Genomic DNA, 576716 nt, shown 5'->3' on the forward strand with positions numbered 1-576716 from the left:
TTAGACTTTCTGCATCGATATCAAGCCGTAATTGATCTTTGAGGAGAAGAACTTAGTGGGGTGACGTTCTGGCTAGTGGAAAGAGCTGTCAATGTTGATCTGCTGCGAGGAGTGCCCAGTATATGAGACAATCCAGTGAAACAGCAAGCAATGACATTAAGGCTTGATTCACATGACTGTTTGTTGGGAGGCACTGCTATGACTGAACGTGGAGCTTGACTTACCAGTTTGATAAGTCATGTGTAATGGAACTGCTGGAAGGTAATGAAGTATTGAATATAGCATTTTGTTTGGTGACGCTTAATATTGCAAATGTAAAGGAAAGGGATAGAGGCAAAGAAGTACCCATCAATGTGGACAATTTTGGTGCCATGGGGCGGTTAATTTGTTGAACGGAACGTTATGAGCTACGCTGGAGATTTCAGATAAGGAGGATTGCCGCAAAGACAGTGTAGACTCTCTAAGAGGGCACTGAATTCTGCTAGGACTGCATTTCATGAGAAACTGAAGCATTTAAAGAGGATAGACAGGAGACAGATAGAGGACCTGTTGCTAGGGTTTCAAGATCTGTTTCTTTTCACAAGGGCCACTGCCTACTACGCCAATACCACAACACAAGATTCTGACAGGAAACGAAGCATCAGCGTATCGAAGGCTGTACAGAGTACTACAACAGCTGGAACCATTTTTGGAGGACTTTACAAATCAACAATTGGCTGATGGGATAATAGACGAGAGCAGTAGCCCCTGTGGGGCGGGAATTGTAATCGTCTCCAAGAAGTCTATGGACAGCTGAAAGAAGTATAACTTTTGTTGTGATTACCGTCACTTGAATAGCAAGACAACAACAGATGCTTACCCAATTCCGAACATCACAAATGGTTCAAATGGCTCTGAGCACTATGCGACTTAACTTCTGAGGTCATCAGTCGCCTAGAACTTAGAACTAATTAAACCTAACCAACCTAAGGACATCACACACATCCATGCCCGAGGCAGGATTCGAACCCGTGACCGTAGCGTCAGTACTTCTCAGCAAGATGCTTAAGGAATAGGTACCATAAGTTTTAAGTGGCTCAGAGGATAGACCGAACACGGCATTTTCCGCACCCTGAGGACACTACAAATAGAGAAGGATGAGTTTTGGGTTGAATAATGCACTGTTAAAATTCCAGTAGTTGTTGGACAGAGTGCTGAAAGAACTGAAACAGTGCCGCGTGGTCTAGGGCGCCTTGCCACGGTTCGCGCAGCTCTCACCCCCCACCCCCCCCACCCCCCACCCCTCCGTCGGAGGTTCGAGTCCTCCATCGGACATGTGTGTGTGTGTGTTGTCCTCAGCGTAAGTTAGTTTAAGTTAGCTTATGTAGTGTTTAAGCCTAGGGACCGATGACCTCAGCAGTTTGGTCCCATAGGAATTTACCACAAAAAACTGAAACAGTGTCAGAGTCTAGTATATTTCCATGACATAATCGTCTTTTCAAGGGAGGTGTAAGAGCATGGTCAACGTCTGAGGGAGGTGTTCAAGAGATTACGAACAGCCTGTTTGATGATTAGCACGGAAAATGCCACTTTGCGCTTGAAAAGTTAACTATTTGGGCTATAACATTAGTAAGGATGGCGTGAGAACTGATCCTACGTTAGTGAAAGCAGTGCAAGATTTTTCAGTGTCAGAGGCCTCACGAATTATTATAGGAAGTTCATAAAGGGGTTTGCAGATATTTCGAAACGACTTATGCAATTGTTCAAAAAGGATGTGAAGTTTGTTTGGTCGGAGGAATGTCAGGGAGCATTTGCTGAATTAAAAGCGGTGTTAACATAGACTCTGGGCCAGGAACACCCTATTACCTTTGCATCAAGACATTTGAACGCAGCAAAGAGGAATTACTCCATAGTGGAGAGAGAGATGCTTAGCTTTCTGTACAGAGCAACATACTTCCGATGTTACCTGTATGGGAGGAAATTCAAGGTAGTGATGAACCATGCTGCTTTGAAGTGGTTACTTCGTTTGAAGGACCCATCCAGTAGTTTGATGAGGCGGTCATTGAAACTTAGCCCTTATTCTGAGCCGGACCGAGTGGCCGAGCGGTTCTAGGCGCTACAGTCTGGAATCGCGTGACCGCTACGATCGCAGATTCGAATCCTGCCTCGGGCATGGATGTGTGTGATGTCCTTAGGTTAGTTAGGTTTAAGTAGTTCTAAGTTCTAGGGGACTGATGACCTCAGAAGTTAAGTCCCATAGTGCTCAGAGCCATTTGAACCTTATTCTGAGTACAAAGTAATCCACAAACCTGGATAAAAACATGAAAATGCAGTCAGGTTGATTGGGAAGATAGCGGAATTACACACACTAGGACGGGAATGGCGAGCAGCAACAAAGCATCGATGAAGAATGTAGGAAGTACGGCAGACAACAGCTGTTTATCATGCATGAGGGATTATTATGTAGAGAAACGAAATTATTAACACGAGTTGTGCTGCCAGCCAAGTTTAAGATATAAGTGTTACGTGAAATGCATGACAACATCTTATCGGGTCATGGGAGAAGCAGTGTGACGAATCAGAGAGTGGCAGTAAAGTGATGGAAAGAAAAAAAACGACGTTGATCAGCAAGTCAGAAATTGTGTGGATTGTGCACAGCCAGAGGATGTAAATGAGAAGCAGGTACTATTACAGAGATTGCCAGAAGCAACAGAACCGTACAGTTTCATTGGGGTGGACGTGTCGATCTGGTTTGACGGAACACAGCAGGTAATCGTTTAGTGCTGACCATAACAGCCCATTTTTCTCATTACATGGAGGTGGCGCCGATGGCAGACCACCAGGCAATCACAGCCACGCAGGCTTTGGTTAATAGGTGGATATTGATGTTCGGGGTGCCAGAGACAATAATTACAGACCAAGGGACGAATTTTATGTCAGACCTGATGAAAGTTGTGTCGAATGCCAAAACGAAAAAAAAAAAAAAAAGAGAACCATTCCACATCACCAATAAGCTAATGGAAGCAGGTAACAAGTTCATTGGAAAATTGGGTATATGCTGAACTGTTACAGAAATGCACAGAATTCAGATTGGGACATGTATCTATCCTATGTAGTGAGTGCATACAACTCTAAAGTACACACTAACACAGGGTTGTCGCGATCTGAGGTGCTGTACGGCAAAAAGACGTCGTCGCTATCCGACATGATGAGGCAGGAAAGGAGAGAGGGTCCGGCAGTTTGCAAGAACGGTGAAGGACGTATGTAGAAAGGTTAAGCGAGCAAATACTAAGGTGCTGGAGAAGAAGGAAGAGGCAGTGCAGCGAGTGGGAACATTATCGCAGTGTACAGTAGGCCAGTGGCTGACGTTGTCAAACCCATATAATCCGAAGAAAAAGACGAAGATGTTTGTAAAACGGTTCCAGACCCCATACCAAGTAACTGAAACTACATAACATGTAAATGTGAAGCCGCAGTTACCGGTTACCGACAGGGACAACGATTTTGTATGTTGGGCGTCTACTACCATTCAAGGAGGCACTGGTGGCAATCCCACGAGATGCATCAGTGAAGGCGAAAAAGAGTCAAAGAGGAGGAAGCGGAAGGATGAGCAACAGGAGAGAGAGATCCAAATACTTCACATTCGGAATGCATTGAGGCCAAGGAGGTAATTAATATGTATTATAAGGGTGTAATGTTGGAATATTTTTTTCTGTATGTAGAATAGGGCATTAACATGGTTTTAGATGCGCTATTATGTTTGTTTTAGGGTAGGTTTTATTGTTAGCGTGTTAAGATGTGCTGTTTGGGACAGTGGTCCTTTGAGGGGGGAAAATGATTTGAACCCTGTCCTCAGGTTGCCGTACGGAAGAAGGGTTGGAAAAGAAGAATACTAGTTTTGGCAGTGCTGTACGTCTTTGCCAGGGGTGATGGGGCGCTGCAGGATCTTCGCCTGGATGGAGAAGTTTTGTTTTCCTGTCAACCAGACGTCTTTTTATCCAGTCACAGATGGTCTTTAGGTTTAGTGTTTAATGTGTGGGAAATTAGTAGGCTGGAGGAGGTGTTTGTAGGCATACAACACTTAGCAGCTATTAGCAGGAGGCTGAAAGAGGTCTCAAAGGAGCACAGGACATTGCTTGACACAGATGTACGACCAAAGGAGCAGATGCAGGAAGTGATCGGAATGGTGTCGAACGAATATAGGAGAGTGAAGAGAGGTTGGATAGACGCAGGGGGTTGAATACTGAAAACCATATTCGGGACTGCAGACGCAAGTGACGTAAGACAACTGAACGAAACGGTAGGAGCGGAGGAAATAAAATAACTATAGAGTGGCACTCCAAACAAATTGTGAACTTGGAGAGTGGCATGTTAAGAAACATATGCGTGCTTCGACAGCTGACTAAGGAAGTCATGGATTATGCCAGGGCCTCAGCTAGCACTCTGAAGCGCTACTTGGACATGGTACAAACTGTAACTGGGTAACCTCTTTTGATGCTAGTCAATTGTCAGGATGAGCATTACTGCAAAGGGCATTTGATTCTAAGGCATTATGTCAGGGTGAAAAACACTAAATAAATTACTTTTTCTCTCTTAACAACATGTGGGCAAGGTCGGTTCTTCCTTGGCTCGGGTATGAGGTAGAATGAAACAGCATTTTTGTATAAGATAACTTTTATTTAAACATTTGTACAATGGTTTCCTTACTGGATTGTTCTGGTTGGGAGAGCGGCAGCTGTGTCATTTGCGAAGCCTTCTGCTGCGTGAGCGGCGGCGTCTGATTATGCCTGGCGGTGTGTATCTCGTGTCGCTGTTCCGCCCAGTTGACTGGAGATGCGCATCGTGAGGTGGCCCATTTAAATATTGAGAATGAAGTCGTGAATCGGATGGTGATACCTTGGATGTGGCGTCCCAGTGTTTCTCTTCTCTATGCGACCGCGTATGTCAGTGTTGTGCGTCGGCCAGCGGAGCAGCGCAGCGGGGTAAGGCCAGTGTCCCGGACTCGAACAACGGACTCAAGCTTGCCAGTCTTCGGCTGTCAGATCTTCATCACCAGCTCAAAGGTGACTGCTGATGTGAGGCCGTCGCCTTCCCGTCCTCACGAGCCACCAGGGTACGTAAAAATCAGTCTTCAAATACCTTCTAACTTCCGTCTTCTGGCGGCAAGGCTGCTGCTTGCTATTGCATTACAGCGGTGGACTTGGTGCTTCTGTGTACTATGTAGTCTCTTCCTGCATGACGGTCTTCAGCACCGACTGAACTGTACTGGAACTGAACTCGAACCGAAACTGAACTGAAAACTACTGTAGGGCCCACTGCGTCTCGCGTATTTACACTCCTGGAAATGGAAAAAAGAACACATTGACACCGGTGTGTCAGACCCACCATACCTGCTCCGGACACTGCGAGAGGGCTGTACAAGCAATGATCACACGCACGGCACAGCGGACACACCAGGAACCGCGGTGTTGGCCGTCGAATGGCGCTAGCTGCGCAGCATTTGTGCACCGCCGCCGTCAGTGTCAGCCAGTTTGCCGTGGCATACGGAGCTCCATCGCAGTCTTTAACACTGGTAGCATGCCGCGACAGCGTGGACGTGAACCGTATGTGCAGTTGACGGACTTTGAGCGAGGGCGTATAGTGGGCATGCGGGAGGCCGGGTGGACGTACCGCCGAATTGCTCAATACGTGGGGCGTGAGGTCTCCACAGTACATCGATGTTGTCGCCAGTGGTCGGCGGAGGGTGCACGTGCCCGTCGACCTGGGACCGGACCGCAGCGACGCACGGATGCACGCCAAGACCGTAGGATCCTACGCAGTGCCGTAGGGGACCGCACCGCCACTTCCCAGCAAATTAGGGACACTGTTGCTCCTGGGGTATCGGCGAGGACCATTCGCAACCGTCTCCATGAAGCTGGGCTACGGTCCCGCACACCGTTAGGCCGTCTTCCGCTCACGCCCCAACATCGTGCAGCCCGCCTCCAGTGGTGTCGCGACAGGCGTGAATGGAGGGACGAATGGAGACGTGTCGTCTTCAGCGATGAGAGTCGCTTCTGCCTTGGTGCCAATGATGGTCATATGCGTGATTGGCGCCGTGCAGGTGAGCGCCACAATCAGGACTGCATACGACCGAGGCACACAGGGCCAACACCCGGCATCATGGTGTGGGGAGCAATCTCCTACACTGGCCGTACACCACTGGTGATCGTCGAGGGGACACTGAATAGTGCACGGTACATCCAAACCGTCATCGAACCCATCGTTCTACCATTCCTAGACCGGCAAGGGAACTTGCTGTTCCAACAGGACAGTGCACGTCCGCATGTATCCCGTGCCACCCAACGTGCTCTAGAAGGTGTAAGTCAACTACCCTGGCCAGCAAGATCTCCGGATCTGTCCCCCATTCAGCATGTTTGGGACTGGATGAAGCGTCGTCTCACGCGGTCTGCACATCCGGCACGAACGCTGGTCCAACTGAGGCGCCAGGTGGAAATGGCATGGCAAGCCGTTCCACAGGACTACATCCAGCATCTCTACGATCATCTCCATGGGAGAATAGCAGCCTGCATTGCTGCGAAAGGTGGATATACACTGTACTAGTGCCGACATTGTGCATGCTCTGTTGCCTGTGTCTATGTGCCTGTGGTTCTGTCAGTGTGATCATGTGATGTATCTGACCCCAGGAATGTGTCAATAAAGTTTCCCCTTCCTGGGACAATGAATTCACGGTGTTCTTATTTCAATTTCCAGGAGTGTATTTACTTCGATTCACTGGAGGTGAACGAATTCACGGTCATTGCCTCTTCTGTCACGTTGAAAAGCTTCTCGAAGAATCTTCTTAACGTCGCTCATTGGCTCTTGGAATGTCGGCGAGGGCCTTTGATCACATGTGACAATTGAGAAACACGTGAGCCGGTCGGGCGATGCGCAGACGTCTGAATCGACAGCTTCCGCTTATGTGGGGAGGGCGATGGCTTCTCCTGAGCCGGCCGCGTTGGTCTCGCGGTTCTAGGCGCGCAGTCCGGAACCGTGCGACTGCTACGGTCGCAGGTTCGAATCCTGCCTCGGGCATGGATGTGTGTGATGTCCTTAGGTTAGTTAGGTTTAAGTAGTTCTAAGTTCTAGGGGACTGATGACCACCGCAGTTGAGTCCCATAGTGCTCAGAGCCATTTTGAGCTTCTCCTGAACGTTCTGACTTGCAAGCGCCGGCCGTTGCCACTGCTGCTCTACCCGTTGTTTGCCAGTGTGTAACTCTTCTAAACTAAACTAAGTTTTTCATTTATTTTCTAATTTCTACTTCACTTCACATTGATTTCATTAATTTATTTACCTATCTTAAGTACCTCTCAACAAAACACATATGCAAGCACTAGATGCAAGACTAACAATGACAAGGTTATTGCAGTCGTTGGGTGATGGTACCTGGGACGAAGAAGCGGATTCGACGAATTTGCGGGAAGCCGTAAGTCCTGTGTTGCTGTCGGAAGGAGAATCACCACGGGAAGTATAGCTACGAGTAGAGCTGAGCAGCCAGAACCTACAGTTCTACTACCATGGTGCTACAGTGGATGTAACGACAGATAGTCCAAGGTTGTATGTATCAGCAAGGATACCAGTGGCTGACAGGGATGCAGTGTTTAGGTGTTATGCAGTGAATACTTAGCTGGTGAATTTAGTAACAGTTGGGAAATCTGTGCAAGTGAGAGAGGAAGGGGCGATACTGTTAGCAAAGACAGGGATCAACAGGTGGATATGACTGGAGGTGAGGTCCAGCAATCTCAGAAAAGGGTAGTCACCATAGGCACGACTTGAAGGTTTGCAACGAGTGGGGGTGCATGCATCAGTGGCAAGTCTTCAGGGGTAAAACAGAGGGACAACCTTGACAGAAAAAGATTATCGAACTTGGACCATACTTTCACAGAGGAGGATTTCATTGTATACAGGGTGGTCCATTGATAGTGACCGGGCCAAATCTCTCACGAAATAAGCATCAAATGAAAAAACTACAAAGAACGAAACTCGTCTAGCTTGAAGGGGGAAACCAGATGGCGCTATGGTTGGCCCGCTAGATGGCGCTGCCATAGCTCAAACAGATATAAATTGCGTTGGAACCGCCTTTTTTTTATTACATATTCGTGTGGTACGTAAAGGAATATGAATGTTTTTGTTGGACCACTTTTATCGCTTTGTGATAGATGGCGCTATAATAGTCACAAACGTATACGTACGTGGTACCACGCAACATTCGGCCAGTGCGGACGGAATTCGTGATACATTACCCGTGTTAAAATGGACCGTTTACCAATTGCGGAAAAGGTCGATATCGTGTTGATGTATGGCTATTGTGATCAAAATGCCCAACGGGCGTGTGCTATGTATGCTGCTCGGTATCCTGGACGACATCATCCAAGTGTCCGGACCGTTCGCCGGATAGTTACGTTATTTAAGGAAACAAGAAGTGTTCAGCCACATGTGAAAAGTCAACCGCGACCTGCAACAAATGATGATGCATAAGTAGGTGTTTTAGCTGCTGTCGCGGCTAATCCGCACATCAATAGCAGACAAATTGCGCGAGAATCGGGAATCTCAAAAACGTCAGTGTTGAGAATGCTACATCAACATCGGTTGCACCCGTACCATATTTATATGAACCAGGAATTGCATGGCGACGACTTTGAACGTCGTGTACAGTTCTGCCACTGGGCACAAGAGAAATTATGGGACGATGACAGATTTTTTGCACGCGTTCTATTTAGCGACGAAGCGTCATTCACCAACAGCGGTAACGTAAACCGGCGTGCACTATTGGTCGACGGAAAATCCACGATGGCTGCGACAAGTGAGACATCAGCGACCTTGGCGGGTTAATGTATGGTGTGGCATTTTGGTAGGAAGGATAATTGGTCCCCATTTTATCAATGGCAATCTAAATGGTGCAATGTTTGCTGATTTCCTACGTAATGTTCTACCGATGTTACTACAAGATGTTTCACTGCATGACAGAATGGCGCTGTACTTCCAACATGATGGATGTCCGGCACATAGCTCGCGTGCGGTTGAAGCAGTATTGAATAGCACATTTCATGACAGGTGGCTTGATCGTCGAAGCACCATACCATGGCCCGCACGTTCACCGGATCTGACGTCCCCGAATTTCTTCCTGTGGGGAAAGTTGAAGGATATTTGCTATCGTGATCCACCGACAAGGTCTGATAACATGCGTCAGCCCATTGTCAAAGAATGTGCGAACATTACGGAAGGAGAACTCATCGCTGTTCAGAGGAATGTCGTTACACGTATTGCCAAATGCACTGAGGTTGACGGACACCATTTTGAGCATTTATTGCATTAATGTGGTATTTGGAGGTAATCACGCTGTAGCAGCATGCGTTCTCAGAAATGATAAGTTTACAAAGGTACATGTATCACATTGGAACAAACGAAATAAAATGTTCAAACATACCTACGTTCCGTATTTTAATTTAAAAAACCTACCTGTTACCAATTGTTCGTCTGTTTGTGACCCCCCCCCCCCCCCCCCCATGAAGCATAGACCTTGCCGTTGGTGGGGAGGCTTGCGTGCCTCAACGATACAGATAGCCGTACCGTAGGTGCAACCACAACGGAGGGGTATCTGTTGAGAGGCCAGACAAACGTGTGGTTCCTGAACAGGGGCAGCAGCCTTTTCAGTAGTTGCAGGGGCAACAGTCTGGATGATTGATTGATCTGGCCCTGTAACACTAACCAAAACGGCCTTGCTGTTTTGGTACTGCGAACGGCTGAAAGCAAGGGGAAACTACAGCCATAATTTTTCCCGAGGGCATGCAGCTTTACTGTGTGATTAAATGATGATGGCGTCCTCTTGGGTAAAATATTCCGGAGGTAAAATAGTCCCCCATTCGGATCTCTGGGCGGAGACTACTCAAGAGGGCGTCGTTATCAAGAGAAAGAAAACTGGCGTTCTACGGATCGGAGCGTGGAATGTCAGGTCCCGTAATTGGGCAGGTAAGTTAGAAAATTTATAAAGGGAAATGGATAGGTTAAAGTTAGATATAGTGGGAATTAGTGAAGTTCGGTGGCAGGAGGAACAAGACTTTTGGTCAGGTGAATACAGGGTTATAAATACAAAATCGAATAGGGGTAATGCAGGATAGGTTTAATAATGAATAGGAAAATAGGAGTGCGGGAAAGCTACTACAAACAGCATAGTGAACGCATTATTGTGGCCAAGATAGATACGAAGCCCACGCCTACTACAGTAGTACAAGTTTATATGCCAACTAGCTCTGCAGATGATGAAGAAGTTGAGGAAATGTATGATGAGATAAAAGAAATTATTCAGGTAGTGAAGGGAGACGAAAATTTAATATTCATGGATGACGAATTCGAGACTAGGAAAAGATAGAGAAGGAAACATAGTGGGTGAATATGGCTTGGGGGAGAGAGATGAAAGAGGAAGCCGCCTGGTAGAATTTTGCACAGAGCATAACTTAATCATAGCTAACACCTGGTTCAAGAATCATGAAAGAAGGTTGTATACGTGGAAGAACCCTGGAGATTCTAAAAGGTTTCAGATAGATTATATAATAGTAAGACAGATATTTAGGAACCAGACTTTAAATTGTAAGACATATCCAGGGGCAGATGTGGACTCTGACCACACTCTATTGGTTATGAGCTGTAGATTAAAACTGAAGAAACTGCAAAAAGGTGGGAATTTAAGGAGATGGGAACTGGATAAACTGAAAGAACCAGAGGTTGTACAGAGTTTCAGGGAGAGCATAAGGGAACAATTGACAGGAATGGGGGAAAGAAATGCAGTAGAAGAAGAATGGGTAGCTTTCAGGAATGAAATAGTGAAGGCAGCAGAGGATCAAGTAGGTAAAAAGACGAGGGCTAGTAGAAATCCTTGGGTACCAGAAGAGATACTGAATTTACTTGATGAAAGGAGAAAATACAAAAATGCAGTAAGTGAAGCAGGCAAAAAGGAATACAAACGTCTCAAAAATGAGATCGACAGGAAGTGCAAAATGGCTAAGCAGGGATGGCTAGAGGACAAATGTAAGGATGTAGAGGCTTACCTCACGAGGGGTAAGATAGATACTGCCTACAGGAAAATTAAAGAGACCTTTGGAGAGAAGAGAACCACTTGTATGAATATCAAGAGCTCAGATGGAAACCCAGTTCTAAGCAAAGAAGGGAAGGCAGAAAGGTGGAAGGAGTATATAGAGGGTTTATACAAGGGCGATGTACTTGAGGACAATATTATGGAAATGGAAGAGTATGTAGATGAAGACGAAATGGGAGATAAGATACTGCGCGAAGAGTTTGACAGAGCACTGAAAGACCTGAGTAGAAACAAGGCCCCGGGAGTAGACAACATTCCATTAGAACTACTGATGGCCTCGGGAGAGCCAGTCATGACAAAACTCTACCATCTGGTGAGCACGATGTATGAGACAGGCGAAATACCCTCAGACTTCAAGAAGAATATAATAATTCCAATCCCAAAGAAAGCAGGTGTTGACAGATGTGAAAATTACCGAACTATCAGTTTAATAAGTCACAGCTGCAAAATACTAACGCGAATTCTTTACAGACGAATGGAAAAACTGGTAGAAGCCGACCTCGGGGAAGATCAGTTTGGATTCCGTAGAAATGTTGGAACACGTGAGGCAATACTAACTTTACGACTTATCTTAGAAGAAAGATTAAGGAAAGGCAAACCTACGTTTCTAGCATTTGTAGACTTAGAGAAAGCTTTTGACAATGTTAACTGGAATACTCTCTTTCAAATTCTGAAGGTGGCAGGGGTAAAATACAGGGAGCGAAAGGCTATTTACAATTTGTACAGAAACCAGATGGCAGTTATAAGAGTCGAGGGGCATGAAAGGGAAGCAGTGGTTGGGAAAGGAGTGAGACAGGGTTGTAGCCTCTCCCCGATGTTATTCAATCTGTATATTGAGCAAGCAGTAAAGGAAACAAAAGAAAAATTCGGAGTAGGTATTAAAATTCATGGAGAAGAAGTAAAAACTTTGAGGTTCTCCGATGACATTGTAATTCTGTCAGAGTCAGCAAAGGACTTGGAAGAGCAGCTGAACGAAATGGACAGTTTCTTGAAAGGAGGATATAAGATAACCAGCAACAAAAGCAAAACGAGGATAATGGAATGTAGTCGAATTAAGTCGGGTGATGCTGAGGGAATTAGATTAGGAAATGAGACACTTAAAGTAGTAAAGGAGTTTTGCTCGTTGAGGAGCAAAATAACTCATGATGGTCGAATTAGAGATGATATAAGTGTAGACTGGCAATGCAAGGAAAGCGTTTCTCAAGAAGAGAAATTTGTTAACATCGAGTATAGATTTAAATGTCAGGAGTCGTTTCTGAAAGTATTTGTATGGAGTGTAGCCATGTATGGGTGTGAAACATGGACGATAGATAGTTTAGACAAGAAGAGAATAGACGCTTTCGAAATGTGGTGCTACAGAAGAATGCTAAAGATTAGATGGGTAGATCACATAGCTGATGAGGAGGTATTGAACAGAATTGGGGAGAAGAGGAGTTTGTGGCACAACTTGACAAGAAGAAGGGACCGGTTGGTAGGACATGTTCTGAGGCATCATGGGATCACAAATTTAGCTTTGGAGGGCAGCGTGGAGGGTAAAAATCGTAGAGGGAGACCAAGAGATGAATACACTAAGCAGATTCAGAAGGATGTAGGCTGCAGTAGGTACTGGGAGATGAAGAAGCTTGCACAGGATAGAGTAGCGTGGAGAGCTGCATCAAACCAGTCTCAGGACTGAAGACCACAACAACAACAACATGTTTGTGACTTAATAAGTGCCATCTATCACAAAGCGATAAAAGTGGTCCAACAAAAACATTCATATTCCTTTACGTACCACACGAATATGTAATAAAAAAAAGGCGGTTCCAACGCAATTTATATCTGTTTGAGCTATGGCAGCGCCATTTAGCGGGCCAACCATAGCGCCATCTGGTTTCCCCCTTCAAGCTAGACGAGTTTCGCTCTTTGTATTTTTTTCGTTTGACGCTTATTTCGTGAGATATTTGGCCCGACACTATCAATGGACCTCCCTGTATACTCTGTGTACAACGACGTGATGGTACGTGCTAGCTGCTGTGATCAAGGGAAACGCAACGGGACAAGGCATTTTGAATTGCACAATAGTGGACTATTAGTCAAGGGAACTATCTTTGAAATTACAGACCCACGTTTCATTTAGCAGCTACTATAGTGGGAGTTATTCTGCTAAATGTAACTCAGCCATAGCTGTATAGGTCAGACGAGCGTCTAGAGACGTTGCCCAAAGAAAATCTTACCTTCCTTAACGACACCTGGTAGCGGAGCCTCGACCTTTCATTTAGTCGGCACAGGAGGGGCGATCACCGTAGAGGAATTATTGCAGCGTGTGGAACAGTATTGGGATGGAAGACATCTGGAAACCGTGACCGTGAGTGTCGTAATTCCTAGCACTGTGGTGCGTTTGGTTTGTTCTGCCTAGCTGTTATGTGTTTGAAATGACAAGCTGTGTGCGAAAAAGGTCCAGGAGTAAATCAAGTTCCTGTAGACTGGATTCCTCTGAGCAAGGGATAAAAGATAAATTTACAGAGCCAGACGTAAATACAGTAATTTGCATTGTAGTTCAGATTAGCTGATTTATTATTACGTATTTTTTTTACATATTAAGGGGCAGAAGTAATTACGATAGAGAACTGGGAAGGGGTAAGACCTGAGGGACAAGGTCTTCTCCATAGGGAGAACTGTAGTGGCACTACCGAGTCTTTGAGTAAAAATTGTAAGTCTCTAGTAAAACTAATGAGAAGTAGCGTGTTGCATTAACATCCGCAAGCCAGTGACATGTGGGTCACAATAACAGATACACAAGCCGAATACGAAGCCAGGATAGCTGAGTGCAGCAGTAAACTGTACTACGCAGTCTATCCAGTGGGGTGACGTCATCACAGCAGGGCACGTCTCTTGTAAAGGGTGTCGTGACTAGGTACCGAATTTCAGTGAAACAAATGCGCGCCAGATGCATATAATTAGGTCTGGAGTTGGGACATGGTTCACTTCTTGTTGCTGGAAACCAGTAGCACAATCTCCACACCAGAGTTACAGGGGACAATGAGACGACTGGGCACCACCAGCAGCAGACATGGTTCGAAGCTGGGCTGCACCTGCCGCCAGCAAGAATCCTTCACAGGTCTTGGTGCCGCAGGCCCGCTGACCTACCGTTTGAGCCTGCCATCTCTGACGCTGAGTTCGTAGTGGGACTTGGCAGCACAGTCCGACTCCACTGTCCGACTCCTGCCAGAGGCAGTGAGTCGCACCCTGTGCACAGTCATCTCCGAGTGTTGCGAGGGTGACGTGAGGAACCATATGGACTCCACAATGCCGAGGAAAATACCATGCCATTGACGTCAATGGCCTGGCCTCTAAAGGTTTCCGGCCTTCCATAGGCCTGTATTCAGCATCGCAGGGTGCTCGGCAGCCAAGATGGGAGCTGCCGACCACATGTCAGCACCGGCGATGGTCAACGGATATAGGCGTGGTCGAATCACTATGTCATTTACTAAAGTCAATAAAAATCATTCTTAACTGCCGGCCACACCAGTCACCCCGCACCCTACATTATATTCCCATTGCTGAAACATTACTTTTTTAAATGACTAGCAAAATACGTGTTATAAGCACACATGCTTCATACAGTTATAAACAGTAGATCCTATTAGTACTAAACTTCGTGTCACCTGTTCTCTCTTGCACGAATTATGTGCATTAGTGTTACTAATTCATCTACGTTTCTTGATAGTTATAGACACAAATAAAAATTCCGTCCACAAAATTCGTTTCTTCTCTGTCCAGACTCTGCCCTCTGTGACATTACCACAGCTTTTTCTTGTTTACAGTTGTATCACACTGCTTTTGCTGTGTTTGTTCAAATACTATTGCTGGTCCTTGTCTCTTTACCCTCAAATGTAAAACAATTAAACACATTCTACTTTTGTATTCTTTCGATTTTATTTCCCTCTCTACAATCAAATACAGAAAATCTTAATTCTTCTTTTTCACAGAATCCTCACCATACTCCTCTCTGCTGAAATTATTTATTTTTTGTATCAATCCATCTCCTTCTATTGAGCCATAATTATAATTTCTTCCCTACAGTCTGTATTTTTCTACTCATTTCAACCCATATACTTTCCATATTAGCAGCAAATTTCATCAATCCTGCTGCCAGAAGAGCCTCCTACTGTTATGAGAAGTCTAAATGCACAGAATTTCTCAATATGTGGCAATACCAGCCCTTTATATTCAAATAAACAACTCATGCTCAAGTCTTTTTTCTACGTACATCAACAAAGTGTTCCATAATCCAAAACTACAAAGCCTAATCCATGAAATTACTTTATTGTTGACAAATGTAGGTATGCCCGTCGTCGTGCAGGACTTCGCCTGAAGCTATGAACAAACAAGAGAAAAAACAGCTAGGAGACGCTGCGCGGGGTAGCCGAGCGGTCTGGGCGCCTTGCCCAGGTTCGCACGGCTTCTCCCGTCGGAGGTTCGCGTCCTCTCTCGGGCATAGGTGTGTGTGTTGTTCTTAGCGTAAGTTAGTTTAAATAGTGTGGAAGCCTAGGGGCCGATGACCTCAGCTGTTTGGTCCCATAGGAACTTACCACAAATTTCCAAGCTAGGAGACGCTCCTTTGGTACTGTGTGGCAAATGATGGGAATTTGGCATAAAGGAGATTCCTTGTAAGCGGGAGAGCTGGGTCCGAATCGTGGCCTTGATAAAAAAAATTTCATTTGTCGCCAGTGAATTCTTTCATTGCCTAAATGCTGCAAAGATTTGAATTTCTCCTTTCTATGTCTGGCCGTGGGACAAATCCAAAGAATAGGCATCACTCATGTAGATACAGAAAGCACAAAGATAAGGTGGAACTTCTATGGGACGAACTACATGATGACGTGAAAAAATTCCAGAAAAATGCAACGCCCTACTTGTGGAGGACTTTAATGCCCATACAGGGAAGGAGAAGCAATACCAAAAAACTGTTGGAAACTATCCGTCACATAATAGAAACAACCAAAATGAATCGGATTGATAGAACTGTGCCAAGCACACAACATGGCTCAGATATCTAATGGCTTTAAAAATCTACCTAGAAAACAGAAAACAAGGCACTCACCAAACACATAACTAGGTAAATTCCAACTCGATAGTGTGCCAATGAAACTGAAGTTCCATAAAGGAACACAAAGGTGTGAAAGTCCTCAGGAACCCAGCTCAAATTCTGATCACTACTGCCTAAAATAAAACTCAATATCATCTACATCTACATCCACATCCATACTCCCTTCTATTCCAGTATCGTTTTGTTCGTGGAAAGGAGGATTGCCGGTATGCTTCTGTGTGGGCTAAATGATCGTGTAACGAAGCGCGCTGCTCTCCGTTGGATCTTCTCTATCTGGTACGGATCCCACACTGCTGAGCAGTATTCAAGCAGTGGGCGAACAAGCGTACTGTAACCTACTTCCTTTGTTTTCGGACTGCATTTCCTTAGAATTCTTCCAATGAATCTCAGTCTGGCATCTGCTTTACCAACGATAAACTTTATATGATCATTTCATTTTAAATCACTCCTAATGCGTACTCCCAGATAATTTATGGAATTAACTGCTTCCAGTTGCTGACCTGCTATTTTGTAGCTAAATGATAAGGGATCCATCTTTCTATGTATTCGCAGCACATTACACTTGTCTACATTGAGATTCAATTGCCATTCCCTGCACCATGCGTCAATTCGTTGCAGATCCTCCTGCATTTCAGCACAATTTTCCATTGTTACAACCTCTCGATACACCACAGCATCATCTGCAAAAAGCCTCAGTGAACTTCCGTTGTCATCCACTAGGTTATTTATGTATATTGTGAATAACAACGGTCCTATGACACTCCCCTGCGGCACACCTGAAATCACTCTTACTTCGGAAGACTTCTCTCCACTGAAAACGACATGCTGCGTTCTGTTATCTAGGAACTCTTCGATCCAATCACACAATTGGTCTGATAGTCCATATGCTCTTACTTTGTTCATTAAACGACTGTGGGGAACTGTATCGAACGCCTTGCGGAAGTCCAGAAACACGGCATCTACCTGCGAACCCGTGTCTATGGGCCTCTGAGTCTCGTGGACGAAAAGCGTGAGCTGGGTTTCACACGACCGTCTTTTTCGAAACCCATGCTGATTCCTACACAGTAGATTTCTAGTCTCCAGAAAAGTCATTATACTCGAACATAATACGTGTTCCAAAATTCTACAACTGATCGACGTTAGAGATATAGGTCTATAGTTCTGCACATCTGTTCGACGTCCCTTCTTGAAAACGGGGATGACCTGTGTCCTTTTCCAATACTTTGGAACGCTACGCTCTTCTAGAGACCTACGGTACACCGCTGTTAGAAGGGGGGCAAGTTCCTTCACGTACTCTGTGTAAAATCGAACTGGTATCCCATCAGGTCCAGCGGCCTTTCCTCTTTTGAGCGATTTTAATTGTTTCTCTATCCCTCTGTCGTCTGTTTCGATATCTACCATTTTGTCATCTGTGCGACAATCTAGAGAAGGAACTACAGTGCAGTCTTCCTCTGTGAAACAGCTTTGGAAAAAGACATTTAGTATTTCGGCCTTTAGTCTGTCATCCTCTGTTTCAGTACCATTTTGGTCACAGAGTGTCTGGAAATTTTGTTTTGATCCACCTATCGCTTTGACATAAGACCAGAATTTCTTAGGATTTTCTGCCAAGTCAGTACATAGAACTTTACTTTCGAATTCATTGAACGCCTCTCGCATAGCCCTGCTAACACAACATTTCGCTTCGCGTAATTTTTGTTTGTCTGCAAGGCTTTGGCTATGTTTATGTTTGCTGTGAAGTTCCCTTTGCTTCCGCAGCAGTTTTCTAACTCGGTTGCTGTACCACGGTGGCTCTTTTCCATCTCTTACGATCTTGCTTGGCACATACTCATCTAACGCATATTGTACGATGGTTTTGAACTTTGTCCGCTGATCCTCAACACTATCTGTACTTGAGACAAAACTTTTGTGTTGAGCCGTCAGGTACTCTGTAATCTGCTTTTTGTCCCTTTTGCTAAACAGAAAAATCTTCCTACCTTTTTTAATATTTCTATTCACGGCTGAAATCATCGATGCAGTAACCGCTTTATGATCGCTAATTCCCTGTTCTGCGTTAACTGTTTCAAATAGTTCGGGTCTGTTTGTCACTAGAATGTCTAATATGTTATCGCCACGAGTCGGTTCTCTGTTTAACTGCTCAAGATAGTTTTCAGATAAAGCACTTAAAAAATTTTCAATGGATTCTTTGTCCCTGCCACCCGTTATGAACGTTTGAGTCTCCCAGTCTATATCCGGCAAATTAAAATCTCCACTCAGAACTATAACATGGTGGGGAAATCTACTCGAAATATTTTCCAAATTATCCTTCAGGTGCTCAGCCACAACAGCTGCTGAGCCAGGGGGCCTACAGAGACATCCAATTACCATGTCTGAACCTGCTTTAACCGTGACCTTCACCCAAATCATTTCACATTTCGGATCTCCGTCAATTTCCTTCGATACTATTGCACTTCTTATCGCTATAAACACGCCTCCCCCTTCACTGTCCAGCCTGTCTCTGCGGTATACATTACAATTTGAGTTTAGGATTTCATTACTGTTTACGTCTGGTTTCAGCCAACTTTCTGTCCTTAGTACTATACGGGCATTGTGACCGTTTATTAATTATAGCAGTTCTGGGACCTTTCTATAGACGCTCCTGCAGTTTATTATTAGCACATTAATATTGTTATTCCCTGTTGCATTTTGCCTACTTCTACCTTGCCGCATCTCAGGAGGCGTCTTGTCGGGCCTAGGGAGGGAATTCTCCAGCCTAAAAAACCCACATGTGCACTCCACACGTACTCCGCTACCCTTGTAGCCGCTTCCGGCGTGTAGTGCACGCCGGACCTACTCAGGGGGACTCTACATCCCTAAAAGGAAAAACAACCCCGAAAGAAGAAAATACAATCCGGAAAAGATAATAAACTCCAAGGAGTTTCCCCTCGCTACGGAAGACATGCAAAACCAAAACTGCGATAAAAAAAAAGAAGTAAAGCCGAACAATTATCTCCCATAGCCAAAGCCAAAATACATGCCTGGTGGATGCAAGAATGTGACAGACTTCTTGAACTAAGAAGAAAAGCAAGGCCACGGTTGCAATCACAGAAAAATGAACGTGTCAGTCAGAACTTTTTAAATGTAAGAGAATTAGTGAGCAAAAATCTCAAAAGAAAAAAAGCCAAGAGACCAACTCCTGTTTCAGATCAATGAGCACTTCATTGAAAAACAACACAAGGAACTCCAAGACAAGAACGGAAATACAGTCCACAGCAACTGGAATGATTGCAAAATATTGGCAGAATATTTCAGAAACAGCCTCAACTGTGACGTACACATAGAAAAAATGGACTTTAATACCTCAGCAAAATACAACCTTAGCTCTGAAGCACCCTCCACCGAAGAACTACAGACAGTCATTTCGAATCTCAAGAACTATAAGGTCTCGGGAGAAAGGCAGATCATAGCTGAACTTTGAGAAAACGTCAACGAAAGTGCCACAGACTCTCTCCAAAACATATTTGAGGAAATTTGGATAAATGAAAGAATCCCAGTTGAATGGAAGATGACCCTCATCTATCCACTCCATGAGAAAGGGTCCAAAACAGACCCCAACAGCTACGGAAAATATTCTCTAAAGTCCTACAAAACAGAGCATAAACCCAATTAGACCAAACATTTTCAGAATACCAAGTGTGTTTCAGGAAAGGAAGATTCTGTCCAGAACTATTCCTAACCCTTAGAAACCTCATGGCCTACCAAAAATCAAGAGAAAAATCATATGTCATCGCTTTCACTGACTTTCAAAAAGCATACGATTCTATAGACCGCGAATCCCTCAGCTCTATGCTAAAAGAATTAAACGTAGACAACAAAACCACAAACTTAAGTAGAGTAACTCTTACCAACACAACACACATACTCCAAAGCCAAATTTATGGGAGAACTCTCCGACCCTTTTGAGATAACAACTGGTGAACTGCAAGGAGAAGAATTCTCCCCATTGCTATTTAACTGCGCCCTAGAAAAAATAGGCAGAGTGTGGAATCCGACTAGGGACAGAAGACTTTGCAGCTGATATGGTTCTACTACCCGAGATATGGGAAAAAGCCAAAGAACAGACACTCAAACTACCCAAACAAGCAGAAAAAATAGGTCTCGAAATCTTCTTCGAAAAGACCAAGATAATGACAAACATAAAACATATTAAAGTGGGAGAATAAAAAACAGAGACACTCAAAAATAGAAAAAAATAAAAATCTTGTAGAATGGATCGGCTAGGAAACTCCCGAAAAAAAGGCAATATAATCTCAAGAACTAAAATTGAACGGGCCTTCCAACGCACCAAAAACACACAACAAAAAGTCCCTCTCATGGAATGAAAAAATAAGACGTTACATCACAGTAATCAAACCGGAAGTCCTGTATGCAACCAAAACACTGTCCTCCACAATCATGGTCTAGTTGAAAGGCTCAAGATCAAAGAAGGAAAGATTTTAAGAAAAATCCTTGGCTCCAGATTTCACAACGGAAAATTAATCCAGACTTTACCAAACTACCGAAAAACTCTCAGATATAATGAGGAAAAGAAGACTAGACTATTATGGACACCTCATCAGAATGAACCCACACAGAGGTTGCAAGTTAAAATGAAACTCAAACGAAAGATCCGAGTCTCTGAAGAAGAAAGAAAAGCAAGAGCAGAAATAATTAAACAATACTGGGCTAATCGAAAGCACAGGCCATTAAAAATTGATTGATTTAACTTACCTCAAAGTCGTGTGAAACGAAAGAAGAAGAAGAAAAACTTTTTGCAGCTTACATTTCATAATGATGATGATAATATAGTATGGGTACACCCGTATAAAAAACATTATGAGACTAACGTCGCTAAAATAGAATTTACAAATGTTCAAACGTGTGTGAAATCTTATGGGACTTAACTGCTAAGGTCATCAGTCACTAAGCTGAGACACTACTTAACCTAAATTAGCCTAAGGACAAACACACGCAATCATGCCCGAGGGAGGACTCGAACCTCCGCCGGGACCAGCCTCACAGTCCATGACTGTAGCGCCCCAGACCGCTCGGCTAATCCCGCGCGGCTAGAATTTACAGAATTGCAAAACTTTAACTACAATTAAAAGTAATACTTTCATTGGAAAGACACGTTGTTCAGCTATTTTTCAACATAATCTCCAAGTAAATTAAGACACATCGTCATAAAATGTTGTCGTCTGAGACTTCAACCACGCACAGACGCCTGCGTACGGTTGCTCTTAATCGTAGAAGTGCTGTATTGCTAGGCACTTGTTAACGTGCGAAAAGAAGTCAAAACCGCTCAGAGCAAGGTTCGGACTCGGCTAGTTGACAAAATATCGATATTCTTTCCACGAAGAACGTTACATGTCGGCGATATAAGGTAATATCGAGTGCCGATATTTTTATTTTATATTGTATTATTTTCACAAATTCCGGTAAAGATTTGAAGTTGTTCTTTTGAAATTGTAGTAGAGCACAATTTTACTTTCACTGTGTGATGGAGTCGTATTACTTTTTGAACTTTCTAATGTCCAATCTTTCACTTTGGATTTTGAAGCAAATATAGGTGGCACAAAAGAAGTCCGATTGCAGAAGGGGGCGGCGGTGTGAATGGAATAACAGATGCTCCGATGTGAAGAAACAGCACACCAGTGGCGTTAAGAAACGATTTTTTACGCGACTAGTGCGTTATTTCTTCACATCGGCGTTCTTCGCAAACTGTTGCTGAAAATGGTGGACAAAAATCTGAATGACAAGACTGGTCTTTGCGCTTGGCGGAAAGGTGTGAGAGGAAATGCTGACGTAATCGGCGAGCGGCGGTACCAACAGGAACTGTAACACTTAGTTTCACCATACAATTTTGACACTACAACTGCTAGGCCACTGACGTTGGCATAAATGAAAAAAATAAGGAAGTTGACATGAAGTGTTCCAGACAAATCCGATAGGTGACGAAACCGAACGGCGGAACCATCGGACGCCTTTTATTGTGCCACTTACGTACATTACCATCGTTAGCAAAGTGGTTACCGCCAAGCGTGAACGTGTCTCGTTTCCTTTTCAATTTCTCAAGGGGGATAGGCAGGCTGCTAGCTTGTTGACGTACAGAATATCCAATAATAAACCAATACTTAAATATATAGCTCTGAAACAGGCACTATATTTACAATGTGCAGTCGATATTTTTATAGGCAGGTACGTCTATATTTTTTCTGCTGATTTATCAATATATACATACTTTTTTCGATATCTGGAGGCCCGATGATGATATTTTTTAAATATCGATATGTCGGATTTCCTATCTTTTTAAAAATATCAACAGTCCTTGTTCGGACTGTACGGTGAATGAATAAAATATACCAATCCAACGCTATCCCAGATCCGCCGAGTTCGAATGGCTGTGTGCTGTCGTGCGTTGCCGCGAATGAAAGAAAACCTCGGTGCGCAACTTTTTTCGTCGCTTATTTTGCATCAATCTTCTTAATTGTTTTAATCTTTCAGAATATCTCTCACTACTTGGTTTCAAATGGCTCTGAGCACTATGGGACTTAACTACTGAGGTCATCAGTCCCCTAGAACTTAGAACTACTTAAACCTAACTAACCTAAGAACATCACACACATCCATGCCCGAGGCAGGATTCGTACCTGCGACCGTAGCGGTCACGCGGTTCCAAACTGAAGCTCTTAGAACCGCACGGCCACACCGGCCGGCTCTCTCACTACTTATTGCTTCACCACGTTTGAGGAAATCCACCAGACAGCATTGTGGGATATGATCACCATGCATACGTACACAGGCCGCAGAACGGGTTGGCATAGTCTGGATCAGGAGGTCGAGTAGCTGCTGGGGTATAGCCTCCAATTCTTGCACCAGTGCCTGTCGGAGCTCCTGAAGTGTCGTAGGGGTTTGAAGACGTGCAGCGATACGTCGATCGAGAGCATCCCAGACATGCTCGATGGGGTTTAGGTCTCGAGAACAGGCAGGCCACTCCATTCGCCTGATATCTGCTGTTCCAAGGTACTCCTCCACGATGGCAGCTCGGTGGGGCCGTGCATTATCATCCATCACGAGAAAGTTGGGACCCACTGTACCCCTGAAAAGGAGGACACACTGGTGGAAAATGAAGTCCCGATACACCTGACCTGTTACAGTTCCTCTGTCAAAGACATGCAAGGGTGTACATGCACCAATCATAATTCCACCACACACCATCAAACCACGACCTCCATAAAGGTCCCTTTCAAGGACATTAAAGGGTTGATATCCGGTTCCTGGTTCACGCCAGATGAAAACCCGGCGAGAATCACTGTTCAAACTATACCTGGACTCGTCCGTGAACATAACCTGGGCCCACTGTTCCAATGACCATGTACTGTGTTCTTGACACCAGGCTTTACGGGTTCTCCTGTGGCCAGGGGTCAGTGGAATGCACCTTGCAGTTCTCTGGGCAAATGAACCATGTCTGTTCAGTCGTCTGTAGACTGTGTGTCTGGAGACAACTGTTCCAGTGGCTGCGGTAAGGTCCTGAGCAAGGCTACCTGCAGTACTCCGTGGCCGTCTGCGGGCGCTGATGGTGAGATATCGGTCTTCTTGCGGTGTTGTACACTGTGGACGTCCCGTACTGTAGCGCCTGGACACGTTTCCTGTCTGCTGGAATCGTTGCCATAATCTTGAGGTCACACTTTGTGGCACACGGAGGGCCCGTGCTACGACCTGCTGTGTTTGACCAGCCTCCAGTCGCCCTAGTATTCTATGCCTCATAACGCCATCAATATGTGTTCTCTGAGCCATTTTCAACACACAGTCACCATTAGCAGATCTGAAAACGTCTGCACACTTACTCGCTGCACCGTACTCTGGCATGTACCAACACACCTCTGCGTATGTGGACTGTTACCAGCGCCACCGTGCGACGACCGCATGTCAGATGCACCTCATGGTCATACCCCGAGGTGGTTTAAACTCGCAAACCGCCCACCAGAGCGTTGTTTCACCATGTATCAGCATTATCCTTAATTTATGAGCATGAATGTAAATCCCAAAACTGACTCACAGATTTTTATTTCTTTAGGGTACATGCTCATTATTTTCTGTTATTGAGAAATATCGAAAAACTACAGATAGTTGGTCAGTTTTTGACATGTCTTGAGTTGTATCCAAAATAATCGGCAGAAATGGAACTTTTTTTAATTTCTAAAACAATATAGCAAGTAAATTAACAAGCTCGTTTTTGGAATCGTGGGGCTTAAATAATTTATTTCACCTTTGCGCTTTAAAAGAAGTTTTTTTTAAAATAGGATCATAATTCGATAGTAAACGTAAAATTTACATGAAATTTCCAGATTCAGAATTGTGGCCTCTTAAAGGTAAATCATATGAAGCTATTTAAAGTAATTATCCCATTAATAATACGATGCAATACATCTCGCCAGAAAGTAATTTTACTATTGATTTCACTTTGCAGTAAAGTATCGATGGAATCACCTTGCAGCCAATTATTAAAAGATAGATCTGCATTAATATGCTGCTGTGATTTTCCATGGTCAGATATACATTGTGTAAAATTGTTTCTAGCTGAAACACAATTACCACAAGCGGTGGAGTATGATTTGCTTTGACCATCTGCAAACAAAGAAACAGAAGTGACAATACGATTTGTTTAAGGGGCTCCGGAACGCCCTATACTTGCAATGTTAAAATAACGCTTATAAATTACATCTTTCCTCACAAAGAATTTGAGGTAGGAAGTTGAACTTTTTACAGATTATTTATTGGAATATGGGCTACAACTTAACACAGGGATTTTACAAAATTTTTGTTCAGTTATTAAAGATGATTTTTTTTCAATTGTAATGAAAATTCACAACATTTTTTTGCAATTTTTTGTTTATATATTCGAAAATATACAGTTTTTTGGAAAAAGGCTATGTTAAATTATGCAGAAGGTACTGTGTAACATGTACTGAAAATTTGAAACAAATATGTTGGAAGATCCTTAGAAAACATGTAATTAGTATGAGAAAATAAAAGTTTTGGGAATCGAGCGACAAAGATTGGATTAACTTTTTAGTGCATTCCAGGTCCATAGGATGGATTATCTTCATCCTCTGCAAACTCCTCCTCCAGCTTCCTCTTGTTCCTCCTCCTGTTTACTCTTGCTTGTATTTCTAGACTCTTTACAGCCCTGTCTGCAGCCCGAAGGCGTTCCTTGTCTAAAGCAAGCATCGCTCGTACCATGTTAGAACCTATCTTCATTCCCATATTTCTAAATACCTTGCACCTTACAATGTTGCCATCATTGAAAGTCGCAACAGCATCATACACACCAAAGTGAAGTGTTTCTATTCCAACAAATACAGTCTTGGGGATTCTCGACCATATAACACTACTTACACTTTCATTGGGATTTTGAGTTTTTCCGTGAATACACTTTTTCAACAGTTCAGGTGCTGCTAAGTCTCTGAAAATAGGTTTTATCACCTCCATTATTGCATGAGGCAGACTATGCTTATGAGTGTACACTTCACCAGTTAGCAATCCTTTGTTATATTTACACCAACTGTCTTCTTCTTTGGAACACAAGCTATGTTGGGGATTTTCATCGTCTTTATTGTTTACAGTAATAACACATACCTTTGGCTTTCCAACATTTCTCCTTTTCTTAAAAGCCTTCAGAGGATTTCTAATAACTTTACTTTTACTCATTATTATACTTCAACAAAACAGAGACTCAAGAAACAGAATTAATTACGAATATTTTCGAGATAACGACAGAGTAAATAAACATGAAACAATCGACATTCACACCAGCGATATATATTGAACCATCACAGGTTAGCCACAACACATACTTTATCTCACATCACTAAAATGTACCTGATGAACACGGACGTTAATAATAACACCATTTGACAGCAGTTTAACAGTGCCATAGTGGGTCACGCCCATGTAGAACACATTTCAAAAAAAATTTTAAAATAGTTGTAGTTTTCGGAATTGAATAAATTATATATCTATTAAAAGGTAATAGTCTGCAGATTCAGAAAATGCAAAAAAGTAAAAATTGAGCTTTTCATGATTTTGAGCCTTTCCGGAGCCCCTTAAAATATTGGAATAACATAGCCATGGCCTCGAAATAATGATTGGCCGAAAAACATCGCTTTATCTCTGGATCCTTTGGAAACAATCCTTGTGATTTAAATGGATCCAATTTAAAAATTATTTTTCGTTCGCGCTCAGCACTGCTGTTACCAAAATTTTCTCTATCTGACGAAGACATATTGTGAAATTCCTCAGACTTATTAGTATTTTCGGTTTGGGTTTTTTCTATTTCCCGAACCTCTGGCAACAATGTGTTCCAGATGAAACTAAATATAAAATGAAGTAAAATTAATATTGAGAATTTTAGGAAATTATTCAAAACTGCAGAGTTAAAAACGTTAGTTAAACTAATTTTTAATTTTTTAATTAATCTTTAAACTAGTCTCGGCGAACCCAAATTGTTTCACGGGCCTGCTTGATGATGTGTAACGTCAAAGTGGGCCATATTGTATAGACCGCTGCGTTGTGGGGGATGCGAGGTGCAGAAGGCGGATGTAGGGGTGAAATAAATAGGCCTAACTTGCACAATCTTATTCAGTGCAAGCAAAACACACACACACACACACCATTTTCCTATCGTGTAGCACGACTGCTATGGTGGAGGTTCGACGAAAGAAATGGGATTTCGTGGAAGCACTTTGTTTGCAGAGTCATTGATATTCGTATGTGGTACATTTTTCTACCAAAGAATATGACATTAAAGTAAGCCGGTTCTGATAGAGATATTTCGTGAGTGAGAGATGACTGTCATTTAAAATACGGTACTTGTTAAACTTACACAATCCTGTTACGGGTCCTTGAGGCGTTGAAAAAGTAATAGATAATGTGCCAGGAAAACTTTCCTCGCCCATATGGTAATATTATAAATTCAACGTAGCGCTCAACAAAGCAATAATAACAGCAATAAAACATAAACGGCGTAACTGATACTGCAGCGCAACACAAATGGCCACTGGATAGATTGGCTGGTGTTTCATAGCAGCACGAAAAGTTCTACGCGTCACGTGCAAGATTCCTTCAGGAGATAGGGGGATAGTCAAAATATGACGAAAATTGTGGAGAACAGGACTTAATTTGGGCCTGAAAGCCATTTCGACATCTCCGAGGTAACATTTTTTTTTGGAACCGAGTGGACCATGTTCGCAACGAAGATTGAAAGTAGTATACTTTAAAACGTAATGTAAAATAGAATTCGCCGCTTTGCAGGCACCGGTGAACGTAAGTGATTGGCCTGTGTGATCCGGAAGAGTTTTACCAATTTGTATGCAAAACTACAATGTGCGTTGACTGACCTCTCTGTATTTGTGCTCTTCCCATCTGTAATCCTCTGAGAGCTTGGTGTATATCGAGAGTTGGGTCGAGAGTTCACCACATGTCGAGAACACACGTGGTCTAATTCAGATAACAGACACAAAGTAAAACACAGAACTCGCGAAAGATAGACATGTTAAATAAAATTATACTTACACGGAAAATTATTAAAAAGTTCTCAGTAAGAGAAGATGAATTAGGAGAGGTGAAGGCCGAGTACACCACATGATAAGCACGTGATTGATATCACCAGCCGGCCGCGGTGGTCTAGCGGTTCTGGCGCTGCAGTCCGGAACCGCGGGACTGCTACGGTCGCAGGTTCGAATCCTGCCTCGGGCATGGGTGTGTGTGATGTCCTTAGGTTAGTTAGGTTTAAGTAGTTCTAAGTTCTAGGGGACTTATGACCTAAGATGTTGAGTCCCATAGTGCTCAGAGCCATTTGAACCATTTGATATCACCACATAGCACGCTTTAAAGAACACGACCCTCGCGAAATGAAATACAATCGAACCAAAGAAAATGAAGTCTAACATAAACATACGGAAAACACACAGCACATCCACACATAAGAGACACACACTAATTGAAATGAGATACAGATTACTTAAAGCACTCTTCCATCGCTAAGATGCGTAGGAAAAAGAAACAATTTAAAGAAATAAATTATCAAAAAACATGACAATACTCCCTGACTGAAGTAAATATTACGGTATAATTTACAGTCATTACACCTGAAGAAGTGCATTAGAATCTCGAACTAAATTAAGTCTTATACACTTCGACTTCCTAACTTACATTATTAGAAATAACCTGAAAGGACACATTCACTTACCGCAGCCCAAGAGTATAGCACCCACTCCACGCTACTGGACCGAGGTCCACATGTAGCAGAGGAAACGGACAGGGAAAATACGCTCCGGCTGCCTGTACCGACGTACTCAACAGTTGCTGACCAGTGTCCACTAATGTCTCTTTGACTCAGCAGAACTCTTCTTAAACTCTACACAAAAGTTGGCTAAATTGCCATTGCGATACAAAGAACCTATGCCAATGAGCCAAAGCATATGGAAACATCACACACAGACATTCATGCACTCTCTCTAGCAGACGAGATAATGAGTAGGAACAGGAACACGGAAATATAGCATGGGACGCAGAAATATGGTATGGACGCATCGTAAACATTGTTATGGGAGTACATATATACTTACTAGACGAAAAGATATGTAAAACATAAAATATAAAAAGCGAAATCACAAGATCTGAATACTGAAGCGCCGCTGTAGTTGCATAATGAAACACTTTACTGCTCATCTTGCTGCCCAGATCAAAAGCACAAATGCACCGACAATTACAGGTGCTAAAAAGTATCGGAAAGCCAGTCAGCTCAACAGAACCACTGGAACAGCTCACATGGAGACGTTTCGTCACCTTACACTGATGGAGAAATAGAAGAGCCGGAAGTGGCGTTGCCATGGATGGGCACTTCAAATGTTTTTTTTTTTACTAAGACGTACAAGAAAATATCAAAGAAGTATTTAAAAAATGCAAACATATAACAAATTTGCACCAAGCGTTCCATAACTAAATTGTACCAATATCAAAATAATCAGCATCCAGTTGCATAAAAGAAATTTAATTTCTTGGTCGGTTTCAGGCGCTTAGTGTCATTCTTCAGAAGGCTGTACAGGAAAATACACCACAAATATATAGAAGTTAGGAAAGAATATTAAAATTAATGACGAAAAGTTTAAAATATTTTGAAAATTCGAAGATAAAAATGATACATACTTATCCTACCCCATTATTTACGAGTGTTAACAATAAGATGTATACAGCATCTTGCTATGGTCCAAAAAAAATACAAGAGCAATAAGCAGTACAATAATGAATCCATTAACACAATAAGAGATAGTAAATGCTTACATGTGGTTCATCGTTCTTGTGCACAAGTGGTATAAAGAAGCCAAACAACAAGTGCAGATATCATGCCAGAACTGGAGCTAATCCAGCATATCTGAAAGCTGGTCTCTGGGTGCGGGTGAAAATACGATAAAGTAGTAAAACAAAACCGTACACAACTATAGTTGTCATAAGGCATAAACAAAAATGTAAGTGCACATAAACAGCGTAATAAGTACTATAAAAACCTAATGATAAATAAAATAAGTTAATACCAATGACATGTGGCGCAATTAATGGGAAATTTGGGAGCTAATCTCCAAACAAGCTGTAGTGAGGTCAGTAGCAGGCTTGTAGGGAAACTTAACAAAAACAAAGTGCGAAGCACTATCATGGGGCTGGAACCTGTGACTCGAGTAAGTGGAGAGACAATTAGTACATCTTTTACTATAGGTACATTTGTTACATGTAGTCAGTTTCTTTTAACCTTTCTACACAATTTTGGTTGTACATCTTTAGCTACAGATTGTTAGAATCTACAATTTTGAGTAGTGAAGCATTTTTAGTTCTAAGTAGTTAGCAACTTACATTGTCAGGTATTTAACCATTTACATTGCTAATACTAAGCCATCTACAACCTACAGGTGGTGGTTTATTTTGGTGCAGATTTAAGCTCTATGTAAACAGACGTAAACATACGTTTTGTTATTGAAGTTACAGATGCTCTACTCTATAGTTACAAGTAGTGTTTACGGTTATGAAGCACTTTCAGTCGTTCACGGTCAGGTAGTAAAAAGCACTGCACTTATTTCATACACCTCATGTAAGTGTTGCTAATTATATTTACTTCAAGAAGCATATTTACACTGATGCGCCAAAGAAACTGGTATAGGCATGCGTATTCAAATACAGAGATATGTAAACAGGCAGAATATGGTGCTGCGGTCGGCGACGCCTATATAAGACAACAAGTGTCTGGCGCAGTTGTTAGATCGGTTACTGCTGCTACAATGGTAGGTTATCAAGATTTAAGTGAGTTTGAACGTTGTGTTATAGTCGGCGCACGAGTGATGGTGTAAGTAGGCTGTTTAGGTTTTTATGTTGGTAATGCCACATAGCGCTCTGGATGAAAATCACTGACTATGCTGTGGGCAGTCTGTGGCTGGTTGGCATTGTTGGAATATTCGCTATTGTAGTGTTGGGCGTTCAGTTTTGGTCAGCTGCTTGAAAATCAAATAACGTAGAAGTTTACCAGCAGTCATTCATAATTTTTCAAAGGAGACGTTTCAATGGGACAAAGCATCTCCGAGGTAGAGATGAAGTGGGGATTTTCCCGTACGATCATTTCACGAGTATACCTTGATATCAGGAATCCGATAAAATTTCAAATCTCCGACATCGCTGTCGTCGGAAAAGGTCCTGCAAGAACGGGACCAATGACGATTGAAGAGAAATCGTTCAACGTGCTACCTTTCCGCAAACTGCTGCAGATTTCAATGTTGGACCATTAACAAGTGTCAGCGTGGGAACCGTTCAACGAAACATCATCGATATTGGCTTTGAGAGCCGAAGGCACGCTCGTGTACCCTTGATGACTGCAGACACAAAGCATCACGCCTCACCTGGACCCGTCAACACCGACATTGTACTGTTGATGACTGGAAACATGTTGCCTGGTCGGACGAGTGTCGTTTAAAATTGTATCGAGTGGATGGACGTATACGGGTATGGAGACGCCCTCATGAATCCATGAACCCTGCTTGTCAGCAGTGTATTGTTCGCACTGGTGGAGGCTCTGTAGTGGTGTGGGGCGTGTGCAGTTGGAGTGATATGAGTTCCCTGATTCGTCTAAATACGACTCTGGCAGGTGACACGTTGTCGTGTCCCACTGACGGGTCCTGAGAAGGAGTGGAAGGACTGCAAGAATGCGCATCAAAGAACTTACTTGGCAGGAGGTCTAGTGGACGTGGGCTGCCTTCTGTGCACTTGCGCCAATGAAAAGAGGGCTGTAGGGTGAGTCAGAATACGGAACACGGCTGGGATCTCAGGGTACACTGGATGCAATCATAAATCATTGCATGAGGATATATACACTGGATGCACCCCTGGTACATCCGTTTTATAAACAGTTCTACACAGGATGAAAAGTATTTAAACCGACAAACTTTGGGGGGTTGTAGGGCACATCAAAACAAATATTTTTCCCTGATGTCATTTTTTCCTATGAGAATTATTTAAACCGGTGGAGGCCGTATTACGTACTACGTAGCGCACCACAACGGAAGAGCTGCACAGCGAGTTTATCAACAACAATATCCTAATCGCCGTATCCGGCATCATACGACCTTTGTTGCTGCGTACCAAAGTCTGCGTGAGACCGGGTCATTTAGCGGATTACCTGAACAGGGGCGCCGTCGGACGGTAAGAACGCTGCAATTTGAGGAAGCTGTCTTGCATCACTTCTATCAGCACTCGTGCAATTGCACGCAACATGGGGACGAATCAGACGAATGTAAGAACAGTCCTTCGAGAGCAATTGTTACGTCCATTTCACTTACAACGTGTTCACAACCTGGACCCAGTTAATTATCCACCCAGAGCACAGTTTTCGCAGTGGTACCTGGAACAGTGTGAAATGCACCCTACAGTTCCATCCTCTTATGTTGTTTACCGATGAAGCAACGTTCGGGCGTGACGGGTCTTCAACATGCACAATTCGCATGTTTGGAGTGAGGATAACACACATGCCACAGTTACTAGCGCTCATCAAGTGCGGTTCTTCGTTAATGTGTGGGTCGGTGTTGTTGGGGACTGTTTAATTGGGCCGTATCTGCTACCTAGGCCATTAAATGACAGGCACTATTACAATTTTCTCGCCAGGGCATTGCCAGAATTGCTGGAAGACCTCACGCTCCCTACAAGACAACGCATGTGGTTCCAATATGACGGGGCGCCGGCACATTTCAGCCATCGTGTGCGTCGATTCCTGGACCGACGGTTCCCAGAAACGTGGATTGACAGAGGTGGTCCTGTACCATGGCCTGCTCGATCCCCAGATATGTCCCCTCTGGACTTTTTTTGTGGGGAGAGATGCGCAACCCTGTTTACGCCACTCCTGTTGCATCAGAAGAGTATCTGGTTGCCCGGATGGTAGCAGCAGCAGGAACAATTCAGGATACTCTGCCCGTGTCAGACAGAACATGATTCGACGGTGTAACCTTTATTTACATGTCAAAGGAGGCATATCTGAAAATCTACTGTAATAGAAATTGGGTTGTGTTAATAATGTGTTGTTTCTTGGTCATAAAAAAATGGTTGGTTTAAATAATTTGCCGCCAGAGAAATCTTCCTCTACCGGTTTAAATACTCCTCATAGGAAAAAATGACATTAGGGGAAAATATTTGTTTTGATGTCCCCTACAACCTCCCAGAGTTTGTCGGTTTAAATACTTTTCACCCTGTATACAAAGTCTACTAACTGCCTTCTTAGTACTGTAACTTCTCATAACTCCCTGAGTCTAAGTCCCACTATAGCAGAGGGGGGCGCACCAGACTAAGTGTTGACTAAATGGAAATGAGTCCACTCGTGGTTACGCAGCACTACACTACAATCCCACAGCATCATAACTCCAGCTAAGCCATATCTGACCGACTGACCAGCTGCTCCATCACTGCCATCACTCCCCCAACACTATGGAGGCTAGCCTTTTTGTAGGCGGTAGTGCACCCGGCACCACTTGTTCTAGAAGTTTCCAGTACTCTGGATCACTGCGTATGTGTCATGCGGCAGCACGTGATGCCTACGTGACGGACACGCCGTACTCCGCTATGTTCGCTGGGTCCAACGGTTGCGGCTTGTAATGGCTGTCGAGCCTCGTGATGTGGCATAGTCCGCTCTTGGTAGCAGAGTAAACATTACACATAAGCTACGTCCGGTCAGGTCCGCCTCGCTGGTAGCAAAACTTTCCAAGCCTACATCTTACTTGATTTTTAACCCCTGTTTTTTATCATTCGCGACAAAGTACGTAAGTATTCTGTCTGATCATCTGCATCCATTCATGTCCATTGTGCATTCCGACGGACCTGGGCAATTCCTGCAGGACAATGCGACACCGCACACGACCAGAATTGCTACAGAGTGGATCCAGGAACACTCTTCTGAGTTTAAACACTTCCACTGGCCACCAAACTCCCCAGATATGAAGGTTATTGAGCATATCTGGGATGCCTTGCAACGTGCTGTTCAGAGGAGATCTCCACACCTCGAACTCTTACAGATTTACGGACAGCCCTGCAGGATTAATGGTGTCAATTCCCTCCAGCACTACTTCAGACATTAGTCGAGTCCATGCCACGTCGTGTTGTGGCACTTCTACGTGCTCGCTGTGGCCCTACACGATATTAGGCAATTGTACAAGTTTCTTTGGCTCTTCAGTGTAATTTAGGACATTGATACATTTCTGAAATACTTATTCCAACATATCAAAAGTATACAACGATGCCCACGTTTCCTTTCTCCTATAATTAATTTTGAGTCTTCTTTTTAGCTATTGACTACAAGTGTCTCTCCATTTGCTTCAATCATTGCTTTACGCCCCTTGATGCAACTCGCGCGTTTTTTTATCTAGAACAGAAGTTGTACACAAAGGTATGTCAGTCTTCATCACGCTTGCGAATGATGAATGTCGAAATCTTTTTCTTTGCATCACTCCACGGGATTATGTTGTTTAAAAAAACGTATTTAATTAAGTATTCAGTCAGAAGGACTCAAGAATAATCGAACAGTTTAATATCGGTTAAAAGTCAGTGCAATAAACCAACATACAGACAAAATCTCTATTGGGAGGACTGACCAAAGTTCATCAAACACACAGCCAAAAAATGTTAATGAAAACAGTCACATATAATGAATAACCAGTCCTTCTGAAAGAGAAACGCATACAGACTCTTCCACATTCATAAGGAGTGTCCAGTCTCGGTGCAGTGAGATATTAATTTCTATTTCTTTCACATTCACTACAGACCCGTTTCGGCTAAGTTTGCCATTATCGAGTGACCTACGGTACAATGTAGGTGACATTACACTGAGGTGACGAAAGTCACGTAATACTTCCTAATATCGTGTCGGACCTCCTTTTGCGCGGCTTAGGCAGCACTCTACGTGGCATGGACGCAAAAAGTCGTTGGAAGTCCCCTACAGAAATATTAAGCCATGCTGCCTCTATAGCTGTCCAAAACTGCGAAATTGTTGCTGGTGCAGGAATTTGTGCACGAACTGACCTCTCGATTATGGCGACATAAATGTTCAATGGGATTCGTATCGGGCGATCTGGGTGGTCACATCTGAAGGGCACTAAGAGAGTCGGAACAGACGAGAAATTCAGCAGACATGGTACATCTCATCTGCTCCATCATCCTCAAGCTCGCAGATAGTTCACCATCAAATACAATGAACACTGAAAGCAACCAAATCTTGAGGACACAGTCTGGGAAAACAGCAGAGCAACCAACAGAGTCCCGCTATTTAGACCCATCCTTGAAGACAGCTACATAATTATCGTGCTCATTTAAAATTCTGGAAAATATCACATTAAAAACAGAAGCAGGAATGCAGTCTGTCTTGTACTGCACTAAACCTAAAATTAGTCTGGGGCTCTGCAGTAACCAGGGTGGCAGTCAGTTAAAACCCTGGATTTGAACCTGTACATGCTCCACACCAAGGGACTCCAGTACCATTTTGCATAGATCCCAAATGGTCTCATTGCCTGTGGTGGTGGTGGTGGTGGTGGTGGTTAGTGTGTAACGTCCCGTCGACAACGAGGTCATTAGAGACGGAGCGCAAGCTCGGGTTAGGGAAGGATTGGGAAGGAAAGCGGCCGTGCCCTATCAAAGGAACCATCCCGGCATTTGCCTGAAACGATTTAGGGAAATCACGGAAAACCTAAATCAGGATGGCCGGAGACGCGATTGAACCGTCGTCCTCCCGAATGCGAGTCCAGTGTGCTAACCACTGCGCCACCTCGCTCGGTCCATTGCCTGTGAACGCTTCGGAAACTGGCGTTCTGTAGCTGGACGAGCAAACCTTGGTATGCTGGGAAAGTGGGATTAGCGAGGAGCTGATGTGCCTGGCGCACCATGAGGAGCTGTCACTGGATGGTAAGTGGTGGTTCACCAGATCAGCACAAACCCTAGGCAAACACTGGGTATGAGGCTGGTTCTGTAAACGCCTTATGCCCTGATGGGGTACAGCAGCAATTTGTACAGTGTCAATGATTTTCAGGTACAAGGGCCTTGCTGATCTATGCACTGTGCACCCATAGTCCAGCCATGATCAAACGAAAGCCCTAAAAAACAGGAGCAGACATACCCTGTCCACTCCTCAGGACCTGTTGCTAAGACACTTCAAAATGTTCAATGTCTTCTGGGGCCGTGCCTTCAGGTCCTTCAAGTGTGGCAACCACGATGGCTTGGAGTAAAAAATGAGGCCCAAAAACCGCACAGAGTCTTTAAAAGGGAGAATGGTGTTCTACATACGCAAGTCAGGTAAATTATAAATACTATTAGAACGACGAAAACGAACACACACACATTTTCTGCATTAACATAAAACTAATCCTTCCAGCCCACTCCTCCAGCTTCTTCAATGTAAGTTGCAACTGACAAGTTGCTGTTGCAATACAGGAGAAATAACAGAAAACTGCAAAATCATCCACAAATAAGGAGCACTGTACAAGACTCCTTACCATAGACGTGATACTATTTATGGCTGTGGCAAAGAGGATAACATGCAAATCACTGCCACGAGGAACATCATTCTCCTTCTCGAAACTATTCGACAGCACGTCACCAACTTGGTACAAAAAAAAGTACTTTGATAAAAGGACAGAATAAAGATGGGGAGACGGTCACATAAGCCCAGTGGGTGGAGCTAACTTAGAACAAGGTGTCTCCAAGTAGTATCATACGCTTTACTGATATAAAAAATATACCTACACAATGCCGTTTACATAGGAAAGCCTGCTGAACAGCCGTCTCTAGCAAGGTCAGGTTGTCGACAGTGGTTCGAAATCTCCTAAATTCACACTGAGAGCGGCTTAGGGGCTGACCAGTCTCGAACATCCAAACCAGACGACGGTTAACGATTTGCTCCAAGGTCTTTCCTATGCAGCCCGTTAAGGCGACGCTCCGGTAACTGCTGCGACATGTGCGATCCTTTCGGTCTGAGGAGAGATATCAGAATCGCCTCTCTCCATGAGTTGGGCAAGTTGCCGGTCTGCCATATCAGATTAGAGATCCAAAAGAAAGGTCACAGTAGACTAAAACTACTAAAACAACTAAGTGGCTCAACATGGGGACTACATCCCCCCACTGTCCTTCACACTTACAAATCCCTAATCCACCCTATTTTTTGCTATGAAAATGCTGCATGAATATCCACCCCTCCCAAGTTCTATAAGTCCCTCCAGATCCTCAAACACTATGCATTTCGCCTTGTTTTTGCATCCATTTACCTTCCCTCACAAGGATCCTCTATCACATTCCCACCTCTCCTCACTCACACTGAACATCTCCAAACAACCTACACCAGCCGCAAACTCGACTCCAATAATGTTATTGTTTCCCTCTACTTTCCAATCCTCATTTGCTGCCACCCCTTTACCAACACATTTCACCAACTCTTCACTTACACACCCTCCACATGCTGTCCCAAACAAACTTCAATCATCTCTCCTTCCAGATCATAAACTCCACCCCAACATTTACCCATCCCACTAGCTATGGCCCGCCCCATCCAATCCACCTTATTGGGGCTTCCTCTTCCTCCACTTCCCACATATCCTTACCCTGTTTTTCCCTTCTGTCGTTTTTCCCCACATTCTTTTCCCAACAACTGTTTGTGTCACCAGTTGCCCCTTCTACGCGAACCCCCCGCCCTTCTGTCTCAACAGCCACTCCCTTCCCATCGCTGTAATGCACCATTCCTCCAGCCTGATACCACCACATTTCTACACTCTTAGCTGGCCAACCTTTTCCCCTTCAACAACTGACCCCCTATCCCATGGCAGGTACTACCAATTTCTAGTGATAGCAAAGTGCAGCCTTTACATATCACTGTTACATAAACACATTTTAAATGTTTTAAATGTGTGCTTATCGTATTTCATTTTACCTTGTATTATTACTGTTTTTGACTACCGGTGCAAAAAGTCAAATGGTTCAAATGGCTCTGAGCACTATGGGACTTAACATCTGAGGTCATCAGTCCCCTAGAACTTAGAACTACTTAAACCTTACTAACCTAAGGACATCACACACATCCATGCCCGAGGCAGTAGACGAACCTACGACCGTAGCAGTCGTGCGGTTCCGGACTGAATCGCCTAGAACCGCTCGCACATCACGGCCGGCTGCAAAAAGTCATCAACCATATATCTGAAAACTTCCATTTAATTTTTCACCTTTAAAATCTTTTGAATTCAGTGTATAATCTCCACTGTCTGTTTCTTACTTTTTCATCTACTTTACTGTTTTATTGTCCTTTGGCTGAAGAGTGGATTGCCTACACGGGGCACAGAGGGATGAAATAACAATAAAGAAATATAAATATCCACACTGAAGCAGTGGGTCACTGTTCTAATATTATTACCCATCCTTAACTTCCTCCAAGCAGTTATTCACTTTTAGATCGGCAGGAGCTACTCACTTGTGCTTCAGTGATTGTTTGCTGTCCTACTATTATTATCCATCCTTCCCACTTAGGTCTGCTGCATAGACTGGCCATAGCAACTCTCTAGTGCTAGACTAATAGCAAAAATATCGTCTCTACAATCAGCAGTTTTTGACAAGAGTGGATAGAGCTACTCTCTAGGTCTCCATCAATGGCAAATCCCTCACCAACTCCCACATTTCAGAACCAGAGGAAAAACTTTGGATCTTCCCACCATGTTTTAAATTTCCAACCAATAGGAAGAAGGGGAGTTGGAGTGCTCTAGTATTCTGGGTCCGCCATCTTTGATTGTGACATCATAGCTAGAATGTGTCAGTATTCCAAACATGATGAAATAAAAAGAGTACCATACATCTTTCCACACTAGCGATATGCAAACTGAATTTCTACAAATAAAGAATATATTATTATTAATTATTATTATGTCCACTGCAAAACAATGTTATTGACATTTACCTCCAAAATTCGAATTTACTACAAAAGTTGAAACTTGCTCATTTTGAATTTCCCACCAAAACAGAGCTGAGGAGGGGAGAGGAAGGACCTTCTGATAGGCTGGGGATTTCCCATAGTGGGAGATGGTAATTAACTGATCAATTTAATTAATTAGTCAATTAATTTGTTATCAAAAGTGAGCTCATTTCAGTGAGGGGGAAGGGGTTGGGGATTTCTCAGAGAGGTGGAGGTGGGGAAGGTTTAGGAGTGGGGTATTTCTTTTAAGGACAGATTAACTCCTTGGGGTCATAAATTAATTAACATAATAGGTTAAGGGGAGGGGGAGGGATAATTAACTGATCACTTTAATTAATTAGCATGTATCAAAAGTGGCACTGTTCTCTCTTTGCTCCACTACTAGTAGCATGTTGGCCCACAGTAGATAAACAAAACAGCATCGTGAAATGTGGCAATGTGATGAGCACGAACACCCACACTGTAGTTAAGTACTACTTTTAATCTGCAATGTCTGTAGATACGAGTAATCGACTGTTATAGAAGCAAACACAGCTGCTGTACGGGCAACGAAGCAGAAGTTACAGTAAGTTTAACTAAGAGGGGTGAATCAGAATGCTGTTTCATACCGAGCGTAACGCGAAGCAGCGCGGTCGCGTGCTGGCTGTGCCGAATGCTTCTGGAGCGAGCCGAGTTGAGCGTCGGCGCTGGGTCGCAGTGACTCACACGAGCAAGGAGGCGGGGGAACACAGCCGCGGTGGAGGCGAGCAGAAACTAAAACGTAGTACCTATAGGCGGACACCCCTCCACATTGCGAAAGGTGGATTGGTCCTACCAGTGCCCTCCAGCCAAGACAAAATAGTTCTGTCGTTAAACAATTAAGCTACAGCAGGAGACAGTGACAGAAATTACACTACTCGCCATTAAAATTGCAACACCTAGAAGTAATGCAGATGATAAACGGGTATTCATTGGACAAATATATTATACTAGAACTGACATATGATTACACGCAGTTTGGGTGCATAGACCCTGGGAAATCAGTACCTAGAACAACCACCTCTGGCCGTAATAACGGCCTTCATACGCCTGGGCATTGAATCAAACAGAGCTTGGATGGCGTGTACAGGTACAGCTGCCCATGCCGTTTCAACACGATACCACAGTTCATCAAGAGTAGTGACTGGCGTATTGTGACGAGCGAGTTGCTCGGCCACCATTGACCAGACGTTTTCAATTGGTGAGAGATCTGGTGAATGTGCTGGCCAAGGCAGCAGTCGAACATTTTCTGTATCCAGAAAGGCCCGTACCGGACCTGCAACATGCGGTCGTGCATTATCCTGCTGAAATGTAGGGTTTCACAGGGATCAAATGAAGGGTAGAGCCATGGGTCGTAACACATCTGAAATGTAACGTCCACTGTTCAAAGTGCCGTCAATGCGAACAGGAGGTGACCGAGACGTGTAACCAATGGCACCCCACACCATCACGCCGGGTGATACGCCAGTATGGCGATGACGAATACACGCTTCCAATGCGCGTTCACGCCGCGATGTCGCCAAACGCGGATGCGACCATCATGATGCTGTAAACAGAACCTGGATTCGACCTTTTGCCATTTGTGCACACAGGTTCGTCGTTTAGTACACCATCGCAGGCAGTCCTGTCAGTGATGCAGCGTCAAGGGTAACCGCAGCCGTGGTCTCCGAGCTGATAGTCCATGCTGCTGCAAACTTCGTCGAACTGTTCGTGCAGATGGTTGTTGTAGTGGCGTAGCAAGACAGCCACGCCACTCGGAGGTAGCCGAAAGGCACGCGTTAAGCTCACGCAGATTGGCGTGAGGTCTGGAACAGGACAATGTCTTGAGAATTGCAATAAAGTACGAAAATCTTGTAATACTTAACTTTAATCCATAATCGGTGTACATCGCTCTTGTACAGATATAATTTCCATTTCACTATACACTGGTAATGGCGCCTTGCTAGGCCGTAGCCAATGACTTAGCTGAAGGCTATGCTAACTATCGTCTCGGCAAATGAGAGCGTATTGGTCAGTGTAGCTTCGCTAGCAAAGTCGGCTGTACAACTGGGTCGAGTGCCAGGACGTCTCTCTAGACCTGCCGTGTGGTGGCGCTCGGTCTGCAATTACTGACAGTGGCGACACGCGGGTCCGACGTATACTAACAGACCGCGGCCGATTTAAAGGCTACCACCTTGCAAGTGTGGTGTCTGGCGGTGACACCACAGTTGTTGTCTTGCAAACGTCCCCATCTGTTGACTGAGGGATCGAGACACGGTTGCACGATCCGTTACAGCCATGCGGATAAGATGCCTGTCATTCGACTGCTAGTGATACGAGGCCGATGGGATGCAGCACGGCGTTCCGTATTACCCTCCTGAACCCACCGATTCCATATTCTGCTAACAGTCATTGGATCTCGACCAACGCGAGCACCAATGTCGCAATACGATAAACCGCAATTGCGATAGGCTACAATCTGACCTTTATCAAAGTCGGAAACGTGATGGTACGCATTCCTCCTCCTTACACGAGGCATCACAACAACGTTTCAGCAGGCAACGCCGGTCAATTACTGTTTGTGTATGAGAAATCGGTTGGAAACTTTCCTCACGTCAGCACGTTGTAGGTGTCGCCACCGGCGCCAACCTTGTGTGAATGCTCTGAAAAGCTAATCATTTGCATATCACAGCATCTTCTTCCTGTCGGTTAAATTTCGCGTCTGTAGCATGTCATCTTCGTGGTGTAGCAAATTTCAGTAGCCAGTAGTGTAGATAAAAGCATAATTTCGTGATTCGAGTGATAGAGAATCAACAAGGGACAGTTAAACTTATGCAAGATCAATTTTAGGAGAAATATGATGGTTGACGTCACAGTGGCGCAGAGAGAGGTAATGAGGTAAGAACTCCACTGTTAGGACTTGGGAGTTCAGGCGGCGATAGGAACGAATGGGCGTCAGGGTCGCTCGCCCTAATCTCGTTAAATAAGCTTTGCGCTTAGCTCAAACAGAAACAAAGAGCGTGAAGTAATTTGTGTGTAGGTTGTGCAATTTTATAATACTGAATTATAGGCTGATTTGGACTGTGACGAACATAGTTCACTTAGCAAAGCTTATTCTACGCAACAACGTAGACGCCATCTGATGTGGTAAGACGGCTGCCGTACTTCTCTTTTGCGGTCAAGCAGCTATCGACGATAACCTGTTGGTTACATTAGCTACTAATTTGAACTATGGGACTTTAGTGGGGCATGACTGTGTTATTCTGTATCGTTCCTTTGGAAAAGATTCTGGCATTGTGTAGAGAAGACCCAAGTGGCAGAAAGAGCATTATACTCATGAGGGCGCATTTGGGATTAGCGTAATTGTGACACGAATTACTACAACTTTCACTCGATGGGTGGTTGCACCACCAGCGTAACCGTCACACAAAGGGAGATAACCAAATGGCCGCCATCGTCCTGGGTTCTGAGTCGCACAGGAGGGGTGTGGTGGGGTTTGTATAAACCTTGTAATAGGGTTTTATAGAGGTCAACAAGTCTCAAGAATATACATCATTTTTACAAGGCCTTAGTTACTTTCTTTAATAGTGGCAAACCTTCACTTCTGCATATTTGCCTTATTGTTTTGTAGGAGTATAGAATTCACAGGGTGACGCACAACACGAGTGTATACTTATATGGATAGGGAGCACTACGAATGTAGTGTGTGGACATATACGGTGAGAATTTGGGTCTCGCAGGAGGCGTGCGCGAAATAGTCCCTGCAGTCGCACTATCGTCTGTGCCCTCGATGGCTCAAAAAATGTGTGTGTGAAATCTTATGGGACTTAACTGCTAAGGTCATCAGTCCCTAAGTTTACACACTTCTTAACCTAAATTATCCTAAGGACAAACACACACACACACACACACACACACACACACCCATGACCGAGGGAGGACTCGAACCTCTGCCGGGATCAACCGCATAGTCTCTATGGCTCAGATGGATAGAGCGTCTGCCATGTAAGCAGGAGATCCCGGGTTCGAGTCCCAGTCGGGGCACACATTTTCACCTGTCCCTGTTGATGCATATCAACGCCCGTCAGGAGCTGAAGGTTATTGTTGTTGTTGTGGTCTTCAGTCCTGAGACTGGTTTGATGCAGCTCTCCATGCTACTCTATACTGTGCAAGCTTCTTCATCTCCCAGTACCTACTGCAACCTACATCCTTCTGAATCTGCTTAGTGTATTGATCTCTTGGTCTCCCTCTACGATTTTTACCCTCCACGCTGCCCTCCAATGCTAAATTTGTGATCCCTTGACGCCTCAAAACATGTCCTACCAACCGATCCCTTCTTCTAGTCAAGTTGTGCCACAAACTTCTCTTCTCCCCAATTCTATTCAATACCTCCTCATTAGTTACGTGATCTACCCACCTTATCTTCAGCATTCTTCTGTAGCACCACATTTCGAAAGCTTCTATTCTCTTCTTGTCCAAACTGGTTATCGTCCATGTTTCACTTCCATACATGGCTACACTCCATACAAATACTTTCAGAAACGACTTCGTGACACTTAAATCTATACTCGATGTTAACAAATTTCTCTTCTTCAGAAACGCTTTCCTTGCCATTGCCAGTCTACATTTTATATCCTCTCTACTTCGACCATCATCAGTTATTTTACTCCCTAAATAGCAAAACTCCTTTACTACTTTAAGTGTCTCATTTCCTAATCTAATCCCCTCAGCATCACCTGATTTAATTTGACTACATTCCATTATCCACGTTTTGCTTTTGTTGATGTTCATCTTATATCCTCCTTTCAAGACACTGTCCATTCCGTTCAACTGCTCTTCCAAGTCCTTTGCTGTCTCTGACAGAATTACAATGTCATCGGCGAACCTCAAAGTTTTTACTTCTTCTCCATGAATTTTAATACCTACTCCGAATTTTTCTTTTGTTTCCTTTACTGCTTGCTCAATATACAGATTGAATAACATCGGGGTGAGGCTACAACCCTGTCTCACTCCTTTCCCAACCACTGCTTCCCTTTCATGCCCCTCGACTGCCATCTGGTTTCTGTACAAATTGTAAATAGCCTTTCGCTCCCTGTATTTTACCCCTGCCACCTTCAGAATTTGAAAGAGAGTATTCCAGTTAACGTTGTCAAAAGCTTTCTCTAAGTCTACAAATGCTAGAAACGTAGGTTTGCCTTTTCTTAATCTTTCTTGTAAGATAAGTCGTAAGGTTAGTATTGCCTCACGTGTTCCAACATTTCTACGGAATCCAAACTGATCTTCCCCAAGGTCCGCTTCTACCAGTTTTTCCATTCGTCTGTAAAGAATTCGCGTTAGTATTTTGCAGCTGTGACTTATTAAACTGATAGTTCGGTAATTTTCACATCTGTCAACACCTGCTTTCTTTGGTATTGGGATTATTATATTCTTCTTGAAATCTGTGGGTATTTCGCCTGTCTCATACATCTTGCTCACCAGATGGTAGAGTTTTGTCATGACTGGCTCTCCCAAGGCCATCAGTAGTTCTAATGGAATGTTGTCTACTCCCGGGGCCTTGTTTCGACTCAAGTCTTTCAGTGCTCTGTCAAACTCTTCACGCAGCATCTTATCTCCCATTTCGTCTTCATCTACATACTCTTCCATTTCCATAATATTGTCCTCAAGTACATCGCCCTTGTATAAACCCTCTATATACTCCTTCCACCTTTCTGCCTTCCCTTCTTTGCTTAGAACTGGGTTTCCATCTGAGCTCTTGATATTCATACAAGTGGTTCTCTTCTCTCCAAAGGTCTCTTTAATTTTCCTGTAGGCAGTATCTATCTTACCCCTAGTGAGATAAGCCTGTACATCCTTACATTTGTCCTCTAGCCATCCCTGCTTAGCCATTTTGCACTTTCTGTCGATCTCATTTTTGAGACGTTTGTATTCCCTTTTGCCTGCTTCATTTACTGCATTTTTATATTTTCTCCTTTCATCAATTAAATTCAATATTTCTTCTGTTACCCAAGGATTTCTATTAGCCCTCGTCTTTTTACCTACTTGATCCTCTGCTGCCTTCACTACTTCATCCCTCAGAGCTACCCATTCTTCTTCTACTGTATTTCTTTTCCCCATTCCTGTCAATTGTTCCCTTATGCTCTCCCTGAAACTCTCTACAACCTCTGGTTCTTTCAGTTTATCCAGGTCCCATCTCCTTAAATTCCCACCTTTTTGCAGTTTCTTCAGTTTCAATCTGCAGTTCATAGCCAATAGATTGTGGTCAGAATCCACATCTGCCCCTGGAAATGTCTTACAATTTAAAACCTGGTTCCTAAATCTCTGTCTTACCATTATATAGTCTATCTGATACCTATTAGTATCTCCAGGATTCTTCCATGTATACAACCTTCTTTTATGATTCTTGAACCAAGTGTTAGCTATGATTAAGTTATGCTCTGTGCAAAATTCTACAAGGCGGCTTCCTCTTTCATTTCTTCCCCCCAATCCATATTCACCTACTATGTTTCCTTCTCTCCGTTTTCCTACTGACGAATTCCAGTCACCCATGACTATTAAATTTTCGTCTCCCTTCACTACCTGAATAATTTCTTTTATCTCGTCATACATTTCATCAATTTCTTCATCATCTGCAGAGCTAGTTGGCATATAAACTTGTACTACTGTAGTAGGCATGGGCTTTGTGTCTATCTTGGCCACAATAATGCGTTCACTATGCTGTTTGTAGTAGCTAACCCGCACTCCTATTTTTTTTATTCATTATTAAACCTACTCCTGCATTACCCCTATTTGTTTTTGTATTTATAACCCTGTAATCACCTGACCAAAAGTCTTGTTCCTCCTGCCACCGAACTTCACTAATTCCCACTATATCTAACTTTAACCTATCCATTTCCCTTTTTAAATTTTCTAACCTATCTGCCCGATTAAGGGATCTGACATTCCACGCTCCGATCCGTAGAATGCCAGTTTTCTTTCTCCTGATAACGACGTCCTCTTGAGTAGTCCCCGCCCGGAGATCCGAATGGGGGACTATTTTACCTCCGGAATATTTTACCCAAGAGGACGCCATCATCGTTTAATCATACAGTAAAGCTGCATGTCCTCGGGAAAAATTACGGCTGTAGTTTCCCCTTGCTTTCAGCCGTTCGCTGTACCAGCACAGCAAGGCCGTTTTGGTTAATGTTACAGGGCCAGATCAGTCAATCATCCAGACTGTTGCCCCTGCAACTACTGAAAAGGCTGCTGCCCCTCTTCAGGAACCACATGTTTGTCTGGCCTCTCAACAGATACCCCTCCGTTGTGGTTGCACCTACGGTACGGCCATCTGTATCGCTGAGGCTCGCAAGCCTCCCCACCAACGGCAAGGTCCATGGTTCATGGGAGAAGGAGCTGAAGGTATTAATACATAATTCTAACACACGAGTGATTCCAGTGCAGGCACAGCCAGGAAGTTTACAGGTCGAGAATGTGCGGACGCTGAGTATGCTGCTAATGTGATGTAGGTCATTGATAGGACCCACCACGTACTCCTGTAATGCTACCGCTTACCGTACCAGTCAGCCACAGTCGTTCGGGTATGTTGTTATGTAGGGACTGTCATTCATCACTTCTTCTGTTGGGACGCCGACGTTAGCTCTTATTTTGTTTTAGCTACCGAGGATGAGTAGGTGTTCTCCTTCAGAGAGCGGGCTGTGATGACATGTTACAAGCGATTCTGCATCGCATGGATTCGACGTATCCTTGGTACGTTTCCGGAGGTATCTGGCACTAGATATTCGCGTGCAAGTCACGCAATTCCCGTAAATTACGTGTCAGTAGTTTGTTGGCGCGGAGGTGGCGCCCACTAGCATCCGAGATGTGTCCTGTTGGCTTCGTAACAGGGCAGGCGAATTTGGTGTCGAAAATATGAACATCAGTTCACTACCATATTTGTCAAATCACTATAGCTCGTTTCTGGCTTTGTGGCACACACATTTATCCTGCTGGAAGAATGCACCGCTGTTGTGTCAGACATAAGGCATGAGGGGATACAGGTGATCTGCAATAATGTTCGCGTAGTCCACAGTTTCTATGGTGCCTTCGATTTCTACCACATGTCCTACGAGATCAGAGATGAATGTCATCCGTAGCACAGTATTCCCCCAGCAGCATGCACTCATGGCACGGTGCATGTTTCAACGAGCCTGATTCATCCGACCAGGCGACACGTTTTCTGTGATCCACTGTCCAGTCTCGGTGAATCCTGCCCACTACAATCGCAATTGACGATGTTGTTGGGTCAAAATGTAGGGGTCATCTTCTGTGGAGCCCTACATTCAGCAACGTAAACTGAGGTGACGAAAGTCAGGGGATAACGATATGCACGTATGCAAATGGCGGTAGTACAGCGTACACAAGATATGAAGGGACAGTGGATTGACAGAGCTGCCATTTGTACTCAGGTGAGTCATGTGAAAAGCTTTTGGGCGCCCAACAGGAGTTAACAGGCTTTGAATGCGGAATGCTAGTTGGAGCTAGACACATGGGGCATTCCAGTTTGGAAATCGTTAGGGAATTCAATATTCCCAGATCAACACTGTCCAGAGTGTGCCAAACTTTAGGCATTACTTCGTACCACACACAATCTACATCTACATCTACATTTATACTCCGCATGTCTCCCAACGGTGTGTGGCGGAGGGCACTTTACGTGCCACTGTCATTACCTCCCTTTCCTGTTCCAGTCGCGTATGGTTCGCGGGAAGAACGACTGCCGGAAACACTCCGTGCGTGCTCGAATCTCTCTAATCTTACATTCGTGATCTCCTCGGGAGGTATAAGTAGGGGGAAGCAATATATTCGATACCTCATCCAGAAACGCACCCTCTCGAAACCTGGACAGCAAGCTACACCACGATGCAGAGCGCCTCTCTTGCAGAGTCTGCCACTTGAGTTTGCTAAACATTTCCGTAACGCTATCACGCTTACCAAATAACCCTGTGACGAAACCCTGTGACGAAACGCCGGCCGCGGTGGCCGTGTGGTTCTAGGCGCTCCAGTCCGGAGCCGCGCTGCTGCTACGGTCGCAGGTTCGAATCCTGCCTCAGGCATGGATGTGTGTGATGTCCTTAGGTTAGTTAGGTTTAAGTAGTTCTAAGTTCTAGGGGACTGATGACCACAGCAGTTGAGTCCCATAGTGCTCAGAGCCATTTGAGAGCCTGTGACGAAACGCGCCGCTCTTCTTGGGATCTTCTCTTTCTCCTCTGTCAACCTGACCTGGTACAGATCCCACACTGATGAGCAATACTCAAGTATAGGTCGAACGAGTGTTTTGTAAGCCACCTCCTTTGTTGATGGACTACATTTTCTAAGGAGTCTCCCAATGAATCTCAACCTGGCACCCGCATTACCAACAATTAATTTTATATGATCATTCCACTTCAAATCGTTCCGCACGCATACTCCCAGATATTTTACAGAAGTAACTGCTACCAGTGTTTGTTCCGCTATCATATAATCATACAATAAAGGATCCTTCTTTCTATGTATTCGCAATATATTACATTTGTCTATGTTAAGGGTCAGTTGCCACACCCTGCACCAAGTGCCTACCCGCTGCAGATCTTCCTGCATTTCGCTGCAATTTTCTAATGCTGCAACTTCTCTGTATACTACAGCATCATCCGTGAAAAGCCGCATGGAACTTCCGACGCTATGCACTAGGTCATTTATATATATTGTGAAAAGCAATGGTCCCATAACGCTGCCTTGTGGCACGCCAGAGATTACTTTAACGTCTGTAGACGTCTCTCCATTGAGAACAACATGCTATGTGTTGCTTGCTAAAAGCAGACCAGCTGGTCCGATATTCCGTAGGCTCTTACTTTGTTTATCAGTGGACGGCGACCCTCACTTCACAACAGAGACCAGCAGCATTTTCATAGAGTTGTCAGTGATAACAGACAAGCAATGCTGCATGAAATAATCCCAGAAATCAAAGCAGAACGTACGGCGAATGTATCTGTTAGGACAATGTGGCGGTGCCTGCTGTTAATGCACCTTAGCAGCAGATGACTGACGGAAGTGCCTTTGGTAACAGCACGGCTTCGCCTTTAGCGCCCTCCTGAGCTCTTGACCATATCGATTGGACCCTAGACTACCGGCAAATCGCTGCCTCTAGAGATGAGTCCTGATTACAGTTAGTATGAACTAATGGTAGGGTACGAGCACGTCGCAGACCGACAAAGCCATGCACCAGTTCTCAATAAGGCACTGTGCAAACTGGTGGTGACTCCGTAATGATGTGGGCTGGGTCCTCTGGTCCAACTGAGCCGATCATTGAGTAGAAATGGCTATGTTCGACTACTTGGAAACTGTTTGCAGACATTCATAGACTTCATGTTCCCAAATAACGATGTCATTCGCTGGGCAATAATTGTTCGTGATTGGTTTGAAGAACATTCTGGACAATTGGAGCTAATGATTTGACCACCAGATCGCCCGACACGAATCCCATCGATCGTATATATGACATAATGGAGAGATCAGTTAGTGAGCCGGCCGCTGTGACCGAGCGGTTCTAGGCGCTTCAGTCCGGAACCGCACTGCTGCTACGGTCGCAGGTTCGAATCCTGCCTCGGGCATGGATGTGTGTGAGGAGTCCTTAGGTCAGTTAGGTTTAAGTAGTTCTAAGTCTATGGGACTGATGACCTCAGATGTTAAGTCCCGTAGTGCTGAGAGCCATTTGAACCATTTTTGTCAGTTAGTGCACAACTTCCGCAATTTTGGACGGCTATTTCTGCAGGAGGACTTCCAACGACTTTTTGAGTCAACGCCACGTCGAGCTGCTGCACTACGCCGAGAAAAAGGGGTCCGACACGATATTAAGAGGTATCCCATTTATTTTGTCACCTCAGTGTGCGTTGAAAGGTGTGGTCCGAAACACTTGCGCCTGCTCCAACAACATATTCTGTCGTTTGATGAGCCACGGACCGCTATCTATCGTGCTTTACAGAGCCGGCAAGCGTCCACGTTCTGTGATGAGGGGTGGACGTCCACCACCTTGTCACCTACCCGTGGCTGCACCGTCCTTCAACCACTTTCCATAGATGTTTAAGACAGTGTTACGCTAACAGCCGACCAGCTCCGCCATTCCAGAAATGCTCGTTCCCAGGCATCGGGCCATAATGATCCACCTTTGTTAAAATCGGATTCAGACCCTAACGTCGCTCAAATGGTTTCCGTTCGTCCTTGCGCCGTTTATAACCAGTGCTATCCAATCGTGTCACGAGCCCATAAAGCCACCAGGTGGCATTCAGTTTCGCGGTGGGCAGTGGCCCTAATGTTCTGGCTAATCAGTGTGTGTGTGTGTGTGTGTGTGTGTGTGTGTGTGTGTGTGTGTGTGTGTGTGTGTGTGTGTGTTTTGCCAGCTCGTCACTGCTACCAAGAGTACTGGACAAGACTGTTACTCTGTTACATAATCGACCAAGTTCTGTCATCACACAGAATTTCAGGACATGCCGCATACTCCTGTTATTTTTATCTAAAATATCACGTCACTTCCTAAGCTAAGGTCCAGTGACCGGTCAAACAAATAAGTAACAAATTATGTGATTGTACGCTTCTGCGGCACATATTATCCTCAATAAATCGTTCCAGTTTGTGACCGCGTCGTAATGTTGTTTTGAAAACCGAAGTTTCGGTCACTAATGCGAGTTGCCTTCTTCAGGGTGGTGTTTTACTATTCCTTAAGTACGTCATCTTCACTCACTCGTTTTAATACAGATTCAGGCGCAATTAATTCTGAGTGTCTTAGCTGAGCTTCAATTTAGTAAACCACCACTTCGTCGATGGTCACATGCGGCACTGGTCGAAACGTGGGTTTATGAAACAACATGTCGCGCCCACATACCCGGAGAAGTTTTATGAAGCGTAGCACCAAAGACACCGCAAGATGATTAGTCCCACCACTGCAGTAGAGGGAAGCAGTTGATGCATCTGTGCTCCATTAGAATACAGAGTGGTACGTCTTGTGTTTTGGTAAAGGACGTAAGCTGTTCTTATGGCTTTTATTCGACAATAATTTACATCGTTCTATCATCCCTGGTTTCCACTTCCCACTAGAGTCTTCGTTAGAAAACATCAATAAAACTGTAAGATCATTCTAAACTCAGTGGAGATACAATAGAAATGTAGGTCAGTGTGTAATGCCCATTTTGAATCAGCATCTTCATAATGAAGTAATTTATCGTTAGTTTGAGGAATGGGAAGGGAATGGGGCACCCTCAGGCCAAAGAATAGTAACGCTATTCGTATGGAATTTTCAGGTACACATCAGAAGGACTGTATATGCGTGATTGACGTGATACGAGGTTCTATGGAGTACGACCCGCGTTCCTTAACCACAACTGAACCTACACTGTCCAGTCACATGAAAGTGACCACCTGTAATGTTCCCACCTCGAGTTGGATTTTCTAACCAATTGCTCAAGGTTGTAAGTTGAGAGCGCTCCTAGAAAAACTTCACACGAATCTTTGCTTCTGCTCCCTGTGATAAACGTGTAATTTTCCCAGTCAGTGGATGCCAGATTGAAGTCTCCACCTATAACTAATGGATAATTTGAATATTTATTTTCTATGTACTCAAGACTTTCCCTGAAACGTTCTGTCCGACGGAGCATAAAACGCGATGCGTCTGAAAAGGCCATCCGTCGCCATTCAGTGCACGTCCAGTTCCGCTGCTGGAGTGCAGATTCCATCCTTATTCGCCGATGAGCAGAAGACAAATGAACCGCAGTCAGCATGGGTGCATGAACCAGGCCTCTGCTGAGGACGCCCATATGCAGCCACATTCGCTGATCGGTCGATGACGAGACACTGTTGCTGGTCCCTTGGTTCCTCGGGGTTGTCAGTTGCTCAACAATTGCGCGTCTATTCGCCTGTACACTTCTCCACAGCCATCGTTCACCCCTGTCATCTTTGGTCCGTGGCGCACCTTAGTCGCCTTGGCAGAGGTTTTGGATAGCGCCATTTTGCCATGCACGGTATACTTCACCCACGGTGGCACGCGAACAGTTTACAAGCGTAGTCCTTGCGGAAATGCTTTCATCCCTGGCCTTTCGAACGTCAGATAAATCGCTCCGTTTCGGCATTACGACAACGACTGCACTGTTTTCCGCGTCCCACACACGCTTTACATACCCTGCACCGCTAGTGCTGCCACTTGCCCTCTGTGATTGGTTGTTGCACTCTGATGTCGAACATAGGCGGTGGTCACGTTAATGTGACTGCACCGTGTCCTTCCAACACCGACTCAAAGGAAGGCCTCGGCGCTTGTTGGTGACGTCACGTCAGCTAGGCACGGCGGACGCCAGGTCTGTTGCAGGCAGAAACGCCTGGGAGTGCTTATCACTATAAATCTCTTATTTTTGGACAAAATGTTTGGTATTGTTTTGGATTCTGCAGTTTTATTTAGATGAAAGATTTTCTTACTATCGTGAAGATTTTCTTACTATCGTAAAGCTACAAATGAAGATCATAGTTCTGTATTACTGAATCCTGTCGAAACAAACGTAGATCAATATGAGAAGATGCTTTGCCCCATTGCAAGCTTCGGAAATTTTACATTCAAGTAACTATATTTACTTGAGCCATTTTGTTATCGAAATTTACCCCAACCGTCTTACAATTAACTCGTTTCTTTTATTTATTTTCGTTTGACATCGTCACTGGAAATGTGAACTAATTTACATGTGTAAATGTCCAACTGTTGCCAGTCATTAGATTACAGTCGTTTTCAACGAAAGGAATTCTAAACAGGAAACAAAATAGCTTCATACATCGAAAATACTGCTGAGCTTAAACTTTTTTAAACATGCACATTAGAGAAGATAAATATTCCCCTCTTGCAACTGAAAGGAGAAACTTTATAAGATAAAAAAATTTTATTTAATAAAACAAGTATCTATCTTTTGCCTCTCCTTCTCTCCCCCACCCCCTCCCCCAACATGTACAATCGCAAGATATTTCCTTAACATTCAGTGCTCCTCACCCCATAGTCAACCAAGACACCTAAAGAAGAGCACCAATATGTTCACAGTTTCTTGTAAAAGCAACCCAGTACAAACGTAATTCCCTCACATTTACAAATAAGGTAAAGAAGCACGAATTCTGTTGCTGCTGGACCATGAAGTTGTTTTTGTATGTCAATCCTTAAAACACGTGGAAATTTTAGTTCAGGAGTACACTATTTGTTAAGAAGTGTAATGAATTGTACAATTAATTGATTGCAGAATCCTCTCAGAACAATGTGTGTTGGTCACATTTTCCTGTGTCAGAGAGGGAGACACCACCATTATGAGTATGCCTGCAGCAGACCTGGCGTTCGCCGTGCCTAGCTGACGTGACGTCACGAAAAAGCGCCGAGGCCTTCCTTTGAGTCGGTGTTGGTCGTTCCCCATATCAGTGAAGGCAGAATGTAGTGCCGGTGGAAATTCAGTTGCACAAATACTAACTGTTATTACGACATATTGTACATGATCGAGAAACACACGAAAATGTGACGAACCTCCGTTTTCTCTACGTGCCAATGCTTGCTCGGCAGGTGGATCAAGTTGATATTTTGAGGCTTCGGAGAGGTTTTCACTGCTGCAGTCGACACGCATGTGTCATCAAATTCCTCACGAGTATGCTGTGACAGAACGTCAGCTAATAGCTGGGCGTCCTAAGACGATAGGGTATGTGGCGAGCGCTGTCGTTAAGGCCCACGCAACGCTCGGCTGATGTCACGAGCCATTAGAATGCCTTCAGTGTGTGGCGCGTCGTTAGCAGACGGACTGGCGCGTGACCTCAAGAATCTCTTATGCAACGCCACTCCACTTCGACAGCAGTGCCTTCGCTTGCTCTTGCTGGAAAGTGAAACACGAACCTCGAACATACACTGGTTGACTTATCGCTTCGCACAAACTTATGACATACCTGTGAATAATTACAATAAAACGAGGCAGGAATATCGCCATTTTTAATAACCATTCAAGAGTGAATATCCAGTACCGACGACACATAATTACTTCAACTTCAAGTCTACGATTGTGAACCACCATTTACATCTACATGGATACTCTGCAAATCACATTTAAGTGCCTGGCAGAGGGTTCATTGAACCACCTTCACAATTCTCTATTATTCCAATCTCGTATAGCGAGCGAAAAGCATGAACATCTATATCTTTCCGTACGAGCTCTGATTTCCCTTATTTTATCGTGGTGACCGTTCCTCCCTATTTAGGTCGGTGTCAACAAAATATTTTCGCATTCCGAGGAGAAAGTTTGTGACTGGAATTTCGTGAGAAGATTCCGTCGCAACGAAAAACGCCTTTCTTTTAATTATGTCCAGCCCAAATCCTGTATCATTTCTGTCACACTCTCTCCCATATTTCGCGATAATGTAAAACGTGCTGCCTTTCTTTGAACTTTTTCGATGTACTCCGTCAGTCCTATCTGGTAAGGATCCCACACCGCGCAGCAGTATTCTAAAAGAGGACGGACAAGCGTAGTGTAGGCAGTCTCCTTAGTAGGTCTGTTACATTTTCTAAGTGTCCTGCCAATAAAACGCAGTCTTTGGTTAGCCTTCCTCACATCATTTTCTACGTGTTCCTTACAATTTAAGTTGTTCGTAATTGTAATACCTAGGTATTTAGTTGCATTTACGGCTTTTACATTAGACTGATTTAGCGTGTAACCGAAGTTTAACGAGTTTCTTTTAGCAATCATGTGGATGACCTCACACTTTTCGTTATTTAGGGTCAGCTACCACTTTTCATACCATTCAGATATCTTTTCTAAATAGTTTTGCAGTTTGTTTTGATCTTCTGATGACTTTATTAGTCGATAAACGACAGCGTCATCTGCAAACAACCGAAGACGGCTGCTCAGATTGTCTCCCAAATCGGTTATATAGATAAGGAACAGCAAAGGACCTATAACACTACCTTGGGGAACGCCAGAAATCACTTCTGTTTTACTCAATGACTTTCCGTCAATTACTACGAACTGTGACCTCTCTGACAGGAAATCACAAATCCAGTCACATAACTGAGACGATATTCCATAAGCACGCAGTTTCACTACGAGCCGCTTGTGTGGAACAGTGTCAAAAACCTTCCGGAAATCCAGAAATACGGAATCGATCTGAAATCCCTTGTCAGTAACACTCAACACTTCATGTGAATGACGAACTAGTTGTGTTTCACAGGAACGATGTTTTCTAAACCCATGTTGACTGTGTGTCAATAGACCTTTTTCTTCGAGGTAATTCATAATGTTCGAACACAATATATGTTCCAAAATCCTGCTGCATATCGATGTTAACGATATGGGCATGTAATTTAATGGATTACTCCTACTACATTTCTTGAATATAGGTGTGACCTGTGCAACTTTCCAGTCTTTGGGTACGGATCTTTCGCCGAGCGAACGGTTGTATATGATTGTTAAGTATGGAGCTAATGCCTCAGCATACTCCGAAAGGAACCTGATTGGTATACAGTCTGGACCAGAAGACTTGCTTTTATTAAGTGATTTGAGTTGCTTCACTACTCCGAGGATATTTACTTCTACGTTACTTATGTAGGCAGCTGTTCTCGATTCGAATTCTGGAATATTTACTTCGTCTTCTTTTGTAAAGGCATTTCGGAAGGCTGTGTTTAGTAACTCTGCTTTGGAAGCACTGTCTTCAATAGTATCTCCATTGCTATCGCGCAGAAAAGGCATTGATTGTTTCTTGCCGCTAACATACTTCACATACGACCAGAATCTCTTTGGATTTTCTTCCAGGTTTCGAGACAAAGTTTCGTTGTGGAAATTGTTATAGGCATCTCACATTGAAGTCCGCGCTAAATTTCGAGCTGCTGTAAAAGATCGCCAGTCTTGGGGATTTTGCGTCTGTTCAAATTTGGCATGTTTGTTTCGTTGTTTCTGCAACAGTGTTCTAACCCGTTTTGTGTTACCAAGGAGGATCAGCTCCGTCGTTTGTTAATTTATTCGGTATGAATTTCTCAATTGCTGCCGATACTATTTCTTTAAATTTAAGCCACATCTGGTGTACACTTATATTATTAATTTGGAATGAGTGGAGATTGTCTCTCAGGAAGGCGTCAAGTGAATTTTTATCTGCTTTTCTGAATAGGTATACTTTTCGCTTATTTTTCGAGGATTTGGGGATTACAATATTCAGTCTCGCTACTACAACCCTGTGTTCACTAATCCCTGAATCGATTTTGATGCTTGTTATTAACTCAGGATTATTCATTGCTAAGAAGGCAAGAGTGTTTTCACAACCGCTTACTATTCGCGTGGGCTCATGAACTAACTGCTCGAAATAATTTTCAGAGAATGCGTTTAGCACAATTTCAGATGATATTTTACGCGTACTTCCGGAATTAAACAAGTATTTTCGCCAACATATCGAGGGTAAATTAAAGTCACCACCAACTATTAACGTATGAGTCGTGGACATGTTTGAAATCAAACTCAAGTTTCTTTGAACCTTTCAGCAACTGCATCATCTGAATTGGGAGGTCGGTATAAGGATCCAATTATTATTTTATTCCGGTTGCCTACAATGACCTCTGCCCATACTAACTCATTCAGTTAATACAACAGATCGATCACGGATTGAATTCCAGACACATTACATCTGACCTAGATTAGGGAGTTACTGTATGGATGATAAAGACAAAATGGTTCAAATGGCTTTGAGCACTATGGGACTTAACATCTGAGGTCATCAGTCCCCTAGAACTTAGAACTACTTAAACCTAATTAACCTAAGGACATCACACACATCAATGCCCGAGGCAGGATTCGAACCTGCGACCGTAGCGGTCGCGCGGTTCCAGACTGAAGCGCCTAGAACCGCTCGGCCACAGAGGCCGGCTGATGATACACAAAGTTGTCGGTCCCATTACTTGCCTTTTACACTCAGATTTCTGTTTGTGTTTGTGAGACGAGAAGATACCTTCAGTAGAATTACACAGAAGTAGTTATTCACGGGTTTGTTCGTAAGCGTACAATCATAGCAGTGCTTACGAAGTGACAGGAGACGGGTTCCCAAAGTAGATAATGCCATATAAAATTGCTAAACGCTGGCGAGAAATGCTCTAACACTCATTAAAGATGGTAAAATTTAAATATGACGATGCAATGAGCACTAAATTCATAAGGACAGTTAATCGTTTCGTTACTGGAGCCCGTAACTATTTGAACAAAAGGCGCTTCAGCTATAGGAATTCTCCAAGATTCAACTCTTTCATACTCCGATTTGGAGCCAAAGCCCAAAACATAGCACGGAAAACTGTGTGTTATCTAGAACTATGAAACGAAGGTGATATGACATTATCGAGTCGGGAATCCCTCTGAAACCTTGGTTCACGCACCACACGTTTAGTAGAGTGTGAGATCGTGCCTTTGCTCATCTGTTATTTGGCTTTGTTGATCAATTGACACGTAGTCCTTGCCCTTACGATTAGATACTCTGCAGTTTGTAATATTTGGGTGCTAAATTATGAACAATGCACTGGTATGCAAAACTTAAAGACGAAAGTAACTTTCGTGCGATGTGTGAGTGCCAATGTAACTGAAAGAAATACGCAATGAGATGAACAGAAGTGACACTTTTATTCAAAGACAATAATTGCTCTGAAGTCATCACGATTCATGAAGGTCCGCTGGACATTACAAACGGTGGGACATGGTTCTTAAGGGGGGACGTTGATGAAAAACACACACTATTTAAAAAATGCACAAAATCCACAGTTTTAGAGATATGGCAACGAAATTTTGTATCACGCTTTACATGAAAGTAACACATTTACATATAAAATCCTTTGATTATATATATTCAACTCTTTTTTAATGTAATTTGAAGTTTTATTTTCAAAAAATGATGTATGTTCCTTTTTCTCAGAAAGTATTCAAAAATTTCTCTGTTTCATCTCTTTATATGTTGTAAGCTTCTCTTATGAGGTTTTTGGAATAGGTCAAACAGGAGAATTTTCATAATTTTTTAATTATATTTCCACAAGTACAGTTTTAAATTCATGCAAAACTCCAAGCACTTTGCCACATATCTCAGCTTGCAATCAGAATTTCAAAATTTGCTCTTGAGACAACGTTGATTAGGTTTACAGAAATTTGTGTACAAAGTTTCATAATTCTAGCATTCATAGAATCTGAGGAAAAGGTACATAAACTTTGAAAAACAAACTTTTCAGGAAACGCAATTTAAAGTTCAACCTAACTTTTTTCCTTATGTCACTTCTTCAGAAGGCACCACATTTGTACTCTGGGTCGTCTTTCCGTTCAAGGCTTCTCTTCTGATTTCTTGTTGTTTGTCTTCATTCCTTTACTAGGTCCTCAACTGACTTTTCAATCTGTATATTGAGCAAGCAGGAAAGGAAACAAAAGAAAAATTCGGAGTAGGTATTAAAGTCCACGGAGAAGAAATAAAAACTTTGAGTTTCGCTGATGACATTGTAATTCTGTCAGAGACAGCAAAGGACTTGAAAGAGCAGTTGAACGGAATGGACACTGTCTTGAAAGGAGGATATAAGATGAACATCAACAAAAGCAAGACAAGGATAATGGAACGTAGTCGAATTAAGTCGGGTGATGCTGAGGGAATTAGATTAGGAAACGATACGCTTAAAGTAGTAAAGGAGTTTTGCTATTTGGGGAGCAAAATAACTGATGATGGTGGAAGTAGAGAGGATATAAAATGTAGACTGGCAATGGTAAGGAAAGCGTTTCTGAAGAAGAGAAATTTGTTAACATCGAGTATAGATTTAAGTGTCAGGAAGTGAAACGTGGACGATAACTAGTTTGGACAAGAAGAGAATAGAAGCTTTCGAAATGTGGTGCTACGGAAGAATACTGAAGATTAGATGGGTAGATCATATAACTAATGAGGAGGTATTGAATAGGATTGGGGAGAAGAGGAGTTTGTGGCACAACTTGACTAGAAGAAGGGATCGGTTGGTAGGACATGTTCTGAGGCATCAAGGGATCACCAGTTTAGTATTGGAGGGAAGCGTGGAGGGTAAAAATCGTAGAGGGAGACCAAGAGATGAATACACTAAACAGATTCAGGTGGATATAGGTTGCAGTAGGTACTGGGAGATGAAGAAGCTTGCACAGGATAGGGTAGCATGGAGAGCTACATCAAACCAGTCTCAGGACTGAAGACCACAACAACAACACCCATACAATATTACGCCTCCTTCACCGTAACACTAGACCTTCAAAACAATCTCGTTTGACAAAGCTGGACGTACACTCACATGTCGAGAAGTGGGGACACATAATGCACCGAAGAACATTATCGAACATGGTCGTTTCAGTGGTCAAGGTATTATCGTGTGGGGAGGCATAATGTTGCATGGGCGTACTGACCTCCAGATTTTTGAACAGGGAACGCTCGCCGGTAAACATTATTGTGACACCCTACTACTCCCCCATATGCGACTTTTCGGGGATGCAAACGGCCCTAACTACATTTTTGTGGATGACGCGAGGATCCACACAGGAAACAAAGGAAGTAGGTTACGGTACGCTTGTTCGCCCACTGCCTGAATACTGCTCAGCAGTGTGGGATCCGTACCAGATAGGGTTGATAGACATTCTAGTGACAAACAGACCCGAACTATTTGAAACAGTTAACGCAGAACAGGGAATCAGCGATCATAAAGCGGTTACGGCATCGATGATTTCGGCCTAAATAGAAATATTAAAAAAGGTAGGAAGATTTTTCTGTTTAGCAAAAGTGACAAAAAGCAGATTTCAGAGTACCTGACGGCTCAACACAAAAGTTTTGTCTCAAGTACAGATAGTGTTGAGGATCAGTGGACAAAGTTCAAAACCATCGTACAATATGCGTTAGATGAGTATGTGCCAAGCAAGATCGTAAGAGATGGAAAAGAGCCACCGTGGTACAACAACCGAGTTAGAAAACTGCTGCAGAAGCAAAGGACACTTCGCAGCAAACATAAACATAGCCAAAGCCTTGCAGACACACAAAAATTACGCGAAGAGAAATGTAATGTGAGGAGGGCTATGCGAGAGGCGTTCAATGTATTCGAAAGTAAAGTTCTATGTACTGACTTGGCAGAAAATCCTAAGAAATTCTGGTCTTATGTCAAAGCGGTAGGTGGATCAAAACAAAATTTCCAGACACTCTGTGACCAAAATGGTACTGAAACAGAGGATGACAGACTAAAGGCCGAAATACTAAATGTCTTTTTCCGAAGTTGTTTCACAGAGGAAGACTGCACTGTAGTTCCTTCTCTAGATTGTCGCACAGATGACAAAATGGTAGATATCGAAATAGACGACAGAGGGATAGAGAAACAATTAAAATCGCTCAAAAGAGGAAAGGCCGCTGGACCTGATGGGATACCAGTTCGATTTTACAAAAAAAATGGTTCAAATGGCTCTGAGCACCATGGGACTCAACTGCTGAGGTCATTAGTCCCCTAGAACTTAGAACTAGTTAAACCTAACTAACCTAAGGACATCACAAACATCCATGCCCGAGGCAGGATTCGAACCTGCGACCGTAGCGGTCTTGCGGTTCCAGACTGCAGCGCCTTTAACCGCACGGCCACTTCGGCCGGCTCGATTTTACACAGAGTACGTGAAGGAACTTGCCCCCCTTCTTGCAGCGGTGTACCGTAGGTCTCTAGAAGAGCGTAGCGTTCCAAAGGATTGGAAAAGGGCACAGGTCATCCCCGTTTTCAAGAAGGGACGTCGAACAGATGTGCAGAACTATAGACCTGTATCTCTAACGTCGATCAGTTGTAGAATTTTGGAACGCGTATTATGTTAAAGTATAATGACTTTTCTGGAGACTAGAAATCTACTCTGTGGGAATCAGCATGGGTTTCGAAAAAGACGGTGATGTGAAACCCAGCTCGCGCTATTCGTCCACGAGACTCAGAGGGCCATAGACACGGGTTCTCAGGTAGATGCCGTGTTTCTGGACTTCCGCAAGGCGTTCGATACAGTTCCCCACAGTCGTTTAATGAACAAAGTAAGAGCATATGGACTTTCAGACCAATTGTGTGATTGGATTGAGGAGTTCCTAGATAACAGAACGCAGCATGTCATTCTCAATGGAAAGAAGTCTTCCGAAGTAAGAGTGATTTCAGGTGTGCCGCAGGGGAGTGTCATAGGACCGTTGCTATTCAGGAGGAGGAGGAGATTAGTGTTTAACGTCCCGTCGACAACGAGGTCGTTAGAGACGGAGCACAAGCTCGGATTAGGGAAGGATGGGGAAGGAAATCGGCCGAGCCCTTTCGAAGCAACCATCCCGGCATTTGCCTGAAGTGATCTAGGGAAATCACGGAAAACCTAAATCAGGATGGCCGGACGCGGGATTGAACCGTCGTCCTCCCGAATGCGAGTCCAGTGTGCTAACCACTGCGCCATCTCGCTCGGTCGTTGCTATTCACAGTATACATAAATGACCTTGTGGATGACATCGGAAGTTCACTGAGGCTTTTTGCAGATGATGCTGTGGTGTATCGAGAGGTTGTAACAATGGAAAATTGTACTGAAATTCAGGAGGATCTGCAGCGAATTGACGCATGGTGCAGGGAATGGCAATTGAATCTCAACGTAGACAAGTGTAATGTGCTGCGAATACATAGAAAGATACATCCCTTATCATTTAGCTACAAAATAGCAGGTCAGCAACTGGAAGCAGTTAATTGGCTCAAATGGCTCTGAGCACTATGGGACTTAACATCTATGGTCATCAGTCCCCTAGAACTTAGAACTACTTAAACCTAACTAACCTAAGGACAGCGCACAACACCCAGCCATCACGAGGCAGAGAAAATCCCTGACCCCGCCGGGAATCGAACCCGGGAACCCGGGCGTGGGAAGCGAGAACGCTACCGCACGACCACGAGATGCGGGCGAAGCAGTTAATTCCATAAATTATCTGGGAGTACGCATTAGGAGTGGTTTAAAATGGAATGATCATATAAAGTTGATCGTCGGTAAAGCAGATGCCAGACTGAGATTCATTGGAAGAATCCTAAGGAAATGCAATCCGAAAACAAAGGAAGTAGGTTACAGTACGCTTGTTCGCCCACTGCTTGAATACTGCTCAGCAGTATGGGATCCGTACCAGATAGGGTTGATAGAAGAGATAGAGAAGATCCAACGGAGAGCAGCGCGCTTCGTTACAGGATCATTTAGTAATCGCGAAAGCATTACGGAGATGATAGATAAACTCCAGTGGAAGACTCTGCGGGAGAGACGCTCAGTAGCTCGGTACGTCTTTTGTTAGAGTTTCTAGAACATACCTTCACCGAAGAGTCAAGCAGTATATTGCTCCCTCCTACGTATATCTCGCGAGGAGACCATGAGGATAAAATCAGAGAGATTAGAGCCCACACAGAAGCATACCGACAATCCTTCTTTCCACGAACGATACGAGACTGGAATAGAAGGGAGAACCGATAGAGGTACTCAGGGTACCCTCCGCCACACACCGTCAGGTGGCTTGCGAAGTATGGATGTAGATGCAGATGTAGATATTGGCCGAATGGTCTGGCCTGCCTGTTCCCCGACTTGAATCCCATCGAGCACGTATGGGATGCGCTATGGAGGCGCATTACAAGTCCACATCCAGCAACGACCATCCAATAGTTGTCAATCGCACTGGTGAAGGAATGGAGCACAACTCCTCACCACACTTATGGCTACAATGGAAGTACGTTGTACAGCACGCACTGCGACACATACCTCATGAAGATCCACGTCCCGCTGTTTGTAATGTCCAGCGGATCACCATAAATCGCAATGACTTTAGTATTATTACCGTCTTTGAAAAAGTGTCGTTTCTGATCGCCTCATGGCGTATTTATTTCAGTTACCTTCCACACTCTACTGTGAGAGTTTTTTCTACACACGGTCGAAGTTACATAGAGCTATGTTACGCGGCAAGGACAAATCATGCGAAAGTTACTTTCGTCCATACGTTTTGCACACCAGTGTATATGAAGGGCTTATTTCAACAGCCGTACAAGTCCATTACCTCAACTTTTCTGCCTATAATGCTTCTGAAATTAATGATCCAAACAAACAGAAAGAAATGTTCATCCCTAGCAAGAAGCCATGTGCTTGAATATTTCTGGTATCTCAACTGCAGATTTTTCAGCGCTCATTTAACTTTAGGACTCTGTATCACAAGATGAACAAAAATGGACTTGTACCACTATTGAAATAAGCCCTTCACACACCTTTTGTTTGTAATGTTAAACTGTCAAATTGTTCATTTAACTTTAGGACTCTGTATCTCAAGATGAACAAAAATGGACTTGTACCACTATTGAAATAAGCCCTTCACACACCTTTTGTTTGTAATGTTAAACTGTCAAATTGTTCATTATACACTGAAACGCCAGAGAAACTGGTATAGGCATGCATATTCAAATACAGAGATATGTAAACAGACAGAAAACGGGGCTGCGGTCGGCAACGCCTATATAACACAAAAAGTGTCTGGCGCAGTTTTTAGATCGGTTACTGCTGCTGCAATGGCAGGTTATCAAGATTTAAATTAGTTTGAACGTGGTGTTATAGTCGACGCACGGGCGATGGGACACAGCATCTCTGAGGTAGTGATGAAGTGGGGATTTTTCCATTCGATCATTTTACGAGTGCACCGTGAATATCAGGAATCCGGTAAAACATCAAATCTCCGACATCGCTGCGGCCGGAAAAAGATCCTGCAAGAATGGGACCAACGACTGAAGAGAAACGTTCAACGTGACAGAAATGCAACCCTTTCGCAAATCACTGCAGATTTCAATTGTGTGATATCAACAAGTGTCAGCTTCCGAACCATTCAACGAAACATCATCGATATGGGCTTTCTAAGCTGAAGGGCCACTCGTGTACCCTTGATGACTTCACGACACAAAGCTGTACGCCTCATCTGGGCCGGTCATCGACAATGGACTGTTGATGACTGGAAACATGTTGCCTGGTCGGACGGGTCTCGTTCCAAATTGTATCGACTGGATGGATGTGTACGGGTATGAAGACAACCTCATGAATCCGCGAACCCTGCATGTCAGCAGGGGACTGTTCAAGCTGGTGGAGGCTCTGTAATTGTGTGTGGTGTGTGCTGTTGGAGCGATATGAGACCCCTGATACGTCGAGACTCGACTCTGACAAGGGACACGTACGTAAGTATCCTGTCTGATCACCTGAATTCATTCATGTCCATTGTGCATTCCGACGGAGTTGGGCAATTCCAGCAGGATAATACGACACCCCATACGTTCAGATTTGCCACAGAGTGGCTCCAAGAACATTCTTCTGAGTTTAAAGACTTCTGCTGGCCACCAAACTCCCCAGACATGTCCGCAGCTCGTGGTCGTGCGGTAGCGTTCTCGCTTCCCGCGCCCGGGTTCGATTCCCGGCGGGGTCGGGGATTTTCTCTGCCTCGTGATGACTGGGTGTTGTGTGATGTCCTTAGGTTAGTTAGGTTTAAGTAGTTCTAAGTTCTAGGGGACTGATGACCATGGATGTTGAGTCCCATAGTGCTCAGAGCCATTTGAACCATTTTGAATCCCCAGACATGAACATTATTGAGCCTATCTGGGATGTCTTGCAACATGCTGCACAGAAGAGATCTACACCCCCTCGTAATCTTCCGGATTTATGGACAGCCCTGCAGGCGTCATGGTGTAAATCCCCTCCAGCACTACTTCAGACGCAAATCGAGTCCATGCCACGTCGTGTTGCGGCACTTCTGTGTGCTCGCGGGGCGGGTGTACCAGTTTCTTTGGCTTTTCGGTGTTAATTGTGAACTAAAATATTCACCTTATATTTGTAAATTCTGACAGATGTGCTTCTATGAGTTTGTAGTTGAATTCGAATTCTGTTTGTTAGTGCCCACGAATCGTAGGGCATGCGAAATACAGTCGAGTTACGTTACATCAGGTCAACAACAACAGAGATGTGCAAGTTTGCTGCGATGAGCATACTGGAAACGCTCCTTGGTCTGTTAACAATGTCCAAGCCACTACAAAACACATTCAAGATCGTTTAAATGACGGACGGCTTTCTCATAATTATTCACCACATCTGCATTGCTAACGCGTCGGCGTTGTTTGTGCAACTTCAGATAGGTTCAAAATGGGTTCTAATGGCACTGAGCACTATGGAACTCGACATCTGAGGTTATCAGTCCCCTAGAACTAAGAACTACTTAAACCTAACCACCCCAAGGACATCACACACATCTATGCTCTTAGGCAGGATTCGAACCTGCGACCGTAGCAGTCGCACGGTTCCGGACTGAAGCGCCTTGAACCGCTCAGTCACCACGGCCGGCTTCAAATAGGTCGTAACTTGCTTGCGAACCCAAACTTCTCGATTAGAATCAATGTTTCTGCATAAAGCAGATGATTTTAAGTAAAAATCGTGTTCAGCCTTTACTCTCTTCGTGTCCCAGTTACTAAGCTCAGAGTAATTAAGTAGCGCCTAACCTTTAAAGAATTAAAATATTTGACAGTAATATTCTCTTATAAAAAGAACTTTGTTTAAATATGGTTCCGCCGTCCGTGGCACTGAACAGCTTATTTAAATTATTTTGCGAATATGTGTTGATTGCCAGTTGTGGAATCATGGCCGAGCTACCATTATGCGATTACAGTGGTTGCTAAAACTTATAGCGATCCCCGTTATCAATCGGTCTTGTGGCTTTGGGAGTAGTTACTCTGTCCGCCGTCCGACCTAATTGAAACTCGAGGGCTTCTAGTTGTAATTATCGCCTCAGGGGGAACACATTCAACCAAGAGCTAAACAAACAAATGCAGTCCCGTACAGATTAACAATTCTTCGCTAATTGTGGACGGGCCCTGGCTAACTCTTAGTAATTAGAAGAAGTCGAGTGTAGTACTTTACTATTTGAACTACACCTGAGGAAAAATTTACAAAAGTCAAGGAATAACCCGCCTTCTCAGAATAAATCAAATATAATTCGTAAATAATCACTAATTTCAGTATCATCACTAAATTCATCAGAACCGCATTGAATAATCCTAACGTATCACGCAATTCGTTCAATCCAATGCGTCCTGTTCATTTCTTTTCAAAAATGGTTCAAATGGCTCTGAGCACTATGGGACTCAACTGCTGAGGTCATTAGTCCCCTAGAACTTAGAACTAATTAAACCTAACTAACCTAAGGACAACACAAACATCCATGCCCGAGGCAGGATTCGAACCTGCGACCGTAGCGGTCTTGCGGTTCGAGACTGCAGCGCCTTTAACCGCACGGCCACTTCGGCCGGCCATTTCTTTTCACTTATTATAACATTCGCACTTATGAATATGTTATGTTATCTAATAGATGGAGTATACAATACTAAACTAAATCAAAAGTCAAAGTATAACACATAGAATCGGAAGGCAATGCTCCTTTCACACTACTTCCCGCAAACGTGATGTCATTTTGACGTCACACGCACTATCTGCGACCGCATGATCGGCTATCGACTTTCGTTAGCGTTCGATACGGGTCTCTCACAAGACTCCATGTGCACGTACCGGAGATTTACAAAAATACGTCATTCTTCGGATGATTTATTATAATTGTGGCTATAATAAAATGTCACATAACGATTTATCGACGTTTAATGCCTTCACATAAGAGCGTTCTCTCAGGAGTGAGTTATTATCGTCAGTAATATACAGATTTAGCACGAAACCTGCTTATTTTATAATTTGCAGTATGCCGTTTCAAGGTAAATTTATCACAAACACGTCACAAATGGCTCTGAGCACTATGGGACTTGACATCTTACGTCATCAGTCCCCTAGAACGTAGAACTACTTAAACCTAACTAACCTAAGGACATCACATACATCCATGCCCGAGGCAGGATTCGAACCTGCGACCGTAGCAGCCCCGCGGTTCCGGACTTCAGCGCTAGAACCGCACGGCCACCGCGGCCGGCCACAAACACGTCACCATTATCATTAAATGTCGCCTAATAACGCAGCAAAGATATAAGCCTTCAAGAAAGAATACGATAACGAAGACAGGAGATTAAATATCACATGATTCAGTGCTAGCGGAATGTATAACGTCGTGCTTTCAGCAGTCAATAGTTGTGGATTTGCATCCTGTCATACACAATCTTATTTTGTTTCATGGTAACTTTGTTAACATGTTCTGTGACTTTATTGTGAATGTAATACAAGTATGTTCTGCATTATTCTGTGTTATTTACTACAGTCTGATCTGAGAAAGAAGGATGAAATAAATATTTAGCGATTTCCGAGTGGGTTGTTGGGAAGGAACCTAAGAGGATAGCTTAAATTGCTGCGACTGAAACCAGCTTCAACGAAATTCATGTTCTGCCTTTTCACTAATATTTGGCTCTTTATTTTCGAATATATGATGATTTTCGAGTGTATGGTTAAGCTGGAACCTAAGAGTACAGCTTTAAATGCTGCGACTAAAAGGAGCTGCAATAAAATTCGTATTTTTTCACAAATATTTTTCTCTTTATTTCCGAATATGTTGTGACTTACGAGGGCGTGGTCAGACAGGAACATAAGAGGACAGCTTAAATTGCTGAGAGTGAATCGAGGAGCAATAATATTCATGTTCTCCCTTGTCACAAAGTCGATAGCCTATCATGCGGTTGTCGATACTGCACGTAACGTCAAAATGACGTCACGTTTGCGGGAAATGTTGTGAAACGGGCATTAACTTCTATCAAGAGTCAAAGAATAGCGCGTAGATTTGGAGGGTGACGCTCGTTTCGCACGTGGAGGTAAAACAAAGAAGGGAGATGGCACTATAGCTGACGCTGTACGTTGTTTGGAAGCCAGAGTGCGCGGGGCCTGCTGGCATTGTTAAGTAGCCCACAAAATTAGCAGACTACTGTTTACAAGTGCTTCTTGTTCATTATTTCTGTCGCGTGCGCGCAACAACTGTTTTAAATACTAAAACTTACAAAGCTTATATGAATAACATGGCGTCAGAAAGGCAGTTTCGAACCTTTTTCTGTTCTTGAATGCGTTTTCACTCTAGCAATACGACACAGGCAGAGTGATTTCACAGGGAACTGTCACCGCTGTGAACTGTGAGGGTATAAATGCTGTGAACTTAATGTTTTGAGCTAGTTAAGATGGCGGGCATCGGCTTCAAGTTTGTGACGTAATGCCACCTCCCTTCTTTTTTTTTACATCCATAGTTTCACACTACTTCCCGCAAACGTGACGTTATTTTGATGTTACACGCAGTGTCGACGCCCTATGATCGGTTATCGACTTTCGTTAGCGTTCGACACGGGCCTCTCACGGGACTTCATGCGCACGTACCGGAGATTTACAAAAACACATCTTTCTTGAACTGATTTATTATAGTTATTACTATAATAAAATGCCACATAATGATTTATCGACGGTTAATGGTTTCCAATAAGAGTGCTCTCTCGGGAGTGATTTAGTATCGTCAGTAATTTACAGATTAAACATGAAACTCGCTTGTTTTATAATACGCAGTATGCCGTTGCAAGGTAACGGAGCACTGCAAATTTATCACAAAAGTCACCATTATCATTAAATGTTACTTAATAAAGCAGCAACGATATAAGCCTTCAAGAATGAACACGATAACGAAGACAGGAGATTAAGTATCACATGATTGAGTGCTTGCGTAATGGATAATGTCCTGCTTTAAACAGTCGATAGTTATAGGTTCGCATCCTGTCAGATGCCATTTTTTTCGCATTAACGTTGTTAACACTTTCTGTGACTTTATTATGAACGTAATACAAGTGTTTTTGCAATATTCGATGTTATTTACATTCAGTCGGATCTGAGAACGAAGGATGAAATAAATATTTAGCGATTTCCTAGTATGTTCTTAGGCAGGAACCTAAGAGGACAGCTTAAATTGCTGCGACTGAAACAAGCAACAATAAAATTCGTATTCTTCCTTCTCACAAATATTTGGCTCTTTATTTCCGAATATGTGCCGCCTATCTCGTGTGCGGTTAGGCAGGAAACTAAAGAGGACAGTTTTAAATGCTGTGACTAAAACGAGCTGCAATAAAATTCGTATTTTCTCTTCTCACAAATATCTTGCTCTTTATTTACGAATATGTTGCTACTTCCAAGTGTGTGTTTAGGCAGAAACCTAAGAGGACAGCTTAAATTGCTGCGAGTGAATCGAGGAGCAATAACATTCATGTTCTACCCTAACGTGACACCGAACGGCTATCCTGAGTTGGCGATGCATGCGTTCTATAGTTTCGTTCACTGTTGGATGACAAGCGGTGGCGCGAATGCGCTTAGTGCCCAACAAGCTTGTCAATGCTTTGAACAGGTATGTTTCGAATTGGTGTCAAAAAAAAATGTTCAAATGTGTGTGAAATCTTATGGGACTTAACTGCTAAGGTCATCAGTCCCTAAGCTTACACACTACTTAACCTAAATTATCCTAAGGACAAACACACACACCCATGCCCGAGGGAGGACTCGAACCTCCGCCGGAACCAGTCGCACAGTCCATGACTGCAGCGCCTTAGACCGCTTGGCTAATGAACTGGTGTCCTCCATCTGTTGTAATGCTCATCTATATACTAAACTGGTCGATCCATCCACTGACTCAGCTGAAATATCTTCCATAGGGAAAGCTTCAGGCCATCCTGAAAATCGATCCAAGAACGTGAGGCAGTAGCTGTAGTCTTCTGACATTGGAAGGGGCCCCACAATGTCTGTGTGCACGTGTCCAAAGAAACTTGGTGGTAGGAATGTACTTAATGGTACCTTGACGTGAGAAGTGATTTTAACATTTCGGCACGCCTTGCAGTGTCTGACAAATGTCTTACGGTCTACATCCGATGCTGGCCAGACAAAAACCTGTTGGACTAATTTCACCGTGCCTCAGACCCCGGGATGAACCAGGTTGTGTACCGACACAATTGTTTGTAATCGAAACTGGTGAGGTACGAATGATCATATTTTTGCTCCAGACATGTCATAATACAACACAACATTTGTTTCTGCTACAGTCATGCGTTGAAACTTTAATCCCCTGAGTGATCAGATAACGTGCGTGGCTCATCATCGTGCTGCTGGGACTGGACGAGGACCTCAATCAGTTGCAGTGGTTGTAGTTTCGACACGTGACAGAGCGTTTGCTGGTACATTAAACTTCCCTTGCACGTGGATTATGTGAGTCATAAACTGACTGATACAGTCCAAATGTTGAAGTTGTCTTGGTGAGGCTTTCTTTGGTTTTGTATTGAAAGCTTACGTCAGTAGTTTACAGTCCGTGTATATGGTGAAGTGTCGACCTAACGTGTGTCGGTACTTCCTAACCGCAGCATATGCAGCGTACAGTTCTCGATTGCAAGTTGTCCAGCGTTGCTGTGACTGTTATAGCTTGTGAATAAAGAAGACGAGTGGTTGCCGTCTATGTTCAACCTGTTTCTAAAGTACAGCACTGATAGTAGTAGTTGATGCATCTAATATGAGCTCGAGTGGAGGCTATGATATTGGGTGAGCCTCTGCTGTTGCCGTTTTTAAAGCTTGGGTAGCAGTACCTGTTATTTGGCTTTTACGGGCCCTTCAGAAGCTCATTCAGTGGGCACGATTGAATACGAATCGATGATAAAAATTAATGGTGACGAGAAAACGTCGCAACTCCCTAACTGTAACAGTAACTGCATGCTTGACTATGGCTTCCACCTTACCTTTAGGGGGTCGGAAGCCATGGGCATCGATTGTATATTTTGATGCAGATATCACTAACATGTCGAATACGTAGAAATAACAGAAATCCTTATTTCTTGTGATTTTGTCCATAAAACGTTGAAATGTCTGTTCCACATTATACAGTCCGAAAGGTATTCTCACAAACTCTAAAAGACCGATGGGCTTTGTTACAGCCATCTTGTGTATGTCGTCTTATGCGACGGGAATATGATATACGCTCACACTAAATCATAAGTAGAGAATTTTTTTTACCATGTACGTTCACTCCAGAAGAAATGCACACTATTTTTTTAAAATCCATATTTTATTCTACATGTCTGAAAGTTTTACAGTGTGTAGATATATCCTTTAGGAACAATATTTTCATTTCTCCACATAATTTACATCCCTCTCAACTGCCTTACGCAATCTTGGAACCAGCGCCTGTATACCCGCACGGTAAAATTCTGGACCAACCTGTTGGAGCCACTGTTTGGCAGCGTGCACAAGGGAGTCACCATCTTCAAACCTTGTTCCACGAAGAGATACTTTCAGTTTCCCAAAGAGATGATAGTCACATGGAGATAGGTCAGGACTGTAAGGCGGGTGTTTCAGTGTTGTCCATCCGGGTTTTGTGATGGCTCCCATGGTTTTTTGACTGACATGATGTGGCCGTGCATTGTCGTGTAACAGCAAAACATCCTGCTTTTGCCGATGTGGTCGAACACGACTCACTCGAGCTTGAAGTTTCTTCAGTGTCGTCACATATGCATCAGAATTTATGGTGGTTCCACTTGGCATGATGGCCACAAGCAAGAGTGCTTCGGAATCGAAAAACTCTGTAGGCATAACTTTTCCAGCAGAAGGTGTGGTTTTGAATTTTTTTCTTGAGTGAATTTGCATGATGCCACTCCATTGATTTCCTCTTCGTCTCTGGTGAAAAATGATGGAGGCATGTTTCATCACCTGTCACAATTCTTCCAAGAAATTCATCCCCATCATTCTCGTACTGTTCAAAAAGTTCGCTGCATACCGTTTTTCTTGTTTCTTTGTGAGCCGACATCCTGGGAACCCACCTGGCACAAACCTTTTTTAACGCCAGCACTTTCAGTATTCTGCAAACACTTCCTTCCCCTATCCCAACGTACCGTGACAATTCGTTCACTGTGATATGTCTGTCAGCAGTCACCAATGCGTTAACTCTCTGCACATTGTCTGGAGTGTGTGCACTACGAGGCCTGCCGCTGTGAGGACAATCCTCAATATTGCAGTGCCCGCTTTCATCACGTAACCTGTTTGCCCACCGACTAACTGTACTGCGATCGACAGCGGCATCTCCATACACCTCTTTGAACCTCCTGTGGATGTTTCCCACTGTCTCGTTTTCACAGCACAGGAATTCTATGACAGCACGTTGCTTCTGGCGAACGTCAAGTGTAGCAGCCATCTTGAAGACATGCTGTGACGGCGCCACTCAGGGGAACAGGTTGAAATAAGTTTGAAAACAAGCGGGAGGATGTATCTACACACTGTAAAACTTTCACACATGCAGTATTAAAACTGTATTTTTACAAAAATAGTGTGCATTTCTTTTGGAGTGACCCCCGTATGTTGAAAGCAGAGACTTCTATATGTGGCACCTGATACCCATCAAGATGGTCTTTGCATTGAGTTGGTGGTAATCGTCACATGGCCATCATCCATTATTCCTCTTCGGCACCACGTCTAACTGGGCTGGCCAACTGCTACTGGAAACTGAACAGATACCTTGTATCAGCACGCCACAGAATTCCTGCTTCACGACTTCTAATTTTTCTGGCTTTAGGTGCCTAGGATGTACGTAGATTGGTGTGGTAAGGATACCATGTTTTGTGGTGGGCTTCATTGGTTTTGAAACTTCCGTAACAGGGGTATGTACAGATTACGTCCCGAATTCGTGCGCAATGTCATCGAGGTGACACAACATACCTTCTCTCGGCTATCCAGGTTAGTGGTGGGGTATACCAGTCGCTAATGTCGTAGATAGGGGACAAGCCCGTAAAAAGATGAGACATTAGCTCTTAGACGCGGTTGTGACACATCTTCACCGTGAACTGCCATTCGAATCTGCTACGTAATATGAGCTTGAGCAATAGTGTCACGTGCCCATATGTGCAAATGGTTCAAATAGCTGTGAGTAGTATGGGACTTAACTTCTGAGGTCATCAGTCCCCTAGAACTTAGAACTACTTAAACCTAACTAACCTAAGGACGTCACACACATCCATGCCCGAGGCAGGATTCGAACCTGCGACCGTAGCGGTCGTGCGGTTCCAGACTGTAGCGCCTAGAACCGCTAGGCCACCCCGGCCGGCCGCCCATATGTCCTGATCTTGGAGTCATTAGCGGCGAGTAGGTAGTAATCATCGCATCTGCAGCGTGGTAGTCTGGTACAATTCAGCTTCCGCCCCCATGTCTACTGTAGTATCCTCGTCGCCACTGTGGAGTCTTGTACTGTAAGGAAGCAAAGTAAAGGATGTTGTTATGGGTCGTCCGTATCCTCTTTCTACAACACAAATGCACACGTGGATTAATACAGTTCCTTACTTACAAGAAGATGCTATTTATCTTGAATAGAGTCCATGTGTCGTGGTATAAGCTCATCATTAAAAGTCCTCTTGCAGACAGTATCGGTAGTCTGGCTGTTACAAACTTTAGTCACTCGTCTGGTGCCTATGGACTGTCGTAGCCTGAGTGATCCAGTGAGTCAGTGAGTCCCTCCGGTCAGCAGCGGCGGCCTAAATACATGCTGTTGAGAGGGCGTTGGCGGCGTGTTGCTTGTGGGTGTGTCTCTGGCCTCTCCCTTGATAGGTGCGCTTGATCCAGTGCCTACTATCGATCTTCGAGCTACATCTTTGTCGACCGGTGTGCTGGCGACAGCTTACGCCAGTACATTTACCAAATATTGAATTTTCGCGTCACGGTCCGTGACGAAAAAGTGACATGTGTTACTGGTAGAAGTAGCTGCTGTCGATGAGGACTCTGTGTCATGCTTCCACTTGCATGGCGGCGTACACGTCCAGGTGTCGTTGGCGAATTTCTTATGATACCAGCATATATTAGGCGTAGCAGGTGATCGATTACGGCTTCGCAATGATCGACGACGTAGTTGTCGACCAGTGTGCGTCATTTGCAGTGCAGCGGTTTGTAGAGTCAGCTCAGGTAACTGCGACTGCAGAGATGGGAGACTCACTGCGGTCATGTTACCTTGTAGTGAAACTAATGCTGACACACTCGCTGAGGGGTACATTTCCACAGCTCTGTCTGCTGTCTGTGCTGGCGCGTTCAGATCACCGGAGCAAATTGTTAAAATTTTCTGTGTATCGGACGGTGGGCGAGACAAACACATGTTTCTTAGTTCGTCGTCACTAACTGCATTCTCGCCAACGTCCGTAGAAGTCGTAGAAGCTGCGATGGGGTGCGATCGCAGAGTTCTTTCGTTCGTAAAAGTTTTTCCAATCGTTCCGTCTTTGATTAAGATTGGCGTGTCACTAAAGCGTTTTTCCTAGAGACATATCCCTCGGTGTTCGGCGGTGCGGCGAGGACGTCTCACACTTCTGCAGCTAAATCTTAATTTAGTACTTCGACGACATAGCTGTATCTGGTTTCATCTGACGATATCTGTGCTAACACAAATATACTTTCCAATCGTGCAAACCGTAACATCGGACTATGTAGCAAGAACGGTGGGGGTTTGATCGTGATTCTGCTGACCCCGCTGCTTGCAGCCGGTTCTGGGGAGTCTGTCATTTCCTACACGAAAATAGCGCTTCGCGGCTGACGCGGAAGGAACGAGACGGTCTTCGTTGCGACGCAAGGCGTACGGTGCATCAGAGCTGGTGCGCTTGTGCTCAGGTAATGGTACGTCGGCAGTCACGAAATATGCGGTTATCTGTTGAGAATTAATAATTTGTTTTCACATATCTTACATTAATACTCGCACGTATGAATACTCTACTTTCTGTAGTACATGGAGCATAGAATACTAAACTTGAAGAGGCAAAGAATAACACATAGAATCATGAGTGTCATGGAATATTTATGTACACTGCCACTGCGCTTGACATCATGGTGTGAGACCTTACGTACTAAATCATCTTGAAAGACGGTTCATAATAACACAGTTATATTTACACATAAGTCACACAATGATACCATTAAATCCCTGACTACTTTGAAAATAATTAAGCTCAATCATAGTTCAGTTGAAGAAAACTCGTTGGTGTTAGGAATAACGACATAACAGAACGGTCTCTGCATTTTCTGATGTTTTGTTATTCATTTTCAACGGCGGCCGTCGGTAATCTCTCATTCAACCAATCCCTTCGTTAGAATGTTACGTAAAACTTAATAACACGTCGGCAATAAGCGGACGCTCACAAACTATGCACTATGATTTATGGTTATATGTCTGCAGTATGGGTTAGCTGGTACGATTCTTTGAGTGAAATCGATGTTTTGCTATTCGCTGATTTCTAGGTGACAAGGTCGAAACTTGTATGTATGTGTGTGTGTGTGTGTGTGTGTGTGTGTGTGTAAGGGAGCATGGGCTACTTTCATAGATAAAGAAGCCCTGGTACTTAGAATATATGCAGAATGCAAATTTCTAATGTCCAGAAGAACAGCAGGCCGCTGTGACCGAGCGGTTCTAGGCGCTTCACACCGGAACCGCGCTGCTGCTACAGTCGCAGGTTCGAATCCTGCCTCGGGCATGGATGTGTGTGATGTCCTTAGGTTAGTTAGGTTTAAGTAGTTCTAAGTCTAGGGGACTGATGACCTCAGATGTTAAGTCCCATAGTGCTTAGAGCCATTTGAACCACCCAGAAGAACAAACTTAGTAACGCGAATTGACTCGAAAACAAGTAGTAATAGTCACATAGCACACACTTTCATAAATTTAGCGCAACGAAAACAAATGGGAGCTTGTATATCTAAGATGTGTAAAGAGTACATGATTCAGCAGGTCCGTGAATGCAGTAGATTAGTTTGAACATATATCAGCTTTCTGTTTACAGTGTCCAGCTGTGTTGTGGGGCTGTTTCTTTTTTTGCGTGCACATAAATTCAGAATGCAGGAAATAGTTAGTAATCAATTAGATCAATTGAAGCCCTAATTCGCTTCATACGTAACAATACATTACAGAAATGAGGCGACACAACATGAAGCCTCATAGCAGCAGCATACGACGACCTACGTTATCTCAGCTCGTGAAACCTAACTGGTATGCAGAGAGATTCGAGTTTTATTTATAATCCTCAATGCCAGCTCTATAGTTGAGTGGCGATTCGTCAAAGGGGCTGTGACTCACGTAGTTGACTTTCTTAATTAAAAAAAAAAAAAAAAAAAAAAAAAAGCTGGCGTCCTACCAGGGTGGCACATTCAAATAGATCAGGTGCAAAAAATGGTATTGTTTGTCAAATAAATTCATAAGATTTTGAGTTTTGTAGTGTCGGCAGACTTGCCTACACTACGTACACTAATTGAAAGAGGCGGCCAAGATGCACGCGCTAACTCACGAAGGATGGAGTGAGGTCTGAAACAGGAGACTTAATGAATGCTATAAAGAAAAGTACGTAGCTCCTTGAATACTTAACTTTTAATCCTTCCTTGTATACATCGTTCTTGATGAGACATCTGGAGATTGTGGCGATACAAGTGAGACTCTTTAGATACATGCAATGTTACAAATGGCGCCTTGCTAGGTCGTAGCCATGGACTTAGCTGAAGGCTATTCTAACTGTCTCTCGGCAAATGAGAGAAAGGCTTCGTCAGTGTAGTCGCTAGCAAAGTCGTCGTACAACTGGGGCGAGTGCTCGTACGTCTCTCGAGACCTGCCTTGTGGTGGCGCTCGGTCTGCGATCCTGACAGTGGCGGCACGCGGGTCCGACATGTACTAATGGACCGCGGCCGATTTAAGCTACCACCTAGCAAGTGTGGTGTCTGGCTGTGACACCACAAGTTTAACAATGAATCTATACTGACTTTAAAGACAACAGAAAAACTTTATAACCCCGTAACTGTATTCCATCCTATATTCAACTATACAGACCAATGCAACATCATCTGAAACGTGTAATTCTGATTCCTTGAATAATTAATCTTACAGTAGAAACGCTAACATCGGTGAATTTATAATAGCACGGAACTGAATTAAGCAATCAGTGATCCAATACTCAGCTTCAAACCATTCAGTGATAGCAACCTTTGAGAGCCTATTGCACTGTGCTCTACCACACGATTGGGCTATCTACACGTGGGGTGGTACAAGCGAGCATTCCCAAATTAATCTCGCCACGTTAAGCTAGCGTTCATCACGGTAAGTAAACTGAGCTGGTCTCATCCAGATCTCATGCATTCCAGTGTCTGCTCAACAGCGTGGACCTCGGCCGGATAAAAGTGGTTTCCTTCTCAACATCAGAAACACAGCACAGAGTGCTTCTTCTCCTATGCCGTATCAAGTCCAGACAAGAAATGACCAAGAGAAAAGGAGAAATCTTGTCAGACAGCCAAGTCCATATGTTCGTCACTCACGGAACTATTACCATAGGTAGAAACAAATCGATTAGCCAAAGACATAAGGTTGTTACAGTGATCACGCAAAGAGGTTTCTAAAGAGCTGATATCAATATATCGAAAACTGGTTAGAGCAAGAGCTCATTGCTTATAGCCATTAAGTCAAAATGTTGCTCAAGTTTTCAGAACATTAACAGTGCCAGTAGCCAAGCAGTGCCGAACGACAAACCACACTTAGAGTTATTTTGTCAAAAGAAGCAGCCACATTCAACAAATTAAGGGCAAATTTATCATCTTCCAGCCTTCAGTGAAATATTCTTTATTGTATGTCATAAACCAAGCAATAACTTATTTCTAAACAATGTATGGCCTACTTCTTCTTATTCGTGCCCATTGTTAATGTTTTGATCCTCTGTTTTAATTACGCTTCTCCAACGATAAATTTATCTACTTCAAGTAGTTTTCCTCAAGTATTGTTCGCAAATAAGAATATATTCAACCGGAATTTCAACAGAGAGGATCGTTGGAGCAATTTTCAAGTAGAAAAATACGCTAGTAACTAGTATATTGGTTGTTTGTATACGCGGTTGTAGCCGTGAGTGGGGGTCGTGGAGAAATATGCCTGTATGAAAGGCATCGCCGACGAAAATGTTTGAGAAGCTATGGTTCTACAATGAGTCAATTATCGTGAAAAATTTTCATCTTATCAAATTTTTAACTGAAATCGGTTTCATCTGTACACTCGATCCAAAACAGATCACTGGATTAAAACATATTTTCTCAGATAAATATTATCAAAGGCGTTAAAATAAATGATTTGGATCGTAGTGTCGTTTAGCAGTGACAATCCCAAATATATCACTGGCCCCATTTAATCTCTTGTAAACGTCCGCCAAACGAGAACACGTCGATCACCAGCCTGAACTTTGTTCTTTGGCAAGCACATTGGTTTTCGAAATACCAGAAACCTATCAGCAGCGTATTCCAAAATGTGCTGCGATTGCTCAATCCACGCGAACTTTCTGCCCACATCGGGGAAGGCTGTGTTTGTACACCCACGATAATCGATGTCTCCTGTGATATGCAGTGAGCAGAGGAGCATGGGCGGAGCAGTGGTTTCTGTATACCATATTAATGAAGTGGCTATGGATGCGCCGCGCGGGATTGGCCGAGCGGTCTCGGGCGGTGCAGTCATGGACTGTGTGGCTGATCCCCGAGGATGTTCGAGTCCTCCCTCGGGCATGGGTCTATGTGTTCGTACTTAGGATAATTTAGGTTAAGTAGTGTGTAAGCTTAGGGACTGATGACCTTAGCAGTTAAGTCCCATAAGATTTCACACACATTTGAACATTTTTTTTTTTTTTTTTGCTATGGATGGTCTGGCTACTCACTGGTAATTGTCCAGAATAGAATGGAACTAGGGAGTGGTTTGGTGCACGCTGGTCTAGACGGCGGCCCCTGTGAAAGGCATTAGACTCGGCTGCTGTTTTCTTGAATCAAAGTACAGCAGTGCGTGCTCACGATGGTGGCATTTGGCAAGTCTGGAGCCTGCGTGACCTCAGCAGTCGACTGTCTCAAGTGTCGGGCACCTACAGTCTAGCGGTGATCAAACATGGCGGTATCGTACATCTCCCCAGTTTTGTGCCTAACTGCCACTTCGACAGCCACCACAAGGAGTGCTGACACCAGTATTCATATGGGCAGAACACAATTTTTGTCGTTAACACATATTGTTGTCAAAGCCATTTGACTCTGTGGTATGTACCGTACATGTTGGGAGTTAATGTTCTTTACTTACGAGGCATTCCAAAGCAAGTGCACGTTCCAAAATCAGTTCTTTGGAGGTGCTCTCTTTTGTGATGGTGTTCTTCTTTTTTTGGGATGACAATTATTCTTCCTCAGTTTTCGGTATCTCAACCCTGTAGTTATTCACAGCAGTTTCTTCCGTTTTCTCTGCCCATCTCTCTGTCCGTGTGGTCCAATGCGACGTGTCTTCTGTTTCTTTCTGGTTCGTGATGATATGACATTGTGCGTAGAGTTGGTCATCCGCTCATGTCAACAAGAGCCTTTTGGAGTGAACTCATTGGGGGTGAATCTGTCACATCGACATCCATTGGATCTGACGCGTGTTGGCTCAAGTCAGAATTTTCAGAAGTTTTCGGGATCGATTGGCTACTAATCCTCTTTGCTTTTTCTGCGAAGTACTGGTGCTACGTAATTAGCATGCTGGTGTGCCAGATCTCCGCTTCTTTTTAGAGGAGCTCCCGTTTGAACTTCCCTTTTCTCCATCTTTCGAAGTCGACTGTTTTGTCGGGGATCATTCATCTGTAGTTGCTTGTCTGATTCTTCCTGGTTCCTCAAAAACTTGATCGTCATGAAAAATATCAATTGTTTCTGCTTTCTTTGGGTCACGGGTTTGAATCCGGTGTGTGCTGCTGCGTATGTCGGGGGTAGTGCCGTTGTCACAGAGCAGGGCTTGTAGCTTCACAGGTAAGTATATGTGCCACTCACTGTTGTTCGCACTCAACGTGAACATGGCTTGGCGAGCCACGGGCAGCGCAAGACTGGTTGTACATCATATATCACTATAGGACGCTGTCTGCCAGCAGGAGTATAAGAAGGTACGTAATTCTGAATAACTATCTTAACCTGCCTCACTCTGGACAGCACCCGCAATTTATGGGAGTTATACTATCTTTCCACAAAATTGCTGGTTGCCTCGCCATTAAGCGAGACTGCAGAATTTATCAGCTCTCGTGCAATTCGAAGGGCACTGCGAATACCCTGACTGAGCAGATGCCATGTCCCACATGCGTAACTGCTACATCACTAACATGATCTCTATGTTTAAATTTCAAAACCCCTCAATAAGATTCTATTCTTCCATCACACGTTACAGAGATTTTCAGTTTGACATAAATAGCACTGCTCACTATAGAGAAATTAATATCCACAATATGAGTGAAGGTGAAACGACTTCTAGCCATGACAATACTTCATATGAGTTTGGTCCAGAAAAATTCTTGTCGCACATGAACTTCAAGGTATCGTTTCTGCAAGTCTGAGCCATTATTCCATGTTAGTCCCTACAGGAGATGTCACAATTGCAGCTGAATGGCACACCGACGCAAACTCTTCCTGCCCCAGCAAACTGCACACCAGGACGTCTGCACACCACTGCTGCCGCAGGCAGACTGAGTCACTAGACCGCGAATGCACATCAACAGAATGTGCCGTTTTTGTTCACTAGATGCTACTAGAATTCTGAATCGTGGGCAGACGAAGCACGACAGATAAGACAAGAATTGTCATTACCCTGGCCTGCCAACAGACCGCTGACGACTGTGCCGATCTTGGGCAGCATACACAGCAACTGTTCCTGTTTAGGGCACTATAAGCTGTTTATAACTAATTCTTTCTTTGAAATTTGGTATTTACCACACTATACAACCAACTTTGCTAAACAATTTATGATTAAACAAAACCGATTGTAATGTCCCCACAGAAAATACCGTCTACCACGCAACAATTAATCATTGTCAATCAAACCATCCACATTCATTCACTTTGGAAAAGTATCTGATCTGATTTTCTCGTAACATATGCGGCGACAGCTAGACGATGCCAAAGTATTTTCTAGCGCGTTTATTCTTTGAAATAACAGAGATGCATATATGCATTCTCCGTGGTTGTTAGAGTGGTAACTAGGACAGCTTCTGGAGTAGGGATTGAGGGATTGACGTGTTTCTGAGAGATACATAGTCTGATTTTCTTCTCGCTAAATCGAGCGAATTAAATTTTGTGCCACTAGCGTTTTGTTTGAATAGAAAGAGAGTGTAAACGGAAAATAATTAAGACGTGGAATCACCGGAGATCTGGACATGTAATGGAGATGGATTTAATACACAAATTCTTTCATAAATAAGGTTTGTGACATTTTGTTCCGGAGTGAATGAACGAATGAGTTTTTTCTGAACCATTGGATGATCACGTTGGCCCTGTAATTAGTGGGGAAGTTTCGACTGTGTCGAAGAGAGCCTGCAATCACTGAGTCTGTGTTAAATCGTCCAAAAAGGCTTCGTACACATCTGGAATTCGCAATCTTTCGTAAAAGGAACAAATTGTCCACACGATTGATTCTCCCGACTGAATACAGTGTTTAACAGTAATAATAAATGTAAAGATCTCTTACAGCAAGCCAGCCGCTGATTACCAAGACGAAGGACTCCACCAAAGATCCTATTTGGCTGATCTCACGTAATGAAATATTACATTAAAAACTGTACATAGATAAAGGAGAGAAAGAGAGAGAGCGAATGAAAATAGAGATAATACTAATAATCCTCCATTAGTCTAACTTTTCGCCTGTCTTATCACGGATCAGCCAAGACACGGGAGGCCCTTACATTACTGTATAGATTTATGTGTGAAGGTGAAAGGGTCTTAAAGGCAACAGATACACGTCTATACAGACAAGACATTACACAAAGTTAGCGGCTAGCTGCATTCATCATCTATTCATAGAGAAAGAGACGACAACTTATTATCTTGTTAAACGATGTAGAACATCATAAAGGATGTACGTTTAATATACAGGGTGTCCTGAAATTGCCTATTTTGTATAAATAGTGATGGCACTTGCTACAGTATCGATTTAGTTGTGATTGCTTTCAACATGTTCACCTTCCATATCACGACACACTTTCAATTTTTCAGCAGCGGCGCGAAACACATTCTCAATCATAATTAGTGATATGCCACCAGCACCTTGTATAATGCGGTTCCTTTGCTCCTGCAATGTGGCAAAGCATCGGGTGAACACACGTCCTTTGAAAAAATACCTACACAAAAAAGTCCTTCGACGTGAGATCAGGGGAACTTGCATCCCACGGCAAGAAGGGGCCTGTGAATCCAACCCTTCTCCCAGTTAACTGTGAATTCAGCAAAGTGCGAGTATCTAAAGCATAATGACGTAGTACCCCATCTTGCTGAAAGTAAACAGTATCCCGACGCCCATCCTAGATAAGCTGTGGCAACAGAAAATTTGTGAGCATGTGTAGGTACGTTGCTCCATTTACGGTTTTTCCAGCAAAGAAAAACGGTCCGTAAACCTTGTCACACGTGATGCCCATCGGCATCTACATCTACATCTACATCTACATGAATACTCCGTAAGCCACCTGACGGAGTGCGGCGGAGGGTACCTTGAGTACCTCTATCGGTCTCCCTTCTATTCCAGTCTCGTATTGTTCGTGGAAAGAAAGATTGTCGGTATGCCTCTGTGTGAGCTCTAATCTCTCTGATTTGATCCTCATGGTCTCTTCGCGAGATATACGTAGGAGGGAGCAATATACTGCTTGACTCCTCGGTGAAGGTGCCCGTACCGAGTTACTGAGCGTCTCTCTTGCAGAGTTTTCCACTGGAGTTTATCTATCATCTCCGTAACGCTTTCGCGATTACTAAATGATCCTGTAACGAAGCGCGCTGCTCTCCGTTGGATCGTCTCTATCTCTTCTGTCAACCCTATCTGGTACGGATCCCACACCGGTGAGCAGTATTCAAGCAATGGGCGAACAAGTGTACTGTAACCTACTTCCTTTGTTTTTGGACTACATTTCCTTAGGATTCTTCCAATTCAGTCTGGCATCTGCTTCACCGACGATTAATTTTATATGGTCATTCCATTTTAAATCACTCCTAATGCCTACTCCCAGATGATTTAAGGAATTAACTGCTTCCAGTTGCTGACCTGCTATATTGTAGCTAAATGATGAAGAATCTTTCTTTCTGTGTATTCGCAGCACATTACACTCGGCTACATTGAGATTCAATTGGCATTCCCTACACCATGCGTCAATTCGTTGCAGATCCTCCTGCATTTCAGTACAATTTTCCATTGTTACAACCTCTCGATATACTACAACATCCGCAAAAAGCATCAATGAACTTCTGATGTTATCCACAAGGTCATTTATGTATATTGTGAATAGCAACGGTCCTACGACACTCCCCTGCGGTACACCTGAAATCACTCTTACTTCGGAAGACTTCTTTCCATTGAGAATGACATGCTGCGTTAATCTTGGGAGAGTCTCGCATGACTTGAAACATGTCCCACTGATTGTGTGTTAGCCCAAATAACGCAGTTATGTCGGTTAACCTTTCCACAAATGAGGAAGGTCGCTTCATCGGTGAATAAGATGTGATTCATGGTGTTGCGCTCGTCAAGTGCAACGAGCAGGCCGACACACATGGCTACACGTTCTGAAAAATCTTCTTCATGCAGATGGTGCAGAACCTGCATGTGGTGCCGCTTCTTCTTTAGGGTAAACCGCAACACCTTGTTTACCGTCGAACGGGGAATGACAGACGCCGCACCGATTTTGTACTCCTTTCAATGGATGTCCTGATGGCATCAATCCTTTCATTGGAGGTTAACGGAAATCCATGTTCTGGCCCCCTTACCGGCGATCCCGTGCGTCTCAACTCGTATACCAATGTGTGGATTGTTTTATCAGTGGGAAAATCGTGATGGAATTTGCGGTGACATCTCATCCGAATGTCATCGTATGACGACCTCTGTAACCACCTTCTCTTCTGGGGTAAGCATCATGCACAATCACCCTGTAAAAAGTGAAACACACGTTTAATTGTTAGCATGAAATTAATGTATGATATCAGGCAACAAAGTACACACAAAATACACTCCTGGAAATTGAAATAAGAACACCGTGAATTCATTGTCCCAGGAAGGGGAAACTTTATTGACACATTCCTGGGGTCAGATACATCACATGATCACACTGACAGAATCCCAGGCACATAGACACAGGCAACAGAGCATGCACAATGTCGGCACTAGTACAGTGTATATCCACCTTTCGCAGCAATGCAGGCTGCTATTCTCCCATGGAGACGATCGTAGAGATGCTGGATGTAGTCCTGTGGAACGGCTTGCCATGCCATTTCCACCTGGCGCCTCAGTTGGACCAGCGTTCGTGCTGGACGTGCAGACCGCGTGAGACGACGCTTCATCCAGTCCCAAACATGCTCAATGGGGGACAGATCCGGAGATCTTGCTGGCCAGGGTAGTTGACTTACACCTTCTAGAGCACGTTGGGTGGCACGGGATACATGCGGACGTGCATTGTCCTGTTGGAACAGCAAGTTCCCTTGCCGGTCTAGGAATGGTAGAACGATGGGTTCGATGACGGTTTGGATGTACCGTGCACTATTCAGTGTCCCCTCGACGATCACCAGTGGTGCACGGCCAGTGTAGGAGATCGCTCCCCACACCATGATGCCGGGTGTTGGCCCTGTGTGCCTCGGTCGTATGCAGTCCTGATTGTGGCGCTCACCTGCACGGCGCCAAACACGCATACGACCATCATTGGCACCAAGGCAGAAGCGACTCTCATCGCTGAAGACGACACGTCTCCATTCGTCCCTCCATTCACGCCTGTCGCGACACCACTGGAGGCGGGCTGCACGATGTTGGGGCGTGAGCGGAAGACGGCCTAACGGTGTGCGGGACCGTAGCCCAGCTTCATGGAGACGGTTGCGAATGGTCCTCGCCGATACCCCAGGAGCAACAGTGTCCCTAATTTGCTGGGAAGTGGCGGTGCGGTCCCCTACGGCACTGCGTAGGATCCTACGGTCTTGGCGTGCATCCGTGCGTCGCTGCGGTCCGGTCCCAGGTCGACGGGCACGTGCACCTTCCGCCGACCACTGGCGACAACATCGATGTACTGTGGAGACCTCACGCCCCACGTGTTGAGCAATTCGGCGGTACGTCCACCCGGCCTCCCGCATGCCCACTATACGCCCTCGCTCAAAGTCCGTCAACTGCACATACGGTTCACGTCCACGTTGTCGCGGCATGCTACCAGTGTTAAAGACTGCGATGGAGCTCCGTATGCCACGGCAAACTGGCTGACACTGACGGCGGCGGTGCACAAATGCTGCGCAGCTAGCGCCATTCGACGGCCAACACCGCGGTTCTTGGTGTGTCCGCTGTGCCGTGCGTGTGATCATTGCTTGTACAGCCCTCTCGCAGTGTCCGGAGCAAGTATGGTGGGTCTGACACACCGGTGTCAATGTGTTCTTTTTTCCATTTCCAGGAGTGTATGTTAAATATACCAGCAATGATCTTCCTGCTCACAAAATATGTACTTCTACCAAAGATACTTAATTTCTGGACTCACACACAAATATCATAAAATTCTCTCCACAATGCACATTTTAAAGTCACACAAGTGTAATTTCCGACTAGTTTTGTCGCAAATTGAGCAGCATAACTAGACTACAAAACCAGCTGCAAGCTTAGTTGACATACGATGGTAAATTTGTATAACACTGAAAGGTACTGAATAACGTACTGGGTAAACCACAAAGAAATTGGATTTCTTGTTTATTTTCAAGTTTCGTGGTGCAATGACCGCTCCATTAATTTTCGGGCGCGGAGTCGCATAATTTCCGCTTCTTCTTCTAACGTTCAAGCTTTATTACAGAAAGCGCAGAATGCCATGATTTATCCGGGCGAAGCCGCTATCTCTATTAATTAAATTCCTAGCCAAACGAATTTCAGTTTGTTTCTTTAACCACCGAGTCCCAAAAAGATTAAATACATGCTACGGTTTCGACGTTTTCGTACAATACAGCGCGACAGGTATCAATACAGTGCTCTGTCACAACCGATTTATTCGCTTCTAAGAGCCGAGTGTACCAGCAGTCTTCGTGCATCTTTCATAGACTACACGGATCAAACAAATGGTTCAAATGGCTCTGAGCACTATGGGACTTAACTTCGAAGGTCATCAGTCCCCTAGAACCTAGAACTACTTAAACCAAACTGACCTAAGGACATCACACACATTCATGCCCGAGGCAGGATTCGAACCTGCGAACGTAGCAGCAGCGCGGTTCCAGACTGCAGCGCCTAGAACCGCTCGGCCACCCCGGCCGGCTACCTTACACGGATCACCTGTCCGATGTATGAAACGCCACATTCGCAGAGTATCTCGTAAACCCCAGCCTTCTGGAGCATCAAATCAAGTTTAATAGAACCCAAGAATGCTCTGTCTTCAGCGGAGGGCAAAAAATCGCTTTTACTTTGCGCTTGCTGAGGATCCGTCCTATTTTTGACGATGGGCTTCCCGCATATGGCAGGAAGGCCATGGATTTTAATCTTTCTGTATCTTCTTCTGTATTCATTTTGCCTGCCTTTGGTTTCATTCGTAGCCCCTTATACACTCCCGGAAATTGAAATAAGAACACCGTGAATTCATTGTCCCAGGAAGGGGAAACTTTATTGACACATTCCTGGGGTCAGATACATCACATGATCACACTGACAGAACCACGGGCACATAGACACAGGCAACAGAGCATGCACAATGTCGGCACTAGTACAGTGTATATCCACCTTTCGCAGCAATGCAGGCTGCTATTGTCCCATGGAGACGATCGTAGAGATGCTGGATGTAGTCCTGTGGAACGGCTTGCCATGCCATTTCCACCTGGCGCCTCAGTTGGACCAGCGTTCGTGCTGGACGTGCAGACCGCGTGAGACGACGCTTCATCCAGTCCCAAACATGCTCAATGGGGGACAGATCCGGAGATCTTGCTGGCCAGGGTAGTTGACTTACACCTTCTAGAGCACGTTGGGTGGCACGGGATACATGCGGACGTGCATTGTCCTGTTGGAACAGCAAGTTCCCTTGCCGGTCTAGGAATGGTAGAACGATGGGTTCGATGACGGTTTGGATGTACCGTGCACTATTCAGTGTCCCCTCGACGATCACCAGTGGTGCACGGCCAGTGTAGGAGATCGCTCCCCACACCATGATGCCGGGTGTTGGCCCTGTGTGCCTCGGTCGTATGCAGTCCTGATTGTGGCGCTCACCTGCACGGCGCCAAACACGCATACGACCATCATTGGCACCAAGGCAGAAGCGACTCTCATCGCTGAAGACGACACGTCTCCATTCGTCCCTCCATTCACGCCTGTCGCGACACCACTGGAGGCGGGCTGCACGATGTTGGGGCGTGAGCGGAAGACGGCCTAACGGTGTGCGGGACCGTAGCCCAGCTTCATGGAGACGGTTGCGAATGGTCCTCGCCGATACCCCAGGAGCAACAGTGTCCCTAATTTGCTGGGAAGTGGCGGTGCGGTCCCCTACGGCACTGCGTAGGATCCTACGGTCTTGGCGTGCATCCGTGCGTCGCTGCGGTCCGGTCCCAGGTCGACGGGCACGTGCACCTTCCGCCGACCACTGGCGACAACATCGATGTACTGTGGAGACCTCACGCCCCACGTGTTGAGCAATTCGGCGGTACGTCCACCCGGCCTCCCGCATGCCCACTATACGCCCTCGCTCAAAGTCCGTCAACTGCACATACGGTTCACGTCCACGCTGTCGCGGCATGCTACCAGTGTTAAAGACTGCGATGGAGCTCCGTATGCCACGGCAAACTGGCTGACACTGACGGCGGCGGTGCACAAATGCTGCGCAGCTAGCGCCATTCGACGGCCAACACCGCGGGTCCTGGTGTGTCCGCTGTGCCGTGCGTGTGATCATTGCTTGTACAGCCCTCTCGCAGAGTCCGGAGCAAGTATGGTGGGTCTGACACACCGGTGTCAATGTGTTCTTTTTTCCATTTCCAGGAGTGTATATCTGCTGTGGAGAATATCCAAGGGCTTAAAAAACTCTCAAATTGTAGGAGCTCGTTATGAAGACTTCTCTCGTCAACATTGATATGTGCACTGTGAACTAACGTACTGAGAACACTTTTAACATACCCTTAGAAAAATTAAGAATGACAGTGCTGGAAAAACTCTTACGTTATTTGATTTTCAAACAGCTGAGCAAAACTCAACGTACTAAAGCAGTTTTCTCTTTACTTATTCTGATCACCACTAAACTGACACACAATATTTTTAGCGCAACGCAATCTGACTTTCAATAATCCCTAAAAAAGAATGGCCCTGACTAACAATAATCTGTACCTTTCATGAATCACTTACCTCATATATATAATTTTGTGACATCCGATTAAACAAATTTCGTTTTTCTGACGGACACACGTCCAGATCGTCCGCTTAAAACTCGGACGTCTGTCTCCCCACATCCACCACTGCTGGCGGCTCACCTCCAACTGCCCAACGCTACGCGCTGTTCACATCCAACTGCCCAACACTACACAAGCGAATATTCCAACAATGCAAATCAGCCACAGACTGCACACAGCACAGTCAGTGATTTTCATACAGATCCCTACGTGGCGTTACCAACATAAAAGCCTAAACAGCCTACTTACATAGTACATAAAAACATAGAGTCCAACCAGCCACAGACTATACACAGCACAGTCAGCGATTTTCATAGAGAGCGCTAGAGAGCGCTAGCCCGCAGCTCGTGGTCGTGCGGTAGCGTTTTTGCTTCCCACGCCCGGGTTCCCGGGTTCGATTCCCGGCGGGGTCAGGGATTTTCTCTGCCTCGTGATGATTGGGTGTTGTGTGATGTCCTTAGTTAGGTTCAAGTAGTTCTAAGTTCTAGGGGACTGATGACCATAGATGTTAAGTCCCATGGTGCTCAGAGCCATTTGAGCCAAGAGAGCGCTACGTGGCGTTACCAACATAAAAACCTAAACAGCCTACTTACATACTGTCCGCCCCCAGTAGCTGAGTTGTGCCGGCATGGCAGCTCAGCTTGTTCGGTCAGAGGGCTGCGTGCTCTCTGTAATAATAATTAAAAAAAAAAGAGTCAAAGAATCAACGATCAACTTGAACGGATGTCTTGTGACGTCCGCCCAGACCAAACGCAACGAACAATATCGAACAAAATGAATTTAAAAAAAAGTAATCAGCGCGATAGAATGTCAGTCCTAAGGGCCCAGTTTCGATTCCTGGCTGGGTCAGAGATTTTCTCCGCTCAGGGACTGGGTTTTGTGTTGTCCTAGTCATCATCATTTTATCCCCATCGACGCGCAAGTCGCCGAAGTGGCGTCAAATCGAAAGACTTGCACCCGGCGAACGGTTTACCTGACGGGAGGCTCTAGTCACACGACATTTATAATTTTACTTGCACACTCACCGTCTGTGAAGAATGGTGGCAGCTATTTGCTCATAAACGCTTCGCACATATCAGTTTCCGATAAACTGCATGTCCCAAGGTCCCATCATCTATGTGTTATTCATGATGCTTTCTCTCTTAGAGTCCTTTAAATTCCAAAAGTTTTGATGAAGAGATTTTCAGTCTTGTTCAGACGTGTTACGACTTCTACATACTTTTTATTTAATAACGAATTTTTTGAACAGAATGACGGTGCCGCCATGGGTAGTCCCTTGTCGCCCTTGGTGATGACTTTCTTTATGGAGAAGTTCGAGGAAAAGGCGCTGGAATCTTTTAGATTGAAGGCCACACTGTTTTGAAGATAAATTACAAGAATTTTCAAACCACCTGAATTGCAACCGTGGACAAATCTCGTTTACAATGGAAAATGAAAAGGAGGGATGCTTTCCATTTTTGGATGTTTTGGTTCAACAAAAGAAGACGGCACCTTGGGACATGCAGTATGCGGGAACTGACGCATACGGATTTATATTTACGTGTAAATAGCTGCCGCCATCCTTCACAGACGATGAGCGTTCTGAGAACTTCGATTCACAGAGCACACATTAATTGCTGATGAGGACAGTCTTCAGAACGAGCTTCTATACTTCAGGAGAGTTTTTTAAGTCTATAGGTATTATGCGCAGCACGTACATAAGGCGCTACGAATGGAACCAAAGGTGGGTATTAAAAATATAGAAGAAGATACAGAAAGATTTAAATCCACAGCTTTTCTCCCATGTGTGGGAAGCTTATCGTCATAAATGGGACGGATTCTCAGCAAGCATAAAGTAAATGTGATTTTTCGCCCTCCACCGAAGACAGCAGCACTTTTTGGTTCTATTAAAGATGATTTGATGCTCCGGTAAGCTGGGGTTCCATACATCGGAGAGACGACTTGTACAGTCCATGAAAGATACAGCCCAATAAATCGGCTGTGACAGAGCGCTGTACTGATACTGATCATTCTATGTTGTAAGAAAACGTCAAAATTTTAGGGTCTGCTTCATCTTTTTGGGACTCTGCGGTAAGAGAAGCAATTGAAATTCTGTAAATAAGTGACACTGTCAGCTGGAGAGTGATCAGTTAATGTAATGTAAAGAAAGCTTGTGAAAACATGAAGTTTTCTATTGCCTTGACCGTGTTTATGTGCACTGGATTACTAGTTTCGACAGAACTAAGCTGCCATCTTCAGATCCACAGAGTACAGGTTATGAAGTCATGCTATAAGATATACTACACATTTGTATTTGTATCATCGTAATGGAATCATCATAATAAGAGAGTAGAACACTAAAAAATGTAGTTTGTCTTTATGGCAAGACGCAGTCAAACAAGTGTGGTACACCTTGCACCTGACTCATGCATCTCCCCCTCGTCCCCTATCTCTGTCCATTTCCTTCTCTTCCTCACTCTCTCCATCCCCTCCCCCATCCACCTCAACGTGTTCCCAGCTGTACTCATTAACGCAATTAGCCCCTGCAATACAGTTCAGTAAAGCAGACTCTTCCCACAACATGCCTGTCATGCAGGGCAGGCTACAAATCAGGGACTTCAAAATCATTTATCTGCCCCTGATCCTCAAGCTTAATGCAAAACAGATTGATAAAGCAGGCCAAGACTACTCCAGGAGTACAGGCCTGTCATGCAGAGCAGCCAGCATTTCGCAGCCCAAACACTGTTTCTTGTCATTGACATGTAAGCTGCCAGGTTGATTTTTTAGGCCAATACTATTCCCACACAATATGCCTGTTGTGCAGAGCAGCCTGTACACCGGGGCTGGAGAAATACGGTTTTCCTTAAATCTCTGCTCCAGACAGATGTGACTGCTTCCGGTGACTGTCAGTCGAGTAAACATTCAATGACAGTTCTTTTGTGAAGTATGATACATTTGTTTACATTGAGGATAAAACGTCAACCTCTCCCTGCATCAGGTATCGCTTCTCTGCAGGTCTTCTCACACTTCACTTCAATTTTCTAATTTGCAACTTTTATCATCCACAAACAGTATTGCAACATTATCTACTAAGTCACTATTATCTACATAGAACACTATTTTAGGGTATGCCCGAACTTACTTTTACACCTGAGGGCTTTTTAAGAATGATGTACTCGTAAACGAAAGCAGACGTAACACACAGAGCTAAATTTCATAGACATGTTATAGATAATTAAATTCTAAATGGTTCAAATTTATTGATACATTCAATAAAGATATTCTTTGGACACAATTTTCAAAGCTAATTTTGCAAGCAGTAGAATATCAGTCTGAAATGACACACAGCCTTTCCATTTCTATCGAAACAGCTACTCCCATCAGGTACTGCTCAGAGAGTCTTCTTAGAGTGAACTATTAACACTAGTTGTGTCAGATAAGGGGCTACAGAGACTACAAATTACACTTCTACAAATTACTTATTAGCGAAATGAAACACAGAATTAAACAATTAAGACTATAGTGCCAAGTCTGTTGTGCACAGTGTAATTTGCTCGTCAAAGTTGGCAGCGAGAGGAATCAGCATATTAGCAGCTCGAATTATAATCTGTCAATTCGGTACTAGACATACGAGAAGCCAAGAAAATGTGGATGCACTGTACCGGGATTAAGGATACGAACTGCACTCGCACAAAGACGAAAACCGATCCACCTTATTTAAACACATGTCAGCGGAAATAACAATTTCAACTCACATTTCATTCCGTTGATAAAAACTCATGACTTGAAAGCCAAATTTTTTTTCTGACAAAAATACAGCCTAATGTTTGAAATTCGTTTATAATCGTTAGGAATAGTTATAAAAATGTATCATTTCTTGTAATACGTGCATTTAAAAAGCGTTTTCCAAGGCACCATGCTGACATACTCCACTTGTCGAACAATGTCTATATAAGAGAATACAGAGGTCACTTGGCACGGAAACTTCATAGGAGAATTTAAATTCCGCAATATCCCATTTTCCTGTAATTACAAAAGATATATAGATATATAAAATTCGTGATTTTTCAATATAAATAGACGCAAACCTTAATGGTTTCAAAAATCATATGACCCTGTACATAACTGCATTGTCAAAGATCGCCATGTTCATTAAATATATATGCCTGTGAGAATTTACGTCATGTGCCTCGAGAAAGGTGCAATCGCTTTGACGTCTGTGCTTTGGGTGTCTACTATGTTTTTATGTACTATGTAAGTAGGCTGTTTAGGCTTTTATGTTGGTAACGCCACGTAGGGATCTGTATGAAAATCACTGACTGTGCTGTGTGCAGTCTGTGGCTGATTTGCATTGTTCGAATATTTGCTATTGTAGTGTGGGGCAGTTGGATGTGAACAGCGGGTAGCGTTGGGCAGTTGGAGGTGAGCCGCCAGAAGTGGTGGATGTGGGGAGAGAGATGGCAGAATTTTGAGAGCGGACGATCTGGACGTGTGTCCGCCAGAAAAAGGAAATTTGTAAGACTGGATGTCATGAAGTGATATATATATTAAGACTTTTGAACACTATTAAGGTAAATACATTGTTTGTTCTCCATCAAAATTTTTCATTTGCTAATTATGCCTATCAGTAGTTAGTGCCTTGAATAGTTAGAATCTTTTATTTAGCTGGCAGTACTGGCACTCTCTGCATTGCAGTAGTTCGAGTAACGAAGATTTTTGTGAGGTAAGTGATTTATGAAAGGTATAGGTTATCGTTAGTCAGGGCCATTCTTTTGTAGGGATTATTGAAAGTCAGATTGCGTTGCCATGGAAAAAAAAAGTGTTGATCAGAATAAGTTTAGAGAGAAAGGTCTAAGTACGTTTGTAATATCTCTTTATATTCGATAAATTATTCTGATACAATTCTAAAAAATGGTTCAAATGGCTCTGAGCACTATGGGACTCAACAGCTGTGGTCATAAGTCCCCTAGAACTTAGAACTACTTAAACCTAACTAACCTAAGGACATCACACACATCCATGCCCGAGGCAGGATTCGAACCTGCGACCGTAGCAGTCGCGCGGTTCCTGACTGAGCGCCTAGAACCGCTAGACCACCGCGGCCGGCTGATACAATTCTACCCTTGAATGACGTTTACTAATTTTCTATCTTCATAATCGCAGTATCCATGTGCAAAGTAGTTTCATACAATAACTATGCCATGAGCGCATAATTATTCTTTGTAGTACTCTCTCTGGTGGTTGTTAAAAGAAAAAAAGCTTCCGAGATTATATTCGTGCCGATTAGCCTGAGCATTGCTTGAAGAATTGTAAGCTGAATATTGAGATTTATGACAAAAGATAACATACGAAATTGTACGATTAAAAGGGAAATATATATATATATACACTCCTGGAAATGGAAAAAAGAACACATTGACACCGGTGTGTCAGACCCACCATACTTGCTCCGGACACTGCGAGAGGGCTGTACAACCAATGATCACACGCACGGCACAGCGGACACACCAGGAACCGCGGTGTTGGGCGTCGAATGGCGCTAGCTGCGCAGCATTTGTGCACCGCCGCCGTCAGTGTCAGCCAGTTTGCCGTGGCAGACGGAGCTCCATCGCAGTCTTTAACACTGGTAGCATGCCGCGACAGCGTGGACGTGAACCGTATGTGCAGTTGACGGACTTTGAGCGAGGGCGTATAGTGGGCATGCGGGAGGCCGGGTGGACGTACCGCCGAATTGCTCAACACGTGGGGCGTGAGGTCTCCACAGTACATCGATGTTGTCGCCAGTGGTCGGCGGAAGGTACACGTGCCCGTCGACCTGGGACCGGACCGCGGCGACGCACGGATGCACGCCAAGACCGTAGGATCCTACGCAGTGCCGTAGGGGACCGCACCGCCACTTCCCAGCAAATTAGGGACACTGTTGCTCCTGGGGTATCGGCGAGGACCATTCGCAACCGTCTCCATGAAGCTGGGCTACGGTCCCGCACACCGTTAGGCCGTCTTCCGCTCACGCCCCAACATCGTGCAGCCCGCCTCCAGTGGTGTCGCGACAGGCGTGAATGGAGGGACGAATGGAGACGTGTCGTCTTCAGCGATGAGAGTCGCTTCTGCCTTGGTGCCAATGATGGTCGTATGCGTATTTGGCGCCGTGCAGGTGAGCGCCACAATCAGGACTGCATACGACCGAGGCACACAGGGCCAACACCCGGCATCATGGTGTGGGGAGCGATCTCCTACACTGGCCGTACACCACTGGTGATCGTCGAGGGGACACTGAATAGTGCACGGTACATCCAAACCGTCATCGAACCCATCGTTCTACCATTCCTAGACCGGCAAGGGAACTTGCTGTTCCAACAGGACAATGCACGTCCGCATGTATCCCGTGCCACCCAACGTGCTCTAGAAGGTGTAAGTCAACTACCCTGGCCAGCAAGATCTCCGGATCTGTCCCCCATTGAGCATGTTTGGGACTGGATGAAGCGTCGTCTCACGCGGTCTGCACGTCCAGCACGAACGCTGGTCCAACTGAGGCGCCAGGTGGAAATGGCATGGCAAGCAGTTCCACAGGACTACATCCAGCATCTCTACGATCGTCTCCATGGGAGAATAGCAGCCTGCATTGCTGCGAAAGGTGGATATACACTGTACTAGTGCCGACATTGTGCATGCTCTGTTGCCTGTGTCTATGTGCCTGTGGTTCTGTCAGTGTGATCATGTGATATATCTGACCCCAGGAATGTGTCAATAAAGTTTCCCCTTCCTGGGACAATGAATTCACGGTGTTCTTATTTCAATTTCCAGGAGTGTATATATATATATATATATATATATATATATATATATATATATATATATATATATATATAAATATATATATATATAAGGTCTGTAACCATTTACATTATTTGACAGTTGAGGATTAATTATATTCATCGATATATTGCGTAGTTGTTAATCAGAAGGGAACTTCCGAAAGACTGGATACGAACATGCATTTAATAATCCAAGAGCTCCATTACTTCTTCCGAAGGTTAAACTTCATCAAAGCCAAATATCCGCTTGATCTGAGGTTTCCCGACTGATTATACAACGCTCCCAAAATTACGAGGCATTTTATTTGTAGAGATTAGCAGACTGCCGCAAAGCACGAGCCTGCAGAGAAGAAGAAACGTCACCTGATTTCATTCTAAAAAGTAAAATTTCTGAATTATTTTGAGTGACTGAGTTATGATTGTGTTTCCTATTATGAATGATTGATTGCTCGAACGAATTGTTAACTACATAATTACATAGATAGAAGGAAAAATTACAGTGGTGCCAGTGTGACTGGACTCTCTTGGATTGTTATATAATATATGTATTTTTTGTTTCATGAAAACCAACGAGAACGAGAGGTAACTAACCTGAAGAGCGATCCGGTGCCCATAGTAAAAGATTGCTGATACCAAGGAACGAATTCAACTGTTGGACAAGACCTATACTACAGAACAAGGCCAGATAATTCCAATTTTTACATTTTGTAGTTAAAATAGTTTGAAATTAATTTAGAAAGAACTTTTTTCCAGATAGTAGTTAGATTGTAGAACTGTATATTGTGTGATTTTTGTATCTGGACGTTGAACTTTATACCATCTGTGAAGTAATATGAAAGTTAAGTGTGTCTACGACAGTAAATTTGAAACTGTATTTAGTGACTAGAACCTGATATTGACAGTTATTTAATGTTATTGACTGTTGTTGTTGTTGTTGTCTTCAGTCCTGAGACTGGTTTGATGCAGCTCTCCATGCTACTCTATCCTGTGCAAGCTTCTTCATCTCCCAGTACCTACTGCAACCTACATCCTTCTGAATCTCTTTAGCGTATTCATCTCTTGGTCTCCCTCTACGATTTTTACCCTCCACGCTGCGCTCCAATACTAAATTGGTGATCCCTTGATGCCTCAGAACATGTCCTACCAACCGATCCCTTCTTCTAGTTAAGTTGTGCCACAAACTCCTCTTCTCACCAATCCTATTCAATACCTCCTCATTAGTTATATGATCTACCCATCTAATCTTCAGCATTCTTCTGTAGCAACACATTTCGAAAGCTTCTATTCTCTTCTTGTCCAAACTAGTTATCGTCCATGTTTCACTACCTTACATGGCTACGCTCCATACAAATACTTTCAGAAACGACTTCCTGACACTTAAATCAATACTCGATGTTAACAAATTTCTCTTCTGCAGAAACGCTTTCCTTGCCATTGCCAGTGTACATTTTATATCCTCTCTACTTCGACCATCATCAGTTATTTTGCTCCCCAAATAGCAAAACTCCTTCACTACTTTCAGTGTCTCATTTCCTAATCTAATTCCCTCAGCATCACCCGACTTAATTCGACTACAATCCATTATCCTTGCTTTGCTTTTATTGATGTTCATCTTATTCCCTACTTTCAAGACACTGTCCATTCCATTCAACTGCTCTTCCAAGTCCTTTGCTGTCTCTGACAGAATTACAATGCCATCGGCGAACCTCAAAGTTTTTATTTCTTCTCCACCTACTCCGAATTTTTCTTTTGTTTCCTTCACTGCTTGCTCAATATACAGATCGGATAACATCGGGGACAGGCTACAACCCTGTCTCACTCCCTTCCCAACCATTGCTTCCCTTTCATGCCCCTCAACTCTTATAACTGCCATCTGGTTTCTGTACAAATTGTAAATAGCCTTTCGCTCTCTGTATTTTACCCCTGCCACCTTCAGAATTTGAAAGAGAGTATTCCAGTCAACATTGTCAAAAGCTTTCTCTAAGTCTACAAATGCTAGCAACGTAGGTTTGCCTTTCCTTAATCTAGCTTCTAAGATAAGTCGTAGGGTCATTATTGCCTCATGTGTTACAATATTTCTACGGAATCCAAACTGATCTTCCCCGAGGTCAGCTTCTACCAGTTTTTCCATTCGTCTGTAGAGAATACGTGTTAGTATTTTGCATCCGTGACTTATTAAACTGATTCTTCGGTAATTTTCACATCTGTCAGCACCTGCTTTCTTTGGGATCGGAATTATTATATTCTTCTTGAAGTCTGAGGGTATTTCGCCTGTCTCATACATCTTGCTCACCAGATGGTAGAGTTTTGTCAGGACTGGCTCTCCCAAGGCCGTCAGTAGTTCTAATGGAATGTTGTCTACTCCCGGGGCCTTGTTTCGACTCAGGTCTTTCAGTGCTCTGTCAAACTCTTCACGCCGCATCATATCTCCCATTTCATCTTCATTTACATCTTCTTCCATTTCCATAATATTGTCCTCAAATACATTGCCCTTGTATAGGCCCCCTATATACTCCCTCCACCTTTCTGCTTTCCCTTCTTTGCTTAGAACTGGATTTCCATCTGAGCTCTTGATATTCATACAAGTGGCTCTCTTTTCTCCAAAGGTCTCTTTAATTTTCCTGTAGGCAGTATCTATCTTACCCCTAGTGAGATAAGCCTCTACATCCTTACATTTGTCCTCTAGCCATCCCTGTTTAGCCATTTTGCACTTCCTGTCGATCTCGTTTTTGAGATGTTTGTATTCCTTTTTGCCTGCTTCATTTACTGCATTTTTATATTTTCTCCTTTCATCAATTAAATTCAGTATTTCTTCTGTTACCCAAGGATTTCTACTAGCCCTCGTCTTTTTACCTACTTGATCGTCTGCTGCCTTCACTACTTCATCTCTCAAAGCTACCCATTCTTCTTCTACTGTAGTTCTTTCCCCCATTCCTGTCAATTGTTCCCTTATGCTCTCCCTGAAACTCTGTACAACCTCTGTTTCTTTCAGTTTATCCAGGTCCCATCTCCTTAAATTCCCACCTTTTTGCAGTTTCTTCCGTTTTAATCTACAGGTCATAACCAATAGATTATGATCAGAGTCCACATCTGCCCCTGGAAATGTCTTACAATTTAAAACCTGGTTCCTAAATCTCTGTCTTACCATTATGTAATCTATCTGAAACCTGTCAGTATCTCCAGGCTTCTTCCATGTATACAACCTCCTTTTATGATTCTTGAACCAAGTATTAGCTATGATTAAGTTGTGCTCTGTGCAAAATTCTGTCAGGCGGCTTCCTCTTTCATTTCTTAGCCCCAATCCATATTCACCTACTACTTTTCCCTCTCTCCCTTTTCCTACTACTGTATTCCAGTCACCCATGACTATTAAATTTTCGTCTCCCTTCACTGTCTGAATAATTTCTTTTATTTCATTATACATTTCTTCAATTTCTTCGTCATCTGCAGAGCTAGTTGGCATATAAACTTGTACTACTGTAGTAGGCATGGGCTTCGTGTCTATCTTGGCCACAATAATGGGTTCGCTATGCTGTTTGTAGTAGCTTACCCGCACTCCTATTTTTTTAATTCATTATTAAACTTACTCCTGAATTACTCCTATTTGATTTTGTATTTATAACCCTGTATTCACCTGACCAGAAGTCTTCTTCCTCCTGCCACCAAACTTCACTAATTCCCGCGATATCAAATTTTAACCTATCCATTTCCCTTTTTAAATTTTCTAACCTAGCTGCCCGATTAAGGGATCTGACATTCCACGCTCCGATCCGTAGAATGCCAGTTTTCTTTCTCCTGATAACGACATCCTCTAGTGTAGTCCCCGCCCGGAGATCCGAATGGGGGACTATTTTACCTCCGGAATATTTCACCCAAGAGGACGCCATCATCATTTAATCATACAGTAAAGCTGCATGCCCTCGGGAAAAATTACGGCTGTAGTTTCCCCTTGCTTTCAGCCGTTCGCAGTACCAGCACAGCAAGGCCGTTTTGGTTAATGTTACAAGGCGAGATCAGTCAATCATCCATACTGTTGCCCCTGCAACTACTGAAAAGGCTGCTGCCCCTCTTCAGGAACCACACGTTTGTCTGGCCTCTCAACAGATACCCCTCCGTTGTGGTTGCACCTACGGTACGGCTATCTGTATCGCTGAGGCACGCAAGCCTCCCCACCAACGGCAAGGTGCATGGTTCTTGACTAGAGCGGCATTTAAAATGTCATTGAATCAGCAATGAGACGTGCAACAGCTTTCAGCTGTTTGCGCAGAAGCAGAGGCCACGGATAGTAACTCTGAGACTGTTGTGGCTAGCGGTAGCAATATAAATAATCCCGCTGGTTCAGAAAACATTCATACAACAGCTGATCAGAGTGTTGTTGACATATTAGTTGTTATTATGCAACAGTTGTCTCTATTAGCCGAAAGCTAAGCGGAGGTAAAACGAGACTTATCCGTTATACAATCTGAAGTAAAACGAGACTTATCAACCATACAAAATGAATTCCAAAATCAATTAGCCGAAAATCAAACAGAATTACAAAATCAATTAAGAGCAACCTTTACCGAATTAGATCAGAGATTAAATACCCAGACACAGGAAATAAAAAAACAGGCAGAAAGGACCGAACAGAATCTTATTGCTCAAATTGAGCAGGTCCGCCAAGAATGCCAAGCAACCAATAGTAAATTAAAAGCGGAACTAACCGAATATGTATCCGTCAAAATTGACCCGATACAAAAACAAGTAGAACTGTTTCCTCAAGTAATACAAGCTCAAGAGGACATACAGTGTTCCGTAGCTATGATACCAGAAATTATAGAATCCCAAGATAATCTAAAGAAGCAATTTGACGAAGTGAAGGAAAAACAGACGACAGTGGAACATAGAATGAATGTACTTGCGGGAAAGTTTTCAGAAATGACATTAGAGCGGCAAAATTTTCCTTCCGGAACGATAGAAGAAACTGTGAAAGTAGCTTTACAGTCAATTTCGGAGAGTACCGAAGAGAATTTTTTCAACAAAGGGTTAAAGGAAGTTCGTGAACAACTTGGCGAAGAATTCTCGCGTTGGAAAGAAAATATCGAAAGATCACTAAATCTCTCGCAGGAGGATTTAGAAACACCGAGAAGTAGGAAACAAAATTCTCAATCTGCGCGTGACATTCCGTCCACGTCAAGATCCGATGTAGACAGAACTGGAGCGTCACAAATTAGATTCGATATAACGGATAGCCACAGGGAAAAGTACGAAAAGGATGATTTTTGGAATCGTAGTACCGTTGAGAAAAAGATTATTAAACAGAGACAATTTCAAATCTTTAACCCTGACAAAAAGAATGTTCATCCTGTAGTCTTTATTCGGAGTTTCAGAGGTCTACGAGGTGTGCTTAGAAAAAAACCGGACTAGTACTGGTGAAACAATAAAACGAATGAAATAAGGCTGAAAGTCGCGTGGCCTGTCAAGTGACTCTCGCTCCGCCTACTGCTCGAGTTTCATCTGCCTCCTGCACTCAGTCTGCCTGTGGCGTCTGCTTTAAGTAGTTGACGTTTTGTCTGTGCGTCGGAAAATGTTGAGTGTACAGAAAGAACAGCGTGTTAACATCAAATTTTGTTTCAAACTAGGAAAATCTGCAAGTGAAACGTTTGTAATGTTACAACAAGTGTACGGCGGTGATTGTTTATCGCGAACACAAGTGTTTGAGTGGTTTAAACGATTTAAAGATGGCCGCGAAGACACCAGTGATGACACTCGCACTGGCAGACCATTGTCAGCAAAAACTGATGCAAACATTGAAAAAATCGGTAAACTTGTTCGACAAGATCGCCGTTTAACAATCAGAGCAGTGTCTGAGTTAACAGGAGTTGACAAGGAAAGTGTTACGCAGATTCTTCATGAAAGTTTCAACATGAACAAAGTGTGTTCAAAAATGGTTCCAAAGTGTCTCACAATTGAACAGAAGGAACGCCGAAGAATGATTTGTTCTGACATCCTGGAAAACATTGAAAGTGATCCCACCTTCTTACAAAATGTTATTACTTGCGATGAATCGTGGTTTTTTACTTACGATCCCGAAACTAAACGCCAATCGATGCATTGGAAAACTCCTGGTTCTCCACGACAAAAAAAAGCACGAATGTCAAAATCGAAATTCAAGGCAGTGACGATTGTTTTTTTTTTGACATCAAAGGGATTGTGCACATTGATTGGGTACCAGAGGGACAAACAGTTGAATCAGCATTACTACATTAGCGTCCTGGCTACCCTACGTGCGCGAGTACGGAGAAAACGGAACGATTTGTGGAGAAAAAAGTCATGGATCCTTCACCAAGACAATGCCCCAGCTCACAGTGCGTTGTCAGTGAAGACGTTTTTGGCAAAACACAACATTCCCATCTTAGATCATCCACCCTACTCACCTGATTTGGCCCCCTGTGACTTTTCTTTTCCGTAAAGTCAAGTCAGCTTTGAAAGGAACTAGATTTGAGACTGTTGAAGCAGTAAAAGAAAAAGCGACGGAAGTAATGTATGGACTTACCGAAAATGATCTGCAGCATTGCTATGAACAGTGGAAAATTCGTATGGAGCGGTGTAGAGACCGAGGAGGAGAGTACATTGAAGGAGATAACATGAAATTGTAAATAATTGTAAATAAATGTTTTTTCCAGCATCAGTCCGGTTTTTTTCTAGCCGCACCTCGTATTTCCACGATTTTTGACAGAATGGCAAAAGATTAGTTTTGTATCTGGATATATACAAGCATCAGGAGCATTGTGGGCATCCGAACAAACATCTTCTTGTAATTGTTATAAAGAATTTGAGCAGGCTTTTCTAGCAAAATATTCGTCAGCTGGAATACAAGAAAGACTTAGACAAGAAGTATTATATACTGAGCCTTTCTCATTTTCTAGAGGATCTCTAAAGAGATACTTTGAGAAATACACTCCTGGAAATGGAAAAAAGAACACATTGACACCGGTGTGTCAGACCCACCATACTTGCTCCGGACACTGCGAGAGGGCTGTACAAGCAATGATCACACGCACGGCACAGCGGACACACCAGGAACCGCGGTGTTGGCCGTCGAATGGCGCTAGCTGCGCAGCATTTGTGCACCGCCGCCGTCAGTGTCAGCCAGTTTGCCGTGGCATACGGAGCTCCATCGCAGTCTTTAACACTGGTAGCATGCCGCGACAGCGTGGACGTGAACCGTATGTGCAGTTGACGGACTTTGAGCGAGGGCGTATAGTGGGCATGCGGGAGGCCGGGTGGACGTACCGCCGAATTGCTCAACACGTGGGGCGTGAGGTCTCCACAGTACATCGATGTTGTCGCCAGTGGTCGGCGGAAGGTGCACGTGCCCGTCGACCTGGGACCGGACCGCAGCGACGCACGGATGCACGCCAAGACCGTAGGATCCTACGCAGTGCCGTAGGGGACCGCACCGCCACTTCCCAGCAAATTAGGGACACTGTTGCTCCTGGGGTATCGGCGAGGACCATTCGCAACCGTCTCCATGAAGCTGGGCTACGGTCCCGCACACCGTTAGGCCGTCTTCCGCTCACGCCCCAACATCGTGCAGCCCGCCTCCAGTGGTGTCGCGACAGGCGTGAATGGAGGGACGAATGGAGACGTGTCGTCTTCAGCGATGAGAGTCGCTTCTGCCTTGGTGCCAATGATGGTCGTATGCGTGTTTGGCGCCGTGCAGGTGAGCGCCACAATCAGGACTGCATACGACCGAGGCACACAGGGCCAACACCCGGCATCATGGTGTGGGGAGCGATCTCCTACACTGGCCGTACACCACTGGTGATCGTCGAGGGGACACTGAATAGTGCACGGTACATCCAAACCGTCATCGAACCCATCGTTCTACCATTCCTAGACCGGCAAGGGAACTTGCTGTTCCAACAGGACAATGCACGTCCGCATGTATCCCGTGCCACCCAACGTGCTCTAGAAGGTGTAAGTCAACTACCCTGGCCAGCAAGATCTCCGGATCTGTCCCCCATTGAGCATGTTTGGGACTGGATGAAGCGTCGTCTCACGCGGTCTGCACGTCCAGCACGAACGCTGGTCCAACTGAGGCGCCAGGTGGAAATGGCATGGCAAGCCGTTCCACAGGACTACATCCAGCATCTCTACGATCGTCTCCATGGGAGAATAGCAGCCTGCATTGCTGCGAAAGGTGGATATACACTGTACTAGTGCCGACATTGTGCATGCTCTGTTGCCTGTGTCTATGTGCCTGTGGTTCTGTCAGTGTGATCATGTGATGTATCTGACCCCAGGAATGTGTCAATAAAGTTTCCCCTTCCTGGGACAATGAATTCACGGTGTTCTTATTTCAATTTCCAGGAGTGTACATTAATAAATCTTTGTATTGGGATGTACCGATTCCTTTGCCGGATATAAATAGGATACTCAAGTCCAGACTACCCACCAGTATAAGGAATCAGCTGTTATATATAAATGATAAGGATATAGACTCATTTATGACTACGCTTGATCATATTGATGTAATTGAGGAGGACAATAAAAGGTGAAGAGAAATGTCATATCAAAGAAAAGCAATAGAAGCGAATCCGAGCTGCAACTCGAATGGGAATGGCAGTAATGGTAGCAGTAACAATAATCATAATCAACTACACTCACCGAGGAGACTTAGAAATGGACAAAATGCAAACAATAATTATTACCATAATGGAAACTTTAGTAATGGTGCAGCGAGGGGCTATTTTAGGAACAATAGGAATTTTCTTCCATCATCTTTCGGGCGTGCGCTCGGGACAGCGACAATTCTTCTTGCGATATTTCGGCTAGAAACCTCCCAGCCATCTTCAAGGCGAGTCGGAGACTGAGTTCATAGCGTTTGCGCGTGCCTATTTATACGGAGAGTCGCGTGATACAAAGCTGCCGAGGATTGAAAGCGCATGCGTCAAAGATATCAAAGTCGCCACTACTGCGCTAGTCATAGATAAGATGTGTATAGCAAAGATAAACATATAAGCGCAGATTGCAAACAAAATACTGCTGCTGCGAATCCACCGTGCTTGTAAATAATTAATTAATCTTTAAAAGTGGTAACATCTGTCGGGTGAAGATGCAGAAATTCTTTCCGAAAGAAGGTGTGAAATAAGCGGTTTCCAAGCATTGTCAAGATGAAATCCTTCGTCACAATTTAGCAGGTTGTCGGCTAGTTGTATTTCTACAGCTTCCTTAACAACTGAGTCCCAGAAAGATGAAGCAGTAGTTAAAATCTTAACATCTTTATAATCCATGGCATGGCCAGTAGAAATGCAATGTTCGGCAACTGCCGATTTTCTGGACTGAAGAAGACGTGTGTACCGCTGGTGTTCGACGCATCGTTCCTGTACAGTGCGCGTGGTTTGCCCTATGTAACGTTTGCCACACTCACAAGGGATTTCATAAACTCCCGCCTTTCGCAAGAGCAGATCATCCTTAACGGATCCCAACAAGTCTGCAGTCTTAGCTGGTGGGCGGAATATCACATCCACTTTATGTTTCTTCAAGATTCTAACGATTTTAGAAGAAACATTGCCCACGTATGGGAGAAAGGCTGTAGATTTCACTTTCCTTTCCACTTCCTCATCCTTTTCCTGTGATTTTTCTGCAGTTTTTATTTGCAGGGCTTTCTTAATCTGCTGTTGCGAATAGCCATTTCTCCTAAAAACTGCATCCAGGTGTACAAGCTCATCCTGCAGGTTGTCAACATCAGACACTACATGAGCCCTGTGGGCCAAAGTTTTCAGAACACTCATAATTTGCGCGGGATGGTGGCAGCTAGACGCCTGCAAATACAGGTCTGTGTGTGCGGGCATACGGTATACGCAATGACCGAGTGATCCATCTTCTTTGCGGCGAACCAGCACATCCAGAAACGGTAAACAGCCATTCTTCTCTCGCTCCATAATGAACTTGATGTTTCCGTGAATGGAAATGAGATGTTCCAAAAACTCTATCAGTTTATCCTCTCCGTGGGGCCACACTATAAAGTGTCATCCACGTATCTCCAGAACACCGTCGGTTTTAATACTGCTGAATTGAGGGATTTCTCTTCAAAATCCTCCATAAACAAATTAGCCACCAGGGGAGAGAGAGGGCTCCTCATAGCGACACCGACAATTTGTTCGTAATATTGTCCATCAAATAAAAAATAAGTGGAGGTTAATGCAAGCTTAAACAAAGCTGTTATATCATCCTCAAACTTGCTGCTAATGAGATACAGGGAGTCAGCCAGAGGTACTTTGGTGAACAACGATACAACGTCAAAACTAACTAATAAATCTGTGCTATTGAGCTTCAGACCTTTCAACCTACTGATAAAATCCGATGAGTTGCGGATATGATGTTCACATTTCCCCACAAACGGTCTCAACAGAGAGGCTAACTATTTTGCCAATGAGTACGTTGGTGCACCTATATTGCTAACTGTTGGTCGAAAGGCCAGCACTTTTAAAATCTGCTCCAAACATGGATTAAGATTTTCAGTTTCTTCTGAACTGGACGTTCGTAGAACTTTGTGTACCTTGGGAAGGCCATATAATCTGGGGGGCACAGAGCTGTGTCCCTTCAGTTTGTTGGCGACTTCTTTAGGCAGAGAATTGGAGTTCAGAAGCGATGCAGTTTTCCTCTCAAACCGAGATGTGGGGTTCTTGTCAGTCTTACGGTATGCAGACTCATCCAGTAAGTTGTGCATCTTCTCAATATAGACGTCTCTCGGAAGCAAAACTGTGGCATTACCCTTGTCTGCAGGAAGGACCAAAGACTGGGAATCATTCCGGAGATTACGGAGTGCAGCTCTCTCAGCTGAGGATAAGTTGCTTTTTTGTGGACGAGATCTTGTAAGAGTTCGGCACACTTCACGTCTTATTTCTTCGGCGGAATCACCAGGTAACTTTCGGACAGCTTCTTCAATACCTGAGATAAAAGATGTTAACGGCAGGGGCTTTGGCGTGGGAGCGAAGTACAGCCCTTTTCTAAAACTGACATAGTCGCATTGTCCAAGTCCTTATTTGTAAAATTAAAAACAGAAGGTTTAAAACACACATCTTGCTGCGACTGAGTAGTCAGACGGTCGAATTTTGCCACTTGTCTTGCAGTGGAATCTTGATGAGTCCAGTCCGATTTTGCCCATGGTATGCCATCAGTCCATTCCCAAGAAATAGGTGGGAGTTTAGCTGCTATCTTCAGATGTAAATGATACAACTCTGCCGAGATCAAATCCAACTTCCTGCGAGTATATCTAATTCTATCCTTAACCAATGCCAAACTCGCTTTATGAGTAATCTTATTAGCTGCAACAGTCTTGATAAAATGTACCACTTTCGCAAATTTAGGTATAGTATCATGGCTCCGGCATCTTTGTAAAAAGCTCAAGGAACTCAATAGTCATGCTCTTAAAGTTCGTACCTTGTCCAACCTCGGACTTTTAAAGCCATCTCCTCCCCGAAGAGGACTGCGATGTGATTCTTGAAGTTTTCCCGGCGGACATAATGTTCCATCATCTTTCGGGCGTGCACTCGGGACAGCGACAAATCTTCTTGCAATATTTCGGCTAGAAACCTCCCAGCCATCTTCAAGGCGAGTCAGAGATTGAGTTCATAGCAAACACAAAGGATGGGGCCCCTCCACGCCCACACCAACGTGGTGACCAAACCAAAAGTTCTACTGTCACCTCCGTAAACATGTTAGTTTTTGAATCAGGCGTCACAGGATGCGGGCTGTGATGTTATCCATGCGTCTGGGTAAGATTACTCATTAACATGGTCCATCAGGAGATAGAAGTGGTCGAAAACGATTGAAGGGTAGCGGTTGTAAGGGCAGAGGAAAAAAAAGTGCCAAAGCCAGCGCCAAGGGAAAAAAAAACCTCTGCGACAGTAGGACGGGTAGTAAGGGCAGTAGCGGCTTGCTAGCTGCGACAGTGCATGCAAGGTGTGGTTGTGTTAGTTCGAGGTATCGTGGATCGTTACCTTTGTCGTTGTTGGAGCTTGTTGCGGCGCTTGCTGCAGTTGCTGCGTCCCTGCAACAGTTCAAGGTCGTTGTGGATTAGTGGGCGATCGGTCATAGATCGGCTCACAGACGGCGTAGGGGGTGTGTGTGGCTGGTTTGCGTGCTGTGTACAGTACGGTTTCCCTGCGGTTGCCTGTTTTTCGGCTAGTCGCACGTCTGGGTTTCCAATAATAACTGTGTTGCAGGGGCTCGCCAGTACTGTCGTGTTAGCGTTCTATAGACCATAGATGTTCAGTTCCTAGCCAGTAATGTCTTTGGTCTGTTATGCTTCCATCTATGGTTGTGGTCGTAGTTACCCAGAGAAAGGATAAACGGGTTGCGCGAGTGTCTCGTGTTATTGTACAGTCGTGTGGAGAGTTTTTGGAATACCTGCAAGATAGTAGCCGGTATTCCCGGTGAAGGTCTGCGATGCGTGTGTAGCGCGGAGCGTTGCTTATGATTTTGAGTACTTTGTTCTGTATGAGCTGCAGACGGCGCAAGCGAGTTGGCGCAGCGTATCCCCAGACAGGGGCTGCGTACGTCATCAGGGGTCTAATAAGTGTCATGTACATGGACCTAGACACCCTCCTGTTCAGTGTGCTACGCCTGTTAAGCATAGGGTAGAGTTGTTTGAGCCTCGCGTTAGCTTTGTTGGTCACGTGTTGAATGTGGTCCCCCCAGAGTAGTTTCCTGTCCAGCCAGACACTGAGGTATTTGACATTCTCGCGGAAAAGTATTGGGCGTGTGTGTAGTGTTATTGGGTTGCAGTGCTGATGTTTGCGCAGTTGCTTCGGTCTTCTAGTGAACAGAACGGCCTCGCACTTGTCGACGTTTACTCTAACACGCCATTTCACCAGCCAAGGCTCCGCCGTTCTGAGTGCGGTCTGTAGTCGTGAGTTAATGTTAGACGGCTTCCAATCTTGCGCAAGGATGGCAGTGTCATCCGCGTAGATTGCTACCGTCGTGTTATGTGTAGCTGGGAGGTCGTTAATGTAGAGGTTAAACAGTAAGGGCCCTAGGATACTTCCTTGGGGTACTCCTGCCTGTATACCATGTCGTGTCGATTGTTTGCCCTGCACGTCGGTGTTGAAACTCCTGTCCGTGAGATATGAGTGTATGAGACGTACGAGCCCGTCGGGGAACCCTGCGTCACTAAGTTTGCGTATTAGGCCGTTGTGCCATAGACGATCGAAAGCCTTTTCGATGTCCAGGAACACCGCCCCAGTTGCCTTGCTTGTGTTGTATCCGTGTGTTATGTATTCAACGACGCGGAGGAGTTGTTGTGTTGTTGAGTGGTGATTCCTGAAACCGAATTGCTCCGGTCTCAGGGTGTCATTTGTGATGCAGTGCCTGGTGAGTCGTTTTAATATTACCTTCTCAACGATCTTGCTGAGCGCGCTCAGAAGACTGATGGGTCGGTAATTTTGTGGGAGGGAGTGGTCTTTCCCCGGCTTCCTGAACATCAGGACCTTGGCCGTCTTCCAAAAGGCGCGTTTGCGCGTGCCTATTTATACGGAGAGTCACGTGATACAAAGCTGCTGAGGATTGAAAGCACATGCGTCAAAGATATCGAAGTCGCCACTACTGCGCTAGTCATAGATAAGATGTGTATAGCAAAGATAAACATATAAGCGCAGAGTGCAAACAAAATAGTGCTGCTGCGAACCCCTTGTGAGTGTGGCAAACGTTACATAGGGCAAACCACGCGCACTGTACAGGAACGATGCGTCGAACACCAGCGGTACACACGTCTTCTTCAGTCCAGCAAATCAGCAGTTGCCGAACATTGAATTTCTACTGGCCATGCCATGGATTATAAAGATGTTAAGATTTTAACTACTGCTTCATCTTTCTGGGACTCAGTTGTTAAGAAAGCTGTAGAAATACAACTAGCCGACAACCTGCTAAACCGTGATGAAGGATTTCATCTTGACAATGCTTGGAAACCGCTTATTTCACACCTTCGTTCGGAAAGAATTTCTGAGTCTTCACTTCCGACAGATTTTACCACTTTTAAAGATTAATTATTTATTTACAAGCACGGTGGATTCGCAGCAGCAGTATTTTGTTTGCAATCTGCGCTTATATATTTATCTTTGCTATACACATCTTATCTATGACTAGCGCAGTAGTGGCGACTTTGATATCTTTGACGCATGCGCTTTCAATCCTCGGCAGCTTTGTATCACGCGACTCTCCGTATAAATAGGCACGCGCAAACGCTATGAACTCAGTCTCCGACTCGCCTTGAAGATGGCTGGGAGGTTTCTAGCCGAAATATCGCAAGAAGAATTGTCGCTGTCCCGAGTGCACGCCCGAAAGATGATGGAACATTATGTCCGCCGGGAAAACTTCGAGAATCACAATAGGAATTTTAATCGATATAATCCAATGTATGGCAACACAAGACAGTTCTACCAACACCAGCAGAACAACAACAATAAGTACATGAATCAAGCAAGACAATATAGACCGAATTCACCACAACAACCGATAATCACTGAAGTAGCTGAAGAGACAAATACCAATCGGACCAACAATCAGTCAAACTAAACATGACCGCGTCGTGCCCCGGAGGAGCGGTCAGGGGATCTGTTATGGGCGAAACAGTAAAATTACAATTGTTAAGATATAATGATGGTGAGCTGTTGACTGGAGAGTTAACAAAGGATTTAATAACGTGTCACAATGACAGATCGAGTGTTCCGGTATCGGAAGTATTTGTTGAAATAGAGGAAGTTCCAACGAATGTGATATTAGACACCGCCGCTTCCGCCAATGTCATCTCAGGCGCTCTTTTTCGGAGAATTATTAGGAAGAAGAAGGTACCAATTTTGCCGGTATAGAACTGCAAAATCATCGGAGCTGTTGGAGCACGCTCTCCCAATGTCAAAATACAAACAAAATTAGAGATGAAAATGGGAAATGTAGCAAGAAAATGCACGTTCCTTGTAGTGGAGAAGTTATTAGTGGACTGTATTTTTGGTATTGGGAGTATGCAGGAGTACGATTGTCAGATTGATTTTTTGGAAGGAATAGTTAAATTTAGATTAAATGGAGAAGAGATAGCACTGGATTTAAATAGAAAGGAGATGGTACATGAGAAATATTGTCGCGGTGCCATAATTCAATTAATTGACACTACAAACGGTCGTTGGAAGAGCTTTCAAAGGATTTGATACAACAGGAGGACTTTAACCAAACAACAATGACAGAAGCTAGTGAATCATATCAGCTTACCGGAGAACAAAGGCAGCATCTTCATTATTTGTTAGAGGCATATGAAGAGATTTTTGATGAGAAACCAGAATTTATTAAGGGGTATATTTGTCACCTACAAGTGAAGCCACATCAGACTTACTGTTACACGCACTATCCGATCCTCTGGCGTTTAAAACAATTTGTTCAAAGGGAGATAAATAGAATGTTAGAATGGAACTTGATTGAGCCATCAACTAGTCCATATTGTTCTCCGCTCTTAGTCGTTCCAAAACTTTGAGGCAACGTAAGATTAGTTCTGGAATTAAACCGATTAATGCCTACATACTGTCACAGTAAACAAACATCATGGGCTGATTATTTGTCAGAATTTGAACAAATATTTAATAATCTGACACATACCTCAACTAACTTTACTCCGACAGAGCTTATGTTTAGTCAGATTGAAAAGAACTTCTGGATAAACCATCTGCCAAAGTATGAAGACCAGAATTTAAAATGGGAGGAAAAGATTCGACTCGCACTTGTCAATTTAACTAAAAAGGCAATACAACGGAAATTGACATATGATAAACGGATTCACCGGATTCGGACGTTTCATCTTGGAGAAAAGTTTTATTGAGACGACACATCCATTCCTCGAAACTGATGAAGAACATAAAGAAATGGAATCTTATTTATACCGGACCATATGTTATTGTAAATATACCAAATCCTGGATCATACTTGTTGGCATATCCCGAATCGAAAAGAATAAAGGGATTATTCCCGCATAATGATATTAAGAAATTTTTTGAAGGATCGTAGATCTGTGATACCAAATATGGAGAAGAATTTAGAGTGGAATTTGACTATGAGTCGAATGTGTATATAAATATCAAGATGTTTATGTTGTTTAGAGGGTAAGAGACAGTGAGATTACTCCTGTGATAGGTTAAGAGACAGTTAGATTACTCCTGTGATAGTTTAGCACAAAATTTTAAAATAAGTAGAAGAATTTGTTAATTATTAGTGTTTGTAAGTGTGGGCTATGAGCAGAAGCCATAGTGATATACAATGAAAGTGCATCTACATTTTTTCAAGACACGGCACTTATGTGAGAATTGCGTGTGAAACTTGAACAGTGCGGGATATGTAGGTAAATACGCTGTTTGTAGGATGTGCGCTGTTCGCGCGAGAAAACAAATGAACTGTGAAATGGACTTCGACCATAAATATAATAGACTGGCCCTGACGTCATTTTCGTGGCTCCAACATCTCTGGGCTGAAGTCACGTGAATGTTGGCAAAACATGGTTGTTTCGTGTTGCGCTTATGGCTGTACTCAGCGTTTTGTCGGGGAAGTGGCATTACATTTCACGTTTAAGTGTTTCTATGATAGTGCAGATGCGTTTATAGAAATCTGCTGAAGTGACTTATATGTTTTTTTACACTTGAAATAGAGTATCACGTAAATTAAAGTGTTGAAAGTGATGCCTGTAAAGTCAGACTCATATTACATTTTGGAAAGTATCTGTGATAATTCGGTTACAGAAGTAAGTATAATCGTTTCTCGTTCCTACTCATAGGTTCCGTAAGGATTTAAACTGAAGGCAGCTTTGGATACAGATCCAGAAACGGAAAAACTTTAAGCCATTTGCACATACGTGCCTTTGCTCGAAGCACTTCGCCGAGAAGTGTTTTGATAGGTTAGTTATTATTTACAATGTACATCTATAATTTGTATTTACAGTGTGTGTCATTTTTAAACCTAGGCTCCAAAATTATTTTCTGAAACTGCAAAGTCTCACCTTTCATCTAAAATATCATTTTTTTAAACTGATAGTTTAAACTTTTCTAAAAATAGTGGGAACTGAACCTTTGAAGTGCACCTAAAATTGATACTCTAAAATGGACCTGCTCCTAAAGTAAACAATTTTGACACCTATGGTTGCGCCGGCCGCGGTGGTCTAGCGGTTCTGGCGCTGCAGTCCGGAACCGCGGGACTGCTACGGTCGCAGGTTCGAATCCTGCCTCGGGCATGGGTGTGTGTGATGTCCTTAGGTTAGTTAGGTTTAAGTAGTTCTAAGTTCTAGGGGACTTATGACCTAAGATGTTGAGTCCCATAGTGCTCAGAGCCATTTGAACACCTATAGTTGACATAATTCCCATAGCCCATTTTCTTTTATAAGTGACTAGAGCTCGAAACGTGGCGAATACAATGTTTTAAGTTTTGACACGAGCCCACTCTTACTGTTTAAAAGAATTTTAACGACATTTTACTATAATTGATAGTTTATAGTAATTTCGTCCCGCTGCCCACCAGAGTGGCGTTCGATGTATTTGTTAGATTTTATAAATGGTACTTTGAACAAATCCATGTCAAATGTAGTTCTGGCATAATTTTTCACAAATAAAAAAGTAGTTTTTGTTGGAAGCGTTTGGCAGTCAATTGAGAAATGTGGGGAAAATCCGATACAAACATAGGATGGCAGACCGCTGATTTGAAATCCCGCCACGTTTTGCCAACAGTCACGTGGTTTATGTTGGAGCCACACTAGCCCCATAGCTTCTGCACAGCAAGGCCTGTCTACTAGTATCTATGGTCGAAGGAAATGGAGCAACAGTCGATAATGTCACTGCTGCAAACAATTGAAGAAACTGTCTGGTTGCGCGAGAGAAAATTATTGTAATTTTTAGATTTTTCTTTATGCCTTCTCTACCAGGAGAATTAATTTAAGAATATTAATTAACATTTTAAGAATAGCAGTTTGTGTGTGTCATATTATGGACTTAATTGTTGAAATATATTTCCATAAATGTTCATGAGAGAATGAAGAAGATTCTGTGAGTGGATGATTTGTTAAATGAACATTGCATGGGGGCTTAATTAAATAGAAAGCAAATACTTTTAATTTTTTAGTTTTTAGTAGCTGACTGTCCGATTACGAAGTCTCGTAAACGGTTGGCCCTGACTAGTATTAGTACGCAATCTGACTGCATAGAACAACAACAAAGAATGAAACGAAATTTCCGTTAACACAATTAATTAATTAAGTCCCCAGCAACTATAAAAGCTACGAAACAACAAGGCACAAGTGTAGCTGTTCTGTGTGTGGAAGTGTGATTCAACGTACACATCTGGCACGGTTCTTCCTCAATACGATAAGATATTTTAAATACCATTTATACTGAAGTAATTAAAAAAAACAGAAATACTATAATTGCTAATAGAAACCAGAAATACAGTCTAAGACAAGAACACGAGCCAGATGCTTTGTTGACTGAACCTGTGACCAAGAGGCATTATTGTTTAAGACATTGAAATAAATCAAAAAAAGGAATTTTTTTACCTTCATATATATTGACGAAAAGCACATTACAGCATCCCCAATCCAATAACATCTGGTGTCTAGCCCATCAAAACAATACTACAAGTTCTGAACAAGCACTCTCCATGGGAACTTCTCAACAACGACTCACCACTGCTACATCTCAACAAGCACTGCCTACTACGACTTCTCGACAAGAACTGCCAGTGGAGGCGGCTGAATAATACTCTTTGGCGCAATCTCTGGCGCTGTGGCTCAGTGTAGCCACCTTTCATATGCCCCTCCTCCACAGGCCAGAATTTGATGGTATTTTTGCCAGCATTGGTGGTGAAAATACCACCAAATTCGTCCAAAAAAATACAGACAAAAATTAAAGATAATATTAACAAGTAAATATCACTTCACTAAATAAATTTTGGCTTTGCACTGACCCTTCAATAACCTAATATATAAAATGCAGTAAGGAATACAAATGCTTGCATACATGTGATTTTACATTATAGTTTACACAAGTATCATTCAATCAATGGCACCCAGTAATGTTGAGCAGGTGCAGACACCAACAAGTAACATTATTTCAGTAGAAGCAGACCATCAGTGGCACCCAGTAATGTTGAACAGGTGCAGACAGGAAGAAGTAACATCTTTTCAGTAGAAACAGTTCTAACAGTGGCACCCAGTAATGTTGAACAGATGCAAACACCAACAAGTGACATTATGTCAATAGATGCAGTCCATCAGTGGCACCCAGTAATGTTGAACAGGTGCAGGTAACAGTCCATAACATTCACTATCACTAATCAGACAATTTATCAGAGTTTATCAGCAGAAATTAAACATTTCCAAGTGGCACCCAGCAATGTTGAATAGGTGCAAGCACGAACAACAGTTTGAATGCACACACAATTGCTTTTCCAAAATTATTATCAATGCTCTTACACTAAATGTTGTGTCGATTCCCTAAGGTCTCGACACAATGAGTGGCTAGGTGCACGCGAAACTAACGCAGACGGGCGTAAATTCTGAAACAGGAGACTGGATGAAAAACTATAAAGAAAAGAAGAGAGATTGTCATCTACTTAACTTTTAATGAAGTCTTGTTCTTGTTGAAATACATCTCTTGCATAGTAGTAAGCAATTAGCAATGATACACATGGCGCCTTGCTAGGTAGTAGCGATGGACTAGCTGAAGGCTATTTAATCTGTCTCTCGGCAAATGAGAGGAATACTTGGTAGGTCTAGTCGCAAGCTATGTCGTCCGTACAACTGGGGCGAGGTCATGTCCGTGTCTTGTGACCTGCCCTGTGGTGGCGCTACGTTTGCGAATACACAGTGGCGACACGCGGGTCCGACATGTACTACAGGACCGCGGCCGATTTAAGTTACCACCTAGCAAGTGTGGTGTCTAGCGGTGACACCACACTAAACATACAAATTATAACAAACACACAAATGATATCAGATAATTGTCATATTAACTATTACAATACACAAATAACAGTAAACCTATAATATTTATGGGTGTCAGTGCAAGCCACAACAAACAAGAAAAATAATATTTAGGAGATAGGTCGGTACCAATTATTTGGGATTAGGAAAGGAAAACACACAAAACACACTCACTCACCTTTCATCCACTTTAAGTACTACTGTGTAATTGAATAGTGTTAACTGTGTAAATGCAATTCTGTCAAAGATTTGATGTTCGACATGTGTATCAAGTAGTAGTGGCAGCAATGTCTAACAGTCAAAAATAGTTAGTCAACGTCATAGTCATCATGTCAAGACCAATGTTTGCCAAGCCAAATCAAATGTACCGTTGCTGAACAACTGTCAGTGTGCCAAGATATGCAATTACTTCCTCTCTCCAAAAAAAAGTATATACTGCTTAGTGATTTAACAAAGTGTGTGTGTAGACAATCTTCTTTCCACTTGAGTGTTCTAGTCTGCTATCTTCATCCTCCTTGTTCCATATATACCAACAAAAAAAAATATGCTCCTCACTTACTTCACCTCTTATCCACCAAAACTCCAATAATCATCAGCATCACATAATCTTAATACTTCAATAATACCTCTTACGTCGATACATATAAACCTTATCATCAATATCATTTACCTTACCTCTTGTCCACCAAAACTCCAATAATCATCAACTTCACACAATCTCAATACCTCAATAATACCTCTTCAATATGTCGATACATATAAACCTTCTTACCAATATCATTTCACTTCCATAACAACTCTTTCCTCTAGTCAGTCTCCTCGAACAAGTACAGACAAAATCCTAGTGCAAACTTCAATTTATCACCCCATGCAATGCGAAGACACAATGTCCACACACAACCTCTGTGTAATCCATCTGATCCAAATCTTCTACTCATTATGAATCATAAAATACATTTTGGTTACCTTGTCCATCATTAAATAAAAGAAATGCATACATGACCTCTAACAGCCTTTAGTTTGAATAACTTTCAGTAAGTAAGTACGAGTACAGAGTGTGAATGATAGTAATAATTCACAGTGTGTACACCACTTTAAGAATCATGGCAAAACAGAAGCAAACATGTGGAGTATTTCTTGTGTCAAGTGTCACTTACGATTTCAATTGCTCACGAAAAATGCAGTGTAATGACTGTCAATGGTCTAAACCTAGTGTTGGTATGTCATGTCGTTAGCTTCCTTCCTATTAGCATAAATTTATACAGCTTCCATAAAACCTCCAGCTCATGGCAGTTCATTTTCTTATCTTAAAATATAAGGCACTAAGCGTAAGCAAAACATGCAACAGCGAGTAAATATACCAGTAGAGAACAGAATGTCAACAAGTGGATGTAGCACAATTCCTACAACGAGGCTCTGCCAAGCGAACAATCTATAATTAATACCATAGTGTGACCTAAACTCCATGTTCGTACACCATATATCAGCATTTATATATACCAAAGTAAAGAGTAGTTATGACAACAAAACAGAAATGTGTAAATATGCAATCCATACGCAAAGCAGCAAACATATATCTTACATAATAGACAGGTCATTAGCATCATATCAGCATAAGCAAATAAATGTTCATATGTAATCTTAATAAGTAAACATGAAGGCGCAAGCAGATAAATCACAAAGTGTAACCTACATACATAACCACATCAGCACAATTAATCAGGTGACAATTACAATTTAAATAAATAAGCACAACAGGCACATAATAGAAAAATATGACATCAGTGAAAAAGCAGTGCAGCCAAGCGATACATAACATACATAAGTAACAACCCTGTTCATTAATCAATCATTGTCAAAATCAGTTAATGTACGCAAGCACGTCGCTTCACAAGTAAATTCATAGAACATGAAATTTAGCACAAAGTATGAGTCACGTAATCGCAAGCAGCAAATTACGTCTAAAGTACGTACCTAAGTGGAAATATGTTACCTGAAAAATAAACTCAATTAATAGTTACCTTTTTAGTTTATTGGTTTCTTCTTAGAAATTACATTCTTCCTGCAAATTTCTCGATAGCAAGTCCTCTTAACGTCGGACACACACAGAATTTACCTGAAGTTCTTAAATATTTTATACAACCGTATCCTGAAAAATAATGAACGTTAATAACATAATTTATCAAGTCACTATAGCTTTATACTGAATTTAATCAGAGAAATTAGACTGTGTATTTGTTTACGGCTGTCAGTGCATTCGCACTGAGCGCTCGATCAGCTGTAGGTACGCGTGACGTAGGAAGTAGTTGTTTGCGGTCAACGACTGCCTTGTGCGGCGCGCAGACTTGACTGTTGCTTTGAGTACGTACCGCCGCCGCAACACGGCGCGGTATCCTTGTATTCTCTGCGTGTTTACATGTAACTGTTAGTCTCTCAAAAGTATGTCATTCCACAAACATTTTAACGTTCGATATATGATGTATTCCCTTAGAGCGCCGAGATTTAAGAGTTTCTACTTCGACAGTGTTATCATGAATAATTTTGCGAATCCTATATGGACCGTTATAAAGCAGAAAAAATTTGCGACACAAGCCCTTTCCTTTGTGAGACAAACGGTGAGACTTAATTAATACCTTTTGACCAACTGACAAGGTTTTTAAACGACCAGGCCGCTTAGCTGATTTCTCTCTTCTAGCAGCCACAGACGCAATATTTTGTAGAGCCAGGTTGACAACTTCAGAATGCCGCAGTTTCCGTGTAGGCGGAAAAGGAACGATTTCAGAAATGCGATTTGTCGGTGCTTTATTTTTTAATATCAATATAGGCGGTAAAGAAGTTGAATCATTAGGGAGTTCATTCAGAATGTTTTGAAAAATATGAAGATACTGATCCCACGTTCTGTGATTCTGATGACAGTAAAGACGACACAATTTATTGATTTCCTTCATCCATCTCTCTGAAGCGTTAGACTGAGGGTGAAAAAGTGAAATGAAAATTTGTTTAATCTTACGACGCCGTAGAGTACGAAGCCAAATTTTAGAACGAAACTGTGATCCATTATCTGATATAAACTTATCAACATGACCCACTTCTTTAAGAAAATGTTTGATGAAAGCTTTAGATACTGAACGAGCTGTTGCTTTGCGTAAAGGTGTAAAACACACATATTTTGATGTCAATTCCACTGCTACGAAAATGTACGCAAAACCATTAGTAGAACGAACCACTGGACCGAACAAATCGACTGCAGCCATCTCCTTTAATTTCGCTGGAATGATAGGAAACAACGGTGCTCTGTGAGAAATAGTTGGCGGCTTAGCCTTTTGACATAATTTGCATTTGGCAAGAACAGATCGAATACGTTTTTCCATATTACTGAAGTAGCAATTTTCTCGTAATTTATGAAAGCATTTTCTGGGACCAAAGTGTGCATAACGGAAATGTGTATACCAAATCAATTTATTGACCCACTCATCAGGAATACAAACTAACCAAACAGAGTTGTCGACCGATTTTCGTTTAAAAAGAATATCATTACGAACTAAATAATACTGTCTAATCGCTACGCTTTCCTTTCTCCTCCACTTCTCCTTAATGTCCTTCCAGAGTGGATCCTTATTTTGCTCCTTAGCGATGTCCTGGAGCGAAGACGAAATAAAATTCTCAAACGCAACACCTTGAATATACATCAAACAGTAATTGTTTTCTTTGCAGTCCTCTTCAGCACTTTGTTTCAAACCCTTCGGTGCACGTGATAAAGCATCAGCAATAATATTTGAAGAACCCTGTATGTAAACAATACTAAAATCAAATTCCTCTAGATACAGCGCCCATCGTGACAATCTGCCATGTGTTAATTTTGTTGACATAAGAAATTCCAGAGCTCGATGATCGGTGTAAACATTAGTATGTCTGCCAAACAAAAATGTGCGAAATTTTGTGAAAGCCCATACAACAGCCAAAGCCTCAAGTTCCGTAACCGAATAATTCTTTTCTGATTTAGAGAGAACACGACTTCCAAATGCAATAGTTTTCTGTACTACAACGCCGTTTTCTTCTATCTCTTGAAATAAATGTGCACCTAGGCCTTTGTATGATGAGACCGTCGCCAAACAAAAATCTTTAGATAAATCCGGATGTGAAAGAAGTGGAGCAGCAACTAAAGCATCACGAAGTTGTTCAAATTCTGATTGAGCTTCCTCATCCCAACACCAATTAGAATTCTTTCCAGATAGTTCACATAAACGAGGTGTGGCCAAATTGTCCAATCTAACAAAGCGTCTAAGAAAATTACAGACACCAAGGAAACTACGAACATCACGTTTTGTGGTAGGAACAGCATAATTACGAATAGCGTCTAGTTTCTCTGGATCAGGAAGAATACCTTCTGTAGAAATAATATGACCAAGAAATTTCACCTGAGAACGACCAAATTCAGATTTTTCCAAGTTCACTGTAATGCCAAATCTTGCAAAAATACGTAATAATGAATCCAAAATTTTGTTATGCTCACTCCAAGAACGTTTAGCAGTAAGAATATTGTCAAAATATGAAGTAATATTGTCACGAAGATAAACAGGTAAAATTTCGTTTAAACTACGAATGAATGCTGCTGAAGATACAGTAAGTCCAAACGGTAATTTCCGAAATTGGTAACAGTTACCAAAGGCTAAAAAGGCAGTGTATTTTCTACAATCAGGGTGGAGTTCTATTTGCCAAAAACTTGCGCGCATATCAATCGTGGATAAAACTTTAATTCCATGGAAATGTTGAAGAAGTTCATCTAAATTTTGTGGGCGGTCAGTTTCAGGAATGATGATATTATTTATCTGTCTGGAATCCAGAACCAAACGAATTGATCCATCCTTTTTAAGAACGACGTGTAATGGGCTGGTATAAGGACTGACTGCTGGCTCAATAATGCCTTGATCTAACATGTATTGAAGTTCACTCTTAACCTTGTCTCTGTAAGCCAAAGGAATAGCGTACGTTTTTCCCCGAAATGGTGTGTGTTCTTTTACTTTAAATAAATATTGTAAGCCTTGTATAGTTCCTGTGTGATGACTAAATACTGTAGCATGTGAAGTCAAAATTTGGTGCAGTTCTTCTCTTGCAACGTCATCTGGCACTTCAGCTTTCTTAACCTTTTCATTAATTAATTCTTCGCTATTAATTATATCATCCATCGCGTCTCTGTATCTATTGTCGTTGTCATGAATGAACACATTGTCGTCAAAATGCTCAACGAAAACATCAGAAGTAAGAAACCTTAAACATTTTGTATCTGATTCAGATCTTGCTAAACACTCGAAAAATTTCAAACATTTCGGCATTCCGGCAACAGTCAAATTCACACTTCCTTCTTTAAAGTTCAAAATTGCCTTATGTGTGTTAAGAAACTCCATACCTAATATAATTTGTGTACTGAGTAATGGAACAAAAATAAAATTAGCAGAAAATTCGTATCCTTGACAAATGAAATTTAGGTTGGTCTGCTGTTTGACTTCCACACTTTTTCCAGAAATAGCGCCTCCAATTGTAGTTTTAGAAACAGGTAACACAGGACAAGCAATAGTTCTTACACATATACGAAAAACTGATTCACTAATGACATTCAATGGGCTCCCAGAATCTAAAACTGCAGTGAACTTATTCTTACCCACACATACTTCAATAACAGGATGTAAAAATACGTCTACATTATTTTCCTTTTCGTCTAGCAAAATGTCTCTCATGTCTTCCAAGCGTACGTAGTGTAAAGTCGTAGTGTCATTACTTTCTGAACCGTCTATATTGCTGCCAGAAGCCGAAGCTGCAAGTCATGTCGATTGTTTGCGTCACGTCTTTGATTATTCCCGTCATTTCGCGGATCAGTTTCTGCTATTTGCACTTGTCTCTCTGAATTTCTGTCACGCGGAGGATGCCAATTAGGTCCTTCCTGTCTGTTACATGTAAATTCTTGGTTGTGTCTGTTATTAAAATTTCTATTTTCCTGTCTGTCTGCATGACTGCTTCTTGCGTAATTTCGACTGTCACTTCTGAAATTACTGTTAGATCTACTACCCTGGTTATTTCTGTAGTAAGAATTTCTATTATTGTATGAATAATTTCTGTCTTGATGATACAGATTACTGTTTCCGTATGATTGATCATTCCGGTACGAATTACCGTTATTATAATTGTCTGTGTAATTTCTGTTAGAACGTCTGTTATTGTCATAAGGCTGGTATCTATTGTCCTGTCTGTTTCGTCTGTCATTCTCAAAATTACCCATATAACGCCCGTTCCGATCACTATCCCTTTTCTCTGAAAATCTATTGTAATTACTGTTACTGAAAAAATTACAAGACGTCCCGTCGTCGTTGTCATACTCAAGTTCTTGTAGCAAAGTCTTAAAAGTCTCAATGTCGTCTTTACATCTTCCGGCTAAAGCAATTTGTCTTATCGATTGTGGCAGCTTAGTTAAACAAATGCGAATTAATTCAGTCGGGCTATAAGGGTTGGAAAGGAACTGATTCTTTCGAATCATGTCTTCGAAGTATTCTGCTGGCGTGCGGAACTCAGACTGTTTAAAATTACGCTGCATAATAAGACTATGTTTGACTCTGTCTTGCGTGTTTTCGGACCAATATGCCGATAGAAATGCATGATAAAAATCATTTCGATTATTACAATCTCTAATAAGTGCGCGCATCCGCGTCGCCGGTTCGTTTTCTAAATATACACACATAAATTCCAGTTTGTGACTTAGTGGCCAATTAGTTGGAAGTGCGTACATAAATTGATCTAACCATGAACATGGATGTATGTCGTTCTTAGAATTGCGAAAGATCTTAAATTTCCGAACAGTTAAGAAGTGTTTATAGTCAAAGTTCTCTCCTCATGGCGACAAAGACCTACCGCGTCTGTCCCAGTCCGAATGTCGATTATTGTCAAGTTCACGCGCCTGGCGCTCTCTTGTTGCATCCCGTAAATGAAATAAATTATTGTCTTCAAAGCCCTCTGCTATGTGTGATTCTAAATTTCTTCTGCTGTCTTTTCCTACGATTTCGCCTTCAATTTGTTTGACTTGCTTTTGTAATGGCCAAAATTCCCTTTTAACGCGTTCATTAAATTTTCCCTGTTTTTCAACATGCTTATTTATGTTCTGGTACTCTTCGGTTTCTGCAAATGGCAATGGAGCTGTATCATCTGAATCTCTGTCCCCATTTAAACTAAGACTTGTCAATTTATCTGCAATCTCCTCAACTCTTTCCGATAAGTCACCTATTTGTTCTTTCTGTTTATTTACGTCTTCCGTAAGTGTCGCGACTCGGGTTTCAGTATTGACACATTTAGTAGTTAACTGTTCATACTGTTGTGTTAGGTTATTTATTCTGTCATTTGGTACGGATTCCTCGATTCTTTCAAGTATTTCTTCCTTATCGTGTGCACGTTGTAAATTAAACTCTGAAAATTTTTGTACTATCACGCGATTTCTTTCTTCCTGTTCTCTATCCTGCTCCTTTTGTCTGATTTCTATTGAAATTAATCTATTATTGCGAGAATTCAAAATCGGTTGTACTTCTTCTCTAATTTCTTTCTTTAATTCATCTTTCATGTTTTTGAAACATGTCCCTATTCGTGAATCTAACCGTGTTTCCATTGTTTCCATCTCTGTTTTAATTGTTCCTATTTGTGAGTCTAACCGTGTTGCCAAAGTTCCCATCTCTCTTTTTAATTCAGATCCTGTGTTTCCATTGTTCCCATATCAATTTTAATTGTTCCTATCTCTGTTTTAATTGTTCCTATTTCTGTTTTAATTTCAGATCGTAACTGTGATCCCACTGTTTTTAATTCAGATCCCAAATTTAATATTACACTCATCAACTGCTCCACATTGACTGGTTCGAAATTCTTTTCGCCCCTAACATTTCCCGCAAAACCAGCTTCCTTCGTCATAGCTGTAAAGCTATCTGTGTTCGATACTATTCCAGAATCTTCTGTCATTAATCTCGTATCCTGAAAATTCTTTAATTGTGAAAAGTTTTGAACTGGTCCTGGACTATTTTCCCTGCTTATTAAATTGTTTTCCACTTCATTTTTCATCATCCTGTTCTCCTGTGTTGGCGAGTTCGCCATGTCAACAATTTCGTTATTCTGACTATCCATCATTTTTGCCTTTTTCATCGATCGCGTAATCATTTACAAAACATGAAAACTCGTCACTATACGAAAATTACACACAATGACACTTTATCTCCAACAATACCATTCACACGAAATGCTTCCCTCAAACACGATTAACGAACAATTGAAATCTTCATAATTGCACAAAATTGTCAAACCCGTATACAAGACAACAAAAATTAAATTCTGCAAAAAAAAAAAAAAAAAAATTACCATTAGAAGAATGACAATTACCAAATCTACACATGCAATATAGACTACAATTACTAAACTACAAATTACTACAACAAGACTACTGTCTGCTATTTTTACAATCAGAACAATTCCAAGGGACGATCCGAAGCAGCGGTCGCCACGTGCATGGGGGCTTAATTAAATAGAATGCAAATACTTTTAATTTTTTAGTTTTTAGTAGCTGACTGTCCGATTACGAAGTCTCGTAAACGGTTGGCCCTGACTAGTATTAGTACGCAATCTGACTGCATAGAACAACAACAAAGAATGAAACGAAATTTCCGTTAACACAATTAATTAATTAAGTCCCCAGCAACTATAAAAGCTACGAAACAACAAGGCACAAGTGTAGCTGTTTGTGTGTGGAAGTGTGATTTAATGTACACATCTGGCACGGTTCTTCCTCAATACGACAAGATATTTTAAATACCATTTATACTGAAGTAATTAAAAAAACAGAAATACTATAATTGCTAATAGAAACCAGAAATACAGTCTAAGACAAGAACACGAGCCAGATGCTTTGTTGACTGAACCTGTGACCAAGAGGCATTATTGTTTAAGACATTGAAATAAATCAAAAAAAGGAATTGTTTACCTTCATATATATTGACGAAAAGCACATTACAGCATCCCCAATCCAATAACATCTGGTGTCTAGCCCATCAAAACAATACTACAAGTTCTGAACAAGCACTCTCCATGGGAACTTCTCAACAACGACTCACCACTGCTACATCTCAACAAGCACTGCCTACTACGACTTCTCGACAAGAACTGCCAGTGGAGGCGGCTGAATAATACTCTTTGGCGCAATCTCTGGCGCTGTGGCTCAGTGTAGCCACCTTTCAACATATGTCATCATTAATGATATTTATTTGCAGGTGGATCTATAAATAAATTAATTATAAGAATAATGAAAATTTTTCAGAGAATTTTTTTCTAGGAATTATTCCTTTTCTGGAGTCAGTGTCATATGCCTATGTTTAAAATTTTTCATCAGGTGTAAACTTAAATTTTATCCATAATTTCGTAATTGAAAGCAAACCTCAGACAGATTCAACGCTCTACTTCCACCTGCACTATAACAAAACGAAGATTATATTAAAAAATTTTTTGAGAGGAATACATTCGATATGAGCTACAACAAAATTTAAATGCTCACAGTCTATTTGGCAATGTTTTGGACAATCAGCAGTTGTAATGCAAAACAACTTTGGTATTGAGGACTACAAAAAAATTCGCAATTGTCAGGACTGATGGATGTTCCAGTCTAGTACAGATGGAAGAATACAAGAATCCACTCCGATTTTGAGTTTAACGATGAAATATGGACTTCGTTGCCTTAATCCTTTGTTTTCCAGGGATTTATTCAGTCAGAACCTTTTCTTATTCCACTTTAAACCTGTTCCATGTTCACGTCCCTGACCATCTGTTCCTGAGATCATCTTCCTGTTTCTACGGCACATTACCAGCTTCTGTCCTGTACCATAAGCCATCGCCTGTCCTCCGGGCCGCCTCCAGCAAACGCTGTACGTCGCCTACCCGCTGTCCGTACCCAGTGTTCTTGTTCCATCGACTTCACAACGAGATCGCCGGCTACATCGTCGAAAGAAGAATTTTGAAATTTTTTTTTGAGCAATATTGTAAAATTTTTTTTGGCTATGAGGCACTTTTCCTTCGATCTAATCTATGGATCTTCTATATATTTCAAAATTACTGGATTTAGGCTTTCCTATCTTCTTTAATACCTGAGATGGGGTCTATTCTTCCGGGTTTTCCAGGGTTTCCCTGTGAAGACCAGTTCCCAGATGGGTAGACCTTTTTCGTAATTACACCAATCTACATCTTCCCTGGTTATGTACTCGGGATGCGGGTATAGCCCGGTACATGTAATAGCTACAGCTTAGGTATTCTCTTAACTTACTGTCTTAACATGTTACCCATACTCTCTCTAGTAAAATTCTATTAATTCAAAATATTCCTCTTTTGAATAAACAACCCAACAAATTTTTTCTGTTAGCTCGCAAAGTGTATTATCATTAACTTTGCTCGCTGCGAGGGGCAATTGTAATATCTCTTTATATTCGATGGATTATTCTGATATATATATATATATATATATATATATATATATATATATATATATATATATATATATATATATATATTGCTCATTCATACAAAAGGTCTGTAACCATTTACATTATTTGACAGTTGAGAATTAATGATATTCATCGATATATTGCGTAGTTGTCAATCAGAAGGGAACTTCCGAAAGACTGGATACGAACCTGCATTTAATAATCCAAGAGCTCCATTACTTCTTCCGAAGGTTTAACTTCATCAAAGCCAAATATCCGCTTGATCTGAGGTTTCCCGACTGATTATACAACGCTCCCAAAATTACGAGGCATTTTATTTGTAGAGATTAGCAGACTGCCGCAAAGCACGAGCCTGCAGAGAAGAAGAATCATCGCCTGATTTCATTCTAAAAAGTAAAATTTCTGAATTATTTTGAGTGACTGAGTTATGATTGTGTTTCCTATTATGAATGATTGATTGCTCGAACGAATTGAGAACTACATAACTACATAATTACATAGGTAGGAGGAAAAATTACACTTTTCAGTTTTGCTCAGCTATTTGAAAATCAAATAACGTAAGAGGTTTACCAGCACAATAATTCACTAATTTTTCTAAGGGGATGTTTCACAGTAAGAGAAGAGTGGCGCAAATGGTTACAAGCTTATTTAACTGGTGATAAACTGTGACAGTAGCTGTAGTGTCCCTTTTGCAATATTCACCATTATCGAGGTGAAACATAAATAAAAATGACTGTATGTGACTCAAAATGAATTACAAACATTGATTTATCTGCGAAAGGTAATAAAAATAACTGTAAAAATACACAATATAGATCGATAAATACAGAAAAGACATTATTTTTATTGTTTGAGATTATAATGTGATTATCTTTGTAAGAGTATAAAATACAATGAAATGCTCATTCGTCTGTCTAGTCTGTTTTGTTCTGTTCATTCTGGTGTTAGCTGGAATAAGGTACGAAAGCTATTGTGCTGCGCTAGCACTTGTTTCTGTCGTAATTTAATTGCAAATATTTAATGATGTAAACTGTGTCCTAGTAAGAATATATTAGTATAAAGTGATCTCCGTGTGTTATTTCAAGAACCTACGCCACATTTGTCTTATGAAAAGAATATTTAACGAAAATTATTTAGCATGTTTCCAGCTGCTGCGGAGCGTGTAACAGTGATCTCTGACTGTTAACATTTAGCCGCCATTACGCGGTACATTTAAAAATATTTTTTCACAGCACAATGACTGATAGCCGGAGCAGAAGAAATTATGTTAAAATATTCAGTGAAATTAATTGAAGGAATCCAGTTAAATAATTTTATTAAATCTTGTCTATTTTCTGTGATAGTGAACTGGAGCTGAGTAATACTACGCTATTACATTTACAGTAATTTTTAGGGAGCCTGGCGCTCGATAAAACCAGATATAATACGTAATTGGCAACCTACGAAATTCATTATTTTGCTTATTGTATCTCTTTTGTATTTTTTTGAAAGCTAAAAGTAAAAACTAACTCCACTAAAAATCAGTAACAGATCACGATAAATCAAAGGACAAACAAATTTACTAGGAGAGTGTTTCCTCTAAATAAATAGTTACATTATTTTTTTTAAGAGATATAATATAGCGCTTGCAGAATTCGAAAGATGCCGTCGTACGTATATCAAAAACGTGCTTCGAAGACTTCAAGACCCATGTTTCAGCGCAGAGACGACGAATGTTCAGCCCTCTACGTCGTTTTTCAGTAGATGTTATGCAGATATGGTTCAATAAAAAGCCTCCTCCGCCGCAGAGTTTACAATGATTCGCAGAGTAAAGATGAAAATGTAGGTGTGTACATTTGTGTAGAAAATGACAGAGCACGAAATATTGTTTTGTCTAAAATAATTGATTGCTTTGCACAAAACACAGGAACGAAGACAAACCCTTCAGACATAGTTTTTAGTACTGACACAGAACTTCCTTTTATATATTCTAAGCTTTTGATATCTGATGATAACATTAACCGAAACGTCGAAACAATAAAATAAAGTTTAATGAGCTATTTAGACGGTTTTATTAACCAAAATCTCATTCAAGTGATTTTTGTTTTACGTGCATTACGCTGTGAGCCAAGGCATGCTTCTGTGCAGAGGATTTGGTCTTCTAATGCTGGAGACATACTCAGAGGGTATGAAGACTCGAGCTGCAGTTTCATCCTCAAACAAGCTCAGGAAGCCGAAACGCTACGCTCGTGTAATCGCGCCGACATGTTTTACGGCGTTGGCAGTAGGAGGAATAGCGCTGTTTGTTTTATTTAGCGCTATGGTCCGAACTTGCCTAATTTCAGTTCTTCAAAACGCACGAAACCACTTGAACAGAAAAGAATTCTTCAAAAGCACAAAAAAAATTAACAGAATAAAAGGAGGACAGTTTGTGGGCCCTAGCGCTAAATAAAGCATCAGCTCTTCCCCACTATAATCCCCGTAATACACGTCGGCGCGACTCCGCGTTCTGATGACGTTACGATCCTACAGTTGCTCGGATTTGTACGAACAGTTCGGCTTCCTGAGGTTGTTTAAGTATGAATCTGCTATCTGAGTCTTTATAGCCTCTGATGGCGTCTATGGTGTCTCCAGCTCGTAAATATGAACATCTGCAGTCACCACTGTTTTGACTAATTACATTCCAGTTTAATTGCTATGAGAAAATTGTAATGAACTGCTAATACTCAAATTCTTTTATTTTATTAGCGATGGACCTCCGAGGTTTTACACTCCACTAAAAGCAAATGGGAATTTCAAAACTCATGTATCATGTATCAGTTTCAAAATTCCCTGTAATAAACAAAATGATTGACTACAGTTCAAATCCAGAATAGCAGAGCACTCTGCAAACGGAGGGAAAAAACACGGCAAATAGAGACATGGGCCTTCAGCTAATATAGAGGAAAAACTACTATGCAAGAAGTGTTAGGGTCCAGCAAAACTGCTTCCAGATAAGTCTGCCCGAACTGATGCCGTAGGTCTTTAGTCTCGGGTTACACACACAAGATAACGATGTAAAAGATCAGATCGTAGCGGACAGACAGTATCCATGAGTAGTAGGCATATCGTTCATCTGTGTCTAAACAAGAGAAACTGTTTCCAAGAATTTCACAAATAAAACTGTATTGTATTATAAACAATTATTTAGAATTTGTGGCACCACGTATTTTTCCGTTTTAGCCATGTAAATCCTATCAATACGTCGTGAAAATATTACATAGAAAATTTTATTGAATTAAGTGAAACAAGTATTAAAACTCTCAATGTTGTCACAAGTATGCGACGTACCCTATTATACCTGACAGGTGGAGCATATGGTGACGGAAAAAATGGCAACAAAAAGAAGTTGTGCGACATCAACGAAAGTTGGTAGGAGTGTTTTTACATATGAAAGATGACGTCTATTCAGATTTTGTGCCTCTCGCATAAGGGTGACGCTAGTAGCGCCATTATGAGGAGGCAAATCAGGTTTGCTGTAAATACACGCCGTAACGATCGAGAGCATTAGCTGGAGTCCACGCAGGATGCAGTGGCCGATGCGCAACGATCAGCTTTCGACCAAAGCACTAAGCGAGTTCGTTTGTTTGTTCGGAAGGGGAGGCTGACACTGTCACCTTTCAGCCCGTCGGCGATGACAGAATCTAGGCGCAAGGCCTACGGTCTTTCTCAAACGATTTTACAGAAACTATTCGGTAAAAAACTTTCATTTTTGTTTTACTTGTAGCTTCATACGTCAAGTTCATTATACCGTGCCCATCACTTCGTTAATGGTCATAATTATTGTGGTATTTATGTGGAAGTCAGTCATTGCGCGAAATTCGAAAAAGTTGCATGGGGGCTTAATTATTATGCAATAATTTTAGTAGCTGTGTGTCCGGTTACGAAGTCTCGTAACCGGTTGGCCCTGACTAGTATTAGTACGCAATCTGACTGCATAAAGTAACAATAAGGAATGAAAGGAAATTTCCGTTAACACAATTGATTAATTAAGTCCCCTACAACTATAAAAGCTACGAAACCGCAAAGCACAAGTGTAACTGTTCTGTGTGTGGAAGTGTAATTCAACGTACATTTATCTGGCACGGTTCTTCCTCAATACGACAAGATATTTTAAACACCATTTACAATAAACGAATTGAAAAACCAGAAATACTATAATTGCACATAGAAACCAGAATTACAAGTCTAATACATGAACACGAGCCAGATGCTTTGTTGACTGAACCTGTGACCAAGAGGCATTGTCATTAAGTAAATGTGAAATAATTTTTTTTTACCTCCATATATATTGACGAAAAATACACTGTGATCATTGCAACATCTTCCATCTATACATTACACCAACCGAACAGCATCTACTGTCTCGCCCAACAGAAAAACAACTGCACACGACAACCTCTGAACTGGTACTGCTCTCGACATCCTCTCAAGAAGTACTGCCCACGGCAACCTCTGAACTACTACTAGACTTGGCCACTGTTTCTATGTTTCGATACAGTGTATCGATACGTGGAACTGTTTCAGTGTTTCGGAACGGCTGTGGTTCACTGTTTCGAAACAGTGGTGTTTCATTCCGCCCCTGTCTCGGATAACCGGACCAGATTCGATCTCGAGCCAGACACAGAAACTGTATCGTTGTTTCAAAATAAGGCTGTTTCAGTCCACCTGTGCTTGGAACGGACTAATTGTATCGAAACAGTGATGTTTCATTCCGCTCTGTGTCGGACGAGATTCGGGCTCGGCACAGGTACTGAAACAAAACATAACACTTTATGAAACACTTTCAAGAGTATCGAAATCTTTTTGACAAGCAATAGCATGAAGCTTAAGATATCCGAAAATAAAGCTTCGTTTCTAGCTGACTGTCCTGTTACAACATCTGCTTTATAAACACTAACCAAACAATAAAACAACGCATACTATTCACATTCAAAATAATAAATATGTGAAAATCATTCAGTTAAATTACACTTTTTTATAACATATGCTTCTCTGTTCATGTACAGTAATCACATTAAGAAACGGAAGTAAGCTTACAACATTTTGAATAAAAAAAGGCGTAGAGTGACAGTTATTAGACATATACATAAATTTGATGTAGGTATAATTGCTAGCAATCTGTTTGACGTATCACTTATACTGTAATGGTGAACGGGGACTGGGAAGCATGGTGAATTTATAGTAACGGTTCGAAACACCTTGAAAGACAAAATTTTTTCTGTTATATTTTGTTATTTATTCGAATTATTTGGCGTTATTTGTGAGTCTATAGTCACTGTGCCTATTATCCACAATGATTCCCTTTGTGTGAATGGAAATTAGCAGGATGGGTATATTACCCATACTAACAGAATATGGGAATCCCAGTAGCATATCCGTTGTTTCTGCAGTTTGCTCCCACCTCCAGTTCCGTTCGTGGTGGCTCTTCTGTCTTCAGCTATGGCTGTCCTCAGCCAATTGAAAAGTATGAAAGTCACACGACACGAAAGTAGCGCATTTGCTGCAGGAAATACGAAACTGCCAAGACGCCTAAGTGATAGTTTCATGCTTTCTGCGATATGAATAGCGCTCTCGCACCTCATTTGTGTTTATATGGACATACTTATAGAGTAGACATTCAAGATGATAAAATGTGTGGGTTTATTAGATTACTAAACACAAACTGTTTCACTGTTTCGAAACAGCGTATCGAAACATTACATTGTACTGTTTCATTTGTTTCGAAACAGTTAGGTGTTTCAGTTTGCCCATCTCTAACTACTACTGCACCAGTGGAGGCGGCGGAATAATAATCTTTGGCGCAATCTCTGGCGCTGTGACTCAGTGTAGCCACCTTTCAAAGTTTGCCATGAAAAATACGGATCGCTATGGTTTTGCGTTTGGTGCATATTTAATATGTTACTGTATATTAAATATAGCTAACATATTGAATATTTCTTTAGACTTGAGTGGAGGTCTCTATCTGTCACCAGTCTCGAGGAAATTGATCTTTTGCAGCACACTCATTTGCATCGCGCAGCGCCAGCGATAAAGCCAGAGTGAAAATCCACACATTCCTCATATTTCATAAATGATTTCAAATATCGAAACGAGATTTTGGCAAATGATAGCACGTAAAGAGGACAGTATTTTGCCATATGGTTATTATGCAAAACTCATTGTCTGCCGTGTTATGCCACTAACCATAGACTTTTTTGATGAAACAATGTAATTTTTAAGGGCCATCGATAGCTGGTGAAACGAGAAATGCTATGGGTTTTGGAAAAACATAAGTGAAGGGATTAGACGTTTATTTTATACCAAGAATGTGCTTTTTCATAAGATACTGGCCTAACTTTTCCTCAGTTCCTCGATAAACTTAATAAACCACTGTTTCAGAATTCTCCCACAATTGCGTCTGCACAACATGTTAGTGAGGTTGAGACTGTGTAAACTCCGTTATGTTTTGGCAAAAAAAGCAAGATTTAACATGACAACAAGAGAAATGTGAAGGCTTTACTTAAAATTCGTCACTCACGACATTTCTTTAAGAGTTAAAAATGGTTAACAAGACAAGCGGCAATAAATCGCTGCATTTTCGGCGGAATTCTTTTTAGATACTAACCAAAGTAGAGGTTATATCTTTTTAAATGGTCACTATGAAGGTGAGGGCGTGGAGGGGCCCCACTTAATATTTACAAAAAATGTGAGTGCAGTGTTCAGTTTAGAACGGCACTTCCCCTCTTGCACTCGGCATTTCCCCTACAGCATCTGCCCGCAACCCCCACCACTACTGCTCTCCCCATGCATGCCCTGCCGTCTGCACATCTACCAGCCACGGTATTCTGCGCGGTCTCCACCTTTGATGTTTGACATTGTGAACTGATGTTACTAAAAAATGCCTCTAAGGTGACAAAGATTCCATTATCAACACCTCACTGAGTTTGAATGAAGCTGTGTAATAGGGCTAAAAGATATTGGATGTTTCATCTGCGATGCTGCAGAGAGACTTGGTAGAAATGTAGCTACTGTGTATGTCTGACGGCAGCAGTGGTCACAAGAATGTACAGTTGCATGAAGACTGGGCTCCAGACAGACCGTGACACTACTGAGAGGGAAGACCACCGTGTTCGGCGAATAGCCCTGGCGCATTGTACTGCATCTGCAGCAGTAGTTGGAGCACCAGTTGGCAGCACAGTGATACAAATAACTTTAACAAATCGGTTATTTTAATGACAGCTCCAAGCCAGACAAGCTGCAGCGTGCCTTCCACTGATTCTAAAAATGGTTCAAATGGCTCTGAACACTATGGGACTTAACTTCTGAGGTCATCAGTCCCCTAGAACTAGCCCGTTGCACTTGGTCGGTCAATACAGTGGGGTTAGTGCTGTTTGTGGATGATGATGTCGCATATGTGCTCGACTGGAGACAGATATGGCGATCTAGTAGGCCGAGGCAACATGTCGACACTCTGTAGAGTGTATTGGGGTACAACAGCGGTATATGGGCGAGCATTTTCCTCTTGGAAAACACCCCTTACGATGCTTTTCATTAGAGGCAGCATAGCAGGACGAATCACCAGACTGACGTATAAATGTGCAGTGGGTTGCGAGGGATAACCACGAGGGTGCTCCTACTGCCATATGAAACTGCAACCTAGACCATAGCTCCAGGTGTACGAGGTGCATTCAAGTTCTAAGGCCTCTGATTTTTTTCTCCGGACTGGAAAGAGATAGAAACATGCGCATTGTTTTAAAATGAGGCCGCGTTCATTGTCAATACGTCCCAGAGATGGCAGCACCGTACGGCAGATGGAATTTTACCGCCAGCGGCGAGAATGAGAACTGTTTTAAATACTTAAAATGGCGACGTTTTCCTTACTTGAACAGCGTGCAATCATTCGTTTTCTGAATTTGCGTGGTGTGAAACCAATTGTAATTCATCGACAGTTGAAGGAGACATGTGGCGATGGAGTTATGGATGTGTCGAAAGTGCGTTCGTGGGTGCGACAGTTTAAAGAAGGCAGAACATTGTGTGACAACAAACCGAAACAACCTCGGGCTCGCACAAGCCGGTCTGACGACATGATCGAGAAAGTGGAGAGAATTGTTTTGGGGGATCGCCGAATGACTGTTGAACAGATCGCCTCCAGAGTTGGCATTTCTGTGGGTTCTGTGCACACAATCCTGCATGACGACCTGAAAATGCGAAAAGTGTCATCCAGGTGGGTGCCACGAATGCTGACGGACGACCACACGGCTGCCCATGTGACATGTTGCCAAGCAATGTTGACGCGCAACGACAGCATGAATGGGACTTTCTTTTCGTCGGTTGTGACAATGGATGAGACGTGGATGCCATTTTTCAATCCAGAAACAAAGCGCCAGTCGGCTCAATGGAAGCACACATATTCACCGCCACCAAAAACATTTCGGGTAACCGCCAGTGCTGAAAAAATGATGGTGTCCATGTTCTGGCGCAGCGAGGGCGTAATCCTTACCCATTGCGTTCCAAATGGCACTACGGTAACACGTGCATCCTACGAAAATGTTTTGAAGAACAAATTCCTTCCTGCACTGCAACAAAAACGTCCGGGAAGGGCTGCGCGTGTGCTGTTTCACCAAGTCAACGCACCCGCACATCGAGCTAACGTTACGCAACAGTTTCTTCGTGATAACAACTTTGAAGTGATTCCTCATGCTCCCTACTCACCTGACCTGGCTCCTAGTGACTTTTGGCTTTTTCCAACAATGAAAGACACTCTCCGTGGCCGCACATTCACCAGCCGTGCTGCTATTGCCTCAGCGATTTTCCAGTTGTCAAAACAGACTCCTAAAGAAGCCTTCGCCGCTGCCATGGAATCATGGCGTCAGCGTTGTGAAAAATGTGTACGTCTGCAGGGCGACTACGTCTAGAAGTAACGCCAGTTTCATCGATTTCGGGTGAGTAGTTAATTAGAAAAAAAATCGGAGGCCTTAGAACTTGAATGCACCTCGTAAGTCCAATGCACCTAAAGTGCGCGTCATATATCTTGGCGGCCGAGTTTAGGTTCGTTCTGCGCATCTGACGTCAAAACATACAGTCAGCCAATGAACAGAGAACGACGTTGCCAGATCTCGACTGTAGTACAGAGCACGGACGAGTGTCTTCAGTTTTAGAAACGTTCAGTCATAAATAAAGTAATAGAACAAAAGCAATGTCTTGATAGCAGGCTTCGTTTTTTGAAAGTTTGGAAAAACCATTCTTTATGCCAGTTGCTTCATTTTCTATTAATTAATTAAACCAAACCGGCAATAAGACTCTTAATTCAGGCGATAGCAAGGAAAGGTGTTTGTATCAATTTCACAAACCGCTTTTTCGCAATAAAGAACTGCGATAATTGTTTATTTCCTATTGTAGTTCGACGAAGTGCGAGTAATTCATAGGCATACCAACAGTGTTTGTCAGAATTTTGCGTGACGTGTTAGAGTCCTTATGTAGAAATATTGCAGGATGAGCAACGTTAGCGTAATGGTTAAGGCGTTGGATTAGAAGGCGATAGGTAACAAGTTCAAACCTTGTGCGATGCTAAATATTTTTTTTTTATTATAAAACAATATCGAAGTGTCTTACTTCACGAATTTTATTCGTTTGAATGCAGTTTTTTGAAATTTCTAGTGCTTTGTCTCTTCATTAACTCTTTCGCTGCTGCAGTCACGTGCTCCCCGCATTCTGCGCTGTGCGCGATTTTGTCATCACTGCACTGCTCGCCTGTGCAGACACATGGTGTTTCCACTGCTTTGACACACTTATCATTCGATTTCACAAAAACTATTTGGCCCAAAAATTAGATTTTTACGCATCTTCTTGACTGATACCTTCCCCCCATAAATGACTTAATTTTGTTTCGATGTTCAACCCAGTTATTGTGCAGCATTAAATGTAGTAAACCATTGCACGAAATTTTGAAGAGTTTGCAGAGGTAAAAGTCCATAGCGTATACTTTCCGTATGGTCGATTTTAGTTGCCACAATGTTGAGAATGAAATGTGGGCAAGGTACCTAAATTTCATATAAAATTTACTGTATAACAATATCTCATTTAATTTAAGTACCACATAGGTGTCGTATTTAATATTGAGAAATATTCCGTCTTTCGCGACTGTAATAAAAGTTTTATTTACACCGGGCGCGTTTGGCTTTATTTTAAAGCACTTCAGTCAGTCAAAGGAAGTGGGGGGAAGGTATCAGTCAAGAAGATGTGTAAAAATCTAATTTTTGGGCCAAATAGCTGTTGTGGAATCGAATGATAAGTGTGTCAAAGCAGTCGGAAACACCATGTGTCAGCACAGGCGATCAGTGCAGTGACAAAATCGCGCACAGCGCGGAATGCGGGGAGCACGTCTCTGTAGCAGCGAAAGGGTTAATGCGGCCGTGGTGGCTTTACTTCATAAACTGCGCGCTCCCCCCTAAACGTAAGCTTGCGAACTATACTGTACTATGGCGCTGTTTCTCTTGGCGCGTGCGACCGTGCGTCGTGTGCAACTGGCAACGCAGCAATCTCCCGCGTCTGGGCGGGCATGCGCGAGCCGCCAAGATAAAAGAATTCAACTATAGCATCCAGACAGATTGGTTGCAGGCCCTCATCTGCCCTCCTCCTAACCGACACACGGTCATCACTGGTACCGAGACAGAACCTTCTTTCATCAGGAAACACAACAGACCTCCACCCTGCCCTATCGCTTGACACTACTGAAGGCGTAACTGGGCGGTGGTTTAGAATCAGCGGCCGGCCAGAGTGGCCGAGCGGTTCTAGGCTCTACAGTCTGGAACCGCGCGACAGCTAAGGTCGCAGGTTCGAATCCTGCCTCGGGCATGGATGTGTGTGATGTCCTTAGGTTAGTTAGGTTTAAGTAGTTGTAAAGGGCTGATGACCTCAGATGTTGAACCATTTGTGGTTGCAGTGGTTTGCGTTTCTGTGCAAGCTGACGTCGATTATGGGAACGATGTTCCCAGAATTGTTGCGACAAACTTCGAGGGGATATAGATGATGTCTTGAGGAACAAATGGAGGATAGGAACCCGTGTCCAGAAGCGTCACCCTACGACACAACAGGGCGTCGAAGATGTAGCCACTGGCGCCTACCACTAAGCGATCTCTCCAGTAGCAAACATGATTTTGTGCACTGATGGACTGTAGGCGGAACGTCTCATGGTGTTGTTTGTTAGGCAATGATCGTGACTGATTGCCACGATCATCGATGGAGAAGATGGAGTTCTGCTGTGTGGTCGAGCCACGTCTGTTATGAATGATGCTCTGTTGCCTCGCTGGATGACAGTTTCGGCACAGGTTTGCACCTGCAGTTTATTTTTCTCCTACATACCGGAGAACAGTGGAGATTTTAGAGGGTTCCAGGAGAAAAAAAACTGCGAATTGAAACCTGTGTCCGAAACCGTCATCCACCGAGGCAAGAGAGCATCAAATTCATAGGAGACAAGATCTTTCTACGCAGCATCCATCCCATCTTCTCCAGCGACGACAGTAGCAGTCACTCGCGATCACAGAATAACAAATATCATTGCGAGACGTTCCGCCTGTGATCCGTCGGTGTACAAAGTTACGGTTGCTGTCGGGGGTGACGATTTCGGACACGGGTTCCTGTTCTAGATTTGTTCCTCAAGACACCCTGTACAACACCTAGAAGACTGTCGCAACATTTCTGGTTCAAAAATGGTTGAAATGGCTCTGAGCACTATGGGACTTAACATCTATGGTCATCAGTCCCCAAGAACTTAGAACTACTTAAACCTAACTAACCTAAGGACACCACACAACACCCAGTCATCACGAGGCAGAGAAAATCCCTGACCCCGCCGGGAATCGAACCCGGGAAGCGAGAACGCTACCGCACGACCACGAGCTGCGGACAACATTTCTGCGTCAGCCTGTCCACACCGCTGACGCTCTTCACAATTCCATTCATAGGTGTTGGAGCATCCTCCATACATTCCCTGCCTCGTTCTATCGAATTACCATTTATGTGGCACATTCAAATTTGCGTTAAGAGGCCACCAATTCGCCTCCGATTTAGTTGATTAGGAAGCGGTGCACTATGGCTTTCCGATCAACTGAATTTTTTTTTCCTCTGTGCAGTCATCGACCGCGTACATTGAGAAACAGGGTGACTGTCGAAAAATAACGTCATTTTTAATTTTGTTCTGTCAATAAATTATAAAAACTGAATGCAGATACTTACTTACACCAAATTATTCTTCTTTGTGCTCAGTGTTTACAACAAAGAAACAGTTTATTTACTTTCGGTCGGCAACAATTGTTTATATACATATAAGTGTCACAGAAAAGAGTTTGACATGTAGGAGAGGTAGATATAAAGTTTCAATTATCACCTCAAAAATAATAAAATTATGTCATCATTTTTTGATCTTACGAGTTACATGTCCTGGTACACATTGGAATCAACGAACATCCACACTGTAACACGCCGGTAGAGTGACGAAAAGAAAATGCGTAGACCGTTGGTAAAGCGATGTGTCATGCATTAATTCGTTTTCAGCAGCTGCGGTAATGTTGCAACCGGGTAAGGCCAGTCCACACAGCTAAAGAAGTCCTCTATACCCTTTGCATTCTACAGTATATAGCGAAGTATATATGTAAACGTATTTATAGAGAACAGCTTCTTCCAGGCGGATTCCCTCGTGCAGGGTGCTGGTATGTACATTTTTCATTTGCAAGTACCAACAGCCCGACTCTCTTCCTCAAATATTGATGTTAGAAAACTGAGCACTGACTACTAGAGCGGAAAATGAACTTTATAAATAAAAATTCATACGAATGAATATAATCAAAAATTGAAATGTACGAAAAGTGATGGGAATGGCCAGTTTATTGCTGTCAGCACCGACAGACAGGCTAATTCTGCACAAATTTTGGATTATTTGGATCCATACTTCGAAAAAGTAGGAACGTGCCTGTCAACGAGATCTGCACGTTGTACTCGAGTAAAGTACCGGATTAAACACTGTTCACTAGCTTCCACGGTCACACATACTAAAGTTAGTTAGTTCCATGAACACAAATCATTTTCGCGATGAACATTATGATGTGGAGTATTTCAACAGACCAAACCTCAAGACGGAACTCTTATCCAGAAACGAACGTCTTGGGCGCTGGAGAGCGCTGAAGTCTGAGACGGGTGTGCATTCCACATTACATCAATAAACCCAACATGAGCAGCACATCGCACTGTGTACATTACAAACGGTCTTCAAATTGCGTACCTCCTACGTCAATACAAAGCCTACATCGGCGGTGCTGAGCCTCACGCACATAAGCCATTACGTGCGGAAGTATTTCAATCGCTTCGTGAACTCGAACAAATAAGGTCCTCTGCGGACGTTACAGCTTGATGCTACTTGCAGAAAGTAGTCGAGATGTGTCAGATCTGTCGATCATGCTGGCCATGAAGCTGGTCCACCTGTACCAATCCATCGACTGGGATATGCGACATTGAGGTGCTTCCGCACGGCCGGCCGAAGTGGCCGTGCGGTTAAAGGCGCTGCAGTCTGGAACCGCAAGACCGCTACGGTCGCAGGTTCGAATCCTGCCTCGGGCATGGATGTTTGTGATGTCCTTAGGTTAGTTAGGTTTAACTAGTTCTAAGTTCTAGGGGACTAATGACCTCAGCAGTTGAGTCCCATAGTGCTCAGAGCCATTTGAACCATTTTTTTTGCTTCCGCACATTGACCTCAGAGTTTCCAAGCTCTGTCGTGTTGCAGCCAAATATCCATCCGTACCTTTAGTGGCACTATATACAACAGGCTAGGCAAAACATCTGTAAAATTGTGAGGTAGGTCAATCTCGTTAGTCTGTGTGGCAACAGACATGGCCCAAAGAAATGGTCAGCAGTTACCTGGCTCCGATGTTAATACCGACCATGTGTTGGTTATTTTGAATCATTTGCGCACACAAATATTCATCCGCCCAACCATACGAGGTGCGCCTAGAAAAAAACCGGACTGATGCTGGAAAAAACATTTATTTACAATTATTTACAATTTCATGTTATCTCCTTCAATGTACTCTCCTCCTCGGTCTCTACACCGCTCCATACGAATTTTCCACTGTTCATAGCAATGCTGCAGATCATTTTCGGTAAGTCCATACATTACTTCCGTCGCTTTTTCTTTTACTGCTTCAACAGTCTCAAATCTAGTTCCTTTCAAAGCTGACTTGACTTTAGGGAAAAGAAAAAAGTCACAGGGAGCCAAATCAGGTGAGTAGGGTGGATGATCTAAGATGGGAATGTTGTGTTTTACCAAAAACGTCTTCACTGACAACGCACTGTGAGCTGGGGCATTGTCTTGGTGAAGGATCCATGACTTTTTTCTCCACAAATCGTTCCGTTTTCTCCGTACTCGCTCACGTAGGGTAGCCAGGACGCTAATGTAGTAATGCTGATTCACTGTTTGTCCCTCTGGTACCCAATCAATGTGCACAATCCCTTTGATGTCAAAAAAAAAAAACAATCATCATTGCCTTGAATTTCGATTTTGACATTCGTGCTTTTTTTTGTCGTGGAGAACCAGGAGTTTTCCAATGCATCGATTGGCGTTTAGTTTCGGGATCGTAAGTCAAAAACCACGATTCATCGCAAATAATAACATTTTGTAAGAAGGTGGGATCACTTTCAATGTTTTCCAGGATGTCAGAACAAATCATTCTTCGGCGTTCCTTCTGTTCAATTGTGAGACACTTTGGAACCATTTTTGAACACACTTTGTTCATGTTGAAACTTTCATGAAGAATCTGCCTAACACTTTCCTTGTCAACTCCTGTTAACTCAGACACTGCTCTGATTGTTAAACGGCGATCTTGTCGAACAAGTTTACCGATTTTTTCAATGTTTGCATCTGTTTTTGCTGACAATGGTCTGCCAGTGCGAGAGTCATCACTGGTGTCTTCGCGGCCATCTTTAAATCGTTTAAACCACTCAAACACTTGTGTTCGCGATAAACAATCATCGCCGTACACTTGTTGTAACATTACAAACGTTTCACTTGCAGATTTTCCTAGTTTGAAACAAAATTTGATGTTAACACGCTGTTCTTTCTGTACACTCAACATTTTCCGACGCACAGACAAAACGTCAACTACTTAAAACAGACGCCACGGGCAGACTGAGTGCAGGAGGCAGATGAAACTCGAGCAGTAGGTGGAGCGAGAGTCACGTGACAGGCCACGCGACTTTCAGCCTTATTGCATTCGTTTTATTGTTTCACCAGTAGTAGTCCGGTTTTTTTCTAGCCACACCTCGTACATGTTGTGTAAGTTTAATATGCCGTCTCTAGTAAACGTGCATTCATCCGTGAACTAGCACGAAGCTTGGGAATTGTGACTGGAGCTTGCAATGTTGTAAATACCACTGTGAAAACAGTACCGGTTGTGGATAGTCCCCCTCCCGTAATGCCTGGACTTCCTGAAGATGGTGTGGATGGAGCCGGTGTTCATGGACAATACAGCACATGGCACTTTTACCCGTGCGCAGCACCTGAACCACCTGCCGAGTGCCGATGGCTGAGTCCTCTTCGAACATTGTCAGCATGTCCTCCTCCACCTGTAGTGTTCGGGCCGAGTGTAGAGGTTTCGGAACCCACCATCTACATCTACATGGATACTCTGCAAACCACATTTAAGTGCCTGGCAGAGGGTTCATCGAACCACCTTCACAGTTGTCTATTATTCCAGTCTCGTATAGTGCACAGAAAGAACGAACAACTATTTTTGTGTTGGCCCAAGAGCCAACACCGTGTTACGAGTGGAGGCCGAAATGCACGCGTTTTAGCTCACGCAGGCTGGCGTGAGGAGGGAAGGACTATACTGACGTGAGGTCTGGAACATGACAAGGAATTAGAATTCAGAAAGCGGACGTAATTAGTTTGATACTTAACTTTAATCCACTAATGATGAACGTCGCTCTTGACGGTACATGAGTCACAAGACATCGTAACTGAATATGGCGCCTTGCTGGGTCGTAGCAAATGACGTAGCTGAAGGCTATGCTAAACTGTCGTCTCTGCAAATGAGAGCGTATGTAGACAGTGAACCATCGCTAGCAAAGTCGGCTGTACAACTGGGACGAGTGCTAGGGAGTCTCTCTAGACCTGCCGTGTGGCGGCGCTCGGTCTGCATCACTGATAGTGGCGACACGCGGGTCCGACGTATACTACCGTACCGCGGCCGATTTAAAGGCTACCACCTAGCAAGTGTGGTGTCTGGCGGTGACACCACACCTATATCTTTCAGTACGAGCTCTGATGTCTCTTATTTTATCATGGTGATCGTTCTATGCAGGTCGGTCTCAACAAAACATTTTCGCTTTTGGGAGGAGAAAGTTGGTGATTGGAATTTCGTGAGAAGATTCCGTCGCAACGAAAAACGCCTTTGTTTTAATGATGTTCGCCCTAAATCCTGGATCATTTCAGTGACACTCTCTCCCCTATTTCGCGGTAATACAAAACGTGCTGCCCTTCTCTGAACTTTTTCGATGTACTCCGTCAACCCTATCTGGTAAGGATCCCACACTGCGCAGCAGTATTCTAAAAGAGGACGCACAAGCGTGGTGTAGGCAGACTCCTTAGCCGATATGTTACATTTTCTAAGTGTCCTGCCGATAAAACGCAATCTTTGATTAGCCTTCCCCACAACATTTTCTATGTGTTCCTTCCAGCTTAAGTTGTTCGTAATTGTAATACCTAGGTATTTAGTTGAATTTACGGCCTTTAGATTTGAATGATTTATCGTGCAACCGAAGTTTGACGGATTCCTTTTAGCCCTTATGTGGAATACCCCACACTTTTCGTTATTTAGGGTCAACTGCCAATTTCCGCACGGGGCACTGGGTATACTGTCCCCAGGTATCAAGTACACAATGGTAACACTTTACCGTACAATGGACACACCTCCGACAGAAAGTACCTACATGCAACTTTCCGGCTTCTCTGAGGTGTCTCTCAATGGCCGCTAACGCGGGGTGACGTTGACTACGTTTGCTTGGAAAATGTTCCACGTACAGTCTTGCAGCAGCTCTCCCACTGCAATCCTTTTTGCAGTATGGAAGCACCATATCGGTCATTTCCGCAGCTGTGTGTGTGTGTTCAAAATGGTTCAAATGGCTCTGAGCACTATGGCACTTAATATCTGCGGTCATCAGTCCCCTAGAACTTAGAACTACTTAAACCTAACTAACCTAAAGACATCACACACATCCATGCCCGAGGCAGGATTCGAACCTGCGACCGTAGTGGTCACGCTGTTCCAGACTGAAGCGCCTAGAACCGCACGGCCAAACCGGCCGGCCTGTGTGTGTGTTGAAACGCGTACGTTTCATATGTATTCAGTACCAGCGATGGCGAGGCATGACAGAATCTCTGACCAGAGAGTTATTTATCGTTGCTAGTCTGCGCTTGACCGCGCGAGAGTTCAGTAGTGTGTGGAGTCGGCAGAGGGGGTAGTCAGTTGCGAGTTGCACTCTGTCGGCAGTAGTTGTAGCGAGTGGACGGTTGTACTGAGCGGGCGTCGGCATGGGTCGGCGGCGTGCTCTCCTTGCATCTCTGGTCACGATTCAGGACGAGGTATATTGTTTTAGAAGGTAATGAAGCAGCATTGCGCTCAGCTAATGACATATGTTAATTGTAATTAATTTGTTCAAGAATTGCCCCAATAATAATTTTCTTTCAAAGTAACTGTTTTAAACAAAAAGATTCATTTCACATTAAATAATACTTCCCATGCATTCCCTCCAAGAATCAAAATTAAATATGGGCCAGCATTGCACGGAGCTGTGCCGAAAAATAAGAGCAGATATAGATGCAGTTTACGGAGGTAAGAATTTTGGTTTTTGTGTTCAGGTTTAATTGTTTCACAGAGCCGAAGGTCAGCGCCGCTGCCCTTATAAAATTTATCAGGTTCATCTTAACGTTAATTTAGTGGGGACTTAACATTTTTGCACATTTTTATTATCATTGAATTTTATTACTGTGGGAAGCTAACATTTGGCACTATTTGCATTTTTATCCAATTATTGTCATTTAAAATTTTGCGGGGATTATTATTCGCTTTTGTGGGAAGATAACATTTGGCTCAATTTCAGTATCATTGTCTTTTATTTTCGCGGGGAGGTTACAGTGTGTGTGTGTGTGTGTGTATTGGTGCATGTTGCACTGCTGTCAACAACGTCACTGCACTGAAAGACCACACATGGTCCGCACCAGGATGCGCATAAGGGGTGTGTGAAGGAATGTAGCGCATGCGCAGAAATGTTATTGGGTTCGGTTGTCCATCTGCAGTACGCAGACAGCTAAAGTGTTGCATACTTTCTGTATTCAGACACCAAAACGAATAGGAGCTAACCATCACAACCGTTCATTCTCAGACTACGACACTCTCCAGAACCCAAGCCGTACATTTCCAGATACGGGTTCTCTCTGGACAACCGATCAGTTTGCCTTTCCGCACAACGTGCTAAGCACTGTCGGTTTTGGGGGTGATAGATAATCTTGAGGAACACCTTCTGTTAGAGACAACATGTTCACTGACGCTTCTCGGCGACGCTAGGTGTCTGTTTTTACTGGTTATGCCACTATGAGGGGGCATGATGCGGTCATCTTCAGCTTTCGTAAGCAATGTGTGTTGCCTGTAATCCAATCATCTGCTCTGCGTGAAAGGCCTTTGATCAAGTCAAATAGAGCTCCTCATTCGCTTCTAAAACATCTTTATTCGCTTAGAAGTACTCATTCTTAACGGCTTCTTGTTGAAAATCGCTCTATCAATTTACTGGGATACGTAGAATGCAGCACACCTTGTTAGTAGCCCAATCAGTTCGGTGAAATTCCTTAGTTCCAGGGCCTGCGAATACTAAAGGACGCCTAGCATCACCGGGAAGCGTCAGAGAACGTTTTGTCTCCAACAGAAGACATTCCTCATGATGTGATATATCACCCCTCAGACGATTGATGCAGAGACACTGAAACACCCTGTATTTTATTTACAAAGTGAATCAATAGTTATATGGCAAAATGCTGGCCATTTACAGGTTTTTTCCGTAAAAATGACTAATTATTTCAATGAAAGATTTTCTCATTGGTATAGAAGGAATTTTTAAGGGCAAAAATCTTTAACGTATATTTCAAAACACGTCTGCTGTTACCCAGACTTTTTATTTCCATTGGTAGATTGTCAAAGAGGTTTATAGTTGCATATTGCACCCCCTTCTGCACCAAAGTTACGTTCATTAAAGGGTAACGCAGATCATCTTTCGTTCATAAGTTGTACTAGTGAATATATCTGTTCCTCTCAAATTCAGATGGACTGTTGATAACATAAGTGAATAAATATATTGCAGGGCTGTGGTTAATATTTTCAGCTACTTAAACACTTGCATGCAAGATGTACGTACCAATGCGAATCCTAGACGTAATTCTAATTACTTTTTTGTGCCATGAATACTTTTTGTCTAATGGCTTGTCACAAAATATAAAGTACGGGAGGTTTACTTTCTTGTTTTGTAGTGCCACATCCCTGACAAGGCTCGTCACACATCAGAAAGTGTATGTGTGCGTTCGCGCAGACCATCAAAACAGAAAGAAACTCCAGATAATGAAAAATCAGCACATATCATTGCAGATTCCGTACCCATTTTAACGAATGACTCACTGGTGAACTTGCCATTATGTTATCAGTTTTTTTAGAAGTTTCCCAAATATTAATTGCAAATTTACGCCATTTAAAAATTTTGATAGAAGATGGGCCGTGCCAGATTGTTTCCTGTCATACTGAGAAACAGTGTGCCGGAATCTAAATTCGGATGCAATATTTTTGAAAAGATTTGGTTATTCGCTCAACTCTTAAATTGAGACAAAAATTTCAATGGTTCTTCTTCCTATAGGAGGCGTAGTGCTGCAAAAACGATTGTTTCGACTGCTGAAATCAAGGCAGGAGGGCAAACCTCTGGTTACAAAGACGGTGTGTGTTCTCTAAGCCCTAGCAGCAGTCCTGGACTACGGCCCGTCACAGCAGTCGGTACTAGCCCTACTTTTTGAGGTCAGAAGCACACCAGTGTGTGGACGTTCAGAAACCACGGAACTTCAGAGCACACGCGCTCCTAGCCCTAGTTCGACAGCTTCTCTTCGGGCCAATGGTGGCTGCAGGAGGACTCCGACCTAACGGGATATGCTCTCGACCCTTGGCACCTTGAGTCAGAGTAATGTCTGCCTACTCATTACCTTGAGCAGACTTATAGGAACCACCGTTTTCAATTGGTGAGGATGACCATGTCGTGTCCTTGGAGTGAGACGATACACTCTGCCATGTTGCAAAACGTCATCACAAGGACCCCCGTTTCATCATTTGGATCGCTGCGTCATGGATTTATTTCTGTATAATACGTTAGGATTCTCATATTAATACAACTCTCTTTTGCTATTTATGGGGATGTTAAAATTGTTTTCATAATACAGGAGTATTCAAAATGATCTAGACACTTTCAAGTGATCGTAATTTTATTTTATTTTTTTGGAAGTGTGATATTATGATTACATATATGGGTACAGCAAGGTTTTTTTTCCCTTTTTTTTCTTTTTACAGTGATCTCCAACAACATGGCTCCCAGACCAACGGAGAAGCCGTTTGCGTAATGGAGTTCTGCAAGAGCAAGCTCGCAACTGAAGTGCATCAGAAATTCAGGACGACATTTAACAAGGCTCCACTTGCCAGGCAATACGTTTACGAGAGGATACAAAAGTTTAACTAAACAAGACGTCTTTGTATAAGCGGATGTGTTAGGCAGCTGTGACTGACATCGATGCGAATATTTTAGGACGAGTGTGGCCCGTAAGGGCAAGTATACTGGACGTAAGTCGTTTGACTAACGGTTCACGAACAGAACATTTGCTAACATGACACAAAAAAATTCTTCAGTTGCTGTTGCTATACACAAAATCACGTAACACTTTACCTCAGTACAATATTTCTGCAAACACTTGAAAGTGTCTTTAGACTTCATTATTGCCAATGACCATGTATTATGAATATTGATTTCCTGCATTCATTGATTACTGTCACTGTCAGTAGTTTGCTTGGACACTGATGGCTGCTGTCGGCGATATGATTGCGCGTTTTCTAGTCCCTAAGTAATCGACATCTCTTGCATACAGGATCAATGTTGATTTTCTTCCACAGTGAGGACTGATTTACACAGTAAACACGACTCTAGGATTAGGCCTTATGCATGTTACGACTGGCCGATTGCCTCTTACAAGACAGTACAAGGAGTGGTGTATGGTCGTGGGATATGTGATAAGCATGTCGCCAACCCCTCCAGCCATTATAGCTAGGAGATGAATCCTGAGGATGATGCTGTTTCTTTATTCAAGCAGGTCCTCGTTTGGTCTCACAAGGGCTGAGGGGCTGAGTGGACCCCGTAACAGATACCCCTAACTCAAAAATAAATAAATAAATAAATAAAATCTGAGAAGGTAACAGCAATCGGACTCAGGTCCTTCCACATCGATGGCAGCGACGCTAACCGCTCGGTTACGAAGGCAGTAGTAAAACTCCTGGTACTTTGTAAATACCCACTCGAGACGCAGTGTCAGTTGCTATGGCCGGAGGATTCTGTGGCGAGCCATTTACGCACGGCTGCCCTGCACGTAAGTACACATCAGGGGAGGAAAAAACATATCTTTGTAACTGACATTTCAGTGAATGATGTAGTAGGTGTGAGCGATCAGCTAACCACCATAGTAAGTTCTTTTTGATGGTCATATGTTCGCTGTGTTGCCTCTTTTGTAGACACATCTTTAGTCATAAGAGTGCTGACTGTTCATAACAAGAGTCTACTACATCGGCTTCCAAGATGGCAACAGTCCTGTTCACAGGGATGCAGGCATATGTTCCTGGTTTTATGAACACTCAGACACCCTATCGAGCATCTAATGGTCCGCAAAATTAGCCGTACCACAGAAAATGTCTGGAGATTTTTGGAACAGTGTGTAAACGCAGCAATCGATATAATCTGAATTGGTAAATCTATGGCAGGGCTACCACGGCGTGACAAACCTCAGGCGTGCCCAATGTGCGGGCTGCATACGACTCAAGGGTAAGCCTGCCTCGCTTTCGCTCGGTCTTTCTCGTAAGTACTCGGTACAGCGCGACATTTCATTTAGTATTACGGAGCGACATTTTTCGTCTTGCATAGCTCTCTTCGATTCGACAGAATCTTGGTGTCAGCATTGTTTACCCTTCATTGTTTGTTCATAGTATGAAGAACGTTTTTAGGTCCAGTGGCAGGTCGCACAAAAAGAGGTAATCTAACACTATATCGTCACAAGCCTTTAAAAATGAATGAAAATGACGGAAGAGAGGCATGAGAATTTTAAATGTGCATTACACAATTACATAATCGTTGGGTACTCCAGATTTGCTATGAAACGACATTACATTGCCACGCAGAAAAAATTTAAAGATTTAACTGACAAAGAAAGAGCAAAAAATTACAACGATTAACAGACGGGATTCATTTTTATGTATATCAAGAAGCACTTTGTACTAAATTTTCAGGCATGGAACAGTGATGAAATTGGCGGTACGAACAGTAAAATTTCTGACAACTGTGTTTTCGATGTAATTCAATGAAAAGTACGGAGACTTTATGTATTACAGCGAGGTGCGTTGATTAAGTCAAGAGTCATGCCTGGAACGATTTTTTGATTTAAAACACGCCACTGTTGAATTTATGAAGGAAGAAGTAGAGCAAGAACAAATATTAGAAAATCAGAAATGGATTTTAGACGTCGCTTTTAAGTTGATTTGACTGCACACTGCCCACAGTGAGACACTGCAAGGTGAGAAACAACTTATTACTGATTTTATAAGGATGCATTTAAAAAGAGAATCGCATTGCAAAAGGCAAAAATTCTGAAAATACAGCCCTCTTCTCTAAGCTCACTGGCGTTAAAGAAAACGCGAGGTCTGAAGAATTCATTATGATCCTAAAAGAATTACAAGGGTAGTTTCCTAAACGTTTTGAGGACACTGAAAATCTCACATCCATTTTCGGGACCGTTTGCTGTTGCACTAGAAAGCACCCCTTTGCGTGTGCGAGTGTAACTGATTGATGTGCGGTGTAATTCCCATTTCAAAGACAAATATTTTAACGTAGAAATGTCCATGACTTCTATTTTGTTTTCCTCAGGTAGAGTTTCCATATCTTCGTAGTGAGGTTGCAAAAGTGCTACAGTATTTCTATCAACGTATGTCTGTGAAGGACACTTTTATGATTATGAAACGTCTGTGTCTGTCCGTATGCCTAAAGTTTATGCTAGATGAAAATTGTATAATGCCTTCAACACGCACAGAATAACTAAATAATACCGACAATTCGTTTTGATCATAAATGTGCAATATAAAATCAAGTCGTATGCAGTGTGACTACATTGCAGTTTAAATGCGGCGCGTTCCCAGTTTCCCCTCTTCCACCTCCAGACAGCATGTCATGGCGGTGAGGGAATGCGCAGTCACGTTGAACAAGCGAGGAACACCATGAGTCTTAAAATTGTTTCATAATCTGCACGAGATTTACAAAAAGCCGTAAAATGCTATTTTTTTGGTAAAAATCAGGGGTTATGTATTAAAACGGTTGTACTAATTTCAGATAACAGCATGAAAAACGCCACACGTATTTGTGAGGAGGTGTCTGAAAACGAAATGCTCCAAACCAAACAGTTTCATGTATTTATCGCATGGCTTTCTGACATATTAAAAATATTCATATATCATAGTAATAACAGACTGTAGAGTGTAGTATATGTACTATTGAACATTACAAACGAACATTTACGGTATTTATGTAGTGTGTCCACTCTGGGGTCGACAGTCGGAAGTCTTCTGTTCTGCCATCGAATGATTTTGTGCAGATTCTTCTGCAATGTGTCTGACGGCCTGTGGTTGTCCGCAATTACAGAGTGGGAATGGTTGCTCACCCCATTTCTATAAAAAAATATGCACATTTGCCATGTTAGCTTCTTATTGCTTTATTGCAATGCTCATGTTTTGCGTGGTACTTCAAAGCGGGGTTGTTTCTGGGTGATAAAAGGCGTGTTATTATTTTGTTGTCTATTCCATTCTCGAGTCCATGCGTTGGTAAGGTTTAACTTGTAGGTAGTGGGAAGCGGGCGTTGTAAATAATAACCACTCGCACTCGCGTCACTTACTACTCGTATAAATACCTTTATTCTCGTAGCGTATACACAATGCGTGTAGCATAGAGCGTGTACTAAAGAGAACTGATCTGGCAAAGATATACTTGATCTTGCTACGGTAGGGCGGCGATATTATTGAGAGGGGGGGGGGGGGGGGGAGCCAGTGGAACCAGTGGTTCTACGTCCCCGCAAACTTATCTTCCACAGCGATCCCTGATGTTTTTGCAGTCGGTCGTCTAGAGGGGGTCGACTGTGATTGGCATCATCGAAATGTTGATGGATTGGTAGACTTCTATTATCCACGATCTTTTTTTACTTGTCAGTGAGAGAATTTATGCGTTGAATTTGAGGGGCTAGAATGTGTCTTAGTATTGTAGCCATTCCCTTGGGGTTGGTTTGGTATCACTGGGCTAGTCTGCTTGTGACTGTTACGTACGCATTTTGTAACTTTTATGTCTACGTGCAGCATGTTGCTCTGAAGGTGACTAATTCCGAAACGTGTTGTATTACGAGCAATAATGTCATTCCAATTTTGAAGCATGGCTTTTTGATTAGCGCCCAATCCAGTTTTTATTCAGTACTACTGTTCAGAGCTTTATGTCTTCGCGAATGTCGAGAGAAAGGGAATCACATATTCTGATGCCTCATAAAACAGCCCTGTTAACCCACATTAATGAATCTGAAGGCGTGTTGAGGAACTCTGTACTTCAGTGTGAAACCTGCAATGATAAATACCAAGCAAACTGATCGAGAAATGTCTTACGAATTATCGAATAATTACGAACTTATACACTATAATCACGACACTAATATACTGGAATGATCCAGTGAACAACACGTACATTCTGTTTATGCTGCAAAGAACTTACACAGTTTTCTAGAGAAAGTACCAGAACCTGTGTTTCTCACTATTTGAGGAGACCTTGTGATCCTTTGTACACTGTTGGTCCTTGCGGTCCTTTTTTTTCCTTTATTGTGCTTCAATGCCCCATCTGGGGCGGGCTGGCAGCAGCATATGCGCTGCTCTTCAGCTGAAAGACAGTAATTATACAAAGAAGACATTTAAAATAACAGAAAGGAGAAAATATGGCGTACATAGATATAAAAATGGGGAACAGTATTGAAGAGGACAAAGAGGGGGGCGAATGTAAAATGAAGATAAAAACAGTAAAAAAGTAGTATACACGCAAAAAACCACACACTGGGACAATTAAAGAACACAAGGCGAAGTATGACTGGAGCATAAGAGTACTGACGGACAGCATAGCACATAATAATCACTGACAGTAACACTATGTACAAGTCCAGTACACAATTAAAATTACAGATCTTGACATACAGGAGAAGATCACCAAACACAACACTGACATAGCACACTGATTACGATGAGCAAACTGAGAGGATCTGCCAGGGGCATGGAGACGAGGGAGAAGGGAGTGAGGGGATGGGCGCGCCGAAGAGGGCTGGGGAGAGAAGGACAAGGGAGGGAAACAGTCGAGGAAGCGGTGCAAGGATTCAGGGGGAGGAGGAAAATCTGCTCTGGGAGAAGGAGCTGAGAGGAAAAAGGAGTCCTTGGGGAGGGGGGGGGGGACAAGGCACGTTACAGTTGGCAGGAAGGATAGACGTCACGGCGAAGTTCAACATCTGGGAAATTTCCCTGATGAAGGAGATGGAGGGTGTGGAGGTAGAGACAGGGAGGGATAGAGTGATAGAGGTGCGGCAATGGGCAGGGGGTGGAGAGGAAGGAGGAAACCAGGGAGTGGGGGGATCAAGCCTGCAGACAGCATGAAGGATGTGGAGATGTTGGAGGAAAAGGAGGAGGTGGGAGATGAGGGAAGGGAGTGAGGTTATACAGAAGTTGTGTGGGGGAAGGAAGGCGGATACGAATGGCAAGGCGGAGCACGTGGCGTTTGAGGATTTGGAGGGCCTTATAAAAGCAGGGTGGAGGGGCAGAGATCCAGGCAATGCTGTCATAACAAAGGATAGGACAGATGAGGGATTTTTAGGTGTGGAGGATGGTGGAAGGATGCAATCCCAATGTCCAGCCAGACAGGAGTTTCAGGAGGACAAGGGAGGAATGGGCATTCTGTTGTATGGTCTGGAGATGAGGGGTCCAGGTCAGGTGGCAAACGAGGGTGAGGCCAATGCATCTCAGGGTGGGGGTGAGCTGGATGGGACAACCATAAATCGTGAGGTAGAAATCGTGGAGACAGAAGGAGCAGGTGGTGCGGCCTATGAAGATTGCCTGGGTTTTGGAGGGGTTGATACATAGGAACCACTGGTTACACCAAGTGGTGAACTGGTCAAGTTGGGTTTGGAGGGTGCATTGAGACTGTTTAAGGGTAGGATAGAGAGCCAGGAAAGTGGTGTCATCACCATATTGGAGGAGGTGGACAGGAGTGGGTGGCTTGGGCATATTGGCAGTGTACAAGAGATAGAGGACAGGGGAGAGGACGGGGCCCTAGGGGACGCCAGCAGTGGGATAAAAGATACAGGAGTTGGTGTCTTGGAGGGTAACATAGGAAAGACAGCGTGAGAGGAAGGAAGCGACCAGACGGACAAAATTGATAGGCAGGGCATAGTTTTGCAGTTTAAAGAGAAGACTGGGATGCCATATGTGGTTTTAGGCGTTATGGAGGTTTAGGGAAACAAAAATGGCGGAGCGACGGGAGTTAAGCTGGAGGGAGGGAAGGTGGATGAGGTTAAGGAGTTCGTCTTTGGCGGACATGGAGGGTCAGACGCCACACGGGGAAAGGGGAGGGGGGGAGGTGGCATTAATTAAGGTGCTGATGGATACTATGGGAGAGGATGGATTGGAAGACCTTACTGAAGATGGGGGTGAGACAGATGGGACGATAGGAAGAGGCGATGGAAGGGGGTTTGTTGGGTTTGAGGAATAAGAGGACGCGGGAAAACTTCAGGTCGGGGTAGAAGCCGGTAGAGAGAATGACGTTGTAGAGATTGGCAAGGACAGTCAGGAAGGAGAAGAGGAATTCTCTGAGCTGGCAGTATGTGACACAATCATGACCAGGGGCCATGTTACATTTTGACCGGAGGATAAGTTTAATGTCTTGAGCCGTGATTGGAGTGTTGATGTTGGAGGGGGGCAACTGCCCCAAGTACTGGATACTAGGAGCAAGTGGAGCGACCGAGGTATCGGCGCATGATGGTGGAGAAAAGACAATAATCAATGTGGGGATCATCAGGGACTTACGTGAGTTCTATTTTATTGGTCTTTAGGCTGTCATTTGTAGCTCTTGTAAGTGGTAACAAGAAAAATTCGCTGTGGAAGACGTATCTCGCAGCTAATGCTATATGCATTGTATGGTATAAATGCAGAAGATATTGTTTGAATTTCGAAACGATATAACATGAATTTGTAAACGCAGTAAGATGCTCTTGAGAATAAAATTTACAACACTTGCGGACGACTGCGCAAGATCAATGCGGATGATTACTTTTCAACGAGATAACTGACAGATGGCGGTACGCTGCATGAGATGTTGACAATTGCCTCCGCTGCACCGCGCCCCTCCTTTGGCAAGAAATAACTTTCAGGAGTATCTGAATTTTCCACCGTGTTCAGAAGTTTTCCGAACTCTTTGCTGTATGTTTTAATAATGCCCCTATATATATAATACTACGAAAGTGGGTTAGTGTGACGAAATAATGCTTGTTGCCGCTATGATTTTTTTGGCACTGGACCTAACTTTCTGTTTGGAGTAATATGACACATGCCAGAACAGAAGAGCTGTTACAGGCAGATAGAGAGAAATGAAATTTCATATAAATATTTTTAGTGGAGTATACAACAGATGACAAAACACTTATTTATGTAGCAGAATTTAAGGCGCCTGGACACACCAGGCAGGTTGCAGATTGATTATATACTGGTAAGAAAGAGATTTAGGAATCAGGTTTTAAATTGAAAGACATTTCCAGGGGAAGATGTGGTCTATGGCCACAATTTATTGCTTATGAACTGTAGGTTAAAACTGAAGAAACTCCAAAAAGGTAGGAATTTAAGGAGATGAACCCTGGATAAACTGAAAGAACTAGAGGTTATAGAGAGTTTCAGAGGGAGCATTAGGGAATGATTGACAATAACAGGGAAAAGGAATACAGTAGAAGAAGAATGGGTAGCTTTGAGAGATGAAATAGTGAAGGCAGCAGAGGATCAAGTAGGTAAAAAGACGAGGGCTAGTACAAATCCTTGGGTAACATAAGAGATATTGAATTTAATTGATTAAAGGAGAAAATATAAAAATTCAGTAAATGAAGCAGGCGAAAAGGAATACAAACGTCTCAAAAATGATATCGACAGGAAGTGCAAAATGGCTAAACAGGGATGGCTAGAGAACAAATGCAAGATGTAGAAGCTTGTATCAATAGGGGTAAGATAGGTACTGCCTACAGGAAAATTAAAAGAGACCTTTGGAGAAAAGAGAACCACCTGTATGAATACCAAGAGCTCAGATGGTAAGCCAGTCCTAAGCAAAGAAGGGAAAGCAGAAAGTTGGAAGGAGTATATAGTGGATCCATACAAGGGCGATGTAATTCAGGGTAATATTATAGAAATGGAAGAGGACGCAGATGAAGATGAGATGGGAGATATGATACTGCGAGAAGAATTTGACAGAGCACTGAAAGACCTAAGTAGAAACAAGGCCCCGGGAGTAGCCGACATTCTGTTAGAACTACTGATAGCCATGGGAGAGCCAGCCATGACCAAACTCTTCCGTCTGGTGGGCAAGATATATGAGACAGCGGAAACACTTCGGGAAGAATATAATAACTTCAATTTCAAAGGAAGCAGGTGATGACAGGTGTGAAAATTGCCGAACTATCAGTTTAAGAAGTCATGGTTGCAAAATACTAACACGAATTCTTTACAGACGAGTGGAAAAACTGGTATAAGCCGACCTTGGGGAAGATCAGTTTGGATTCCGCAGAAATGTAGGACCACGCGAGGCAATACTGACCCTACAACTTACCTTAGAAGCTAGGTTAAGGAAAGGCAACCCTACGTCTATAGCATTTACAGACTTAAGAGAAAGCTTTTGACGATGTTGACTGGAATACTTTCCGGAATGGACAATCTCTTGAAAGGCGGGTGTAAGATGGACATCAACAAAAGCAAAACGAAGATAATGGAATGTAGTCGAATTAAATCGGGCAATGCTGAGGGAATTAGTTTAGGAAATGAGACACTTTAAGTAGTGAATAAGTTCTGCAATTTGGGCAGCAAAATAACTAAGGATGGTCGAAGTAGAGAGGGTATAAAATGTAGACTGGCGAGGGCAAGGAAAACGCTTCCGAAGAAGAGAAATTTGTTAACATCGAGTATAGATTACAAATATGAACGATAAACAGTTTAGTCAAGAAGAGAATAGAAGCTTTTGAAATGTGATGCTACAGAAAAATGCTGAAGATTAGATGGGTAGATCACTTAACTAATGAGTTGACACTGAATAGAATTGGGGAGAATAGGTATTTGTGGCACAACTTGGCTAGAAGGAGGGATCGGTTAGTATGACACGTTCTGAGCCATCAAAGGCTCACCAATTTAGTACTGGAGGGAAGTGCGGAGGGTAAAAATCCTAGATGGAGACCAAGAGATGAATACAGCAAGCAGATTCAGAAGGATGTAGGTTGTAGTAGTTACTCGGTGGTGAAGAGGCTTGCACAAGACAGAGTAGCTTGGAGAGCTGCATGAAACCGGTCTTTGGACTGAAGACCACAACAACAACAACATGTATTTTTGGTAAATAATGCAGGTGAAAAAATACAGTAATGTTTGATACTGTGATACTGTGTGTGTTGTGGTAACATGATTAAGAGGCAAGTATCGTACATAAATTTATTATTATTACCGTTAAGTTAAAGTAATATCATTGACTTTCATGGAAGTAATGGATGTCTCTTATCTGGACATGCACGCCCGCGCGCTTGCTTTTGTGTGTGTGTGTGTGTGTGTGTGTGTGTGTGTGTGTGTGTGTGTGTGTGTGTATTCAGAATGAGATAAGAAGTTTTGAGAATTCCTTCTGATGATATCATAAAAGGTCAGTGACCTAGAACAGGTGATGTTACAAAATGTAAACAAATTGGTTCAAGATCTAAGTCAAGTGTCATTGACCTAGGTCACAAATGTAAACAAAGTGATCCAGGAGCCCCACAGCCATATTACTTCTGGATCATAGTATAACTACGAGGACTCTCTTTAGACACAAATCATGTTACTATCGATAAATAAATGTGCCTACTGATTTTATCACATCTGATATTATCATTATCGTCAACTTAGGGACCCACCGAACATCCATCTGCTCATTCTGCTGTGATCAAGGTGACAGAAACTTGAAGTATTAATCTAATGTCAATAGTTTGCTGCCCTTCATCCAACTCACGGAACTCCATGTGATGTACGCTCTGTTTCTTTTCAATGTGTCATAAAAGTTAGGTAATGTGTCTGAATTGCAGCATCTCAAGTCATATTGCAGAATCTCAAGTCGTATAGCAGTCTCCATTCACAACGATTGTCGCAGATACTTATTGTTCAAAAATGGTTTAAATGGCTCTAATCACTATGGGACTTAACTTCTAAGGTCATCAGTCCCCTAGAACTTAGAACTATGTAAACCTAACTAACCTAAGGACATCACACGCATCCATGCCCAAGGCAGGATTCGAACCTGCGACCGTAGCAGCAGCGCGCTGAGACCCGGTGGCTATCCAATCTGTCCCCCTTCCGGAGGAACGTGATTGGTCGGCCTACAGTAGCGGACGACGGCCAAGCAGGTATATAGATATGCAGAACACAGCATCCCGACACTTCGCCAGAAGATGATAGGTACGAAACGTTGCGACAAGACGACGCCACCACTCGGCTGATAACCCGAGAAGAATTCATCAGTGGACAACGCCGAGAAAGACCGAAATCGCAAGTGCCTGACTATTTATACCGCTTTTCCCCTCGCTTCTGACATAGTGTCGGAGAGGGACAGAAACTATGGCAGGGGTAAATTCCCTTACGTCAGCCATTTACGCATCGCCACTCTGGCCTACTGCGTCGCCTCATACATCGCAATAACTTAAAGCAACGCTGCAGTTCCCTACCTCGCTGTTGCTTCATTCCAAACGAATCGTACGTGCAATACGCTGCCACAGTTCCATGCCTTGTTTATCCTGTCTGGCCTACTGGCTGCCAATTATTACCACACACTGCCAGCGGCCCCAAACTTCATCGCCTAACCTCGCCTTTACTGATGTCAACAAAATTCTCCTTTTCTACGACTAAGACTAATACTAGCGCAGCAGTACTGCATTGTCGGCGGTATCGTCGTCACTTCTGCTGTACAACGTGGAAGGTCACAGGACAGCGAGTGACTTACATATAAACGCTTTATTTGTTGAAAAAAAAGTTTATAAATAGCCTGTGCCTGTTTAGTGTGTCCATAGCACATAAAGGAAAAACCACCATGGTCGAATGTCGAGAAGGCATGCTTTCCGACATGACACGGCCATGGTTTATGGCGCGAAACAAGCAGTTTTGAAAGCACTTCCATTTATTGGTGCAAAAAGTAAGCGTTATTTGCTTAATAAATTTGCTGGAACGCAAACAGTGTGAAAAATGACGAAACTAGACAAATGGTTCGCGCATTTTAGTTGCTTCAGTTCCAAAATAAGATTAGACAATTTTTTTTTCGTGTTATCTTATGCCTTTATTACCGAGAAAAAAGGGGAATGAGTGGAAAACTTAAAACAAGTTACAGACGAAGCAGAAAAAATTAACTTAGAGGACCGTGAGAAGAAGAGCATTGTAAATAACACAGTACTAATGATAGGTCCAAAGGAGAGAGAGTGGGTGGGGGGGGGGGGAGAGGATACCAAAATTTTTTCCACAAGTAAATGTTCCTTATTCACAACGTCTGGATTCAAAAGACTATGGTACGTGACGGACAATGCATAGGTTACTTATGTTTTCTCTCTATGTTAAAAAGCGTTTCTCTTGGCGATACCCCTTTGTGTGTTTAAGAATTTGTTAGGTTATCATACGCTAACACTACTCTTTCTTTCTTTATTACGAAGTTTTTCCCTCCTTTACGGGATTTCAAGTTGAGGTAGTTACATTTCAAGTGTTCTGTAGACGGGTGGTACACTCACGTTCAGAAGAAACAGAACACCTTGAACGACTAGAGACAGAACATTCCACTACTGTACAGCTACACTATTGATGACATACAGCTGGAGACAGTGTCTGCCGTAGAATATCTAGGCGTAACTATCCAGAGCGACCTTAAGTGGAACGACCATATAAAATAGATATTGGGAAAAGCAGACACAACACTCAGATTCATAGGAAGAATCTTAAGGAAATGTAACTCATCGACGAAAGAAGTGGCTTACAAGGCGCTTGTTCGCCGATTCTTGAGTACTGTTTATCTATCAGGGATCCCTATCGGGTAGGACTGATAGAGGAGATGGAGCAGATCCAACGAAGAGCGGCGCGCTTCGTCACGTGATCCTTCAGGTGGCGAGAGAGCGTTGCACAGGCGCTAAACAAACTCCACTGGCAGACGTTACAAGAGACGCGTTGTGCATCACGGAGAGATTTACTATTGAAATTTCGGGACAGCATTATTCAGGAGGAGTGAGACAACATATTTCTTCCCCCACATACATCTCGCGTATTGACCGCGAGGAGAAAATTCAAGAAATTAGAGCCAACACAGAGGCTTACCGACAATCAATCTCCTCACGCACTATTCGCGAGTGGATCAGGGTTGGAGGGATCAGATGATGGTACCGAAAGTACCCACCGCCAACCACCATTAGGCGGCTTGCGGAGTATGATATAGATGTAGATTCATAGGACATGTATATTAGTATGTTCTGCAGAAATGATTAGCATTTCAGTCACTTCGGTTCAGTACGCGTCCTGTTGCCTAGTAGGCATAGGGTTCGCCATGGGCCCTGATAACTTGATCCTTGCGTGATGGCATCTAAGCGTATAAGGCGCGAATTGCGTCCTGTGGTAAAGCCAACCACGTTGCATTCACCCGGTTCCAAAGTTTACCTGTGGTGGTCAGCATTGGGTCACAACGTTGCACCCGTCATTTCTCCATATCCCAAACATTTTCGACCGGCGACAGGTCTGGTGATTTGACGAGTCAGGGAAAAAGGCTGACATCCCTTGACACCAAGAAGGCGCGTGTTCGTGCAGCAACCGATGGTCGTGCATTGTCCTGCTGAAAAATGACGTCTGGGGCGTAGTGCGGAAAAGGTATGGCTACAGAACACAGGATGTCATTCACGTAGGTCACATTGGTCACAGTGCCCTGGACGCGCACCAACTGTGATTTTTGGATGTACCCAATAGCACCTCACACCATGAGGCCTTGTGGTGGCGCTGTATGGCTTGTGGGGATGCAGTCATCGTGAGGCCACTCATCCTGTCTGCAGCACATCAAAATGCGGTCATCATTTTAAAACAAGCAGAACCCGGATTCGTCCGAAAATACTATCTGATGCCATTCCCGTTCACAGTGAGGTTCTTCCACACACCTTCTGTCTATCACGTTTCTGCACCTTCGTCAAAGGCAGGAGAAGAAGTGGGCGACTAGCAAGTAACCCGTGCCGTAGTAAACGGCGACGGTCTGTCACCCCCGATGCCGTACGATGTGTTACACTATTCCACCGCTGCGCCAGAGTCGATGAGAACGCAGATCTGTCCTGCAATGCCATTAAAATGAGGTGTCGATCTTCACTGGGGGTGGTCTAGGTGGTGTGACCTGACCCATCTCATCGTGTTCTACGGCCTTCCGTGAATCATTCTGCACACACCTGTCACACTGCCAAAACACTTGTTCCTACACGAGCAGCAATTTCCCGGATGGATGCATCACATTCTCTCATGCCAACAACGCTCCCTCTTTCAAACTCACTGATTTGACGATATGGTTTGGGCATACATCTGCGAGGCATCCTGCACGTCTGCTTAAGTCACACTGACCCGTTACCTTCGCTTTATAGCGACAACGAGAGCAGCAGGCACATTTTATCGGTTGATGGCATTGTGCTGCGATATCGATGTTGAGCTTGAACCCGCGGATCGACATGGTTCAATGCGAGACATTTCCGCAGAACATACTAACGTAGATGTCCTGTGAATACGAACGTCCTATCTCTTGCCGTTCAAGGTGTTCAGTTTTTTCTGAACATGAGTGTTGAAATAGTGTTTCCAACACTGTCAGCTGCAGTCTTTGCCATATTGGAGGACGCAGACAAGTTGATAAACTCCATAGCTTCACAATAACGCTGACAATATCTAACCAGACACTAGATTAAGTAAGTTCATACAGAACAATGTTAAATATTAACTCTCTGAAAGCACATTAATCCTAAACAGAATATTATGAAAGTTTAATTAAAAGTTTCCTTTACATTAATCGTAAGCACAATAATATGAACGTTTAATTGGAAGTTTCGTCACAAAATTGCTCCTACACATACATTATGCTGTTGGTCAGTACTACGAAAATCGTCCGACTGCGGTTCAAAGTTCGGTACTGTTTAGGATGACAATCAAGCCTACGGTGGAAGGTTAATCAAGTTACAAATTTGAGCGGAATATTAACCTAGGCCATTCGAGTTTACAGTGGACGCAAGCTGGTGAATCAACAAAGTTTACGCCTCTGCACGCGGTATTTACCTTAAGCTGTGACGTGCTGCTGTCTGCAAGAACGCTCTCTCCCACTGAAATTCCTACAAAACTAATCTGCCCTTTGCTGAACTTTCCAACAGAAACTTTCCCTATGTTTCTCGTTATGCGAGAAAAGATGTACTCAGCCCTAGTCTTATTGTGTGGTAGTATACATGCGCATGATTGGAGCAGCGTGCATATTATAGTGCCCTTTCAGTTCTCGCAAGAACAATTAACTAATATGGCTGATTTCGAGAACATACCTTCACCGAAGAGTCAAGCAGTATATTGCTCCCTCCTACGTATTTCTCGCGAAGAGACCATGAGGATAAAATCAGAGAGATGAGAGCCCACACAGAAGCATACCGACAATCCTTCTTTCCACGAACAATACGAGACTGGAATAGAAGGGAGAACCGATAGAGGTACTCAGGGTACCCTCCACCACACACCTTCAGGTGGCTTGCGGAGTATGGATGTAGATGTAGATTCGTTTCTCCACAGTTGGAGCTAAACGTTGCTACAGCTAATTTTTTAGCTGGAGTGCAGCCGCTGTGAATGCAATGTCCTCACAAATTTCTTCTCTGCGCCGTACGGAGCGTTAAGCGCTCCGTTCTGCACTTGACGCCAGTTCAGATAAGAGTCCCCACTCAATTTCTCTCTTGTCCCACTCATGGTAGAACTGCCTACCTCCAATTGGATTCCTTTTTCACGTCCAGCTTTTTTCGACCAATAGTAGCGTTCCTCTTATTTTGTAGAAACTCTCTCTACCAATCGCAATGTCTCTTCTATTAAACTGCGTTGAAATTCAAGTATTTTTCTCCTTCCTAGTGCGTTTCCGCCAATCGGACGTCTTGTGCCCGTTCTAGACGCCTAAAGTACGTTTACCTTTCCGTGTGTCGCACTTGCTGGACGAAAATGCGTCACTCTTTTGTTCTTATCCTATTAGAATTCCGAAACGCAGTTTTCTAAAGCTTCTTCTCTGCTCTTGTGCAGATGCCCCACTACAGGCTGTGCTCCGGCTTGTATCACCTGGCCCAGGGTCGCTGTCCACCTTCCTGCCACCCCTTTAAGTGGTTTCCGGCGTAACTCCTGCAGTGCGGCTTCGCTACATCGTTGTGGAGCTGGCTTTTCAAAACTAAAAGTGACTCGACTCGCGTTCCCTGTTCTACCTTCCGCTCAAAGACATGCATTGTATAGGAATGGTGTGTTGATTACTGTCAATTGACTGTCATCCCTTTCTGCATTACATATTGATATGTTCTCATAACTGTCGATTTACGTTAGGTGTCGTCTTCACCTTCTCATTGTGATTTGTAAAGGTCTCATGTAAGGTGCGAATCTGACCATTTACTCTACCACCTTACAACTGGACCAGCACCCCTTCCCCCCAACCCCCCTGATGCTCTCTGGTGGCCACTCTACTGATCATGGAAAATTTCAGCTCTGACCATTTACATTCCCACTGATGACGTGTAGTTGTACAAAGTGAAAATGACATCTGACTTTGTCTTCTGGGTGCTTCACATTTTTGTCAGGCAGTACAGATGGTTATATTTCCTTGTTGGAGCTGTCATATCACTTTATCTATCTGGCTGTTCCTATTAGTCGTTGAAGCATGAAGTATTTTCCTCGGACTTGGGGGCTAAAGGTTCTTAACCTGCTGCAAAGGCCCTGGCGGGGGGGGGGGGGGGGGGGTCATTTCGAGCTGCTCTTTTCCTCCCTCCTGCCACTTGACAGGTTTACAAGAAACCTCTTGAGTCCGAGGTTGCAAAGGGCCAATGATGTTTACGGAATTCGACTCGCTCCATATCGTCTATTACGCAACCACAATATTGGCTGCTAAGGGCAACAAGAGGCGGGCTGGAGGCATCCAATTGTGAGCACAGCATGAGGCTACCGAGAGTAATTTAACTGCTTAGTCGACGAGTGCCACACAACAGTGCTGCGGTGTTAGTGGTGTTGACTCAAAGCAGAGCAATGGCAATGATAAACAAAGTCAACATTGCGTTATATTTACAACAACAGCTGTCGAAGTTCGCATTTTGTCAGAAAGGAGCCCAAGGAATTTTGCAGAGTGAGAAAGAAGTGGCAGATGAAACGTAAGCAATTCTATGAGATGAGTCAGTGGAACGTGTGGTGTCATATACGCTCGACTACGCGGGCAGTGTACATGAGGAGTACAATAATGACGACACGTGCTTAACAAGTGAAAGTGATACTGAAATAGTTGTCGAGCTCTGAAGTTCATTGTCTTGTCGGACAGGGAGCTACAAATCCCGTCTCTAGTGAAACACAGTAAAGGACAATCAGTGTCCAATGAGCGGATACTAAACATAATTACGTGCAAGGAAGATCATCAGCAGCATAGTAGAGAAACCACTACGAACAGATTTCGAATAAGTTCGCAGCAATATGACCTTGTAGTGTATACAAATATTCAAGGGAGGATAAGGCGCACATTTTACAAAAACTGGTGTTTGCGCGTGTTGTGTCTAGCTTATACAGCATAGACACAATGAGGTAGCTAGGTGCACGCTAAACTAACGCAGACGGGCTTGAAGTTCTGGAACATGAGACTTATTAATGAATAAGAAGAAAAGTACGTAGATGTTACTTAACTTTTATTCTCTTGTTGGAATACATCTCTTGAATAGTAGTAAGCTATAAGCACTGATACAAATGGCGCCTTGCTAGGTAGTAGCTATGGACTAAGCTGAAGGCTATTCAATCTGTCTCTCGGCAAATGAGAGGAAAGCTTCGTACGTCTGGTCGCAAGCTATGTCGTCCGTACAACTGGGGCGAGGTCATGTCCGTGTCTTGTGACCTGCCATGTGGTGGCGCTAGGTTTGCGATTACACAGTGGCGACACGCGGGTCCGACATGTACTACAGGACCGCGGCCGATTTAAGTTACCACCTAGCAAGTGTGGTGTCTAGCGGTGACACCACAGCGCGTTTCAAGGATGCTCGATACAATTTACAAGATGTGCATGGTAGTGACCTACTACGTCACGCACATCAAACTGCGCGCAACATAGATAGCAGTGATTTCAACGGAAGCAGTGGATGGCTGTATAACTTCAAACAGTGCTACAGAACTGCAAGACATTGGATAACGAAATTTCAATCAGAGCATCAACCTGATGATACACAGAAAAACTGCGGAATCTGCCCGAAAATTTGTAGATGATATAAACAAATTTACCCCATCGTTCAGTAAGGTATTTGTTTTCAACTCCGACCAATCGGGATTTGAAGAGGAAATGCATATGAAAGGTATCAAGAGAGTTGTATCAATATCAACTAACTACAGTGCCTTGACACGGTCGTAGACAATCATACCGACTGTTAATTTGGATGGCAAATTGGCTGGAAAATTATGTATTGTGCCGCGAGAAGTTGGAGGTGCTCTGCTCCCTACGACACTTTCTCGTATGCGTCATCTTGCAAGGACAGTAGGGAACATTTACGTCACAGGAAGCAAGAGTGGGAAAATGGTCATAAGAGAACTACGTTATGGTATGAGCACTGCTTTTGGCCAATAGCTGGTCAAAATAACTTGCTTTTGCTTGATTCCTTGTCTGCGAGAAAAATTGTACTCCCTTAGAGCAAACTACGTTGTTGTTTGACTGGTTTGATGCAACTCTCCATGCTACTCTAACCTGTGTAAGTTTCTTCATTTCCGAATAACAACTGCAACTTACATCCTTCTGAATCTGATTAGCGTAATCATCTCTTGGTCTCCCTATACGATTTTTACCTTCCACGCTCCCCTCCAGTACTAAATTGGTGATCCCTTGATAGCTCAGAACATGTCCTACCAACCGATCCCTTCTTCTTGTCAAGTTGTGCCACAAATTCCTCTTCTGCCCAATTCTATTCAGTACCTTTTTATTAGTTACGTGATCTACCCATCTAATATTCAACATTCTTCTGTAGCACCACATTTCGAAAGCTTCTATTCTTTTCTTGTGTTTATCGTCCAGGTTTCACTTCCATACATGACTACACTACATACAAATACTTTCAGTAAAGGCTTCCTGACACTTAAATCTACACTCCTGGAAATGGAAAAAAGAACACATTGACACCGGTGTGTCAGACCCACCATACTTGCTCCGGACACTGCGAGAGGGCTGTACAAGCAATGATCACACGCACGGCACAGCGGACACACCAGGAACCGCGGTGTTGGCCGTCGAATGGCGCTAGCTGCGCAGCATTTGTGCACCGCCGCCGTCAGTGTCAGCCAGTTTGCCGTGGCATTCGGAGCTCCATCGCAGTCTTTAACACTGGTAGCATGCCGCGACAGCGTGGACGTGAACCGTATGTGCAGTTGACGGACTTTGAGCGAGGGCGTATAGTGGGCATGCGGGAGGCCGGGTGGACGTACCGCCGAATTGCTCTACACGTGGGGCGTGAGGTCTCCACAGTACATCGATGTTGTCGCCAGTGGTCGGCGGAAGGTGCACGTGCCCGTTGACCTGGGACCGGACCGCAGCGACGCACGGATGCACGCCAAGACCGTAGGATCCTACGCAGTGCCGTAGGGGACCGCACCGCCACTTCCCAGCAAATTAGGGACACTGTTGCTCCTGGGGTATCGGCGAGGACCATTCGCAACCGTCTCCATGAAGCTGGGCTACGGTCCCGCACACCGTTAGGCCATCTTCCGCTCACGCCCCAACATCGTGCAGCCCGCCTCCAGTGGTGTCGCGACAGGCGTGAATGGAGGGACGAATGGAGACGTGTCGTCTTCAGCGATGAGAGTCGCTTCTGCCTTGGTGCCAATGATGGTCGTATGCGTGTTTGGCGCCGTGCAGGTGAGAGCCACAATCAGGACTGCATACGACCGAGGCCTTCAGGGCCTACACCCGGCATCATGGTGTGGGGAGCGATCTCCTACACTGGCCGTACACCACTGGTGATCGTCGAGGGGACACTGAATAGTGCACGGTACATCCAAACCGTCATCGAACCCATCGTTCTACCATTCCTAGACCGGCAAGGGAACTTGCTGTTCCAACAGGACAATGCACGTCCGCATGTATCCCGTGCCACCCAACGTGCTCTAGAAGGTGTAAGTCAACTACCCTGGCCAGCAAGATCTCCGGATCTGTCCCCCATTGAGCATGTTTGGGACTGGATGAAGCGTCGTCTCACGCGGTCTGCACGTCCGGCACGAACGCTGGTCCAACTGAGGCGCCAGGTGGAAATGGCATGGCAAGCCGTTCCACAGGACTACATCCAGCATCTCTACGATCGTCTCCATGGGAGAATAGCAGCCTGCATTGCTGCGAAAGGTGGATATACACTGTACTAGTGCCGACAATGTGCATGCTCTGTTGCCTGTGTCTATGTGCCTGTGGTTCTGTCAGTGTGATCATGTGATGTATCTGACACCAGGAATGTGTCAATAAAGTTTCCCCTTCCTGGGACAATGAATTCACGGGGTTCTTATTTCAATTTCCAGGAGTGTATATTCGATGTTAACAAATTTCTCCTCTTCAGAAACGCTTTCCTTGCCATAGACGGTCTTCATCATTTGAAGGGCTTATTTCAATAGTGGTACAAGTCCATTACCTCCACTTTTCTGTCTATAATCCTTCTGAAATTAATGCTCGAAACAAACAGAAAGAAAGGTTCATCTCTAGCAAGAAGCCATATGCTTGAATATTCCCGATATCTCAACTGCAGATTTTTCAGCGCTCATTTAACTTTAGGACTCTGTATCTCAGAATGAACAAAATGGACTTGTACCACTATTGAAATAAGCCCTTCATTTTATATCCTCTCTTTTTCGGCCATCATCAGTTATTTTGCTCCCCAAATAGCAAAACTCATTTACTACTTTAGGTGTCTCATTTCCTAATCCAATACCCTCAGCATCACCTGATTCAATACTACCACATTCCATTATCCTCGTTTTGCTTTTGTTATTGTTCATCTTATATTCTCCTTTCAAGACACTGCCCGTTCCGTTCAGCTGCTCTTCCAGGTCCTTTGCTGTCTTTGACAGAATTACGATGCCATGGGCAAACCTCATACTTTTTATTTATTCTCCATGGATTTTAATTCCTACTTCAAATCTTTCTTTTGTTTCCTTTACTTCTTGCTCAATATACAGATTGAATAACATCGGGGTGAGGCTACAACCCTGTCTCACTCCCTTCCCAATCACTGCTTCCCTTTCATGCCGCTCTACTCTTATAACCGCCATCTGGTTTCTGTACAAATTGTAAAAAGCCTTTCGTTCCCTGTATCTTACCCCTGCCACCTTCAGAATTTAAAAGAGAGTATTCGAGTCAACATTGTCGAAAGCTTTCTCAAGTCTACAAATGCTAGAAATGTAGATTTGCCTTTCCCTAACCCAGATTCTAAGATAAGTCGTAAGGTTAGTATTGCCTCCCGTGTTCCAACATTTCGACGGAATTCAAACTGATCTTTCCCGATGTCGCCTTCTACCCATTTTTTCCATTCATCTCTAAAGAATTCGTGTAAGTATTTTGCAGCCGTGACTTATTAAACTGATAGTCCGGCAATTTTCACACCTGTCGACACCTGCTTTCTTTGGGATTAGAATTATCATATTCTTCTTGAAGTTTGAGGTTATTTCGTGTCTAATACATCTTGCTCAATAGATGGAACAGTTTTGACATGACTGCCTCTCCCAAGGCTATCAGTATTCTAATGAAATGTTGTCTATTCCTGGGGTCTTGTTTCGACTTAGGTCTTTCAGTGCTCTGTCAAATTTTCCACACAGTATCATATCTCTCATTTCATCTTCATCTACGTCCTTTTCCATTTCCATAATATTGCCCTCAAGTGCATCGTCTTTGTATAGACCGTCTATATACTCCTTCCACCTTTCTGCTTTCCCTTCTTTGCTTAGGACGGGTTTTACATCTGAGCTCTTGATATTCGTACAGGTGGTTCTCTTTTCTCCAAAAATCTCTTTAATTTCTCTATAGACAGTATTGATACATGCTTCTACATCCTTATATTTGCCCTCTAGTCATCCCTGCTTAGCCATTTTCTGTCGATCTCATTTTTGAGACGTTTGTACTCCTTTTCGCCTGCTTTATTTACTGCATTTTTATATTTTCTCCTTTTATCAATTAAATTCAGTATCTCTTCTGTTGCCCAAGGATTTCTAATAGCCCTCTTCTTTTTACCTACTTGATCCTCTGCTGCCTTCACTATTTCATCTCTCAAAGCTACCCCTTCTTTTATTGTATTTCTTTCCCCTGTTCTTGTCAATCGTTACCTAATACTTTCTCAGGCGGCTTCTCCTTTCATTCCTTATCCCCCCTCCCGTCGATGTTCACCTACTACTTTTCCTTCTCTTCCTTTTACTACAGTCCCTTTATAGACCACCATGACTACTAAATTTTCGTGTCCCTTAACTATCTGAATAATTTCTTTTATTGCATCGTACATTTCTTCAATCTCTTCATCATCTGCCGAGCTAGTTGGCATATAAATTTGTACTACTGTGGTAGGCGTGCGCTTTGTGTCTATCTTGGCTACAATAATACGTTCACTGTGCTGTTCGTAGTAGCTTATTCACATTCCTATTTTTTTTCATTAGAAACCTATCCTGCGTTACCCCTATTTGATTTTATATTTATAACCCTGTATTCACCTGACCAAAAGTCTTGTTCCTCCTGCCACCGAACTTCACTAATTCCCACTATATATAACTTTAACCTATCCATTTCCCTTTTTAAATTTTCTGATCTATCTGCCCGATTAAGGGATCTGATGTTCCATGCTTCGATCCACAGAACGCCAGTTTTGTTTTTTCTGATAACGACGTCCTCCTGGGTAGTCCCCGCCCGGAGATCCGAATGGGGGACTATTTCACCTCCGGAATATTTTACCCAAGAAGACGTCATCATCATTTAACCATACAGTAAAGCTGCATGGCCTCGGGAAAAATTACGGCTGTAGTTTCCCCTTGCTCTCAGCCGTTCGCAGTACCAGCACAGCAAGGCCGTTTTGGTTAGTACTACAAGGCCAGATGAATCAATCATCCAGAGTGTTGCCCCTGCAACTTTTGCAAAGGCAGCTGCCCTTCTTCAGGAAACACACGTTTGTCTGGCTTCTCACAGATAACTCTCTGTTGTGGTTGCACCTACGGTACGGCTATCTGTATCGTTGAGGCACGCAAGCCACCTTATCAACGCCAAGGTCTATGGTTCATGGGGCAAAGAGTGCGATATTGCAATTCATACTACCTGGAACCACTGGATAAATTCAGGCTCCGGATATTTGGTTTTTCCATGCCTATAAACCATATTATCGCACTGTCTGCAGCTACGCCTTAAAGGATAGCCGTTGTCACGTTAAGCTCCACGAAAGACTGTTTCCCAAGCGGGTGCATGTCATCACATTCTGTCAGTTCTCATCACCCCATTACACCAATATGATTCTATAAACATTCTTTAAGAGTGGATAGCTGACCGCCCTGTTCGGTTTGTATCTCCCAAGGTGTTCGCCTTCGATCTTAATAGTGCGAAACTTTGTGATCACTGTGTGCGCACCAATTCTCATTCGTTGTTCATGGTGTAAGTTAGTGGTTTCTTTCGAACAATTCTTGAATGTCGACGATGTCCGCTTTATGAAGTGTAATACATACCGGGTGATCAAAAAGTCAGTATAAATTTGGAAACTGAATAAATCACGGAATAATGTAGATAGGGAGGCACAAATTGACACACATGCTTGAAATGACATGGGGTTTTATTAGAACCACAAAAAATACAAACGTTCAAAAAATGTCCGACAGATGGCGCTTCATCTGATCAGAATAGCAATAATTAGCATAACAAAGTAAGACAAAGCAAAGATGACGTTCTTTACAGGAAATGCTCAGTAACACCACCATCATTCCTCAACAATAGCTGTAGTCATGGAATAATGGCCGGCCGTGGTGGCCAAGCGGTTCTAGGCGCTTCAGTCTGGAACCGCGCGACCGCTACGGTCGCAGGTTCGAATTCTGCCTCGGGCATGGATGTGTGTGATGTCCTTAGGTTAGTTAGGTTTAAGTAGTTCCAAGTTCTAGGGGACTGATGACCTCAGATGTTAAGTCCCATAGTGCTCAGAGCCATTTGAACTATTTTTTAAGGAATAATGTTGTGAACAGCACTTTAAAGCATGTCCGGAGTTATGGTGAGGCATTGGCGTCGGATGATGTCTTTCAGTATCCCTAGAGCTGTAGGTCGATCGCGATACGCTTGTGACTTCAGGTAACCCCAAAGCCAATAATCGCACGGACTGAGGTCTGGGGACTTGGGAGGCCAAGCATGACGAAAGTGGCGGCTGAGCACACGATCATCACAAAACGACGCGCGCAAGTGATCTTTCACGCGTCTAGCAATATGGAGTGTTTTTTTTTTTTTTTTTTTTTTTTTTTTTCTAAGAAAACCCCATGTCATTCCAAGCATGTGTGTCAGTTTTTACCTCTCTATCTACATTATTCCGTGGTTTATTAAGTTTTCAAATTTATACTGACTTTATGATCACCCGGAATATCCCATAGAAGGTCGATCTCTGCACCTCCCGGACACTCATTTTCTGTCTCCCTCGTGATTCACATGGTGAGTCATCAGCAGCTATAATTTTCCCTGTCATACTTTTTAACACAACATTTTCAAATGAGTCTTACTAAAGACTGAACTTGCGACCTCGCACTCAAGGAGTTCCATGTTAGACGGTCGCGTCGAGAGCTTCCTGTTTGCATAATTCTCAGGGTCATAGAGCATGCACGTCTCCACCAGGGGGGAGGGGTGTGGGGGGGCGGGGGTGGAGAGATAGACTATTAATTAAAGAATAAACAGACGATCTGTCATGACAGACGACCTTGCGAGTAAAGGGCACACTACAACACCTCCAAACAACCCGCCCGCCCCACTAAGTGGCGGGAATGAATACTAAAAAAAAAAGTGTAATCGCAGACGAGCGCGCCGGTTTTCGGCAGACGGGCCTCGTTTCCCTGGGAGTCGGTGTCCTTGCGATGCGGCCGTGATTCGGCAGGTCTGGCGACCACCGGCAGTGTGCAGCAAAGCGTCGAGCCCCCGCCTAGCCGCCGCCTCATTAGCATACTAACGCGCCGTGTTCTCCTCGCGGACGCCGGCAGGCCGCGTCGCTACGATTGCTCTCCTCGCGGAGCTTTCTCACTTTATTCGCCTTTCTGTGCGAAGCAAGTCGTCCGTGCCGGATCGCGCCGGCTCTCGATCGGTCGCGAGGCAGAGCGCGCGCCGCCAACGGGGACTCCAAACGCCGGCAGCGGCCGTGTTTTGCGCAACGCGGGGAGAGGAAGAGGAGGAGGAAGGCGCGCCGAGCACATGGCCGGCCACGTGCGCATGCGCGGCAGGAGGGGGTGAGTACTGGCGACACGCAACCCCTACTGGCGCCACCGGCGTCTGCCCGCCGCCGCGGCCGATTCAAAAGCCCATGCCGCACACACAGCACATAATGCGAATCATTATCATCATCAGCCATTTCAATCATTAAATGATGTGGCCTCTTCGAGTCGTGGATTCAGGTAGGCTTTCAGCAGTCTTCTCCAAGTGGGACGGTCTTGGGCAGTTCTCTGCCAGGTGTTACCAGCGATCTTCTTGATGTCTTTGTCCCATCTGTCTCGTGGTCTTCCTCTAGGCCTCCGGTGCTCTCTCGGACTCTACTCCAGTACTAGCTTCGTCCATCTGTTGTCTTTTCTTCATGCGACGTGACCAGCCCCCTGCCATTTCAAGGAACCTACTGTCTCTAAGATGTCATTAACCTTCGTCACAGACCGGATGTCATCTGCCCTTTTCCTATCCTTTTTTGTATAGCCCAGCATTGATCTCTCCATTGCTCTCTGTGCTGTCCTAAGTTTCCTTTTTGTAAATGAGTTCAGTGTCCATGTCTCGCAGCCACACGTCATCACAAGAAGAATGCATTGATCAAATACTTCTTTCTTCACATTTACTGGCATTTTTTATCTGAATACTGTTGAATTCTTCCCAAATGCTTGCCAGCCAAGCTTGATGCGTCGATAGAATTCTGGCCTTATGTCTCCATTCATATTTATAATCTGGCCGAGGTAGACATATCCACTGACCTCTTCTAACAGACTGTCCTTGACTTTCACATCTGCAGCTGGGACCCATTTGTTGGACATTACTTTTGTTTTGGAAAGGTTCATGTTCAAGCCAACCAGCTGACATTCCGATGCAAGATCTGTAACTAAGTTTTGGAGCTCAGCGAAGTCTTTGGCCAGTAAGGCAATATCATCAGCAAATCTCAAGTTGGTAAGCCTTCTTCCATTAATTCTAATTCCCTTACCTTCCCAGCCCAGCTTTGACATAGCCCTTTCCAATACAGCAGAGAACAGTTTTGGGGAGATGGGATCGCCTTGCTTGACACCCTTCATGATGCAGAATTCTTGAGTTGATTCGCCGATGTTAACATAAGTTGAAGAATTCTCGTAGATTTTACCGAGCACTTCAATGTATGCTGCTCCCACTCCTTGCTCACTCAAAGCTTGGAGGACAGCTACATGGCTAACCGAGTCAAATCCCTTTTCAAAGTCAACAAAGGCAATGCAGAGAGGCAATTGGTATTCATTCGCTCTGTTTATCACTTCACTAACGGTCAGAATGTGGTCAATAGTGCTAAAATTGCTTCGGAATCCTGATTGTTCTATAGGTTCGGCTGAGTCTAGGGTGGAACTAATTCGGTTTAACGAGATCTTTGTGAAAATTTTGTACAAAATTGAGAGCAAGCTGATAGGACGGTAGTTTTTAATATTGTGAATACTTCCTTTCTTGTCTATCAAAATAATCTTAGCCTTGTTCCACGATAGTGGGATTGAAGCATAGTGCAGGCAGGAAGTAAATACTTTTGCCAAGTGATTTATTGTTGCCTCTCCTGCCAGTTTGAGGATGTCAACGCTGAGCTCATCATCACCCGGCACTGTTCCCTTCTTCATGCTATCTAGAGCACACTTGACTTCCGATGGGAGTATATCTGGAACACTACGTACATCATTTAATTTAGATACACTCAAATTTTCCCTTGGATTGCTATACAAATTGCTATAAAAGTCTCTGATGAACTTCAAAACCTCCTCCTTTTCAGTGATTCGACTGTCATTTCCACTGAGTGCGATAATCTGCTTTTTACCGATTGTGAGTTTGCGTTTGGATGACTTTAAACTTTTGTTTTCCAAGCTTGCTCGTAAGGTGTATTCAGTGAATTTCTGTATGTCAGTTTTCATTTCTCTTCGCACTGCCTTACATAGTTCGGAATATGCTACCATGTCACGATCGGTTTGGATTTTCATTTCTCTCCTCTGTTGTAAAAGGGTTTCAGTTTTGACACTAGCAATGTGGTGGCGTTTGTACTCTAGTAGAGCGGCCTACCAAAGGCGTCTGTACCCCATGCCACGGGCGGCCTGGAAATTATATTGCCAATCCGTTCTGAAGCAAGAGTGGCGATTATGCTTCTCACCTTCGAGTCATGATGTGTGACATTAATGTTAAATTTTCCGGAGTAATAGCCCCACAGTCGGATCTCCGAGTGGGAGCAACTTTGATGTCCCAAACACCAAGAGGTGCTGAGAAGAAGATACACACTCTTCAAGTCTATACATATAACTGTCGCTCTCTAATAGGCAACGACAGACTAGAAGAGATCGAGAAAGAGCTTACAAAAATCAACTGGAGTATTGTTGGTTTAAGCGAAGTACGCCGAAAAGGGGAAGACTTTCACCGTTTGCAGTCTGGCAACTTGTTTTACTTTTGTGGCGACCCAGAAGGAAAACTCAATGGAGTTGGGTTCTTAATCAACAAGAATATTGCTGATAGAGTATCTGTCTTAGAAGGAACTTCCAGCAGGACAGCTCGAATGGTCCTGAAGGGTTGTTTATTTTTTTGGCATAGGCCACAGACTTCTTGTGCACTTGAAACAATCATTTCCGCCAAATCACCATCTTTAGTTACGTGGAACTTGCTTTGGAGGACTTCTTGGAATTTCGAGGAATGTTCTTCCAGGTTTTTGAGGTTGATTACCCTTCTCTTCCCTTTCATAAGTTTATTCCTTTCATTTATTACATTGAGTTCGACCCTTGCTCTCACAAGACGGTGATCACTGCCAGTGTTGAACTGATTTAGCACTGATACGTCTTTTACAATCTGCGGAATGTTTGACAGAATAAAGTCTATCTCATTTTTGACACTGAAATTTGGGCTCCTCCAAGTCCATTTTCGGTCATGGTGCTTCTTAAAAAACGTATTCATGATGGACATATTGGTGTACTCAGCAAACTGGATTAATCTCTCACCTCTATCGTTTCGGTCGTCAATCCCATAGTAGCCCACCACTGTGTCGTCTTGTTTCTTGGTGCCAACTTTTGCATTGAAATCGCCAATGACCATCTGGAAGTGACAGTCGCTACCTTTTTTACAGGTGCTATCCAGATTTTCATAAAAGGATTCAATTTCTCCGTCAGGGTGTCTTGAGGTGGGAGCGTACAGCTGAACAATCTGTATTTTATACCTATTCGACACCTTCAGGACCATTCGAGCTGTCCTGCTGGAAGTTCCTTCTAAGACAGATACTCTATCAGCAATATTCTTGTTGATTGAGAACCCAACTCCATTGAGTTTTCCTTCTGGGTCGCCACAAAAGTAAAACAAGTTGCCAGACTGCAAACGGTGAAAGTCTTCCCCTTTTCGGCGTACTTCGCTTAAACCAACAATACTCCAGTTGATCTTTGTAAGCTCTTTCTCGATCTCTTCTAGTCTGTCGTTGCCTATTAGAGAGCGACAGTTATATGTATAGACTTGAAGAGTGTGTATCTTCTTCTCAGCACCTCTTGGTGTTTGGGACATCAAAGTTGCTCCCACTCGGAGATCCGACTGTGGGGCTATTACTCCGGAAAATTTAACATTAATGTCACACATCATGACTCGAAGGTGAGAAGCATAATCGCCACGCTTGCTTCAGAACGGATTGGCAATATAATTTCCAGGCTGCCCGTGGCATGGGGTACAGACGCCTTTGGTAGGCCGCTCTACTAGAGTACAAACGCCACCACATTGCTAGTTTTGGTCCACCCCGGGTATTTCATTTACCCGGTGCCACCCATATCTGAGAGGCTTTCCCCTATCCGCCACCTGGGGAGGCGCCCGATGGGGGACTAGCAACCCCACACGGGATGTATTACTTCATGGGCAACTTAGGTTATTTTTTGTACATTTTTGGTGTCATTTATGCCATTATTTTTTGTTAATTTTGATGTTATTTTTCGCCAGTTCCTTATTTTCGCCTTAATTTATTGTTTTTCAGTGTTACGTTCCAAATTAAAATAAGCCTATCAGTTACATGAAATTTGTTGATATCACAGATCACATTTATTTAGATTATTGAACGAAACGTAAAACGCACTAAATACAGAGGGGTCCAAAAAAATGTATCCACTGTTTAAAAGTCCATAACTAGCAAACTAATTGACGGAGTTGTCTCATTTTTGGTGAAAGTGTAGCTTAAAGTCCAACTTACAGGTATTACGGTAGGTGTTCGAAATGGTCACCATTAACATCCACATACGAACAATGCCGCCGAACTGCAGCACGAACTACTGACTGCAACGTGTTCAGTTGGATATTTGCACATTAATGTACGATGAATTCTCGAAGTTCATCCAATGTGCGTAACTTTTGTCGATAAACGACGTCCTTTAGTGTTCCCCTTAGGTAGAAGTCCAGAGGAGTTAGGTCTGGGGAACGTGTTGGATACTTCACAGCACCTCTACGGCGTATCCATCATCCTGGTAGATTTTCGTCGAGATACGCCTTAACACGATTTTGGTAGTGGGCTGGAGCACCATCTTGTTGAAAGTAAACTCTTCCGTCTCCGTACAAGTCTCGGATGGCAGTAAAATGGATGTCTGAAGGTTCTGAAGGTACACCTCACCGGTAACTGTGCCATCAAAGAAGAATGTCCCAATCAAGCCCTGGTAAGACAACCCACACCACACATTTACTCCTGGCAAATTCACGGCTTTGTCTACATGGACGTTCGGATTTTCGGCGGCCCAGTAGATACAATTATGGCGATTTACTGTACCATTGAGTTTGAACTGTGCCTCATCTGACCACACAATCATCTCTGCAAACTCTTCATCGTTGCGCACCATGTTAGTAAACCACCCGCAGTACGATCTGGGTCGTCCTCGTTCATTGCGTGTAGCAGTTGTGGGATGTAGCACTTCCACTTTGCTGCCTTCAAAATTCGCCGAACACTTGACCGACTCACTCCAGTTTCACGGGCACACTGTCTCACAGATTTCTGTGGTGAGCGAGTGAATTGTTGTAACACACGACGGGAGTTAGCTGGACTTGTTACTGTTACAGGTCGTCCAGATCGTTGTTTGTGTACATCTTCAACACAGCCTTCGGCTTCAAATTTGTCTCGAATGCGACGAATCGTTAAACGTGTCGGTGGCTCTCCTTGATACTCATGTCGCCATTGTCGTTGAACCTCATTAATGTTTTCGTACTTAAAATACCACTTCAGAACTGACTTCCTTTCATCGAATGTAAGCCTTGCGCCCGCCATGTTTACTCGAGTAACTAGGCGCAACTAAATGGCTCTGACCACTATGGGACTTAACATCTGAGGTCATCAGTCACTAGAACTTAGAACTACTTAAACCTAACTAACCCAAGGACATCACACACATCCATGCCCGAGGCAGGATTCGAACCTGCGACCGTAGCAGTCGCGCGGTCCCGGACTGAAGCGCCTAGAATCGCTTGGCCATAGGTGCAACTAAGAAAAAAACACCGACTATCTGGTGACTGTCATCTGACAAAACAAAACAACGCAATACAACGCTTGTGTGGCGATTGCCGGAACTACAAACTATTACATTACCAAAGATGAGACAACTCCGTCAGTTAGTTAGCCAGTTATGGACTTTTAAACAGTGGATACATTTTTTGCACCCCTCTGTATATTGGGTTGGTGCATAAATTCGTAGCGTTTCTCTGTGAGTTTAATGAACACAGCAGATGCACATAACAGAGACTTTAATAATCAATAACATATTCTCCTTCACTATTTACAACAGTCTGCCAACGGTACGATAACTTTACGATTCCACGACAGTAGAAATCACGTGATTTTGAGGCGAAGATCTAGTCGAGCCATGTTCGGAGTGCATTTTTATCCGGAAACAAAGTTCGATAGAGAGCGAAAAAGGTGAAAATCCGAGGGCGCGAGATCAGGTGAATAACGTGGGTGCGGAATGACTTCCCAACACAACTCGTGTACAGTGTTTCTTGTCAGTTTCGTCAGAGCTGTTTGTGGGCACGTTAGGGACATGTGATTGCATTGGAGACAACACTGTATCGAGTATAGACTCCTTATGTAAGCTAAACCACGTGTGCTAGTTTACATGGTATCCAACAGTAAATGCGCCAAGGAAATCTACTCTTTTGGTAGTGATGGGTCCAGAGGATGGCGGTAATGTGCCGCCGAAACTAGTCGTGTGATAGAATAAAAAAAGTCTCAAGTTAAAGCTGTGGTGGTACTTTTTCTCATGTACAAAATTATCTTTTGTGGACGCGCGCATGTCTTTGTACTGGGACTTAACACTTTGTTTGGGCTCAGCCATTCCTTTCTTTTCCTTATGTTAGCATAAAGATGTTATTTCTCGTCACCAGTAATGATACAGTATAGAAATCATCTGTGTCATTCACGAGCCAACTGATGACGAGCAAGATTTTGGCTCAGAACATGCGGTACCCATTCGCCCGATTTTTGAACCTTCCCCATTGCATGTAAATGTCGCACGCTGGTGGAATAATCACACTTCTTCACATCTGCCAAATCTCAAGTACAATGACTTGGATCATTGTGGAATAATGCGGTTAAAAGATCTACATCAAACCTCCAAGGTCCTCCTGAACGTGACGAGTCACTAATGTCAAAACAATTCTCTTTAAAACGAGAAAACCATGTTCTTGCCGTGCTCTGTCGCATGACATTATTGCCATACAAGTCGCAAATGTTTCTGTCTGCCTCACTGTTGTCACCCCTCTACTGAACTCAAACTGAATAATATGTCGGAAGTGTGCCATTTCTCCACTTGGCATTCCATTTTCTAGCGTTCTCAGCTCCGCTCACTATCTCCAAATGACTGAACGACAATATCTAAACTGAAATAGCAACAGTGAACTAGAAACAAAAAATCACAATCCATAAATAAACCTACAGCAACATGAATACCAACATGCAAAGCAAAAACGCTACGAATTAATCACCAACTTAATAAATTAAAGAAAAAATGACTGTGCAACGATACACTCACGAAAGTTTTTCAAAAGAAAGCAGCGGCATAATTACAAAGTTTTCTACTGGGACACTATCCCGCCGATCCTTCAAGGCTCATCTCTAGTGTAAAAACATCTGGCCAGAAGTTTACTGTTATCGGTCGCTATTTATTCATATCCACGACGCATTTCGGAAGCTTAAACGTCATCAACAAGTGAATTTATGTCGATTAATGTGGCATATATTTGTGTTATGACTGTGAATGGCTGTTGGAGAAAAACAAAACACATTTTCAGTACATGGCTCACTGCTTTGTGGAGGGCTGTGACTCAAAGGATGTACGAAAATACATGGTATCCCACATAAAACCGGTACACTTCAGGTCCGAGATTCATGTAAAAATTAACTAACTAAAAAAGAACGGACAGTAGTAATGTTAAAAATATGTAGTTACCTGTTTATAGGAGATGCTGGAACTGGTGAGCATCGGCATTTCGAGACCGTGTTGCCACTTCACAAGCAATTCGACTAGAGTTAATTGGTCCGCGAGTACCGGTTTTATGTGGGACACTCTGTGTAAATACGACAGTAAAAATAAAACTACTTACAGTGATTGGGAACGGTAAACTTGTTGTTTTATTCGATACCAATAAGTCATAATGTGTGTGTGTGTGTGTGTGTGTGTGTGTGTGTGTGTGTGTGTGTGTGTGAATTCCTAAGGTACCAAACTGCTGAGTCATCGGTCCCTAGACTTACACACTACTTAAACTAACTGATGGTAAGAACAACACACACACGCCCATGCCCGAGGGAGGACTCGAACTTCCGGCGGGAGGCGCCGCGCAATCCGTGACATGGCGCCTCAAACCGCCCGGCCATCCCGCTCGACAACAGTCACAGTAAAGCGTAAACAAAAATGTTCGCATTTAAAGCTCCTTTTGCACTAATTTGTGAAACACTAAAGTATATCCACATGGCTTAGACCTGCCACTGTAGATGCACCCAATAGTTTCTGTGCCATGTCAACATTAACGGAGTTCGTTATTATGATCCTATGGGCAAAAGAAGAATCTATTGTTGTGAAGTTCGAATGCGTAATTCCGTGCGTTTCAGAATTCCCTTCACCTCTGCCTGAGGATCTGCCGTTTTACATTTCTGAAAGGCTTGCTGGTTTCGTTACCGAAAATTACTGTTTCCTCAATAATGAAACAATCTTACAGCTCTTTTAACTTAGAATGCCGTGTTTCTTGACTTCCGCAAGGCGTTTGATACAGTTCCCCACAGTCGTTTAATGAACAAAGTAAGAGCATATGGACAATCAGACCAATTATGTGATTGGATTGAAGAGTTCCTAGATAACAGAACGCAGCATGTCATTCTCAATGGAGAGAGGTCTTCCGAAGTAAGAGTGATTTCGGGTGTACCACAGGGGAGTGTCGTGGGACCGTTGCTATTCACAATATATGTAAATGACCTTGTGGATAACATCGGAAGTTCACTTAGGCTTTTTGCGGATGATGTAGTATATCGAAAGGTTGTAACAATGGAAAATTGTACTGAAATACAGGAGGATCTGCGACGAATTGACGCATGGTGCAGGGAATGGCAATTGAATCTCAATGTAGACAAGTGTAATGTGCTGCGAACACATAGAAAGAAAGATACCTTATCATTTAGCTGCAATATAGCAGGTCAGCAACTGGAAGCAGTTAATTCCATAAATTATCTGGGAGTACACATTAGGAGTGATTTAAAATGGAATGATCATATAAAGTTGATCGTCGGTAAAGCAGATGCCAGACTAAGATTCATTGGAAGAATCCTAAGGAAATGCAATCCGAAAACAAAGGAAGTAGGTTACAGTACACTTGTTCGCCCACTGCTTGAATACTGCTCAACAGTGTGGAATCCGTACCAGATAGGGTTGACAGAAGAGATAGAGAAGATCCAACGGAGAGCAGAGCGCTTAGTTACAGGGTCATTTGGTAATCGCGAAAGCGTTACGGAGATGATAGATAAACTCCAGTAGAAGACTCTGCAGGAGAGACGCTCAGTAGCTCGGTACGGGCTTTTGTTAAAGTTTCGAGAACATACCTTCACCGAGAAGTCGAGCAGTATATTGCTCCCTCCTACGTATATCTCTCGAAGAGACCATGTGGATAAAATCAGAGAGATTAGAGGCCACACAGAGGCATACCGACAATCCTTTCCACGAACAATACGAGACTGGAATAGGAGGGAGAACCGATAGAGTACCCTCCGCCACAGACCGTCAGGTGGCTTGCTGAGTGTGGATGTGGATGTAGTTTTGTCTCAAGTGGAAACGAAGAATTGATAGCTGGAGTTGACAATTACTTTTCAGGCGTGGAAGAAACTCATTTGCGAGATGGGATCAAGGCACTGGAACATCGTTGGACTGACCGCATTAATCTATAAGGAGACTATATTGAAAAATAAAAATCAGTGATTTAACTACATTTTTTCTATTCCGTCCCGATAACTTTTCAGACCACCCTCGTGATAAGGTGAAATGTCCATGTAGTGAGAGTGACAGGCACACCTGCCCCGGATATTCACCGAAATCAAGGACCCTAATGGTGAGAGACAAGTGGACTCACCGAAATCAAGTATCTCAATGGTGCAATGCAAGGGGACTATTACACCCACATCCTTGTTCCTCGATCACTCTTAGCGTTGTTTCTAACCAGACACTGAAACGGCTAACCATACTGTACTGCACAATGAAATTTGCGACACTGAAGAAAATTTCGTACATAAATATCAACGGTTCGAACACAAAGGTTTACATTTACATCGTAAATGAAATGTAGAATCAAATTCGTCGGTTCTTAATTGCAAAAGCAAGCATACTTGATATTTGTCGATTGCAGCGCTATTTACCACGGATGCAGAACATTAGTTTGGTAAGCCGTGCGTATTTTTTGCCATAAAATCCGAGTATGCAATAAAAATGGGGCATTCCCATTTGAAAATAAAAATGTGACCCCGCCCACGCAAGAGGGGTGGTTAGAAGGTGGCCAGTTGTAGCTAAGACAGATGTTGTCTTTACTAATGTTAACTTTTCAGCTAGATCATTTATTTCGTACGATGCCTACAAACTCGTATTTGTAAGTATGGTATCTGAGAAATGTGTAAAATTCAACTTGATATGGAAAGATGTAAGTATCAGTGCGACAGAACTGTGTTAAAACAAAGTTTTGAACGGAAGTATGTGAAGCTCACGCTACACGAAGCGAAATGCAGACTGGCAGGTACATCAAACAATTCGCCTGCGAGGGAGAAATCCGTATTCAATCAAATTTACATATGCTGCCTGACAGCAAAACAAATGACTCAGATTACAATATTGGCCCTGGATATAGCTAGTTTTTATCTTAGTCTTGTAAGTAATCACTGTACCAGAACCGTTATAGTAATTACGCAGCAAATGAAGATAAAAATTAACGCTTCTGACTCTCTGATAAAACTGCTTGAAAATTCGCAAGATACCACTTTATTGAGCTATTCTACTGGTATTAAGCCTCTGAATTGATATTTTTTTCACAGATGACAGTCTGATAATCATTGTATGCTACAATGGACATGAACTTTGATGGCAATTAAACCTATTAGCGTAGCTGTGCGGACGGAATGCTCGTCTGCTCTGTAACCTCTCACTATTAGGAATACATTGAGACAGTCAAAAATCAAATTTCATTTCCCGTACTTGCGATGTGCAGTGCACGACGGTATCTTGCCACTTTTCATAAAATTGCTTCTCAATACACAACTCGCGATGCGAAACGCGAGGATGCGAAGACAGTCATGAAAGTAAATGAACATTGGGAACGAATCTTAACGACTGGTAAAAGACAACAAAGAATCCCAAGTTTAACTATCCTTCATTAGGCCATGGCAACAATACACCCTCTTCATGAAGATCTCACACCTAGACAAATTAGTAAAATTTTTTATAATGACTTTCTTGTATACAAGTGCTTTCCTTGACAGTAGTTTCAACTACAAGACAATACCATATGTTGCAATATAAAATTTATACTGTAAACATAAGCCCACGCAATGTTCTAACAATAAGAAACTACACAGTTAAAAAATACAAAAAAACTGGATTACCTTAATTATTTCCCTTTTGACATTCTTGAATCCATATTATCTCATCTCCAGAAAATTTTTCCTCAAAACATATTATTACGAATTCTGCTTCCTCCACTACATGGCAGGCCAGCTTCCAACCTTTTCAAACCAAGCACATAACAATCTGACCACACACACTACACGCTGCTATTCTCTTCAAAATTGAGTAACCTCTCTGACCAACATCTGTGGCCTCAATCTCAAAAACAGACTTACAAAGAATATGATTATATCGATACTACAGAGTTTAGTACATTTATCATATTCACAACTCCATTAACATTGATGGCGAAAATTACCTGAAAATCGTCGTGACAAATGGGTCAGTCCTCTTTCAAGGTGGTCGGAAAATTTTGATCAGATAGTGCATGTGAAACTGCCCGCGAAAGGCAAAGGTCCCGTCGAGTCTCGGTCCGGCACACAGTTTTAAGCTAACAGGAAAGTTTCATAACAGCGCACACTCCGCTGCAGAGTGAAAAATCTCATTCTGGAAACATCCTCCAGGCTGTGGCTAAGCCATGTTTCCGCAATATCCTTTCTTCCAGGCGTGCTAGTTCTGCTACGTTGGCAGGAGAGCTTCTGTGAAGTTTGGAAAGTAGGAGACGGGGTACTGGCAGAAGTAAAGCTGCGTGTACGGGGCGTGAGTCATGCTTGAGTAGCTCAGATGATAGAACACTTGCCCGCGAAAGGCAAAGTTCCCGAGTTCGAGTCTCGGTCCGGCACACAGTTTTAATCTGTCAGGAAAATTTCATAACAGTGCACACTCTGCTGTAGAGTGAAAATCTCATTCTAGATAGTGTATGGGACTGCTTCTTCTGCAAAACAGCTCGAAGTGTGATATAACGTCCGTCACAGCTTGTCACATGGCACTTTCGTTGTTCTGCAGACTTGAATGATCTTTTGATTTAATGGACACTAGTGTTGAAAATGATGAATTACGCAATTAAGGAGTAGCAAATGACGAAGAACTATCATTCATAAATCTGACAGTATTAGAAATTCTGTTTTAGCGCCAAGGCAAAATCTGTTCAAGACTTATCCTGAAAATTTAAGTTTCTGGTCTGACTCGCAGGACTGTTCTATAAATTCTCCTGAGATGTAAGCGAGCACCATTACAACGCAAAAGGATTCTGAGTCCAATGTAACCGATTACTGTGGTTTTCCAAAGACGCAAGAGAGCCGCAAACGGCACAACTAACGAACATGAACGTTTATCGCTACTGACGGCTCTGACTGTTTGCAATAAAATATGAAAACTGCTACCTACCTGCTACTTATAACTGTTTCCAGCCTGCCAGTGTGAGGTTACAGTTATTCATCATTTTCGGCTCCATAAACAGTATTGTCGAAAACGAACAATAAGATAAAATACCACGGAAAGTCTTTTCTTCCAGAACATTATGCGACCCACAAAAATGTTCATTCACTCCTACGAGGGGCGTTTGAAAAGTCTGTGCAAAAATAAAAACTACTTACGTTTTTGGGGTAAACCTTTTTTATTTTTCGACATAGTCTCCTTTTAGACCCAAACACTTCGCCCAGCGGAGTTCTGATTTGTTGATCCCTTCCGAATAATAGGAATTGTCCAAGGCTGCAAAATACCTATTACTTGCTGCAATCACCTCCTCGTTTGAATAAAATCTTTCTCTCGCCAGCCATTTTTTCAAATTGGGGAACAAATAGTAGTCGGAGGGAGCCAAGTCTGGAGAATAGGGGAATGTGGAAAGAATTGGAATCCTATTTCCATTAATTTTGAGACCACGACTGCTGAGGTGTGTGCAAGTGCATTGTCGTGATGGAAAAGGATTTTTTTTTTTTTTGCGGTCGAATTGCCGACGTTTTTCTTGTAGCTCGGTTTTCAAACGGGCCAATAACGATAAATAATATTGACCTGTAATAGTTTTACCCTTTTCCAGATAGTCGATGAGGATTATCCCTTGCGAATACCAAAAGACAGTCGCCATAACCTTTCCGGCCGAAGGAATGGTCTTCGCCTTTTTTTTGTGCAGATTGTCCCTTGGTAACCCATTGTTTAGAATCTGCTTTGGTCTCAGGAGTATAGTAATGTATCCATGTTTCATCCACAGTGACGAAACGACGCTGAAAGTCCTGCGGATTCTTCCTGAACCATCCTTGCAACACTTCACTCGTTCCCGTTTTTGGTCAAGCGTGAGCAATCGCGGAACCCATCTTGCGGATAACTTTCTCATGTTCAAATGTTTATGCAAAATATTATGTACCCGTTTATTCGAGATGCCCACAGCACTAGCAATCTCACACATTTTACCTCTTCTGTCATCCATCACCATGTCATGGATTTTATCAATGATTTCTGGGGTTGTAACCTCCACAGGGCGTCCAGAACGTTCATCATCACTTGTGCCCATATGACCACTCCAAAAATTTTGAAACCAATAATAAAATGTTCTAATCGAAGGTACAGAGTCACCGTAATGTTTATCAAACTTCTCTTTAGTCTCTTGAGGCGCTTTGCCTTTCATAACGTAATGTTTAATCACGGCACGAAATTCGTTTCCGTCCATTTTTTGACAGTCACTCGACTTCCTTGATTCACACGAATGCCAAACACAAAGAAATAGGCGAATATGGCTCAAATTTGGTGTGCGTTCTTTCCAAAGAAGCTACTAACTAAACATGACCTCGTTACGCGCCGGTGATGCCATATCTCGGGCTTTGCACTGACTTTTCAAACGCCCCTCGTTAAATCCTCCACACACTGAGCGACTCAAATGAAACCCGCTGCCGATGCCAGTTGGTAACCGGTCGATTGCGAATCACTTCCTGCATACGGCTCCGCGGACGGCGCGACTGCAGATGACTTATTAGTAAATCGTTTGCGACGTGTAGCCAACCAGTTGCCAGCGACTCGGCGCCCGCGTCGCAAAGCGATCTGAGTTGTGTCGTGTCCTCTAACACAGGTCTCTATTGGTTTAATTTAAAAGGAACAAGCAGATTGTGAATACTAGCTTTACTCGGGAGGACGACGGTTCAGTCCCGCGCCCGGCCATCCTGATTTAGGTTTTCCGTGATTTCCCTAAATCGCTCCAGGCAAATGCCGGGAAATCCTTCGAAAGGGCACGGCCGACTTCCTTCCACGTCCTTCCCTAATCCGATGAGACCGATGACCTCGCTGTTTGGTCTCTTCCCCCGAACAACCGAACTCCAACCCCTTTATTGGGGAAGGGTAAAACATTTCATTTCATTCGACTACAATCTTCCAGGCTACTGCAACAGGGGTTTAATAAAGAATGTGTGGTGGGAAGTGGGAAAGGAATTCATATGACATGTAGTGTGGGTCCATAACTAAAGTTTTAGTTTCAAAACGCTGAAGAAAAAGAACCACTTCTCAGAATGACGTCAAATTTGAACAGCATATTATTGACGCAGGCGGAAACGTCCCGAAAAAAAAAAAATCGAAAATTTCACCAATAGATGATGCTTTAAGCGTCACAATATGCACACAAACAGACGAATGGCACACGGCTGTTCCTCAGTTTGTGACCGAGACACAACATAATTGTCTCCATGAAGGATCACGCGCTGCTGCTGTTACAACTCTCTTACAAGAACGGTGGCTGTGCACCTGTAACCTTGTTAAAGTTCCGGACACTCAGCGGTACGAAAAAACGGCTTTGGTTCTATGTCTGCTAACGGTTTGGAGAAAATGATTACAAAATTCGAAAAGAGAGGTTCGTTTGAAATGCAGTGTGGCAGAGGGAGCAAAACAGTTTATCCGACGTCTGTCGAAGGTGTTGCCACAGCATTGCAGGAGGGGTCGAGCGGTGGTGTGCAAATATGCAGTACACGGGTAACTGCCCGAAAGTTGGATATACCTGCGAGCACGGTACATAAGATCCTACGAAACGTTCTGCAGTGCTATCCATAAAAAATCACCCAGTTTCAGGAGTTGCTTCCTGCTGAACTCCCAGCAAGACAGATGTTCGCTCTGGAATTTCTTGCTCGCTTGGAGATGAAAAACGAATGGCCACGTAACATTCTGCCTACAGACGAAGTCCATATCCATCACTAAGGACATGTCATACGCAGAATAGAGGAATAGGGACAAAGGAAAATCCGCACGCACGTCAACCGGTATTATTTCACTCATCCGACCCCATTTACGTTAACACGCTTACAGCTCTATCTACTGGTCAAATTTTCGTTAACTTTTTTTTTTTTTTTCCATGGCGTTTCCCCTTGCTTCAATAATATGCCGTTCAAATTTGACGTCATTCTGAGCAGCAGTTCACTTTCTACAGCGTTTTTGAAACTGGAATTTTAATTATGGGCTCTCTGTATGTAGCATACATACATCTATTGTTTGAGATAAAATTTCCGGCACGTCATCGGGAGCAAACGTACAAAAAACGTAAATCATACGGAAAAATTCTGTTGAATACCTAGCAGTCTATGTCGTTCTGTAGAATTAAAACCCCAAATCTACGATACGCGTAAACACAGTTGTGTTCACACACAAATGATTTAACGGGCGCAAACCACCATCACTACATGTCCGTGTACATACATCTCAAGACATTTGGGTCTTCAAAATAGAAGTAACGCGGCGCTATGGCGCAAGAAATCAAGTGTGCCAAATCACTGTATAACAGTTTAGTCGTTCTATAAAAAGCTACGAATTTCGAATCTGCCTGTTACAACTCCTCGGCAGCTACATACAGCCTACAGTTTATGTTTCTTTGGATCTGCAAATGAATCCAGAAATTTCTTCGTTTTCCCATTCGTGTGTAATAATAATTAGAGAACCACATCTTCCTCTGAGCTTCAATCTGTGTACTCGACACGCAGAGTGGAAGAAGAAGATAATCGATTGCGAGACAAAGGCCGGTTGCAACCATGACGGATTCTTCAGCCGCCGTCAATCGACCGTTGCTGCCGTTCCAGCCGTAGTGCACTGAAGTAAATTGGAGCTTGCTCATTAAGCGGAAAAAAACGCGAGCGGTAAATTTGCCACCGGCAGTAGCTATGCGACCGATGTTAGCTTTACCGTAGTACTGGCGTTCGTGACTAAATGCTCGTGTACACTTATACACCGGGTTTTCGACCGTCGAGAATTGTTCCGTCCAGTGTCAGTTGAGCTTTCGTGACAGTACATAGTTGCTAACTGTTTGTTTTCTTTCGCGAACATGAGTAATCTAAATAGAGCTAATAAAATTTTAATTTCATTAATTCAAGAAACGCCTCTTTTTTGGGATAAAACCCTCGACATATTCAAGGACCGAGACGCTACCGGAAGCTCTTGGTGTGTAGTATACCTGCTAATTCCTAGCGACATCGATGTGTTGGACAAAAGAGAGGGAAATGATTTTGGTAAGTACGTACTTTTTTATATAAATTCAGAGCTTCTAGAAGTTGTAGGGCTCACACCCTGTTGTAGTAAGGATTTTTACACTGCAGATGTTTCCTGATTTAATTAATTGTTTATTTACCTACTTATTTTTGTGTTCTCGTAACAACCAATGTAGGCTATGATTAACAAATGTTTTATTGTAGGAATATAAACATTATTAGTAAATTTAACAATGTTATATTTTTTCAAAAAGTTTTATTGCACTTGCAGCCTTGTTACAGTAATAGAAGATAAAAAGTCATGTATTGGAATATTTGTCTCCAATAAGAAAGCGGCCAATTCGTCAGTTATCTGTTGTCGACATGTTTGTGGAAATTTGTGGTACATCTACATTTATACTCCGCAAGCCACCCAACGGTGCGTGGCGGAGGGCACTTTGCGTACCACTGTCATTACCTCCCTTTCCTGTTCCAGTCGCGTATGGTTCGCGGGAAGAACGACTGTCTGAAAGCCTCCGTGCGCGCTCTAATCTCTCTAATTTTACATTCGTGATCTCCTCGGGAGGTATAAGTAGGGGGAAGCAATATATTCGATACCTCATCCAGAAACGCACCCTCTCGAAACCTGGCGAGCAAGCTACACCGCGATGCAGAGCGCCTCTCTTGCAGAGTCGGCCACTTGAGTTTGTTAAACATCTCCGTAACGCTATCACGGTTACCAAATAACCCTGTGACGAAACGCGCTGCTCTTCTTTGGATCTTCTCTATCTCCTCCGTCAACCCGACCTGGTACGGATCACACACTGACGAGCAATACTCAAGTATAGGTCGAACGAGTGCTTTGTAAGCCACCTCGTTTGTTGATGGACTACATTTTCTAAGGACTCTTCCAATGAATCTCAGCCTGGTACCCGCCTTACCAACAATTAATTTTATATGATCATTCCACTTCAAATCGTTCCGCACGCATACTCCCAGATATTTTACAGAAGTAACTGCTACCAGTGTTTGTTCCGCTATCATATAATCATACAATAAAGGATCCTTCTTTCTATGTATTCGCAATACATTACATTTGTCTATGTTAAGGGTCAGTTGCCACTCCCTGCACCAAGTGCCTATCCGCTGCAGATCTTCCTGCATTTCGCTGCAATTTTCTAATGCTGCAACTTCTCTGTATACTACAGCATCATCCGCGAAAAGCCGCGTGGAACTTCCGACACTATCTACTAGGTCATTTATATACACTCCTGGAAATTGAAATAAGAACACCGTGAATTCATTGTCCCAGGAAGGGGAAACTTTATTGACACGTTCCTGGGGTCAGATACATCACATGATCACACTGACAGAACCACAGGCACATAGACACAGGCAACAGAGCATGCACAATGTCGGCACTAGTACAGTGTATATCCACCTTTCGCAGCAATGCAGGCTGCTATTCTCCCATGGAGACGATCGTAGAGATGCTGGATGTAGTCCTGTGGAACGGCTTGCCATGCCATTTCCACCTGGCGCCTCAGTTGGACCAGCGTTCGTGCTGGACGTGCAGACCGCGTGAGACGACGCTTCATCCAGTCCCAAACATGCTCAATGGGGGACAGATCCGGAGATCTTGCTGGCCAGGGTAGTTGACTTACACCTTCTAGAGCACGTTGGGTGGCACGGGATACATGCGGACGTGAATTGTCCTGTTGGAACAGCAAGTTCCCTTGCCGGTCTAGGAATGGTAGAACGATGGGTTCGACGACGGTTTGGATGTACCGTGCACTATTCAGTGTCCCCTCGACGATCACCAGTGGTGTACGGCCAGTGTAGGAGATCGCTCCCCACACCATGATGCCGGGTGTTGGCCCTGTGTGCCTCGGTCGTATGCAGTCCTGATTGTGGCGCTCACCTGCACGGCGCCAAACACGCATACGACCACCATTGGCACCAAGGCAGAAGCGACTCTCATCGCTGAAGACGACACGTCTCCATTCGTCCCTCCATTCACGCCTGTCGCGACACCACTGGAGGCGGGCTGCACGATGTTGGGGCGTGAGCAGAAGACGGCCTAACGGTGTGCGGGACCGTAGCCCAGCTTCATGGAGACGGTTGCGAATGGTCCTCGCCGATACCCCAGGAGCAACAGTGTCCCTAATTTGCTGGGAAGTGGCGGTGCGGTCCCCTACGGCACTGCGTAGGATCCTACGGTCTTGGCGTGCATCCGTGCGTCGCTGCGGTCCGGTCCCAGGTCGACGGGCACGTGCACCTTCCGCCGACCACTGGCGACAACATCGATGTACTGTGGAGACCTCACGCCCCACGTGTTGAGCAATTCGGCGGTACGTCCACCCGGCCTCCCGCATGCCCACTATACGCCCTCGCTCAAAGTCCGTCAACTGCACATACGGTTCACGTCCACGCTGTCGCGGCATGCTACCAGTGTTAAAGACTGCGATGGAGCTCCGTATGCCACGGCAAACTGGCTGACACTGACGGCGGCGGTGCACAAATGCTGCGCAGCTAGCGCCATTCGACGGCCAACACCGCGGGTCCTGGTGTGTCCGCTGTGCCGTGCGTGTGATCATTGCTTGTACAGCCCTCTCGCAGTGTCCGGAGCAAGTATGGTGGGTCTGACACACCGGTGTCAATGTGTACTTTTTTCCATTTCCAGGAGTGTATATTGTGAAAAGCAATGGTCCCATAACACTCCCCTGTGGCACGCCAGAGGTTACTTTAACGTCTGTAGACGTTTCTCCATTGAGAACAACATGCTGTATTCTGTTTGCTAAAAACTCTTAAAGCCAGCCACACAGCTGGTCTGATATTCCATAGGCTCTTACTTTGTTTATCAGGCGACAGTGCGGAACTGTATCGAACGCCTTCCGGAAGTCAAGGAAAATGTCATCTACCTGGGAGCCTGTATCTAATATTTTCTGGGTCTCATGAACAAATAAAGCGAGTTGGGTCTCACAAGATCGCTGTTTCCGGAATCCATGTTGATTCCTACAGAGTAGATTCTGGGTTTCCAGAAACGACATGATACGCGAGCAAAAAACATGTTCTAAAATTCTACAACAGATCGACGTCAGAGATATAGGTCTATAGTTTTGCGCATCTGCTCGACGACCCTTCTTGAAGACTGGGACTACCTGTGCTCTTTTCCAATCATTTGGAACCTTCCGTTCCTCTAGAGACTTGCGGTACACGGCTGTTAGAAGGGGGCAAGTTCTTTCGCGTACTCTGTGTAGAATCGAATTGGTATCCCGTCAGGCCCAGTGGACTTTCCTCTGTTGAGTGATTCCAGTTGCTTTTCTACTCCTTGGACAGTTATTTCGATGTCAGCCATTTTTTCGTTTGTGCGAGGATTTAGAGAAGGAACTGCAGTGCGGTCTTCCTATGTAAAACAGCTTTGGAAAAAGGTGTTTAGTATTTCAGTTTTACGCGTGTCATCCTCTGTTTCAATGCTCTCATCATCCCATAGTGTCTGGATATGCTGCTTCGAGCCATTTACTGATTTAACGTAAGACCAGAAGTTCCTAGGATTTTCTGTCAAGTCGGTACATAGAATTTTACTTTCGAATTCACTGAACGCTTCACGCATAGCCCTCCTTATGCTAACTTTGACATCGTTTAGCTTATGTTTGAGAGGTTTTGGCTGCGTTTAAACTTGCAGTGAAGCTCTCTTTGCTTTCGCAGTAGTTACCTAACTTCGTTGTTGAACCACAGTGGGTTTTTCCCGTCCTTCACAGTTTTACTCGGCACGTACTTTTCTAAAACGCATTTTACGATTGCCTTGAACTTTTTCCATGAACACTCAACATTGTCAGTGTCGGAACAGAAATTTTAGTTTTGATCTGTTAGGTAGTCTGAAATCTGCCTTCTATTACTCTTTCTAAACAGATAAACCTTCCTCCCTTTTTTTATATTCCTATTTATTTCCATATTCTAGGATGCTGCACCGGCCTTATGATCACTGATTCCCTGTTCTGCGCTTACAGAGTCGAAAAGTTCGGGTCTGTTTGGTATCAGTAGGTGTAAGATGTTATCTCCACGAGTCGGTTCTGTGTTCAATTGCTCGAGGTAATTTTCGGATAGTGCACTCAGTATAATGTCACTCGATGCTCTGTCCCTACCACCCGTCCTAAACATCTGAGTGTCCCAGTCTATATCTGGTCTATATCCGGTAAGTTCCTATGGGACCAAACTGCTGAGGTCTTCGGTCCCTAGGCTTACACACTACTTAAACTAACTTACGCTACGGACAACATACAAACACCCATGTCCGAGGGAGGACTCGAACCTCGAGGTGTGGTGGGGAGGGGGGGGGGGGGGGGGGACAGCTGCGCTAATGTTACAAGGCGACTGAGACCATGCGACCTTTTGTCGTCGTCCTGCGTTCGAAATAATGTCCTGATATCCTGGATACCAGCCAAGAAGGGCCTCCCATACGTAAAAACAATATTTACATAGAACGTTTCTCACGTTGTTTGCTCCGAGGCCTCCACCTGTGTGTAGTATTCTATCCTTGAGTATCTCCCAGCCCTGTAATTGACGTTGCGTTGAGCGCTGTCGGTCTTGGCTAGCACTTGTATGGGTGACCGTCCGGGTCTGCCGAGCGCTGTTGGCATGCCGGGTGAACTCAGTCCTTGTGAGGCCAATTGAGGAGCTACTTGACTGAGAAGTAGCGGCTCCGGTCACGAAACCTGACAGCTGCCGGGAGAGCGCTGTGCTGACCACATACCCCTCCATATCCGCATCCAGTGACGCCTATAAGCTGAGGATGACACTGCGGCGGGTCGTTACCGTTGAACCTTCCGAGGCCTGGACGGACGTAGTTTAGTTTATAACTGACGTGTCCTCAGCCATGAATCCATCTCTGTTCCTATCATAATTATGAGAATAATGCAGGCTTCAACGACGCCATTAGCAAGTTGTGTATTAAAGTGTATTTTTATAAATAAAGGTCTGATAGTACCGGTATTTTGTTAGTTCTTACAGGACTGTATCAATGGCCGCGCGGGATTAGCCGAGCGGTCTGAGACGCTGCAGTCATGGACTGTGCGGCTGGTCCCGGCGGAGGTTCGAGTCCTCCCTCGGGCATTGGTGTGTGTGTTTGTCCTTAGGATAATTTAGGTTCAGTAGTGTGTAAGCTTAGGGACTGATGACCTTAGCAATTAAGTCTCATAAGATTTCACACATGTAATCTAATCTAATCTAACTGTATCAATGAATACCTGTACCTTTAAAACTAGTTTGACACTGATTATCCCACACTTATCTTAGTGTTATTGTGCGCATTACTACAGGCTGAAAACAATTCCTAATTCTGGTATTTTTGCGCTGAATGGTATCTTTCAACCGTCCGTGGAATGTGTAAAAGGAAGTCGCCGACATTCTGAAGTAACTGAAGAATGTTTTGTCATCCTGCGTCAACTGTTCCAGACGTGTAGATAGCTCCAGCTCTCCTTTTTTTTTCATTAATTGGATGGACCCAAATTAGTCGAAATTTCTCTTCCTCTTCATTCGTCGTCGTTATAACCAAGAATTTGCTCTCTGTTCGTTTCACACAACACTGTGCTCTTAAGGGGAATAAGTAATTTAAGTAAAACAGCAAAATTAAGTGAATTGGTTTGTTGATGAGAGTACAGTGCCAGTAATCGGCGGACACGTACGACACCGGCGGAGATTTTGCCGCCGTGTGTGCAAACGCTATATTTCTGCGGGCGGTGACGGCCAATTGACCGCGGCGAGAAAAAATCCGTCGTGTGTGCAACCTTCCTAAGGGGAGTCACGACATCCAGTTCGAGAAACGCTGGTCTACATCACTAATAAAACAATGACAGTACATCAGATATCGGTTCAATAAGTTACAGTTTCTGAGCTTTTATTGCAAAAAGTAAGAGCAGCAGAACGTTAGTGTAGTAACAAAAGTCGGAATTATGATAACTCAAGGAACTATAATCATAATAATAATAGTAATAATAATAATAATAATAATAGTGAATGACCTTCGGCTACCACGTGAAGCTGCAATGGTCTCGTTACAGCCAATTTTTATTTCGCTTTGAGACCACCAGCAATAATTTGGACCGAGCGAGGTGGCGCAGTGGTTAGACACTGGACTCGCATTCGGGAGGACGACGGTTCAATCCCGCGTCCGGCCATCCTGATTTAGGTTTTCCGTGATTTCCCTAAATCACTCCAGGCAAATGCCCGGATGGTTCCTCTGAAAGGGCACGGCCGACTTCCTTCCCCATCCTTCCCTCACCCGAGCTTGCGCTCCGTCTCTAATGACATCGTTGTCGACGGGACGTTAAACACTAATCTCCTCCTCCTCCTCCTCCTCCTCCTCCTCAGTTCGTGCACAAAATCCAACACTTTTGTAATTATAGACTGCTATACAGGCAGCATGACTCAATATTTCTGCAGGGACTTCCAACGTGGCGTTGCTGCACTACGCCGGGCAAAAGGAACTCAGAGACGATATAAGGAGTTATCCCATGACTTTTGTCACCTCAATGTAACATGCTGTTAGGGACAGCATCTTTGCACGACAGCATAATCTGTTGATTTGTGATCGTCGATTTTGTTCAGAACTAAGGCGGCCACACACTCCCACGCAATTCTGATGCGAGAGATGTGTGCAAGCTCCTCGAAGATTGCTGCTTTCTTTGTAGTGTCACGGATACCTACATTCATGTCTACAATTAATATCTGATAAACTGCAGTTAAAAATGCCTCTTTGTTTGAGATTCTCTGAAATTCATTTTTTTATTTATTGTGGAAAATATGATTTAGTCTCAACAACAAAGTCAAAGTTGTATGCGGATTCTACACAGGACAGAGAAGGGTCGCGCTCTTGATTTATTGGAGGAGTTGGAGATTTACAAAGCGAAAAAGCATGAGCCCATTAGGGTGCTCAATGGACAAAGCGATTTTATGCCTTGTTTGGTAACGTACTACGATAACCAAATTTTTTTTCCTTTATTGATTTTCAATTCCCCCCGAAGGTGGTGGGCTGGCAGCAGCTTAGTACGCTGCTCTACAGCCTACAGACTTATTTAAAAAAAAAAGTGGAAGAAGAAAAGAAACAACAAAAAAAAACAGGCTATAAAACGATGACATAAAGTGTAAAATGGCGGAAAAATGCGGAAAGTTAAAACAGAAAGCAAAAGGGGTTGGCAATGTTAATAAAAGACACAGGAATCAGACAAGTAACATAGTACACACACAATTAAAAAACACGGCGACAGTCTGGTTTCTGTTCGCAAGAGATAAAAAGCACACCCAGCGACAGTATGATGGCCATTCGCAACACTTCCCAAAAAAATAAAATGGTTCAAATGGCTCTGAGCACTATGGGACTTAACATCTGTGGTCATCAGTCCCCTAGAACTTAGAACTACTTAAACCTAACTAACCTAAGGACATCACACACATCCATGCCCGAGGCAGGATTCGAACCTGCGACCGTAGCAGTCGCGCGGTTCCGGACTGAGCGCCTAGAACCGCTAGACCACCGCGGCCGGCTCCCAAAAAAACACAACACGGAACACTCACTGTAAAACACTGCACGAAAAGGGCAGCACAAAGATGACACTCCCGAGCCAAAGGCGGATGGGGGGGGGGGGGGACCTGGAGGAGGGGGAAGAACAAGGAGGGAGGAAGGAAAAAAAAACGAAAAGGGGGTAGAACCAAGGAGGGAGAGGACTAATAAAGGGGGGGAGGGGCAGGGCAGACGCGAGAGGGAATGAGAAGAGGCAGAGGAGGGAAATGCAAAAGGACTCGGGAGAGAGAAGGGGCCAGTGAGAGGGGAGGTAGAGAAAAAAGAGGATGGAAGGGGGGGAGAGGGAGCCCAGGAAAAGGACAGAGGAAAGGAGGGGGAGTGAGGATCAGAGTTGATAGGAGGGATAAATGGAGGGAGAGAGGGCATCATCCGGGAGGAGGAGTTGATGGAAACCACCTTGGGTAAGGAGATGAAGGGTGTAGAGATGGAGGGGAGGGGGGACACAACAGTGAAGACGTGGCAGGGGGTGGGGATGGGAGAGGATAGGAGCAACCAGGGGGTGAGGGGGATCAAGGCGGCGTGAGGTGTAGAGGACGCGAATATGTTCGAGGAATAGGAGCAGATGGGGGAAAGGAATGAGGTCATAGAGGATCCGCGTGGGAGACGGGAGGCGCATACAGAAGGCGAGGCAGAGTGCATGACGCTCAAGGATCTGGAGGTACTTATAGAATTTGGGGGGGGGGGACAGATATCCAGGCAGGACTGGCATAACAGAGGATGGGATGGATTAAGGATTTGTAGGTGTGGAGGATGGTAGAGGGGTGCAACCCCCATGTCCGGCCAGAGAGGAGTTTGAGGAGTCGGAGGTGGTTTTGGGCTTTGGATTGGGTGGAGCAGAGATGAGGGATCCGGGTGAGGTGACGGTCAATGGTGAGGCCAAAGTAGGTGAGGGTGGGGGTGAGGCGGACAGGACGGGCGCAGACAGTAAGGGAGAAATCCAGGAGCCAGAAGATGCGAGTGGTACAACCTACGATGATTGCCTGGGTCTTGGAAGGATTGATTTTCAGGAGCCACTGCTTACACCATGCAGCAAAAAGGTCAAGGTGATTCTGGAGAAGGCGTTGGTACTGTTGGAGGGTAGGAGCGAGGGCGAGGAATGCGGTGTCATCGGCATATTGCAAGAGGTGTACTGGAAGGGGGGGGGGGGGTTGAGGCATATCTGCCGTGTACAGGAGGGAGAGGAGAGGGGAGAGGACAGAGCCCTGGGGCACACCTGCAGAGGGGTAGAAGGTGTGGGAATTGGCATTATGGATGGTAACATAGGAGGGGCGGTGGGAGAGGAAGGAGGGCATCAGACGGATGTAGTTGATAGGAAGGGTGTAGGTTTGGAGTTTAAACAGGAGACCAGGATGCCAGACACGGTCATAGGCCTTTTCGAGGTCAAGGGAAACAAAAATGGCAGAGCGACGGGAGTTAAGCTGGAGGGAGAGGAGATGAGTGAGGCGGAGGAGTTGGTCATCAGCAGAGAAGGAAGGTCGAAAGCCACATTGGATGTTGGGTAGCAGGTGGTTTTGGCGGAGGTGGTGATGGTTGCGCTGGGAAAGTATGGATTCCAAGAGCTTGCTGAACACCGATGTGAGACAGATAGGACGATAGGAAGCGGCATCAGATGGAGGCTTGTTGGGTTTGGAGAACATCAGGATACGGGAGGTTTTCCACAGGATAGAAGCCAGTGGCAAGGATGACATTGTAGAGGGTGGAAAGGACTGAAAGGAAGGAGGGCGGTGGCGGTAGGTAATGCAGTCGTGGCCAGGAGCAGTGTTGCGTTTAGTGCGGAGTGTGAGGCTGATGTCCTGTGTAGTGATGGGAGTGTTAAGTTCAGATGGTGGTGTGTGGCCCAAGTACTGGAAGCTAGGAGCAAGGGGAGGAACGGAGGTATTCGCACGGTCCATGACGTCAGGGAAGAGGGAATAATCAAAGTGGGGATCATCTTAGATGGAAAAAACATTGGAGAGATGAGAGGCAAAGTGGTTGGCCTTACTGAGGTTGTGAGGAAAGGGACGGTCATTAAGGAGGAGAGGGTACTGAGGGGTGGGGCGGTTCCCAGTAAGGCGGTGGAAAGCAGATCATATACTTGGAAGAGTTTATGGGAAGCGTGGTGTTGAGTTGTGTACATGTCTGGCGCCAGGCACGGCGTTTCTTCGCAGTAAGCAGGTTGCGGATGTGTCGTTGTAATTGCCGGTGGCGGGTAAGTGTATCCCGGTCACGAGTGCGGAGAAAAGAGCGGTAGAGGCGTCGGGAATCTCGAAGGAGAAGGACGGCCTGTGGAGGCAGGGCAGGGCAGTGAGGGTGGATGGCTTTGGTGGGGATATGGGTGGCGACGGCGTCAGACAAGGTCTGGTGCAGGAAGGCAGCAGTGCGAGAGATGTCATCAGGAGATTGGAGGGTAAGGTCGTGGCCGTCAACCTGGGTGTGAATGGAGTCCCGGTAGGCATCCCAGTTGGCACGGGAGTAATCATGGACAAGTTTAGGAGGGACGTTGGGGCGAGGAGCGTCGCAGGGATGGCGACTATTAGAGATAGTGAGGAGAACAGGAGCATGGTCACAGCCAATGAGATCAAGGACATCTGCGGTGATGCGCCCAAGGAGGTTGGGAGACGCAAGGACCACATCGGAAGTGGTGTTGGATTCGGGTCGGGTGTGCTGAGACAGGGGAAGCAGGTCTCCCTGGATGGTGGTGAGAAACTGATGCCACCGCTGGAGGTCGGCAGGATCACGGCTGTGGATATTGAGGTTGGCGGCAATCACATAGGTGGAGAAGGTGCGGTCGATGTGGGCCAGGAAATCGTACGGGATGGTGGTGCGAGGGCGGACATAAGTGGTGGCACAGGTGATGGTAAGGGTGGGGAAGAAGAGGCTGAGGGTGAGATGCTCGGCAGGATTGATAAGGAGAGGTTGGTGCCGGACAGGGAGGTGCTTGAGGTGGCCTATAGCAACTCCACCATGCGCCAGAGGGTACGGGTTATCTGTGCAGTGAAGGGTGTAAGGAGCCGTGGAGATGGAGATACGGGGTTGAAGGAAGGTTTCATTTAGGACGAAGGCATCCATGCGGTGCTGACGGAGGGTGTGGAGGAAGAGTAGTTTGTGGGTGGGCAGGGAGCGAATGTTGTGGTACAGGATACGGTAGGGTTGTTGTACCATGGGAGGGGAGAGTTAGACGATGGTGGTGAAAGTTAAGTGGGCCTGGTTGTGGGAGTATGTGGCAAAGGTGTAAGATGGAAGAGGCAGGGAGGGCGATTTGGGAAATGGTGTGGGAGCGCTGGAAGGGGTGGATGTTTTGGAGCACAATGGTGATGAAACGGATGATGTCCTCTGCAGTAGGTGGAGGGCGGAGCGAGTTGTTGGGGTGGATGGGGTCATCAACAGGACGGACAGGGACGGTGAGCTCAGGGGTGACTGGATAACCAAATAATGCCTCGCATATTTATACCTAGCCTTACTTGATGATTTATGTCGAGAACAGTAGGCATTTGCCTTACTTCAATACATTAATCGCACTAATCCTGTAACTGATTATGTCCTACCTATTCATTGGATGTATAACCAGACTATATAATTTTATTTATTGACTGTTAATATGTTTTTTAAAAGTTTCCTGTGGGAGATATATCACGTAGTATGTAAAGCCCTCTAGTGGTTAAGTTCTTAAGATCGGTGCACGCCTAAATAACATCCCGGCGGCCGACCCAACAGAGGGCGCTGATCATTGATATGTCCTATTTTTCAGCTGTCATATAGACATTTTATCTTTCATAGGCAATTTATATGTTGCTACTGGCAATGTAATACGTATATTAATTGTTGACCGTAAATTCACCATAAAAAAGGATCGGTCCTATTCTATTCATATATTTCCTTTTAATAATTTTATATTGGTAACTGTACTCGTCTTTTAATATATCACAATTCAGTTTCTATGATAGTTATCAATTTTAAAAGTTTGCTACATGTATTTTACATAATCTGTTTTTATCAGATTATGTTTTTTGCGTAAATGATGACTACATCTAAGCCGACAGTAGCGACATCTAGGGATGATGTAGGCAAACAGATTTCTGGTAGCTACTGTACTTCAGTAGCCAGTCGCAATTATGACTGTGTGGACGATGCGGCCTATTCTACACCTTATTTCAGATCTATATGACGATGCTATGATGATTATATTTATATGATTTGACGATGCCATTATGGCTTTATCACTTTAGGATATGGTGTAAAAAGGGTACGTTCTACCGTATTTTCTGTACATCTCCCTGGTTGTATGATAGTATATTGTGATACGTATTGCTGTATTATGTTGAAAGACACACTGCTCACTAGGTGTATATATTTGAATATTATAGATCTGAGGATGGTCATTACGGACTGATACCGGTCATCGTCTAAAGAATTCATATTGTGATCAAACACTGAAATAAAAAACATTTGACAGTACTGGATCACTCTTTGTATACGCGACCATGTCGCAGTTGGTGAAAGTCAAATTTTAAATCTCACAGGCACCCGGGAGAAGTAATAGAACACTGACCTCTCCTCCTAGTGGGTTACCACTCAGCTTCTCTCTTCTTCGACTATGGCGGGCTCCTGAGTGTGGGGAGGAGCGGGATTTAAATCGCTGAGCTGCCGTTGCTAGGACATTGTTGACGCGCGTCCGTCACTCTCGACCAGGGCCGCATGTGGCCAGTGTTTTTTTTTTTTCTATTTTAATTTATTAGCTTCCGGGTCGTACCCATTCAGCTTTCTCAGTAACTGGAAGACGATAAGACAGCGTATTGGAGACGATTTTCTTGTCAGTTACGACGATATCAACGCTAGGTCAACACTCCGATGCGGCCGGGAATTTAGCCCGGGTCGCTTCGGTTAGCAATCTATCGTACTGACCTCGAGACGGACTGGTGAGTGCTTGCGGCGCCGGAGAGGGAGAGGGGGAGAGAGGAAGGGGGGGGGGTCGAGCTACCACCCTCCCTCCTTAGCTCTCATGTAAAACACGGGTTCCCAGGTAGATGCCGTGTTTCTTGACTTCCGAAAGGCGTTTAATACAGTTCCCCACAGTCGTTTAATGAACAAAGTAAGAGCATATGGACTATCAGACCAATTGTGTGATTGGATTGAAGAGTTCCTAGATAACAGAACGCAGCATGTCATTCTCAATGGAGAAAAGTCTTCCGAAGTAAGAGTGATTTCGGGTGTGCCGCAGGGGAGCGTCGTGCGATCGTTGCTATTCACAATATATGTAAATGACCTTGTGGATGACATCGGAAGTTCACTCAGGCTTTTTGCGGATGATACTGTAGTACATCAAGAGGTTGTAACAGTGGAAAATTGTACTGAAATACAGGAGGATCTGCGACGAATTGACGCATGGTGCAGGGAATGGCAATTGAATCTCAATGTAGACAAGTGTAATGTGCTGCGAATACATAGAAAGAAAGATACCTTATCATTTAGCTGCAATATAGCAGGTCAGCAACTGGAAGCAGTTAATTCCATAAATTATCTGGGAGTACACATTAGGAGTGATTTAAAATGGAATGATCATATAAAGTTGATCGTCGGTAAAGCAGATGCCAGACTGAGATTCATTGGAAGAATCCTAAGGAAATGCAATCCGAAAACAAAGGAAGTAGGTTACAGTACACTTGTTCGCCCACTGCTTGAATACTGCTCAACAGTGTGGAATCCGTACCAGATAGGGTTGACAGAAGAGATAGAGAAGATCCAACGGAGAGCAGAGCGCTTAGTTACAGGGTCATTTGGTAATCGCGAAAGCGTTACGGAGATGATAGATAAACTCCAGTGGAAGACTCTGCGGGAGAGACGCTCGGTAGCTCGGTACGGGCTTTTGTTAAAGTTTCGAGAACATACCTTCACCGAAGAGTCAAGCAGTATATTGCTCCCTCCTACGTATATATCATGAAGAGACCATGAGGATAAAATCAGAGACATTAGAGCCCACACTGAGACATACGGACAATCTTTCTTTCCACGAACAGTACGAGACTGGAATAGAAGGGAGAACCGATAGTGGTTCTCAAGGTACCCTCCGGCACACGCCGTCAGGTGGCTTGCGGAGTATGGATGTGGATGTAGAAGTAGAAATATGTAGTCAGGTGTTTTACTTTCACGAGAATGATTTAAATGTCGGTTTTACGTCTGTTTTTAACTGGATCATAAATGGAACTTTTTATAGCTACTTACAAGTCGGCATTTGTCTTCCCGAATATTAGAATACTCCGTATCTCCAGGTCTAGCGCCCCCCCCCCCCCTCGTCCTCCTCTACAAACTATCGTATGGGCGCCCTTGCTACCAAGAGTAACACCTTCAAATTATGCTTCTCAGGAGCAAAACATTTTAACAACACAAAAGGACAGAGGACACAGCTTGTTTAAAATTCACTCCTCCTCCCCCCCTCCCCCCCCAATTTTAGGCATTCTAGGCGACTCCCTAGTTTCCTAACTTAAGAGTCGACCGTGGAGGAGAAAACATATTTATGTATTAACTTTATGTTATCATTCATTCCATTCGTAGAGTGTAATTTTTAAAATCAACGTAATTTACGTTGCATTTATTGCCACTTACATAATACACACATTAGTACAAGTGTTTATGGCTGACACCAGTAACAAAGGAAGCAACATAAAGTATGAAACTTCCTGGCAGATTAAAACTGTGTGCCCGACCGAGACTCGAACTCGGGACCTTTGCCTTTCGCGGGCAAGTGCTCTACCAACTGAGCTACCGAAGCACGACTCACGCCCGGTATCCACAGCTTTACTTCTGCCAGTACCTCGTCTCCTACCTTCCAAACTGGTAGAGCACTTGCCCGCGAAAGGCAAAGGTCCCGAGTTCGAGTCTCGGTCGGGCACACAGTTTTAATCTGCCAGGAAGTTTCATATCAGCGCACACTCCGCTGCAGAGTGAAAATCTCATTCTGGAAACATAAAGTATCTCTGTCTGTACCAAACGAAGAAGCACATAGTCCCATGAACTCGTGAGCGATGGACTCGCAGGACGTCTTCCTCAACGCTTGTGAGATGGTGGATAGTTACCTTGCTCCATTGCTGTTGGTTTTCTCTACCGAGGAACAGTTCGCGGCATAATCGTTTTAATACAAACCACTAAACTCCTAATCCTGATTCTTTAAAGAACTGAGCTTCCATGTATAAAACGTTATATCTCCGGGACTATGTACCGTACATTGAGATAATTTTGTAGGTACATATAGTGATATATTTGGATACTGTCTGAAAATTCTGTTGCGAATAGAGCTGGTTGAATAAAATAAATAAATTTTTACGCCGTATCTGGTGCAGCAGTTTTACTGCACGAACAGCAAGTGTAGCAAGCGAGAAACTTCTTTCCTTTCGTCATTTTGTGGGAAGGGGCGGGAGGTGTTAGCGAGAAAAAGTTTCTGTAAGTTTTGACATTATGTGTAAAGTTTATTGCAAGTCGTTTCTAATACTGAATGAATATAATCCGGGTAATTTGCGCTCTTGCACTGAGTAAACAAATCTCTTATGTTACTCGAAGGATCAATCAGAGGAACCAGACTCAAGTATCGTGAGCTTAGTAAGCGTCCTCCAACGTGAGTGAATCTCACTTCTGTAGGAGCTCCCATTGTTATGTCGTTCATTACGTACTTTTCCCAAAATTTTATTTATGCGGTCTTGCCAGCTCTGTCGGTCTGAATGTATATTTCCAGATAACTGAAGGATGTGACTGATTTTATTAATTTGTCGGCTATGGTTTAGTCAAACAATGTCACACTTTTCACAAACTTGGACGCGGAATATCGCATTTATAATTTAGCGTTTCTCCTCATCGCCCGTAGATCAATTTGAAGCACTCTCATATGACAATCAAGGATATGTTGGCTCGAAATGATTCACTGTATCTAATGGTAGTATCCATACTTTTATATCTCCAAATGTTCTAAGCGACACACCGTAAATAACCTCTTTGCCGACCCTGGCAGTAGTCGCAGACTGTTCTCTCTCGTGTACAGAGAAGCTATTCTTATCTCGCTATGAGAATATTTTTCTCTTGGAATGTTGCCTTGGTCGTGTAATCGTTACGTAATGTAACCTGTCGTTCCGCTCTCGGTTATGACTTCGTTCGCCTATTCCTCTGTCCCGTTTCTTTTGGAACAAATACAGCGAAAAAAATCCTTACAGTGACATTTAGTTGTCTCTTCGGCCCATACGACCGAAAAGCGCCAAGTTTGCAGTTTCGATCCAACACCACATGGGTAGCAGTTAAGTTTTGCAGATAAATCCCACCAGCTAAAAGCACGTGGCTGCACTGTTTTTAGATATTAACATAATTCATTCTGGCTTCTCTCTTTTTTATGCTCAGATTTCTTGTCCTGCGAATTCAAAAAGCATGTATGTCGCTACTAAGAACCATCACTCTCTCAGGTCAAGTGACCAAGGCACATTTTGCTCAACAATTTTCGAATCCTGAAATTCTGTTACAGGATGCCTACAAATACCCATAAATGACTCCCATAACAGTTTTGTTGAACTTAAAAGATAGTCTCCGTACAAATTTCTTCAAATGTGGGAGCGTGTGGAAATCGAAAGGTACTAAATCCGGTAAACAGAGTGAACGTTTCATCAGTTCGTACTTCAAATACCACAGTTTTCGTGTTACCAAAGTGATTTTGTGCGGTAGGTACACTGTTTTGGAGAAATGACGAGATTTTCCCAATCGAAGCATATAGCGGTGTGGTTTCAGGTCTTCAGGCTGGATGTCAATTTCATGTATTATGAATGACTGACACAATATTTGCGAGTTATTGTTTCACTTTTGCAAGCTAATCAATTTAATGAATAAGAATTTGTTTTGCATTCAACAAAACGTTCAATATAATGTTCCCTAGAGTTGAAACCGACTTTGCCTTTTTTTATATAGGCGGGTGTAGACAATTCATTATCTGCTTCAGATTCTTAACTGGCTTGTTTTTCTCTGTACTTAGGTGCGACACGTGGAACTGTAACATGGCAGCTGTTTTTTGTCACTAAGACTGCGGAGGACTGTGGCTATCAAGAATGATTCCCTGATGTATTTGGCAAAGGACACATCCTCTGTTAAGTTCGGAAATATTTGGGATGTATTTTCCCTAATGCGATTATAGAGCCTTCACACATATTCCAAGTGATGACAGCATTTTGTAGACTGGTCTACATGTCAGACGGTTTGCCATTACGCCATGATCCAAGTCTAGTGGATCACGTTAGAAACTCCATGAGAGCCTTCACAGATGATGCGATTGTCTATAAGAATTCATCAATGCCAGAAGGCAGTGGCGAAGTGTAGTGGCTTGAGTATTTGTGCAGGGTCTGGCTATTGACCTTGAACGTAAATAAATGTAACTTATTACGCATAACAGGCGAAACAATAAATCCAGTACGGTACGATTCTGTTGTTATTGTGGTCTTCAGACCAATTGGTTTGAAGCAGCTCTCCACGCTACTCCATCCAGTGTAGTGCAGTCGTCAGTCATCTGTTTTTGTTTTGAACGGCCAGTGTCGGTTGGTCACAGCCAGTGAGCTCCCTGCCGGGCGGCCGCGGTGGTCTCGCGGTTCTAGGCGCGCAGTCCGGAACCGTGGGACTGCTACGGTCGCAGGTTCGAATCCTGCTTCGGGTATGGATGTGTGTGATGTCCTTAGGTTAGTTAGGTTTAAGTAGTTCTAAGTTCTAGGGGACTGATAACCACAGCAGTTGAGTCCCATAGTGCTCAGAGCCATTTGAACCATTTTTGAGCTCCCTGCCGCCGTTGGATAACCAGCAGCCAGAGGCAAGTAGTACTCTTAGCTCACTTATTTGTTTTATAGTTTAATTCTTAGTTTCTTTGCGTGTTTTTGGGTTCTTGCATCGTTTAATTCACAAATTTCGGGCGTATTATACTATTTGAGGGTTGTAGCATCGCGTTTTAGTACCTGTATAGAGTAAATTCTCGTAGTCGTCAGTCATCTGTTTGTTCTGAACGGCTTGTGAGATAAAAGAGAGGAAAAAAACAATTGTTAGGGATGGATAGGGACTGCGCCTGTTGTATACGGATTCAGGGGGAATTGGCCACTGTCCGTAAACAGCTGGAAGCGGTGTTGGCCGAGGTCGACAGGCTCCACGCTGTTGCCCCGGGCCGCGGTCACATTGGGACACCCGAGGCGAGCGCTATGGCGCCTCTGGAACCTGTAGCATCGCCTGGGATCTCTGATGCCACTGTGCCCTCGGATTCGGACGTCCCTGCCGTTCGACACTTGCCTGACGGTGATTGGCGAACCGTGGCGGGGTCGCGAATCCCTGGGCGGAAGGCGAAAGTTAGTGTTGGCCGCAAGGCTATACCCTTACGCCTCTGTAACAGATTTGAGGTACTGCCCATTGCTGAAAGTACTTCTGAGCCAGCAAGGGCGGCCTCGCCTGCTGCGGCAGTGGCCGGTCTTCCTGAGAAGCCCGGAAGAGCGCAGAAGGTGGGATTGCTTGTCATTGGGAGCTCCAATGTTAGGCGGGTGCTGGAACCCCTTAGGGACATGGCAGCTAAGGACGGGAAGAAAGCCAATGTGCACTCCGTGTGCATACCGGGGGGAGTTGGTTCAAATGGCTCTGAGCACTATGGGACTCAACTGCTGAGGTCATTAGTCCCCTAGAACTTAGAACTAGTTAAACCTAACTAACATAATGACATCACAAACATACATGCCCGAGGCAGGATTCGAACCTGCGACCGTAGCGGTCTTGCGGTTCCAGACTGCAGCGCCTTTAACCGCACGGCCACTTCGGCCGGCCCGGGGGGAGTCATCCAAGATGTTGAAAGGGCTCTTTCGCATGCCGTGAAGGGTACAGGGTGCAGCCAACTGCAGGTGGTGGCTCATGTTGGTGCTAATGACCTGTGTCGCTATGGATCGAAGGGGTTCTCTCTGGTTTCCGGCGGCTATCTTAGTTGGTGAAGACTGCCAGTCTTGCTAGCGAGATGAAGGCAGAGCTCACCCTCTGCAGCATCGTCGACAGGACAGATTGCGGACATTTGATACAGAGCCGAGTGGAGGGTCTGAATCAGAGGCTCAGACGGTTCTGCGACCGTTTAGGCTGCAGATTCCTCGACTTGTGCCATAGGGTGGTGGGGTTTCGGGTTCCGCTAAATAGGTCAGGTGTCCACTACATACAGGAGGCGACTACACGGGTAGCAGGGGCTGTGTGGCGTGAACTGGGAGGTTTTTTAGGTTAGGCAATCTCGGGAAAGATCAAAAAGGGCTCCAGTCTCAAAGGGTACAGGGCAAAGAAACGACGAGAATCGACCAAGCAACAGTCGGTATTGTAGTTGTAAATTGTCGTAGCTGTGTTGGAGAAGTACCAGAGCTTCAAGCGCTGATAGAAAGCACTGAAGCTGAAATCGTTATAGGAACAGAAAACTGGCTAAAGCCGGAGATCAATTCTGCCGAAATTTTTACAGAGGCGCAAACCGTGTTCAGAAACGATAGATTAAATGAAGTAGGTGGTGGTGTGTTTGTGTCTGTTAGTAGTAGTTTATCTTGTAGTAAAGTTGAAATAGATAATTACTGCAAATTACTATGGGTAGAGGTTATACTCAACAGCCGTACCAAAATAATAATTGGCTCCTTCTACCGACCTCCCGACTCAGATGATATAATAGCTGAACGCTTCAAAGAAAACTTGAATCTCATTACAAACAAGTACCCAACTCAAACAGTTATAATTGGTGGAGAATTCACTCTACCCTCGATTTGTTGGCGAAAATACATGTTGAAAAGCCGGCCGCGGTGGCCGAGCGGTTCTAGGCGCTCAGTCCGGAACCGCGCGACTGCTACGGTCGCAGGTTCGAATCCTGCCTCGGGCATGTATGTGTGTGGTGTCCTTGGGTTAGTTAGGTTTAAGTAGTTCTAAGTTCTAGAGGACTGATGACCACAGAAGTTAAGTCCCATAGTGCTCAGAGCCATTTTTTTTACATGTTGAAAGCCGGTGGTAGACAGAAAACATTTTCCGAAATTGTACTAAATGCTTTCTCTGAGCGTTACTTTGAACAATTAGTTCATGAGCCCACACGAATTGTAAATGGTTGCGAAAGCACACTTGACCTCTTAGCCACAAATAATCCTGATCTGCCGGCCGGTGTGGCCGAGCGGTTCTAGGCGCTTCAGTCTGGACCCGCGCGACCGCTACGATCGTAGGTTTGAATACTGCCTCGGGCATGGATGTGTGTGATGTCCTTAAGTTAGTTAGGTTTAAGTAGTTCTAAGTTCTAGGGGACTGATGACCTCAGATGTTAAGTCCCATAGTACTCAGAGCCATAATCCTGATCTGATAGAGAGCGCATGACGGATACAGGGATTAGTGAACACAAGGTCATTGTAGCGAGGCTCAAAGCCATATCAACCAAAACTACTAAAAATAAATGCAAAATATATCTATTTAAAACAGCAGATAAAAATTCGCTTGATGCCTTCCTAAGAGAGAGTCTCCATTCCTTCCAAGCTAATTATGTAAGTGTAGACCAGATATGGCTCAAATTCAAAGATACAGTATCGACAGCAATAGATAGATTCATACCTCATAAGTTAATAAGAGACGGGACTGATCCACCATGGTACACAAAACACGTCAGAACACTGTTCCAGAAGCAACGAAAAAAGCATGCCTAATTCAGTAGAGCGTAAAATCCCCAAGACTGGCTAAGTTTCGCGAAAGGTCGAAATTTAGTGAAGACGTCAATGCGATATGCTTTTAGTAGTTTCCACAATGAAAGATTGTCTCAAAATATGGTAGAAAACCCAAAGAGATTCTGGTCGTATGTGGCAAAAAAACAGTAAATACCGTCACTGCGCGATAGCGATGGAAATGTTACCGATGATGGTGCCACTAAAGCGGAGTTACTAAATACAGTTCTCCGCAATTCCTTCATGAAAGAAGACGAAGTAAATATTCCAGAATTCGAAACTAGAACAGCTGTTAGCATGAGTGACATAAAAGTAGATATCTTAGGTGTTGCGAAACAACTCAAATCAGTTAAGAAAGGCAAGTCTTCCGGTCCAGATGGTATGCCAATCAGGTTCCTTCCAGAGTATGCAGACATGATAGCGCCTTTCTTGGCAGTCATATACAGCCGCTCACTTGACGAAAGGTCTGTTCCTAAAGACTGGAAAGTAGCACAGGTCACACCAATATTCAGGAAAGGAAATAGGAGTAACTCATTGAATTACAGACCCATATCACTGACCTTAATTTGCAGTAAGATTCTGGAGCATATACTATACTCGAACATTATGAATCACCTTGAAGAAAATTACTTATTGATACATGACCAACACGGATTCAGAAAATATCTTTCCTGTACAACGCAGCTATCTCTTTATTCCCATGAAGAGTGCTGTCGACAAGGGATCTCAGATCGATTCCATATTCCTAGATTTCCAGAAGGCTTTTGATACCGTTCCTCACAAGCGACTATTTATCAAATTGAGTGCATATGGAGTATCGTCTCAGTTGTGTAACTGAATTCGTGTTTTCCTCTCAGAGAGGTCACAGTTTGTAGTGATAGACGGCAAATCATCGAGTAGAACAGAAGTGATATCTGGCGTTCCGCAAGGTAGTCTCATAGGCCCTCTGCTTTTCCTGATTTACATAAAGGATCTTGGTGATAATCTGAGCAGCCCCCTTAGCTTGTTTGCAGATGACGCTGTAATTTACCGTCTAGTAAAATCATCAGACGATCAATTCCAATTACAAAATGATCTAGAGAGAATTTCTGTATGGTGCTAAAAGTGGCAATTGACACTAAACAAAGTGCGAGGTCATCCACATAGGTACTAAAAGAAATCCGATAAATTTTGGGTGTACGATAAATCGCACAAATCTAAGGGCTGTCAATCCGACTAAATACCTAAGAATTACAATTACGAGCAACTTAAATTGGAAAGATCACATAGATAATATTGTGGGGAAGGCGAAACAAAGACTGTGCTTTGTTGTCAGAACACTTAGAAGATGCGACCAACAAACTAAAGAGACAGCCTACATTACACTCGTCCGTCCTCTGCTGGAATATTGCTGCGCGGTGTGGGATGCTTACCAGGTAGGATTGACGGAGGACATCGAAAAAGTGTAAAGAAAGGCAGCTCGTTTCGTGTTATCGCGCAATAGGGGTGAGAGTATAACTGATATGATACGCGAAGTTGGGATGGCAGTCACTGAAACAAAGGCGATTTTCTTTGCGGCGAGATCTGTTTACGAAATTTCAATCACCAACTTTCTCTTCCGAATGTGAAAATATTTTGTTGATACCCACCTACGTAGGGTGAAATGATCATCATAATAAAACAAGAGAAATCAGAACTCGAACGGAAAGATTTAGGTGTTCCTTTTTCCCAAGCGCCATTCGAGAGTGCAATGGTAGGGAAGTAGTATGAAAATGGTTCTGTCAACCCTCTGCCAGGCAGTTAAGTGTGAATTGCAGAGTAACCATGTAGATGTAGATGTAGATGCCCCTTCATTCCCGAATAACTACTGCATGTTTTTGAAGCTGCTTACAGTACTTATCTCTTGGTCTCCCTCTACGATTTTTACCCTCCACACTTCCCTCCAAAACTAAATAGGTGATCCCTTGATGTCTGAGAATGTGTCCTATCAACTTATCGCTTCTTTTGGTCAAGTTGTGCCACAAATTTCCTGACTCCCAAATTCTGTACAGTGTTTCCTTATTAGTTATGTGATCTACCTATCCAATCTTCAGCATTCTTCTGTAGTACCAAATTTCGAATGCTTCTGTTCTCTTTTTATCTAAATTGGTTATCGTCTATGTTTCAAACCCACACATGGCTACACTCCAGACATCTCCAGATAAGACTTCCTAACACTTAAATCTATATTCGAAGTTCTTGCTGAGCAATTTTTCATTTCCTGTCAATCCCATTTTTTAAGGGTTTGTATTCCCTTTCGTCTGCTTCATTTGCTGCATTTTTAAATTTTCCCCTTTCATAAATCAAATTCATATCTCTTGTGTTGTCCAAGGATGTCTATTAAAGCCGGCCGCGGTGGCCATGCGGTTCTAGGCGCTCAGTCCGGAACCGCGCGACTGCTACGGTCGCAGGTTCGAATCCCGCCTCGGGCAGGGGTGTGTGTGATGTCCTTAGGTTAGTTAGGTTTAAGTAGTTCTAAGCTCTAGGGGACTGATGACCACAGATGTTAAGTCCCATAGTGCTCAGAGCCATTTGAACCATTTTTGTCTATTAGGTCTTGTCTTTTTACCTATTTGGTCCTTTGTTGCTTTCATTATTTCATTCTTAAAACTACCCATTCGTCTTCTATTGTATCCATTTCCCCTGTTACAGTCAACCGTTGTGTAATGATCCCTCTAAAGCTCTCAACAGCTTTTGGCTCTTTCAACTTACCCAGGTCCCATCTCCTTAATTACCAACCTTTTCCCAATTTCTTAAGTTTTAATCTACAGTTCATTCCATTGTTAGCGGCAGATCAGTAAATACAGTAACTTCCGTAAGTACCTAGGAGGAACCATCCAGAGCGAGCTAAGGTGGAATGATTATGTATAACAAATGGTAGGAAAAGCAGATGCCAGGCTGAGATTCAGAGGACGAGTGTTAAGGAAGTAAATTAATTCACGAAAGATGTGGCTTACTAAAAGCTTGTTCGAGCGACAGCGATACTTTAGTACTGCTGACGCCTGGAACCCTTACAAGAATAGATCCTTTGAACAGGTAGAGAAGATACAACGAAGAGCGACGTGTTTCGTGAAGCGATCATTTAGTCGGTGCAAGAGCACTGTGGAGGTCATCAACAAACTCCACTGACAGACGCTACAAGAGAGGCGTTGTGCATCACGGAGAAGTGAACTACTGAAGTTCCGAGAGAGTGCGCTCCGGGAGGGGTCGCACAACATATTACTTCCTCCCATATACCTCTCGCTAAATGACCACGACTAGAAAATCGCAGAGATCAGAGCTAATTCGGAGGTTTACCGATAATCACTCTTCTTATGCGTGATTTGTAAATAGGGCAACGAAGGGGGAAACAAGATTGTGGTATCAGGTGTACTCTCTTCCACACACCGAAAGGTGGCTTGCGGGGTATTGATGTGGATGTGGATTAAAAACTTTTTCATATTAAAATTGTGGCTTGCGGGGCATTGGTGTGGATGTAGATTAGTAACTTTTTCTACACTACTGGCCATTAAAATTGCTACACCACGAAGATGACGTGCTACGGACGCGAAAATTAACCGACAGGAAGAAGATGCTCTGATATGCAAATGATTAGCTTTTCAGAGCATTCACACAAGGTTGGCGCCGGTGGCGACACCTACAACGTGCTGACATGAGGAAAGTTTCCAACCGATTGCTGCCGGCCGCTGGTGGCCGAGCGGTTCTGGCGCTACAGTCTGGCACCGCGCGACCGCTACGGTCGCAGGTTCGAATCCTGCCTCGGGCATGGACGTGTGTGTTGTCCTTAGGTTAGTTAGGTTTAAGTAGTTCTAAGTTCTAGGGGACTTATGACCTCAGCAGTTGAGTCCCATAGTGCTCAGAGCCATTTGAACCAACCGATTTCTCATACACAAACAGCAGTTGACCGGCTTTGCCTGGTGAAAAGTTGTTGTGATGCCACGTGTAAGGAGGAGAAATGCGTACCATCACGTTTCCGACTTTGATAATGGTCGGATTGTAGCTTATCGCGATTGCGGTTTATCGTATCGCGACATTGCTGCTCGCGTTGGTCGAGATGCAATGACTGTTAGCAGAATATGGAATCGTCGGGAACAGTTCGACGACGTTTGCAGCAGCAGGGACTATCAGCTCGGAGACCATGGCTGCGGTTACCCTTGACGCTGCATCACAGACAGGAGCGCCTGCGATGGTGTACTCAACGACGAACCTGGGTGCACGAATGGCAAAACGTCATTTTTTCGGATGAATCCAGGTTCTCTTTACAGCATTATGATGGTCGCATCCATGTTTGGCGACATCGCGGTGAACGCACATTGGCAGCGTGTATTCGTCATCGCCATACTGGCGTATCACCCGGTGTGATGGGATGCCATTGGTTACACGTCTCGGTCACCTCTTGTTCGCACTGGCGGCACTGTGAACAGTGGACGTTACGACCCGTGGCTCTACCCTTCATTCGATCCATGCGAAACCCTACATTTCAGCAGGATAATGCACGACCGCATGTTGCAGGTCCTGTACTGGCCTTTCTGGATACAGAGAATGTTCGACTGCTGCCCTGGCCAGCACATTCTCCAGATCTCTCACCAATTGAAAACGTCTGGTCAATGGTGGCCGAGCAACTGGCTCGTCTCAATACGCCAGTCACTACCCTTGATGAACTGTGGTATCGTGTTGAAACTGCATGGGCAGCTGTACCTGTACACGCCATCCAAGCTCTGTTTGACTCAATGCCCAGGCGTATCAAGGCCGTTATTACGGTCAGAGGTGGTTGTTCTGAGTACTGATTTCTCAGGATCTATGCACCCAAATTGCGTGAAAATGTAATCACAACTCAGTTCTAGTATAATATATTTGTCCAATACCCGTTTATCATCTGCATTTCTTCTTGGTGTAGCAATTTTAATGGCCAGTAGTGTATATTAAAATACGTTGTTAATTGTCTTACTAAACGGCTAAAACAATCATCCAGTCACCTGGGAATCCTACACCAGTTGCAGGTTACCTATATATAACGGCATCCAGGGGCAGCAAAATTTTTATTTTCAGTATCCATACATGTTATAAAAATGGATGTATGTATGTGTGTATGTTCCACAATACCTCCAAATAACTGGGGCGGTTTCAACCAAACTCGGTTCGCATACCACTTACTGTCAAACAACAATCGCTGAGGGGGTAAGAACCTACCCATCATATTTCCGGAGATAAAACGTCATAAACATTGAAATGCGTGAAAAACTGCAGCATCACGCATGACGTTTAAATTTATTACGTCATCGGTACTACCTACACTGGCAACACATTTTGCAGACAGTATCCACATATGGCGCTCAATATACTTCCTAAACTGTATCATTGTGTGACACATAGGTCATGTGATATGATGAAGTAAACATTGAAATGCGTGAAAAAAATGTCGCATCAAGCATGAAGTTTTAATACCTTTATTCTTTGCTACTAAAATACAGTCGTCTCAAGGAAATCCCCGACAGTTACCACCGCTTATGACAGCTTGCAACGGCGAAGCGCAAATGGCTGTATGCGAGAACAGTGGCCTCCTACAGAGCTATAAAGAGGCGTTCTCATACAGACGTTTACAAAATCGCCGCGCAGGATTAGCCGAGCGGTCTAGGGCGCTGCAGTCATGGACTGTGCGGCTGGTCCCGGCGGAGGTTCGAGTGCTCCCTCGGGCATGCGTGTGTGTGTGTTTGTCCTTAGGATAATTTAGGTCAAGTAGTGTGTAAGCTTAGGGACTGATGACCTCAGCAGTTAAGTCCCATAAGATTGCACACACATTTTGAACGTTTACAAAATCGCGTCATAGATACGCAAAGTGGCTGTTTTCGCCGTACAGGCACTTTACTATGAAACCTCGATCCGCCAAAACTATGCAGTGGCACAATGCTGTGTGTTAGGAAGATGTTGGGTAATATACTTGAGGCTATCACCTTAACAGGAAAAGGAGAGATTGAAACTGTACCCATCCCTCGGATGCCCGTAACTCCAACAGGTCTCCCCTTTCACTTCAAGACACTGCAGTTTCCTGTAAGAGTTGCATTTCCAATTAAAATTAATAAGTCGCAGGGGCAGTCTATAGATCTGACGTCTCCATGTTTTTCTCAAGGACAACTTTATGTCGCTTGCTCAAAGGTGGGCTCAGACAAGAATTTGTTCATCGTAGCTCCTGCACATGTAACAAGAAAAATTGTTTATAATCAAATTCTGAGTTAAATAAACATTACGAAGAATTTGTATTTTGCATACTACGTTTCTTAATTTGGATATTGTACTTACACATCTGTCCATTACGCATTTTCCTTTGTTCGACTGTTTCATAATTTCAAAGATGTTCCTCATGAATACTTGGAATTGAAATTTTTTTCAGTATTACACTACAAACGCAGTTCATTTTTCTGTTTTCGTTTCTAATAGAAAATTGGCAGAATGAATACCCGCGTAATGCCGGGTTTGTCAGCTCGTTTCATATAATTATTGGCGCAATTTAAAATTTTAAAATGTTATTATAATTTATTTATTAAGAGGTATAATTTTGCGTTATAAAGATTTAACACAATAAGTCAAGTCGGCTTTATAAAAAATGGTTCAAATGGCTCTGAGCACTATGGGACTTAACATCTGAGGTCATCAGTCCCCTAGACTTAGAACTACTTAAACCTAACTAACCTAAGGACTTCACACACATTCATGCCCGAGGCAGGATTCGAACCTGCGACCGTAGCAGCAGCGCGGTTCCGGGCTGATGCGCCTAGAACCGCTCGGCCACAGCGGCCGGCCCTCAACTTAACTATTGCGTGCGAAATACAAATGGTGTGGCTAGCATCGGAAAGTCAAATGGGATGCCTCCAACGAACTTTGCAGCACAACTGTATCATCAAAGGTGTAAACTTTGCTATACGAAAACAAATAAAAATTTGATCAAAGACATTACTGCATAAATGTGCTTAACCTAAAAGATTTTAGAGGCAGTCTCCTAAGCTAAAACATAATTGCATTAAAGCTACGTGAAGCGGTGATAATGCGAGAGGAAAGGGGAGTTAACAACTTTTTTATTATGACTGAGGAAGGCAAATCACTAGCAAAATCCATGCAAAAACTCGTGTATAATAAGATACTAGAAATGGCTCGGTCACAAAACTGTTACAACACATATATGGAAAGAATATGTTCCCTCCAAGTCTCCCGCCAACGACGAACGAAGTGCAAGTAATACGGTGGGACAATTTCATATGGACGATGTATTGTTCTCTTCTGAATTGAGACCTAGTTGAGAATTGCGAAGGCGGCAAAATCAGCTAATTGCTAAATAATGAAATAAAGTGTCAATTTCAAAGTAGAAGGACAGCCTACGCAGCAAATTGACATCTTCTAAATAAAAGAAAGGGCAATATTTTTAAGGCTGTATATTGAGTGCTTTATTTCTGTAGAAAATACAATTTCCGATTCCACTCTCATACTTTTGAACTATTAATCTGGGCCTTTTCTTTTGGAAGTTCCGATAATATTGAAGAAACTAACTGAGAAACTGTTCTTTGCGTATTGTTTCCAGCCCACTCGTCGGATCAGCAGATCTGGCTCAAATAAGAGGGGAAAGACTTGAGAAAATTTTAACGAATTTTGGTTCAAAGTGAGGACGGCGATCCTTATCTAAGCATTTTCATAAGGAAAGAGACTGATTCGGATTTCCCAGTAAAACACTGACTTCATAGATGGTGGCATAACTAAATCAAGTACGCTCGGTTCGTCTGGAGCACGTAGGCATCGGCTGGGGCCATTATGTTTGAGAGTTTGTGACAAGAAGAGAAAGAGCATTACACATGCTGTATCTTGTGTATACAGAGCGTCTTTTCGATGTGTGTAGTATCTTCGATTGCAGTATGTATAAACAACTTGTTAGTCAATAATTAACGTCAAAACTTTCGAATGTCAGAGGAGACATGTGGAGAACCTACATGTGATGTGGTAATCAGAAGTACCCGACATTTGAACTTTGTACACAAGCGGTTACGAGTACACTGAAACACTGCAAATTGTCTCCCCCTACATCCTTCTGATTGGTTTGGTTAGTTGTCTGCGAGCATATTTCCATTCTCATGCTTATGTGAGTTCGCAGTTTTGGGATGTCTGACGTGAAAGAAAAGCGTGTCTATACAATGACATGTTTTAATCTCGGGAAAATTGCTGCAAAAACGCCCTAAATGTTGAAGCAGCCTTTTTGGAAACAACGCTTTAGGTCAGGCACAGATTATCGACGGGTGATTGCTTTTCAGAAGTGGCCGAACACCACCGGTTGATGATGACGAACGTTCCGGTTTGGGCACCAACTGGCGTCACACCAGAGAAAGTCCAGAACTCTGAGACTACGAGAACGTAGACAGATGATCCAAGACCTCTTCACCGTCTTGGAAATTAGTTATGGTACACATGAACATTCTCTGTCAGACAAACTCAACATGAAAAGGATTGCGGCGAAGTTTGTGCCTTGGCTGCGTCAAGACGGTCAGATGGAGGTGTAGTGTCGGCAGACTTGCCAACACTACGCACACTAATTGAAAGAGGCGGCCAAGATGCACGCGCTAACTCACGAAGGATGGAGTGAGGTCTGAAACAGGAGACTTAATGAATGTGATAAAGAAAATACGTATCTTTGGAATATACTTAACTTTTAATACATCCTTGTATACATCGTTCTTGATGAGACATCTGGAGATTGTGGCGATACAAGTGACTCTTTATATACAAGCTATTTAAGGCTAATGGCGCCTTGCTAAGTCGTAGCCATTAACTTAGCTGAAGGCTATTCTAACTGTCTCTCGGCAAATGAGAGCAAAGGCTTCGTCAGTATAGTCGCTAGCAACGTCGTCGTACAACTGGGGTGAGTTCTCGTACGTCTCTCGAGACCTGCCGTGTGGTGGCGCTCGGTCTGCGATCACACAGTGGCGACACGCGGGTCCGACATGTACTAATGGACCGCGGCCGATTTAAGCTACCACCTAGCAAGTGTGGTGTCTGGCAGTGACACCACAGGAGGAATTTTACACTAATGATTCAAAACGATCCAAACACTGTCTTTAGATGGTTCTCACTGGTGACGAAAGTAGCGTTTATGGCTGTGACCCAGGAACTAAGCAGCAATCATCAGAATGAAAAAGTCCTCCTTCACATCAGCCAAAAGAACTCCGCAAATGAAGAGTAACAGGAAGTACTTGACTTTCTTTGACTGTATTGTTAATAAAGAGTTATTCCTCCTGGGGAAACCGTCAAAAATGAGTTCTGTCGAGGTGTTCTAAGACGTTTGAGGGAGGACATGAGAATAAAATGACGATAGAAGTGGCATACGAAAGACTGCGTAACGAGCGAGATAGCCCAGTGGCATGCACTTCTGTGCAACAAATGGAGTCATACCGACAACTGATGCAGCAATGACCAGCAGTAAGTAAGTAGGGCAGAATGCTCCAAATTTTTGGATGTAGATACTGAGGAAAACTTGAGTTAGAAGAAGCATTTTACTGAGCTTCTCAGAAAGTTAAGTTTAGCTACTTTTGCTCTTCGTGTAATTGCTAATTTGGGAAATAAATATATCAACTTCCAGACCTTTTATGCACATTTATGCTCATTAACGTCGTACGGAGCAATTTTCAGGAGTAACTCATCACTTAGAAAGAAAGTATTGATTGCACAAAAGCGAGCAGGAAAAATAATATGTGGTGTTCTCGAAAGGACGTCATGTAGGACCTACTCACAGACCTAGGCATTTTAACTGCGCCGTCACAGTACATATTTTCGCTAATGAAATTCGTCATAAATAATCCATCAGAATTTGAGATCAGCGATGTACATACCTACAACACTAGAGGCAAAAATGACTTTTAGTACCCATTGTTAAAGCCTTTAGTGCCTTAGGGATGAGTGCAATATGCAGCAATGAAATTTTTTGATCATTTGGCCAATAACATAAAATGTCCGATAGGTAGCGAAGGAAGTTTTAAATCTAATTTAAAATCATTTCTCCTGGACAACTTCTTCTACTCCAATGACGTATCTCTACTTAAAACCTGGTACTATTAAGTAAACCTCGTTTTTAAATGTAATTGCATGAGTAGGAATAAAATGATAATGTCTTTATAATGTTAAAAATAATCTTGTATGCATGTTCTGTAATCTGACTCGTTCCATATCATTTCGATGAAAGAATCGTTCAAATGTCTGTGGAACATGTGACTAACTACGAGGGAGGATCGTAAAGTAGCGCACGATAATTTTTTCCCCTGGTATTGCAGCTGGAACGTTGGTATTTGACGACGATATATTTTGAAGTTTTCTCAATACAGGGTATTTTGTTTTCACATGTAGCTCTACAGAGAGAAGCCTGAACTACGAAACAAACATTGCGCGGCGCGCATTTTACTGTCGTCAGGTTGTGAAGAGCAGCGTAGTGTAATTCGGTATTTGTGGGCCAAAGGGTACAAAATAGGTGAAATGCACAGGGATATGCGTGGCGTGTATGGGGACGACTGTATGGACCGCAGCAATCTGTCCAGGTGGTGGGCATTCTTCCAAGAGGGTCGTGTGAACCTCCGCGATTCGCCACGCTCCGAGCAGCCGGTAACAGCTGCAACCCCGCAGAATGCCGGAGCCATTGAGGCAGCAATTTTGAACGCTCGTTGTGTGCAACCGGGAACTTCATCGCAGCAGTTCAGCGTTTCCTATTGTACAGTGTACGATACTGTTCACGATACATTGAAATTTCATAAAGTTAGTGCTCGTTCGGCGCCTAAGAAGCTGACAGACAACCAGGCCAGCGAATAATTACAGGCTTGAAACACTTTCGCCGCAGAAGGGCGTGACTTTCTGAAAGGAATTGTCAGTGTGGTGAGTCGTCAGCGTACCTCTACACGCCGAAAACTAAACAGGACTGTTACGTTAGGTTGTGTTAGGTTAGGTTAGAAATGCTGGTATGAAAAAAATTAAAAGTGACTCAGCCTGCTAGGAAAGTGCTTGTGCCAATGTTCTGGGAAATGCATGGTGTGTTATTGGTGGACTTTGGTGAACACGGGACCACTGTGGATGCTGCAGCCTACATTGAAATTCTGATTAAATTGCGTCGTTCGCTTCGTGACAAACGCCACAACATTAGTGTTGACGGTGTCAAACTTCTTCATTACAATGCTTGCCCCCATGTTGCTGCTCCTGTTCGTGAGAAAATCGCCAAATTTACGTGGGACGTGCTCCAGCATCCACCATACAGTAGGGACCTTGCACCATCCGAATTCCATCTCTTTGTTCCCATGAAGAAATTCTCGGCCGGCCAACGCTTTGCGACGGATGCGGAAGTGAAATCAGCAGTCCTCAGATGGCTATACTCCAACCAAACGGACTTCTAAGAACAGGGCATACTGAAACTGGTATCACGATGGAGAAGTGTGTTGAGAACGTTGGTGATTATGAAGAAAAGTAGATAAAAGATGTAAAGTTCATTTGCGATTTTTTTTATTTGTTACCTATTAAACTTTTTGGTAATAAAACTATTGTGCATAATTTTACAATCTTCACTCATAACTAACTAACATTTCTTTTCCTATTCCATTTTCGAATAGAGAGAGTGCAACTTGACAGTCTGTACACCTTCTTGCGCACCTTAGCCTAACTGGTACCTCCCCCTGCCCGACCTTGCGATGGAACGCTTTGCGCCGTGTGTCGTTCATTAGTCATTATGTCGCGTGTCCGGCGGCTGACGGCAGCGCGTAGTGCAGCGCAGGATACGGGCGGGCTGCCGTCGGCGTGAGCACACGACGGTCACCCACTACGTCACGACGGCCGCGCCCGCGCCGCAACACGGACACCTGTGGCCCTGGACGGAGGCTCGCCGGCCGCCCAGCCGAGCGGGTCACGTGCCCTGCCTCGTGGGTCTCCCTCCAGCTGCCGTCGAGTCCTCCACTTACTCCCACTGCACTGCGCCGCGCTTTCCACTCCTCTAACGACCATTATGAGCCTTATTTCCTCTTTGTAAAAACGGCTGTAAAATCTTAGAATACATTCCGAGCTCCAACATAATGAGGTGTCTCGAACAGAACTACTTCCGCCGTGCCAACTACCATTGTTGTTGTTGTTGTTGTTGTGGTCTTCAGTCCTGAGACTGGTTTCATGCCTACTGCAGATTGAATAACATCGGGGAGAGGCTACAACCCTGTCTCACTCCTTTCCCAACTACTGCTTCCCTTTCGTGCCCCTCGACTCTTATAACTGCCATCTGGTTTCTGTACAAATTGTAAATAGCCTTTCGCTCCCTGTATTTTACCCCAGCCACTTTTAGAATTTGAAAGAGAGTATTCCATTCTACTCTATCCTGTGCAAGCTTCTTCATCTCCCAGTACCTACTGCAGCCTACATCCTTCTGAACCTGCTTAGTGTATTCATCTCTTGGTCTCCCTCTACGATTTTTACCCTCCACGCTGCCCTCCAGTACTAAATTGGTGATCCCTTGATGCCTCAGAACATGTCCTACCAACCGATCCCTTCTTCTTGCCAAGTTGTGCCACAAACTCCTCTTCTCCCCAATTCTATTCAATACCTCCTCATTAGTTATGCGATCTACCCATCTAATCTTCAGCATTCTTCTGTAGCACCACATTTTGAAAGCTTCTATTCTCTTCTTGTCCAAACTATTTATCGTCCATGTTTCACTTCCATACATGGCTACACTCCATACAAATACTTTTAGAAACGACTTCCTGACACTTAAATCTATACTCGATGTTAACAAATTTCTCTTCTTCAGAAACGCTTTCCTTGCCATTGCCAGTCTACTCTGATGAGTCTCCTTTGGGGTGACACCTTCTGCTGTCAAGAATTCAAGAACTGCACATTGCTTAAATCGCATTGACCGACCGTCTGCGCGGGGTTCCATACTTTACACTGTAACCACACAACCATTCAGTGCTAAGGCTTCCCGCCAACTGGAGCTGTAGAGAAGAAGCTACGGAACAAGCCAGTACCTGTCACATACCAATGCTGCCAACTATTGAAAAGTTACGAAGATGGAGGCATTACTTTTCAGTCAACCTTCGTAACTACGAGGGCAGTTCAATAAGTAATGCAACACATTTTTTTTCTCGGCCAATTTTGGTTGAAAAAACCGGAAATTTCTTGTGGAATATTTTCAAACATTCCCGCTTCGTCTCGTATAGTTTCATTGACTTCCGACAGGTGGCAGCGCTGTACGGAGCTGTTAAAATGGCGTCTGTAACGGATGTGCGTTGCAAACAACGGGCAGTGATCGAGTTTCTTTTGGCGGAAAACCAGGGCATCTCAGATATTCATAGGCGCTTGCAGAATGTCTACGGTGATCTGGCAGTGGACAAAAGCACGGTGAGTCGTTGGGCAAAGCGTGTGTCATCATCGCCGCAAGGTCAAGCAAGACTGTCTGATCTCCCGCGTGCGGGCCGGCCGTGCACAGCTGTGACTCCTGCAATGGCGGAGCGTGCGAACACACTCGTTCGAGATGATCGACGGATCACCATCAAACAACTCAGTGCTCAACTTGACATCTCTGTTGGTAGTGCTGTCACAATTGTTCACCAGTTGGGATATTCAAAGGTTTGTTCCCGCTGGGTCCCTCGTTGTCTAACCGAACACCATAAAGAGCAAAGGAGAACCATCTGTGCGGAATTGCTTGCTCGTATGTGGCTGAGGGTGACAATTTCTTGTCAAAGATTGTTACAGGCGATGAAACATGGGTTCATCACTTCGAACCTGAAACAAAACGGCAATCAATGGAGTGGCGCCACACCCACTCCCCTACCGAGAAAAAGTTTAAAGCCATACCCTCAGCCGGTAAAGTCATGGTTACAGTCTTCTGGGACGCTGAAGGGGTTATTCTGTTCGATGTCCTTCCCCATGGTCAAACGATCAACTCTGAAGTGTATTGTGCTACTCTTCAGAAATTGAAGAAACGACTTCAGCGTGTTCGTAGGCACAAAAATCAGAACGAACTTCTCCTTCTTCATGACAACGCAAGACCTCACACAAGTCTTCGCACCCGAGAGGAGCTCACAAAACTTCAGTGGACTGTTCTTCCTCATGCACCCTACAGCCCCGATCTCGCACCGTCGGATTTCCATATGTTTGGCCCAATGAAGGACGCAATCCGTGGGACGCACTACGCGGATGATGAAGAAGTTATTGATGCAGTACGACGTTGGCTCCGACATCGACCAGTGCAATGGTACCGTGCAGGCATACAGGCCCTCATTTCAAGGTGGCGTAAGGCCGTAGCATTGAATGGAGATTACGTTGAAAAATAGTGTTGTGTAGCTAAAAGATTGGGGAATAACCTGGTGTATTTCAATGCTGAATAAAACAACCCCTGTTTCAGAAAAAAAATGTGTTGCATTACTTATTGAACTGCCCTCGTATATGCAAACATTTTCCTCAGATATATATCACTCAAGCCAATTCCACTTATATTTATTTCAAATATAATAAACACTCACTCTTAAAATAAAAGCTTTGAGTAACATTATTGGGTACTTGGTGTGCGCACACACTTCATATTGATGAAGCTACTTACAATATATTTGATAGGTGCGAGTGCGCGTATCCATAGTTATGACGCTGGCCTGTCTTTGCTCTGAGATTTCTATGACTTTCCTGGTTTGTCGAAAAAGGGCATGACCAGGGAAGGCGATTTATTCGGCTCCGCCGGCGAGAGGAAGAAAGTTGACAACTGCAGTTTTCCTCGTGGCTGCTGGCTGGTCACAACAAAGTCGGCATGGCCAATGGCTACGTGTGAGGCCGCGCGGCGGACAAGCATCTACGTTCGCGTTGATTTTCAAGCGGCCCTGTTATATAGAACTGTCTCTCAGAGAGGCTGGCAGCCTGGACTTGCGAATGTTGGTTAGCTTCTGTAGCGAAGGACGGATTGTCGGCGAGAAGAGACTGCATACTGCGCAATGAGTAAACTTTATACTCCTCTGTGTCGAAGGTGGTTAACGAGGCTGATTAGCAATATTCGGCACGCAAGATAGTAGTAGTTGCCGTCAAGTGAATAACAGTTGACTCATTTTCAATATCGAGTGGACAACTTGATAAGGCAAAGTAATACTGCAGTTCGGCTATTCTGATAGTACTATTTTCTTCTGGGTGGAGTTAATAAAATTTGCGTACTAAGTGGATATACAGGGTGATTATGATTAAAATTAAACTTTCAGACCCCTGTAGAAATAACAGCTCTGGTCAGAATGACGTCAAATAGCAACGGAATATTTTCGGGCAAGGGGGAAAACGTATGGCAGAAGAAAAATAAGTAGATACAAAATGCAGCAATAGATGGCGCTGTAACCATCATAATTTAATAGTGGGCGACTACGAATGACAAATGAATCATATAACAATGCCTAAGGTGTACATTTGACGTTAAACAAACTGTACTACTCAGTGGGCAGGGGTGTACAGGTGTGATACTGCTAGTTACGTAAGCCCATCCACGACGGCAAGGTCATATCACATCGGATGGGAAAAATCGGTTTTTAATTGTCCTGAGGCCAAAAGGCGCATAAAAAGCATCAATCGAAATCAAATCGGATTATTAATTTCCGTGTGACTGACGCGAAACATGTTTAATATGCTGTCCACCGTTTTGTGCAACAAGTTGAAATCGAGAAACAGCATGTTCCACAACTGATCGAAGTGTTTCCGGGGTCACGTTCAGAATGTGTTGCGCAATGCGTGCCTTCAATGCAGCTAAGTTTGCAATCGGGACACTGAACACATCTTTCAGACGGCCCCACAGCCAGAAGTTACACGGATTAAGATCAGGTGAGCGGGACGGCCAGGCTGTAGGGAAATGGCGGCTGATAATTCTAGCATTTTCGAAATGCCGCCTCAGCAGCTGCTTAACTGGATTTGCAATGTGTGGAGGTGCGCCATCTTGCATAAAAATGATCCCATCCATACTGTTGGAGAGCTGGAATGACACTCATAGCGCTTACCACTGACGGTACAGCTAACAGGACCGGAAGCAACTGTCTCTTCGAAAAAATATGGCCCTATGATAAATGCCGTGAACCCGCACCACACAGTGACCTTTTCAGGGCGAAGTGGTACTGGTTGATTTGCGTGTGGAGTTTCCGGTTGCCCATATTCGACAGTTCTGTGTATTGACATATCCTGTCAGATGGAAGTGGACTTCGTCTCTCCACAAAATCTTCCACGGCCAATCATTATTCACTTCCATGCGAGCAAGAAATTCTAAATCAAAGGTCTCTCTTGCTGGCAGGTCAACAGGAAGCAACTCGTGCACATGGGTAATTTTGAATGGATAGCAAAGAAGGATGTTTCATAGCATTTTACGCATCATGCTCACGAGTATGTCCAATGTTCGGGCAATTGTCCATGCACTACACGTTTGCACACCACCACTCGTCTCCTCCTGCATTGCTGTGGCCACTGCTTCCACTAACTTCGAATCAATTCGTTTCCTCCCTCTACCAGGTTGCACACCAAAAGAACCCGTCTTTTCGAATTTCCGAATCATTTTCTACAGACCCACAGCAGTGATCGGACTAACGCCTTTTTTTCTAACCCTTCAGTGTCCGGAACTTCTGCAGAGCGACGTGTGCACAGTCATCATTCTTGTAATACAGCTTTACAAGCAGAGCGCGCTCCTGACAGTCATGGCGAACGCCGCAGACGCGAAAGGACGAAAAACCGTGTACCCGGCGTGTTTATACCAACTTCAATGGGTCGTGCGCATGACAAGCGTTTTCATTTACGTATTCTGACACATACAGCGCCATCTGTTGATCAATTTTCACACTATTTTTTTTCTTCTGCCATACGTTTTCCCCCTTCTCCGACAATATTCCGTTGCAATTTTATGTCATTCTGACCACTGCTGTTATTTCCACAGCGTTTTGAAAGTTTAGTTATAATCACCCTGTATATACAGGGTGGTCCATTGATCGAGACTGGGCCAAATATCTCACGAAATTAGCGTCAAACGAAAAAACTACAAAGACGAAACTTGTCTAGCTTGAAGGGGGAAACCAGATGGTGCTGCCATAGGTCAAACGGGTATCAACTGCGTTTTTTTAAAATAGGAACCTCCATTTTTTATTACATATTCGTGCAGTACGTGAAGAAATATGAATGTTTTAGTCGGAACACTTTTTTTGCTTTGTGACAGGTGGCGCTGTAATAGTCACAAACATATGGCTCACAATTTTAGACGAGCAGCTGGTAAAAGGTAGGTTTTTTAAATTAAAATACAGAACGTAGGAACGTTTGAACATTTTATTTCCGTTGTTCCAATATGATACATGTACCTTTGTGAACTTATCCTTTCTGAGAACGCATGCTGTTACAGCGTGATTACCTGTAAATACCACATTAATGCAACAAATTCTCAAAATAATGTCCGTCAACCTCAATGCATTCGGCAATACGTGTAACGACATTCCTCTCAACAGCGAGTAGTTCGCCTTTCGTAATGCTAGCACATGCATTGACAATGCACTGACGCATGTTGTCAGGCATTGTCGGTGGATCACGATAGCAGATATCCTACAACTTTCCCCACAGAAAGAAATCCGGGGACATCAGAACGTGCGGGCCATGGTATGGTGCTTCGACGACCAATCCAACTGTCATTAAATATGCTATTCAATAACGCTTCAACCGCACATCCATCATGTTGGAAGTACATCGCCATTCTCACATACAGTGAAACATCTTGTAGTAACATCGGTAGAACATTACGTAGGAAATCAGCATACATTGCACCATTTAGATTGTCATCGATAAAATGGAGGCCAATTATCCTTCCTCCCATAATGCCACACCATACATTAACCCGCCAAGGTCGCTGATGTTCCACTTGTCGCAGCCATCGTGGATTTTCCGTTGTCGAATAGTGCATATTATGCCGGTTTACTTTACCGCTGTTGGTGAATGACGCTTCGTCGCTAAATAGAACACGTGCAAAAAATCTGTCATCGTCCCGTAATTTCTCTTGTGCCCAGTGGCAGAACTGTACACGAGGTTCAAAGTCACCGCTATGCAATTCCTGGTGCATAGAAATATGGTACGGGTGCAATGGATGTTGTAGCATTCTCAACATCGGCGTTTTTGAGATTCCCGGTTCTCGCACAATTTGTCTGCTACTGATGTGCAGATTAGCCGCGACAGCACCTAAAACACCTACTTGGGCATCATCATTTGTTGCAGGTCGTGGCTGACGTTTCACATGTGGCTGAACACTTCCTGTTTCCTTAAATAACGTAACTATCCGGCGAACGGTCCGGACACTTGGATGATGTCGTCCAGGATACCGAGCAGCATACACAGCACACGCCCGTTGGTCATTTTGATCACAATAGTCATACATCAACACGATATCGACCTTTTCCGCAGTTGGTAAACGGTCCATTTTAGCGCGGATAAACGTATCACGAAGCAAATACAGTCCGCACTGGTGGAATGTTACGTGATACCACGTACTTAAACGTTTGTGACTATTACAGGGCTATCTATCACAAAGCTAAAAAAGTGGTCCAACTAAAACATTCATATTTCTTTACGTACTACACGAATGTGTAATAAAAATGGGGGTTCCTATTTTTAAAAACCCAGTTGATATCCGTTTGACCTTTGGCAGCGCCATCTAGCGGGCCAACCATAACGCCATCTAGTTTCCCTCTTCAAGCGAGACGAGTTTCGTTTTTTGTAGTTTTTTCGTTTGATGCTTATTTCGTGAGATATTTGGCCCGGTCACTATCAATGGACCACCCTGTACTTCCCCGGATTTGCTGTCTTAATTCTACAGAGTATAATGGTCTCTGTTGTAAGTCTGTGTTTGTGTTTTTATCTCTTGTAGTACTGGTCACTGTTATGTGGCCTGTAATTATGATATTGAGGGTTTTACTAGCCAGCCATTTCAACCACAGTTAAACTGATGTTACTGGAGCGGATAAGCGCGTGAAAGGGTATCAGCTGGGGGCCAGATGCTTGATTCAATTGTCATCAATTAGCGGAAGCAATCTATGATGACTGCGTTTTGAACGTCCTTGCAGCTAAAATAAAATTAATTTTATGTAAGATATTCAACATTCAGTTCGCTGAAACTTGGCATTTCGTCAGATTTGGTATTTCTGTTTAATTCCTTACGAAATAACATAATTTCTTAGTGCTGTAAGTTGGCTTCTGCGCAATTCGAGCAATCTCACATTTCAGCGAAATGAATTACAGAGTAGTAAAGCCTTCAGCTGATCAGTCGCTGTGTTTTCTTTTCATCGACTTGCAAGTTTGTTAAATTGTTTAGTTATTATGGATGCACGTTGACTAAAATTGTATAAGCGTATTAATCTACAAATGCAATAAGTCGACTTCTGCGCAGTCTTGCCAAATAGTGATGGTATATAAATTCCATTGCCTTTGGGCTCCTGATCACCTTCCGCGAATTCTGTTTTGCTGTTTTTGAATTTTACTCATTTTTTATTAAAACAAATTTTGCAACTTGTGTTAAAACTCCTTCTACGTCTTCTGTTATCATTTTGGAATTTTCAGTGATTTTAAGAAATGGGGAATCTGTTGATCTTTGGATTAAAAACATTTTGCAACTGCATGTTAATGAACTATCAATAAAATCCTGTGGGACATTCCTGCCGAATAAATTTACCCTTGGCAATTTCCAATCAATTTATGCACCCCCCCCCCTTCCCCCCATTTTTAATATTCATAGTTTAGATAACTTAAAAAATAACTTTAAAACATCACTTTCAATACTAAGTGAAGCCAAAATGTTGAGATTTGAAACCTATTCTTAATCTTCAGTTTTGAAAGTGACTTTTAGACACTACTATTTGTGATCCCGTCATTGATATTAGGTACGTTAGAAATCGACTATCCACGAAATCGGACTCAATGCAAGCAGTCAAAATTTCACTTAGCATGCTATTAAAAGTCTTACCGATTTTGCCACCTGTAATGTCACACGTTGACGGGATGCCACAGGGAATCTGATGCGACGGAGCGCGCGGTTTGTGATATGAATGCTGTCTTAATCACACCACATGTCCATTGAAAATACAGCTAATTAAATCCATTCAAAAAAGATACGTCTGTGTTTTAATAGTAAAGATGTGATTGCTTATCACACTTTTTAAGTGAACGAGATGTGCAACCGGGACACCGGTCGTCCGTATTTCACGTCTACGAGGCCATTTGGTTTTAGGACCAGGAATCGTAAAATAAATGACTATGAGTCCGTTGCTGTATGGTTTAAACTGCAGGGGTCTCCAAACTTTTTAGTCCGCGGGCCACATTGACTCCTCCACGAAGTCATAAGGGCCAAGATCTACCTAGTGGGATTAAAGCACCCTAGCACTCCACGATCATCGTAATGTAAGGCTAAAGAAAAGTTACAGCTACATAAAAGTCACTAATTATCACTAAGATGTTAAATTTCTTTACGTGAATACTCTGTGACTTTTCAAGACATACATTAATTACAGTTATTTTTATGTATCAGTTACAACTAAAATATCCAATAGCATTATGTACACCAGGTATTGTATTTTCTTTAAATTGCCTTTAAATAAAAATATTTTATACGATTTACTTGCTATGTGTATTTTACGGCGTAATCAAAAGAAAGTGAAACCTCGCTTAGGAATCATCTTCCATAATGATTGATCACTAAGGCTAGTCGCCCAAGTGGCGTCCATTTGAAAGACTTGCACCAGAGTCGTGAGTAGAATAAAATGCAAAGAATTTTTTTACTTAAAATGTTTTCGCCAAACTTGTCTGTTAACCGATTTTTTTTGTTTTTTTTTTCACTATCGCACGGAGAATGGTCTGCCTGTTTATTGTGGATAGCCACAAGTTTAACCATGATCTTCCGCTTTGTAAAGATAGAGCTCCGACAATGTCGCGGTGTATTGGTCGCGATAGGCCTCGAAACCCAATTGTTGGCAGTATAGGTAACACCTCAAATATTTGACGGGCCGGATACCGGGGATGTCCGGCCAGCTAACGCGGGCTGTTTTGCCGGCCTCGCGGGCCGGTTTCGGCCCGCGGGCCGTAGTTTGGAGACCCCTGGTTTAAAGGAGATGGAGTTTGTGCCCAAACGCCTGGAACACTGGCTTTTCGGGGGCCAAGGATGGAAGCATTTCCCAAACGGCTAAATTTGTTAATTATTCGTGTCCCGTTGTGGTTAAAGTATACTGTTCATGGCGAAATAGTGCTATCAAAAACCGGCGTCGAGGCAACTGTGGTGCAAATTGGACCATAAATGACAGGGCTGAAGGAGGGCTGCAGGGATGTACAGGCGAACAGACGTACAACTTGTAACGCCGGAAATGCATATCCTCCTATTTCCGTCTATTGTACTATAATTTTTTTCCTTATTTTGTTACCTGAAGATATGAAATTTCTGTGTCTTTATATATTGTAATTGTTTTGGTATTTGTATATTTATGCATTTATGTCGATGTATAATTGGTTTATTTTGTAAATATTATTTGTAATTTTACGCTGGGTCCGGCCTAGGGAAAACTATGCTATCGAACGACTACATCGATAGGTCGTGTGGAGAACCAAAGTGTTTAGGATCTTTGGTAGTGAGAGTCTGGCTGGAGTAGGGCGGTGGAGCAGGTGTGTGGTGTGAAGCTCCCGCGAGTAGCCGCGCTTTCAGGGTTTGGCAGCATGTAATTGCGCTCGACTTGTTATGATAGTTTCTGAGACGGTGTCGCGGACGGGAAGCATTAGCTGGCGCACATCGAGAGCCCGTTTCGCCTGGTGACCGTGTCGAGAAGAAGGCGCGCCAACATCCAGCTTCTGCAACAGCTACGGCCGACAATGAGTGATTGTCGCCACCTCCTCGATCAACGAGTTCACAATCAACCAATAAGGAAGACTAAAAGCACGTAAAGTTTTAGAACTGTATGGCAGACCTCAGCTTTTCAAACTGTTCCATTTGCGTCACTAAAAATACAGCAACTTAGCATGAACCTTTGTTGCTCATTGTCCCAATTGCATTACCAAGCAGGGTCCCTTCCTTTTCTGGAATGAACCCGAGTGTCGTTGAAATTCATACGCCAGCATTAAAGTAATATCATTCGATTTCACTGCTTTAATTTCAAAGTTCAGTTAAGGTATTCATAGCTGGCTACAATATTTAGATTACACAAGCACAAATTAAGAGTGCGAGTTTGTTACCGTATTTTAGCTTACCTGAGACTGCAGCTCAGCTTGGTACATACTAAATTTTACTATTGTTAATTGTTCAGACTCATTTAATTCAAGTTCAAAGTTAAATCTCTTATTTCTAAATTGCGTCGATTCATGTGGCTTTTGAAATGATTGTTGAGGTAGCCCAAGACTAACCTTATTTTATTGAATTTCGTAGTGCTTCAGAAACAAAGTTCACTATTAATTTCAGTCACTAAATTAACTTTCAGTTTTCCGGTTTTATTAATTCTTTTGCTAAATTAAGTCAGAGTGTAGCGAAATTTATTACTTCTGACAAACATTCAGTTTTCAGACAATATGTGTCAACCTTCAGTTGCCACGCTTTTAGTGCTAATTATATGTGCGTTAATCTTTCATTTTCAGTTATTACAGTAGTTGTCCATAGGACTGGCGACCGTAATTTTCCCCTAATCTCAAATATCTAATTAACGCCTATTAATTGTACTGTAACGACCGCACATTTACTTTCTTTTTATTAACTTTACCCTTTTTCAAAATTAATTTCCACCAATTTCATTTGCATTTTTCCTTTCATTTAGATGTAACCCTTTCCTCCCTCTTTACCGACAGATTAACTTCGGCGACGATTGCTTTTCCCAAATTTCCATTAGGTACACGCGGTTTAATTTTTCACTGTCATTAAGGTCGATAAGTGAGGGGGAGGTTACAAACTCTTGAGCGAATGACCAACGAGATGAACCAAGAGGCTACCAATGGTGTCTCCCGAACGACTGTTCAGCAAACGTTGCCATGTATGGGCCTCCGTAGCAGGTGCCTCGTTCATGCACCCGTACTGACTGCTGTTCATTGGCGACGAAGACTGGAATTTGCTCGCCATACCGCAACTGGACGTCCACTGAAAGGCGACAGGTGATCTTTTCAGACGAATCACTTTTTATGCTCCATTGGACAAATGGCCATTGTCTTGTATCTCTTGAAACATCTGAAAGCAAACTCCCTGGACAACTGTCGAAAGGGTCCATACGAGACGGAATTCCCTGGGTGATCTCGATATTTTGAACGGCACAGTGGATCAACCTAAATATACAACTATCCTTGGCGACCATGTCCACCCCTTTTTGTTTTTCCACGGCACGATGGCATCTACCATCAACCCGCCAGGGTAGCCGAGAGCGCTAATGCGCTGTTTCCTGGACTCCGTTAGGCACGACGGCCCCGGGTTGAATCCGCCCGGCGGATTAACGACGAGGGCCGGTGTGCCGGCCAGCCTGGATGTGGTTTTTAGGCGGTTTTCCATATCCCACTAGGTGAATACCGGGCTGTTCCGCAAGTTCCGGCTCAGTTCCACGACTCACAGACATTTGAAAACGTTCACACTATTTCATGACTTACACTAGACGCAGACAGCTGGGGTACCCTACTTCCGTCCCGGGGGGTTCGCGGTGGCGTCAGGAAGGGCATCTGGCCACCCTCTGCAATTAACACTGCCAAATCCGTAGTAACAACGCCGATCCCACGTTGTAGCGGGACAAAGGCCCCTAGAAAGAAAGAAAGATGGCATCTACCATCAGATCAATGCAATGTGTTGCACAGCTTGCTGTGTACGTGCATGGTTCGAAGAGCGCCAGGATGATTTCACAGTACTCCCCTGGCCACCAAACTCCCAGGATTGAAACCCAACGAAAATCTGTTGCGCTACGTCAATCAGGATGTTAGCGCCATGGATCCTGAAGCAGGAACCCAGCGCAGCTAGACACGGTATTAAGGTTTGAAAATGAGTTTGTAATTCTGTCAGACACGGTAAAGGACTTGGAAAGGCACTTCACCGGAACATATAGTATCTGCAAAAGTGGTTCTAAAATATGATCTTAGATCTCCTGATTGCAAAAGGGCCAGAACATTACGAATCAGTTAACGTGTACAAGGCGTCAGTAATCAGAAGGCTGTTATACAATCACTGATTATGGATATCAATAGGGATGTAAATACACTACTGGCCATTAAAATTGCTACACCACGGAGATGACGTGCTACACACGCGAAATTTAGCCGACAGGAAGCAGATGCTGTGATACGCAAATGATTAGCTTTTCAGAGCATTCACACAAGCTTGGCGCCGGTGGAAACACCTACAACGTGCTGACATGAGGAACGTTTCCAACCGATTTCTTATACACAAACAGCAGTTGACCGGCGTTGCCTGGTGAAACGTTGTTGTGATGCCTCATGTAAGGAGGAGAAATGCTTCCATCACGTTTCCGACTTTGATAAAGGCCGGATTGTAGCCTATCGCGATTGGGGTTTATCGTATCGCGACATTGCTGCTCACGTTGGTCGAGATCCAGTGACTGTTAGCAGAATATGGAATCGGTGGGTTCAGGAGGGTAATACGGAACGCCGTGCTGGATACCAACGGCCTCGTATCACTAGCAGTCTAGATGACAGGCATCTTATCCGTACGGCTGTAACGGATCGCGCAGCCACATCTCGATCCCTGAATCAGCAGATGGGGACGTTTGCAAGACAACAACCATCTGCACGAACAGTTCGACGACGTTTGCAACAGCATGGACTATCAGCTCGGAGACCATGGCTGCGGTTACCCTTAACGCTGCATCGCAGACAGGAGCGCCTGCGATGGTGTACTCAACGACGAACCTGTGTGCACGAATGGCAAAACGTGATTTTTTCGGATGAATCCAGGTTCTGTTTACAGCAGCATGATGGTCGCATCCGTGTTTGGCGACATCGCGGTGAACGCACATTGGAAGAGTGTATTCGTCATCGCCATACTGGCGTTATCACCCGGCGTGATGGTATGAGGTGCCATTGGTTACACGTCTCGGCCACCTCTTGCTCGCATTGACGGCACTTTGAACAGTGGACGTTACATTTCAGATGTGTGACGACCCGCGGCTCTACCCTTCATTCGATCCCTGCGAAACCCTACATTTCAGCAGGATAATGCCCGACCGCATACTGCAGGTCCTGTACGGGCCTTTCTGGATACAGAAAACGTTCGACTGTTGCCCTGGCCAGCACATTCTACAGATCTCTCACCAACTGAAAACGTCTGATCAATTGTGTCCGAGCAACTGGCTCATCACAATACACCAGCCACTACTCTTGATGAACTGTGGTATCGTGTTGAAGCTGCATGGGCAGCTGTACCTGTACACGCCATCCAAGCTCTGTTTGACTCAATGCCCAGGCATATCATGGCCGTTATTACGGCCAGAGATGGTTGTTGTGGGTACTGATTTCTCAGGATCTATACACCCAAATTGCGTGAAAATGTAATCACATGTCAGTTCTAGTATATTTGTCCAATGAATACCTGTTTATCAACTGCATTTCTTATTGGTGTAGAAATTTTAATGACCAGTAGTGTAAAGCTAGGAGGATATTTTGACTTTGTTAGTACGACAAGAAACAGAAGTAAGATTAACTGAACTATCAAAAAGAAACATTTATCTGTGAGACTGCAAATGTTGGATGTCAATGGCCAGATTTCAAAAGTATTGCACAATACATCTTGTGATGGATGGGAAACACTCGGTGTAGTACAACAGACCTGTTAAAAATTGCTCCGAATGCAAAATAACCTTTGCCGCAGTTTTAAACGTAACCAAAACCTTTTGGAGAAACAAAAGCTGAACGACACCAAAATGAGTATAAGACACCCATGTGTGAAGCATTCAACAAATTCGAAAGTAAAATTATTCTGTCCACCGATATTATGGAAAATCCTAACAAATTTTGGTCTTACATAAATTCAGTAAACGCGACAAATCCGTCTGTCGAAACACTGTTTGACCATAATGGCACTGAGGCACAGAGGATGAGAGAGCGAAGACCGAAACACGTTAAGTCCTTCGTACAGAATTGTTTCACTGAACAAGATCGTAATTTGGTCTCACGTTTAAATCGTCGCACTAATTCAAAATTACGGAAATCGAAATAACTGACCAGGGCTTACAAAATCAATTGAACACGTTCAGTGGAGGAACCTGATGGGGTACTCATACGATTATGCACAAAATATACGAAAGAACTTGCTCCTCTTCTAACAGCAGTGTACCGTGGGTCGCTGTAAGAACGATGCTTCCCTAATGGTTGCAAAAATGGGCAGTTTGTCTGCGAAATCCAGAACCCAGTAAATATCAGCTCTCAGATTGATGCCGTGTTCCCTGACTTCCAGAACGCGTTCGGTACAGTCCCGCAGTGCAGCCTAATCAGCAAAAGAGCAGCGTGAGGAATATGGGACCAACTTTGTGATTAGGCTGAACCGTTCCTAACAATTAGAACAGTACATATCATTCTTAATGGAGAGAAACCTTCAGATGTTAAAGTAACTTCGAGTGTCCCCTAAGTGAGGAGTATGGCGTGGTCTGCTGTTCAAATTCTGAGAGCGTACATACCTAAAGGAGTAAACCATCATCTTACTTCCTCCTCCGTATATCCCGCGAAAAGATCAAAACACTAAAATTAGAGCGTTTAGGACAAACACGGAAATTTACCAATAATCGTTCTTCCGCGCGCCATTTATTACTTGAACAAGAAAAAGGAGAAAAAACAATGGTGTACCCGGTTCCCTCCGCCACGCATCTTAAGGTGACGTGCGGCATACAGATGTTGATATAGATGTAACTCATGCTTTGGAAACTGTACCTCTTTTTGGTTTCCGCTCTTTCTACGAAGAATTATGCCGAACATTACGTCTTATGTAAGACATATTATTTCTTTTACCCATACAGATCTCATGACTATTTGTGTTGCGTCCATTGCGTGTAAAACAGTGACACGTCGATTTTTATACACACCATGAACAGTGTCACCTGAAGGGGGATGTGAACAAGTAACAACACAAATGTTTGTTTACCTGTTACAAATGGTTCAAATGGCTCTGAGCACTATGGGACTCAACTGCTGTGGTCATAAGTCCCCTAGAACTTAGAACTACTTAAACCTAACTAACCTAAGGACATCACACACATCCATTCCCGAGGCAGGATTCGAACCTGCGACCGTAGCAGTCGCACGGTTCCGGACTGTGCGCCTAGAACCGCGAGACCACCGCGGCCGGCCTTACCTGTTACAATTGGAAATACCTCAGCCTCCGTAAAAAAAAGTGTTTACGAACAAACTGTGTTGTGTAACTGAAAGCACGATGCGTATCTGGAAAACATAGACAGGCGCCAACCTTAGAGGCCTACCTCCTAACGACTTGTGCGTCAGCAGCAGCTACCCAGCTGCTTGTAAACACTGGCCAGACAGCAATACATACAGACCAAACGAACTGCTGTAATAGATTGAGACGGCATAATACTACGTGTAAGTGTATACAGATTTATTCTGCGGGAAACATAGCTGTAATGAGGCACCAGATGATTTTCAAAATGAATTTCAAAACATTCAAATACAAATATAACCGGTAAAAATACACACTAAGACAGAAAACGATGCACCACGAAGGGATTATCCGAATGGGATGAAAACTGCAAGGCAATGCCTGCCCGTATACGGCGACAGTTTCTGTTGCTTGTCTTCTTGCTTGCCAAACCCTTCTTTGGCCAATAAGGTTCGCCGGATCTCTCCCCAATTGAGAACGTTTAGAGCATTATAGGCACGTCCATTCAACCATCTTGGGATCTTGACGATCTGACGCGCCAATTGAACAGAATTGGGCACGACATCCCTCAGGACGACATCCTACTACTCCATCAATCAATGCCAAGCCAAATAACTGTTTGAATGAGGGCCAGAGGTGGAGCAACGCGTTAGTGACTTACTCAGTTTGTGAAGCACTTACTCTTGAATAAATCATTCAATTTTTCTGAAACTGTAATAATTTGCTTGTATGTATTTGTACATTAGATCTACAGAATCCCATCCCATTCGATAATTCCTTCGTGATGTGTTTTATCTTAGAGTGTATATCAAGCAATAAGCAATGAATATTTATTAAGTTGTTCCAGGCTCAAGTGTAAGCACATTCGAGACAACATTTTGGGCTCAAATGGTTCAAATGGCTCTGAGCGCTATGGGACTTAACAGCGGAGGCCATCAGTCCCCTAGAACTTAGAACTACTTAAACCTAACTAACCTAAGGACATCACACACATCCATGCCCGAGGCAGGATTCGAACCTGCGACCGTAGCGGTCGCGCGGTTCCAGACTGTAGCGCCTAGAACCGCTCAGCCACTCCGGCCGGCCAACATTTTGGGGTTGAGGTGTTGCTACCGTTCGTTTCATATCATACATTTTTTGTAATACATTATTTCGAACGTGAATATAACATCTCAATTGTTCTGGCAACACCAAAGAGTGCACTTTAATAGCTTCTCACGTGCAACAAGAAATATGTTTTCTTTTTTCCGTCAGGCTGGAACTGCTGTTGCACAATAGTGTATGACCAAAACTGCTAACGTGTCACAGCTTAGGCTGTAGTACATAAATAAACTAAAAATCCTGTGGATTATTGATTTGCTAAACCATAGATTACATGATTCACCACGTGATATGGAAACAGGCGTGTAAAAAATCGGATGAACGACTAATAAGCCATTATTACTGAATGAAAATACTGTGTCTTCTCACTGTCGCATACTTTAATTCTACACATGTAAGACAATTACAAATTTATCCTATGGTGTAAAAATATCTGAGGTCTAATTTTGAAAATACACCAAAATCGTGCAAATACACCAAAATCGTAGCATATCCATCATTTCAGTAAATAAGCTAAGCTACTGTTAAAAGCATGGGGGAAATAGAATGAAATACAGTAGGAAAATACTTTGCTATCACTATTTATATTTCAGAACGTCATCTATTCTACCCAGCGTTTTATAGGGGATCTCTGCTTCGAGCCAGTTGTATATGCAGGAACTGTGATAAGGGGCGGGATGCCGGGGAATGGCAGCTGTTTGTTACTTTCGCGATGAATGACGAAATACTTTTTGAGACGTCATGACATCATGTACACTTCCTCTTACTTGTTAGTCAATATCCATTACTGGTTATGGTTTTCTTAAAAAATAACTGTTTGTAAGGCGGGGGTAGGATGCAAGTTCGGTTTGCGAATATATTTTGTTTTTTTCGAGAGAGAGAGAGAGAGAGAGAGAGAGAGAGAGCGGGGCGAAGGGGTCAGCTGTCCTTCTCTGGGTACGCCCTTGCCTCCACTCATGTGGTACGTCTGGCTTATGGAATGCCACGGATATGACGAACATAATACTTTGCCCTTCACGCAACTGATCATGAATGTTGTTCCTTTGAAAACAAATTGAATGTGGGAGGCATGGCTCGAGAATGAAACGATGTAGCAGTACCCATTAAATATCAATATTTTGTGGAAATAATGTCGGCATTCATGACATACTATTGATATGTCGACGACATGGATACATTTCCCCGACATTAACCTTTCATGATTCTACTTTATAAATACTTTTACTGTTTATTGCTTTTAAGTAATCACTAGTTTTCACGGATCCTGTCATACAAAATTTTTTAAAAAACGAAGATTCATTAAGTATTTCTAGTATCACCTTGACACTGGATACTTAATAAAGAAGATTTAGCATAGTATAAAATTCATGAAACGCTCATTAAATGCCAGTGGCCATGTCGGACAAAAGCAAAAAGTGAGGTGTTCTTGAAGATGCAGATTCGAAAATTCGCTGTGTGTGAGGATGCGTTGGAACTCCAAATTCTACATGATTTAGTCAAACATTCTCAGCACCGTTCTTGTTTCTAGATTTTTGTCTCTGCCTGGTCTGCCTCGATATGGAGCTGGAAAGAGCTAAAGAGGTAGTGATGGGAACAATCGAATGAATGAATTGATTGCCGTTTTACGGAGCGTCGCCGTGACTATTCATTCGTTCTTTTGAGTGAAATCAGTCTGTGGGAGCAACCGAGAAGAAAAAGTCTGTGCAGTCAGTTCTGAGCGGAAACATTCGATCGTTTTGCGTTTTTTAAATCAGTATTGTTGACTTCACTCTGTTGTCGAGTGTAATAACTGTTATTACCGGTCTGAAATTTGCTCTTCATTGAATGCCAATAAGTAGCTTTTAGCTCAGTTTTTCGCCGATGTTTATGGATAGGTTTTTCTTAATAGTGAACTTTGTGGCTGATTGAGAATACCGAAATGCTCAATGGAGTGGGAATGGAAGAAATAGATGACTGGATAAAAAGTGATCCTTAAGATAAATTCAATGTGATATACAGCATCAAATGGTTCAAATGGCTCTGAGCACTATGGGACTTAACATCTATGGTCATCAGTCCCCTAGAACTTAGAACTACTTAAACCTAACTAACCTAGGGACATCACACAACACCCAGCCATCACGAGGCAGAGAAAATCCCTGACCCCGCCGGGAATCGAACCCGGGAACACGAGCGTGGGAAGCGAGAACGCTACCGCACGACCACAAGCTGCGGGCTATACAGCATCAGCAGGGATGATTCGTATAATGAAACTATATCAATTAAGGAAATTCAAAGAAAATTCTCGAATGATAAGTTTCGCAACAACAAAAAATTCAACAAGGGACAGTACAATCTTAAAAAGCAAATGATTAAGTCACGAACAGTTAAACAAGTTTATGGTATATGCTTTCTGTTCACGTCATTTCACCATTTACGGAAACAGAATTATTGGTGAAGGGCGCAGACCAGCGGGAAGAGAGAGAGAGCTTCAATAAATTTAAATAAAAAAGGAACTGTTCATTTATTTAAAAATAAATTTGCAGTGTAGCGACACTTATTGGCCTTTTAAAAACAAGCAAAAATCCGTATTTAATTCCAAAAGTACGAGAAATTCGTATTTAAGTAAATAAATATATAAATTTTAAAAATATTTAATGTTTAGAAATACACTTCTTATTCGCCTCACCTTGAAATAAGGTACGTTATTTGTCAATAAAAAAAAGTTGGCAACACTAGTCTAACTCATGTATAACCGTAAAGGCTTATTAATATCTAAATGAAATCACTCGCACCTGGAGACTGTTTGAAAGCATTAATACAACTGCCGTGGCTGTTACAGTTGGGTCAGTCTTATTGTTTCACATTAAGTATCAAGCCGGGAAAGTGAGTGAAAACGTTCATACAGCGACATGGCCGTAGAGACTACTTTTATTCGGTTGTTTTTCTTCCACTGATGAAACCGACTGAATGAAGAAAACAATCGACTGACTAATCAGTTGTTAAAACCCGTCGCTTGTTGCATCACTATAAAGAGGAGAAGAACGTATCATGGTGAGAGAGTTTGACGAGAGAATTATCAGGAGAAACCTTTGTCTGAGCTATTAAATTGTTACCTCCAGTTAGTAAATTAATAGTCATCTAAATTAAGCTCTGTCATGAGATCGAAATCTGAGTTGCTGAAAGAATTTTACAGGAAACATGAAGACAGAGCCGACTCATTCTCTAGGACCCAAGGCTCTTAAACATACATTTTTTTGTTCCAAATTCATCACCATGAGCTCTTAACCAAATCAAAACCCTGTCCTCAGGGGTGTCAGAAAAGGAATCACCATCGAAATCAGAGACTGAATTGGACACATAACAGATTCTTCGTATGATAACACCACAATATGCACCGAACACAACCTAGAAAAAGGAGCACATGAAATGTATTCGCAGTTGTGGATATTGACAACCATCAGCTGTGTAATGGTATAACGACAATGAAAATTTATGCCAGAGACCGGACTCGAACCCGGATTTCCCGCTTGTCGCGAGTGGCCACCTTGTCAGTTTTTTTAAATCTCATTTTGTTCGTTGTTAGTCATTGCATTTGTTCAGGGTGGACATCCTATGACCCCTGTTCAAATTCATCGTTGATCCATTAACTCAGTTTTTTTTTTTTTTTTTTTTTTTTTTTTTTTTTTTTTTTTTTTTTTTTTTTTTTTTTACAGAGGGTAGCTAAACCCTCTGACCGAACACGCCGAGCTATTTTGCCGTCTATCATTTGGTCATCTGACCTCGACTCACGGCCACACCTAAACTTCCACATGTCGTCAAACATGCGTCTACAACCTATACTCTTACATCCATAACGTATATCCCCCGTATAGGGGACACATTTTACTGGAAGTCGCTTGCCCGATGGCGGCGGGTAAATACCGTATTGCAATACTTGTGTTGTTCCGAATTACGATGCAATGCATGTCCGAAGGAACAGGCACTGTGACGACGACATCCGTTATGAAATACGTTAAATGTATTCGCAGCTGTGAATATCATACAGCTGATGATTATCCATATGCATGAATGTCCGAAGGAACATTGCATCGTATTTCGGAATAACACAGGCACTGCAATATGGTGTAAAAAAAGGAGAGCCTTTGAACTGCGCTACGAAACTTAACTCAGCTGTAATATCCCAATATTTCTCACCAGCTATAACCGCCAATCAAAGATCTAGTCCTTTAGACATATTTAAAAATTTCGAACATTTGTACAATTTTTTTCTCACTGTTGAAAAACAGTTAACAATTTCTTAGAACTAGAGTCCACAACTGATACGAAATTATTAAATAACATCATTTTTCCTTATTTACAATGTATTTTTAGTTCATCCCGATCAATGGCTTCCATGGCTATTATCAATATGTAGAAAAATGTGTATAGAACACAATTTAAATCACTCTGCGCGTACTGTGAAAAAAAAGTGAAGATCGTAATATTGTTTGGAGAAAATTGGGCATATATCTTCTATCCCATTAGTACAGTCTCGTCAGGAAAAAATGACGCCGTGTTGTAAATCAAAGAGAGTGCTAGACGATTTTTATGCATATCTTGAAATTTTTTAGAGTGAACGTATTCTTGAACTGATGATTGCTGTTAATATTTAAATTGACACCACTTTTGACTGGTATTTCTTTGAGCCAACAAAACTAAGATAGGACGTTGTAATCTCCCCCTTCCTTCCTAATTCCAAGGAAAGGCTTTTATGAAAAATTTGAGAGGAGCGAAGATTACTTAGCTTTTCGTATGGATTTGGCTCCAGTTCTTCTTGTCTAGGGGTCTGATTCTTGAAGCTGAAATTCTCAAATTTTAGATCCTCATGGTTGAACTGATGTAAATAATTTTGACGGTTGTTGTTACAGAATTTTTGGTGTTACGTTAACGTACTTTGTCACATTTTAGTATTATCATACAGTCTTTTGAATTTTCACAATAACAAAGCCGAAATTACATTGTTGGCCCAAAATACAAAAATACGTCCAATCACAACAGAGGCATGCTTACACTCTGCGGTAATAACCATAATCAAAAGGTTTTACAGCTTTTCTTGACAAATGAATTTCTGTTAATTTCGGTTATTACTTCATAAATGAATCCAGAAATAAAGCCGGCTGGAGTGGCCGAGCGGTTCTAGGTGCTTCAGTCTGGAATCGCGCGACCGCTACGGTCGCAGGTTCGAATCCTGCCTCGGGCATGGATGTGTGTGATGTCCTTAGGTTAGTTAGGTTTAAGTAGTTCTAAGTTCTAGGGGACTGATGGCCTCAGATGATAAGTCCCATAGTGCTCAGAGCCATTTGAACCATTTTTTGAAAATAAACATAGTAAACAGTACTAGATTGCATAATTAATAGCAGATATTTTAAGAGTGCCAAATAACTCGTAATTTCAAATATTTCTAAAAAAAACTTTCACTGCACATTCACAGCTAGTACTTATCGATTGTAACATCGAAAATAAAGTAATTCCTTTTCATAAATTTTAGCTTGAAATATAACGTATTGTGCATAAAATTATATGAAAGTTTTCAGAAAAGCAGCTGAGATAATACTGACGTATCCAAAATTCGAAAAATAATACTGGTATCGACAACTACTGTTGAGGAAAAGTAATACTAGAGGAGGATGTCCCGTTACAACGTGAAAGAATATTAATGTTCCTGATTTCTAAATATTATAGGCTATACAGTTTAGAACAAATATTTCCTCACTGATGTCTACGAGTATAGTAAAATATACTTAGTCTAATTTAACAGCTTTATGAATATTATTTTACTAGTAATGAAAATGTTAAACTGTTTACCCGCAAAATTTAATCAAATTTCTTGACAAAACCTGAATGTAAATAAACTATAACAAACCTAAATAACAACAGTTTCTTGTAACAACTTTTTTCGAATAAGCATCATTTCGACATTTCGGAAATCTTACAAATCGAAAATACTGATATTTTACCTCCGAAATATTATAGTCATCATCAGTGTCAGTCAGTGGAACTATTGAATTTCTCAAGTCAGACAGTCATATGTGGACGTTAATGTAGATTACGTCTTAGACTCGGTATATTGTAGGTATCAGCCGTGCTTATGCTGTTTTTTTGCATTTATTTATTATTTATATAGAAACTCGCATCCACCATGTTCACTTATTCCACAAGCTTAATGAAGCGTATGGGGGAATAAGAATGATATCGATATGGAATGAAATCGTCTGTTTGTTTTTCTGTTAAGCGAGTCAGTCAGTTATGCCCAACGACAAGTAAATAGCACAAAATTTAAATTCGCAGTAGTGCCCAAATATTTGATTATCATTCAAATGGTTCAAATGGCTCTGAGCACTATGGGACTCAACTGCTGAGGTCATTAGTCCCCTAGAACTTAGAACTAGTTAAACCTAACTAACCTAAGGACATCACAAACATCCATGCCCGAGGCAGGATTCGAACCTGCGACCGTAGCGATCTTGCGGTTCCAGACTGCAGCGCCTTTATCATTCAAATTGCTTATCCAACAGCTTCCAGGGGCAACAAAAATTTTCACGTAAAAATAGACCGAATTTAAAAATTTAAAATGCTGTTATAATCTACTCATGAAACGCTATAATCTTATGCTTGTATCTGAACGCAGTAAGCCAAGTGTTGCAGTTAGGAACTGTCTTTGTCTTGAAGCACCGTAACTCACAGTGTGCAAATGTCTGGACTTGGTTCATCTAGTATTTGAGAATGAGAGCACTTATCAACTTCTGTCAAACTTTGCATGTAACTTCAAACTTTTTCTCGCAGACTCCAAAAGTTTATTGCCTACTACATTTTCGCTGTGCATGCACTCAAGCTTCGGCTGAGGCATAATGTATTAACTTATTACTTAGTTACTACCTGTTGTGGATTGGCAAGACGGCCAACCCACTAGAAGGAAGCCGAAAGGCACGCGTTTAAGCTCACGCAGGCTGGCGTGAGGTCTGGAACAGGACAAGGAATTGAGACTAGCAAAAAAGGTACGTAGCTTCTGGAATACTTAACTTTAATCCATAATTGGTGAACATCGATCTTGACGGTACATGTTTTGCAGCATCAATAGTAACTGGTAATGGCGCCTTGCTAGGCCGTAGCAAATGACATAGCTGAAGGCTATGCTAAACTGTCGTCTCTGCAAATGAGAGCGTATGCAGGCAGTGAACCATCGCTAGCAAAGTCGGTTGTACAACTGGGGCGAGTGCTAGGAAGTCTCTCTAGACCAGACCTGCCGTGTGGCGGCGCTCGGTCTGCAATCACTGATAGTGGCGACACGCGGGTCCGACGTATACTGACGGACCGCGGCCGATTTAAAGGCTACCACCTAGCAAGTGTGGTGTCTGGCGGTGACACCACACTACCGACTCTATTAGCAATACGGTTTGCAGTCAGTATCCACGTATACCACAGAAAGTACCTCAAAATTGCGTATATCGTTTTACGATACCTATTTCAAGAGATATGACGTCATAGATGCGTGTAAAACTAGCTTCTGCGTAAACTGGAGCGCAGTAAAATTTCAGCATCAGGCTTTATTTTTCAGTTTATTACTTCTTTACTATTAACTTTATTCTCAATATATTTTGTAGACAAATGTAGGTACATTACTGAATTTAGCTCCACAATTATACCATTGTACACCAAACAGTTCAGGAGATATGACTCCATAAACATTGAGATGCGTAAAAAACTACCTCCTGATTGAAACAGAGCGCAAACTACCGACACTATATTCATCCAGTGTTTCATTACAAGACACTTAGCGACTTCCATCAAACTTCAAGCAATAATTCAGATCTTTCCTAAACTTTTTCTCGCTTGCTTGATTAAAGTCAAATATTTAATACATTAACTCATTTGTAAAGGAATCAGACGTTTGAAGCTGTTTTACAAACAGGAGTTCGATTCTTTAAAGAACTGAGGTTTATTGGCGCTATACGAAGCCAGTTTCTTTATCACTACACCACCTCATTTCATGCATCACATCTCTTACGTTTCCTCGGTATGAGGAAGTAGTTAGTGAAATGGGCCGATGTAGAATGTAATCTCTATACATAACTTATGCCGGGCGTATGTAAGCAGTATGAATCGAGCAACGCAAGTCGCTAACATGAGACCAATAAACCAACTTGTTAGTGGAGCACCATAAGACTGTTAAAAAATACATTGTGTAAATACCCTGATGCTACTTATGCCTGATTTGTCGACGGCTTTTTATAACGGGTCTCTGGACTATAATATCCAGTGATACTATGTACAACAGACTATGATGCATTTTTATGTGTGTAGCAGATATTTACAAGAAGTAACAAGAAAGCAATTTCTGTTTCTGTTCTTAATTTGTACCGCAGACGGGTTTGAAAAACAAGTAAGCACATTCATGCCTCTTTATTATGGTGTACAGTCAGGATCGCAAATAAATTGCGCAACTTTCCTAAATTACTAGTTTTTGTCGGTAGTCATTGTCAGATTAAAGTCGATAATATACATCTTTGACACAAACTATTTTGTCAGTCGTATGCTACAGATACGATACTCAAGCACTCAAGTTAATTCGATATTTCTGTTAAATATTACCACGTACTCTTATGCAGGCTTCATATCTTCAAAAGGTACATCTGTGCAGGAGATGCACCAAAATTGCTGAGTGTCAGACAAGCTGAAAGATAGCTTCTTACAGCTCTTTGAGAATGTGTAATAATTCGCAGCCAACTATTAAAGTAAATCTGAATACACATGCGATCTCAGAAAAACGAGGTGCATCCAATAACACAGCGATATTTCCAATATCTTTGTAACTACAGACGTTGACATTTCACAGTGAATAAACATTTTCACAATGAACTTCTCAATTAACAACTTTTAAATGCTTCATGCGATTTCAACAAACAATACTTCAGATGATGGAATTGCATGATAGCTACCATCTCAGAAAGCTACTCATCTCCATCTATTTCATTTATTGACTTGTGACGTCTTTAGTACCTTTTTTATTACGCATATGTTTGTCAGGACATCATTTTCCTCACAATTACACAGTAAATGAATATAGCATGAGTACCTCACAAATTTCCATACTTGTGCAGTTATTTAATGAACAGTTTACTACTTTGCCAGTACCTTCATTTCAATGTTGCTTGCAACTGCTATTACGAAACTGTACTAATTTAAAAGTAGTCGGTCTCATGTGTTATCGAACATCACAAATGAAAAGAGAACCAAACGACGCTTCAAGAAGGCGTAAAAAACTGTTTAAACAATATTTAACGACAATGTTGTAATTTAACGCGAGCAACCGTGCACAAGAACATTAGCTTATTTATTTATGATTGCCCTTTATTTGTAATTATGGTGAAAGATATGAGTGTGGCCAAATATTTATAAATTACTTTATTTAAATATTGTTGTAACATGTTAGTTTAGTCCAGGAAGTGGTAAAGTTGAGGCAAATCATGTCTGCAGAACTTAAGAAAGATGTATTTTTGAAGGAGACGGCCTTCAGCCAATGGAAAAGCAGACAATAGTGGAACAACACGTGAGTCAAGTGGAGTCCGAGACATTCCAAATGAAGAGCTCAAGGGAGCGATTCTGGACGGTTGGATGTTCGTTCTGGAAGAGGGCAGAGCCTGCCTGCGGTATTCTGTGGTTTCTGATGGAGTGGGTGATAGATTCTGTGTCATGAAAGTCTCAAGGGACTTTATATTTCGAGAGATCTCAGTGTGCTCCAGAGTTGGAATAACTTTTTCTGCTTGCATTACGTGTCATCTCGGGTTTGTTAATTTGCAAATCGTGTTGAACTCTGAACTGTTTTGAGCTGGTGTATATTTCGTGTATTGTCGTTATGAAATGACTTACTCTTCGAGTGTCTTTGATGACTATTTAGTTTGGGATTTTGTTGCCATTCTCATAATGCTCTCAACGTAAGTACTGCATTTGAGATGGGTCGTTTTTGAACCCATGTTATTAAATTGTTCATTCAACTTTTATGTGTATTTCTGTGCATTTCATTAACTCGCTGTTCTAGCCAATGCCTAGAGTATTTGACTGCGGGATCACAGCTAAGGTTTATTCTTTGCAGCGAATTAGCTGCAGGGCATGAAGGCAGACGTACGCGTCTTGACTCAGTGACTACATCGAGATATTATTTTTAAACAGAGCCGTGCATAGCCCAAGTACATATAATGTAAGTAACTGCACGAAAAGACGCAACTGGTTTCCTCGCTTGGGATGCTGTTTCGAAGAACGACTACACTAGCAATAACCAATAGGTACCGTCGCAATACAAAGGAGCAAATTTGGAGAGGGGAGGGAGTTGCAGCACTGTTTTTGGCACGAGTCTATAGCGAGAATAATATCTCTCTGACTCGAAATGCGGTAGGGAACGGGACAAGATTGTTACATGAGACGTCTGAAATTAAACACCAGGCAGTGTAGTAGAGGTTCACGCCCTCTCCACAACGTCAACGCCAGAGGGGTTCTCGCTGTTCATAGCGATTTGTGAGGAGAGGTACACTGTCTTTTCAGAAGCAGGTGTAATCGTCAACGCCAACACCTGTTATGCCACACAGCGCAAATTTCGTTGCGGCATCCAATACAAGCGACTCAACATTCTGAGAAGACTGGTTGTTTTCGTCTATGTCAATGCTCATTCACGTACTGCAGATTCAACGGAGCGATTCATTACAACCTTGCCTGGAATATATGTGCAGATGTTCCCCGCACTCCTTCACCACCTCGCCCCTACTGTCGGAAGATGCCAGCATGACAGTTCTCAAAGGCAACTGTCACGACTCCGTTATTATTGCAGGGAATATTGTTCCATGGCATGGGGTACAAAATGTTATGTCTTTACACGACAAGTGTTTCAAGGCGGGTGGTAATTCTGTTAAAACATAGTCAAAGGCCAGTACTTCAGTTTACAATGATTTTTTCTTTACCTATTTTTGTCTTTTAACTGGATAATAAAACCACAGTCTAACATAACAGTCGCAACACTTACTGCTGTAAATTTTGTTACCGTTTGACAGATGGAGCGACACTAGCGCCCCAAGCGGCGAGTAAGGTGAACGTCAGATGCATCGTAATCATAATGTTTTGTTTTGCATCCATTCTCTACTTAATTTACAAAATATTTTTAGTTATTTTCTTGTCTCCAAGGGTTTGTGTAGTATCAGAAGGCATGTATGTTTCGAAAAAGGATTCTAAAATAAGCGTAAGTATGGACAAAAACCATGAATCGAGTGGCAAGCTACAACACATTCGTGAAGAAACACTTGTGACGTTGGATAGAATTGCAGCTTACCACGTTGATATCAAAAGAATATAAACATACAGATTCACGCGTAAGAAGCACAGACATGTTCCTCTACATACAAAAGCGATAGACAGCTCATTTGTCGTCCTGTAGGCCTACCGCGTTTGTCATTGTCGCCTGTTGCCACAAGTACGACCTTCATCTTTATATTATTAGAAGTGGGACAAGCAACTGCCAAATAGTGGGAAAAATATGTTTGAAAACATTATAATCAGCTGATTACATTACATTTCATGCAAAACCAAATATTTTGAATAATTTTCAAACAATCTGTCAGTGAACAAAGTGCTAACAAAATAATGTCATCACACGAAGGAAGCAAGGAAAATTAAGTGACTAACAACAGAAGTGAATGAAATACATAACAAACAATACATTTTTGTAAGACACGAATAACTGCACTTAATCTAACCACTTTATCGTCAAAGCAGGTCTGTGTTGACGATTCACACGAATTTGGCACTGATACATGGAGAGTTGAACTGACTGCTTCTGTGTCATAGGACTGTTTTACAGCTTTAGATGGATTGTCGAATATTTGTGGCAGTTTCCTCTTCAGCGTCAGTTAAAGTGGCTTATTTGGGATGTCAAATAGTGTGGGTACTGCAACCCACACAAGTTTATTATTGTCTGCGCTCATGAACTGGTTTTGTTCGAAATGTAGCGAACAAAACCTAATATTATTATACAAGTAAACTGCGTCTTTTTTCAAAAGGTCTTCTCGTCTGCTATTAACTAGCCATTTTCTGCTTCTAAAACGCAACATTAATCGTTACACACATGTAGTTTGCAAGTGAATCCCGTCGATACAGTTTAGTAACGTGATGGTATATATCTCTCAGGATCCTTAGGAAACCTAAAAAAGACAGCTGTGGTGTCTTCTAACTTGCTGCTGCAATTTATTATCAGTCTGGCTTTAGCTGTCGCAGCGGTCGCACGCTCCTCAAGTTTGCTCCGTGAACGTTCAGTGTTTACGCCAGTGTTTTCGAGTTTCGTGCTCGTTTATTGACGTTTTGCACGTGAATTAAGCGTTATCAATCGAGCATTTCGTCTTCGTCGTGTCATCTTTCTACGTAGTGCTGTTGGGATTTCGGCGTTGTCCGAGATTTCTTCGCTGCAGAACACCATGGCAAACTCCGTGAGAAAAAACACCGTGATTTTCACCTTCGACAAGTACACCCGTCGAGTACAGCCCTCTGCACTTGAAATACACGACTGGATTACCGAGGTAATTGGCCTTCATTCTGAATCTATTCATACCATGCAGCTAGACTCTGATGAATACTGCATTTATGTAAAGTTCAACGATTCCGTGAGTGTAGACCGCTTTCTGGCAAAATTTGGTTATGAAATGGAATTTATACACCGTGATGGTACTAAAAGTACTGTAAAACTCCGGAATTCCCGAGTCTGTAATTAGGAATGTTAGGGTTTTGAATATTCCCATAGAAGTAGACAACTCGAAAATTAAAGATGTCCTTTCAAAATATGGGGTTGTCAGGCAAATAGTCAACGAAAGGTGGGCTTCGCATTTCAAGCTGCAGTGCTTTAACGGCATTCGCTCCGTGGAGATGGAAGTGAAGGCAAACATTCCCTCCCACATCTTTGTTGACGGGCACAAGGCGCATGTTATGTACTCAGGGCAAACCCCTACATGTCATGTATGTAACGAGTCTGGTCACCTCCGTCAGGACTGCCCTCGCCGTGTTTTTGTGCTAACAAATAACCTTACGCAACGCCGGAAATTAACACTCAACGATTTGTTGCCAGTCAGTAATACAACAGAGCCGGCGGCTGTCGTGGATCCTGTTACTACCTCTGAAAATGTTGCACTTAATGTTAATGACTTTCCGTCTTTAAAACCTGCATTAACTGCTGAAATTCCGTCCCGTGACAGCGAGATTCCCACTAAAAAGCGTCCTCTAGAGGACAATGAAAAAAATGTTGATGAGGACTCTTCCTGTGAAACACCCGTTGCCAGGAGGCCGAAGCCCAGTCCTGTAGATCTGTTGGAAGTGGAAAAAGGAGATGGAATGCAGGTCGATGTGGCTCCCATTTCCGCACAAGGACTTATACCGCCACGAACAAATAGTGACGCAGCTGGTAGTGACCTTTCACGGAAATGTGACCCTGAGCCTGAGGTCACGACTGAAATAACCGCATCAAGTGCACAGCCCATACAGTGCGAACAGTACGAGGAAGTACCAAGTAAACAACCTGCTGACTCCGAAGCGCAACGCCGCGCCGATGGAGGAAATAAACAAGCATCACCGCCTCGCCAGCAAGACAGCACAACAGACACCACGCCGGAACCAAATATTGACGACTCGCAAGCCAAGGCCGTTGCCCCATTCAGCCACCGCCGGCGGCAGCGACCGACACCGGGTCTTGCTGTCACGCGTCATCAAGCGAAAGCCACACCAGAGAAAAAAGACATCAAGAAAAAGAATATTAAATATGAAGTCATCAGGGCCAACACTGACGAGGAGAAAGAGAATGGCCACAGTGACTTATAGCAATGCATTGTCGGGATTTCAGGATACTTTTATTCTCAAGCTCTTTGTTTAAAAGCAGTGCAAATTTTCTAGGAATTTAGTACATGTAATGGGCACACAGCTTGTAAAGATCGTGCCTTGTAGGGAAGCACGTTGCTGCTATAATCATACCGATCCTCATCCCAAATAGCTTCTTATGGTATGTCTGTGATGCAAGCTTATAGCATTACTACTATTAACATTAATAAAATACAGTCACCCTTGAAATTGGCAGCACTAAAAGAATTCTTGTACCAGTCCGGGACAGATATCGCGTTGCTACAAGAAGTTGCGATAACGGAATTTCGGATCCCAGGCTTTTTTGAAATTGTAAATGTTTCTACGGAAGCCAATATCGGTACAGCCATTCTTATAAGGGAAAGCATTCCGGTGACTGAAATCGAACGACTAGAATCAGGAAGAGCCATAGGCATAAAAATATTCGATGTGATAGTGCTTAACCTTTACGCCCCATCAGGAAATTCCCACAAATTGGATCGTGCGAAGTTTTTTCAAGATGAACTGATTTATTTATTGAGGAAAAATCCGTGTTCTCTTATACTAGATGGAGATTTTAACTGTGTTTTAAACCAGAAAGATCAACAACCCAACTTCAACTACTCGCCACAGTTAAAAAAGTTAGTAAGTGATCTACACCTTAAGGATGTGTGGGAACTTCAGCACCCGACGTCAGTCGGGTTCACGTATATAACCAGCCACTCCCGCAGCAGACTAGATAGAATTTACGTGTCACCAAATTTGCAAAATTATTTATTAAACGTTGAAACTATTCCCGTGTACTTTAGCGATCACAGTACACTTTTAACTTGCTTTAATTTAAGTGTACAGCCAACCCGTCGATTCAGAGGCCAATGGAATTTAAATATCTCTGTTTTAACTGACGAAGAACTAGAACAGGAAATAAGAGTAGCGTGGACTATGTGTCTCCGCACAGTAGACAAGCACCCAACAGTCATTGACTGGTGGACTAGGAGGGCTAAACCAAGGCTGCGGAAAGTTGTCATGCAGTATAGTGCAGCGAGGCACAGGGAGTTGAGGAATACAATGGAGTTTTACTATAAAGTTTGAAAGGTGGCTACACTGAGCCACAGCGCCAGAGATCGCTAGAGAGCATTGTTCCGCCGCCTCCACTGGCAGTGATTATTGAGAACTCGTAGTGGGCAGTGCTTGTCGAGGACTCGTAGTAGTCAGTTCGTGTTCAGATGTGCTAGTAGGGAGTGCTTGCTGAGATGTGATACTGAAAAGTTCTTGTTGAGATGTGGTAATAGCGAGTCGGTGTGGAGATATATTGTAATGATTAGAGTGATTTTGGTCAATATATGAAGGTAACGAAAGTTGATTTATTTTTCATTATTTCCATGTTTTAAATAATGCGTCATTACAGGTTCAGTCAACAAAGCATCTGGCTTGTGTTCTTGTATTAGAGTGTAATTCTGGTTTTCTTGAGTAATTATGGTATTTTTATTTTCTTTAATTAATTCAGTATAAATGATATTTAAAATTTCTTGTGTTATTGAAGAAGAACCGTGCCAGGTGCGTACGTTGAGTCATACTTCCACACACAGAACAGTTACACTTGTGCTTTGGTTTCGTAGGTTTTTATAGTTGCTGGGGACTTAATTAATTAATTGTGTTAATGAAAATTTCCATTTCATTCTTTGTTATTGTTCTAAGCAGTCAGATTGCGTAATAATACTAGTCAGGGCCAACCGTTACGAGACTTCGTAATCGGACAAACAGCTACTAAAGCAGAAATTAAAATTATTTGCATTACATTTTAAATAAGCCCCCATGCACGTGGCGACCGCTGCTTCGGATCGTCCCTTGGAATCTTCTGATTGTAGAAATAGTAGACAGTAGGATTGTTGTAGTAATTTGTAGTTTAGTAATTGTAGTCTATATTGCATGTGTAGATTTGGTAATTGTCATTCTTCTAATGGTATTTTTTTTTTTTTGCAAAATTTCATTTCTGTTGTCTTGTCTACGGGTTTGACAATTAGTGCAATTATTTCAATTGTTCGATGATCGTATTTGAGGGAAACATCTCGTGTGAATGATATTGTTGATGATAAAGTGTCATTGTGTGTAATTTTTTTATAGTGACGAGTTTTGTATATTTTGTAAATGATCACGCGATCAATGAAAAAGGCAAAAATGATGGATAGTGAGAATGACGAAATTGTTAACATGGCGAACTCGCCAACAGAGGAAAACAGTATGATGGATAATGAAGTGGAAAACAATGTAATAAGTCGGGAAAATAGTCCGGAACCATTTCAAAATTTTTCTCAATCAGAAAATTCACAGAATACGAGATTAACGACAGAAGATTCTGTAATAGTATCGAACACAGATAGCTTTACAGCTATGACGAAGGAAACTGGTTTTGCGAGAAATGTTAGGGGCGAAAAGAATTTCGAACCAGATCATACGGAGCAGTTGATGAGTGCAATATTAAATTTGGGATCACAGTTACGATCTGAATTAAAAACAGAGATGGGAACTTTGGCAACATGGTTAGACTCACAAATGGAAACACGGATGGGAACAATGGAAACTCGGTTAGGATCTGAATTAAAAACAGTGGCAACACGTTTAGAAACAGAGTTGGAAACAATGGAAACACGGTTAGACTCACGAATAGGGACATGTTTCAAAAATATGAAAGATGAGTTAAAGAAAGAAATCAGAGAAGAAGTACAACCGATTTTGAATTCTCACAATAATAGATTAATTGCAGTAGAGATTAGACAAAGGGAACAGGATAGAGAACAGGAAGAAAGAGATCGCGTGATAGTACAAAAATTTTCAGAGTTAAATTTACAACGTGCACACGATAAGAAAGAAATATTTGAGAGAATCGAGGAATCCGTACCAAATGACAGAATAAATAATCTAACACAACAATATGAACAGTTAACTACCAAATGTGTCAACACTGAAACCCGAGTCGCGACACTTACGGAAGACGTAAATAAACAGAAAAAAAATAGGTGACTTATCGGAAAGAGTTGAGGAGATTTCAGATAAATTGACAAATCTTAGTTTACATGGGGACAGAGATTCAGATGATACAGCACCATTGCCATTTGCAGAAACCGAAGAGTATCAGAACATAAAAAAGCATGTTGAAAATCAGGGAAAATTTAATGAACGCGTGAAAAGGGAATTTGAGGCATTAAAAAAGCAAGTCAAACAAATTGAAGGCGAAATCGTAGGAAAAGACGGCAAAGGAAATTTAGAATCGCAGATACTAGAGGGGTTTGAAGAAAATAATTTGTTTCATTTACGGGACGCAACAAGAGAACGCCAGGCGCGCGAACTTGACAATAATCGACATTCAAACTGGGACAGACGCGGTAGGTCTTTGTCGCCACGAGGCGAAAACTTTGACTATAAACACTTTTTGACTGTTCGGAAATTTAAGATCTTCCGCAATTCTAAGAATGACATACATCCATGTGCATGGTTAGATCAATTTATGTACGCACTCCCACCAAATTGGCCACTAAGTCACAAACTGGAATTTATGTGTGGATATTTAGAAAATGAACCGGCGACGCGGGTGCGCGCACTCATTAGAGATTGTAATAATGTGAATGATTTTTATCATGCATTTCTATCGGCATATTGGTCCGAAAACACGCAAGACAGAGTCAAACACAGTCTTATTATGCAGCGTAATTTCAAACAGTCTGAGTTCCGCACGCCAGCGGAATATTTTGAAGACATGATTCGAAAGAATCAGTTCCTTTCCAACCCTTATAGCCCGACTGAATTAATTCGCATTTGTTTAACTAAGCTGCCACAATCCATAAGACAAATTGCTTTAGCTGGAAGATGTAAAGATGACACTGAGACTTTTAAGACTTTGTTACAAGAACTTGAGTATGACAACGACGACGGGACTTCTTGTAACTTTTTCAGTAACAGTAATTACGATAGATTTTCAGAGAAAAGGGATAGTGATCGGAACGGGCGTTATATGGGTAATTTTGAGAATGACAGACGTAACAGACAGGACAGTAGATACCAGCCTTATGATAATAACAGACGTTCTAACAGAAATTACACAGACAATTATAATAACGGTAATTCTTACCGGAATGATCAATCATACGGAAACAGTAATCGGTATCATCAAGACAGAAATTATCCATACAATAATAGAAATTCTTACTACAGAAATGACCAGGGTAGTAGATACAACAATAATTACAGAAGTGACAGTCGAAATTATACAAGAAGTAGTTATGCAGACAGACAGGAAAACAGAAATTTTAATAACAGACACAACCAAGAATTTGCATCTAACAGACAGGAAGGACCTAATTGGCATCCTCCGCGTGACAGAAATTCAGAGAGACAAGTGGAAATAGTAGAAATTGATCCGCGAAATGTCGGGAATAATCAAAGACGTGACGCAAACAATCGACAATGACTAGCAGCTTCGGCTTCTGGCAGCAATATAGACGGGTCAGAAAGTAATGACACTACAACTTTACACTACGTACGCCTGGAAGATATGAGAGACATTTTGCTAGGCGAAAAGGAGAATAATGTAGACGCATTTTTACATCCTGTTATTGAAGTATGTGTGGGTAAGAATAAGTTCACTGCAGTTTTAGATTCTGGGAGCCCATTGAACGTCGTTAGTGAATCAGTTTTCCGTATATGTGAAAGAACTATTGCCTGTCCTGTGTTACCTATTTCTAAAACTACAATTCGAGGAGCGATTTCTGGAAAAGGTGTGGAAGTTAAACAACAGACCAACCTAAATTTCGTTTGTCAAGGATACGAATTGTCTGCTAATTTTATTATTGTTCCATTACTCAGTACACAGATTATATTAGGTATGGAGTTTCTTAACACACATAAGGCAATTTTGAACTTTAAAGAAGGAAGTGTGAATTTGACTGTTGCCGGAATGCCGAAATGTTTGAAATTTTTCGAGTGTTTAGCAAGATCTGAATCAGATACAAAATGTTTAAGGTTTCTTACTTCTGATGTTTTCGTTGAGCATTATGACGACAGTGTGTTTATTCATGACAATGACAATAGATACAGAGACGCGATGGAGGACATAATTAGTAGCGAAGAATTAATTAATGAAAAGGTTAAAAAAGCTGAAGTGCCAGATGACGTTGCAAGAGAAGAGCTGCACCATATTTTGACTTCACATGCTACAGTGTTTAGTCATCACACAGGAACTATACAAGGCTTACAATATTTATTTAAAGTAAAAGAACACACACCATTTCGCGGGAAAACGTACGCTATTCCTTTGGCTTACAGAGACAAGGTTAAGAATGAACTTCAATACATGTTAGATCAGGGCATTATTGAGCCAGCAGTCAGCCCTTATACCAGCCCATTACACGTTGTTCTTAAAAAGGATGGGTCAATTCGTTTGGTTCTGGATTCCAGACAGATAAATAATATTATTATTCCTGAAACTGACCGTCCACAAAATTTAGATGAACTTCTTCAACATTTCCATGGAATTAAAGTTTTATCCACGATTGATATGCGCGCAAGTTTTTGGCAAATAGAACTCCACCCTGATTGTAGAAGATATACTGCCTTTTTAGCCTTTGGTAACTGTTACCAGTTTCGGAAATTACCGTTTGGACTTACTGTATCTTCTGCAGCATTCATTCGTAGTTTAAATGAAATTTTACCTGTTTATCTTCGTGACAATATTACTTCATATGTTGATGATATTCTTATTGCTAAACATTCTTGGAGTGAGCACAACAAAATTTTGGATTCATTATTACGTATTTTTGCAAGAGTTGGCATTACAGTGAACTTGGAAAAATCTGAATTTGGTCGTTCTCAGGTGAAATTTCTCGGTCACATTATTTCTACAGAAGGTATTCTTCCTGATCCAGAGAAACTAGACGCTATTCGTAATTATGCTGTTCCTTCCACAAAACGTGATGTTCGTAGTTTCCTTTGTGTCTGTAATTTTCTTAGACGCCTTGTTAGATTGGATGATTTGGCCACACCTCGTTTACACATTTCAGTTATGCACACTTTGGTCCCAGAAAATGCTTTCATAAATTACGAGAAAATTGCTACTTCAGTAATATGGAAAAACGTACTCGTTCTGTTCTTGCCAAATGCAAATTATGTCAACAGGCTAAGCCGCCAACTGTTTCTCACAGAGCACCGTTGTTTCCTATCATTCCAGCGAAATTAAAGGACATGGCTGCAGTCGATTTGTTCGGTCCAGTGGTTCGTTCTACTAATGGTTTTGCGTACATTTTCGTAGCAGTGGAACTGACATCAAAATATGTGTGTTTTACACCTTTACGCAAAGCAACAGCTCGTTCAGTATCTAATGCTTTCATCAAACATTTTCTTAAAGAAGTTGGTCACGTTGATAAGGTTATATCAGATAATGGATCACAGTTTCGCTCTAAAATTTGGCTTCGTACTCTACGGCGTCGGAAGATTAAACCAATTTTCATTTCACTTTTTCACCCTCAATCTAACGCTTCAGAGAGATGGATGAAGGAAATCAATAAATTGTGCCGTCTTTATTGTCATCAGAATCACAGAACTTGGGATCAGTATCTTCATATTTTTCAAAACATTCTGAATGAACTTCCTAATGACTCAACTTCTTTACCGCCTCTATTGATATTAAAAAATAAAGTACCAACAAATCGCATTTCTGAAATCGTTCCTTTTCCGCCTTCACGGAAACTGCGGCATTCTGAAGTTGTCAACCTGGCTCTACGAAATATTGCATCTGCGGCTGCTAGAAGAGAGAAATCAGCTAAACGTCCTGGTCGTTTAAAAATTTTGTCAGTCGGTCAGAAGGTGTTAATTAAATCTCATCGTTTGTCTCATAAAGGAAAAGGCTTATGTCGCAAATTTTTTCTGCTTTATAACGGTCCATATAGAATTCGCAAAATTATTCATGATAACACTGTTGAAGTAGAAACTCTTAAATCTCGGCGCTCTAAAGGAATACATCATATATCAAACGTTAAAATTTTTGTGGAATGATATACTTTTAAAAAAAAATTTTGTGGAATGACATACTTTAGAGAAACTAACAGCTACATGTAAACATGCAGAGAATACAAGGATACCGCGCTGTGTTTTGGCGGCGGCACGTACTCAAAGCAACAGTGAAGTCTGCGCGCCGCACAAGGCTGTCGTTGACCGCAGACAATTGCTTCCTACGTCACGCGCCTACAGCTGATCGAGCGCTCAGTGCGAATGCACTGACAGACGTAAACAAATACTCAGTCTAATTTCTCGGATTAAATTCAGTATAAAGCTATGGTGACTTTATAAATTATGTTATTAATGTTCAGTATTTTTCAGGATACGGTTGTATAAAATATTTAAGAACTTCAGGTAAATTCTGTATGTGTCCGACGTTAAGAGGACTTGCTATCGAGAAATTTTCAGGAAGAATGTAATTTAAAAAAAAAAAAAATAGAAGTAAAAAACCAAAAAGGTAACGATTAATTAAGTTTATTTTTCAGGTAACATATTTCCACTTAGGTACGTACTTTAGACGTAATTTGCTGCTTGCGATTACGTGATCCATACTTTGTGCTAAATCTCATGTTCTATGAATTTACTTGTGAAGCGACGTGCTTGTGTACATTTACTGATTATGACAATTGATTAATGAACAGTGTTATTACTTGTGTACATTATGCATCGCTTGGCTGCTATGCTTTTTCACTGATGTCATATTTTTTAATTATGTGCCTGCTGTGCTTATTTATTTAAATTATAATTGCCACCTGATTAGTTGTGCTGTTATGTATGTAGGTTACACATTGTGATTTATCTGCTTGCGCCTTCATGTTTACTTATTAAGATTACATATAAACATTTATTTGCTTATGCTGATATGATGCTAATGACTTGTTTATCACGTAAGATATAAGTTTGCTGCTTTTTGTATGGATTGTATATTTACACATTTCTGTTTTGTTGTCATAACTACTCTTCAATTTAGAATGTAGCAATGATGATGTACAGTGTACGAACATAGAGTTTAGGTTACATTGTGGTATTAATTATAGATTGTTTGCTTGGCAGAGCCTCGTTGTAGGAATTGTGTTGCATCCACTTGTTGACATTCTGTTCTCTACTGGTATATTTACTCGCTATTGCATGTTTTGCTTACGCTCAGTGCCTTATATTTTTAAGATAAGAAAATGAACTGCTATAATTCTACGAACGACATTGGTACAAGAAACTGCATAGAAGTCACATGAGCTGGAGGTTTTATGAAACCTGTATAAATGTATGCTAATAGGAAGGAAGCTAACGACATGACATACCAAAACTAGTTTTAGACCATTGACAGTTATTACACTGCGTTTTTCGTGAGCAATTGAAATAGGAAGTGACATTTAACACAAGAAATACTCCACATGTTTGCTTCTGTTTGCCATAAGTCTTGAAGTGGTGTACACACTGTGAAATATTATGATCATTCACACTCCGTAATCGTACTTAATTACTGAGAGTTATTCGAACTAAGTCTGTTAGAGCTCATGTATGCATTTCTTTTATTTAATGATGGACAAGGAACCAAAATGTATCTTATAATTTATAATGAGTAGCAGATTTGGATCAGATGGATTACACGAGAGGTTGTGTGTTGACATTGTGTCTTCGGATTGTATGAGATGATGAATTGAGGTTTGCATTAGGATTTTGTCTGCACTTGTTCGAGGAGACTGACTAGAGGAAAGAGTTGTTATGGAAGTGAAATGATATTGGCAATAAGGTTTATATGTAGTGACGTATTGAAGAAGTATTATTTAGATATTAAGATTATATGATGCTGATGGTTATTGGAGTTTTGGTGGATAAGAGGTAAAGTAAATGAGGAGCATATTGTTTTTGTGGGTTTATATGGAACAAGGAGGATGAAGATAACAGACTAGAACACTAAAGTGGAAGGAAGATTGTCTACACACACACTTTGTCAAATCACTAAGCAATATATACTTTTTTTTGAGAGAGGAAGCATGTGCATATCTTGGCTCACTGACAGTTGTTCAGCAACCGTACATTTTGATCTGGCTTGGCAAACATTGGTCTTGACATGATGACTATGACGTTGACTTAACTATTATTGACTGTTATACATTGCCGCCACTAGTACTTGGTACACATGATGAACATCAAATCTTGGACAGAGTTACATTTACACAGTTAACACTATTCAATTACACAGTAGTACTTAATGTGGATGAAAGATGAGTGAGTGTGTTTTGTGTGTTTTCCTTTCCTAATCCTACCCACCTATCTCCTAAATATTATTTTATTTGTTGGTAGTGGCTTGCACTGACACCCATAAATGTTATAGGTTTACTGGTATTTGTGTATTGTAATAGTTAATAGGACAATTATCTGATATCATTTGTGTGTTTGTTATGATTTGTATGTTTAGTGTAAAAGCATTGTATGTGTATTCAAACTATTGTTCATGCCTGAACTGTCTGATTAGTGATGGTGCTGCACTTTTCAACATGATGTGTGACATTTAGTCATGTTTAATTTCTGCTGATGAACTGTGTGATCAGTGCTTGTAAAAATTATGGACTGTTACTTGTACCTTTTCTACATGATTGGTGCCACTAGGACATGTTTAATTTCTGCTTATAAACTCTGATGAACAGTGTGATCAGTGATACTGAATTTTATGGAACTGCTTCTGCTGAGAAATGTGACTTGTTGCTGTGTGTACCTGCTCAACATTGCTGGGTACCACTGATGGACTGCTTCTACTGAAATGATGTTGCTTCTTGCTGTCTGCACCTGGTCAACATTACTGGGTGCCACTGATGGACTGCTTCTACTGAAATGGTGTTACTTGTTGGTGTCTGCACCTGCTCAACATTGCTGGGTGCCACTGATGGACTGCTTCTACTGAAATGGTGTTACTTGTTGGTGTCTGCACCTGCTCAACATTACTGGGTGCCACTAATGGACTGCTTCTACTGAAAAGATGTCACCTGTTGCTGTGTGCATCTGCTCAACATTGCTGGTGCCACTAATGGAACTGCTTATACTGAAATGGTGTTACTTGTTGGTGTCTGCACCTATTCAACATTACTGGGTGCCACTGATGGACTGTTTCTATTGAAAAAATGTTACTTGTTGGTTTTTGCACCTGTTGACCATTGCTGGGTGCTACTGCTGGAACTGTCAACTGCTTATTCTTGAGCTATGGAAAGCGTTTATGTGAATATTTGTATAAACTGATTTTTTGTGTATTACTGGTTGTGAAAAGTTATGAGACTCTTACCTGCACATATTCGTCATTGCTTACGCTATTGATTGAATTGTCTAACCACATAATACTTGTGTAAACTATTATGTAAAGTCACATGTATGAAAGAATTTGTATTGCTTACTGTATTCTATATAATAGGTTATTGAAAGGTCAGTGCAAAGCCAAAATTTTATCTAGTTATATGATATTTACGTATTAATATTATCTTTTATTTTTGTCTGTATTTTTTTGACGAATTTGGTGGTATTTTCACCACCAATGCTGGCAAAAATACCATCAAATTCTAGCCGTGGAGGAAGGGCATATGAAAGGTGGCTACACTGAGCCACAGCGCCAGAGATCGCTAGAGAGCATTGTTCCGCCGCCTCCACTGGCAGTGATTATTGAGAACTCGTAGTGGGCAGTGCTTGTCGAGGACTCGTAGTAGTCAGTTCGTGTTCAGATGTGCTAGTAGGGAGTGCTTGCTGAGATGTGATACTGAAAAGTTCTTGTTGAGATGTGGTAATAGCGAGTCGGTGTGGAGATATATTGTAATGATTAGAGTGATTTTGGTCAATATATGAAGGTAACGAAAGTTGATTTATTTTTCATTATTTCCATGTTTTAAATAATGCGTCATTACAGGTTCAGTCAACAAAGCATCTGGCTTGTGTTCTTGTATTAGAGTGTAATTCTGGTTTTCTTGAGTAATTATGGTATTTTTATTTTCTTTAATTAATTCAGTATAAATGATATTTAAAATTTCTTGTGTTATTGAAGAAGAACCGTGCCAGGTGGGTACGTTGAGTCATACTTCCACACACAGAACAGTTACACTTGTGCTTTGGTTTCGTAGGTTTTTATAGTTGCTGGGGACTTAATTAATTAATTGTGTTAATGAAAATTTCCATTTCATTCTTTGTTATTGTTCTAAGCAGTCAGATTGCGTAATAATACTAGTCAGGGCCAACCGTTACGAGACTTCGTAATCGGACAAACAGCTACTAAAGCAGAAATTAAAATTATTTGCATTACATTTTAATTAAGCCCCCATGCAAGTTTTAAGAGACTTATATCAACAGGCCCACGATGACGTAATTCTTCTGAATGATATCAAAAAAATAAAAGCCAAGTTATTAAGCATTAAACGGCAACAGATGGAGGGACTCAAAATTAAATCGAAAGGCACATCAGTCGTAGCAGATGAAACAGCTTCTCTGGATCACTTGGTGCGGCATGCTAAAAACAGACGTCTAACTTTAATTGATGAAGTCCAGACGCATACTGGTCCGAGGCTCACATGCCAGAAACAAATACTGGACGAAGTCCACAGGTACTATGAAACCTTATATGCCCCTACCACAGTGGAAGATGCAGCTCTCGAGGACTTTCTCACTATTTTAGGTCCACAATTGTCGGGAACAGACAACGCTGACATCCTGTCACCTATTACTAAAGATGAAGTGCATGAGGCTGTGCGTAACTCACCTCTCAAAAAATCTCCGGGACTTGATGGCCTCCCTGTGGAGTTTTATGCCCGCTACTGGTCTATAATTGGGGACAAGATCACTTCCATGGCGAATGAGGTCCTGAACGGAAAACCGGTCCCTGCAGAGTTTAAGGAAAGTAAAATAGTACTGATTCCTAAAAGTAAAAGCAAAACCAACTTAAACAATTTTCGGCCTCTTTCGCTACTAAATTCTGATTACAAAATAATTTCGCGTACTACCAACAAAAGACTCTCTGCCTTTTCCAACAAAATATTGAGTCGTCATCAATCTTGTTCTCCGACCAGAACGATATTCGAAAGTCTATCTGCATACAGAGACGTCATTGCAATTACCTCAGTGACAAGTATAAAATGTGCGTTAATCTTTATAGATTTCAACAAAGCTTTTGACCGCGTTAGTCATAGATACCTCTTTGCGACGCTGTCAAGAATGGCTTTCCACCCCCAGATTGTGAACATGCTAAGGAATATTGCAACAGGTATAAATGCGAAAATAGCAATCAATGGCCAAACATGTAAACCCATACAGATAAGGCGAGGGGTTCCACAGGGCAGTCCCTTATCTATGTTTTTATTTTCTGTATCTTTAGAGCCCTTCCTCCGCACTGTCCACGCAAGATTAACAGGCATAACATTGAGTGGTGAGAAAACTGTCATACGAGCTTATGCTGATGACGTGGGCGTTGTAATAAGAAATAAGGAGGAGACAGTTACACTGGAAAGAGAAATCCAAAGGTATTGTCTAGCGTCGGGAGCGACAGCAAATGAAAACAAAAGTCAAATATTGAATCTACGGGGCCTAGATCACCTTCGACTGGCATGGGCAAAACAAGACAACAAACATAATACTTTGGGAATAACCTTAATGGCATGTCTGATGAGGATGGCTGCTTTTAACTGGACGGAAACTAGGAGGAAAGTTCATGGTGCTGTAATGGAGAACATCCATCGAACTATGGACCTGGTGCAAAAAGTCAGATTCATCAACTCCTGCGTTTTATCTAAAGCGTATTTCACTGCGCAGGTATTTCCAATCCCTAAACTAGTAGCGAAAGGGATCATGTCCACTGTTACCAATTATTTATGGAGAGGAGACATATTCAGGGTTGGTGCGACTACCGTTATACTGGGTGTCAGAAACGGGGGCCTCGGTTTGGTGGATATTCGCAATAAAGCGTCTGCTCTGTTCCTCAAACGGACTTTCCATATACTCAGAGAACTTCCACAATGTATAACCGCAAAGCTCTTTGAGGCTGTGACACCCCATAGCCTGCAAGCACCGATTGATGTGCGAAGAATTAATGCCCGTCTGCAGTATGTGAGGAACTTTTTCCTCGAAGCAAGTTATCTTAGTGACGAAATCAGAAGCAACACACGTATCACAGCGCGCGACATCATACTTGAAAGGAAGTTAAATGAGGGTAGAAACAAAATTGAAACGAAATTCCCAAATTGTGACTGGATAGCTGTATGGCGGAACATCAACTATGCCGGGCTATCTACCGACGCTATTTCCGCATGGTACAAAACAGTTAATAATGTCACCAGCACTAACGAGAGACTATATGGGATCGGTTTAAACCAGACACACCTTTGTGGAAAATGCAATCTGGTGGATACACTCAGCCACAGATTCACCTGTGGTGGCAATGTGCATAACTGGAATTGGATCAGGCAACAAATCGCTTTTCTCACCAGATCCTCTACGGAATATATAACGCCATCGCTCCTCCTGAGACCAGACATGACATACTTTCCGAAATTAAAAACCAACACCATTAGCTGGTTACTGGGAAAATGTGTTAGTTATGTCATCCACACACTTGGGCCAGACAACGAGATAGAATTCCGCGTTTTCATGAAGTGTGAATATGCAAAAATCAGCACGTATCGCAACCACAAGAAGCACTACGGCAACATGCTGAAGATCATTTTTGAAAGAATGGGTGTTGGTTAAATATGTGGAACCACTACAACACCTTGAACGAGAACGAACAGAAGAAAATTTGGTCAGTGTTCAGTTTCTACTTAGAGAAGAGGTTTCTCTGTCTTTCTTACATCGGAGAATGGAAATATTGTGTTAAGATTTCTGCACACTTAGTGCTATGACCCAACAGGGAACATGAAAAAGGGGTGGGAGGGGTTTGGGCCTCGACGCACTGACAGTGCCGTGAACAGACCCCACTGCTAGTGCGGCGTGTACCACGCCCTCACCATCCTAAAAATACAAAAAAAATAAATAAATAAAAAATAAAATAAAAAATAAAAAGAAAATAAAAGTGGTTAATTAATAAAAATTGGATTGCTGGGAAAAAAGGATGGATAGAAAAGTGGATAGAGAAAAAAAAACAAAAAAAAGCGTGTTCGGTCAGAGAGCTGCGCGCTCTCTGTAATAAAAGAACTGAGTCAAGGAATCAACGATCAACTTGAACAGATGTCTTGTGACGTCCGCCCAGAACAAACGCAACGAACTAACCTCCTGGAAATGGAAAAAAGAACACATTGACACCGGTGTGTCAGACCCACCATACTTGCTCCGGACACTGCGAGAGGGCTGTACAAGCAATGATCACACGCACGGCACAGCGGACACACCAGGAACCGCGGTGTTGGCCGTCGAATGGCGCTAGCTGCGCAGCATTTGTGCACCGCCGCCGTCAGTGTCAGCCAGTTTGCCGTGGCATACGGAGCTCCATCGCAGTCTTTAACACTGGTAGCATGCCGCGACAGCGTGGACGTGAACCGTATGTCACAATGCACGTCCGCATGTATCCCGTGCCACCCAACGTGCTCTAGAAGGTGTAAGTCAACTACCCTGGCCAGCAAGATCTCCGGATCTGTCCCCCATTGAGCATGTTTGGGACTGGATGAAGCGTCGTCTCACGCGGTCCGCACGTCCAGCACGAACGCTGGTCCAACTGAGGCGCCAGGTGGAAATGGCATGGCAAGCCGTTCCACAGGACTACATCCAGCATCTCTACGATCGTCTCCATGGGAGAATAGCAGCCTGCATTGCTGCGAAAGGTGGATATACACTGTACTAGTGCCGACATTGTGCATGCTCTGTTGCCTGTGTCTATGTGCCTGTGGTTCTGTCAGTGTGATCATGTGATGTATCTGACCCCAGGAATGTGTCAATAAAGTTTCCCCTTCCTGGGACAATGAATTCACGGTGTTCTTATATCAATTTCCAGGAGTGTATATCGAACAAAATTAATTAATAAAAAAAAATCACAGTTTAAGTTGCTGGCCGCTTGGAGCGCTGTTGGCGCGGTAGGCAACAAAATCGAGGCGAAGTGTCGCGACTGTTATGTTAAACTGTGGTAAAACTTACTTCTTTAGATGTCAGTTGCATTTCATTTCTGCCAACATAAAAAGTGTCTCAAGCCGTGTAGTAACCCTGTTAAAACATAGTCCAAGGCCAGTACTTCAGTTTACAGTGCTTTTTTCCATTACGCACTGCGCTACTTTAATTGGTTAGCGAAACTTAACTTCTTTCGACATCAGTTGCATTTCATTTATGTCACCGTTTCAGAGTTCCTCCAGCAATTATGGTTCTGATTCCTAGTCTAGCAATCAGTTTAAGCGATTGCTGAAAACTGATTGAATTATCGCCTAGACGAACAGTTCGTGCGATAAGGAATAGTTATCATCTTCCAGTGCCTCTTTGTCGTAGAAACAGAAGAAAGCCAAGCCATATTTTAGAAGTGAGTAATAAAGATTTCAAGCTAATGCTTTAGTGTCTATATAACACGTAAAACCATAACCTACACAAAGTAACAAAAGTTGCAAGAAACCTCTGCCATTGTAATTATTTAGCTCGTCAGAGAATATTCATTGTAATGTTGTAAATGGTTAACATTACCGCGTTTGCTTGTTCTGAGAAAATTTATAGTGTCCTACCAGGCTTTTGTCTTCAGATCAATAAGAAAACTTACCTCTTTAGAAAATATGACTTTAATAAAGTCTTTCAGCAATCACCGCTAGAAAATTACCGACTACTGACGACGCCATCAACTTTCTCCAGGTGTTGTTGTTGCTGTTGTTATTTTGTGTGTGTGTGTGTGTGTGTGTGGAGCTAGTTAAGTGTGTTATGTCATGAATAAGTGTTGCTTATTGGTTTTTTTATTTTTAACACTTAACTTCTGCAGCTGAGTCTCATAATTGCTTATTATTCGTCTTTAGACGACAGGAATTGCTGCACGGAAAAGACAGGTTCTGAGACAACCTGTGTGAATCACTCCTCACGATATAAGCTTTGCAGAAATGCTGAGTAAACACCAATGGAAGAACTTTCAAGTATGTCATCATGCACAGGCTGTTTTATAGCTCAATAACCAATCTACTCAGAGCACTCGAAGGAAATAACATTGTTACCCTACAAACCAATGCGCAGAACACACATTAAAATTTAATACAACGTAAGAACATTCTTAAACCATTTTTTACGCTGTTGAGGTTGGGGCTGTGAGAGAATGATAATACTTTTCGTACACTTTTTCTCGATTCCTTGGTTTCCTAGTCGTCGATCGTCAAACTTATGACGACTGGGTTCCCTAGTCCTGAACCGGTAGAAGTCAAAAGACTTCGGGCTGCTTGTGTTTTGCGTACAGCCACTGTCAATGTTGGGTTTCTAACAGTACGGTAACATTATTGCAGAATGGCAGCATTGTGTCGCAAGAGACTTCCGTGATCTTCTTCTTTATTTTCTGAAGAAAACTGTCTAGGTGAAGTTCTTAATCAACTGTTACGACCGGTTTCGGCGGAATTACGCCTACTTCAGACGGTTAAATTCTAACGACGCACACTAGCTGGAAACGGTTTAACAGTTAAGTGAAACGTTATCTGGAGTGTTTTATTTATAAAATAATAACAATGCTTTTTTTAGAAATATAGTAGCTACTACATCAGATAAAGAATGCCATGTTGTGATATCAGACTTATTAGTTGCAAAATGTATGATGAAACAGTTCTGGGGTCATCGTGAGAGCTACTAAGATCGCACAGAGGTTTGTTAGAATAAAAAATGAAGCGATGAAAACAATCAAGAATACTGACGAATGCTGCTCTTGACAACTGATACGAAATTTGGACCAATAAATGTAATTAGGGAAAGAAAGATTTAACTTCTTCCTCTTCAATCTAACACTTCTTCGTTGGTACTGACTTTCGGTGCGCAATAAGCACATAGGACAAAAAAACTAGTCAGTCCCCAGGAGATATCACGTTAACAACACCGTCTCTAGTTCTAATAATGACCAAAATTTGACAGGGAAGAGAGTTCACAAATATCTTCAGCTATGCTACATCCAGCTCATCAAAGACAAGATCGCATAGAGCTGCCAAATTACGCGGATGTTGGTTGATAAATGTCACCTGCTGTTCCAATTAGTCTCAGCCATTTTCAGCGGGATGAAGAGCGAGTGATTTTGCGGGCCAGTCGAGATGCGAAACATTGCCTTAAGATTCGTCAAACCAGAAACACGTGCGGACAGCCTTGTGAACACGGCTCTTGCTCTGTTGGAAGATGGGAGTATCCACAATATACTCATCATGAAGATGTGGAAGAAAAAGTAACGCATCGTTATCGAGAATCTTTAAATAAACATCCTCATTCATGTTGCTAATATTTGCAGCCAGTGTTCTTCAACTGCTACTTCAATTTTGCTTTATCATACAAAGAAAAAAATGTGATTTTTTTTTTTTTTGTGGCTACCAAACATGTTTCACCTATTCATGCAACTAATCATCTGTGGTATTCGTTTCTACGTACTTTTCATAACATGTTTCACCTATTCATGCAACTAATCATCTGTGGTATTCGTTTCTACGTACTTTTCATAACATGTTTCACCTATTCATGCAACTAATCATATGTGGTATTCGTTTCTACGTCCTTTTCATATATCTATGTGTTTTTTGTATGTACTTGATGTCCAGGCTTACAGAAAGACTGCATGTAGTGTACAACAAGATACGTTAAGTACAATCAAATGTTTAAATGTGGCCTATCAGATAGTGTATAGCATATTTATTGATTTGAAGAACGTAATTGTGATATAATGTGAATTATGGACAGCTATTTACTCTTCGAAAAAGCTATTTATCCTTTCACTTTTGAACTTTGTCATATATATGAAAATCGTTTTATTGGTTGAGATGTACGTATTATGCTATCCAGCCATATTAATGTGACCATCTGTCAAAAGCCTCAATAACCACGTTTCGCAGTGCAGACCACTGCGAGATTCGCAGGAAGAGACTCAGTAAGGTTCTGGTAGGCATGTGGAACCATGCCGACCCCAATGCTGTGGCCAGCTGTGCTAGGTCTCTCAGTTGAGAATTCATGGCGCAACAGCCCGATCGAGATAATCCCACAGATTTGGACTGCACATGTACACTGCAAGCTGTGTGACATGTTTCATTGTCCTCCTGGTAGATGCCACCGCGCCGAGGAAAAACAAATCGCATGCAGCGCTGGAATTGGTTCCCAAGGATAGATGCATAATTGTGTTGATCCATTACGCATTCCAGAATTACGAGATCACCCATAGAATACGACATAAACATTCCCCAGACCATGTAAGCTCCCTCCTCCGGCCCAGATCCTTCCAACGATTGTTGGAGGATATTTGCTTTCTGAAGTTTCATGCTGTACACGTCGACGTCCATCTGTCTGATGAAGCGTAAAACGTGATTCATCTCAAAAGGCCACCTGTCGCCAATCAGTGAACGTCCAGTTGTGGACGTCGCCTATGGACAGCAGTCAGCACATGTGCATGACCCAGGCAGCTGCTGCGGAGGCCCATAGGCAGCAATGTTCGCTGAACTGTCGTTGAGGAGACACTGTTCCTGGCCCCTTGGCTCATCTGGGCAGTCAGCTGCTCAACAGTCGCATGTCTATTCACCTGTACGCATCTCTGCAACAACTGTTCACTCTTGTCATCTAGGGCCCGTGGAGCATCAAAGTTGCCCCAGGGCCAGTTCTGGATAGCGCCATATTGCCATGCACGATATACACTACTGGTCATTAAAATTGCTGCACCAAGAAGAAATGCAGATGATAAACGGGTATTTATTGGCCAAATATATTATACTAGAACTGACATGTGATTACATTTTCACGCAATTTGGGTGCATAGATCCTCAGAAATCAGTACTCAGAACAACCACCTCTGGCCGTAATAACGGCTTGATACGCCTGGACATTGAGTCAAACAGAGCTTGGATGGAGTGTACAGGTACAGCTGCCCATGCAGCTTCAACACGATACCACAGTTCATCAAGAGTAGTGACTGGCGTATTGTGACGAGCCAGCTACTCGGCCACTATTGACCAGACGTTTTCAATTGGTGAGAGATCTGGAGAATGTGCTGGACAGGGCAGCAGTCGAACATTTTCTGTATCCAGAAAGGCCCGTACAGGACCTGCAACATGCGTTCGTGCATTATCCTGCGGAAATATAGCGTTTCGCAGGGATCGAATGGAGGGTAGAGCCACGGGTCGTAACACATCTGAAATGTGTAGCGTCCACTGTTCAAAGTGCCGTCAATGTGAACAAGAGGTGACCGAGACTTGTAACCAATGGCACCCCATACCATCACGCCGGGTGATACGCAAGTATGGCGATGGCGAATACACGCTTCCAAAGTGCGTTCACCGCGATGTTGCCAACCACGGATGCGACCATCATGATGCTGTAAACAGAACCTGGATTCATCCGAAAAAATAAGTTTTGCCATTCGTGCACCCAGGTTCGTCATTGAGTACACCATCGCAGGCGCTCCTGTCTGTGATGCAGCGTCAAGGGTAACCGCAGCCACGGTCTCCGAGCTGATAGTCCATGCTGCTGCAAACGTCGTCGAACTATTCCTGCAGATGGTTGTTGTCTTGCAAACGTCCCCATCTGTTGACTCAGGGATCGAGACGTGGCTGCACGATCCGTTAGAGCCATGCGGATAAGACGCCTGTTATCTCGACTGCTAGTGATACAAGGCCATTGGGATCCAGCACGGCGTTCCGTATTACCCTCCTGAACCCACCGATTCCATATTCTGCTGACAGCATTGGATCTCAACCAACGCGAGCAGCAATGTCGCGATGCGATAAACCGCAATCGCGATAGGCTGCAATCCGACCTTTATCAAAGTCGGAAACGTGATGGTACGCATTTCTCCTCCTTACACGAGGCATCACAACAACGTTCACCAGGCAACGCCGATCAACTGCTGTTTGTGTATGAGAAATCAGCTGGAAACTTTCCTCATGTCAGCACGTTATAGGGGTCGCCACCGGCGCCAACCTTGTGTGAATCCTCTGAAAAGCTAATCATTTGTATATCACAGCATGTTCTTCCTGTCGGTTAAATTTCGCGTCTGTAGCACGTCATCTTTGTGGTGTAGCAATTTTAATGGCCAGTATTGTATTTTAACGATGGTGCCAAGCGAAAAGTTTACAAACTTATCCATTTCGTAAATCCTTCCATCCTTAGCCCAAAGTCAATGATCACGCCATTTCCGACTTTCCGCATTACGACAGCGACTGGTCTGTTTCCCGAGTCCCCCCGGCATGTTATATACGAGCTGTAACAATAAAGTAATGAGACTGATGATGTGAAAAAAATGTTGCTTACCGTTTTAGTCAAGTTTAGTGTTGTCTCCTTCAAAGTAGTTCCCTTCTAATTGCACACACTTTTTCCAGCGCTTCTGCCATGGATGGTAACTCATCTTCTGTAATATCCTCCAAGAACCTCGTCACAGCTTTTCGGACATCTTGTGTTGTTTGAAAATGGTGTCCCTGGACCGCCGTTTTGACTCTTCGAAACAGAAAAAAGTCGCACGGAGCGATATCTGGTGAATAAGGTGGCTGTGGTAGTACTGAAATTTGTTTTGAGATTAAAAATTGCTGTACTGTTAGAGCAGTATGGGATGGCACATGATCGTGATACAGAATCCAATTATCAGCAATGTTGGCACGGACACGAAGAACTCTTTTACGAAGTCTTTCTACAATTTCTTTGTAGTAATATTGGCTAACTGTTTGTCCAGGAGGCACCCACTTTTCATGAACAATTCCCTTGGAATCAAAGAAGCACACAAGCAACCATTTCACTTTTGACTTTGACATGCGAGATTTTTTGGTCTGGGTGATCACTTTGAGCACCATTGCGAACTTTGGCGTTTTGTCTCTGGATCGTACTGAAAAACAAACTTCCATCACCAGTGATAACACAGCTCAACAATTCTGGACTGATTTCCGATTACTCTAACATATAGGCTGCCATATTTTTCCGTGTTTCTTGCTGCTGTGGTGTGAGATTTCTGGGGACCATTTTTGCACAAACCTTTCTCATACCAAGATCTTCAGTTATTATTAGACGAACCGTTTCTCAATTTATGTTCAGTTCTTCTGCAATCATTTTCATGGATAATCTTCGATCAGATCATACGAGTTCACGCACCCTGGCCAAGTATACATCCGTCTGTGAGGTTGATGGTCGTCCACTGCGGTCGTCATCTTCAACATTCGTTCTGCCTTCACTAAACATTTTATGGCAATGAAAAACTTGAGCCCTTGACATAACCTCCTCTCCAAAAGCGTTCTGAAGCTTACCGTAAGTTGTCGTCGCGTTTGCACCCAATTTTACGCAAAAATAAGTGGCATACTGTTGTACAATATTATGTGGTTCCATTTCCGTGACGAGAGACGCAAACACTTCTTAACTTATTACAGCACAACTCATGACTGAGCAGTTGCATCGATGTGCCGCTTGGACTAGAAGGAGCTTATAGACCAAGGTCAAAGATATTGGGCCTATGCAAGCCTGCAGGATTGCCACATCTTGCAAAGAAAGTCAGTCTCATTACTTTATTGTCGCACCTCATATAACCTCCACTGCTACTACTGCCACCCGCTGTGTGTGAGAGGTTACTGCACATTGACGATGAACAATGTGACTGGACCATGTACGATTCAATGTATTGAATACAATGCTAATACACCCTAAATGTGTTTAATCCATACCAATACTACAACTCTCTCTGTTACGTTTTCACGACTAAACCGCTGAACCTATTTCGATGAAATTTGGTGTGCAGATAACTTGAACCACGAGGAAGAATACAGGCTACTTTAGAAAAAAAATCTGACCCTAAGAGGGCAATGTATGGGACGGAACATCTGTTTGTACATAAATTATGGAAAAAATATTAAATTATTGCATAATGTACACATTGTAAAATGCTCCTGCCCATGCCCTTCCACATGCACTGCACAGCAGTTACACTGCACATGTTGTGTCGTAATGCACTGGTGCAGTTAGAGGGTATGGGTGAGGGGGAAAGGGGGGGGGGTGCACGTCACGAGCTATGCTTAGCCAAACAGGCTGCCACGTGAGGGTAGCTGATATTATTGTGTGTACCAGTGGCTAAAATTCAAGTGCAGCTACTCACAGAGATCTAGTGTGGGCTCCAATTATTCTATAGGAGCGAAACCTGATAGGTATGCCAAATGCATTAATGTGGAACCGATTTATTCTGGAAAAAAATTAGCTTGAGTTTTGGCCACCAATCGCAAATCTGGCGTTATACAGCATCTCGTCAACGTCTCTGGTGCTCGCATTGAACAAATTATGTGAGTGGTGGTTAATAATAAAATCAACATTATGCCTTTCTCACGGTTACAGTTTCGTCCACATTTAGGTCCACACAGTTGTTATGTGATTGGAGTCTCTGTTTTTCACGTAGTGTATAATAGCTTTCGTGATGTTTTCCCGTAGTTTGGTATTCTTTTAATCATTCAAGTTTAATTTTTGGTTTAAGGATCATTTCTGCTGCTTGTGAGCGACGGAGTTTTGTAGGTGGATATGACTATGTAAGAATCATCTTTCCCTTTCTTTTAGTGTATGGCACCACTAATTATTTTCCACTGAAATATAATTAGAAACTCGCCCCTATACTATCTTTCTATCCACGTCCTATTCCTAATCCATTACATATGGAAACGTTTCTGTACATCTTTCTTGCATTCACAGCGCCAGATTCGCACCTTGTGACCAAAACTGGAACAAATTTTTTCCAGCGTAGATCGGTTTAGCATTAATGCATTAGAATATCTACCAAGTTTCGCAGCACGACGATAATTGCAGCCCACACTGGACCTCTACCAGTAGCTGCATTTTAATTATAACCACTCGGTGCAATAGCTTACCAACTCGCCATCACTCATCATAAAAAAAAAAATGATATGCGAGCGCAACCGCTGGTAACAGCTAATCTATGTCATAAAGCATACTCTTGATTCACGTTCACGGACACCCGAAGAAGTGAAACCTTTCGTGGTATGAAAAACATCCCAATAACATCACAGAACCACCTCTATCTTCAATTACGCCCTTCACAAATTACGGGTTAAATTCATCGGGTCAACGGAGCGCTCGACACCTGGCGTTGTGTGAGAACAGCCAAAGTCGCCAGTCGTCGGACCCCAGGAAGCCACTGACCAGTTTCTCTGTTGTTTGACCCACTGCGGACGCGCAGTTTTATATGCTGTTGCGGACTTCTGCGAGATATCCGACGTTACATGTACAATGTATGCAGCTCTCTTCACAATTTTCGCCCAGGAAGTGGTTGAGTTGTGTTTGCATTCACTGATATCACCAATTTCTGACGAGTTTCAAACCGACTGTCATTGACAATGCGTGACACTGATTTCTGGTCTCTGCCAGCCAGGATCTTGTTACAGCTGGTCTTAAGTCATGCTACATTGCTGCGGGCGGTATGCCATTCATTGTAGACACGCTGGGCACTAACAAATAGACCAGTTACGTTCACGATGTCGTCATGGGCACGTCCATTCCGTTACATCATCAGGGCGATTCATCTTCTGCGCTGATTCCGTCCAACCGACTGGTAACAACATATCACTTCATTGCCATAACTCTCGTCAACGGTGAAGGGTCGATGTCTATCTAGCATCGGTTCTACATTATCTACAGTAATTCAAAGCGACCAGTGTGGTATTTTTTTAAAAGTGGCTTATATTTTGCCTGGGGAACTTGCAAAACACATATTTACCCACACCAGCAACCAAGAACTGTACAACAAATTATAACTCTATAGCTGTACTCCACAAGGTTATTTGTGTGTGGGATAACTTTCCAGTAAATCTCTTTCTTGTGAGTCACTGTTGTGTATTATTCATGTTTATAGCACATGAATGACTATAGAGAAGAGTCAGACGGGTAGTATATGGCCAAACACAATAATTCACCGGTCTTTCCGATGCCATTCGCGTGTAGTGTACGGGAAGAAACATCATCAGGCTCCCTTCGAATGTGCTCGATATTTTCTAATATTTCTTTCATGTAAGAACGACGCAGTAGGTTCTATGTATTTGGAAGTTTTCAATCTAGTCACATACCTGTTCTCCTTCATGTGACTCTTTTAATTGGGCCTCAAGAAAAGCCGGCCGGAGTGGTCGTGCGGTTCTAGGCGCTACAGTCTGGAACCGAGTGACCGCTACGGTCGCAGGTTCGAATCCTGCATCGGGCATGGATGTGTGTGATGCCTTTAGGTTAGTTAGGTTTAATTAGTTCTAAGTTCTAGGCGACTGATAACCTCAGAAGTTAAGTCGCATAGTGCTCAGGGCCATTTGAACCATTTTGAACCTCAAGAAAAAATTTGCTCCCAGTTGCACATACCACCATATACCACACCTCGTGAGGAGGTACACACAGACTTTATTACGTTAACTTGGTTAAATACTGAGGCAGAGGAATCTGTCACTACATTGCTTCCTTGGAGACTTTACTTCAGTGATAGTATAGGGGCCAGTTTCTTATTATATTTCAGTGGTAAATACTTACTGATGCCATACACTAAAAGAAAGGAAAAGCTGATTGTTACATAGTCACTACCAGCTGCAAAATTCCATCGCTGAAAAGCAACAGAAATGATTCTTAAACCAAAAATTAAAATTGCATAATTAAAAGAAGACCAAACTACTACGTTATATTAAAACGGGAAAACTTCGCGAAAGTTATTATACACTACGTGAAAAACGGTGACTCCAATCACATAATAATTGTGTGACACTAAATATGAACGAAACTGTCACTGTGAAATGTGCCTTACGGTCAGTAGACTATTCCAAAATACATCTTGTTAAAATCTAGATTTCATTGTCTCTTTTTCACAACACCTCTTTACATCTGTCATCTCGAGCGTCTTCCAGATTCACGAAGTGTCTGTACGACATAAAAAGTATCATAAAATGCTTTATCGGTTCTTCCTGAAACTTTACTAACGCATTTGTTCTGATCAAGAGTGACGTTAGTGTGGGAAAGAGAAAGTCAAAAGCGATGAGATAACGCACAACGAAACGCAATTAATAATTTGATTCACACTGAATATGAACACCATATCGTACAACAAGAAAAATAAAACAAAATATGAAAAATAATACTCATGGGAGCATTAATCAGACTGTTGGCGTATTCTTTATACATGTAAAGCTTGTCAGCATCAAACATTATAGAAGGTTCATTTACTCATTGAAACTGTATCAAAACTGCAAAGAAAAAAATTACGCTGATACATTAATCACACATGAATGAAGTTCCATTTATGTATTCTACAAGTTGTACAATCTATATGAACGTAGGGTCACACACATATACACTACTGGCCATTAAAATTGCTACACCAAGAAGAAACGCAGATGATAAACGGGTATTCATTGGACAAATATATTATACTAGAACTGACATGTGATTACATTTTCACGCAATTTGGGTGCATAGATAATGAGAAATCAGCACCCAGAAGAACCACCTCTGGCCGTAATAACGGCCTCGATACGCCTAGGCATTGAGACAAACACAACGTGGATGGTGTATACAGGTACAGCTGCCCATGCAGCTTCAACACGATAACACAATCAAGAGTAGTGACTGGCGTATTGTGACGAGCCAGTTGCTCGGCCACCATTGACCAGACGTTTTCAATTGGTGAGAGATCTGGAGAATGTGCTGGACAGGGCAGCAGTCGAACATTTTCTGTATCCAGAAAGGCCCGTACAGGACCTGCAACATGCGGTCGTGCATTATCCTGCTGAAATGTAGGGTTTCGCAGGGATCGAATGAAGGATAGAGCCACGGGTCATAACAGATCTGAAATGTAACGTCCACTGTTCAAAGTGCCGTCAGTGCGAACAAGAGGTGACCGAGACGTGTAACCAATGACACCCCATACCATCACGCCGGGTGATACGCCAAAATGGCGATGACGAATACACGCTTCCAAAGTGCGTTCACCCGCAATGTCGCCAAACACGGATGCGACCATCATGATGCTGTAAACAGAACCTGGATTCATCCGAAAAAAATGACGTTTTGCCATTCGTGGACCCAGGTTCGTCGTCGAGTACACCATCGCAGGCGTTCCTGTCTGTGATGCAGTGTCAAGGGTAACCACAGCCATGGTCTCCGAGCTGATGGTCCATGCTGCTGCAAACGTCGTCGAACTGTTCGAGCAGATGGTTGTTGTCTTGCAAACGTCCCCATCTGCTGATTCAGGGATCGAGACGTGGCTGCACGATCCGTTACTGCCATGCGGATAAGATGCCTTTCATCGCGACTGCTAGTGATACGAGGCCGTTGGGATCCAGCACGGCGTTCCGTATTACCCTCTTGAACCCACCTATTCCATGTTCTGCTAACAGTCATTGGATCTCGACCAACGCGAGCAGCAATGTCATGATACGATAAACCGCAATCGCGATAGGCTACAAAATGGCTCTGAGCACTATGGGACTCAACTGCTGAGGTCATTAGTCCCCTAGAACTTAGAACTAGTTAAACCTAACTAACCTAAAGACATCACAAACATCCATGCCCGAGGCAGGATTCGAACCTGCGACCGTAGCGGTCTTGCGGTTCCAGACTGCAGCGCCTTTAACCGCACGGCCACTGCGGCCGGCCGATAGGCTACAATCCGACCTTTATCAAAGTCGGAAAAGTGATGGTACGCATTTCTCCTCCTTACACGAGGCATCACAACAACGTTTCACCAGGCAAAGCCTGTCAACTGCTGTTTGTGTATGAGAAATCAGTTGGAAACTTTCCTCATGTCAGCACGTTGTAGGTGTCGCCACCGGCGCCAGCCCTGTGTGACTGCTCAGAAAAGCTAATCATTTGCACATCACAGCATCTTCTTCCTGTCGGTTAAATTTCGCGTCTGTAGCACATCATCTTCGTGGTGAAGCAATTTTAATGGCCAGTAGTGTATATCTAAACACAGACTGGCCTGGACAACTGTTCCCTGCATAGATTCGTTGCGCTACAATGTTGTCCCACTGTGTTGTACTGTGGCGATTATACGTTTTATAACTACTCGGAGATTATATTCCATGGTTCTTTCAACAGTGGGAGGCGTAGTTTGCATTGTTACCGGATTTCTGATGACATCATGCACTGTTGCCAGGTTTCTCCTCACAATCCTTTGATGTCACAGTAGACCCACGCCAATTGTCCTATGAATAAAATGGCAGGAAATTCAAAACACATTAATTGTACTTACCGTAATTTGGCGGCAAATTAAAAAAAATCTGTTTTTCTCCACTCCTTTGATGTACAGAACACTTGGGCTAGGTATAAAATCCAAGATGGAGGACGTATACCACTTGTCCTGCTAGGTTCTCCCTGGGTCTCTGTTGTCACAATCGAAGATGGTCACTTGTCGAATCCAAGATGGCTGACCTGAGGATACTGGCAAACTGTCATGAAATTTCCACCACTAGTATTCCATTTGTGATAGATCTCCAGTTACCTCCTCCACTCCTCTGACTTCGCAATTCAAATGTCCTAATTCAAAGAGGCAGGGAAATTTGCAAATGCAAGAAGCACTTTTATGCTTTAGCCCATACTGAAATATAGCGGGAAATGGCGACAGCTGTGCAATGGATCGCCCTTATATCCTATAGCACAGTATTATTTCAGTTGCTCTTGTTAGAATTCCAGATGCACACACGTCCTGTCGAATGGACTTGCGCTATGGCTCTGGAACTGGAAGAATTACGCGATTTTTAAAAGATTCTACATCTACATACATACTCCGCAATCCACCATACGTTGCGTGGCGGAGGACACCTCGTACCACAACTAGCATCTTCTCTCCCTGTTCCACTCCCAAACAGAACGAGGGAAAAATGACTTCCTATTTGCCTCCGTACGAGCCCTAATCTCTCTTATCTTATCTTTGTGGTCCTTCCGCGAAATGTAAGTTGGCGGCAGTAAAATTGTACTGCAGTCAGCCTCAGATGCTGGTTCTCTACATTTCCTCAGTAGAGATTCACGAAAAGCACGCCTACTTTCCTCTAAAGATTCCCACCCAAGTTCCTGAAGCATTTCCGTAACATTCGCGTGATGATCAAACCTACCAGTAACAAATCTAGCAGCCCGTCTCTGAATTGCTTCTATGTACTCCCTCAATCCGACCTGATAGGGATCCCAAACGCTCGAGCAGTACTCAAGAATAGGTCGTATTAGTGTTTTATAAGCGGTCTCCTTTACAGATGAACCACATCTTCCCAAAATTCTACCAATGAAGCGAAGACGACTATCCGCCTTCCCCACAACTGCCATTACATGCTTGTCCCACTTCATATCGCTCTGCAATGTTATGCCCAAATATTTAATCGACACGACTGTGTCAAGCGCTACACTACTAATGGATTCACCACAAAAATTAATGTACAGGATGGGTCGCAGCTGTTAAGAAGTACAAGTCAATCTCATCAACGGGAAGCCTTCAGAACTGTCAAAAACAAGTAAACGTTATATGCGTCCGGCATGTACCCCCTGTGGTTGAGAGCTAAACACGTTTATACAAAGTGGTAAGTTGAACTGCGACCGTCAAAGAAAGCTGCAAAAACAGTTGACGAAAAGAATGATGTGTTACAAGAGTAGTGGTCTGTAACATAATTATGCACAGCATAAGAGGTATGTGGCATCACATATTTACACAGCTCGTGTAAATTATAGACGCAGAGCTGACTTCCAGTAGCGTCCCAGATGTGTTCAGATCAGAAAATTTGAAGACTAAGAAAGTAATGCAAGTGCTCCTCAAACCACTGTATCACGATTTGGGCCTTATATTGGACGGTTAATTTAAAGTGCAGCTAATGGAGGTACAATATCGGCTCTACTTATCATGTGTCAGCGAAACTTCGTTGATATGCTAATGTGTTGATGTGGAATCGATTTAAGATGGAAAATAATTAGTTCCAGTTTTGGCCAACAGGTGACAATCGGGCGCTCTTTAGACTGTGCACTGTTAGTGAAACTGTTTTTAAGTACCTCAGCAAGAAGTATTTCGTTACATACCTGGAATGTCGATTCAGTGCATCAAGTCAATGAAATTGCCCTTGTAATTGTAGATATAATTATTCGATGCGAGAAAAATTATTACATTGTTTACCAGAAATATATCATTTTTAAGCCGGCCGCTGTGGTCGAGCGGTTCTAGGCGCTTCATTCCGGAACCACGCGCCTGCTACGGTCGCAGGTTCGAATCCTGCCTCGGGCATGGATGTGTGTGATGTCCTTAGGTTGGTTAGGTTTAAGTAGTTCTGAGTTCTAGGGGACTGATGACCTCAGAAGTTAAGTCCCATAGTGCTTAGAGCCATTTGAACTATCGTTTTTACGATACACTTGCATATCCATTAATTTTTATAACAGGAATGTTTGCGTGCAAAAGTAGAGGTAGAACGAACAATATTCATATGACAGAGCCAAAGGAAATTGTGTACAGAAGAATAAGTTTATTTAGTAGAAGGAGTGAGAAGGGACGACAATGTTGGCGACATGGGAAGACTGTTGTTTTTACCATCCACTTACGTAGTAAGTCCACGACACATGCACGAGTGGTCAGAACTTGCTATGACCTATGTAAGATATCATGGTCGCCCTGATTTATTCATAACATGTACTTGTAATTCGTCATGGTCAGAGATCAAGGAAGATGTGATTCAGACACAGGATCCAATGAATCATCATGATGCAATGCCTCGAGCTTTTCGACAGAAAGAAATGATGCACATATATAATTTTTCTCCAACTTTCACGCTATACTTGTTTAAGATCATTATTTTGATAACATGATTCCTTTAATTACCATGAGATGCTAAATTTACCACCCATTTACCTTAAGGAGTCATATATTAGCATTTCATCTTATCTTACTTTCCATATTTACAAATCTCATAATTTTTCTCATTCAATATGTATTCAAGAAGGAAAAGTCTAACGGATCAATAGAGTCACAATAAGTCCATAAGCCTGAACTATTTTGGGGACTACTTCCCTATTTTCATTTAATTTACTTTCCTAGTTTTGTATTTTTATATTCGCTACGTTCTCATCTAAGTCTCTGGTCAGAGCATGCAGTATTGCTGCACTGCCTTTGGATGGTATGTGCTCTTTCATTATATAGTTCTAGTACTTCCTTCCTTGGATTTGCCTGACCTCAGGTATAGGTTCCCTTTTTCCTTTGTAAACCTACCCTCTCATCCTCCTACATCTCCACAAATCTGGATACACTGCACCTTCGTGCTTACAACAATATGCCTAGTCTCTGACCATATGGCTTTTACCATATCTGGTAGTGAAGATTTCTCCTCAGCACAAAGCTCTTACCCAAAATCTATATAAAATATTAGTTTCTTACTTATTTCTTTTCTCTTATCACTACTATTTCTCAACTTGTTATTATTTACGAGTTATATAAGTGGCTCTGAATAACTTAGCTTATGAAACTTCCTGGCAGATTAAAACTGTGTGCGCCGACCGAGACTCGAACTCGGGACCTTTGCCTTTCGCGGGCAAGTGCTCTATCAACTGAGCTACCGAAGCACGACTCACGCCCGGCCCTCACAGCTTTACTTCTGCCAGTATCTCGTCTCCTACCTTCCAAACTTTACAGAAGCTCTCCTGCGAACCATGCAGAACTAGCACTCCTGAAAGAAAGGATATTGCGGAGACATGGCTTAGCCACAGCCTGGGGGATGTTTCCAGAATGAGATTTTCACTCTGCAGCGGAGTGTGCGCTGATATGAAACTTCCTGGCAGATTAAAACTTATGTTATTACATCACTTTGAAAGTTCTTATCTTGTACCTCCTATGTTACCTCCACTTCCTCCCCCTGCCCGTTCACTTGACGTCACTAATATAGGCTGCAACCATTTAACTTACTGGAGAAACATTTTTGTGGTATAAATGTTATAAAGTCCTTTTTCAAGTCCTGTTTTGGGATCGATTAGAAATACTGCTTTGGGACGTGGTATTCCTATTATCTTAAAACTTCCAGCATATTTTGGGAAAAACTTACTCGTCTGTTTCTTTATATTTGAACGCTGACAATATTCTTTTATTAGTACTAAATCATTTACATTAAATAATGGTATTTGTGCCCTTTCATTGTATTCGTGTAGTCTTAATTCTGCCTGCATGTTCAAATTGTCATTTAGTAGCTTAATAATTTCCTCAGAACCTATATTTCTTAACGATGGCCACTGAAATAGCTTTAGCAGGTGTTCTCCAATAAAATTCTTGTTTAATACTTCGATAGGGGACAACCCTGTTGACACATCAGGTAGTTCGCTCAATATTACTTGGAACTGCAGAATCATCTGAAACCAAGTTGTGTCTGTCAGACCAGTATGTCCCATATAAACAACCAATTTCATAAGCCTCTCACTCAGGTTCGACTGTGTGTGGTATTTCGATATACATATGTGTTTAACTCCATCCCAAGCTAAAAATTCTTCAACATTGTTACTGGTAAATTGTGATCCATTTAGTCAGTAATCGTTTTGATTTTCTGATAGCTACAAAATATTCTTTCAAGCAGTTTATTTCAGTGTCCTTGGTTACCTTCTTTATAGGATATAGTTTTACATATTTTGAGTATCATCCCACTAAGACAATAATATATGTAACCCCTTCTCTTCCTATTGGTAGTTGTCCAAAAAAAATACTGCTAGATCATATATACCTAACTTTTAGGCATATCTCACATATTCCAATTATTTTTCTTATTTTTCGACTTAAGCTCTTAAAATAATAACTTAATCATCTGCTTCATACATTTGCGCATCCCAAAATGTCCACACCCTTTACGTATGAATAGTATCAATTCATTCTCTGGGGTTTGTGGAACACATACCTTCCACTGTTCATTATTATTACTTAACTTCCATAATAATGCTTCTTCCCTTATTGTCCAAATAGATTTATATTCTACGAACATCCGTGTTTCTTCACATTTTAGTAGCTTTTCCTTAAAATATACATCTGCTCTTATATCTTGTTTTATTCTTAACGCTAACATTCTTACCTGGTTCTGATCCGCCATGGTACACAAAACGGGTCAGATCGTTGTTGCAGAAGCAATGAAAAAGCATACCAAATGTAAAAGAACACAAAATCCCCAAGATTGGCAACGTTTAACAGAGGTTCGAAATATGGTGCGTACTTCAGTGTGAGATGCTTTTAATAATTTTCACAACGAAATTCTGTCTCGAAATGTGGCAGAAAACCCAAAGATGTTCTGGTCATACGCAAAGCACACCAGTGGCAAGACGCAATCAATACCTTCACTGCGCGATAACAACGCTGAAGTCACTGATGACAGTACCTCTAAAGCAGAGTTATTAAACATGGTTTCCTAAACCCCTTCAGCAAAGAAAAGGAAGTAAATACTCCTGAATTCCAATCAAAAACAACTGCCAAGATGAGAAACATAGAAGTTGATATCCTAGGAGTAACGAAACAGCTTAAATCACTTAATAAAGGCAAGGCCTCCGGTACAGACTGTATACCAGTCAGGTTCCTCTCAGAGTATGCTGATAAAATACGAGGGCGGTTCAGAAAGTAACCTCCGATTGGTCACAGTGCGGGTTGTGGGGGGAGTAGCGACGCCATCTGTGCGTTCACGCACTCAACAGGTCAGTCGGCATCAAGCCGTGGTCGAGTGAACGTCGTACCTGCGCTAGTTTAGTTTTTGTGGCAGTTTGAAATGTGTGCTGCAATAGAAAACCCCGCCAAATGTGAAGTGTGTGCTGTCATAAGGTTTTTTTACAGCCAAAGGATATTCTGCAGCAGCTATTCATCGTGAGCTTTGTGCCGTGTACGGACCAAGAGTTATGAGTGAAGGAGTTGTCCGTGAATGGGTACGTTTATTTTAAAGTGGACGAGAAAACGTTCATGATGAAGAGAGGAGTGGTAGACCATCATTGGTGACTGACGAACTCGTTCAGACAGTTGATGCAAAAGTTCGTGAAAATCGACGTTTCTCAATGTCGGAGTTGTCTACTGGTTTTCCACAGATTTCTAAGACTCTCTTGTACGAGATAGTGACAGCAAGATTGGGTTACCGTAAGTTCTGTGCACGATGGGTGCCCAAAATTCTTACCGACCACCACAAAACTCAAAGAATGGCCTCTGCATTAGACTTTCTGTCACGTTATGAGGACGAAGGAGAACCATTGTTAAACAGAATCGTGACCGGTGACGAAACCTGGATTAAGTACGTGAACCCTGAGACAAAAGAACAATCAAAGATGTGGGCACATTCAAATTCGCCTACCAAACCAAGAAAAGCCTCGCAAGATTTTTCTGCCAGAAAACTGATGGCAACGGTGTTTTGGGATGCCAAAGGGGTGTTGTTGGTTGAATTCATGGAACGTGGTACGACCATTAATCAAGACGTGTACTGTAAAACAATAAAAAAGTTACGACGGGCTATACAGAACAAACGCCGTGGTATGCTGACTTCCGGTATCGTTTTTTTGCACGATAACGCCCGTCCTCACTCTGCTCGCAGAACAACGGCCCTTCTTGAGTCCTTCAAGTGGGACGTTATCAACCATCCACCTTACAGCCCAGACCTGGCGCCAAGTGACTATCACCTCTTCATGCATTTGAAGAAATGGCTCGGGTCATAGCGGTTTGATGACGACGAAGAGCTCAAAGATGCGGTCACAGGCTGGCTCCAGGCACAAGCGGGTGATTTTTATGCAGAAGGAATTTCAAAGCTTGTGAAGAGATACGATAAGTGCCTCAATCGCTATGGAGACTATGTAGAAAAATAGTGCAAAGATGTAGTTGTAAGATGTATATATTAAAATATTTTTATTTAACTTGGTGTATTTTTTTAAATCAACCGGAGGTTACTTTCTGAACGGCCCTCGTAGCTCCATATTTAGCAATTATATACAACCGCTCGCTCACAGAAAAATCCATACCTAAAGACTGGAAAATTGCTCAAGTCACACCAATACCCAAAAAGGGAAGTAGGAGTAATCCGCTGAATTACAGGCCTATATCACTAACGTCGATTTGCAGTAGGGTTTTGGAACATATACTGTATTCGAACATTATGAAGTACCTCGAAGAAAACGATTTATTGACACATAGTTAGCACGGTTTCAGAAAATATCGTTCTTGTGAAATACAACTAGCTCTTTATACTCATGAAGTAATAAGTGCTATCGACAGGGGATGTCAAATTGATTCCAAATTTTTAGATTTCCAGAAGGCTTTCGACACAGTTCCTCACAAGCGTCTTCTAACCAAACTGCGTGCCTACGGAGTATCGCCTCAGTTGTGCGACTGGATTAGTGATTTCCTGTCAGAAAGGTCACAGTTCGTAGTAACAGACGAAAAGTCATCGAGTAAAACAGAAATAATATCCGGCGCTCCCCAAGGAAGTGTTATAGGCCCTCTATTGTTTCTGATCTACTATATTAACTACATAGGAGACAATCTCAGTAGCCGTCTTAGATTGTTTGCAGATGATGCTGTCAATTAGCGTCTTGTAAAGTCATCAAATGACCAAAACGAATTGAAAAATGATTTAGATAAGATATCTGCATGGTGCGAAAAGTGGCAGTTGACCCTGAATAAAGGAAAGTGTGAAGTTATTCAGATGAGTACTAAAAGAAATCCGCTAAATTTCGATTACGCGATTAGTCACACAAATCTGAAGGCTGTAAATTCAACTAAATACTTAGGGATTACAATTACAAATAACCTAAATTGGAACGATCACATAGATAATGGTGTGAGTAGAGCCAACCAAAGACTACGATTCGTTGGCAGAACACTTAGAAGGTGCAACAGGTCTACTAAAGAGACTGCTTACGCCACGCTTGTCCGCCCTATTCTGGAGTATTGCCGTGCAGTGTGGGATCCGCATCAGGTGGGACTAACGGATGACATCGAAAAAGTACAAAGAAGGGAAGCTCGTTTTGTATTATCGCGAAATAGGGGAGATAGTGCCACAGACATGATACGTGAATTGGAGTGGCAATGATTAAAACAAAGGCGTCAATGCCTATTGTATCTTTCCCAGTTGCTTCAATTATGTCACCATTATCTGTAGTTACTGAGTGTTTTGATGAAAAAGACTGCAAAGTCTTCAAAAAATTTCCGTCGTTTGTAAGTTAACAAAATCGAGTTGGGGAAGCCCTATGTAAATATAATGAATGCTATACACTCCGAAATAGAATGAATGCAGTGAGAGAGCGAATCATACAGTAGTTAGAACTGCCAAAGTCGTTATGTATGCAGATGGAAGTATTCCTCAAAAACTTTTCGTGGAGATGGAGAACACAGCAACCTACATTCTCTACCGAACAGAGCCTTCCAATATTCCAGGAACATCTTCACGTGAACAGCCATTAGGCAAGACGCCAAAGACTGAAACATTTGCGGGCGGATAGGCTCCACGTGCTACGCTCATATGCAGAAAAACAGAGAAAGAAGATGGTTCGGAAAGCAGCGAAAGGAATTCTTACTAGATATTGTCACAATGATGACTACAGAATATATTGTGAAAAGAAGTGAAGACTCATTAGATCACGAAATGTCATCTTTGAGGAGAGGCCATTGAGAGCGACAAAAGTTCAGTTTTTCCAATGCACGTTTTTAAAGCATCAGCACTTCAGATTGCAGACCAGTCTGTCATCTGAGAGTAATGAGGATGACAGTTTATTGATGGAGATCGATATCCTCAAGATGAAAACAAGGAAGAGACAAGAGAAGAAGCCTTACCAAGTCTACGTGATCCATTAACTCTCAAAGTTTCACAAAAATTTAGAGACTGTGTAATATGTCTCTGAAAATTTTTCCAGGAACCAGTGAATCCATGAAGTCTGTTCAGAAGGATTTCTGAAAGGGAGCCATGGATTGTGAAGTAAAAGTTCTTCAAGAACTATCACCTAGAAAGCGGGCCACATCCAACAAAGTCAAAACAAATGCTGATGGCTGAGTTAATAAATTCAGGGTAAGATTGGTGGTTAAATGCTAAGTTACTCGCAGCGCGGAGGAGTTTACTATGAGCAAATTTTTGCCATTCCAGCACCACTCAGTGCTGTCGCAAGTAAGAGCATGAAATTTGCACAGATTAATGTTTCAACTGGTGTTCTTTAGATGGTGTGAAATAAAACATATATAGGCAGCAACCTGGAGGATTTTATGATAGGTCTGGGAGAGTATGTAGCTTCAAGAAATGTTCGTACGAGCTGAAGCAGGCTCCTCACTATTGGAATGACAAGTTCAATAATCATTTCACTAATCTGGGCTTCCAGAGGAGCGAAGGTGATCTTTGTCTTTTCATGAGACAGAAAAGGTGTAAGGAAATATTCTTCATGCTTTATGTTGATGATGGTTTGATTGCAGCTCACACTGGAAAAGAACTTCGAGAATTTATCAGTGACAAAATTGCTTCAACGCCTGCATCGTTTTTCTTTGGTGTTAAAACTGATCAACAGGAAGATGGAACTGTACGTGCAAGTCAGAATCACTATACAGAGAAAGTACCAGACCAGTTTCGCACGAGCAGCTGTAATACCTTCGTTCCTCCTGCTATAAAGGACAATGATACAGAAGAACGTACTCGCAGCTCTGCATTTCCATACAGACAAGCTATTGGAGCACAGATGTTTGTGATGTGTGAGCACGTCCTGATGTTGCATACGCTGTCAGTGTTGTATTTAGAAGTCTTCAAAACCCAAGCGATCATAATACAGTCAGAGATGAAGGGATCCTACGATATCTGAGAGGGACTACTAATTTTGCACTTGTTTACAAAAACAGTTCTAAAGAGGGGATTTTAGAACGCTGATCGTTGTAGTGATTCTGGCTAAGGGCCCTCAAAATCAGGTGTTCTTTTGTCTGTATTCTGGAGAACCTATCTCCTGGCTTAGCCAAAGGCAATCGTCTGTTACCACATCCACGACTGAAGCCGGGGTTGTGGCTGCCAGCGAAGATGCTCCAGAAATTGTCAGGATCAAGAACCTTTTCACACAATTGGACCAGTTGAAAACAACACCAATTTTACAGATCGACAATGAAGCTTCTGCCCGACTTGCACAACATTCTGAGTTTCAAACATAATATATTATATAATATATTCGTAAAAGACATTCCTTTTGCTTGTAAATTAGAGAATGCTGGTGAAATTACAGTTTCAAAAGTAAACTCTGGAGAACAATTTGCTGATATTCTAACAAAACCATTGTTAGCTATTAGATTTCAGTATTCGCGTTACAATATTGGAAATTGCTAACTATTAAAAAATGGAGTGTGTTAATGTACTTGACATCTTTGGTGTCATTTAATAACGGAAGCATTTGTTTTTATTCAGCGTTTGACAATACGTATGTGTGTAGTCTTTAAGAATCTGTGTCATATTTAATAAAGTGAGTGTCTTTCAAGTGTGTAAATGTTCGTCTTTAACTAAATCTCAGCAGATTGTGGTTAAATCTCAGCAATCTAAAAATCGAACACACTGTGTTACGTGAATGGCTTACGCCCGAAAACCAAAAAAATATGAGACGCCCTTGGAAAAGAAAGCAATGTATTCTTTTTTTACATTGGCTAACATATCAGAAGTCAAGAAAAATCGTTATGAGATTATGCCGAATGGTTCCTTTAGGTCTAGGATAAATGTTTTATGTGCACACGCTTCTGTAGCATTTAGTAACTGTACGTTCCTGTAATACCTCACAGAAGTAGTTGTCCTTGAGGAAAGGCACCCAAAGATGCCAGAGCGCGCAGTTACTTATGCTGTGAGATCCTACGCTTTCCGGATTCCTCAAGGTCGTGGGCAGTGTGCCGTAGAAGCACTACACCACTGCGTTTCTTCTACGTGAATACCACAGTTCCTAACCTACAGGTCACATAGCCATACAATATAGACAGAAGCTGAGCATTAATAATTATTGGTTATTCAACTTAAAAACAACGTGATTTCACTGGTGTGAAAGTTCATGACTGTTGAGGTCGCCCATAGAGGAATGATACTTTAGCTGATTTGTGCGCAATACTAATTATGTTAGACAAAAAGAGTGATTATTTGTTCTTAGTTCTCAGGCTCACAGAACATGATTTTCATGACGTGCCTCTGCCTCGGTGCCACTCAACACCAGCGGTGAATCACTTACTTCCCCAGTTAGTCACCGCGGCTCTATTGGAGAAAACTGATTTATTTACGTACAAATCAAATTAATGGACCACATTTTCTCTACTTCTGAAAAGAAACGAGGCAGCGAAGTACTGAATACACTGAAATCGTCTTCGGAAGGAAATTGTTGGTTTTCCTGTTCGCTCATCGAGATTCAGGTTTTTGTTGTTTCCGAAAACAACTTAAGGAGAATGCTGTGATGATTTCCTCAATACAGCTGCAGCTGACTTTCAGAAACGACTCCAGCCCATGTTCATTCCGAGCCTGCTCTCCATTTCTCACGTTACTGTTTTCGATTGGATATTAAGGGGAGGTTTACTATATTTTGGTTCAGAAAATCGATTTTTTTAAATTGCATTTTTGGATCCATAAGTGTTTAAGATCCACCCCTGAAACGGTTTTTCCGAATACGGAACGAAAATGTTTGTTATTCGCGGTTGAACAAAAAAATGCACCTGCCAGAAATCGGCCTTTTTCAGCACCAGTTTTTTTCGGGTATTTCGGCTATGTAGCCGCGAAAAATTATTCTATGTGCTTGCCCGTGACTAAAACTGATAAAGTAATCATGGGGCTTACGACGTACTACGGCTTGGCAATCCGACGGCATTCCAATTCGGTGGAACAGATCAAGAAGGCAATTCTGGCAATGTGTTCCCACAAGTGTTCGACGGATGACCACCCACAACACCAAAATTGTCCGGCTGGGGAAACTAGTTGGTGCAAGTGGCGCATTGCAGAGGCTACCGGACATCTGAACGAATATCAACACGACCAGCCGCTCTCCAAAGAAGTTCAAAAAGTGATTCATCCGCTTTACGAGGCCCTTTCGGAGCACGAGTTACTGTACCGGTGCTTGGGAGGAAACTTACAAAATTCAAATGAAAGTTTGAACGCGTGTGTTTGGAAGTTAGCCAAGGATTTACATTCTGGTGCGAAGACTGTGGAGATTGCCACGATGGACGCCATCCTGGGGACCCTATTCGTTCAAGCTGCCGAAAACCGCTTGTCACCGGCCGTACGAGCGGTTCTGGAGCAGCGCAGGATGGTCCACATCGAGCAGAAACTCTCTATGAGGAAGATGAAGGACTAGTTTGTGGACCCGGAATAGCAGATTGAACGTAAGTTGCATAGTATTGCATTTATATGTAGTCAAAACTTCAAACGCGTTTTTTCTCGAAATGACCTTTTTTTATCGTGCGGTATGGTAACTTCAAATCTAATGAACCGATTGGCATGATTCTTTGTTTCCGACGAAGCTAACTAAATTGTCTAGGAGTTGTACCACTTTTATTCCGATCCATCAACTATAAATATTTTTACTTGGCCGTCGAAGTCGAAAAATCGAAGAAAAAAACCTATTTTTTCAAATGGCCGCCACATTGTTTCCTATGGTCCAAATAACTTAAGCGAGGTACAACTCCTATTGAATCTTATATACTTCACTAACGTCAACTCAATTTTGATTCCAGACGAGCCGGCTGACCTGTGACATACAGCGCGTGGAGGTCTACATCGAAATTTTGTTTCCTTCCGATGGCACTTCCGCCTTTTCTCTTCGACATTTCCGGCCGAAAAAATTCCAGTTTGTAGAGGAAATATCAATAAACATTTTGACCACATTTGACATTGATATCTATAACACATCCCGAGAAAACAATTCTCAAAGAACATGTTTTTTTCGGGCCAAAGACAGTAATCCTCCCCTTAAACCACATAATTCTTTTCTGCAGCTGATAGCAACAGCTGTGGTATTTCGTACCAGCGAAACCTCATATTCTGAAGCATAACTAATTAGCTATGTTGAAGAAATGTGTCTTGTCAGCCGTAAATGTCGGAATGGAACGATGTTTTGCCGTTAGATCGGGGCACCATCATTAGACGCTCTGATAATTAAATCCAGAGAGACGTTTCAGAATGTTCTGTTCAAGGTATGAGTCCGGAGTACAACAGTCTCTTATAATAGCTAACTTTGAGATCTATTTTTGTTCGTATTTATCTGAACAACTGAAAGTAAAGAACATATTTGAAACATGATGACTAAAATTACAGGGTGGGGTGCTGACCTATACAAACAATAAATCTCCATTATAGGTCCTGATTAGGAAGTGGATGTAGATGAGACGTGCAGATTAACACTGCGAGAACAATTTGACAGAGCACTGAAAGATCTAAGTCAAAACGAGGCAACAGGAGAAGCCACATTGCTCAAGAATTATTAAAATTCTTGGGAGAACCAATAACGAAAAATCTGTTCCACCTTCCATGCAGGAAATATGAGACAGGTGAAGTAGCCTGAGGCTTAAAGAACAGTGCAATAATACCGACACGAAACAACGTAGGTGCTGACAGGTATGAGCCAATTTATTAAGTTGTGGTTGCAAAGTGCTGACACGAATTATTTGCAGAAGGAGGAAACGAGTGGTAGAACCCGACTCTGGGGACATTAGTTTCGGTTCTGAAGAAATGTAGGAACACGTGAGGCAATTCAGACGACCAAATTACAAAACAGGTAGAAGAAAAGCAAAGCCACTTTATAGCATTTGTATATTTAGAAAAAACTTCTCTCAGTATTAATTCTCTGAGTCTCTGAAGTTGTTGTTGTTGTGGTCTTCAGTCCTGAGACTGGTTTGATGCAGCTCTCCATGCTACCCTGTCCTGTGCAAGCTTCTTCATCTCCCAGTACTTACTGCAACCCACATCCTTCTGAATGTGCTTAGTGTATTCATCACTTGGTCTCCCTCTACGATTTTTACCCTCCACGCTGCCGTCCAATGCTAAATTTGTGATCCCTTGATGCCTCAGAACATGTCCTACTAACCGGTCCCTTCTTTTTGTCAAGTTGTGCCACATACTCCTCTTCTCCCCAATTATATTCAATACTTCATCATTAGTTATGTGATCTACCCATCTAATCTTCAGCATTCTTCTGTAGCACCACATTTCGAAAGCTTCTATTCTCTTCTTGTCCAAACTGGTTATCGTCCATGTTTCACTTCCATACATGGCTACACTCCATACGAATACTTTCAGAAACGACTTCGTGACACTTAAATCTATACTCGATGTTAACAAATTTCTCTTCTTCAGAAACGCTTTCACTGCCATTGCCAGTATACATTTTATATCTTCTCTACTTCGACCATCATCAGTTCTTTTGCTCCCCAAATAGCAAAACTCCTTTGCTACTTTAAGTGTCTCATTTCCTAAACTAATTCCCTCAGCATCACCCGACTTAATCCGACCACATTCCATTATCCTCGTTTTGCTTTTGTTGATGTTCACCTTATATCCTCCTTTCAAGACACTGTCCATTCCGTTCAACTACTCTTCCTAGTCCTTTGCTGTCTCTGAAAGAATTACAATTTATTTAGCGTATGGCTCATAACATCACAGTAAAAATTACAGAAACAACACGATTTAAAAAAAAATCACATATGTATAAACAGAGCAATAAATAACAGTTTATATATAAGGACACCGCCAATTGTAAATTTACACTCACAGAAGAGCAATCACAAGCAGACGTCCAGCTTAGATAATAAATAGTCGATTGCCTCTTGGGTCGCCATTAGGAAATCCCGTGGGTCACCCTCGTATGCCCTTAGTGGGCATTCCTGCACGATGTGTTTGACTGTCTGTCTCTCAGCGCCACAGTCGCAAGCGGCCGAAGGAAGTTTACCCCATCTGTGTAAGGAGTCGGCGCATCTCCCACAGTTAGTTCTGATGCGATTAAGAGTTGAGCAAACTTTGCGAGGACAATCAAATCCTTTTGGTTTACTAATGATACATGGCATACTGTGGCAGTTTACTGCTGTTCTGCTCTCCCATTCCTCTTTCCATCGGTCATTTATTTTAAAGTTGGTTTGGTGCAGAGCCTGTGCAGTCTTTAGTGGAGGATGCCTGGACCGGAGTCGGTTTCCTTGGATGTCGTGAGTATCTTCATGGATTTTTAATTGAGGGTTGGCCATGATTTTTTGAAATTCTCTAACCAGAGCGTGTTCACGGCGCAGGTTAGGAGGGGCTATGTTACTGAGAACGGGCAGTCACACTGCAGGAGTTGGCCTGATTGTGCCTGATATAATACGCATTGTTGCATTAAGTTGGCTATCTACCATGTGTGTGTGTTTGCTGTTGAGCCACACTGGGGCACAGTATTCTGCCACTGGATACACCAAGCCAAGTGCGGATGTTCTTAAGGTAGACGCTGTGGAGCCCCATGTGGTGCCACAGAGCTTCTGCAATATGTTGTTGCGTGTTTTAAGTTTCGCTGCAGTTTTCGTTAGGTGTTCTTTGAATGTTAGTGTCCTATCTAGGGTAACTCCAAGGTACTTTGGGTGTTTGTTGTGATTTAGTAATTTCCCGTCTAGATAGACTTGTAGTTCTCTGTTGGCCATTTTGTTGTTCAAATGGAAGGCAGATACTTCCGTCTTTGTAGCACTAGGTTGTAGCCTCCATTTTCTAAAGTACTCGCTGAGAATCCCTAGGTCACTCGTAAGGATATTTTCGGCAGTTTCTATATTTCTGTGGGCTGTTGCTAGAGCCCAGTCGTCAGCATAACCAAATTTGCGCGATCTGGTTGCAGGCATGTCAGCGATGTAAAGGCTGAAAAGGAGAGGCGCAAGGACAGAGCCTTGTGGGAGTCCATTATTGAGTTTCATCTGTTTACTTCTCTCCTTCCCCATTATTACTTGGAAGGTTCTATTTGACAACATAGCATCAATGAGGTTGGTAATCTTCTTGCAGGGGACGGCACAGATTAATTTGTACATGAGCCCCTGTTTCCAAACTGTATCATAGGCTGCTGTTAGGTCTATAAACGCTGCAGCTACTTTATGTTTCTTCTGGAACCCCGCCTCTATATATGTTGTTAGTGATAGGGCTTGATCTGTACAGTAGCGATATGGACGGAATCCTGCTTGTTCGATAGGGATTTTTTTGAGTATAGTCTGGCCTATTCTGTTGAGGAGCAGTCTTTCTAGTAATTTATAGACCGTACTGAGAAGGGCAATGGGGCGGTAACTCTCTGGTCTATCGCCTGGTTTACCAGGTTTCAGGACTGCGATGATCTTTGCTCGTTTAAGTGAGGGAGGAATGTTACCCACTTGGAGAATGTCCGTAAAGAACTTAGCCAGCCATTGTTTTGTGTAGGCTCCGACATGTATGAGGAACTCAGGGTGGATACCATCGAAACCCGGAGCTTTGCCTGATTTAACCTTCTTCAGGGCATTGGTAACCTCCTCGATGCGAATATCTGATGAATATTCTGAGTCCATTGCACGGGTCCTTTTTAATGTTTTTAAGTCTTTCTTCACTTTTGTTGTGTGCTTTCTATTTGGTGGGGCTCTAGACGCAGAAACTATGCGGGATGCAACCTTGTTGGGAGATATTTCGTCCTTTCTATGTTCAGGTGGATTTGCGCCTCCAAGTTTACGCAGTAGGGACCAGGCTTGTCGGCTTGACTTTGAAAAGTCTAGATTTTCAACAGTATTCTCCCATTTTTGGCGTCTAATACAGTCGATGTTATATAATAGTTTATCCGCTATTTCCCGATCCCCATTCTTGATGAACTCCGCGTATAGGTCATCGCATATCCCTGTCCAACCGGGAATGTATTTTTTGCGGTACCCTCTTGGGATCGCTGTTTTCGCACAGCTAATGACCGCACCCACAAACCTCTCATAGCTCTTGCTGGTTGGAGGGATCCAGCTTAAGGTCTAATCAAGTTGTACAGAGAATTTTGTCTAGTCAGCTTTTGTAAAATTCCACCTTGGTCGAGGGTAAGACCTTATTATCGGGATGGATATGCCGATATTAATAAGTGCAGGGCGGTGCTGGCTATGAGGGAAGTCCGTCAGGACCCTTCTAGAGGCTGTCAGTGGTTTATCGTTTGTATCCCTCGAAACAAAGCACAGATCCGCGTTATAGTCGCAGTTCCGTGCGACTATGTCATCGGCGAACCTCAAATTTTTATTTCTTCTCCATGGATTTTAATACCTACTCCGAATTTTTCTTTTGTTTCCTTTACTGCTTGCTCAATATACAGACTGAATAACATCGGGGAGAGGCTACAACCCTGTCTCACTCCCTTCCCAACAACTGCTTCCCTTTCATGCCCCTCGACTCATAACTGCCATCTGGTTTCTGTACAAATTGTAAATAGCCTTTCGCTTCCTGTATTTTACCCCTGCCACCTTTACAAGTTACAGGGCATAAAATGCATAAAACGAAATGTTATTTACATCTCATGCAGGAATCAGACTACACTTATAGAACTCAAAGGAGGTGGAGGCGTATTTGAGAGGTGAGTGCGGGGAGATTGCACCCTATCCGTCATGTTATTCGTTGTGTACACAGAGAAAGCAATAATAAAGCTAAGATGAAATTTGGAAAAGCAGTTACAGTTCATGGACAAGAAATAAAAAAAAAAACTGTATGGTTTGCCGAACACATTGCAATCCTGTCAGAGACGGTAAGCGTTTACAGAATGGATATTGTCTTAAATGTCTCTTACCTTTAGTGCCTTTAGAATTTCAGTGTATTCCAGTCAGCACTGTCAATAGCTTTTTCGAAATCCTCAACTGAGATGATTGTATATTCGCCTATTTTCGATCTGTCTAAGTCGTAGAGTCTTCACTGCCTCGTGTGTTTCTGTATTTCTCCAGAGCGCAAATTAATCTTTCCTCAGGAAGGGCTTTTACTAGTCTTTACATTCTTCCACAAATAAATCGAGGTGGAATTTTTCAACCATGACTTAAACTCATGATTAGGTTATGTCTACACCTTTCAGCACTTGTCTTCTTTGGAAATGGGACTTTTATGTTCCTGAAGTTGGAGTGTATATGTTTTGTGTAATAGGCGGAATAGTTATGTCATTCTGAGGGAGTGTCGCTTACTCCAGGTGCCTTATTTAGAATTAGGTCATTCAGTTAGGGATCTTCGATGCCATCTTCATCCTTTTTCATTTCTATACTACTGCCAGCAAATTAGTTTCCTTTGCAGCCCTAGTACTTATAGACAGGGTGTTAACTAATCCGGGGGATACCTCTAGGAAACTGAGAGAGTACTCTAAAAGAAGCAAAAATGTTAGTATATATATGGTCACTTTTTATTTTCTTAGTTACAGAAACACCTTTTCTTTCAAATTTACAGCTTGGTTCTACAGGTATTTTTTTCTTTTCAGATGATGTCTACTGTTAACTACATGAAGTGCTCAAAGTGCCTACCATTAATTGCAACACAAGATTATAAACGCCGCGTCGTGGATTGTCTTAGTCGTTCTCATATTCCAGGTGTTCGTTCTATCTGCTTAAATCGTTCTTGAACACGCTGGCGAAGAGCGTCAACATTTGTATGAATGCTCTATGTCTTTTAAATGCCCCCAGAAATAAAAACCCAATGGACTGAGATAAGGACATCGAGCATGCAAAGTTGATTCTGTCCCAAGACCTATTCTTTTATTTGTGAAACGCTGATTCAAAATTGTTCTTTCCTGTAGAGCAAGTGTGGTGGTGCGCCATCGTGCATGAACCACATGTTCTGATGTAAGTGTAGGGGAACGTGTTCCCGCAGAACGTTTACATGTTCCGTTAAAAATTTGCTGTATGATGCTCTAGTTAATGTTCCATGGGAAATGAAAGGTCCACTTAATCTGTCTCCAATAATACCAACCCAAATATTAATGCTAAACTGTTGATGATGTCTTGTTTCGAAAATTACAAAAGGATTCTCATCCGCTCTTACAGAGGTGCAAAATTCTGCATTCCATTTCTGTTAAACTTTGCTGCATCAGTGAATAATGTGCTAAACAAAACGTATGCGTCATGAGCACACATCCCCAGCCACCAATTACAAAAAAGGCTTTCTGGACATAATATCTGTTTCAGTATGACCTTGCACTCTCTGAAGATGAAGATGGTATGAATAAAAGAACTGCTCTCGCAACACTTTCCATCCTGTTATATGATTCACATTCTGTTTTTACTCTTTCTCTGGCTTCCTGCCATTATTAATCTCTACGCAGTAGTACAAGTCTATATGCCAACTAGCTCTGCAGATGACGAAGAAATTGAAGAAATGTATGATGAGATAAAAGAAATTACTCAGGTAGTGGAGGGAGACGAAAATTTAACAGTCATGGGTGACTGGAATTCGATAGTAGGAAAAGGGAGAGAAGGAAACGTAGTAGCTGAATATGGATTGGGGGGAAGAAATGAAAGAGGAAGCCGCCTGATAGAATTTTGCACAGAGCATAACTTAACCATAGCTAACACTTGGTTCAAGAATCATAAAAAAAGGTTGTATACATGGAAGAAGCCTGGAGATACTGACAGGTTTCACATAGATTATATAATGGGAAGACAGAGATTTAGGAACCAGGTTTTAAATTGTAGGACATTTCCAGGGGCAGATGTGGACTCTGACCACAATCTATTGGTTATGAACTGTAAATTAAAACTGAAAAAACTGCAAAAAGGTGGGAATTTAAGGAGATGGGACCTGGATAAACTGAAAGAACCAGAAGTCGTACAGGGTTTCAGGGAGAGCATAAGGGAACAATTGACAGGAATGGGGGAAGGAAATACAGTAGAAGAAGAATGGGTAGCTTTGAGGGATGAAATAGGGAAGGCAACAGAGAATCAAATAGGTAAAAAGACGAGGGCTAGTAGAAACCCTTGGGTAACAGAAGAAATATTGAATTTAATTGATGAAAAGAGAAAATACAAAAATGCAGTAAATGAAGCAGGCAAAAAGGAATACAAACGTCTCAAAAATGAGATCGACAGGAAGTGCAAAATGGCTAAGCAGGGATGGCTAGAGGACGAATGTAAGGATGTAGAGGCTTATCTCACTAGGGGTAAGATAGATACTGCCTACAGGAAAATTAAAGAGACCTTTGGAGAAAAGAGAACCACTTGTATGAATATCAAGAGCTCAGGTGGAAACCCAGTTCTAAGCAAAGAAGGGAAAGCAGAAAGGTGGAAGGAGTATATAGAGGGTCTAAGGGCGATGTACTTGAGGCAATGTTATAGAAAGGGAAGAGAATGTAGATGAAGATGAAATGGGAGATACGATACTGCGTGAAGAGGTTGACAGAGCACTGAAGGACCTGAGTCGAAACAAGGCCCTCGGAGTAGACAACATTCCATTTGAACTACTGACGGCCTTGGGAGAGCCAGTCCTAACAAAACTCTACCATCTGGTGAGCAAAATGTATGAGACAGGCGAAATACCCTCAGACTTCAAGAAGAATATAATAATTCCAATCCCAAAGAAAGCAGGCGTTGACGGATGCGAAAATTACCAAACTATCAGTTTAATAAGTCACGGGTGCAAAATTCTAACTCGAATTCTTTACAGACGAATGGAAAAACTGGTAGAAGCCGAACTCGGGGAAGATCAGTTTGGATTCCGTAAAAATATGGGAACACGTGAGGCAATACTGTCCCTACGACTTATCTTAGAAGCTAGACTAAGAAAAGGCAAACCTACGTTTCTAGCATTTGCAGACTTCGAGAAAGCTTTTGACAGTGTTGATTGGAATACTCTCTTTCAAATTCTGAAGTTGGCAGGGGTAAAATACAGGGAGCGAATGGCTATTTACAATTTGTACAGAAACCAGATGGCAGTTATAAGAGTCGAGGGGCATGAAAGGGAAGCAGTGGTTGGGAAGGCAGTGAGACAGGGTTGTAGCCTGTCCCCGATGTTATTCAATCTGTATATTGAGCAAGCAGTAAAGGAAACAAAAGAAAAATTCGGAGTAGGTATTAAAATCCATGGAGAAGAAATAAAAACTTTGAGGTTCGCCGATGACATTGTAATTCTGTCAGAGACAGCAAAGGACTTGGAAGAGCAGTTGAACGGAATGGACAGTGTCTTGAAGGGAGGATATAAGATGAACATCAACAAAAGCAAAACGAGGATAATGGAATGTAGTCTAATTAAGTCGGGTGATGCTGAGGGAATTAGATTAGGAAATGAAACACTTAAAGTAGTAAAGGAGTTTTACTATTTGGGGAGCAAAAAAACTGATGATGGTCGAGGTAGAGAGGATATAAAATGTAGACTGGCAATGGCAAGGAAAGCGTTTCTGAAGAAGAGAAATTTGTTAATATCGAGTATAGATTTAAGTGTCACGAAGTCGTTTCTGAAAGTATTCGTATGGAGTGTAGCCATGTATGGAAGTGAAACATGGACGATAAACAGTTTGGACAAGAAGAGAATAGAAGCTTCCGAAATGTGGTGCTACAGAAGAATGCTGAAGATTATGTGGGTAGATCACATAACTAATGAGGAGGTATTGAATAGGATTGGGGAAAAGAGGAGTTTGTGGCACAACTTGACAAGAAGAAGGGATCGGTTGGTAGGACACGTTCTGAGGCATCAAGGGATCACCAATTTAGTATTGGAGGGCAACGTGGAGGGCAAAAATCGGTAGGGAGACCAAGAGATGAAGACACTAAGCAGATTCAGAAGGATGTAGGCTGCAGTACGTACTGGGAGATGAAGAAGCTTGCACAGGATAGAGTAGCATGGAGAGCTGCATCAAACCAATCTCAGGATTGAAGACCACAGCAACAACACGATTCGATCTTCTAAATGAAGTGTTCTAGCACTATTTGGTCTTCCACAATGAAATTATATTTTCTCAAAAGAGTCTTTCTTCACAAAGCGTTCGTTTGTTCTTTGAAAAGTCTCATTGTTTGGTAAATGTCTAGTGAGAAATCTTTCAGTATACAAACATCTGGCTTCAGACGCATTTCAATTTGCAAGTCCATCGTCAGGTACATCTGCGCCGTGCGCTGATTAGCATACATTTTAGCCAGAAACGTACAGCAGACACTACTCCAGTAAGACTACGGCCGATCAGGCATCCCGCCCGTGACTGGAAGTCAGACAGAACACGTCGCTCTCCGACTAAGTAGGTCGCTAAAGCAAGCTTACTCTGTGGAGCACCTCTCCGAAATCGCCGATTCGAGTCCTTGAAGGGGAAGAACTCTACTCTATTCTAATAAGAACTGTAGAGTAAGCTTCCCCTAATGATTGTGTTTTCAGTACTAAAAAGATTTGTTTACTTACTAGTACCGCGGCAACTACGATAAGCATTAGAACGTCTTGACTGGACACTTCCCAAAACAAACAACATTTGAAAACAAAAAATACCTGTAGAACTAAGCTGGAATTCGAAAACAAAAAGACACAAACAAAACAAATGTGTTATAAGAAAAAAAGTGTTACTACGAAAATAAAAAATGAGCATATGTGCATATGAACATTCTTGCACCTTGTTAAGTTCTATCCACTCCCCAGAGGTTTCTCGCATATTAGTTAACATCCTGTATATTTCTTCGACCTTTCAGCCTTCGTTTTAAAGAACGCCATCACAAAGCTATCAACAGACGTTGCAATGTGCATTTATTTACTGAGGCCCAGTTTCGGTGAAGAGACCATCTTCATGTAACGGATACCATACCATTACACCAGGTTAAAGGAAGGTTCATTGGTGTCAACTACATAATTAATGTCGGGTACAGCATCTGCCACTTATAAAAGCAGCAATCACCTAATATATTTTTCTGTTAATGGCTAAATATCAAACTGACTGGCCATTGCGCTGTCAACATACTCCGTCACCAAAGTTGCATCACAATGCAAACAGTGCGGAAGGAGAACGATTGTAGGTAAGACTCGAATGAGCTCTGATTTCGCTGGGGTTTCCCGGCTTAACGTCGGCAGCCATTTGAAGGAGGATGTAATATGCTGCCTGCCTGACACTCACTGAAACGAACGCTCTCGGAATTTCAATAACAAGCCTCCCCGTGCTGCTCAACGCTTTCGTCCTTTTTGCCTCTGCAGCTTGATGAACATCTCCGTGATGCTCTTTCGCGAACCAACTGACTCATAATGAAACGTGATGCGCTTCTCTCGTTCTTTTCAATCTCCCCTATTTTGTAAGGTACCTCTTTCCTGGGTGAACTCCATTTCTTTGCATTTCTTCTAGTATATCTCAATCTGGATTTTGCTTTTCCTAGTTTTACCTAGTCATTCCATTTTATGTTCCTCCCGACGCAAACGCGTAGATATTTTAATTTCGCCACTTTTCCAGTGGCTGAGCATCAATCGTAGAGTCTAGCAATAAACAGCTGAAGCGCCTAGAACCGCTCGGCCACAACGGCCGGCCCGTTCAACACAACTAGATTTTAGAACTCTTCCAGTTGTCACCATCAATTGAGCATTGATGTTACTGATCTTCTCACGATGTGCTTGGTGGCTGATTTACACTCTGGCGTGAGACGTGCCCGCACCATTTGTAGTCGATTTTGACCAGAAATTCATTCCTGTATGTGGGGCTTTAGTCCAGTTTTACAAGAGGGACTTTCCGATCAAAATCGACTACTCGTTTTGGGTGCACTTCACGAGCTTCCCAGTAAATCAGCTGCTAACCACGTCGCATGTGGAACACGGATGTGAGTGTTCAACTGACTGTGACGTGTCCGGAGTTCTTAAATCCTGCATATGCTGCAGCCTGCGCAAGCGCAGAAACAGGGACTGTCAGTTCGTCAGCTGTCTTCGGACTTTCAGCTATTCTCGCAGAGCTCAGTCCTGTTATAGTATATTTACATTTACACGATTACTCCGCAATTAACAATTAAGTGCCTGGCAGAGGGTTCATCGAATCACTTTCGAGCTATTTCTCTACCGTTCTACTCTTGAACACAGCGCGTGAAAAAGAAACATATCTTTCTGTGTGGGCTCTGATTTCTCTTAGTTTATTATAACGACCATTCCTTCCAATGTAGATGGCCGCCAACAAAATATTTTCACACAATGAGGTGAGTGATATTTCAAGAGAAGATCCTGCAGCAAAGAAAAACGTCTTTGTTTTAATGATTGCCGCCCCAATTCACGTGTCGCTCTCTCTCCTATTCCACCATACTACATAACGAGCTACCCTTCTTTGTACTTTCTCGATATCCTATGTTGGTCCTATCTAATGCAATCCCCACACCGGATAGCAGTACTCCAGAAGAGGACGTACAGGCGTAGTGTAGGCAGTCTCTTTGGTTGACCTGTTGCATTTTTTCAGTGTTCTGCCAATAAATCGCAGTCTTAGATTTGTCTTACCCACAACATTATCTACGTGATCGTTCAAACTTACTCGTAACTGTAGCACCTAAGTATTTGGTTGAATCTACAGCCCTTAGATTTGTGTGATTTGTAGTGTAACCGACATTTAGCGGATTCCTTTTGGTACTCAAGTGGATGACTTCGCACTTTTCATTACTTAGAGTCAATTGCCACATTTCGCACCATAAGGATATCTTGTCTAAATCGTTTTGCAATTTCTTTTGATTATCTGATGACTTTATAAGATGGTAAATGACAGTATCATCTCCAAACAATCTAAAATTGCTACTCAGATTGTCTCCTAAACCGTTTATGTAGATCGGGAGCAGGAGAAGGCCTACAACACTTCCTAGGCGAACGGCAGAAATTACTTTTGTTTTACTCGATGAGTCTCTATCAATTAATACGAATTGTGACCTTTCTGACGGAAATCACGAATCCTGTTGTACAACGGAGACGATAATCCATAAAAGAAGTCGCTCGTGAGGTACCGTGTCAAAAGCCTTCTGGAAATCTAAAAATATGGAATCACTTTGGAATCTCCAGTCAACAACACTTACTATTTCGTGAGAATAAAGAGGTAGTTGTGTTTCACAAGAACGATATTTTCTGAATCCGTTCTGACCGTTTGTCAATAAATCGTTTTCTTCAAGATAACTCTTAATGTTCGAACTCAGTAAATGTTCCAAAATCCTACTGCAAATCGAAGTTAGTGATATGAGTCTGTAATTCAGGGGATTACTCAAAAAAAAAAAAAAGGATGTTTAAATGTGTGTGAAATCTTATGGGACTTCACTGCTAGGGTCATCAGTCCCTAAGCTAACACACTACTTAACCTAAATTATCGTAAGGACAAACACACACACCCATGCCCGAGGGAGGACTCGAACCTCCGCAGGTACCAGCCGCACAGTCCATGACTGCAGCGCCTAAGACCGCTCGGCTAATCCCGCGCGGCTGGATTACTCCGATTTCCTATCTTGGCTACTGGCGTGACTTATGCATCTTTCCAATCTTTAGGTACATGTCTTTCAACGAGCGATCGATTTTATGTGACTGCTAAATATGGAGCTATTGTATCAGCATACTCTGAGAGAAACCTAACCGATATACATACAATCAAGACCGTAAGTCTTGCCTTTATGAAATGATTTGAGCTGCTTTGCTCCACAAATGATATCTACTTCTAAGTTACTCATGTTGGCCGTTGTTCTTGATCGAATTCTGGAATATTTACTTTGTCTTCTTAAGTGAACGAATTTCGGAAACCGTATTTAGTAAGTCTGCTTTAGTGGCACAGTCATCAGTAACAGCACTATTGTTATCGCTTAGTGTAGGTATTGATAGCGTCTTTCCGCTGGTGTACTTTACATACAACCAGAATGTCTACGAATTTTCTGCCAGATTTCGAGATAGAGTTTCACCTTGGAAAGTATGAAAAGCACCTCGCTCTACATTTCGAGCTACTGTAAAATTTCGCCAATCTTGAGTACTTAGCGTTCTTTTAACTTTCGCATGATTTTTTCTTTGCTTCTGCAACATTGTTATGACCTGCTTAGTGTACTACGGGGGATCAGTTCCACCTCTTATTAATTTATTTGGTACATGTCTCTCGATAGCCGTCGATACCATTCCTTTGAAATTAAACGCATTCGGTCCACGCTTTTCTATGAAAATTGGAGGGACTGGGGACTGTCTCTTAGGAAGGCCTCAGGCGAATTTTTTCTATTTTTTTAAACAGCTGTATTTTGCGTTTATTTTTGTTGGGTTTCGATGTTAAGATGTTCAGTTTTACATCCACCTTCATTAATCCCTGTGTTCGTCATGAATCTCACTATTTGTTCAGGATTATTTGTTGCTAAGAGGTCAAGCATGTTAGCAGCAATTTACACTTCGAATGGGCCCCTGAATTAATTGTTCAAAATAATTTTCCAAGTACGCATTCAGAACCATTTCGGACGACGTTTTTTGCCTACCTCCGACTTTAAACATGTATTTTCGCTAACATATCGAGGTAGATTGAAGTCACCACCAAACAATACCTGTATGAGTGGGGTATCTATGTGAAATGAGACTCAAGTTTTCAGTTTTATTCAGCAACTGTATCGTCTGATTCGGAGTGTCGGCAAAAGGAAGCAATTATTAATTTATTCCGGTTGCCAAGTATAACCTCCACCCATACTAACTCACAGGAACTATCTACTTCGATTCCACTTCAAGGTACACTACTTCTACAGCAATAACCTCTCCAGCACCAACTGTATTTAATCTGTCCTTTCTGAAGACGGTTAGGTCTTTTGTAAAAATTTCGGCTGAACTTATTTCCAGCTTTATGCAGGTACCTACAACGATTTGAGCGTCAGTACTTTTTATTGGCACTTCGGGCTCTGGTTCTTTCCCGATACGGCTATGATAATTTACAACAATACCGATTGTTTCTAGGTCTACTTTCCTGCACCCTTTTAGACTGATGCCCTTTCTGTAGTTTCCCGAGACCCTTTAACCCAAAAAACAGCCCAATTCCCTCCACACAGCTCCCATCTTCTGTCTTCTTGATATTTAATTTGTTGTTTGTTTTGCTTTTGTGACAAAATACAAATATTGCAGGAGGGCCTGCTACCTTTTCTAATAGTGATCTATCACAAGGGAGATGAAGTACCTGAAAGTGAAAACGGTATTTAACGTTTTGCAATACCTGGACAAAGAAAAAGCCTGCACTTTGCAAAAATGGGAACGAAAATGCTTATGGAGTAAAATAAATTTCGATGTTATTTGGCACCAAGGTACAAAGGATAAAGTAAAAAAGCACTATGAATGGTGAATTACGAGACACTAATGTAATATTCTAGAATATTTATTATATTACAAAACGGTTTTCGGCTGTTAAGTTACCAATTATCATCTTTGAAAAGAGTTGAGATAATCTGTAGATGCATAATGTTTAAAATCTTTGATCCGACAAAAATGAAGAAATATTTATCATTCTGCCTGACGGTGGCGTAAGAGACGGAGACTAGTTTGTAAAATAATTGTTAGTGCGGAATATTACAATGGTGTCGTGTTTTTTCATTCATGATGCATGAAATATTCTACCAAGAACAAACGAAACAATCACTGTAAAAAAGTGCAAAATAATCCGTTCTAAATGTTATTTGATGCGTTTGTATGTATATATGTTCTCGAGTAGTTAAATGTAGATGCTTCAAGATGTTCAGGCGATACTTTTCCTATTGTTTGAGGAGTATGGAGAATCTAACGTACGACCTTTATCAAGAACACCCATCATTAATTGTATTATCACTACTTGTTTCTACATTCTGTTAGTATATTCCGATTTTTTCGTAAAAAGAATGGTCCCCCACAACCGTGCCACCGTTCAGGTGCCAAGCTCCACAAAAGATGGCTTTCACAACGCGTGCAATTTTGGTGTTGACGTGTAAACGAATACGGACCACTCGCCGTGTTGGTACAGGAATAAGACTCCAGGTGCGCTGCAGTAGACTCACTCACCGTAAGTAGTCGATTGAGACAAGGAAGTCACTTGGGTGTGACACAGAGTACTTATATTTATGGAGTGAGCATAGCCCGCTGCGCTTATTCTCAACATTAAACTGGGCTAGTCACGTGACTTTGGGACGACGCTGTTGTCTGCAATTTGCGGCAATAGTGAAACTTCGATAGTACACGTAAAATGCGCCGTTGCAAAATCAGGTTACTTGAGCTCCAGGAGATGCTGCGGACAGAATTGCCGTTCTGTGCATCCGAACACACTCCCTAGGTGTTTGTAGTGACGTTTCGGCACGCCTTCGCGCCTGCAGTGTGCAGCGCCGCCGCCGGCTGCCATGTTTACGGGCAGGATGTGGTGCGCAACAGGCGGTAGTCCGCGTGCGAGTCAAGGTCGCGACCTCGAGCGCTGTGAGCCGCGACGGCGCTCCAGCCCCGTCTAGTTCTGGCTGCGGCTGCGGTTGCTGCGGCAGTTCCGCAGCGCGGGCTGCGGCCCGCAAACCAATGTAGCCGACCACTGCTCGGGGGCATGCGTAGCGCCGCGCTCTGGGACTACACTGATCCCCTGAGATCTCGCGATTTCGCAGCCGGAACACATTTAAAAAAAGAAAGAAATGCATCACGAAGGAATGGAAATGGAAATGCCGTGTGGCTAGGGCCTCCTGTCGGGTAGACCGTTCGCCTGGTGCAAGTCTTCCGAATTGACGCCACTTCGGCGACTTGCGTGTCGATGGGGATGAAATGATGATGATAAGGACAACACAACACCCAGTCCCTGAGCGGAGAAAATCTCCGACCCAGCCGGGAATCGAACCCGGGCCGTTAGGTACGACAAAAAGTTGGCATACTATGCTTACTTTCATTCCATAATGTCATATGGGATTATTTTTTGGGGGCAATTCATCAAGCCAAGCTAAAGTTTTCCGGGCACAAAAACGTGCAGTAAGAGTTATATGTGGTGTGAACTCAAGAACATCCTGCAGAAACCTGTTTAGGGAACTAGGGATACTAACTACTGCTTCCCAATATATTTATTCCTTGATGAAATTTGTCATTAAAAATATATCACTTTTTCAAACCAACAGCTCAATTCATAGAATCAATACTAGAAATAAGAATAATCTTCACAAGGATTTAAAGTCACTTAGTCATGAACAAAAAGGCGTGCATTATTCAGGGACACCCATTTTCAATAACTTGCCAGCAGCCATAAAAAGCTTGACAACCAATGAAATTCAGTTTAAGAGAAGCCTAAAGGATTTATTGGTGGCCAACTCCTTCTACTCCATTGATGAATTTCTCACTAGAACCAATTGATATATATATATATATATATATATATATATATATATATATATATATATATATATATATATATAAATTGATGAATTTCTCACTAGAACCATATGCACACAAATCAGTTGGTTCTAGTGAGAAATTCATCAATGGAGTAGAAGGAGTTGGCCACCAATAAATCCTTTAGGCTTCTTTAGTACAATATAACTTTTGCACAATTTCAGAGCAGTAATGTGTTCATTGTAAATAACTATTATAGTAGTTGTATTACACGTTTATTACCTTATAAATAAATAAAAAACTTTTTTATTTTAAATTCAGTGCATTAGTATTTGTAAAATGATTCTTTCATATAGCGTTCATTAAAAAACTGACGACCATGCCACTTGGGACCTGTGGAATGGTACATTAGCTTATTTGTTTGAGTTGTAAATATTTGTCATGTATTGTTGTTTTTCTGACTGTTCTACATCTGGAGGACCTCCACACTACGGATCAATTGGAATGAAAGTAATCTAATCTAATCTAATTCCGTCGCGCTGAACACTCAGCTACCAGGGGCAGACACGAAGGAATCATTCGAATGGGACGAAGATGGGTCGATGTAAACAAGTGATTATGATTTCAGGAAAAATTGGTCGATTTCTTCAAGAGAAAGGGTTTCACAAATTAAGCAAGTCAATAACGCGTTGGTTCACTTCTGGCTATTATGCAAGCAGTTATCCGGCGCGGCATTGATCGGCGTAATTGTTGGAGCCCTTTGAAGAATATCGTGCCAAATTCTCTCCAATTGGCGCGTTAGATCGTCAAAATCCCGAGAGGGTTGGAGGGTCCTACCTATAACGCTCCAAACAATCTCAACTGGGACCGATATGGCGACGTTGATGGTCAAGGACGTTTTGGCTGCGTGCAGGTGGACATTAATTTTCTGAAATGTAAGCCTAGGATGGCATGTCATAAAGGGCAACAAAATGGTGAAACGGTGGATACAATATCGACGACGTACCGCTGTGCTGTAAGGATACCGCGAATGACAACAAGAGAGGTCCTGCTATGAAAAGAAATGGCATCCCTAGATCACTCCTGGCTGTAGGTCCATATGGTGGTCGACAGTTAGGTAGGTATCCCACCGACATCTGGCGCGTCTCCAAACATGTCTTTGCTTGACGCTGGGTCGCAGTTCGAAGTGAGACTCATCACTGAAGACAGTTCTGTTCCTGTCAATGAGATTCCAGGCTGTAGACGGCTCAGAGTCGGACGCCAACCTGACTGTCGCCCGCCGTACGACACGACAACCAGGAGTGATGGTCTGGGATGCCATTTCTTTTCATGGCATGACCCCTTTGTTTGTCATCCGCCGCACGCTTTCAGCACTGTGGTACGTCGACGATATTCTACGTCCCTTGCCCTTCATGGCAACCCATTTTGGGCTTATTTTTCAGCGAGATAACGTCCGCCCATACATGGAGAGAGTTTCTACATCTTGTCTTCGTGCTTGCCAAACCCTACCTTGGCCAGCGCGGTCGCCGGATCTCTCCCCAACTGAGAACATTTGGAGCATTATGGGCACGTCCATCCAGCCATCTCGGGATGACTATCTAACGCGCCAGTTGGACAGAATTTGGCACGGTATCCCTCAGGATCATGTCCAACAACTGTCAATCAGTGCCAAGCTGAATAACTGCTTGCATAAGGGCCAGAGGTGGACCAACGTGTTATTGATTTACTTAATTTGTGGAGCTCATTTTCTTGAATAAAACATCCACTTTTTCTGAAATTTTATTCATTAGCTTGTGTGTACATGCACATCACACCTACCGATTTCCGTCCCATTCGTGTAGTTCCTTTGTGATGCGTCGTCTATTTTGTCTTAGAGTCTATATCAAATAATAAGCAATAATTATTTATTAAATTGTTCCAGGCCTAAATTTAACCACGCCTGTGTCAACATATTGTGGTTGTGGTGTTGAGCTACACTTAGATGTAAACACATAAGGTACACAGATCTGGTGGGGCGGGGGGGGGGGGCGGTAAATAAGAGACTGATGACAGTTCCTTCAAACCCGTATCAGCAGCAGCATCGCATTGTTAAAACATTATCGTTTTGGACACCTGCACACCGTCAGCCCAACTAAAGCCACCTCCAAAAACGGTGGAAACATTTGAGTACGTTAAGCCGCGACATGGTCTGTCGTTCTGCTTCAGAGTGCTTGCTAAAGATATGACACTACTTTTGGTTAAGGGGAGACACCACCCTAAAACTTCAAATTTTTTCAAAAAAAATTTAATAGCTCTTTCACATTTTTGAGGTGTATTCTTAGATGCCAAAACGAATTATTTCTATTCGAGCTACAAGTACATCTAAGAAATATTTGAAATATGGAGTGTGTGAGGGGCTGTCGCACCCTGACAACTGTCAAAGTAGTTAAGATTGTAACGGTCTATAAGAGACTTACATCTGATGCGCTATTGGCAAAATGCACCGATGGCAAGACACAAAATACAAATGAAAGTTAGCACAGTGTCATTTGGTCCGAGTATCCCAAAGAAGAAGACAAATGAAAAAAAATATATTTTTGGACTTTGGAGAAGCCGTTTCTCTGTTCAGTGTGGGATGTCTGAAGACTGAAGAAAGCAGGTGTCCCAGAATACCCTTATCACCCTCGCAGAAAAAGATATGCTTATCTAGATATCAACGACGGAACAAGCAGTCCACAAAATGCTTACTGGAGAATAAAAAATTCAAGAAAAATGCTGGTCTTGTTATTACAAGAAGATCAAGCTGTACACGAGCAGGAAGGGAAAACGTATGGTGCTGTTAAATTTTGATGGGTGTGTTCTTGTATAAGCACTCATTTTTTTATAAAATTACAAAAGCCTTTTTCTCATAAGGTTGCTTTTCTAAATTCGATATCAGTTTTTTATCCTAAATATTAAATTTAAATTCAAAACTTGAAAATAATTCTGAAAAGAAATTAATAACATGTCTTGTGAATCTACCTAAAACTCTGGAATGTGAAACTGAGGTCTGAGTACCCAAAATTGGTTTTCAGAAATACCGTTGAAATCATTACAGTTCGAAACTCTGAAACCAATGAGGCTCTGGACTTCAGAGCTTGGGTATCTTTACGTGACAGACATGATTTTAAAATTCGACTGAAACCGGTAAAGTAGAAGAAAAGTTAAATTTTTGAATAGAGTCTCCCTTTAAACGCCGTACCAAACGTTAGTGAGTGGCTACTGCGCAAGCATCTTCCAGAGCACTGAGAGTTTTTGGGGGTAAGTCCATGTCACATTATCTTCCATCAAGATACGCTACGAACCAGCCTCTCCAACTTTTAGACAGGGCACATAATAAGTGTTGAATAGCAATTATGATAGACATCGCAGGTGCTTATGACGATTTATGGTGGCCCTGTGATGTTCGGTCACCTAAGAAGTCTCCGGAACCCAAATGCTTGTGATTTACATATTTTGAGAACTTTTCTATCTGCTCGTGATTTTCTCGTATTGGTTTCTACAGTGCACTTTTTCGTACCTGGTCAATATTATAAACAAACCTATAGCATAAATACAGAAAAAAACTGTTTTTAAATCCCCAGGTTTTACATTTTCCCACCATTTACGTTACTTTCTATTGGTTCCGTCTTAATTACTATTCTCACAATCAACTGTTTCCTTACTATTAAAAATTTTGTATATATAACATTTTCCACATTATGTGCTTTTGTATTACTACCACAACCTTCAACATCGATTTTCAATTCGATTTATGTGGGCACTATACCATGTTCGCGCTCGCACACATCTATAGGATAATGTTAAACATAAAACTATACAATTTGTTTCGGTTTTTATGAGAAATATGTAAGGGGCAGTTAAATAAAAACGAGATAGATGGAAAAAAGTAAGTAAATTGTTTACTATTTCAAAAGCAATCGTCGTAACTGTTAATACATTTATCCCACTGGTTACACCGTCACGGAAAAATGTTTCCGGTTGGCGTGTACATCATCGTCCGAAGCAAGTTGACAGCCATGGATGTCTTTCTTCATGGCTCCAAAATATACGAAAACCGTATGGGGAGAAATGCGTAAGGGCTTCCAAGCGGAACTTCTGTAGCATACTCCAAATAACCTTCCAAGTTTGTTTAGAGTACGCTTCAGAAGTTTCGCTGGGAACCCGTACACATCCTCCATACAGTTCCGATTTCTCTCCATGTGATTTCCGTTTCTTTTGGAACCCTGAAGAAAGACATTCGTGACTGTTGATGTGCTTCGGATGAAGAAGTGCGCGTCTGGGTGCACCCGTAGTTCCGTAGGCAACCGCAAACATTTTCCATAGAGGCACTGACCATCTTGTCTCACTGTGAGATAAATGCATTAACGTTATGGCGATTGCTTTTGAAATAATAGTTTACTTACTTTTTTACATCTCCCTCGTTTTCATTTGCCTGTCCCTCAGACGGTAATTTCAGGGACACTTTCAAAATGTTCGCACAATGTTTCATCAACGGACTGTACTTGAAACTGCAATAAATCATCAAAAACAGTAATTCAGTTTGTTTGCCCTCTTAAAGACAAGTCATCTAATGCACAAAATAATACAGAAGGAACAAATGATTACGACTTAGTATGATTAGTTTATGTAAAATCGGAAGATTGTAATTAATGAGTTCTTATTCACTCTTATTTTTGTATGACATAATATTAACATTACTTGGCTTTTCAACTGCATCTTTATGCCAGTCCAAATTAAAATGCATTTTTGCAGATTCACGAGACTTTTTGAAACTGATGAATGGATGGCTTACGAATGCACCATGATAATTGCCATGAGTTATACATGGGCGGAAAAACATACATAAAACGCACCTTTAATTGCTTCAGAATACATCAGCCATGAATATAATAACAGCCAGTCCAATCAAAATGTTCCCTTTATGGCACCTATGTCATTCTTGAAATCGTAAGTCCTGTTAGGTTACCATGGATTTATGAAGGACAGGAGCATGGTGCAGGCAGTGAAATACTTAACGGACCACATACAAGACACATTAAGACACAAAAGGGGAACGTACTGTGCAGTCTTCGCAGGTGTTAAGGGACTATTAGGTCTACAACTTGACTTCCGCCGTTTTGCAATAGGTGACAGTAGCGGCAAGTGGGGTTCAGTAGGTTGGTCATAGGTGTAATACAATAAGTTTAGGCATCTGTAAACATAATGCCATAAAAATATTAGTCGATTTGTGATTGCATCATACGGTTATTCCCGATTAAGTACGTCAACTTACGTACCCATTTCTCGCCATTTGCGGGAAGTTTTAATTTTCTGCTTTAACACGAAGAAATCTGCGACTGCGGCTCTTAAAATGCTTCTTAAGACTATTAGTGGAAGAACGTGCATAGAATGTTTTCAACGCCTTAAGAACGGTGATTTTGATGTGTCGAAGACCGGCATGGCGGTGGAAGACAGAACGTTTTCGTAGCTACTGAAACAGACGAAGACAGTCACAGGACATCATTATCGAAAGCAACTGATGCGTTGGAGCCCAGCACTGAAACACAAACGGCCACAATACAGCGATAGACACGTAAAGGTAATTTTGCAGCTGGCCATAGCTCGATCCCATGTCGCAAAACCTGTCAAAATATACATGGAAACGTTGAAACGAGAAGTCCTATCCCTCCCGCCGTATTCTCCATACGTTGCTCTCTCTGGCTACCACCTTTTTCGATCAGTGGCATACAGTCTGGTTGACCAGCACTTCCGATCATATGAACAAGTGCAAAATTGAATCGATTCATGGATCCCCACAAAAGACGCCCACTTCTTCCGCCACGGTATTCGCATGCTATCCGAAAGATGGGATAATGTACTGACCACCGATGGGCAATACTATGAATCATAATTTTTTTGTAAGTTTTTCACAATAAATCCCCGAACTTCGAGAAAAGACGGCGGAAGCAAAGTTGTAGACCTAGTAATCACAGGAAAATTATTGGTGAAACTGAAAGCATTGGCCAGAGAAGTAGACCCGCTGATAGCATATAAAATTATACGGACAAATGGAGTTCTCCAAGGAGACTTGTGAGTCCAAAGCTCTTCAACATCTGTACATCAGATATGACAAACACAACAGAGCAAGGCTCAATAGCAGAAATGAATCTGTATGCAGACAGCACGATGATAGGATCAGCAGTAAGGGAAGAAATACAAAAGGCATTACTAGAAACTTGGGCAAAGGAAAATGACCTAAATGTAAACCGAGAAGACACCGTTTAAACGAGATTCAGGAAGGGAGGAAAAATAACACAGAGACAGTGTAACTACATACAATGAACCACTACAAGCGGTATATGAATACAAATACCAGGGAATTCATTGCAGACAACAGTAACATCTTTCAGTTTACATATTCAGCAAAGACCAACAGCAGTCATCAAAGGCTCACAAAATATCCCGAACATAAACAATCTATCGACAAGCAGATCGATGAGACTATTGAAAGTGGCAGTGGTATCAGACGTAATGTATGGAACAGAGATCGTATGGGAATATCTTCAGATCGTCAATATGAAAAGTATGGAAAAAGTCAAGACGACGTTCTTGAAACGGATACTAGGAGTGGGGAAAACATTGTCATCCTGACTTACATATGAACTCATGAAAGAGATGTGTTTTATAGGGGATGCCAGGTAACAAAACTGGGTACCTGCCACAGAACCATATCAGGAACTGATGAACGTCATGGACTGGAAGGAGAATGAGACAGACCTAGAGATTTGTTACACACCAGCCATACTCGATGACCAGAGAATGTAGGAAACTGAGAAACATAATAACAAGATTCACTATGCGAGGGTTTCATCATGGAATACGTGCCACCAACAAATTCCATGAACCGATTGAAGAGTGTAAATACGTGCTATGCGGGCTTGCTCGATCTGAGCGCACTTTTCTCGTTAACAATAATAAAGTTTTTCATTACTCTATTTCATTTTATAACTCATTTTATGTTATGAGTCATTTTATCGGTAACTACAGCTCATTTTAATTATAATTTTCGAGATTTTTAGGTCATAAAAATCTAGGTCCTGCGGTTACAAGTCCTTTTTGATATTCAAGAATAAAAAACTCTCACTACGGGCAGCTGTTGGAATAATGTAAATAAGGAAATTTATGTAGTTTATAAAACTGTCGAATATCTCTTACACACAGTACACTGTTTAATATTTTCCGGTCGAATCTTCAACGGCCTCGTATCTTCAATGGCGTGATTGGCCAACCTATTCAGGTGCTAGCGAGGTACCGAAATCTTCCACAGACTGAAGCTGCCAGGGAAAGAGACATGTTTTTATAAGTTCCAACAGAGTTTTTGAGTCTCCCTTCTCTCTCATCGTCGTCCTCAACAGCGCAAAGACAAATCTAATCACCATAATCTACATTACGAGTAGAAAGTTACATTGAAGTCACAGCTTAGTTCTCTTTTGGAACAAAAGTTGCTGGTAAGCGTCAATTCTGCTTGTTAGTCTTCCTGAAACAATATCACACGACTTTAACTCCGCACAATATCTTAACTCACGAATTATAGTAGTATACAAAGCTCTAGTAAAGATGGCTTCTGAGCAACGAAGCCTTTGATGGAATTCACTATGCCCATATCGTTCACGTTACGTCATAGTTTTTCTTATAAGTTACCAGGTCATTAATTAATACCATTTTTCTTGGAATGAGTGATGAAGCAAAGTACCGTATACGTTACGCGTCGCTCATAAGATAACTGTTTTTATTCCCCAGGTGCAAATAACTTCAAGCCTTGCAACTGACACAACGATTTCTTCAGATTGTTTTCATGCTCCGAGAAAATATCTGCTAGCCGATGCATTATCAGCTTCTAGATATAAATCATTCTCGTTCTCCACGATTAGTGTATCTGCTTATAGATATCAGCCACTCTGATTAGATTGTGATTTCTGATGACCGAAGGTATTACGCCCCCGCTGCCACAAGCAGGCCACAAGTCCCTGACAGAATTACCGAGCAAAGTGACACATTGGTAAGACGTTGGACTTGAACTCGTGAGGATGGCAGTTCAAACTCCTACCCGGCCATCCAGATTTAGATTTTGCGTGATTTCCTTTGAGACAAAATCCGGGATGGTTCCTTTGAAAGGGCACTGCCTACTTTCTTCCCTATTCTTCCCATTACGATCTTGTGCTTTCTATCTGATGACCTCAGCGCCTATGAGATGTTAAATTCTAATCTTCCTTCCTTCCCACGGGGTTTGAAATAGAATCTTACGCCCAAGATTGACTAAGTTTCACGGAAGCTCGAAATTTAATGCGGACGTCAATGCGAGATGCTTTTAATAGTTTCCACAATGAAACATTGTCTCAAAATATGGTAGAAAACCCAAAGAGATTCTGGTCGTATGTAAAGTACACCAGAGGCAAAAACAGTCAATACCGCCACTGCGCGATAGCGATGGAAATGTTACTGATGATGGTGCCACTAAAGTGGAGTTATTAAATACCGTTTTCCATAATTCCTTTACGAAAAAAGACGAAGTGAATATTAAAGAATTCGAAACCAGAACAGCTGTTAGCACGAGTGACATAAAAGTAGGTATCTTAGGTAGTGCGAAACAACTCAAATCACTTAAGAAAGGCAAGTCTTCCGGTCCAGATGGTATACCAATCAGGTTCCTTTCAGAGTAAGCAGACACAATAGCGCCTTTCTTAGCGAATCATATACAACCGCTCACTTGACGAAAGGTCTGTTCCTAAAGACTGGAAAGTAGCACAGGTCACACCAATATTCAAGAAAGGAAATAGGAGTAACACATTGAATTACAGACCCATATCACTGACCTCAATTTGCAGTAGGATTTTGGAGCATATACTGTACTCGAACATTATGAATCACCTTGAAGAAAATGACTTATTGATACATAACCAACACGGATTCAGAAGATATCTTTCCTGTACAACTCAGCTAGCTCTTTATTCCCATGAAGAGTGCTGTCGACAAGGGATCTCAGATCGATTCCATATTCCTAGACTTCCAAAAGGCTTTTGATACCGTTCCTCACAAGCGACTATTAATCAAATTGAGTGCATATGGAGTATCGTCTCAGTTGTGTGACTGGATTCGTGATTTCCTCTCAGAGAGGTCACAGTTCGTAGTAATAGAGGGTAAATCATCGAGTAGAACAGAAGTGATATCTGGCGTTCCGCTAGGTAGTCTCATAGGCCCTCTGCTTTTCCTGATTTACATAAAGGATCTTGGTGATAATCTGAGCAGCCCCCTTAGATTGTTTGCAGATGACGCTGTAATTTACCGTCTACTAAAATCATCAGACGATCAATTCCAATTACAAAATGATCTAGAGAGAATTTCTGTATAGCGCGAAAAGTGGCAATTGGCACTAAACAAAGAAAAGTGCGAGGTCATCCACATGGGTACTAAAAGAAATCCGATAAATTTTGGGCATACGATAAATCGCACAAATCTAAGGGCTGTCAGTTCGACTAAACACCTAGGAATTAGAATTAAGAGCAACTTAAATTGGAAATAGTACATAAATAAATTTGTGGGGAAGGCGGAACAAAGACTGCGCTTTGTTGGCAGGACACTTAGAAGATGCGACAAACCCACTAAATAGACAGCCTACATTACACTTGTCCGTCCTCTGGTGGAATATTGCTGCGCGGTGTGGGATCCTTACCAGGTAGGATTGACGGAGGACATCGAAAAAGTGCAAAGAAGGGCAGCTTGTTTCGTGTTATCGCGCAATAAGGGTGAGAGTGTCACTGATAAGATACGCGAGTTGGGGTGGCAGTCACTGAAACAGGCGGTCTTCTTTGCGGCGAGATCTATTAACGAAATTTCAATCACCAACTTTCTCTTCCGAATGCGAAAATATTTTGTTGACACCCACCTACGTAAGGAGAAATGACCATCATAATAAAATAAGAGAAATGAGAGCTCGAAGGAAAGATTTAGGTGCTCATTTTTCCCACGCGCCATTCGAGAGTGGAATGGTAGAGAAGTAGAACGAAAATGGTTCGATGAACCCTCTGCCAGGCTCTTAAGTGTGAATTGTAGAATAACCATGTAGATGTAGATGAACAAATCGCAAAGAACGGAATTATTGTATTCTAAACGCAAAAACACAAATCGTTATTTATGAATGTTCCATATTTTCTGACTTAAGAACATACGTAGCAGTTGAAAATGAATATAGCGATTACAGACAGCTATAACTATGTAATGCATAGAGGTACATCTGTAAGGATTACAGAGAACATAAAACAGAGTTCAAAATTTTTTCCATACTTTATACGTGTTCTGTATGATTCCTCTTTGTCACAAGGACAATATATAAGCGGTAATTCTTTTCACTTCAAACGGTATCTAGTACGTGGAGTCCCCGAAGCGAGCACTTCAGACTAGCGCATGTTGAGTTTTGGATTTGTTTTCGGCAAAGAAGGCACATGCAACACATCTTTCACATAGCCCCACAAAAAGAAATCCGTGGGTTTCCGGTCCGGAGATCTAGATGCCCAAGAGCAGAACACAGCATTGTAATGTCCAGTAAGACCAATCCAACGGTTTGGAAAATGTTGATTTAAAAATACACGGACCCTCGTATTCCAATGTGGCTGTGTTCCATCATGCAGATAGATGCAAGCCGTATCTTGTGACATTTGTAGTTCCCTAGTGGCTTTGTACGTGGATTTCAGTCGACTACATTAAAACGAAAGGCGAATTGTTTCAACGTTTTGTTCTGAAACACGAGGCTTGCTACTGTTTTTTCTTTGGCACAAATTTCCTATTTCTTCAAACTGCTGATGGCCTACGCCAGTGTTGGTGGCATTTTCTGGTGATTGTATCACTGACGAAAACTGCTCTGCACTATGTTGACTGAACGGCAATTGTTAAATTCTGAAACGCAGAAAGCCTCCTGCACGAGATGCGCCATTTTCATCAATTATACGAAACTTTTCTCTTATGCACCACCGCGTATGCGTGTGCTTCCGATTCACTGCGCTTGCGCAATAATCGGTATTTTGAATTTTGTTTTACACACTATGTAATTCTTGTCGTTGTGCAGTATTACTATGCAATTGATAGCTGGAGCCGTTTGTAATCAGTATATTTACTCTGAACTGCCCTGGACAATGACGGAGTTACATCAGTCTTCTTGCGTCAGCCTTTATTGGAAGACGGGACGTGCTGGACGCAAGCTGGCTGAGGCGGGATGGGAGTGTTTCAGCCTTTGGATCACACTCGCACTTTTGAATTAATAATTTTAGACATACTGTGGAATGCTGGAAAGGGACGAAAATGTTCCGACCGGTCTCCAGCGTTAACAATGTGGTAGTACAAAAATGACATTGAGTGACTCGGTAAACTAAATAGAGTTTTCGCAGTTAAGCTTCTGGTGACGCCTGTATATAAGAAGGGTAGAAGGACGGATCCTCAAAATTACAGACCAATATCCTAACATCGGTTTGTAGCAGGATTCTCGAACATATTCTCAGTTCGAATATAATGAATTTCCTTGAGACAGAGAAGTTGCTGTCCATGCATCAGCACGGCTTTAGAAAGCATCGCTCCTGCGAAACGCAACTCGCCCTTTTTTCACACGATATCATGCGAACCATGGATGAAGGGTATCAGACGGATGCCATATTCCTTGACTTCCGGAAAGCGTTTGACTCGGTGCCCCTCTGCAGATTCCTAACTAAGGTACGAGCATATGGGATTGGTTCCCAAATATGTGAGTGGCTCGAAGACTTCTTAAGTAATAAAACCCAGTACGTTGTCCTCGATGGTGAGTGTTCATTGGAGGTGAGGGTATCATCTGGAGTGCCCCAGGGAAGTGTGGTAGATCCGCTGTTGTTTTCTAACTACATAAATGATCTTTTGGATAGGGTGGATAGCAATGTGCGGCTGTTTGCTGATGATGCTGTGGTGTACGGGAAGGCGTCGTCGTTGAGTGACTGTAGGAGGATACAAGATGACTTGGACAGAATTTGTGATTGGTGTAAAGAATGGCAGTTAACTCTAAATATAGATAAATGTAAATTAATGCAGATGAATAGGAAAAAGAATCCCGTAATGTTTGAATACTCCATTAGTAGTGTAGTGCTTGACACAGTCACGTAGATTACATATTTGGGCGTAACATTGCAGAGCGATATGAAGTGGGACAAGCAGGTAATGGCAGTTATGGGGAAGGCGGATAGTCGTCTTCGGTTCATTGGTAGAATTTTGGGAAGATGTGGTTCATCTGTAAAGGAGACCGATTATAAAACTCTAATACAACCTATCCTCGAGTACTGCTCGAGCGTTTGGGATCCCTATCAGGTCGGATTGAGGGAGGACATAGAAGCAATTCAGAGGTGGGCTGCTAGATTTATTACTGGTAGATTTGATCATCACGCGAGTGTTACGGAAATGCTTCAGGAACTCGGGTGGGAGTCTCTGGAGGAAAGAAGGCGTTCTTTTCATGAATTGCTACTGAGGAAATTTAGAGAACCAGCATTTGAGGCTAACTGCAGTACAATTTTACTGCCGCCAACTTGTATTTCGCGGAAAGACCACAAAGATAAGATAAGAGAGATTAGGGCTCGTACAGAGGCATATAGGCAGTCATTTTTCCCTCGTTCTGTTTGGAAGTGGAACAGGGAGAGAAGATGCTAGTTGTGGTACGAGGTACACTCCGCCACGCACCGTATGGTGGATTGCGGAGTATGTATGTAGATGTAGATGTCTGAAATGGAAAGTTTACTCTGTGTATTACCAGTTTGGACCTTAGGGAAGTGAGACGTGGACTTAAATCGCGAAAGAATTTCGAAAACTGGCAGTTGCTCACCGGAAAATGCAGAGATGTGTGCTAGAATTTGCTAGGACAGAAAATACAAACACACAGACAAACAAACACACAAACAAACAAGAAATGGTTCTGGTAGCAGACGGGAGCGAAAAACATAATTATGGCAGCAATTAAAATGAATTGGAAATAGGTAGATCGTGGGTCCGACGAAATGCTTTGCTGGATTTGAAGATCTAAGAGGAGGCCTAGAGGACGGCCTAATGAAAGTGGGAGGATAACAATAAACAATGTGCAGGAGCAAAGCTAAGGACAACAGGCCTAATGTGGGGGAAAGTGCGGAGGAGACCTTTACCAGAAGGGGTGCCGGGTAACCGTGGATGATGGTGGTGATGAAAGAGTTGATTCTGAGGTAGGTTCCATCATATTTTGGACATAAAATAAAAGTAAAAATTGAGCTTATTCACTACTGCTGTTTTAGAATCTGGACAAAATCTCTCATAGATTTTAGCGTTTCCAAAGAGTAAATCTCATACACCGCTCATATTGATTTGTCCCACAGTGAAATAACACTGTTCACTACTAAAGTTCAAATAAGTAATCACTTCCCTGTACGAAATCTAAAAGTTTCAGTTCTCTCCGAATATTTACAACATCCATAGAATAAATATCTTTCTCTTCTCGTAATTGATTTTCCACGTTAAATAGATCTCGCATTGCACATTAAAGTGCAAATGAATGCACACATTTCCAACTAACACATAACTACGTTCAAACTTACCCTCTCTTCCTTGTGCCTTTTTCCAGCACATATTCATGGTCAGCGTGGCTATGTACGGATTTGGCACGGTTAGTGGCCCTTCCTGTCGCTACCCCGTTACCCTCTGGGGCGGAATATGTGTACCACGACTGTCTGTGTGTTGTGTTATTCATGCGATAGTGACCGAGAGTTTTCTAAATGTATGCGAATAGTGTAATTGAGACGGGATTTGTATACCAACCTGGTATTCACGTGTTGAGATGTGGGTTACCGCCTAAAAACCACATTCAGGCTGGTCGGCACACCGACCCTCATCGTTCATCCATCGTGCGGATACGATTCGGCGTCGGTGCATCTCCCCGACCCGGAAGCGGCTGGTTAACACGCACGGCTATCAGGGCGGTAGACAACTAACAACGGAAACTCCCCATCGCATTAAGCGGTAAGAGGGTCCATGGGCAGCCGGTCAAAAACTGAATACAGTTCAAGCATAAAAACAGGAAGAAAGTGTATTGGACTGTGAAGAAAGAGCAAAATAGATACAGTGAACGGTCAAGAAAAACAAGTGCAATATAGAGCAACCTGAAGTGGGAATGGTGGCGTGGTTAAGTGGTTGACGTGTTGAGCTGCCAAGCGACTGAGCAGCGTTCAAGCCTCCAAGCAGATAAAGGCATCTTATTTAGACACATTTTGGTGTTCTTGCAGTGAGTTTTGAATGTCACTATTCGCATACATTTAGAAAACTCTCGGTCACTATCGCATGAACAACACAACACACAGACAGTCGTGGTACACATATCCCGCCCCAGAGGGTAACGGGGTAGCGACAGGAAGGGCCACTAACCGTGCCAAATCCGTAAATCGGAACCAACTCAGACTGAACCCTTCGAAGACACAAGTGTGCGCCTCTCATTTTAGGAACAGGGAAGCTAATCGTGAGCTACATATTGCATGGTCAGGCATCCAACTCCAGCATCATCACGCACCTAAATACGTGGGAGTCACTCTCGATAGAACTCTTACATTCAAAACTCACTGCAAGAACACCAAAATGAAAATCTCCGCTCGAAACAACCTAATTCGCAAACTAGCGGGGACACAGTGGGGATCACATCCACGAACTATTCGCTGTTCTGCAATGGCACTGTGCTTTTCTACTGCTGAATATGCTTCTCCAGCCTGGTACAGGTCGTCTCATGCCAGACAAGTAGACATTGCTCTCAACGATTACAGGTTGCTTAAGACCTACCCCAACTGATAAGCTCTACTGCCTGGCTGGAATACACAAGCCACATGCTTCAGTGCCTTTTGTACCCTACATCCTGCACGAAGATTGATCTCCTGCAAGCCACTCCAAGCGCCTTGGAGGCTGCAAAGTACTGGGCACATGTAATATAAATACAATTTGTGTATATATATGTACATATTTATTGATGTGTATGACTACTGTAAATTTGTATGTTTCTGATTCGAGAATAATAATAATAATCTAGACACAAGCAACATACCAGCGATATTCTGCTTTTCTTGTATGTTATAAATGAATTGTTGCCAAATTTTTAATTTATTATTGTTACCATAATTTCCTTCCTCTCTTTCATAGAAATGACCGACAAATTTTTAATCCCTTAAAGCAAATGAACCATTGTACTTCGTTGCTACGTCACTTCATAAAAATGTTTCCAGACTAGGGTTGGTGCCGATTTGTAATGGAACGGGTGTCCGTCCGGTGACGACAGCGATAAACTGTCGTATAGGCCGGGTGGGGGCAAATACTGCACATTGCATAACAGGCATACCATACCCACGACACACGGCAACAGGGATATCATTAACTTAGCAGTGCCGTACCAATTTGTCACGTATTTCTGGCTCGTTTCTGTCGTCGTTGCCTCTGAAGTAGCACTGGGGCGATCGCTTATCCCATTTTCATATTTCAAACGAATGCAAAAAACAGATGTTAAAAACGAAAAGTTTTAGCACTTCTACTATGGCTAACCGATATTTCGCTTATTTTACTGGGTTATCAATTAAAAAATTAAAAACGTCTGTTATTAACTGAGACCACACAGGTACCCAAAATACCGGTTACTCAGAACTAAAATATCGGTATCGGCTTTAACCAGTTGGTTTTTCCCATCCCTGGGAGGATCTGTCACATCCGCGAGCACTACCTTTGCCGGCCGCGGCGCCACACACCGTTCTGACGGCCAATCAGAGCTCGTAGCAGCCTTATAAGGTATGCCGCTCAGCGACACCGTACTCAATTTTGCCATTACTTTGCTGTCGTCTGATTGTGCTAACGCACTGTCGGTTCTTGGTCTCCCGCTTTCGATACGGCTCAATTTTCTCTCTCTCCGCGTTACCCGTTGAGCTTTGTTTACTTGTAGTGGCGTCTTCACTTGCCAGCTGCCTCATTGCTTGTCTTTCTGTTCGTCCTCACAGGTGCACTGCTGATAGCCTCAGACCGGTCGAACTAGTCTCAGTGGGTTTGTATTGAGTCGTTTCTGACATTCGGTCGAATTCCGGTCACAATACCAACAAACACTGTCTACATCTACATCTACGTGAGTACTCTGCTTTTCACAATAAAGTGCCTGGCAGAGGGTTCAGTGAACCACCTTCAAGCTGTCTCTCTGCCGTTCCACTCTCGAACGGCACGCGGGAGAAACGAGCAATTAAATATTTCTCTGCAAGCCCTGATTTCTCTTATTTTATCGCGATAATCATTTCTCCTTACGTAGGTGAGTGCCAATACAATGTTTTCGCTATCAGAGGAGAAAACTGGTGATTGAAATTTCATGAGAAGATCCCGTCGCAACGAAAAACGTCTTTGTTTTAATGATTGCCACTCCAATTCACGTATCATGTCTATGACACTATCTCCTCTATTTCGCGATAATACAAAACAAGCTGCCCTTCTTTGTACTTTTTCGATGTCATCCGTCACTCTCGTCTGATCCGGATACTCCAGAATAGGGCGGACAAGCGTGGTGTAAGCAGTCTCTTTAGTAGACCTGTTGCACCTTCTAAGTGTTCTGCCAATGAATCGCAGTCTTTGGTTTGCTCTACCCACAATATTATCTATGTGATCGTTGCAATTTAGTTTATTTGTAATTGTAATCCCTAGATATTTTGTTGAATTTACAGCATTCAGATTTGTGTGACTTATCGCGTAATCGAAATTTAGCTGATTTCTTTTAGTAGTCATCTGAATAGCTTCAAATACTCAAATGTGTGTGAAATCTTATGGGACTTAACTGCTAAGGTCATCAGTCCCTAAGCTTACACACTACTTAACCTAAATTATCCTACGGACAAAAACACACACCCATGCCCAAGAGAGGACTCGAACCTCCGCCGGGACCAGCCGCATGAGTAACTTCACACTTTTCCTTATTCAGGGTCAATTGCCACTTTTCGCACCATACAGATTTCTTATCTAAATCATTTTGCAAGGCGTTTTGATCATCTGATGACTTTACAAGACGGTAAATGACAGCATCATCTGCAGACAATCGAAGACGGCTACTCAGATTATCTCCTATGTCGTTAATATAGATGAGGAACAATAAAGGGCCTATAACACTTCCTTGGGGAACGCCGGATATTACTCCTGTTTTACTCTATGACTTTCCGTCTATTACTACAAACTGTGACCTTTCTGACAGGAAATCACGAATCGAGTGGCACAACTGAGGCGATACTCCGTAGACACGTAGTTTGGTTAGAAGACGCTTGTGAGGAACGGTGTCGAAAGCCTTCTGGAAATCTAAAAATATGGAATCAATTTGACATCCCCTGTCGATAGAACTTATTACTTCATGAGTATAAAGAGCCAGTAGTGTTTCACAAGAACGATATTTTCTGAAACCGTGCTGACTACGTGTCAATAAATCGTAGACAGAGTTGCACTCGTTGTCATATCAAAATAATTTCAAACTGAATCGCTAGGCCACTGCCCCACGCAGACCACTACAGGCAAGACATGGCATTTCTGCCATATCGGTCGCCGGACGCCAGTAGCTGTGTTCCGGCCGTACCGAGGAAACCGTAGCGGGTGAAAAGAAGACTGGAGGGTTGCGAATACTGTCGAGTCCGCCCGACGTGGACACCATTTGCATCCAGGAAATAAAATATTCTCAGCCTCGGCGGAGCACGTCATTAGTGATGCCGAGTACCGAATACATTTTGTCACTCGCCATAAGAAACTGCAGGAATGCGGAAACTACCGCGGCCGGCCGGTGTGGCCGAGCGGTTCTACGCGCTTCAGTGTGGAACCGCGCGACCGCTACGGTCGCAGGTTAGAATCCTGCCTCGGGCATGGATGTGTGTGGATGTCCTTAGGTTAGTTAGGTTTAAGTAGTTCTAAGTGCTAGGGGACTGATGACTTCAGATGTTAAGTCCCGTAGTGCTCAAAACCATGTGAAACATTTGAAAACTACCGCGTCTACACCACCGTGCGGGAAAGGAGGTACATCTACATCTACATAGAATTGTGAATGTGGTTCGATGAACCCTCTGCCAGGCACTTAAATGTGATGTGCTGAGTATCTCTGTTATTCCAATCTCGTATAGCGCGCGGAAAGAATGAACACCTATATCTTCCCGTACGAGCTCTGATTTCCCTTATTTTATCGTGGTGATCGTTCCTCCCTGTGTGGGTCGGTGTCAACAAAATATTTTCACATTCGGAGGAGAAACTTGGTGATTGGAATTTCGCGACAAGATTCCGTCTCAACGAAAAACGCCTTTCAAATGGTTCAAATGGCTCTGAGCACTATCGGACTTAACTTCTGAGGTCATCAGTCCCCTAGAACTTAGAACTACTTAAACCTAACTAACCTAAGGACATCACACACATCCATGCCCGAGGCAGGATTCGAACCTGCGACCATAGCAGTCGCGCGGTTCCAAACTGTAGCGCCTAGAACCGTTCGGCCACCCCGGCCGGCAAACGCCTTTTTTTTTTTAATGATGTCCAGCCCAAATCCTGTATCATTTCTGTGACACTCTCCCCCATATTTCGCGATAATACAAAACGTGCTGGCTTTCTTTGAACTTTTCCGATGTACTCCGTCAGTCCAATCTGGTAAGGATCCCACACCGCGCAGCAGTATTCTAAAAGAGGACGGACAAGTGTAGTGTAGGCAGTTTCCTTAGTAGGTCAGTTACATTTTCTAAGTGTCCTGCCAATAAAACGCAGTCTTTGGTTAGCCTTCCCCACAACGTTTTCTGTGTGTTCCTTCCAATTTAAGTTGTTCGTAATTTAATAACTAGGTATTTTGGTGAATTTACGACTTTTAGATTAGACTGATTTATCGTGTAACCGAAGTTTAACGAGTTCCTTTCACCACTCATGTGGATGACTTCACACTTTTCATTATTTAGTGTCAACTGCTACTTTTCGCACCATTCAGATATCTTTTCTAAATCGTTTTGCTGTTTGTTTTGATCTTCTGATGACTTCATTGTTTGATAAACGACAGCGTCATCTGCAAACAACCGAAGACGGCTGCTCAGATTGTCTCCCAAATCGTTTATATAGATAAGTAACAGCAAAGGGCCTATAACACTACCTTGGGGAACGCCAGAAATAACTTCTGTTTTCTTCGATGACTTTCCGTCAGTTACTACGAACTGTGACCTCTCTGACAGGAAATCACAAATCCAGTCACATAACTGAGACGATACTTCGTAAGCACGCAATTTCACTACGAGCCGCTTATGTGGAACAGTTGAAAGGTGGCTACACTGAGCCACAGCGCCAGAGATCGTGCTAGAGAGCATTGTTCCGCCGCCTCCACTGGCAGTGATTATTGAGAACTCGTAGTGGTCAGTGCTTTGGGAGAACTCGTGGTAGTCAGTGCTGAGATGTCGTAGTGAGGAGTGTTTGTTGAGATGAGCTAGTAGGCAGTGCTTGCTGAGATGTGATACTGAAAAGTTCTTGTTGAGATGTGATAGTAGCGAGTCGGTGTGGAGAGATTGTAATGTCTAGAGTGCTTTTCATCAATATAAATTAAGGTAACAAACTACTTTTCTTTTCTTTCTCATTATTTCAATGTCCTGAATAATGCGTCATTACAGGTTCAGTCAACAAAGCATCTGGCTTGTGTTCTGGGATTAGAGTGTAATTCTGGTTTTCTTGAGTAATTATGGTACTTCTATTTCCTTTAATTAATTCAGTATAAATGATATTTAAAATTTCTTGTGTTGTTGAAGAAGAACCGTGCCAGATGCGTACGTTGAGTCATACTCCCACACACAGAACAGTTACACTTGTGCTTTGGTTTCGTAGGTTTTATAGTTGCTGGGGACTTAATTAATTAATTGTGTTAACAAAAAATTCCATTTCATTCTTTATTATTGTTCTATGCAGTCAGATAGCGTAATAATACTAGTCAGGGCCAACCGTTACGAGACTTCGTAATCGGACAGACAGCTACTAAAACAAAAAATTAAAATTATTTGCATTCATATTTTAATTAAGCCCCCATGCACGTGGCGACCCTGCCAGGATCGTCCCTTGGAATTCTTCTGATTGTAGAAACAGTAGACAGTAGGATTGTTGTAGTAATTTGTAGTTTAGTAATTGTAGTCTATGTTGCATGTGTAGATTTGGTAATTGTCATTCTTCTAATGGTATTTTTTTTGCAAAATTTCATTTCTTTTGTCTTGTCTACGGGTTTGACAATTAGTGCAATTATTTCAATTGTTCGATTAATCGTGTTTGAGGGAAACATTTCGTGTGAATGGTATTGTTGGAGATAAAGTGTCATTGTGTGTAATTTTCATATAGTGACGAGTTTTGTATTTTTTGGTAAATGATTACGCGATCGATGAAAAAGGCAAAAATGATGGATAGTCAGAATGACGAAATTGTTGACATGGCGAACTCGCCAACACAGGACAACAGTATGATGAATAATGGAGTTGAAAACAATGTAATAAGTCGGGAAAATAGTCCAGAACCATTTCAAAATTTTTCTCAATCAGAAAATTCACAGAATACGAGATTAACGACAGAAGATATGGAGCAGTTGATGAGTGCTATATTAAATTTGGGATCTGAATTAAAAACACGGTTAGACTCACGAGGATCTGAATTAAGAGCAGCGATAAGAGGGTTAGGCTCACAAATAGGAACAATTAAAACAGAGATGAAAGCAATGACAACACGGTTAGCTCACAAATAGGAACAATTAAAACCGAGATGAAAGAAGTGGGATCACATTTACGATCTGGATTAGAAACTGATATGGGAACAATGGAAACACAGTTAGGCTCACGAACAAGGACATGTTTCAAATACATGAAAGACGAATCAAATAAAGAAATTAGAGAAGAAGTACAACCGATTTTGAAGGCTCACAATAATAGCTTAATTTCAACAGAAATCAGACAAGAGGAACAGGGTAGGGAACAGGAAGAAAAAGATCGCGTGATAGTACAGAAATTTTCAGAGTTAAATTTACAATGTGCACACGATAAGGAAGAAATACCTGAGATAATCGAGGAGTCCGTATCAAATGACAGATTAAATGACAGAACACAACAATATAAACAGTTAACTACCAAATGTGTCAATACTGAAACCCGAGTCGCGACACTTACAGAAGACGTAAATAAACAGAAAGAACAATTAAGTGACTCATCGGAAAGAGTTGAGGAGATCTCAGATAAATTGACAAGTGTTAGTTTAGCAGAAGGGTTTGAAGAAAATAATTTGTTTCATTTACGTGATGCAACAAGAGAGCGCCAGGCGCGCGAACTTGACAATAATCGACATTCAAACTGGGACAGACGCGGTAGGTCTTTGTCGCCACGAGGCGAAAACTTTGACTATAAACACTTTTTGACTGTTCGGAAATTTAAGATCTTCCGCAATTCTAAGAATGACATACATCCATGTTCATGGTTAGATCGATTTACGTACGCACTTCCGCCAGATTTGTCACTGAGTCACAAACTGAAATTTATGTGCAGTTATCAAAGTCCTCAGGGGATTCACTATACTAAGTGAATATGTGCCGTAGCGTTCACAGGGCCCCGAGCTGTAGTGGTGCTATTTCCCTTTTAGTTTTCTGCACCGCTGCCTACTCTTTCACTATTCTTTGCATCTATAAAAACAATTCTTCTACTATCCATCTATCTAGACAGTAGGTAAAGAATAACCGGATTTGACTGTTTTACCCAAAAGTGACTTCAGAAATTACCATTTGGACTTAATATATTTTCTGCAGCATTTATTCGTAACTTAAATGAAATTTTACCTGTTTATCTTCGTGACAATATTACTTCATATGTTGACGAAATTCTTATTGCTAAACGTTCTTGGAGTGAACACAACAAAATTTTGGATTCATTATTACGTATCTTTGTAAGAGTTGGCATTACAGTGAACTTGGAAATATCTGAATTTGGTCGTTCTCAGGTGAAATTTCTCGGTCACATTATTTCTACAGACGGTATTCTTCCTGATCCAGAAAAACTAGACGCTATTCGCAATTATGCTGTTCCTACCACAAAACGTGATGTTCGTAGTTTCCTTGGTGTCTGTAATTTTCTTAGACGCTTTGTTAGATTGGATGATTTGGCCACACCTCGTTTACACATTTCAATTATGCACATTTTGGTCCCAGAAAATGCTTTCATAAATTACGAGAAAATTGCTACTTCAGTAATATGGAAAAACGTATTCGATCTGTTCTTGCCAAATGCAAATTATGTCAACAGGCAACGTTAAAATTTTTGTGGAATGACATACTTTTGAGACATCAACAGTTGTACGTAAACACACGGAGAATGCAAGGATACCGCGCCGTGTTCCGCCGGCGGCAGATACTCAAAGCAACAGTCAGTCTGCGCGCCGCACAAGGCAGTCGTTGACCGCAAACAATTACTTCCTACGTCACGCGCCTACAGCTGATCGAGCGCTCAGTGCGAATGCACTGACAGACGTAAACAAATACACAGTCTAATTTCTCGGATTAAATTCAGTATAAAGCGATAGTGACTTGATGAATTATGTTATTAACGTTCAGTATTTTTCAGGATACGGTTGTATAAAATATTTAAGACCTTCAGGTAAATTCTGTGCGTGTCCGACGTTAAGACGACTTGCTATGGAGAAAATTTCAGGAAGAATGTAATTTCGAAAAAAAAAGTAATAAACTAAAAAGGGTAACTATTAATTGAGTTTATTTTTCAGGTAACATATTTCCACTTAGGTACGTACTTTAGACGTAATTTGCTGCTTGCGATTACGTGACTCATACTTTGTGCTAAATTTCATGTTCTATGAATTTACTTGTGAAGCGACGTGCTTGTGTACATTTACTGATTTTGACGATGATTGATTAATGAACAGGCTTGTTATTTGTATATATTATGCATCGCTTGGCTGCACTGCTTTTTCACTGATGTCATATTTTTCTATTATGTGCCTGCTGTGCTTATTTATTTAAATTATAATTGTCACCTGATTAATTGTGCTGACTGTAGTTAGGTATGTAGGTTACACTTTGTGATTTATCTGCTTGCGCCTTCATGTTTACTTATTAAGATTACATATGAACATTTATTTACTTATGCTGAATGATGCTAATGACTTGTTTATTACGTAAGATATATGTTTGCTGCTGTGCGTATGGATTGCATATTTACACACTTCTGTTTTGTTGTCATAACTACTTTTTAATTTAGAATATAGAATTGCTGATGTACAGTGTACAAACATGGAGTTTAGGTCACACTGTGGTATTAATTATAGATTGTTAGCTTGGCAGAGCCTCGTTGTAGGGATTGTGCTGCATCCACTTGTTGACATTCTGTTCTCTACTGGTATATTGTCACGCTATTGCATGTTTTGCTTACGCTCAGTGCCTTATATTTTTAAGATAAGAAAATGAACTGCTATAATTCGACGAACGACATTAGTACAAGAAACTTCATAGAAGTCACATGAGCTGGAGGTTTTATGGAAGCTGTATAAATTTATGCTAATAGGAAGGAAGCTAACGACATGACATACCAACACTAGGGTTAGACCATTGACAGTTATTACACGGCATTCTTCGTGAGCAATTGAAATAGGAAGTAACACTTGACACAAGAAATACTCCACATGTTTGCTTCTGCCATGATTCTTGAAGTGGTGTACACACTGTGAAATATTATGATCATTCACACTCCGTAATCGTAATTAATTACTGAGAGTTATTCGAACTAAGTCTGTTAGAGGTCATGTACGCATTTCTTTTATTTAATGATGGACAAGGTAAACAAAATGTATCTTATAATTTATAATGAGTAGCAGATTTGGATCAGATGGATTACACGAGAGGTTGTGTGTTGACATTGTGTCTTCGGATTGTATGAGATGATGAATTGAGGTTTGCATTAGGATTTTGTCTGCACTTGTTGGAAGAGACTGACTAGAGGAAAGAGTTGTTATGGAAGTGAAATGATATTGGCAATGAGGTTATATATATCGACGTATTGAAGAGGTATTATTGAAGTATTGAGATTATGTGATGCTGATGATTATTGGAGTTTTGGTGGATAAGAGGTGAAGTAAGTGAGGAGCATATTTTTTTTGTTGGTCTATATGGAACAAGGAGGATAAAGATGGCAGACTAGAACACTCAAGTAGAAGGAAGATTGTCTACACACACACTTTGTTAAATCACTAAGCAGTATATACTTTTTTTGAAGAGAGGAAGTATTTGCATATCTTGGCTCACTGACAGTTGTTCAGCAACCGTACATTTTGATCTGGCTTGGCAAACATTGGTCTTGACATGATGACTATGACGTTGACTAACTATTATTGACTGTTATACATTGCTGCCACTACTACTTGATACACATGATGAACATAAAATTTTGACAGAATTGCATTGACACAGTTAACACTATTCAATTACACAGTAGCACTAATGTGGATGAAAGATGAGTGAGTGTGTTTTGTGTGTTTTCCTTTTATAATCCCAGAGAAGTGATCCCAACCTATCTCCTAAATATTATTTTACTTGTTGTTGTGGCTTGCACTGACACCCATAAATATTATAGGTTTATTGGTATTTGTGTATTGTAATAGTTAATATGACAACTACCTGATATCATTTGTGTGTTTGTTATGATTTGTATGTTTAGTGTAAAAGCATTGTATGTGTATTCAAACTATTGTTCATGCCTGAACTGTCTGATTAGTGATGGTGCTGCACTTTTCAACATGGTGGATGCCACCTGGACATGTTTAATTTCTGCTGATGAACTGTGTGATTAGTGATAGGGAATATTATGAACTGTTATTTGCACTTTTTCTACATGATTGGTGCCACTAGAACATGTTTAATTTCTGCTGATGAACAGTGTGATTAGTGAAAGTGAATATTATGGACTGCGGTCTGCACCTGTTCAACATTGCTGGTGCCACTGATGGACTGCTTCTACTGAAAAGATGTCACCTGTTGATATCTGCACCTGTTCAACATTGCTGGTGTCACTAATGGAACTGCTTATACTGAAATGGTGTTACTTGTTGATTTCTGCACCTGCTCAACATTGCTGGGTGCCACTGATGGACTGCTTCTACTGAAAAGATGTCACCTGTTGGTGTCTGCACCTGCTCAACATTGCTGGGTGCCACTGATGGACTGCTTCTACCGAAATGATGTCACTTGTTGGTGTCGGCACCTGCTCAACATTGCTGGATGCCACTGATGGACTGCTTCTACTGAAAAGATGTCACCTGTTGCTGTGTGCACCTGCTCAACATTGCTGGTGCCACTAATGGAACTGCTTATACTGAAATGGTGTTACTTGTTGGTGTCTGCACCTATTCAACATTACTGGGTGCCACTGATGGACTGTTTCTACTGAAAAAATGTTACTTGTTGGTTTTTGCACCTGTTGACCATTGCTGGGTGCTACTGCTGGAACTGTCAACTGCTTATTCTTGAGCTATGGAAAGCGTTTATGTGAATATTTGTATAAACTGATTTTTTGTGTATTACTGTTTGTGAAAAGTTATGAGACTCTTACCTGCACATATTCGTCATTGCTGACGCTATTGATTGAACTGTTTAACCACATAATACTTGTGTAAACTGTTATGTAAAGTCACATGTATGAAAGAATTTGTATTGCTTACTGTATTTTATATATTAGGTTATTGAAAGGTCAGTGCAAAGCCAAAATTTTATCTAGCTATATGATATTTACGCATGAATATTATCTTTTATTTTTGTCTGTATTTTTTTGACGAATTTGGTGGTATTTTCACCACCAATGCTGGCAAAAATACCATCAAATTCTAGCCCGTGGAGGAAGGGCATATGAAAGGTGGCTACACTGAGCCACAGCGCCAGAGATCGCGCTAGAGAGCATTGTTCCGCCGCCTCCACTGGCAGTGATTATTGAGAACTCGTAGTGGTCAGTGCTTTGGGAGAACTCGTGGTAGTCAGTGCTGAGATGTCGTAGTGAGGAGTGTTTGTTGAGATGAGCTAGTAGGCAGTGCTTGCTGAGATGTGATACTGAAAAGTTCTTGTTGAGATGTGATAGTAGCGAGTCGGTGTGGAGAGATTGTAATGTCTAGAGTGCTTTTCATCAATATAAATTAAGGTAACAAACTACTTTTCTTTTCTTTCTCATTATTTCAATGTCCTGAATAATGCGTCATTACAGGTTCAGTCAACAAAGCATCTGGCTTGTGTTCTGGGATTAGAGTGTAATTCTGGTTTTCTTGAGTAATTATGGTATTTCTATTTCCTTTAATTAATTCAGTATAAATGATATTTAAAATTTCTTGTGTTGTTGAAGAAGAACCGTGCCAGATGCGTACGTTGAGTCATACTCCCACACACAGAACAGTTACACTTGTGCTTTGGTTTCGTAGGTTTTATAGTTGCTGGGGACTTAATTAATTAATTGTGTTAACGAAAAATTCCATTTCATTCTTTGTTATTGTTCTATGCAGTCAGATAGCGTAATAATACTAGTCAGGGCCAACCGTTACGAGACTTCGTAATCGGACAGACAGCTACTAAAACAAAAAATTAAAATTATTTGCATTCATATTTTAATTAAGCCCCCATGCACGGTGTCAGAAGCCTTCCGGAAATCCAGAAATAAGGGAGACGATTAACGAAACGTTTCCATCACTACGGCTCCTCTGAGGGTAACGAACTGCAGGAATAAGATAACTACTACCTCGGCACGAGTCGAGCACGATAAGCGAGAGTGAATGAAAACATGCGCATAACGAAGTGTGTCAGCAGCAACGAACCGGTACTTCGATTTCGTGGATTACTCGTTACTCAGTAACTACATAGGATATGCAGACCAGACAGTCTCCTAGACAGTGTGTTACTGCACGATGTTGACTCATTAGAGGCTAACTAATTCGCATCTGTGATGGCAGAAATAGACACACTTAAATGACGTCAGTATACCTGAGATTAAAAAGCAACCGTAGCAGCTGCAATGTGTCCCGCGCCTCTGCTATGAGTACTGGTCTCTTGGGTGGGTCTCGCCTTACATACAGTTCTGAAACAAGACAGGGTGCTTCATTTCCGTTTGATTAAGCAAGCAACTGTTATGCTTTGTAGTCGTAATTAGACAGCGCGACTATAGACGTACAGTGTTGTCCCACTTGTAACTAGGCGAGTACAGGTCTCTTTCGCGCTCCAACAGCAGCTTGGGAAAAAAAATTGTCCTTTGTAACTTCCCCTTTGTATGTAAATAATGATAGTGCTGGAAAAACTCTTACGTTATTGATTTTCAAACAGCTGAGCAAAACTCAACGTACTCACACAGTTTTCTCTTTACTTATTCAGATCATCACTAAACTGGCATACAATATTTTTAGCGTAACGCAATCTGACTTTCAATAATCCCTACAAAAGAATGGCCCTAACTAACAATAACCTGTACCTTTCATGAAGAACTTACCTTACAAAAATCATCGTTACACGAACTACTGCAATACAACGAGCGCCAATACTGCCAGCTAAATAAAAGATTCTAACTACTGAAGGCACTAACTACTGATAGGCATAGTTAGCAAATGAAAGATTTTGATAGAGAACAAACAATGTATTTACCTTAATAGCGTTCAAAAGTCATATATTATTTTTTTGACATCCAATTAAACAAATTTACTTTTTCTGGCGGACACACGTCCAGATCGTCCGCTCAAAACTCTTACATCTCCCTCCCCACCTCCACCACTGGTAGCGCACCTCCAACTGCCCAACGGTACGGCTGTTCACATCCAACTGCCCAACACTACACTACCGAATATTCCAACAATGAGTCCAACCAGCCACAGACTGCACACCAACGAGTTGAAATTTTAACTCGTTGCTGCATACAGCGCAGTCAGCGATTTTCATACACAGCACTACATGGCATTATCAACATAAAACCTAAACAGCCTACTTACACCTTCTACCATTTCCATACTCTTACCTAACACTCGTTCGACCTATATTTGAGTATTCCTCATCAGTGTGGGATCCGTACCAGATCGGGTTCACGGAGGAGATAGAGAAGATCCAAAGAAGAGCGGCGCGTTTCGTCACAGGGTTATTTGGTAACCGTGATAGCGTTACGGAGATGTTTAATAAACTCAAGTGGCAGACTCTGCAAGAGAGGCGCTCTGCATCGCGGTGTAGCTTGCTCGCCAGGTTTCGAGACGGTGCGTTTCTGGATGAGGTATCGAATATATTGCTTCACCCTACTTATACCTCCCGAGGAGATCACGAATGTAAAATTAGAGAGATTAGAGCGCGCACGGAGGCTTTCAGACAGTCGTTCTTCCCTCGAACCATACGCGACTGGAACAGGAAAGGAAGTGGCAAAATTCACCTCATATCTACATTTCCTTTCCACACACCGTTGGGTGGCTTGCGGAGTATAAATGTAGATGTAGATGTAGAACATGCGTGGAGTCTTACCTACATGCACACATGCCACAGTGGACGGGTTTGACGAAGTTGTCTAGATAGCCTACAAATTTTATCTGTTTTCTGTTTTGGGAGAAACGTTGCATTAATTCAGTTATCAATTTATTCATTCATTCAGTCAGTCAGTCTTTTTTTCATCGGGTCCTGTATAACCTTCAGGAAAGTGAAACGAACCAAGGTGTACTTAAAAAAAAGACAAGATATCGCGTTAAACCATATTGAAAATATGAGAACGGACTCTCTCGCGATGGCACTGTTGTATAAAACATTCTCTGCCTTTCTGCTGCGTCAGTTCAGTGTAAAACCTCAAGCTTTCATCGAGTACCTCCATCGTTTGACTGCCAAAACTGCTCCTGTGGTGGCCTTATACAGTCCATAGACGGCTTCTGATTGGTTGGATATTCCATAACACTGCTGCAAAGAGTGTCAACGTCTGCGTTGGTTGCGCCTCCGCTTCCGTAGTGGCGTAACATAACGACGAATATCTCTGCCTCTTCTTTGCACCGAGAGCTCGCCTTCATGCGCCGCTAAGATTACATCCTGTCGTACATTCCCCTCATTTCTACAGCCTCTTTAATTACAGAATCCGGATATGTAGGAGCGTGGGACAAAGCTTTTGTTTCATCAACGTGTTAAAAAATAGCCAGTCACTTTACTGCTTAGTGCTGTTCGTGCTTATGACAGCCAAATGTAAATTTAATCAAGTAAATTTGGGAGAAAGTTGCTACCCTGAAAAAGCTGCTGCTTCGTCATGTATGCTAGGTAGCTCCTATTTATCTGCTATTAGTAGCTTAATATTTACTTAATTACTATGGTATTTTTCAAAGAAAATAACACCTCCCTCTGTAAATACTGTGTCCTACTTACATTAGAACTTACTTAAACTGTTAGCTGTGAATCATTTGTAGGTGAGCTGAGCCGTCATCTCAGCTGTCTCCTAAGTTTGAGGTTGTACCATTGAGTAATATACTTGTAATATCAGTAAACGGTACAGCTTTTGAACGACCCTCTAAAGCCGTTGGAGGATATTTATTTGGGTTAAGAATTAGAAGGGGTCCAGTGCGGATTCTTGAGGGACCTCGTGAGTTACGTTCTTCCATCCTAAGGTGACTTTCATCCCTGGAACATGATCTGTCGATGAAACCTTCAGTTTTCTGTTATGAAGCTAAGATTCTATTCATAAAAGGGAGTTGACATTAGTGTCACAACATTTTGGTTTGCCAGGTAGAATTTTGTGATCCACACTGTCAAAGGCTTTGACACGTACACAGAATATAATAAAAGGAGACTTTTTCTTGTTTAGCTCTGCCAGGGCTTCGTTTGTGAGGTTTTGTACCACTTTTCTGCTTTTTCTGTGTTGAATCTTCCATGAAAACCAAACTAAGAGATACGTAACAATTTCCGGTTTGTTAAACGAGTCAGTAATCTACCACATACCTCTTTACGCACTCATTTCAACAATCTGGAAGGAATGGAATAGGTTTGAAATTGGGGTGAGTTGCTTTTCTCCAGTTTAATAAATGAGTAATCCTTTCAGTACAAGATTTTAATATGCCGCTGGAAACACCGTAACAGTCAGCAGTACTGGTATTTTGCAGATATGAGGTGAATTTTGCCACTTCCCTAGGGTTGAGTGTTTGAGACTAATGTCTGTTAGTGGTCAATGCAGTGTCTGTGAAATAAAATGTAAGGCATCTCTATTACGAGGGCAGTTCAATAAGTAATGCAACACATTTTTTTTCTCGGCCAATTTTGGTTGAAAAAACCGGAAATTTCTTGTGGAATATTTTCAAACATTCCCGCTTCGTCTCGTATAGTTTCATTGACTTCCGACAGGTGGCAGCGCTGTACGGAGCTGTTAAAATGGCGTCTGTAACGGATGTGCGTTGCAAACAACGGGCAGTGATCGAGTTTCTTTTGGCGGAAAACCAGGGCATCTCAGATATTCATAGGCGCTTGCAGAATGTCTACGGTGATCTGGCAGTGGACAAAAGCACGGTGAGTCGTTGGGCAAAGCGTGTGTCATCATCGCCGTAAGGTCAAGCAAGACTGTCTGATCTCCCGCGTGCGGGCCGGCCGTGCACAGCTGTGAATCCTGCAATGGCGGAGCGTGCGAACACACTCAGTGCTCAACTTGACATCTCTGTTGGTAGTGCAGTCACAATTGTTCACCAGTTGGGATATTCAAAGGTTTGTTCCCGCTGGGTCCCTCGTTGTCTAACCGAACACCATAAAGAGCAAAGGAGAACCATCTGTGCGGAATTGCTTGCTCGTCATGTGGCTGAGGGTGACAATTTCTTGTCAAAGATTGTTACAGGCGATGAAACATGGGTTCATCACTTCGAACCTGAAACAAAACGGCAATCAATGGAGTGGCGCCACACCCACTCCCCTACCAAGAAAAAGTTTAAAGCCATACCCTCAGCCGGTAAAGTCATGGTTACAGTCTTCTGGGACGCTGAAGGGGTTATTCTGTTCGATGTCCTTCCCCATGGTCAAACGATCAACTCTGAAGTGTATTGTGCTACTCTTCAGAAATTGAAGAAACGACTTCAGCGTGTTCGTAGGCACAAAAATCTGAACGAACTTCTCCTTCTTCATGACAACCCAAGACCTCACACAAGTCTTCGCACCCGAGAGGAGCTCACAAAACTTCAGTGGACTGTTCTTCCTCATGCACCCTACAGCCCCGATCTCGCACCGTCGGATTTCCATATGTTTGGCCCAATGAAGGACGCAATCCGTGGGAGGCACTACGCGGATGATGAAGAAGTTATTGATGCAGTACGACGTTGGCTCCGACATCGACCAGTGGAATGGTACCGTGCAGGCATACAGGCCCTCATTTCAAGGTGGCGTAAGGCCGTAGCATTGAATGGAGATTACATTGAAAAATATTGTTGTGTAGCTAAAAGATTGGGGAATAACCTGGTGTATTTCAATGCTGAATAAAACAACCCCTGTTTCAGAAAAAAAATGTGTTGCATTACTTATTGAACTGCCCTCGTAGTTTGTTTTTTAGTGGGTGCATTTTTGCTACCACTGCTAGGAAGTAATCATACACTGACAAAAACAGTCGCAACACTAAAAAATAATTAATGTAGAGTAATAAAATTTCTGGAATACATTTGTCTACATAACTGAATAACATTGCAAGATCACAGGTTAATGTAAGCGCTAGGTAAGCCATTGCAAATGTGAAATGCTGGTACATTAATGACCGGTGTAACCGCCAGAATATTGAACGCAAGCACGCAAACGTACATGCAATGTGTTGTACAGGTGCCGGATGAGAGTTTGTGGAATGGAGTTCTACGCCTGCTGCACTTTGTCGGTCAGTAGAGGGACCGTTAATGCTTTTTCTGGACGATGCTGGAGCCGTCGTCCGATGATGTCCCATGTGTGCTCGATTGGAGACAGTTCTGGCGATCAAGCAGGTGAAGGCAACTTGTCGACTCTGGGCGTTATTCTGTTGGAAAATACCTCTCGGAATGCTGTTCATGAGTGGCAGCACAACAAGTCGAATCACCAGACTGAAGTAAAATTTTGCTGTCAGTGTGAGTGGGATAATCACGAGAGTGCCCCTGGTGTGGTACAAAATCACAGCCCGGACCATAACTCCAGGTGTAGGGTCAGTGTGTCTAGCACCCAGACAGGGTGGTTGCAGGCCCCCAACTGGCCTCCTCCTAATCAACATCCAGTCATTACTAGCACCGCGGCACAACTAGCTTTCATCAGGAAACACAGGAGACCCCCACCCTGCCCTCCACTGAGCTCTCGCGTGACACCACTGACGTTGCAGGCGGCGTTGGTTTGGGATCAGTGGAATGCGCGCTACAGAACATCTGGTTCGGAGCTGTCCTTGAAGTAACAGATTTGTAACACTTCGTTGTGTAACTGTAGTGCCAACTGACGCTCGGATTGCTGCTGCAGGTACAGTACGGTGCGCCAGAGCCATACGCCGAACACGATTATCTTACCTCTTGGTAATGGCACGTAGTTGTCCGGAGTCCGGTCTTCTTGCGACCGTACATTCAAGGAACATCCAGCTTCTCGTAGTCCTATTACACGACCTCGTTCAAACTAAGTGAGGTATTGATAACGGCGTCTTTGTCGCCTTAAAGGCGTTCTTGACTAACATCAGCTCACCACGTCCAATCTTAAAGGTAACTAACGAACACGACAGTTAGAACTTGTATTTAAACCAAACCTGATTTGCATGCTCATAGCGGAGCTGCCAGCGCCATTCTGACGCGACTGGCGCGAAATTTGAATATGTATCATATTTCAGATTTAGAAATCCCCTATCAACTTTCGTTTACGTAGTAAGTTCCTTCTTGATGTTGCGATTTTTTTCCGTCCGTGTAGAATTTGCCACCCCAATAATTTGAATGTGTCATAAAGTCTGGCAGAACTACACTCCTGGAAATGGAAAAAAGAACACATTGACACCGGTGTGTCAGACCCACCATACTTGCTCCGGACACTGCGAGAGGGCTGTACAAGCAATGATCACACGCACGGCACGGCGGACACACCAGGAACCGCGGTGTTGGCCGTCGAATGGCGCTAGCTGCGCAGCATTTGTGCACCGCCGCCGTCAGTGTCAGCCAGTTTGCCGTGGCATACGGAGCTCCATCGCAGTCTTTAACACTGGTAGCATGCCGCGACAGCGTGGACGTGAACCGTATGTGCAGTTGACGGACTTTGAGCGAGGGCGTATAGTGGGCATGCGGGAGGCCGGGTGGACGTACCGCCGAATTGCTCAACACGTGGGGCGTGAGGTCTCCACAGTACATCGATGTTGTCGCCAGTGGTCGGCGGAAGGTGCACGTGCCCGTCGACCTGGGACCGGACCGCAGCGACGCACGGATGCACGCCAAGACCGTAGGATCCTACGCAGTGCCGTAGGGGACCGCACCGCCACTTCCCAGCAAATTAGGGACACTGTTGCTCCTGGGGTATCGGCGAGGACCATTCGCAACCGTCTCCATGAAGCTGGGCTACGGTCCCGCACACCGTTAGGCCGTCTTCCGCTCACGCCCCAACATCGTGCAGCCCGCCTCCAGTGGTGTCGCGACAGGCGTGAATGGAGGGACGAATGGAGACGTGTCGTCTTCAGCGATGAGAGTCGCTTCTGCCTTGGTGCCAATGATGGTCGTATGCGTGTTTGGCGCCGTGCAGGTGAGCGCCACAATCAGGACTGCATACGACCGAGGCACACAGGGCCAACACCCGGCATCATGGTGTGGGGAGCGATCTCCTACACTGGCCGTACACCACTGGTGATCGTCGAGGGGACACTGAATAGTGCACGGTACATCCAAACCGTCATCGAACCCATCGTTCTACCATTCCTAGACCGGCAAGGGAACTTGCTGTTCCAACAGGACAATGCACGTCCGCATGTATCCCGTGCCACCCAACGTGCTCTAGAAGGTGTAAGTCAACTACCCTGGCCAGCAAGATCTCCGGATCTGTCCCCCATTGAGCATGTTTGGGACTGGATGAAGCGTCGTCTCACGCGGTCTGCACGTCCAGCACGAACGCTGGTCCAACTGAGGCGCCAGGTGGAAATGGCATGGCAAGCCGTTCCACAGGACTACATCCAGCATCTCTACGATCGTCTCCATGGGAGAATAGCAGCCTGCATTGCTGCGAAAGGTGGATATACACTGTACTAGTGCCGACATTGTGCATGCTCTGTTGCCTGTGTCTATGTGCCTGTGGTTCTGTCAGTGTGATCATGTGATGTATCTGACCCCAGGAATGTGTCAATAAAGTTTCCCCTTCCTGGGACAATGAATTCACGGTGTTCTTACTTCAATTTCCAGGAGTGTATTTTCTAGGAGTTCAGTTTAATATCGATAGCTATTTTTTCTGATATGTTTAATAATATTCCAAATTGTTTTTCACTTATTCTTGGAGTGTTTTGCTTTTTGAGCATAGTAGATGTATTCCGCCTTTTTTATACTATAGACAGGAGCATTTTACAATACGGATGGTAGGACCTAATACAACTTCATCTCTTGACTATAGGTTAAATTCTGAATTAGGTTCTGTTCTCTTTTCCTAGCAGATTGTACTTCAGTCTTTTGCAGTTACTATAAAAAGTCAAGAACACAAACGAACTGATCAGGGAACACATTAGTGTCAAAGATACTCAGGCAGACAAAAAAAAGTGAAGTACCCAGAAGGGGAAGAGGAAGCGAAATGTAATTTTGCAAATTGAAAGGATATACGATGTTATTTCAGTGATTACAGAATCGGATCAGCTTTGCAAAGAACTTGGCAGTATAAGCCCACCCCATCTGGCCCGGATGAATGTACCAATTCTGTAAGAAACGGTACCGCAAAGCCTTTGTGTCTTCTCCTGAGGCAATATGACCCACAACAGTTCTAAATGGCCTCTGCTATTCCGGATACTGGCACTGGAGTGAAATGGACACCAGAGTTAGAACCACACATATTCCACCGGGGACAGATCTGGGGATCTTGTTGGCCACGAGGGTATCTCGGAATCAGACGAACAGTTCATAGAGATATATACACGTATGGACAAGCGTCGTCCTGTCGAGAAAAGGCAACACGATATAGTCGGCTGAGAGATAACACATGAGAGCACAGAATGTACCTGATATACCGTTGCGCCACCTTGAGTTCCATTAGTCGCTACAAGCCGTGACCTGAAATCATACCCGACGGTTCACCACAACATGACACCACGCGTAATACTACTTAGTCCCTCCAAGCATTAGAGGAATAGGACATCTCTCCAGGTCGCCATCATCCTCGCTGTTGACGATCATCTGGGGAAGTGAAGAGCCGTGATTCGTAACTGAACACAATACGACGCCATTCGCCAGCAGTCGATGTTTCACGGTCGCAGCGCCACTCCAAACGCCGCCTGTGGTGTACTAGCCTATGCATGGGACGGTAATTCTCTTCACTGGTTCCTGCTAGTCTCCGACCAATGGAGTGGAATTACACAGAATGTTGCAGGAAGTCCATTACTTGTTCTCGGATGGGAGCCGCAGATGCTGAAGGGTTACGATGTGCTTGGTGCACAATATGGTGATCTTCCCTTGTGATGGTCAGACATGGTAGACAAGAATCCTGCCCTCAAATCCCATGCAATCCAATATATTGTCATTGTCACATCCAACAGCCCCACAGATCTAGACATTGTACGATTCGACCGGCCAACCAAACGGAGACCGAAAATGAGGCCGTTTCAACCTCTATCAGATGGTGATGACGCTGTCTAACACGGGTATGCGTCAAATCCGTGTCCTTCACAGTGATCACTTGACAACTGACGCTACTCACGCGCCTCATGTACTCTAGCAGGCCTAGTAACAGCACCAAACACGAACAACTCTAATGCACTCTGGTGGCCATTCCTCCCGTCACAGAGAACTGCAGCTCGAGCAATCTAGCTTTACTCGCCGACGGTGTGTACGCCTACATCCGACATGTCTTCTGGGTTCTTCACCTTTTTTGTGGGGCAGCGTACAGTTAAGATTATAGTGAAAGTGAAATGGAGTTCGGTGTGACATGTAGCCAGGCGATTAGATGGTATACAGGGTGTTACAAAAAGGTACGGCCAAACTTTCAGGAAACATTCCTCACACACAAAGAAAGAAAATATGTTATGTGGACATGGGTCCGGAAACGCTTACTTTCCATGTTAGAACTCATTTTATTACTTCTCTTCAAATCACATTAATCATGGAATGGAAACACACAGCAACAGCACGTACCAGCGTGACTTCAAACGCTTTGTTACAGGAAATGTTCAAAATGTCCTCCGTTAGCGAGCATACATGCATCCACCCTCCGTCGCATGGAATCCCTGATGCGCTGGTGCAGCCCTGGAGAATGGCGTATTGTATCACAGCCGTCCACAATACGAGCATGAAGAGTCTCTACATTTGGTACCGGGGTTGCGTAGACAAGAGCTTTCAAATGCCCCCATAAATGAAAGTCAAAAGGTTTGAGGTCAGGAGAGCGTGGAGGCCATGGAATTCGTCCGCCTCTACCAATCCATCGGTTACCGAATCTGTTCTTGAGGAGCGTACGAACACTTCGACTGAAATGTGCAGGAGCTCCATCGTGCATGAACCACATGTTGTGTCCTACTTGTAAAGGCACATGTTCTAGCAGCACAGGTAGAGTATCCCGTATGAAATGATGATAACGTGCTCCATTGAGCATAGGTGGAAGAACATGAGACCCAATCAAGACATCACCAACAATGCCTGCCCAAACGTTCATAGAAAATCTGTGTTGGTGACGTGATTGCACAATTGCGTGCGGATTCTCGTCAGCCCACACATGTTGATTGTGAAAATTTACAATTTGATCACGTTGGAATGACGCCTCATCCATAAAGAAAACATTTGCATTCAAATGAGGATTGACACATTGTTGGATGAACCATTCGCAGAAGTGTACCCGTGGAGGCCAATCAGCTGCTGATAGTGCCTGCACACGCTGTACATGGTACGGAAACAACTGGTTCTCCCGTAGCACTCTCCATACAGTGACGTGGTCAACGTTACCTTGTACAGCAGCAACTTCTCTGACGCTGACATTAGGGTTATCGTCAACTGCACGAAGAATTGTCTCGTCCATTGCAGGTGTCCTCGTCGTTCTAGGTCTTCCCCAGTCGCGAGTCATAGGCTGGAATGTTCCGTGCTCCCTAAGACGCCGATCAATTGCTTCGAACGTCTTCCTGTCGGGACACCTTCGTTCTGAAAATCTGTCTCGATACAAACGTACCGCACCGCGGCTATTACTAAGTGCTAATCCATACATCAAATGGGCATCTGCCAACTCCGCATTTCTAAACATTGCACTGACTGCAAAACTACGTTCGTCATGAACACTTGCCTGTTGATCCTACGTACTGATGTGCTTGATGCTAGTACTGTAGAGCAATGAGTCGCATGTTAACACAAGCACCGAAGTCAACATTACCTTCCTTCAATTGGGCCAACTGGCGGTGAATCGAGGAAGTACAGTACATACTGACGAAACTAAAATGACCTCTAACATGGAAATTAAGCTATTCCGGACACATGTCCACATAACATCTTCTCTTTATTTGTGTGTGAGGAATGTTTCCTGAAAGTTTGGCCGTACCTTTTTGTAACACCCTGTATATACCATAGAAGTTCTCTGGCTTCGAAATAGAAAGAAAAAACTTAGAAGACCTAATGGAGGATGGGTGATGATGGCAGGAAACATGCAGGAACAACAATGACGCGTATAGCTGAAGACTGTAATGCATTTAAATGTCTAGAGCAGACCTTTATCTAGCGGTGGATGTCAAATTTGTGATGAAGATATATCTCGATTTCGATGGAACTAACATTTTTCATAACGTTTCCAACATCTTTTCGAGGAATGACTACAATGCAAAAATACGTTTATACAGGGTGAGCCGGAACTGCAGAAACAAACTTTCAGAGGTGGCAATATCGACCAAGCAAGAAAATAATGTGTGGTAAGCATGAGTCCTACGATCCATAGCTTGGAGCACTTGTACATCTTCGCTACTGTAAGATAAATTTCTTCTACCGGAAGCTCCTTGTTTTCCGTATTCTGGGAAGTCCCCTAGAACTTAGAACTACTTAAACCTAACTAACCTAAGGACATCACACACATCCATGCCCGAGGCAGGATTCGAACCTGCGATCGTAGCGGTCGTGCGGTTTCAGACTGTAGCGCGTAGAACCGCTCGGCCACCGCGGCCGGCTGGGAAGTGTTAACATGGATCAAAAAGAAGGAGAAAATGTTCAGTAAACATCAACTCCAAAGTACAAGCCTTAAGAACAATGAGCACTTGTTCGTCTATTGTACTGTCAAACACATCTCTTCTGCTGAGCAACAGCTCATAGCTATTAAGGTAGGCATTTTAGAGCCGATGTCTCCCGTACATTTGTTTCTTGTTTTGATCCATTCTACCATGCAGTAGAACAGATGTGTTTCACAGTATCGAACATGAACAAGTGCTCATAGCTCCTCACGTACGCATTATCGAGCACATGTTTAGGAGACAATTTTTTCTTGTATAGGTTCATTCTACCACGTCTGAAAGTTTGTCGGTGTTCTGCGTCACCCTGTATAGCGATGAGAATGTACAGTATCGCAAGTTTTCCATTAATCGTAAAAGCAACGGTAGTTAACAAATTAGCATGGCACAGCCATCGCACCGAACAGCTGCTCTACGTGAAGGCCGCTAGCAACGTGTAACGCTCCTGCAGCTGGTACCGCCAGGCAGCAGGTATCACAGACGTGTCTACACCGAGAGCTGACAGTGCTCTTATCGGTCACCGTCCCTGCTGCTTGGCGTCTCAGATATCGCGACTTTTCTTTTTGTCGACTACTACACCGCCTAAAACTCGTATGACGTCACTCATCTCAAAAACACTATACCCACATACAGTTCTGGTTACGGCTCAGGAATGTCAGGATTATACAGAGAAATACTGTGATACAGACCTTCCCGATGATAAGCAAAGTGCTCATAAATTTGATTTGATGTAAAAACAGCTCTCCGGTGAGAGTAACTAGTCGAATTCGAAATATTTCCTACTTAAACAAATAAAAGTAATAGAAATTGTCTATCTTCTTTGATAACGGTGGTTTTTCAGTTCCTTGTCGATGCAGAGGGCCTTGATTTTGTCACCACGCCCTTCAGAGTGTATGGAATGATCGGTATCTCTTTAACAGCAGTTTTCATTTTTTTTCTTGTATTGTTGTGGCACACTTTGAACTGCGTCGATGCAGAGAGGCAGTTATGTAGTGACCTTTACATCTTATCAGCTGTTTTTAATGCTTGCTTGGCGCCAGACAGTTAAATTTAAACCAACTACGATTAACAGTGTGGGATTGGGTACAGATTACACAAAGGGAATGAGGCTAGTACGAAATCACCGCGAAATTTAACCGACAGGAAGAAGATGCTGTGATATGTAATTGATTAGCTTTTCAGAGCATTTACCCAAGGTTGGCGCCGGTGGCTACACCTGCAACGTGCTGACACGAGGGAAATTTCCAACCGATTTCTCATACACAAATAGCAGTTGACCGGCGTTGCCTGGTGAAACGTTGTTGTGATGCCTCGTGTAAGGAGGAGAAATGCTTACCATCACGTTTCCAACTTTGATAAAGGTCGGATTGTAGTCTATCGCGATTGCGGTTTATCGTATCGCGACATTGCTGCTCGCGTTGGTCGAGATCCAATTACTGTTAGCAGAATATGGAATCGGTGGGTTCAGGAGGGTAATACGGAACGCCGTGCTGGATCCCAACGGCCTCGTATCACTAGCAGTCGAGATGACAGGCATCTTATCCGCATGGCTGTAACGGATCGTGCAGCCACATCTCGATCCCTGAGTCAACTGATGGAGACGTTTGCAAGACAACCATCTGCACGAACAGTTCGACGACGTTTGCAGTAGCATGGACTATCAGCTCGGAGACCATGACTGCGGTTACCCTTGACGCTGCATCACAGACAGGAGCGCCTGCGATGGTGTACTCAACGACGAACCTGGGTGCACGAATGGCAAATCGTCATTTTTTCGGATGAATACAGGTTCTGTTTACAGCATCATGATGGTCGCATCCGTGTTTGGTGACATAGCGGTGAACACACATTGGAAGCGTGTATTCGTCATCGCCATACTGGCGTTATCACCCGGCGTGATGGTATGGGGTGCCATTAGTTACACGTCTCGGTCACCTCTTGTTCGCACTGACGGCACTTTGAACAGTGGACTTTACATTTCAGATGTGTTACGTCCCGTGGCTCTACCCTTCATTCGATCCCTGCGAAACCCTACATTTCAGCAGGATAATGCCCGACCGCATATTGCAGGTCCTGTACGGGCCTTTCTGGATACAGAAAACGTTCGACTGTTGCCCTGGCCAGCACATTCTACAGATCTCTCACCAACTGAAAACGTCTGATCAATGGTGGCCGAGCAACTGGCTCATCACAATACGCCAGCCACTACTCTTCATGAACTGTGGTATCGTGTTGAAGCTGCATGGGCAGCTGTACCTGTACACGCCATCCAAGCTCTGTTTGACTCAATGCCCAGGCATATCATGGCCGTTATTACGGCCAGAGATGGTTGTTCTGGGTACTGATTTCTCAGGATCTATACACCCAAATTGCGTGAAAATGTAATCACATGTCAGTTCTAGTATATTTGTCCAATGAATACCCTTTTATCATCTGCATTTCTTCTTGGTGTAGCAATTTTAATGGCCAGTAGTGTAACAATTGCCACTCACATGACAGGGTCGGTATGCCTGATTGGGAAGTAGATTATACATTATTTATTCTTGTGCGGCCCTGAATGCATTTGCTATAATACATTACAAATGTTTATTGAAATTCTTGCTGAGATTTTAGAAACAGTTGAATGCAGTGGGGCTAATGAACACCGCTGAAACCAAAATGTAAGTCAGGAGTTTAAAACAGACACGTGGAAGTGGGAGTAAAGTCTTAGATTCCAGGCGTAAGTTAAGATTAACAGAATTCGTACGCTAGAAGTATACAATGGTGCTTAGTTGGCAGCCTATGAAGCCAGTGTGCAAAATTACAAGTTTTCGGCACGATAGTGTGGTTATCAGACTGACATTAGTTTTAATGCGCGAATATTCCAGCCAGTAGAGCTCTATAACGAGTAAGTAGCGAAGACAAAACGATATAGCTACGCTAATGTCTCTACATATTTAGAACATTACTGCTTCCTTTGTAAAGGTGGCTGGAGTGAAGAGTACTTTTAAGAAGACCAATTAGTCTGTGCACTTAGGTGGACGAGATAATCTGAAAAAGAATCATTGCACAGTAAACTGAAGTGGTACTTCTCGTCAGTACAAATGGAGCGTTTGTTTTTCACTACTAGGTGATAACCACGGAATTCCCATTCGTTCCCTAAGAGTGCACTACACCTGTCCTCTGTTCCGGAACGAAGGTGTGCCACTCGAAAAAGCTGCAAGGCTACCTCTAACCCTACGCTCTGTAGTCACTGGTTAGTTGTTTCTATTGCACTACTAATTAAGGTTTTTCCTGATTCACACTCAGAGATAACGTGGGAACAATTACAGGTTATATGTCTCTGTACGAGCTGTTATAGGCGTAAGTTTATCTTAACTCTCCCAGTGCTGGTATTATTTAGGGAACCGAAGAACGGTCCTAGATTCCATATCGTGAATCGGTCCTTGGAAGCACCTATTGAGACGTCCCCTTAGAAAAATTTAGAAATGACAGTGCTGGAAAACCTCTTACGTTATTTGATTTTCGAACAGCTGAGCAAACTCAACGTACTCAAACAGTTTTCTCTTTCCAGAATGAGATTTTCACTCTGCAGCGGAGGGTGCGCTGATATGAAACTTCCTGGCAGATTAAAACTGTGTGCCCTACCGAGACTCAAACTCGGGACCTTTGCCTGTTCGCGGGCAAGTGATCTACCATCTGAGCTACCGAAGCACGACTCACGCCCGGTCCTCACAGCTTTACTTCTGCCAGTATCTCGTCTCCTACCTTCGAAACTTTACAGAAGCTCTCCTGCGAACCTTGCAGAACTAGCACTCCTGAAAGAAAGGATACTGCGGAGACATGGCTTAGCCACAGCCTGGGGGATGTTTCCAGAATGAGATTTTCACTCTGCAGCGGAGTGTGCGCTGATATGAAACTTCCTGGCAGATTAAAACTGTGTGCCCGACAGACTCGAACTCGAGACCTTTGCTTTTCGCGGGCAAGGTTCGCAGAAGAGCTTCTGTAAAGTTTGGAAGGTAGCAGACGAGGTACTGGCAGAAGTAAAGCTGTGAGGACGAGGCGTGAGTCGTGTTTGGGTAGCTCAGTTGGTAGAGCACTTGCCCGCGAAAGGCAAAGGTCCCGAGTTCGAGTCTCGGTCGGGCACACAGTTTTAATCTGCCAGGAAGTTTCAGTTTTCTCTTTAGTTATTCTGATCACCGCTAAACTGACACGCAATATTTTTAGCGCAACGCAATCTGACTTTCCATAATCCCTACAAAAGAATGGCCCTGACTAACAATAACCTATACCTTTCATGAATCACTTACCTCACAAAAACCTTCGTTACTCGAACTACTGCAATACAGCGAGCGCCAATACTGCCAGCTAAATAAAGGATTCTAAATACTGGAGGCACTGACTACTGATAGGCGTAGTTAGCAAATGAAAGATTTTGGTAGAGAACAAGCAATGTATTTACCATAATAATGTTCAAAAGTCATCATATATATATATATCTATCAATTTATGACATCCATCTTTACAAATTTCCTTTTTCTGACGGACACACGTCCAGGTCGTCCGCTTATAGTGACCTCTCAAGACTCTAGCATCTCTCTCTCCACATCCACCACTGCTGGCGGCTCACCTCCAACTGAGCAACGCAACGTACTGTTCTCTTCCAACTACCCAACACTACACTAGCGAATATTCCAACAGTGAGTCCAACCAGCCAAGGACTGCACACAGCGCAGTCAGTGATTTTCGTACAGAGCGCTACGTGGCGTTACCAACATAAAAACCTAAACAGCCTACTTACACTATGTGGGTCTTTGCGAATTATTTTGTGTTTGCCAGTTGTGCTTTTGAATATTTCTGTTCACTCTCGTTCGTGGTAAACGACGCTCTCCTGGTTTAGATTATCATCCGAGCCTGAAAGCATTTAAAATGAAAAATTCCGTAACATTGTTCCCAATTCCATCTACCCCTGTTCCTAATGTCGACTTCCAGTTGAAACCTGGGTACATCTCTTACATTGACACATGTATCAGTTGTAAAGTCAAGATTTTCCTCAGTTATATGATGAAAATTGGATTTAAAGACTACATAAAGATATTTAGTGAAATTACTGAAAATTATTGAGACTTTTGAAAATAGCGTAGTCTAATTTGTCTAAATAAGTGTAATAAAAACATAAGGAGCAATTTAATGTTTAAAACAGGTACCTAGGTACTGTCAGCTACTAATTTATATCGTAATATTCATAGATACCGAAAGCATATTGGTATATATATCATGCATTTGTATCAGGGCTACTACATAAGGAAACCTGAATTAAAGTTAATCATTGAGGTTCGAATCCTGCCTCAGGCATGGGTGTGTGTGATGTCCTTAGGTTAGTTAGGTTTAAGTAGTTCTAAGTTCTAGGGGACTGATGACCCCAGATGTAAAGTCCCATAGTGCTCAAAGCCATTTAATCATTGAGACAACAACAACAAAAAAATACATTTGTTTCTTTCAGCAGTGGTTGCATCACAAAATTTTGGTTTCTAGTTGAATTTTTTTTTCAGTATCCGCCTGCTGAAATCGTACAAGTATTTTTCTCTGCAAAACATGAAAGTATGGCGTCCAGTTCGACGTTATCTTCTCAGTCGACAAGAGGATGTTCTTCAACATCTTGAAAAACATGCCGCCTTGCCCTCTGTTCCTCTAACGTGCATTTGATTTGAGTTGATGGGCATTACTTGTCGCGTGACGAGCAGAATTTTTTGTGTCATAAAATCATCCAGCTTGATTTTGGGGAGCTGGTCAATACTCAGCTTTCTTCTCATTTTCGTTACCCGTCAGTTCTTGCGCTTTAGCTACCGGCCGTATGTCCATGGATGAGATGGAGATGGAAACATCACTCGGCTGGAAACAGAAGCCGGAGAAGAGCGCAGCATTATCATAAGAATATCAAAACAATTGCAATACAGAAGCGTAGATAGGTACATGATCTACGATATGAATGTCGCCTATGTACAGGGTGTTACGAAATCAATCGTTCAGATTAATATAGGAGGCAGAAAACATCCAAATAAATATATCTCGATGAGGAACATATGCTCTCTGAAGTCAACTTGTAATGTTAGGGAACATTTCGTTAGCGGTGTTGAAGTAAGCTGTTGTGTAGGTATCGCTGACTGGGAATGTGTACTGACATTCAAACTGCTCTCTGTAGGCCGGCTGGGGTGGCCGAGCGGTTCTAGGCGCTATAGTCTGGAACCGCCCGACCGTCACGGTCGCAGGTTCGAATCCTGCCTCGGGCATGGATGTGTGTGATGTCCTTAGGTTAGCTATGTTTAAGTAGTTCTAAGTTCTAGGGGACTGATGACCTCAGAAGTTAAGTCCCATAGTGCTCAGAGCCGTTTGAACCATTTTTTTGCTCTGTGTACGGGTGGTTGGAAACACACCGTTCCATTGGGAAGCATAAGCGCTGTGTGACAACAACAATGACTTCCTTGTAAACGCACCGATTTAGTCGCAATCGTTACCACCTTGTGACAACAACTGTGAACAAGGGGCGTATGTAGAAATGGCTGACATGCATTTGGTACACGGGTCTGGGAATAGAATTGGACGAGCTGCAGTAAGAGAGTATCGATAGCGCTTTCCCAACTGACGGGTTCCACAACAGCAAACATTCGCACGACTGCATCGTCTACTACATGAAACAGGCACTTTCCTTGCCAGTATGCATGATACAGGTCGGAATCGAACAATGCCAGCTCCGGAAACAGAAGACAAGATTCTGCGACATGTTAAAGACTCTGTATCTGCAAGTACACGATGTAACTGCACACATCCTTGGCGTCAAAGATAGCCTTGCGTGGAATGTGATCCACGACCAGCACCTTCATCCTTTCCATCTTCAGCGTGTGGCAGCACTAGCACCTGACGGTTTTCCCCAACGCATGCAGGTCGCAACAATGATTTTTATAACACTGCCCCACACGCCTTATTTCCAGCCGAAGTCCTGTACAACAAAGAAACTTCGATGACTCATGAATGCTGTTTCAGTATCCACGGTCCGCAACCGACATTCATGTTCTGTGATGAAGTGTGGACGTCCAGTACCTCGTCGCCCACTCTTGCACAGCGACGCAGTTGGAGGGTTGCTGTCCACCGCTTCCTGATATGAAGTAAATGCGCTTTTAACAAGCCAGTTTTTCAACTGGTCAATTTGAACAATGAGGCCTTGTTTGTTGCGGGTAACAGTACTTTATTTTGAGATGGTTGAGTCCCCCTCCTTCCCGTATCAGGGCTTAAATGTTTTACTGATCTATGAGTATTTCATTTTGGTTGTCATAGAGCATAGATAATTAGGATATATACCTGTTTTTCTATTACAATGTCGATTGTACGTTCCCTATCTTGTAGATGAGCGCCTGAAGGTGTGATATGGCATCACGAAACCGGTAGTGTTCCTGTTAAAGCGGTTTACTTCAGAGATGTGGATTACTTCAGCTGCGGTTGCCTCAATAGAAAACTATTTGCCCGTAATCGGTGCTTTTTTATTATAGAGTACGCGGTATGAATATAGACTGTTTCAGAGCATTAGCATATTCAGGATCTCTCGAAAAGATCTCGTTTTACGTACGGTTTCTTATAGTAAACTGACAGGAAACTACACATCGGTAGTTAAATGCTTCCCGTATTTTGATGTTTTTATGTTATAACCTGTGTGCTGCGGAAGTATACTGTTTCAGTGCTAAGCGCGTCGTTTTTGCTTCAATTTGCCGTAGTTAAATATCAAATAATGACATTTCTAGACACACCGTAACACAATGTAGACCATATAACTGAGGTACGGCTACTCGATTGAAGCGGTATAGTTCAGAGCGTCGTTAACTGTAAAGAGAAAAGTAACAATTTCGCGTCAGCTGCTTCCAAAGTTTTGTTCACCTCTTGTTTTCTAAAACATTCTGGGTCTTTCTTATTAACCTAATAGAAGTATTACCTGCGGTGGTCTATATAATACAATATAAAGAACGTATCTGCTGCAATTCTTGTTCCTTAGGCCAAAGAATGGAATGTTTCCCCATTGGCTAGAAATCTTAACTTTGACTACGGGTATAGGTCATAAAGTAAACAAAGGTTACACTTTGGAAGTTTTTGCTAATATGAAGCTTGGCGTACAACATATATACATCCAGAATGAGATTTTCACTCTGCAGCGGAGTGTGCACTGATATGAAACTTCCTGGTAGATTAAAACTGTGTGCTGGACCGAGACTCGAACTCCGGACCTTTGCCTTTCGCGGGCAAGTGCTCTACCAACTGAGTTACCCAAGCACGACTCACGCCCCGTCCTCACAGCTTTACTTCTGCCAGTACGTCTCCTAACCTCCAAACTTTACAGAAGCTCTCCTGCGAAACATGCATATATACCATAACATATATATACCTACCTCTTGCTTTCATGGACTGGCTGATGTTTGTATCTTGCAGGTAAATATCTTTTTTAATTATAATGAGCAGCTTCGTAAAAAATTTCCTCTTGCATTCGAATTAAATTACAAATGAAATCACGATCTTGAAATCAGTATAAAGTATGTTACTTCAGAGCGATGGTAATCAAAACGACATCGAGAATATGGATATTATGCAATCGCAACCTGACGTTAGATACTATACTTCAACTACATTCATTTTAAAACCGAAAATGAGGTGGAAGTTCAATTGAGATAACGAATAACGCCTACTAGTACGTATCTCAGTTCGCTGTACAGCATTATGTAGTGCTCGAGCCATCGACGAATCCAGAATATTCTTCGCGATTTTCTCCGCTCTTTTTCAACAATCACAGAGTTAGCATAGACATGTTAGGGGCGCCCCTTTCGTAAGGAAACTGTGTTATTTAAGCGCTAGATGCAACCGACAACTGCCGCTGGGAGCGCTGTTGTTACAAACCACGGTGAAGAACACGTTGTGTGAGATGTAGGAGGCAGTTTCAGAGCATGCAGCAACCACGTCAGACACTGCATCTGGCGTGCTTCGCAATGAGAAATACGTCACGTGTGAGGATAGCTTAAGCATGCTGATTGCTTTTCCTGCAGATCTGACGCGTGCTGATGTTGATTTGGGTCCTGACTGGATGGATGTTCAGCAGTGGAGAGAGCCGACCAAAGGGAAATCATCGGATACTGCAGGCCGTTCACGCCCGCAGCAAGTCTGGCCATCGCGAGGTCTTCCGAAAATGAACCTGGTGTCCCAGGCGTTTGACGAGTGTGTTATCAGACCGCTGCGCTTCTCGTAGAAAAGGCCCGACAGAGGCGCTTCCACACGAGTGGAATGCCGGCGTCGTCACGAAGCCGGCGGATGGTGTAACGTCGCGAGAGGTGCAGGGCAAGGCGCAGGGCCCGATTCTGCACTGGCTGGACACGGTGGATGTGAGCCGGAGCAGTGTTGCCCCACACAGCGGCAGCATACCCCAGCACCAAGTGGAAGAGGATGACACCACAGTGCAGAGGAAGCGTTGACGCCGGGTTGAGGAGCGGATACAGGGCATGGAGGTACCCCATCGCCTTGTTCCTGATGCCCCAGATGTGGCGTTAAGAGAGTAAACATCAATCCAAGGCTACCCCAGATACATTCTTGACCATCGTGGGGCCTCCCAATGTCGTGACAAGGCAGCAAGCAGCGCCTATCGCGAGTACTCGAGCGCCTGGCTCTTGACAGCTCTCAGTTCTGGCGCCACTATATCGACCAAGTACCAAGAGCATCATAGGCAAGCAGGTGGCGGCGAAGTATCTCCGCGTTCATGCTCCAGGTGAAGAGCGAGTTGCGACCTTCGTACAGCGCCAGTTGGGCGCGCCCCACCATCTGGACGTCGGCTGTGTACAAGGAGTACAGCAGGGGGCCGCGACTGACGACACAATACCCCCCCCCCCCCCCGGCTCCTTTTGTACAAGTGAGTCCGCCTCTCGTTCGGCACTGCATAGGTGTGCCCTGAAACATTTGATCACTTTCTTTACCGTGTCTCGTCTCCACAATGCCTCTAGGCGCCATTCAATCTCGATTCGTAGCGGTCATAATGTTTTGACTCATCAACGTAAATGTGAAAAGTGAAACTTACAGACGACAAAAATTTTTGGTTGACGAAGATATAAATATATTACATAAGAATGAACTCACATATTGCGATTATGTTTCCACGTCGGCTGTAGAACAGTTCAAACAAATGAAAATTTGTGCTGGTTCGGGACTCGAACCAGCATTTCCCGACTGTCGCTAGCAGTTACCTTAGCCACTTTGGCTGTTAAAGCCCGCTTCAAGGAGCGGCCCAGATCTCCATTTGTCTGGTGACTACACTCTCTTGTGCGTGAACTATGTTACCATGATTCCCACAGAGGGTAAGATACTGTTTCCTCTTGTCTTTGCCTTACTATGGCATGAAACACTGTAGTGCCATGTCTGAGACGTAGCGTCTACATCTGCATCTACATATATATTCCGCTAGCCACCAAGCGGTGTGTGGCGGAGGGCACAATTCGCGCCAAAGTCATATTTCCCCCCTTCTGTTCCACTCGCGGATCGCGCGAGGGAAAATCGACTGTCTGAACGCCTCAGAACCAGTTCTAATTTTCCTTTTCTTTGAATGGTGATCATTGCGCGATTTGAAAGTTGGTGGTAATAATATATGCTCTACATCATCCGCTAAGATCGGATTTCGGAATTTAGTGAGCAGCCCCTTCCGTTTAGCACGCCGTCTATCTGCAAGTGTGTCCCACTTCAAACTTTCTATGAGATTTGTAACGCTCTCGCGATGGCTAAATGTACCAGTCACGAATCTTACTGCTCTTCTTTGGACCTTCTCAATCTCTTGAATCAGCCCAACTGGTAAGGGTCCCATACAGACGAACAATACTCTTAAGACTGGACGAACTAACGTATTGTAAGCTATTTCCTTTGCTGAAGGACTGCATCGCTTCAGGATTCTACCAATAAACCGCAGTCTAGAGTTCGCCTTGCCTGTTACTTGTGTAATCTGAGCATTCCATTTGAGATCATTTCGAATAGTCACACCCATATACTTGTCGGATGTTACCGTTTCCAAAGACTGGGCATTTATTTTGTAATCGTACATTAATGGGGATTGTCGCCTTGTTATACGCAGTAGGTTACAATTACCAATACTGAGAGACAACTGCCAGTCATTACACCACGCATTTATTTTCTGCAAATCCTCATTGATTTGTTCACAACTTTCGTGTGATACTACTTTCCTGTAGACTACAGCATCATCGGCAAACACACTAATGCCACTGTCAGTACCATCAACCAGATCGTTTATGTAAATCGTAAAAAGCAGAGGACCTATTACACTGCCCTGGGGCACACCTGAAGTTACGCTTGTTTCTGTTGAAGTCACCCCGTTCAGGACGACATATAGCTCCCTGCCTGTCAAAAAACTTTCTATCCAACCGCATATGTCACCGGATAGACCGTAAGCGCGCACTTTTTGGAGTAAACGACAGTGCGGAACTGAATCGAACGCCTTTCGAAAGTCGAGAAATATGGTGTCGATGATTACAGCCGCATTAAACTGAGAATGAACTCGTAAACTGCGATTATGGTTCCGCATCAGCTGCAGAGTATTTCTACAGCTGAATATTGCTACAGCTGATGCGGGACCATAATAGCAGTTTACCAGTTCATTCTTAATTGAATGCGGTTGTTGATCGCCAATGAAGTGTCTCAGATACGTCACTGCAGTATTTCATGCCTTAGGAAGGCAACGACGAGGGAAAACAGTGTCTCGCCCTGTGCGGGAATCACTTTAGTGTACAGCGAGCGCAAGACAGACCCCAAGACAAATGTAGATTTGAGCGGTTCCTAGAAGCATGTCCAGATAGTCGAAGTTGTTGTTGGCACAGTAGTTCAGCATGTTTGGTCAGAGGTTTAGCTTCCCTCTGTAAAAAAAATAAATAAATAAATAAAATGAATGCATCGATCAACGATGAACTTGAACGGGTGACATGGGACGTCCGCCCCGAACAAGTGCATCGAATAATAACGTTCGAAATGAGATAGAAAAAAAGTGGTTAAGACAACTGCTCGCAACAAGCAAGAAATCTAGGATCGAGACCTGGTCCAGCACAAATTTTTATTTGTTCTGAAAAATTCTGCAGCTGATGTGGAACCATAATGGCAGATTGCGAGTTCATTCTTAACTGAATGTGGCTGTTGAGCGTCAATGCAGTGTGGCTCAAATGGCTCTGAGCACTATGGGACTTAACTTCTGAGGTCATCAGTCCCCTGCCCGAGGCAGGATTCGAAACTGCGACCGTAGCGATTGCGCGGTTCCAGGCTGAAGCGCCTAGAACCGCTCGGCCACTCCCAATGCAGTGTCTCAGACACTGTAAAGCAGTGATACATTACTTCTATTGAAGTTAGGTGAAAGCGTGAAAAGCGTCCTGGCATTATACGGGCTGTTATGATTCATAGCCGTTGAATCATTATTTTGTTGAAATCATTCTAAATAATTCCTCGCTTATGAAATATTAATGCAAGACCTCACCGAGCATAAAGTCTTTTTGTTTTCGTTTGTTGATTAATACCATGTAGGTTTATTGCCTTATGTACATTATTTTCCAACCTCAGTAGTGTATCAGAGATATCAAATGGTTCAAATGGCTCTGAGCACTATGGGACTTAACATCTATGGTCATCAGTCCCCTAGAACTTAGAACTACTTAAACCTAACTAACCTAAGGACAGCACACAACACCCAGACATCACGAGGTAGAGAAAATCCCTGGCCCCGCCGGGAATCGAACCCGGGAACCCGGGCGCGTGAAGCGAGAACGCTACCGCACGAACACGAGCTGCGGACTATCAGAGATATCATAGGATTTGATAGTGTTGATTCTAGATTTATGGTTTATTATTTACCGTCACAATTAAAGTGAATTGACGATCTATTCCGCATACATTTGCTGGACGCAATGGTTCTTTTACGCTATAAACTGATCAAAGAGTTTCATAACGTTAAAGATTGTAAAACCAGTGCTAAAATTTTATCTGTTTAATATATACACACCTTGTGAACACAGATACAGCAAAAATTGGCTAACATGCAACTCTATAAATTAGCAAGTATAATAAATAACTTGTAATGCTGTCTTTATTGTTAACATTGCGATAAAAATCGACGACTATGATGTAGATGTAGATGTAGATTCTTCATTTCAACAGTCGTGATCCTCACAAGCGACTCGTCCAAAACAGGAAATACATGGCTGGTTTCAATTTAGTACATTATTAGTATGAAATGGCCGCATTCTTTCAAGATCACAGAATTTTGCCCAACAGTTCTTTTCTGTAGATTTCACGACTTTACACCGTCTATTGTTGTTTATGGTGTCGGGTAATTCCAACAGTGGAGGTTAGATGCTCGGGGATTTCAGACGGAGTACATACAACATCTGTACGATGGGTTGTATTAGACACAACAAATTTATAAACATTTACAACTTATTCGTATGAAACAATGCCGTAAACCAATTAGCAGTCACTACGCACGGGCCGAATGTTGCCTCTCCTGAACACCCTTTGGATCTCCGTCCAGCTGGTGACACAGTGTCAAAATTGCGCCCATATCGTTCTGGACGCCCAGGAGTTTGCTGCTGAAGGTGGGACTGAAAATTGCTGTTTTACCGACATACCCGTTCGCCGCTGCAAGAGCCCTTATCGCGCGCATCGGCGTGGAGGTAACGATTATAGAAACTTCAGATCATGATAAGATTGTTGAACAAATAATCGCTGTTTTATCAGTAGCCCTGACAGGGCAACGACGTCTGACTTAGACCGTGCACTGCAAAGTCAACAAAAGTGTTTACACGGGTGGCTCCGATAATTAGTAGCACTTAACACCGACAGTGTACGTATCACGTAAAATCACGTGGCAGCTGCGGAACGTGTGTGCGTCGCATTGTCTCTCTTGGGTCTAGGCACTGAGAAAATGCAACAGATAGTAAATGATTTCTCTGAAACAAGCGACTCGACAAGCTCGTGGATACATATTTCGTCGTGCCATGGAAGAGAGCAGTCTCTTTTGGTCATCAACGGTCATATGATACGAGCATTTTTAATTTCGTCAATTTCTACTTTTTACGAGGGATCACATCTTTTGTGGTTGCAACCAGACGCTGATGAGTGCTTCATAAAAGAAATATTGATTATTGCTTTGAAGACCATTCGTTACCTTGTTACCTTAATTTTTGTTGCCAACGACCTTGTAACAATGGGACCACTGGTTTCCGTCATATAACCGAAATTAAGCGCTGTCGAATTTGGCTCGCACTTGGATGGATCATCGTACGGGTCTATCGAGCACTGTTGGCAACCAGGGTGTGCTCAGCCCTTGAGAGGCCAATTGAGGAGCTACTCGATTGGAAAGTAGCAGCTCTGGTCATGAAAACTGACGACGGCCGAGAGAGCGGTGTGCTGAACACATGCCCCTCCATATCCGCGTCCAGTGGCCCTTATCGGCTAATGATGACACGACGGTCGGTCGGTGCCATTGGGGCTTGCGAGGCGTGTTCGGGCGGAGTTTTGTAACTTCTTTTTGTCACTAACAAAAATTATAAAGTTTTAGTTGCAATGTGTTTATCCGTCAGCAATGCAGTATCTTCAGTGTTCACTCACTTCTTTGTCAAGCGTTTAAGGCAGCTATGAAAATAATAGTGACAATCAGGAGCGAGATATGAAAAAATCAGAATGTAGTGTTAAAACTTTGAGCAAACAAATGACAATTCATCCTACAAGACGATTTCCTCGTGGATATGTGTAGATACAGGGTTGTTCGGTGACCACATGTCAAATGTCGATTCAGTTCATCGATATGTACCACGAACATAACAACTTTTGCAAGTCATGTGAATGACTTAGGTAAAAAAATCCCAAGATTATCTTATCTAAAAAATTTGTGGATCACTATAAAATCAGATCTTCGTCCAACAAATATGTCTGAAAATTAATCGATATGGAAATTTTTCCGGTATAAGTTATTGTGAACGAAATACTTACTCATTTATGTTCTACCTGTAAAATTTCGATTGTCCACCTTACTCCCATTATATTTGAAAAGATCTGTTAGCACGTCAGCAGTTCTAAATTTCATACTATTGTTAACTCATTTTCGAAACCTTTTCTGAAAGAAACCCCAAATTATAAGACCTATGCGATATATTATTTTTAATGTGGATCTTACCGATGGCAAATAGTATCCTATGCTCTTTATATTCTCGTTTGAAACGCTGCGTTTGTGATTCACTTAAAAAGTTAAGCAGTTATACGCGTCAGAGTTGGTTTGAACAGGTATGGAAGCAATAATCGTGGTAACGCCCTTGCCTTCCTCTGATTTGAGAGCCTGCTGCCCTGGGCAGTTATTGGGGTACCTACAGTTTAACGTGGAATCCGAACCCCAGAGCACTTTTTTTTCTTTTTTGTTTTGTTTTTGTTTTGCAGTACAAGGCACCGCAGCAAATTATTAAACTGACGTATAAAGTTAATGCAAGATCAAAAGTAGATCTAACCCCAGACATTTTGATTTGTAGTCTGGAAGGTACCCCTCACATCATCAAAGTCGTACCATAGAAAGACAAATTCCCACTAAGGCACAAAATCTAAATTATTTCTTGATCGTCTTTAATATTATTGTCGTAAGGCTGTGTTAGCAACATAGTAAACGTAATTCCCCAATGGACACATCACTGCATTAGTTTCCGTTACAAGATAAAATTCCTTGTCAGGCAAGATTAGAATCGCAGATATGGTTTGTTTTCGCCGTCCTTGCGAGCAGTGCTGGTGTCTTTCTGGCTAATTTACGGATACAAGATACACATCTGAGTAGATCTCTGGAGTAGAACTTCTACTAGTACATATATGAGACTTTTTCGGTGTTACTGAGACCACTGTGTCATTGGTTGGGTCTGCATTGTTCACATTATACCATGTCTACGCGATTTTGATTCGTTTTGCTTTCAGACAGACTTTTCTCTTCAGTTTCATATTTCGTGGCCTGCAGTTTGTTTTCCATACCGTTTCGGTCTCTTCCAAGTTTCTAATAATTCAGTACAATATTAGGTACTGCCTATTGGCTTTCGTCTTGGGATCTACGGGCGACAATTGTTTAATGATTTTTCTGATGATACTCGAGCAAATGCGTCAGCCATCCATGCTGGTGAAAAATCAGAAAATCGTTAAACAATCGCCGGCCGACGATCCCGACACAAAAAACAACAGGTAGTGCGTCAACAAGTGACCACGAAAACCTATACAATTTTGTCAGTAAAATACTAGCATCTTCGTAGACTGTGAGAAACGGCCTTGGAGCGACCCACTCCTTTATTATCAGCTGCGATATCTTTCGTCGCTGATGATACGCCACTGCAAATCAGGCCTTATCAGTCACGTACAAATGTAAGCATTATTTAATTTTCAGCACTCCCCTTATCAGAAACAACTTGTTTTTATGATAGGGTCCAGAATTTCCATACAATTCGTGGAAACACAATAGTCTTAGGGTGTTCATGTTTATTCTACTTATTTCTATTATAATATCACATCGTATCAACGGTAAGGTTGTTGTATGTGGGACACTTTCCTCAGGTTTACAATGGGATCGTTTACTGTCACAGCAATCACATAAAAGGATAGGATATTTGAACGGAATTACATGTCACTCAAGATTCGAACTCTACACGCATGGGAAACAAGTACGTATGTGGTTTCACAACTACGGTTATTTACTTAAATCCAGTAGAGCTAACGTTCCGTGCAACGGTCTGTCAACAGTTCCAACTGCATCTCCCACCTTGACCTGTTTGATACCCACTCCACCTGTATTTAAGCTATCGTCTTTGGAATTAACAAGCGCGCAACCTGCGTCTGACCCTACATCACGCTGCATCCAACAGGAGATTAAAGTTTTACCTGTTATCGTCAGCGTAGCTTTCCTCTCAACATATCCCAGCTGTCTTCATTCTGTCCAACAGTGAACCACAGTTTATGTCACATTGTCAAGACTATCGTTCCTTTACCCATATCTGTTTCTGTTTTTTACTTCTATATCAACACTTTGTCTTATTATTTCTCGCTCTGCCCCAGACCAGCCAACTTCTCCAGATTCAGTTCCTTCTGTAGAGCTAGCAGCGATTTCTTTTAGTATTCTGTTATTCATATTCTAAAGGAAAGTTATATTATGAGAAAATAATTAACATTACTATGTAAAATCTGTAAGCTTATAATAACTGTTACTATTATTGTTATGTACATTGTTATTATTATTATTTTCGATTATTCCCATTTAAGAGAACGTTTGAACTTGAATTCCTTTATGATGATTGTTTATGTTTTTTCTGAGCCCAAATTTTCTTCATGTGTTCACTGTGTTATTTCTTTCGCTCCGCTGTCCATTTGCATCCTGGTCTCTTCTGTGTTGTGGTGTCAAATTTATGTTTTTTGATGATGTTCCTGAATTCAGTTCTATTTTCTACATCGTTTACTGTTATGTGTGCTTGTCTGAGGTCCTCTTCAACTTCTTTTATCCATTTTGTTTTTCCCCTGCCTGAGTTGATGACTTTAAGAATTCGCTTTGAAATTCTGTTTTCATTCATCCTGTGGATATGTCCGTAGAACTGCATTCTTCTTTTCCTTATTGTATCCGTAATCTTGTCTGTGTATTTATATAATTCTGATATTGGTCTCTTCTTCCAGATTCCTTGCTTTTGTATCGGGCCAAAAATTTTCCTGAGAATTTTCCTTTCTTGTTTCTCTATTTCTTTGATTTTAGTTTGCCCACCTATTTGTGTTGTTTCAGATGCATACAGTGCCTCCGGAAGTACAACAGTGTTGTAGTGCCTCAATTTTGCGTTAATGGATATGGACTTTTTGTTATAATAGTTCCACGTGAGTTTATATGCTTTCTGTAGTTTTTTTATTCTTTCCTCATTGGCCTTTAGGTTGATCCCTGATGGCTGGATGATTTCTCCCAGGTACTTAAAATGTGGTACTTGTACGATTTTCCCATGGGTTGTCACAATAGGCAATTTGTCTTGTGGCACTCTTTCTATGTACTGGGTTTTCTCATATGAGATTTTCAGGCCAGTTCTTTGTGCAATTTCGTGTAACTTCTCTATGGCGTTAGTGGCTTCTTTTCTATTATTTGTGAGGATTTCAAGGTCATCTGCAAAAGCTAAACACTTCACATTGAATCTATTATCTTTTCTAATGCCAATTTTGATTCCTTTGACTTCTTTTTCCCATGTCCTGATGATTTTTTCAAGAATGATATTAAAGAGTAATGGTGAAAGTCCGTCACCCTGTCGCACTCCAGTTTGGATTACAAGTGGTTCCGAGATATCCCCCATAAATTTAACCTTGGAGACTGTGTCAGTTAATGTTTCCTGAATGATTGCTCTTGTCTTTCTGTCAATGCTGAATTCTTCCAGCGTCTTGCAGAGCACTACTCTGTCTATTGAGTCGTACGCCTTTTTAAAATCTACAAAAGTAGCCACTGTGTTTCGGGTGTTTCTCATCTGGAGAATCATTTTCAGATTCCAGATCTGCTCTATGCATGATCGTCCCTTGCGAAAACCAGCCTGGTGTTCTCCTATTTGTGGGTCAGCTTGTTCTTCTAATCTATTCATGAGAACTTTTGATAGGATTTTATATGTGACCGGTACGAGTGAGATACCCCTGTAATTATTTGGTTCAGTTTTGTCCCCTTTTTTGTGGAGTGGGTGGATGAGTGCGCATTTCCATTCAGATGGGATCTGTTCTGTTTCCCAAATGTTTAATATGATTTTGTGAATTTTTCCTGTTAATCTTTCATCATTTGGTTTCCATAGTTCTGCAATAATTCCATCTTCTCATGGGGCTCTATTGTTTTTCAGTGTCTTGTTATTATTATTATTATTGTTATTATGCACACTTCGTTCCCTCCTTTAGAATGTCTGGTTAGATGTAAGAGAAAACCTGTAGGACGTAATGTTTCCCGGTAAAATAATCCATGAACAAATATGGAAAAATGTGACAATGATAAATGAATGTTGATCCCAGCGCTTTAACTTTAGAAAGATAATCTTTTCTTGCTGACACGTTTTTCTTTTGATAAACACTACTGCAGTTTTCATGTCAGATGGAAACAATGTCCAGTCTCTGCGCTGTAGACCATTAGCACAATCACGTAGTTTTCTTAATTCATAACTCTCTGTGAATAACCTGTTTTTCCTGGAATCAAAAAATGGTTCAAATAGCTCTGAGCACTATGCGACTTAACTTCTGAGGTCATCAGTCGCCTAGAACTTAGAACTAATTAAACCTAACTAACCTAAGAACATCACACACATCCATGCCCGAGGTCGGATTCGAACCTGCGACCGGAGCGGTCGCTCGCCAGACTGTAGCGCCTAGAGCCGCACGGCCACTCCGGCCGGCGTTTCCTGGAATCACCCACAATATTCACGCAAATATTTTAATATTTTATCCATCTTCAGCAAATGTATTTCAGTCCGTCAAAGTAATCAGCGGCCAGTTGCACAAAAGAAATTTTATTCTATTACTGGTTTCAGGCATCTAGTGCTCTTCTTCAGAAAATTATAACTATCCCATTATTAGCAAGTATCGATAGTAAGTAGCTGTATGCAACATATTACTATAGTCATGTGGATCTTACAAGGGGAGGCCGCCAATTGTGAAATTCAGATTCGATTCATACTGCGCATAATAAAAGCTCATTGCCAGAGGTGTAATGTGGCCAAGCACAAAGATGCACTTCTCAGCCGTTGTCAAAGAAACCGTTGCGGTGAAATACTCTCTACGATTAATAATTTTCTACAGCGTATGGCGCAGCGGTAAGCGCTCGGGATCGTAATCCGAAGGTCGCCGGATCGAATCTCGCGCCATGCTACCTTTTCTTTTTTAATTATTTGTTTTTTTGTAATTCATATATATATATATACAAGGTGGCGCAGATGGATCGGGTGGTTTTAAAATACTTGTCAAACTGTCAATTGTAAAGGTATTGGATTGAAATAAAGTGCAAAACGTGTAGTTACAATGGAAGTTTATTAACAAAAAACTAGTAATGTTAGTTTTTAAAAATTGCATCCATCAAATGCCCTCCTTCTCGAGCGACGCATTCTTGGAGTCGGTCCTTAACGTTCCGCATTGCCCGCTCAAGCACATCACCAGGAATTGATGTGATTTCGGTGTGAATTGCTGCCTTCAACTCCTGAATGGTCCGGGGTTTGTTCATGTAGACCCTTGCTTTTAAATAGCCCCATAAGAAAAAGTCACATACCGTGAGGTCCGGCGAGCGAGGGGGCCAATGGACATCTCCATTACGGGAAATCAAACGGCCAGGGAACAGAGCGCGTACAGCTTGCATTGATATCCTAGCGGTATGTGCAGTTGCCCCGTCTTGTTGGAACCACATATTGCCCATGTCGTAATTGTTCTCTTCAAGTTGTGGGAGAAGAAAATCTTCAATCATGTTCACATAACGCTGCGAATTAACAGTAACCGCCTGCTCCCTTTCATTTTCAAAAAAGTAAGGACCAATTATCCCTACCTTAGAAACCCCACACCAAACCGTCACTTTGTCACTATGGAGAGGCCGTTGGTGTAGATCTCTTGGGTTAGTGTCGGCCCAGTAATGGCAATTTTGCTTGTTTACGTATCCGTTAATGTGAAAGTGAGCCTCGTCAGACATCATGATAATCAGGTTTACATCTTCCAATAACTCCAACATCTGTTGGCTAAACTGAAGCCTTTGAAGATGGTCTGTTGGGAGAATCTTCTGTACCAACAGGATTTTATAGGGGTGGAATTTCAGTTCTTCGTTAAGAATCCTTTGAAGGCTCCGACGTGACATTCCAAGAGCTTGAGCACGATGTCTCGTTGATCGACGTGGGCTCGCAGTGACATCGCGTCTCACACGCTCCACGTTCTCAGGCGTTGTTATTGTTGGCGGTCTAGGCGTCCATTTTGGAGCACATGAACCAGTAGTGCGGAAATTATGCACCCAACTCAATATCGTATCTCGCTTAGGAACACTACCGCGAGGTGGGATGTTGAAACGCCGGCGAAAGGCACGCGTCACAGCAACAATTGACTCGTTATTGCGTATGAACTCTTCCACTGCGAAAACACGATGCTGAACGGACCACGTAGCCATCGCGACTGACTGCCAGCCTGCAACTGAAACTTCCCGTCCCCCCCCCACCACAGGACGAAGTCGCCGAACACCTGGCTCCCCCCCCTCCAGACGTACAGTCCACTTCAAAACCACCCGATCCATCTGCGCCACCCCGTATATATATAACAATTATGCATATAATAAGTTGTTGAAAGTCGTTTGTCGTGGAAAAACTGGCGACTTCGAACATCATTATGTTTTCCGCAGACAAAGTTGTCTTTCACAAATGTTATTAATTATCTTCATAATGTTATCCACGTATAGTTAACGGAAGACGTAGAAACGATATTCCGAAAAGAATATGTATAGCGTAAGTCACACGTTCGAATTAGAATAGAGACACCACGAACACAAATTTGCTGTGGCAGGTATGAAATATAAACTCCGTTACTCGCTCGTTACACTTGAAGGACAGATGTTGAATGGGCCGAAACGAGCCGCCGCATAACAGCGTAGTTGCGTGCAAACTTCGAAAGAAGGTAGATGCGGTCCCTAGCGCAACTTATAACATCGTCGAAAATCAGTGCGGACGGGAGAGCTTTGGTACACCCTGTTAAAAAAAAGGGAAAAATGGAGGCGGTACAATTGGAGAGCGATCCGCCTTCACCAACATGCATAAGCAATTCATTAATAATATATATATATAGGGTGTTACAAAAAGGTACGGTCAAACTTTCAGGAAACATTCCTCACACACAAATAAAGAAAAGATGTTATGTGGACATGTGTCCGGAAACGCTTAATTTCCATGTTAGAGCTCATTTTAGTTTCGTCCACCTACGCTCAGTGGAGCACGTTTCATGATTTCATACGGGATACTCTACCTGTGCTGCTAGAACATGTGCCTTTACAAGTACGACACAACATGTGGTTCATGCGCGATGGAGCTCCTGCACATTTCAGTCGAAGTGTTCGTACGCTTCTCAACAACAGATTCGGTGACCGATGGATTGGTAGAGGCGGACCAATTCCATGGCCTCCACGCTCTCCTGACCTCAACCCTCTTGACTTTCATTTATGGGAGCATTTGAAAGCTCTTGTCTACGCAACCCCGGTACCAAATGTAGAGACTCTTCGTGCTCGTATTGTGGACGGGTGTGATACAATACGCCATTCTCCAGGGCTGCATCAGCGCATCAGGGATTCCATGCATCGGAGGGTGGATGCATGTATCCTCGCTAACGGAGGACATTTTGAACAATTCCTGTAACAAAGTGTTTGAAGTCACGCTGGTACGTTCTGTTGCTGTGTGTTTCCATTCCATGATTAATGTGATTTGAAGAGAAGTAGTAAAATGAGCTCTAACATGGAAAGTAAGCGTTTCCGGACACATGTCCACATAACATATTTTCTTTCTTTGCGTGTAAGGAATGTTTCCTGAAAGTTTGGCCGTACCTTTTTGTAGCACCCTGTATATTGGGAACCGATGATTTTTGAACAGATTCCAAATATTAGTAGATGCTCTTAATAATAGAGTAATAGGAGACGTATCCAACCTCTGATCTGAGGGTAAAATTATGTCAGTCTCGGAGGAAAATGTCTTAAGTACCATGAATAAAATTACAAAATTCATAGACCTTTTGTTGCAAAATGCAAATATAGCTAAACCTAATTTGGTATCCAGCGAAATTAAACATGGTGGCAAACACTACATTACCACTGAAGGTCTACCTGTGTTTTCTAGGGAAAGACAGTCAGACCCAAGCGCATCGGAGTAACAAAACAATGAGTTAAATTCATGTTAAACGATGGCATCATTAGACCATCTAAATCTGCATGGCTAGTCCTCTTCGCATGGTACCCCTGAAGGACGGCTCGTTATGTGCAGATTACAGACGGTTAAATGAAATAACGATTCCCGACCGTTGTCCTGTACCTCAAATAGAAAATTTTCGCTGTATTCCGCAAAACAAAAACATATTTTCTAAAATCGATCTGTTTGAGGCTTATTATCAGATACCCACTGCCGAAGAAGGTAAGCACAAGACAGCTATAATCACACTATTTGGAGTGTACAAATTTAATGTAATGAGTTTCTGCCTGCAGAATGTACCTTCACCATACCAGCGGTTGATTAATGAGGTCATGTTTGGGCGACATTTTTATCTCCTCATCCAGAATTGAAGAAAGCCGAGCACAAATCAAACTAGACCTAGAGCGATTGTATAATTACAGACTTCGAATCAACATCTCAAAATCAGTCTTGGGAATAAATGAAATAGAATTCCTGGGGTACTGGGTAACACCAGAGGGATTCCGACCATGACCTGTGAAAGTGGAAGCAGTTTTAGATACGAATTACCTGACGAACCCCATGAGCTCCGTACATTTCTTGGAATTATCAACTACTATCGTTGCCACCTTACAGATGCGGCGCAAACTCAGGCTGTATTGCACGACTATCTTAAGGGAGATAAAATAAAAAGTAACAGACAATTTAAATGCACTGAGGAAGCGAAGAAAACGTTCGAGAAATGTAATAATGATATTACAAATGCTGCGTCACTGGTTTTTCCTAATTCGGAGTTACCGTAGCACAATGCACAGACGTATCAGATGTTGCTTTTGGTTCTGTACTCGAACAACTAAAAAAGGGAAATAGGAAGCCTGTTGTACTCTTTTCACAGAAACCAAGTCACTCACAGATTGTGCACAGTACTTACGACCGAGAACTGTAGGGAATTTATCTTTCTGTAAAAACGTTTAAGCGTTTACTGGAAGGAGAAGCCTTCATAATCTTCACTGACCATAAGCTACTTTTAAGCAAAGCAGCAAACATACATCTCTCGACAAATGACACACATTTCACAATTTTCGTCTGATATTCGTCATGTCAGTGCCCATGATAATCTTGTTGAGGATGCCCCATCCAGGGTTGATGAAGTAACAATAATGAACTAAGAGCCAGCTGCAAGATAACGAATTCCTTAAACTTCCAGTCATATCAACAGTGATACGACACGTCAACTGCAAATATGAGTATCAGACCCTAACATTTCCCGAGATTTTCGTTATCAAATATTTTCCATTTTCATGGTTATGCTCATTCTGGCGTAAAGATTGCAGTGGAACTGCTCACTAGTAAAGTTACTTGGTCAAATATAAAAAGTGATGTGTGACAATGTACTAAATCCTGTGTCAGATGCCAGAAAGCCAATTTCAGTCGCCACATAAATTCGCAATGCAAAAAATTTGAATAACCTGATGAATGCACAGACGTATCAGATGTTGCTTTTGGTTCTGTACTCGAACAACTAAAAAAGGGAAATAGGAAGCCTGTTGTACTCTTTTCACAGAAACCGAGTCACTCACAGATTGTGCACAGTACTTACGACCGAGAACTGTAGGGAATTTATCTTTCTGTAAAAACGTTTAAGCGTTTACTGGAAGGAGAAGCCTTCATAATCTTCACTGACCATAAGCTACTTTTAAGCAAAGCAGCAAACATACATCTCTCGACAAATGACACACATTTCACAATTGTTGTACAATTCGGCCTCACCGGACCTTTGCCTCCTTATAATGACATGATTCACTGTTTGATGTAAAACCTGATGAACGTTTCGTTGTTGCACACTTCGACCTCATCGGGCCTTTGGGTCCCTATAATGTCATGATTTACTGCTTGGTGTCGACGATGCAGAAGAACTGCTTCTTTTCTCATCCTGGATGGAAGTCATATCACTCGAGGATATCAGCTGAAAAAGTAGCAAAGGCTTCCTGTCAGCGCTGGATGTTCCATAATTTGGACGTAGTATATGGAATGAAAATTTAGCGCACAATTCTGTATCATCCTCAATGCAATGGTAGAGTTGAACGACTAAATAGAACTTTGAAATCTGCAATCGCGATTCCTAATCGTCGTTTTTCTGTTTTCCGTCTTTCCTCAGTTGCTTCAAAATTCGTGGAGGTATATTCCGTCTATGCAACTAACTGAAGGCAATTTGTTTATTGTCATACGCGTTTCGCTTCTTTTATTTGTGAGGCATCTTCAGTGGCCTGTAATACACGATTCTTTTTATATATATGATAAATGTATTAAGTGGTAGTTACAGTATGCTACTATGTTGCATTTTGTCATGCTTTTCTCTTTTTTAGGCTAGAATCAACTTTTGTAGCACAAATTACGTGATGTGAAATTATCGTTCGGCGTTACGATTTCCAGCGCTGTTAGCCCATGTATGTGGTCCAGGCTATGTGTTCATTTTCTCCATGTTCCAGTTGGCAGATTGCGTTTTTTCACCTACATTTGACTCAAGTCAAATGTGGGCGAATGAACGCCGGAAATCGGTCGACTGGAGCATGAAGAATAATGAACACATCTCCAGGACCACACACTTGAACTAACAGCGCTGAAAATCGTAACACCGAACGATAATTTCAGATCACGAAATATGTGGCACAAAAGTTGATTCTAACCTAAAAAAAAAGACAAAAACATGACAAAATGTAACATAGTAACATATTGTAACTACCAGATAATACATTTGTTATATGTATAAAAAGAAACGTATATTACATGCCCCTGAAGATGCTTCACAAATAAAAGAAGCGAAACGCGTGTGGCATTAAACAAACTACCTTCAATTGGTTGCATGGACGGAATATACCTCCACGACTCATGATATTCCTAACTGGGCAGAAACCCTACCAATTGTTTTGTTACCCTGCATCCATTTAGGAGTATCTGAGCTGTTTCTTTAGTGACTCTTTACTGTGCTCATGCAGTTTCTTTCGATTTGAACAAACGCTTGCTACAACTGTACTTTAAACTTCAAGAAAGCAGCATATTGCTTAGAAGAGTTTCCGTTCCTTTCGATTCCCCTGCCAGTAAGTTTGTTTGACCACACTTTAGAGAAGCCATCACGCAGCCTTTCTATAAATACTAGAAGGAACAGTTTCCCTTTACTTTCCCTTTGTGACACAACTTAAATTCACTAAAATTATGGTCGCTGATGCTTACGATTTGTAATCGTACTTTAAACCCTTCTTCCTTCACTTCCTTTTCTGTGGACGCCAGCTCAATTTTCATTTACTCTATTTCCCATTCTGTTCTTTTATGTGCCTCTTAAAAACGCATTCAACGTTTCCTTTTTTGCCTCACATGATTTATCCTCTTCTTTCTACCCGTGATGGCCAACTTTAAAGTGTTCGAACATGGGGTTTTGATTTAAGTTATTCCTAAAATATATTCATTGAATTGATTCCTTAAACCATCTGAAAACCCAGACGTCCTTCTTTTACACTTAGAATTTAATAGTTTAATTATTGATAATTTCGAATCCCTTCCTCTCTACACAAACATCATATTCTCCTTTGACGGTCTCGTTTGACGGTGTCAGTTTCCAGTTCCCTGTAGGGAGTGGAAACGGCGACCGAAGGCAGCTACGTTCGGTAGGCAGATAATACGGAAGTTGTCCGATATCACGCTACTGGAGATTGCTCTGTGACCTTATTCCAGAATGTCAGGAAAATGTCAGCCCCTTCAGTGACCTTATTTGCGAAAATACCTTCAGTTTTGGTCTCGTACTGGGGCGCTCCGTTAACACCGACAAAAGCTGCGAATTTCCATCTGCATTGCCTTTATAACCTGTTTAAAACCAAGACTTAGTTACGTGAGATTAATGCATGAATAGCGATATTACAGTTTAGATCAAAGCTCAGGTCGGTGATCCGGAAGGGTGCACCCGTTAATATCGATAACTGCATAAAGTTGGGGCTGTGTCGTGCTCGTTATGCCTCCCAAGTTGCGTCATAGCAAACGCTATTCGTGCGTAAACTCGTGTAGTATTTGATAAAGTACTGTGCAAAAATAAATTTTTACTTTGCAGCGAGCATGCGACACTGTTAAAGGCGTTGTTTTAAGCAGAATTTGTTAATGTCTAATCACTCATTCTATCTTCCGCGAAATTTCTATCCGTACTACAAAACGCTACTCAATTTATCCTTTAAATTTCTACTCTCGTACTGTGTTAAGATGACGTGTCATCGTAGGTTCATTTTTATGTGAGTTGAAAGATATATTACGATTAAAGCCTGCAAAAACCGTTGACTGTCACTCAAATTTATTCTCTCATTATATGCCAAATAGCTGTTAACCGCTGTTTCGCTCGCATGCCAGTAGTTACGGTAAGCAAGCTAGTAATTTTACGAAATGTGTCTGTAGATACTGATGTAGAGACGTATGTATAAAAAATGTACGCAGTGCCAGTATGTGGGTACATAATGAATGTGTTTCTATCACTTTGCTGTAAGTCGAATCTGAAAGCATGCATTGTATTTTCCAATTATATTTTTAAAATGTAGAAGTAGAGCTTTTAGGGGTTGCTCTGGCTTATCTGATACTGAACGTGAGGTTTTGGCACCAGAGCAATGCGTACCAATAGTTTTTACCTTTCATTTTAATGCATTATAGTGCCTACATTTTTGATCCCCTATGATGGCTAGTTTATGATTAACACAGTCCATTAATAGATCATAATCAAATGCAGCCTCATCATAAGCCTCACACGCTCCATGTGTAAAGGTACGACCCTCTGTTTGTCGTACAGCCGTCAGTGTGAGTCTTCAAGCATCTTGGAAAATATAAGAGACGCGTGACGCCCAGGACCTAAAATGCGGCGGGCCTGTGACTGTTCTGTTTTCTGTGTAGCACTTGTAGCACTTACCGCCGCCTGACGTTCTGCACCCAGGTTTCGGCGGACATAAAACTGCTCTGAGACTTGCTGAATTCGAGCAACTTTTCGCAGATTGAGCTCTCTTAGAACTATGCGCTAAATCAGACACGTTTGCGAGGCATATTGTAATAGTTTGAAATATCGTTCTCGTGTTTACCGTCCGATTGTATTGTTGCACCTCCACCAAAACTCTCCAGCAATGCCACGTAGTGTAGCAACTCGATATCACAAACTACATGCAGCATAACATTTAATTTTTCACTGTCACGGAATAATCTATAAACACGAAAAGTCGCAGGCCATCCTGCGAGCGTCGTCTGCACTCCACTCACGTATATCTAAAAATGTTAACAATGCCCGAAAAGATACAAATTTTAAAGTAGCCTACGCTTTTCCTCAGGGTTCAAACTATCTCTGCGCCAAATTTTATCGGAATACGTTCCACGGTACAGTCACGAAAACGTAACAGAGTTACTTTATAGACAGAGTTACTTTCGCAATTTTATAATACTCGTGTTAGAATGGATTAAACACGTACAGGATTGTATAAGAGTTGAACTCATTACATTGAATCGTATTATGTAGAACATATCAAACAATAGAAACATTTTCACAATTAATATGATTAAGTTCTAAGGCCAAAGAGGGCTTTTCCAAAGAGTTCCATATTTCGCGTTACATTCTTCAAATCAATAAATATTTTGTACTATACACTTTCTTAAGTAGTCGATGTTCTTCCTCAGCGTTCAAGCTATCTCCATTCAAAATTTTATCGAAATCGGTTCAGTGGTTTAGTGATGAAAGAGAAACAGACAGAGTTACTTTCACATTTAGAACATTAGTATCGATACGGATTATTATTTCCCTTTTAATTAGTCCCATGTATTACATTTTGTAGTAAGTGCAGCTTAACATCCTTTTCTCAGTTTTGCCAAGAAGCAAAATAAAGTTCGTACGGGATACCACAGGGCGGAAGCATTGGTATCTGAAGTTTGCTAGGTGTGAATGCTTAATGTTAAAAGTAGCTGTGCACAGAATTTTAATGTAAGCGTGCATGTCGACCATATTACTCTTTCTGCGTTATGTACTGTAAAGTTATCTGAAGGGATATATAAAGTTCATTGCCAAAACACAGAATATATCTTCCGAAAAGCAAATAGTGGGCTACCATCAATCTATATCTACCCCTATAGTCCGCAAACCGCTGCGAGGTGCATGTCAGAGCGTACTTCCCATTTTACCACTTATTGGGGTTTTTCCCATACCACCCACGAATTGTTGCTTAAACGCCTTTGTGTGTACTGTCATTAGTCAAATCCTGTCTTTGCGAACTCTGTATGAGTGATGCGTAGCGGGTTGTAGTAGATTCTCAGAGCAATCACTTAAAGTTAGTTCTTCAAATTTACTAAGCAGGTAAATAATTTTCGATGGCGTTGAGCCACATTCATGCAATACCTTTTAAAAGAGTAAATCACCCTTTGTCTGTGCATTATTATATTAATCTTTTGTACTATCCAGCTCTCGGCTTTTATGCCATTATCAAATACTACGCTTAAAGTAGTTAGAGCATTATTAATTATTATTAATGGTCTGTCATCTCTTAGTATTGTACTGGATAATGGAATAAAAGCCGAAATCTGAATAGTGCAAAAGATAAATATAATACAGTAGCACACAGTCCAATGGCGGTTTTCTCTTTTAACAAGTTTACTAAGTAGGGTTTCAAGCGATAGTTAGCGTCTATCTTCAAACGTTTGCCAGTTCAGTTCTTTCAGCATACCCGTAGTACTTTCCGTTGATCAAATAAATCTGTGACCATTCGTGCTATCTTCCTTATTGTGTACTGTCCTTCACTGCAAACATTTAATATCCCCTGTATCAGGTTCCACACACTAGAGCCATATTCTAAGATGCGTCACAGGAGTGTTTTGTAGGCCATCTCCTTTGTAGACTGACTGCCTTTCCCTAGCATTCTACCAATGAACCGAAATCTGCCACCTGCTATATCTACAACTGAGTCTATGTAATCGTTCCATTTCATGTCCCTACAAATTGTTTTGCCTACAAGTGGCAGTCAAATAAAAACGAGACAGATTGTCATGTAAAACTTGCATGGTAGATATTGCGAAAATAAAAAGTGCTATTCATGTGCGGTATTCACAAGTTGGATTTATAGTCAGGGGCTCGGACTGTTAGCCTATAAACGGATTATTGTAATACTTAGAAAGCGTATTTTTGTGCAAACGTTCACGTTTTTAAATGAGTAATTGCTTATTGACATTCACAAACTAGAAGTAAGGTAAAGTAGAATATCAGTGGTGTCTGTTGCAGGATTCTACCGTGAGTCGTTTACGAGATATCGTATTTTGAAAAATTTTCACATCATTAGTTGTTTGTGCCATTCATCCTGCGTAACTGTTAGGTACGATTCTGTTATGTTTGCTTACAGTGTGCTTGTGTGTTCGTTGAGATCATTGCGACTTGCTAGTCAGTTAGTATGTGACAGTCCAAGCAGTAGGTAGTCAACGGACGATGGGATTTACCTTCGCAGAAACACCCTACATGGTCATGATGCATGGAGAGTATATAGGAAGAACACAGTTCGTTCTTGTGCGGTGTATACGGCAAGATATCTAAACAAACGTCAACCAAATCGGTAGTTATTAATCAATCTCTTCAACCAGTTACGTGAAAGTGATAGTGTAAAAATTATACAACGTAACAGAAGGAAACAAGTGACGACAGTAGATGGGGAAATGAATGTTCTTGCTGCTGTTGCAGTTGATTCTCACGTTAGCTCCCGCAGAACCGTACGAGGAAGTGACATGAATCAGGCAAGTATCCTACGCTTTCTGCATCGACGTAGGTTCCATCCCTATCCCTTCTCTCTTCATCAAGAGATGCATAGAAACGAATGTGATAATCGTGTTTACTGCTGTAAAGTGAGCACTAAGACAGGGTACTCCATATGTATGATGTATCTTACTTAGTGATGAAGCCACATGCGTTTTAGACAGGTACGTACCGAGTAAAACTGTGAGGGACGGGAAAAATCCACCGTGGTTCAACAAAAAAGTTAGGAAACTACTGCGAAAGGAAAGAGAGCTTCACTGCAAGATTAAACGCAGCCAAAACCTCTCAGACAAACAGAAGCTTAACGATGTCAAAGTTGGCGTAAGGTGGGCTATGCGTGAAGCGTTCAGTGAATTCGAAACTAAAATTCTATGTACCGACTTGACAGAAAATCCTGGGAAGTTCTGGTCTTACATTAAATCAGTATGTGGCTCGAAACAGCATATCCAGACACCTTTTTCCAAAGCTGTTTCACAGAGGAAGACCGCACTGCAGTTCCTTCTCTAAATCCTCGCACAAACGAAAAAATGGCTGACATAGAAATAAGTGTCCAAGGAATAGAAAAGCAACTGGAATCACTCAACAGAGGAAAGTCCACTGGACCTGACGGGATACCAGTTCGATTCTACACAGAGTACGCGAAAGAACTTGCCCCCTTTCTAACAGCCGTGTACCGCAAGTCTCTAGATAAATGCAAGGTTCCAAATGATTGGACAAGAGCACAGGTAGTCCCAGTCTTCAAGAAGGGTCGTCGAGCAGATGCGCAAAACTATAGACCTACATCTCTGACATCGATCTGTTGTAGAATTTTAGAACATGTTTTTTGCTCGCGTATCATGTCATTTCTGGAAACCCAGAATCTACTCTGTAGGAATCAACATGGATCCGGAAACAGCGATCGTGTGAGACCCAACTTGCTTTATTTGTTCATGAGACCCAGAAAATATTAGATACAGGCTCCCAGGTAGATGCCATTTTCCGTGACTTCCGGAGGGCGTTTGATACAGTTCCACACTATCGCCTGATAAAGTAAGAGCCTACTGAATATCAGACCAGCTGTGTGGCTGGATTGAAGAGTTTTTAGCAAACAGAACACAGCATGTTGTTATCAATGGAGAGACGTCTACAGACGTTGAAGTATCCTCTGGCGTGCCACAGGGGAGTGTTATGCGACCATTGCTTTTCACAATATATATGAATGACCTAGTAGATAGTGTCGGAAGTCCCATGCGGCTTTTCGCGGATGATGCCGTAGTATACAGAGAAGTTGCAGTATTAGAAAATTGCTGCGAAATGCAGGAAGATCTGCAGCGGATAGGCACTTGGTGCAGGGAGTGGCAACTGACCCTTAACATAGACAAATGTAAAGTATTGCGAATACATAGAAAGAAGGATCCTTTATTGTATGATTATATGATAGCGGAACAAACACTGGTAGCAGTTACTTCTGTAAAATATCTGGGAGTATGCGTACGGAACGATTTCAAGTAGAATGATCATATAAAATTAATTGTTGGTAAGACGGGTGCCAGGTTGAGATTCATTGGGAGAGTCCTTAGAAAATGTCGTCCATCAACAAAGGAGGTGGCTTACAAAACACTCGTTCGGCCTATACTTGAGTATTGCTCATCAGTGTGGGATCCGTACCAGGTCGGGTTGACAGAGGAGATAGAGAAGATCCAAATAAGAGCGGCGCGTTTCGTCACAGGGTTATTTGGTAAGTGTGATAGCGTTACGGAGATGTTTAGCAAACTCAAGTGGCAGACTGTGCAAGAGAGGCGCTCTGCATCGTGGTGTAGCTTGCTGTCCAGGTTTCGAGAGGGTGCGTTTCTGGATGAGGTATCGAATATATTGCTTCCCCCTACTTATACCTCCCGGGTAGATCACGAATGTAAAATTAGAGAGATTCGAGCGCGCGCAGAGGCTTTCCGGCAGTCGTTCTTCCCGCGAACCATACGCGACTGGAACAGGAAACGGAGGTGATGACAGTGGCACGTAAAGTGCCCTCCGCCACACACTGTTGGGTGGCTTGCAGAGTATAAATGTAGATGTAAATGTAGATGTAGATGTACCGGTCACGGTAAGGTAAACCGCCGAAACGTGCGCTACTGGTCTGTTGACAATCCCTGGTGTCTTCGTCAGGTGGAACGTCAGCGTCCACGGAGTGTAAACGTGTGGTCTGGACAGTGAACTATCAGCTCATAGGCCCGTTTTTCATAGACGGAACACTGAAAGTGGTCAAGTATCGCAGTCTCCTAATGGACCACCTTGAAACGTCCGCTTAGAAAAATTATGTATTACTGTGCTGATAAACCTCTTACGTTATTTGATTTTCAAACAGCTGAGCAAAACTGAACGTACTCAGACATTTCTCCTCTTTACTTATTCTGATCATCACTATTCTGACTCACAATTTTTTTTTATCGTAACGCAATCTAACTTTCAATAATCCCTACAAAATATGGCCCTGACTAACAATAACCTATACCTTTCATGAATCACTTACCTCACAAAGATCTTCGTTACTCGAACTACTGCATTACAGCGAGCACCAATACTGCCAGCTAAATGAAAAATTTTAACTACTGAAGGCACTAACTACTGATAGGCATAGTTAGCAAATGAAAGATTTTGATAGAGAACAAACAATAACAGCGCGTAGCGTTGCGCAGTTGGAGGTGAGCCGCCAGCAGTGGAGGATGTGGAGAGAGAGATGCCAGGGTTTTGAGAACGGGCGATCTGGACGTGTGTCCGCCAGAAAAAGGAGATTTGTAAAGATGGATGTCATGAATTGCTATATATATCTCCACATCCTCCACTGCTGGCGCCTCACCTCCAACTGCGCAACGCTACGCGCTGGTCACATCCAACTGCCCAACACTACAATAGTGAATATTCCAACAATGCCAACCAGCCACAGACTGAACACAGCACAGTCAGTGATTTTCATATAGAGCACTACGTGGCGTTACCAACATAAAAACCTAAACACCCTACATACAACCTTACACGGATGCTAGAAGACGTTCCTCTCCAGACTAGAAATAACCTATGATGACTGTCCAGCCCACAGCGCACGAAGTACTGCAGCATGTCTTCGCGAATTGTTTGCAAATGGTTGGATTGGGTGCAGATGAACTGTACAATGGCCGGCCCGTTCTCTGGATTTGACGTATGTAAACGTTTATCTGTGGCCGAGCGGTTCTAGGCGCTTCAGTCCGGAACCGCAATGCTGCTGCGGTCGCAGGTTCGAATCCTGTCTCGGGCATGTGTGTGACGTCCTTAGGATTGTTAGGCTTAAGTAGTTCTAAGTCTAGGGAACTGATGACCTCAGATGTTAAGTCCCATAGTGCTTAGAGCCTTTTTTTCTGTGAGGAAAGTTGAAAGATGCTGTTTGCAAGGACATACCGACTACACCCGACAATAAGCAACTACGCATTACTGCAGCCTGCTCGGACATCTCGGCTGAAATGCTAGCGCGTGTGCAACAGTTGTTCCATACCAAACAGAAAGCGTCTATTACCGCTGCCGGTGGTCATTTCGAACCCGTGATGGTCAGTTGTCTCGTTACTGGTTAGAATCCATATAACTAGTGTATGCATTTGTGTTGCTTTTTAGCGTCTGTGACCACAGGTATTGTACAAGTTTTGGTGTGGGAACTTTTCAAAATACGATATCTCGTAAACGACTCGCAATACAATCCTACCATGAATGCCACTGATATTCTAAGTTACCCTACTTTAAGTCTGTTAATACTCCATTCAAAAAAGTGTATGTTTGTACAAAAAATATCCTTTCTAACTATTATTACAATCTGTTGATTGGCTAAAAACACGAGCCCCTGATTACCAATCCCTTCAGTGCCATCAATAGCACCTTCCATTTCCGGATTATTTGCGGTGCAAGTTTTTTGTGATTCACCCTCTATAAGGGGCGTGGCGCGGGCGTTGGTACCGCAGGTAGGTGTGTGTATACACTACTGGCCATTAAAATTGCTACACCACGAAAATGACGTGCTACAGACGCGAAATTTAACCGACAGGAAGAAGATGCTGTAATATGAAATGATTAACTTTCCAGAGGATTCACACAAGGTTGGCTCCGGTGGGACACCTACAACGTGCGGACATGAGGAAAGTTTCCAACCGATTTCTCATACACAAACAGCAGTTGATCGGCGTTGCCTCGTGAAATGTTGTTGTGATCCCTCGTGTAGCATCACGGTTCCGACTTTGATAAAGGTCGGATTGTAGCCTATCGAGACTGCGGTTTATCGTATCGCGACATTGCTGCTCGTATTGGTCGAGATCCAATGACTTTTAGCAGAATATGGAATCGGTGGGTTCAGGAGGGTAATACGAAACGCCGTGCTGGATCCCAACGAACTCGTATCACTAGCAGTCGAGATGACAGGCATCTTATCCGCATGGCTGTAACGGATCGTGCAGCCACGTCTCGGTCCCTGAGTCAACAGATGGGGACGTTTGCAAGACAACATCCATATGCACGAACAGTTCGACGACTTTTGCAGCAGCATGGACTATCAGCTCGGAGACCATGGCTGTGGTTAAATGGCTCAAATGGCTCTGAGCACTATGGGACTCAACATCTTAGGTCATAAGTCCCCTAGAACTTAGAACTACTTAAACCTAACTAACCTAAGGACATCACACACACCCATGCCCGAGGCAGGATTCGAACCTGCGACCGTAGCAGTCCCGCGGTTCCGGACTGCAGCGCCAGAACCGCACGGCCACCGCGGCCGGCAGGCTGTGGTTACCCTTGACGCTGCAGCACAGACAGGAGCGCCTGCAATGTTGTACTCGACGACGAACCTGGGTGCACGAAAGGCAAAACGTCATTTTTTCGGATGAATCCAGGTTCTGTTTACAGCATCATGATGGTCGCATCCGTGTTTGGCGACATCGCGGTGAACGCACATTGGAAGCGTGTATTCGTCATCGGCATACTGGCGTATCACCTGGTGTGATGGTATGGGGTGCCATTGGTTACACGTCTCGGTCACCTCTTGTTTGCAATGACGGCACTTTGAACAGTGGACGTTACATTTGAGATGTATTACGACCCGTGGCTCTACCCTTCATTCGATCCCTGCGAAACCCTACATTTCAGCAGGATAATGCACGACCGCATGTTGCAGGTCCTGTACAGGCCTTTCTGGATACAGAAAATATTCGACTGCTGCCCTGGCCAGCACATTCTTCAGATCTCTCACCAATTGGAAACGTCTGGTCAATGGTGGCTGAGCAACTGGCTCGTCACAATACGCCAGTCACTACTCTTGATGAACTGTGGTATCGTGTTGAAGCTGCATGTGCAGCTGTACCTGTACACGCCATCCAAGATCTGTTTGACTCAATGCCCAGGCATATAAAGGGCGTTATTACGGACAGAGGTGGTTGTTCTGGGTACTGATTTCTCAGGATCTATGCACCCAAATTGCGTGAGAATGTAATCACAGTTCTAGTATAATATATTTGTCCAATGAATACCCATTCATCATCTGCATTTCTTCTTGGTGTAGCAATTTTAATGGCCAGTAGTGTAGAAGTGCCTTCTGTTGGGAATCAGGAAGGAACAGCGCTAAGGTTCACGCTGCGCCATTTGTCTGTTACACGTGCTTGCCGTCACGTCAGCAAGTCTTCACTGTTGACGCCGGGATAGAGGAAGAACGAGGTGTAATGGGTTCTTGACTGTGGAAGGATTGTCATGACGTGAAATTCGTGCCCGAATGCCTGCTGTGTATGGCGAATACAGTACGTCACGTGCGCGTGTGTTTGCGAGGAATGAATAAGTTCGAGAAAGGCGTCATCGTGTCATTAGCCCTTCTGTCATTACAGCAATGACAGAAGGGCTAATGACACGATGACGCCTTTCTCGAACCTATTTATTCCTCGCAAACACACGCGCACGTGACGTACTGTGTTCGTCATACACAGCAGGCATGGACTACCTGCCGTCAGATATGACAGACGGCGGCGGACTGTGGAAGACATTCGGCTCATGTTGGGCGTCGGTCACGGTACCGCACACGCCATCATGACAGAGCATCTGAAGTCCCGGAAAATCAGTGGGTTTGCCACACTCTGACGGGAGAGCAGAAGTTGAATAGAATGACGACGTCGCTGCAGCTCCAGAACGGTATCACGATGTAGAATATCGTTTCCTGTCCAGTACTATAGTGTGAGATGAAGAATGATGTCACCATTTTGAGTCGGGCGACGGTCAGAGATAACAATGGAAGTACGTGGTTTCACCCCCACGGAAAAAAAACCCAAAGCTATGCACACCAGCTCCGGGAAAGTCATAATGACCTTTTTCTTTTATTGAAAGCGCCCGCTGCTCATTGATTTTCTGGAACATGGTGCCACTTTCAACGCACATCGATACGTGGAAAATTGAGGTGCGCCATCAGGTACAAACGGCCAGGAATGTCAACGGATGGCATCAATCTGTTGCAGGATAATGTTGCCAGAGTACAATGGGAATTCCACTGTTAAGCGCAGAGAAGACAGCAGATAGTACTTTGAAGTCCTCTGCGAGGGTTAGGAACTACCTGATGACATGAACACAGAGCGGAAATATCTCTGAAATGAGCATTCAAGTGCGCAAAACAGATTTTGTGTTGTTAACATACATTACCACCCTGGTCACGTGACCCCCGGACGGTGTAGGTTTGTCCGTTAAGTGCCCTTTAGGCTTAGAATGTCAGTACATCGCTAGTACCGACAGATTCCCTTCATAGGACGCGATATTAGACATCATAACAATTTGCATTTGATACCAGGAATAAATTAAGCTCTTGGTTTTGAAGAGAGCAAATGAAAGGACATTTAATTTCTTTGCGGCAAGTGTAACAGCAAATGTCACAGCTCAGATGTAAGCTATCTATTTCTTGATTCTGTGATAGCCACCGCTATTTTTTGGTTTTATGCGGAATTTGATGATATTACCAAATTTGTTCTAATGAAATTTTGTTTTGATGGCATTGTAGAGTTTGATAGCAACACCCTGCTCCTTAATCTATTGGAAAAAACATCAGATTTCCTGAAAATTTGCTTCTGTGGGCTAGCGAGGTGAGCGCTGAATAGCCGATTGAAAGCGATCGTAACATAATTAAATATCGAAAGAGAAATACAAGTAATTTTTTTATCAGTAAAAGTCCTTCTAAATCGGTACGGCGCGAAAACAAATAAATACAAGGTTTTTAGCGTATCAACATAAGTTTTATCTCTTGTACCGTAAGTATTATAAAAAAAGAGTGGGACGTTCCAAATTTATGTTTTCTGTCCACCATGATCATATAATTTAGGACAAAATTTGACAGTCCTGCAAGACGCAGGTAGGTGTAGTCGTTTTTAGACAAAAGTGAGCCAAATGTATGAATGAATCTGGCATAATATCTACACTAAACGATCAAAAGTATCCGGACATATGACTGAAAAAGACTTACAAGTTCGTTGCCCCCTCCATCGGTAATGCTGGAGTTCAATGTGGTGTTGGCCCACCCTTAGCCTTGATGACAGCTTCCACTCTCGCAGGCATACGTTCAGTCAGGTGCTGGAAGGTTTCTTGAGGAATGGCAGCCCATTATTCACGGAGTGCTGCACTGGGAAGAGGTATCGATGTCGGTCGTTGAGGCCTGGCACGAAGTCAGCGTTCCAAAATATCCCAAAGGTGTTCTATAGGATTCAGGTCAGGACTCTGTGCAGGCCAGTCCATTACAGGGATGTTATTGTCGTCTAACCACCCCGCCACAGGCCGTGCATTATGAACAGGTGCTCGATCGTTTTGAAAGATTCAATCGTCATACCCGAATTGCTCTTCAACAGTGGGAAGCAATAAGGTGCTTAAAACATCAATGTAGGTTTATGCTGTGATAGTGCCACGCAAAACAACAAGTGGTGCAAGCTCCCTCCATGAAAACACAACCACAGAAAAACACCACTGCCTCCGATTTTTACTGTTTTTACTGTTGGCACTACACACACTGGCAGATGACCTTCACCGGGCATTCACCCTGTCACCGGATCGCCACATTCTGTATCGTGATTCATCACTCCACACAACGTTTTTCCACTGTTCAGTCATCTAATGTTTACGATCCTTACACCAAGCGAGGCGTCGTTTGGCATTTACCGGCGTGAAGTGTGGCTTATGAGCAAAGGTAACAGATCTTTTTGAACGGTCACCATGCAAGCGTGGGCATGGAGGGGTCCCACTTAAGATATACAAAGAATGCGTGTGCAGGCTTCGGTTTAGAATGGCACTTCCCCTCCAGCTCTCGGCATTTCTCCTACAGCGCCTTCCTGCAACTTCCACCCCTACCACTCTCCCCATGTGGACTGTGCGGCTCATCCCAGCGGAGGTTCGAGTCCTCCCTCGGGCATGGGTGTGTGTGTTTGTCCTTAGGATAATTTAGGTTAAGTAGTGTGTAAGCTTAGGGACTGATGACCTTAGCAGTTAAGTCCCATAGGATTTCCCACACATTTGAACATTCTGAACTCTCCCCATGTGCGCCCTGCCATCAACACATCTATCAGCCACAGTATTCTGCGCGCACTCTACCAGCCCGATATTTACGTATTGGGGTGTGGGAAGTCGCCTAAAAATAATATCCATGCTGGCAGGCCCACCAGTCCTCGTCGTTCATTCGCGAAGTGTATTCAATCAGGGTCAGCCTCGCCTCCCCGTGTGCTGTAAGCGGGTGTTGAAGCGCTCTGCCATTCAGACTGTTCCATCTGTTAATGGCGATCAACAAGTAAGGAAATACTAGTTTTAGTGATTTTTTTAGGTAACTTTCAGTTATGTCTGCAGCTGACACACAGTATGTGGATTTTGACTGAACTTAGGTACAAGTGACCAAAAACACAATAAATAAATAAATCACAGTAGTTTGCGACATGACAAGTCTGACCATTCCCTTATCAGTGGTACACTCCCAACTATATCCTCTTGTGGTAATGTGCCGTTGGCTATTGGCCTCCGGTTTCGCTACGTTTCATTCTCTCTCTAAATTACCTCTTTGTTTACCTATAGTGCCTTCTCGACGTGCTCGTTTCCTCATTGTTTATCGTTTCTGTTCCCACTCAGCGATTCACTGTTGACGGCTTCACGCTGGTCGATCCAACATCAATCGGCTTCTTTCGAGTCATTACATTCAGTTGAATCTCTGTCCCTATAAAAAGAATGTTCCTGAAAGTGTGTCACTGGACATAACCAAATATTACCATTTAATCATAGTACTTTGTAGCCTTTAATTAACAATGTGTGATTTTATGTATCGTATTAGGTGGAAGAGCAAAAATGGCTCAAATGACTTTGAGCACTATGGGACTTAACATCTGACGTCATCAGCTCCCTAGACTTAGATCTACTTAAACCTAACTAACCTAAGGACATCACACACATCCATGCCTGAGGTAGGATTCGAACCTGCGACCGTAGCGGTCGTGCGGTTCCAGACTGCAGCGCCTAGAACCGCTCGGCCACCCCGGCCGGCGTGGAAGAGCAGTCCAGAAGGCGTACATACCATTGACATTGAGGTCCCTGGACCAGACAGTCAGCAGGTTCAACTTATACAAGAATGTAGCTTGGTCAGTAAAATTAATTTCTTTTGTGGAATCAATCAGGAAGTATCTCCCATAGTGGAAAAAAACCTTTTTTCTTCAGATGTTCATCTTGAAGCCAAAATAAAAGACTCACAACAAATCATGTGGTCTGAGATGTGTCACTACTCTTTAATACTCAACCATATTAAAAATATTCAGAATCATTGGTAACAAGGAAACTGCTCTATAACCGTCTAGATTATTTGTTACTTTCCGTAGATATAGATTTTTTACTTCTGAGTGTTTTAACCTGTCGGGCAAAAAGTTGCATCTGAATGACATTTTGCACAGGCTGCTTAGTACCACACTAACGCACAGTTCACTGATCGTCATAATCTGACTTCATATTTCATCATAACTATGTAAATTTTGCCCTTCATAGGTATAATAACTGTTACGAAACTCTCCTAATTTCCTCTAGCTTTATGGTACATCACACAAGTCTGTAAAAGTTCTGCCTATTTGTCGGTAATAATGAAATTTTGAACCAATTGATCAGTTATTGACAAATATTGGTTACTGATATTTTCTACAACTCTGATGGATCATCAACAATTTCATTTCTTCTCATAAGGCAGGTAATACACTACTTAAAAGATGTAGGGAAACATGTAGGAAAACTCCATTGAGCAATAATTGAGTACTGGGTACGTTACCATATTATACCTTTGACTTTCAAAATACACACCAAAAGATCATTACAGTCTTGATAGTTTACATAAAAAGAACTGAAAAGTCCGACAAGTGCGGAAAACAAAGTGGAAACAAACATCAATCCTTGGTGCTTTTCACTGGACTGAGAGCTTCAGTAACGTGTACACCCTCCGTGAGTGTTTATCACTGCCTGCAACCTACGTAGCATGCTCCATATAAGTCTACAGACGTCACACATGTTGCCCTAACCCTTTTGAACAGTGTGTATTGATCAGGCACATTCTACCATGAAACTTCTTTCACATCTGAGCAAATAATTTTAATTTTGTTTTGAGAACACCCTATTCTGTAACGCATTGTTTAAGTCTCTCTTCAAATGGTTCAAATGGCTCTGAGCACTATGGGACTTAACATCTGAGGTCATCAGTCCCCTAGAACTTAGAACTACTTAAACCTAACTAACCTAAGGACAACCTAACTAACCTAAGGACATCACACACATCCATGCCCGAGGCAGGATTCGAGCATGCGACCGTAGCAGTCACGCGGTTCCGGACTGAAGCGCCTAGAACCGCTCGGCCACCGCGGCCGGCTAAGTCTCTCTGCTGAAATTCCTCAGCACTTTGCAGTACTGCCTGTTGTGAAATTATGTTAACATTATGATATAGCTCCCATTTACTCATATATGATATTCTAATCATATTAATCCTTGTTAGTACTGAATTTCGGTCGCAGGTTCGAATCCTGCCTCGGGCATTGGTGTGTGTGATGTCCTTAGGTTAGTTAGGTTTAAGTAATTCTAAGTTCTAGGGGACTTATGACCTAAGATGTTGAGTCCCATAGTGCTCAGAGCCATTTAGCCAGTACTGAATTTATCCATACATAATTCTTCAACCTGCAGCGGACTTCGCGCTGATATAGAACTTCCTGGCAGATTAAAACTGTCTGCCGGACCGGAACACGAACCCGGGACCTTTGCCTCTCACTGCCAAGTGCTTTACCAACTGTATAGAATACTGGGATCTGACATTGGTGAGACAGTGGACTCGCATTTGGGAGGAAGGCGATTCAGATCACTGTCCGGGCAGGCCGTTCGGAGTTAGCTTGGCGGCGTTTTCCGTAAACCTTTTAAAGCTAGTCCCGAGATGGTTCAATTAGAAAGGACACAACCTCTTTCCTTGCCCACGCTTCCCCAGTCTGAACTTGTACATCGTCTCTAATGACGTCGACATGGGTGGGATGTTAACCACTAACTTCCTTCCCTTCCTTCCTTCACACACTTGCGCATCTCGAGCTGTTATTGGCATCATCACGAACTGAGCGTCTGTTCCATCTTGAGCGGTCAGTCTCGCTGTGCTGTGAAATGGACGTAACGCTGCAGCCGCAAAAGACACCCTCTGAAATGACTCGGCTCTGGCACGAAAATAATTTCTTCAGAGAATTTGACTATTGGTGGGTGTCACATTTCTTCGCGCTTGTGTTGGATCTGTTGCCAAGTCATGTAACACACAAGCACTCATAGTATCTTCAGATCCGTATGTGTCTCAGTCACCAAAAAACTGTGCAGAGCACAGCAACTTTTTATAATGTCCTCAACGAATTCTGGAGGTATATTCGAAGGCCAGTCAACAATTCTACACTCTTTAGCAAGAATGCCAAAAACATATTCAACAAATTATCATGTGGCCCTAAAGAGACTGTATCCGACAACTCTTTGGAAAGAAATATTAACCCTTTCGGTCACGAATTATTTTTTTTCCTGAAGAAAAAAATCATGGCTTTACTATCCAGTTCTTCGAATTAATTTACGATTTTTCAGATGTATAAAATATTCCGAGATGCCCCCAAGGGGGGATACAACGCGTCCCCAAATGAGGACATTGTGTTCAAGTGGTTGTAGTATAAGTTGAAATGTCAAAGTATTTTATTTTATTTTATATCACCGAAATACATAAATTACACAAATGAAGCGTTTGCATAACGATAGGAATTCACGATATCCAGTTCGTTTATTTGGATAAAAGCATATGAGGCATGAAGGTGGCAAAATGAATTGCCGAAACTGGTTTCTTTCAGAATGAAATAAAATATTGAAGTATACGGCTGTTGGTGAAGTTTATTGACATTGAAAAATTCATTTTATGTCTATTTTGGGGTGGGTACACGGCGTATAGATTTTTTCAGAGCCTAGATGAGGGAATATGTTTCATGTTGCAAAACCGGTTATAAACTGTCGAAAATGGCTGCCGAATATCGTGTTCGGTTTCAAAAGCAGCTAACTGCAAGTTGTCTTCGGGTGCAAAGCTCACTAAATGCCCAATAGGCGTGGCTGTCGCCCTGCCATGTCCGGATGCAAAGCACGTGAACAGACATCAGACTTACCAATCTGGACATTCAGAGCTATCTTTCAGTCTGTTACTGTTAGAATAGATATTTTTCTTACTGAGCTTTAGGTTGGCTGCGCTTTAACAAATTCGTACGCAACAATAACATTCTCGCTGCCAATGATAACATTCTCGCTGCCAATGCATTGTCGTTTGGATGGAACGAGTGTTTCGTGATTATCTCAGTGTTACTTATCATGCAGTTAGTGGGCTTTGCATCTAGGCTACTCAGCTTTCAATATACCGTATGATATAAAATGTCTAACATTACCTCCATCATTGTCCTCTTGTTCAACATTATCGCTAGGATCATCGGATAGGTCGTCAATTTCAGATGAATTAAGGAGCTCTAAAACTTCTTCCTCTGTAAGTGGCCTTCGTCGATCTTGGATTCGAGGCAATGTGAAATCACCATAAGATGACTAAAAAGACAGCGAAACAATGTCCGCCATGTGACTGTGCACGTTCAGTTTTGTTTTTTTGCTACCACAGATTGACAGGAGATGTCGACACTATTCTCAAATAAACTCTCTGCTTGTGACAATATGTGGACAAAAATCACAACTGGTAAATTTTAACGAATTTTAATATATTAAGCATCTATATGAGGACGCCATGGCCGAAAGGGTTAAATATCAACGATTACAAGAGTAAATTAATTGCAGCCTTCACAGAACTGCATGCTTTGAGGAAATTAGTTTCATTGTCAATTAATTTCATTTGAAGTAGTCAGTTCTTGAATGCAGATAAATGTGGCGGTCTTCTTTTTGCTTCAACTTAAATAAACATGGGTCTGTGGTGGGAATCACACATAGGCAGCAACAATATCGATAAAATGCTTGTGTTGTTATAGTAGAGAGACCCACAGTCAGCTGCCTTGATGACACGTATATGTTTTCCATTTGTAGCCGCGTCACAGATAGGTAAATAAATTAGCTTCCTTTTCAGTAAACCACCTAACCTAACTACTACTCCTTGGAGAGATAAGGGCACGCAGGATTTACTATTGAATTACGTCTTTTTGATCTAAGAGCAGTAAAAGAGAGCCAGCCTGCTCATCATACTGCATGACGGGACCGAAAAATGGCGGCGCTGCAGCAGCGGCAGATCAAAGCGACGTCAGGGGAACCGCTTCTCTTTCCAGTAGCGCCTCGCCGCGCAGTGCCTTGTAAAAGCACGCTGCGCTGCTGAGAAGCGCTTCTCGAGGCTTTACGATGACTTGCGTGTTCCTCACCTCTACCAGTAAACTATCGGGGAAATGGATCAAAGTTAAACATTGAATCCGAGCCACGTGTCACTTCTGACGTATGTTCACATAATTAAAGGACAGAAAACTTGTGAAAGACATATTGAATTATTCTGTGCTGCGACCGGATCGAATTCTGGTTTGCAAACCCGGCTATTTCCACTTCATTAAACTGGATACCTATTGCGACAGTAGTTGTACTGGTGCAGCACAGAGCACAGAGACACGAGACCTATTTAACTGTACAAACATTAGGCATTCAGATCTGTGTTTGACTTTCAAGTGGAGTGAATGGAGCAAGTACCCGTTTAGCGCTTTGAACATATCGCATTTCGTGACTAGAAAATAGCATTTGTGGGTAATGTTCCTCTTCTGTTTTCATCTCAAGAAATCTGCTACGGAAAGTCATCGTTTGTTAGTGAAGGCGTAGAGAGAACATGCTGGGCAGGAAACAACGTGCAGAAATTGGTTTCCACGGCTCAGAGACAACGATTTTGAGGTGATCGACAAAATGCGTCCTGGTCGGTCTGGTGTAGCATGAGCTACAGCAACCGAGTCAAACCGCGAATGCTACACTCTATGAAACAGAGTTACTCGATTTGAATCTTGCACTTAAAGACATTTGCGCGCATTATGCTTAGAGACATGACAAAGTCATTCTGCTTCACCAGTTGGCGTAGGACCCCTGGGGCACGCCATATGAACTAGTCAGAGAGAAGATCCGCTCTCCACTGGAATTATCAACAGTCAGGCATGGGGACAGGATGATGAATCCTGGCAGGAGACTGCTGAGGTCTTCCTCCAGCCCCTGCTGCCCGATGATAGCGCGGATGGGGAATCTGAACAACAGCAACAACTAAGACTTGATGACCTTAATGAATATAATAACAACGCGGCAGTCTACCCTATCTCAGAGGAAGAGGTGGCTGCCCACATAAAATCACTTAAGAGGGGTAAAGCTCCCGGGCCAGACGGCATTGTAGCGGAGGTAGTGCAGTTCCTAGCTCCCCAGCTAACTGCGCCACTCACTCACCTGTACAATGAGTGCCTCAGACAACAAAAATTTCCGAAGATATGGAAGACAGCGAACGTTGTTATTATCCGAAAATGACTAGATAAAGACCCAACGAACACGAAGTCATATAGACCAGTATGCTTGCTGGATATACTCGGGAAGATACTAGAAAAACTACTAGCTGACAGACTGGCCGCACACCGAGTGCTGTTCGGCTGCAGGCCTGGGCGATCGGCATCTGATGCAATCGCCCTGGCGGCCGAGGTCTGTGGCTCTACCCAACACAAGTACGTAGTGGGCATCATGGTGGACATCAGTGGCGCCTTCGACAACCTGTGGTGGCCTTCGCTCTTCTCCTGCTTGCGGGAAAAGGAGTGTCCAGGGTCGCTATATGGCTGTCTGAGGAGCTATTGCGAGGAGCGGTAGGTCTGGCTATCATTCCCTAGCGGGAGAATTGGAAAATCAATAACTAAGGGTTGCCCCCAGGGTTCCGTATTAGGACCCCTGTTCTGGGACATCCACATGGAGCCACTATTAGATACCTTACAACAAAGTGAAGTAGTGCTGGAGGTGATAGCCTATGCAGATGACCTCCTCCTGTTGGTCGGCGGCCGTAGCCGCGAAGACATAGAACCTGAGATAGAAAGTGCCCTGAACAAACTGCAACTATGGTGCCAAAACACTAAAATGAAAGTATCACCAAGTAAGTCTACTTACCTATTATTAAAAGGACAATTAATCAGAAACCCTACTGCACGAATCGAGCGCTCGCCGGTTCTTCAGCGACGTGAAACACGGTAGCTAGGAATCATCATTGATGAAAGGTGGAACTTCGGGAAACACATTGACACCGTAACCCAGAAAGCCCTTCAAACACTAAACAATCTCATCTCCATCGGACACAAAGGATTTCATCTCCCCCCTCATCTCATAAAACTGTACCATAATAGTATCTTAACATCAATAGTGGGTTACGGCTCGGGAGTCTGGGCACACAGGCTCACGAGGGTTATGCTCGCTATGGCAGTGAGAAGGGTTCAGAGGAACATCATACTCAGATCTGTGGGGGCCTATAGAACATTACCAGGGGGAGCCCTATTTGTCATAATGGGGCTCTGCTCCCTGGACATCGAAATTAGAGAGCAGGCTGCGTGGTTCTTGGTTAAGAAAGGGAACGTCACGAAGACAGAAATATTAGGCACTGGGGCTAGGGATAACGGTGAGATTCGGCAAAGGGGCGAACAATTGAGGCAAGAACTATGGGAGGCGGATGAAACAGGGCCTAGAACATTTGAACTTCTTCCAAGCATTAGGGAACGATTGAAAATGACGTACTTCGAACCCACTAGAGGACTAATCCATTTTCTCACTGGACATGGGCGATACCCGACATACTTATGTCGGTTCGGGAAAAGGGCCACACCCGCGTGTGAATGTGGTGAACCGGAGGATACCCCTGATCAAGTGATCTACGAGTGCCCCCTTTTCAATGATGTTGCTTCCACATTACGTGACCAATTACCTGACTGTGACACATACCAACTAATAAGACAACAAGACACTTTTCAAACTCTCAATAAACTAGCATATGAGGTATCACGAAAAGTGCTAAAGGAATACCTGAGGGACGCAAATTAACATAAATTAATGTAAAAAATTGAGACGTACTAAATACCGAATAAGCGCCCTACTCCTATACCGCCTGCGCGTGGATAGGCCGACTTTCTCGTAGTCTGGAATCCGTCACGTACAGGACTAGGGGGAGTGCGGAACAATATCACCAACTAGACAAAGCACCGGATTTGACTTAGGTTAGAACTAGTTAGTAGGACTTAGATTAGGAAATTAGTTATTAGGAACCTGCAGCGAATAACATCTTGGCCTGCCCAGTGTCAGGGGCACGCCCATCGGGATTAGCTCGATGGGCAAGGCTCTAAAAAGTAGTTTTATATATCTCTGACACAACTGTGACGCTGCAGGCAGTAGAGTTTAGTCAAGATATTATACACTAAATACTAATACTTGTAGGAATTTAGCTGCCCATTGTAATTAGTTATAGCTGTAGCTGTAGCTCACAATTAATTAAATTATAATTAGCTGCATTTGATGTTTAAACAAATTAGGACCCACTAATCATATAAGGAAGTGGGTTATTTTGTATAATTATTATTGTTGTTGATATAAAGAAATTTTTTGTTTTAAAAAAAAGTCATTCTGCTTCATGACAGTGCCAAATTGCCTGTTGCAAACTCTATTACGGGAATTATTAATGGACTTCGATGGGATGTCTTACCCCATTCGCCATATTCATCAGATATCGCCCCTTCCGGTTACCATTTGTTTCGGTCCATGTAACATGGCCTTTCTGAACAACACCTCACATCTTTTAATGAACTCTAAGAGCGGCTCCATGCGTGGATCACCTAAAAGAAACTGAATCTGTTTATTGCGGAGTCTGTTATTTTGTTACTCGAAATGCGGGAAAGGCTCTAGCTGCCGAAGGGGCCCACTGCCACTAATTTATCTTCCACCATTCTATTAAAATAAACAAATGTTTTCTGTCCAACAAACAGTGAGGATTAACTCAAGTAACCTTTAAAAATAAGGTGTTTCATTAACCTGGACGTTATAACTCGCACCCGAATCCAAATACTCTATCGTCGTGAGGAACTTTATAAACTCGTGTTATCTAACTGAATTCAGTTCGTCGAATACTCAGCAAAACATTTAGCCTGTTCTTAAGTCGGTTTCCGTTTGCAGACGGAGTGAAAAATTGAAAACTGCTGACCTTAGAGACGCTGTGACTCGTAACTAGCATAACGAGTGTTTCGCGTTGCTTTAATTTGCCGCCCCTGCCAATCTTCTCAAGTTACTAACTGCAGTACACTCACGCGTTGCGCAACATCCTGCTTGCAGTCGGTGTTATGCAGTACTGTGTTTGTAGTGGCTCCGAACAATAACGCTCGCAGGCACTAAATCGTTTATATTTTCATAATAGCTCCAGGTCTGCCACACACAATATCGTTGTCATGTGCAAATCCGTGGAATCAAGAAATCCAACTGATTAATACTGACATCCTATCACGGTCATGGTATGGAGCACAACTCCTTACGCTACCGAAACAAACCGGCAGAGCCATTTCACAAACAGTATATTGGCTCTTGTGGCGGCATGCACTGTTCAAAGTTGATGCACAGACTTGTACACTGCCAAAGGTCGATGGTGGCCTTGGACTCATTGACTTTCCCCGCAAATGTGCGGCCCTCCTGATTCACCGTATCGCCACTTTTGCGTGAAACTGACCCAGGTGGGACAACAGCGGTTCTTTTCGACCTTTATCGCCCACAATCGGCGCGTGCACCAGTATGTTTGACACATATTCCGTTCCGGATGACGACAGTCAAGGACTATTACCTCAATCAAAGTTACGTCCTAACAGTGGCCACTGACAAGGCTTGCACGTCGAAGCGCCTTTACCAGGCACTTCGAGGCCAGCCCACATCACATAAATTAGAGGACAGACGACCGTCGGTCATCTGGCACCAAGCTTGGGCTAATATCAACAACCCAGCCCTTCCCACGGTAGTTTCAGCGCTATGGTATCGTGTCGTAAACAATTTAATACCCACTAATCATCGCCTGGCGGCCATCCGTCTACGGCCCTCGGCTGCTTGCGGCCGATGTGGTGACGTAGACACCAGAGAGCATCGTCTCTTATGCCCTCACGTCACAGAAGTGTGGGACCTTGCACGTGTGCTATTAGCGCTGATCGGTGGGACGACACCAGACAATGTGTCAATCGACTGGTTCCTTACCCCTGATATTCAGACCAACCCCCGACCACGACGTAACGCAATGGTGTGGCTCTTGGGCCACACCATTTTCACGATTTATGACCTTTCCCTCACCGACGCTCTCTCTTTCATGGACTACCTGTGGAGCCAGCATCGCCTGACGGAATCTGACAGGAAATATACCACTACTTTTGCAAGATTTCTGAAAGTTGCAATGGTTCATGGTTATCAAAAGGTGTTCCGGGTTGACTAAGGCACCTCGTCCAGGAATTACCTGAGTTTACCCCTGGATCTTTGTCACTCGGACTTTCAAACTACCCTTGACTTGCCTATACCCAAGATTTGACATTGGCCTTCTGGGCATCACTAGAGTAGACTGTTCTATGTTACCGATAATATGACAGTTGGTAACATGGGAATTGTGTGAACCTTGTATGAAACATTATTGGAAAATTAGAAAACACGTAATCTATCTTAGAGGATTATTACTTCGTTAATTCCATGGGCGATGGGATTATCTCGCCAGTTTCGTTTTCATTTGTGTGTGCTGCCGTCCCTGTTTTTAATTTGCCTTCATTTGTGTCTTTATTTATTTCTTCCTTTTTAGTTTCTAAACTCATCACTTGCTTCACACCTGCAGAGAGAGGTGTATTTCTGAGTAGTGTGTCGTCGCCCCCTGAGGCATAGCAGAGTATGCCTCCGCTTTTATTTTCGGTTTATGGCAATGAGTCTTGCTATTAACAGCACCATGCTTTACGTGCTGCGTCGACACTAGAGGATGGCGGCAATTTTGGAGAGGAAAAGGAAGGGCTATAGGCGAGGAAGGAGGCACATTCTTTAAAAAAAAAAAGTGCATTAATTTTTTTACCGTATATTTCAAGATGCGATCGGGATAATAATCCGATAATAATCAGAAATACAGCCTGCGTGTGGATTCAATATTGCTGGAAGACATACATATCAGAAATTGCAATCTCTTCTTTACTTGAATATTGATTCACAATTTATGTTATAAACAATACAACATTTATCAGAAATTTAGCATATCTGATAATGGTGACCGAGAAATAAAGCTTAAAAGCAGTGGTGCCTGCAGAAAGGTTAGTGGTTCGAGTCACGTGCAGGAAGCTCAAATGTATTTTCCTTTAATTCTTTTAATTTTTCTAATTTCTCCTGACCAACTGCATTTCAAGTAGCTTAACGCCCTCTTCTCTCTCTCCTACCCTGCACTAATCTTTTCATATACGTCTATTACAACCAGCGTCATGTTTCACGCATTAAATTATCTTTGTCTCCACCTGCAATAATTCCCTACAGTTTACCCACGAGCGATTTACTGATGGCTTATTTAAGCCCCTATTAACATCCCCAGTCTTTTAATAAGGATTTACACAGACACTTCTAATACCCATTGGTGTCCGCAGTCGGCGGTGAGGGGAAAGAAGCGACTCTGGGCACAGGTTTTCTATTCATTACAGAATTCTCACGAATTTACAGCAATGACTGTCAACAGCTGTATTAAACTGCAGATTTAGCATTGCCGAGCGCCATGGTAAACTGTCAGCACTCACTGTAGAGGGTGATTCAGCTTGCCCTACCGATGGGTTTTATGCAGCCCTCAATACCTTCAAAAGCCACAGGTAAGATTTTCATATTCTCTCCCTCGCTACGCGCAAGCTGTTAGTCCTACCCAAAAAATGAACAGGACCTTTTTATAGTTAACTTTTGTGCTGGGATAGGTTTTCGCCGATTACTTGATACAGCGGATTTGGTGATCTTCTGCAGCCAAAACGACTGCAAACCTTTAGAGAATCGTGGCGAAATAGCGTTCTCGCTCTTTTGTATGTCATTCCCTCATACAGCACTCACCGAGCTGCAGAAAGGGACCCTGACGTGAAGATTTCTTGCACAACATACAAAGGAGATAAGAGATAACTGTTAGTCGTTTTAGATATAGTAAGTTTTATGTTCCTCTCAAATTTTGTTCTTGAGGAACGACGTGTTTTCTGACTAACCGAATAAGTTATATAATAAGCGGAAATTTTAGAATCTTGATCCTTCTTTAGAAACTTTCTATGGACACCCAATTCCGGCTGCGTTCCACAATTTTGTGTCAGCATTTAATACCAGAAGTAATGTTTTATTAAGCGAAAATTTCTCTAACTGCGCCAGTACGTGACTGTAGTGTCATTCTTACGCCATCCATCTTTTGGTGCCTCGTTTCCTAGATAACAATCTTCCTGGTATAAAGAGTACATTTGACTTCCACTCACAAAGCCTGATCATTAATGAAATTTATCAAAACTCGTTCACATTTATTGTGAATTCTCCAGTTTAAATATTTTACAAAACTACTATTCTCTCATCCATACTTCTTCATTACTTTCGTCTTTTCTTTGTTTATGCTGTACCAGAATTTTTCGCTAAGTGGTTCGTCCGTTCAACAGTTCTAAATTGTTCACCATCGGCTAGAAAGCCTCTCTTCGTCCACTCTCAGCATTATCATCTGCTACTCCTTCCTTTTATTCTTGCCCACAAACGTTTTCCCTTTTCTATCGCTACTCCTTCGACAAACAAGTTAAACTACATCGCCTGCAACTCTGCCTTAAACACTTTTTTAACACAAACTTGACTTTCTGCACTTCGCGTTTTTAGGTCTCGCGCTTAGCTTTTATCGATGTTATTGATTACTAACATGATCCACAAAACTACAATACTATCTCATAGTCATCCATCTGTTGTAGAATCTTACAACACATTCTGAGCTCAAAAATAATGAAATATCTCGAACAGAATGGCTTGCTAAGCTGAACACCATTGATTACGGATACATCGGTCATGCGAAACCCAACTCACACTTTTCCCTCAGGATAGCCTGAAAGTCAGGGATCAAAGCAGTACCACGGGTACAGTATTTCTTAACTTACAAGGAGCATTTCAGTCAGTACCACATCAACGATTATTAATGAATATAACATCATATGCGGTACCAAACGAAATAATTTACGATTTCTTGTTAGGAAGAACGAAACATGTTATCTTGGATGAAAAGACATCGACAGACGTAGAAATAAATTTAGGTATACACCACGAAAATGTATTGGTGAACGTTATTTGTTTTATACAGGATGTCCCACATGAAAACTCTACGACTGACGCCTGAGGTTCAAATAACAATTTACTAACTAAAAGAGGATACATAATGGTAAAGTTAAACAAATATGTCGTTACCTGTTTATAAGAGATGCTGGAAGTGGTGGCCATGGGCTCCAGGTATCGCTGATTTCGTGGGATGACGTTATCAGCAACGCGCTGTAATTCTGCAGGTGTGATATTAATTTCTATAGCAATGTTCCGTTTAATGTCGCCTGTAGTGTAAAGATTGTTAGCGTACACTTTGCTTTTTAGTGTGCCCCATAAGTAAAACTCACACGGTGTTAAGTACGGGTACCTTGCGAGCCACTAGCCTATGTCTGCCTTCAGGCAGTTGCTACATCTTCTTGGAATACTGCATACGGCTTCTTTGCATCTGTTAATTGTGTATTGAAAAAGTCAAAGATCTCTAGATATCCGGCACTGTTTAAGCTGCGATTGGAAAATATTAGGCCAATGATGCACATGCCGGACACCTCTCAACAAATACCTATCTTCTATGAATGGAGAGGTCCTTCATGCAGAATATACGGGTTGTCCTGCGACCAGTATCCGCAATTCTGGGAGTTTGCATAACATCAGAAATTAAACCGGGCCTCATGTGGCATGAAGTAAAGTAAGGAGTCCAAGTAACCATTAGCAGTTGATGTTAAGAGCCAATTACAATAATGAAATCTTTTTTGTTGATACTCAAATTTCAGCTCTTGCGCCTCACTCATTCTAGGGCTTTTAATTTCATATCTTTTAGTGCACGATGACACAATGTACGAGATACACCAACCTGCTGCGATAATCTCCTTACCTACTTGCGGGGACTTGGCGTAATATCTATAAGAATTTTGTCTACAGTTTCAGAGATCTTCAATATCGATTTCTGTTCCTGTTTAGGTTTCTTACAACGAGAGATGCCACACCAACGACAGTTGCCGTACCATTCTGTAGTCCATGTCTCCTTGCTCTTGTGTATGAAGTCATAGACAACGTAACTGAAGCGTTCAACAGGGCTGTACTCAACGCCATACAGAATCTCAATGGCCCCAAGTGACTAGCGCATGAGTAGGTAGACAGTGCGTAAGTGGTCAGACATATTGATCACCTAGCCGTCCAGGATCGACAGCCACCTCACACACTTTTAGTCAGATAACCCGCTTATTTGAAAAGAGTCAGGTATACATGTGAACAGTGCTGGGACATCTGGAGCAGCACACATTGTCAGCATGGTGACCACCATTCTGGCTTCCCTTGACGTGGCAGGTGAGAGAAGTATGCCGACAGTGGTTCGTCCAATGACAACGCTCGACACAGAAGTGGCAGCACATACTCTTTTCAGACGACGGTTCTGCATACAGCGTCATGATGGACGAAACCGTGTGTGGAGGCTCCAAGGGTGCGAACATTAACAGAGTGCATTCGTCATCGTTGTACGGCTCCAACATCTTGGATGATGGTATAGGGTGTCATTGGGTACATGACGCAGTCCCTCTGGTTCGCATAGCCATTAATGTGGACAGCAGGCGCTACATTACTAACGTGTCCGATAGCTCTGTCCTACCTTCGCGCTCTCTGTGACGTTATCCTTCAACAGAATACATTATCCCGCGCAATCGTGACCCAACCGGTGCACCCCAATAATCACTCCGTCATCAGGCCACATGTGGCCCACCGGGACCATCCGACCGCCGTGTCATCCTCAGATGAGGATGCAGATAGGAGTGGCGTGTGGTCAGCACACTGCTCTCCCGGTCGTTATGATAGTTTTCTTTGACAGGAGCCGCTACTATCCTGTCGAGCAGCTCCTCAATTGGCATCACGAGGCTGAGTGCACCCGGAAAAATGGCAAGTGCGCATGGCGGTCTGGATGATCACCCATCCGAGTGCCGGCCTCGCCCGAGAGCGCTTAACTTCGGTGATCTGTCGCGAACCGCTGTATCCACTGCGGCAAGGCCGTTGCCTCGTACCACAATAGCCTTCAACTTGAATAATCTGTTCTTCTTACTATGCTCTTACGCTCAGTAACTAAAATTTCGTTGTTTTACTTCCTAGTGTTGAAATTTTATTGGTCAGTAATGTACACACTAAGAAAAAGAAAGAACAACGCACCACAATGGAATTATCTGAATGGGATGGAAATTGGTAAAGGTAATGTACATCTACAGACAAACAAATGATTACAATTTCAGACAAATTGGATGATTTATTCAAGAGAAAGAGCTTCACAAATTGAGCATGTTCAAATGGTTCAAATGGTTCTAAGCATTATGGGACTTAACACCTGAGGTCATCAGTCCCCTAAACTTAGCACTACTTAAACCTAACTAACCTAAGGACGTCACACACATCCATGCCTGAGGCAGGATTCGAACCTGCGACCGTAGCAGCCGCGTGGTTCCGGACTGAAGCGCCTAGAACCTCTCGGCCACCGAAACCGGCTATTGTGAAAGTCAATAAAGCATTGGCCCACCTGTGGTCCTTATGCAGGCAGTTATACGGTTTGGCATTGATTGATAGAGTTACTCTATGTCCTCTTGAGGGACATCATGCCAAATTCTGTCCAACTGGCGCGTTAGATTGTCAAAATCCTGGGCTGGTTGGAGAACCCTGTCCATAATACTCCAAACATTCTCAATTGGGGATAGATCTGGCGATCTTGCTGACCAAGGTAGGGTTTGCCAAGCACGAAAACAAGAGCAGCATTGTGAGGAAGGACATCAGCTTGGTGAAATGTAAGCCTAGGATGGCATGCCATGATGGACAACAAAATGGGGCATAGAAAATCGTACTGTCGTGCCGTAAGGATGCTGCGGGTGACAGTCGGGTTGATATCCAACTGCTGTCCAGGGTTTCTCCAGACACGTCTTTGCTGGACATCGGGGCTCATTTCAAAGTGGGGCTCATCACTGAAGACGTTTCTACGCCACTCAATCACATTTCAGGACCAGACCACAAGTGAAGGCATGTCTGGAGACGCCACAGAAAGCAGTGCGATATCAACTTGACTGTCACCCGCCATATGCTCCAACAACCAGGAGTGATGGTTTGGTTTCTTTTGATAGCAGGACCCCCTTCGTCGTCATCCGAGGCACCCTTACAGCACAGCGGCATTTGGGAGATACTGCACATCTACATCTACATCTACATACATACTCCGCAATCCACCATACGGTGCGTGGCGGAGGGTACCTCGTACCACAACTAGCATCTTCTCTCCCTGTTCCACTCCCAAACAGAACAAGGGAAAAATGACTGCCTATATGCCTCTGTAATAGCCCTAATCTCTCTTATCTTATCCTTGTGGTCTTTCCGCGAAATGTAAGTTGGCGGCAGTAAAATTGTACTGCAGTCAGCCTCAAATGCTGGTTCTCTAAATTTTCTCAGTAGCGATTCACGAAAAGAACGCCTCCTTTCCTCTGGAGACTCCCGCCCGAGTTCATGAAGCATTTCCGTAACACTCGCGTGATGATCAAACCTACCAGTAACAAATCTAGCAGCCCGCCTCTGAATTGCTTCTATGTCCTCCCTCAGTACGACCTGATAGGGATCCCAAACGCTCGAGCAGTATTCAAGAATAGGTCGTATTAGTGTTTTATAAGCGGTCTCCTTTACAGATGAACCACATCTTTCCAAAATTCTATCAGTGAACCGAAGACGACTATCCGCCTTCCCCACAACTGTCATTAAATGCTTGTCCCACTTCATATCGCTCTGCAATGTTACGCCCAAATATTTAATCGAAGTGACTGTGTCAAGCGCTACGCTACTAATCGAGTATTCAAACATTACAGGATTCTTTTTCCTAATATTTAGAGTTAACTGTCGTTCTTTACACCAATCACAAATCATGTCCAAGTCATTTTGTATCCTCCTACAGTCACTCAACGACGACACCTTCCCTTACACCACAGCATCATCAGCAAACAGCCGCACATTGCTATCCACCCTATCCAAAAGATCATTTATGTAGATAGAAAACAACAGAGGACCTACCACACTTCCCTGGGGCACTCTAGATGATACCCTCACCTCCAATGAACACTCACCATCGAGGACAACGTACTTCATGGCAAGCCATCCTGGGCTTACATTTGAAAAAGTTGATGCCCGCTCGCACGCGGCGAGAGTTTCTGCTGCTTTTTTTCGTGCTGGCCAAACCCTACCTTGGCCAGTGAGGTCTCCGGAATTCTCCCCAATTGAGAACGTTGGTGTATCATGAGCAGGGTCCTCCAACCAGCTCGGGATTTTAGCAATTTAACGAGCCAATTGGACAGTATTTGGCACGATATCCCTCACGAGGACATCCAATAACTCTATCAATCAATGTGAAGCAGAATAACTGCTTGCATAAGGATGATGGTGCAAATGGGTCTAATCACTATGGGACTTAACATCGGAAGTCATCAGTCCCCTATACTTAGAACCACTTTAACCTAATTAACCTAAGGACATCACACACATCCATGCCCGAGGCAGGATTCGAACCTGCGAGCGTAGCGTCCTCGCGGTTCCGGACTGAAACGCCTAGAACCGCTCGTCCACAGCGGCCGGCTTGAATAAGAACCAGCGGTGGACCAATGTGTTACTGACTTGCTCAGTTTGTGAAGCTCTTTCTTTTGAATAAATCATCCGTTTTTTCTGAAATTGTAGTCAATTATTTGTCTGTACATGTATGCCACATCTCAAGATTTTAAACATGACTGCAGCAGCAACTGTTAAAATTCTGCAACTGTTTTTGGCTGTCATCCTCTATGCCACATCTACCGATATCCCTCCCAGTCGGATAATTGCTTCGTGGTGCGTCGTTTTCTTTTTCCGGCAAGATGGAATATCAGCAGAGGAATTTCACGTTTATTTTTAGCAGACATTACTGTTGCTCGGCTGTGTAACACAAGAGGCCATAGTGGCTGTCGTATCTAAATTTTCAGGGAAGGAATATCAGGGATGTAAAGTTCCGGTGACGACTAAGTCATTAGAGGTGAAGGAAAAACTCAGTTTTAAGGAGGGATGGGGAAAGAAATGGGCCTTGTTCTTTTCAGAAGAACTGTTAAAGAATTTACATTAAGAAATTAAGAGAAACCATGGAAAACATAAATCTGGATGGCCAAGAGGGGATTTGAACCGCTGTCCTTCGGAATGTGAGTTGAGTGCCCTGCCACCGCGGCATCACGTTCGGCATCATTTTCCGACACTGCTTGTTGTTGTCTCTGGAACTTTTGAGTATTAATACAAGTTGTCGCTAGAACTTGCAGTTAATCTACCACTGTAACGACCCAAGATCGAGTCATTTCCTTCTTTTTTAGGTAATTCGTTCCTATTGTTAAATTTAGCTGCGTTGCCTTTTGACACACATTTTACTCAAGAACCCTGAAATACTCAGACAGAGCAAGCAAAACAAAACAAAAATCCGTTATATACTGGTTTCGAGTAGCAAGAGAAACATGTCGTCGTCGCAAAATGGCTCTGTCTAGTTACGAGAACCGGTCTTGGTCGGTCACGGGAAAGTACTTACGTAAGAATATAACGCGGAAGTGATGTTCGTACGGAGTGCTCAACTGCAGCTTCGTCCCATCACAGCTAGACGTTTCCATATTTGTGAGACTTTACAACGGCGACGTAGGCAAACATATGACCAATAGGGGATGGGGAATTCGTAAAAGCCCCTAACTCATACAAGGCTGAGATGTACAAATGCTGAAAATTACAGAAAAATAATGAATATCGAATGATAGTTAATGTTTAAGTAACTAGTATGCATTTTACAAGGTATGTTTTATGTTAAAATCTCACATTTTTGTTCTATTCTATTCATTTACCCCGATTCCTTAGATGATAATAAACCTGTGGCTGAAATTTAATATTAAATGTTGGATTATACATAGAAACTAAGTTTGGAAGTAGTTAAAACTTTGTACTGGTTTTTCTTTGGTGATTCAGAAGCTACAAGTGAACTATAAAATTAAAGAGATAATCATATTTTGGCCAGTCATTTGTTGGCGGATACTAAACACCGGAAAATAAAATTAATTTCAGAAATAAAAAATTCGCTAATAATGAAGTCACGAACGCTAGGGAAAGGCTATAGCTATCGAATAGGCAAATTCAATTATTTGTTTATCTTGTAGATTTAACAATAAATAATGGAAGTGAACTGCATTTAGATTTGAGATTTTCTGTTGTTCTTACGATCGGTTGGTTGACACACAGTCTTGAACGTGTGTGCCTCTGTCCTGACTGAACAACGAGGACCGTTTTCACGAAAGTCAACATCTACCAAAAACAAACTTTTCAAGAAACACGTTTTATTGAATTACTTGAACAGTATACATTGCTGATGTAGATACATAGTACGACGGTGGAAAAACAATTCCATGTGCCTTCAGATGCAAATAAAAAATATGTAAGAATCATGAATTTTCAAAAACTAAACAACTGCAGATTAGTTATTTTATAACAGTAATGTACTAGTTTATTGTAACCTACTGAACAAATAAGAATATAATAACCCGGTTCATCAAGCTACTGAACATTATTTTGATTGTCATGACCATCGCAACACTCTAGGGCCTTCCCATAGAACTCACGGGTTTCTTTTGATGAAGTATCAAAAACTCTAGTTTCTTTGCATCGTCGGCTTTTTTGACACTTTTCTAGGTTTTAATACAGCTGATTGATCAATGTTCTTGAAACTATCATTGTTAGCTTTCTTCAGTTCAACAATGATTGGAGAGGGAAAATTATGTTTTTACGACTTTGCAGATGGCTTTTTTTTTCTTTTTTAACAAGAACTCTGGCTTCAGATATTTTCAATTACAGCTTCTTTTTAATCACTTTGCTAGCAGTGGCCCTGAAATCGTACACATGCCAGTCCTTGCACAGGCTGACCAGACGTCACGGTTTTCACATAAATGTTTTGGTGCCCCTAGAAAATCATTCGGGACACATAATTGTCCCGGTTTTTAATAGAGAAACAAAATGCGATAACATTTCTCGTTTAATTAAATATTTGTGAATAACAAGTTTCATAGAAGTAGAGCGTTATAGAAGTATATATTTTCACAATATCCCCTAAAGTCCTACCGCCTTTGGTTTAACTCGTTTTATGCCTTAAGAAAGAGTACGAGGTGTTGAAAAGAAAAGTAGTTTTTACCTATCCTCCCCTTGCCCCATCTCTGTCTTGCCGACCCTGCACTTCATGGACCTCCAGACAAGTAAAACAAAAGGAGGTATAAAGGAGCACCACGTTAATAATTTCTCCTAACGGGACTGCAGCCTTAATTTTGTGAAGAATGTGAGCTGTGCGGCGTGTGTTAGCAGTGCTTATTGAATACTGTTTGGCATGTATGCACGCTTACCCTAACGATCTAGTCAAACGAAATCTTAAATTTTAGTACGAAATATATAATTTATATGTGATACTGATTAGTAATCTTACACAGTTTTTAGGATTAAAATATTGTGTCTAAGTACCTAGTAAGTGACTAAATATTGTAGGAACCGTTTGGATGAGGACAATGATTTCTTGAAGCGTGTGTGTTTTCCGATGAGGTCACATTTCATGTTTTTGGGTCAGTTAGCCGCCGTAACGTCCGGATCTGAGGATCATAAAAACCTTATGTCGTGCGAGAACACGTTCCGGACAGTGCAAAGATTAATGTGCGGTGTGGGTTAATGTGTGATCGAGTGACTGGCACATTTTTCTTCCTTGAAAGCAATATAAGTCGATTTGTTTGGATTGCCGTAGACGGCCCAGTTTCATAGCCTCCAAGATCACATGACATTAGCCCCTAAGATTTCTTTCTTTGGGGATATGTGAAAGATACTGTGTACAAAACAGCAGTTCCTGATATTGTGATAACGCAACAATGCACCAGAGATGCTATTGGCACAAACACAAGAGATATTGCAGGATGTGTGGCAAGAGATTGAATATCAGCTTGATATTTTGCCTTTTATCCAGGGTGCACATGTGGAAATGATTGGAATGTTGAAGTGTCTTACCTGTGTTAAATGTTTATGTGGATTTAAAACTAAATGAGTAGAGGCATTTGTGATATAACGCATGTTCCATTTACTGAATCCAATAAAGAGTTACATTGTATTATTATAGGGTAAACATTTGCGGCCACCCTGCGCACATGACTCTGAAATTATCACTTCAAATGTAGTAGTTGAGTTTGTTTTTGCACATTCTTCTCAGAACTCACACCGCCATTTCCATCTGATGTTTTCCTGCGGTCTGCATTTCTGACTTTAGAAATATACATATGTGTGTGTCGTCATCTTCTGGCACGTCAATTTCACAGAGCTAAGGCATCGGCAGCAGCTCGACAAACACTTGGGGAGAGAGTAGTCTAGTACGGGAGTAATAGATTCCACGGGAATTGGCTGAGAACCTTGGTTAATCTGTAATCTTTTAATTTTATCCATGTTATATGGATGTTGTTTGAGGTCTTTGCCTCTATTATAAGATTATGTGGAATAATTTATACTGCTGCAGTCACTTTTTACTTATATTTTGTTAGCACAATTCAAAATGGTTGAAATGGCTCTGAGCACTATGGGACTTAACTTCTAAGGTCATCAGTCCCCTAGAACTTAGAACTACTTAAACCTAACTAACCTAAGGACATCACACACATCCATGCCCGAGGCAGGACTCGAACCTGCGACCGTAGCGGTCGCGCGGTTCCAGATTGTAGCGCCTAGAACCGCTCGGCCACATCGGCCGGCAGCACAAAGCATTTCGGCAGCATGCTGCCATCATCAGGTGCATTATACAGTTACTTATACATCAGCTGATAGGTTATGTTCATTAGCTGTGTGTGCCAGTAGTCGAAAGTGGTTATGTCTAACTCGGACCTTGGGTTTGTGCTAACTGCGCGGATGCTTCAGAGGCGCTGCTTCTGCCTCGATTCCCTTGGGCGCTGGACGCGATTTTGTTACTATTGGCTAAAAATTCACTCTTTAGAGGTCCGACCCTTTAACATAATGATTTTTCCTGAACTATGTTCCGAGGTGGAAGGTAATGCAAACTTGACTGCCAGCCAACTAATTAATAGCTAACTGACGAAAGATTCTCTTTAAATACAACCAGTTTAGTTCCTAACTACAACTCACGACGAACAAAAGCCCTGTGAAAATGGACAACAATGCTAGAATATCCATCACTACGTTTGGTTCTTTTAATCACAGCGTAACGTTTCATACATACAAGCAAGCGCAGGCTCCTGCGGCCGTTGCCGTTGTCAGTACAATTCTTCAGGTTATGTGAGCGCCATTGTCAATATGTAAAATTCCCTGACGTTTCGACCACTGTTGCAGATGGCCTTCTTCAGGATCAGCAAAACACCCAGAGGAAGGCCATTTGGAACACTGGGTAAAACGTAGGAGAATTTTAGTTATTGACAATTCGCTCATACACACCGAACAGTTTTATTGCCTATCACCCATACACTGAGGAGGCAAAAGTCATGTGATAGCGACTTGAACATATACAGATGGCGGTAGTGTCGCATACGCAAGGTACAAAAGGGCAGTGCATTGGCGTATCATTTGTACTCAAGTGCTTCATGTGGAAAGGTTCCCGGTGTATGACCACACGAAGAGAATCAACAGACTTTGAACATCTAATGGTACGTTCAGAGTCTGTTAATTCCCTTCGTGTGGCCATAATCACACCGCGAACTTTTGCACATGAATCACCTGGGTACAAATGAAAGCTACGCCGTTGCAATTCCCATTTTGAACCTTGCTAGACGCATGGAATATTCCATTTCAGAAATCGTTAGGGAATTCAGTATTCCGAGAGAGTGTGCCGAGAAAACCATATTTCAGACATTATGTCTGGCTCATCTGGCCAGACCACGGTATTCCATTCGTCTATAGTCCAATCGATACGGTCTCAACCCCAGGAGAGGCGCTGCAGGCGATGTCGTGCTGTTAGCAAAGGCACTCTCGTCGTTTGTCTGCTGCCACAGTCCATTAACGCCACATTTCACCGCACTGTCGTAACGGATACGTTCGTCGTACGTCCCACGTTGATTTCTACGGTTATTTCACGCAGTGTTGCTTGTCTGTTAGCTCGACTCAAACGCCGCTGCTCTGAATGCCGGACATTTGCCACGCCGGACATTTGCCACACTTGCCCCTTCGCCAGGTAGCGATCCCTCAGGTAAGGGACGCTCTTCCTCGTACTTATGCCGGCCATAGTGGCCGAGCGGTTATAGGCGCTACAGTCTGGAACCGCGCGACCGCTACGGTCGCAGGTTCGAATCCTGCCTCGGGCATGGATGTGTGTGATGTCCTTAGGTTAGTTAGGTTTAAGTAGTTCTAAGTTCTAGGGGACTGATGACGTCAGAAGTTAAGTCCCATAGTGATCAGAGCCATTTGAACCTCGTACTACTTCTGTCCGCTTTCAAACCGCCGTCTCCACATCTTACTCGATACAACCAGTACGTAAGGGACCTTCTTCTTCGACATCTTGGCGAAATACAGAGCTTCTTTTCCGAAATCGAAATATTTGTATCTTTTCGGAAACGAAAGCAATTCCGTCGATTATGTCAGTATGTAATTAGTTCTGCCAAGTATAAATATAGATCCCTCTATCTGTACGGTAGCTTCCTTTCACGCTTACTGATTGCGATAGAAACAGTGCATCGGCATGGGAGCAACAAGAAAGAAACGCTGTAAACAGAATGCGAATGTACGCTAACCATTTCTTTTTGATCGCTGCATTTGTGCCTACTTTAATTGCTACAACTGCATGCCCAAAAGACAATAAGGAAAGAAGAAATGGGTATGTGAATGTTTGAAAAGAAGGACGTCATACTCCATATTAATTTACTCTAAAATACGATATCCCTTGCGGCGAAACATTAGTTAATAAAGTGTAGCGAGACAATGTTCAAAACATGGCTGAAAGTACGTTCATAAACAGACATAAGAACATCTATGATTGACATGTCATCTAAAGTCGAAGTACAATTTTAAAATGTTAGAAATAAGGAAATGAAGTAATACAGAATGCTATGCTTGTACCGTACGTTGCTGTTCTACATTGTATAGCTCTGGTATTTACAGGGTCACAGAGTAAGCATCCTAAGTTTTGGAGGGAAAAGCCGTAATTGTAATGGTCTCCACTACAACAGAAACAAGAAGCACAACTTAACGAAAAATAATGTAATGTGTGTTCCAGCTCACAAGCGACATTGAAGCAGGTAGTTCCTGTGACTTAGTATGGACAGAGGTTATATTCGACAAGCGGAATAAATTAATAAGTGGCTCCTTTTACCAACCCCCGGTCTCAGATGAAACAGTTGCTGAACATTTCAAGAAAAACTCGAGTCTCATCGCAAATAGGTACTCTACTCATACAATTATAGTTGGCAGTGACTTCAACCTACCTTCCACATGTCGACAAAAATACATTTTCAGACCCTACTGTAGATAGAAAACAACTTCCATAATTGTTCTAAATGCTTTTTATAAAATTATTTTGAACAATTAGTTCACGAGGCCATTCAAATTGTAAATGGTTACGAAAACACACTTGACCTCTTAGCCACAAATAATCCTGAGCATCACGACGGGTACAGGAATTAGTGAACACACAGTCGTAGCGAGGCTCAATTCCGTAACAAAGAAATTCACCAAAACTAAACGCGAAATATATATATATATATATATATATATATATATATATATATATATATATATATATAAAAGCAACTAAAACTTCGGTTGACGTCTTTCTAAGAGACAGTCTCCAATCCTTCCAAACTATGTAAGTGAAAACCATATGTGGCTTAAGTTCAAAGAAATAGTATCAACAGCACTTGAGAGATTCATACCAAATAAACTAATATCAGACGGAACTGGATCCCCATGGTACACAAAACACGACAGGAAGCTGCTGCAGGAGCACCAAAAAAGGTACGTATAATTTAGACGAGCGCAAAATCTCCAAGATTGGCGAAGTTTTACTGTGGCTCGAAATTTGCTGCGGATTTCAATGCGAGATGCATTTAATAGTTTCGACAACGAAGCTGTCTCTAGAAATGTGGCGAAAAATCCATAGAGATTCTGGTCCTATGTTAAGAAAAACAGCGGAAAGGCTTAGTAAGTACCTCTACTGCGGGTCGGGCGACGAGTGAGGAGGAGGAGGAGGAGGGGCAGGAGGAGGGGGAGACAAGGGACCCAGCCCTTCGGAGCACGTAAAATCGTGGCAAATGTCCGGCGTGGCAAATGTCCGCACACCGCTGCTCTCGGTCGGCCGCGCGGGATTAACCGAGCGGTCTCAGGCGCTGCAGTCCTGGACTGTGCGGCTGGTCCCGGCGGAGGTTCGAGTCCTCCCTCGGGCTTGGGTGTGTGTGTGTGTTTGTCCATAGGATAATTTAGGTTAGGTAGTGTGTAAGCTTAGGGACTGATGACCTTAGCAGTTAAGTCCCATAAGATTTCACACTCATTTGAACATTTTTTTGCTCTCGGTCGTTAAGTGAAAGCTGTCGGCCAGTTGGCTGTCAGTGGTGAGACGTAATGCCTGAAATAGGGTAATCTCGGCACGGTCTCGGCACTGTGGATCTCGGAATACCGAATTCTCTATCGATTTCCAAAACTGAATATCCCATGCGTCTACCTACAACTACATTCCGCGTTCAAAGTCTGTTAATTCCCGTCATGCAACCACAATCACTTCGGAAACCTGCTTTCATGAATCACCTGAGATATCGGCTCCCATAGCTTTTGTAACCTCAGTGTAGGTTTTCTGTGATTTCCCTGTACCGGTTTAGGCTACAGAGAGCGTACAATATGTGGCAATCACAAGTAGACAGTGACAGTGACAAGATTTGTCTCAAGACGAGTAGCACGAACAGCAGAGAGCTCAATAGCTGGAGTAGTCCGGTTGATTTCCCGAACCATGTCCTATAGACCATGTTTAGGAAGCTTCGTGGAGGCTTCGAACGTGGTGGCGCAGTGGTTAGCAAAGTAGATCTACACTCCTGGAAATGGAAAAAAGAACACATTGACACCGGTGTGTCAGACCCACCATACTTGCTCCGGACACTGCGAGAGGGCTGTACAAGCAATGATCACACGCACGGCACAGCGGACACACCAGGAACCGCGGTGTTGGCCGTCGAATGGCGCTAGCTGCGCAGCATTTGTGCACCGCCGCCGTCAGTGTCAGCCAGTTTGCCGTGGCATACGGAGCTCCATCGCAGTCTTTAACACTGGTAGCATGCCGCGACAGCGTGGACGTGAACCGTATGTGCAGTTGACGGACTTTGAGCGAGGGCGTATAGTGGGCATGCGGGAGGCCGGGTGGACGTACCGCCGAATTGCTCAACACGTGGGGCGTGAGGTCTCCACAGTACATCGATGTTGTCGCCAGTGGTCGGCGGAAGGTGCACGTGCCCGTCGACCTGGGACCGGACCGCAGCGACGCACGGATGCACGGCAAGACCGTAGGATCCTACGCAGTGCCGTAGGGGACCGCACCGCCACTTCCCAGCAAATTAGGGACACTGTTGCTCCTGGGGTATCGGCGAGGACCATTCGCAACCGTCTCCATGAAGCTGGACTACGGTCCCGCACACCGTTAGGCCGTCTTCCGCTCACGCCCCAACATCGTGCAGCCCGCCTCCAGTGGTGTCGCGACAGGCGTGAATGGAGGGACGAATGGAGACGTGTCGTCTTCAGCGATGAGAGTCGCTTCTGCCTTGGTGCCAATGATGGTCGTATGCGTGTTTGGCGCCGTGCAGGTGAGCGCCACAATCAGGACTGCATACGACCGAGGCACACAGGGCCAACACCCGGCATCATGGTGTGGGGAGCGATCTCCTACACTGGCCGTACACCACTGGTGATCGTCGAGGGGACACTGAATAGTGCACGGTACATCCAAACCGTCATCGAACCCATCGTTCTACCATTCCTAGACCGGCAAGGGAACTTGCTGTTCCAACAGGACAATGCACGTCCGCATGTATCCCGTGCCACCCAACGTGCTCTAGAAGGTGTAAGTCAACTACCCTGGCCAGCAAGATCTCCGGATCTGTCCCCCATTGAGCATGTTTGGGACTGGATGAAGCGTCGTCTCACGCGGTCTGCACGTCCAGCACGAACGCTGGTCCAACTGAGGCGCCAGGTGGAAATGGCATGGCAAGCCGTTCCACAGGACTACATCCAGCATCTCTACGATCGTCTCCATGGGAGAATAGCAGCCTGCATTGCTGCGAAAGGTGGATATACACTGTACTAGTGCCGACATTGTGCATGCTCTGTTGCCTGTGTCTATGTGCCTGTGGTTCTGTCAGTGTGATCATGTGATGTATCTGACCCCAGGAATGTGTCAATAAAGTTTCCCCTTCCTGGGACAATGAATTCACGGTGTTCTTATTTCAATTTCCAGGAGTGTATATTCGAAAGCACTGTGTGTACGATCTGCAAACATTAAAGGAAGTGAAGGAGAAATTTGAAAAGTGAACTTAAGTTCAAGGAGAATAAATCGAAACTTTGAGTTTTGCTGGTGACATTAATTCCGTCAGAGGGCCAAACACTTCGAAGATCTGTTGAACGAAATGGATGGTGTCTTGAAAAGAAGTTATGAGTTGTACATAAATAAAAGTAAAATAAAGTTAATACAATGTAGTCGAATTAAATCCGTCAGACAGCCAAACACTTGGAAGATCTGTTGAACGAAATGGATGGTGTCTTGAAAAGAGGTTATGAGATGTACATAAATAAAAGTAAAATAAAAGTAATAGAATGTAGTCGAATTAAATCAGGTGATGCTGGCGGAATGGGATTAGGAAATGAGACACAGAAAGTAATGGATAAGTTTTGCTATTAGGTTAGCGAAATAGCGGACAATAGTAGAAGGAAAGATATAATATTTAGACTGAAAATAGAAAGCTAAGTTTTTCCTGAGAAGGAAAGAAACGTTAACATCAAATATAAATAGTTTAGGAAGTCTTTTCTGAATGTAATTGGAGTGTTGCCTTGTATGGAAGTTAAATGCTGATTATTAAATTTTGAAATTTGGGCAATTAACTTTTGAAGTGAGGTGTTGGAGAATAATGCTGAAGATTAGACGGGGAGATAGAGTACATAATGAAAAGGCACTGGATCTATTTGGAGTGGGGAGGCAGGATGGTGGACAGTAAGGAAGAAGAGCTTTATGGAACAATTTAACAAAGAAACGATATGTTGATACGAAAAATGCTGTGATTTCTAGGAATAGTTAATTTGATAATGGAGGGAAATTGTAGATGGGGATTAAGACTTCACTACAGTACACAGATTCAGTTGCATGTAGGCTGCAATAGTTACGTACAGAGATGACGAGATGTACAGCCAGATAGACCAATGAGGAGAGGTGCAGCAAACCGGCCTTGAGTCTGCGCCTACAATAACATCTGAAAGAAGCATAGTGCAGAGAACACGGGATATCTGTGGGTAAGAATTTAACAACGCACTAAAGTGTGTGGACGATGAATGAAAGCGTGGAAAGTTCTCGGTAAGCGCGGGACATAGACGTGACGTTGTGTCTAGCAAAGGTAGCAACTTGGTTAATGTCCAGACAGACTTCCGCAAGCCGCGGTCAAGGCCGTCAGCATTTCGCTATTTTTCTGTTGCGCGTCTGCGTACCGCCTCTGCATTCACGCACAGCTTCAGTGCGCGTTAGGCGCGGTACTCACTGATGCGACACGATACGTTGCGATAGAGGTCGCGCGACGCGACGACTATCGGTGCCCGCTCCTGACCCCACTGGGACAATACGATGTGCGATGCGACTCGCGATTCAAGTAGCAACAAGACAGATCGAATCACGTGTCTGTTCCAATTTCACTTGCTATCATGAGTTCTCCAGAAGAGGACGTTATTGTAGCTTATCTCTATTTAAATCTCAAAAAACTGGAAAGGAAATATTGGATGCACCTCTACAACGCTATAAATATGAAACATAGTTCGGCTGTGATTTCTGGTGAGGTCTCTCAGCACGAGCACAAACTACACGAATTCTGCAGAATGAGTCCAGACAGTTTCCACTTTCTGGAGCAACTGCTATCAGCTACTCTGAAAAAGCAGAACTCAAATTTTCTACCTGCTATTTCTGTTGCTGTAAAGCTACTTATTACAATAAGGTAAGTTGGTGAAAGGTGTTAATGACGTTAAAAACGTCATCATGAAAAGTTTATTTGTTGTAAGGCCATCTAGCACGGTACTTTATTCTATGTGGTGCATATGAACGGTCTAGTGACATTAATGCGACCACCTGTCAAAAGCCTTTTGCAGTGCGGACATTCAGGAAGAGAGTCACTGATGTAGGTACTGACAGGGAAGTGCAACCACTTCAACACCAGTTCCGTGACCAGCTGCATTAGGTTTTTCGGTTGAGGATGCACGATGTTTACACCCTGGTCGAGGTGGTCCCATAGATTCTCGATTGGGTTTTAATCGGCGGAGCTAGGTGGCCAGGGGAGATGATAACCTCATCCTGGTGACGCGTTTCATTGTTCTGCTAGCAGACGGCTGAGGAAAAAGCAAACTGCACGAGGTGTCGACATGGTCCCCAACAACAGATGCATATTTGTGTTGATCCATTGTACCTTCCAGAATCACTGTATCGCCCATGTAATGCCACGAAAACATTCCACCGACCATAACGCTTCTTCCTCCAGAATCGACCCTTCCAAAGATTGTTGCATGATGTTTCACGCTGAGCACGCCATCGGCCTTCTGTCCGATGGAGTATAAAATGTGATTCATGTGAAAAAGCCACCTGTCTCTTCTCAGTGCACGTCAAGTTGCGGTGTTGGCGTGCATATTCCAGCCTTCGCCGCCCGTCAACAGCAGGCAGCCAGGGTGCATCTACTAGGCGCCTGTTAAGCCCTCGGCACACGGACCGTGCATCCGAACGTTGAGCGTTGAGCGTGCCGAGTTTCTGACGTCATAGCGTGGAGTAGCAAGTTCGGGAGTCTTTCCGAACGTGCAGAGCAACATCTCGCATGTCAGGTTTTCTGAACGTGCGTCTGAACGTTGACCAATGAGATGGCATAACGCCACCTACGTCACACGCACGCCGTCTCCCTTCAGTACAGAGTTATGGAGGCGCCATATTGGCATTCAGTTCAAGCCTATGTGTATATATGCCGTTTTTGAGCACCAGCAAATTGAGAATCACTGGAAAACCCGTTGTTAACTGTGTGATTCGTTCCAATAAAATAATGAGAAACAACATATTCGTGGCAAAAGAATTATTGTAACTTGCGTATTATGAGAGTAGGCTATTTGAAGGCAGCGACACACTGAAGATCCACCCAAAACGCATTGTTCTTGGTACAATTTGTTTTAATTAAATTTAAACTAGTAACATAATTATCTACGATTAACGTTTTTAGCACGGGGTAACACTATATGGCTATGAGCACGAAGCATGTTGTTGGTTTAGCGTAATGAGTATTTGTTCGGGCGGTGGTTCGCGTCTTAACACAACCAAATTTTTTTTCCTAACACTCGCGTTTTTATTAGGTTCTGATACTTTGTTATTAGTTTAATATACCTCATAAAATTTGATGTTATGTAAATATAAGCTCACCTTTTTTTGAGGGGTGACTTTGTTCGATTGGCTTAATCTGCAGGACAGCTTGCGCTACTTGTATAAAAATGTTTTCCTCCTTTTTCTTTTAAGCTTCATAATTCACATGTTGCAAAGATTCTGCTACTGGGTAGGAACAGTGCTCAAGTAAGACTGACCTTGAGGTTTTACTAAAATGTGAGAATGATGAAATAATGTTTATCTTATGCGGAGAAGTATTCCAAATTTGTACCGCACTGTTTGTAATGGAACTAAGCCTGTGTCCTCATTGACTGGACATGTTACTCTCCTTTTCGTGCACGATGAAGGAAATGTGCATTTTAATAGAGCTAACGTGGGAATTTTACGCGAGCCCGTTGAGTAAACAGTGTGATTTACGAACTAGAAACATCCCTCAACTGCCGCTGGAATGCGTTGCGATCGCGTATACCACGTTGGGGACCACGTACCGTACGCACAAGTCGCATCGTTCCTGAGCGTTCAGCAGCACGTTGAACTTGGCTCGCTCAACGTTGACGTTCGACAGCACGGTCCGTGAGCCGACGGCTTTACGGAGGCCTATACGCAGCATCGTTCCCTGAACGGTCATTGAGGGGATACTGTTGGTAGCCCTTTGGTTCACTTGTTCAACAGTTGCACGTCTATTAGTCCTTACACATCCCTGCAGCCGTCGTTAAACCTAGTCATCTGTGGCCCTTCGTGCACCACAGTTGCCTCACCACTGGTTTCGGACAGCGCCGTTATGGTATAGTTCAGCCACGGCAGCACACGAATAGTTTACAAACTTAGCCGCTTCGGAAGTGCTTCCGCCCTTGGCCCGAAAGTCAGTCATCGTACCCTTTTTGAACTCAGACAACTCCATTTCTGCATTACGACAGTGACTGCAATGTTTGCCACGTTCCCCCCGGCATGCTTTATATACCCTCCACTGCTAGTGTCACCACCTGTCGTCTGTGAGTGGTTATTGCACGTTGACGTCGAATATAGGCGTGGTCACATTACTGTGATGAGACCGTGTATAAATAATGGCTACAAATTAATAAAGCTAGGATAATATTTCTAGAACTATTCAATTTCTCAAAGTAGTATATGATTTAATGTGAAGATTATTCATGCTGGATTTGAAGTACGGTCAGTCAGCATCGATACTGCAGCAGCGGGCAGTGAACTGTGCATAGGGGCAGACAATATGTTTAAAGAAGTAGAGGAAGATCTTGATGTTAAGGAAAATCCCGATGTGTTCTTCTCAGCTTGGCCAACGGCCTTGCCGCAGTGGTAACACCGGTTCCCGTCGGATCACCGAAGTTAAGTGCTGTCGGGCTGAGCTAGCACTTGGATGGGTGACCATCCGGTCTGCCGAGCGCTGTTGGCAGACGGGGTGCATTCAGCCCTTGTGAGGCAAACTGAGGAGGTACTTGATTGAAAAGTAACGGCTCCGGTCTCGGAAACTGACATACGGCTGGGAGAGCGGTGTGCTGACTACATGCCCCTCCATATCCGCATCCAGTGACGCCTGTGGGCTGAGGATGACACGGCGGCCGGTCGGTACCTTTGGGCCTTCATGGCCTGTGGGGAAGGAGAGTTCCTCTCAGCTTCGTGATGCTGCTCATTCGGAAGTAACAGGAATTTTAGTTTTTAGATCTCTTTTCGCCTGTCACAAAGTTTCCTGAAATCTGGGAGTGTGGACTTAAAAAACAACCAGTCAAAAAATGGCTCAAATGGCTCTCAGCACTATGGGACTTAACATCTGAGGTCATCAGTCCCCTAGAACTTAGAACTACTTAAACCTAACTAACCTAAGGACATCACACACATCCATGCCCGAGGCAGGATTCGAACCTGCGACCGTAGCGGTCGCGCGGTTCCAGACTGTAGTGCCTAGAACCGCTCGCCCACCCCGGCCGGCAAACAACCAGTCAGCGTCGTCAGCTGGTGGCTCCTGGTATCTTTTCATTTCAGTAAGTTTATCATTTGTGGCTTTGGCTTTTATCGACAGCATACGAAAATGAGGAACACGAAGCAGCTCCGCACCTCACGTAGCACTCTATAGTACGCGGCAATAGCCTCGCGTGTGGCGCGTAGTTGACAACCTCGTTCTGGACAACCTCAAACATATCTCACGTATTTTCCCGAGAATGGAAAGAGGTGTCGCTCTTCTTCCATCATTGAAAAAAAAATTCTATAAGTTAGCTATATTCGTATGCAACAATGTATGGCCCAAAAGCCACCAAATGTAAACTGGCCAGCGACTACATTCTTCACTGCACTGCAATCTTCTCAAAATATGCCCGGTAGCTTACTTATACATGAAGTGTTACAATAATTTCGGGCAATATCGAAAAGAAAACCAGTTCATTATCAAACTGTGACGTGGGATTATACTGTGGTGACAAAAGTCATGGGATAGCGATATGAACTTATATAGATGGCGTTAGTATCGCATACGCACGGTATAAAAGGACAGTGCATTGTCGGAGCTGTCATTTGTACTCAGGTGATTCGTGTGAAAAGGCTTCCACTTGATTGTGGACGCACAACTGGAAGTATTAGACTTTGAACGCGCAGCTAGACGCATGAGACATTCCATTTCGGAAATCGTTAGCGAATCCAATACGAATATTGGATCCACACTGTCAAGAGCACGGTTAAAATTGCTCTAGGCACTATGGGACTTAACATCGGAGGTCATCAGTCCCCTAGACTTAGAACAACGTAAATCTAAGGACATCACACACATCCATGCCCGAGGCAGGATTCGAAACTGCGACCGTAGCAGCAGCACGGTTCCGGGCTGAAGCGCCTAGAACCGCTCGGTCACAACGGCCAGCTCAAGAGCATGCCGAGAGTGCCAAATTTCAGAAGTTACCCCTCACCACGGACAATGCAGTGGTCGGCGGCCTTCACTTAACGATCGAGAGAAGCGAGGTTTGCTTAGAGTTGTCAATGCTAGCACACAAGCAACACTGCGTGAAATAACCGCAGAACTCGATGTGGGACGTACTACGAACGTATCGGTTGGACCCTAGACGACTGTAAAACCGTGGCCTGGTCAGATTGTAACACCATAGCTCTAATGCTGTGCTGATTTATTTTGCTTTTGTTTCATTTAATGTTACATTGCTGTGCTTCTGTAAATGTGTTTGTTTGAATCGATAACATAAAATTGTATACTCCTTTCTTTGTACAAACTTTGATATCATGGTTTGGTTCAATGCAAAGTAGTGTATCTGTCATTTAAATGCTTTGTCCAATTTGGAGGGAACAAAACTTACTGTATATAATTGTAATTTTGTGTGAATAATTTTTGTAGAAATGTCTATATGTGCAAATGTTCTGTTTTGTTTAAAATGGTTGTTTACTGTTATGTAAATTGCTGATCCTCACTTAGGGCTCTTAGTATTCTGTGTATAGAAGTTGTTGTGGTTCCCCTCGGGAACGGAACTGTGTAGTGCGCGCAAATTGTGGTTGGCCTAGGTGGAAAAGGTGGAACTGATAGTCAGTCGGGGACGAGCCACCAGTCGGAGGCGAGCTACGAGTCGGGGACGAGCCAGCAGTCGGGGACGAGCTACCAAACCGTGCACTGCCATGTAAAAGATACATATTGTGCTGATTCCGAGAGAGGCTTTTCCTGCTTCTTTCCAATGCCTCGGATGGATAGATAAATAGCTGGAACTATTCTGGAATTTGTATCTGTCGTCGCCACCAAGAAATGACAGAGTCCAGCAATTCAGTCTGCGAATCCACCTACCAACATGCAGTTGCCACCACGTTGCGCAATCACTGTAACGTAATACTATGATGATGTACAGTGAAGGATCAGCTTAATGGATGTGTTATTGTGCTCAAATATAAGGTAATTTATATCTGAATTTATGTACCAACCTTGATTTTTCTCCTCATCATAACACCTCTCAGGATCCTTTCCGTTTGAACTAAATTACCGAGTGTCCCTACTGAAAGAACTTTTATGACCAATGTTATGCTAATTAATGTCTCTTGAACTTAGTAAAAAGAAAGTTAAAGTTAATGTGGCAAGAAAGTGAGTTAAAGTAAATGTTGTTTACTGAAAATAATTTTCCTATTAAAACTGCTTATTAAAGTGCTGTTGCCAACTGTAAAATTAAAAGTTCTTAAGACTGAGATTTCTAAAGTTTTGCTTAGCTAATGATCACCTTGATATCTGTAGTAAATTCTAAAAGGTGAGCCAGTTTCTTGCAATTTTGTTAACTTTGTGTTTCGATGTAGTAAAAGTGAGAAAACTGCAGTTGTGAAACGTTATACACTCTTGTTTGCTAAGTGTTTGTTTCTCTTGTGTGCATATTAACAGTATAAAGACCACTCAGTTTGTGTAAGCCCTGAAAGTGATAGTGTTTTTCTGTATGTGTTATAATTTTGCAAATAGTTTGTGCTGCTCCAACTGTTAGTTTCAATCTTACCGTAAACACATGAGTGTGTCAGAGTTCATTGCACTCGCGTGTGGCCAAGTATAGGTTGTGTTTATCCGTTAAAATTACTAATAACTATTTTCTTCAACGAGAATGTTAATCATTCTTTTGCCTAGTTAGGCTGGCGACCGTTTTCCATTATCAGTTAAACAGTGCAGATAGGCAAAATTTTGTTTGTTACTGTTCAAACATTTACGTAATTCTGACTTTCACTTCCGATAAGCCACCCCGATTAGGAATAACACGGTCAACATAACAAAATTCCTCTCAGAGGGTAACACTGCGCTGTTGCTTTATGCCATAATTGCTATAACAAAATAGTTCTGTTTTGCAAACTGCCTCCTACTTTAGGGTTATGGTATAACAGTAGCAGACGAGGAGTGTTATACGTGGCTTTTCCGTGACAAGACTAATTGTTCTGTTGGGGCATCGTATGTACTAAGCCAAACTTGGTATTTGATTGAATAAGCTACGTAAATACGCTGTTGTAGTGTTATAAGATGAGTCCATATTTCAGTTGGTAAGAGCTGACAGTAGGGTTCGAGTGTGGTGCAGACCCCACGAAGCCATGGACCCAAATTCTCGAGACAGCACTGTGCAAGCTGGTGGTGACTCCATAACAGTGTGGGCTGTGTTTACATGGAATGGATCGGGTCCTCCTGACGTTAGGAAGAAAGGAAGGGAAAAAATGTTAGGTTTAACGTCCCATTGACATCGAAGTCATTAGAGTGAGAGCACAAGCTCGGATTGTCGTCCATCTGCTTAGCTGGGTGGTAAAGTGCTCACCTCTCATGCAAGCGGGCTCGGGTTCGATTTCCGGCCGGGTTGGAGGTTTTCTCCGCTCGGGGACTGGGTGTTGTGTTGTCCTCATCATCATTTCATCCTCATCACAGGCGCGCATGTCGCCCATTGTGGCGTCGACTGAAATAAGACTTGCACTTGACGCCCAAACTTCCTCGTATGAGGCCTCCCGGCCTACGATGCCATACGCTCATTTCATTTCATTTCAGCTCGGATCGTGCTAGGGATGGGGAATGAAATCGGCTGTGCCCTTTCAAAGCAACCATCCCGAAATTTTCGTGGAGCAATTCAGGGAAATCACGGGAAACCTAGATCTGGACGGCCTGACGTGGGTTTGAACCATCGTCCTCCCGAATGCGGGTCCAGCGTGCTAACCATAGCGCCAACTCGCTCGGTGTTTGATGTTCGCCTATTTGGATGTTTTATGGATGACAATCGCCATGTCACCTGGGTCCAGTTGCTGAGCGAATGGTGTGACTACCCAGATGGTCCGGCGTGAATCACATCAAACATTTATGGAACACAATCGAGAGGTGAGTTCGTGCGTAACACCCTGCACCAGCAACACTTTCGCAGTTATGGACGGCTGTAGACGCAGCATGGCTCAGTGTTTCTGTATGTGACTTCCTGCGACTTGTTGAGTCCATGCCAGGTCGAGTTGCTGCACTAAGTCGAGCAAAAGGCGGTCTGGCACTATAATTGGAGGTATCACACGCCTTTAGTTCTCTTTGCTGATGATACAAGTATAGTAATCACACCTGACAAACAAGAATTAACTGATGAAATTGTCAATACTGTCTTTCAGAAAATTACTAAGTGGTTCCTTGTAAACGGACTCTCACTGAATTTTGATAAGACACAGTACATACAGTTCCGTACAGTGAATGGTATGACGCCATTAATAAATATAGACCTTAATCGGAAGCATATAGCTAAGGTAGAATATTCCAAATTTTTAGGTGTGTCCATTGATGAGAGATTAAATTGGAAGAAACACATTGATGATCTGCTGAAACGTTTGAGTTCAGCTACTTATGCAATAAGGGTCATTGCAAATTTTGGTGATAAACATCTTAGTAAATTAGCTTACTACGCCTATTTTCACTCATTGCTTTCATATGGCATCATATTTTGGGGTAATTCATCACTGAGGAATAAAGTATTTATTGCACAAAAGCGTGTAATCAGAATAATAGCTGGAGTCCACCCAAGATCATACTGCAGACATTTATTTAAGGATCTAGGGATATTCACAGTAGCTTCTCAGTATATATACTCTCTTATGAAATTTGTTATTAACAACCAAACCCAATACAAAAGTAATAGCAGTGTGCATAACTACAATACTAGGAGAAAGGATGATCTTCACTATTCAAGATTAAATCTAACTTTGGCACAGAAAGGGGTGAATTATACTGGCACTAAAGTCTTTGGTCACTTACCAAATAGTATCAAAAGTCTGACAGATAACCAACAAGTATTTAAGAAGAAATTAAAAGAATTTCTGAATGACAACTCCTTCTACTCCATAGAGGAATATTTAGATATAAATTAAGAAAAAAAATATTAAAAAAATAAAAATAAAAAATAAAGAAAAACAAAAAAACACAAAAAAATAAAGTTGTTATATTAACTTAAGTATGTTGTTAAATTAACCTAATTATGTCATGTATTGGAAAATTCGACTCGTTCCACATCATTACGAAATATCGTATCCATGATCCATGGAACTTGTATCAATCTAATCTAATCTAATCTAATCTAATCTTTTTTCACCTCAGTGTAAAGCAGTTTTTGAAGCATTTCTGATGACTCCAAGTTTGCATCATATGATTCTGCTGCGTAAAGCAACCAGGACTCCGTGTTGCGACAGACAATACGATAGAGTTCCGTGTCGGTGTCGTATCGTTGTCGTCTGTGGCGTTCGCTGTGCTATTCAGTGGTTTGGTATTTAACTAATTTGCAAATGAAAATGATAATCTTATTTTATTACATTGAGTAGTTACTAAATAATTTTTCTCCCGGCTAAAGATTTGGTCAAGTTGCTAAAGAACTCCAAGTTAACGTCGTTTTAAAGTGTTGTCTGTAAGTTGTGTAAGTGTCACTAAATCACAACTCATACAACAGATTCTATACAACTATTGATTATGATGGAAGCAGTTATCTTCAGAAAAATGATCATTAAAACCATCGAATATCAGCCGCGCACAACACTGACGTATGTTACCTGAAACAATATTCTTCGCAACTCGTGCGTAATTAATTTCGGCTCCATACATCTGCTAGAAAAGTTTGTTATAACGATCGTGCTATGAGCACTGTTTTTAAAGAACCAATCTGATTCGAATTATTTTCATTAAAATGAGTTCGGAACCACCGGTGCACATTTATTTTTACACATTTGTATTACGTTCGACATTTATGTCTGTAGAGTTGCGTTAATTTGAATTTGCCGCAGAGATAATTGTTAAGATGGCGGCAGACAATTGATAGAGGCTTTCTATTGTTAGACCAAATGAGTAAGTATTTGAAATGATTATTAAACTCTATAAACTATACTTTCATATTATGCACTATTTAGACTTCATCAAGCAAACATTTGATTTGTTTCTAAGGAAAACACAGACAAAAACGCGATACAAATCGCTATCATCAATGGCTGCGCTCCTTGCAGCGGAAAGAAATAATTAACACAGATAATGCTTACTGAGAGAGGAATTAAAGTTACAAATAATTATTCACTCATATTTATAATAATAATAATGAACTCTATTTTCAAGTAATAATTAACAAATAATTACAATTTCTTAACATACCTCAGTTTGATATGCGTCTTGCCTACAAAAGCCATCCAACAAAAGGTAAAAACAAAGGAAGAAAAACGCAGATCGTAAAAGGAAATTACAATTATCATTGTCTTTGTATGATACCCATCGATATGTCGAATTACATCATAGAATATTATATAAATAATTAATATTTATAAGTTTTCACTGTTTTTTCATACGTCGAATACATGTTTATAACTGTTAGAGGCATAATTTCCTCTCGTCGCACTGTAGCCAAAAATTTATCTCGTGAATGTTACACGTCGCAGTGTGAACCTAACTGGTTCGCTTCAACTACTTTTATGATTAACTTGCGTTGCTTCTGCATCGTATCACGGTCCACATCGCTTATCGTATCGCATATCGTAACAACTCAGTGAGAAACGCGCTTAGTAGAGCGACCTTGTTTTCGTATCGCCATGTTACTGGCGTTTGCTGTCTAAAAGGGGTCACGCAGCAATAGAGGCTATAGAAAAGTCTTGAGACACGAAGCAGAGAAATAACACGGACACAACACACAGCCCTATATCTGGTTCTTTAAAGCCAATTTTTATCAAAGATCTTCAAGAAGATAGAATATACCAGATGGCTATAACAACCTGCATAACATTACTTGCATGTAAGAAAAATGCTGCCTCAGTATCTTTACTAGTGAATGAAAGTAAATTAAAGTCTTATTTTACATATGAAAATACTGTCGCGTCTGCTTTTTTTTGGCGGCGGCGGGGGGGGGGGGGGGAGGGGTTTCCAGATAAAAGTTGCATTACTCAAGCTGCTTTTTTTCCGTTGGTGCAAGCGGTAATTTACGCATGATTGTGCTTATGTTCTAATGACCCTCCCTTGACCACTAGAAAAATTATTAAGTATTCCTGACAAGAGCATAAAGAACAAACAGACAGGCAGCCTCGAAACTTTCCGATGCAAAATTAATTGTAACTACCGTTCCCAGCTCTTGCCAGGTCCTCTTTCCTTCCTAGTATTAAATCGTTTAAATAAATCTGTCCTTTGGTGTTACTTTTTAATTTGAAAATTGAAATTGACCGTTTCATCAAAAATAAAATATTTAGTGCTGATCTTAATTACTGTCTTCTTGGCTGAAAACGGCTAAATTATTCATTTTTCAGTAATGTCCGTGGCGTCTCCGGAGTGCAGTCGAGAGCACGCAAAGTCAAAGTTCTTCTTAACAGCCAGCATAAGAAACAGCTTTTCAAGATCTGCGTCGTAATGCAGCTTTGAAAAATTATTGACGCTGTTATTGAAGAGCAAGTCAGACGGAAACGATTCTGAAAAACTATGACAGTCTGTGTCGGTAGGGCAAGTTCAACAAATTTTCGCTTTTCACGAAAGATAATCTGTTCATTCCAAAAGACCGTGTTTTTAAATAGGAATCGCATAGTACTACTAGCAAATCATTTCTTCTGTTTGCTTGCACTAAAGACGGTGTTTTTATTTAGGAATTGCACAGTACTACCTAGCATTCAAAATCCTGTCTTCTGTTTGCTTGCGCTTTGTATCGTAATCACTAGGAGAGGAAAGATGAGCATAATATTCACTTCAAAAATGAAAAAAATTTACCTTTTAAGGTAACAATTACTATGTCATAAAAACGTTCTTGTCAGTGCTCAACTATTACAGTATACAGGGTGAGTCACCTAACATTACCGCTGGATATATTTCGTAAACCACATCAAATACTGACGAATCGATTCCACAGACCGAACGTGAGGAGAGGGGCTAGTGTAAATGGTTAATACAAACCATAAAAAAAATGCACGGAAGTATGTTTTTTAACACAAACCTACGTTTTTTTAAATGTAACCCCGTTAGTTTTGTTAGCACATCTGAACATATAAACAAATACGTAATCAGTGCCGTTTGTTGCATTGTAAAATGTTAATTACATCCGGAGATATTGTAACCTATAGTTGACGCTTGAGTACCACTCCTCCGCTGTTCGATTTTGTGTATCGGAGAGCACCGAATTACGTAGGGATCCAAAGGGAACGGCGATGGACCTTAGGTACAGAAGAGACTGGAACAGCACATTACGTCCACATGAAAACTGTGGTGTCACCGCCAGACACCACACTTGCTAGGTGGTAGCTTTAAATCGGCCGCGGTCCATTAGTACATGTCGGACCCGCGTGTCGCCACTGTCAGTGATCGCAGACCGAGCGCCACCACACGGCAGGTCTCGAGAGACGGACGAGCACTCGCCCCAGTTGTACGGACGACTTTGCTAGCCACTACACTGACGAAGCCGCGCTCCTTTGCCGAGCAGATAGTTATAATAGCCTTCAGCTAAGTCCATGGCTACGACCTAGCAAGGCGCCATTAGCCTTACATAGCAATTGATACTTATCGTATAAAGCATGTCTCATCAAGAACGATGTATACAACAAGGATGGATTAAAGTTAAGTATTCCAGAAGCTACGTACTTTTCTTTATAGCATTCATTACGTATCCTGTTTCAGACCTCACGCCATCCTTCGTGTGTTTATAGCGTGCATAGCGGTCCCCTCAAACCACACTGTGTCGGCACTTCTGTCGACACATCAAAAACACCTTTTTATTGGTCTTTTTCACTGACGCACATGTACATTACCTTGAGGGGTGAGGTACACGTACACACGTGGTTTCCGTTTTCAATTACGGAGTGGAATAGGGTGTATCCCGACATGTGAGGCCAATAGATGTTCAATGTGGTGGCCATCATTTGCTGCACAAATTGCAATCTCTGGCGTAATGAATGTCGTACACGCCGCAGTACATCTGGTGTAATGTCGCCGCAGGCTGCCACAATACGTTGTTTCATATCCTCTGGGGTTGTAGGCACATCACGGTACACGTTCTCCTTTAACGTACCCCACAGAAAGAAGTCCAGAGGTGTAAGATCAGGAGAACGGGCTGGCCAATTTATGCGTCCTCCATGTCATGGTAATGTACATGTGCGTCAGTGAAAAAGACCAATAAAAAGGTGTTAGCATGTGGACGTAATATGCTGTTCCAGTCTCTTCTGTACCTAAGGTCCATCACAGTTCCCTTTGGATCCCTACGCAATTCGGTGCTCTCCGATACACACGATCGAACTGCGGAGGAGTGGTACTCAAGCGTCAACTTTAGGTTACAATATCTCCGGATGTAATTAACATTTTACAATGCAACAAACGGCACTGATTACGTATTTGATTATATCATCAGATGTGCTAACAAAACTAACGGGGTTCCATTTAAAAAAACGTAGGTTTGTGTTAAAAAACATACTTCCGTGCATTTTTTTATGGTTTGTATTAACCATTTACACTAGCCCCTCTCCTCACGTTCGGTCTGTGGAATCGGTTCGTCAGTATTTGATGTGGTTTACGAAATATATCCAGCGGTAACGTTAGGTGACTCACCCTGTATATCCAGCTTCTTACAAGAGAGTATACTGACGAAAATTAATATTTTCTTACATCTCGTGGAAATGGTGGCTGTCGTTTCTTTCTTAACAATAGAAGTACACCTCCTTTGAAAACACGTCCTTCCATAGTCAAATCTACCATCAGAAAAAAATCACTAGTACAGTCACGGAATACACAAGTGTGTTAAAAATCACGGAACGCTAACAAGCCAACGATGTTATTTACATTGCTGCGCTCCCGCAGGCGAAAGCGATAATTCAGGTTATGAAGTGATACGATAACGTATACTGCGTATCGTTAATGAAAAGCAAGTCATCTGCGTAGTTATACTAATACACTTACATTAACTGTTTAATTGTATCAATACAAGGGCTAACTACACGATTGCCAGTTTCCAACCTGATGCCAAGCGGAAGGAGGGTGCGAAAACTCATCTTCCGCTTACACAGGCTATTCTTATCTTTCGCTTATATGCATTTCTTTTCGTCACAACCCACTACTATACACTCAGAATTTATTGGTGTTTATTTTCAATCCCCATTTGTCATGTTCTTGAACCCGCAATCCGGCATGTAGGCAGAGTCGTCACTATCTTCAGCAATCATCAAAAAGAACAGTTTATCATCTCCTACAGACATTCCATTTGGGCTGCATTTACTTCTTCATGTCTGTAATGCTTCTTCCCAATAAATTTCAAACAACAGAGGGGCAACGGAAAACCCAATCGAAGTAATCTGCTAATCTGCAGCTCCTCTGATAACACGTTAGCTACTTTCACTGAGATGGTGCATCCACAATATAAGGCTGTAACTGCATTAGTATAGTGTATTAAGACGCCGTTGTTCCTTATTGTGAGCCACAGCTTGTTTAATGTCTCACTGTCATACGCCTTTTATAGGTCTACGAGTGTTAAGTGGACTGTTCTCTTCACCGCTTTTCTTTTGTTAGTTACTGAAGTATTAAAATATTCACATATGACCAGTTGCCTGATAACCCATTCGCGTCTTCCAATTCTTTAAAATGTTTCTCACTTCTATGTTTTTTGTTCACACCTTTGCGTAGAGTCTAGCCATTGAAATGGCTCTGAGCACTATGGGACTCAACTGCTGAGGTCATAAGTCCCCTAGAACTTAGAACTACTTAAACCTAACTAACCTAAGGACAACACACACATCCATGCCCGAGGCAGGATTCGAACCTGCGACCGTGGCGGTCGCGCGGTTCCAGACTGTAGTGCCAGAACCGCTCGGCCACCAGCGGCCGGCTAGCCATTGAACAACTAGCGTCTATACCTTTATTATTTCTACAGTCATTCCTTCTATTTAGAGGACATAATTGCATTCTTCCTTCTTGCTTCAGACAATGGCTGATGTGCTAATTAAATTCCAGAGCTAAACCACAATACCTTATTAGCCCAAAGAAAACATAGAGAGAAATAGCTTTCAGAGAAAAAGAAGAAGCTGTAAATTTTTTCGTCAAACAAAAGAGGAAGAAAACGCTTATACAAAAGCAGTGTGTATAACCAGTTTCATTTCGTAAAATCTGAACATGATTTGTATAAATAGAAGAAGATTTAACCGTATTATGAAATATGCGCCAAAATGAAACTCGCAAAAGTGTGAGGGAACAGCTGTTCAAAAGATTTGGAACTGCTCGTAAGATTCAGTGCACTGTTACCGGGAGAGATCCACGAGACGTAGCACTCTGAATTGCAAATGAGGTGACAGTTCCTGATTTCCAGGCTTCATCGACCTGCTTCAACAGGTACAGAAAATTGTACAGAAAAGGAAGTCACTAAATTACGAAATTTAATTCAAGTAAATGTTTAGAGAAGATGTTAGTAGTAATAATACTACAGACATGTTCATAGCTACTTGTTGTCCCATAAAATGCTGTGCATAAAGCCAATCAGCCAGGTTTCGTGCAGAGAACCGCGTGCAAACCGCACATTATCATTATGAGCGAAAAAAGACAGCTGCCTGGGCAGTCAATGAATGCTGTGTCACATTTGTATACAAGTATGACAGTGACAAGTATCAGTGGATTACTGTTTCTGCAGCTTTATATCTGTCTTCAGGAAACTCAAGGCAAATTAGGGCTAAAAATTAAAAAAATGACTGTTTAGTTTCAAAAATCTTGTAATCGACATTGTAAAATCTGGAAAAATGGGAGAAAATAACTTTCAATACTACATCCGAAACGTCTTGCTACCTGTTGCAGAAAATAATTCATTGCCTGGACGTGACACCTCTGCATGTAAGAGAAGAACGAAAAAACCGTTAATATTATTCGGATTTCACCCGGAACTAATTGCGTGATTCAGCGCCTCAGTAAAGAAACTTTTCGACCGTGTAAAGCTTTTTTCAGAAAACTGTCGAACAATATTGAAGTGTTGGCTGAAGAGCCAACACCGTGTTGCTAGAGGAGGCCGAAATGCACGCTTTTAATTACACGCAGACTGGCGTGAGGTCTGGAACAGGACAATGTCTTGAGAATTGCAAATAAAGTACGTAGATGATGTAATACTTAACTTTAATCCATAATTGGTGTACATCGCTCTTGACGGTGCAGGTTTTATAATAAGCTCAATATAACTGGTAATGGCGCCTTGCTAGGTCGTAGCAATTGACGTAGCTGAAGGCTATGCTAACTATCGTCTCGGCAAATGAGAGCGTAATTTGTCAGTGAACCCCTGCTATGAACGTCGGCTGTACAACTGGGGCGAGTGCTAGTAAGTCTCTCTAGACCTGCCGTGTGGCGGCGCTCGGTCTGCGATCACTGACAGTGGCGACACGCGGGTCCGACGTATACTAATGGACCGCGGCCGATTTAAAGGCTACCACCTAGCAAGTGTGGTGTCTGGCGGTGACACCACAAATATAATTTCCGATAGCTCTTTGTGATTTCAGGTTTCTCAGCATAACACTATTGATACTTCAGTCATTCGTGCGTTGTCAGTTTGCATCATCACATCCCACGAATTTAATCATATATGCGTGGTACGCAGTACGATATGCAGAATAACGGCCAATACCATTTGTTACTCCTATATTGCAGTGCCCGTGTTATTCTGATTACGACGCAAAGTTCCTTTGGACATGCATGCAAATCCAAAGGAACATTGCATCGTAATCAGAATAACACGGGCACTGCAATATAGTGATTATCTGGCGATACCAGGCAAGCAGCTTTCACATACGTCTGACCTGTACGGGAATATACACTACGTAATGAAAAGTATCCGGACACCCTCAGAAACAAACGTTTTTCATATTAGGTGCATTGTGCTGCCACCTACTGCCACGTACTCCATATCACAGACATCAGTAGTCACTAGACATCCTGAGAGAGCAGGATGAGGCGCTCCGCAGAACTCACGGACTTCGAACGTGGTCAGGTGTATCACTTGTGTCATAAGTCTGTACGCGAGATTTAGACACTCATAAACATCCCTAGGTCCACAGTTTCCGACGTGATAGTGAAGCGGAAACGTGAAGGGACACGTACAGCACAAAAGCGTGCAGGCCGATCTCGTCTTTTGACTGGCAGAGACCGCCGACAGTTGAAGAGGGTCGTAATGTGTAATAGGCAAACATCTATCCAGACCATCATACAGAAATTCCAAACTGCATCAGGATCCACTGCAAGTACTATGTCAGTTAGGCAGGAGGTGAGAAAACTAGGATTTCATGGCCGAGCGGCTGCTCATAAGCCACACACCACGCCGGTAAATGCGAAACGACGGCTCGCTTGGTGTAAGGAGCCTAAACATTGGGCTATTGAACAGTGGAAAAACATTGTGTGGAGTGACGAATCACGGTACACAATGTGGCGATCCGATGGAAGGGTGTGGGTATGGCGAATGCCCGGTGAACATCATCTGCCAGCCTGTGTAGTGCCAACAGCAAAATTCGGAGGCAGTGGTATTATGGTGTGGTCGTTTTTTTCGTGGAGGGGGCTTGCACCCCTTGTTGTTTTGCGTGGCACTATCACAGCACAGGCATCCATTGATGTTTTAAGCACCTTCTTGCTTCCCACTGTTGAAGAACAATTCAGGGATGGTGGTTACATCTTTCAACACGATCGTGTACCTGTTCATAATTCACGGCCTGTGGTGGAGTGGTTACACGACAGTAACATCCCTGTAATGGACTGGCCTGCACGGAGTCCTGACCTGAATACTATAGAACACCTTTGGGATGTTTTGGAACGCCAAGTTCGTGCCAGGCCTCACCGACCGACATCGATACCTCTACTCGGTGCAGCACTCCGTGAAGAATGTTCTGCCATTCCCCGAGTAACCTTCCAGCATCTAACTCAGGGCTTAACAACTGGCCGGTTTTGAGCGCGAGTACTCGCGTCTGCTCAGGCACGTGCTCGCGAGCAGCTGCAAGGTCATGGAGGAGGGAGGGAGGGGTGGGAGGAGAAATGCGCGCTACGTTTGAATAGGGCCGCAGCGTGCCTATTGAATTCGCGCCGACTGTGTAACATTTAAAGTACTACAATCAGCTCTTAACAGTCACTTCGCTGGTTAAGAATCATGTGAAGTCGCCGTTGTGTAACTCCAACCACGCTTTCGCAGTTCAACCCCCATTGGGAGAAATTGTATCTGTTTACAGAAAAAGATGGTGTTGCAAAATGTCTAGTATGTCACAAAACGCTGACTTCTTTTATGAAATTTAATTTGCAGCGACATTATATGTCGTACCACGCGAAAGACTACGGACGTGGAAAATCTGATTGACCAGATCGTGCACAGGAAGTTATTAAACTTAAAAGGAAGCTATCCGAAGAAGATCTGGACGACGAAGAAAAATCAACTGATGCAGCTCTCAGAGTGGGTTACAAAATTGCTTTGCTTTTAGCAAAATCCCTGCGCCCCTTAACTGATGGCGATTTAATAAAAGAATGTTTGGTAGTTGCAGCGGAACATTTGTGTCCATCTCAAATTGAACAGTTTCGGATTGTGCCATTATCTAACATGACCATTATGCGTCGCATACAGGACATGGCAGACAGCGTCCAGAGCCAGCTTGCAAATATCTGTAACGATTTTATGGCGTTTCTCTAGCTCTGGACGAAAGTGTTGATATCACTGGAACAGCGCAGCTTGCCATATTTATTAGAGGTGTTAATGGAGATCTTCATGTGAGGGAGGAGCTCCTCGATGTAGTAGCCATGAAGAACACTACAACCGGAGGTGATATTTTAAGTAGTTTTGAAGAAAGTGTTGAAAATATAGGATTGTCGTGGAATTCTTTAGTTTCAAGGTCTACAGATGGTAGAGGCATACACTAAGCTAATAAAATTATGTGGCACGTGTACATTCTCCTATATTTGTTTCATTTGTCGCAGTAATAATTCGTGAGTGATATCCCTGCAGGTGGCCGCGGATTTACACTGACTGGCGGCAGCTGTTGTGTGCCCCACGTGACTTTCCCCACTCTCCGCTCTGGTCCGGTAGTGGGGGTAGCGCGCTCGCGCTGCTCCGTGCTCGCGCCTTGCTGCTCACAGCTTGCTCCGCGAGCACGTATCTTGTGAAGCCCTGACCTAACTGAACGTATGCCTGCGAGAGTGGAAACTGTCATCAAGGCTAAGGGTGGGCCAACACAATATTGAATTCCAGCATTACCGATGGAGGGCACCACGAACTTGTAAGTCATTTTCAACCAGGTGTCCGGATACTTTTGATCACATAGTGTACATAATGGATGTGCGAGTACAGTATGTGTGTTCCATTATGGCCCATTGCTTACGAGAGCTGGTTTTCCTTCATGAAAATTTCGATGTGTAATTAGAATAGTTAGTCATTTTTCCATCAGTTGTGGTAGCGTGTATTGCACTTCCTACATTTCAGAGCTGGTTTGCTGCCCTATGTCTTCTTACGATGTATCAGAGTGTAAGTTACACAGCAGCTACACCAAGTTGACTTCTCGTGGTAGTCGAACAGGGTGAAATTATCGAGAAATAAAGAGAATAAAACGGAATGGCTGTGGGTGCGTGAAGTCGTCTCCTGCACTGTGGATTGACCAACCATTTCAGAAACACGAACAGCTACAGCACAGGCAAAAGTCTCTATGAGTTGTGAAATCCACGTTCAGTTCTCTTGCTGCATCATCACTATTTGCTGAAAAGTATTCCTCCTATGCTCGTTTCCATCCATTCCTCATGCAAGAGGCTATGGACCAGTCCGCAGCTGTTACTTACCGGTAATACACCTATTAAACTCCTCTCTGTCCAACACCAACATCTAATCACTTGAACACATTTCTGCCAAAAATAAAGATAGTACCTTGCACTCCAACATTTTTCCCGCCAGTTCGCAAATGGAACAGAGGGATTTATTTCGACTTATAGGTGAAGGATCAACCCACGCAGGGTTAATATTTATTTTGAGTAGTCTGCTATTAGTTTAGAGTGGTACTGTGAATTTTTTTCAAGTAGTTTAACACCAGGTGTATGACGTCGCCAAGTTTTGAGGTATATTGCGATTTTAGGCGCTCATTGTTTGCGCTATGCATATAGATGTGTAATTAGGACCGATCTTTATGATTACTTATGTAATCAGGAACAGTCTTTACTTCGATTTCCCACGCAAAATAAATAAAGAACACTAACCTAACCTTTCTGTCCTGGTGCTGGATAGAGACTGACTGTTTCCCAGTACAGGGGATGCACTTGTGCTTTCCGACCAGAAGGACTAGGGTTCAAGTCCCAGAAAGGGCACCCACCATTTTGAGTTTCCCGTCAATTTCTCAGTGGGGTGTAATGTTGAGACATCCGCACATCATTGGTACAAAGAAATTCCCGCCATTTTCGAAATTCCATCAGTTTTTGAATTTCCCACCAAAATTAGAAATTCCTGCTAATAGGGCATGTGGGAAGGAGGGAGGGGGAGGTGGAGGGAGAGCTAATCTGCATTATGAAATCGATGACTTTGCATAATTAAATTGCTACATTGCTACGTCCACCACTATGTCCCTGTACCAGGCTGGGGGAGGGGGGAGGAAATTTGGCAACAATGCAAACTGTAGTCTTAGCAGCTCTGCCTTCCTACTGGTGGGTGTGGAATGACATCCCAATTCAACTGCTGCATAGTGTTGTTTAAGTCTAGTAGAATGCGAGCGAGCATCGTCATGGAGTAGCATCACTTCACACAGCCTTCCTGATCGTTGTCTTGGACTATGTCTGAAAAACGTCTCAGTTGTTGACAACAAATCTGAGCAGCGATAGTTAGACCTTGCGGAAGCAATTCGTAGTACACCACACCATCACTGTTCCAGCAGATGCGTAACATTTTCTTTTGTGGGTGCAAGCTGGGAGTCGTTGCTTTTTTTAGTGTCAACCATTCCTTTCTTTTCCTTACGTTGGCATAAGGACAGCATTTCTCACCGCCAGTAACGATACAGGAAAGGACTGGTTGATATTGTTCACGTGCTAATTGATGACGAGCCAGCGGAAATGCACATACGCCCACCTGATGATTTTTGAGATTTTGGCTTAGAGTATATAGTACACATACACACGATTTTTGAACACTTCCCATAGCAAGCAAATGTTGCACAATAGTGGAATGACCGCAGTTCATCACATCTGCCAGTTTTCGAGTACACTGACGTGAATTAGTGCGTTTAGAAGATCTTCATCGAACCCCGCGACTTCTTCATCAAACCCCAAAGGTGTTCCTGAACATGGAGCGTCACTAACATCTAAACGATCAGCCTTAAAATGAGGAATACATACATACAAACGTACATTAATCCTTCTTCCATAGATCATGGATACAACATTTCATAATGATGTGGGACATGTCATTTCAACTTAAGTTTTCTTTAGATAAAATAATTAATTTTTTTTATGGTTACTACTTCATACCTAAGAATTCATCTATGAAGTAGTTGTCATTCAGAAATTCTTTTAATTTGCTTTTAAATGTTGGTTGGCTATCTGTCAGACTTTTAATACTATTTGGCAAATGACCGAAGATTTCTGTGGCAGCATAATTCACCCCTTTCTGTGCCAAAGTGAGATTTAATCAGAATATTGAAGATCATCCTTTCTTCTAGTGGTGTAGCTATGCACTTCGCTGTTATTTTTTAATTGGTATGGGTTATTAATGACAAATTTCGTAAGTGAATATATGTATTGCGAAGGTTCTGTGAATATCCTGAGTTGCTTAAATAAATGTCTGCAAGGTGATCTTGGGTTGGCTCTAGCCATTATTCTGATTACAAGCTTTTGTACAATGAATACTTCTCTCTTAATGACGAATTGCCCCATAATAGGCATAGTAGGCTAATTTACTGATATGTTTATCACCAAAATTTGCAATAACCCTAATAGCGTAAATGGTTGAACCTAACCGTTTCAGCAGATCATCGATGTGTTTCTTCCAATTCAATTTCTCATTAATGCACACACGCAGAAATTTTGAGTATTCTGCCTTAGCAACAGACTTCTGTTCATAGTCTATATTTATCAAGGGTGTTATACCATTTACTGCACAGAATTGTATAAAATGTGATTTCTCAAAATTTAGTGAGAGTGCATTTGCAGAGAACCATTCAATAATTTTTTGAAAGACATTATTTGCAATTTCCTCCACTGATTCTTGGTTGTTGGGTGTGATTAGTATATTTGTATCATCAGCAAAAATAACTAGCTTTGCATCTTCATGAATATAGAGTAGCAAGTCGTTAATATACACTCCTGGAAATTGAAATAAGAACACCGTGAATTCATTGTCCCAGGAAGGGGAAACTTTATTGACACATTCCTGGGGTCAGATACATCACATGATCACACTGACAGAACCACAGGCACATTGACACAGGCAACAGAGCATGCACAATGTCGGCACTAGTACAGTGTATATCCACCTTTCGCAGCAATGCAGGCTGCTATTCTCCCATGGAGACGATCGTAGAGATGCTGGATGTAGTCCTGTGGAACGGCTTGCCATGCCATTTCCACCTGGCGCCTCAGTTGGACCAGCGTTCGTGCTGGACGTGCAGACCGCGTGAGACGACGCTTCATCCAGTCCCAAACATGCTCAATGGGGGACAGATCCGGAGATCTTGCTGGCCAGGGTAGTTGACTTACACCTTCTAGAGCACGTTGGGTGGCACGGGATACATGCGGACGTGCATTGTCCTGTTGGAACAGCAAGTTCCCTTGCCGGTCTAGGAATGGTAGAACGATGGGTTCGATGACGGTTTGGATGTACCGTGCACTATTCAGTGTCCCCTCGACGATCACCAGTGGTGTACGACCAGTGTAGGAGATCGCTCCCCACACCATGATGCCGGGTGTTGGCCCTGTGTGCCTCGGTCGTATGCAGTCCTGATTGTGGCGCTCACCTGCACGGCGCCAAACACGCATACGACCATCATTGGCACCAAGGCAGAAGCGACTCTCATCGCTGAAGACGACACGTCTCCATTCGTCCCTCCATTCACGCCTGTCGCGACACCACTGGAGGCGGGCTGCACGATGTTGGGGCGTGAGCGGAAGACGGCCTAACGGTGTGCGGGACCGTAGCCCAGCTTCATGGAGACGGTTGCGAATGGTCCTCGCCGATACCCCAGGAGCAACAGTGTCCCTAATTTGCTGGGAAGTGGCGGTGCGGTCCCCTACGGCACTGCGTAGGATCCTACGGTCTTGGCGTGCATCCGTGCGTCGCTGCGGTCCGGTCCCAGGTCGACGGGCACGTGCACCTTCCGCCGACCACTGGCGACAACATCGATGTACTGTGGAGACCTCACGCCCCACGTGTTGAGCAATTCGGCGGTACGTCCACCCGGCCTCCCGCATGCCCACTATACGCCCTCGCTCAAAGTCCGTCAACTGCACATACGGTTGACGTCCACGGTGTCGTGGCATGCTACCAGTGTTAAAGACTGCGATGGAGCTCCGTATGCCACGGCAAACTGGCTGACACTGACGGCGGCGGTGCACAAATGCTGCGCAGCTAGCGCCATTCGACGGCCAACACCGCGGTTCCTGGTGTGTCCGCTGTGCCGTGCGTGTGATCATTGCTTGTACAGCCCTCTCGCAGTGTCCGGAGCAAGTATGGTGGGTCTGACACACCGGTGTCAATGTGTTCTTTTTTCCATTTCCAGGAGTGTATATTAAGAACAATAAGGGATCAAAGGCTGAACCCTGTAGGACACCATTCTTGATACCTCCCCAGTTAGAGGACTCTGCTGGTTTTCGCAGACTATCTGTACTGTTAATTTCAACCTTCTGTATTCTTCCAGTTAAGTATGAATTAAACCATTTGTGCACTGTCCCACTCTTACCACAATACTTCAACTTATCTAGAAGAATTTCATGATTCACACAATCAGAAACCTTTGAGAGATCACAAAATACCCCAGTGTGTGATGTTCGGTTATTCAATGCATTTAATATTTAATCAGTGAAGGCATATATAGCATTTTCTGTTTAAAAGCCTTTCTGAAAACCAAACTGACATTTTGTTAGTACTTCATTTTTACAAATATGTGATGCTACTCTTGAATACATTACTTTTTCAAGATACAGAGCTTTTTCAACCATTTTCTTGCCATGCTCTGCTCAATGGCATGATCCCCACACATGGCGCAAATGTTTCTGGCTGTCTGCGCAGCTGTCACTCCTATATTGAACTTAGAAGAATACGTCGGAAATGTTCCGATTTCTGCACCTGGTACTCCATTTTCTAGTGCCCACATCTCTACTCACTATCTCCAAATGACGAACTGGAAATATGTAAACTCAAATAGCAACACTGAACTACAGATAAGAAATGACTGTCGATAAATAAACCCAAGGTAATCGAAATACCGACATACAACATAAAAACGCTACGAACTTATGAGCCAAAATAATAGTTCTGCCGAAATCCTATTGGGTAAATTTAGAAAATCTATATTGGAAGAAGACTGTTCGTCCGTTATGTTGCTACCATCTTGTATCTCACATACGGTTTATGAGGATAAAGTAAGAGAGATAGGGGCGGGTACAGAGGCTAGTACACAGTCATTCTTCCCTCGCTGGTGGAAGGGGCAGAAAAGTCCTCACTGTACAGCTCCCTGCAGATTATGCAGGGTGGTTTTGCGAAATGGGGACAAACTGCAGGAAATTAAATCAATGAAACGATAAGGAGCAGAGAAGGTCATATGGACATATTGCTGGAAATGTGTTCAAAGGGAGGTAGACTGACTCGAAGGTGCAGTAGAAAGATCTTTGACTGTGAGCCTGGCATCAACACCAACACATGGCCCGTGAATATAGGGTAAGTCAGACGACAGTGTGATCATTTTCCATGACAACTGTTACTACCGATATCCCTTACAATGCGTGCAGGCCTCATTACCTACTGACTTGCCTCAACATCGACGGTTTTGTCACTGGTCCATTGCACTGGCCACCCATCCTATTAAAAAAAATGGCTCTGAGCACTATGGGACTTAACATCTGCGGTCATCCCCTAGAACTTAGAACCACTTAAACCTAACTAACCTAAGGACATCACACACATCCATGCCCGAGGCAGGATTCGAACCTGCGACTGTAGCCGTCGCGCGGTTCCAGACTGGAGCGCCTAGAACCGCTCGGCCACAGCGGCCGGCATCCTATTCAAAGATGAGCTACTTTTACAAGGGGCAATATCATCAACCCTCGCAACACCCACTTTTGGGCTACAGAGAATCCCCATAGTACAGTGGCAGCAAACCATCAGAACCGGTTCAGCATCAAAGTGTGGGTAAGAATTGTTGATGAATGCCTCATGGAACCAGTCATTCTTCCACAACACGTCACAGGCGAAGCATCTCTGTACTTCCAGTGGGTGATCCTGCTTACCACACTGGCAGATGGGTCTTTGGTGATAGAAAGATAATGTGGTTACTACATTATCGTGCTCCAGTTCACTGTCCTCTTGAGTGTGCAGCTGAAACACTAGTGCAGACAGAACATTCCTACTTGCCTGGTGTGTTCTCGTGTGTGCTTTCAATCATTGAAACCTACACTATCGAATATGTCTGGGAAAGTCTGAAAAGTGTCCCAAGGTACAAAACAGTCCCCTACCATCTGAAAAAGCTACTAAAATATGAACTCAGATTTAGAAAATATTTGAAAGTGGTGCAAAGACAGCCAACTTGCTTTATTCAGAACTGTAAAACTGGCACTTCACATAGTATCCTATGATAACAATATCAGTGGCTCACACTTTGAGCTAGTCAACTCACATAAATAATTGGGTGTAACAGTTTGTAGGGATATGAAATGACTCGCTGTAGGTAAAACAGGTTCAGTTCATTGCTGGGATACTGGGAAAATGCAAAAGCCTTCAAAATATATCGCTCAATGAAACGATAAGGAGCAGAGAAGGTGATATGGACATATTGCTGGAAATGTGTTCCAAGGGAGGTAGACTCACTTGAAGGTGCAGGTGCAGTGTGTGACCCATCCTAGAATATTTCTGAAGTGTGTTGTACGAAAACAAATTAGTTATAACATGTGACTTGGACGTATACGAAGAAAGGCAGCACAAATGGTCACAGGTTGGATTGTGTCACTGGATAGAGTCACAGATAAGCTGAGAAACCTGAATTGGCAGACGCTTGAAGACAAGCGCCACCTATACCACGAGTACCTACTTACAACGTTTCAAGAACCAATATCAAGTGAGGAAACTAGGAATCTACACAGTGATACATACCATTATGATCAATGCTAGCACCCAGATCATGTCACATTTGCATAACAGACACAGCAGCTGATACATGTCATTCACCTGGAAATCTCCCTGGGACTTGGAGCTTTGTTCTCTGCAATGCTTATCAAGCTATCGAAGTGAGTGAACTGGAGAGTAGTGGAATAAAGCCGATCCAGGTGTACTTTTGATATCAAATTGATATGCAAATTAATTAAATTGTAATAGATGATTGATTTATGACCTTAACGTTCTGCTAAGTGGTTTCACATGCAACCCCCACCCCTCCTAGCCTTAGATGTCCCTTAACCTGTAGTTCTGCTAAGTGTTCCCCCTGTCTCTACGTGTCCCCTTCCCCCCCCTCCCCCCACCATTTCTCTAGGAAAAGGGACACTTGTTCAGTTCTGAGCCACTTGTCCCCCTCCTGAAAAAGCCTCAGCCTTCCCCTCCCCTTCTTCAATTAACCCCTCCCTTCTCCACATCTCCTCCTCTCCTCCACGTGTGAATCTGTGGGAAAGACTTTTTTGAGCCGCTGAAGAGAAAGGGTGTAAGGTAGTGTCTTTATTTATTTACTTCATTTATTATTGAGGGAGTTGAATTGTCCACAACACATTCTACTGCTATCCACTCCCATTTTCTACCAGCCCCTGCTCCCACTTTTCCTGATCGCTTGTGTGTGTATGTCCACCTAAAGTTTGAAGACTTACGGCCTAGACCAGAATAACACCACCAGAGGGTGCTCAAAACTGTCCTACAGCCACCCCAACCCACCCCCACTTTCTGTTACCTCCCACCCCAATTTCGAGTTGATGGGGAAAAGGCTGGAGGAAGGTACTCACTTTATTTTTGGCGGGAAATGCGTTCAATTGATGTTTGTGTTGGACAGAGAGGAGTTGAACACCTATAAGCATGCAGATGATTGCATCCATAACCTCCTACACAAGGAATGGAAGCAGGTGGTAATGGATGAGCATAGGGTGGAATACTTTTCACAAAATAATGGTGATGTAACAGGATAAAATGAGGATGCATCTCATAGAGACTGTTGACTGTGCTGGAGCTGTTGGTGTTTTGAAATGGCCAGTCAATACCCTGTGCAGGAGAAAACTTTGCTCCAATACACTATTCCAGACTGAACGAACTGGTGGTGCTCGCCTTGTCATATGGTGCTCAGTGGAAGATGCTTGCAATGGGTTTTGCTCCCTTTCCGATCACATGTGTGTACCGGTATACGTTCACATTGCTGTGTGCTTTAGTCCACAATACTGCTTGAAATTGGCAGGGAACTGTTCTACAGTCACTGCTGGAAGAATTGCCTTCTACCTAACTACAAGTGTATAGCTGCTGAGGAACTTGTACACAGGTATATAGTAAGAGGGGACAGCAAATTATCTGTGAAGTGTAGGAAAAGTAGCCTCCTACCGATCTACAAGTGAAATAGTTGCTGAGGAAGTTGTGTACACACACACACACACACACACACACACACACACACATACATACACACGCGCGCGCGTGTGGGGGGGGGGGGTCAGGAACTTATACACAAATGCATGGTAAGAAGGGGTAGGAAAGTGTAGGAAAACTTGCCTCCTACTGATCTACATGTGTACAGCTGCTGAGCACCTTGTACACAGGTAAACGGTAAGAAGGGATACGGCAGCAAATTATGACTTAAATGTATGAAGGCCAATACATACTACCACAACTGATGGAAAATGGTTCACTGCTCTATTTACACATTGAAATTGTCGTGAAAAAAAGAAAAACACCAATCATAAACAATGGATCATAATGCAACACCCGCACTGTGAATTGAGAAAAATCATTGTAATATAATAATTCCAATCCCAAAGAAAGCAGGTGTTGACAGATGTGCGAATTACCGAACAATCAGTTTAATAAGCCACAGCTGCAAAATACTAACACGAATTCTTTACAGACGAATGGAAAAACTAGTAGAAGCCGACCTCGGGGAAGATCAGTTTGGATTCCGTAGAAATACTGGAACACGTGAGGCAATACTGACCTTACGACTTATCTTAGAAGAAAGATTAAGGAAAGGCATTTGTAGATTTAGAGAAAGCTTTTGACAATGTTGACTGGAATACTCTCTTTCAAATTCTAAAGGTGGCAGGGGTAAAATACAGGGAGCGAAAGGCTATTTACAGTTTGTACAGAAACCAGATGGCAGTTATAAGAGTCGAGGGGCATGAAAGGGAAGCAGTGGTTGGGAAGGGAGTGAGACAGGGTTGTAGCCTCTCCCCGATGTTATTCAATCTGTATATTGAGCAAGCAGTAAAGGAAACAAAAGAAAAATTCGGAATAGGTATTAAAATCCATGGAGAAGAAATAAAAACTTTGAGTTTCGCCGATGACATTGTAATTCTGTCAGAGACAGCAAAGGACTTGGAAGAGCAGTTGAACGGAATGGATGGTGTCTTGAAGGGAGGATATAAGATGAACATCAACAAAAGCAAAACGAGGATAATGGAATGTAGTCGAATTAAGTCGGGTGATGTTGAGGGTATTAGATTAGGAAATGAGACACTTAAAGTAGTAAAGGAGTTTTGCTATTTGGGGAGCAAAATAACTGATGAGGGTAGAAGTAGAGAGGATATAAAATGTAGACTGGCAAGGAAAGCGTCTGAAGAAGAGAAATTTGTTAACATCGAATATAGATTTAAGTGTCAGGAAGTCATTTCTGAAAGTATTTGTATGGAGTGTAGCCATGTATGGAAGTGAAACATGGACGGTAAATAGTTTGGACAAGAAGAGAATAGAAGCTTTCGAAATGTGTTGCTACAGAATAATGCTGAAGATTAGATGGGTAGATCACATAACTAATGAGGAGGTACTGAATAGGATTGGGGAGAAGAGGAGTTTGTGGCACAACTTGACCAGAAGAAGGGATCGGTTGGTAGGACATGTTCTGAGGCATCAAGGGACCACCAATTTAGTATTGGAGGGCAGCGTGGAGGGTAAAAATCGTAGGGGGAGACCAAGAGATGAATAAACTAAGCAGATTCAGAAGGATGTAGGATGCAGTAGGTACTGGGAGATGAAGAAGCTTGCACAGGATAGAGTAGCATGGAGAGCTGCATCAAACCAGTCTCAGGACTGAAGACCACAACAACAACAACATTGTAATAACACAACTACCGCAAAAACCGACCCCAAAAGATTTCATCAGGAGGGAGTGGTGGCAGCTGCACGTGTGTTCACCTCGATGTGTGGATAATAGACCAGCTTCAAACCAGTCTTACCTCCCCTCCTACCTCCCTCCTTCCTCCCTCTCCTCCCCTTGCAGGTAGGAATACCAGTTTTCCAGTTTTATAGGCCTGTTCTGGCCTGTCACTAATGGTACACAAAGAGATCCATCTGCTGGCAGTGATACACAGTCACATATGAACAAAAGACTCAAGAACAGGACTGTTCCTGCAAGCCATTAAACGCATTTCTTGGAGAGACTGACCCCCTTGGAACAATAGCGAAATACTTGACTATTCGTTACAGATGAAGAACTGAATGATCAACAGCGGCATGCTTTCAAACGTTCTGGATGTGTTGATACTGTCTGAAAATAGTCCTCGGTTAAACAAAAGCAGCCTCACATGGGAAAAACACTGAAATAATAGACCCTGTGTAAATGAAATACACATGGAACCTTTTACTAGTCGTCTCACAGTGCGTTGATCCACCCGCTCTGCTCCAGACAAGCGGAGAGCAGAATCTGTACTTGCTACCCTCCGTCGCTGCATGCGGCTGTAACCCGTCATCGCCCGCATTTATTCTAATTCTCCAGGTAAACAGAGCATGTCTGGTAGAGGTTTCGGACGCTTCACTGTACCGAATAACAGCTTTGTGTGTGTGTGTGTCCTCATATACTCATATACTGTGGAAGGATGAGATCCCTGCTGTACAGATAGGGGAGGAATGGACGGTGGGGGAATTTTACACAGATCGCTTGCTCCTCATGGAGTAACACACTGCGTGCCTGCCTAAAGCGTTGACGTTCTTAGCAGCTCGACTGCTGAAATGTCAGCTCATTTATTTAAAAAAGTTACATAAAAAACATGAACACTCATTTGCTGTATGAAGTATTACCATCGTGTATTCTCCAGGTGTAACTCTTATGCTTGCTTCAACAAATATTTAGTGATGGAACAACCGACAGATTTTTTTTATTCAGTCGGTTTTTTCATTCGAATAAAACAACTGAACAAAACTTGTCTCTCTGGCCATGCCAGCTACATAAACGTTTTCACTCATTCACTGGGTTGAGTGGTTTCACTCAGTGCGAGACAACGGACTGAAACAATTCTCCATTGACTGCGTCTCTTAGATGAGTATCTTCACTCAGTGGTCGGATTTGAATGGTTTCATCCAAAGCAAGAGAACCGACTGACACAAGTCTCTTCGGTTGCGGCCGATATATGTTTTATCTCAGTCTCTGGATTTGTTTGATTTTATTTACATACTTTTTCAGCCTTTTCGGCTGTACATAAACCATTACTAGGACTAACAACGTATTTATAGACAAATAAAGTACGAGAATCTTATTTCAAGGAGATGTGAATACAACGTATATTTTTAAAAATAAAGTATTTTCAAAATGTGTGTATTTACTTACTCAAATACGAATTTTCGTACTTGTGCTATTAAATATTAATTTTTGGTTATTTTGAAATTTTACTATCTGATGCTGCACTGTAAATTTATGCGTAGACAAATGTACCATCAATTTCTAACACGCTTTTATTAAATCAATTTCTTGTCTGTTTGTTCGGTGCAAATTTTGCTATTGATTTTAGACTACGTTCCCAGTAAACTAGACACTTGAAACTTTCAACATAGCTGAGAACTGGATGCCGCTGCAATATTAATTCACTTTCGATTCTGGTGTGTGGCGGAGGGTACTTTTTTCGATCAGTCTGTCTGTTTGCCTGTTCGGTATAAATATTACAACTGATTTTAAACTGACTTCGCAATAAGCTAAAGACTTTAAACTTTAAACTTAGCTCATTAACTCTCTTTCTTTTCTGGTGTGTGGTGGGAGAGTACTTGGTGTGCCATTGTTTTGCTGTTCCAACGCGAGTATTTCGCAGTTAAGGACGACTGCGGCTAACGCAGTCTTTTCGCGATATTCACGTAGAAGGAAGCAATATATTGCGTTGACTCAGTTGAAGAAAAACTAAAATAAATCTGAAATTTACCACATGTTTCTGATGTAATCACATCAAAATGATTTAAATCAGCTGAAGAATTTCACACACGCAAGACTAAAAGACAGAAAGTATTTAAATAAAAACTTTTTAACATAACACGTTTTTAAACTGGACTAAAAAGTATTAAATAATCTCTCCTAGACTCGTACCGGTTCCTAATGCAATACAGATAGTCCTGATAATTTGTTCTGGTTAACTGTTAATAGCCACGACAATACTTGTAAAACTGGAACTGTATACCAGTTAAATTCCTTTCAGAGTAAGCTGATACAATAGCTCCATACTTAACAATCAAATACAAACGTTCGCTTGACTAAGATGCGTACCCAAAAACTAGAATGTGGCACAGGTCACGCTAACATTCTTTCTTGAACACTGGTGTGACCTGTGCAACTTTCCAGTTGCAGGAGTAATTCACTAAATTACAGGTCCATATCATTAACTTCGATATGCAGCAGGATTTTGGACATACATTGTCTTTGAACATTATGAATGAATTACCTCGAAAGAACGGTCTATTGACACACAGTCAACATAGATTTAGAAAACATCGTTCTTGTGAAACGCAACTAGCTCTTTTCTGACACGAAGTGTTGAGTATTATTGACAAGGGATTGCAAATTGATTCCATATTTCTAGATTTCCAAAAGGCCTTTGAAACTGTACCACACATGCGGCTTGTAGTGAAATTGCGTGCTTATGGAACATCGTCTCCGTTATGTGACTGGATTCGTGATTCCTGTCAGAGAGGTCACAGTTTGTAGTCACTGACGGCAAGTCATCGGGTAAAACAGAAGTGATTTATGGTGTTTCTCAAGGTAGTGTTATAGGCCCTTTGCTGTTCCTTATCTATATAAACGATTTAGGAGACAATCTGAGCAGCTGTCTTAGGTTGTTTGCAGATAATGCTGTCGTTTATCGAGTAGTAAAGGCATCAGAATATCAAAACCAATTGCAAAACGGTTTAGAAAAGATATCTGTACGGTGCGAAAATTGACCCTAAATAACGAAAAGTGTGAGGTCGTCCACATAAGTGCTAAAAGGAATCCGTTAAACTTCGATTACACTATACATCAGTCGAATGTAAAGGTCGTAAATTCAGCTAAATGCCTGGGAACTGCAATCACGAAGAACTGTTATTGGAATGAATACATGGAAAATGTTGTGGGGGGAGGGTAACCAAAGATTGCGTTTTATTGGCAGAGCGCTTAGAAGATGTAACGTATCTACTAAAGAGACTGCCTACACTACGCTTGTCCGTCCTCTTTTGGAGTACTGTTGCGCGGTATGGGAACCGTAACAGATAGGATTAACGGAATACATCTAGAAAGTTGGAAGAAGGGCAGCACATGTTGTATTATCGCGAAATATGGGAGAGAGAGTCACTGAAATGATTCAGGATTTGGGCTGGACAACATTAAAAGAAAGGCATTTTTCGTTGCGGTAGAATCTTCTCACGAAATTTGAATCACCAACTTTCTCCTCCGAATACGAAAATATTTCGTTGACAAATGGCTCTGAGCACTATGGGACTCAACTGCTGAGGTCATTAGTCCCCTAGAACTTAGAACTAGTTAAACCTAACTAACCTAAGGACATCACAAACATCCATGCCCGAGGCAGGATTCGAACCTGCGACCGTAGCGGTCTTGCGGTTCCAGACTGCAGCGCCTTTAACCGCACGGCCACATCGGCCGGCTGAGGTGGTTCGATGAACCCTCTGCCAGACACTTACATGTGATTTGCAGAGTATCCATGTAGATGTAGATGTTTAACTGAGCCTGCAGTCGGCTGTTAAGTGGAGTTGTGCTTAAATTTTAATGATGCGAATGCACAATAATTGTCATCAAGCGTGAAGCCAAGGCAGTTTAAGCCTGCAGTACGATAGGAATCTATCGCTTTAGACAAGAAGCAAGAGAGAGAGAGCTGGGATTACTGGGTGCTCGTTTCAAGCGACTCCAGTGGACACAGGCGCGTTTTCACAGTTTCAGAAATCATTTCTCCTTTGTACCGATAGCCAATGATCTCTCACTTTTACAATTCTCATAATTTGCTTACTTTATTAATTAAAACAATGAGCGAAATGCGAATAGACAGTTAATCGTGTAGTGAGTGAATTTATATGTAAGACATTCATATTAAACTGTCGATGTTCCGGATTATACCTTCTGATCTTCAGATCCAAATCGATAATGCAATATCAATACTTTAAATAAAAGGTAGCCAAGTGGAAATTTATCGAGTGTACGGGAAACGCGCGACCGCTACGGTCGCAGGTTCGAATCCTGCCTCGGGCATGGATGCGTGTGCTGTCCTTAGGTTAGTTAGGTTTAAGTAGTTCTAAGTTACAGGGGACTGATGACCTCAGAAGTTAAGTCCCATAGTGCTCAGAGCCATTCGAACCATTTTTGTGTGTTATTTCATTAATGCTCCCATGTGGGGAGAGTCGGGATGGCTGCAGTCACGTTGATGCATTTCAGCCTAATTTGATTACAGTGGACTGCTTGCACACCTTAACACGCAGCACCCTAACGCCAGACCCGGATCGAATCTTCGAGGAGGTTCGACGGGTGCTGGTACGGTACACCAGACAGACTGAATATGTTTTTTTTTTCCCCGGTTTTTAACTACTGTTTAGGCAAATAAAGCTGGGCAGGTCTCCGATCTGAGCCTAAAGAAAATACAAGGCATTGATACCGCACTAACAAATCGCAAGATTTTACTATTGAGAGAGAAGCTCTTAATATGGGGAGGGCAGCAGCCCATAGTTCGCAACGACTGAACTGAGTATGAAGTTTTGGAGTTTGTTGTATGCAGTTTCAGTCCACTTATGCTCACAAGTGAAGATGACATGCTGCTACATCATGAAATACGTGCTGTAAACATCATGCCTGGGAAAACACCATACGAATCTGACTGCAGAGCGTTTGAAGAAATCTGGTGTTTCAGGTTGGTTTTTCTATTAATTTTCACATTCTCTATCCTCACTGAACCGCCATAGCGTCACACACGTCCCAGTGTCCACAGCCCCACCTGGGGGTCGCAAAAAAAGACTTAAGGCAAGTGTGGCTCGTTCTTAAGGGCCAGAGTGCCCTGGCCCCACATGAAATTTAGTGATATAATTTTGTTTTGTGTGTATTTTTTCAGTATTGTATGAAACAGTTCGCGTAAGACTTGATTTTGGTGTAGTAAGAGTGACAGAGACCAGAGGTAATCAGACCCAGTTTCGGCCGCTCCATTGCAGAGACACACCATGTTAACTCTGAGCTGCCAATAGCTGGACCACGTCTTGTCGGTACTTCTTCCTCACACCTCCCCTCAGTGGTTCAAATGGTTCAAATGGCTCTGAGCACTATGGGACTCAACTGCTGAGGTCATTAGTCCTCTAGAACTTGGAACTAGTTAAACCTAACTAACCTAAGGACATCACAAACATCCATGCCCGAGGCAGGATTCGAACCTGCGACCGTAGCGGTCTTGCGGTTCCAGACTGCAGCGCCTTTAACCGCACGGCCACTTCGGCCGGCCCCCCTCAGTGCATCCTTCCAGAGTGACGAACCTGTTTCCCTTTACCCACCCCAATCAGCAAACGCCGCGGGCCAGCTTCAGGTGTTCCGTACTCCCTCCTTACCCCCTGCTCCGAAAACTGCATCGCATTGATGACGTATCCAAGCTGTTTCCCTTCTCCACATCGCCCCTCACCACAGCATAGTTTAGATCCAATAAGGGCGGACCCAGTGAACAGACCCCCTCTTTCCCCGCACCCCAGCGAATCCTGCTGTCTCTGTCACAATACCACTCTTTCACCCGTCTGCACGTCTCCACTATTTTGGGGCCAGACAGGTTAGGCCTGCAGCCCTAATTTACGCCCACATCAAGTAACACACCTGCCTGTAGTCTCTGTCACGTGCCTTACTGCATTCTGTCCCCCCCACCCGTGCCACAATATTCCACTCGTCAATGGGAAATATCGCTAACATCAAACAGGGTCATCCCTCAGTAGTGTTCCAGATTATTGAGTTGTGCTAGAAACTCGAGTATTCTTACAGTGATTGTAATCAAGTAAATTGAATCTTCTCATGTTGAGGACGCAGAAGGAGCGATCTGCTTCACTTGGTAAAATCTTTCCAAAGCCAAGATCGCATAAATATTTCTTTATTTACAACAACCGGTTTCGACAGACATTGCTGCCATCTTCAGGTCTCCAAAAAATTTTGTTATAAAAAGTACTCATTTTGTGTTGGAACCTCACACGTAGTTGTCATGCTAGTGAATAAAATGTAGTACATTAAACAAATATTTATGAGTTTGTGATAAGCAAAACATTTAAAATCAAAAGGTACCTTGTGCACATGGTATGTCCATATATGTAGTGTTCACAGATGATTGTCATGACATAAAAATCACAGCACACAATAAAATGCACAGTAGCACATATGTTTACGTTATGTGCACATATTCTAATTACTGAAGATACGTGTTACACGGCGTATAAGATACAACTCAAGACATGAAGATGACAGCAAAGTCAGTCGAAATCGGCTGTTGTAAATAAAGAAATATTCATACGATCTTGGCTTTAGAAAGCTTTTACCCAGCCAAGCAGATTTTTGCTGCAAATGCCATTTAATTTATCAGGTACGGAAGAAAAGCTAGAAATCAAGCGGTGCACATCAATCAAAAGATTTCTTATGACTAAACTCGATGGAAAGAAGAGCAGAACTTTCTGAGATACGTGGTGCTGCAAACAGTCGTAGTTAACAGTGAGTGTACGAAAACAAAAGTTGTTTTGTTTCTATTTTATGTTCTTTGGTGGTGGAGGATTGTGGAGGATTTAAGTGATTGAGTTAAGAAACATGAGGAACGTGACTTAGAAAATGGTTGTAAAAAAAATATTTTGCTCTATTGACATGAATGCTCAGATTGTCTAACCCTAGCCGGTCGATGTGGCCGAGCGGTTCTAGGCGCTTCAATCTGGAACGTTGCGACCGCTACGGTCACTGGTTCGAATCCTGCCTCGGGCATGGATGTGTGTGATGTCCTTAGGTTAGTTAGGTTTAAGTAGTTCTAAGTTCTAGGGGACTGATGACCTCAGATGTTAAGTCCCATAGTGCTCAGAGCCATTTGAATCATTTTTTGTCTAACCCTATAAAAAGTCACTACAGAAAAATAATTAAGTAGTTACGAAGAATAGACACATATTAAGCAGAATAATAGACTGCTTAACGTTTTGTGGAACTCATGAGTTAGCAGTAAGGGGTCCCAATAAAAAACTGAGTCACCTAACTGTAGCAATTTCTTAGATTTGTTATCTCTTCTAGTAAACCTTCACGGCTAGTAAACCTAAACAGCTCTAGTACTTCTGTCAGTAAACACACGTCACATATTATGCAAAATGAACTTGTAGACTATGTGAATCAACTTTACATTGAAGAATTGATTAAAGACATTAATGCTGCCAGTCTTGTTTCTGTGTGGACAGACGAAACAACAGATATTAAATGCAAAAGTCGGTTTGTCTTTTGCGGTGTATTAAGGGGAACAAACCTGTTGAAAGATTCCTTTCCTTTGAAAGAAAGGACATAAATGAAGGCTATACAACAACTACCCGGAACAATTCCCTTATATCCTGAGGTCACAAAAGTCATGGGATACCTCCTAACATCGTGTCGGACATCCTTTTGCCCGGCATGGCATGGAATCAACGAGTCATTGGAAGTCCCATGCAGAAATATGGAGCTGTACTATCTCTATAGCACTCCATAATTGCTAAGGTGTTGCCAGTGCAGGATTTCGTGCACGAACTGACCTCACGATTATGTCCCATACATGTTCAATGGGATTCATGCTGGACGATCTGGGTGTCCACATCGTTCGCTCGAACTGTCCAGAACATTCTTCAAACCAATAGCGAACAAATGCGCTCCAGTGACGTGGTGCATTGTCATCCACAAAAATTCCATCGCTGTTTGGGAACACGAAGTTCATGAATGGTTGCAAATGGTCTCCAAGTAGCCTAGCATAACGATTTCCATCAGCGAACCCAGTTCACTCCACCACGTATATACAGCCCACACTGTTATGGAGCCACCATCGGTTTGCACACGGCCTTGCCGCAACCTGGGTCCACGGATTCGTGGGCTCTATGCCACCTCGACACCTACAATTAGCTCTTACCAACTGAAATCTGCACTCATCTAACGAGGCCATGGTTTTCCGGTCTTCTGGGGTCCAACCAGGAGAGGTCCTGCAGGTGATGTCGTGCTTTTACAAAGTCACTAACGTCGGTCGTCTGTTGCTATAGCCTGTTAACGCCAAATTTCGCCGCACTGTCCTAATGGACACGTTCGTCATGCGCCCCACATTCATTCCTGCGATTATTTCACGCGGTGTTGCTTGTCTGTTAGTACTGACAACTCTACGAAACGCCGCTGCTCTCAGGCGATAAGTGAAGGCCTTAGCGCACTGCGTTGTCCGTGGTGAAAGGCAATGCCTGAAATTTGGTATTCTTGGCACGCTCTTGACACTGTGGATCTCCGGATATTGTATTCCCTAACGATTTCCGAAATGAAATGTCCCATGCGTCTAGCTCCAAATACCATTTTCTCGTCATGAGGTCATAATCGGGTCGGAAACCTTTTCCCATGAATCACCTGAGTGCGAATGACAGCACTGCCAATGCACGGCCCTTTCATACCTTGTGTACGCGACACTATCGCCATCTGTATTTGTGCATATCGCTATACCATGACTTCTGTCACCTCAGTGTAAAGTCTATTAATTTTTTTTAATCTGTTCCCCACCAATGAAACTGAGCACCAGCTGGAAGTCACATCTACAGGGTGTTTCAAAAATGACCGGTATATTTGAAACGGCAATAAAAACTAAACGAGCAGCGATAGAAATACACCGTTTGTTGCAATATGCTTGGGACAACAGTACATTTTCAGGCAGACAAACTTTCGAAATTATAGTTACAATTGTCAACAACAGATGGCGCTGCGGTCTGGGAAACTCTATAGTACGATATTTTCCACATATCCACCATGCGTAGCAATAATATGGCGTAGTCTCTGAATGAAATTACCCGAAGCCTTTGACAACGTGTCTGGCGGAATGGCTTCACATGCAGATGAGATGTACTGCTTCTGCTGTTCAATTGTTTCTGGATTCTGGCGGTACACCTGGTCTTTCAAGTGTCCCCACAGAAAGAAGTCACAGGGGTTCATGTCTGGCGAATAGGGAGGCCAATCCACGCCGCCTCCTGTATGTTTCGGATAGCCCAAAGCAATCACACGATCATCGAAATATTCATTCAGGAAATTAAAGACGTCGGCCGTGCGATGTGGCCGGGCACCATCTTGCATAAACCACGAGGTGTTCGCAGTGTCGTCTAAGGCAGTTTGTACCGCCACAAATTCACGAAGAATGTCCAGATAGACTAATGACCACAGATGTTAAGTCCCATAGTGCTCAGAGCCAATGTCCAGATAGCGTGATGCAGTAATCGTTTCGGATCTGAAAAATGGGCCAATGATTCCTTTGGAAGAAATGGCGGCCCAGACCAGTACTTTTTGAGGATGCAGGGACGATGGGACTGCAACATGGGACTTTTCGGTTCCCCATATGCGCCAGTTCTGTTTATTGACGAAGCCGTCCAGGTAAAAATAAGCTTCGTCAGTAAACCAAATGCTGCCCACATGCATATCGCCGTCATCAATCCTGTGCACTATATCGTTAGCGAATGTCTCTCGTGCAGCAATGGTAGCGGCGCTGAGGGGTTGCCGCGTTTGAATTTTGTATGGATAGAGGTGTAAACTCTGGCGCATGAGACGATACGTGGACGTTGGCGTCATTTGGACCGCAGCTGCAACACGGCGAACGGAAACCCGAGGCCGCTGTTGGATCACCTGCTGCACTAGCTGCGCGTTGCCCTCTGTGGTTGCCGTACGCGGTCGCCCTACCTTTCCAGCACGTTCATCCGTCACATTCCCAGTCCGTTGAAATTTTTCAAACAGATCCTTTATTGTATCGCTTTTCGGTCCTTTGGTTACATTAAACCTCCGTTGAAAACTTCGTCTGGTTGCAACAACACTGTGTTCTAGGCGGTGGAATTCCAACACCAGAAAAATCCTCTGTTCTAAGGAATAAACCATGTTGTCTACAGCACACTTGCACGTTGTGAACAGCATACGCTTACAGCAGAAAGACGACATACAGAATGGCGCACCCACAGACTGCGTTGTCTTCTATATCTTTCACATCACTTGCAGCGCCATCTGTTGTTGAAAATTGTAACTACTGTAATTTCGAAAGTTTGTCTGCCTGAAAATGTACTGTTGTCCCAAGCATATTGCAACAAACGGTGTATTTCTATTGCTGTTCGTTTAGTTTTTATTGCCGTTTCAAATATACCGGTCATTTTTGAAACACCCTGTACATACTCCGCTAGCCACCAAGCGATGTGTGGCGGAGGACACAATTAGAGCCAGTCATAATTCCCCCCCTCCCCCCCCCCCCACTCTTCCATTCGCGGATCGCGCGAGGGAAAAACGACTGTCTGAACGCCTCAGTGCGAGCTCTAATTGCCCTTATCTTTGAATGGTGGTCATTGCGCGATTTGAAAGTTGGCGGTAATAATATATGCTCTACATTCTCGGTGTAGATCGGATTTCGGAATTTAGTGAGCAGCCCCTTCCGTTTAGACCGCCGTCTATCTGCAAGTGTGTCCCACTTCAAACTTTCTATGAGATCTATATCGCTCTCGCGATGGCTAAATGTATCAGTCACGAATCTTGCCGCTCTCTCGTTGGACCTTCTCAATCTCTTGAATCAGAACCAACTGGTAAGGGTCCCATACAGACGAACAATACTCCACGACTGGACGAACTAACGTTTGAAAGTTACGCTATTGTAAGCATCGCTTCAGGATTCTTCCAATAAACCGCAACCTAGAGTTCGCCTTATCCGTTACTTGAGTAATTTGATCATTCCATTTGATCATTTCGAATAGTCACACCCAGATACTTGTCGGATTTTACCGCTTCCAAAGACTAGGCATTTATTTTGTAATCGTACATTAATGGAGACTGTCGCCTTGTTATACCTAGTAGGTTACACTTACTAGTATTGAGAGACACCTGCCAGTGATTACACCACGCATATATTTTCTGCAAATCCTCATTGATTTGTTCACAACGTTCGTGTGATACTACTTTCCTGTAGACTACAGCATCATCGGCAAACACTCTAATGCCGCTGTCAATACCATCAACCAGATCGTTTATGTAAATTGTAAAAAGCAGCGGACCTATTACGCTACCCTGGGGCACACCTGAAGTTACGCTTGTTTCTGTTGAAGTCACCCCGTTCAGGACGACTTACTGCTCTCTGTCTGTTACAAAACTTTCTATCCAACGGCATATGTCATCGGATAGACCGTAAGTGTGCACTTTTTGTATCTGTTTCCTAAAACCGTGCTGGTTTCTGCAGATGAGCTTCTCACAGTCTAGAAAGGTCATTATGTCTGAACACAAAATATGTTCCATGATTCTTCAACAAATCGATGTCAGTGAAATTGGCCGGTAATTATGTGCATCCGATTTCTACCCTTTTTATAGATTGCTATGACCTGGACCTTCTTCCAGTCCCGTGGAACTATCCGCTATTCCAATGATCTGTGATAGATGATGGATAAGAATGGTGCTATATTTGTAGCATAGACAACATAAAATTTTACGGGGATACCGTCTGGGCCAGATGCCTTCCTGGCGTCTAAGGATCTTAACTGTTTTACAATCCCAGATACACTAAACACTATGTCAGCCATGATTGCGTTTGTTCGATAATTGAAAGGGGGAATGGTGCTGCAGTCCTGTACCGTAGTTTATCGTCATCAGTTACATTACCCGTACTGTCAGCAAGAGAAGGTATTGAATTACTTGTGGCGTTCATAGATTTTACGTACGACCAAAATTTTTTGGGGTTATTTTTAGAATCTGCAGATAAAATATTGCTTTCAAATTCGTTAAAAGAATGATTATGCGATTCACTGACACCGTCAACAGTGTTTAGTGTAAAGTTGTATTTTGTTGACAAGTAAGGGTGTTACGCTGAAGCATAAAGGTCGACTGAGTGCAGATGGCAGGTTGCGTGTGTTCGCAGACGTTGGCGCTGGCGGCTGTTGTGGCGGCGACGGATGTGCACCTTGAGAGCGGCGCTGCAGCGTGGGCGGCGTCTCCCGGTGACTCCAGAGGACGCGGCGGCGGCGGAAGCCACGGGGGCTGTGGGGGCGGAGGCGGTGGCGAGGGCGGAGGCGGCCAAGGCGCCCGCCGGCGTCTGGCTGCTGCTCTGCGGACGCTGCGCGCCTGCCTGTCCCAGGCTGCACGGTGGGCACCTCTTCCCTAACTAACGCGACACTCTGATGCTGTCTCCACGTGGACACGTAACGTCACCGGACAAAATACACAGTCCAGTCACATTAATGTGACCACCTGTCAAAAACCAGTATGAGATGATAATTAAATCGACACCCTAATTGCAAACAGGCGTTGATATACATCAATGGGGACATGTTGAAAATGTGTGCCCCGACCGGGACTCGAACCCGTGTTCTCCTGCTTACATGGCAGACACACTATCCATCTGAGCCACCGAGGGCACAGAGGATAGTGCGCCTGCAGGGACTTATCCCTTGCACGCTCCCCGTGAGACCCACATTCCCAACATGTCCACACCACTACATTCGTAGTGTGCCTAATAGATGTTTGCCCATCACACTCATTACTCGTGGCAGATTAATCTACCAAGTCCCGTACAAGTTGGTGCATAGTGTGTGCATTTGCACAAGGTCAATGGCCGGGTAGCTATATTTTAACTATATATGAAGATAGTATCTGTTCCCGAAATAAAAGATACAATTGATGACCGTGCAGCTTCTCTAGAATGAGATGATAATTAAATCGACACCCTAGCTGCAAACAGGCGTTGATATACATCATACATGTAAGCAGGAGATCCCGGGTTCGAGTCCTTGTCGGGGCACGCATTTTCAACGTGTCCCCAGTGATGTATATCAACGCCTGTTTGCAGCTAGGGTGTCGATTTGATTATCATCTCATTCTAGAGAAGCTGCACGATCATCAGCTGTATCTCTTATTTCAGGAACAGATACTACACCTGAAAAACCAACTTTTGCAGCTCAGACCGCTGCTAGATGTGCAGGAAGAGTGTCAGGGAGGTTCTGGAAGGTACCAACAAGGATGTGGAGTCATGCTAGCTCCAATGCCGTGGCCAGCTGCTGCACCAGGCTTCTCGGTTGAGGACCCATGGCACGAACAGCCCAGTCGAAGTGGTCCACAGATTCGCGATAGGGTTTTAATCCGGAGAGTTTGGTGGCCAGGGGAGTACAGTTAACTCAGCCCGGTGCTCTTCAAGCCACATATGTACACAGCGAGCTGTGTGACACTTTGCATTGTCCTGCTGGTAGATGCCATTGTGCCAATGAAGAACAAACTGCCTGTAGGGGTGGGCATGGAGACCTAGGACAGATGCAAACTCGTGTTATACACTGTGCCTTCCAGAATGACGATATTACCAAGAGAATGCCACGAAAACATTCCCCAGACCATAACACCTCCTCCTCTGGCCTGGGCCCTTCTGACGACAGTTGCAGGGTATTTGCTTTCCGAAATTTCACATTGTACTCGCCAACGGCCATCTGTCAAATGGAGCATAAAATGTGATTCACCTGAAGAGGTTGCCTGTCGCCACTCACTGGACGTCCATTTGCAGTACTGGCGTGCAAATTCCAGTCTTCGTTGTTGATGAATAGCACTGAACAAGGGTGCATGAATCAAGAGCCTTCTGCGGAGACCTACATGCATCAACGTTCGCTGAGTGGTCGTTGAGAAGATACTGGTTCATCTGGGCCATCAGCTGTTCAACTGTTCTACGTTTATTCGCCCGTACACATCTGCAGTTGTCGTTCACCCATGTCGTCTATGACCACTAATGCGCCACGTTTACCTCAGTGCCAGCTCCGGATAGCGACATTTTGCCATACAAGGCAGACTTTAACCATGCGGCAGTGAACATTTTACAAACTTAGCTGTTTCAGAAACGCTTCCACCATTGGCCCGAAAACCAATGATCGTGCCCTTCGGATATCAGAGATGGGTCAACTCTTCAAAATACACACTCCACAAAATAGCCAAGTATTGATGGCTCTGGTTATGCATGCATCAATGTTTCTGATTCTCTATGTATGGAGTGCATAGGTGCCTGAAGATGGCATTAATGAGATGCTGAAAATGGTCATGTAAATAAAATTACAACTTACGAAAACATACGGCTGTTTGGTCATCTTACTTTGAGAAATAACTGACAGGCCACTGTCCCGTACCCATGATGGATCAACAGAGATTCAAGTAAATCACTCTGCTTCCGCATTACGACAACGACTTACTGTTTTCTGCATCCCCTGGACGCATTTTATACATCCTCCATGGTACTAGAGGAAGGTGTAGACGGTAAAAACTGTAGAGGGAGATAGAGGTTGAAATAAATTCAGCAAATAATTGAGAACGAAGGTTGCAGGTGCTACTCTGAGATGAAAAGGTTGGCACAGGAGATGAAATCGTGCCAGGCAACATCAAACCCGTCAGAAGCCTGATGACCCAAAACAAGAAGTTGGATGCAGGTGGTGGTCACATTAATGTGACTGGACCATATATTAGTGACTCCCTCAGGATAGTGCACTGATCACTTAGGAGAGCTGTAAATGCTGTAGAACTGTTACTGGGTTCCATTGCTGAAAAACGTAATGCCAGCGAAGTGGTGTACATGTGCCAGTCAGTTGTGTAGTTTAAGTTGGGTCCACATGGAGTCGTGAGAGAGAAACAAAAAGAAACTATCGGCTCCGTACATAGTAGCCTTGACAACACGGTGAATGAAGCTGCTCAGTTTGTTGGTGTATCAATGCATATTGTCCAACGTGTCTACAAGCTTTTTCTATGGAGCCCGTGCTTTCTCAATTATACTGTTGTGTATAGGTTCTAATACTGTGACTCCACTGTGCTGTGGCACGCTGTCAAAAGTTGGGTGTTTCACTACATTACCAAACGGCTGCAACTAAAGAGTAGGTCGGTGTTTGGGGCTATGAGAGCGAGAGATGCTTGGTACATTCTACTCAAGACAAACTCAGGCAGAGATGACCAGTCACTCAGATATTCGTCCTTCAGTTGTTCATTGGTTGAGAAAACAATATATAACGACTGGTGCAACAACCAGAAGGTTCAGCCAAGAATGGGTAAGCACTATGATGCAAATCGATGACACATAATTGCTGTTGTTTAATCGAAAGATTGGAATCTCGATACTGTCCTAACACTGGCCCCCTCTTACTGCAGTCTCACCAAAGTGGTCCCCTTGGGAACGAATACACGAATCCCAAAGCTTCTGTCACTTTTGAAATAAACCCAGAAAGTATTCTTTTGTTAGATTGTTTAGTAACCTCCATGAAACCACTTTAATCTTCTCCATTGTATCACATCTTCCTCCATTCAGCTATAATTTAGTCTTGATAGAGGAAGAAACCAAGCGGAACGACTGGTTAGTATTGTGGAAGAGGAACAAGAGGAACTTTGTTTTTAGTCAAAAACTAGATAAGAAACCCTGCATTGCCTGGGTGTTTGTTTATTCCAGTCTTCTATTAATCCATCTCCTCCTCCCTCTGTAGTTCTCCTCCCTTCCCCCTCCCTCCCATCTCTTCCTTCCCTCCTCTCTCTATCCGGCTACATCTCCCCCCCCCCCCTCTCTCTAGCCATTCCCCCCGTCTCTGCCCATCCACTCCTCGCCTCCATTTCTCTGTACACCTCTCTCCCCTCCCTCTCTCTGTCCATCCTGTGCATGTCCTTCTCCTTCCTCTCTCCTCCTCCTTCTCCCCCTCTCTCATCTGTCTCCTACTCCTCCCTCCATCTCCTCAGCCCCCTTATTTTCCATCTACTCCTCCCCCACCTCTCTGTTCATTGTCTCCTTCATCTTTTCCCTGTCATCTCCTCTTCTCTCTCTCTCTCTCTCTCTCTCTCTCTCTCTCTCACTCACTCTCTCTCTCACCCTCTCTCTGTCCATCTTCTCATCCTCCTCCTCTCTGTTTACCTCTCACTCCCTCTCTCTGTCCACCACCCAGTTACCTCCCCCACTCCCAACCCCATCTCAATGCCATGTTGGTTGTTTTTATCCTGTAGTATGTCTTTCCATATAGTAAGTAATATGTGTAAATTTTGTTGAAATCGCTCCAGTGGCTTAGGGGGACATATTGCACACAGGTGTATGTGACATGTATTGTGCACAAAGATGTCCGATACTCTGCTGTTTTATACCATACAACTCCAGAAAGGATGTTAAATTTATCTGTGATCCTCAATCATGTAGCTTGATCTTATATCCTGAAACATGTTACAAAATTATTGGCTCACTGTAGTGCTCATTCTCACGACCTGGTTGACATGCTGAACAGCACAAATAAGAACAAATTGTACTTGAAATTTATAAAAGTATTACAAGTCAACTAAATACAGGAAATAAATACCAACAGGTCATTTTCAAACATTTTTATGTCACCCTTTCTCTCTCTCGCCACCACATCTAGTGATAGTGGGGAATCTTACTTCGACAGTATTTTTAGGCAAATAATAAGTCATAGATCTAATAGATTAGGTTGAAATTACTTTTGTGCTATTTGGGATGTATTTGGTTCTGAATCCCAGAGTGCTTCTTTCCACATAATAAGTAACCAGGAAACCCTTAATTTTTAAAGAATCTTTATCAAACACTGGGTGAGCATGGCCTGAGTAAGTTGCGCTCCATTTTAAGAAAACTTAGTTTTTCACACATTTCAATATTTATGACATCACACCTCGTGCTCTATTTGTCATACAATGATATAATTTTTATGTACATCCAGTGGGATATGGAGACTGTCTGCAAAATGTGTTGCGAGTAGAGGCACTAGTAAAGAAATAATAAATTGAAACTCCTTGATACAGCACAATCGCATAATATTCAGCACATATATTGCACACATCTTCTCCACCCCCTCTCTGTTGATCTCATTCTCCTCCGTGACTCTTGTTCCATCTCCTTCTTCCCCCATCTTTCTGTTCATCTTCTCCCCATCTCCCTGTTCATTCTCCACTGCCCCCTCCTTCTGTCCATCACCTCTTCTAACCATCTCAACCTTCCTCAAACCATGCCCATCCAAACATGTAGCTCTCACAAAGATAGTTGATAAAGCAGGCCAATACTACTCCCAAAGCCTGTCATGCAGGGCAGCCTACACATGGGGGCTGTAAAAGTGTTTCTTGGCCTTATATGTAGGCTGCCCTGCAAAGCCAGTCGATGAGATTGGCCTATACTGTTCCTACACAACACATCGCTCATGCAGGGCATTCTACATGACAGGGGCTGTAAAAAAGCGTTTTTGCCCTTACCTCGTACTGGAGCTAGGAGATTATAAACAACACAGCGCTAACACCTGTGAACTTTGCTGTTTGTGTGCCAAATTTAACTGAAATTGATTCAGGGGTTGGGAGGAGACCCCAGATTTACATACATACAAGCTGCTTTAGAAAAAGGTTGATTATAATTGCAAAAACAGGACCACGGCTCAGAATGATGTCAAATTTCAACAGAATATAAGTGGGTACGGTTATGGTAAAAAAAAAAAAAATTTACGAAAATTATACCACTAGATGGCACTGTAATTTTCATAACATAAATGGTTTCGGCTACAAATAATAGATGAATGGAATAACACTGTTGCTATAAAAGAGTTCCATAGTATTTACCAGTGACAGTACACGTAACAGTGCTCACAGGACCTATCTTCTCAAAAAAATAAAGCCCTGTGATAAACACCACCACCAAGTTATCTTTAGAGAATGAAGTTGTATCAGCCGATATGCAAGCATATCCTTTTGTTGTCCTTATTCTGAAATTCTACATACTTACATACTCTTGAAGATGGAAATGAGTTTCGTGCACAGAATGTTCCACGGTCATTCATTGTCCACTTCCATGTGAGCAAGAAATTCTAGAGCAAATGTATGTCTTACTGGTAGCTCGAATAAAGCAACTGCTGAACATGCATAATTTTGTATGGATATGAATGCAATATGTTTTGTAGAATTTTATGCACCGTGCTCACAAGTACACTACGTGATCAAAAGTATCCAGACACTCCCCAAAACATATATTTTTCATATTAGGTGCATTGTGCTGCCACCTACTGCCAGGTACTCCATATCAGCGACCTCAGTAGTCATAGTCATTGTGAGAGAGCAGAATGGGGCGCTCCGCGAAACTCACAGACTTCGAACGTGGTCAGGCGATTGGGTGTCACTTGTGTCACACGTCTGTACGTGAGATTTCCACACTTCTAAACATCCCTAGGTCCATAGTTTCCGATGTGATAGTGAAGTGGAAACGTGAAGGGACATGTACAGCACAAAAGCGTACAGGCCGACCTCGTCTGTTGACTGACAGAGACTGCAGACAGTTGAAGAGGGTCATAATGTGTAACAGGCAGACATCTATCCAGACCATCACACTAGAATTCCAAACTGCATCGGGATCCACTGCAAGTACTATGACAGTTAGGTGGAAGGTGAGAAAAGTTGAATTTCATGGTCGAGCGGCTGCTCATAAGCCACACATCACACTGGTAAATGCCAAACGACGCCTCGCTTGGCGTAAGGAGCGTAAACATTGGACGATTGAACAGTGGAAAAACATTGTGTGGAGTGACGAATCACGGTACACAATATGGCGATCCGATGAGGGTGTCGGTATGGCGAATGCCTGGTGAACGTCATCTGCCAGCGTGTGTAGTGCCAACAGTAAAATTCGGGAACGGTGGTGTTATGGTGTGGTCGTATTTTTCATGTAGGGGGCTTGTACCCCTTGTTGTTTTGAGTGGCACTATCACAGCACAGGCCTACATATTTCGGGCACCCTCTTGCTTCCCACTGTTGAAGAGCAATTAGGGGATAGCGACTGCATCTTTGGCCGGCCGTTGTGGCCGAGCGTTTCTAGGCGCTTCAGTCCGAAACCGCGCCTCTGCTACGGTCACAGGTTGAATCCTGCCTCAGGGATGGATGTGTGTGATGTCCTTAGGTTAGATAGGTTTAAGTAGTTCTAGGTCTAGCGGACTGATGACCTCAGATGTTAGGTCCCATAGTGCTCAGAGCCATTTGAATTTGATTGCACCTTTCAGTACGATCGAGCACCTGTTCATAACGCACAGCCTGCAGTGCAGTGGTTACACGATAATAGCATCCCTGTAATGGACTGGCCTGCACCGCATCCTGACCTGAATCCTACAGAACACCTTTGGGAAGTTTTGGAACGCCAGCTTCGTGCCAGGCCTCACCGACTGACATCAATACCTCTCCTCAGCGCAGCACTCCATGAAGAATGGGCTGCCATTCCCCAAGAAACTTAAAAGCATCTGATTGAACGTATGCCTGCGAGAGCGGCTAAGGGTGGGCCAACACCATACTGAATTCCAGCATTACCGATGGAGGGCGCCACGAACTTGTAAGTCATTTTCAGCTAGGTGTCCCGATACTTTTGATCATATAGTGTATGTCGAAAGTTCAGGCAGTTCACCATGCACTGCATGTTTTGACATCACCACTAGACCCCTCCTGCAATGCTGTGATCACATCATCTGCTACGTGGGATCAATTGTTTTCCTCCCTCTGCCACACTGCGCTTCAAAAGAACTTGTTTTTTCGAATTTCTTGACCATTTTCTTCAACCCCTTGGCAGATACCGGGACATATATATATATATATATATACGCTTGAGTGTCTGGGACGTCTGCAAAACTACTGGCACATAGTCACCATTCTTGTAAAACAGCTTCACAAGCAGTGTGTGATCCAGCATTTAGCTTTTAGACAGTCATACAGAGTGTTTCAGATGCAAGCTTAGGAACAGCCAAGTACCCCACGTCTCTTTTTTTCATGTCCTTCCGCTTAAAGCGCCATCTATTGGTAAAATTTTCGTTAATTTTTTCCCATGACGTTTCCCCCTTCTACAGTAGTATTCTGTTCAAATTTGACTTCATTCTGAGCAGTGGTCCTTTTTTTTTTTTTTTTACAGAGTTTGTAATCACCATGTATATACTAGGACAGTAATTAAGTATGTAAGGGAGGTCGAGGAGAGGGGGAGACGTGGTAGTAAATGGTGACATGGGGAAAGTAGCCACACAATGAACAACAACAAATATCTGTCCATCCCCCATTTCTCATCAGAAGCAAACTCTTTCCTGGAGGCTAGTCATTCTGATATGTTTGAAGCCATTCACATGATGAAATGCCACCAACTGAGGACGAGTACGCTTGTCAAACCAGTGACTAATCCTGTCACATAAAGGTAGTGCTGTTTGTGGTTTATTCAGAAACCCTCCAAATTTTAAAACAAATTACAAACGAAAATGGTTTTTATCCAAGCATAGTGTATAAATATTTAACAAACTGAAATATAAAATAAAAGCTGTAAGACACAATAGTACAAATGATAGAGATTCCTGAATAATATAGGCCGTATAAGGTTGTGCATTTTCATGCGGGATTACGCAGTCATTTATACGCCACTCCTGTGGAGAGACCAATAAGAACTCAATGTTACTCTTGATTTGTGGAGCTTTTTTTTTTTTTTTGACGAGGTAAGGGACTCTTTCTGTGACAATTGCTGCTTAGTTTCAGGGTCATAGACATAAAAGCAACTTTCATCACAAGTGACAAATTTTGAAAAAAGTTTTGATCATCTTGAAGCAGCTGTGTAATTCCCTGCACACTCTCATGCAATTTTGCTTCCAATCGTCTTGAAGCAATCATGGCGCAAACTTCTCTACATTCTTTCTCTTGTTCAACTCTTCTACATCTACATCTACATGACTACTCTGCAATTCACATTTAAGTGCTTGGCAGAGGGTTCGTCGAACCACAATCATACTATCTCTCTACCATTCCATTTCCGAACAGCGCGCGGGAAAAACGAACACCTAAACCTTTCTGTTCGAGCTCTGATTTCTCTTATTTTATTTTGATGATCATTCCTACCTATGTAGGCTGGGCTCAACAAAATATTTCCGCATTCGGAAGAGAAAGTTGGTGACTGAAATTTCGTAAATAGATCTCGCCGCTACGAAAAATGTCTTTGCTGTAATGACTTCCATACCAATTCGCGTATCATATCTGCCACACTCTCTCCCCTAATACGTGATAATACAAAACGAGCTGCCCTTTTTTGCACCCTCTCGACGTCCTCCGTCAATCCCACCTGGTAAGGATCCCACACCGCGCAGCAATATTCTAACAGAGGACGAACGAGTGTAGTGTAAGCTGTCTCTTTAGTGGACTTGTTGCATCATCTAAGTGTCCTGCCAATGAAACGCAACCTTTGGCTCGCCTTCTCCACAATATTATCTATGTGGTCTTTCCAACTGAAGTTGTTCGTAATTTTAACACCCAGGTACTTAGTTGAATTGACAGCCTTGAGAATTGTACTATTTATCGAGTAATCGAATTCCAACGGATTTCTTTTGGAACTCATGTGGATCACCTCACACTTTTCGTTATTTAGCGTCAACTGCCACCTGCCAAACCATACAGCAATCTTTTCTAAATCGCTTTGCAACTGATACTGGTCTTCGGATGACCTTACTAGGTAAATTACAGCTTCATCTGCGAACAACCTAAGAGAACTGCTCAGATTGTCACCCAGGTCATTTATACGGATCAGGAACAGCAGAGGTCCCAGGACGCTTCCCCGGGGAACACCTGATATCACTTCAGTTTTACTCGATTTGCCCTCTATTACTACGAACTGCGACCTTCCTGACAGGAAATCACGAATCCAGTCGCACAACTGAGACGATACCCCATAGGCCCGCAGCTTGATTAGAAGTCGCTTGTGAGGAACGGTGTCAAAAGCTTTCCGGAAATCTAGAAATACGGAATCAACTTGAGATCCCCTGTCGATAGCGGCCATTACTTCGTGCGAATAAAGAGCTAGCTGCGTTGCACAAGAACGATGTTTTCAGAAACCATGCTGATTACGTATCAATAGATCGCTCCCTTCGAGGTGATTCATAATGTTTGAATACAATATATGCTCCAAAACCCTACTGCAAACCGACGTCAATGATATAGGTCTGTAGTTAGATGGATTACTCCTACTACCCTTCTTAAACACTGGTGCGACCTGCGCAATTTTCCAATCTGTAGGTACAGATCTATCGGTGAGCGAGCGGTTGTATATGAGTGCTAAGTAGGGAGCTATTGTATCAGCGTAATCTGAAAGGAACCTAATCGGTATACAATCTGGACCTGAAGACTTGCCCGTATCAAGCGATTTGAGTTGCTTCGCAACTCCTAAGGTATCTACTTCTAAGAAACTCATGCTAGCAGCTGTTCGTGTTTCAAATTCTGGAATATTCCATTCATCTTCCCTGGTGAAGTAATTTCGGAAAATGCGTTCAATAACTCCGCTTTAGCGGCACAGTCGTCGGTAACAGTACCATCGGCACTGCGCAGCGAAGGTATTGACTGCTTCTTGCCGCTTGTGTACTTTACATACGACCAGAATTTCTTAGGATTTTCTACCAAATTTCGAGACAATGTTTCGTTTTGGAACCTATTAAAGGCATCTCGCATTGAAGTCCGTGCCAAATTTCGCGCGTCTGTAAATTTTAGCCAATCTTCGGGATTTCGCGTTCTTCTGAACTTCGCATGCTTTTTCCGTTGCCTCTGCAACAGCGCTCGGACCTGTTTTGTGTACGACGGGGGATCAGTTCCATCTCTTACCAATTTATGAGGTATGAATCTCTCAATTGTTGTTGCTCTATATCTTTGAATTTGAGCCACATCTCGTCTACATTTGCATAGTCAGTTCGGAAGCAATGGAGATTGTCTCTTAGGAAGGCTTCTAGTAACACTTTATCCGCTTTTCTAAATAAAATTATTTTGCGTTTGTTTCTGGTGGATTTGGAAGAAACGGTATTGAGCCTAGCTACAACGACCTTGTGCTCACTAATCCCTGTATCAGTCATGATGCTCTCTATCAGCTCTGGATTGTTTGTGGCTAAGAGGTCAAGTGTGTTTTCGCAACCATTTACAATTCGCGTGGGTTTGTGGACTAACTGCTCGAAATAATTTTCGGAGAAAGCATTTAGGACAATCTCGGAAGATGTTTTCTGCCTACCACCGGTTTTGAACAAGTATTTTTGCCAACATATCGAGGGAAGGTTGAAGTCCCCACCAACTATAACCGTATGAGTGGGGTATTTATTTGCTACGAGACTCAAATTTTCTCTGAACTGTTCCGCAACTATATCATCGGAGTCTGGGGGTCGGTAGAAGGAGGCAGTTATTAACTTAGTTCGGCTGTTAAGTATAACCTCCACCCATACCAATTCGCACGGAGTATCTACCTCGACTTCACTACACCGGGGTGACGAAATACATACGAATGTATCAAATTCCCAAGGTGTTGTAGAGGTCGCGGATAATCTATCTACTATTCAAAATAGGATCCCTCGCTTTCTGACCATTACCTAGTGAGGTAGGAGCTGTTGGGAGACCAGATCAGTCGTTACTATCAGCTGATTTTGGAACACTTTTACTTATACTGTCGTAAGTCAGTATCTGAACTTAAATATTATCTCCAAATGCTTGTTTCAACATTCGGTATGTTTATGCAGTGATTTTCCCAAATTTAAAATAAAACTTTATGGGGGCACATTTTTTTTCCATGTTAGTTATCGCAAAACGGCACTCACGCAGACATGACAGCGGAACTAAGCTCACAAACAGCTAACCAAACGTTCAGTTTTAAGCCACTTAACTCACAGATTTAACACGTTGACTGTCACAAGGAACTCCGGCAGACACAGCACAGCCTCTCAACTGACGCCCTGTGCCTACCGAAGGCTAAACACTCCACTCTGTTCAATACACTACACCTTTTTTTTCATTTTGTTCGTTTTCGTTCGTTGTATGTGCTCGGGGCGGACGTCGTAAGACATCCGTTTAAGTTCGTCTTTGATCGGTTAACTCAGTTTTTTTTTTTATTACAGAGGGCTGCTAACCCTCTGACCAAACACGCTGAGCTACCGTGCCGGCTCTTTTTTTTTTTTTTTGTTCGTTTTATCTGTTCGGGGGGGACGTCGCAAGACACCCGTTTCAGTTCGTCTTTGATCCATTAACTCAGTTTTTTGTTACAGAGGGCAGCTAACCCTCTGACCGAACACGCTGAATTACCGTGCCGGCACACCGGGGTGATAAAAATCATAGGATGGAGACATGTGCAAATACAAATGGCAGCAGTATCGTGTACACAAGGTATAAAAGGGTAGTACACTGGGGGAGCTTTCATTTGTACTCATTTGATTCACGTGAAAAATTTCCGACGTGGTTACGACCGCACGACATGAATTAACAGATTCTGAACGTGGAATAATAGTTAGAGCTAGATGCATGCACGCTTCATTTCGAACATCTTTAGGAAATTCAATATTCCGACATCCACAGCGTCAAGAGTGTGCCGAGAATACCAAATTTCAGGCATTACCTCTCACCATGGACAATGCAGTGGCCGAAGGCATTCACTTAACGACTGACAGCAGCAGCACTCTCATAAAGTTGTCAGTGCTAACAGACAAGCAACACTGAGTGGAGTAACCACAGAAATCAATGTGGAACGTATCCGTTACGGCGGTGTGGCGCAATGTGGTGTTAATGGGCTATGGCAGCAGACGACCGACGACTTCGCCTGCAGCGCCTCTCCTGAGCTCGTGACCATATCAGTTGGACCCTACACGACTGGAAAGCCATGGCCCGGTCAGTTGACTCCCGATTTCAGCTGGGAAGAGCTGGTGGCAGGGGCACAGACCCCACGAAGCCATGGACCCAAGTTGTCAACAAGGCATTGTGCAAGCTGGTGGTGCCTCCATAATGGTACGTGCTGCGATTACGTGGAATGGACTGGGTCCTCTGGTCCAACTGAATCGATAATTGACTGGAAATGGTTATGTTCAGCTACTTGGAGACGATCTGCAGCCATTGATGGACTTCACGTTTAAAACAAAGATTAAATTTTTATGGATACCAGTGCACCATGTCACTGCCCCACAATTGTTCACGATTGGTTTAAAGAACATTCTGGACAGTTCGAGTGAATGATCAGGCAACCCAGATCGCCCGATATGAATCCCATCAAACACTGATGGGGCATAGTCAAGAAGTCACTTTGTGCACAAAATCCTGAGCCAGCAACATTTTCGTTATTACGGGCGGCTAGAGAGGCAGCACGGCTCAGTATTTCTGCAGGGGACTTTCAATGACTTGTCGAGTCCATGCCATGTCTAGTTGTTGCACTAGGCAAGGCAAAAAGAGGTCAGACACGTTGATTTTTGTCGCCTCAGTGTATATCTACATACAGCAGCAGTGTGCATTAATTTGTACTGGGTGTCAATTATTGAACTACATGAAATAAAATAGTCGTAACTTCTGAACGGTTTGCATTAGGACGTTAAAACTGCACGGTTGGCCGCGGGGCATGATGGGAATAAATAATCGCTGCGATATTCCTTGATGGCACGGTGACTACCGAATGGTACATGAAGGCTTTGGAAGATGATTTCATCCCCATTATCCGAAGTGACCCTGATTTCGACAAGATGTGGTTCATGCACGACCCCATCGAAGCAGCGGAGTGTTTGATGTCCAAGGGGCGCACTTTGGGGACGGCATTCTGGCTCTGGGATACACAGAGGTCACTGGCATGGCCCTCGATTGGCCGCCATATTCTCCAGATCTGAACACATGCGACTCCTCTTTGTGAGGCTATATTAAAGACAATGTGTACAGCAATACTCCCAAAACCAATACTGAGCTGAAAGCAGACATTCAGGAGGTCATCAACAGCATCAATGTTCCGACACTTCAATGGATCATGCAAAATTTCACTATTCGTCTGCGCCACACTTCGTCAATGATGGCAGGCTTATCGAACATGTCATAACCTAAATCCGAATATCTGTAGTGACGTTATATGTCGAGCAAAGTTTGTGCCCGCTAGTCTGTAACTAATTTACGTTTTTTTTCATATAGTTCAATAATTGTCACCCTGTGTTTCTTTACAGTGTTGACGCCGTTGTACAGGAAATCAAGTACATTATCTTGTTCAACGTTTGGATTTTTTTTGTAGCTTTCAACATACTTTTAATTACTAATTCTTACAATATTTCGATGCAAAGTTGACTGCTAGTTCGTATTTTAGTATGAACAGTGAGATTTGCTTCGCCATGTAGTATGAGTATAAAATGGCTTTAACTCAAATGGATCCCATACTATCAACCACTAGGACGGCACAACATTGTAAACGTCAAAAAGCGACTGGTTTCATGCATGATGGATTACTGAGTATTTTGGAAGAATCAGGTTTTGCTGAATATGATCCAGTATTATCGGAGTTTTCTGACGAAGAAGATGCGTTTTTGGACACAATTTACAGCGACACAGTGACGATGACAACGATTGTATTGGTAACGGTGACAGCAATGGTCTGCTACAGTCATTACAACTGCAAGAAGCCAAAATTACGACCAACTGATACTTCGCCAACCTAAGATCTCATTTACAGGCCAAGTGCATCCACAGTACGTTTCATTATGAAGCTGCATGTGACTGTGACAATATTAGAAACATGTCATCCAGAGATATAATTAGTAAACAGAATGGAGCTTGTGTCTACAGGCGGGCACATTGCGTCAGCCGGAGGCCTCGTAGCAGTCGTCGTATTAAGAATGATGTAATTGGAAGATACACCAGGTGGTATTTCATTGTGCTCGTTACCATTTGCGTGCAAAATTAAATTTAGAGAATTTTCAGATGGAATGGTTTCACCCGACAAGAGGACAACACTAGGCCACAAAGTCCTCATCTCGTCGACAAATATCTTCAAAATCAAACGACACATGGGTTGCTCTCGAGGAGAATGTCGTAGTCCTCCTCTGCTGACGCAAGCTCGGAAAGAAAACTGGTAGTATTCACGTGCTATAAGGAACACACAAATTTTGATCGAAGATCATTACACAACATTTTTACTACTACTTGGGTTAATCCCACTTCCTATTTGTGTTATTTGTTCTGTAGCTAAGTGAAACATCCGTTTTGTACACTCCAGACACTTCCTAATTTATATTTCGGAACAGTATTTTCATACTTCATTTATGCCTACGTTTCAACACTTTCGACTCCCAACAATTCGAATTACATCTTCGCGATTTTTTTATACTTTCTTCCTTTATTATCGAAAGCCGACATTTTTAAACTGTTTCCCCGTATCTCAGTTTTTTTAACTTTTTTATCCAAGTTGTTTGGCGAATATTTCCGTCAAGTTCCTATACAGTTCCACCTTGTTTGACACCCTTAGATGAAACCTTGAACATCTACTCAACACACACATACCTCATTTTTCTCTGCTCTTCGTCACTCCTGTCACTAAAAGTGCCCAAATAAACGATCAAGACTGCAAATAAATACAACTGGGTAGCCTGGCTGCTCACGTACCACAGCTCGTTACGCTACGGATCAGTGATGGTCAAACTTTTTTGCGCAAGAACCAATACTGACGTTGTGAGAAGACACTTTGGGCCGCATACGTACCGATATTATTATTATTATTATTATTATTTGATAACCTAATGCATTATGATTCACAATCACAAATGTGTACTAAATGTTTTGAATGACATTTTTCTTCTACTCATTGCGTTGTATTACAACAGTCTTAATACAATTTCATATAACTTGCTACAAATACGCGCCACATTCAAGTGACAATCTCTATAATGCGCATTCACAAATCCATGTTACTTCCGTGCCAAAAATTATAACCTAGCAACTGATTGGTACGAGGTAAATACACCATTACGTTGTCAGTACTTGAACACAAGTAATAAAACATATCGGTACCCGTTCTCATATCCTGTAACATCGCTGTGGCCGCGCTTCGTACCCCTCTGCCCCTGAGCTAATGGGCCAAATTTACTTAACTCACGGCCGAATTTACCAACATCAATTAAAATTAAGTACATCTTAAAATATCACTGGCTAAGTCACAATCTTGAACACTGCTGTGTTCACTTTATTAACTCCGTATTTTTATTTTCTACTGAGCGAGAAAACTACATTCTTTAGAAACTGTTTACGTTAGGTAAACGTTTTTTGATTAGGCTGTCAGTTGCTAGCTGCATATTATCATACAACATGGCTGAGAACCGTGAGCCTCATAATACTTGTTAGACGACCACTGCTAGAGACTGTGAAATCAGTCAGCATCTGACCGCAATAATCTATTGTTACGGCTAACTAAAGGGTCAGACACTTGCACAAGTGAAGAAGAGTGGAATTTCATGAATATATTTTTTTTATTTACCATTGCCCTATTTTTTTGAAACTACCTGTCGGAGTAATTAATTTCGACCCACTAAATTATTTTACAAGGGACGTTCTATACGTCATGCGACACATTTTTGTTCTCAGCCAATTTCGGTTGAAAAAATGCGGAATTTGTTGTGAGATATCGTGGAATATTCCCGTTTCAGCCTCTATATAAGGGGCTATGTGTAGCCTTCAAAATGGCGTCTGTAAAGGAAGTGTGTTCCAAGCAGAGAGCTGTAATTATTATTATTTTTTCTTCTGCGGAAAACCAGAGCATAACAGATATTCATAGGCGCTTGCAGTAAGTCTTCAGAGAACTGGCAGTGAACAAAAGCACGATGAGTTGTTGGGCGAGGCGTCTGTCATCATCGCAACAATGTCGCGCAGACCTGTCTGATCTCCCGCGTGGCGGCTGGTTGCACGCAGCTGTAACTACCGGAAGGATGAAACGTGCGGATACCCCATTTGAGGTGATTGACAGATTGCAATGAAACATTTCACTGCACAAGTCGATGTCTCTTTTGGCAGTGCTGACACATTTGACCACTGGTTGGGGAACTCAAAGGTGTGTGCCCACTGGGTTTTTCATCGCCTAAAAGAAGAGCAAAAGAGCAAAATGGCTCTGAGCACTATGGGACTCAACTGCTGAGGTCATTAGTCCCCTAGAACTTAGAACTAGTTAAACCTAACTAACCTAAGGACATCACAAACATCCATGCCCGAGGCAGGATTCGAACCTGCGACCGTAGCGGTCTTGCGGTTCCAGACTGCAGCGCCTTTAACCGCACGGCCACTTCGGCCGGCTAGCAAAAGAGCAACAAAGGACCATCTGTGCGTAGTTGGCTGCGTATTACGAGGCTGATTGACACAAATTTTTGTCTAAAATCGTCACAGGCGATGAAATATGGGTTTGTCACTTCGAACAAACAAAATGGCAATCCATGGTGTGGTGCCACACCGCCTCTCGGCTGAAGAAAAAGTTCAATGCTACACCCTCTGCCGTTAAAGTCATGGTGACCGTCTTCTGGGACTCTGAAGGCTTTATTCTGTTCGATGTCCTCCTCCATGATGCAACGATCAACTCTCCAGTGTACTGTGCTACCCCTCAGGAAATTAAAACAACAACTTCTGCATGTCCGTCGCCACAAAAATGCGAACGAACTTCTCCTTCTCCACTGCAATGCAATGCCTCACACGAGTCTGCACTCTCAAAGAGGAGTTCACAGAACTTCATTGGACTGTTTTTCCTTGACTATCCTACAGCGTGCATCTCACACCTCCCGGCCTCCACCTGCTTACCCATGGAAGGATGCACTCCATGGAAAGCAGTACACGGATGATGGGGAGGTTATTGTTGCAGCAAGACGTTGGCTCTGGCGTCACCAGTAGAGTGGTACCACATAGGCATACAGGTTCCCCCAGTAAGGTGGCGTAAGGGCACTGCATTGAACAGATAAACATGGCTTTGTAGACAAAACAGTGGGGAATCCCAAAACCAGCCAGCAAAAATGATTTGCATTACTTATTGAATGCCCCTCGTACAGACCACCACAATTTCATAGAGCCTTGTTGACAATTCCGTAGATTAAAATTTAGCTTCAGACCATTGGAATTAATCATATGTACCCTCAATCTGCATCTGCAAGATTGAAAAAATTGCAAACGCCACTATGTTTTTATTCTTTTAGCAAGTCCAGGTGGATTTTTTCTATTTTCACTACAATCTACGCCACCCATTTATCTAGCAATATCGTGCAACACATATGAATAACAAAACATGTGTTATCCATATCTACATCTCCATGTTTGAATGCCTTCTGGAAGCAACAGAAATAATCAGTTATCAATTTCTTGTCGCTCTTGTCAAACTAAAACATATTCCTATCCAAAAATCACTGATGGTACATAAGCGTCATGGTCACTTGTTCGAACTGACTCGGAAGAGTTCGGAATGATTTGTTGTCAAGAGACAGGCTGCTACCCTTTCGAATGTGGTATCTTTAACTACATGTCACAGCTTTCGCACAACTTGCCAGGTACGATCTCACACACATTTGAAACTTCCTGGCAGATTAAAACTGTGTGCCGGACCGAGACTCGAACTCGGGACCTTTGCCTTTCGCGGGCAGACTTCCTTTCTTTCAGGAGTGCTAGTTGTGCAGGGTTCGCAGGAGAGCTTCTGTAAAGTCTGGAAGGTAGGAGACGAGATACTGGCAGAATTAAAGCTGTGAGGACGGGGCGTGAGTCGTGCTTGGGTAGCTCAGTTGGTAGAGCACTTGCCCGCGAAAGGCAAAGGTCCCGAGTTCGAGTCTCGGTCCGGCACACAGTTTTAATCTGCCAGGAAGTTTCATATCAGCACACACTCCGCTGCAGAGTCAAACTCTCATTCTGGAAACATCCCCCAGGCTGTGGCTAAGCCATGTCTCCGCAATTCCTTTCTTTCAGGAGTGCTAGTCCTGCACGGTTCGCAGGAGAGCTTCTGTAAAGTCTGGAAGGTAGGAGACCAGATACTGGCAGAAGTACAGCTGTGAGGACGGGGCGTGAGTCGTGCTTGGGTAGCTCAGTTGGTAGAGCACTTGCCCGCGAAAGGCAAAGGTCCCGAGTTCGAGTCTCGGTCGGGCACACAGTTTTAATCTACCAGGAAGTTTCATATCAGCGCACACTCCGCTGCAGAGTGAAAATCTCATTCTGCCCACACACATTTAATTCTCTGCCAGTAGTGTTAAATCTGAACACCTTCCACCTAATGGCTAGCAAACTGAGGCTGTCACCTATGACACGATTGAGAATTTGTCAAATGATATTCTCCAAATTTTCTCTGACGTATTCTGCCAATAGGTGTACCATAATGAGCCGGATTGTTTCACACTTTGTGTAATTACTCATTTCCCAAGACTTCGCGGAGTTTTTGATTCAGAACACCATTTCTGCCAAAGGTATAACCCATCAGCACAGAGGTTAACCATGTTTAAAATGTGTCATTTACACAGATACAAGGACTTCCACATGTCATGCCATCGTTTAGACTGCACTAGATTTTCTGAAGTGAGTACAGTACAAGAACTTGTACTGCTTTCTGTTTATACTGTAACTTTTTTTTCCCTTGCTAGACAGACCATATGGTAGCCCAAGCTATTCAAGTGCAACAGTATATGGACATTTCATTTCTTGTTACACTTAGTAAGTCCACCTACTGCCTTTTAAAGGCATATTTAATATGTGAATGCACCTTCCAAAGCACTGCTTCATTCTCAGGGCTTCAGTTGTTTATCGAAAGATTTTCATCATGATGTCAACATGCCAGAAACGCATATCAGTGAATTTTTCTGATTTTATGTTCAGGGGCAGTTTAAGGCTCAAGGAACTCCAACTGGCACTTGGGGCACCGAGCTGAGAGGGACGCTCCAAGTGTAGGATTTCTGTACAGGACATAACACAATTGCACTGCTTGACAATTGCTAAGGAACAAAGACATTGTTGGACAGAAATAATCACACGCAGTGATGGATGGCGTGAAATGCAATATTTATGTAATATAAGTGGAGTGGTATATTTATAACAAAGAATGGTGCAGATTTCACCTTATGGGAAAGCAGGATAACAGACTTAAATAACATTCATGTTCCACACAGGTCACACTCCCAACACAAAGGTCAAAATCAGACTCTTGGTAAGTAATATGCCCTCTTCAGGCAATAATGCACATTTTGCACCTGTTATTCATGTTGGCTACCAAAATGTTAAAGAGTACTTGAGGGTTATTGTTCCACTCCTCTCTCAAAGCAGGTTTCAGGGAGAGGGTGTTTGTTGAGAAACACATCTTCCAAGGCATGCTCTATAGGGTTAAGTTCTGGGGATTATGCTAGCCATTCAAAACATTCAATATCTTCACATCTCAGTGGGTTCGACACATTGTTGTCCATAAACAAAGTCAGGACCTACTGCATCTGTATACATATGGACACGATCCAGAATAACCTCGCTACAGTCACACTATGCTGTAACAGTACCTCACGCAAAGATATGCAGTGCTGTTTAGCCACTGCGCATAATGCCTGCTCACACCATAATGCCTAGGCCATAGCAGTGACATTCATGAACATACTGTTGTGTGTAACATGTTCCCCCACTCTGCACACTAAATAGCGGCCAGAGCCACTTGCCACAGTGAAGCAGAATTTATTGGAGAACATCACTTTGGCCCACTGTTGCTGACCCCAACCAACATGCTCCCTATACTAACAAACTCTTTCTTGATGATGGCATGATTGAAGTGGGATGCATTTAACAGGCTTCCGATCATACAAACTAGACTGATTTAATCACTGCAAAATGGTTCTGGCAGAGGCACACATACCGGTGGCAGTTGCAAGGTCTGCAGTGATCTGCCTGGGAGTGATATGTCCATTCCTTTTCACCGCTAGGGCTACATATTGGTCCTCTTGCAGTGTGGTGGTACATCTACAACCAGCATGCTTTCACATATTTCCAAATTCAGTGACTTTTTTTAATCACGAGATGACACTTTTGCACACGCACCCATTACTGCGGCCAGAGCAATCACATTTTGACCCTCTTTAGGCCACCCATCTGCTCATTCACAATCTTAAGCATTCAAAAGATGTCTTGCAGACATTGCCATATCACATGGAGTGTTGCACTAACCAGTTCCACATCAACCTTTGTGAAATACCGTATCACAAGAACTGTCAAATGCACACAGAGCATTTGTGTACTGGCTCCACTGCAGTTCATATGTCCTGTACCCAACATTTCCTTTCACTATCATTGATTGGGTGTTCTGTAGCAATTGTCGGTTGTTCCTTAGCAATTAGCAGTTGCTCTGTAGAAATTGGCAATTGTTCCTTAACAAGTGTCAGTTGTGAATTATAACTGTCAAGCAATGTAGTACAAGCCACTTGGAGCACCAAGCTGTGGGTGCAAAGTGCGAGACTTATATACAGTGCTTTACCATCACAATTAGTAGCAGGGACTGGCCTTGTTTACGTTGTACATGGCATTGCAATGAGTGAACTTCCATTGTTGTTTACATTACTGGTAGTATATGAGTGTTAAGTCTCTGTGCTTCACTGAGGTTTCACACATAACTAGTGTACTAGTGCAGGCAATACGTGGAACTTATTTCATGTGATGTCATATACAACAGAGAACCAAAAAAATCAGATTAGCGTTTATGATGTGTCGTCATACCTAGAATTGTGTTCGAAGAGATTTTGGGATTGCAGCCAGTCCTCCTACTCCACAATATTTCAACTGGACACCTGTCAGTCATCTTCATCAGGTGAGCCATAGAAGTCTTCAATGGCCCACCTGGGGATGACGGGCAGATCCCAGTTCAAATACTGTGGAATGAACATTATGAGGACTGGCTGCAGTCCCGAAATCTCTTCAAACATTTAATTCACAAGGAAAATTTAAATCTCATTCCTAGATTGTGATAGTAGCACAATAAACGCCCTTAAATACCAAACTGAAGCCCTGATGATTAAGCTGTGCTTCGGTATATACGTCGACAAATTAAATACCCACTAAATTTTCCATTCATTTCACTGTCTTTTTTTTGTCAAGAACAGAGGCTACGGCTAGCGTGAAAAATGTTATTCTTGCTCATGAGTACACAACTGCACATCCATGCTACTCTGAAAACCACCTTGAAGTGTATGACAGTAGGCACTTCCCATTTTATGAATATTAGAGTTTCTTCCCTTCACATTCACACATTAATCGTCAGAAGAACAACTAAATCCTTCTGTTCTCGCTATAATTAGTTTAAGCTTGTCTTCCTGGTCCCTTCTTTTCTTTCTCACTCTTTCTGCAAAATAACAGTACCCTTACTGAAGTTCAGTGTTGCATAGGTGTACACTAAATGCAGATTTACTGAGTTTATTTCTCTTTGGTAGATTGTTTACCCATACAGAAAGAACATCTATATGAAGACCATCCAATTGTGCATCCATTTCAGCAATTTTAAGTCTCCACTGCATCTTCTAAACACTTTTACACATGTAAAGGGAATCTCTTGGTTCTCCTTTTGCAGTTTGTTCTCCTCCTCCCATGAAACACATTTTGACTTATACCCTCTGCTTGTTTCCCTTTTCACCTGCAGCATTTTTCTTTTTTTCTTTTTTTGTCTGCCAAGATACTGTTTCTCTCATCAGTATTCAAACAAATACAAAACATTGACACACAATTACAATGCACTGAGAGCAAAGTTGAGCCAAGTCAATGTTAGTAAAAAATATATGAGAGTTTCAAAGCAATGTCCAACTCAGGTATGGGGACACAGTGCGCAATCACTATATTGTTGTTGTTGTGGTCTTCAGTCCTGAGACTGGTTTGATGCAGCTCTCCATGCTACTCTATCCTGTGCAAGCTTCTTCATCTCCCAGTACCTACTGCAGCCTACATCCTTCTGAATCTGCTTGGTGTATTCATCTCTTGGTCTCCCTCTACGATTTTTACCCCCCACGCTGCCCTCCGATACTAAATTGGTGATCCCTTGATGCCTCAATCACTATATTAAATAATGTAATTCGTTCTGGGACAACAACAACATCTAAATCTATAATCAATAACTTCCTGTGGACTCAGTACTAGCAAACAGTAAGACACAAGGCCATCATTGGGCAGGAAGAGGCACTGACATCTGAAATGTATTCAGCGTCCTTGTCTGGTCAGAGAATTGGTTCTTCCGCATGACCATACAGGCTACAAAGATGCAAGAAGTCTGTTTCCTCACATCATTGTAGACTATGTGGTTAACTTTCTGGCTACCAACTCCCCCCCCCCCCCCCCCCCACACACACACACTGTTTCACAGCACAACCAACTACTGCTGATTGTATTTCAATTGACATTTCTAACTGTTCCATCAATTTCAGGATTGCTGGATTCATGTACACAATTTGTTACATTATTATTTATCACTGTTTTAGCTAATTGCCTTTTTAGTCTATGTGCCAGTATGTGATATACTTATTCGCAGTTCAAATAAGACAAGCCACAAACAAATAATTAAGAATGATGGAAACAAATTAGAGCTGATTTGTTGTTAGCAAAAAATGAACATTCTAAAATGGTATCCAAATCAAAACTAGAGACACAGCACACCATCACTGTATAAACACAGTGTCAGACCAAGAATGAGAGCCACAGATAAGTCTGCAACCAATTAAGATTGTCAGAGGACAGCAACAGTGTAGTTAAACCCTATGGCTCGCCACAATATTAGCTCTAACTTAGAAAGTTTTTCTCCATACGATAAAGTAGATTATCCAGGTCACTTTCTTGCTGGGAAGTAAGAAGATTCCTCAAGCGAACTCACAACCAGAAACCTTCTGATTTTTGAGTGTTGAGACTTCCCGACAGCCCATCAGAACAATTGTGAGTGCTTGCATCATAACTGTAGGCCCCAGGTATGTCCCTCATGAAGTTATGGAAACAGAAATCAAATCATACAGAACCTGGATTTCTGAGTATGTGCAAATGGGTTACGCTCTAGAGATTACATGGTAACAAACGTTTTACCTCAATGCTCATTCACCCCATCAGTATACACTACAAACAGTTGAAGTTTACAGAGAATACTACAATCCTCACACTCAAGATGGTTAAGTTAAAATCCCTGCTTACCAAAACCAATCATGTTCTAAGTCAATGCTCAGAGTTGGTTACTGTTGTATGTTCAGAGCTTACAGTAAACAGAAGACTGGCAGCACTAATCACCTCTCAGCTTGGAATCTCAGCTTCAGGAAACAAACCTAAACCTAACTAGCACTAACTGATCTCCAGAAGCACACATCACTTGCAACACCCAAAGAACAGAAGACATGCAGATGTGGAGTGCCACACCTATTTGGACTCATCTATTTGAACTCATTGTGAAGTATTACTTTTCTGTCTCTATTCCTTAGCACGTAAAAGGAGAAAGGCTATAATTTAACATCTCACTGAGATCAATAACACTAGAGATAAACACTTGTTCCATGAGACATGGTTAGCAAACATCATCTGCAGTCAATTTATCAAAAGAACCATCTCATTACTGACTGCAAGTTGAACAATTGTGGAAATGACAGATTGCTACCCACCATAAAGATAACACACTGAGTGGCAGGGAGGCACAACATACTATTACACATTAGACTTTAGGCCAAAGCCTTCACTGGTAAAGAAAAATAACACAGCTGCTCAGGCCAGAGATATAAGTCATGTGTGCATGTCTGTTTTCCTTTTCTGATGAAGGCTTTGGCCGAAAGCTTAATGTGTAACAGTGTTTGTCGTGCTTGTCAGCAACTCAGCATGTGACCTTTATGGTGAGTAGCAATCTATCCTTTCCATAGTAGTTGATGTTCCAACCTAAACTTTCCATTGTTTTAACTGCAAGTTGGATGGTTAAAAGGTGATAGGGCTTGGGCTCCATTCTTCTTAAATATAAGAGCAGAGTCTTAACTCAACTGGCAATTAACAAATAAGACTAACCAAAAATATACAGATGTTTCAGGAAAGAGATGGACCTTTTGATATGACTAAATAAATCTATTTAGTCAATAAAAAGGTCACAAAATACAGAGGGGTCCAAAAAAATGTATCCACTGTTAAAAGTCCATAACTGGCTAACTAATTGACGGAGCTCTCACATCTTTGGTAATGTAATAGTTCCGGCAATCGCCACACAAGCGTTGTATTGCGTTGTTTTGTTTTGTCGGATGACAGTCGCCGGATAGTGTTTTGTTCTTAGTTGCACCTAGTTACTTGAGTAAACATGGCTGGCGCAAGGCTTACATTCGATGACAGGAAGTCAGTTTTGAAGAGATATTTTAAGGACGAAAACATTAATGAGGTTCAATGGCAATGGCGAAATGAGTATCAAACAGAGCCACTGACACATTTAACAATTCGTCGCATTCAAGACAAATTTGAAGCCGAAGACTGTGTTAAAGATGTACACAAACAACGATCTGGACGACCTGTAACAGTAACATGTCCAGCTAAATCCCGTCGTGTGTTACAACAATTCATTGCTCACCACAGAAATCTGTGAGACAGTGTGCCCGTGAAACTGGAGTGAGTCAGTCAAGTGTTCGGTGAATTTTGAAGACAGCAAAGTGGAAGTGCTACATCCCACGAACGCTACACGCAATGAACGAGGACGACCCAGATCGTAGAATGGAGTACTGTGAGTGGTTTACTAACATGGTGCGCAACGATGAAGAGTTTACAGAGATGATTGTGTGGTCTGATGAGGCACAGTTCAAACTCAATGGTACCGTAAATTGCCACAATTGCATCTACTGAGCCGCCGAAAATCCGAACGTCCATGTAGACAAAGCCGTGAATTTGCCAGGAGTAAATGTGTGGTGTGGGTTGTCTTACCAGGGCTTGATTGGGACATTCTTCTTTGATGGCACAGTTACCGGTGAGGTGTACCTTCAGAACCTTCAGACATCCATTTTACCTGCCATCCGAGACTTGTATGGAGACAGAAGAGTTTACTTTCAACAAGATGGTGCCCCAGCCCACTATCAAAATCGTGTTAGGGCGTATCTCGGCGAAAATCTACCCAGAAGATGGATAGGCCATAGAGGTGCTCTGGAGTATCCACCACGTTGCCCAGACCTAGCTCCTCTGGACTTTTACCTGTGGGGAACACTAAAGGACGTCATTTATCGACAAAAGCCACGCACATTGGATGAACTTAGAGAATCCATTGTGCATTCATGTGCAAATATCCAACTGAACACATTGCAGTCAGTAGCTAGAGCTACAGTTCGGCGGCATCGTTTGTGTGTGGATGTTAATGGTGACCATTTTGAACACCTACAGTAATATCTTTAAGTTGTACTTTACTACACTTTCACCAAAAATGAGACAACTCTGTCAATTAGTTTGCAAGTTATGGACTTTTAAACAGTGGATACATTTTTTTGGACCTCTCTGTATACAAAAAAATGAAACATCATCATAAAGACTGTGTGTGCCATGACCTACACAGAAGTTACTCTTAAAAATCTGAAAACATGCCTTTAAAGGGCCACAGATTATACTACTGTCCTCTTAAAATACATAACATAATACTGCTACCATAAAGATGAAATAAAAGTATGTATCATGTCCTACAACTGTCAGAACAATACAAATTCAATTTCTTTTCAGCTATAGTTGTATTACCATGGTAATCCATAAAGCTAAAGTCATGCAAACCACTCTCTAGTTTTAAAAGGATATATCACTGCTTTCCATCACTAAAATGTGGATTCTGTCTGAATTCTGGTAGTGGCAGGAATGTTTATTACCAAGATTTGGGTAGCTCCAGCAATTACAACCCCACCCTCCTCGAACCATTCAGTGCGATTTGTATCGGTGCACGTTTTATGCAGTTTTATTCAGTCATCAGAAACACATCCCTAATCTGAGTTGAAATGCTCACTCTACAATAGAATAAGTTACGCATATCAAAATCGAGTTGCAGCTGCTGCCGCTGGCAGAGGGTAATAGGAGGAGGACAGTTCATGACACATAGTATGCGATCATTAAACTGTCTAATGTTATCCTCCAGTAAATTCAAAGCCTTTCCTCAGCGCTTTACTGAGTGTCAGCGTAAGCCACTGATGACACTGAGCTGTCGACTGAATGAGGATGTTATCAGTGACAGTTTTAGTAAAATTAATGAGAAATGTGTATGTTGTGTGAAGCACTGGATACCTTTCCCTCGTAACATAACACACCATAAGCATTCAACACACCATCCATAACATAAATCAGCAATATAGGAAAAGACAGATTGCAGCATACTGTAAAGAAGACATGTTAAGTTGCAGACAGACACAATTAAAAGATTTTAACTGTGCATGTCTGCAACTTACTGTGTCTTCTTGATGGTAATTAGCAGTCTACCTATAGGAAAAGGGAATACAGATAACTGTTTACGCAACAAACTGTTCCCATAAAGGTCTATACATACATAAATTTCAGCACAAAGAAAGATACACTTGTACACTGTACAAGGTACAAAGGCTGACTGGAACATTAACATGGCGGCTCGTCAGAGCAGTTAAGAGTTCAAAGATCATGCTTTACGTGGTCGATGTGACCTATCGACGCCACACAGCCCTGACGACCCCCCCCCTCCCGTAGTACGGCCTGTGAGGCCTGAGGGGAGGTTGTGTGGGCGTCGGAGTGAGTAGTGCGAGGCGGCAGGCGCACAACTGAAAGCTCCATCTCAGTCAGGGCAGCGTGTGAAGACACAGTGACGGGCTGCAGGTCCACATCGTAATCAGACAGCCAGCAGGGGTAGACGATGTGTCGGCTGGCCCGGGAGTAGAGGTGTGGGAAGGGGTGCGGCGTGCGAGCGTGCCTGCCCCTAATGCAGATCGAGCTGTCTGAGGAGATGAATGCACAAACTCTTGATGGATCGCACTCTCAGGGAGGGACAGGCTATGCACTATCTTGACATCTAGTTCCTTGTTGAGTGTCGCGTCTGCAGTGTCTGTAAAGAGCACGAGCACACAGTCATTGAAAGTGACAATCGACGCGGTTAGGTGGTACATTGCAGCCCAAGTTGAAAGTCGGGGAGCAAGTCTCTCCAATAGATGAAACGCCATCAAAACCTGCGCATGGGTTTGATGACGACATGCTTGGGAAACCCGCGAACTGCGGTGATGAATCATCAGAAGGCAAAGACCCTACCGTGGGATGAGCTAACTCATTATTGGGCTCAGCAATGGAAAATTCGTCTGGATGGTCCGACTGGGATGGCAGAGGGGCGTCGGAGTCCACGAAAGCAGGCTCGAGCCCGTGTAGCAAAACGGTCTGTAGGCGATCTTTAACCATAATGTCAAACGTCGTCTCGCCCTTCCGGAGTACTTCAAAGGGGCCGAGGTATAGTGGTTGCAGGTGTTGTCTAACGGAATCATCCCTGAACATAACGTGGGAGCGTATATTGAGTGCAGTTGGCACGTAAGTGTCCAGCGGGAATGACTGACAGGCGGGTGTAGCCGTGCGTGTCTAAAGTGGGTGCGCATTCTACTAAGAAAGTCTGGGGAGGTGGGGAAATCCTCGGGTGCTTGAGGCAGGTTAAGCTCCTCAGATAGAACAGGGTTCTCGCCGAAAACGAATTCGGAGATTGTTCCCTGTAAGTCAGGTTTAAAGGTCAAATGGAGACTGAGTAACACCCAAGGAAGTGCCTCAGACTAAAGGCAGTCATGGCACCTGAGTGCTGTTTTAAGGTTGTGGTGCCACTGTTCCACAAAACCATTGCTTTGCAGGTGGTAGGGTGTTGTATAAATTTTTTTAATGCTGCAAAGGTTACACAGAATCGTGAAAAGTTCAGACTCTAACTGTCGACCCTGGTCGGTGGTGATGGTGGACAGGCAACTGAACCTAGCAATCCATGATGAGACGAATCCCTTGGCCACTGTTTCTGCTGTGATGTTGGGTAAAGGAATAGCTTCCACCCAACGAGACACGCGGTCGATTGTGGAGAGGATATATCTGTGATCTGTGGCCCTCTGACTGTGGCAGCGGGCCGATGAGGTCAATATGTACAAGATGAAAACGTCCTTGAGGAATGTCAAACTTGCCAAGGGGGGTAGAGGTGTGGCATCTGATTTTGTTGGGTTGGCAGGAAATGCAGCTGCGTGCCCAGGTTTGACAGCCCTGCTTAACATTTTTCCAAACAAAACGCTCAGTGACGAGGTGTGTAGTGGCGCGGACACCAGGGTGGGCGAGGTTATGCATGGCATCGAAGGCTTGTCGGCGCAATGTGGGAGGGAGCAACAGCCATAGAGTGCTGGTAGATGAACTGCACCACACTTCGTCTGAAACGCCGGGAAACTTGGCTTTGGTAAACACAAGCGATGTCTGAAGATCCGTGAGGAGAGCTTGAGATTCCTCGTCCGAGTCTTGGAGAGTGGCGATGTCGCATAAATCGATGATGCGCGAGACAGTATTGATCCACGAAAAGAAATCAGCGGGGATGTTTTCTGTGTCCTTCATGTAGCGTATGTCGGTAGTAAATTGGGAGACCAGGTCGAAGTGATGGAAACACAGAGGGTGAGGGTCCTCGGGAGGGTTGCAGAAGGCGTCCACCAGTGGTTTGTGGTCAGTAAGGATGAAGACAGAACGGCCCTTGATGTCAGGGCGAAAGTGTTTGACAGCTTCATAGACCGCCAGAAGTTCTCTATCAAAACTGGAATATTTCTTCGGTGCTATAGACAGTTTTCTAGAGAAGAAATGAAGGGGTGAAACAGTGTCACCTTTGCGTTGCTGTAATACTGCCCTGATTGTGATGTCACTGGCGTCCGTGGTGATGAACAACTCGGCAGACGGATCGGGGCGGGCGAGTACGACGGCGTGAGATAACGCTGTCTTTAGAGCCCTGAAGGCCTCTAGCATAGGTTCAGTCCAACAGACTGGCTTAAGGCCCGAAGTCTGTTTGCCGGACAGCGAGTCCATCAGCGGGGCCTGCACAGTGGGTGTATTCGCATTGTGTGCGCGACTGTCATTAGAAGCACTGTTTGAAGCAAAAGGCACTGCAAGAAGCAGGCATGTGCAGAGATCACTGAATGCGAATCGTCACACGTAATGAATGTTTTTGAATTAACCTGATGAGTGTCCGTGCTGGTGTCTGCTGATGAAGGTCTGACAGTAGATTAGTGACGCAGGTCACAATTTTGTCCACAGGGGTGGAACACTCACGAACCAAATCACAGGTCGAGTTGGAAATGGAATGACGAGCATTAAGTGCCTGAGCACAGTATCTGAGTGTCAGAAAGGTGGTGTAGCACTGAACCTTTGACTATGTTCGGGAAGAGTTTGTAATGGGACAAGAAATCCATACCGAGAATATGGTTCGTCAATGTCGGGGCTGTAAAAAGTCCACGGGAAATGTAAAGAAGGAGATACATGCACCATAACTTTAGCAGAGCCGACCGTTTGTAATGCTGATTCATTGACAGTGTGTAGAAGCGACTTTGTCGGTGAAAAACCAGGAGGAGCCAAAAATGTAGGTATGATGGACATGTCAGCACCTGTGTCGATCAGGAAACCAAGCCTCAACAAAAGTCACGTATAAATGACTGCTCGGCTGAGAGGACAAGTGGACGGAGTGCAATGTTTGAGGATGCTTGTGAAGTTCCCCGCAGAACTCGGCGTCTTTCAGATCCTATGGTCGGCGTTTGGGTGCTGGCAAGATAATCTGCACTTCTTGGCCTCATCCCCGAAAATCTTGTGGTACCAACAGTACGGATGAGCCGGATGTGGTGGTGGCGGTTATTATGACAGCAGAGGAGGTTTGTCTTCATTGACAGGGGAGGTTTGTCTTCGTTGATCCGTTCCGGAATGTAAGCCGGGACGTATGGTGTGTGTGCAATTCTTGAGTGCTCGGAAAGAGGATAGAGCGAACGAGTACTGCCCGTTGGTGTAGATGGCGTGGAGGTGGAACGAGTCCTGCCTCTGCCCGCAGATGGCCGGTAAACAGGCGGCATAATGCCAACCAGCGATGAGAGGTGTGCAGATAGTTTTTATCACAGCTGATCTGTGATGCGAAGACAAGAGCCGACAGACTTGAAGGAGTGCGGTAGCAGGTGTATCTGCAAGTTGGTAGGTAACTTGGCAGACCATACCGCCCTCAGGGTAACATCCGGCATCGTGTGTTCACTCACAAGTAGCCGAAGGGCACTAGAGTTGTGACAGAGTGCAACCCCCAGGTGTTCCTTGCACAGGATATTGATTATTAATTCTCGTGGCGAGCAGGCAAGTCGGTCCAAAATTGTCTTCTTGGCGAACTCGTATTTTGGCAGCAGCGGTGGCGAAAGGAGGTCACAAATTAAATCTGAGTGGTCATGGAGGTGCGTGACAAGACATGGAAATTTAGAGTTGTCGTTGGTCACCTGATGTAACTTGAAAAGGTGCTCCACAAGTGCGAAACATGAAACGGGGTTGTCCTCGTATAAAGGAGGTAGCTTTGGCAGACCGCCACGAGGGGGGTGGGGGGTGCGTAGGGGGGGGGGGGGGGGAGAGGGTGACTTAGGCGTAACTTGGAAGGCTTACTGTCCCGTGGTAGGATAGGCTGTCCTGTAACCCGGCACTACTGGCGTGGGCGTGTTACTAGCAAACACGTCCCGAACAATGGCCGGTTGCAATGTCCCTGGTGAGTCACGGAAGCATGACGCGGCAGGCACGGTCGGTACCATGGGAATGAACGGATGAGCGGCTCGTGAGGTAGGCCTGTAAACTGGACCGGAAGTTAAAGGCACAGTACTTAAATTGCCCACCTCGGAAAAGATGCGGAAGGCTGGGGCGGCAGGCACAGACAACGAGAGTTTTCTGTGCACATCAGAAACGCATCCCGTGTGGTAAGACCATAGATCACTGGTGAAACCTGCTGGCTGTCACATTGTCCTGGTACAACATTCCTGGATGGCGAAGCGCCGTAGGGTGTGCTTGAACCCACGTGGTCGAGAAACTTGGCGACAGATCTGGTGGTTGAGCCTGGCGAACTTTATGTATAAAACTGTCAGTTACTAAATTGTGAGGAAGGCAAAATTGGCATAGCTTGATAGCAGTTGACCGCGTGTGCGTTTTGCATGAATGGCGGCATTTCACACGGCACTACTGCAACCAACATTGCGGTGCATAGAGGATCAAAGCACATGTACGAATTTTGGTCCCTTTGAACACTACATGAGCGATTGATCGTTACACGATTCTGGAAATCATCCACTTCACCTTTCACATGTTGGCATGCACAGTCTGGTGACACAAAACCCGAGTCCATTGTTTGAAGTAACGGCGTAATGTTCGGTCATTGTAGAGCTGCAAAGTTTGAGGTTAACTTCATTGAAGATCGCGAATCACTGTCCATTAGTGGTGGAACAACTGTTGGCAGGGGATTGGAATGGCCTGGTAGTAGTAGCTGACTCCAAATCCTCGCATAAAACCTTGGGTGAGGCAGCCATGGCATCGAACGTAAAAACTGTTGATTCCACACAGCTGGCGCGGAAGATGTAGTAACTTCGGGGTCACCAATATGGGAAATGGGAATACGGATAACTGTATACGCAACAAACTGTTCCCATAAATGTATATACATACATATATTTCAGCACAAAGAAAGATACACGTGTACACTGTACAAGGTACAAAGGCTGACTGGAACATTGCTCATCAGAGCAGTTAGAGTTCAAAGATCATGCTTTATGTGGTCGATGTGACCTATCGACGCCACATATATTTTCCTACACTGTTGATATTCCCACCAGTTTCCATTGTTTGATAAGATACGATTAGGCATTTAACAAATAGCACAGTTTGCGGAAGAAGAATGTGGACACTGTACAATAAAACATTACAAAGAAAGCAACACAGAACTTCAATGCAGACACCAGTGTTTGTTAGGCAGATTGGGACCTTTCATTTTGAAGTATTATAATAACTGATGCCTCAAAACATAACTGAAAAGTCTTAGCAATCTTCCTAATTAGAATGGTACTGCCTTATAGTTATTATAATAAAACTAAAAACATTTTACTACTGTACAATTTAATTGTGATACAGCTGATATAAAGAATAATTTTGTTCAGTGGGCCATCTACACCTACAATTACTGAAGTCTGTGAATGAATGAATGTAAATGCAAATAAACATTATTCGTAAGTCCACAGAACATTCACGCAATTAATCAAAAATAAATTACATAATAAATCAGTGTATATAGATTGCACTGCAGTGACATACTAACAAACTCACCAAGTTCTTGGTGATATATTTTACAAATTTTTCAGTGTGTCTGTCAGTAGCACGGTTAACAATGAACGCAGATGAGATGTCTATCTCAAGTGAGTGCTGAACACATTCTGCAGGTGTGCACAATTTTCAGTCCCACAGAAGTACATAATGTGCCAACAACATTTTTCCAGCTAGACAAGTGATTCTCCGAAGCTAACAGTTTCAAACTTTCCTTTACATTTCAATTAAAAAATTCAGAATTTTCCTCAAAACTGTTGCTGTATGTTGATAACAGATGGAGATCTTGCTCACATTAATTGTATGTCATCTTTGTGGCAGCGAGGAACACTGTAATGAACTTCACAAAAATGCGAAGAGCTTATTCTCCACTGACAGGTGGATTATCATGGTCCACTATATGGTTTACGGGTAGAAAATTTCTTAAACGTTTCATGGACTACTAGTGCCAACACCAGACTTTAAATTCCCAGGCAACTATTTCACTTCTTTTACTTGAGAATCTATGTCATACATCACATCAAGAAATAAATCACGAACAAAGAAAAGTGTAAACGTACGGTCTGAGTTGGAAAGAGGACATGCTGGTAAATGTAGGTTAGCTTCGAAATAGGCTTTAGATTTCATGACAAAAGGCTATGGAAACACTTTCTACTAGTCGCTAATCATTACATATTCTGGCATTCTTTAAATTGATACTGTATTGAAAAACTGATATGTTAGTCTGTTAGGTGGGGCAGGATGCAAATTCAGTTTGTAAAGATGCATTTTACAAAAGGGAAAAAAATTTCCTCGATACAGGGAGGTGGACTGGAACCCAGGTCCACAAATTTGGAGCATACTTGCTAAATGGCTATAGCCACTAACACTTAGGTAATACAGAAATTATCTACATCTATTTTCTCAAAAACTAATGTGTTTTCAATGACAAACATCTGTATAAAATTTGACTCAACCCTCAATTGGCAAAAACCCATTATCATTATGGGTAAAGTTGGGTGCCTGACAAATTGAGATTATTTCTTTCTGTGCTGTGACTCGTTTTAAAATGCGTTTGCCAACCAGAGGACAGAAAGTACATTTATAATGTCATTGCTGAAACTTAAAAAGTTTAAATTCGTACTGTGCACTAGTACTTTGTGCCTGACTGCTGCTTGGACAATTGATATTGGCAGGTTGATATTAACAGATGAATAAGTGACCTATGGTTCAGAGCTTGTTGCAAGGTTTCCAACATGACGGCATTTCGAAAGCTGGCACATCAGGTGTCAAGAAGTATATCTATGTCTAGCCAACAGCTAAATATTTCTAGAGCCAATCTACAAGCTGTACATGTGTGCACATGTGGCACTTAGCAAAATGTAGCCCACAGTTCTTCTCTCTCTTACTATTTAAGAAACATATTGCTTTCAATGAAAACACGGCACAATCTAATTTAGTATAGAAACAGATCCTGATAAAATCTTTTTGTGACACAGATGATGACAGTTGTTGAGTACTTTAACATCTCCTCAAAGTACAAGAAATTGTAACATATGGTAGTAATGAAACAAGTCCACTGTACTGCATCTCTTGGTAACCATAATTACACTTGAACAATCTCATGCTGCTATTGAACTGGTAGTGCATTGTCTTCAGCATTAAAAATAGGTTTAACTACGCATAAAAGAAAAGAGCTGAATCAGACCATGAGCACAGCACTTAAGAAAACAAACTGCTTAAGTGCACAAAGGAAACCAATAGTTTCTTTGGTGTATTAAAATATGAATAGCCTATATTCTAATATGCCGAATTTCTTAATCAGACGTACACAGTAGGTATGCATTTTACAAAAGTTCCAGCGCTTAATGTAGAAATTCTAAGTAGGTTAACATCATGAGTATTGTTGCATAGTTCTTTTGAGTGCTATGTATCAAGGGGTGATTTAGACACCATCATCTCCAGAAGGCAACCTTTTGTGTGGGGTCTCTTCCATACTGCGATCTTAACACGAAATGTTTTGAGGTTTCTCGAAGGCCAATAACGATATTCATTTTAATGCAGACCAGTAAATAAAACAAATAATTCGACCTCTACCTGACATCTTGATATGAGAAAGCTGAATAACCATTTTATTAAAAAGGAAATAAATGCCATTAGTAACAATATTTTTTCCTACGTTACAGAGAGGATGCATTAGCGCCTGCAAAACTGGCATAATCACAACTAATTTTAGTTTGTGGTCTATTAATTCTCACAAGCCAGGAGAACTGTTCTTTATCCAATACATTTTACGGTGTATTTAACAGAAAATATAATATTCGCTGCAAGTATTACCGGGCAGTTAGTGATTTACAAAGGTGACTTCATTGACGAGACATAATACCAACATACTGTTAAATAGTAGGCTTAAACAGCCTATGCGTTCATTCCCTAAACAAATCACCCACGACTATCAAGCGCTTTATCGCTTCTCACAGTTCACTTGTTTGTTTATGAACTAAGTGACAGTTATACGTTGAATGTCTTCAAACTTCATCTATGCAATGTTTCCTTCCTGTGCCAAGCTAATCCATAGAAATAAATCGTAATTTATTATTTTACATGCAGCTCGGGAAAATGCTTCAATAGCACAGTGCGACATATAGATAAATTTGACTCACTGAGTACCCCACCACAACAACAAGTTGAGTGTTGAGAAGAAACTCTGCCATTTTGGATTACATACGATTTTTAATTGTTTGACAATATTACTTCCAAAATTGAGTTCAACGAGAAGAACACTAACAAATGTTTAAATGGACGCATCGTCCATCATCACCCAAGTGTCGCGGGATGACGAACAATTAAGCAATTTTTCACCAGAGAAAGGTAAGTAGGTCTTACTATGGGTGTTGCACCTGTTATATAGGAATTAGAAATGCCGAGTTTGTTTTTTTGATTCGTGTTTTCGATAATTATTGGTGCAAGAGAGTATTAGGCTAAATGTAATAATTTTAGGTACGTTACATGTTCGAGCACACCATTTGTTATTGAGTAACTAACCAACATAATGAGTGAAAACCAAACAGTAGGCGTGTTTTTGAAATTACAGGTAGACGTTGCTGTCATTCCATAGTCTTAATAGTGCTACCTTGTTTATTATCCTATGTTATACTCTTTCGGTTAGTAATGCAAACTGAAATGTGAAAATTCGAGTATAGTGCTTAAAGAAGTAGCATATTAATAATTTACAACTTTTATTACTTGCAGTTCAGTTGCCACGCGTGGAAAATGAAATATCAGTTCAAGGTAAATAATAGTATTAGAAGACTCTTAATGAATTGAACTGTGTTGTTGTTTTATGGTGTTGTATATAGTTGACCTTGAATTGTAGAAACATACTGGTGCTTTAGTCTATCCACACTCACAGTTATTGCAACCAGTATAATTACTTGTGAATAAGGATCTTAATCTTTGTGGCTTTTAGGTCAGACTGGAAAGAAGCCCCGGCGTGGATTGCTGCGCACTCTTCTCTGCTGCTTCAGTAGACAAGCAAGTTCAAAAAGTTCTAAAGCATCAACGGGAAATGATGGTCGTTGCTCTCCCCCAGTTAGTCCGGGCTCGCCCAATTTTCTGCTGCCATCTGTGCGACACTCGGACATGCACAAAAAGTGTATGGTGATTGACTTAGATGAAACACTGGTTCACAGTTCATTCAAGGTAATAACACTTGTGTGCATGTGTCTGACAGTAACAATTTCCTGTAGGCATATTGTTATTGGGATGATTGTCACTGACAGAATGGACAAGGCGTAATTAAATCATAAAATAATCTTTGTGTGTGCAAACTCTACTTAGAAAAACACCATTTACAGAAGCCTGCTTTCATTTATTTACACTGCATAATTTCATCATCAAAGCTCCTTCTCTGTTTTGACACTTTTTCTTGTTGTAATGAAGACTGCCCAGATAATTTGATAAGCAACGTCATGAGGAAATATTAAGTGTCCTTGCTTTGTATATGCTTTAACTATCTGTATTGCTCTATGTTCCTCAGTTGCATTATTTTAACTGAATTAATGGATTGACATTCGAATTCAGTGGTAAATTTTGTTCATCATGTGTGTAACCTTTAAGAGCATAAAAAGGAACTCTGCTATTAGGATACAGACATTTTTTTCTTCTCCGCACTTCAAGAGTTAGTGGAAGAGAAAAATGAGTGACATAAATGTGTTACCAAGTTGTGCTATACAAAAGCTTTCAAGAGTATGAGTATATAGATGTAGTTTTATTGGCCATGTAATTGGAAGGTTGCCCTGTGTTCCCTTGTTTGCATACATTACAGGTCTTTGTAGGCCTAACTCATTTAAGCCCTATGTTATTAATATAGATGTTATTAATATATTAATCCATTTTTAGACAGTGTTGCAGATTGTTTCCCATATTATGATAGTTGACTATACACTATTGGTAGCTCAGAAGAATACTGGAGAGATAGGAGTGAAATTGGTCGTTACATCCACTTTCTAAAACAGCTATGGTCTGTTTTACTGTCTGTTCAAACTAATGTTTTCTAATTTTGCATTTTGTCAGATTTCTTGCATTCTATTGTCTCATTCGCTGTTTGTGTACTCTTTGCATTTATTCGTCAATGGGGCATTAAAATTCACGCTGTTTGTGTACTCTTTGCATTTATTCGTCAATGGGGCATTAAAATTCAGTCTTCTTTCCATTTCATTGTGATTTTATTCTTTTGTTGTTATTTACACATGTGTTGTTTTGGGTTTTGTTGACCTAGGGAAATAATAAGAAATTATAATAGACCTATCATATCTGTGGTAAGAAATTTGAAATCTTCTTACCCATAAGCAATCTTTGCTGCTTACTTGCCATATCATAACAGTTCTGTGGACCTCTCTGTAAAAACTATTTATACTATAAAATTTTGAAAGAAAATAGTGCGGCTCTGTTAATATCAGTAATTTATTCATCCAAGGGTCATTTTACAATGATACAGGATTTGACAGCTTAGTGTAAGAAAAAATTTAAGTCGTATATAGGTATACAGGCATATCAAAACACCTATGTTTAACAAGGAGAAGTCATGTGGTCGACACTGGCCATGTTGAAAGAACCACAGTGAAACCTCTTTACGACATTCCTCCATATAATGATTTCCTCTGTGTTGCGTACATTTTTTCCGCTTCCAACCAAAAGCCCATATACACAATGCTAAAGTTTCTTCTTTAGTATGTTTCCTCCATACAATGATTTGCTCGATGTAACACTCATTTTTGAAACCCTAACCAAATATATCCCTCTTTGTAGCATTTAAGCCACTAGTGTAGATGCTTGGTTTTCCATTCTGTGGATTTGCACAGACTTCAAAAGGCCGTGTTCAAAATGAGTGACAAGCCAGCGTCAGTGCCTGAGTCACGTGAGATGTGATGCAATCGTGCTTGTTGTTTTGTCTCTATAGCATTATTTTTTTTATTTTTCGCATACATATTTGGAAATGCCGACTGGTTCATGTCGACCGATTACATGATACACACAGGATATTCCTGGTGCAAATCTACGCATCCGCACTAGATCAAATAATGCTTGAAAATGGAAGGGGAATGAGTGATTTTTTGTAAAGTCATTCATTTGAATTAAAAATTTCTGACAAGTGTTAGCCCAAGGCTCCTATTTTTTAAGTAATTGTTGTTCTTTTACTTAGCTATGGCACAATTATGTTAATACAGTTCTGAAATATAGCTCAACGGTTTGTTTTGTATTATGACACTTGTTTGCTCAAGGATATTTTATCTAAATTTATAACAATAATGGAAATTCCGGGATGGAGCAGTACATAAAATGAGGGAAAGCCAATTACTCACCTACTGTATAACGGATCGATGTGAAGCATAGAAACACACACTAGCACAACTTTCTCATTTGGAGCTAGAAGTGGTTCTGAATAATCCATAAGAAATGGGAAGCAAACATGTTTGCTGACTGCTTCAAAAAATCCTAGGTATGTCATGTTCAAGTTGTGCCGATTCACAGGTCTTTGTTAAAATTTTGAGTGAAGTTGTATTTTACAGGTTCATTATTAAAGTAATTGTTTGCAGCTAATTCTTTTGCAATTTTTACCATTTACTGTGTTTTTCTCTAGTATATCCTCAGTATAATGTGATCCGACTTTTCTAATTGTCGGTTGGAAGTCTTACACTTTATAGTGCTTTCCTCCAAGCACAGTGTTCAGAATTCGTGGTTCTTTAAAAACTTTACATAGAGGTTTCACTGTATATGGCATATACATGAAGTAATTTAGGAAAAGTGTCACATCGACTGTAATTTTTCCTCAAAATATACTGTAATTCCAAATTTTTGGTTAAGTTAGTGGAGGAAATGTTTGTTTAAATTCTGACACCAAAGGAAGTGTGTTTTACAGTTCTGTTGTAGCTGCCACACATTGTTGGAGTTCCCACCCCCTTGCTGCCATCTCTCCTCTCCTTCATTGCATATCCCAGGATTCCATTACAATCAGAATATGAAAAATAAGTTTCAGTCCTTAATGAAACATCTATGTCAGTTATTCTCTGTTGACTGTTTTGCACCAGCTATTGACACACCCCTTTGTGATCCCATCACACCTCGTGTTGAGCACTGTCAATGTAGTTCTCCAAAACACATAAGTAACAGCACTGCAGATATTCATAATTTCTACTTTTTGGAGGAAAGATTTCTTTCGAGAATGAATATTCACTCTGCAGTGGAGTAAATCGTACTGAGTGAGGTCTGCAACCTGGGACTATTGCAAAGAATTATGATTGAGGTGTTATTTGGCAAAAAGATAAAGATTTATTTGAAAGAATATATGTTATTACATATAGTGTTTACAGTGTCACAAGCACTCCAGTAGCCCTGTAGCAAATGCCACAGACATCACATTTTCCAGGACTGTGGCTCTAGTTGTGTTTTAGCCTAATCACTTCATAGACACACAGTTCTCTGGCTCTTTTCTGTATACATATGAAGTGAACACTATGGAGAAGGCTTACAGAGTAGAGTGCTCCAACACTCAATGTTGGCAGTCACGACTCGCCTGTTGACGGGGGGACCAAGCCGCTCCCCCCCCCCCCCCCCCCCCCCCCCTGTGTCTGTTGTCTGGATTCCGGACACGCAGATTACCGAGCATGACCGGTCTTACCAACGTCTCACCTCGCCTTGCCTCACCCCGGCTCGCTTCACTCACTGTACTGTACAAATCCAACGCCTCTCTCTCTCTCTCTCTCTCTCTCTCTCTCTCTCTTTTAATACAAAAGTAATGTTTCCAAGAACGGACACGTGACACAGCTAAATTCATAAAGCACTTTGAAAGTAAAATGATATTTCAATACAATCGCGGATAGAAGACTAGTCTCATTTCCAAACAGAAGATATATTTTTCCTTTCATTAATAGGAAATGTTAAATAAGTGTTGTCTCTGTAATCTAGAAGACAACCATCTTCATAAAGAAAGCATACAAAGCATATTATACATTTACAGACGTAACTTGTCATACTTTTTACTTGTTTGCAACAGAAACAAAATTATAGTTATTGCTTATCAGCAGTAAATCACTAATGCGTTCCTGATTTAATTGGCTGCGGTGATTTGTTAGTAACACGTCGGCTTTACTAAAGCATCTTTCACTCGGTGCGCTTGTTGGTGGGATACATAAAATACACCTTGCAACTGCAGCCAGGCCTGGCAGATCTGTTTCATGTCTGTTCCACCACTTTAAGATCTCATCATCATCTCCGGGGTGCATTAAAATGTAGGGATCTACTTCATCTGCTGCAGGTGATCTGTTGTTCCTCCATTCCTTGAAACGACCTCTCTTTCTGGGTGGTGATGACACAGTACTTGAAGGATCTATGATGATAAACAAAAGACACAAGTAATACAGAACGGATGTAGAAATCATCGAAACATTCCCATAAAAATGAGGTGTTTTACGTTAATGAAATATTATATGAATTATAACATTCCCGTTTCTCTATATGGTTCAAATGGCTCTGAGCACTATGGGACTTAACATCTGAGGTCATCAGCCCCCTAGAACTTAGAACTGCTTAAAACTAACTAACTTAAGGACATGAAACACATCCGTGCCCGAGGCAGGATTCGAACCTGCGACCGTAGTGGTCGTGCGGTTCCAGACTGAAGAAGTGCCTAGAACCGCTCAGCCACAGTGACCAGCGTTTCTCTATAATACACTATCCAATAACTATGCAAAAACGATTATGTTAATGATTGCATGTTGTACCTGCATAAGTAGCACACATTTGTCGCACATTGCTAAGAATTTCCTGCTTTTCATTTATTTCAAGCATATTAAGATCATGGAAAAACAGCCTAAGAAACAGCAATTTTATGTCTGGAAGTGATCAGAATCTTCTCACAAATGAAAGTCAAGGCTAGATTTTTAATCCTTTGTACCTCCTGTTGAAAAGTGCATATCTGTTAGCACACATCAATTACACTAGTTAATTATAAATCTATCTTAATGAAACAGTGCTTTTAACTGCAGTAATTACTCACCTGACAGTCAGTGTCATTGACAATGCAAATTTGTTGCAGTTTGTGAAACCAAAGAAGAACTAACTGGATTGTCGGTTCTTTTTCGCCTTCTAATTAATCTGTGGCCTCTTTAAATGGTCTCAGAAAATGCGCAGTTTTTCCTGCAAGCTCATTATCATATTCTTGCAATCTGTAAGCAGAGTCCTTTTCCGCCAGCAAAGCAGCAGCTTCGTTATACTGAGTGTGTAAGGATTCCAGCATAGTGTACAAGCTGTTCCAGCGTGTACAGACCTCTTGTTTCAATGATGATTTCCAAGACGAGCAGAGGCCACTTTTCTTAATGTACATTACAATGCATTTTGCAGTATTTATTGTTGATGTGATGTTCGGGGCATGATTTAACAAGAAGTTATCTTCATCGAAAGTATGGCTAAGTGCTGTGTTTATACAATGAGTAGTACAAGGAATCCTTTCGTTATTTTCCAAAGCCTTTATTACATTGGCACACTGGTCGGAGACAAAAACAAAACTGTGCAACGTGTCCGGCGAAATGTCCCAATCAGCCATCCTCTCTTCAATTTCTTTTATAATATTTACTCCCGTCTTCTTAACGTCCGGGAATTTTGTTATAAATAAAACATTGTTCACAAGAGACCAATCTGTGTTAATGTAATGTGTTGTAAGCATCAGATAGTGCACCTGATTATGCGAATCAGTCCACATATCAACTGTCAGAGCACATGTTTTATTAATAACTTCCACAATAACAGAAGGCATTATGCCGTTTCGTATTGCGTCAGCTTGTCCTTTGACATGTCTGCTTGTAGTAGAGGGATGTGGCACGACATCTGCCACGTTAACTTCTCCATAATGCGCACCTAGATGTATTAATTCTTGGCCTAGTTCTTTGAAACCTACACCGGAAGCAGCATTAAAAGGTCTCATATCTTTAGCACATATTGCAACACACTTTGCTGTAATACTGTTTTTTATTACTGCCGGTATCCCTGAAGGAGTTGTATCTTAGTGAAGTTTCTTGTAGCTGTGTTTCCTTAAATGAGTGGTTTCCGATTGGAAACATAATAATGTGGAGCAGTTTATGCACGATACATACCCAGTAGACGCACTGTTTTCGTCTACAACCAACAGAAATGTACTCCATACTTGGCTGTTTAGACCTTCCAATTTCTTCAATGTGTAAACATTGGTTTCAATCTTACATCTTACTGCACTGGCTTCCTCGCACTGCACGATTACAGAGAGAGACACACCACAAATGAGAAGCCCGTACTGGCTACATTCTCACACGGATGACGACACGTGTAATGTGTTTTAAGTTACACTATGTATTCGGTCACGGCTTCTATGCTTGGTCACTAGAACTAATGTGGGCATCCTATCCAGTTAGGGTGAGCTCGCCTCATCTGGTATTTTGTGCTCGCTTACTCGGTGATGCAGGACTCTTACAGAGTAAGGAACCCAGCAGTTAACGTATCGAGTTTACAGGAGGAGCAAGGTTGAAGTTAACATCCACCCATCAAGGTTTAATTTCTTACGGGTTCCCTAAATTGATCAAGGAAAATGGCAGTATAGTCCCTTTGAAAAGGACACAACCAAGCTTATGCTCTGTCTTGATCGTACGTAAAGCCTAATCTTCCTTCCTTTGAGACAGTCTTTTCACAAATTTAAGGAAATGTGTGGGAACACACTGCAATGAGGGATATTCCACTGAAAAGGGCTGCAGCAAGCAGCAAAGAGTGCTGTTGCATCTGTGTCAGCCTCTGATTGACTCCAAGAAATATGTTGAATAAGTACTTAAAACAGAAAATTTTTCTGGAAGTGGGCAGTCATTTAACAGTAAAACGAGATGAGGTTGTAATAGAGTTTGACTATGTGGCTCAGATATAGGTGATGACAGTGAAGCCCGCATCTCGTGGTCGTGCGGTAGCGTTCTCGCTTCCCACGCCCGGGTTCCCGGGTTCGATTCCCGGCGGGGTCAGGGATTTTCTCTACCTCGTGATGGCTGGGTGTTGTGTGCTGTCCTTAGGTTAGTTAGGTTTAAGTAGTTCTAAGTTCTAGGGGACTTATGACCACAGCAGTTGAGTCCCATAGTGCTCAGAGCCATTTTTTGATGACAGTGACAGCAGCAACTATTCAGACTCTGATCTGGCTCAGTTTTTGTATTACAGTGTTTCTTTCCTGAAAAGCAAGGATTTATAATCAGAATAAATTGCAAGATCAAGTTTTATTGTGAATATTTGTGGCAGTCATAATATAGTAGGTACAATCATGCTTTTGGGCATTTAATATTTGTGTGCAAACAGGGTATTATGATACACTTAATTGAAAATATGTGTCAGTTTAATGTTATTACACTACTCAAATCTCATTAGCTGCGTCATGTTCAAAGTGTTTATGTAATTGTTAAAATGTTTTTCGAATGAACCACATCATAATGCTCTACAGATTTTATCAGAACACACCTGGTTGTTTTGCCGTATTACTGTTGTGCACATTCTTCTCAGCATTTTGACTGTATGGAAGGAGACACTCATACAGTACAGTTCATATGTTATTTTAAGAACATATTCAAAACCAAAATCCTTTTTTTCCAGTAGAGATCGAAACTTGAATAACATAACAAATGGAGTAGAAGCACAGATATATGAAGAGGAGGTAATGCAAAAATACTGAATTGGCAGTTTCAGCAATTTTGAGTAGTATAGACTATTACTTACCGTGAAGATTAAATGTTGACTTTTGGTCTGGCACAATGGGAAAACTGTTACATATTGAGCTTTCGGCCAAAGCCTTCTGCAGAAAAGAAAGGAAAACACACACATTCACACAAGCAGGCACATCTCATGCACACAATTGCTATCACCAGATGCTCTGGTCAGACTGCAGCTGTTGGGTTGAACAAAAGCAGCAATCTGGAGTGGAGCAGGATACGGGTGAGGGGAGAGAAGAGCATTGTCTGGCAGTGTGTGCAGGGACTAGAAGGCAGCAACCAAAGATTACCAGGTGCAGTGTTGGGAGGTTGTGGGAGAGAGAAGCAGATAGTGGAAAAGGAGAAGAGCATAGAAGGGAAGAAATTGATGGGCGCGATGGCAGACAGCGGCACATAGAGGGTGAGGGGATGTGAATTGGGAGGAGATGATAGGACAGAGGGTGCAAAAACTGTTGGGTGGAAGGTGTGAAGTTGTAAGTTACTGTAGGTTGAGGTCAGGATGATTTTGGGAGTGGAGAATGTGTTGTAAGGATAACTCCCATCTGTGCAGTTCAGAAAAGCTGGTGGTTGAGCTAGATGACCCATGTTGTGAAGCAGTCTTTGAAATCAGTCACGCATATTGCATCACAGAGTGGCCCACTTTGTTCCTGGCCACAGTTAATTAGTGGCCATTTATCCTGGTGGACAGCTGGTTGGTAGTTGTACCAATATAAAAATCCGTACAATGATTGCAGCAGAGCTGCTATAAGATATGGCTGCTTTCACAGGTGGCCCAGCCTCTGATGGGGGTAGGATAAGCCTGTGACAGGACTGAAATAGGTAGTGCTGGGTAGATGGACTGGGTAGGTTTTGCACCTAGGTCTTCCACCAGGATATGATCCATGTGACAAGGGGCTGAGAATGGGAGTGGCATAGGGATGGACTAGGATGTTCTAGAGGCTTGCACAGTATGCCGAAGACCTCACAAAGGACTTCACAGATAGGCACTATGCCCCAGATCTGTTGCACAAATCCTACCACCAACCCCAAGAACCAACTACAAAGAAGCGCGCCCCCTTTGTCATGCAGTACCACCCAGGATTGGAACAACTGAATCATGTCCTTTGTCAGGGCTTTGATTAACTATCATCATGTCCTGAAATAAGGACATCCTACTCAAGATCCTTCCTGTCCCTTCTAAAGCGGTGTTCTTTTGTGTACCCAACCTCCAGAACATCCTAGTACATCCATATGGCAGGCCCAGTCTCAGCCCCTTGCCACAGGTATCATATCCAGGTGCAAGACCTACCCAATACCCCCACCCAGCACTTCCTGTTTCAGTCCTGTCACAGGCTTATCGTACCCCATCAGAGGCCAGGCCATCTCTGAAATCAGCCATTTCGTATACTAGCTCTGCTGCAATCATTGCACAGCTTTTTATATTGATGTGACTATCAACCAACTGTCCACCAGATGAATGGCCACTGCCAAACTTGGGCCAAGAGCAAAGTAAAACACACTGTGGCACAACGTGCAACTGAACATAACATGCTTGATTTGAATGGATGCTTCACAACCCAGGCCATCTGGATCCTCCCATCCACCACAACTTTTTCCGAACTGCTCAGATGGGAGTTATCCTTACAACACATTCTCCGCTCCCGAAATTACCATCATCTTACCCTATGATAACCTCTGTCTCCACAACCTCCATCCAACAGTTTCTGCTGCCTCTGTCCCAGTTGCTCATCTCAGTTCAAATCGCCTCACCTTCATTATGCTCTGCTCTCTGGCAACAACACACCCACCAATCTTTGCTCCTGTTCTTTTCCACCCCTCTGCCTCCTCTCCCACACAGTCTCCCAGTGCTGCACCTGGTAGCCTTGTCCTGCCACTTTCCAGTCCTTATGCTCTCCGCAAGATTGCTCTTCTCTTCCCCACACATACTCTGCTGTCCCTTCCCCACCCCACCCCACTCCAGACTGTTGCATTTGTTCAGCACAACATTTGCAGTCTGAGCAGCACAGCCAGAGAGAGAGGTCATTTGGATGAGGTATGCACGCTTATGTGTATGTGTGTTTTGTTTTCCTTTCTTTTCTGAAGAAAGCTTTGGCTGAAAGCTCATTACATAAGTCTTTTTGTTGTGCCTGTGTGCAACTCAGTGTGTCATCTTTATGGTGAGTAACAATCTATCCTTTTCATAATTTTTGGTATTCCAACCTTTTCGTTGTTTGAAATGACAATTTCAACAGATATGCAATGTGAATCAACATATTTGCAATGTGAAATGGTAGAGGGCAGCTGTATATATAGGAAGAAGGAAAAGTTGTTGCAATATGTATGTTATGAAAGAGACGAATATCACGAAAGAAGTCGGAACCTTGCAATAACTTTTTTAATTTAGAAAATAACTATTATTTTTTATGTATCAGCTCTCTCTAGGTGTGTGTTATTTTATCTATAAAGCAAAATTCTTATGTTTATTGAAACTATGTTTATCTTTTCCTTTCCTCTCATTCTCTGTGTGAGATAGTACCGCTGTTAAACTAATTTCGAAATATTTTTATAATTCTAAATGAGAAACGCTTGTGTTTCATGACACATATACAAATCCTGTGCACTTTTATCTTTGTGAAGTATTTGCAACCATATTAGAGAAGCAGCTCAGTATTCAGTTACAAATGAGTGCATGCCTAGGATGAAATTTTTCGTGATTATTTGGTGTCTAGCAGATTTGAATTGCTGATATCTCATATCCTTGATCTGAGATTTAACACAGTTGACCATGTTAAATCACTTCCTGTGCATTTCGTCTGAGCAGTCAGCTGCAGTGTGCATTTAATTTTCAAATGTTGCATTTATATACGATTGTAGCAGTCTGTTGTTATTATTGAGATAAAATTAAGACACTAAATGCAGTTTTGCCAGTTTCTTTTTTTAATCTTTACAGAGATTTTTTTTTTTCGAAAATTTACATTATTACAAGAGGAAAAATATGTGAGTTATTACAGTATTTCAAAACAGAAAAATTCACACATAAAGGTGCATTATATTTCATACAAATATATCTAGTTTCACTTCATGTGTTCAGTTTTGCACGTACAATACACCTTCTCTACGGGTTTCTTCTGTGATGTTCCTGGGATATGTGGAATAAAGTGACACTTGATTGGCATAAGGCCTTATTACAATCAGCTGATCTTCTTCCACGGCGGTCCTCTGTTTTTCTGTTGGAAATGAACCTCTAGCCTGTCCTTGATGAGTTTCTGTTGCAATGATAAACCAGGCATGACTTTATGGTTTTTCCTTACACTTCCACAAGTATTAGTCACTGTTGTGCGGATAAGAAAATAACGTTGGGCTAGTGTACCAATTGTCATCATACAGTGGATGATCTTTATCCAAGTAACATTCTAGTAAAGTAAGAACAATGCTCCCAGGTATTCCAACACTTACATCAAAATAAGTTTGTTTTTTCATGTCCTTTGCTGCACCCACATAAATAATAAAGTCAAGAATATATCCGGTTTCACAACAACGTAACACAAAAAAACCTTATGCCAAATCTATGGCAATTAGCTGGAAAACACTATTTGGGAAAAAAGGAAAAAAAACACCCCTTATTAGAGAACTAAACTTTTATCAGTGCACAAATTTTTAAAAGGATAGAAAACATTTGGAAAATTTTCACTGTGCAGCAGAGCGTGTGCTGTTATGAAACTTCCTGGCAGCTTAAAACTGTGTGCTGGACTAAGACTCGAACTCGGGACCTTTGCCTTTCGCAGGCAAGTGCTCTACTGACTGAACTACCCAAGCACGACTCATGTCCCATCCTCACAGCTTTAATTCTGCCAGTAACTTGTCCCCTACCTTCCAAACTTCACAGAAGCTCTTCTGCAAAACGTGCAGAACTAGCACTTCTGGAAAAAGGATATTGTGGAGGTATGGCTTTGCCACAGCCTGGGAAATGTTTCCAGAATGAAATTTTCACTCTTGTGTCTCGGTCCGGCACAGAGTTTTAATTTGCCAGGAAGTTCCTTAACAGTGCACTCTCCATTGCAGAGCGGAAATTTCATTCTGGAAACATCCCCCAGGCTTTGACAAAGCCATGTCTCCACAGTATCCTTTCCTCCGGGAGTGCTTGTTTTGCAAGTTTCGCAGGAAAGCTTCTGTAATGTTTGGAATATAGGAGACGAGGTACTGGCAGAATTAAAGCTGTGAGGACAAGTCATGAGTCATGCTTGGGTAGCTCAGTCAGCACTTGCTCCTGAAAGGCAAAGTTCCCGAGTTCGAGTCTCAGTCCGGCACACAGTTTTAATCTGCCAGGAAGTTTAATAACAGTGCACACTCCACTGCAGAGTGAAAATTCCATTCTGAAAAGTGTAACTTTCTTAGCAACAGAAGGTACCTATCTCTTGGCATGATTTGCACAAACATTGGAGTAGATAGTAATGAATTGTTGGTCCAGTAACTGTTTATTTTATTTTTCCTTGCCTCAGCAGTTATTAGTTCACCAATATTTTGTATATTTCTGGTGATGGATTCACCTAGAGTCATCAACATCACTCTCTCCAACCATAATCACCTGGATTAGGCACAATGAAGTCCTCTTTGTCACTGTAATTTAGAAGGCTCAGCATCACATTGTCTTGTGAACGGGCAGTAACTTAGTCATTTTATTTGATAACACGGAAAGCGCAGCACACAAACTAGGTAATGTTACAAAAATGAAATGAAATGTCGTGTGACGAGGGCCTCCCGTCGGGTAGACCGCTCGTCTGGTGCAAGTCTTTCAATTTGACGCCACTTCGGCGACTTGCGTGTCGATGGGGATTAAATGATGATGATTAGGACAACACAACACCCAGTCCCTGAGCGGAGAAAATCTCCGACCCAGCCGGGAATCGAACCCGGACCCTTAGAATTTACAGTCTGTCGCGCTGGCCAGTCAGCTACAATATGAATGTACGTTAAAGAGAATTCTTCATTCAATAAGTCATTCAGGTAATTTCCAGTATCCCAACAATTAGACCACATACTTGCGCAACAATTATCTCAGAGTCATTTGCAGGATAATAAATATTACATGTGTCTATATGATTGTAGCATATAACCATTGTAAATATTTTCCATAGCAAATACTAATGTATACAATATGAATGAACTCGAAGAAGAATTCAGCATTCGATAAGTTGTTAGAGTAATTCCCAGTATTCGAGACGTTTCACTGCAGACTTGTGCAGTAAGTATCTCTTGACTCACTGCCTGGATAGTAGACATTCGCACCTCTATGGTTGTTGAACTTTGACATTTGTTCCATTGTCATTGCATATTGTTGTAAAGAACTACACAAGTGCATATCCCTTACATTTATCCATGTTAAGTCACTGATATAAGAAAAATCAATTGACACAAAAAGTGTATGTTGTGCATAGGCTATTGGTGGCAGTGTAACCCTGTGACAGACATTTGTGTTGGCACTTCATGGGACGTGTGGTTGTTCTGGAAGGTAAACCAGTACAGGGCTACTCTAAATGATGGACCCATTTTCAAAACTTTGTATTTATCAAAGTACAATTCCAAAATGAACAAACTTTATACCAATTAAAAGAGGAAGTTTCTAAGTTTTTTGTCAATTTAATAATTTGTAATTAATTAGTTTTTAATCATAATGTGATAAATGTTATAAATGTTCAATGCAACCACTGTTGGCTGCACTGCAAACATCAATACGATAGCCAAACTAGTCCCACACACACAAGAGCATATCTGCTGTTACTGAATGCATGGCAGTAGTGATCCGCTTCCACAGATTGTTCAGAGTTGTTGGTAGAGGTGGGACATAAGCAGCTTCCTTCACATAGCCCCATAAGAAATAGTCGCAGGGTGTGAGATCAGTAGATCCCGGTGGCCAGAAATGCGGAGCCAGGTCTCCAATTCCCCTGCGACTGAGCCGGTGCTGAGGAAAGGAGTCATTCAAAAAGCCTCGTACATCACGGTGCCAATGGGATGGAGCTCCATCCTGTTGGTAATGATGTCCTGGGAATCTTCCGTAACTTGAGGGAACAGCCATTGTTTCAACATGTCCAGATATGTGACTCCTGTTACAGTTCTTTCTGTACAGAAAAATAGTCCATAAACCTTCTTACGGGATATGTCGCTGAACATGTTGATCTTCGGTGAGTCTCTTTCATGTTGCAATGACGAATGTGCATTTTCCAAATTCCATATGCGAACTTTGTGTCAGTTGACTTATCCACTAAGGTGGAACGTCACTTCGTCACAAAAAATTACATGCTGTAGAAATGGGTCATCCTCCAGCTTTGCTAGCTCATAACCACAAAATGTGAGACGCTTCTCTTTGTCATTGCTATTGAGAGCCTGCACAAGTTGTAATCGGTAGAGCTTGTACAGCAAACGCTGTCTTAGAGCTTTTCGTACAGTTTTGGTTGGGGTATTCCAAGTTCTTGACTAGCTCTATTGGTAGACTTACTGGGACTGGGCACAAAACTTCCTTGAATCTGTGAGACATCATCCTCTCACACATGTGGTCGGCCTATGCTTTTTCCTTTGCACACACTCCCACTTTGTTTAAATTGTTTCAACCAATGGCTAATGGTTTTGCGAGTTAGTGGTTGAATACGGAATTTGGTATGAAATACCTGCCACACTGCAATTTGCGACTCACTTTTTGTGAACTCAAGAACACAGAAAACCTTGTGTCCATAGTCGCCATCTCACTCACAACTGACAGTGAAACGGAATGATGGCCCTATTGCTGCGCAAACTCTACCGAGCGCTTCTGAAACCGTCACCGCCTGCCCATTGCTGCCTGCCAAACACTTTGAAACTTCCTCTTTTCATTGGTATAAAGCTTCTTCATTTTGGATTTGTTCTTGAATACATATGAATTTTTAAAAATGGGTGCATCATTTCGAATTACCCTGTATTATTGTTGACAACTTGCATCTGCTTGTGTCTGTTACGGGTATGTTTCCCTGCAAACATTGCAGTTTCTGGTCATATGTATTTACACACACACACACACACACACACACACACACAGAGGCACAGGCACAGGAATTGGAACCTAATTAATCTCATGTGATGTTCTGGCCACTAATTTATAGAAAAACAAACCTGTGCAACACACTGGAAACATTATCAAATATAACAGTACAATACAAACTAATGTCTTTTCTGCAATTTGTAGTAATATTTGCAACCAGCTACCTCTGGCTTCTAAAATATTTGCCAAATTACATCTGTTTTGTCTGCCAACAGTTACAACCTGTCAGCAAGCAACAAAAAGGCAACTTTTGAGAAATATTGATAATTTTTGTGGAATGTTGACTGTAGAAGTAGATTAAAAATTTAATTTCTTAGTTTTATTACAGCTAAATGAAGTAATCACCGTGTCCACACTTTCAAAAAGAGAAAGTGTTATGAAGTAGTTTCTACTTGTTAGGCCTTATCTTTTCTCTCAGTGGAGGACCTTTGTATAATTTTGAAGATTGGAAGAAGAGATGAATTGGTCTGTTGGTGTTATCCAGTAGAACATATAAGAGAGAATTGCTTTTGAAAAGCAGATATCCTGATTCTAAATCTGAAAGAGTTTTAATTATTTGTGATGACTTAATATAGTTTGATTGTAAAGACATGAAATAAGGAAGACTGCTCAGTAATATATGATATCTCTGTCTGTCTGTGCGTTCGTTTTGTGTGTGTGTGTGTGTGTGTGTGTGTGTGTGTGTGTGTGTGTTTTGCTATTAAAGTCATATTATATTTCGTTTGGTTTTTTACAGCCTATTAACAATGCTGACTTTGTTGTTCCGGTGGAAATTGATGGAACAGTTCATCAAGTTTATGTCCTGAAGCGACCATATGTAGACGAATTTCTTCAGAGGATGGGAGAACTTTACGAGTGTGTACTATTCACTGCAAGTTTGGCCAAGGTGAGCATGTTAATGAAGTAGCATGCATTAACAGCTGCATAGAACTGGGTTTATCTAGTAATAGAAACATGCCATGTCCTAAGTCAAAATTGAAAACCATGCAAGCTGAGAAAGATGTAATACCCTTCAAAATTTTTTACAGTTTTTTCCTCATTGCAGCCCTTGTGGTTTTTATGCACAGTGAAAATTTCTCAAACAGATTAATTAATTAAACTGGAATTTTGAGGGAAACCTGTCTATCTCATAGATGGTTCTGAGAATTTAGGCTTGTGATTCCGCAATATGATGTTATGAAATTTGAGAAATACTCTTAAGACATGAGTTATTGTTGTCATTTGAATAAATTCTAATATGAAATACAGTACTATTACAAATAGGTCATCTTCGTCTTCTTTTTATTAAATTTTAATCCTTTGGGGATTGTAGAGTTGTGAATAACTTATAATGAATACAACATAGGGAGAAGGTGTGTGTGTGTGTGTGTGTGTGTGTGTGTGTGTGTGTGTGTGTGTGTGTGTTAGCTTTTATACTTCCCTCCACATAACCTGCCTTTTGGGGTTTTTCCTCTCTCTGTTTGTCAGTTGGTCTCCATTCTGGCACCCCCTTTTTTTGGTATTTCAGCCATGTTATTCTTGTGCTCTTTAAAAGCCTTACAGTCCCTCAACTCTTAAGTGTGTAATTATCCATGTTCCATCTCTGTGAATGTCCCAGTAGGGGTCCTTACCCCTGTCTCACCACATACTCTAAGCTGCTAGCAGCATTAGTGCCCTTACCTCACACTTCCAGGCCGCAACAGACCTAATCAATACTTTATAAAATGACTTGGAGGTGCTGGTTAATATCCTGGAAGACATTAATTTTGCCAAAGTTGAAATCTACATCTGAGAGGCTATCAAGGTTGTTATTTACCTTTGTTTTGAAAAGTGTGTACTTAGTTTTATATTTTTTAAACACAAGTTCTCTTGATTGTGGTGCTACTTCCAGCTCAGTGACCATTTTCTCTAGTGATGGTTTCCTGGTGATACGAGTGTCATCACATACAGAAATCTATGCTGATTTTACCACTGTTTACCTTGAAATCTGAAGCTTTCTTATGGCTGCTTCTAATGTCATTTTGAAAACCAGTCTGCTCAAGGCAGTCCTTACTTTTGCAAAGGATAAGCGGACAATTTAGTCACAGTAATATCTGGAAAATTTGCAAGTGCCATAAGAACAGTGGCACACTTCGCTGTAAACATTGTGCAGAACTGGTGCAAGAAACAGGGTCTGCTGCCATTAGGAGGGGTAGTGAAGTGTCAAGGCATATAGCTCGCACAGGATACAGTGGCTGATGCACAGTGAACAGTTTTTGTCCAAAGCGCTGGGCAAGTTCATTCATTTGTTTGGAAAGGGAGGCCAATAAGTGTTCTCCACTTTTCGGCTGGTCAACAATGACAGAATCAAGGTGCGCACGTGCAGTCTTTGTCAAGTGATTTTACAGAAACTACTCAGTAAAAAAATTCATTTTTGCTTTACTTATAGCTTTATATGTCAGGTTCATGATGATGTGCCCATCATTTTGTTAATGGTCTTAGTTATTGTGATATTTACATGAAAAGTAAGACACTGCGCAAAATTCGGAAACGTGTGCAATGAAAAATAGAGATCTCTATGATTTTGTGTTTGGTGCGTATTACATAATTTGAAAATGTCTGCTTGTGTCCGTGTATGTGCGGTTGGATATGTATGTGTGTGCGAGTGTATACCTGTCCTTTTTTCCCCCAAGGTAAGTCTTTCCGCTCCCGGGTTTGGAATGACTCCTTACCCTCTCTCCCTTAAAACCCACATCCTTTCGTCTTTCCCTCTCCTTCCCTCTTTCCTGATGAAGCAACAGTTTGTTGCGAAAGCTTGAATTTCGTGTGTATGTTTGTGTTTGTTTGTGTGTCTATCAACCTGCCAGCACTTTCGTTCGGTAAGTCACATCATCTTTGTTTTTAGATATATTTTTCCCACGTGGAATGTTTCCCTCTATTATATTTACATAATATGTTGTTGCAAATGAAATAATTTTCCTTTTGACTTGGGTGGAGGTATCTATCTGTCACCAATCTCGAGAAAATTGATCTGATGTAGCCTACTCATTTGTGATCCCACTGCACCAGCGATAAAGACAGAATGAAAATCCACAACATTCCTCATAATTCATGAACGGTTTCGGCTATCCATTTGTCCATGTTAATTTTACAGTCTTGGACATCGTCATTTCTTGTACAATTATATCAATATCATGTCATTCCAAGAATGAATATATACATCAAGTAGCACATTGTATATCATTCCATGCAATAATGTTATAAACACATTAGCACATTATATATCACTCAATACATATAATGATTATGTACATCAGTTAGCCAATTATAACTATACCACCACTAATATACTGCAGTATGTAAAAGAATAAACTAACAGTGCTGCAGCTCAGAATTCTTTTAATGAGTATAAACATCTTTCTATTAACATGTTTTTCAACTTGCCCTTGAAAAGATTGCCTTGGAGTGCTTTATATTTTTTGGCAACTTATTATAGAATTGTCTCCCAGTTACACATGGACTGTGGTCTGTAGCTTTCTTGTTAGTCCGTATCCTGTGATAGCCACTTTTGGCTCGAGTATTGTAATTGTGGGTGTCGCTGTTCTTTACACTATTTTCCTTGTTCTCTTTTACAAATATTATGGTCTTAAATACGTACAATGAGTAAATAGTCAGTAATTTATAATTTGTAAAATAGTCCCTACAGGACTGGCGTTTGCTTATATTAGCAATTATCCTAACTGCTCTCTTTTGAAGTCTGAAAATGTGATCCATATAGACAGTGGGTGCCCCACCCCAGACCTCAATCCTATATTGCAGATGTGAGTGTATTAACCTATAATACACTTATTTAAGGACAAGGGGAGCTACTATATTTGCAAGACATTTTAGTAAGTAAATATTACTAGATACCTTTTTGCAGGTGGAGCTGATATGCTCTTTCCAAGTGAGATGTTCATCAATCAATATGCCTAAAAACTTAGGTTTGTCAGATGTTTCAACTGTAGGAAGTGATTGAGTATGAGTATTATTGAAATGTAGCAAGAACTTTATTACTACAGTCTTGTCCGTATTCAGTGTAAGCTTATTCACTGTTAGATATTCTGTGATCATTTCAAAGTTCTCTTTGTTGCTTTGGAATGCTGCCCGCTCTGTACAGCCCCAGCTAATAAAAGATGTATCATCAGCATAGTTCACTAGTTTGGAGTTTTGTGGCTGTGTTATATCATTAATATATACTATAAACAAGAATGGTCCAAGTATACTTCCTTGGGGAACTCAACAATTGAGAGTTCTATATGCTGACTTTACTGTTTGGATCTTAATGTTGTGTCTGCACAACATGTTAGTGACGTGAGACAGTGTAAACTCCACTGTGTTTTGGCAAAAGCAGCAAATTTTGATATAGCAACCAGAGAAATGTGTAGGTTTTACTCAAAATTTGCCACTCGTGATGCTTCTCTGAAAGTTACAATTGGTTAACAAGCCAGACAAAAATAACTTTTGGCGGAATTCTTTTTAGATACTAACTAAAGCAGGGATGACAGTAGATCTTTTTGAATGGTTGCCATGCAAGTGTGGACATGGGGGGGGGGGGGCACTTAATATTTACAAAAAATGTGATCGTAGGCTTCAGTTTAGAATGACACTTCCCCCTCCAAGAAGTGGCATTTCCCCTATAGCGCTCTGAGCGACCTCCATTCCATTGCCGCATTCCCCACACTTCCCCAGCTGATTGCGCATCTAGCACCTACAGCATTTGGTGCACGACTATAACCTTGGGTGTGAAACTGTCATGGTCCCCTCACATAAAGAATATACACTCCTGGAAATTGAAATAAGAACACCGTGAATTCATTGTCCCAGGAAGGGGAAACTTTATTGACACATTCCTGGGGTCAGATACATCACATGATCACACTGACAGAACCACAGGCACATAGACACGGGCAACAGAGCATGCACAATGTCGGCACTAGTACAGTGTATATCCACCTTTCACAGCAATGCAGGCTGCTATTCTCCCATGGAGACGATCGTAGAGATGCTGGATGTAGTCCTGTGGAATGGCTTGCCATGCCATTTCCACCTGGCGCCTCAGTTGGACCAGCGTTCGTGCTGGACGTGCAGACCGCGTGAGACGACGCTTCATCCAGTCCCAAACATGCTCAATGGGGGACAGATCCGGAGATCTTGCTGGCCAGGGTAGTTGACTTACACCTTCTAGAGCACGTTGGGTGGCACGGGATACATGCGGACGTGCATTGTCCTGTTGGAACAGCAAGTTCCCTTGCCGGTCTAGGAGTGGTAGAACGATGGGTTCAATGACGGTTTGGATGTACCGTGCACTATTCAGTGTCCCCTCGACAATCACCAGTGGTGTACGGCCAGTGTAGGAGATCGCTCCCCACACCATGATGCCGGGTGTTGGCCCTGTGTGATTCGGTCGTATGCAGTCCTGATTGTGGCGCTCACCTGCACGGCGCCAAACACGCATACGACCATCATTGGCACCAAGGCAGAAGGGACTCTCATCGCTGAAGACGACACGTCTCCATTCGTCCCTCCATTCACGCCTGTCACGACACCACTGGAGGCGGGCTGCACGATGTTGGGGCGTGAGCGGAAGACGGCCTAACGGTGTGCGGGACCGTAGCCCAGCTTCATGGAGACGGTTGCGAATGGTCCTCGCCGATACCCCAGGAGCAACAGTGTCCCTAATTTGCTGGGAAGTGGCGGTGCGGTCCCCTACGGCACTGCGTAGGTTCCTACGGTCTTGGCGTGCATCCGTGCGTCGCTGCGGTCCGGTCCCAGGTCGACGGGCACGTGCACCTTCCGCCGACCACTGGCGACAACATCGATGTACTGTGGAGACCTCACGCCCCACGTGTTGAGCAATTCGGCGGTACGTCCACCCGGCCTCCCGCATGCCCACTATACGCCCTCGCTCAAAGTCCGTCAACAGCACATACGGTTCACGTCCACGCTGTCGCGGCATGCTACCAGTGTTAAAGACTGCGATGGAGCTCCGTATGCCACGGCAAACTGGCTGACACTGACGGCGGTGGTGCACAAATGCTGCGCAGCTAGCGCCATTCGACGGCCAACACCGCGGTTCCTGGTGTGTCCGCTGTGCCGTGCGTGTGATCATTGCTTGTACAGCCCTCTCGCAGTGTCCGGAGCAAGTATGGTGGGTCTGACACACCGGTGTCAATGTGTTCTTTTTTCCATTTCCAGGAGTGTATGTTCTAAGGCAAAAGGTGCTGTCACATGCACTAGAAAGGCATGTGGTAAAAACTAGTGTCTAAATCCAAGGAATGTGCTCTGGATATACACCTCTGTAATAAGACCTGTGATAATTTATGGGGCTACAGTATGGCAGGAATTGGCCTGCCTCACCATAGCAGATGGAATTAGTAGCATACCCATTGCTGTGAGTTTCAGTGAAGGCAGTAGCAAGGGCATTCAGGTTAAAAGCTGGAAACCTTTAGGACATCCAAAATCCCACATCAGTATAGTGAATGCGCTAAATATAGGAATGATCGGGGAAGTACCAGCTGACTACACTAACTTCCAGCTGCTTTAATAAACATTTCAAGGTAACTATTGGAAGTAGGGAAAAGTGGAAGAATGAATCATGGTACCATAAAAAAGATTGACAGGTCGAAAATAGGTGAAGGTGCTGGGGCTGGGTTATGTGGAGTACAGCCTAGACTAGAGTAAAATCCTTCTAGGGAAGCTGATCACAGTATTCCGGGCAGAAATATTTGCTATCAGAGTGTGCACGCAGTAGGAGACTCTATGTATGTGCTACAAGAATCGTGGCATCTACATTCATTCACACAGCCAAGAAGCTTTTCAATCTGTATGAGCCCATCCAATGAGATTAAAGATTGTTGCAGAATGCCATTAAGCACTTGTGGGGCAAGGTGAAAGCAACAGGGCAGACCTGCTGTGGATCAGTGTTCACTTAGGAATTAGTGGCAGTGAAGAAGTTAATAGACTGGCCAGGACAGGTGTGGTGGCGACTGTCGGAGCATACCTGCTCACTCCTCACTAAGGTGATGGTAAATCAAAACTAAACTACGTAACTGGATCAGTAGGTAGCATGCAGAGTATTGGACTAAGATCTAAAAACAAAAATATGCCAACCTAATAACGCCAAAGTCGTGTTTTAAGAGAAATTCTTATCCTGAGTTCGAACAGGAGACAGATTAAACTGAGTGGGCATGGGAACATCGGGAAACACCTGCACATTATGGGTGTAGAGAAAGAAGCTGCTAAGTCGTAAGGGGGGTGAAACTGCATCACATTTAATCTTCTAATGCAAAGCTTTTTCATGCAGTTGGCTCAGTGTGAATATCTACTCTGTTGTAGATCTTAGTTTCTTGTGACCGAGCAAGTGGCACAGTCGTTAGCACACTGGACTCGCATTAGTGAGGATGATGGTTCAAATCCATGTCCGGCCATCCCGATTTTTGTTTTCTGTGCTTTCCCTAAATCGCTTCAGGCAAATGCCAGGATGGTTCCTTTGAAAGGGCACGACCAACTTCCTTCCCCATCCTTCCCTAATCCAATGGGACCGATGACCTCAATGTCTGACCCCCTCCCCCAATCTGTCAGTCAGTTTCTTGCGAGTCTTTTGATTTATATGGTCATGGTTTATTGACTCCGTTTCATTTCTGACATTACGTTCAGAGCTGCATTGAACATCTTCAGAGGTGTTCTTATTCTGCTGGGTCAGTGAATAACAAAATAAATACTGTGACTAGGAGCCATGATAGAAGTATTAACATTATCAACAGAGATAATCCTTGTCAAAGATAAAACACACCCTTTTCAGAGTATTTATGTCCCTCTCTGATGTTTGACCTGTTAGTTGACAAGACTCAGGGAAACCAGGAGCATCTCTGAAGATGTCCAGCACAACTGTTGACAAAATGTCAAGAGTAAAAAGTTTCTTGGCTCGTGGCCATACATCCCAAATCATTTATCAGCAAGTAAGACAACCAGTCGCGAAAATGTTCTTTGTATGTAGTAGGTCTATCGTGTAAAAGTACACTGTGCTCTTTCAGAATTGCCTCTGAATATGAGACTAGCCTGTTATACCAGTACCACACAGAATTTTATGTTATGTTCTGCAAGGCAAAGATCCTGTCATTGGAGCTGCACATCTTAATCCATGATTATGTAGCGTGGATAATTTAAAGAATCCATTTTCTTGGGATATTTTCCTTGGCGATATTAAACCAATGATGATGTATCTTTTTTGAAGAGTAATTTTCTCCTACAGGGACTCATCTATAACTGCCTCTCTTCCAGGTGCTTTGTAATTTTCAAACATTGAATGACCTTTTGTAATTCCAGAATTCTGGTCTCAGTATTATGAGGTTCTGCTGTGTAATGTAATAGTATTTTTATCTTCCCTGTGGTTACCTTTCTTCTTTGTATTCTCATCATCTGTTTATTACCTCATGCTTTCCAGTCAACAGATTCTGTGCCTATCCGTATACAATAACTTGTGGTCTGTATTCTTTAGTTTCTTGTTTTAACTTCTACATTCTGTAGTAGCGCTGTGCCGTCTCCTCCATTTTCTGTCTTACCACTTCCTCCCACCGCCAACTCCCCACCCCCAACTTCCTGTGCATAACTTTGTTGCTTCAATCTCTTTTCAACTGTGGAATGTCTAGTTGACTCCTGTATTCTGCTAGAGACACCTTTGCCTTGTTTAATTCTTCTGCTAAATACATACCCAAACTCATAATTACACAACTTGTCATTCTTCGTATTTATAAGTTTACCCACTGTTTCATGCAGGCAGTGACATAGTGACATTAGTGCAATCCCATTCCTGATCTATGCAGTCTTTTACTAATTCATCTTCATGTAGCTGTTTGGTCAGATTTTATTGATACCATTGCATAACATTACTACAGCGAGCTTGTGGGTAATTTTTACACCTGTGAGATAATGCTCAGTGTCAGCATTAGTGCCTCAAAAAGTATGCACCTTTTCTATATTGGTTGTGCACCACTTTGTGAGTGGTAAATGGTCATTTTGGTTTATTTGTTTCTGTTTTCAAAGCATCAACTTACTTCCTTAAGGTTATTTACAGCTGTACTACCTTCAGAACTTAATTGCTTCTCTTGATGCAAGCTGTCTTCTCAAATACACTTTGAAAAGCGTCATGTTATGCTTGTTCTGTAATTCACTGACTTAGGGGTATTTTGGTTGCATCTCAACATCCATTCAATTTTTTTTTTTTTTTTTTTTTTTTTTTTTTTTTTTTTTTTAAAGAGGTATACGGATGACAATATAATAACCCAAGAACACTGTGAACAGTAGTAAACAAAATTGATATTTGAAAATATATGAATATTAAGAGGGAGGGTGGAATTTATTGAGATTTCTTTCCTTCCTTTCGATAATTTGATGAGACTTTCTGGCTATGTGAAGCCGATTGAGAGACTGATGGCCACTTTTTCTAATGAAACATTTAACTTCTTCAAGGCTGTATGACAGCTTTGAATTATAGAACTAGTCCACTTATTATTTTTTGGCTGAGCCACCAAGCAGACACTTTATGTATACTGAACGGACAGGTGTACACTACCTGTTGATATGTTCACCTATGGAAGCGATACCAGACATGTCGAAATTCATGTTTCTTCCCGAACAAACTTCCACCAAAGAGAATACCACCAATAGCATGAATTTTTTTGCCTTAGCAAGAGGAATCCATCACATCATATATTTTTAATACATACATTCACAGTAGTTGCCATGTACCATGATACCGTGACTTGTTACTCTAGTTTTAGTCGGTACTTTTCCATACTTTGAGCATCCCATGTTAACCTCTCTGCCCTGTGACATGCTTAACAGGTATACATGTGGAGAATAGTGACAAGTGGTGTGTAGCGATGAGGTTTCAGTGTAGTCACATGTTTTGTTGTTAAGCGTTGAGTGTCCTGCAGCATTTTGACCTATATACCTGCTAACAAAGCTTTAGCTAGCCATTAGTGACCCATCTAAAACAGTGTCTTTCAGTTTAACGTAGGCTCTCATTGCACAGGCATATGAATAGCCTGCATTTTGTAGGAGGTGGAATGTCCATTTGACTGCTCCCAATGACACAACTATGGCCAACTGCACTTGTCCACCTTAAGATCTACCTCTACATCCGTACTCCGCAAGCCACCTGACGGTGTGTGGCGGAGGGTACTTTGAGTACCTCTATCGGTTCTCCCTTCTGTTCCAGTCTCATATTGTTCGTGGAAAGAAAGATTGTCAGTATGCCTCTGTGTGGGCTCTAATCTCTCTGATTTTATCCTGATGGTCTCTTCGCGAGGTATACGTAGGAGGGAGCAATATACTGTCTGACTCCTCGGTAAAGGTATGATCTCGAAACTTCAACAAAAGCACGTACCGAGCTACTGAGCGTCTCTCCTGCAGAATCTTCCACTGGAGTTTATCTATCATCTCCGTAACGCTTTTGTGATTACCAAATGATCGTGTAACGAAGCGCGCTGCTTCCGTTGGATCTTCTCTATCTCCTCCATCAACCCCACCTGGTACGTATCCCACACTGGTGGGATCATCACTTAGTTGCCAGCTCTATGTCTGATGTCATATGATGTGCCACACAATACTGTCCAGATCACAGAGGACCTGGAAGGGCTCTCTCCCTCTCACCTTTGTTCACTCATCTATGTGTTTTTCCCCAGTAACTGATGTGTTTTGATTGAACATCTCCCACCACCATGAAATGATGGTGCTTTTACTTCAACTACTATAGTTAGAGGTCTGCACGGATAAGAAAAGTGCAATCCGCATGCGCAAGGTCCTAATCCGCAACTGCATCCGCAGCAATTAATCCGCATCCGCAAGTTCCTTATCCGCATCCGCGTATATTTAAGTTTTGAATGAGTAATTAATAGTAATAGACAGTAGTACTTAGAATTATGGTATGTAATGACACAGTTATTGTTAGGGTGCCATTTCTGCGACAACTTAACTACTTTCGACTTCTTAAATTACAGGAAATGCTCTATACCTACTCTAAAGCAGACCATTCCAAACAGGAAAGAATTGGCGCTCCGGAGCACACACAGTAGCGGGTCAGGTGTCGTGAAATTGGAAACGCTATTTAAAAAAATAAAATTCAATGTAATAGTATTAAATGATGAAAATACGTGTATAGAAACAATTATATTTCGCTGCTCTTGTGCCAAGGCAGCTGAAAATGACGATGGTTTTAAACTGTTACCGGCACATTGCATCATTTACCAACAGTTTTTTTTTGTACTCACTGCTTGGATGTGTCAAATTTTGAAGCCATTCATGTCAGCTGATGATTATATTATAGCTTACGCGTTCAGTCCTCGTCATTTCCAGGTGAAAATATTTACAGTATTAGGCCTTCACTGCAAAACGCTGGCGCACCTGTGAAAAAGTTAAACTGCCAGCAAAAATTGACGTTGTCTGGAAGAAATAATTCGTCTTCCGAAGAGTGACAACAAAATCTGATATGTTGCTAGAGAAGGCCGAAATGCACGCGTTAAACTCACGCAGGCTGGCGTGAGGTCTGAAACAGGATACGTAATGAATGCTATAAAGAAAAGTATGTAGCTGCTGGAATACTTAACTTTAATCCATCATTGGTGTACATCGCTCTTGACGATACAAGTTATACTTTTTTAGATAAATGCACTATACTGTAATGACGCCTTGCTAGGTCGTAGCCATTGACTTAGCTGAGGGCTATTCTAACTATCTTCTCTGCAAATAAGCGAGGCTTCGTCAGTGTTGTCGCTAGCTAAGTCGTCCGTACAACTGGGCTTTTTCTGGCAAACACTCTGAACATGTCCTTTTTTATTACAGAAAAAGCAAATAGCTTGGCGTGACGGGCAATTCTCACGCGAATGTCTGGTTGCACACCGCGGGCATGATTTTAGCACTGCATTTGCTTGCTGCCGCGGGACACGTGGTGGAGAGCTTGGCGGCAGCTGCGCGGACGAGCGCGAGGGCTGTTGACAGTTCCGTGCAGCTCGCCCGGCCGGCCGGTTAATGTGACACACGGCTGGCGAAGTTTCAAATGATTCCTGAGCAAAGTCAAGTGTGTCTTGCGTATCCAATATGTCTATCACTTGTTGAAGGGAGGGATGGACTAGTTTCAAAATTTGCTCCCGTATACGAACATCAGAAACGTTCTGTGCAATTGCATCACGTACCATAGTATCTGAATAAGGGAGTCCACATTCACACTCAAAAGCACAATCCCTTGTAAGACCTTGCAATGTTGCAACCCACTCCCTATTAGTCTGACCGGCCGTATGTTTTGTACGAAAGAATGTATACCTTTTTGCAACTACATTGACTGTTTCTTTGAAATAGGCATCTAAAGCAGACAAAATTTCTTCGTAGGACAGAGTTGCTACGTCGCGTCGGGGAAATAATTTCACTATCACACGGTACGTTTGCACCCCTACACACGCCAATAAATGAGGCTGCCGCTCGTTACCTTGAATTCTGTAGGCGGCGAGATGAAATCCAAATTGGCGTGACCACTCCGTCCATGTTTCCATTTCCGCATCGAATGGACGAAACTGGGGTGCAACAGCATGTTGTGGCTGCGGTAGCGGTGAAGCGGTGGCTGCCGCATCGGTTTGCATTGCACGTTGACCCTGGACGAGCTGTCTAAGGGCATCCAATAACGCCTGCGTCTGCTGATTCTGCAAGCGATAAAATTCGGACAGCACATCTGGAGATTGTGGCGAAGCCATGACACAAATAAATTAGAGCAATACGAACGCGAAGTCCTCTTTTAAGCCTCGTCGCCACTTGATATGTTGCTAGAGAAGGCCGAAATGCACGCGTTAAACTCACGCAGGCTGGCGTGAGGTCTGAAACAGGATACGTAATGAATGCTATAAAGAAAAGTACGTAGCTGCTGGAATACTTAACTTTAATCCATCATTGGTGTACATCGCTCTTGACGATACAAGTTATACTTTTTTAGATAAATGCACTATACTGTAATGGCGCCTTGCTAGGTCGTAGCCATTGACTTAGCTGAAGGCTATTCTATCTTCTCTAGCAATATAACAAAATCAGTGGTTATAGAAATTAGGAGTGGTTGGATGAGGTAGCAGTTCCTCAGCACTCACTGCACCGTACTTGGCCCCCACATCAATAAGGAACTGTGCCGTCTCGAGAAACCCAGATCCACACGCAACTTCGAATGGTAAAATGTCTTTGCTGACAAGATTGATAAGTTTTTCTGTCTCGGCTGTCTTCAAATTTGGTGGAACTTCAGGAACTTTCACGTCTCTCTTGGTATTGAAATAAGTAATTATGCTACTTTGTCGAGCCTCACACGAATGTTTTAGCAAATTTGAAGTTCCTCTTTTGTGTCCAGTGTAGGAATAAACATTTTTACATGCAAAACAAGCCGCTATATCTTTTACCTTTTCGTTGCCATCAAATAAGTATGCGAATTTTTTCCAAATTGGCGATTTCAATTTGTTTTCCTTCACTAATGTAAAATCACATTTTTTCACCTTACACGAAATTGTATCCATCGATATGGTGTTCATTTGAAGAAAGAACTCTCACTGATATTTGCTACGATGCACGTTGTCACTCAGTCACTACAAAGCGCTAACTGAAGTCAGCGGAAAATTGCAACAGGCACCTGTCTGGTAGACAGTGGGCAGGTTTGCCACCCAGAGAGCACTTCACAGGCCACACAAAAGACATGGTCGCGGAAACAGATTAGGCGCAGCTCTCTTGGGTACAGCTACGTCGGTCGTAGCCAGGGCCTGAGGACAACAGATATCCGCTCTACCCGGGCCCTGCAAGATTCCAAGAATGTCAACAGACTTGAAGTTTTGAACTAACATTGCAACGTACGTACTGGGCAGATGCCTTGCTCATTATCCGCAGATGACCCACGGATATCCGCGCCGGTCGCGATTTTATCCGCCAAGTAACAAATACCGCGGATATTCGCATCCGCGCAGACCTCTAACTATAGTGTTATGACTTTTGACAGTTCAAGCCGGAGCAAGTAGAGGGAAGCATAGTTTCCAGTGTATGCTGACGGCATCAGCAGTTGGCTATAATGCCAGACCTACTCAGTGCGGAACCTGGCAGGATCACTTGACTGCGTGAACAAGAATTCGCATGAAACGGTCGATCTGCAATCTTTCTCAAATGATTTTAAACACACTACTTACTAATGAACTCTTTAAGTCTTGCACATCTTACAGTTTAATTTGTTAGCTTAATGATGAACTTCCTTTTATTTAGTTAATGGTCATAGTTATTGTGACATTTCAATATTACATAAATTATTGCAAGAAATTCGTAAAGACAGTGAAAACAGGACTCGCTATGAATTTGCATTTTGTGCTTATTAGATCATATGTTGCTGCATATGATATGTCTAGATAACACACTGAATTATTTTTTAAACTTGGAAGGATATTGCTATCTGTCTCTAATCTCGATAAAATGGAATGTATGTGAACTGCTTCGTCACAAATAGTTTCTGCCAACGAAAAAGCTAGAATGAAAGATTCATAAATTCCTTGCATCTCATAAATGGTTTGAGTTATAGAAACAAGATTTGGGCAGTGATAGCACACAGAGAGGTGAGCATTTTGCTTTATGATTAATATGCGAAACTTCCCATATCCACAACAACATTCAAGCAATAACAGAATTTTTTCTGTGAAATAATGTAATTTTTAAGGACCATCGATAGCTGGTGAAGTGAGAATTGCTGGGGGTTTTGTAACAATATAAGTGAAGAAATTACACATGTTATTTTGAGAATCGGCTTTTTCATGAACTGTTGGCATGTCTTGTCCTCAGTTGCTAGTTTAATAATACAATTTCAGGATTCTGCCGCAATTTCAACTACGTTAGAATATTAGTAAGATGAATATTTGTAAATTCTGATGTGTTTTGGCAAAAGTAACAGATTGTAACACAGCAACAAGAGAAGTTAAATATTACTCAAAACTCATCACAGTCCTTCATGAATCCCCATCTCGTCAACTATCTTCTTTGTTTCGCTGACAACTCAAGACCTGTCCTGTGGTGCAACATTTGCAATGGCTTCCTTTTTCAGCATTTCAGCCTCTCTGAGCATAAACTTGTTGTTGTGTTTTGCCACATTACTTTTCACGTAGGCTCATATATTCTCAGTTGGATTTAAATCAACATGATGTGAAGAAAGCGTGATTAAGATTAAACTATTTCTTTTAGTGCCAGCCAGTTTGTTGTCTTTTAGCGCCAGCCTGTTGGTGTGGAGTTCTTGGCTTTTACAGCCACTACAAGTTCCATTGATTTTGCCTTATACCTGCTAGGGTCTACGTAATTGAGTGGAACATTTCTTTGTTTGCAGAACAAAATGTCTGCTTTCCTCCAATGCTTGTAGCTTTAACCATCACAAAAGAGTGGTTTGGTGCATTGTCCATTATTATTCTCGAATTTGTTGGAATATTTTGCAGCAGAACATTATCTTCACAGCCAGTGAATGTTTTCTTGAATGACCACTTTTATTGTGAATTTTGTGTTCAGACGTACTGCACTGTTGTTATTAACGCAACACCAGTACAGAACACTTGTACACTATACCTGATGACTTGAGAGCTGACGAACATAGATGGATCTGATGGGTGACACCATGTTGTACTGGGAAGGAGAGGCTGGCTAAGCTTATAGGTGACAGTGTAGTCGGCAGCGGTGGTGGTGGTGGTGGTGGTGGTGGTGGTGGGGTCACTTGTGGAAAAATTCCTGTAGTAGTTGGTGTCAGGGCTGCACCTTTTTAAGATTAAAGTCAGCTGATAGGTATACCTGCTTAAAGGAAGTCCCTCTAACTAAGGGTTCATCTTCCATGGATGTAATGCTTCCAAGTAGATACAGAATTAGCATATTTCATTAAAAAAAGAGGTATTAGGGATAAAGTTAGTGAGCTGCTTATAGATGTTGACTCTGAAATTATTGGTATATCAGAGCACCAGTTAAATAATTTGACAATTCAGAGGCTTCCTTTACCGGGATACAGATTAGCTGGCTGTTTCTCAAGGAGTTCCTTGTGGGGTGGGGGACTGGCTATGTACGTAAAAACCGCTATTCCATTTGAGTCCATAGACGTATCATGACACTGAACTGAACAGATATTTGAAGGATGTGCAGGGGCAGTTGGATTTAGTGAAACTAAACTTCTAAATGTTGTTGTTTATAGGTCCCCAACTCTGACTTCTGAGCATTTCTGCTCAAGATAGAGAGGGTTCTTGATTCACTTTGTAGGAAGTACCGGAAATTAGTTATATGTGGTGACTTCAATATTAATTTTGTATGTGATTGGGCCAAGAAAAAGGGTGTTGGATGATCTGCTAAATTCATATGATCTGATGCAGACTGTGTTTTATTTCCAACTAGGGTGCAGGGGAACATTAGCACAGCCACAGACAATATTTTTATTCATTTTTTATTACTAGATGGGCATTCTTCAGTAAAAGGGTGAATGGCCTTTTGGTCAGTCGTGAAGGAAGTGGCTGGTTAGCAGCAGTAGGTCAACGATATAAAGTCAGTTCGCAGTAAAAATATTTCTGTTACTGTTAAATCAGATATATGTACAGTATTTAACAATCATTTTCTGAGCGTTGCTGGTGAATTAAATAAAAATTTAGTTTCTACAGGAAATCGTATAACTTTCTTGGCAAATGCCTTTCCTAGATTTATGTCTGAAATACTCCTCTGTGATACAGACAAGAGGGAAATTGAGTCAATAATTAAATCACTGAAGACTAAGGACTCTCATGGCTATGATGTAGTGTCTATCAGAATATTAAAGTACTGTGCTACACATGTTAACTCTGTATTTAGCCATGTTTGTAATGTTTACTTTAGGAATGGTCAGTTTCCTGAGTGATTAAAGTACTCAGTAGTAAAGCCGCTTTATAAAAAGGGAGAATTTTAGACCTATTTCTTTGCCACCTGTGTTTGCAAAAGTTAATGAAATGGCTGTGTATGTAAGGATAATTGATCTTTTTATATCACATGACTTGCTATCAAATGTACAGTTCGGCTTTAGAAGTCATTTAACAACTGAAAATGCTGTATTCTCTTTTCTCTGTGAGGTACTGGATGGGTTAAACAAAAGGTTTCAAACACTTGGCAATTTTTTTGATTTAACAAAGGCATTTGATTGTGTTGTTCACAAAATATTGCCCCAGAAGTTGGACCATTTCGGAATACGGGGAGTAGCTCACAATTGGTTCACCTCTTACTTTAGCAACAGACAGCAGAAGGTCATTATTCACAATGTTGATAATGGCTGTGATGGTAGGGTATGGTCAAGTGGGGTTTGCCCCAGGGATCAGTGTTGGGGCCACTCCTGTTCCTTATTTACATAAATGATATGCCCTCTAGTATTACGGGTAACTCTAAAATATTTCTATTTGCTGATAACACTAGCTTGGTAGTAAAGGATGTTGTGTGCAACATTGGCTCGGTTTCAAATAGTGCAGTACATGACCTAAGTTCATGGCTTGTAGAAAATAAACTAATGCTAAATCACAGTAAGACTCAGTTTTTACAGTTTCTAATACACAATTCAACAAAACCTGGCGTTTTAACTTCGCAGAATGGGCATATGATTAGTGAAACTGAACAGTTCAAATTTCTAGGTGCTCAGATAGATAGTAAGCTGTCGTGGAAAGCCCACATTCAGGATCGTGTTCAAAGACTTAATACTGGCATTTTTACTATTTGAACAGTATCAGAAGTGATTGTTCGACACGAAAATTAGTCTACTTTGCTTATTTTAATTGCTTATGTCATATGGTATTATATTTTGGGGTAACTTTTCCCATTCTAAAAGGATATTTTTGGCTCAGAAACAGGTGGTTTGGGCAATAAGTGGTGTAAGTTCACATACCTCTTGTTGACCGCTGTTCACGAGTATGGGTATTTTGACATTGGCCTCTCAATATTTATATTCCTTATAGTCATTTCTTGTTGACAATATTAGCTTACTCCCAAGAATAAGCAGCATCCACTCGATTAATACTCTGCAGAAATCAAACCTGCATTTGGATCGGACTTCTTTAACTTTTGTGCGAAAAGGTGTGCAGTATACTGCTGCATCCATTTTCAGTAAGCTACCACTCGAATTCAAAAATATTAGCAGTAATCCACGTGCTTTCAAAATGAAACTGTAGAGTTTCCTCATGGGTCACTCTTTCTATTCTGTCGAGGAGTCCCTTGAAAAATTAAGCTGATTCTTATTGTATTGTTGATTGCGTTTACTTAAACTTATGGACTGACTTTTTTCTGGTTCATAAACATTTATTATTATCTGTTGTTACTTTTATGTTGTAATTTTATGTACTGACACGTTCCATGACTTTGGAGATTTTCTCCTCAATTTGGCCCTACGGAACTTGATGTGTAAATAAATAAATAAATAAATAAATCTGTTTATCCGTGGCATGACAACAAGTGCACTATACCATCCAATCTGCCTGTGGCCTGGTATGGAAAGTTGGCTCTCCATTGGTTTTACTTGGGCAACCCCATCACGTCCCCTCCACTGAGTCAAACATCAAAGGTCGCAACTAATTTTAAATGCGCTATACATCTACGTACATACTCTACAAGCCACCATACATACAAGGCAAAGAGTACCATGGACCACTTGTAGTCATTTCCTTTCCTGTTCCACTCGTAAATAGTGTGAGGTGAACACAACTGTCTATAAGCCTCCAATCGAGCCCTAATTTCTCTCATCTTATCTTCATGGTCCTTACACACAGTATATGTTGGCGACAGCAGAATCAATTTGCAATCTGCCTCAAATGCCAGTTCTCCAAATTTCCACAGTAGTCCCCTCGAAAATAGTGTCGACTTCCATCCAGTGATTCCTATTTGATTTCACGTAGCTTTTCCATAATACTTATGTGCTAATCGAACCAAACGGTAACATATCTATCAGCATGCCTCTCAACTGGTTCGGTGTCTTCCTTTCCGAAACACTGAAGCAGTCTTCAAGAATGGGTCGCACTAGTACGGTATTCTGTATGCCATCTACATTATGGGTGAGCCACACTTTCCCAAAATTGTCCCAATAAAACAAACTCAAACACTTGTCATCCATTTGTTATCACTTTGCAACATTTTAGTATTTAATCAATGTGACTTTCTCAAGCAGCATATTATTAATGCTGTGTTAGATTGTTACAGGATTGTTTATCCTACTTTTCTGCATTAACTTAGATTTTTCAACATTTAGAGCAAGCTGCCATTCATCCCACCAACTTGAAATTCTATCTTAACAAGGCAAGGTCCCCAGCGGTGGGATCAACTTTCCCGAAACCATCTATATGGTACATAGGTTAAATTCCCATGTATCACACCCTGCAGCCATTCACCCTAGTTGGCACTAATTTGCGAACAATCGGTGGAAAAAAAATTTCAGCATTTTGCATGAAGCTCCACAGATCTAAAAGAAACATTGTACAGTTTGGATGCATATCATAATGGCTACAGTACAAGCCTTGTAAACAAGAGGTTGAGGATTCAAAACTCATAAAGTGCTTTGTATTTTTAAATCTCTATAAAAATGGTTTTGATCATTATTTTTGTTCAATTAATTGGCTTGAATGTATTTTCTTTGTGTATATTTCTCTGTCACATCATTTTAATTGCCTTATTAACTTCTTCAGTTGCTCTCATTTATCCCTCCAATCATTCTTTTTCCAGTTGGAATCTTTCTGCTTGGGAATTTAATTTTTTTTATCTATCATAATATTGAAACATTTGAAAATGCCATTCTGTTGGTTGGAAAACAAAAGACAAAATAATCTTTTTATATTGAATGTGCAGTGGTGTCATAAATGTAATTTTCTTGGATGATAATTGTCATAAAAACATTTAAAACATAAATTCTTGTAGAATTCTGGCCGAAATAATGCAGATGAAGTTTTAAAAAAAAGAGGGGATTATACCTAAAACAAAATTCAAGCAAAATGAGGCATATCAGACCTTTGATGTTGGAGTATCAATTTACAAAGGAGATTGCTTACAAATCACACATTGTGTGGGACCAGTTCCAAATAAGACTAATGGAATACTAAACACATACAGTGAAGGGCAGCATTGATCTGTGGGGGAGTGTCACAGAGATACTGTAGGAACTGAACTGGCAGACTGTAGTAGATAGATGTAAACTATCCAGAGAAAACCTGTTAACAAAGTTTCAAGAACCGGCTTTAAATAATGACTAGGAACATACTACAAACCCCCTATGTATTGCTCACTTCAGGAGCTTGAGGATAAGGTTAGAATAAATAAAGCATGCACAGAGACATTCAGACATTCTTCCCACGCTCCATATGTGAATGGAACAGGAAGAAACCCTAATAACTGGTAAAATAGGACATATGCACTTCACGGTGGTTTGCAGAGTATAGATGTAGACGTGGATAGAATAAAAATAATGAATGCAGTAACATGGACGAAAGTGTAGGATGATGAAACTGAAGAAATTAAAACTATGTTAATACATGGGAATAATTAAAATCGCATGCACAAAGATTCAAAGTGGAAAGAGAATTACAGGAAGAAAAAAATTAGATCTATTGCAAACCTTAAAGACAGTGATTAAAATGATGTAACAGTGGAATAGAAATATATATTTAAACCAGTTAACTGAATTAAAAATTATGATCAAAGTAATTTCAGTCAAGATTTAAAAATAAAAAATTTCAAAGCACCCGATGAGATTTGAACGCACATCCTCCATTACTCTGTGCAGCCAATTTGTATAATGTTTCTTTATTAAAGCTGCAGAGCATAATGCGAAATTCTAAAAAAAAAATTGTCATCAGTTGCTCACACACAAGGACCCACCAGAGTGAATCGTTGCAGATGTGATACCTGGGACCTTAACCTATGGTCTCAAAAAGTTGATCCCACCACTGGGACCTCTGCCTGTAAGTCATTTTGTATCCCTGTACAGAGACACAAGGATGACACCTTCCACACACCACAGTGTTGTTAGCAAACAGCCGCAAATTGCTGTTCATCCTGTCCACCATATCATTTATGTGTATAGAGAATGAGAGTGGTCCTGTCACACTTCTCTGGGGCGCTCCTGACAATACCACTTTGTTTCGATTGCTTTTATTGATTTTGGGCATTCATCTTTAAAAAAAATTGTTTTAAATGCTGCATGTGATTATTTCCATACAAGTGTGATTATCTGATACTTTCACAGTCCTGGTGTTTGCTGTAATGTATGAAAATGATTCTCTGCAAAAGTATCAAGCGTCACTAAGTGCACTTTCTTTATGAACGAGAGAGCTGGTAGTCTGGGTTGGCATAATTTCTGGAGTGCTTATGTACATAAACCTTTATTTTCTCCCTTGCATCTATGTACACATGACATGGTAATGGAGGATTTTGACCTTTCATTAAATAAATTCACTTTATGATGCAGTTATCCTTAGAATATCGTATTTCAAAAACCCTTCTGTAAGTTAAAATAATACAGATGAAGTTACAGTTCTCAGTATGTAATATAATTGGATAGATAAAAAAAGTGGCAGTAGAAGAATACACAAATAAAAAGTGTTATGTATGCAAGCTTCCGGAGCCAGTGGCTGCTTCTTCTGGCAGAATGGTTGAAGGGGAAGCAAGAGGGCTGAAGGACCACGGATCAAGGGAGACTTACTAGACAGGATGAGAAGGAAAGACTGATGGTTGGGGACTGCACTGGGCAAGATTGGAAAAAATGAAAGCTTAAAGGTGGAAGGTAGGTTAATATGCAAGACAGAAATTACTGCTAAAATATCATGCATGAGTTAATAAGAGCGAAAAGCTAAATGCATTGTATGTGATGGATGTTGGAGGAGGGCAGTGAAAAATAGACAGGTCAGAAATTGAAAGATGTAGAAAACTAAAACAGAGTGAAGAAAGGAGTAGTTACTATGAAGAAATGCTGAGACCAAATAAATTAACAAAAATTAAGGCCAGGTGGTGACGAGGACCGAGGACATGTAGTGCCAGTTCCCATCTGGAGAGTTCTGAGAAACTGGTGAATAGAGGAAAGAATGAAGATTGCACGTGTGGTGAAACAGGCACCAAGGTCAGGACTGGCATGTTGTAATGCATGCTCTGCAACAGGATATTGTGTGTTGTTGGTATAGACCCTCTGCCTGTGCCTATTCGTCCTAACTGATAATTTGGTAGTGATCATGCCGATCTGAAAGACCAGACTGTGTTTACATAACAGCTGGTATATGATGGGTCATTTCACAGGTGACTCGCCCCTTTGATAATACATTTTTTGCCAGTTACCAGGCTGGTACAGCTGGTGATGTGTAGGGCAAGTCTTGCAGCAGGGACAGTCATAGGGGCAGGAGCCGTAGGGTAGGGAGATGAGTGCAGAAGGAGCATAGGATCTGACAAGGTTATTGCAGAGATGGGGAGCTGATGAAAAGCTATTACGGTAGTGGCGGACAAAACCTTGGACACAAAGGACCTCAATTCAGGGCATGATTTTAGGAGGTGATGTCCTTTTTGATGTAGCTGATTAATACATTCAAGAGCAGGATAATACTGGGTTTCAAGTGGTGTACTCCTTAGTTGTTTTTTGGAAGGATTAGCAGAACCAGGATTAGATGTCATGGTCCGGCAAATCTGCTTTTGAACTAGGCTGGTGGGATACTTATGTCAAGTGAAGGCTGAAGTGAGAATGGTGGTGTTTTGCTGTAAAGAGCTTGCATCTGAAAAAATATGTTTGCCTCAAATACTTTGGCTGTATGGGAGGGAATGTTGGACATTGAAAAGATGGAAACTGTCAGAATGTAATTACTGTTGTTTGTTAGTATGTTGAAGTGTGTAGCTTGTCTTTGGTGAGGACGAGATCAACATCAAGGAAATTGGCGTGGGATTCAGAAAAGGATGTGAAATTGAATTGGAAAATGCATTTGGAGCTTCCAGGAATTTTTAACAGGTCAGCCTCACTATGAGTCCATACGGCAGAGATGTCTTCATTGTATCTAAACCAAACCAGGGGCTGCAGGTTTGTGGATCCTAGGAAAGCTTCCTTCAAGTGACCCATGTATGACAGTTCATTAATTGATCAGAGACCACATTTCTTTGTCTGGTGTGTGTGTGTGTGTGTGTGTGTGTGTGTGTGTGTGTGTACAGGAGATTTTATTACAAAAAATGTAGTTTAAGAGACCACAATAGATTGAGACACTCAAGGTATCGAAATTCAGAAAAATTATGGAGTTCTGGCGTTTGTTTTTTATGTAGGTTACAGACCATGTGAAAACTGTACTGAAGTAATATCAAAGAAGTGTCACATTTGTTAATCAAAATACACACACACAAAACATGTAAAGTGTTTGCAATTGGTTTATCAGTTATTAAGCAGATATAGAGAGATTTTTGAATAGTGTATAATTTCCAATATCTAATTTATCCGTACTGTCTCTGTGTTCTTTTTTTCAGTATGCTGACCCTGTGGCTGACTTGCTGGATAGGTGGGGTGTTTTCAGATCGAGATTATTTCGAGAGTCTTGTGTGTTTCATAGAGGCAATTACGTGAAAGATCTTAATAAACTGGGACGTGATTTGCAAAAAGTTGTAATTGTTGACAACTCTCCTGCTTCCTATATCTTCCATCCAGACAATGCTGTAAGTACACATACCAGAAAAATTCATTTCTTGTGTTTAATTGATATAAAGGAGAAAAGGCAGCCACTCATCTGCAGTTGATGGATGTGTGATATACGTTCACATATAGCAGAACTAAAAATCTCTTTGGTTTGATATATTATGTAGGCACAGTATCCTTACCAGCACGATAGTTAGTGCTGCTGTAGGTATCCTCCCTGAGGAAAATATTTTTACTATGTTGGAGAGAGACTGCTCATGTAACAATGGAAAGAGTGTGTCCTGAGTACCATTGATTGCAGAAAACTACACAACATAGTAAGCTGGCACAGTGAACATCGTGTTGATGGCATATATGTTACGCATTGTAACAACAGTTACAGAGAACACAGTGCAGCAAATCTATTGCAGTATGATAATGGATCACAGCAACCAGTGATTAATCATATTATCCAAAACCATGTCCTTGATATAGGGAACAGAAGCCACTACTCCACCTGTGTAACTCAAAAAATGCATTTCGTGTTGTAAGAATGTACATAGATGTAAGAACATAGTCATTGAGTGGTCAAAGCATGGTGAAAGATTGTCTGGACGTGTGGGGTCACTCCTGTCTTGTCAGAACAGTTGGAGGAACATTCCTCGGCATGAGGCTTCTTATACAACCTCATGCCACTAGGCACAGTCCTATTGAGTATATCTGGGATGCTTTTGAGTCAGCTGTGCTTTTCTCCAACCCAGCTTCATTCATTTCCTGTGTGTTGTGAGTTCCAGCAGATATATCATGGATAGCTACCCAACACTTTCGATGTCCTGGGAGTCTATGCTGTGGCGTATCACTTCTATTGTCTAGGGTAGATAGGGGTGCTAGGTAGATGTCTTAATTTCATTATTCATGAGTGTACGTGGTTTATAGTGAGGAGACGTGTTCAGAGCTGTTTATTGGTTTTAAATGATAGTCAAAGAATGTAGCTTCCACTGCTTTGATCATGGTAGCCCTATTCTTAATCGGTTTGAACTCCGTATGAGTACAGCCCTCATCTTGTTTCTGAATTCGTTGTTGTTGTTGTTTTTGGTTGTTGTTGTTGTTGGTGGTGGTGGTGGTGGTGGTGGTGGTGGTGGTGGTGATTTTGTCAACCAATCAGACTGAAAACCCTTAGAGGTTTTGGTCCTGCATCAGATCAGTAAATGGTTGAGAATCCTCTATTCATTCACTCAGTGACCATACTGGCACTCAAACGGAAGATAACAGAGAGAAGGCTGAAATACTAAATCTTGTCTTCCGAATTCATTTCTCCATGTAAGATCATTTCACAGTCCCTCCTTTCAATCACTGTATGAACATCAAAATGGTAGATGCTGAGATAAGCAATTGTGGAATATAGAAGCAACTACAATCACTTAGTAGTGGAAAGGCATCAGGGCGAAATGAGATACCTATAAAATTCTACAAAGATTATGCGAAAGAACTTGCTCCTCTTCTAACAGCAACAAAAGTTACCTAGTGACTGGAAAAAAGTGCTGTTATTTCCCATTTTCAAGAATGGTCATAGAACACATGCACATAATTATAGGCCTATATTGCTGACGTCAGTCTGTTGTAGAATTAAGAAATATGGAATTACAATATTTTTGGAGAACGAAAATTGTGTATATAAAAATCAACAAGGATTCCACAAACAGATCTTGTGAAACTCAGCTTGCTCTGTTCCTCCACAAGATCCAAAGCACTGCAGACAGTGGCACTTAGGTTGAGGCTGTGTTCCTTGACTTAGGGTGGCATTTGATCCCAGCTCATACTGTCGTTTAGTGAAGAAATATTGACTTACAGAGTATTGGACCAGATTTATGACAGGATGCAAGACTTACTTGCAGACAGAAATCAAAACGTGTCTCTTAAAGGAAGAAAATCGACAGATGTAAAGGTAATTTTCAGAGTACCCTGAGGAAGTGTGATAATACCATTACTGTTTACAATATATAAAAATGATTTAGTAGAAAATGTCAGAAGCTCTTTAAGATTGTTCACTGATGACATGGTTGTCTATAAGAAAGCAGTAATGCCAGAAGACAGTATCAGTTTGCAGAATGACCTGCAGAGCATTGATGACTGGTGCAGGCTCTGGAAGTTGACCCTAGACGTAAATAAATAACATTTTGTGCATATAAATTTCTAGGTGTAACTGTCCAGAGCAACTGTAACTGGAATGACCGCCGTGATGACTGGGTGTTTTGTGATGTCCTTAGGTTAGTTAGGTTTAAGTAGTTCTAAGTTCTAGGGGACTGATGACCATAGATGTTAAGTCCCATAGTGCTCAGAGCCATTTGAACCATTTTTGGAAAGACCGCATAAAACAAATGGTAGTAAAAGCAGATGCTAAACTGAGATTCATAGGAAGAATCTTAAGTAAATGTAACTGATCCGCAGAGGAAGTGGTTTACAAGGCTCTTGTTTAGCCGATTCTCCAGTATTGTTCATCAGTCTGATATCCTTACCATGTAGGACTGATAGAAGAGAGAGAGTGAGCATTACACATATGCTCAAAAACTCCAGTGGCAGACATACTTGTTCATCACAAAGAGGTTTGTTGACTGTTGGAATTTCAAGTGAGCTCTTTCTGGGAAGAGTCAGCTAGGAAGGGAGAATTAGTCACTGGTACCAGAACTACCTGCCACCACACTTGGTTATGTGGCTTGTAAGTGTGACCTAGATGATGATTATGAACTTTGTTATTGAGCAGCAACCTCTTCTAATCTTACAGGTATAACAAACAGTATGTTGGATCCACCTAGTTGTGAGAATAGAACATCATTGCTTGCTCATTAAAGGAATTTCTTTGTAAGTCGTTCTTGTACAGTGTGACTTCGAAGTTAGTAAAAATTAGACCTTTTGGCACATTAACCCAATCACCAAATACCAAACAGGTCGCAAAGGGGGAAAAAAGTAAGGTAGTTACAAATTTTTGTACAATGGTAGAAGGGAACGCCATGAACAACATAACAAAAATACACACGAGTGGGACAGTGGGAGTTTAAAGATAATTTTTTTTATGTTTTTCTTGAATAGCAGCTTGTAACAAATATGTTTCCCAGTATAAAATCAAACTACATTAAATTTTCCACAAAAGAGGTCCTATTCATTTTTTGTTTAGGACTAAAAGTTTCTGCAGTACAGGAGATGCAGAAGTGCACGATTATTATAAATAGTGTTTTAAGATATAAAATTACTAAATGAAAAGCACCAGTTTGCTTTTGTTCTACAATATTACTTTTATTGTTAACCGGTTTTTGCCTTACAAGGCCATCTTCAGATATTTACTGAAGATGGCCTGGTAAGCCGAAAACCGGTTACAGGTGTACAATAAAAGTAATATTGTAGAATAAAAACAAGCTGGTGCTTTTCATTTATTACAATGTTGTTCTACCAAGAACCGACGGAAGATTCTGTTAATATGATATAAAATTACCGTTTACTGTTAAATGAAGTAGGTTAAGAACAAATATTAAAATCTGTACCATGTCTAAGTGCAGTAGGGCTGTGTTAAGGAATAAATTGTATTATGGGGGCGTAACAGGGTGAAGGGGCATGGGTAGAGGGTAGAACTGCGAGGTAAGATGTGTCACCGAATTGTGGTCATGCACTTCACTTTTTCATAGGTCTGTAAACTGAAGAGTGGACAGTTGATTCTTGAAGCTATCTATCCCAATATGTCAAAAGAAGTATCTACAGGGTTTTTTACAAAGTTATACTGACCCTCTGAAGTGTGCCTTTTGAATCACTGGCTATGTGCTCGGCAGATGTTCATTTTCCCCAAAGTGCATTAGACACTATGCGGAATATGGATATGAGTTACCAGTAATACTGACATTGTAAGAAAGGACAGATAGCTACTTACTGTAAAGAAGACACGTTAAGTTGCAGACTGGCACAGTTAAAAGATACTTTCATAAAGCTTTCGGCCACAGCCTTCATCACAGAAAAACACACACACAAAGCAAGCATACTTCGTGCACACGTGGCTGCCAACTCCATCATCTCAGGCCGGCATGCAACTATCATGTAGGGTGCAAGCAGCAATCTGGAGGGGGTGGGGAAGAGGAGTAGTGTACAGGTGGAGGGAGAGACAGACACTGTCTGGTAGTGTGTGTCGGGACTAGAATGCCAACAGGTACAGCGTCAGGAGGTTGTGGGACAGGGAGGTGGGGAAAAAAGGAACAGAGACCATATGTTACCATAGGTTGAGGCCAGGATAATTATGGATGCAGAGATTGCGCAATTGAGAAAAGCTGGTGGTGGAGGGAAAGATCCAGATGGCTCAGGTAGTGAAGCAGCTATTGAAATAAAGTGTGTGATGTTAAGCTGTGTGTTTTGCCACAGGGTGATCCACTCTGCTCTTGGCCACAGTTTAGCACTAGCCTTTCATCCTGGTGGACAGCTGGTTGGTAGTCATGACAATATAAAAAGATGTGCAATGGTTGCAGCAGAGTTGGTAAATGACATGGCTACTTTCACAGATGGCCCAGACCCTGATGGGGTAGGATAAACATGTGACAGGACTGGAATAGGAAATGATGGCTGGGTGGATTGTGCAGGTCTTGCACCTGGGTCTTCCACAGGAATACAATCCTTGTGGCAAGGACTGGGAGTGGCATAGGGATGGACTAGGATGTTGTGGAGGTTGGGCAGGTGACGGAACAGCACTTTAGAAGGGGTGGATACTATTTCAGGTAGGATATCTCTAATTTCAGAACATGATGATAGTTAATCAAAGCCCTGATGAAGGATGTGGTGCAGTTGATCCTGCCCAGGGTGGTACTGGGTGGTGAAGGGGACACTCCTTTGTGGCTGGTTCTTGGGGATGGTGGAAGGGTTGGGGATGTGAGGGGGAAATGGCAGGGGAGATCTGTTTGTGGACTAGGTCTCAAGGGATAGTGCCTGTCTGTGAAGGCTTTGGTGAGACCCTAAGCTTACTGAGCAGGGGAGTTTTTGTCACTGCAGATACGCTGTCCCTGAGTGGCCAGGCAATATGGGAGGGATTTTTTGATGTGAAAGGGATGACAGCTGTCAAAATGCAGGTACTGTTAGTTTAATGTGGATGAAAGTGCAGAGAGCAAGAGGTCAACATCTAGGAAGGTGGCATGCTGGGTTGAGGAGAACCACATGAAGTGGGTGGGAGAGAAGGTGTTGAGGTTGTGAAGGAACAATGACAGGTTGCCTTGACCCTGAGTGGGAGGCTAGATTACGGGCATTTGGTTGGAGGTGTTAGTCAATGAGAGCCGAAATTCTTTCAGTGGGAGCACAATAGCAAGCCACAATGGGGTCTCCCATGTCACAAGCCACCCTCCTATGCCAACCTTTTTGTGGGCCATCTAGACGCGACCATCATAGTCTCCCAAAACACCAAACCCCCTTGTCTGGTTCAGGTTCATTGATGAAATTTGCATGATGTAGACACCTTGTCTTCATTCCCTTACAACCTCATCATCATCTCTCCCATCTGCTTCACATGTTCCTCCTCAACCAGCATGTCGTCTTTCTAGATGTTTACCTCCTCCTCTCTGATGGCCCCATTCGCACCTCTGTCCATATTAAACCCACCAATCACCAACAGTACTTGCATTTTGACAGTTGTCATCCCTTTCACACCAAAAAATCCCACCCATACAGCCTGACCACCCAGGGACAGTATATCTGCAGTGACAAAAACTCACTTGCGCAGTATGCCACCAAGACCTTCACAGACAGGTATTATTCCCGGACCTAGTGTGCAAACAGATCTCCCCTGCCATTTTCCCACACATCCCCAATCCTCCCACCACTCCCAAGCCAAAAAGGAGTGTCCCCTTCAACACCCTGAACCACCTGGACTGGGACAACTGAACCACATCCTTTGCCAGGGCATTGATTACATATCATCATGCTCTGAAATGAGAGACGTTCTACCTGAGACACTTCCCACCCCTCCTCAAGTGGTATTCCGTCACCCACCCAACCTCCACATCATCCTAGTCCATCCCTTTACCACGCCCAATCCCAACCCCTTGAAACAAGGATCATATCACTGTGGAAGATCCAGGTGCAAAACTTGCCCAATCCACACACACAGCCCTACCTATTCCAGTCCTGTCACAGGTCACCAGTTATCCACCAGGATGCCAAACTGTGACTAAAAGCGAAGTGGATCACCCTGTGACACATGCAGCTGAACATAATACACTTTTATTTCAATGACTGCTTCGCTAACCAGGCCATCTGGATCCTTCCCTCCACCAGCTTTTTTGAAATGTGTAAGTGGGAGTTGCCTTACGATACATTCTCTGCAGGAATTATCCCGCCATCAACCTACAGTAACGTACTGTCCCCACACTCTCCACCCAATAGTTTCCACCCGCTCTCTCCTGTCATCTCCTCCCTATTCTCATCTCCTACCCTGTTTATATTCTGCCTTCTGCCAATGCATCTGCGCGTCTTCCCCCCCCCCCCCCTTTTTCTGCTCCTTTTTTCCACACCTCCGTGCCAAACAACCTCCTGGCACTATACCTGTTGGCATTCTAGTCCTGACACCCACTACCAGACTGCATCTGTCTCCCTCCCCACCCATGCACTACTGTCCCTTCCCCCGTCCCCGCCTCCTTCAGACTGCTTCTTGCATCCCAGTTGCATTCCGGCTCGAGATGCTAGAGTTGGTGGTCATGTGTGCAGGAGGGGTGCTTGCTTGTGTGTATGAATGGTGTGTGTGTGTGTGTGTGTGTGTGTGTGTGTGTGTGTGTGTGTGTGTGTGTTTTTTTACTGATGAAGGCTGTGATGGCCGGAAAGCTTTATGTAAGTGTCTTTTAATTGTGCCTGTGTGCAACTTAACTTGTCTTCTTTACAGTAAGTAGCAATCTATCTTTTCCTACATTATTGTTCCAACCTGAAGTATTTCATTGTTCGCTTTTACCAATAATGCTTACGCAAGAAATGCAAATGGGTGGAATCTACATAAATTTCTGCTCACTGTTCTACAGTGCTAGAGGGGAAGTTGATACTTAAGCATTCTATATGGCAGCTGTAACGTTCTTCCAGAACAGGCAACTTACACACCGTGAGTGGTGCTTGTATTTCAGCATCTCCAGTCCAGTTCTCTTATTTGAGCAGACAAAAAAAAAAAAAAAAAAAAAAAAAAAAACTTCACTGAGCTCATGTTTACATAGTGGAATTATTGTCAGTTGATTAATGAGTACTTATTTGCCATTGCTTAGTGGGCTATTATGTAAAAACAAATTCAGCAACTGAATCTGTCAACTGCCCACACTGAAGAGCCTGTAAACAGTGTACATGCTGTCAGTTTGTATTCGACAACATCGATATCATTGTCCTCACTGTCTTTGGCTGGAATAATTTTCACAGCATGAGGTGTAACAAATGCATCACCCCAGCTCCAGCTCTCCCAATATCTGAAATGGCTCAGAGATGTAAATTGTCTCCCTCTGCAACAGAAGTAGATCCCGAGTTGTTACATAACTTCAGATATTTCAGTGTAAGTCAAGCAATGCATTACAGCAGGTTACTGTGATGGTCTTGAACATAATCAGTCCCCTTTCATTAGTCACATTCACACCCTCTTCGGATGATATATTGTGAAAGTGGATGTATGGTAAGTGGCTCCACTCTCTGCAGCCCACTCTACAAGTGCCAGCAATTCCTGAGAAATTTATGCAGTTTACCGCTAAGGCAATTAATGGTGTGATAAGTGCAGTAACTTTCCGATAACTCATTAATTCACCACCAAGTGACTACAACACAGTGATACTGCCTTACAGTATACCGTCAACAATAGACAGCAGCAAGGTCCACATTTTCCAATCCAATCCCTTTCCCACCAACACTGCAAAGGTCACCGACAACATCACAATTACAAATTTTGCGGTCATCAGCCATTGTTTATAGTAACTGCTAATTGTACTCATTTAATAAACTGAAAATAACACCATGATGTAAACATGGGATAAGTAAAGTTACATTGTCCGCTCACATAAGAGAACAGGACAGGGAATGCTGTCTATAAACTGAAAAGTGAATAGTGGTGGAAGCTGCCTTTCCCAGAAGAATGTAAAGCTGCTGTACAAGATGACTAATAATTCCTGTAGCAGTATAGAACAGTTTGTAGAGATTTACATGAATTCTGTCTATATGCATTTCTTGCATTAGTATTTTTAGTAACATATATCTGTATTCTATACAGTGATAATGCACTTTGTAATAAAAACTCCTGAGCATGTCAATGCACTGCATCACCAGTGATTCGTAAGGCAAGCTGAACTGGATTGGTGTAACTTTACACAAAATCCTGTAGTTTCATCTTGTGACATAGTGGGGTAGATAGAGTGCCGAATCATCTACGTGCACTTCAATTTGCAGACCTATGAAGGAGAGAATTGCATGGCCACAATCCAGTAACCTACATTTCGTTGCACTTCTGCTTTGCTTCCTTCCTGCCTCCCACTCACTCCCTCTCTACCCTGTTAAACCCCCAGAACACAATTTATTCTTTAATATCGCTCTGTTGCTCTTTGACATGATACACGTATTTAATAGTTGTTATTAATCCAACTCATTTAACAGTAAACATTAATTGTATACCATAAAAAATGTATGCCATTAAAAAATAATAATAATAATAATAATAATACCTTTTTCTGTAGGAAATTTAATGTATTTAAATTCTGCACTGGGAAACATTTTTGCTAGGAGCTGCAGTTTTCAAGTTATTCAATAACAGCATAAAAAAGTTGTCTTTAAACCATCCCTCAGTCCCAATCAAATGAACTTGATTAAAGCACCTATATACCCCCCACCCCCCAATTTCGTTTAATGTGGAGGTGCTATTCCAACATAGTTAGAGAGCCTCTGCAGTGCTGTTGAGTTTAGGGGGATACGAAGTGCGCTGAGGCATGAATGGGAATTTGGAGCCACTGTACCAGGGTGTCATAGTAGCTACTGGATCTGCCTACTTGGCAGGAGACCTGAGTTCGAATCCAAGCCTTGGTACAAATTTTCATTTGTCGCTTCAGCTCATTTTTCATATTTATTTTAGTTCACTGACAGATTACAAATTTTACAGTAGACCTAATGACAACAGAAAGCATAATTGTTGGGGGGGGGGGGGGGGGGGATGAACGCTTGAGCAGTTGCACATGTCTTTGTTCTCCAAACAAACCTGAGAAACTTGAGTTGGATGCTGCTTTGCCATGAGATTCACATGTAGAAAAGTGAGATTATGAGATATAAAATATATTACAGCATCAGTATCTGAAGCAAAAATGTAACAGACTGCAGCTTACCCAAATATGAATTACCTTCAGAAAGTCCCCACTCGCATATTTCACCCTCCAATCAAGGATCATTGAATTCTTCCTCTCAAACTTCCAAAATTTCTTGTTCAAATGTTATTTATTTGTAGCAGAATTAAAGCAAATGGCAAAACCTATCGAGTACACACATGAAACTCGTATCAACGTGGGCACACATTGGCTTTCAGTCTGTTACAGCAGGAGCTCTTACATTTGCTGCTGTTTCTTTAAAAGTGGTTCTGAAAATGGACGACAGAAGGCAGCATCTATCAAGGGACAGATTGTGAGACATACAGGGTGTGATTCAAAAGTTTCAAAACTTAACTCAGAACTAGTAAATTATTGGACATTTAAGTACAGCGGACTAAAATTCTTCAAAATATGATCCTTCAGCATCAACACAGCACTGCCAGCATATCTTCCACTGTTCGTAACCCTTGTGGAAGGCCTCGGGCGTCATGCTGTCAAGGGCTCTCGTCGAAGCCTACTGGATGGTGTCGATGGGGTCGAATCGCTTCCCTTTTAGGTTTGTCTTGATTTGGGGAAAGAGGAAAAAGTCACTTGGAGCCAAGTCGGGGCTGTAGGGTGGCTGCGGCAGTGTTGTCACACTGAACTTGACCAAAACTTGGGTGGCGACGCACGACATGTGAGTGGGCGCGATGTCGTGATGGAGAATCCAATCGTCCTTGATCACCGGGCGGACACTGTGAACTTGATCCCTCAAGCAGCGGAGCACTCACACTAAGATGACGGTCATTGTTTAAAGGTTCCCGCACACTCTCCACATTTTGATCCATTCGTCTTGATGATGGCCTCCCAGAGCGGTCTTCGTCTTCAACATTCCTGCAGCCATTTTTGAAATGTTTGTGCCACATGAAAACCAATGCACGGGACATGGCTTCTTCCTTAAAGGCCTCTTGAATCATACTGATTGTCTCCGTGGCGGTTATGTTCAGTCGCACACTAAACTTAATTGCATAATGCTGCTCCACTAGGTCAATGACATGCACTCACGCTGCAAGCGATGCTCACCCTCCAGGGTTACGAAGGCAACTGCCACAGCATCAGTTCGTTCCCTGAGACCCCCCACTACTACTCCCACCCAGCGGAACCAGTCCACGCACGCTCCCCTACTCAGAAATGAATCAGTCTTGAAACTCCTGAATCATACCTTGTATGTGTTGTGTCCTGCCCACTCGTATAATATAGGGTGTCTAGGCAGCTGTTTTCTTGGATAGCTAGACAACAATTCAAGCAGATCGTATTAATGGTTTTTGTCACAGTAAAGTAAATTGACAATACTTAACTTTTCATATTTACAAAGATGGGTCGCAAGCAAATGGTGACAAGCAAATAATCAGTATCCTTCAATATATACAATTTCCATGCAAGCAAATAATACAGTTTACAAGTCACTGCTATAGTGTTTATATCCCATCTTGTCTTCTAGTGCGGCTGTGGCTAGGCAGAGGGGTATTAAATTCTCTTCGTATAGGGGCTGCTTCTGTTGTGGTGTCGTTCTAGTCAGCATACTATTGGCTGACGTCATCTCTCAGCCTTCTCTGCTGTAACGTTTCAGGCCAATGTGCCAGCGCTTGATGTTATGGTGGAACAATATGAACATTGTTCTAGCATGAAATGAGTCAAGTTTTCGAGCGATAGATGCCACACGCTTCATGAAAATCACGATCTGGGATATGCTCGGGCAGAGTTTTTCAAACACAGCATTATGCCCCAAGTTGTGATCAGGCTTGCTTGCCAAAATGTTAACAGATTTGTTTTGCCTGCCACAAATTACGTAAGTGATTAGAGGTCAGAAATTTCAGTGTAAGAATCCCCTGCTCATTAAGTAGAGACCTGTATGAACATGAATTAACACCACATATGATCTAGGCTTGCCTGATAAAAATATTTTCTTGCCTGACCTACATTGGTTCAGGGTATAATTCAACATGATATCAAGGAATGGAGGTATGTTAAATGAAGTTTTATTGTATCACTGATGTTGACTGTGGACAATATTCTAAAAGTCGAAGTAGGGGTATTCACCTTCTGCTGGTATTTGTGAAATTTTCTTCACTAATCATATCCCCATTATAACTATGTCGATGACCAGTACATCTACAGTTGTTTGTGAGAAACGAGAAGTGTTGTGTTTTTTGGTAAGATCAGCATGTTAGCTGGTGACCTAAAAGCTGCTCTCCAGAACATAATTTGCTGTATTATTCTGGTCCAGACCTGAATCTGTAGTAGCTATGTTCCTCAGCCTTGAAGTTGATTTGAACACTGCTGATCTTTACTTGGCATGGGCAACTGGAGGTAGTATACCCTCTCCTTCTGTTTGCCTTATGAACTGTCTAGCCAGCTAGTTCTAGGAAGACATACAGTTTTACCTGGACCTTGAACGACAGTGCAACTTTTTTTTTTTTTCCTTCAGATTATCTTGGTAGAAATGAAACAAGTGATAAGTGATGGAAAAAAATTGTAGGACTAACTGAAGATCATATCACAGACTTTTTGTATTAATAGTTTGATGGTTATTCACTTAGCCATAGAGCCACATTCATCTCCACTTTTGCTGCACAGCACTGTAACACGTGTTTGTTACAAAATTTTGAAGCATTGGTCTGTCCGTATGAAATGTTATCTGTGGCAGAAATTGCAACTCCTCTCATTCACGAAGGACAGATGGAAAAGAAAAACTGGCAAATGTGTATCATTATATGGGAAGTCACCAGCCAGAAATAAAATATTTAAATGACGAAATGTCACTGACGAGAAATTTTCTGTAACCAGTAATTTTATAAAATTAGCAATTATTTAATATGGTGTAAGCAGAAAGTAAGACCATAAAGCGTGAAAATGTGTATAAGGGTTTTTATCCAGTACTGCACATCAAATAATTGATAATATACGGAAAGTAATGTTACACATTTCCATCAGTTTACATAAGAAATTTTCTTTTGATTTGGATCACTGCTCATTTTATGTGTATGTGATCTTCCACCTTATATTGACAAAATAGCTTTCTTTCTCTTCTCTCCAGGTCTTTGCTTTATTGTAAAACTTTCCATGCAGATTAAGAGACTGAAGCCACTTTCAGGAGAATGGTGATTGAAATCTTCGGCCAACCATCCAGATGTAGGTTTTCCATGTTTTCCCTAAATCTCTTTAGGCAAATACCAGGATAGTTCTGTTGTAAATGTCATGACCAATTTCTATCTCCATCCTTTCCAAATCTGAGCTTGTGTTCCATATCTAATCAACAATTCGCCATTGGACTCCATTTTCCCATTGCAGATAATGTGTGCATTCCCATAAATCAGAGCTATGCTGCTGTTAGTGTATCTATAGTTATAATTTCACCGTAGTTGAACCTCTGTGCTGATCACTTCTATGTTCAGCTCTTTTTTATTATTCATACAGATAGACTACATTACTTCAGGCATCAAATAAATATAACAAGATAGTCCTTTACTGTCACATTCCTAGTGTTTGAACTGTTCATGTAGATGTGCAGTTACATTTATAAGTAACCACAGATTGACGGAAACAAGGCCATGCTCCATTGACATTGGTCACATATTTCACCAAATTCTTTATGCCTATAAGGCTAGTTTACCATGGATAGGGCTGTCTGGGATACTATTTTTGTGTACGAGCTGCTGGAAAATTGATATTGAAAACCTGTTTGTAGAATATGGAAGAAACCTCATTGTGTTTTAGATGCAAGGCATACCCCACTACAATGGCACCCACAGACACTTTCAATGAAACCCATACTCCGTATTGGGGCATTCCATCAGTCATTAAAACTGGGTAATATTCCCTGAAATCCTTCTCAGATCATCTATTGAAACAAAAATATGAATACAACTAGTGAAGAAAAACATTGCTTAAATATTGCAGCAAATGGAAAAGGAAGACAACGAGAAATGACACAGAAGTAAGACAGACTGTCCTGAGCTATCTTGGGCATGCCAAATTGTTCACAAAATACTGTCTTGATGTAACTCTTGTACCTTTCTTTCATTTTGTTTCTCACTATGTATTGGGTATTTTTCCATCTGCTGTTTGTCTAAGTTCCATATGTGGCATGTAAAAGAAGTTTGTAACAATTTCTGTGCAGTTTAGTAAGCTGTTGCTCTACTCCTCTTAGACAGGCCTGTGTTGATTGTACCACTACTTTCTTCACTAAAGTGGCAGGAAATGCTGTAGTAGTGCAAGTGTGTAATTGTCATAGATACATTCGTGGCCCCTTCTCTGTAACATATGCTTCATCTGATTGTAGTTAGTGCCCAGTGGTGTGCAGTTAAGACCTGAGTAGTGAAGCAGATTGTCTCTGAGACAGTTTAGAATTCATTTGTAATATACAGTCAGGAGGAACTTCATGATAAGAATTTGTAATGAATACAATGCACGCATCATCTCTCCAACTTCTGGGTGTCCACCTTACCCTCAGTGACTCCTTTAGCTATCAGCATGCCATTTCCCAGAAATCATTCCACCAACAGACAAGAAGTCCAACCCAGCCAGACAGTGCAATGTTTGTTCCCACTCAAGAGAAAGTGACAGGAAACATGTAAGGAATGAAACACAATACTATTGTGAATACGATGATGTTCCTTTGTATGTAACACCTTGCTTCAGAAAACATCCCACAGGAAAAAAGTCATAACATACAAGCCTAAATGTGAACAGAAATCAGAATATATTTCTGAAAGGCATACAAAACATTGTAAAATACTTAGAAGTTTTCAAACACTTCTTTTTCTGAAAGCGTTCGGGTAAGGGGTTCATGTCATGCTGATAACAGTATTATTAGAAGCAGAACACATGCTGAGATAGGGTGAGGATGAGGAAGGAGATAAGGAGTGAACTTGTCAAAGGATTAGTTTGCTTTAATTGATTTGGGAAAACAATGGGCAACCGAAATGTGGATGACTAGATGCAATTTTGAACCACATTCTTCCTGGATGTAAGTCCATTGGCTTAACAGTTGTCGCTTCATTTAGTGGGAATGATGAGGTTATGATAGTGAACAATTGATGTGGAACAAAATATGTGTGTGTAATAAATGAATGAATTATGGGGGTTAATCTTGTTAGTGATATACACAGTTGTTGCTGGAATTCCCACTAACAGTTCAGAAAAGAACATTTACACTTTTAACAGGAGCAAAGATTTAGCTGGTTCAAAGTTTGATGTAGCATGATTGACGTCTTATGATTTATAAGAAATCTTGTATATAGTAGCAGTGGCTGCAAAAGATGACTATTAAGAACTTGGGACAGGGGGTGGGGAAATCCTTAATTAAATGAAGGTGAGAATTAAGAGAACCATCTAGAATAGATCCTGATGTCCATTCCAGATAATCAAGCTGTGCATCTATTAGTAGGTGTAACAATTTTGATTGATTGCTTTATGATTAACAAATATGAATGGGCTCCTTATCAACCTGCACTGCAGACGGAGTAGTGAGAGTAATTATACATTGCCCTGCAGATTAGACTTGAATGCATAATGAGTCATAAAAATAAGACTGACTCTTAAACAGTGATAGTGATTGATGATGGCTCTGAGATTCACTACCATTCATCCCGGGGCAGAGATTGTAGTGAGCATAATTCTGCCAAGATTAAGCACTGTTCACACATGTCTCAAAATCTTCAGCCCTTGGCCTGGTATGACAAGTAGCATCATCGGATGCTCTGTCCCCACATGAAAGTTTGTGAGACATTTATATTCAAGCCTGGATGAAAGAACATTGTTGTAGTAGACTGAGGGAAATCAAGATGTAGGCTGTGGGGCATGACTATCTACTTCTGTGCCCCCACATTTCTGCAGAAAGTTTGGGTCAATAACCAGAAATAATACAGAGCACAAGAGCGTAACTCACCTATATCTTTTAACTTAGGAACAGTAAATTGTAGAAAGCTGACAGAATAATCAGTTGCATTAAAGCACCCACTTCCAGGGCATGGAGAAGCTCAGTACCCCTGGATCAAATCCTCCTTGTGAGTTAACAACAGGGATTGTTGTGCCGGCCAGCCTGGATTTGATTAGGCAATTTTCCACATCCACTTCAATAAATATTGTACTGGCTTCCAAGTCCCATCGCAGTTACAGAATATGCAAACACTTGGAAAAATGATGTCACATTTGACCGTGCGAAATGCACTACATGCAGACAGCAGGAGTAACAGATTCCTTCCCAAGGGGTGCTGGTAGTAGCTTTAAAGTGCCTTTGTGAGTCGCAACCCCATCATAATAATGGCCCATATACAGGCATGGTTGGTTCTCCATGAAGTCAGGGAAATATTGTACCAGTCCTGGGCCAGCATTTATTGGATATAGGGCACCAGGATGGATTGAAATTGGAGAAACTTAGGCTCCAAAGATAGTTTATTGTTGTCAAATTATACACATTTAAAAATGAGATCTAATAGTTGTCAGAAGTGTGATAATAAAACCAAGATAAAGTAGAATCGCTCCACTGATCAAGGAGAGGAAGGCAGAGAGTTGTAGTAGGTTTTATTGTAGGCAAGAATTTTAAAAATGATAATGCAGATATAAGGAATCTGGCAGAATAGCAGGGCTTGTTTTAAAAGTAAACAAAAGGTATCACCTGAAAATCATTAAAGTGCATTCCTTGGCGTGCACATACTCAGGTGAAGAAGTGGAAAACTTCTGTGAAAAGACAATGAAATTGATGAAACTGCAAATTTGGCTGAAAAATAATAATGTGAATTTTTGTGCAAATGTTGGGCACAAACCGAAGTATAATTCTTCAGTGTGAAACTTAATTCAATGTAGTAATGTAGTCCTGAGTATTCATTAAAATACTACCATTATAATAACAGAGACAATTTCCATTGTTTTCAGTCAACCTGTACCACGTAAATCAGAACCAAATTCAGTTTTCTGATGTTAATCAGTGTGTAACAGTCAACAAAGCAATTTAAAAGATATTTGTAAAAGAATGGCGGAGAAATGAAAGAAAGATGTGGTGACATTAAAACAAAAATTAGAATTAACTGAAAGATTTGAGAGGGGGAAAACTGCATGCAAATCTTAAGTGCTGATTATGTTATGACAATGCAGACTGTTTAGGAAATTTATAAGAATAAGCAGAAAATCTAGTATTTTGTCAGGAAATGTGATTGTAATTCTGGACTACCTGCCCGAAAAAGCATGATGAGATTGCTTTGAACACTGAAGTTCGTGCTCCTGGATATAAGTCATCTAAAGAAAGCATAACAATTTTGTGCACTGCCAATGCTTCTGGAAACCACAAAGTGAAATTACTAGCGATTAGAATATGAGAAAAGGTTAAAAAGCATTCAAGAATGTTGCAGCTAGGGATCTCCCTGTGCATTATTACAACCAATTAGGCACACTGGACTCGCATTCGGGAGGACGACGGTTCAATCCCGTCTCCAGCCATCCTGATTTAGGTTTTCCGTGATTTCCCTAAATCGCTTCAGGCAAATGCCGGGATGGTTCCTTTGAAAGGGCACGGCCGATTTCCTTCCCAATCCTTCCCTAACCCGAGCATGAGCTCCGTCTCTAATGACCTCGTTGTTGACGGGACGTTAAACACTAACCACCACCACCACAACCAATTAGGAGCATGAACAGATAGTGAAATTTTCAAAAACTGGTTCCACACACATTTTGTAATGTGATTTCTAGAAGAGAAAGGACTGCCACAGAAGGCTGTTCTGTTGCTTGGCAATGCCCTTCACATCTCAGTGAGAGGATTCTTGTATCTGATGATGGTCTCATCATAACAAAGTTTTTATCTGGTAACATGACTGCCATTATATAGCCAGTGGACCAGGATGTAATTATATGGGGTAAAATGGCACTACCGAGCTGGTACCGAGAATGATAGTTGAAGAGGATGATTTGGTGGTGTTCTGGAAGAAGTTAACAATTCTAGATGCCAAGTACAGGCTTTCTAATGTCTGACAGGAAGTCAAGCCACATACACTAATTAGTTTATCATGGAGGAAAATTCTTCTAGACATAGAAGAAATTGATTTTCAAGGTTTCAGTGATGATGAAATAACAACTGCACAAATAATGAATCTGACAAAGGATTTAAATGGTTTTGAAGATGTCAAAGCAAGTTTGAATAAGTGACTGAAGATTTATGCATGTGATGCTGAAAATGTGGCCCCCTGCTTCTCAACAACACAGAGAAGAGGACAGTGACTGTGAAGTGGAGATGAAGACAGTGACCTTGTCAGTCATTTTACCACATTGTAATCTGCCGATTCTCTTATAGATTGTATGGAGCAAAGTGGGTTTCAATACAGTAACATTTTTGCTGCAAGAAAAATTTTAAATGCTGTGCGAAAAAATATCAAGTCCCCTCAGAAACGGACCAACATTAGAGACTATTTTAGAAATGAACAGGTCTACAGAAGCTATGCACGGAATTTGGATAAATTTTCAGACAGAGAATACATGTTTGAAAATATTCCGATGATTCTTTTCTTCTTCTTCTTTTTTTTTTCCTTTTTTTCTTTCAGTTACTCATACATCTTCTCCCAAAATTACCCTGAATAATAGGGAGGATACAGTATATTATACTAGAAATAATGTTGTCTGTAACTGGTAAAACTTCCAAGAGAGCAAATATGTTTGTCCTAAATACATGCTTCCAGAAGAAAACAAGCAGAAAATGTACTTGACATGGACAATATGGAACCAATAATGAAGCTGACTATATTTTATCAAACATCTAGGAAATAAATCCCACCTCTGAATTAGAAGATCCAGAGTCAAATTAGACGGACATCTAGAAAGAAACAGCTCGTAATGCAGGAATTCAAGAGTGTGTACTTGGACTATGAGAATTCACTGTAATTAGGGACGTGAATGAAACTAAACAAGAAGTCCAACATCTTCTAATATGAAGATCATTCTGTCACAGGCAATTATTTAACAAAGACATGCCAACAGCAAAAACTGATACAGTCATAATGATGACAGAAAAAGAACATGTAAATGGAAAAATCTGAATTACACAAAGTCATTTGGAAATTCTGCTAGATGATGTGATAGGTTTCAGCGAAAATTTGGCACAAGAAACACATGAGCACATGAACACAAGGATAGGAAGAAAACAAAACAGAATCTTGTGTTGGTAGGACAACACATGCCATACATTAAGATGGCAGAGAGAAAATGGTACAAGGAAAGATATTTTTAAATGTTTGTATAGGTGGAGATGATGATGATGTTTCAGTAGTAATGATTGAAACTGAAGGAAATATTACACAAAAGAGGCTTGTAAAGTTGCTTACAGAATCTTTGTGAAACACGACAATTTATCAAAATTGTAACAATGCTGTAATTGTATTTCACAAGAGGGGGACAGACCAAACAAGATCAGTCTCCTGCCTGTAATATAAAAAATATTCATAAATCATTACCACCTGCATGAAAAAGTTTTTGATGTTTTACTAAACAAAAGAATAAGACATTATAGTATGAAGTTGTGAATATGAGTGAAGATTTTGTGTGGATTTTGAGTAACCTTTTGACACATTTTCACAACCCAAATGAGACAAGTGTATGTGAGTATAGTGAAAAATATATACAACAGTACTACAGCTTCCATAAACTTTATCAAGATAACTATTATTAGCAGTTTTTGGGGAAGCTTTCAGATCCTGAAACGGAGAAAAGCAATCCAGGAAACATGTTAATTGTATTGTACCTGAACCACCCACAGTTATATCATACAGCAATGAGACATCAACTTTATGTGCAAACCATTCCAAAACTGAAGGCCAATCAGTGTGCAGTTGAGAAAAGCATGTTGGGAATTACTAGAGTTGCATGCAGTTGAATAGTTTTGTAGGTGATACATTTTGTGCAAATAGTGATCGAAAATATTTTACGATGGTACCACTGTGTGCTTTGTCTCTGTCCTATGCCACAAGCTCAAGCTTACACCAGTAACTGGTAATCCTGGCTTTGTGTTCTTGGAAAACTGTACTTGTTCAGTGTTAATGTAATACTTGCTGTATTTGTTTTGTGCCTTCCCATAATGAACAATAGCTAAGTAACCTCACCGTACCCAAAGAAACACAAAAATCAATGCAAAATGTTCTATGCACATCTAAAGCAGATGCTACATAGATGTGGCAAAATGATGCTGGTGGCTGCTACATCACACGGGATACTGTCCCATGCTATTGTGCATCACCCCACCAGCACACTTACACACCTCTCTAGCAGAGACAGGGAGACAAATAGATGAACCAAGTGTAGGACATAATTATTACTGAAATGAAATAAGAGGCGAATTGATGGGGTCACTGGTCCAAGGAAGTACTTTGCTGGGTTTCAACAAATAAGGACAGATCAAGGCAACAACCTAATAGAAGGTGGATGGATAACATTGTAAAATATACTGGATAACATGGATGTATATAGCTGAAACTGAAATGCATGAAAGAGGCCTGTGGGCAACAGTGGATGTCAGATGTTTGCTACTGATGAAGGTGGTAGCAGTCAGTCAATTGTAAATTTTTGTTCACCTATACCTTGACCTTATATTTCGTAAAATAAATCTTATCATACAGAGATGCAAGTGAAACAAAATTTTTCACAATTATGCAAGTATTTTTTCTAGCACGAAGGTAATAACATTTCTTCTCCTCCCTGACCTTACTCCTATCTTCACAGAGTTGGCATGTTACTCTGGTTTCGGCAGTGTTAGTGGTAGAGGGTGACTGGATGCCATTCCTGTCATTACATCTCCCCACCCCACCCCCACCCCTTCCAGAGAGAATTTTTGTACACTGTCTAACTACATTGATTGTTATATATATGAAAGTGTGAAAATGTTTTCAAAGTGCTTGTGAATTGTGTAACCGAGGCCAGACATGGGAACCAGCGTCGTATTCACCTAGTCATATGTGGAAACCACTTATATACCACAGGTCCTCATGTTCAATCTGCTGGACAGGATTCAGTTCTGGGCCAGTGCAACTCACTGAATCTCAAAAAGCATGCTAACACGTACTGGTTTCCAGACGGGTGAAAGCAATAACATTTAACGTAGCTATTTTCATAGGGTAGGATAGGAGTAGATTATGATGATTCTAATGAATTAATTTTGGTTCTTTGTAGTGAAAAGGATAATTGCTACTCACCATATGGTGAATATGCCGAGTCTTAGAGAGGCACAATGAAAAGACTATCAGAAAATAAGCTTTCATTTAATAAGGTCTTCAACTGAAATAAATCACACACACACACATGCACGCAAACTCACACATGACCGTGGTCTCTGGCTGCTGAGGCCAGTCTGGCCTCCGCTGCCGGAGACTATGGTCATGTGTGTGTTAGTTGCATTTGTGTGTGTGTGTGTGTGTGTGTGTGTGTGTGTGTGTTTCGTCTATTTCTGATGAAGGCCTTGTTGGCCGAAAGCTTATTTTCTGACCGTCGTTTTGTCATTGCGCCTATCTGTGACTCAGCATCTCTGCTATATGGTGAGTAGCAACTATTCTTTTTGTAATATTGTCATTATTTCATCCTGGATTTTCCAATGTTTAATTATGGTTCTTTAAGCATATGCTGCGAATATACTGTGATCATGGTTGAAATGTTTAATGTTTCATGGCGCTGCACCATCACCACCAACCCCACCTCGATCTCAGCATTTCATTATGATGTACGTGATGCACAAATCTGTTGCATGTGTGGAGACCTGCATATGCTTACAATGGCCTCATATAGTTGAGACCTCACATATTATTGTGAAAGTCCTCACTAATTTTCACATCATTTTTTCTCCATATGGAATTTAGCCTGCTTATTTAGCAAATAAAATAGCCTGAATTATTAAGGATACCATTCTCCCACTACAAAGACATATGAAGAGGTTGTTTCTCCCCAGCATGAGAGATTTTATGGACTTTTGGAAATAGGGACAATCTGTAGCAATAGTCAAATATATTCACAGGAATCCCACTGCAGAAAATCAAATCCCCCCCCCCCCCTCATGGGGCCCACAGTCCCTTTTGTGGGTACGTGTGTGGCGTGAATGGGGCCCTGAGCTATTGCTGTCTCCTTCCTTTTTCCAGATTGCATTATTGTCCCTGTTCCTCTCCTTCCCTGTCCTTGCTCCTTTCTTTCTTCCCCCTCCCTTCCCTCTTGGTGGACTTCCTTATATCGACCTGGCTATCCTCCCGGCTTTGTTTTTGGTATGTGCTATTGTTTAGTTTGCTGTTTCCATCTCCTTTTTGGCCGTTTTTGGTCCCCTTGGGGTTTGAGCTCCATTTCCAAAGTTTTCCGTTCAGTCTGAGCCATTGGGGGATGGACTCCCAACCTAGTTTCCATGGTGAAGGCTTCTCTCTCCCTCACCTCCCTTTTCCTCTTGCAACCTGGTCCCCTTCCTGCTAGGTCACCAGTCCATGTGGTGGGGCTGTTAAGTACCCACTTGGCTGAGCCCCCTGACAACACAGGGATCACACTGCTAGTATCTGAGCTGTTAACGCTTTGTGTATGCCGAGGAATCAATGCTCATCACTTTGGGGCATCAGAACTCCCAGCAATGGCCGCCGTGCCAGATGGCCCTTGCTGTGGCTGGGTGGCATCCACAGGGCGAGCCCCTGGTCGGAGTGGGTGGTACGAGGGCAGACGCCTTGCACATGAAGCTACAAAAGTGTCAACACCCTCGCCATTCTGTGGCCGTCTCTAAGAGTGATATAAGACATGAAACTCCTCCTTCTGATCCTTCGACCTTCCCCTCCCTGGCCGTCTCCTGGGAAGAGGGTCAAGTTCACCGGCTTGGGTTGAAACCTTTCCCTCGGTACCAGGTTTGTACCAGATGGCGAAAATTTTGCCACGACCAAGCCTTTGTTTTTCATGGAGATGATTGAAGGTAAGCATGGCGAAGTGGAATCCTTGAGTAAAATGCGGTCCTGTTCTTTGCTCATAAAGACATTCTCTGCTGCCCAGTCTGAAGCTGTGCATGCTTGTGACCATCTTGGTGATATCCCAGTCTCTGTCGCACCTCACCAATCTTTGAACTCAGTACAGGACATAATTTTCCACCGGGATCTTCTTCTCCAGACAGACAAGGACCTCCGTGCAAACCTCAAGCGGTGAGGAGTCTGATTTATCCGCCGTATACAACGAAGCTCTGAAACCAATCGCACTGATACAGGCGCCTTTATCCTGGCCTTCGAAGGGGATACCCTCCCAGAGAACGTCAAGGTGATGGTGTAGTGGTGTGATGTAAAACTTTACATTCCACCACCAATGAGATGCTTTAAATGCTTACGGTTTGGACACACCTTCCCCTGCACTCATGATCCCCTCTGCGGTGACTGTGCCGCCGCCCCCCCCCCCCCCAATGAGGGGAGTGCCTGTGCTCCTCCGCCAGTGTGCGTAAATTGTAATGCACAGCATCCTCCATGCTCGCCAGCATGCCTAGTGTATATGAAAGAACAACGGATTGAAGAGTACAAGACCTTAGATTGACGTACCTACACTGAGGTTTGTCGAAAGTATGACCAGCTCCATCCCGTGCCTATAACGTCTACTTTTGCTTCAGTTACATTCATTCCCCCTCCTACCCTCTCCTCTTCCCAGCCCTGCCCCATTCGCCCCACACCTTCCTCCTCACCCTCCATCTCCCACTCCCCTTCCCCCTCCCCATCAGTACCCATACCCTTTGCTTCAGGTGCTGCTCCCCCTCCCCCACCGGAGAAGCACTCTCCTCCTTCGGCAGCCGCCAGTGCTGGAGCTCCTTCCCGGGACTCCTCTTCCCGGCACCCCCCTTAAAGGCGAACTGCAGCTCCACATTGGCCCCGTGATCCCGGCCGGTGGACGCCAAGATTGCCGGGTGTAATCCCATGCCCGACCTCGCTGCAGTCTGCCCTTCTCTTCCTTCACAAGAGAAGAAGCAGAAACACAGGAACAAGGGCAAGGCCCCTCCCGTACCCCCTGAGGTGCCGCCTTCCTCTCCTCTGGCCACATTCGGGAGGACGACGGTTCAATCCCGCGTCCGACCATCCTGATTTAGGTTTTCCGTGATTTCCCTAAATCGCTCCAGGCAAATGCCGGGATGGTTCCTTTCAAAGGGCACGGCCGACTTCCTTCCCTGTCCTTCCCTAATCCGATGAGACCGATGACCTCGCTGTCTGGTCTCCTTCCCCAACACAACCAACCAACCAATCCTCTGGCCAATGAACCAACTGAATCTGATCCCACCTATATGGACATTACCCCATCCTTATCAATGACAGATGGCGACTCGGCGGTCGGTCCATTCGCTTGCCCTTTGGACACCAGCTTGAGAATTCTCCAGTGGAATTGTAATAGATATTTGTGTCACCTCCCCAAGTTACAACCCCTTCTTTCCTCCTACTCTGCTGCTTGTATTGCTCTCCAGGAGACCCATTTTGTCACCCACACTTTGTGCGTTCCACACTTTCTGTCGGAACCAAATTGGCCCCTTGCGGGCTTCTGGTTGTGTTTGTACCTTGGTCCACAAGGACAGTTTTAGTAAATGGGTTCCCCTCCATACCACTCTGGAAGCAATTGCTGTCAGGGTCCATATGGCCACTCCAATCACAATCTGTAATCTCTACCTCCCGCCTGGCAGGCTGCCCACATCCCTTGCCCTAACCACCCTTCTTCAACAACTGTCTTCTCCCTTCTTGCTTCTAGGGGATTTTAATGCCCACAACCCTCTTTGGGGTAGTCGCAGGACTACTGCCCTGGGCAGGACAGTTGAAATGTTCTGGCAGGGCTTGACCTCTGTCTACTAAACACCGGCACTCCCACACACTTTAGTGTGGCATGCGGCACTTTCTCTGCCATTGACCTCTCCATCTGCAGTCCCGGCTTTGTTCCCTCCATTCAATGAGGTGTCCACGATGTCTTATCTGACAGCGATCATTACCAGATTGTTTTGACCTTCCTTCAGTGTATCTCAGTCTGTCACCCTCCCAGGTGGGCCTTCTGTAAAGCCAACTGGGATGCCTTCTCCTCTGCTACCATCCCCCCTGTACTACCACACAGCAGTATTGATGAGTCTACACAGACTTTGACTGCTGCCATTCTTTCCACAGCTGTTTCAACCATACCCTCTTCCTCAGGTTCCTCCCTTTCGGAAGATGATCCCTTGGTGGACCCCAGAAATTGCTGTGGCCATAAAAGATCGATGCCGTGCTCTTCAACACTTCAAGTGGCACCTTCAAGTGGCACCCTTCTACTGCTCTTCTTCTGGTCTTTAAACGACTCCGCACCTGGGCTCACTACCTAATCAAATTTCAGAAACGGTTTTGCTGGAAATGATATGTGGCTGCCATAAGACCGCACACCTCCTCTTCACAAGTCTGGGCGAAACTCGGGCAAATTTTTGGCCATCATCCTCCCACCGGTGTTGAAGGAATTTCTGTATGTGGTGTTGTCCTTACCCATCCGGACTTTGTCGCAGAACATTTCGCTCAACACTTTGCCCAAGCCTCTGCATCTACTTACATCTACTTACACCTGCTTACACCTATGTCAGACACACGTTCCTCTTCCTGAAAGAGCGCTCGGAATGACTGCCTTTGTCTTTAATTTCTCGCTGCTTGGAGCCTTATAATGCGCCATTTAGTGAGAGCGAATTTGCCAGTGCTCTCACCCTTTGTTCCAACATGGCTCCTGGACCAGATTGGTTACATGTCCAAAAGGTCCAACACTTCTTGGTGGCTGGCCACTGTCGTATACTGACCCTTTTCAACTGTCTGTGGAGTGAGGGGGTATTTCCTACCCAGTGGCAGCAAAGCACTGTTGTTTCGGTGTTGAGGCCTGGGAAGCCACCTCTTCAGTTGGATAACTACTGTCCAGTTAGCCTTACCAACACCCTCTGCAAGCTCTTTGAATGCCTGGTGAGTCAGCGGCTGTTTTGGATCTTTGAATCCCGCGACATTTTGTCATCGATTCAAGGTGGTTTTCGCTGTTGCCACTCTATGGTTTATAACTTTGTCCACCTGGTGTCTGCTATCCGGTCTGCTTTTGCCCATCGGCGGCACCTCATTGCAGTCTTCTTTGACTTACATAAAGCCTACGACACCACCTGGCGCCACCACATCCTCACCACCCTTCATGAATGGGGCCTTTGTGGCACTCTGCCCATTTTTATCCGTAACTTTCTCTTTTGTCGCACTTTCCGGGTCCAAGTTGGTTCCTCCTACAGCACTTCCCATCGGCAAGAAAATGAGGTACCACAGGGTTCCATGCTGAACGTCCCTCTCTTTCTCGTAGCCATTAATGGACTGGTGGCAGCTGCTGGGCAGACAGTGTCCCCCTCTTTGTACGCTGACAATTTTTGTATCTATGTCACTTCCTCCGTCATGGGCGCTGCAGAACGACGTCTACAGAGGGGCAATCTACTGGGCGCAATCTTGGGCGCTCTCCCATGGTTTTCAGTTTTCGGTAGCCAAGTCGTGTGTCACGCATTTCTGTCGTCACCACACAGTCCATCCCCTTACGGACCTGTTCCTCCATGGCCAATCCTGGGTTGCAGACTGGTACAAAGCACTGATCCAGTCTCATTTAGCTTACGGGAGTCCTGTCTATGGTTCTGCGTCACCTTCGACATTGCAGATACTAGACCCCATCCACCATTGTGGGGTACGACTTGTGACTGGTGCCTTCTGGACTAGCCCTGTGATTAGCCCTCTCGCAGAGGTGGGGATTCCACCGCTGCGAGTTTTGCACCAACAACAGCTGATGTCTTATGGGCTCCGCATTCGCTGCACCCCAAAGCACCCTAATTATGGTCTCCTTTACCCAAATACAATGTGGGCTTACCATGGATGCCGCATTCAGTCGCCTTTTTTTAGTTCCAGCACTTCCCTTTACCGCCTCTTTTCTCTGCTCGCGCACGTACCCCTCCGTGGTGTCTCTCTCGGCCACAGCTTTATTTTGATCTCTCCATCAATTCAAAGGATTCTGTCCATCTGGAGGCTCTTCACCTCCAGTTCTACTGTCTCCTCAGTTCATTCCCGGGTTCAGAAGTGATTTCTAGTAATGGCTCCATGGTTGCTGGTCACACTAGTTATGCTTACACCGTTGCGAGACACACGGAATTTAGTTCCTTGCCAGATGGCTTAGTGTTTTTACTGCAGAATTGGTAGCCATCTTGCGCGCACTTGACCGTGTCCACTTCTGATCAGGACTGTCCTTCACTATCTGTAGTGACTCCTTGAGCAGTTTGCAAGCTATTGCCCAGTGCTTCCCTCGCCATAGCTGTCCAGGACTCTCTTTCTCTCCTTGATCAACGTGGATGTTCAGTGGTTTTTATTTGGACCCCAGGCCGTGTTGGGATCCCTGGCAATGAACTTGCCGATCGACTGGCTTAATTGGCTACTAACAGGCCTTCTCTTGCTATTGTCATTCCGGAAATAGACCTTCGCTCGGCATTGTGGCTCTAGGTTTTGGGACGTTGGAATGCAGAATGGCACACACTTTCTTCACTGAACAAGCTCAGGGCGATAAAGGATTCTACAACTATGTGGCGGTCCTCCTTATGGGCCTCTCGTAAGGCCTCTGTCGTCCTTTGCCGGCTCCACATCGGCCATACTTGGATGATGATTCACAGTTATTTCCTCCATCGTGAGGACCACCCTCTTTGTCATTGTGGATCGCTGTTGGCTACGGTTCACCTCTTATTGCATTTTCCCAACTTAACTGCCCTGTAATGGACTCTTAGATTTCCTGACTCGTTACCCCTGGCATTAGCTGACAATGCCTCAGCGGCTGATCTCGTTTTACGGTTTCTTTGTGATGAGGGTTTTTATCACATTATTTGAGGGTGGGAACTTCAACCTTATCGGTGGGTGGAGGGGAAGGCAGGCCGTCTTGTTCCCCCCTTCACCCCGATTGGACTGGCTTTGACTGGGCCTGGTGGTTCACCCCGCCCTCTGCCTTCCCACTCATTTCCTTATGGGGTCTGTTTTATCTTGAGTGTCTATCTTGTCTACCTGTGCTGCTTACTTTATGCTCCTGTCGTTTGTCACTTTCTTTCCCTCCTCTGTTCTTCTGCCTTCTTCCTTCCTTCTCTGTCAATCGTTTGTAATTTTATGGCCATTGTAGTTTCCTCTTATAGTGTGAGATTTTATCTGTTTTAGTTATACCAAGGTCAGAGGGACTGATGACCTCATTGTTTGGTCCCTTCTCCAATTCAACCAACCAACCAAATTCTGGCCGCATGTAACACGAAGATACAAATTGAATTTAATATGTAATATCTATTGAAAAGCATATAAACTAAATTAAAAAAAAGTAAATTATATTATGGAATCAGAACCTAGAAAACGGAGAGGTCCCTTACCAGATAAGCGAAAGAAATTGGTGTTTGATGGGCTATGTTACAGATATATGCCAGGATATCAAAACTTGCCTACAAACAAGACGCCAAACATGAGTTTGGTTGTTAATGAACAGACTTTAGAGGCTTAAATCATGTAAGAAAGAATAGATTTTCAAGATTACAGTCTTTCTGGAATAGTTTAGAACTATTTTCTGTTTCCTGGTTAGAGAGATTCCTTACATTGTTGAGTCATGGTCAGAAAAATTTCTTTCTGGAATAATGTGTTTACCACTGTGTTTCAGATTTGTTTCCTTTTTTACTGATAAAAGTTCTATTATTATTATTATTATTATTATTATTATTATTATCTAGCCAGCCATGTGTGTTGTTGTTGTTGTCATGTAACTGATCCATTTCTAAGGTTGGAAGGAGGCAAAGGTATACCATTTCTGCAGGAGGCATACTTAATAAAGTACTGCTGTTTATAACCCAACATTCTGACCATTAACAACCACTCTACATTTTATAGAGAATTTGTTGTTAATTGGAACAGCATTGTTGATTGCACTAGCTTACATTCATTATAACTTGTAACTGCTTTTTCAGGTGCCTGTTGCTTCATGGTTTGATGACATGACTGATTCTGAGCTTCTGGATCTGATACCATTTTTTGAGAAGCTTAGCAAAGTGGATAATGTGTACACAGTTCTCTGCAATTCAAACCATCCATATAACACGACAGCACCATCCACAGTACCATCACCACTGTCAAATCAGCAGCAACAGCAGCAGCAGCAGCAACAGCAACAATTACACAGCCTTCAAGTGAACAATCATACACAATTGAATGTGGGCTCGTAGCCAAGCTTGTATGTTAACTTTGTTTTAGTCGATCAGTGTGAACCTGTTGGTGTTAAGACAAGGCAGAAGCTGGGACCTGAAGTTAAAGGCCATGCTGTTAATCGTTAAAAGTGTGTAACTGTGAGTGCGAGTGAGATGTGTCAGAATCGTTTGAAATTGTGTTATTTGTGGTCACGGAAACCACATGTTACAAATGAAATTTGCTTCATCCTTTTCGAGAAAGTGCAGGACTTTGATTTCCATGCAAAACTATTGCATGAATCAACTGTAACACTTCACTTTTGATGCCTGTTGCAAGAGAGCAAGTGTAAATATTTTATAAAAAGAAATTCAGAAATTTTATCCAACAGTCCAAGTGCCAATATTGCCTTCTGAAAAGATTAATTGTTCCTCGTTGGCAAGGAAAGAAATTATTCAGCAGGTCATGTTGTGTATACATGTAAGTGTGCCCATGTGTTTCTGTGTGTGTATGTGTGTGTGTATTCTCGGTCCAACTCCCTCAACAAAGTCAACTCCCAGTTATTTTTGCTGACAAGAATAGTTTTTTATAATGGAATCTGTTTCCCCAGATTATATTACAAACAATTTTGATAAGGCAGAATGAAACCCTGTGCAATTTTTGTAACCAGTCAAGGGATCTTGTATAATCTATTGTCATATTTGCTTGTTACATTTAGTATGATTTTACTCTGACTAGTGAAAGATTTTATGTACGACTAAAAAATTATATATATATACATATATTTATGGCACTAATCAGCCACTGTAATAAATTAATTTTGGAATGAGTTACCTGCTGTACAGAGTAAATTTGACAATGATTGAAGAAATAATTTGGTGTTACAGTTTTTAACAATACAAACAGTCCTGAAGCAAGCAGTTACTTCACATATTTTAATGCTCAGGAAAGTTTGGTGCTACTTTCTTTTTTTATGTAACATTATTCAGGTACACACAATGCCGAGAAAGAACATAAGTTCATGTGAATTAGAATTTGCAACCAAAAGAACAATCATAAATATGAGTTATTAGCCCTCCTCTCCATCTTTTACTTGCCTACCTTCAAGCAAGTAAAGCAAAATTGCTTTTTAAAAAAGCAGTTACTTATAGGACGCCATTGAATGAATAAAGAAAATGGAGTTGATAAAATGATGGTAGATCTGTAATTTGAGCTGTTAAATTTGATGTACTGTGGTTATTTGCCACACACCTATTATAAGTATGTGACTTTGCTAATCTCTATAGTGGCCTTATACAAGCATGCCAGCATATTGTGTTGGCATGTTTGGATGTGTGATTTCGCATGTCTTTGGCGATATTTACACAGCTTTTATCTTTATTATAATTTTTTACTCTGACTATTTATATATGTATAAAAGAGAGTAACCAAGTAACCTGTTCATGGATTTCAGTATTTACCCTTCTGGTGGTGGTTGCCAATATTTACTGTGGCAGGGCAACTCTGATTTTAGTTCAACTCTTGCAGTACAAATGAGCATCACAATATCAGTCTGTACCAATGATTGGTTTTACTTAATTGATGTATGTATCATCCAGGGGGGGTTGTTTATGTGCTACATGAATTGTTGGTTAAGAAATTGAAGTTTTGTTTTATTTTTGTAAAGTTTATTGTGTACTCATTATGAATCATACTTAAGATATTTTGCAACAAATAAACTGAAATGTGCTTTTTGTTTTTCCTTGTGAATGATGAAAGTACCTTGTTTTATTTAATTTGTAGTTGATCAGTGTGTACATAATTAAAATGTAATATTCTACCCATTTGCTTGTCTTCCTAAGTTTTATTGCTTATTTGTTAAAGAGATTGTACTTAGACCTTAGATTTGACACATTATAAATTTGTGAAACTGGCTGGTTTTAAAAGTTGGTTCGGTGCTATCTATAACTGAATGTGATAAAAGTAAATAAATCTGTTCAGAAGACCATTATTTATGGAAAGTGCTGTATCTTTCTTTTAATTACTTGTTATAGACTTTATTTAAAGACATACCACAATAAAGAAAGTTGTGCCTTCACATTTTATTAGCTTCTTGGACAGTTGATTGTCATTTTGTGTATCCATAAAAGTTGAATTATTGCCCAATTTCCTTGGTTACTGTATGTGTACATAATTTCAAGCAGATTAGCAAAAACAATTTAAATAATATACTAATTTTTATTCCTGGCTCCCAACAAATACACTTACACTACACAAATTGGTATCTGACACTGGTTTGTTCAAAGACCATTTATTTACATACATGAAAGTAGTAATTATTCAGTTTCATTTCCTGCATATCAGAATTCAGAACCTTTTCAACATCTCTTAATTGTGTTAAGTTAAACAGCAACAGAGATATAAACTAAATAATCCTTTGGTCAAGGAGTGTTATAATTTGACTCTAAATAAGTTTCTGAAAAAAAATTAGTATTTTATTTGTAGGCTTTTAGCAGTGCTTAGTACGGCAAGTACGTGGTGGCTTGTATAGAATTACAGCTTTGTTGATGATTGCAAACCCAAATGGTGAGCTTAGAATTCCTCTAATCATTGTAATAGCTTTCTTTTGCAACTTTGAGCATTTCTTGGTAATTGGTTAACACTTGTTACCTCCATTCAAATTACACATTGATGCCAGTTGATAACAAAACATATAAATTTACATCTATCTTGGTGTGACTTTTCACAAGGAACTCTAGTATATCTTGAGGCTAAATTAAAACAGCAGATAGAATAAGTGGAATTGATGAGCCTAAACACGAAGGACAAGTTGGCACAACTGTAAAGATACTGAACTCTTGTTCAGGAGTAGTAGTATTCAAACCCTAAATGGATAATCCATTTTTAGATTTTCCATGGTTTTTCCAAGTCACTTAAATATCAGGATGCATCCTTTTAAAATGGCCATGTCAGGTTTCCTGTCCATGATCTTGTCTAATCTGAGCTTGTGTTCGATGTCTGAAGACCCCATTGTTGATGAGGCGTTAAACTTTCTGCTTCCTCCTTTCTTTTACAATCAAGTAATATCATACTTTTCCAGATAACAGAAGTGAGCATTCAGAAGGCTAAATGTTATCTCTGAAAATTATCCTGTTTTTCGATTTGTCAGTGTCTACATTTACGTTGGTATCATTGTATTTCGCCGTGTGTATCATTACATCTCATGCAAAAAATTAGTTTTGAATGTAAACTCATTCCCTGGCACCACGCTTGGATAAATGACGAGTTTTTACTGAACTTCAGTGGTAAACATTGCCGTTTTTACTATATGTCTTGCAGTAGCACATAGTGCACAAATAGATTTATATTATGTGTTGAGCATGTGTGTATTTTGCCACACAAAGATGGTATGAGGATGCATGAATTTTTATTTAGGCTAACTGTGAAGTAAAATAAGAGTTTAATTTCATTTACCATTAATTCTACATGTGTTGTGGCATATTGTACTTGTATTCTTCAGTTTTAGTTTATCCATAATTGCACTATTTGTGACATTTATGATGCTTTGTCATTAAGCATCATTATTTTTCTTTGGGTAACTAGGAACTGTTCTTTTTCAATCAGAAAGTACCTCCAGTTAGTTCCAGGAATTACTCTAATCGTTTCCTGAGATAGTTTGATAAGTAGGGATATTCCTTCTAACCCATACAAAATCATTATTGTGCTGCAGAGGGTCTGGTGCCGAGTTTGATCCCAGTATTTTATGTAGCAATGCAGAAAGTTATTGAAAAATGTGAATAATGCTACACAGCTAACTATCACAATGTCTGTAAATAAATATTTTCAGGGATGCTTACTTCCTCTATACAGGAACACTACTTTGACATTCTACTGGTTGTTCTGAGTGTGTAGCACAGAATACATTTGGTACCACCACGATGTATCTCCCTTTCTCTTCCATTCACAAGTAGATCTTTAGCAAGAGGACCATTGGTAAGCCTCTGCATGATCATGAGTTTCTGTTATTTTCCACTCATCTAATGCAGTTGGTCTCTTTTGTGAGTTTTGTATTTTTAAAGGACAATGTATGGTTCATGATGTTAAATATGAGATGATGCAGAATTTTCTCTAAGAGCTAGGGAATTGTTTTTTTGCTGGTTCCAAAACAGACAGGACATGGAATGTGTAAGAAATATACATACATAATGAGAGTTGTTATTCATTTAGTCACCTTTCCTCAGAATACATAGAATATTAAAAGGAATTTGTCAAATTTATCAATAAAACACTTTCATTGAATGTCTGAACTACCTCTAAACACACACTTCAGATGTATAGTACTTACGTTTTTATAAATAAAGATTTCTAGTGGGAAATTCCTGACAATTTCGTGTATGAATAGTTATTCTATTCACTTAATCTTCATTCCATTTACGTCATCAAGACTGAGTCATGCGATCTTCACAGTTCCTTGAATTGTTATGAACATTCGAAACCTACTTTGTTGTGTTTATTATTTGTAACTTTGAGGGGTATCAAAAATAGAAGAGAAATAAATGGTTGTGTAATCAGTGGGAACAGCCAAAAAAAAGTGCTTTACTGAACTCATTACACTGCATATTTTAATGCTCCAAACTGAAAGGCTGGTATTTCCACCACCTTTGTCACTTTCAAGTTTTGATCATTGATGCATTGTTGGATCAGTGAACTATTTTAGGACAATTTTTTGTCATATTCTGATAGTTTGTAATTTTGGAAAAAAAGCATGAGGAAATTATTTCACCAAATGGTGACTGAATATGCAGCTTTGGATATATGAGACATGGGAAAATTTGCACATTAAGCATTAATAAAAGCTTGCACTCACTTGAGTCTTACCAAATTATATGTCTTGTGTTCTTTATTGTACTGCTATAATCACTTAAATGATCAGATTCCATTGCCAAACATTATTAAAGTAGACACATCATTTTTGTTTTTAATGGAAATTTCTAGTCAAGATAACTGCAAAGTAAGAGACCCACTTGGAGGAGGAGTCTTAAGCTTAAAGGTTTTCTGGATTTTCTTCAGATCTGTAATGCTGCTGATCTTGTAGAATTTTGTTTGTGTCTTTTCTGTAACATTTTTCCATCAATAATGGTCTCCGCTTTGTATTTTACTGACTTTTGTAAGGGCCTAATTTTTAGTGCATTAGGAAATTTAACAGAGTATTAATTTTCTCCATTGCCAAGGCATGTGTTTTATTTATGATGGAAATGTTTTACAAAGCTGAAGAGTGTGCCGAACCAGCATTTGTCCTTGTTTAGTTTTTAATCTTAGAAAAATAATAAAACTAAAATAAATCATCCACACACCTAGGTAATACTCTGAGAAAGATTCAATGTTACATATAAGGTTAACTAAAAAAAAAAAAAAAACATGGTGCAGGAGTAAAATCAGTAGGTGCTTCCATTTGAGCTTGTGTGGAGGAAAATTGCTCAAGGTAATTTTTTTTTTTTTTTAATGAAGTTTTATCCTGGAAATATTCATGGACTGTAATTCTACTGCATGCAGTTTATTGCCACATAACATAGGTACAGGTGGGTTTTGCTAGAATTAATACTGTTGGAACTAATCCCTTTTTTTATATTCTCACCTCTGATATTGAAATGTTGACTATTGTATTATACCAAGAAGAAAAATATTGTACAGAAGTTTTGTATGATTTTCACAAAGAAAAAAGTGGGAAATGATCAGAATGCCTTTCATCTGTAAATAAATGTACTTCCTGTTTAAACAGTGGTGTGGTTTCTTTCTCTTTGTTTTATCTGTTTAAATTGTGATTGTTATATCAATCACTGTTTGTTGAAACTGAATATTTCATTGCAACAGATTTCTTTGAATCTGTAGAGCATAACTTAAGATGCAGAGGAACTGGTGGCTTCACACCAGTGTAAGGAGAAAGAACAGAAGTCAATCTCCAGTAACAGAATGTGACCCAGACTATAATATAACCCTGTGAGGGAACAACTAACTTAACAGTACTTACCTTCAGGAGGCCAATGTTGCAGACAAATTTAAAAATGAAAAAAACTGTTCCTAGAATTTGAAAAGATAAGTTCCCCATGGAGGAAATAGGAATGGTTTGTGGAAAGTAAGGAGGAGCAGATCACTCTGATCCCAGATAGAGAGTAGCCCACCTGTTGTGAGCACCTATCCCTCTTACTGCCCTGAGGAAGAAACTAATAATTCTGATAGCTAGGAATCGTCTGTCTTACTTTTAAACTTATTGGTCAGCAATATTTCACCTCCTGAAAGTAAGTACTATCCAGTTGTTCTGTCTCTTGTGATTTTATATAGATTACACATTTTGAGTCTATAAATTCACTTGAAAATCAAATCATTTCAATGAACACATGCCAAAAAGTCTTCAATTTGAACCATCTAAATATTATAATATTTTCAGCTTTGTTCTCAAGACAGCCATATTCATGTTTTTATAGAGAACTAACACTAGAGTAAATTATCAAATAGTCCATGGGTGTATGCCAGTTCATAGTGTCCAGTGGGTACAATATTTTGGCACTCAGTCATCTTGCTATTATCAAATATGCTGACTAACTGGGCTCTTGGTGGTGCACTGTCGACATATGTCTCCCCCTGTGAGCCATTCTGTGCATGGCACGTGCTTGAGGGCATGTGTCAGCAGCTGAGGAGGCAATCACTTTGGCATCTGTTCGGTGATGCCTGGCAAGGCACTTCAATTTTTGCCACTAGTGCGCTAGTGTACGAATGCGTACTGAAAAAGGATTAGTAAGAAGTGACTTGGCAATTCAATAAAACACACAGATTATTGGGGAGATCTAAGAAGACCTCAGATTATGGAAGGCCGGTGTGCACCTGATTCTGTGTCGAGACATATATTGGACAAGCAGTGTGCACCGTCTGAGATTTCTGCTGGGAACACCAGCAGCACATTCGACTGATGTATCCTAACAAATCAGTGGTCGCAGAGCTTTCAGCACAAACTTCCAAATACTGGAACAGCATAGTTAGAGGGGCCATTGAAATATGCATCAGGGACAGCCTCATCAACCAGGACAATGGCTATAATCCAAGCTAGGCTTGGGAACAATCATTGGGTCTAATTGAGAAGACATTCAGCAAACAACACCATTCTAGCAAAAAGACAGGAGGAGCAACTAGGCCCAGACTACTGCAACTGGGCACCCTGTTAGGTGTTGCCGGCTTCAAACACCGAATGATCACCTCCTCAGCCACCAGTGCGTAGACGACGTACAGAACAGTTCCTGGGGAAAGAGGATAAAAAATTGGTTGTACAACTCCCCGGAGGGCAGTTCATCAGCACACCTGATGATGGCGACATGTCTGATCGCCAAAAAATTGTGTGTACTGTGAACCAGCAGCACACCTGTGAACTATTTGATCAACAAATATGCAGAGAAACTGAATCACATAATTATAATGAATACTTTATTTGTAATCATTGGACACTTAATATTCACAATTAATATCCAACACTGAATAGGATTACAAAGTTGTTATATTTCATTTTAAAGCTGTACTAAATTAACTATGCAGTGTCTCAGCGATAGCTGGCCATTTCCCATTTGAGTAAAACAACACAGTAAGATTCAGTGAACAGCATATTTATCCAGGTTTCAGTTTGAGTTGTTTTCTTCACACTCGATGGATCAGTGTGAACAATACCAGGAGCTGGACTTATCCTGCTAAACATCTGACATACTAAATAACTACACCAAGTGTCTGATATGCAGTTTGTATCCTGAGTTAAAGCCTCAAATAACTTGGAATTTTTATTCTCATTTCCCAGTACATTTACTCTTTTATGGTATGTTTTGTTAATAACAGAAATTAGTCTCAGCTGAACTGTGATTTACACCATAACAATGCAAGACACAAAAATAATTTTCATGTAGACGTTGCCTCATTTAGGCCCAATGCAAACATTTTCAACAGTCTCCCAGCAGACCCAAAGCAAGTTATTAGGAATTTCTAACACTTTCAAAGAAAAATTTGGGAAAAAAATGTTCAACTAGCTGGTCATACAATTTATGTAGAGTCAAGGATTGAAGATTCCTGTAAGCAGTACGGTAAGTAGTAAACCTCATTGTAAGTTGATAATGGTGTAGGTAACTGTTCTCTTTTGTAAATATTAACACGGCTGAGTGAAACTAGCAATAGCTGTTTAATATAACTGAATAAGAAGCAACTTTCTGGAAAATACTTGCTTTCCTTCTGATTTTGACATCTTAAGCAAAATTAGTATAGTTTGTACTCTAATGTCCTGAACAAATTCTCAGGGGAGATCAGAGGAAACAAGCTCTGCCCACAGACTCCCAGTACATGAGAAGCAGAGGGGGAGAGGGAGTACAGAGGGAAGGAGCTCCACTTTTGTCATACTGTGCTATCACTATTCATGTGCTTACTAGTTTGGCATGACAATCAGTAACAGCTACAGTAGATGTGGGTATTGTATTGTTGATTGCCAATGTTGGCAGCAGCTGGACACAAAACATTCATGGGCTGAAAGTCAGCCGACTTTTGTTAACCCAGAACTAGGATACCCTGTTTCAAGACATTATGAACAAATAGTATATATCAATTTAGTGATAGTTTATTGTTAGTACAGAAGTGCGAAAGTAATCCCATTATTAAAAAAGAGAGTTATTGATCATTGAAAATTAGAGGGACCAGCCTGCTGAAATTTGCATAAAATTATATGCTAATATTTTGAGTTTCCGGAGGTAAAATAGTCCCCCATTCGGATCTCCGGGCGGGGACTACTCAGGAGGATGTCGTTATCAGGAGAAAGAAAACTGGCGTTCTACGGATCGAAGCGTTGAATGTCAGATCCCTTAATCGGGCAGGTAGGTTAGAAAATTTAAAAAGGGAAATGGATAGGTTAAAGTTAGATATCGTGGGAATTAGTGAAGTTTAGTGGCAGGAGGAACAAGACTTTTGGTCAGGTGAATACAGGGTTATAAATACAAAATCAAATAGGGATAATGCAGGAGTAGGTTTAATAATGAATACAAAATAGGAGTGCGGGTAAGCTACTACAAACAGCATTGTGAACGCATTATTGTGGCCAAGATAGACACAAAGCCCACGCCTACTAGAGTAGTACAAGTTTATATGCCAACTAGCTCTGCAGATGATGAAGAAATTGATGAAATGTGTGATGAGATAAAAGAAATTATTTAGGTAGTGAAGGGAGATGAAAATTTAATAGTCATGGGTGACTGGAATTCGAGAGTAGGAACAGGGAGAGAAGGAAACATAGTAGGTGAATATGGATTGGGGGTAAGAAATGAAAGAGGAAGCCGCCTGGTAGAATTTTGCACAGAGCATAACTTAATCATAGCTAACACTTGGTTCAAGAATCATGAAAGAAGGTTCTATACATGGAAGAACCCTGGAGGTACTAAAAGGTATCAGATAGATTATATAATGGTAAGGCAGAGATTTAGGAACCAGGTTTTAAATTGAAAGACATTTCCAGGGGCTGATGTGGACTCTGACCACAATCTATTGGTTATGAACTGTAGATTAAAACTGAAGAAACTGCAAAAAGGTGGGAAATTAAGGAGATGGGACCTGGATAAACTGAAAGAACCAGAGGTTGTAGAGAGTTTGAGGGAGAGCATCAGGGAACAAGTGACAGGAATGGGGGAAAAAAATACAGTAGAAGAAGAATGGGTAGCTCTGAGGGATGAAGTAGTGAAGGCAGCAGAGGATCAAGAAAGTAAAAAGACAAGGGCTAGTAGAAACCCTTGGGTAACAGAAGAAATATTGAATTTAATTGATTAAAGGAGAAAATATAAAAATGCAGTAAATGAAGCACGCAGAAAGGAATACAAACGTCTCAAAAATAATATCGACAGGAAGTGCAAAATGGCAAAGCAGGGATGGCTAGAGGACAAATGTAGAGGCTTATCTCACTAGGGATAAGATAGATACTGCCTACAGGAAAATTAAAGAGACCTTTGGAGAAAAGAGAACCACTTGTATGAATATCAAGAGCTCAGATGGCAACCCAGTTCTAAGCAAAGAAGGGAAAGCAGAAAGGAGGAAGGAGTATATAGAGGGTCTATACAAGGGCAATGTACTTGAGGACAATATTATGGAAATGGAAGAGGATGTAGGTGAAGATGAAATGGGAGATACAATACTGCGTGAAGAGTTTGACAGAGCACTGAAAGACCTGAGTTGAAACAAGGCCCCGGGAGTAGACAACATTCCATTAGAACTACTGACGGCCTTGGGAGAGCCAGTCCTGACAAAAGTCTACCATCTGGTGAGCAAGATGTATGAGACAGGCAAAATACCCTCAGACTTCAAGAAGAATATAATAATTCCAATCCCAAAGAAAGCAGGTGTTGACAGATGTTTAATAAGTCACAGCTGCAAAATACTAACGCGAATTCTTTACAGACGAATGGAAAAACTGGTAGAAGCGGTCCTCGGGGAAGATCAATTTGGATTCCGTAGAAATGTTGGAACACGTGAGGCAATATCAACCTTACGACTTATCTTAGAAGAAAGATTAAGAAAAGGCAAATCTACGTTTCTAGCATTTGTAGACTTAGAGAAAGATTTTGACAATGTTAACTGGAATACTCTCTTTCAAATTCTGAAGGTGGCAGGGGTAAAATACAGGGAGCGAAAGGCTATTTACAATTTGTACAGAAACCAGATGGCAGTTATAAGAGTCGAGGGGCATGAAAGGGAAGCAGTGGTTGGGAAAGGAGTGAGACAGGGTTGTAGCCTCTCCCCGATGTTATTCAATCTGTATATTGAGCAAGCAGTAAAGGGAACAAAAGAAAAATTCGGAGTAGGTATTAAAATTCATGGAGAAGAAGTAAAAACTTTGAGGTTCGCCGATGACATTGTAATTCTGTCAGAGACAGCAAAGGACTTGGAAGAGCAGTTGAACAGAATGGACAGTGTCTTGAAAGGAGGATATAAGATGAACATCAACAAAAGCAAAACGAGGATAATGGAATGTAGTCAAATTAAATCGGCTGATGCTGAGGGGATTAGATTAGGAAATGAGACACTTAAAGTAGTAAAGGAGTTTTGCTATTTAGGGAGTAAAATAACTGATGATGGTCGAAGTAGAGAGGATATAAAATGTAGACTGCCAATGGCAAGGAAATCGTTTCTGAAGAAGAGAAATTTGTTAACATCTACATCTACATTCATACTCCGCAAGCCACCCAACGGTGTGTGACGGAGGGCACTTTACGTGCCACTGTCATTACCTCCCTTTCCTGTTCCAGTCGCGTATGGTTCGCGGGAAGAACGACTGTCTGAAAGCCTCCGTGCGCGCTCTAATCTCTCTAATTTTACATTCGTGATCTCCTCGGGAGGTATAAGTAGGGGGAAGCAATATACTCGATACCTCATCCAGAAACGCACCCTCTCGAAACCTGGCGAGCAAGCTACACCGCGATGTAGAGCGCCTCTCTTGCAGAGTCTGCCACTTGAGTTTATTAAACATCTCCGTAACGCTATCACGGTTACCAAATAACCCTGTGACGAAACGCGCCGCTCTTCTTTGGATCTTCTCTATCTCCTCCGTCAACCCGATCTGGTACGGATCCCACACTGATGAGCAATACTCAAGTATAGGTCGAACGAGTGTTTTGTAAGCCACCTCCTTTGTTGCTGGACTACATTTTCTAAGCACTCTCCCAATGAATCTCAACCTGGTACCCGCCTTACCAACAATTAATTTTATATGATCATTCCACTTCAAATCGTTCCGCACGCATACTCCCAGATATTTTACAGAAGTAACTGCTACCAGTGTTTGTTCCGCTATCATATAATCATACAATAAAGGATCCTTCTTTCTATGTATTCGCAATACATTACATTTGTCTATGTTAAGGGACAGTTGCCACTCCCTGCACCAAGTGCCTATCCGCTGCAGATCTTCCTGCATTTCACTACAATTTTCTAATGCTGCAACTTCTCTGTATACAACAGCATCATCCGCGAAAAGCCGCATGGAACTTCCGACACTATCTACTAGGTCATTTATATATATTGTGAAAAGCAATGGTCCCATAACACTCCCCTGTGGCACGCCAGAGGTTACTTTAACGTCTGTAGACGTCTCTCCATTGATAACAACATGCTGTGTTCTGTTTGCTAAAAAATCTTCAATCCAGCCACACAGCTGGTCTGATATTCCGTAGGCTCTTACTTTGTTTATCAGGCGACAGTGTGGAACTGTATCGAATGCCTTCCGGAAGTCAAGAAAAATAGCATCTACCTGGGAGCCTGTATCTAATATTTTCTGGGTCTCATGAACAAATAACGCGAGTTGGGTCTCACACGATCGCTGTTTCCGGAATCCATGTTGATTCCTACATAGTAGATTCTGGGTTTCCAAAAACGACATGATACTCGAGCAAAAAACATGTTCTAAAATTCTACAACAGATCGACGTCAGAGATATAGGTCTATAGTTTTGCGCATCTGCTCGACGACCCTTCTTGAAGACTGGGACTACCTGTGCTCTTTTCCAATCATTTGGAACCCTCCGTTCCTCTAGAGACTTGCGGTACACGGCTGTTAGAAGGGGGGCAAGTTCTTTCGCGTACTCTGTGTAGAATCGAATTGGTATCCCGTCAGGTCCAGTGGACTTTCCTCTGTTGAGTGATTCCAGTTGCTTTTCTATTCCTTGGACACTTATTTCGATGTCAGCCATTTTTTCGTTTGTGCGAGGATTTAGAGAAGGAACTGCAGTGCGGTCTTCCTCTGTGAAACAGCTTTGGAAAAAGATGTTTAGTATTTCAGCTTTACGCGTGTCATCCTCTGTTTCAATGCCATCATCATCCCGGAGTGTCTGGATATGCTGTTTCGAGCCACTTACTGATTTAACGTAAGACCAGAACTTCCTAGGATTTTCTGTCAAGTCTGTACATAGAATTTTACTTTCGAATTCACTGAACGCTTCTCGCATAGCCCTCCTTACGCTAACATTGACATCGAGTATAGATTTAAGTGTCAGGAACTCGTTTCTGAAAGTATTTGTATGGAGCATAGCCATATATGGAAGTGAAACATGGACAATAACCAGTTTGGACAAGAAGAGAATAGAAGCTTTCGAAATGTGGTGCTACAGAAGAATGCTGAAGATAAGGTGGGTAGATCACGTAACTAATGAGGAGGTATTGAATAGGATTGGGGAGAAGAGAAGTTTGTGGCACAACTTGACTAGAAGAAGGGATCGGTTGGTAGGACATGTTTTGAAGCATCAAGGGATCACAAATTTAGCATTGGAGGGCAGCGTGGAGGGTAAAAATCGTAGAGGGAGACCAAGAGATGAATACACTAAGCAGATTCAGAAGGATGTAGGTTGCAGTAGGTACTGGGAGATGAAGGAGCTTGCACAGGATAGAGTAGCATGGAGAGCTGCATCAAACCAGTCTCAGGACTGAAGACCACAACAACAACACATATTGAGCAAGCAGTAAAGGAAACAAAAGAAAAATTCAGAATAGGTATTAAAATCCATGGAGAAGAAATAAAAACTTTGAGGTTCACCGATGACATTGTAATTCTGTCAGAGGTGGCAAAGGACTTGGAAGAACAGTTGAACGGAATGGATAGTGTCTTGAAAGGAGGGTATAAGATGAACATCAACAAAAGCAAAACAAGGATAATGGAATGTAGTCGAAATAAGTCGGGTGATGCTGAGGGAATTAGATTTGCTATTTGGGGAGCAAAATAACTGATGATGGTCAAAGTAGGGAGGATATAAAATGTAGACCGGCAATGGCAAGGAAAGCGTTTCTGAAGAAGAGAAATTTGTTAACATTGAGTATAGATTAAGTGTCAGGAAGTCGTTTCTGAAAGTATTTGTATGGAGTGTAGCCATGTATGGGAGTGAAACATGGACAATAAATAGTTTGGACGAGAAGAGAATAGAAGCTTTCGAAATGTGGTGCTACAGAAGAATGCTGAAGATTAGATGGGTAGATCACTTAACTAATGAGGAGGTATTGAATAGAATAGGGGAGAAGAGGAGTTTGTGGCACAACTTGACAAGAAGAAGGGACCGGTTGGTAGGACATGTTCTGAGGCATCAAGGAATCACAAATTTAGCATTGGAGGGTAAAAATCGTAGAGGGAGAGATGAATACACTAAGCAGATTCAGAAGGATGTAGGTTGCAGTAAGTACTCGGAGATGAAGAAGCTTGTACAGGATAGGGTAGCATGGAGAGCTGCATCAAACCAGTCTCAGGACTGAAGACCACAACAACAACAACATTTTGAGTAGTAGACTGAAAATGATAGTCGAATGTCTTTTAAGTCAAATAATGGAAAAAGTGAAGGTAACAACTCACCATATAGTTGAAGAGTTGACTTGCCAGTAGGCACATAAACAACACTGAAAATTTACAGATCACTTGGTAAGTGGGGTAACCACAGCTGTAGCAATCCATTTGAATAAATAAGTAACTGCAACAACTGCCATGAAAAAATATATTGTTCTCCTATTGGTTCACAGATAATTTTGTGACTTTAAATTCACATCCTCGTATGCTAAACAAGATGCAAAAAACTTCTTGTTAGCCTTTGTAGGGTAAACTAGAATGCCTCTTATCCTTATGCTCATCATAGCATAAAAAATACACTCATCAAAAACCTGGCAGTGGACTCCATGTGAGATTTAACACAGAACAACCAGAGTACTTGAACCTATTGAAATTGTAAAGAAATTCCAGTGAAAAATATTTGACAACCCATTCTAAGAACTTCTAATAATAAACAGTGCTTATAAAAGCATTGCTGAGAGGACATATACGGAGTCATCCGGCCTTACAGTACAGGATGTACTGACAGCATAGGAGTAATACACAGTAAACTGCCTGGTTGTGCATGCACAATGAGATGTGCCTAGGAAAGCCAAGACATAACCATAATAGCAGTAAGACATGGTACAATGTCAGTATAAACTAAAATAAAATTGAAATTAAAAATATCTGCCAGCAAGGATGATATGAGGGGCATCTGTACAATAAAACATTTACAAAAAATTAAAATCCTGTAAGTTCCCCTAATATTAGTGGTATACTGTGTAGGCAGATTAATATTTACACTGATTCATTTCTCCTGAAAAAATAAAAAGCAGGGTAACATACAGGGGATAGGCAAAATAATGTCAACACCTGTACGATTGTTGTGTTAGTGTACGACGGTCTTTGTCATTTAGTTTTGATTTGCCCCACTATTACATTTATACAATGATGTCTTTGTGTGTTTTGTGTAGGTTGTCGTGATTGTTGAAACAGTTGCTCTTGAAACATTCAGTAAGTTGGCTGCCTTGATTACTGATGCTCCAGCTAATGAGGCCCCCACGATCTACCCTCTGTGGAACTCTGTTAGGTCTTTCATTGCACATTGTCCTTGGCCTCTGAATGCAAATACAAAAAGTGCACTACTCGTAAACAACCTGCACTGATGCCTAGTTCATACTGAACATGCTCAGTCCAGCGTGACACTTGCCTTACCTGTGTTGTTGACCATCAAACACAACCATACCATTACTACCACTGTTCACATTATTTTGCCTATCCCCTGTATGTCTACTATTAGTGAAGTGGTATTAATGGTAGAAATTGCCTCATAATAAAATGAGACTAAAATAAAAATAAAGTAAAAGGATTGTGTGCAGCCCAAGGGCCTGTAAAAGACAAAATTGCAGTTGTGTTTACAACTGGTTATTATTTATAAAAACAAAAATGAGGTGACTTACCGAACGAAAGCGCTGGCAGGTCGATAGACACACAAACAAACACAAACATACACACAAAATTCTAGCTTTCGCAACCAACGGTTGCCTCATCAGGAAAGAGGGAAGGAGAGGGAAAGATGAAAGGATGTGGGTTTTAAGGGAGAGGGTAAGGAGTCATTCCAATCCCGGGAGCGGAAAGACTTACCTTAGGGGGAAAAAAGGACAGGTATACACTCGCACACACACACATATCCATCCACACATACAGACACAAGCAGACATATTTTTCCCACGTGGAATGTTTCCCTCTATTATATCAACTGGTTATTATAAAATACATGGAGACTAATCATATACTGTTTTCAATGGGGCTGTTACATACAAGGAATTGTGGAAATAAAAAGAATTAATAGTTACAAAAATCACTCATTAACAAGGGATAGCAGATACTATGTAGGTTTCTGACAACAGTGGGGGAATGCATTGCCAGGGTGAGAAACCTATGTGCAGGTACCTATGGCTTCTAGTACCAGTTATCCTAGAGCAACAAAGGAGCAGGTGGAATGAAAATATGGAGTGTTTCACCTAAGAATCATGACCCAGGGTCTAAATGATAGACCAATGTAGAAGAAAGAAAAGGTGACCTTCATGTAATGGTCAGATATCATTTGCGTGTCTCCCTTGTAGATAATTCAAATTAGTTAACAGAATGTGGTGGCATGATTCCATTTGTCCATTGAGGGTGGATTCTGGATTTGTTTATAGTGACTGTATTGTTTCTACCTCTTCCAAGATACTAAATAAATGTCCATTAGGCTCCTAATGCAAGATTTTCAAGTTTTTAGAAATTTCGTTAATGGAATGTCTTTCACTATGGAGATGTGCACTCAGTTCTTTTCTAGAGTTTGTCTTTTCGGTATGTCCCTTAAACTGGACCTTAAAGCTTCTTCCCATTTGTCTGATATGTGCTACAGGGCACAAACCACAATGTGTATTATGTACAGCTGTGCCCTTAAAAGGGTCAGTTTTCACTGTTTCTTTATGCCTAATAGAAGCCCCAACATTAAGAGGTATGAAGAAGGCAGATATTATATTCTTAATGTGGAGAGCCTTGCCAGTTCCCTCAAAAAAAAAAAAAAAAACACATGTACAGAATCCTATTACAATATACACTGAAGTGACAAAAGTCATGGGATACCTCCTAACATTGTACCAGATCTCCTTTTGCTCGGCTAAGTGCAGCAACTTGACGTGGCACGGATTCAACAGGTCATTCTAAATACCTTGCAGATATAATGAGGCTGCCTCTATACTATCCATAATTGCGAAAGCGTTGCCTGTGCAGCATGTTATGAAGAACTGATCTCTCGATTATGTCCCATGAATGTTTGATGGGATTTGTGCCGGGTGATCTGGGTGGCCAAATCATTCAGCTGAACTATCCAGAATGTTCTTCAAATCAGTGGTGAACAATTGTGCTCTGGTGACATGACATCGTTATTTGAGAACATGAAGTCCATGAATGGCTGTAAATGGTCTCCAAGCAGCCTAAGATAACCATTTACAGTCAATAATCAGTTCAGTCAGACCAGAGGGCCCAGTCCATTCCACGTAAACAAAGCCCACTGATTATGGAGCCACTGTCAGGATACACAGTGCCTTGTTGGCAACATGGGTCCATGGCTTCATGGGGTCTGCACTGCACTCAAACCCTACCATCAGCTCTTACCAACTGCAGTCGTGATACATCTGACCAGACCACGGTTTTCCGGTAGTACGGTCCAGCCAATATGGTCAAGAGCCCAGGAGAGGTGCTACACGCAATATCGTGCTATTGGCAAAGGCACTCACATTGGTTGTCTGCTACCATAGCCCATTAATGCCAAATTTTGTTGTACGTCCCACATTGATTTCTGTAGTCATTTCATGCAGTGTTGCTTATCTGTTAGCACTGACAGCTCTATGCAAATGCCGCTGCTCTTGATCATCTAGTGAAGGCCGTCAGCCACTGTATTGTCCACGGAGAGAGGTAATGCCTTAAATTTGTTATTCTGGGCACACTCTTGACACTGTAATCTCAGAATATTGAATTCTCTAACGATTTCTGAAATGGACTGTCTCATGTGTCTAACTCCGATTATCACCCCACTTTCAAACCTTGTTAATTTCCGTCATGCAGCCATAATCACATCTGGAACATTATCTCATGAATCACGTGAGTGGAAACGACTGCTCTGCCAATACTGCCCTTTTATTGTGATACTGCCACCATTTGTATATGTGCATATTGCTTCCCATGATTTTTGTCATCTCACTGTACGTTTTTCATTCTGCCCTTCTGCTGGTCTTAATGTAATTAACTGATCAGGACTGGCATGGGGGACAATATTACCGGACTTCATCCTCTTCCAAATGATTCTCTTACTTATATTATTGACAAAATCTGCATTATAGCCATTAGTATAGTCTATGTACTGGTTCACTTCAAATCCTTGTTAAAAGCCTCTTGGCTAAGTGGGGTGCTGTGCAGCCTGTGAAGCAGTGATCTAAAGGTGGCCATCTTATAGGAGTGTCATGTTGCAAATTATTACGTTTAATGGAATTTGTTATAGTCTGCTTTCTGTACAAATTGTATTCAGTCTCAACACCATCCAACATTATGAGCAGATCAAGATAAGGAAATTCCCTTGACAGTTATCCTGTTTGTGAATTGGATGTTAGTATGCTGCTTATTTAAATCTTCAACAAAAGCTATACAATCATTATTATTCCCCCTCATAACCTTGGAGCTTCTATTACGCATAAACAGACAGTGAAAACTGATCCCTTTAAAGGCAGTGTTGTATACACAAGGGAATATATTGTGATTCTTGTCCTGTAACATACATCAGGCAAACAGGGAGAAGCTTTAAGATCTGGTTTAAAGAACATACCAAAAAGACGAACTCTACAACAGCACTGCATGAACATCTCCACACTTAAAGATATTCCATTACTGACATTTCTAAGAATTTGAAAATCTTGCACACTCTGATAGCTAATTTGGATTATCTACAAGGGAGACACACAAATAATATCTATCTGTTACATGATCACCTGCTCTTTCTTGTACACTGATCTATCATTTAGATCCTGGTTTATGGTTCATGGTTCTTGTGTTAAACACTCCATATTTTTGCTTGCCCTGGTT

At 42.6% G+C, this 576716-nt stretch overlaps 2 protein-coding genes and 1 pseudogene across 3 annotated transcripts; all 3 read left to right on the forward strand.

Moving 5' to 3' along the window:
• Positions 1–170223: 170223 nt before the first annotated feature.
• On the forward strand, positions 170224–454448 carry LOC126234840 (uncharacterized). Its single transcript, XM_049943582.1, has 3 exons — positions 170224–170293; positions 170410–170755; positions 454202–454448. The coding sequence occupies exons 1-3, from the start codon at positions 170224–170226 to the stop codon at positions 454446–454448; spliced, it is 663 nt and encodes a 220-aa protein (XP_049799539.1).
• Positions 415885–416002, forward strand: LOC126238709 (5S ribosomal RNA; annotated as a pseudogene).
• A 35516-nt stretch (positions 454449–489964) lies between the features above and the next one.
• Positions 489965–563523, forward strand: LOC126235734 (phosphatase Herzog). 2 transcript variants are annotated; one of them, XM_049944512.1, is made up of 6 exons: positions 489967–490170; positions 490552–490590; positions 490769–491001; positions 506351–506500; positions 529111–529296; positions 557555–563523. In XM_049944512.1, the coding sequence occupies exons 1-6, from the start codon at positions 490098–490100 to the stop codon at positions 557807–557809; spliced, it is 936 nt and encodes a 311-aa protein (XP_049800469.1). In that variant the 5' UTR covers positions 489967–490097; the 3' UTR covers positions 557810–563523. The 2 variants fall into 2 exon arrangements, with proteins under 2 accessions (XP_049800470.1, XP_049800469.1); XM_049944513.1 differs by lacking the exon at positions 490552–490590 and having other exon boundaries at positions 489965–490170.
• Positions 563524–576716: the final 13193 nt, after the last annotated feature.

The sequence above is a fragment of the Schistocerca nitens genome, chromosome 2 (genome assembly GCF_023898315.1).
Source record: "Schistocerca nitens isolate TAMUIC-IGC-003100 chromosome 2, iqSchNite1.1, whole genome shotgun sequence".
Classification (NCBI taxonomy): domain Eukaryota; kingdom Metazoa; phylum Arthropoda; class Insecta; order Orthoptera; family Acrididae; genus Schistocerca; species Schistocerca nitens.

Excerpts from the sequence above, each read along its gene's own strand:
- LOC126234840 (XM_049943582.1), top strand. The coding sequence starts at position 170,224 with ATGACAGACGACCTTGCGAGTAAAGGGCACACTACAACACCTCCAAAC. Across the intron at positions 170,294-170,409 it reads CCCGCCCGCCCCACTAAGTG|GTCTGGCGACCACCGGCAGT; the intron begins GCGGGAATGAAT and ends GTGATTCGGCAG. Across the intron at positions 170,756-454,201 it reads CGCATGCGCGGCAGGAGGGG|ACGTTGGCGCTGGCGGCTGT; the intron begins GTGAGTACTGGC and ends GTGTGTTCGCAG.
- LOC126235734 (XM_049944512.1), top strand. The coding sequence starts at position 490,098 with ATGGACGCATCGTCCATCATCACCCAAGTGTCGCGGGATGACGAACAA. Across the intron at positions 490,591-490,768 it reads AAATGAAATATCAGTTCAAG|GTCAGACTGGAAAGAAGCCC; the intron begins GTAAATAATAGT and ends TGTGGCTTTTAG. Across the intron at positions 491,002-506,350 it reads TGGTTCACAGTTCATTCAAG|CCTATTAACAATGCTGACTT; the intron begins GTAATAACACTT and ends GGTTTTTTACAG.